We start from the raw sequence: 576,716 nt of genomic DNA on the forward strand, positions 1-576,716 counted from the left end.
AAGTAGGTGTCAGCAGAGGAGGTGCCATTATAGTCATTGGCTATGAGAACTTTTGTATTTCATGATAACTGTAGAGTGTATATGAAGCAATAAATTGAACTAGCAAATGTAGAAATACTGGAAACCTAGGAGTGCACAAGTGCCGGTATCACTTCTGCATCAACGTGGCCTTTACTTCGCTTCAAACGTGATGTCGCGGGCTCTTCTCTTTATTACTTCCACAGGAGGATTTTACGTGGGCCGGTAAAACACGATGATTTTCAACGATGTGCTTTATCGCTCTCACCAAGTGGAGCTTCCCAGAGTGATGAGTAATTAGAACGTCTAACGTAATCGAAAGCAATTTTTTTTACTGGCTCTCTCCTAATAATGGACTGAGCAGGGTACTCGCTCGGGCGAGTGTGTATCTGTATTCCAGGATAAGGACCTACTTCCAAGTGAATTTATTGGCCCGCTGGATGAAGTGTATATGGAGACAGAATATGGCCCACATACGGTTAGTGACAAGGAAGAACAATTCTAAGCCAAACAGGTTGGCTTTAAGTGACGCTGACACGCGTGTTATTGTATTCTAGCTCGTAAGCAGAACCTATCCCCATGTATTAATAGCAGACGACAGTACCACTTACCTACCGTCACTTCATTTACAGGCTGCACCTCCATCTTGTTACATCGAAGTAAAGAACATAACATTAGAGGGCAATTATGCTGCTACCATTCATTCACAAAAGCAAAATTCAACCAAGAAATTAAAAAGTTGTCGCAGTTTCACCCGAAAGGCGAAGCATCAATTGCGATAGCAACTTAGTAGAGAGCTATACGGAGTAAGGATAGTAGTTTTATCCGCTGTACAAACTTGGACATGCAGCAGCACCGGCAACACACAGCACTGTTGTCGACGCCGTCGGCGTTTTGCCCGCGTTCGCACAAAATGCGTGCGGCGTTGGTGACTGTTGCCGGAGCCTCTGATATGAATAGGCACTTGGTGCCGCAGCTAAACGTCGCCTCCCATAGCTGCCCCCCCCCCCCCCCCCCACGGCCTTTCGTGCGTCAGAAGGAGGCGCGTTTGCACTACATATATGATGATTGTAAAGGAGGAAATAGACGCCTACTTCTGCAGCCCTTAAGGGAGCACGGCACAGAACGCGCGTTTGTTCTCCGCCGTGCGTTCACTCCCCGTGAAAGCGCGCGTCCCTCGCTCCCTTTCACTCGCACATACAGCGTTCGGCGGCGCGCGGCGACGATTTCATCTCCATTGACGTCATACGGAACCTCACGGCGACGGCGACGGCGACGGCGACGGCGACGGCAACGGCGACGGCGACGCCGACGGCAGAAATCTGCTTTGGAGTGTCCATATAATTGCTATCGCAATAAAATGCATCTAAAACAACCCGAGGAAAGTGGCATGCAACGAACAATGCATAGCGTGTTGAAGTGATAAGTCTCACTGCATCAATCTTCTTTCTGGATCCCGCGGTACATAATCCGTGATACCCACTTTCTTCCAGCCCGCTTCTCGAACTAAGTGTACACATCTAAATTGCTTCCCCCTCTCCACCGTATAAGTATTGTTGCGAGAATCCCAATGTACGATGCTACTTGGCACCTTCACTCATACTGGTTACATGCCTTTGGGGCTAATCAGAAGCATGACGTTCCCTGTTTCACCTGGCGGACTTCAAGAAGAACGCAAGAATAAATTCTTAGAGAGAGAAACCTGTACTAGGAACTGACACCCTATGAACCACCCTACGTACAGAACAGTCCACATTCACAAAAACATTCTTACGCTATAACTGTTAGTAAGTACACATGGCGATCAATCGTTGTGGATCGTGGAATAGAGCTTACGAACTAAAAGCTTAGTCAATTGGACACCTGCTGCTTTCACTGCCGAAGTTCCCATAGCTATCTCGCAGGCAAAGATATCAGTATAGCTTTAGTAATGACTCTTGCAAGCGAAAATATCTGGATCGTTTTCTTTATTACCGCGCATGCCATGTCTATAGCGCAATATTTGTATCCCGCACAGTGTCACATAGTTCTTTATATATTCTGCGGCAATACTTGTCTTCATCAGATTTAAGATAGACACTAATGGTAAGGCTGAAATTTTACTGAAAATTTGCAAAGCTGGATAATTTCAAAACATCCAGGTCTTTCAACGTGCTTTGATTTTCGGTAACCAATACATCCATAGCGTTACTAAGCCTAAAGCAAAGTCGACATCTGTGAACAAGCCAATTTAAAATCTGGGCCATCATTGTTTCTCTTTGCGCCAGCCTGTTCTGTTGATAACAACTTTATTTGATTGTCTTCAAGTTATTGTAGTACAGAGAGCAAAAAAGGCAAAGCCCACTTCGTAGCTCGTACATAGCATGCTGGTGACAAAGTTGGCATCACTTGTACTCATTCTCAGTATCGAAAGATGTTCACAAGGGCACCCGCAAGCGACGTGACAGGGAAGAGCAAATTTTATTCTAGGGCAATAAATGATTCGTTGTTCCAACTAAACATGCGATGACGTACCAAGCAGTTTTACCACTGAACAGTTCATATCGAGGGACATTGATACGGTTCACAAGTGCTTTTACACGTAAGCAAACCTTCTGACTCGCATCTGGCAATGGAATAGTAAAACGTACCTGTTCACCGCATGAGTGGTAATGGTTCGATGCCTCTTTCCAAAAGTCCTGGTGCTCACATCTTCCAAAAAATTTCGGCTTTTGTTTTGAGCCGCTGTCTCGCCGGAAAAGTAGAGTATGTCCCTCAACACGGCACAAACCACGGTGTAGCGTTGGGCCACACTATAGACACAAACAACACAACAGAAACTGCAAGATAAAAGAACAGAAAAAGAATTCAGAAGAAAACAACAAAAAAAGAACCTGTCCGTTTTCCAAGTTCTCACGGTCGCAGATATCCTCCGACACTCCGACGCCCACTATTCTTGCCGAGCCAAGTCACAAAAGATCAGGCAGAAAGAATAGAATGACTTCTTTTACTATTTTACGGTTTTTCTTTCCCATGCAAACAACGCGAGCATCACGAAACGGGCTTCCCGGACGACCACCTCGTTCTGGAGTCAGGCGGGAGGGTGCGTGTCACAGTCGTAACCGCGGGCCTGTTCCCTCTCTCCCCATGCCGACTTTTCCCTTTCGTCGTCATCTTGGCTGACCCTTCCCCGCTTCCCTTTCCCCCTCCCCTCTCGAGGCGTCTCGGGGATACTTTTTCCCCCCTATTCCCTTTTTTTTTTTTGCGTTTACCCTTGCGAGTGGTTTTCTCGTGCTTTCTCCCTCTCCAGACGTGGTGCACTTTGGGATACACTCAGGAACGGCTCAATTTCCGCCTCCCGCGCGGTGGCGACCGCTTCCCTCTCCCCCCTTCAGCTTGTTACTCCGCGAGTGTGTCGCGGTAAATTAACGATAGTGCATTTCGCCGTTGGCCCGGTGGTGCCATTTCCAAGTCCGTTTCTTCTTGACAGCAAGCGGGTCGCGAGGGACGCGTTTCTCTGACATTCGACATGCTTCCTCCGGTGGCCACGGGAATGAAAATACCTGTCCTTGGGCGCAGACAGGTTGCCTGTAGATAATGGGAAGTAACTGTTGGAAAGGTAACAGGGCCACTGAGACGCTGGTGTTGTGATCTGTTACCATTAGCCTTGAGTTGTGTCCTCTTCGGGCGGTTGCGAGTGAGACACAGAGAGACGTTCTCTTTTTTTTCTGTCACTTTAAGCTGCCCTTCTCTAATTATGACGTCCATTGTATTTTGAGCCGTTTCATCGCAGACCCGGTGCAGAGAATGTTGCACAGCACTGGACATATGTTTGTCTACCGATTTCTTCGCCCCACTTTTGTTTTCACGTCCATGAGGGTTTTGATTTCCCAGTGACGTTTGCGTAAGGGTTACATTGCAGAGTTTGCGTTGGCGTAATGATTATTAGACGTAGGCCCACACTCAATTGCCCCGCTTCACTGTCAAGCATCCTAAAACAAATAGACATGACGACTTGAACATTCAGATTTGAATTCCGCTTGTCGGAAGAGAATCCCACAAGCAGACGATGTCATCGTGGCGACTGCAAGAACAAGCACTATTTCTTTGTATATTGGTATTTGTGCATTCGTGTTTGTACGAATGCACGCTTTTGAGAAGATTCTAATTTAACATGTGGCCGATGACGCCACTTAGTGATTCGCCAGGCAGAATAATGTGTTCGCAATAGTTCCGGCATTTCTCAAGAAAGGGCATACGTTTTAATGACAAACTGAATATGCTGCTTATTCTAGAACTGGCATGCATAATACGAATAAAAATGTGTACAAACTACTGAAAAGCCAGTCCTAACAAAGCTGTTAATAAGTTCGCAATTAGATCTGTCAGTGACAAACGGTTCTAATTAAAAATGGGAAGCAGACGCTGCTTTTTCCCTCTGTGCTGACAAAATTTTATAAAGTGCAACCGGCTTAGAAGTTACAATAAATATTTTGATTATTCAAAGCCTTCTCAGAACCATCTAGCTACAAAAAGCGCCACTTTGTATTGCTAAGTATTTTTTTACTGTGATGCACTCCACAACATTCTGGCTAACATACCAGATCAGTCCGCATAGTGGTTACGCAAGAAAATGGCGGTAATTACAATACTGTTGCCAAAAAAAGATGTCGCCGTGATCATATTGTACTCATTACATTTTCACAGATGGTGGCCAAGCAGGCGACTGCCGATAAATCAAGCAAAATTGATTCACTGTCTCGAGCGAAACTTTCCACAAATTTAGAGAAGCTTCAGTAAATTGACACCAAATCAGTCCGAAGTAATATCAGCCTATAATGGTCAACGCACACGGCTCTCTAGTGGTGCAGCTGGCCTTGAAACGTCTTTTCCTTTTCAAGTATCTTTTTAAACCATCTAAACCACGGTGAAATCAAGGGCACGCCGAACCGCACGTGTCCGATTAATAACTAATAGTAAATAGCTAATAGTAAAAGCAGCGTCAAAGTGACGACTAAGGCAGGGGTGCATGCGAATACTGAGAGCGTTGCCTTCCTTGCCGCTCAAAAGAGAAAAAAAAAAAGAAGAAAGGAAACCCTGGGCCGATCACACCACATCTTCGAGTCGCGTACGGCAAGACCACGGTCCGCGTTCACGCGGGCGTGCTTGTTTCCATGGCAACGAGAGAAGCCCCGCAGCAAGGCCTAACTCTCGCTCGTAATTTGGTGGAGGCGACGGAGGCATGCATCCTAGGAATACTGAACCGTACAGGGAGGACGATAGGGGAGTGGAATGGCTTCGGCCGTGTCTGTTTCGACGTATTTGCGTTTGGACACGTATTGCGTTTTGCTTTCCTGCTTCCTTGTTTGTTTGGTTCGTGTTTCTATACCACCGCCTTTCGGCGGGCATTTCCTATCACGCTCGCACCGAGACAGAAACTTTGATTGGGCGCATTCCTCCATTTCATTCGTCGCGCGTTCCTCTTTGAACAACCCTCGCCTAATCCCCCTCCCCCATGCCTTTTATTCTTCTTTGCTTTTTACTGGCGTGCCCACGTGGTGCCTTCTGCGTCGTCTGCTGGCACTCCAGCGTCTGGACAAGCCAATTATTGCTGCCACTCGAGCACGCGATATATGCATTTCTGTCTGAAAGAAACAGCGGGATGTTATTTTTCTGTAGAAACCAAAGTCTTCCTTCTTTCTTAGGTCGTGTAGTCACTCTCCCCTACGCAAACGAATTTACGTAGTCCATAAAGCGTCCATAAAAGGCCCGAAAAGCTCTTTTCCTTCTACGGATTTAAGTTTATGAGGTTAAATTCAACGCGAAAACCACAATGATGCACGCATATGACACGAAGCGCTTGAGCATGCTTCGGTGCAGTTTATAATTTTGTTTTCTTGCGGACGGATTTAACTGTGCTTAAACACTTAGTGCGCGGTAAAAACTTTCTTTTGGATAGGCGTTCTTTTCAATATGTAAAAGCCTATAATACTTTCTACACAGAAAAGCATTTACCAACCCCCTCAGTTTCTACAGGCGAATATGTATTGGTGTCACAGAAAACCGTTTTTTGAACTTTACAGAAAAACACATTTTGGTGGGGTACACAGCATGAATTCTTGCAGCAAAGAACTAATTTCTCTCACAGAAACGAGAAGCTGATCTGTCAGCTAGGCGTGTAGGAGCTGTTTCCATATGTGTACGTTTCCAAGTCGTTTTCGGCGTTTTTAGCTTGCGAAAAAGGTGCGCTAGTCATCGCGTAAACAACACTTGATTCCCACTCATTGAATTCACTGGCTGTTCTGCACCCAATCACTGGCCTCGCGAACTGACAGTGGACGACTAAACGCTTAAAGAAATGCAGTAATACACGTTCTTATGATAGCGTGTTAGCACACCCGTTGTCTCTAGCGGAGCAATAGAAAACCGTCACTAGAAAGCCTAAAACAGAAATAAAAAGCGACAGCAAGACAAACAAAGGCAAGTGCAAGAATAGAGACGGAGACAAGTGAGGCCAACGCTATAGCACTTTCTTCGTGTCGTTTCTCGTGATATTCTCTCAACGTGCCACCGTGAACCACGAGCACGTAAATTATTTTACCAGCTGCCAACTTCAAGGCCTAACGTCAATTTTTTACTTTGTGCGTGAACGGGCCAGCTGAAGATCCGCACTAATTAGCAATCCGCATAGCTTTATTTAATTTTTCAGCTGTCTCTTTATTCGTTGTAACGGTTTACAGATCTGCGGATCATTTCGTCAGGACGTCGTCAGCACGTCGCCTGCAGAGCAAATTTTACGAGTGGGGAAGTACGAACCCACTCGGTTACGCATTTAGTTGAGTTCATCATGGTGCCCAGCAGCTCCGAAAACCTTCCACATTTAAAAAAAAGTAGGCATTGTGTTTTGTTATTGCGTCCTATTCGATTGCAAGATCCTCTGTCAATATTATTTCATTGACACTCGTTTGCATTTAGACTTTGTTTTTTTTTCGCCGTAAACACGTTGTGCAATGTTTTCGGTTGTCCCTTACTTCGGAGGGGGGGGGGCAACCCTATGCAAGCACGGAATGCAATTTCGTCGTTTTTCTGCCGGTGTGCATGCGAGAGCCATAACACAGATCCAGGCAGCAAAATCACTGAACACAGCGCACAATGTTCCCCGTTACCCTTGCGCCTGATAACCAATCAAAAAGGAAACTTTGTTTATACTGCTCTACTTAACGTATTTTCTCCTCGCAGTCACTCCTGTACTTATTGGGACACACCTCCTAATACAAAAGCGACTACTTGAAAAGACCAATTCCCCTCCTCCCCCCCCCCCCCCCCCCCGGTCTTTCTTGGTTTTATTTTTGCTGACATAATACAAAACACTGCAGTGGTGCATCATGTTGACCACTTTCACTTCTCGATAAGCCCGAATGGAAGTTATACTTACCAAACTCCCACTGAAACATTTCATTGCGGGAGAAGATTTTTCATTCATTGTATTCCGGTCGCCCGCACATTGTGTCTCGACCGACGCAACAACCACGGTAGGCACAAAATTGTTTGGGAGAAATAACCGAAACAAGTTTATTTCTTTAACGTAAGTTCTCAGGCGCAACACGGGAAGAACTGCCCGTAATGTGCACCATAAATCACTTCAACTGTTTCGATACAATCATTGCTCTCATAACAGAACAGCAAGACTCGAATGGTCTGAAAATAAATTTCTGTAGGGTTGTAAGAAAAAATCAGAAAGAGTAAAAATGTTGCATATTTACCAACATTATAACAAAGATATTGTGAGATGATTACGCAACTTCCTGACGAGGATAAAAACCGCGGACAAACAGCGGTGAACAAAATGCCACAGGCAAGCAAGAAACATAATACAATATACAATCAATGACGTTATCAGGTGTTGGCTGTACATAAGATATCACGAGAATGATGTACATATTGCTAAACAGCCAAGCACCTTTTCTTCTATACTAAGGTCTGTCTGCTACGGTCCCGAAAGAAGAAGAAAATATAGATTTATTTGGCTGATGGCATTTTGGTGTAGTTCTATATACATATTCACACCATTCAAGGTCACGTGACAGAGTTCGGTGACCGGGTAGTCTTCCGAAACATGCATCACTGTGTCAAAGAGCAACTGAAACAACAACATTAGCGAGAAAGAACACGGACACACAGAATCACACTAGAAGTAACAATCACAGTGAACCAGAGTAACAGTGAATAAACGTCACACTGTCATTACATTTTTTGAACGTGAGAAGTTATAACAAACGGTAGGAATTCTATCACAACTAGTTAAATTGTGTTTTCTTGTGATCTCTATATATCAACAAGACGCATTCCAGGGTAAACGGTTTCTAGTGCAAGACCAGAAGAAATAATCGTCAGTTAGCTTGAGAACACAATAAAAGAGCAAGTTGAAAATGTTTGCTTCTTATACACTTCCTTGGGGGAAATGACTTCGTCTAATGATACGAGGAAAATACTTAAACTTCCAGTAATGAGATGCCAGCTTTCATAACAAGTATAAAGCAATTTATTACGTGAAGTCTTTAACGCTTACAACATTGTAAATTCAGATAAAGAATAAACAGCATTAAAGCTAAGCACAAAAAGAACATGAAATATGCCGACGCGTCCTGCTGTTTTTCTTTTCTCAAACTGTATAAGTAGGGCAGCTTTTCCAAAAAGTTGTGATATGTGCGGAACCAATACATTTTAAACACGTATTCATGAACTGGCAACTTCTCTCCGTTTATCTTCTCTTCGTTCAAACAAAATGTACGCAGAAATATAAGAACTTATGGTCAATGTTTACGTAAGACGAGTTTATAAACTGTCAAATGTGCGAATGCTATAAACATCTTGACTTTTTGGATGCACTGCTTCGCAAACAGTGAAACTTAGTCTGGTGTCTCGCTAGGGTCCTGCAAAGATGTCTCTTTTTTTCCACGCACTACGCTAGGGCCTTTCAATGCTTTTCCATGAAATGAACGTTACCAAATTTTCTAGATGGTTAGGCGTCATAAAGTGTTCCAATCAATGAAAAAAATTAAAGTTATTGAAGGTTGCCCCTAATGCAACAGTTTAAGTCTACCGTATAGAGTACTACAATTTTCAGCTTTGCGAACCCGCTCAGTCATTCATGCACCGCACGTTTCCTTGTCTAAAGAAAATATTTAGAGAGAATAACAAAAACGCGTACTGACTGAAAGCAGAGTTTGTAGAGTTCATTCAAATAAAAGAAAGCTTTAGTTTGAAAGCAACTGTAACTTTTCTATTCAAATACGTCCCAAACGTTGAAAGGATCTCATCATTCAAATGCTTAAACATTTTAATAGAATTCTTTGCATTTTTGCAATGTGCGATTTATAAATTCTGTCTGCGTTATAACAGCCTTAATACATGTACTTTACAGAATACTGGCACCAGGTTTCATTGCACAGTTATGAGCTTGTGGTCTTAATGCTTCAATTTCTTACTAACAATTTCTGCAATTATTGGTAATAAACCAGGAACATTTGATAACGTTTACTGTAAGAAATCAGGAATCTTCTTGCTGCAGTCAGTAGATATTAACATTTATCTTTTACATTATACCAATTCCATTAAAACGAAATGAAAGTGAGCCAATTCCTTCGTATCAATTGCGCTTGATCAACGAGCGTGACCACTAAGGCTTTTTCATATTGACAGAGGAATTACAGCTCCAATCATTTAATGTCTTCCTCATAATTGTCAGTGTCAAGTACCACTGTGGTTGGTGGAATTGCTGAAGTCAAACACGCAACGCGTGGCATAGTGGCACAGGAAATGTTTTAAAAGTTATAAAGTATCTTCGATGAGTACAGAATGTTCAAAGTAACGTGACAATGCGAAAGGCGAACATTCAGTTTTTGTCTGATAAGAAAGAAGTTACCTAAGCGTATGTGGAAGTACGTGTGGTAGCGCTACTTTGCCGGTTTGAAACTTCGATCAACAGTCTGAAACAAAAAGATAGCTCTCAATTATGATGAAATGTTAGATCTATATACCGTAGGTAGGGAAATATTTCAAACACTTTCTAAAATGTTTTGAGTGCGACATTTTAATAGAGGGGCAAATATGTCATACGTACACATATCTACACAAGGGTACATAGTAACAGCTGCATCAAAGAGCATCACTTAGCCCGTGTGCACAAAAAACATTACACTCGCTTGAAAATATTCTTTTGCGAATGAAAAATACTGTGTCATTTATGTGAGTTGGTACACTACATCTAATAACTCGCAGTACCACTTACTACTATTGGTCGTGCCTTTACATCTGTAGGGTATACAGTGACTTGGGCAAAAGAACAACACACTCTCTGACTTCTTGACCTCGATAGACATGTGAAATATTTTATCACACAAACTGTACAGACACTTTTCTTTCTTCAGTTGGTGTCTCGCGCCTTCGGTATTTATTGGCGCATTCTTAGCACAGTTGATATTATGTCACGCGTACGACAGCTGCTTCCGAAATACAAGCGTCACCGCCTCGGTATATTTCCGACAGTAGGCCCATATTTGGTCGTGAGCCATGTTAGCACTCGCTGAACAAACAGCAAGTAATACACGATTTCCTACGACTATGGTCTAATTACTCTTTTTCTACCGCGTTAAGCTTGATGTAACTCTCAAATAGCACCGCAATATGCACCCTGCTGCTTTATGGTAAGCATCACGAAGTGATCCGCAGAAGTCCCTTCTTTAACCCTACACATACGTGAACGCAAAATCGTTGCTTTCGGAGATGGTCTCGTGCTTCTCTGTCGTGCTTGGAACTTCTTGCGAGTACGCCTGCAATACCTACGCGAAACAAAACTAAACAGCAGGAAAGTCTCCTGACAGTCTTGTGTGAGTTTCCAGTACATTTCCTTGAACACATCACCATACCGCTAACAAGCTCGTGTCTTGGTTTCTAAGTTACACTTAAGCTCGCAAGCTAAGCTGCCGCTGACTCAGTTGGTCAACTTTGTCAAGCGTAAACATATCCAGCTCCATTTGATTTGCTTCGCGTGACAGCCTTGTTACGAAAAGCTTCGTTTAACATTCCACAGAAACACAGCGTCTGTGATTATATGGCCTTATTTGGAGTCGCCAACGCTCCCTATGAGAACAACAGCCGTTAAACAAGAAAAAAAAACAAACTAGAAATGTGTAACAGTCCCTGCTCCTTTCTTTCCCTTCCAGCATACAGTCCTAAACGTGCGGCCTTCTCATCCATCTGCGTGAATTCACATCTACAAACTTGTAAGGTTTGACTTGTGAAGACGTTTTGTTATGGTGAAATGGTTAGGACGGGAGACGATAGAGAGTGAGAATCCAGAGTTTAACGTCCATAACAAGTACAAACCAACTAGTCCGGCAACAAGTAGTCAAGACTCCTTCTTGGGAATCTCTGCCTATGCGACACTGCTCCATACGCACAAGAACGCGAGCTCGCCACATTGCGAAACTCCGGCCTTTCCAATGCCGTTTGATAGGTGTAGTTTGTCTTGTGCTACAGTGATCAGGAAACATGATCGCAAAGGACACCACAATCACCCATTCAACACCCTTGAAGACCAACGAAACATTCATGCAACAATCAAAGCACTTATGCAAAGGCCTTGTTCAGAAACGATTGCGTATAGGCCTAGTTGCTTCTTGATCATGGATCCAATGTTTGCACTTCCTAGTTTTAACAGGATGGACAAGAAGAAAGCGGCGCCGCACAATCTAGTAGAAGGGATAAATTATCGAGGCTTTAAGCATGCTCTCCAATGCATCTGAAATGTGCCTGAGCACTTTTTTGTTTCATTGAGCTCAGCTGCAAAAAATGCAGTGATGAATCAAAACTAAACCAGCAAGTTGCACTGACTGTAAAGGTGCATGCGTATTTCACGTCTTTCTTCATTTTTTCTTGTTCTGTGTGGACATACCAGAATACGTATGTACTGTGCCTTCTTAGATGAATAAAGCAGTTAGTTTTCGCATCACATTGTGTGACTGTGTTTTATTTTTTTCATGTGTGTCCTGTTAGAATCACGCTGCGCAACTTTGCGTCCATGTCCTTGCTAACACTCTCTATAATCCTCTTTTGCTTGATTGTAGTTTTTTAGGAGTTGTATATTGTCTTTCCTCGGGCCAGGAAATATCTCGGAATGCCCCTGGAACGCCCCTGAAACACCCATACAACACTCCCACTGCACCCCTGAGACACTGCTACAGCACTTTAATATTCTTGCAACATCCTTGCAACGTCCCTGATAGCCTCCTTTCCTGCTATTCCGTCATCCTAAATGACAATTTTTTTCTTTGCGGGCATGAATGTATTCACTGGTGGCATCAAAGAAAAAAAAAAGCCATTATTGGCAGCAATGTTGAGCGATCCACCATATAGCAACTTCACAAGCGTACCAGCAAAAAAAAAAAAGTACAGAAAAAGAAGACGCCTGCGAATTCAGAAATCGTGGTTAGTCATCGCGAGCGTTTCGTGCCCCAAAAAGATCGTCAAGCACGGTTGCGATGGCTAGAGGCGCATGAGTAGCAGATGAAAAAAAAAAAAAAACTTTACGAAGTCTTAAGGTTTAGCACGCCACTTCAGTCATGAACTACATACTAAACAAGAAAACACCTCCTTGACGGTCTTTCCTTCAAATTCGGAGATTTCATATATTAGTATTGAGTTAGTTTCTGGTTATACACAACACGAGTTTAAAAATGTTTCCTGGTACGATGACATCAATTTGACGAATAACGTTTTTCAACAGCGCAAGATCCTCTTCAGGCTGTTTGTTTCTTCAACAAAGGTGATATGATAGACATTTGAAGCTTTCCTTCGAGTTTCGTGATAATATGCTTCTTTAAGGATGACATTTGAGTGAAGTGACCTTCTTATAATATGTAAGAGAATGTAGAAAACATGCCGTTCTCTTCATTCTAGGATAGCGTTGTGGTTTGTGCGTTACCTGCTATGCGGGATTCATTTTGCTTATTAAAAAAGTGAAGACTATGCACTATGCGGAATAAAATGCTGGAAATATAATTATTTTGGTACCAAGAAAACGTTGCTTTGCAGTTTTAATGAGCGAACAGTTTTGCGCTTCGCGTCACAATGGACAATCAGAAAGATTTAGTTCACTGACAATAATGTCATCGGGCCTGTTAGCAAGACACGGATATAAACATTTTGGGGAAGGACGGGATACTATTTTGACGACTACTCGACTCAACGTAAAAGCGAAATTGTGGTGTTTAAGGGCACGAACGTAGCAGTAATGATTAAAAAGATATTATACAAAATGAATGCTGTCAATGAATTTCTTTTCCCCACATTCTTCTCCACCTTTGCAATCGAAATTCGATCGATTTTTTATTGCATCCGACAACAAACGCAGGTTGTCTATTAGGAGTTAACAAATAAATTAGTTGCGAAGCACCTGAAAAAAAAAGACATTTTGTGTTTCCTTTTTTTGTGTTCTTGTTTTCACTCTGTGCTCGAGTTTGTAAATAAGTGATCGCAAAAACAAGAAAAAGAAACATTGAATTGATGGCTTTGAATTGAAAGTATTATTTTGATCAAGTGAGCAACTTAATCACTTTCAGGCACACTTCATAGAGGAATAAAGACGGATATCACTACTTTAAGAATCGTCTCTCATGTTAATTATTATTGTAAGTCTGAATGCAAACCTATGGGTAGCATGTTGAGTCCAACCAGTTTCGCTTAATTTCTCGTGACCTTTTAACTCACTTGTGCATTACCAGCTGCTTCACAATTGAATGCAGTATTGCAAAACCATGCGCGAACATACCTGTGCATGTTATGCCGTTCGGGTAAAGCCACCGCACAAAAGCCGAGTGAACATTCAAGAACGTACGAATGGCCATGTTGACAACCCATAAATAGAAAAGCGCAAACAGAAAGACGCGTATAGGCCTGACATGACAAAGCGATGAATTCAAACACTATTTTGTTCCAATGTGGTACAAATATATACAAGAACAGGGCCCAGCTGTTCTCGTGACACACAGGAAAGAAAATTACATGATAAGTAATGGAAGCACGTTGGTTCTTTCATGGCTTCATATTGCCACATATTTTCCTTTGTTGACGTTTTCGTTTTCCCAATGTCCTTTGGGCAGTTAGCCCAATGCGCGTGCGCAAACTGTGGTAGTTTGTAGATTCACACTGCACTGCAAGAAAATATTTTTTGAAGTCAGCGCTTCGCCTTGTCTCATCTATCCCCATCTTTCTGTTTGCGCTCTTCTTTTCATAATGAACATCTTGATTCTATCCAGGGCACTGCAGCCGGCTAGAACAATCCGCGCAAGAAGCCTAAGCAAGTAATTATGGTACAGAAAAAGAAGGAAGTAGTCACGTGACGCCACCACTTGCGCGACAAGTCTGCGCTCTTGAAGCACGTCTACGTAACCTTGTGCACCTTAATTAAAATTCTCGTAGTCAAGGGAAAAACGAAGATGTATATCGCCCGCATTGTCAAACGATCCTCGATTCAAAGCTCTTCCTCCAGTCCACCGAATTTAGCAACGCAGCACCCCCCTGCCCCTAAACGGTAGAAGACGCCAAGTTTCTCAACAATTGCCGTGAGGTGTTGATGAAGCGCAGTGACCACTTCTGTCTAGAGGAGGCACTGACAACAACTTTCCTGACCACCTTGTGCTTCGCTTCGAGGGCTTTCGCCAACGCCCCCCCCCCCCCCCTCCAAAAAAAAAAAAAAGCGCCACAGTCCCGCTAGCGCTAGCGAGCACTATAATTTGCAGCAGTGACATGATACATGAGCGATTCTTCACCGTACGTTCCAAGAGGGACTGCCTCTCCTTCAGGTGCGTTTTTGTATTGATTTTTATTGTGGCCTTAGCACATGGCTCTTTCTCGCTTCCTCTTGCGTGCGCCCCTTCTTTCTTTCACGCTTCTTTCTATGGCAATACGAAAGTTGTGTTTACTGTGTCGTTAAGTCTTCTGAGGTCATATAGCAGGCGAAAATAAAAAATAATACCGGCAAACGGAGGCCTCAGAGTGCACCTGATATCATCTTAGATGAGGTGGCGCAGCACATCTCCAGGGCACCCAAGGGGTAGCGCGGTGATCAAAGCTGGAACCAGGGGTGGTCCCTGGGTTGGGGGCTGCCAAAGCCACCGCGTGAGTTGAACTAAATAACGATACGTTGTTTAATTTGCACTGACAACTGCATTTGCGCACGGCGCCATACAAAGAAAAGGCGGGCTTTTCAGGAACATACTATAGAAGAACCACTTCCACGTGATACAGGGGTCTTCATGGCAGTCCGCATATCGAAGGAAAGAATATAACGGGATTGTGGCGAGCGGCGAGGTGGTGAGGCGACAACACGCCGGCTGGGACTGTGCCGTTTCTTCTGTCAGCTGTGGACACACTGCATAGGTTAGGTTTTCTCGTTTATTTTTTTTATGTTTCAATGGTTAGGGCGTTCCCAAATACCTGCCCTACGCACAGGGCATAGCTATAAATCATGGTCGTCACTGAGTCGAGGTGAAGCATTTTGGGGAGGATCGTTTGAGAATATGGGGGTAAGTATACAGTAAAGTTCGAGGGTCGATCGAACTGGAAGCAGGCTGGGACAAGCGTGAAGGAAGGCGCCGCCCGTCTTCAGGCCCCGATCATGCGCTTGACGGTGTACCCGGGCACGGAGTAGAAGAAGAGGGCTAGCAGGAGAATGAGCAGAATGGCGATGATGGCTTTGATGATGACCCACTTGTACTGGTGCCACACGATGTAGCGGATAGACTTCAGCGGGTTCAGGAACCATATGAACGACGAGTCGGGTCGGCTGCACACATTAGGCGGAGAAGGTGTATACACTCCGTCAGAAAGCTTCAAGAACTGCTGGGAAAGCGCTATCTTTCGTTTATAGTACGCGGCAACTGTTAATTGCAAAACACAGAAGTGATAAAAAGAGTAGACGACACGGGCGAAGTGTTCATGGAGGAAGGGGTAAAAGTAGAAGGGAGACAGTATTAGCAGGCATTTTGAGCCACCCATCGTGGCAGGTCCACCAGAATACTAGCGAAAAAATGCAGGAAATAAAGGCGCCGGCGCATTCGCTGAACTGTTAAAGCTGGCCTAACAAGTGGTTATATGCAGGTAAGCTTCAGTGTATCCCTTGGCGTGCTCTGCGCGATCTCTTCAAACGGATGGGGTGGGCATTACAGCAACGGCTGTCGCATCTTGTTAAAACATTGAAAACAAGTGTATGTTGCATGAAACGACCACGGTTAGTTGGCAGATTGCGCGGACATGTGCGCATCGATTAGAACCTACCGAAAAGCAAAGACTGGGGATCGCGTCCGCCATGTTCCGCCGAAGCTCAGAGGTCCCGTGTTGGACCGACTTTTCAAGGCAAGGGAGATAGAAAAAGCGATGGGAGCAGCTTCCTGGAGAGTTGGTTTGTGAAAGATGACTGCCTGACGTTATATTCCTTTTCGGTTTTCTTCTTTCCCGCATGGAAGTTTCAGCCTCTGTTAGCACCTCTTGTATGCACGCCCTATTCCTGTGAATTGTCAGTGGCTCTGTTTCAAAATTGCTATGTACAGAAATAATTTCTTTAGTTATTTCTTTATTTCAGGATACTGGAAGTGTTAGCAGCTTGCGTCGCCGGCTTTCCCACATCTGACTGCTCTATCAACAAAAAGAAACTACACGAGGAAATGGCAAAATGAAATAAAGAAACAAAGGGTCGCATAAGTAACAATACCTTAATAATAATGCATTTAGCGCCAAAAACACGATCACAGACAGGGGAGGACAAAGAAAGGACCTCCCCTCTCTATCGTCATGCTTTTTGGCGCTAAATTCATTATTAATACACACGCAGCAACTAGCTCAACACCAAGTACTACTAACAATACTTCCGATTTGGGTGGGTTGGTTCATTTTGACAGTGTTCATATTGCAGCTCTAAGGACAAAGATGAAAAAAAAAGCACATTAGGCAGGACGGGCCCATTCTGCCGTATGTGTTCTTTTAATTCTCCTCCTTAGCGCTGGTATATGAACACTGTCACATAGAAATGCCGCTCTTTCTTTTTTTTTTTTTTTCATGCACACAAACCATTCATCTTACTTCGGCTTGTCCAGCGGGTCCGGCTCGTTTCTTCCGAGGCCAGCAGGGTTTCTCTCGGCCTCCTCCTTCGTGAGCAGGTGCAGTTCAGCTTCCACTTTCCCCTGCGCGTCAGAAACGAAGCAAAGTTCGCGCCAGCCTCAAGGCTACATCGGCGAAGGGCATAGCAAGGAGAATGCCCCGCGAGTGGAGAACTGAGGCCACCTCATTACCGTGAGCACCATCTCGTCGTTCTCCTTCTTGACGAAGAAAGGCCACCACCCCTTGACTCGCCGCTGCTTGAAGAGCGAGATGATTGGCACGTTGGCCTCTGCCTTGAGCATGTTGAGGCTGCAGAGCTTGGAGGACTTGGCGCCGCGCGGAAACCGGTTCAGGTCCAGCGTGATGGCGCCTGCGTGAGGCCAGGAACGCCGCTCGAAATTTGCACAAGCTTCTCACAGACCTTGGAGCAACGCAGCCGCGCAACGAACTGCTCTGAATGTTGTGTAGTGGCATTCCTAAGCGAGAGACATTCAATTCAAATCTACTGAATTTTAATTTCCCATTTTTACAGCGCAGATGAAGGGGGTTGTAGAAAACAGCTGCGTTAGGACAGCTCGACGAGTCTACAAACCTAATGTTCAGCTGGGCGGGCAGTGCTGGAACTTGCTCAATTTTAAAAACATAGATAAGTACACCAAGGAATCACCGAAGCATACACAAAACAACAATATGTGCACATAATTGAACTTAAGCCATGTCATTTATATACCTGCTACGAAGTTCTTTGCGCGAACAGGAAAAGAAAATCAAAATTGATTAGAGCATAGCCATTAAGAAGAGGCGGAAGAGTATAGTGAAGGTGTTCTTTTCCAAGATTAGGTCGAGGTGTCGGTACTACCCATTCCTCGCCATGTCTTGTTGGATGGCCTAATAACATATAGCGTGGATTTATTGATACGCCGCGCACTTAGGCTTTCTCTATATTTTGTGTTTTCCGCGTGTGTTTCTTAAATTTTCGGATATTCTAGTTGTCTTATCCTTTATAGGTTCTTCAAGTGTGATTTTGTGTTTACATGTGTATTTGGCTTTGGTTATGTACTTGTTTTCTATCTGGTAATGCAAGAACTGCAGAAACACAATTATGAAATTTAACCCACCATAGCTCAACGTATCGCTTTTGATACATTCAATTTGACACCTCCATACTCTGATTGGAGCTCAACGCCCATAGGGAAGCTTATTAATACACTGGAGGAAGTTTTCAGCTGTGGCGTGTTGAGGAAACGTAGTATTGATTAATGATTTATTATAATAATTAATTTTATCTCCAATAACGTTTCGGTGTTTCTTGGTGCAGACGCACTCTCCTTGGCCCGAAATCAAAGAAAACAAGCTCTTCTGGCTTTTCCTTTATGTGGTATAATAACTAGGTTTTTAGAGAATTTATTATTTCATTGTTTTGCATGACGATTGTGTACACAGCGTTGATCTCATTGGATTAGAAAACGTGGCCCACTCAGAGAGGTTGCCTTATGGTCTAGTTACAAAGCCTGAACTCGGCGTTAGTGGCGCACAACAGAGTGAGTTGTTGTAATAGGTTAGTCAGGACTGCCTTGTTAAGCCCTCTTCTAACCTCCGCAAGCCAACGATGACTCTCAAGACTGCTCATTTTGTCCAGTGTGACTTTAAATATATAAATGACAGTAAATAAATAAACGTCGCTGTACAGCGTACCCATAGTGTCCTAACAGCATATAAATACGGCTAAACAATATGCATCTGCTCACCGCAAAACTTACGTCGACATTTCATGCATGCCACTCGAAACGTGCGCTTGTGAACTTACGGTTCGAAGGCTTACTTGATAAACAAGAAAGCCTTTCTGTAATCCTCCTCACTGGCCAAAGGAGAACAATTTCATCAACAGCGGTGAGTACTGATGATAGTCACAAACTGTGACGTCACAGTACCAGAGCTCAAAGCTTGTCACATCGAAAATATATCCAAAACCGGGATTTATCACACTGAAACTTGCAAAGCCACCGGCACCAACCCTATACACATGCTAGGCTACTAAGCACGAAAAGCGAAATTTGAACGTTTAAATTACCAGAGGTCCACCAGTCTTTCCATGATTTATAACAGCCACACACGTGACACGTGCATACTCAGCCAGCAATTTCATTGTCAGAACTCGGAAATACGCATATACTCACACCGAATAGTATAAAACGCATTGCATGGATACTTGAAGAATCCGCTCGCTCTGCGAGCCCAAATTACAGTTATTGCGGTAGCATTTAGATGGACACACCAGGTGAATCTTCTCCGTCACCGTCGCCATGATGTTCCGTACAAAGTCCACGTGCGATAAGAATGAACAGCCCGCACGCCGTCTGCTGCGGGGGCGATATCAAAAGTGCGCGAGGGGCAGCCGACAATAATGGCCGCTTCATGCGCGCCGTCTTTCCGCGAACCCATTGTTGGAGGTCACGCGATCAATCACTCCAGTGAAGGAGTGTGCGCGTCACTTCCTCATCCCTCCCCCCCCCCCCCCCCTCCCCGCCGCAGATGCTCACGGTTATGGCTGCATGCGACGGTGAGTGCATGCGCGGCCCGCGCGCCGTATCTTCTATATAATCTGCGGCAGGTGAAAAGTCCAAGGGCAGACCGAGATAGCTGATGGCTGCATGCGCGCTTTCTTCCAGCGCGCTTTGTGCTGGAAGTTCGGTAATCCAAGTTTTGAAGATGCGGCGTTGCGAGCGGCATCACGAAGCGTTCGCTCCCAGCGGCCGGCACTCTTCATCACACCAACGTTGTGACAGCGAGTGCTTGGGTTGATCAGGTTAGTATGTTCACGTTAATACGTGCACACGTGACACCATGTTTCTTAATTTAATTAGTAGGCAAATGTTTGCTGCAATTTGTACATTCATATAATACTACACTTATATCTTCGTGTAATTGTCTATTATTTTGCTAGTGCTACTGAATGCGTCACTTTTTGGGCAGAACTGCGCCTGTCTTTATCCCACCATCGTAATTTTATCATAATCATCATCAGCAACATCATCATAAACATGAGCTCATTTTAGATCCGCTATGTGAGTAAGGACGCTATCAGAGACCTCAAGTTACCGATCTCCTGCATCAACTAAACCCATCCTGCGTCAAAATTCCCTTATCTCATGCCAAGTTTTTCTTGCAAAGCGTACTCTGAATACCGCAGTTTGTGCATTACTATATACCACATATATTCTTATACATTCTTCTTATTGCTTCTTATATATACAAAAGAAGTCGATAAGGTGTGCACAACAACTCCGAAAGCGACGATCCAACTGACTTCTTATACAACCTAATACGTCGGTAGTGAAGTAAGCGAACATCCGCCTAAGGTGTGACCAGAATATTGCCCTCACTCACGCCACCTGGTGGTATCATAAACGACAAGGGATCATGCGAAAATGAACACTCACGCGAAACCGTTGTAACAGAGATTATGTATTGCTCGCACGCTACCCTTAGTAATGATAGTCTCCATACGGCTGACGTAGCGTGCTGTGAGCTGTGCTTGCTTTCACTTTGACTTGTAAACCGCGTTAGCTTAACCCATGAGCTTGCAGCTTCAAAGACAACGTCCTAACAACACGACCTACCGAGATAAACAAGTTCTACCGGCGCTTTCGAAAGCACAATTCTCGGCCGAGACCATTGGCTGCTTTCTTATTCACCGACGATGACGGTAGTTAGGCCGCTTTAGCGTCACGATAGCCGTACGTTTGTGAGTAGCTCATTGTCTGGGTCACACGTGGGATGGCGTCGTATTTCCTGTTTACAAATGGTGGACAGCGCAAATTGGCACCACGTGGCGACGGTCGATGAGATAAACACGCGGTACAGTGTTCAGGGCTCCATCGGCGCTTCCTGGCTTGTTATTCGATCAGCTGCCGGGGATATCACGTGAACACAGTTTTGAGGGGACCGCTCGACATGACTGCAAGGCACGCTCACACAAGTCGATCACACAATTGAGCACATCTTGACGTTGTGATATGTGGCGCATTGTTTGTTACCGTGGTCATGGAGTTGTTGCTCCTGCCTCTTGTTTTAAACTACATCAGAGCGCGCTGGAACGCATTACCATGAGCCAGCAAGCATGCCTCCAGTATTCTTCTGAAGAGTTTAAGAACTCGTTTGTACAATTTTGTCGTATTTAATTCACCAGTAAACAAATAAAAAAGTCGCAATTTTACCCGATAGGCGAAGCATCGATTGCGATAGAAAATTAGTAGACAGCTATGCAAAGTAAGGATAGTAGTTTTATCGGCCGTATAAAGTTGTAAATATTCGCTTACTAACTAAATAAACAAGCACGGTGTCACGCGCGCACAGGTAAACATGAACACATCTCGCTCGATGACCACGAAAACTGTTTAAAGCGATGGATTGAGAAAGCGCGCCAGCAGCAGAGGGCAAATTGACCTTCGCGCTATCTCGCGTCTCGCTTCAACGCGAACTAAACGTCGAAAGCACAGCGCATACTAAACTATCGGCACTCGGCGCATGCACTTCGTAGCCATCGCAGATCGCTTTGAAGATGAGGTCCCCACGGCGCTCACTTCGGCCACATAAGGAGATCGATAATCAAGACACGGTGCCCGCGCGGAAGCTCCCTCAGTAGCAGCCGCAAGATCAGAACGCCGCCCCCCCCCCCCTACCCTCTCCGTCGCCTCCTCTCCGTCGCCTCCTCCCCGTGCCCCGCGAGCGAACGAAGAGTGCGCGCTTCCGGCCACCTTCTTCTCTCGCGTGCGCGAGATTAAGCTGCGGTTGCCATTAGCGCCTCTTCCTCTTCACGGACACCCTCGCCAAACCGCCCACCATTACCTGAAGTGCTCTCACACGCACGCTTCCTCGGATTTTTCGAGGCAGCGCCTCGCTCACACCGTCCACCCGGAGCCCGTGGCAAACGGAAACAGTCGGCCACTTCCAGATTGTGGCCTTACCAGGAGGGAACGGCAACGACTTCGGTTTTACTCGCTCGGCTGTGTCTGGACGGCTGCGCGGCTGCACGCCAAGGGTTCCACCTCACCGGCCTGCGAACGTTGCGGCGACCCCGAGACCCTCGAGCGCCTTCTCTGTGCTTGCTCAGCGCTGGCACAACCTCTTAAGGGTCATCACTGCCTACAGGCACAGGGTCTACCTGCTGCGACAACCAGCGACCTCCTGTTCCCGTCGCCTCCTCACCTCTGAGCTCACCATAGTCCTTTGGAGTTTGTGGAGTCGAACGAGATCACCGCCCATCGCTGAGCGCTGGCCCCACCAGGCCACCGCCTCCATGCATCACCAGCCTCCTCCACTCGCACACACAGCGTTCGGCGCGCGGCGACGGTTTTATCGCCGCTGGATTTTATACGGAACCTCACGACGACAACGACGGCGACGGCAAAATGCGCTTGGAGTGTGCATATAATTGCTATCGCAATAATAAAAATGTCGCAGTTTCACCCGAAAGGTGAAGCATCAATTGCGGTAGCAAATTAGTAGAGACCTATACGGAGTAAGGATAGTAGTTTTATTAGCTGTGTAAACTTGGACATGTAGCAGCACCAGCAAAGCGCAGAACTGTTGTCGACGCCGTCGGCGCTGTGCCCGCGTTCGCACCGACTGCGCGCGGCGTTGGGGACTGTTGCCGGCGCCTCTGGCAGCGGCTCGGAGGTTTTCGACGTGATGAGAACGTTACACGCCTCGAGCAGCGTCGGAAGTCTTTACCACATTCTCGCCTCGCTACGTTTTATTGCGATAGCAATTATATGGACACTTCAACCGGATTTCTGCCGTCGGCGTCGCCGTCGCCGTGAGGTTCCGTATAGATAAAATCTTCACCGCGCGCCGTATGCCCGAGCTTCCGGGAAGCGTGCGGGGACGCGCGCTATGACGGAGAGCGAACGCACTCAATCTCCCTCGCGCAAGCAACGAAGCGGGAAGCCAGCGCCGGAGGGAGCGGGGGCAGGGGGGGGGGCAGGGGGGGGGGCATTTCTACTCTGCCAACAAACGCGCTCGTCGCTCGACCGCGCCGTCTCTTATCTCTCCCACGCGCAAGCAAGGAAGCAGGAAGCCATCGCCGGAAGGCGTGGGGGGGGGCACTTATACTCTGCCAACAACCGCGCTCGCCGCTCGCCGCACCGTCTCTTATCTCCACACGGCTCTGGCCTTTATGCACTGTGAATTCGCCGCTCAGTTTCTGCTGAAGCGATAGACCGCACGTACCTTCGCCCGCTGCAGCGTACGGGCTTGCTGCCCGCGTTTTGTCAGTCGTCTGCAGTCATTAAGTGTGATCTCTTCATGTTTGTTTGTGGGCGCTCACACCACGCTTGTTCATTCAGTTAGTAATAGTCGGGCCACATTTTCCAACGCAAGCTACACATGTAATGCTGCCCGGATCGGCAGTGCAGCGCTACAGGTGTGTCCCTTCGCACGCGCGCTGCCCACGGGAAGCGCTTCTCATCAACACCACCGTTTCACACGCGCCTTCTCGTGGTCATCGAGTCTCTCTTCATGTCGGTCTACTTACGCCGCAGCACACCTACTTACTTAATCAGCTCATGTTTACTACAATTTATATTGCTACCAAATCCGCTCACCTTACTTCGTATGACATTGCTGTGTTGCTATCGCATTCATTGCTTCGCCCTTAGGGCGAAACTGTGACATTTTTTAGATAAATACGCATTTGGTGCCACATCTCCTCGCGCGCTTTCACTGTATGTACGAGTGAAAGCGCGCGTCCCTCGCGTGCTTTAACTCGCACATACAGCATACGGCACGCGACGACAATTTAATCGCCGTTGGACTTAATGCGGAACCTTACGGCGACGGCGACGGCAACGCCAACGGCAGAAATGCGCTTGGAGTGTCCATATAATTGCTATCGCAGAAATAAAGTTGATTGCAACTTGCATAGAAAGAGTGCGCCCTCACCGAGGAAGTCGTCGGCCGAGAAGTGGTCGGCGTCCCAGACCTGGAGCTCGAGTCGCGCCGGGATCTTGCACTCGGTCTCGTCCCACGAGAACAGCGACTCCTTCCGCGAAATGACGATCTTCTCCTCGGCTGGCAGGTAGTCGAAGGGAAAGACGAAGCGCCAGTTGAAGTTGCCTTCGCCCGTCAGCGACCGGTAGTGGATGTCGGTGCACTGAGTGTCCTCCTGGCCCTTCAGCCACCTGGAACGGCACAGAGGACACCGGCTGACCAGACCACTCTTCTAAAACAACAAGCGCACGCCACCTACGACACCTACCGTTCCTGTTCAGTTCTCAGATGGCTTACAATCCTCTTCCGCCGGCAACAACGCAATGCTGCGCTGCTGCCTCGCCCATCAGGCACGCAATGGTGGTGCCGCTAGGGCTGTGCTTAAAGTGCTTCAGTTTCGATGTCTGATTTCTAACCTGTTGGGAGGCGCCTGGTTTAGTACTGGGTCACGACATCTCGCCATAGATCAATCTCGAGAAAACCCTGCATCAAAAGCAGAGAGCTTTACGAACCAAGGTAGGTCGCACATCCAAAGGAAGCGTCAGGCGGAGGGCCTTCGAAATGAGCGAGGAACGCTGTGATCGCGCTAGTCAAGCAACCTGGGGTCATCGCCAGTCCATATTCAACTGATCCAACTCTCTGTGATTAATTCCATGGTTCTTGCACCTCTCACCAGGCTCATCCTTTACGATCACCTAGTTTGGTTCAGAAGTCAAATATAGACTTAAATTTCTCCTCCTCTGTGGCGTTCTTATCCTTGAACTTAAGAGTGTGCGACACCTTACTCTGGCCTGAGCTCATCTCCCACTCAATAAACGGACGACTTCTATTGTCTTTTTCTTACCCCTAAAACCACGGCACAGAGTGAGAGCAGGCACTAGTGTGCACTAGTGAGAGCACCGAGATGTGAAAGGACTGCCCGCACCGCACGCAGCTGAGTGCGACAGGGGCCCTTTATTTCCTTTTGGTACACGGTAGCGTAAATATTGTGGAAGACTTCCCGGTGCCCACACCATCCAAATCAGACGATGTGACGCGCATCGTCCACCGAGAACTCGAGACCGCGTATCCGGCTTTTTACCCGAGCTGTGCACATCCCAACAACCGCGACCGTCGTGCCGTCAGCAATACGTACGACTCATGTCGTGGCAGGTGTAAGGATCTTCTTCGTGCGACGACAGAAACTGGCACTCATGACAGAGACGTGCGCCGCGGTATCAACCAAAGCTTTGACAGGGAAGCCGTCAACGTGGACTTCAAGAATGTTCCGATAGGCGCGTAAGGGCAACAGACGATTTTGGGATCTTTTTGTGCCTCGAAGAGAGGAAAAATAAACGAAAAAATAAAGCGGTCGACAGTGCAGCTTCACCTCCACAAGCTGCACAGTCTAGTTTTCCGGCGAGAGGCGACGGTTAAAGGACGGCGAAAGAGAGCGGTGGCAAGTCGGTGAACGAGATGGACGGCGATCCGGCGGAGACGACTGGGAGTAGCGGGTACCTTCCTCAGGGACATTGGGTGCAGAGGATTCGGTGCGGGGCGGAAAGCGACTTGCAGTATGGAATGGCTAGAGGGCAGAGAGGGCCACTGGCTGCGTCAATAGCGGGCAATGTGTCCAGCTCGGCCGCAGCGGAAACAGATAGGCTTATCATCGGCTGTTCCCCATTCCGACGGGTTTCTCGACTTCCCTTCCTTCCACACTATCTTTGAATAGCACGTAGCAATATCACCATCATGACATGCAAAACTGCACAGTGCACGAGGCATTGATGGTATTCTGGTGTTTGGCACAATAGTCTTTATCTCATCTTATTTGATAACATGTACTCGCCCAAAAACAAAACGACACACTGGCTCGTGCCCGACTTGAGGGGCGTTATCACGCATAGAAGAAAAGCAGGTGAGAGAAACACTTCCGCAGACAAAACCAGCAGGCTACGACAACGCCCACATTCTTACAATAAATAGACGGAGTACGTGCACACATGGTAATAATACGGCGTGATAGCAACTGATGGCTTTCTTTCGACAAAACCCGAATGAAGCTTCTGGAGCATCGTTGAGAAAAGCGTCCTCGCCAAGCACAATATGAATTTCGTTCACATAACCTTGCAACAGACTCGACAGGCGGAAGCCGCATTTTTATGGGGGCTAAAGGGAAAAAAACGCTCGTGTGAAACGCATTGGGCGCACGCTAAAAGTCCTTACGCGGTCAACATTAATCTGGAGTCCCACGCTACGGCGCACCTCATAATCAGATCGTGGACTTGGCCCGTATTACCCGAAAATGTAGTGTTTAAATGCTTAAAGTAGACTCCACAGGCGCAGCCGGAGCGGCTACATGGCTCTCTGTGGTCGACCGCTTCGAAGAGCCAAGCCGCGTCACTTTGACAGTACGAGTGACCCATCGCACAGGAGGAACACAAGCGAGGAAAAAGAACGCCTGCTTGCTCGAACCCTCACCTGCAACACGCTTGCTACCAACCACTAAACATTTCGGGAGACAATGCATTCAAAGAGCGTGTGATCAATCGTATGACCAGACTGCGGTATGAGGTGGAAGGTACCCCATGCCATTCGCTAGACACTCCCTAATTTTCAGCGGTGATAACCCGAGAAGCCGCTCAGAGTCTCGAAACTCCGACAGCTGGTTGGGTGACACAAGCCTGCTTCGCTAACCTTCTCTGGCTCGAGCTCGCAGTGAGACATCTATAGTTGATGGACTGCCGGCATTTCACAAAGCCCATACAGTACTGTTCCGTGGACTTGGGCATAAATTCGAGCCACTCCGTTCTGCAAAAGTCACAATAGAAGGTAGACGACACTTCAGCCGTGGTCTCAGCGCCGTGTTAGCTTGGGAAGTGATGGCGGCGCGTTCCGAAGAAGCACAGCGCCAAACTCTTACCGGAACACACCCTGCTTTGGAGTAGGCCTAGAAAACCATGCAAGGGTAGTATTGGGGAGATAATCGCAATCTCTGGTCTGGCAGGCTGAAACCGCTCATTTTGATCGGAAGGCGAATGAAATCGCCTGACCACGCTTTATAGGCTGTAGGCTGTCGCCAGCTTACTGAAGAACCTTCTTGGCAGGCGTGCTTAACCCGTGCTGCCCAAAGCCCAATCAACATAATGCAAAATTGGAACAACTAGTTTACCCTTATTCCTGGTTCCGGAGAGCACATTTGTGGAATGTGAGCAGTACATTTGAAAAATTTACTACAAAACTTTATTTGAGCTACGACATAATTAGTATTGTAATTATTTATTGGTAATCAGCTTGTTGAAGGCGTCCCAGCTAAAATTTCACCACAGCATATCAAAAGCGCTGCTACGAGCGCTGTGTTCACGTTTTCCCGCAATAATCAGCATTTCGAGGTACCAAGCTCAGCGCTGCAAATATGATACTTTCGGCATAGCAGGGTTCCTAAAGAAACTTCTGTGGTTTCACTTGGTAGAACCATGATCTGATCATGAGGCATTCCGTAGTGGAGGCTGCGGGTTATTCTTGGCAACCTGAGGTTCTTTAACATGCACCCAATGCAAGGCACTCAGGCGTTTTCGCATTCCGCCCGATAGAACCCGCGACCTCGAGCTCAGCAGAGCCGGGGAGGGGGGGGGGGGGGGGGCATGCTTCTTCCGCAACATATACACATCCCCAGACACAACTGAGCCGATAGTAGAGCTGTTTTATGATAAAGATATCTGCAACTTCAATCCTGTAGCTTGCCGTTGCTCTGTTGTCTTGCGTAGGTCGGACCATGTTCTTAATACCTAACGAGTAGGCCAGTATCTGGCTGCTACTACTTCGAATCAGCTAAACCATTCAACTACATAGACTACCACCACTGAGTTACCTCTACTCGGCAAAAACCCACGCAAATGCCACATAGCACGTCTCTAAAGGCACAGACGGACTTGCGGAAAACCGCTCGTTGCAAAACTGCGCCACAATTGGCACGACCGTCGCCTTACCCGCACATACAAGCATCTTTGCCACCATGGCCAGAGCGTGAAAGAATATAGCTTTCAGCTGAAATCAGTGCGGCTGTGACCAGTGTTGCTGATAGAATGCCATACTTTCTCGCTGCGTTTGCCCAGGCGAATGCGTCGGCATGCCAGAAAACATTGTCGCAGTTTCATCCGAAAGGCGAAGCATCAATTGCCATAGCCAATTAGTAGAGAGCTATATGGAGTAAGGATAGTAGTTTTATGAGCTGTATAAACTTGGACATGCAGCAGCACCAGCAACGCGCAGAACTGTTGTCGACGCCGTCGTCGTTTTGCCCGTGTTCGCACCGAACGCGTGCGGCGTTGGTGACTGTTGCCGGTGCCTCTGGGGGCGGCTCGGAGGTTTTCGACGATATCAGAACGGGAAACTCGTTGATCAACGTCGGAAATCTTAAACACCTTCTCGCCTCGCAACGTTTCTATATAAATACGCATTTGGTGCCGCCGCTAAACGTCGCCTCCCCTCCCTTCCTCCCTCCCGTCCCCCCACGGACTTTCGCGCGACGGAAGAAGTCGAGTTTTATGGTGATTGTAAAGGAGGAAAGAGACGCTTAATTCTGCAGCCCTTTAGAGAGCACGCCGCAGAACGCAACGCGCGTTTGCTCTCCGACGTGCGTTCGCTCCCCGTGAAAGCGCGCGTCCCTCACGCCCTTTCACTCGCACATACAGCGTCCGGAGCGTGGCGACGATTTCATCGCCGTTGACATCATACGGAACCTCACGGCGACGGCGACGGCAGAAATCCGCTTTGGAGTGTCCATATAATTGCTATCGCAATAAAACAGTTCCGAAACCACTGGCTCCGGGGCAGGAATTAGCAGCTGACGCGGCTGTGAAGAGAGAAACCTCGTTAGAGTAAGCATATTACTCTCACTTGCTCGTCTGCGAGCAGCGTGTTGGATAGAAAATGTTATCACCCGTAGGCTCACGTAGAACCATCGCATGTATCAATTCAGGTGCGTACGTTCATTACAAGACAACGTGTTAAAATCCTCAAAGTTGGTACCCTTCTGATGGTGGGCTTCTGATGGTGCATTTCTGTTGAGGCCAGATGTTCAAGTTCGCACTATGTACTTGCCATCTCACACAGCCTGTCTAGGTTTCCTAAACGTGCGTAAAAATATTTCCTTCAGCTATCGCCAAGATCTTGCACTACCTTAATGCGCAAAAGCCTATAATCAAGTTCTTCGGAGCCTACGTATGCCTTTTATTCTAATGTCACGAAGAGAAGATCCGCACTGATAGAAAGTGACGTTGCATGCTTCCAATTTCGCACCGCAGTTCGGAAAGAGGTGGCAAAAGAAAGACGGGCGTCGTTTCGCGCAAAAGAGAACGGTACCAAGCCTAAAGTCGCTACGCAGACGTTGTGTGTCCTCGAAAGCGTCCGTATATAGAAAGCGATGAACAGTTAAAAACACGTTTTGCAGTTGATCTTTGCTGTGACAGGAAACTAATTGAAATTCTAAACAAGAATTGTTACCGAAAGCACCGACTATCACTGTCAAAGTAACAATCACCCAGCAGCAATAATTCCGCCGTACGCAGTAGAAGTCGATAACGGTGCTTGACGCTAGCTACACAAATTATCGTGAGCATGATTTGGTGCCGGGCATGACAGCGTGAACAAGACGGCTCGACAACAACGAAATCACGTCCGCGCGACGACGACGAGGGTATGACAACGGCTGCGCGCCCGTGTTTTTATTTTTTCCACTCGTTTACTCCGCCAAGGCCAGATTCCTGCTCCGAGCATTCGCATTAAGACTGCAAATCTCAGGCGAAACCCAAACGGCGGATCTCGACAAGAGGCGCGCAACGGACTTGGGCGACAAACACGTTTCGCAGAGTGAGGGAGAGAGAGTGTGTGAGTGAGAGAGAGTGAGTGTGTGTGAGTGTCTGTATGTGTTTGCGTGGTGTGCGTGTGTGGCGCATGTGTTAAAATTAAATTATGGGGTTTCGCGTGCGAAAACCACGATCTGACTATGATGCAAGCCATAGTGGGGGTATCCGGAATAATAAGGACCACCTGGGGTTCCTTAACGTGCACCTAAATATAAGTACACGGGTGTTTTCGCATTTTGTTACAATCGAAATGCGGCCGCCGTGGCCGGGACGGGTGTATTATATGTAGTGAAGTATGCGTGTGCGTGTTTAGTGTAGTGTATGTATGGTGTGGTGTGTCTGTGTGTGTGTGCTGTGAGTATGTGCGTGTGGTGTAATGTCTGTGTTTGAGTGCGCTGTGTTCGTGGGGGTGGTATGTGTGGTGTAATCTGTGTGTGCGTGCTTGCGTGCGTTTGTGTGCGTGTGCGTGTGCGTGCGTGCGGGCGTGCGTGCGCGCGTGTGTGTGTGTGTGTGTGTGTGTGTGTGTGTGTGTGTGTGTGCGTGCGTGCGTGCGTTTGTGTGCGTGTGCGTGTGCGTGCGTGCGTGCGTGCGCGCGCGCGCGTGTGTGTGTGTGTGTGTGTGTGTGTGTGTGTGTGCGTGCGTGCGTGCGTTTGTGTGCGTGTGCGCGTGCGTGTGCGTGTGCGCGTGCGTGTGTGTGTGTGTGTGTGCGCGCGTGCGTGCGTGTGTGTGTGTGTGTGTGTGTGTGTGTGTGTGTGCGTGCGTGCGTGCGTGCGTGCGTGCGTGCGTGCGTGCGTGCGTGCGTGTGTGTGTGTGTGTGTGTGTGTGTGTGTGCGTGTGTGTGTGCGTGTGTGTGTGCGTGTGTGTGTGTGTGCGTGCGTGCGTGCGTGCGTGTGTGTGTGTGTGTGTGTGTGTGTGTGTGTGCGTGTGTGCGTGTGTGTGTGTGTGTGTGTGTGTGTGTGTGCGTGTGTGTGCGTGTGTGTGTGCGTGTGTGTGTGCGTGTGTGTGTGCGTGTGTGTGTGCGTGTGTGTGTGTGTGTGTGTGTGTGGTGCGGGTGCTTTCGACATGTCCCTATAGAGAAAGCAGACCCAGCGCCACCACCGACCATATACCACGAACACGCCGTATGTCACGTATAGGCACAACCCATTGGGGCCACAAATGGGGTCATCATTAGGCTAATGTAGGAGAGATAGTCGCAAACTCTGGCGGCTGAAACTGCTCATTGTGGTCGGAAAGGGAAACAACCGCCTCGCCACCAAGCGTGCTTTGCCAGCACAGAAGGCACAGAAGAACATTCTTGGAAGGCGTGTTTAACCGTGTAATGCATAAAGCCCAATTAACATCATGCAAAATTGGAACAACTAGTTTACCTTTAGTTCATGACGGCGAGTACATCTGTTGAATGTCTGCAGTACGTCTGAAAAATTGACTACAAAATAGTATTTGAGATACAACATAATCACTGTCGTAATTATTTATTATTAATTAGTTTGGCGAAGTAGTCTCAACTAAAATTTCCCCACAGTATATGAAACGCTCTGCTGTGAGCTTTTTGTTCACCTTCTCGCGCAATAACCAGCATTTTGAGGTATCAACCTCAGCGTCGCAAATAGGATACATTTGGCATAGCAGGGTTCATAATAAGTTCGGGTGTTTCACGTGCAAAAACCACGATCTAATTATAAGGCATGCTGTAGTGGGTGGCTCCGGGTTATCCTTCACCACGTGGGGTTCCTTAACGGACACCAAGTGCCCGATACTCGGGCGTTCTTGCCTTTCTCCCTCATCGCGATGCGGCCGCCGCGGCCTGGATCAAACCAGAGACCTCGAGCTTAGCAAAGCCGGGTGAGCGTGCTCCTGGAGCGACATATAGACATCCTAAGACACAGCTCAGCGGATAGTAGATCTCTTTTCTGATGAAGAAAGCTTAAACGTTCCGGAAGTATAGGGAGCCGTTGTTCAGCAGTCTCGCGTAGGCCGGACAATGTTCTTCTTAATACCTTACCCGCAGACAGGAACGTGGCTCCTGATACCTTGACTCTGCTAACACCTTCAACTACCTTGACTACCACCGCAGAATTCACTATTCTCGGCAAAAATTTCCGCAAATGCCGCATAGCACCTCCATAAAGGCATAGACACATTTGCGGAATACCACTCGTTCCAAAATGGGCCAGTATTGGCATGGCCACACTTGGAAACGTCTTTGCCACCGTGGCCAGAGCGTGAAAGAATAGCTTTCCGTTAAAATTACTGAGGCTGTGACCAGCGTTGCTGATAGAATGTCGTAGTTAGTTGCGGCGCTTGCCCACGCGAATGTATCGGCAGGCCGCAAAAATAGTTCCCACACCCATTCGCTCTGCGGCAGGAAAAACTCGGAGTACGCTTAAGCTTCGCCTTTAGGAGTTGAACGCGATAGCGTTATTGGACGCCGTTGACGCCGACACCGTATTTTCTGCGACATGGGGCCCGATCAAAATTTAGAAAGGCTCGGTTTTCAACATACCCGTCAATGTTGCCTAAAACCAAAGTACAGCGAAACACCATCTGAAATGGAGGACGCTTTAGCTTTCAAAGATCCCCGGCTGCTTATCGGGCTTTTTTTTTTCTCGTATATTCAAATTACAATCCGACGCTATCACGTCTGCAGGTTGCGGTTAAGTCCTACTTTACAATTTTTCTGACAGATTTTACTTTGAGAAATTCAATTTTTCTTCATTAACGCCTTGCGCCACGTGAAGGGCCCACCCGGTCGGAGTGGTTCGGGATGATGTGGTTCGGCATGATTATTTGCGCCAGACGCCGATGCCGAATTTTCTGCGACACGCAGGCATTAACGCTATCCCATTAAAATGTTGGCTCGTTCAGCAGCTGATGCGGCTGTCAAGAGAGAAACCTCGTTAGAGTATGCGCATACTCTCACTTGGTCTAATGGCGGCAAGGCGTCTGATAGAAAATGTATCCACCCGTAGGCCCACGTACCACAACTGCATGTAACAATTCAGATGACTATAAGATAACAACATCGTTTTCGGGATCTATGAAGCATCTGCTCGAGCCAAATGTTTAGGTCAGTGATACGTAAATGCCATCACAGAAACTCTACCTAGGTTTCCTAAATGTGTGGAATAATCATTGCTTGAGCTATCGCTAAGATGTCGCACAACTTTAATGTGCAAAAGCCTATAGTCAAGAATTTAGGAGGCTACGTATGCCTTTTATAATAATGTCTTTAAGGCAAGTTCCGCACTGATAGAAAGTCACGTTCTGTGCTTCCAATTTTGCACCGTAGTTTGGAAAGAGGTGGAAAAACGAAGAAAGGCGTTGTTTGACGCAAACGAGCACGGAACCAAGCTAGAATTCGCTACGTAGACGTTGTTTGACCTCGAAAGCGTCTATATCGATAACGATGACGAGTTAAAAAAAAATTCGTAGTTTCACCCGAAAGGCGAAGCATCAATTGCGATAGCAACTTAGTAGAGAGCTATACGGAGTAAGGATAGTAGTCTTATCAGCTGTATAAACTTGGACATGCAGCAGCACCAAGAACGCGCAGAACTGTTGTCGACGCCGTCGCCATTTTGCCCGCGTTCGCACCGAACGCGCGCGGAGTTGGTGACTGTTTCCAGGGTCTCTGGCACGCTCGCCTTGCATGCGAGCGTGCGTGTGTGTGGTGTGATGTGTGTGGTTTGGTGTGTACGTGCGTGTGGCGTGTGTGTGTGTGCACGCGCTTGTGTGTGTGTGTGGTGTGCGTGTGCGTGTGCGTGTGTGTGTGTGGTGTGTGTGTGTCTGTGTGTGTGTGTGTGTGTGTGTGTTTGGTGTGCATGTGTGGTGTATGTGGTAAAATTAAATTATGGGGTTTTGTGTGCCAAAACCACGATTTGATTATGAGGCACGCCTTAGTGGGGGACTGCCGAATAATGTGGACCACCTGGGGCTCTTTATCATGCATATAAATCTAAGTACACAGGTGTTTTCACATTTCGCCCTCCCGGAAATCCAGCCGCTGTGGCTGGGATTGGTGTATGTGTGGTGTATTGTCTGTGTTTGTGTGCGATCTGTGTGTGTGTGGAGGTGAGGGGGGGGGGGGGTATGTGTGGTGTAGTGTGCGTATGTATGCGTGCGTGCAGTGCCTGTGTGGAGGGTGTAGGTGTGGCGTAGTGTGTGCGTGGGGCGGTATATATGTGGTATAATGTGTGTGTGTGTGTGTGTGTGTGTGTGTGTGTGGTGTGTGTGTGTGTGTGTGTGTGTGTGTGTGTGTGTGTGTGTGTGTGTGTGTGTGTGTGTGTGTGTGTGGTGTGTGTGGTGTGTGTGTGTGTGTGTGTGTGTGTGTGTGTGTGTGTGTGTGTGTGTGTGTGTGTGTGGTGTGTGTGTGTGTGTGTGTGTGTGTGTGGTGTGTGTGTGTGTGTGTGTGTGTGTGTGTGGTGTGTGTGTGTGTGTGTGTGTGTGTGTGTGTGTGTGTGTGGGTGTGTGTGTGTGTGTGTGGTGTGGTGTGTGTGTGTGTGGTGTGTGTGTGTGGTGTGTGCGTGCGTGCGTGCGTGCGTGCGTGCGTGCGTGCGTGCGTGCGTGCGTGCGTGCGTGCGTGCGTGCGTGCGTGCGTGCGTGCATGTGCGACGTGCCCCTATAGAGAAACTCAATACAGCGCAACCACCGACCACAGACCATGACCTGCCCCCCCCCCCCCGCCCCCTTTTGGCAGCTCGTTGGAGCGAGAGTGCGTGCCTTTGCATCGGCAGTGATAGTCCAACCACAAACCACCGCCAAAACATGTAAGTTTTTCAAAGAAGTAAAGGAAGCTATTCGCTTTAAAAACTTACTCAGGTCTTACGCCATGTCGAAATCATTGTTTCGCGTAAATCATCCATTGGCTACGCGACGCGTTGATTTAAGCGAAGCTTTATAAGCTCACTTGTGTCGGGGTGGGTGTACGCGGTATCGTCATCAGCACCGACTCGAGCGTCGTCATCTTCTTCCACAGCTGGATCGTTGGCGCCCCTCGGGTACACCAGTGGTGCTCGGCACACGCTCGTGCCCCTGTTGCCACGTTCGTCGTCGTCGTCTTCAGTCACAGGCGGCGCCGTTGCCGCTCATCTACAGTGTACTAGAATACAACTCGTCTAGTACACTGTACGCTCATCATTCCAGCGTTCACTTCTCTTCTGTCATCGTATTGGGGGGAGCCGCGCTTACGGCGGTACTAGCCATTCCTTAAGGAGGTACGAGCCATTCCTTAAGGGGGTATGAGCCATTCATTGTCTTACGTGACGGACAGATTTTTAATTTTGAAGCAATTTAATTTTGCATAATCGCAAGCGGCAATGGCGGACGAATGCTGCTAACCACGCCGCCGAGCAAACTCGATACATCGAACGCAAGCGACAACAGCGACGAACAGAGAATCGCACAATGCAACGGAAGGAAAAGTTGCACGAAAGGGAAGGAAAAGTAGTAGGTCAGGTACACACACGACAAGCTTCGCTTACCCCCATTTTCTCGACAGGGAAAGGCTGGTGATTTTTAAACTAATTGGCAATACCCACTGATACCGCATTTCACGTGTTCGCGCCAACTAGGTCTCATGCTAACCAAAGTTTTTTTTTTTTTGACGTTGAACTATGTAGCGTCGTCGTTTTGTGCGGCTGTTGACACTTGCACACCGCTGTCCAGCAGCACAGGTAAGACAGCGAGTCGTGCGATTGGGCCTGAAGTCATAGGGGTCACAATTCGGGTCATCAATAGGGTCAGGCAAGTTCGTACCGAACACAGAAGTTCGAAGTCACCTGTGAAATGCAATTGCACGATAAAATTAATGAAAGTCCTGGCATATAAAAATATGACGCGCTAGCCGGCAAATTTAGTTGGGTACGCGATAACCTGAAAACTTAAGCGTAGTTGAAATAACTTAAGTTTACGGTATGATCGTTTATCTCGCTGTGCCACTTGCTATACTCAAGAAGGGGAAGAGGGCCATTCAAGCATTTACCGCAGCTTTAATTCCCTCTTCTCCCACGAAGGAATCATATCAGTGATGAAAATAACTTATCGTATTTGTCCACAGGTCTCTCAACGTTCACCATCTACGATTGTTCTGTGAGCGATTACATAATCGAAACCTACAGATTACTTTTCGCTGCCAGGGTTGTTTCACGTCAAGCCGTTTTGCCACATCAAACCTGAGGACTGGTTCTCAGCGGAAAAGTGTCGTAGGTGTTGTGCAATTGTGACAGACACTGACGTCATTCTATACGAAGATGCATGGTGATTACTTGATGGTGTTCCCGGTCCTGAAGCAACAAGTGGGTTATAAACGACATTGCAATGGAAAACACAGGACATATCTTGATCACCATAGGTTTTTTTTTCTTTAATGTAACTTAAGAGCAATCCCAAATGAGTCTAAAATGATAAGGTGTTTTTTCAAGAAATGTTTCAATGAGGCTTGATTACTAGCAGAGAAAATCAAGTCCACACGTTCTTTTTTTTTTTCTGAAGACATCCTAGCTGGTAAACAATGTATTTACCTCGCGTAACCAATTTAGCCTAGGTAAGCCATTGTCAGAATAGATCGCCTACGTTTTGTGTCCTTTGTCAGGGGCAATTGACCTCTACAATCAGTCGAATACTAATGTAAGACAATATATTTGGAATGGAAAGCAAGAACAGCCCTTTCTCAGAGTAACCGCGCATTTTCTCACTCACGGCCACTGAGGGGCGCTGATTTTGATATATCTAATAACCGGTCAGCAGTAGAGGTACGCAAGAGAAGTTAAGTATTGGCGGAGGAAAAAAAAAACACAGAACAGATTGATAGCACCTGACATGGCTTACGGATTTCGCGTGTCGTCCATTGCCGGGCTTGAGATCACTTACGTTGTAGGCTCTCCGAACAAGATGCCTGAATTTCGAAACAAAATTTCGTGAGATCTACTCGCAGTAGCGCTCGCAGTCGATCAGCGTGTACGAAGCTAGAAAATCGTGTCTATGTATGCGCCTAAACAAAGTCCCACCATCGCGTCGTCGAGTGCGCTATCATTCGAATGCTGTGGCATGAACATGGATGCTTATCACGATGGTTTCTGCGCTAACTCTTGTTACTTGGCGTTCCCTCGTTCTCATGTATCCCTTTCCATACCGCACTATCAACATACAACGTCACGGTAATTGCAAGTACCTTGTGACGCCACGCTCTTACAACGGAGTTCTTTGTCTTACAATGAATGAATCGTCCTTAAGAGACACTAAAGGAAAAAAAATATTCTAAGTCGTATAATAAGCTACCCTTATAAAATAGCAAGAACTACATTCTTTCTCCGAGAAGAAACTTGGTAAGCCGGAAAAGACACCAACACGAAGGACGGGTGGCGATGCTGCCGAGAATTTCCCGCTTCAGCTTGCCAAGAAGTTACAAATTTTGGCGGCGCTTGCTCGGATCTAGTAGAATCCTTTTCTATCGCTAATGGTGAACGGCATCGCATTTAAAAAGCGCCAAAGACTGAAGTTATCGAGGTTCAGTAACTTTTTTTTTCTGAGCCTTTACGGCTCTAATATAGAAATATAACTGTGAAATGCGTGACGTCACTGTGACGTACCAGCGCTGGAGTTTGGGCGCCTGATTCAAGCAATGCACGATTGGCGTTTATTTTCTTTTGTAGTAATCGACCTTTTACCGCAAAATTATTGGCAGTGGAGTGTAAAATAGTATTTTATCAGTGTAAACTGATTTAGAGTTCTTCATTTGTACCCATTTAACGTTCGCAGAAGGAAATGATGCATCAGATAATTTTGTCGCGAGGAGACTTCGAGAAAAGAAAGATAAAGTTCGAATTATCCATCACCCGACGCAGCCACAAGTAATGAAGGGTCATTTCTTGCGGTAAAGTTTGTGCTCACCCTTTCACGTAAATGTCGCTCATTTTCTCTCCGGTGAAGAACGCGTCATCTTCGAGTACCACGTCGTCTGTGTTCCAGATGATGATGCGCAATTCGTAGCTGCACGAAACAGAGTAAGTTTGTTGATGAGAAGGGTCCAGAGGTTGGTTGGTCTCTCTCTCTCTCACTCACTCACATTCTCTCCCTCACTCACACACTCTCTCTCTCTCACACACACACACATGCACGCACACACACAAACACACACGCACGCACGCACACGCTTGCTTGATTGCTTGCTTGCACGTATGCACGCACGTACGTAGACATGACGAGAAGGTGCCCACAGAGTTAAGGGTCCAGATTCGCACTGTTATAAGACCAGTTGTACGAATCGGACAGTTAGAACGGTGCTGTCATCTATTCTTTGTACAGACATCGTATGACAGTCGAAGAAAATAACAATAGTGCCAGTCGGCCAATTTTATAAAAAACATTGTACGTAGATATATGAAAGACAGACAGGGCAGCCCACAGTTAATTACTGTGCAAAATATTCCTACTGCAACGTACCATTTCACATGATCTAGCGTCTCGAGACATATAACCCAATGACTGTTTACATAAGCAATGCTCAAGACCCGCCTTCGCTTGAACGTCACAGTTGTGCACTGTTGTTGCATAGAGCTCGTGCAAGCTGGCAAATTCAGTCTAAGCGCTAGTTCGTTTGCGAGGCTCTGAGAGAGAGAGAATAAACTTTATGCAAAAGAGTCCGAGTTTGATATTGCAAGTACTGCGATGTTACAATAAACCGTGATGTTACAAGCAGCCGTAATGTTACCCTGAACCGTGATGTTACAAATCGCCATGATGTTACAAGGGATCCGTGCGGTTACTTGTAACGGGATACGTACCCATAACTGCTTAGGCTAGTAAAACATGCTCAAACGCTAACAATGTGATGGAAACTAAAACGCATCTAAACAATGTTTACCGTCGCCGCTGGGTGGTATTACTTTAATGTTGAACAGTTTTAGAATTACAGCAAGTCACAGCGTGACATTCTGTCATCGACATTGGGTGAATAGGAGAAGCATCAACATGAAGCTGATGTTTCGACATCAGGCCTTGCCTTCTTCAATCCGCTCATGGACTTGAAAAGCGGTTCCCAATAGGGCTTGTCGTCAGCAGGACTTTGAAGGAGACAAGTTTCTTTGTCGAAACTCAAAGCTGAAGCTCCCCTTCTTCGCCCTTTGTTGATAACTTATGTGATAACGTTATGCAGCGGCTTCACGTTGATAACTGAAAAATGAGTTGTTATCACGACCTTGCTGGTCCTGTCGTTTACAACTGATTTTCTCTGTTTAGTTACGTATGCTCCGTTGAGAACACTGGCGATACAGGATAATGACGTTTTAGGTGCAGCAAAACAAAAAACGAAAACTTTTGGTAATGTGACTTTCAAGAGGGACTGCTGGAGCCAGAAAAAATGTTTTGGTTGAAAACGAAAGACGCTACGGAAGTAGAAACCTGCTTCCTGTTTGTTTTCATGTTTTCTTTACCCGGTGACCGCATTTCACCGCTAACAAATAGTAAAGGTTATCGCTTAGCGCAACGCGCACCTTTCTGTGTCGGAAGTTTCTCGAATGCTATCGATTCGTTCTATCTGTTGCCTATGTTGTCACTGAGCCTTGTGTAATCAAATTCTGTGCGCGACGCGAATACTGGCGTACATTCTAGATCTCACGCGAGCAACAACAATTACACTGGAAGGTTCATTGAGCCACATATTAATAGCCGACGCGTCTGATTGGCAGATCAGATTTCGACGATCAACGACTGTGCTGGAGGCCATCATTGTACTGAGTGTTACTAGTGTTTCTGGGCAGAGCTTCACCCAATAAACAGTTAGCCGTTGTTCAGCGTCAGTACTAGGGAGCCTACATGCAAGCGCTGTTTTAGCGTGGTGACAACCTTTGTAAGGGTACTTGCCGCCGCCAGCTAAATTGGCGGGTAATATTTTACGCCAAATATAGCATGTGGGAATCAAAATGGTGAAAAGACCAGCCGACAGACCACGTTTCCTGCACCCGTTGGTGACGTGAAATTAATTCATTTAAAAAAAATAAACTTTGGCCTCAGCAGTCAGAGACCCATAGCGTGTCTGAGAGCAGTGCATGGCACGTCTACGTTTTAGTTCAACAGGCTTGTAAGCACAGTTTTTATTACAGCACACTTCGAAAAAACACCCTTTATATAGTGTGTAGAAGGGGAAGGCAACGACAATGTTAATGCAGTTCACATTCTCGGCATGGGAAAATACTTACAACGTGACATCTGAAAGCCGCTTAACGAGGCTGTCTCATTAAAGTCGTGAAAGCCGTTTAACGAGGCAGTCTTATTAAGGGTTTCTAAAACGAGAACGTAAGCTCAATATTTTTTTCGCGCTAATAGGAAAGAAGGACCAAAACAAAATCCCAGTTTTAAACTGCTCCTTAAAGCTGCCGAGGTTTCTAAATATTTGACCCACCGCGCGGCTACACATAACTCTGCTACATTAGATTCAATAATAGAAAAGACATTGCCTCTGCTTGTTAAATTCATAAGCCTGTTTTTAGATACTTCTCACCAATGTTAGGGTGTGAAACGCATAGGCAGGCTTTCGCATTGCGAACAACACTGACCTTTTGGGCTTCCTCGGCGAAATGTCCACGTGTGGGCCCGGAAGCGGCATGTCCATGGGGAACATGTCCACCCACATTTCCAGCTTTCCCTGCGTTCCACGTGTAATCCAAAAACGGATGAGCTTCGAGAACGTCGCACGCGGCTATACGATATAAGCTCACAGGAAGAAGGTGGAGGTCTTAAGTGATAAACAGTGGTCCAAGCAAGGACTGTCGCTGAAGCCAACGTTTCGACAAGGGGACTCGTTCTCTCTGCCGAAACTCGGGCCCCAGGGACGTTCGTTGTTCAATCAGTGTTGACCACACACAAGTGACTTTTAAAGAACGAAGCCCTCTATTCACGAATTATGATTATATGTTCTTAAGGCCTCTAAGATTACTACTATTCAGGAAACGTGACGCAAACTTTGGAGAAAACATTTTGGCCCTGTAGCATTATTATTCAGGTCGCATCATGCCAGTCAGCATAATTGCCAAGTCATATGCTACAATATGCCACAATAGATGGTGAGTTATATAGAGACAGACGCTGAAAAATTTGTCGGAAGTTGGCACGCTAGTTGATGAGTTCAGGGCCGTCTGATGCAAGACATAAAAGTTTAATAAACAACAGTGATACAAAGAAACACGTCGAACTTCTCATCAAATCTGGTAGTGCACGTCTTAAAGTACCTTTCTTTTGCTTTACTCTTCAAGCAAAAGTGGTTCATTATTTTAGTAGAGGGCTACGTTTACATCCAGCGCTACGTTCATGATATTTGTCGTCACTATAGTCAGAGTATTACAAGCTAACTTGGGTCTCCGTATGGAGGCACCGTTACCTAAAGGGCTAATGTCTGAAAGTGTGGCGTGTGTTCAAGTCAACAGGTCAACCATCATTTGAAAGCACTTCAGAAAATAGATAAAGAAATCCCATTCTACGTAAGCGCATTCGAGCCTGATAGATGACGGTACGATGTTCCTACCATGCACGATCATGCAAGGCGTACCATGAACGAATCCGTGCGCTTCGGTCACCATAGAGTGCAGGCTGGTAAAAGCAACGTAGCTGGAGCAATTTTTTAATCGGGCTAACCCAAACTAGGATCATGCAAATAAGAACGTTTATCTAGCACACACCTAAACTTACTGATGCATTAATAAAGGTTCAATAATTAGACTAACGCTACAGAGCACAGCGGCCATAGTAAAAAAGACTGCAACAAAGAGACGCACGTATGCATACACAAAGACACAAGTAATAATTTCCATATATTTTAAATATCCCTTGAGTACAGTTTACACTGAACAGTATCACTTTAGGTGCTGCCAATATCACGTGTCATACTTCTTTGTTTCTTACAAGACATTCTGTTGCAGAAGAAATAAGGGAATTTTCTTGTACCTTTAACACTCTTGTGCCTACTTTTTCCTAAATGCTTAGCGTTTGTAATACCTGTGTGTGTGCTACATAATCTCGCATGAAAGTATTTTAATCATTTATGTGTTTAATTCACGAAATAGCCTGATTTGTGCAAGTCTATAGGCCAAGTGGACCTGTCTAGGTCTTATTCTGGTGAGTGAGTCCGAGTGAGCTCGGCTGAGTAGGGTTCTGGCGAGTCTGAGTCCGAGTTAATCCTAAGCAAGAAATATGATTTGAGAGTCAGGCAGAGTGAGCTCCGTTTACTTTTCCCAACCTATGGTTAACAGAGAGGCATGTGAACAATCTTGTTTGACACAACACCGGTGATTGACTTTCTATATATAAATACATATTCTTTGCTGCAGTGCAAGCAAGGAAGATGACCAAGTGACGACACATTATGGTAATGAATTCCACTCTTCTATGATAAGAGGAAAACGTCTTGTTTGGAAACATGAAATGGCAGTTACACTGGCGTCCTTTCAGGACATAGTCGGCTCGCCTTTACACGTAGGTGGGATCTTTCAGGTAATGCTGTTTATTTATTCCAGTTCTCCTATATAAATAATATTGTGAAACAGTGATGTTGCAGCCTATGCCATGCATTACCGAATCGTTTAAGCTTTCACCCTTGTTAACCATATTTACTGAGTTAGTCCCCATCCTCATTCCATTGCGGCCTTCCAAACAGCGGGGTCATCCCTGAATCAATACTGTTCTGTAACAGGCCTCCAAGCAACCGTGGTACTTCCCCACTACTTTCTACGTTGCGTAGCGCTCCCTACCTGCTCGATGCCAGGCTTGTCCGGATGGTAGAGTGCCCTGGTCTCCACGTGTTCCGGTACAAGGGGACAGCCCACTTTGGGGACTTCTTCCCAGCGGTTGAGGACCGCCAGGCTTTGGTGCTCGTCCGTCAGCTTTCCGCCTGCATTCAGTATAACGCGGAACTAGAGGCAGCCCAAATGTTTTCGCATGCACCTATGAAGTGCGTATACTCCAAATTCAACATGAAAAGAAAATTATTATTATAGTTTGTTTATGTTATTCTACGCGTGTGCCGCAGTCACACATCAGGGTTGTTCTTGAACACGTTATATTTATTAACAATATTATTATTATTCTTGTTTGTTCGTGTTTGGTGTTGTTATTCCTGTTGTTGTTGTTATTGCTGTTATAACGAAAAAGACGCACTCTGTGAATGCGCATCGCCAACGGAACCCAAGACTCCCGAGTTGGATATTATTTTGGCTAAGCCCTGACAGTCACATCGTCCTGCTCCTAATTTGTCCGAGCCTACGACATGTTCTAGGAAACGTCCTTATATTATTACAAAGTTTGTACAAATAAAAAATGGTGACAGAGAGGAGAAAGAAAGAGAATAGAATTAGCTGGCAACTGCCACCATGAGAGAAACAATACCTGCCGGCTTCGAAGAGAAAAGGTATATAATAAATGGATGTACAGTCAACCACAAAAATGTACGGACGGGAGGATATCAGAAAATGTTCAATTTCCGAGCAGCCTGTAAAAGCAGTCAGTAAAACCGAACATCACAATGTTGTTTGCATATACTTGTAGAGGCAGTTTATGCGAATATTAGGCTGCATTGTGAGGCTAGCTGCGCAGATATTCAGATTTTTCTCAGATCTCCTGTTAAGTAAAATTTTGTGGTTGACTGTACGTACAGCGCACTCAAAGATGACACACAAAGGAGAGAAAAAAAAAGGATAATAAAAGAGAGACAGAGAGATTGGTTGATTGATAAGAGCAAAGCCTGCTGACCGCACCATAACTATCCTGCGCACGGCTGACACATGAAAATCAGTAGTGTGGGGAAGGAGGAGGAGAAGGGACGGGAAAAATGACAGAGATAAGAAGGAAGAGAGTACTTGGAGCTTAAAGCTCTGCTTGCAGAAAGAATGACAGAGGCCTGCATAGGCCATTTATATGTGTCCAGTCTATGTGCGCGTTGTACGTAGATCATCATTATCATCACATTTATGTCCAGTGTAGGCCGAAAACCCCTCCCAGCGATCTGCGGTTACCCTTGTCCCAAGCCAGCCGCCAATCAAGAGAACATGATAGTGAGTGAATAACTGGAAAGAGATCTCACGGGAGAGGGCAAAGTGAGTGAAATAAAAGACAGAGAATAAACTAAGAAGCATGGAAAAAGGTATAATAGACGCATCTGCGTCACACACTTGTCGAGCGGCACTTAAGGTCCACCGAATGATCCATAAACTAGCACAAATCTAGACCACATCAGGAAACAGAATGTTAGGCTATAATCTGGAGTCAAAAGATATCGCCTTCAACAGTCATGGGGGCTTGACCTCTCCCAGCCAACACGCGAGCTACAAGGCACGCCTTTGTCCCGGACTCTGGGTTAATTTCGACAACAATGGCGCTTTTTAACGCGTACCCAACTAAGTACGCAAGTGTTCTCGTATTACGTTCGCATCGAAATGCGGCCGCCGCGGCCTGGGAATCGCGCCTGCGACCTCACGCTCAACACGTTCACTCCGCTAGCAGTGAACCAGATCGAACGCAGGAGCTCCCAATAGGTGATGCAGGAACTTTAAAAAACTGAGCCAAATATGTATCGAATTGTTGCCCCAGCCAATGTGGGTGTTGCCAGTATCCAGAAAAAACGTTTTCTTGTGTGAGTTGGCTCATAGAAAAAGTAAGAATCACGGAGCAGTAAGACAGCGGCAAAAAAATTACAAACAACAAGAACAGCGCCAGGGGAGACAACTATAAAACACTTTTCACCCTTAAATGTCAATAAAGGCGTTAATTAGTCTATAATTCACACCCAACACTTTTCACCATATCGACGGTGTAAATTGGCCTATAATTCACACCCTTACTTCATTTTTTGGTGTAAGGAAATGAGTTATAGACTAATTTACTAACTTATTCACTTGAAAGGTCTAAATTATTTGACAGTGAAGCGGTAAAACTATTCATCCTATGCACTGTGACTTTGACCTACCTTTGTGCTATGATTTTTACGTCATCGTCATTACATCGTTTATTCGAAGAGTTTACGTGGCTATCACACACTTTGAAAACCGTTGCCCACTTTGCGGCTTATTTGGACCCCCAACCACAATCATCATCAATCCTGCGTACAACATACCTTTATTTACCACTCTACGCTCGCCACTTTCCTGTCAAGAGCACCGAGTCACGCTGATATATATACAGGCGTGCCACTCGCAGTCTAAAAGTATCGTGTGCGCAACGTTAAAGAAAGGAAATCCGCAAGCTATAAGACTTTTTTTTTTGTGGGGAACAAAATAAAACTTCGAAAGGTGTGGGTGTTTCTCGGAGTGTACGTCAAGTGGCCCTCGTCATCTTGTTCTTAGGTTCCACAAAGTCGGTAGAACATTTTTGCAAATTTGTTTCACGTACCTTAGTGAAACCTACAGTGAAACAAAACTAACATGTTCTTACTTTTGCAAAAGTTCTCTTGATGCTTGCTTAGTGGTATTAATGCGGAAAAAAAGATTAAGACTAGGTTAGCACTTGGTGTCGAAGCAGGCGAAAGCGGGAAAAAAGCTTAAAAAAAAACGACAATTCTGGCCGCTTAGGGCAGCGAGCCGGATCGTTCTCAGACCGATTTTTTAGCCTCGGCGAAAGCGAAAAGTCGTTCGCCATCGCCTAAAGCTGCACTGGCATGTAAACATTGAACATGTCGCCCAAAGTGTCAGCGGCGATACTAATCGACGCGATCAAAAATTCAGAGCTCTTCCACTACTTGTGAAGATGGAAGCCAGCGAAGCTGTGACTATGGTGGGTCTGCTGTAGTGAATATTGCCCCCGCGATAAGAATGGGCGTATCGTCATTGGGCATCACCCAACCGAGCATGTCTATCATGAACGTTTCGATGTCTCTTTCGTAGGCGTTGCAGGGGGAACGTATACAGTCGTGATCATCGTACCGTGAATGAACATATAGCATTAATGGCGTGGTGACGAGCGCCTCCACGCGGGAAAATGGGCCCACAGTAGTTAGCAGATTTGGCGGAAGCGGAAGCGGTGGCGGTGAAACAAATGTGAACATCTTGGACAAGTGGGAAAAAGAATTTTTACACGTTTTTGGCGTTTTCGCTCCCTTTTCATTTACCAGGTGTGGAAAAAGCCCTATAAGAGTGATACGCAGTAGCAGTGGTAATAAGCTCCACAGAAGGAACAGCCGACGTTCCGCGTGGGTTCTGTTTACTAAGTGGAACATATTTTTGCAATATGCTCCACTTTATTCAACCTACGTGGAAAGAGGCCAAGAGTGTGGGCAAACTGACCTTCGTCCTCGTAGTCCGAGCGAAAGACGAACGTCTTGGTTCCCACTTTGACGCGGTTCGGGGTGAAGTGCGGACCGTCCAACTTGGTGTCTCGGCAAAGTTTGGCCAGCACCTGGCTGGGCCTCAGGGGGTCTCGCCACTGGTTCGGGCCGTACCTGCAACGGGGGCCCGCAGGCATGCGCCTAGCTACACCCTCTGTGTAGCATTAGCTTATTCTACTCTATTGGGTCGAAAACTAGAACATGCATGCTGAATATGACAAGATAGCCTTGACGAACGTTTTTTTTTTTTTCTTTCGCTCTCGTGCACCGAGTGTGCGGCATGAATAATAGAACCAGGTGTGGGCTATGAGAACAGAAGCATGACGCTCGCCGATGAATCATCATAGTCATCATCACCGCAAGGGCCCTTTTCAGGCTTGTAGTATTCTTGCAAATAATAAAGAGGAAATAAATAGCCAATCCTTATGATCATTGGCCTATTTACGGTCACTGTAAGTCGAAGAGTTAGTGACCTTCATACACCTTTATCCTGCGCTTGTCCAGCACAGTCTTGGGCCTATAAATTTTCTGTTTTCATCCCAGCCCCAATCTTCTGCATCCCTCAGCGGCGTTTCTCTTACATTGGCGCCCTATTTTTACCTCGGTTTATATGCACTTTACGCATTACACAACCAGAACAACTCAATATCGCCCTGTTAATCTCAAATAGAATGCTATCTACCCGCGTTTGCACTAATTCATAAATATTCATTAATGTTATTTGCTACGTAAGGGCAACATTTTATCTTATTCAACTCAAGCAGTAAAATGGGATTACAAAAGACTATTCAGCAATAGATAACGTCCATGACCTTAACCAGGCCATCGAGAAGTCTCTATAATACAACCATCGTCTCTCTACGACTTCTGTAGACTAGGAAAACACGTTCCACTTATAATAGAAACCACTAGTCAAGGAGTCAGTAACGTGTAGGTTTGAGTGAGTTGGTTCTACGTTATTACGATCAACACGTGACCGAAGAGGAAAACGTACTCGTCTCCTTGTGTGCTTTTCGTCTTCCGTCGCGTTCTGGTTGCAACAAAGTCAAGAAGCCATGGCGAAATGCATGCAGCGGACGAAGTGACGTCACACTGGCCCGCGTGTGATGCCGAAATCAATAACATCCTGAAGAATTTGCATGAACTCGTATCAACCTTTCACCCATGCAACAATATAGCCTTGTGGAAGAGTCCTCGGCATACGTGTGCCAACATTTTCAGTAATAAAAACAATCATTCAATCGATCGATCGATCAATCAATCAATCTATCAATCTATCTATCTATCTATTTATGAAAGTCAATCAGCAATCTCTCTCACGTCTCGTATCTGCGCGGTATCCCGCAGGTGGCCCTGTGGCGGCTGTAGAAACGGTTCTCGAGGTCGATCTTCGTCTCGCCGATGAGGTCGTCGCTGCCCAGCAAGTCCCAGTCGTAGATCTGCACGTTCAGTAGTGAGTCCTGCGGGAAGGTGGCCTCCATCTCGAAGCACCTGCACGGTCAGTCACGTGCTCATTTCAATCACGACTTCTTCGAAACCCGCACTCGTTTTGCTAAAAGGTGTTAATCCTTTGTTAAAAGGACACTGAAGAGCTACGCTAAATCACTTTTGACTCATCAAGTATTACTTTAAACCTTTATTTTAGTAAATTTTTACGGCAGTCGCAGCGGTGGCTGAGTGGCTGCGGCGTTGCGCTGCTGAGGACGAGGTTAGAGGTTCGATCATGGTCGCATTCCGATGGGGACGGATTGCAAAAAAAAAAAAAAAATGATCGTGTATGACGTGCACTAGGGGCGCGGTGAAGGTGTCTCAGGTGGCCGAAATTAATCCGGAGTCTCGCACTACGCCGTGCCTCATAATCAGATCGTGTTTCTAGTACGTAACACCCAAGAATTATTTGTGATTGTTTCGCTATAACTGCCTGGTTGACACTTTAAAAAAAGTGCAAAGGTCAGAGTTATATTTTATTTATTACCCGCTGAAACTAACACCGGCACGTCAATGTGGCGTCACGTATTTCAAGTTATTTTTCTCGTATGTGGGCCGGTAGGGTGTAAAAGGCTCTTCAAACTTGCCACGTTCAGCCTTTGGCTCTATTAGCATACAACGAAGTTCATAGCAAGAGATAAGAAGTTAGCTAGGCCCGAGCAGCACCATCAAAATTCATGACGTCACGGCTACCTGATGCGGAAACTTCAAGGCGCTGTCTTTCAATTCTGCGTCTTTTCTAGTTTACTGAAGCTCTTCTCGCAGTGAGAACTTTTCTTGTATTGTTTAATGGTAATTTACTAATACAGCTCGAATTGTTTTACTATTTGGTGTTCCTTCATTGTTCTGGCAAAAATCGTACAGAGTCGACCACGGAAGGTGCGGTACACCGGATTTGATAAAATGTGAATTTCAGTGTAGCCGCGCTACATTGCATCCAATTCAAGGTTTCAATCAGTATATAGTTGTTCGTGCGACATACGCATCGATCTATTTGAATTGCAAAAGTGTAGTACCTCCATTAGGCAGAAAATCTCATTTGCTGTCGAACATGTGTCCCGTAAACTTCTGTGGCCGACTGTAAAAGTTGTTGCTGCAGTTGACGCCTCCACTAAACATTTATGCCAAGAACGGTAATACGTTTACGGAGAAACGAAAACTCTCCATTTGCGCGGTGCGTCCTGCTTTCGCGTCTGGTCGGAGAGGTCGAACTTCAAACCGACTAGAAACTTCAACCTATGTGAAAACAAAACATACTCACTTTCCGAACACTGGATTGAGTTGCTTTGACACGTAGTTTTCCTTATCGCTGTTCCTCTTGCTTCCCAGGTTTATGACAATGTAGGGATCTGCTTTGCCGTTCATGTCCGCCGGATGAAGATCTGTCGCCTAGGATGGAAATATCCAAGAGTTGGCAGTTCGTAATACAGTGCTCGAGACATTTTTTCGAAACTGCCCTTTTGTGGTGTTGAGCTGTCTGGCGAAAGGTAGCTCCACGAGGACTCACAAATTTCGCCGAAAGAGAAATGACGATGAATTTTGTTAACGTGCGGCCTACGTTGACAAAATTGATAGCTGCGACTGTCCCGGAGAAATATTTCTTTTTTTTTTTTATTCGAATACCCAAAGTTCCTTGAGGGCATTATGTAGGGCGGTAAAATTAAGGAGGGAGGGCGGAAGTTAGGGAAGGAGGTCCGTCAAACAAGGTGTACAGAAGTTTTCATTAAAACATTTTACCATAAACAACACAACAAAAACAAGAACCCGAAGGATAATAAAACGTACGTGCAATCATGGTTCACTTTAAAGCACGAAGACAATCTGGAAAACAACCGGACATCATAAAAAGGGTGAGATAAGAGAAAAATAAAGATGAGCTACCATCAAGGAAAAGAAAAGAACAAATCGACAAATCCCGTATTCTACGCGCGTATGTTGACTAAACGCTAGTGTAACAAATGCCTCGTGACATTTTATACTGACAATATTTACTTGGGTAGCTTTCTTCCTGTGGAGTATCTTAAGAAACAGGGGGAATGACGTCAGAGTTAAAAGTATCGGTAGCCCTGGACCGATTGTTGTTCTCGTATTATCCGACTTTCTAGCAAAGGCAGATTTTAAATTTAGAGATTGACGGCAGCCGTTTACCTTGACGACGTATACCCTGATGAGCACGTGTATAGGATCGTTACTTGGCAGTCCCTGGAAAAGCCCGTACGTTGGATCGGCGCCGGTTATCGTGTAATCCTGGATGTCCTTGGGCAGTGGGAACCTGTAGACTTGCAGGGAGCCCTTATCAGAGGAAAGGTAAAGAAGGAGATATCAGGCGTCTACATGGACTTGAAAATTTTCTCATTATTAGACTGTACAAACCTTCCGCTCCTACTTTATAATTGTAAAACAAAAAAAAACGTAGAGTATATGTTACACATATTTATGTTTCCTAAGTAGCATGTTTGTCTGAGCGCCGAGAAGCGTAGCGTGTTATAGTGATAAAAGTATGCCATCGTTAAGCGCCGGTGTCTTTCTAGGAGTGTGCCTGCGTTGAGGTTGAAATTTAAAAGTAAAAAGTGACTGGCTCGTACTCCTTTCATGTGAGAATAGCAATTTAACTTTTTAGGTAACGTGTTTTATTGTACAAATGAGAGCCCGATAAGCTACTGAACTCACACAGAGAAGCTTGTTTTTTTTTTCTTATCTTTTTTTGAGAAGTTAGCTTCTCGCAGGTTATCGAAATATGAATGTTGCCAGCAACATGCAACACCCACAAAAGGGCGCATGCGCACTTCATAGAAAGCTTCCTTGTTGTCACGTGTGTCACTCGCACCTGATCTGTAACACCTCATATATTCCGTTATCGCATTTTGATCAAAGGTAAGAAATCAATTTTGCGGCACTCGGTAAAGGGGCAGGCCCGTGAAACGAAATGCTGTCATCTACCTCATTGCGGCATGCGTTCGCAATTAGACGCCTGACTATTGTACTTTTGTTTAGACGTTCGCTTTTACATAAATAAGCCGTGGCTGTTGTTGACAGCTCGATTGTTCGAACGTGATGAAAGTACGATGGTGCGAAAATGAAAACTGCATCCTGTAACATATGCGTGCGAGGCGGCTATTCACAGCAGGAAATGGCTCTCGCAAGCAAAGATAAGTCTGCGAATCGCTCTTTCCACACTGCACATCGCCCAGCGTAGAGAAATCCTAGCGTGATTGCAAGAAAAAGATGGTGCGTGCAGCAGCGCTAATACAACATCTTTCTACCTCTTCCTCGCTTTTCCCGTAAAGTTTCCTGCTTAGTTGGTATGGTCGACTAGAACATTATGTCAGGCGCTTGTTTTCGCCTTTCTTTAGCGTGTGGCTGTATTCTGCAACATCATTTCCTTTCTGGGGTTTACGGGCGAAAGTAAGTTCCGATTATGAGTCACGCCGTAGTGGAGGGCTCCGGAATAATTTTGACAACGTGGGGCTCTTTAACGTGGACTACAACGCAAGCACACAGGCGTTTTTGCATTTCGCCTCCATCGAAATGCTGTCGCCGCGGACGGGATTCGATCCCACGACCTCGTGCTCAGCAGCGCAACGCCTTAGCCACTGAGCCACTGCGGCGCGTTTATTCAACAACTAATTTCACTTCGAATCCTATTTTCTTATCCGTTACGCCGAGTGTCCCCTCCGGGCGATAACTTCAGGACGTCGTCGTCAGACCTCATAACGAGTGGCGCAATGAATTATATGTGATTTGCGCTGTTATGAAACGGGACCCCTTGACTACATACCTTCGTAAAAGAAGCTAGCAAGATTACGCTACCAACGGCTTGAAAAGCGTCGCTTTTCTGCCGGGTTGGCAATTCCGTGAAATCTACGTCGGAAGCAAATGCACGGTTGCTGTCGCTGTTTCGGGTGCGCAGATTAGTCGCACGGGTGCAGCAAACTCATTACAGCAACTAAATAGTAGCAGCAAAGAGCTGGTCGAGTACAGCGCATATGAAACGATGCATTGCGTTCATGACCCGCACTGCCACGCTCTTCTGGGAATGGCGGTTCGGGCTGGGCCATCTCATATCAACGTCACATCGTAAACATGCCCAGGTTTGCAGAGAGCGTTTCCCTTGCGGATTTTGTCATCCCAGAAATAATGTTATTACAAACAAACGGAAAATCAAAGCTTCGTACGTCCGCAGTTTTTAATTCACAAGCGGGCCCGCCGCGCACCTCCACCCGCCCGTGATTCTGATATCCACCGCTAGGTGGGTTTCAGTGGTACCTCCACCAGTAGCGCACGCCACCTATACGCAAATTCTATGCTCGCATAAAAAGAGAAATGGCGACGCACCGAGCAAGCAAAACGGAAAGAAGACATTTCGGCGTCGCTGTTCGTCGCTTTGAATAATGATCTCCGCCAAGTAGTTTATGAAAAGTTAACGTTGTCTACTATCCTATAGTGTTCCAATAAAACTTCGCGCCAGTTAAGCTTGTCGTAAAAGTGTCTCCGACCTACACTGACCCCAGCGCCACCGCAGCTTTGCGACGTAATGTTACGCAGCTTGAACACTGTTTCCAGCGCTTTAACTTGACGATTACTCCAACAGAATGATTCTTGCTAACGTTGCAAGCATCCAGTCTCCCGCCAACACTGGTTCCCTTAAATTGTTTCTGCATGCAGTTTAGAGATTTCCCAAGTTATCCATGCAATTTTTGCGTGTTACACTTACAGAATTATTAAGGTCACCGTATGAATGCTGTTATTACTATAAAAATAGTAAAATAATACACGCGGACACATTCGGCAGCATATAGAACTTGAAGTACGGAGGGCTGGGACGATTCTTTTCTTGAAGTGCGAAATTACCTTTATGGGGCGGAATCTCTTTCTTCATTCTAAGTATTTTCGGTGGATGATGACCTTATCGTTTATATTGGGTTAAATCAAACCAGGTATGTGCATCATTTGTTTTAACCACGCGGATCTGCTTCGTTCAAGCGCTGGCTAAAGTAATGAAAATTGCTCAAAAATGTTTTGAACAAGAAACAGCGCTAACGTAAACTCTCGGCATATTAATAAAAGATCCAAGTTGGATGATGGACATCGCGGGTAGATACCTTGAAGAGGCCGACCACCCTGTTCTGGTCGTCCAGGTCATCTCCACTTCGTTTGCCACGGTACAATTCGAACGTGTGCAGCCACTCGCGGAAGCCATTGAATTCGGGAACGTTCTCGAGTTCTGTAGGGTATATCTGAAAACATAACAGCAGGATATGACTGCAATTGAAATTGAACAGCCTAATAGCGAATGTGCCCAATCACATAGGATGTTGATAGCGATTGATTATAGCATACATTTCACGAAAAAAAAAACGCGATTTGAAGATTAACAGAGCCTAATATGAGAGCGGCATTAGCGACATGTTCCTATTAATCATGTGCATTGTTTTTTAATTAACTAGATTTACGGAGGAGTTACGTACTTATCCACGCGAGCCAAGTGTACGTCGTATTCTAAATTTGGCGTAGTTAATTTTCAGTGTCCTCCTCTGTTTTTAGCAGGCACACATTTCAACGTACGCTTAACGTTTGTCAAGAGGTAGAGCAAAGTCGGTTAAAGCTTTACCGTATAAACATAAACGACAAAATTTTCACACTTCTCACGCTAAGCTACACTACCCTTTAGCACTATTAACATGTTTTCTAAGTAACAACCACCATAACGTCCTTACGCTTACTTTGACGATGCACGCGTATTAGTTTAGACGAGGCAGTTTTCAAAACCCAAGCATTTTGGAAGCGCACGCCACTTTTCATTACGTCTTGTAAACGAATAAGCATCACGTCTTCTAGACGTCGTCATTTTTCTGAATTTCTGTAGGAAAGCCGTTTGCTATACGTTTGAAGGGGGCTAGCCCGCTATAGTCCGCTATAGGCCCTGTCACGATCACGGTCGGCGTTATTGTGATTAGCATTCAAACAACGTAGCGACACACGGTACTGCTGAAAATCATTAATTGTGGACTTGTGTGACTCTGAAGCTTAGTATCAAGGAGCATGTGGTCCTGTTGAAAGCAATCTGGAGTGGTCATTCTGAGATGTTTATTTCGGGTTCGTTACCAACGGCACATATAACGGGTCCGTTAATCTAGTTCGCAATCTGATAACGCCAGGGTATTGGTCTTCGGACAATGTCGAATGATGAGACAGGCAACGTTGGTTCATACCTTGATCAGTCCGTCCTGTGGTATGCGTCCCCTCTGCGTCTTGGGCGACAGCCGCTGGGCAAAGCGGACGGCGCTCGAAGCGCCCTTGAACGTTCTTTTCTTCTTGTTTTCCGGCCCGTCTTTCTGGTGGCTGCATTCGAGCCGCTCCAGCTCCTTCTCCATCTTGCGCATGTCTTTGGCACTGAGCTGGCTCTCTGCACGATACGTAGCGGGTGCATCGCAGTGAGACACGGAGTAACGCTATATGTATACGTAGAAATAAATATATATAAATGTATCGCGAGTTTTAAAAGGAAGCTTTCTTAGTGAACCATCCTCGACTTTTGTAACCGTGGCTCCTGCTGTCTAGCCGAATAGGCGCGTGCCTCTCGTCGCCTAGCTCGTGCGCCTGAGACTACGTTCGCACAAGAGCATGTGCGCGCCTGCTCTTTATTAGGCTAAGGACCCTGTATTTCGAGTCGCATTTCACTCAACGTACGGCTGTCCTCAGAATTTTTAGAGCGCCGCTCTTAGGCCCCCGTTCCGGCGGCGAGCATTGGCGTCGGCGAAACCAAGCGGATGAGCACAGCAAAGTATGAAAGAGCAAACGCGGAGTGCAGCGGGGGATGAAAGAGGGCGATAGCGGAGAGAGCGCGCAGGAGGAAAGCGGAGGAGGAGGGTACGACGAAAGCGTGATATGAAAAGTGTAGTGCCGCGCTGGACGGGCGCTGCGGCGACGACCGCTACGAGATGGCGCCAGAGTAGCGTGCGTCATCTGTTCATCGATGACACCGCCGATACCATATATGGAAACAAAGCGCTGCATGAGCGGAGGTCTGCCTGCGGCAGCTGCTGTGAATTGCGCCCACGCGTCACCCACGCGCTGCCTCTCGCGATCTTCCGATTAGCGAGGCAGTCGCGCCACACTTCGCTTCGTGTGCAACGTACCACACGAGACAGATTGTCCGCGCCAGCCAATGTATCGCGACATGAAAACATGTAGAGATGCACTCAAATTTTGCATTAGGGAGTATCGTAATCGTCAGCGATTTTTTTTCCTCGACAAACATCACCTTCATCCTCTTGGCATCACTGCGCCAACGTGTCACAGTGTACATTCGCATGAAAAGCTACTTGCATATCTCGACTTAGATTGTGAACGTTGTATAGCACATAAGCATAAACGTGGTATTACAATAAAGTTGTCACCGATATAGTGCATAAGCATAACTTAGCATTGCATGAGTTTACACGTTTGATGAATGGCAATAAAGACAATCGCACTTAGTTTCATAGCATTTAAGTACCCACTTAGATGCTACTTAAGTAGCCACTTAAATTTCACAACAAGAATTTAAAAAAATATTTGGAGACGGAGGAAGGACTTGAGGCTCGTCGCATTAGAAAAAAAGACACACGGCATCTACTGATACTTCGGTCCTTCAAGGCACACGAAATACCAAACGACAGCACAATTTTTATAAAGCCACGTACAGGTACTTTATTTAATGCAGTGTCTTTTGCGCGTGGACATAGATTATTGTGTGTGGACCTATATGCACAAAAGCCTCTTGCCAATTCTTTCATCAGCTTGAAGCGGTTCGAAGCCGATGCAACAACTACGAGGTAAAGAGAGCCCGTCGAGACGTCGAACTTGTGGATCATCGTTGCTCTATCCAGAATGCCACGCAAATGCTGCACGCTGCGTGCAAAACATGAATTAATGCACACTTCCGTCCAGAGGCTGGGACCGAAGGCGAGCGTCTTCCACCATGTTGATACTTCAGCTATGGTCGGCAGAGAGTGCTGATGAAGGTAAGATAATATGTTCAGCACTAGCTCAACTGCCAGATCGTCGAAGTTCACCATTGTCGGTCCATTTCAGCTCGCTTCTTCGTCTTCTTCAGCTACTATACAGGTAATTTCCTGAAATAATGAGGCGTCTCGGTACTAAATTGAGTTCGACCTTACCGTCACTTCGGAAGATAATAATTTTCTCAGGAATGTATGCTGCTCACAAAAGAAATATCGTCGGATTATGGATTGAGAAGCCGGCACGAATGGTAGGTTATACCTATGATTTCCTCTGAGCACTATAGTTGTGCAGCTCGATTCACAATGTATAATCGTCAAAAATGAATCGTAGTAACCTGTTGTCATCATGATCAGCAACATCATCATCAGCTCATCTGATATTGACTTCAAGTTGAAGGCTCGTAACTTGCCTCATTCAACTCGATCAAACGTCAGAAACTTTTTTTTAATTTAAACACACCGCCTGCTCTTTTGCCATCCGGAGTGCTCGTGGCATCACGCTAGCTAACAGATCCCTAGACCGAAGTTCCACCCGTCGAGAAAAAGTTTCCTGTCATTTTGTAAAGAAAAGTTCATTCCCTTCCTTCTCTCTCACCTGAACTGCGCTTTCTTACCCTTCGAGTGTACGCTGTAACTCTAGTAGGCCAGTGGTTATCTGCTGTACGCATTATTAGATGTCCTGCCGCGGCACATGATGACCTAAGCATTACACGAACTCTGGCTTGGTAGGTGGCGAGTTCAGCGCCATCAGGGGCAATCGTGGCCCGGGTTGACCTTCCTTAATCAAGGGGAATATGTGAGAGCACAAACTCTAAAGAAAATGTTTCTAACTGCCATTTTTTTGTATTCGAAATGGTTTGTGCAGTGATTACTCATTTGCTTACCTCCGTCGCTGGACATGTCGTAGTTGTCGTCGCCAGCCCTCAAGTTGTTACCGGGCACTCCGTGATTATCGCTCGATTCCTGCAGCACGTGATAGAAAAAAAAGGTTGAAGTGTCGCCCGAAAGGCGAAGCATCAATAGCAATGGCAAAGTATGAGACAACTACACGAAGCAAGGTTCGTAATTTTAGCGGCCGCATAAATTGCACTAAACATTCGCTGACTAATTAAATTACCAAGCGTGGTGCCAACTGCGTACGGGCAAACATGAACAGCTCTCAGTCGATTAGCGCGAATACTCGCTGCCACAACGCTGGCGTGATGAAGAGTGGCAGCAGCGGCGAGCAAATTCCCCTTTGTGCTGCCTCTCACTTCAACGTGAACTAGGCGCACGAATACAGAGTGCACACGAAGTCATCAGCGATCTCGTGTTGCCTAGCCTTCGCGCCAACCGCAAATTACCTCCAAGACAGTGGGAGCGTGGCCGCGCTCAGCCGCGCCACGTGCAGCCGCGGCCTGAGTAGAAGAGGAGACGCGCGCTCACCTGCCTCCCTTCTATTCCCCTTCGTAGCTCACGCTCACCTCCCCCCTCGCACGCGTTTCCTCGCACCTACAGTACAGGGCGCACGGCCGCGATCGATCTTTTCGCACTTGCACCTTATACGGAATCTCACGGCGACGACGATAGCGGACGTTCACCCGGAGTGTCCAGTAATTGCTATCGCAATAAAAAAAAACGTCCTAAAAAGGAAGAAAATGGCTCCTTCGTCGAAATCAAGAGACTGCGACAGCGATAGTTCAGGTGGCTCCTTAAACCTTGCGATGTGAACAATAACGGTGAAGGTTATAAAGACAGTGTCTTTATTTGTAATATGAAATCAGGGTCAGATGCGAAAGACGAAAAATAAGTTCACAGTTTCGCCGAAAGTGAGAAGCTGCGAGAGACTATAGTTCGGGCATCGCCGGAGACCTGATGCTTTGAATCTCTTCTTCTTCCTTCTTTCTGGGGTATTATCGGCCAAAACGAGTTCTGATTATGAGGCTGGCCAAAGTGGAGGGCGCCGGATTAATTTTGACCACCTGGGGTTCCTTAACGTGCACTACAATGGTGCTGTGAATATCAAAAATTAAATTGATTACGATATTCCGTCTTTTCAAATCATAGAAATAACGGTTAGATAAAAACATTGAGAATGAACTTCACAGTTTTACCGGAACTCAGAAGCCGTGACAGTCTTTGGTTGAGCAGCTCTGCACACCTACTGTTGTGAGCCTTAATTATGATGATAATTTAATATCATTTATTTACGTCATGGAAAAAAGAAAAGAGCAAAGGGTGAAAACTGCTGTGTGAACAGTGCAGCAAGTTCCAATCACACAAAGATAACCATACGAAACATCGTAGACAGTGGTATGGAAATTACTTGACAAACAGCACGAATGAAATGTTTCAAATGACGATAACAAATAGCAACACATTGAACGCAACAACTAAATTTAGGCAGCTTCTCGCAATGGCCAAAACAACTAGTACAGCAACGATATTAAAGTATTTCTACAAAATGAGATCGTGCCAGGTGAATTTAAAGATAATTTGAATTTCAAAACTCGTTTTCAAACCAGAAATGACAGGACGTAGACAAAAAAGTGCCCCGCAAAAAAATTTCTAATAATCAATTAATCGATGAAACCCTGCATCGAAGGGATTAATCGATCATAGGCTAAATGATTAATGATTACACGTTCATCGAATAAATAAATAATTGACCATGCCTAGGTATAACACTCCTAAGATTCTCGAAAACGTAATCCCTCGCTGCTAAATGCAGTGCAGCTGCACTATTGGTTAGCGACAGAGCGACCTCTTACATTTTAGGCTGCCGAGCATTTGCTCTTCTGTCGCCACCTATCTGAATGCTTTACTTATCTGAATGCGGTTAGTATAACTTCTATTGTCTTCTTCATGAACAATTTTTTCTTACTTTCATTTTGTAGTGATTTAGTGATTCGACCGCCGCTGGAATAGCAATTGAAGAATATTAATAAGCTGGACCGAGTCGATACGTCTTCGTTTTGGAAAAGGCGCATGAAAAAAAAAAAGAAATAAAAACCTGCAGGATGCCGATACCGAAAAAAAGTCACAGGCCTGCGCGGCACACGCAGCACAGTCACAGCGTAAGCTGGTGGAGCGTCTCAAGAGTAGCTCCAATTTCGGCACCACGCACAACAGCGTCTTCGCGGCAAAGTCTCTTCGCCTCGTTTTGACTAGAACGATCTGAACTATCCGCCCGGCGCCGACGGCGAGCTGCGGCTTGTAATGCTCTCTGCACAGCAGTCTGCTGAGCCCGATCAAGCCTGGTTGTAGCCGCGCACGTAGCTCTACGATTCGCTTCTTCAGCAGTGATTCGTACTTTGCGAGGAGACGCCATAATGAGTACGGAAGAGGTATCCAGAATACGTGGCGCACATCTCACATCCCTTGACCCGTGTTTTATTGCGATAGCAATTATATGGACACTCAAAAGCAGATTTCTGCCGTCGGCGTCGCCGTCGCCGTCGCCGTGAGGTTCCGTATGACGTCAATGGAGATGAAATCGTCGCCGCTCGCCGCCGAATGCTGTATGTGCGAGTGAAAGGGCGCGAGGGACGCGCGCTTTCACGGGGAGTGAACGCACGGCGGACAACAAGCGCGCGTTCTGTGCCATGCTCCCTTAAGGGCTGCAGAAGTAGGCGTCTCTTTCCTCCTTTACCATCACCATATATGTAGAGCAAACGCGCCTTCTTCTGACGCACGAAAGGCCGCGGGGGGGGGGGGGGGGGGGGAAGGGAGGCGACGTTTAGCTGCGGCACGCAGTGCCTATTTATATCAGAGGCTCCGGCAACAGTCACCAACGCCGCACGCATTTTGTGCGAACGCGGGCAAAACGCCGAGAGCGTCGACAACAGTTCTGCGTGTTGCCGGTGCTGCTGCATGTCCAAGTTTATACGGCTGATAAAGCTACTATCATTACTCCGTATTGCTCTCTACAAATTTGCTATCGCAATTGATGCTTCGCCTTTCAGGTGAAACTGCGACCACTTTTTCTCGTATATTCAAATTACAATCCGACGCTATCACGTCTGCAGGTTGTGGTTAAGTCCTACTTTACAATTTTATTGCGATAGCAATTATATGGACACTCCAAAGCAGATTTCTGCCGTCGGCGTCGCCGTCGCCGTTGCCGTCGCCGTGAGGTTCCGTATGACGTCAATGGAGATGAAATCGTCGCCGCGCGCCGCCGAACGCTGTATGTGCGAGTGAAAGGGGGCGAGGGACGCGCGCTTTCACGGGGAGTGAACGCACGGCGGAGAACAAACGCGCGTTCTGTGCCGTGCTCCCTTAAGGGCTGGAGAAGTAGGCGTCTCTTTCCTCCTTTACAATCACCATATATGTAGAGCAAACGCGCCTTCTTCCGACATGCGAGAGGCCGTTGGTTAGGCGACGTTTAGCTGCGGCACCAAGTGCCTATTTATATCAGAGGCTCCGGCAACAGTCACCAACGCCGCACGCATTTTGACCGAACGCGGGCAAAACGCCGACGGCGTCGACAACAGTTCTGCGTGTTGCCGGTGCTGCTGCATGTCCATGTTTATACAGCTGATAAAGCTAATATCATTACTCCGTATAGCTCTCTACAAATTTGCTATTACAATTGATGCTTCGCCTTTCAGGTGAAACTGCGACAACTTTTTTGTTGTTGTTGATGATGACGATCATGATTGGTTATTCAAATCTTCAAAACGGGCTGGTGACAAATAGTCACCTAGCCTGCTTGAGTGAACCAGGTCCAGTTACAGGCAGCATGCAATTGCTATGCGCAACTTACATGTGACACGTTTCCAGGCACTTAAACCACATGACGCCACCATACTGGCGGAGGCTCGAGCAGCTCGGGATCGCGTTGATTGCGCGCCTTGTCTGAATCACATCTCGTCGTCTGCGCCTGCGCACGCTGCGTTTGCATGCGCCTTACCTAGATGGCGCCACCATACTGACGGAGGCTCGGGTCGTCTGCGCCTGCGCGCCTGCCTAGGGAGCGCTTATAGGGCATTTTTCCGCTGCCTAATAGCAAGCGTTTGCGTGGCTCAGTGGTAGGGTATCTGACTCCCACGCAGCGGGCGTGGGTTTGATCTCGGCGGGAACCGGGTACTTTTTTCGCATTTCCGGTGATAGCGGTTACGGTCATCAGTGGCGGAGGCGGCGGCGGACACCATCGCGAACCAAAACGGCTATTGGAATGAGCCCATAACAGCTTACGCTGTAAAATGAACACAGAAACACAGCACATAAATACGTGACTTCTTACTCGCATACGTTGTCGATCGATATGCAATTGTAGGTCACAAAAATGGTGAATTCCAGGCTTTACACAATAGAGGAAGCGGTACTTTGGAGACGATACTTCAGTAATGTCCAGTGCATGCTACCTTACTCATTCGCTGTAAAGACTGTGGTAAAAATCGAGCATCTTATTGAAATACTGCATCAGTAATTTCGGCGACTGGCTCAAGGAGTAAAACTAATACGGGGTTTCCATCACAGCTTGTGACTTTTAGTGTAAGAGAATATTATTTTATTCGAGAGACATGTAATTCAGTTTCCGCTTAAACTATACCAGCCTTCTGTAAGACTGTAATTGTAAATGGGCAAGTAAAATTTACGTAACGTCTCCTCAGGGAGTTACCTGAATGATTGATGTAAGCATTTCGTAGTAACGACGTGGTGTTGAGTGCTCACAGTCAACACTGCTGGTAATCCTAGCACTGCTCCGCGGCTGCGGTCGTCTTGGCGCCATTACGGTAAATGTCGACAGCGCTGTGGCGACGCGAACTGCTGCGGAAGGCGTGAACTGATGAGGCAAGCAAACTACTGCAAGTGGCGGCGACAGGTGCGCTGATGAATTTCCGGTCAGAAGCCACGGGTGCTCCACAGTTCTGGCTTACTAAAGGTGTGCCTAGTGCGTGCCTGATTGCACACGTCACGTGGTCAGAGACGCGCTCGTGCCACTGCTGGTGCCTTCGTCATCGTCTTCTTCCACAGCTGGCTCCAATTCCGCTGATCATGCCAACGTTCCCGTACAGCCCCATCGAGCTCGTGCCACTGCTCGCGCGTTCGTCGTCGTCGTCTTCCACAGCTGGCGAAAACATTGCTGCTGGCTCTATCTTGAAAGCGATCGTCTTACGCGACGGACGGACGGACGGACCGACGGAGGCACGGGCAGTTTTCTCGTTGGGTAACGCATATAAAAAGAAGGTCATGAAGGCTTGACTGAGCCTGTACCCCTGCCTTTATACAGCCTCTTAGCTGCATGTATCAACTCACCTTGGCGGCCTGCTCGACGGAGGCGAAGTAGCGGCTCCACCAGTCCCGGTTCTCCTCGTCATGTCCGGGGTCCTCGGTCGCCATCTTCTTCTTCCTTTTGTTGGCCTCGCTTTTGATCTCCTTCTTGCTCCTGAAGCCCTGAAAGAATTAACAGTCAGAACAGGCAGACGTTATAGTGCCCAACCCAACACACTGCAGTTTTGTCGTCAGCTAAGACGTCTCCCAGCGATCGCCAGTAACCCCTGCCATGCATCAGTGAAACTCATCCTGTTGCTGTACCTAACCTAATCTAACCTCATCTAACCTAACCTAACCTAACCTTGTCACACCAGTTCATCATCTTCCACCCTGCAGGGCTTTTTCCTTCAATTAGCCTGGTTCTGTTATTATAGCAGAGACAACCGGTTATTTGTTCCGTGCATTATGTGACCTGCAAAATCAATATTATTAATATCAACTACATTCCGTTTAATATGCTTCGCAGGCAACGCTCCGGACCCTACGCTAGTAATGCGGTCGTATAGACGTGTCGCTTCACGCGTTTCGCCGTTGTGTTGCTTTTTTTACCTGCGACGCTTTTTAAAGGGAAAAATACTCCATTTATTGCAAGGACTACTTGCGGTTAAAAATTCAAGTCAAAGAAAGACTCATTTCGTCCTTCTTTGTGTTTTTCAGCATGTGACGTACTATATGTTCTGGTTGCAAGCGCAAGTGATGCTCAGTAGCCATTGGTCGCATAGCTGTGTCACTCCGTATAGTGGCAAATACGTGCAGAGCTGCGCTACCTTTCATGTAATAATTATATCAATTTTGCGACATAACTATACGACACTTAATGTTATATCAGGCTACATAGTGCAAACCTATATCCTTCTTTCCTATGAGGCGCTCACTAGACTTACCCAGCACCTCCACGAGATGTCACGTTGACTGTCTGGTTCTTCACCGTCACTACAACGTGAAGTCTGTTGACAGTGGCACACTGGAGGTAGGCGGTATTTTATCGCGAACGCAAGCCGTAAACGAAGTCTGTTTAGCTTGCGCATCGTTGCCTGCTATGCATAAAATGAAGTATAGAAATTCAGCCACTCGCGTGTCGCGTATAATATAAACTGCCTTCTTACTATCTCCCCACAATTTCTTCAAAAGTATCTCGATCTCAGACAGAAACTTATTTGGAAATTTACGCAAGCTTTCGCATAACACGGAACTCTCTTGGTGAGATACGTAAATAGTAACTAACGTAAGCAAAAACAGGTTCAGCCGTTTTCTCGCACTTTGTGAACCTTCAGTAGTCGAGAAAAAAACTTACGTAGTCCAGCGTAATGAGCGTTTCCTTTGTTGACAATATATTGGAGTCAGCTTCGACGTCTACCAAGACACCTTCATCTGAATTAGAAAAAAGAAAAAGAAAAAGGAGAGTCTTGCAATTTTGAGTCAGCAAATTAGCGAAATCCTTTCAAAGCCTTACAAGTTCTTGGCTGACTAACCGGGAACAAACTAGGATGAGCGCACGAATACCCTAAGATGACTATAAGTAACATCAATAAATAAAAGATGACTAGCGGTTATATTTCTCAATACAAAACCAGATGCAAAAAAAATAAAGAAATAAAAGCGCAGATATGCGCATGCGTCGATGGTTAGCGAGTTTTTGTGATTCAGCTCGCTGTAAACATCATGGTTAAAAACGAGATGCTGTATCCGTCCCGATGCGAACATATGTATTTCGTGCGGCTCATTTCATTTCAGCCACGTTCTGACGTTCAAATAACACAGGCTAGCACCGCATTCACTGAAAACACCTAAGACACGTCAAGAAACGTCAAGAAGCGTTGAAAGAAAAAAAAAAACAAAGGGTCTGTTTCGGGTTTTGGTCCATACATTTATCTGCCGGCTAATTCAGATAATTTATGTCATTCCAGAGTTTCAATGCAGTCACGAAAATTTGCACCTGTGGTTCCCGGGGATGCACGGCTGGTTTAACGAGCGAAAATTATTCTGAATCGTTTCACATAATCATTTTAAACAGCGTTTTCTGCACATTTGTGGCCCCGGAGAAGAGAAGAAGCCTGCATCACCCACAAGCATCAAGATCTCTTCAAACACAGCTAATAACAATCACAAAAGAAGAGCGGACGCAGTAAAACTAGCCAGCTAAATTAGACTAGTTCGCAGGTATTCCGCGACTCAGCCATATTGGCCCTGCGCGAATACGACTCAGGGCCAAAGCTACCAGAAGCGGGCCTTTGTGCTTACGGGGTCACGCCGTAATGTCCTATGAATGCATGTGCACTTACAGGACACGACAACTTGTTGAATGCATTCGCCACCTGTGAATGCGTACGTCATCTGTAATGCATGTGGCGTATTTTTTCACAAGACTATTCCTTCGCGTTTGGTTAACGCCCATGCATTTACAAAACATCAGGACTTGGTTAATGCAAGTGCGATCGCAGGACACGACGGCATGGTGAACGCGCATGCCTGCCGTGACAGCATACGTATTCACAAGACGCACTGCTCCAGCCTCGTGTCACGTGTGTTCTCGTTCTGGTCTCGCGTTGTGTCGGTATAGTGGTTGTACATTCGTCAGTGCTGGGCGGGCGTCAGGCCTCACCGATGTGCAGCGAAGAGGAGGTCTGCGAGGCGCTTCGGTTGCGGTGGTCCCTGGAAGAGGATCGCGACTGGGGCCGGAAGAGGAACTTGTGCAGGGAGTTGACCACGTGCGTGCCCACCAGGGTGAAGCGCCCGAAGCTGCGACAGTCGATGACTCGGATCGTCAGCGGCGGGCAGTACGTCTCTTGGTCCGGCAGCGCCTGCAAATACACAGACACCCAACTGTTGTCCACAATTCGGACAGTGCGGGCATCGCCGAACCTTATGGGGGCAGCAGTCTCCTCTCATCAATTTTATCAGGCCGCTTTAATGATGCCCTGATCGTCTGAACCGAGGGTCGTTAGAGGTTTGTCGCACCTACAGTGCCACAAAAAGCGTCCTTTTTCTTTCAGGTTACAATATGGGCCTCTTCGATTATCCGTTCCTGACAGTCCCGGACTGCCCAAGACGGTGCTTTCAGCCAATGAGCGTTACGTGTGCAGTCTTTCGAACAGTCCGGGACTGTCAGAGACGGATAATCGAAAAGGCCCAAAGCTGCCGACGGTCATTTGCATATCACGAATAAGGAGGAATATGACTAGTACGTTCTGTTCAGCCAGGTACTCAAGTGATGCTCTAATAATAAGTGATTCTACAATCAACGTGGCGATAATTTATGGATGGTATATTTTTTGTCACGCGCGCGCCTATCACTGAAATACATATTCGTGTAAAATGTGAATATCTGCGCTGTTTCTCTATTTGCTCTCTGCAAACAAAAACATATGCTTTATTTACACGAATTGTCAGTGTAAAGACGTTTTTGTGCTCAAGTGTATATTGTGTGCATAAATTGATTTATATTTACATTTTTTCCATATTTGTTTTCTTAGTTCACTGCCTATTTTTGCGGTGTGTATAGTCATATTGTGATACAATATGCTTGTTCGTTTTTCGTTGTGTTTTCTGTAAGTGATCTAATGCAGCGTTTCATGTATATTTACTTAAAACAAGAAAGAATCCTTTTTAATTCGCAAAACGTGAATGGACGAAAGAAGGCTATCTGTACTGTGGCCTTCTTCCTTACTTCGATGTTTTGTCCATTCGAAATGATTTTTCCTTGTCAAAAGTAATGCTTCACCAACGAGCTCTAGGAGCCACCCTTTCCTGTTTACTTAACAGTGGACCCACTATAGCCAACTAAAACTACTGGTCCACTCAGTATTACATAGTCCTAATACTTACGTTATATGCAGAAAAATAAATGAAATAAGGAAGTGACGACAAGGAAAATGGTTCTGAGTGGTACAAGTTGATGCATTCGAAGGTAAGCTGAAACAGGCGGTGGAAACTCGTGGTGGATTTCCGAAATGTAATAAGCCACCGTCAGATGTTTGACCGTAACTGTGTTCTTCGGAGAGAAACTTCGAAGATCGCGACCTTCTAATCACAACACACCACACCTCCTCGATCTCTTCCGACGGTACCAGGCTTCCTTACGCATTCGTACACACAGCTGGCCTCAGGCGGAAGGCAAACCCGCCGAAATACGTTGCATGCACTCAAACTCACGACAAACATAACACGGGTGACTGAACTGGTGTGGCACATTGTCCCATTGTTTCCTGGAACTCACCGGCATTATCCTTTACTACTTCCCCTGGTAAAGACTGTCCAGCGCCACGGGAGACCGACAGCGTGAGAGGGCATGTCTGTCGGCGCAGCATCGTTCATGTGAATTTACACAGCGTTGCTATTCGCCACAACTATACTGTTAGCGCAACCCGTCGTGCAATAAGGCTGCTTTCCGGGGACTGTGTCGCCACTGACAATGACGAAGGCTGGCGTCGGTCGGCATATCTGGCGAGATTGAGCTCACCACGTCCAGGAACTTGACGGGCGTGGAGAAGTTTGGGTTCTTCTTGCAGTTGAGGATGACGGACGACTGCAGCACGTGACCACCGCACTCGACGTCCACTCGAGGGTGGTCCACGCTCATCAGGTGAATGCGCTTCAACTCGCGCAGGCCCCAGAACAGCACCTGCGTTCGAAGAGGCGTGGCCGGCTGCGGTCAGTCAGACACAACAGCTGCGGTGAAAACAGAAATGTACGACCTGCAAATGAATCCGTCTGTCCCTTTCAAAAGGTGAACACACGTTGCTTGATTTGCTACGAATGTTACATCAAAGTGAGAGAGAGCCAGTTGCTTGACTCCCCACAGAGGTTATCTCAAAGCGTTAACGCAAGTTGTTTGATTTACAACCAAGGTTATCATCCTCAAGGTGACCTTTGGAAAAGAAGGAGATAACAGTAATATGGGTTCTTTATCAAGAACTTAGCGTTGAGCGCCTGCTTCGTTTGCCAACACGCAACTCGATTGTATCCTTCGAAAGTCCGCACTCGTATTCCACGGTTACGCTCACTTCAAGCGCTCAGCTCACATACCTCTATCCTATATGTGGACAAAGTTGGTCGTATCCCTTTCGGTACAGGGTAGACAGGGCCTCGTTCGCTGGACCGGGACACGTTCTCTTTTGGCATTGGAAGTTCCGGCATGTCGTACTTTTCTTCTTGAAGTGAGAACTGAAAAGAAAATGCCCGGAATAATACATTGAAGTTTACGCACTGCTAGTATGTAAACCATTTACCTGACTGCAGAGGCAAAATAATTTTCTATGTAGTCTTGTGGTTAAGGTAAAAATCTTACCCTAATAATAGGCGTTTTCGTAAGAAAATTTGTACAGGGATTTTCAAAATTTTTTCAGGGTATACTGACAGTGAAACACGCGGACCCCGTTTATCCTGAAAACATGCTGCAGATCCTTGGTGCTACCGGTCTTACGATTCTTCGTTAAAGTGCTCACGGCGCAATGATGCTCTCGTGTGAAAGAAAGTTTGTAGAGTGAGCAAAAGTTCTGAATGGAGTAAAGGTGGCGCCACGTCGTGAGTGTATAAACTGAGTGTATAAAATAAAAAACATTAACGTTCAATTGACACCGCTGAGCAGTCCTTCTAGTTATGAACTATTCGCGGGCAAGCGAATGCGTTGAGACGATTGGCGCGTTCTGATTTGACCTTACCAAGGCGCAGTTAGAATGCAGAAGAGAGTTTGCGAGGACAAGGAACGTCCGGGAAAAAATATTTCACCAAAGGGACTATAATGTTTTAGCATTCGCAAACGTAAGCAGTCTTAAGTGTCTATGCCTAATTTTAAATGCGAAGCATTTCTTGGCGAACATTTGCCACTTTGACAGTATCTATCCATCTATCCATCATCTATCTATCTATCTAGCCGCCTACGTCTTTGTGCTCTCATGCTCGTTTCGTTAACTCGGTATGCACCAAAATTGGCACAGTACGACAGGAGTGTATGACGAACATATGTGATGGGTCATGACATAAAGGTCATGACATGCGTGTTATGTAGGCCATGACAATGACGCAGCGAAAAATATTAATACTCCAAAACCACTGAAATGGTACTAAGTGAAGGAAACAGTAAAGGGTAAACAGCTTCATTTGTAATCTTCCCGTGAGCGCCCAATGCAAGGCGTCCCACTGGCCTTTGGTTGCCATCGAACCCTGATTGTGCCCTTAAATTCAAGCAAATAACTGCATTTCCAAATCTAAGTCCTGTAACCATTACACATTTCCACATACCCCGGAGCACCTCGTACCTACTGTATCCCCATAGCGCTCTATGTTTCATTATGGCCACATTTCTCTTCACCCTTGCGGTTATTGTTTTTTTCTGTGTTTCCATATATCTATTGCCTTCGTTTATTCATATGCCAAGGTATTTATATTCGTTTACCCGAGGTATTTCCTGGCCCTGTATTTACACTGTCTGTTCATTGCTTTTATTGAGTACCATAACACCTGATTTTTAATGCTGAATTTCCGACCTTATTTTCACTTATTCCTGTCCACAGATATTAGCCAGACGTTGCAAATCATTTTGGTTGTTAGCTAGCAACACAATGTCGTCCGCATAAAATACACCTGGAAGCTATAGTTCTACTATTGTACACGCCTGTTTGTATGAGAGATTAATCCCGATATTGCTTCCTAATTGCGCTCTTTCGATCCTTACCATGTACATCATAAACAGCAGCGGGAATAGAGGACACCCCTGCCCCAGTCCCTTGTTGATATCAACTTGCTCCTCGCTCCTCATCCCTTCCCATTAAACTCAAACTGTATTTTCTAGGTAAATCTCTCTCAAACGTTGTATACAGTCGTTGCCTGTGCCTTCCTTTTCCAGAATATCCCACAATATGTTGCGGTTTACGTTGTAATACGCTCCGGTAATGTCTAAAAAAAAGCCACATATAGCGGTCTCCTTTCTTCTCTGGATATTTCAATGCACTGAATGTTCCAATACACTAAGTTATCATCCAGACGCCTACCAATTCTCATGCCATTCTGGAGTTCTCCCAATAAACCCGCCGTGGTTGCTTAGTGGTTATGGTGTTGGGCTGCTAAGCACGAGGTCGCGGGATAAAATCCCGGCCACGACGGCCGCATTTCGACGGGGGCGCAATGCAGAAAACACCCGTGTACCTAGGTTTAGGTGCACGTTGAAGATCTTTAGGTAGTTCAAATTAATCCGGAGTCCCCCGCTACGGCTAGCCTCATAATATGATGGAGGTTGTGGCATGTAAAACGCCATAATTTTTTTTCTCCCAATATAAAGTTCTCCCAGTATCTCGCGAATGCGCGAGGGCAAGTGCAATCTGATGGTGATGAAATTAAGGGACCCAACTGGGGGCACGGCGCGCGTCCTCTTCTGCGATTGGTTGGCTCATTAGGCTAGATAACAACCAGGCCACAGCACCCACGGTCCCAAAAAACCACGGCGCGGTTCGCCAAGAAAAACTTCGCTTTTAAAAGGACGGTTTACGCCTTACAAGTTTAGAGCGCATATTCACGGTACAGGCTATTGAGATTGATGATATATGTTGTTTTGTGGCGCAAGGTCCAGCTATGGCCAAAGAGCGCCAAGACGTATTGTACTGAGTGAGCAATGGTATGATCAATGACAGTGGGTGGGTGTAGGGTGGCTGTAAAGGGGCCTAAAATCCTGCGCACTAAAGGTGCGTAAAACAGACAAAATTAATAAAATCATGACAATGACGTGATAGGGGCACAATGAATATAGTATAAAAAGTTGTAAGCGATACAAGGCACTACTGCCTCACAGAGACCCTTAGAAGCCTGGAGGAGAGTGCATTTCAAACATACTGTCGCAACAGCGTCCTCTGGAAGAGGATGCCGCTATTGAGATTAACGGCACAGTTAAATTCACGGTACGGTACAGTCCGTCTGCACAGTGCAGCTTATTGAGAATGTGCCGCTGTTAGACAAGTGTGCGGCTTAACCAGCGTCAACTGCTAAGCTCAAAACGTCGAGTAGACTTCATTTAAAGATTCTCTCTCACCCGCAGCAGCTCGAAAGTGGCGAGCAGCTCTCCCGCCGGCTCGGTTCCCCGGTACAGGTCGTGCCACTCCAGCGATGGCGGCTGGCAGCTGACGTCGTCTTCGAACTTCACGTGAGGTCTGGCTATCGTCCTACCGATGAATTCAGACTTTCCCTGCGGCGATTGCACGATGCAGGTGAGACCAGTGCAGTCGAGGAGCGTGAATCACTTGACGCTTTGAACCATAAACTCATCAGAAGAAAATTTTGAAACTTTAACATCTCGTGCGTAGGGTGTTGGGAGACATATATAAACAAGTAGTATTATTTAAGGAAGGAAATGAGATAAGGATGGGAGACAGAATTATATATACGTAAGTAGTATTATTTATGAAAGGAAATTATATAAGCAGTACGGATCATCTAAAAGGGATCCGCTAATTAGTACTGAAATCCACTTCAACCCATATATATTTCTTAGCAAAAAGTGCGTCATGTGGCGTAGTAAGTTGATGTATATTGATATATCATAAATTTCTTAGTAAAGAAGGTGTTTCATGTGGCAACGGAGGCAGATGTATATTGTTAAACAACATTTTACCGAGGATTATTTTTTTGGTGAGCATTAAGGTGTAATCAGTCCTACAATACTAATTTGACGTTATGGGCCGCACTGTTAATATAACTGAGCTAAATATTTCAACTAGAAGGCTATCCCACATGGGAACGCGATATTGAAGCAGTAGAAATGGCAGTGTTGCAGGTTAAATTTATAAACTCACAGGTTATTACAAATTTCACGCAGCCCTAACAAACACATAGCATGTAGGCGGTGCATTCACGATGCCAGCTAGGTAATAGTTCTCTTTGGCCCGATTAGCCAGTTGACTCAGTTTCAGGAAAATGCGGATGAACGCGAGATACAAAAAGGCGACTCAAACCAGTGCTGTCTAACAAATGGCATTTTATTGAAATTACCTTTCTGCTATGTCTCCAATAAATATTTTAGTTGATTTTGTGCGCAGTCTTCCCGTTCTTTATCGTGCTGTTTCCGAAGAGGGACCACCATCGACTCATCACGGACACTTAGTACGGAGATCGTACCCTAACCAATAATTCTTCATAAACCGCTCAACACCCACCTTTGAATTCTACAGGCTAGATGATCCCACAAACCCTTTACGCACTGACTTCTATTCTCGGCGTTTCGTTAAGTCCCAACGCCTAAAGCAGACGTGAACACGCTGGTACACCACGCATTTGTAATGCGTTCATCAAAATCAGCATATAAAGAGTAATAGTTCAGAGAGCTACATGCTTCCAGCAGTAGTCAGGGATAAAGATCAAAATGAGGCAGACGTTTCCAGAAAAAATGGATGCTTGATGTGACCAAATGTAGTCGAAAAAGAATGCCACTAGAGCAAGCGTCTAGACATGGGGATTTGTTTTGGAACCTTTTTGACAAAGACCCGTTGCCAAAAAGTTGGCCCCAGCGGCATTCCTTGTTCAACCACGGTTGATCACTCAATGATACGAGAAGTTCCACAAAAAGGACTTACCACTTTGTCCTGATCGAAGATCTCGATGACAACGACGGGAGGGTCCTCCTTGATGTCTTCTTTCCTGCCGTACACCGTCACACTGGGGAAAAGCAGCATCTCATCCCAGGTGGGGCTCAGTGTCTCGTCGATCACCTGGTACGAAGTGGAAGAGATCAGAATGGTTACACTTTGCCACTGCAAAAAACCGCGCGCGGTCCTTCGATTCAGAGCTGAAAGGTCAATCCCTTCAGAGTTTTGACGTTTGCGAACTGCAATTTTGATGACGCGTGTTTTTTTATTTTTATTTTGCACAGTCTGTGAGATGATGTTGCCCGTATTGATGACGAGCCATTATGTCACCAACCTAGACACACATGCGTACAAACTTTAAAATAACTCGGTCTTCTGAAAAAGAAATTGAGTTATTGACTCTGGTCTTCTTTTGGTCACGCGATGATGCATTCCTATGTAAAATTAAATGTAGACAGTTGGGTGTGACGAAGAACACCTCTCAACCCTTATAGTTGGAGGGTGCGATTTTGCTCCGTAAGGTATATGTTTGCAAAAGCTGGCATAGGACTAAATCTGAGCGCACAATTCGAAAGAACACCGCATCATCTCATGAAATTGTGGTCTTGGAAACGAAGATAAGTGTTCTAATTTATTCGTCTTTCATTTTACGATGACAGCAGACGTAACTGATGACAGCTAGACCTAATTGGTGACCGTCTATACCACTTTCGTATTCGACAATCCATCCATCCGTTCGTAACGCCATCTTGCTCTGCATTTAAATATTTCTTCATGCTGCTTTGGCGACCATATTGGCTACGATGTGTGCTCTATTTTGGACGCCTTGGAAATACTACCACGATGTTGAATTATGCCACGTCAGAGTCTTGAGCCAAAGGGAACCGCGCTAAGAGCCAATCAGCGCTGACAAGACGCCCAATTTGAGAATACGGCGGAATCTCATGCTTTCCACAATGGCACCTGATGTTACTAGAATGCGCGTGAACCCCGTGAGAGCTAGTATTGCGGAGTTCAAAACATTTTACTTACGCCGACAGTTATAACCTGTCAACCTCCTGCATAACTTATGTGAAGAAGCTTTTGAGAATTCATCCTCACTTTTAAACTATTTCTCCTTATTTATGCATCTTACCTTTTTTTTTTTTTTCGTTGTACTAAGTGGTGCATGCCTTAAACCTTTTTCCAGGTTTGCGCTTAAGGATGATATTATGTCATCCATCGTTTGGTTCTTTTTTATATATGAAGCATTTTTTGTGTAATTTTGACCGCTCATAGCACCTTAGCCCATACGTAACTGAAATAAAGTAGCAGAAAGCAAGCACATCATTCCAACCTCTCCTGCTGAACCTTTCACTGAATAAATAAGTTGAAAATAAATAAATAAATAAATAAATAAATAAATAAATAAATAAGTAAATAAATAAATAAATAAATAAATAAATAAATAAATAAATAAATAAATAAATAAATAAATAAATTTATCTATCTCTCTGAAGTAGCAAGGACTCTTAGTACACAAGAAACGCCTGCTACACTTGCGTCTAAGACCCATTTCTATGTCGTACCAATGAAGTTGTAACTAAATACTCACTAAGGGCTCTTTACAACAGACACAAATAACGTGTTGCCAGAAGCCCTAGTTTTAATTATTTGTCATTGGTACAAATAAATTGCAAAAGTGCATAATCACGTTCAACCTCTCGGCAAAGCGTGCTTTCGTAATAATAAAGTGCACTTCAAAAAATACGTGCACATTAAACTGCGTAAACTAATGTCGGTCTGCCAACATTACCTTACGCAGTTTAGAAAAATTTGAAATTAGAATTGCGCAAAACAGTGCCTTTTTTTTTCAAATTTTGTTTCATGAAAGAATGCGTGACAAAGACACCGTACCATGGTCGTCTGGCTCTGGTCCCCAAATACGACTCTCGCGAAAGGATCGGAGAGTCCGGACGAGTCTGATCCGATGAGGGACCGTGCCTGGTACATGTGCGCCCGAAGTTCGAAGGTGGACTTTTCTGCGGCAGAGAATAAGGGGCGAATCTATAATACGCTGTCGTCCGTGCCATCTTACCCGTCGTACCCATTCTAACCACTCTCCTCCTCTCGGCAATATTTTCATGGTCGGAAAAGCAATAACACTTGACAACGCGTCGCAATTATGTTTTCTACTAAATGGGTTTTCTACTAATTTCTACTAAACACTAAAGTATGGCAAATAAATCAAAAGAGACATTTCATAATGCTTCTTCCAATGTCGTCAATTTGCCCTGTAAGTCGTACATAGATGTGATTTTTACATTGTCTACTTGTACGCTGGTCATGGCCGATTTCACGTGGCGGCGGCTTCCCGAAACCAAGTTCATATCTCAGAAACTGTTTCGAAGTTCTTCCTTTTTTTTTTTGCGATGCGTCCTTCGTGTTCACCCTTTCTGCACACAAACTGTATACAAGACGCTACCTACTTGAAGATCTGTGCACAACGAGCAAAAATTCCATTCTAGCTTATAAAAATGGCATGTTCCCTCAAATACACTTGAAGGCGCCATTCGAACTATCTGTATAGGGACGGAGGGAGAAATGCACAGTTTGGAGGCAATTACACGATCACCAAATGAAGAAACTTGCAAAGGAAAGAAAGTCAGATTAAGGCGCCCTCTAGGCTCTTTCAGTACTTATACTTAATAGTACTTCTCTTAATAGTATAAGACATGGAATACCGACTCGCCCAATCTTACGCTCTTTCAGTACGTCGTTCTCTGATTACTAACGCATCGCAGATTCGACGTTTGTTTTCGCCTCTCCGGGCAAACCGCAGTTACACTGACGACAGCCCTGACCCGCGAAGCCTCAGTAAAGTGAACGACTCGCTGGACAGCGCAGCAGCTCGCGAAGAAGCCTAGTGCCTTGTAAGAGAGTTTGTACCCACTTGGGCCACTTTATAATTAAGGTCAGAGCAGTAATTTTGTGCAGCCCAGTTGAAGCTACGGCCATGCTTGTGCAAAGAAGGGAACAAAACGACAAATTCTGACGCTGTTGCACAACGGCCACGAGGACTTTTCCTTTAAGTTAACTTGTGTATTTACAAGGCAGCTTCAATTTATGAGTTTCCGTCTACAGCGCATGCGTTAACCAGGAGGCATTCCTAAGAAGGGCATGCTCGGCTTGAAACTGCCGATAACGCGCTATAAATAAAATCCTGTGTTTATGCCGTCTAAACTTGTACGCCGCTTTTTTGACGCCCCATGCAAACTACGCGTATGTCAAGCAAACTTGGACTCATATCCTGCTACCCCCATATTGTTTCAGCTAGCCAAACAGTACTTTCAGTATTGTCCCGGCGTTGGCGAACAGAGATCGGGCGTTTCAATCTTGATGAAAACTGGAGCTTCAGCACTGCTGCACAGAATTACTCGGCCGCACTGTACATAGAGTGCTTTACACGGAGCGGTGGAGAACAAGGAACGGCGTGCACTCACCCGTGTAATGAAGTTGCGATGGTGGTCCCTTGTCAATGTCCTCGACGTCCTTGACGTAGCCCTCGGGCAATCCCTTGAGCACGCAGTGCTTGTTCTTGGTGGTGCCCAGCCAGAGATGCATGCGAAGCTTAGCTTGCACCATCCAGCGAGCACTCTGGCTGACTTTCTTGCCAGGCTACCCAGCAAAACAGCGGCAAAAGCAGAAACAGAATCACTTTCACGAATCTGCAGACAGGCATGTACCAAGGAAACGTAAAACTAGGCTGTCGTCATCTAATTCAAACGTGCGTTTAGTAGTGTTACTAATGAACACCGAACTTGAGGCACTGAAGTGGGCCAGAGTGCTCATAAATTACCCCTTTCTGCTCGTACTATCATTTTTAGGGATCAAAGAGCCAAAATTCAATGTAAACGAAGGACGCAGACAACATTGAACGTTCCGGTTTCATTGTCCCCTGATTCATTTTGTGGTGTTCGTTTCTAAAGATGTTCAACTATAAACTCTCCTTATGTGGCCTTTTCATTCAGTAAATTTGCTATTTTTGTGTACAATCTCATCGCGCGTCATCCGTAGGTTTTGCACACTGCTAGTACAGCTCCTTTCACAACTGCTGAGTAGGAGACAGAAAGTATGTCAGGCCAGCGCATTTACGCACTTCACATCCAAGAATAATTTTTACAATCTATAGCGCTTTTCAATGTTTCTGAAAAGAAATGTTTACAGCATAGATCCAAGATGCCGGTATATTTTTTACATCGTTGCTTTCACGGTATCTTGAAACCGCTGAAGGTACTTATGTGCTTACTGACGTTTTGGTTGAGAGCCGCTATTTTCCGGAGCTCAGCAGGACACCTTGTGCTTTGAGTGCATATGTTCTCGCGTTAATTGCGGTTTCCTTTCTAGGCTTAGTACGACTGTCGTGCGCATAAGCTTTTTGTCTCCGACGCTGAGTGTTTGTAAAGTAGTTAGGTACTCCCACCAACAAGAAAGTTTGTCACTCCAACACAACAAAATAACTTCGTCAATCTATAAAAAAAAATTCAAAGCAAAAGCACATGAAGCTATAAGCAGGCAGCCTTTAGCTAGCTCGCAATACGCAAAGTAGCAGCTGCCGGAGCGAGTTTCTCAGGTTTTCTTCATAGCATGGATAAGATGAAAGTGCAAACGCGTGGCAACAGCTTTAAGGCATGGACGCAGCACTGAATAACAACTGACGACTTATTGCTACGATTGCTATATGCACGTTGTTCAGCACACAACTAAAGCACTGAGACAACAACTAGAAAACAAACAAGCATTAAAGATCATTCGTGAGTGTGTGCAACGCCCAAACATCGCACACAGTTAAAGGATCTATTTAGCCTAACATAAGGTAACGTTAACTTAGGATAAGTCTATATTGATATCGAAAGATGCGGTAGTGACGACAACAGCCACAACATCACTCAAATACAACCTAAGCTGGCCTAAGACTCTATCGATGCTCTCAAAGATTGCTATATTTTGAAAAAAAGAGATCTCTATTTGAACTATGGAGTGTAGATTCACGTATTGACGAATTCTTCTTTATTTTTGTTCTAGCTTTTTTTCATTTTCCTTGTTTCATTCCTGGTTTTCTTGGTTTATTTTAGTTGCTGTTTATCTCGCATATTTACTTGTGTCTAACTTGTCGTCACCGCAATAAACTGTCAGTTGGTAGTCAGAGCAGCGTCCCGCTTTCCTTGAGCTGTTTCGTTTCTTGTTCGTGCTGTGTCTTCGGGATGAAAAGTCGTCAACTAGTTAGGCAGGTTTGCTGTAGTTCATTGATAGTGGTGCACAGACACAGGAAGGTGAGATCATTCAAATAATAATGTGAACCAAAAAGGTAATAATAAATCAAGCACCCTGAATTAAACAAAAAAAGTTCAGTCTGTAGGTTCAGGTTTCTCTTTACAAGTGCATGGATACGGTGACAAGCGTGTACGCGATGTGCATGGGTTCATTCTAAAAGCGTGCGATTGCTGGCTAAGCTTGATGAGTGTCCATACCTTGAAATAGCTATAATCGTCGCCGATTCCTTTGTCCTAAACAAAAAAGATTGATTTTGGCGAATGAGAACAAAGCAGATAAGACCTGTAACACTGGTTATCTCAGTCCACTTACATTGTATCTGTACGCGGAAATATTTTACTAATAATTTCTACCTACTGAAGTGGAACGGCATTCCGCATAAAATCAACCTAAATATGAGGAACGGCGTTTCATAAATTTTGTGATTTTAGGAGGAACACCATTCCAAGAAGAAGAAAATATTTTCAAAACATTCCACTTATTGCTCAGACCTGCTGGAATCAGATTATGCTTGTACGCATCGAAATTCACAATATTCAATTTTCTGAACATTTTTTGCAGAACGATTGATATTGCTACATCTCTGGCCTTTCCCCTTGCTAGAGTCGTTTTAAAGGCTCTGTTGTGTATGGGCTACTATTTGTTGTCTCCAGTTCATTTTCTCCTGACATGTAACGGAATATCATACATGGTTTTAGGAAATTCAAGTCTCATACGGAAGTAATAGTTGAGGCATTCATTAAACAGTCCGCATCTTTGCGGTAAAGTTACCAGTTGTTTCACGACTAACTGCTGCGTGGTAGTGCGTTCGGTAGGAGTACGGAGAGGGCTCAAATTGATATATTCTTGGAATACTAAATGAATGCGGCGAATGCATGCTTTCTACATGATATGCGGCACTGGCATAAACTGTATGCCCCACATTCATATATAAACAGCTTCTCTTGGTTGCCACAATCTTGATCACTTTGTGAGTCGATGAGCTTGCAATGATTACGCAACATCATTTCTATTTCACTTCTGCAAGAATCACGTTACTCAGTGAAAATAAATACAACAAGTACTAAATTAGACCGCTTGAAACGTGTAAATATATCGATTACAGTTTTGGGACCAAAAGTGAAGAAAAAAAAAAAGGATTCTGCACCCTTACCTTGAGGAAAAGCGTCTGGACCCTGCCACAGAACTTGCCGGTCTCCTCCTCTATGATTGAGTAGATAAGATCTCTCGCAGGTATGCGGTGGTATGCGACCCGTTTGCCACCGCTTATCATCCACACGAAAACATCAGGCAGGGAATGTTGAGGCTGCGCGTGACATATGAATACATACCAAATGTGAGATCACGCTTAAATTTCGACACATGTTTTCTATGTTGATAAATTATAAGCATGCAAAGCGAGGTAGCATTCCAACTTCTATGCATCTGCGTACTGCACTTCTCATCCCCACTCCCCCTTTTGATTTTTTTTAACCCTTCAACTCATCCTACCTGAGGCACCCGCTCACTCTTCTTCCCAATAAAAGTAATATATATATATATATATATATATATATATATATATATATACGTCGGTAAAGAAAGTTGTTGCTCTGACATAGACAATTCCCTCTGCTGAAAGTTTGGTTGCACCGTAAGGCTGCCACCTCATTCGGCTACTTCTACTATACCTTTAGCATCTCGTTGCCTACGTCGCCCTGGTGCCATAAAACCACAAATTTCTTCACCCTTTTAAGCATTTTACGGTGATGAGGATTATGTTGAGGGTCTTCTTATGCTAATGATGATGATCATCATCACCATATTCTTTTTATTCCTGTATTGACGACGATCACGACCTTATGATAATGATGATAGTGATCACCACCTGTGCCTTCTTCTGATGATATTGATTATAACAGTTACGGCCTTAAGCTGATTATGATCACGGTTTTCAACATCACTTCATAACCCTGCTCTCATCATCATCACCAGCCCCGTGGACACCAACCAGAACTCTGGCTGTTTCCCTTTACCACAGCAATTCCAGACCAAAAATACTTTGCTGCGTTTTTCAATTAATATCGCCAAGTAGCGCAGTTGTAATTGGGGCATCATACACTCAGTTGCTTTTGCGCCATAAAACACTACATAACTAACTAACTAACTAACTAACTAACTAACTAACTAACTAACTAACTAACTAACTAACGAAGTGTCGCAGTAACAGGCGAAAAAAATCTTCAGGTGACACAATCTGTCACGCTCAATGGAAAAAATTTAGAGACGTACGTCCTCGACGAGTTCGCCCATCTTCTGCAAGAGACCATAGGTGCTCCTGAGTTTTTCTTTAAACGAGTTCTTCGTGACGAGCGCTTTCATAGTCCTTGCCATACTTCGTACGTGATCCTGCGGCAGGGCAAAAGAAAAGAAGCAACCCGAAGGAAAATGAGCAGGCCGTCTTCGAAAACTCGCATCTGGTACGCCGAGTCGAACGCCCGATTCAAGCGCTTGCGTCACAAATCGTGTGTGTAGTGTAAGGATAGCCATTACCGGTATTTTCGTCATTACCACGTTGCGCTTCTTTGCATTGGGCTATTTGGCCGTACAACTAGGTGCTGTTAGCGCAGTATTGTACAACCCGCATGAGCACCGAACAACACGGCTTTGTTAGGTTTTGAAGAAATATTTTTTAATGAAGTAGAATGTATTTCTCTGCACATTTGAGGCATCTCAAAAGTTTGCGCACTGCGTCGTATGACTTCATGGATGGTGTTCTTTCACTTTGGCAAGTGTGAATACGCATTCCAGCAATGCACTCAACGGCGATGTGCTTACGACCAAGTCAAAGCTCGTTCTAAGCTACTAAGCCAACCTAAGAGAAGTTCTAAGCCAACCAGCTACCTCGTTGAAATGTTTCAAGTGTTTCTTTTCTTTTCTTTTGCATACTTTTGCACTTCGTTCTTTCCTAACTGTTTAATTTGTTTGAACCATAACTTCGTTCAAGTCTATGTGACGGCGTCCAGACGGTTCATTAACCTCATCGTTGTTTCTTCAAGGTAACCCCTGGATCTGAGGCCAAACCCTCATTATGGGTATGTGACCATAGTCAAGTCAAGAACAACCTACCATTTCGCGCTGGCAGTGTCTGAGGCGCTCCTTGTCCAGTCTGGTTTTGCCAGTGGGCCCTTGACTCTTTGCTTGGTTGAGATAGCGCCTACGTAGAGAGAAAACCAACATTAGTACGTTCTTCGTACTGCGGATGCTAAGATTATGCTTTCTTATTGCACCCGTCATAGGTGCCAACGAACCTGCATGTGTGGTATTTTATTTTCTGCTGAAGATTGTTATTGCATGTCGAGAAAATCGGCTTCTTTTCTTGTGTTGCCTCTTTAATACTCTGGCAAGTAAGGAACAGCTATGAACTCGTGTTATACAATGTCCCATACATATATTATCATTTTAACAACAACGGCAGGACAGGAAGGGCACATCATGCTGCCTAGAGTACATCATAAGCACTCAAAGTTTATAAGTAGTAACTAGCGCTTTTATTATATAGCCCAATTACCCGTTGATATAGAAAACCAGAACGCAATTTCATATGAGCTAAATAATATCCACGAACCAGAATAAGTCTGTAAGTCAGTTCATTATTCACTAATATCAGATTTGCATCACGATGCAGGCATGGAATGAAACAAATTAGAAGAGCGCGAAAAAAGCACACGGAGAAGAACGAGAAACAGCACTGGCGCTCACTAAAAAAGAATGTATTTCGAGAACAGTATAACGTCTGCACATGTGCGAAAAACACGTGCACAGGCGTGTCTTTTCAAGCATATATATATATATATATATATATATATATATATATATATATATATATAATTTTTTTTATTTAAAAATACATCACAGGCCCAAAGGGCATTGAGTAAGGGGGGTTGAATTATTAGAATGCAAGCACAAGCAAACTAGTATGAAACAGGGTTACAATGCAAGTGAACATCAAAACGCAACAGAGTAAATTGCAAAATACAGAACGTTTCCAACGCAAGTGAACCAAAAAAAAAAGAAAAATGCAGCACAACAGATTACGTTTCCGAAATAAGCACTAAAAGAGTCTTTGAGTGCAAGTGAATAAAAATAAACGCAACACCATCGCAAAATAAACAACACCAGAACTTAAACGACGAGACCATGTTACAGCACTATTTAAACAAAAATATGTACCGCAAGCTTGTGGCGAAATGTATTCAGGATATTATCAGCGGCGATATCATCGGAAAGATCATTCCACATGCGGATGGCTTTTCGAAGTGCGGATGTGTTAAAAGCGTTCGTGTTGCCAAAGATGCGTGTGATGCGGAGGTGATTATGTAGCCTGCGTATATATATCATAGAGACAGCTTATCAAAGACAAGGGATATCTCTGAAAGAGGGCTTACTCATGATCTATAGGCAAAATAGGATGATGATGACTATTATGATCATTCACTGATGATGATGGTTACGGCGATTATGATCCCAAGTTCGCAATTTAACTTGTGCCACTGCACTTACTCGGCTCCGGTGTACAGTTCTTCAAGGACACCTCTCAAACGTCGGTCGGTGTGAGATTTTTCGAGACGTATCATTTCTTGAATGTCCGCGAGACCCGCTTCCTGCAAAAATAGAGTAAACGTTGCCAGTCAGAGAAATAATGGTTAAACAGCCAGAACAAATGCTTAGTAACCAAACGTTATCAACACAAAAGTTACGAAGGAAACACATTAGCGCTCGAAAAATATGCAAAGGGCATGTATTTAGTTTTTTTTTATTGCGATAGCAATTATATGGACACTCAAAAGGAGATTTCTGCCGTCGGCGTCGCCGTCGCCGTCGCCATGAGGTTCCGTATGACGTCATTTGGAGATGAAATCGTCGCCGATGATGATGATAAGTGGTTCTTGAGGGAAAGGGAAAGGTTGGCGCTTTCTTCTGCAGCCCTTGAGGGAGCACGGCTCAGCGCCAGCCGAACGCTGTATGTGCGAGTGAAAGGGCGCGAGGGGCGCGTCTTTCACGGGGAGTGAACGCACGGCGGAAAACAAACGCGCGTTCTGCGCCGTGCTCGCTTAAGGGCTGCTGAAGTAGGCGTCTCTTTTCTCCTTTACAATCACCATATATGTCGAGCAAACGCGCCTCCTTCAGACGCGCGAGAGGCCGTGGGGGAGGGGGAGGTAAGGGAGGCGACGTTTAGCTGCGGCACCAAGTGCCTATTTATATCAGAGGCTCCGGCAACAGTCACCAACGCCGCACGCATTTTGAGCGAACGCGGGCAAAACGCCGACGGCGTCGACAACAGTTCTGCGTGTTGCCGGTGCTGCTGCATGTCGAAGTTTATACAGCTGATAAAGCTGCTATCATTACTCCGTATAGCTCTCTTCAAATTTGCTATCGCAATTGATGTTTCGCCTTTCAGGTGAAACTGCGACAACTTTTTTATTAACTATACATTAGTGTCGCGAATAAGAAATAAAGCACAAAGAATGTGGCTAAGAGAATCACTTGTGTATATATGCCTTCGTTTCTGTTTTACTTCATTTACTGCTTTTAGACAAATATCCGCAAATCACACTATTGTTTTAAGTGTAAGAACACATCAGCTTGCAAACTGCAGTGTCTGCAACCTGTAATGTGCAAAAGGCAGATTTCATGTGCCTTTTGCACATTACAGAACACAAGGACAGTGCTCATCCTTGTGTTCGTCTCTCTTCCGTGTTTTATTGTGATAGCAATTACATGGACACTCCAAAGCGGATTTCTGCCGTCGGCGTCGCCGTCGCCGTTGCCGTGAGGTTCCGTATGACGTCAATGGCGATGACATTGTCGCCGCGCGCCGTATGCTGTATGTGCGAGTGAATTAGGGGGCGAGGGACGCGCGCTTTCACGGGGAGCAAACTCACGGCGGAGAGCAAGCGCGCGTTCTGCGCCGTGCTCCATGAAGGGCTGCAGAATTAAGCGTCTCTTTACTCCTTTACAATCACCATATGCAGAGCAAACGCGACTTATTCCGACGTGCGAAAGGCCGTGGGGGAGGGGGGGGGCGGGGGGGGGGGGAAGGGAGGCGACGTTTAGCTGCGGCACCAAACGCCTATTTATACAAAAAAAGTTGTCGCAGTTTCACCTGAAAGGCGAAGCATCAAATGCGATAGCAAATTTGTAGAGAGCTATACGGAGTAATGATATTAGCTTTATCAGCTGTATAAACTTGGACATGCAGCAGCACCGGCAACACGCAGAACTATTGTCGACGCCGTCGGCGTTTTGCCCGCGTTCGCTCAAAATGCGTGCGGCGTTGGTGACTGTTGCCGGAGCCTCTGATATAAATAGGCACTTGGTGCCGCAGCTAAACGTCGCCTCCCTTCCCTCCCCCTCCCCCCCTCCCCCCCTCCCTCACGGCCTTTCGCGCGTCGGAAGAAGGCGCGTTTGCTCTACATATATGGTGATTGTAAAGGAGGAAAGAGACGCTTACTTCTGCAGCCCTTAAGCGAGCACGGATTGGCGCTGAGCCGTGCTCCCTCAAGGGCTGCAGAAGATAGCGCCAACCTTTCCCTTTCCCTCAAGAACCACTTACCTAAGCGAGCACGGCGCAGAACGCGCGTTTGTTCTCCGCCGTGCGTTCACTCCCCGTGAAAGCGCGCGCCCCTCGCGCCCTTTCACTCGCACATGCAGGGTTTTTCATCTCCATTGACGTCATACGGAACCTCACGGCGACGGCAGAAATCTGCTTTTGCGTGTCCATATAATTGCTATCGCAATAATATCACAGCATATCCACGGGGTGAATGATGATGAGTGGGGCGAAGCTCCGGGGGATCATTCGGGTAAACCACAGCTACGGACGAAAGATAAAGAGAGCGCGCGTCGGGAACGAGAGAAAGAGAGCGCGCGTTGGGAACGAACGCCCTTGTGCAATGCAGCGCCCCTAGCTACGGACGAGAAAGAAAGTGCGCGTCGGGAACGAACGCCCTTGTGCACCGCAGCGCACCTAGCTACGGACGAGAGAGAAATACGTTTAGTTTATACCGACATCTGGTACTAGCGTTAAGACTGGTTACACACTACGACGGGGACGAACGGGTGCCGCTATAAGGAGCTTCGCCCCTAAAACGGTGTGAGGCGAGAAGGTGGTAAAGACTTCCGACGCTGCTCGACGAGTGTGCCGTTCTGATCTCGTCGAAGACCTCGCGAGCCACCCCCAGAGGCACCGGCAACAGTCACCAACGCCGCGCGCGTTTGATGCGAACGCGGGCTAAACGCCGACGGCGTCAGCAACAGTCCTGCGTGTGGCCGGTGCTGCTGCACGTCCAAGTTTATACAGCTGATAAATCTACTAACCATACTCCATATAGCTCTCTACTAATTTGCTATCGCAACTGATGCTTCGCCTTCCAGGTGAAACTGCGACAACTTTTTTCAAGCACTTTTTAACAATGAAGGTATCGTACCAACTAGCTCGCGCCCAGACCCTACTAAGTCACAAGTGTGCACTTAGAGTAATTGGATACAGCAGAATGCAAACATGGTCAATAAAGAGAAACTCATAGAAAAAAAAATAAGCAAACGAGAGAGAAAAATCAGGCAAGTTTGCACTCGGTCGCGCAAAGCTTAGGCACAGCGAAGCTTACTGGCTGCTACTGCTATAGGTATTAACTTGGTTGCTGCTAGGTCTTAATTTGGTTTAACTTAACTACGCATGTAGGAAGGTATTCTTGAGCGATTATTTTCGGAGGTACCTTCGCTTTCGCGACATTTCGCGTGACTAGCGCTGGACACGTGGGCGCCTACGAGCGACAGCGCTCCTGGCATTCCACAAACGCAGGCAGGCGAACCAAGTTTGGTACAGTGCCAAGAACACTGTCGCTTGCTGACGCCGAACGCGTTGGTGACATTTCGCGTGACTAGCGCTGGACGCGTCGGCACCTACGAGGGACAGCGTTCCTGGCGTGCCACAAACGCATGCAGGCTAACCAAGGTTGGCACAGTGCCAAGAACGTTGCTGCTTGCCGACGCCGAACGCGTTGGAGGCTAGCCGCTCGATATCAATCGGCCAGCTTCGCTTTGTCTTGAGCTTTGCGCGGCCCAGTGCAAGCTTTCGCCTTTCTTTTTTTTCTCCCGGCTCAGCGCGCCGCGGAGAGAAGAGTGTGTGAGTGATTCTTAGAAATAGTAGAATAGAAAAGTACAGCGCCGTAACTGCCTCTCGGGGGAGGGCACCTGAACAGCGCTGTACAGGGAGGGGGTGAAGGAGATATAGTGACAGCGTAGATAGAAAGGCATTGAGTATGGAGGCAGATAACTTGCTATTGCGTATGGAGCGCGGAGAGAAGAGAGGCAGGGGTCGGAAAGGCAGGGAGCTGGTGAGGAGGAGACCGCGTGCGCACCGCGTGCGCATGCACGCGGTCTCCTCCTCCGGGTTGCCATGGCTACCACGGCTACACGCCACAAATTACGGCTGGCTTAAACAGCCTCTCTGTTAAAAAGAAAAAAAAAACTTTCTACGGACTGCCTGTGGCATTCATAAACAGAGACAGCGTTAATACACGAATTTCACCAGACAATGAATTCCAATGTTGAATCTTTCAGGGAAAGAACTGTGTTTGAAAATACTAGTACGGTATAATTTGTAATATTTGAAAGTTAATACCTTCAATGTAAATACGTGCAGATTTGACCAAGCACAACGTCAAGCGCTTGGAACGCAAAATTTACGCAACTGTTCGCCTTACCAGCTTCTCTTTCACCCTCAGGATCATGTTGGAGTTGTAGAGCCGTCTTCGATAGTCTTGCCACGTGCTCTTAACCCACAGACAGGGCTTGTTGTCTCCGTAGGGCAGGTGGTAGTAACACCTGCAGGGACCGAGCGCGCAACGTAGATATAAAAACTGGCGTTTCTCGTTCTGTCGAGCTTTGTAACTGGCAAGTTAGCCCCTACCAGGACACCTTTAATATGGAGTATTATAGGTGCTTTATGCATTATTTTGGACTTGCCATTGTGACGAGTGGGGATGGAGGCCGGGCTGAGAGACTCGAGAAGGAACACAAACGGTTATAACAGACAGACAGTTTGTGCATGGCGAGAATAAGTTCCACAAACAGGCAGCTGCCTCAACGACCGAGCAGTTGACTGGCTTCGGGCACGTGGGCTTGGCACGCAGATCTGTCGGCTCGCTTGGAACGCACGAGACAAGAGGGGTTGCCGGTAGCGACCGCACAACGGTTGTGATTTCACATCTGCTTTCATTTTTGTCGGCAGTTTACAGGTTATTAGTGAAGTAAACTGAGGTACAATGGTGTTCCAATGTTGCTGTACGTATACACTTTCTGTTTGGGTTTTGTATGTAGATACGTTCATTTGCACCTTGTTGGTTGCTCGTCGTGACTTGAGATGTGAACCCTTTAACTCAGGGCCCTTTCATGGACTTGTAACTATTACTTACGACATAAGCAATGTATATATATATATATATATATATACATTGTATATAGATATATATAGCCATTATATATATATATATATATAATGGCTGTATTATTTATGGAAACTATTCATGGCGCTCAGAAGCTCACCTGGTATCCTGAGGTTACAAAATGTACAGCCCTCATTTAATGCAATCCATGTAAATTCGAAGATAGCATGTCCGTGGCCGTGTTTATTTGATTGCGACAAGTGGCGCATCGCATTGCATTTCCTGAGCGTCGCATCGAGATGGGATAGGAAAAGTGAGACGGCTGCCTGCTTGCGCACTGCTCAACTCACCCGCGAAACGCACTCGCTGGAGTCAGGTACGGGCCGGTTTCGCGGACGAAGAGGCACGCGACACAGTGTAAACGCTGTCGCACGGTATTACCCCGACGCGCGGGTAAATGTGATACGCTACTTCCGCGTTCCCACAAATGTGGCTATATAGTCTAATCCTTTAGCGCCTGTTCGACATTTCCGCGCGTGGGACGGTCACCTGTCCGAGGTGACGGGCTTGACCGGGTGGCTGGTGGAGTGCGAGAAGACCGGCTCGACGACCACGGACTCGAGCAGTGCGGTCCCTCTCGTCATCACCGCCGCCGCTGGCAGACTCGAGTGAGTCGTCCTTCCACTTGCTCGCGCCGTCCAGGGTGTTGCCCGAATTGCCTGCGACAGACGACGGTGACCTCTTAGCCCGAGATGAAGAGGCGCACCGCGAGGTCGAGAGTCTCTGAGGTCAGCGCAAAGGAAGGGAGACGAAGAGTGCCAGAGGACGCTTAGTTGCCATGACGGATCGCGTCTAAAACATGGCGGCCATGACGTGTTTCTGGCTGCGAAATCACTTCCGGTGCGTGCAGTCTGCAAACAACATAGACTTCGAGATTCATCGTTGTCAAATTATGATCGACGTTTCCTGTGTGACACGCGGGTACATCACGGGCAAGTTTCCGCAAAACGTGCTGAGCAGACGGCACCGGCAAGCACGTATCAAGTCCGCCGGTCAATGCTCATGTGTGCACATTCTCAATAGGTACGTTTTACATTCGAAGCGCGCAGTTGTTACACTTATAACACTTTGAGGCATGTGAAAGACGAATGTGAAACTTTCTTGTGTTAGAGAGATTGCGACTCACCTATGCTGAGCTCAAAGTATATTGGCTTCTCGCCAACTTTTCTGTCGATCATGGAGGCTTCTAGAATAGCACCGAAAAGGAGGAAATTCTCGTTCTTTGCGTAGGAGGCCTGAAAATGTTAAGGAAGACGGGATTACAACTCAAGTTCGGCGGGAAACCCAACTAAGAGCCACACTTACAATAAAAATAAAAATATAGTAACCATGCATACATGAGCCCGAGGTTTCTGAAGATGCTTATGTAGTCTATAAAACAATCGAAGGAGAGAACATGCGCGCATATAGAACAGCCCAAAAATATGCCGTCATGTAAGACAGACAAGCAAAGCCTGCGTTATCGGTATAGCTTGGTTTGGTTCGGAGATGTGCGCCGATAAAGATCTGACCATCTACGCAAACGACGGAAGCAAGCTTTAGAACAAAAGCAGCGTACACAAAAAGGTTAGGCGCACACAAACGTTCTATAATGTGCATATTACCAACAAACCCACCAATAAACTCTCTAGGGGACCACATCTGTTCGCCTGTGCTCACATATCATCCATAGTGTCAGTTTAAGATAATTTTCACTTGATTCTGCTCAAATCATATTCGTTATTCATTGACAGCGTGGATTTATATGTGCGCGTGGGAAAAGTGTGCACGCATAATTCTTTTTTTCATCCGATATGCCTCCGCCACCTCCACCAGTGATGCCCGATTAACGTGAAACAACTTATAAGGCAACTTATAAACAAAAACAGAAAAAAAAACTTTAAGGAAACTATTCATCCCATACGTAGCAGGTTATCTCTTTCCATTTTCATTGACTTTTTCCTTATTATTTCGATTATTTCTACAACACAACTCAAACGAGAAACAGCTTATTTTGCCAATTTGTTTTTTGCTTTTGCAATTGTAAATTACAAAAATCTCGCCCCCCCCCCTCCCCCCCTCTCCGGTTATCTTTATCCTTCTCTCTCGAGCCACTAAGAAGGAAGCTTGTGGAGGGATGAACAAGAACGGGTTCTCATGGCCTTAAAACATGGAATTTCTCCCAAAATTTGCTACAAGAAACGAGAGCTTCGATTGCGGCGGTTCAGTCTGCACATGAATGACGAGCAGCAGACGAAGTGACCTACAGTTTGACTTTCTGGCTTCGAGCGGCTTTTAGACTTTGCAAATTGATTATTCTCGATAAAAGTTCGATAAACGGAATAATTCGCAATGGTTACGCATGGTCGTTGAGACTAATTTACTTGGTGCGCTTAAAAAACTGTTAGCGCTGGGAAACTTATAAAAACCAACGGGTAATAAAGAACATCGCGAGAATGTTTGAAGGCACAACACGAAGATTAGACAAAATCCGCGCATAAATCATTGTTCCGCGTGCTAGCTGACCGATCGCACCAGTCAGAGAGCTCCCTCAGATTATTTTTTCTAGGTAACTCACGAGGCCGGTCGGCCTCGTGAACTCACCTCGTTGACGGTCGGTGTGGGTTCTAGCTCGACACTAGATTGCGTCATGTCGAGCGCGTCGAAGATTTCTGTGCGCACGGCGATCAGGAGTCGTCCCCGGTACATGACGCCTTCGCCGAGGCCATCGTTCAGGGCGCGTGCTCCTCGAAGAGAGACTTCTCGCGCGTGGAGCCGTACAGGTAGATGAAGGACGGGCCGAACGTCGGAAGAAAGCCTGCGCCAGAAAAGATAGAGAAGATGACTGATTGATTGATTGATTGATTGATTGATTGACATACTAATTGATTGATTTCTTGATTGATTGATCGATTGAACGTATAATTGACTGATTTACTAAGTGGTCAATCAATTGATCGACTGGTTGACTCATTGACTAATTCAGTGACTGATTATTTCACATTGAGTGACTGATCGATTGATTGACGGAGTTTGGAATAAGTGATTGAATGAAGTTTTGGAAAGTCTTGCAACAAATACATTGGCGTGGATTTTCCCGAACTATAATTTGTCGCATAAATGAAAGCATGATGGGAGGTGAGTCGAACAAGTCCGCTGGCACGCATGGATGAGAAGGTCGCAATAATAAATGAAAGAAAGCACAATAACAGAAAAAATTGTTATTTCTATATAATCAGGAGAAAGAGACGTCTGAAAGTTTAAAAGAAAACAGACGTATCTTCAGTTAACGGTTAACGAACGTACGAGAGACCTCCGTCCAGACTAAGTTCTATCTGTAGTTGAGGTTAGGAAATCTATGCAGTTACATTGTATGTTGCCGTTATGCTCGCTGCGAATAAACTTCATCTTGAACTAGAAGCTCAATTATTACGGTCACGATGATGCGCTATAGTTTCCTATCTTATTTGTGCGAGCACAAACAACGCAGCTTGATGCAATCATGGCCTCGAATGTGTGTGAATGCATGTGAATATGTACACCGGTCGTTCAACTTTTGGTACGGGTGATCTGTGCCAAATGTTTGGTTGAAACAATAAATTTTCGATTATTTTTGTGCCCATAAATTCTCAATGTCAACCTCAACACATCCAATTTCCGTCCTTTCCGTCTATATTTGACAAAACGAGTGAAACAAATGCCAAGTTAGAGAGCAGATACCTACACCAAACATCCATATTTTTTTTTATTGCGATAGCAATTATATGGACACTCAAAAGCAGATTTCTGCCGTCGGCGTCGCCGTCGCCGTCGGCGTCGCCGTCGCCGTCGCCGTCGCCGTGAGGTTCCGTATGACGTCATTTGGAGATGAAATCGTCGCCGCGCGCCGCCGAACGCTGTATGTGCGAGTGAAAGGGCGCGAGGGACGCGCGCTTTCACAGGGAGGGAACGCACGGCGGAGAACAAACGCGCGTTCTGCGCCATGCTCGCTTAAGGGCTGCAGAAGTAGGCGTCTCTTTTCTCCTTTACAATGACCATATATGTAGAGCAAACGCGCCTTCTTCAGACGCGCGAGAGTCCGTGGGGGAGGGGGAGGGAAGGGAGCCGACGTTTAGCTTCTACCCCTCCCCGTTGGCGCTGAGCCGTGCTCCCTCAAGGGCTGCAGAAGATAGCGCCAACCTTTCCCTTTCCCTCAAGAACCACTTATCATCATCAGCTGCGGCACCAAGTGCCTATTTATATCAGAGGCTCCAGCAACAGTCACCAACGCCGCACGCATTTTGAGCTAACGCGGGCAAAACGCCGATGGCGTCGACAACAGTTCTGCGTGTTGTTGCTACCAGAGCCGCTCACCTTACTTCGTATGACATTGCTCTGTTGCTATCGCATTCATTGCTTCGCCCTTAGGGCGAAACTGTGACATTTTTATTTCAGTCTGAACTTATAAAACATCATGTCAATGATGTCATCATGTCAATGATGTCAAATGAAGGCAACAAACTTCGATAAACTGCTTCAGCACTTCATTCACTTATCAGTAGAGAGTGGTTGGTTTCTATAGTCGGCGACAACCTAACGGTTACAACATATTCTAAGTAAAGTTATTCTCTCCCTCTCTCTCTTACAATGTTATATGTATGCTGGCTAAATGAAACACAGTTGGCATAGATGCGCCAGCCAATTAGGTTCACTTCTTTAACTTACGTTAACCCGTTTCGTGTGTTCAAAACTGTTTTCTCATTTGGCGATACGGACAAAGCATCGCCACTAATAAATGTTTTCTTCTTCTTTTTCCGTACAGATAGGCCCTTGTGTCGCTGGTTTCAGGATGAAACCTGAACGTGTAGGGCAAGTTTTATGGGTGATCCTGATATCTGTTTTAAGTGACAGGAAACATTTTAACTTGAAACAACTAGCTTTTATTCTCCAATTAGCCCAGCATTTAAATTAGCCGAGTAATATGAATCTGAGTGAACTCCAGCTGGATCGCATTTCCCAAGGGACACTTGCAAATATAAAGGGTACGTGGTAAAGTGGTGTCGTTTGTTTGAAACAACCTTTTTCCCCCGTACAGATATGTATTTGTGTCACTGGATTCAGGATGAAACCTGAAAGTCTAGGTAAAGTTTATGGAGGATGCTAATAGTCATTGCTTGGAGAAATGTAACATTTTCGCTTGGAACTATTACCTTTTAATTATCAATTACCCTAGCATTTACATTAGCAGAGCAAAGTCATTAGGCTGTGAGTGGGACTCCTAGCCGACTCCGCTCTCTTTCATAGGTGAAGGACAGGTGCACTGCGTTTTGGCGAATGGAGCTTGTTTGCGATTCTTAGGATGCCAACGACTACAGTGCTCCAAAGACCTCCTGCTTGTTCAACTCGGCAAAGTGGGGATCACGCCGGAGCTTCGGAGGGCACGGGAAGAAGGTTAGAATATACAAAATCCATGAATTTATGAAAAGAAAAAATCACAGCATATCCACGAAGTGAATGATGATGAGTGGGCGAAGCACCGGGGGATCATTCGGGTAAACCACAGCTACGGACGAGAGATAAAGAGAGCGCGCGTCGGGAACGAGAGAGAAAATTACACCATCTTCCCGTAGTATGCGAAGCAGCCATGGGGTCGACTCAAGGTAGTTTTATCAGCTGTATAAACTTGGAAAGTGGACTTGGAGCTTACCACTGTCGTTGAAAAGAAAAGTGTACAATCACTGCATTCTACCGGTGCTAACATATGGGGCAGAAACTTGGAGGTTAACAAAGAAGCTCGAGAACAAGTTAAGGACCGCACAAAGAGCGATGGAACGAAAAATCTTAGGAATAACGTTAAGAGACAGGAAGAGAGCGGTGTGGATCAGAAAACAAACGGGGATAGCCGATATTCTTGTTCACATTAAGCGGAAGAAATGGAGCTGGGCAGGCCATGTAATGCGTAGGATGGATAACTGGTGGACCATTAGGGTTACAGAATGGATACCAAGAGAAGGGAAGCGCAGTCGAGGTCGGCAGAAAACCAGATGGGATGATGAAGTTAGGAAATTTGCAGGCGCAAGTTGGAATACGCTAGCGCAAGACAGGGGTAATTGGAGATCGCAGGGAGAGGCCTTCGTCCTGCAGTGGACATAAAATATAGGCTGATGATGATGATGATGAAACTTGGACATGCAGCAGCACCAGCAACGCGCAGAACTGTTGTCGACGCCGTCGGCGTTTTGCCCGCGTTCACGCAAAATGGAACCGGAACCTGAAGTGGAACCGGAAGTGGAACCGGAAGTGGAACCGGAACGCCATCTAGTGAACACTTCATAAAACTACAGGGGGACACACAACGCCATCTATTGAGCAATTCATAAACTAGAGGTGGCTACATACTACTACTACTACTACTACAGAGGAGGGAACGACCCACACCCTAAGGAGCTTCGCCCCTAAAAAAAGACAATCTATCAGTTTTAACTGATAAAGTATTTTTGTAATACTCTATTTTGGGTAATTTGGCGGTAATACGTTGTTTAATAGAACAAAAACTTAAGGCCAAAGTTTCATTTTGCTTTTTATTGCGATAGCAATTATATGGACACTCAAAAGCAGATTTCTGCCGTCGGCGTCGCCGTCGCAGTCGCCGTGAGGTTCCGTATGACGTCAATGGAGATGAAATCGTCGCCGCGCGCCGAACGCTGTATGTGCGAGTGAAAGGGCGCGAGGGACGCGTGCTATGCACGGCGGAGAACAAACGCACGTTCTGCTCTGTGCTCCCTTAAGGGCTGCAGAAGTAGGCGTCTCTTTCCTCCTCTACAATCACCATATATGTAGAGCAAACGTGCCTTTTTCCGACGCACGAAAGGCCGTGGGGGGGAGGGGGAGGGAAGGGAGGCGACGTTTAGCTGCGGCACCAAGTGCCTATTTATATCAGAGGCTCCGGCAACAGTCACCAACGCCGCACGCATTTTGAGCGAACGCGGGCAAAACGCCGACGGCCTCGACAACAGTTCTGCGTGTTGCCGGTGCTTCTGCATGTCCAAGTTTATACAGCTGATAAAGCTGCTATCATTACTCCGTATAGCTCTCTTCAAGTTTGCTATCGCAATTGATGCTTCACCTTTCAGGTGAAACTGCGACAACTTTTTTAACAGCGGAGCTGTTTAAGCCGGCCGTATGTTGTGCCGCGAGCCGCTAAACATCGCCGAGGGATGAGCCACCTGGGTTGCCTTGCAACCACCTCGCGGAGCGGCATGTGCTTCGCCTCCTCTCTGTCATGAGTAAGAGGCCGGAGGCGAAATAAAAGAAGACAAGGACGATGTGATCGGAGCGTTCCGAACGGCGCGAGCGCGCGAGGCGCGTGATCCGAGCTGTCATCGAGGGAGAAGCAAGGCTGAGCGAGCATTATCGACGTGGTTCCGGACCAGGAAGGTCGCATCGCCAGCTCCGCTCTGGCGACGGGAGACTTGGGGGTCTGGCCGAGTCCGTGACGTTGGCCGTCCAAGGTGTGGCCGTCGACCTCGGCAAGTTCGAGTGAGGCTCCTGGACCAGCTGCAGCCTCTCACGGCAGGACCGGGCACCCCAGAAAGGACCCCTCTTCCACGGCAGACCGGCACGTTCGATGATCCCCGGAACGCCACGTCGGCACCGGAGAAGAGAGATAGACGGAAGCAGCGGCCGAGCACGTCACTAGGCCTAACCCGTCACCTCTCCCGGCCACGTCAGCAACAGCGACCGGGTCAAACAGGCTCCGAAGATGAGCGGGTGAACGGACCGACTTCTATGCAACAACGTTTATGCGAAGATCGGCGAAACGGCCACATGGAAAAGGATTCTACGAGATTCCGGCCGGAAAGATACGAGCAACCACAGCGACGAACTGAGTGAGAGATCCATGCTTGTACGGAGATATCAGAAGGCTAGAGTTTCCAGACTTTCCTAGAGAAAGCGCTCAGATCTAACAGAGGCGGAACTTAGAGCACATTTATTAGTTCATTAGGCTGTATTTTTGTTAGCATTTATTTATTCATTGTCTCTTAGTTCAGTGTGTACTTGAGTTTTAGTTTGAGGTTTTTTGGCTTTCGTGTGAGATTAAAAATCTGCTTGCTTTGTTGCCATGCGTTTCCCAATCTCATCTCTCATAACACCCGCACGCTCCCGAGATCAGTGACAACAAAAACATCACACTCTCCATGCCGTGTACATGTTGCCTTGACATGGGCCGTTAAGGAGAGGGAAGGAGAAAATGAGATGCTGAGAGAGAGAGAGAAAGAAATTGCAGCAGCACCAACGAGGCAACGCGCAGAGCTGCTGCCGACGCCGTTCGCGTTTCCCCGTGCGCCCGCGTTCGCGCCGAACGCGCGCGGTGTCCGTTACTGCAGCAGGCGCCTCTGGTGGTGGCTGGGCACGTTTTGAACAGCCACGCCCCGGTAAGTGTGGAGGCGCAGCTTGGCCGTGACGTCACCGGGGAGATAAAGCTCGGAGCCACCACGAGGGCGGCAGAACTCTCGTTGACTCTGTAGCGAGTACATGTACCCTTGACATGGGACGACCAAAGAAGATACGGGCACCCGAAGAAGAAGCCGCTCATCTTGAAGCTTGTCGCGCGGCCAAGCGAGAATCTGCGCGTCGGCGGCGAGGCGCTTCGGAATACCGTGCCTAGAAGCGCCTAGCATTTGCTAGCAAAACTTAGCCAAGCCTAATAAAACCTGGAAAAAGCTAGGTCGATCACCAGTATATAGCCTTGCACCACTAGTGCAAGCTGCCCACATTGTTTTTTTTTAGCCTACCTTTAATATACACCAAGCTGTAACCATGGGAAAGCCTACAGAGTCGCGCGGCCAAGCGAGAATCTGTGCGTCGGCGGCGAGGCGCTTCGGAATACCGTGCCTAGAAGCGCCTAGCATTTCCTAGCAAAACTTAGCCAAGCCTAATAAAACCTGGAAAAAGCTAGGTCGATCACCAGTATATAGCCTTGCACCACTAGTGCAAGCTGCCCACATTGTTTTTTTTAGCCTACCTTTAATATACACCAAGCTGTAACCATGGGAAAGCCTACAGAGTCGCGCGGCCAAGCGAGAATCTGTGCGTCGGCGGCGAGGCGCTTCGGAATACCGTGCCTAGAAGCGCCTAGCATTTCCTAGCAAAACTTAGCCAAGCCTAATAAAACCTGGAAAAAGCTAGGTCGATCACCAGTATATAGCCTTGCACCACTAGTGCAAGCTGCCCACATTGTTTTTGTTTTTTTTTTTTAGTCTACCTTTAATATACACCAAGCTGTAACCATGGGAAAGCCTACAGTTCGTACCTTTATCGCCTTCGTTGGCAATCTTGGACATCTCGAGGAAGTGCGTGGCGACCACGGTGTCATTCACAGCGTCGTTGTCTCTCAGCTGGATCTTGATTCGTTGGCACAACGGCGGGAACATCTCCGTAAACGCGAGCTGCTCGTTCCACACGGGAGAGCAACACGATTTCTTCACTGTTGTTCGCCCCTGTAAAGGTCGCTCCGTTTCAAGTATACCTTGTAAAAGGTGCAGCTCACTTACAAAGCGTTATAACGAGACGTGTTACGCGCGTATTGAGTTCAGAGCGAAATATTGGGGGCCTAGCTATTCACACCAAATTGCAACTGACAGCTTACAGTACATATATACTACTATTAAAGCGTTATGTTTTGAGTAGTTACTGCGTTTGTCGGACGTCGTTGTTTCTGACCAGCAGTGTTCTTCGTCTTCAGGACAGTTAAATACTGCAGGCATAATACCATAAGCGACACGGTATATATTGGTCACAATCATATGAAGCCAACAGAAAACGATACAAAAGAAAACATTAGGTAAATTACTCGTTCTTTAAATTAAATCTATAAATGGTCAACAAAAGGAAATGAAAGTGTATGAAAAAACAACTGTCCGCCGGGGGGATACTAAACCACGTCTTCGCATTACGCATGCGATGATCAAGCGTTCGAAAACCTAGATCGAGTACACATATGATAAAAAAAGTGGATGGGTAAAACCGCGCCTTCGTAGCTCAATCTGTAAGAGCATCGCACTCGTAATGCGATGACGTGGATTCGTATCCCACCTGCAGCCAGTTGTTTGTTTTCCATCCACTTTTATTCCCTTTACTTCTAATTTATCATTTATACATTCAACTTCATAAAAACGAGTAATTTGCCCAATGTTTTCCGTGGTGTCCTTGCCTGCTGGCTTCATATTATTGTTACTAAAAATTGGACCCCTTGCTACCCCTTCTTGCTCACGGTATCAATGCGCATCGGACGAAATCGTATGTGCTATAGTCCACGCGATAAGGCACATATTCCAACGACAAATAATGTGTAGAATGCAAGTGCTCGCACTAAAATTGCGCCTCGTGACATGACTCTCCCTTGGCTTCTGAAAAGTATCGAAGAAGAGCCCTTAAAAGCGAATCGAGTGTGTAATCTATTGCTTACAGTTCATGGGCTCTTAAACTAAGTACCATACTTTCTTGTTAACAAGAAACAAATTTTATACGGTCTAATGGTAAAGAAAGACGATGAAAACGTACAACTGACTATCTCAATGCCCATCACGCCAACTGATGCAACAATCGCCAAGCACCGTATTAAAATGACTCAACACTGTAGCAAGCTTCGCACTGCATTGTAAGCAACAGACAAGATAGGTTGCCTGTTCCCAGTCTTTAAGATTCCTTTGTTGCATAAGCTCCTCATGCGAAAGCTTCCTTTGAAAGTCTGAAAACAGGAACGTCGCATCGGAAAACTTGTTAAACCATCGCGTGACATTTTCCCTTCCCTGTTCGCTTCTGTCCCCACTGCCTCAGTCAGCGACTGCCCTGTTGACTGTGACATCCACTGGCTGTGACTGTGACTGGGGCATGGAGAAGGGTGGTGATGCTGTGGGTTCAGTTCAAAGATAAATATGATATCTTGAATTCCAATAGCGTTTCACTGCATATTCCCGCCCGTGCACATTATTCTTGTTAGTTATCTTGCATCAGCGCTGCACTAAGATAAACAACAACAAAGATCTTGTCATTAGTGGGATTCGGTCACTTCATTCGTATGATCGCGATGCAGTTGCTGTACCGCTACTCCACAACTGAAGCGCAAGAAAAAAATTCTAGGTTGTAATCTTTATTCTTATTAACAAAGTGGTGTTTGTAAATTCAGATATTCTGGCTGTTCTGAGATAAAACCCCTTCTTTTGTGATGAAAATTAAAACTCAGACTGAACACCCACTACAAGGACCTGCGGCGCATTTGACACCGTGTTCACGTAGTGCATACGAAATTTGAACCTTCGAACTTTAGCATACATCAGCCCCTACTAGGTGTCATGGTTAGAGAATCATTTGCGTGGCATTAAAGTCGCCCTAAACATACTAGACCTCTTGACAATACGCATACGTGAACGTCCGAAGAGTGCTGCATTGCGCCATAGTAAACAAATGTTATCGCATTATTAGACATGGTCATCAGGAATGAATGTCGAGGTAAGTTTTTTTAGCTGCATGCGAAGCTTTTTTTTTTTAATTTTTGTCCGCAATCGGGTCTGGGTTTCACATGCTTCCTCTTGTAAAAGCCCATTCAATAGAAAGTCCCCCGTTCATGAATGTTCGCAGTAGAGTAATATTAGACGACCTTGAAACGATTGATAGATTAATTGATTGATTCTTTGACTGATTGATTGATTGATTTTGTTTGGTTTGGTTTGGCTTCTAGCTGTACAATATTTTATGAGGCGAAGCAAAACGCCGCTCAGTGATGGCTTGTGGATCCTTCGCCCACTTTTGTGAACAACTTTATTTATTTATTTATTTATTTATTTATTTATTTATTTATTTATTTATTTATTTATTTATTTATTTATTTATTTTCAACATAAACTGCCAGTTGCCTAAGTAATGACACACAGTTCTCAAGGTAAACAAAAGATACAAAATTAAAGAGCACGACAATCTTAGGACAAACTTAAAGGAGATACTAATATCAGATATGTGCGCCACTATGGCAGCAGCTGAAAGACACAACACAATGTTACAGTGTTCGATTGTCTTGAGCTCCAGAGTTGTTTGAGGAATGATTGATCCATAGAGAGAAAGAAAAAAGCAGAGAAATCTAGCTTTACAACACAATAAAATTTGAAATATGCTACACAAAAATAAGACACTTATGTTTCTATGCTATTGTGATCAGCCAAGTCTCGTGTAAAAATCCACTGAAGCACTTGCAAGCGACAATTACTACATGAAAAATACGGAGAAATTAAATTATTTTTGTTTTGTTTTGCGGTCTCATACGTCGTTTTCTTTCAAACAGCAATTTGCTGTCTACATAAACAGAGACGTTCACCGTCTTTCTCATCAAGTCGACTTTCTGAGCAAAGGAATAACAATTACGCAAGCTTTTTCTCCTTCTCACACTCAACGAAACTATCGCTGCGCGCACTCACAGTGAGTCCGGCAAATGACACTTGCACGTAGGGGTCGATGAGCTCCCGGGTCTCGCCCGAGAAAGCCCTCTTGACGTTGGCGACGAGACCCGAGTTGACCCGGGGCAGGCCGTCGGCACGGTACACGCGAACGATGAAGCGGGCGTGCTGGCGTTCGGCTGGAACACCGTCCGGCAGGAGTAGGTTGCTGCTCGGATCACAATTCCCAGGTTAGAGAACGCACATTTGGAAGGGTGATGTAATGCTTAACGGAATGAATACCTGCTTGCCCAACTAGCTGCGTAATAATTCAAGGTAATTTTACCACACAGCGAGCAAAAGAAAAAATTATAAAAAAAGCCGTCCACATCCGCTACTCACTAAAATAATTTGCACCCTCAAAAGTGAATAGGGGCGTAAATTGATTTATACCTCACACCCTTATACAAAAAAGGGTGTAAGCGTGTTTGATTTGGATCCTTATCCACTTTTAAGGGCATAAATTATTTTAGAGTGCAGTGAAGCAGTTGTGGCTTGGTGCTAGTGTAAGCACCGAGCTATAAGTAAGAAGCTGTGGTGCTCACGCGTTGGGTTGAATAACTAGCCAACGGTGGAGGTGAGCAAGGCATGAGATGATTGGAGTCATCGTGAAAAAAAAAATCTGGGAATAGATCAAGAGGGGGTCGTCACTTCTTTCTTTCTGGGGTTTTACGTGCCAAAACCAGTTCTGATTATGAGGCACGCCGTAGTGGAGGGCTTCGGCACAACCATAAGTAAGTTTACAAGCTGAAGTAGAGATATGCAGGATGCTAGGTTTCAGTAGTTACAGTAACGTCTGATTAGCACAGGTGACTAGTAGGTGACAATTTACAGCTAGCATGATTTAACGTGGACGACATTAGCGATCATCATCGTCAGCAACGCCTGTGAAGTGGCACACGTGACCGTGGGGTAATATCAAGAGCATGGTGGTATGCGTCTATGGCAACAGCTACGCGTCCAATGATATTACGGAAAAGTGGGCTACTTGCTAGAGGCAAACTTCCAACATTGCCTAAAGTGTTAAGTTGAAGGCATTTTTTTAGTAGTGAGATAATTTGCGGAACTGACCAGTTTTACAAAACAGAGGTTATGTGGCCGAGTAGAAACAAGAGAACATTAGCGTTTTGTAACATTCGGCTAGGCTCGCGAAAACGCCCGACAAATACACAAGAACGAAAAAAAAGGAAGCTCCTCTCACGTCCTTACTCTCACGTTCTTACTGTTTTTTTTTTTTTTTTTACCCATTCCATGAGGCATTTGCTTTTGGCTCACGTAACATTTTAGGTGCGTATTACAACTTTTAGCCAAAGTGAGCATGTAGCTATAGTCATAAACAGCCACAACAAGCTGTTACATCTTTATTAACGAACTGGATTACATCTTTATTAACTAAGCCGCATCGAAGCTTTACCTCACTGAATGAAAGGCTCGAAAAAAAAACAAGAACACATAAACAATACACACATACACACGCTAAAAAACAACAACGCGGGTGCTGACAACGTCTAATTTACACGTGCCAAGACAGACAGGATTGTGCAAGACAAATGGGATCAGGAAAAATAAGAAGCAACAAAGGCTGCAGTAACAACGACAAACCAGATAACACGACGTCGCTGCCTTCGCGTTAATGAAGTTCTTTGTCAGCGGAAACGAGAATACGCTCTGAACGCATTAGAGGTGCATTTTCTTTTTGTCTATCATCATGTCGAAAAATCCTATTTTGTGTTTTTATCGCGTTGGCAGCTTATGCGCTATTTCTCTTCAACTGCTCTGCCTGTCTCCCTTGTGGCTCCTTGTATATAAATGCAGAGGAAGTTAAATACGCGTTGCTTTCTGCTACTTTCGTGGCTTCTATACTTCATATGTATGTGAAACACCGTTTCTATTTTCTATTTTCACGTATGTGAAACAGCGGCTATTTTACTGGCACACACGTCTATTTTTATGTGAATTGAAAAACCAGAAAGTTCAATTATACAGAAGGCCTGTCATCCTGTCATTTTATGTGAACCGCCTTTTTATTTAGGCAAGCTCAAAATACTTCCCAAAATTTGCCACTTATACCCAGAACCTAAGCAAAAGCGAGATTATGAGTGTAGGGCCAAAAAATACGTGTGTTAAGACTGCTGAAATGTGGCTGTTTTAAAAGCCACCTAAATGCCCTGATATAAGCCCACAATTAGAGAAAAAACTCGAGGTAATTTATGAAGTTAACGAATTCTTTCAAGCGACTAAGTTTTAGTGCGCCAGTAGTAAATTAATTACAAGTAAGCCCTCAGTTGTTTTGCAAGTAGACCCATTAAATCTCCCAACACACCTTTTATGAATTGTAATGAACTCTTAGTCGGTTCTGCAGAAGAAAACACAAGCATTAAAATTTTATTAGAGATCAAATTTCGCACTACTTAACGATCTCATACCAAATTCACAGCTTCGACTTTTTATAACCGCTTGCCTGTCTGGTGGCACGGGGCTCTTTATGCAACAGTTTGCTACGATTATGCAACGATCAGAGTGTGATTAGTTATGCAATGATTAGAGGTGAAGCTTACCCTTCTATGTCGTCATCATCTGTTTCCTTCTTCGGTGCTGGCTGAAGGTGAACGAGACAACGTTGCGAGAATTACGCAACGTTTCGTCGTTACGCGCCGAGAACGGTTAAATAGGATGCATACGCGATAATAACTACGATGCTTACATTGTCCGCTAAGTTAGAATCATGATGTTTTGGGACGCTTGCGTTTTTTTTTCTACGATGAGCGACTACTCATATCGCTAGCGACGAAGCGAATATGAATTTGATAACGCTAACATTTGACCCCTTAGACGAAGGGAACACCGACTAGCGCCATAACCCAAGCATCATTTCTAAGCGTGGCAAGCGCGTTCTTCGGTTTTTACTGGGTCTTACTGCTGCGATATTTAGAAGACTATTATAAGAATCTTAATATATGCGTGGTATGTAAAACGTACCGACAAGCACGGCGTTAAATAAACAAAAAAAAGCTCCACTGGCAAGTTTTTATTGTAAAAAACTATGTCTTTCTTCACGTTACTCCTGAAGGATTCCTATTGGTCGAGTCGTATGAAGCTAAGGAAATACATAAAGTGGTGCCTTAGTATGGACAACATACAACACAATTAAAGTTTACACAACGCTATTCATTTTTCACAAAGTTATACACAAAGTTAACGACGCGTAGAGTTGAAGTATCAAAGCAAGCGCCCAGCTTCTACTCGCCCCGGCTGCCTCCCCCCCATCTCCAGGACTAAAAACAAGGTGTGGCACAAACAACTAACGCCCCCTAAACACTACCACGTGAAGCCACCACACGCCGACCGGAGTTGCAGCTTTCAATGACTCGGCACCAAGGTGCATAGGTCAAAACCGTAATCTGAGTAATTCGGATTACATGCTGATTCGGCATCATGATCCGGCCATGAACGTTGCCTATGGTGGCTCCACAAAAAATTAAAACTGTTGTTACACAAGTTTCGCTCTTTCATCTATACTGTGCTTCTCTGCGCGTTGTTTTCCTGCCAGTATTCACTTATTTGCTGACGATTATTTGGTTCATAACACAAAAATTGTTGATCTTCGGTAGTAATTCTGAGCTCGTTTTATCTAGTTTTATACAGGTATCCGCTCAAGTTTGACATGCGCAAATTTGATATAATGAGTGATGGCGTGCATGCATCCCTTAATTGCCGTTAATGAAACAATGCTAACTTTTATTGTGTCTCCTTTGCCGACGACCGATATGTCACACTTGATGTAGCCCTTGGGACCAGCCGTCATGTCATCTGGGTCCGTAAGGACGGCCCACTTGTGATAGAACTGGTGCTCTGAAAAACGGCAACTCCGTTAGGTGATCAGAGGGCAGTAATATTTGCACCAATTTCGCTTGACATAAACAGAGAGGTGGCGTTTAGAAAGGAGCAAAAGATGGGGCTTTATATTGTACCAACTACAAAGCCCATCAGACAGTTCATCATGAGAAGTAATCTGAAAAAGCAAGTGTGTCTCATAACAAAGCCCTGAATTTTTACGAGTGCTATTCGAACTATAGCATACAACAAACTACGTTCAGACTGTAGTCGTACTTTTGTAACCAATGCTCATGTTTTCTTTTTTGTTTTTCTGAAATTCTCACGTCAAATTTTGCCACACCAAGATCACTTGAACAAAATAGTCCAATACATCTGATATACCATTGTTTCTGTTCTTTCTTTTAAGACTTACAGAGTGACTCCAACCAAATAAGAAAATTTACTAGCCCGACGTTTCGGAACCAATTCGGCTCCTTCTTCAGGGGGTATTCTTCGGAGGCGGCGGTGTGCCGCTTTTAAATGGTCCATCGTAAGAAAGGAAGAAGAAAGGAATAACGTTGCTACGATGGAACTTTTAAAAGCGGCACACCACCAACTCCGAAGAATACCGCCTGAAGAAGGAGCTGAATTGGGTTCGAAACGTCGGGCTAATAAATTCCCTTATTTGGTTGAAGTCACTCGTTAAGTCTTAATTCAATTTTCCCGACCAGACAGGTAATTCTGTCGAAATGTTTAGCTTCAAATGTTGTTTCTTTTGTACGTGGTTTCAAAAAGAACGCATTTTATTACTGCTCCTAAAATTTAGCGTATTTTTCCTGATAGTGTGTTTCTAGTATTTTCCTCCAAAATTTATGTATTTTTCCAGTGCCCACACCGACAAGTTCCGCAACTTCTTCTGACTATCTGTGCGTCCTACTTCAAGAAAGTCTGCCGAATGAAGGTATGACCTAGTTCACGCCCACCGTACTGTGAAAAATTTACTGCGTTTGTTATGTTGGCGCTTCAACACATAATAATAACTTAAGGCGAGCACCCACCAATGGCCGTGCACATAAAACTAACCTTCACATTCGCAAGTGGGATGTAATGACATACTTGGAGCGTCGTAAAAAAAATCTAATAAACCGTTAACTGTAAAAACTTTTAAGCAGCTCCTCTTCCTCACCCGGCTGGTTGAAGACGGTTCCAACATCGAGTTTGAAGCTGCCGATCACTTTTCCCGAACGTATTATGTTCCGGTTGTGTAAAGCCTGCAAAAAGCGTGCCAGACAGGGTAACCTACTTCCAAAAGAAAAAAAAAAGCATGATCCCTGAACAAAGCCAAAATCAATAATACAGAATTGCGTCAGAAGGAGATTTCGTTCTTTGAATATATATATATATATTATATTTGCAGGACGGTTGCAAAACTTTCTCCAACATGCGTGCTGCTTCTGTTTACGTATTTTTTGTCACCCTAATACGGAACAGAACTGCAATAGTAAAATTTGGTGTCTGCTTAGTAGGGGCGTGAAGGATTTGCAAAATTCTTTCGGCTTGCATACGACAACAACACTTTCGGATTATTAGGCGACGACAACAACGCTTTCGGATTAGGCGACTTGACAGATTGTCATCGTTGATTACCATTACACAAATATTCATACACTGATTGGTACTTACGGGGCATTAAAGTTTGTAACGTAGCCCTTTGATTAGCTAATCTCAACCACTGTTTCCATCGAGTCCATAGTTACGACATCACACAGCGCATGTTTTATCTTTAAATCATCACTACAGTGCATCATGCGGATGTCATACTCTACTCCAGTGCACTTTTCCATTACTGCTGAAAACATTGCTCAAGCGCGCAAAAATGAATGAGTTCACGCTGTCACAATGAGTAAATGTCGTCGGTATGCACTTTGCAAAGCTAAAATATAATCTACGCGCATCCCGGCGCAAGTGAAAGTATAGAGATATTTAAAGTGTGTCATTTGACTTCACGCCAACTTGTATCACAGTTGCCACGTAGATGCTAGTGAAGTATTTCTCACTGAAGCACGACATCAAAACATAACAAATCACAAAGCAACATTCGGCGTTCTATATTTATTTATAATACAATCATATGTTCAGTTCAACGTGTGAGTTACGTAAACATTGACCAAACGCGCAACACAACACTTGTTTAGTTCTAAATCTAACCAATTCTTGCACGTGCCAAGCATACATTCGGATGACTCACCGTTAGCGTGACGATCTTGTCGAACAACATTGACGGCGCCATGTGAAAATCGAAGACAAAGTACTGCAAGAAAACGAAAGAAATCGACCAGTTAGCGCTGTCTACTTGTTCTCGGAACGCAACTTTTTTGATCGTAACTACGGCGAACCGAGCCTAGCACTACTTCCAACGAGCGCAGTGAATTATTTCCACAACTTTCCTCAGAGCGTCAGTACTCGCTTCACTCCCACGATTCAGTTCTGCATCATGACCTTATCTTATATAGTACGTAGACGTGCATAGCGAAAGCAAACTAACTTGAAACTGGAGTTAACTTGAAGGTCTCCTATCCAAAGCTAGCCTCCACATGTTATGTGCCAATGCGGGTGTTCAACGGAGTGCATATTTGATAATTTGGTTATTGTTGATCTTGTATAGCGATCTGCCATTGCAATAAATTGTGGTGTATACAGTTTCTACTTTGCTTTTTTTTTTCGCCTGGTTAGTTTCTCTTGCTTATGTACAAAACTGCCATCTGCTGCTCCGTGAATGGGGAAGTGCGGCCAGTCAAGTTGCGGTGAATGGTGTCTTTTCTCTCGCCTTCCTCATCACAAGTTCAACAAACTGTGTGCATTTTCACGTGCAAATAAACACAACCTAACCTAACCTATAAGGTGAGAAGGCGGTTATTCGGTACGTTCTCCTGGTATAGTCAGTGCGTGCAGCAGTCAGTGTTATATCGATTTGCTCCTAATTCCACACAAAAAAGAAACTTTTACCTCGTTGTAGTAAGGACAGTTTGTTGATTCCTTAACTGAAGTATACTTCTTCTGGTCGCCAACTTGCACACATATAACTGGATCCATGTTGAGACCGGCAAGATGTCGACCTTCAATTATTGTCACGCAGACCTGGACGTAAACAAAAAACAAAAAAAAGCACAAATGGATCCTTAATAATTCTAAGAATGCTATAATATTAGTGACAGTAAAGTGAAGCAAAAAAACACACACAGGTGAAACCACTTTTAAATTGAACTGTGACATTAATAATAGGATGGATATTAAAGTTGAACAAGACACAACTTACCGCCGGCGGGCGCCGTGCACACAACCTGTGCGTGATATGTGCAATGCTCTGCGATGCGTGCGTCTAAATGTCGTACAAAAATCCCTCACGTGACCAGATCCTAGGCACCTAGAGACACGATCATTTAGGGACTTTTGAGAAGGCACGATGGTGGCGCCAAGTGACGACGGCATGGGATGGCGTGTTCGTTCTCGGCATGATCGTTCTCTGGCCCGCGCCGACCGCGCGTTGTTCAACATTGCGTGTGTGATTGTGCTTGCGTTGCTTGTGTATTGGTTGTAGGTTCTGTGTTACTTGGCGGAAAGCCGTGAGTAGTGCTTGTGTGGCAGTGCGGCTTTGGCCTCGGTGAGTTCTGGCAATGCAGAACCTGCGTTGTGTGATCCGTGTTCCTTGACAATGCGGAGGTGGTGACGATTGAAACGTCGAAGTGGCGTAGCGCCTCGGCAGTGCAGTTCAGCGAACCGCGTCCGCCTTTGCATAACGGACGTCGAGGGATGTGCTGCTCTCTACAAGTCATAAAAATGTTACTGCGTCGACCGCCCACGGTTCAGCGCTGAATGTGTGGTTCAAGTACTGTGCTTGAAACGAATGGCGCAGCTGTGGTGGCAGAACGCCATGAGGCCTCACTTTGTGCTCTGTGCTTGAAAAGAGTGGTGCAGCTGTGGTGGCAGACCGCCGTGAAATCCGTGCTGTGCAGACGCTCGAAATATCCAATTCACGTCGGCGTCTTGGCAACGGCCAGTTCGCAAACCGGCGCCCTGGAGCGGCGCCTCTGTGCCCGCCCTATTCGGTAACGTCGACGCAATAATATTTACGTAACCAGTCCTTGCTTGACCGATGGCGATGGTGCTGCGATATGCTGCCGGCCAGCTTTGCAGTTTTTCTCACATTAAAAACATGTAGCACATATACATGCCTAGCATGTGTTATAAGACGATGTCTACCATGAGAAGATTGTCAGGAGTGCCCCAGTACTGCTCCCAATCTGGCATTCCACACTTTGCATGCCCTCAGTAAGCATGATGACAATATGGGCCCATTTTCTTCAAAGTGAGCTGCTATTCTGTTTGCAAAATGGGGAGGCTAGCTAAGCTGGTTTGTTCTTTGTGTTTTGTCAATTTGATGAGAAATTCTTGGCAATGTTCTTTTAAGGTGGTTTTAAAAATAAGCCTACCAAAAAACTGCACCATTGGCAGCGTTCTTTGGTGGTGACAGAAAAGTGAAACTGCAGACGACTAAGTTGGTCATGCCCGCATTTTTGGAAAATTTAAGAGCAATATCGGCACCCACAACCATACAACTGTGATTGAGCCATGGATGGCCACATGCTTTCTGCACAAATTATAGGCCCTTACGCAACATCATTGAAGAGCCAACAGGCCAACGTACTGTGTTCCCTTCGACCTAGGCAGTCTACGGTTCATTGTTGTTGCAACAGCTGATCGTCCCGCAAGTTCACAGCCTGTGCCTTCTGCTGCTGCTACGGTCAACTCGTCACCCGTGCACAACATTTCTAGTGGCCCTAGTGGTAGTGCCGTTACTTCTAAATATTGAGTAACCACACATTGTAGGCTACAAGGGCATTGTTGGACTGCATCTCATCTCCATGTGTGTTGTGTTGCTGTTTGCATACATGTCCTTGTTTGATAAGTGCTCTGAATTTTTTTAACTACTGCAATGTCTTGACTGCACTGTGGCAGTGTTGTATGTACTATCGATTAACCTCCATATACACACGTGCTTTGATCATCAATCTTCAAAAATGCAACCTTCATGCTGCTCCTTCCTTCACAAGAAAGCTTGCATATCAAACATTATTCTTGCCCCAACTAGAATTGGCAGGTTCAATTTGGTCACCTCACCAGGCATATCTAATCCGCATTCTTGAGTATAGGCAAAACTGGGCTGCACGTTTAATCGCCAGGGATTGCAACCAATATTTGAGCGTATCTAACATTATGTTGTCATTGTCACTACCATCCTTAGAATCATGCCAGAATGTAGTGTCGCTTTGTCTGCTACATAAAATCATTCATAGTGAGCAGTCGTCCACCTTGCCTCTTGTTTGTCCATCCCACACATCTAGGTGCTTGCACAATCATCTTAGCGTCCAGCACATTTTTGGTCAAACTAATGCCTTTGACTTGTCTGCTTTGCCACGTGCCATTAGGCATTGGAATGGTCTTCTCGATAACATTGCTGACATTAACAATACTGTAACCTTCAGACAAAAAAATCAGTATGTTTGGGTAGTGTTCAAGTGTTTTTTATTTCTGGTGTAGTAACTTTTTTTATGTAATTATGCAATCGTACTATTCACTGTATAACCCAGCTTTACTTCACGATTTTATAATTTCTGTTCTTTTCAATTTATTGCGTTGATCTTGTGTCGCTGTTTATATTTATAACGTTGTATAACTTTTTCGCTCCTTTGTTATGCGATGCCCCCCCCCCCCCCTCCACGCAATACTCCTTCTGGAACCTGTGACGTAGATGAATACATAAACCAGATGGCACTGCTGTTTCTTGTGAAATCAAAATTGTGTATATTGTTGTGGTTTTACCAATAGCTCTAAATTGTAAATTGTTCTCCTGCAATGCCGGCAACGTATCCATAACAGGCCAGTTGTGTATATTGCCTAGAATTATCGTTCTTAGACCCTGAAAAGTGTGGAATATCCTATCTTCCTGTCTGTCCGGGTCTTTATCCATTTTTCCGTAAACTTGAGTCACTGGGTAATCCATGGTATAAGGGGTAGAGCACTGGGGCTTTTGTGCTGAGGACACCCAGTTTGAAACAAAAATAGGTCACGAGGCATGGGCCGGGCCGCTCATCAGTGACAAAAAAAATTTCTTAGGTGCTGGGCAGATTCGAATTGAATGTCAAGCACCGACTTAGCGGCAACCCTGCTAACAGGCGTAGCATGTCCAGAGGGACTCGTGAGAGAGGAGCCCGGCTCATACATGACTGATCTCTGTGGTGGCAATACAGTGTCTCTACATTACTTCAATGCTATCGTATTAGCATCGGCATCATCGTGAAATGGGTTGTGCCAGAATTTTTCTAAATTTATTCGCCTGTACCTATGTGCCACAGCTGAGCTTCTATCTCAACATTAGTCGATCTCAACTGAAGTAATGTATATATAGCCTTAGCTATAATTTCTAATGAGCATGACTGATTCTCACCAAGAGTAACAGCCGCTTCAATTCCTTCACAATCTGCACCTGCATTATCAAATATGTTATAGTGAAGTGAGTCTGCCAAAACTGAGGATCGAACATGTTTTCAGTTTCAAGCAAACCATGCCAGTCAATTTCATGAAAGTGGCATTACAGAGTTCACAGGCATTCAATTGCACAATGCATGCTTATAGGCAATTTTATATTCAATTCATGGCAGTTGCCATCTTGGGCTGTCATAATCTAAATTTTGTGCATAGTGACGTCAAGTTTACTTAATCCTGGAACGTTAAAAACACCTGTGCACTGACTCTAGGTTGTTACAGCCAGAAAAATGGGTATGTGAGCAGCCATGGTGAGGGCGCCCCAAAGCGCCAGTAAATATGATGCCTGCATGCGCTCACCCCCCTCCCCTTCACCATTCAGTGCAGAGTAGGGACAACTGCGTCATTTGCAACTAAACAGAAGTTACAAAAAAAGTTCCATAGAAAAATTTACTTTATTTTTCATTAATTGTACATAATGACGGGAGTCTGCAGTCAGGCATTCCACTCACTAAGGCACATGGAAACAAAAATGAGTAGCTCATGAAAAATTAAGCCCTCGAACATGCAATATACATCCATCACCTGTGCACCATCAGCCCGATTACAACTATTCTATTACTGTGCAAATATAGCTGTAGTCATTTGCCTTTGCACACTCAACTTCTTTCAGTGGTTTATGTGTTCAATTCATTAGATATCTTTAGTGGCACACCTAATTTCTTTTTTTTTTTTTTGAGAAGCTCAATCACCACATACCTGTGATGCTTTGTTTCCCAAGCACCAAATAATGCCAGCAACCTCATCACGTTATCATGGCAATCTCTTAAAGGTCACAATTTTATTTGGTCGTTTTGACAAGATTGCCAAGCTGATTAAACATGAATTGCACTTAATCCTTCTATATAATCTCAACTCTTTCCTTGATCGGCACCAATATATCAAGCTTTAAGTTGACAACTTGAAGCATCACTTTCATATTCTTCAGGATAGGTAGGTTATCTTCATGTTTGCTTGGACTGTTACACATTTTTGATGGCAAGCGCCATGAACACTTCCAGATTTTGCGAGAACTTTCATTTTTTAACCTCTATTTCATCAGTGACTCCACCACACCTACCGGTGTGAAAGTTTTCTTTACATACAAGGAGTATGTTATATTTTTACAAGCATCATCCAAATGTGGTTCACGTTCAAGGCATTCACCAGACATGGCAAAGCAACATTTGGCGGCAGTTGCAGCAAATAGTGCAATGTAACAGTCAGAAAAGCAACCAACCTGCGATTGTACAGCAAAATCCCATTTTTGCAGCTACTCTGACGCCATTGCTATAATATGTAGAAAACAGGCAGCCTAAGCTAATGATCAAAGAACAGCTCAGTGACAACAGAAATTCAGACATGTGATCAAACAACCACTCAGTGATCCACAGATCCAGACGTGATGCTGCAGCAACTGTGGAATTCCTTTCACGTGTTTTCACAGTACACCCATGTGCACAAGAAATCTAACACAATAGGGTATACTATTTGGGCAGCTGCTTTAGTGCTGCTACCACTGCCAAAGTCCTGCACCCCTCAGTCAGTCAATGGGCACTGAAAGTACTGGATTTGCATTTAAGTAACACGACCACAAATATGATGCAACGAGCGGCTTTTGGTCTCTCCTAAAGAAAAATTTATTGTGATTATATGTGTCACGAACCCGAATATAATGCGAGGCGCGTCCTGAGGCTGGAAATTTCAAGGAAAAAAAAAGGCAATATCCGTGAAAGTGAGCCATCAGGTATAGGGTGTGTCCTTCTACATTCAGCTTATTCCAATGACAAAATTCAGTGAGGCACCTGACACAGCCACCAACTCCACACCCCCTCACCACACATTCGTGCTAAGCCCCAACCCACACGATGGACTCCCATGTCTCATGTGAGCAGTGAGTGATAATCCTAACAACATACAGCTTGTTTGAAAGCAGAAACAAACATAAGGGTTCTGCAAACGCCACATTCGAGTTGAGGCTATATTCACAGCATAGCTGCAGTGCACGCTTGCTTGCTGTAGAGACTACCATCATAATAAACATGCACGGCATTGTTGACATTGTAGCATCGTCTCAGCGGGTTAAGATACCATTTGTTGCCCTTTTTGCACAAAAGCACGCGTCTCAATTGTGCGAAATTAGGGCACCACAGCTGCACCACTCGTTTCAAGCACAGTACTCAAACCACACATTCAGCGCTGAACCGTGGGCGGTCGACGCAGTCACATTTTTGTGACTTGTAGAGAGCAGCACATCCCTCGACGTCCGTTATGCAAAGGCGGACACGGCGACGCCACATCGCGGTTCGCTGAACTGCGCTGCCGAGGCGCTACGCCACTTCGACATTTCAATCGTCACCACCTCCGCATTGTGAAGGAACACGGATCACACAACGCAGGTTCTGTATTGCCAGAGCTCACCGAGGCCAAAGCCGCACTGCCACACAAGCACTACTCACGGCTTTCCGCCAAGTAACACAGAACCTACAACCAATATACAAGCAACGCAAGCACAATCACACACCCAATGTTGAACAACGCGCGGTCGGCGCGGGCCAGAGAACGATCATGCCGAGAACGAACACGCCATTCCATGCCGTCGTCACTTGGCGCCACCATCGCGCCTTCTCAAAAGTCCCTAAATGATCGTGTCCCTAGGTGCCTAGGATCTGGTCACGTGAGGGATTTTTGTACGACATTTAGACGCACGCCTCTGCGATGCGCGTGACCGAAGTCGCACGCGATATGTCGAGGTTGCGGTTTCGCCACCCACCAGCAGAGGGTTGTATTTTCTTCCACTTTCCCTTGCTTTTTTTCCCTTATTATTATATTTCAATTAGGAGCCGAGTAAACTTTGCTTAAGCTTTTCTTGAGTTTATTTGTTAGCTTCGTGTAGTTCTTACTATCAGTCGAGGTCCTCTGCTCCTCTCACTAAATGCCTTACAGAGTGATACTGCACTTCTTTTTATTGGTGTTACAGAAATTCCTTCTCTTAATGCTGAGTTAGCTGCTCAATGGCAATGTATATTGCAGATAATTTTCTCTTTTTGGTGTGGTTTTCTTCGTCACTGTAATCAAAATATCTAAAACGTGGTTCATGCAAGAGCAGAGTTAACTTAAACAAAGAGAACAACGCCAACTTACGTTCACTTGCTTTTGCGTAATCTAGGAAAAGCACTATATATTCTAACAAACTCTCTTCCATGAACTCCCGTGCAAGACTCGCGTCTACACGCCACCGGTAAGGGCGGTTTAAATGCTCGCGCATGAAGAAAGAGCCTTTCAGTAACGAATATTAGTATTATGAAAGCTAAGCTGACTGTATGAGGATGTTAAATTATACATCACTGTATTATGCACAAAAATTTCCAACAGCTGCTTCATTGACGTAAACCATCATCTTCCGCGAATTACAAGTGCAGTAGGACCACACAGCAGCGTTAATGCTCTAATTGCGGAACTCTCAGAAAGGACGCCCTGAACATCGTGTTCGCGTCCTATTAGAAAGTAAAATGCATATTTTAATGAGTTGCGAAAATAATTGGTGACCAACCAGCCTTAGGTTAGAACCAGTTCGTAGATAACGGGCACATTGTGCCTGTGACTCTGATGGTTATATCTGAGCGCATGATTGCAAACATTGAGCATCATATCCGCTCGAGGGGAGTCGGTATGACTTGTAGGATCTGTTCTCAGCTACAGTGCTCCGTGATCTAGAGAACCAGATACCTGCCGACTACCAGCAGTATTAACGCGCAACTTTAACATTTTATCATTGAAAACTATTAAGTTCGAGATTAACCTAGACTAGAGCACTGCACGGGCCGATTTTTTCAGCCCGGGCCAGGCCTGGGCCCGTTTTTACGTTGGGCGGCCCGCCCGAGCCCGATCAAAACTTTTATGGCCAGACCCGGGCCCGGCCCGGGCCCGGAAATAATCTACGTTACCCGCCCGGCCCGGCCCGCCACCCCTTTACGTTAGGCCCGAGCCCGGCCCGAGCCCGACCCGAAACCGGCCCGAAACTGGCCCGAACCCAGCCCGAGACCGAAAAATAATGTTTTTCAGAGTTGAGACGCCCGAGAATAACTCGCTGCATGTTACATGCACACCCCAGAAAGCCCGAGCCCGGCCCGGGCACGCGTCAAAAAACCCAAGCCCGGCCCGGGCCCGGGTCAAAAAGCACAAGCCGTGCCCGAGCCCGGCCCGAGCCCGTGAAAAAACTGTTCTACCCGGCCCGGCCCGGCCCACGGGCCGGGCTGGGCTTGGGCTTTCGGGTAAGTCCGAGCCCGTGCAGTGCTCTAACCTAGACAAGTGTCATACGTATAGTTGCGATAGTGAAGCCCCAATATAGGGCTGTGCTAGTGTGCCTTATCTGTATAGATAGGCTTTCCTGTCATACTTTCCTGTCATACAAATTACGAAATTCCAAGCGACGTTCGTACGAACTTACAAGCCAACAGTTTTTTTTTATTGTTTTTTGCAGATGCCACCTGCAATTGACTGTCCTCACCTGGAAGTCCTGTGCTTTCAGGGCCGATGTCGCTGTAATGTCTTGCCTTAACTTGGGCCTGCGAATAGCAGAGACGATTCAATTATTGCTTGGGCCATAGTATAAAAATGAACTAGCCCAGAATTACAGGTAATCTCAAACATGCAAATTAAAAATGGTGCGTCAACGTACTGCTTTTGTTATTAAGGTAAGCCTTATTCAATGAGTTATATTCAGTGACAATCTTCTTACGGTATTAGTTCAAGCGTGCAATTTACCGTGTAGAATGATGTCTAATATCTTACAAAAGTTTCAAAGGAATGCGTCAGTTTGCCCAAATCAGTCCAAAACACATGGAAAATGAAAGTCGCACTGATTGGGTAACTGTTTCCATGCCATCTTTTACAGCCACACTTTAAGACACGGACAAGTGAAATTACACACACGTCTGTCGGTGCCTAAAAGCGGTGCTGTAAAATGTGGATCAATACCAACTCGCCCAATTTTCAATCCTAATAAGGTTGACCTTTATAAATCAATGTTGACATTTTTCACAGTATTTTCTGCTCGCACAAGTACTCGTAGATCAAGGAAGCAATGCCATGCTCTAACAGCTTGCAAGAAGTACTCGCAATTGAGGCATCGCGATAGTTATACATCTGTAAACGATAAACTTGCTAAACTACGCCTGTGCGTCAAAACGTCGTGATTAAGATAAGTAAAGCGCTCTTACTCGCATCGGTTTAAATATCGTACACCGTGTCATAGAACACTGTGCGCTTCAGAATTAAGTCCCAACTGGAATTCGGCATCCGTTTCCGACTAATTGAGCTCGCAACCACGTGTTAAAAAGAATTCCAGAAGATGTCAAAACCGAAAATTTCTACAGCCACTGAGTTACCCCGGCGAGTTAATTACGCAGCACAAAAGAGTGCTAACAAAATCAAGACTAAGTGTCACAGTTGAATGTCTATACATGAACAACAACAACAATACCTGACATCTAAATGTCGTTGGCACCACGTGCGCAGCGTTGAACATCAGTTTCTCGGCAAGCTTTTTTTTTGTGTGTGTGTGTGTGAAGAAATTAGCCACTCCTTATAAAGGCAGCTACTCAGTGCAGACTTCCGCATACCAATCATGTTGTTTTACGAGAGCAAAATAATGTTTTATAAGCTTGAATGAAAAAGCAACAAACGTTTCTCATAACTCTTCTCTTTGCCTCTTCGTGACAAATGAGATGCATTCTCGCGTTCTCCATAGAGCAGTTCCCTCCTTACTACCCCCAGAAGATTATAGCTCAAATAAAAACATTATGATGTGAATGTCTTTAAATTGTGAGGACAATCAGGGGACCATTTTTTCAATATGTTACATTCCAAATGCGCAACTAAATTGAGACCTGAAATTGAAACTCGAACCGATGCAGTTGAAACCTGAGACCGCAAGATATATATATATATATATATATATATATATTGCCATACTTTCGTGCTGAGATAGAAAGCCAAAAATAACAGAGTCGTACATCAGTCTGACCCATTATTGGCGTAGAATCATTGATCATTGTGTGTGTCTAGTCATTTATTTTATGTTCGTTAAGCGCTACGTAATATTTTAGCGCACGCAGCTAATAAATTATAGTCCCTGGCAGGCGCCTTTCTTTCACCATTCTCTCGTGGTAATTTTTTTCTCTTTCTGTTGACTTTCTGCACTTCTCGTAAGGATATTGGGCTTTAATTTTGTGCTTGACATGTGTTCAAACATTTAGTTTACTCTGTTTGGCTCCTTATCTACCCCTTTTGCACTTCAAGACCAATGTCACCAGAATTATACTGGCAACAATAACAATTTACGCCTACTCTCGTAGCAAAAATAGCGTTAATCGCAATTGCTATATATGTTGCTAAATGCGTGTTAGTGGGAGTGGGGCTGGCGGACGGGGGGGGGGGGGGGGGGGCGAGTAAATTATTCGGTGAATACATCCGTCGTTTTCAATTTATTCGGAATTTAGACATACTCGTAATACAAATACATATTTAATACTACATGCAGGACGCTTTATGTTAGAGCAGTGTACAGAAGTGACTGTCGGAAGCCCTTTGACATCTTTACCGGTTTAACTTACTTAATAAAGTAGACAGGAAAGCGAATAAAAATACGACTGGAAGCCTATCGGCGTGCGACAGCACTGCTACACGCATCAAATAATCTATTCTTTTTATTTCTTTCTCACCTCGTGATGACCACGGGAGTTGTGATGGAGTACGGCGCCGTGTCCATGGCGAACGGCTCGTCGGAAAACATGGTGCTCTCGGCGACATCGCCTCCCGAGAGCAGGTACAGCGTCTGGTCGCTTAGCCGCCGCTGCAAGGACTGCGTCGATCCTGCGAAAGGACATTAAACAGAGTGGCACGTCGCGGGACAAGTAGAGGTATATGTGGCCATAATCTTGACGTTCCAAGTGCAAGGGCGCGACGAACACCAACAGACGCACCGGAGTATAGTCTTATACGAACATTGTTTTGAAACAGGTTAGGTTAGGTTAGGTTATGATAGGTCAGGGTAGGTCAGGGTAGGATAGGGTAGGGTAGGTTAGGTTAGGTTAGCGTGCGTTAGGTTAAGTTTCGTTTTATATCTAAAATTTAAAATCAAACCTGTTAGGTTTCAATTCAGATCAAACAATTTCTTTAGGTCGTGCATGAGAGATAGAGGCTCCTATTTTCTGCCTTTTCAAGTACGGCAGGGCGTAGGTTCTTGGCGAGTCGGTGTTTTTCTTATTTCGAGATACAGCCTGGCAGACCAGGCGCGAACAAGTAAACTGGCGCTTTGTATACCCAGTATATTCCTTCATGCCGAGTGTGCCACGCGCTAACGTGAAATCATAAAATTTTATTAGGTAGCTTATCTGAATATACGAACATTATGCGCCCAAAAAACTGCAATGCGCAGGTAGGTCATTAAAACGTCCACCAGTTGACTCTTTTTTTTAATAGCTTTACGGCACATGTTGCGACTGAGAAATTAAAGCTAGTGGTATAGTGATGTCATGTCTGTATAGTAGAAACCCTGAAACTATAGCACCCTTTTGCGAATATCCATCCTCGAAATCAAATACGCACTGGCAATGCAGTTAGGATCGCCCCGAACATTTTATATTACCAGAAGGAGGCTTTTTGGTAATAATAACCTCGGTGATGTTATGTATGATAGCAAGTGAACAATATACAGGGTGTTTCACTATAGCTGCACCAAATTTTCAAAAATTGCCTGTGGCAGATAGCACAATTATAATCCTTGATTTAAACTACTCGATGAGGCGGTCATTACTTGCACGAAAAACCGAAATTCCTAATTGATTAATTACCATACTTACGCCAATTAACTTTTTAATTAATTATTTTACGGCGCATCTTTCAATCTACGAATTATAGCCGCTGAGTTCGCAAGGCGTATCCACTTGGAACGAATTCTCAGGACTGAACCAGTTTCGAGATATTAATTTGCAAAGTGTCCGACCAAATGCATGGGCGTTGCAGTTAACTTTGTACTTCAATGCATAAAACAGCGTTTTACTCAAAAAGTTAACTGGAATGCCCATGCATTTTGTCGGACACTTTGACGATCTCGAAACTGGTTCAGTCCTGAGAATTCGTTCCAAGTGGCCATCTCTGGTGCGGTGCTTTTCTTTCTTTTTTTTTATTGCGATAAAGACTTGCCCTTAAGGCATAATTCTTGATGTGTATATGTATGCTAGATGTGTACTGTGAGGCCTGTGTTGTGTATGTTGCACTCCTGTTTTCTAAAAAAAATTAATTCTGGGGTTTTACGTCCCGAAACTACCATCTGATTGTGAGGCATGCCGAAGTCGAGCCCAGCCCTCGCGACTTCAATCGAGATCGCGACCTCGATATCAGCAGCGGAGCATGTTTCGTCTGTGAAAAGCAAATGCATCATAATTAAGGAATTAATAAATAAAAAAGCATGCAGACCGTTTCAATCCAGATAATGCAGAAGTTAAATGTAAGATGACGAGCTATCGATTGAGTATTCGTTAGCTATCTATCACTCAAAGCCTTCAGGTTGGCCAGTTGGTAATATAGACAGACTTGAGGGACCTTTTAACTATTGTTCATTTTTCTTAGAATTCCAGGCTAATTATCTACCTTTTTGTATTGCTTTTCGCAAAATTTCGACATATTTTGTCCCTCTCTACTCATTTGCCTCACTGCCACAAGGCAAATTCTCCTGATGAACCGTTGGCGAAGACTCGTCCCTAATATCCTCACTTGCGTATGTAAATAGCCACGTAATAGTTTTCACAGTAAAGTGGCGACGCCTATTTGAACACTTACGACGCGCAGACAATCCTTGCTTCCGGTGCATCCTCGCGTCCCCACAGCTTACACAAACGAGTGCGCAAATTTCGCGTCGACACGCTCCAAGTACGCACTTTCGGTCGTCCAAAGTTCCTTTCGTAGTGCTCTGAGCACGCGTTAAACCTAAATGCCTCTCGTGGACAGAGGACTGCGACTCTCGGGCATACAGTGAGTGCACGTGACCATTTCCTCATTGCTAATGGGTCTGCTTAGGCAGGTAACGAGCCGCGAGCTTCCGAAACGACTGCAGCTGTGACAAAGGGAAGACTGAGGCAATTCCACGCTCCCCATCCGCCTCCTCGGTTCTATCTCGACCGTTAGGGGGGAGCCGTGCAATTGGACATTCGCGACATACGCCACCATGGGTTGCCGCGTAATGGTTCCTTTGAGAATACGCCACTAGGGCGTCCGAAGAAGACATAATTGTAGGCTGTGCTTACATTATAAGCTTAGGATGCTGACTTATTTGTATTTTTTATAGCCAGAGTCGCCGGTATGTATAGCGAGTATATTGTCACGCATACTCTTTGCTGTGCGAAAGCTTGTAACAGTCCCTGCCGGCTTATATATAACCTTCTTCAAGATGGCAGGATTATGCGTCGTCGCTACCGTGACAGTTGGTGACGCTTGTTTAATTTACTCCTGTTGTATAACACGAATACTGGGTTCGACTCTTTTGACGTATAAAATAAAGATGATCGTTTCGTTTGCGTACTACTTGTTACATGAACAAGAAAAACGTGCATAAAACATACAAAATCGTGACACACGAAACACAAAACGTCATTGCTACAAATCCGTGTAATCTATGTTGCATCGTTCGTTGAACAAGAAAACATTTTGAACATTGTGGTAACTAGGGGGGCATCACAGTTTCAAAGTAGTAGCTGCCACTTCTAGCAAGTCAACTTACCCTACAACTTACCCTACAACTTACCCACTACGGCGTGCCTCATAATCAGATCGTGGTTTTGGTACGTAAAACCCCATAATTTTTTTTCACAGTTTCAAAGGGAATGGAAAATCGGGAATCTTGATGCAACATAATTAGACGCACAGCGCACGAGCACGAGGTGGACCAGACAGCGCTGTGGTTGGCTGAGCCTGCCCATCTCATATTTCCGCGTTGTACATCTCATCACGGGCATCACACATTTGCATAAACATAGGACGTACAAAAATTTGGCAGATATGTCACACATGCATGGTATCCATGTGAAACGAAGCTTTATTGAAACTGGTAATTAAATCCTCTACATCTAAATGGGATCCGTGCAATTTCATCTCAGGCAACGTGTAACATATGTAATGTTTGTGCTCCGCGCAAGTGACAACATTGAAGGGACACTATACAGAAAAAAATTAATGAAATTGCACAGATAATGTATTGTGTCAAAACCCTATCCTCATTAATTTCACAGTAAGGGGTTGACACTACAACAGAAACAATGAATGTCCAAGTTGAACTTTTTCGAACTCGAACTTCGCGCCGAAATGCCGCGTTAATACGTGAGTGTGACGTCACAGATTTCAATGTAACTTCTCCTGTTTGGGCCATTGCGGCTTAGTGAGTGTTCCTGGAACTTGCTGCGTTCACTCTCTGGCGCTTTTAGAATGTAACTTATTCTATATATATATATATATCAGAACTTTAACTATGCTTAAGCAGACGTCCGCCGAAATCCATGACGTCACAGCGAGCTAGCGCGGGAACTTCAAAGTAGCGTCGCCACATGTCACAGTGGCTTTTTGGGTACTGTAGGAACGTAATTTACAAATACAGTTCGAATTATTTTTGTCCTTGGTGTCCTTTTAATGTTTAGTTACGTTTATCTTTGTGAATTGCGAGGAAGGCTCCGACTTAAGATGGTTACAAAAATAATTTACTCATGAGCTCAAGATGGAAGTATCGCAGGTATGACAAATGCACACGTGAATACACATGAACGACCATGCAGTGTTAATATTGCTGTGAATGTCCATGTAAAATATATATATAATTTGGTACAGGAAGCACATGAAAGGGGTATACAAGGAAGCACATGAGGCAACGTCGCTTAGGCAGACAATATGCGCTTATACCACAGTCAAACGTGACCGCTGAAATCAAATATCATTAATATTGGCGAGGAGCCCCATTGGCTCCCTTTGGGGGGCTCCCACAAAGGACTCAATTAGGCGCGCGCATTTCAATGGTCTTTGATATCGATGTTCATTGAAAGCGAGCGTGTGACTGAAGCAAAAGGCACATACGCATGACGGACTAGTTAGTGGGCGCACTGACGAAGTCGTGGTGTCGCAAATTCGTTACACTATTGCGCCATGCTTTATCGCAAAGCCTCCATAGTTCGCTCCCGCTACTCGCGGAAGACTGCAATGACGTCTGATATGCCGTGATGAAATACCAGACGCGGAAAAAAAGAACGCTTAGGTGGAGGAGTTGCCGGTCTACAGCCGGCCAGGCTAACCCTGCCTTTTGCCTCATCACCGACACCGCATCCCTACCGGCACATTTCTGTTTGCTATGAGTATGGTACAACCATTGGTCAGCCATATAAACAGAACTCCCTGAGAGTCACTCACAAATCATATTTTCTTGCTTAGGGCTCATTCGGCCTAAAATTCACGAAACTACTACTGAGTGGGGCTCCCTTGCACTAAGGATTACCAGAATAATACTCAACCGGGCTAACTCGAACTAAGACTCATCAATATTTTGCTCGAACGCCGGGCTCACTCGGAAGCATACTCAGCAAATTTCCGCTCAGCTGGGCTCACTCAAGCTCAGACTTATGGCTTGGCCTGAGTCTTTGTGAGTCTAAATCAGTTGAATCGTGAGTGAGCATACCGACATACGGTTACAACGCAGTATGATGTACGAAACAATGTATCCAATTATGACGTGTATTTGATGCATGAAAATCGTGAAGGACGTTGAGTGCAGGCAAGCTGCATGTCAAGAACACTTTGAGTGAATACATTCTGGGATGTCGCTGTGGCATGTTTACAAGCATCTCTCTGTATCATTTTATGAAACCTTTTGCTTAAAGCGTCAGCTTTGGAAAGCTCATTCAATCTGTGTCGCCTGCTCCTCCATCGGATTTGATTTACGAGAACATAACCACTTCTGGGCATCACTGGAATCTACATTTGGACAAATATTTTCCAAGAGTCTCATCTTATAGGGCTAGCGTAAGGAAACAATTCCAACAAGGCTGAACACAAAAGAAACGGCACTGAACCACTGAAGCACAAAGCCCGAACAGTTTGCGCTTCACCAGTTCAGTCTCGTTTCTCTGTGTTCGTCCCGGTCTGAGTATCTTTCCATACACATACGAAGTGTTTAGTTATATATTTTAAACCCCTAAAAATAAATCTTTTACACCCTTAGAAGTAAATCAGTTACACCTTAATAGTGAACATGAGTGTTAATTGATGTACACAGGTAAACACACGTGTCTAGAACACGCTCCTGGGGGCCACAGCAGCTACCAAAGCTTAAGCTCCCAAGCCGACCACATGGTCGACCACAAGGTCGAGAGAAATCAATGAAAAACTGTAAACGTAGTCGCGCAACATCACAGACAACCGATCTTGCGCCACATGTCATCTTCAGCTATTGCCAGCGCAGTCCTGAGAGCGTGGTTCGCGCGTTCTAGAGAAGCGTGTTGACTTCTGTATAGCTTTTGGGTGTAGGGATGTGAGTTATACATCAATTTACACCCTTATTCACTTTTTAGGGTGTAAATTAGTTTACAGTGTCGATGGCAGGTGACTACTCTATAGCACAATGAGCCAGATACAGACACTGCCCCTTACGTGGATGCGCACCATAGACGCAGTATGCGCAGGAGTAATGCGTCCACACAGGCCATCCTCGCGCACACACATTTTGCACGTTCGCGTTTGGGCCTCACGTGTTCTAAGGACGAGATAACCAGGCCCGGGTCGCGTAGGAGGCCACACAGTGAATTTCAGCGAGCGTCGGGCTTTCCTTGTCAAGTATTTCTATAGCAAGCGGGACACATCAGCCTCGTGGTATTGATATCGACAGCCGCTCGACATCGCACTCACCGTATTGCGCGATGTCTTCCGCGTCCTTTAGCTTGAGCCTCTCCTCGGCGTCACCGGCTGGACGCTGCTTTGAGATCTTTAGCGCCACGGCCAAGGTCTTCATAGCTGCGGGCAAGGAGCTGCGAATGAGAAAAGATCGCGATTACATTAGATTTCAATCGAGCACTCTTTTTCTTCAGTGCGTCTCCTCGCGATGTCGTCCTGGGGGGAGTATTCTGTAAGTGTCCAAGTCCATTTACAGAATACATGCTGAAGTTCCGTAAGTTACCACCTAAATAGCAATAAGCTGCCGAAGTTCTGATTGGCTGGGCTGGGGTACGCGTGAGGAGGAGGCCACAGAAGCCCCCAGCCTATCAGCGCTTCATCAGCAGACGAAATGAACATGTCCTGTAGGTGGACAGTTACAGAATAACCCCTTCTTCTTGACGGCCCAAGACTCACCCAAGACGCTGCGTGACGCCAACGCTCATTGGCTGTAAGCAGAGCCTTCGGCAGTCCTAAGCAGTCGGGAGCGACAAATCGAAGAGGCCCAATGACACCGGCAATACACAACGGTATGAAGCAAACTACAAGATCACGAAGTATATATGCGACTACAAATGAAAAGCAGCGTGATTTTCCGTCGTGACTCAGCAGATGCGATGCTGCGTCACATGAAATTAGCATTGGTTTTATGATAGTATTCCCCATACTTTTTTAAGAAAGGAATAAAAAGCAGGTGGAACACGTAGAACAGGTGGAACACCAATAGGTTTGAGGGCTAGCTTCTTGGAGCGGATGTAAGTAGATTTTTTTTTTTTACTAAGAGGACATGCCTTTAATAGTGAGTGATTTCAATTCTGCGGTTTCTAAAGCTGCCATTCCGGCCAACAAGCTAAAGTGAATTACTGTTGCGAAGACATAAAATGCAGTTGTTGCAGCCACTAACAAAAAGCGGAGTTTCAGAAGTTCCCCAAAAAATGAGGTGCTCGAGTGCCTTAAGTTGGGCCGCTATCTCGAGTTCAACCTGATGCAACCAACCACAGAAAGCAGCCCGCCAGCAATCACCTTATTTTACCAATTATGCTATTTGATAAAGCTTGTGATAAAGCTTGCGACAAAGTTTGCCATTTTTTATGTAAATGAAACACAACCCACGACTATGTACTACAGTAGTTACACTAACGGAATGTATTACCGCTAACTATTACACTAGTGAAACTGCTGCTAAGGGAAGGAAAATATTCGAAAATGCCTGAGGATCGGGTGTTGTGATGGGATGACAAACTTTGCACGCACTGTATGAAGTCAACTGATACGTGGCAGAACAGGGGATCGCCGGTATAAACTGATAATGATGATGATTACTATATTATTTTATTGTTATTATTACTATTATAATAGCAGTCGTAGTAGTAGTAGTAGTAGTAGTATAGAAAGCCAGATTACACAACCGTCAGTTCATCATCGTCCTCGCTACAGCAATAGGTCTCTTTTTTGTCGACTTCATCAGTCCCGTAACAGTATTCTTCATCGAACCAGAAAGTTTATTGCACTAGTACACTCAGCACTAAATACCCGACAAAGATGAAACTAGTACATTTAACAAAACGCTTTGTAAACAGTCCTATGGAATTATAAATGTAGCGAGAACAGCTCTTGTAACAACGGGCGTGCGGTGTGAACTCTATCAGCGTACACGTCACGCATTCACCTAAACATACCACGTATGCACGCACTGCACACATACAATATATGTAGTTTCATAGATACAAAACACACAAAACAGACATATAAGACAGCCCTAAGCCGTAGCGTCATCGATAGGAGATAACACAGATAGAAACACAACTCCCCAGCACTATCAGGGACGTTGCTTACACAAAATCCTAGTTGGGACCTCGGCTACGCACTTTGATTTGTTTGTTTTTGATTTTTTTTTTCTTGCGTTCTGGTTATAGAAGCAATGCACCAGAACACGCAAATCCATTAGCGAGATTACGTAGAGCATTTGCTGAAAAAGACCGGGATGAAATGGCCAAGTGGCCGCCGGCCCTATGGAAACGGCCGAGTTCGTTGGGCATTCACGGTGATAAATTACGCCAATGTGCCAGGTGGCCTGCGTATGTGCTCTCGAGAGAGAGGTGGCTGGTGACCTTTTCTTTAGTTCATTTTTACTTCCGGTATGTGAGCTGCACGTTGCCGACTAGTTCAGTTTAAAGATTCGCTGCCGGTAGAACTGGGTCTGAAAAATGGTTTCGAGACGTGAGCCCCGGCGTGAAGCATAGTTCTAACGTTCAAAGGAAAAATGTAGGTCGGCAGGTGTCGGCAGTGGGCAATGCCGAACATCGACATAGCGTCAAAAGCAGAGGAAGGTCTGATAGAACGCTACTTCTGACGTCACAAGAACACGGCCTATGTGTAACCCGACGGCTGCATGCTTGTAGGAGCGACGTCACACAGGTCGAGGAGGAACAATGTTTGGTAGGCAGGCGGATATCGTCATCCTCATCACCAGCCTATTTTACGTTCACTGCAATTATTATTTAGTTCTCCTTATGTCAGCTGATCGCGTCCTATGCGTCCAAATGATCTCAGTAATGTGGAAAGCTGGGCGAGTTGGTGATTAATCATCATACCGTATTGGGGAAGCAGCGCACTGACAAGGACAAAGTGGAGAGACAAGTGTAGTGTATTCTTGTGTCTCTCCACTTTGGCCTTGTCAGTGTGCTTCTTCACCAATACGGTATGATGTTCAAACGATCTCAACGCATCAGTTAATTCTCTGCTGTCGTGAACTGTGTTTTTCTTCTCTTGGCAACGGTTCTGTACGTCTTCCAGACCACCTGTTTTACGCATAAGATGAACTATTCAATTCCACTTCGTCCGCGTTCTTCTTATTAAATAAGATGTTACGGGGAGATTATATATACAATGGATATAGTTACAAGGTAAGGCGCACAACGCTAGAGAAATGGTTCAGGAGAGCGCGTGCACACCAGAAAGCCACGCCGTCGTCGTCGTCCAAGCACCGACCACAGGATCGCCGCTCGTGACATTACCCGCCGGCGGCAGAAGCACCGTCCCGGTGCAATTAGGGCCCGGGCCGAGAGTGGTACGGTTTAAGGCACGAGACATGAACTATGTCACTCGCAATTGTTCCAGAGGCTGACTTAAGATTTAGCGGAGTGATTTCATAGGTCACATTGGTGACTTTGCGTACGACCCGGTAAGGGCCAGCATAACGGGAGAAGAGTTTTTCGCAGTAGGCCAACACGACGTGACGGGAACAGCAAGACGAGCGATCCGATAATAATATCGGCTACCGCCATGATGCTCCTTAAACCATGCCGCCATCTTCCTCTCTCTTAACGTTACGCCGATCGTTCTTTATTCTATCCCTCGTTGAAATGTCATCTACTTCTTCTCAAGCTCAGGCAATATTGTGAGTTTTCTTTGCCTGAAACCCTTCTTAATGGTAATTTATCATCTTTCATCATTAAGAATTGAGGTAGCTCTTGAACCTTTGTTGATATTTGCTAAGATGTTCACGCATGCTTCCTCTATCCTTCACTACTCCACTGCCTCCATGATAGCTAGTACCTCTGTTGAATCGAACGTTTCTATCGTAATCGATAAAGAACATATAGAGAAAAGTTTATTATATTATGCACACTTCTTATCACCCAATGGATGATACACGTGGATGCGATCCATTGTTGTTGAATATCGCACAATAAAAATACTGAATTAGCAGCTTTCGGCAGCTTTCGATATTTTTTTCCCGCAATGCCAGCATGCCGCCTACTTTCATTTCCAAGACATACCGACAACGTCATTTTCATTCTGTCTTCCTTTTAGTGGTGCGACTACAAACTTTTGAGACCGAATCGAATAGGAACCAAATAGGACCAAAAGCGAATGGAATTGAATCTAATATCAAATACTTTCCACAAATTAAACATTTTTCATCATTATTATAAATGAATGTTTACACCCCAGTATTCACTACGTTAGCTCGTTTCTGTCATTACATTGCGCTTTATGAAGTACACCTTACGAAAACTCCAACGCAGCATTATGAACAAATCAGTTTTCGTAGGAGCATGCGTGGTATTGCATTGTCAGGATGTAGGCTTAAGATCCCGTCTTATGAGACCGTTAGGATCTGGGTTATACTTCCGATACTAAAACGAAAATGCAAGCGGACTGCAGCGATGCCAGAGCGAAAAATGCGCTTATTCCCCAGTTAGAAAGGTTGGTACAGGTGGTGCCACCGTTATATCATATTATGTTGTAATCGACCGTATTCAGAGTTATTCCCAAGAGCAGCACCATTGATAAATGGTACAAAACAATACCAAGGCCAATGTGATGCCTGATCAAAATTTGAGTGCGAATGATTGTGATTTGACTGGTAAAGTATGGCTCCAAGAGGACACTCTATCGGGCGATAGGACCAGCCAGTGTGATCAGTATATACATAACTCTAGCACGCATAGACGCCTTCAATAATGGAATGCAAATGTATACTATTAACGCCAAGTGGAGTCTCTCTCTCTCTCTCTCTCGTTTTCTCGCATTTCCCTCGTCCATTATGGCGATCCGAAACATGCAACGCCGTGGGTCTTTTTTTTTGGGAAACGCCATTCTGCATAACGTGTTTTTCTTCCATTACCACGATGAAACAAAATAAAAAAAGGTAATCTCGATCAAGAAAAAAGAAAGATTCCATCTCACTGTACAGTGCCTATGCGACAGAGCGAGACGACGCCTGAATTACCAATGCGTGCGCCTGACGCGCACGGCTAAATTTAAGCGCAGTGACATAACGGATTAGCGCATTAGCGCATTAGCGCATCATAGTGTGCACTCACACCTGTTTCTCGAAAAAAAAAACGATGAATGCGACAGCTCAGGTTACATTAATGATGAGATGCGAAGTGTTTTGCGAGGCACGCCGGCGCTTTGTCACCGAGACGCTCTGGCGTGAAATGGCCAGAGGTGTGATAAAATGCCGCGCGGCTACGGGTAGCTAATTCGGACGAAAATGCGACACGGCATTCAAAATGACCTCGGCCACGTGAACAGGAAACTCGAAACGGGAGTTTCAAAAGACACGCGCTAGGAATGACGCAATGTGGAACACTGGGTTTCTGATACCGGCCAAGAGAACGCCAGTTTTGTACCACAAGGGGCGCTTACGACAGTGACTATTTATTCTTCTTAATGCCAAAGCATTATATGCCCCATTACGAAAAATCCGGCGCCGTCGGAGGCGTGACCGAGCGATGGTACTAAAAACGGCTGACGGCGCAAAGCGTCACGAAATGACGTTAACTTTCCCAGGGAAGTTTCTGTAAACAAAGTAAATAAATGGGTATGAAAAGAAAATTTGGCACATTTAGGTCTCGGGGAGGGGGGGGGGGGGGGGATCGAAACGCGGGCCTCCGGCGTGCAAGAAGAGCACGCTTCACCGATGCCACGGCGGCTTCACGGTTGTGGCTTACTAAAGGTGTGTCGAGTGCGTGCGTCATTGCACCCGTGACGTCACAGCCACCTGGCTGACTTAAGGTTTCACCAAAGGGACTACAATGCTTTCGCATTCCCACACCTAAGCAGCCTTAAGTGTCTCTGCCGAATTTTGTCTTTTTTTTAAGCGACTAGCTCTGTTTCGGCAGGTCAGGGCAACAGACACGAGAAAACGCGCTACCAGGAATAATGGAATAAAAATATTGAAGGACGCTTAAGCTTCGGCTTTAAGAGTGTAACGCGATAGCGTTGTCGGAACCCGTTCGCATCGCATTTTTCTTTACGAGTAGGCTTCACTGCAACCCATACGTGGGAAAGCCAGCTTACAAAGACCAAGCTTACGCCGATCCCCTTAAAGTAGGCTTCCTTCTAAACACCAATGCATTGCTGGAAAGAAATTTGACAGGGGCAATATAAGCCGTCCTATATCAAAATGTGAAGGCCCTAGGACATTTTTTAATTATTTTATTGATTGTTTGCTGATGCCCCGAGGCGCGCGCGTGTCCAAAATTTAGAAAGGCTCGGTTTTCAACATTCCGCTCAATGTTGCCTAGAACCAAAGTACAGCGAAACACCATCCGAATTGGAGGACGCTTAAGCTTCGCCGTTAGGAGTGGAACGCGATAGCATTCAAAGATCCTTGGCTGCTTATCAGGCTTTTTTCTCGTATATTCAAATTACAATCCAACGCTATCAGGTCTGTAGGTTGTGGTTAAGCCGTACTTTACAATTTTTCTGACGAATTTTACTTTGAGAAGTTCAATATTTGTTCACTAACGCCTTGCCCCACGCGGAGGACCTGTGTGGTCGGGGTGGTTCGGGATGATGTGGTTTGCCTTGATTATTTCCGCCAGACGCGATGCTTAACGCCGACGCCGGATTTTCTCCGACAGTGGGCCCTTAATAATCTTTGTGCGAAGCGCACACACCCAGCTTCGGCTATGGTAAACTCGCCTCCTCCCGCGCCAACGGTAGCGACGCGCGGCGCGTCCGCAGCGAACGCCAAGAGCTCGCCCGAGAGACGCGCCGGCCACGTCGCCAGCTGCCGCCGCTACCTTGGAACGACTTCATGATCATTCTGCGCCCCAAATCAAATGCAGTTACAATCCAGCTGAAATCCTGCTCAAATCCAGCGCCTAATGTAGCTGCAATTCTGCTCAAGTCCTGCGCTTGAGTAGTTCAAGTCCAGCACTAATGCAGCTCCACTAGCGTGAATCCTTGGGAAGTGCGAAGCAGTGATGCGCACCACCCCCTTCGCAACAGTGGGCGCACCACGCCATCGCGTCTTCTTCACGGGACCGGCAGGGTGGTGGCGCCGTCTCTTGCGCTGCGCTGGCATCAGTCTGGCGTTTCGAAACCGGTTTTAACGAGTTTCTGCTAATTAATGCGCTTAATGCTTGATTATTCCTGTCTTTTAAATTATTCTGAATCGTGTTAGTTCATTTGGAACCGGTTTTGATTCTGCAGTTGTGGTAACCCTCTTTTCAGCACTTGTTTGTGAGCGTGATCACGACAGATCACACTCGACGTTGACGCTGACAGCCCGGGCCCCTAAAGTGCTCCGCACTTAATATGTAGTAGCCGGTGCTCTCGGCGGAGTTTGTGAGGAAGTACTGTCAATAGCGTTCCATTAGAACGGGAGTCGTCAGTACGGCCGCACGCAAAACACGCGCAGCATAGCGCATGTATTTTCGTCACGCGACGGGCAACTCACCGGTGAATATCAACATCGATGCGAGCCCACGGAAATGGACCCGAATAAGCAGATCTCGGCGCGTTTGTTTGATATTATCGGTGCATCAGCCATCGTCCTGCCACACGTCTTGCCTCGTTAGAGACACGAGGCGGTATACGAGATTCGTGAGCGCTGCCTCCACGGTTCTCGGTTGCGTGTTCGTGTCTATATCTAGAAAACAGAATAACGCAGACCGACAAACGATAAGCAAATAAAAGTGCTTGCCCCCCCCCCCCCTCCCCCTCCACCGCCTCCCTCGCCGTCTCATACTCATAGTTTCCTACAAAAATCGCTAGGGGGAACTCCGGTGCTGCGAGCATTCAGCTAATACGTGAATGATGGAAATGCATTACATAGATTAGTGCCATGTTCGTGCTTGTTACTGCATGCGTTCTTGAAAAGTTCTTTAAAACGCTTTATCTTTCTAAATTTCAAAAAGAAGGGGAAAGAAGAACTACACTTTCTCTCAATGAACAAAAGACAATCAGTCCTTGAGCACACGCATAACCATTTGCAAATCGTTCAATTTATAACACAATATCTTGTTAGAAACTATCGATTCGCGAAGTAACAATGCCGGTTGGAGCCAGAAGGGCTAAGTTCAGGCAAACTAGTGGAGTAGTTATGATTCACATGATAACGGAAGCGCCGTGCTAGCAGTTGCTGCAAACATTAGCAGCACTGTTCCTTCTACTAATTTTGATAGTAAACTGTATGCCTATACCTATATGCCTACAGTACAAATCCACCCGAGCAGTGCAGTTCCCAAATGTAACGTGAAGTACCTAACAGACATTACCTTTTTTTTTTTAAGTGCAGTCACGGCTTCGCTGAGAAATCCTATTTTAACCCTCTCTCATTAGGCTTTGCAGTTCGGGTCCGTTGAGTTCTAACCTAACAGTCAGAATTTCTTTTCGGGCAGGTTGGTATTGCTTGGCACATGGTAAAGAACCTAATACTTTGTCGGAAAAAAATTTTTGTCAGTGAAGAAATTGCGACACGTGATAGGTGCGGTAGTTGGGACAGCATGCGCCCGTCAATATAACTGATGTTATGTATCATGAACCAGTATTTTTTTTTCGAACACTTCTAGCAAAAAGTTTTTATGTCGTGATAAATATTCTAATTTCTAACCGAGAATTATATTCAAGTCAGTTTATACAAGGAGCCACAAGATTGTTCGGGTGCTTATGTTCGAGATATCGAGAATCTGATCATCATCATCATCATCAGCCTATATTTATGTCCACTGCAGGACGAAGGCCTCTCCCTGTGATCTCCAATTACCCCTGTCTTCGCTAGCTGATTCCAACTTGCGCCTGCAAATTTCCTAACTTCGTCACCCCACCTAGTTTTCTACCGTTCTCGACTGCACTTCCCTTCTCTTCGTATCCATGCTGTAACTCTAATGGTCCACCGGTTATCCATCCTACGCATTACATGGCCTGCCCAGCTCCGTTTTTTTTTATCTTAATGTCTATTTGAATATCGGCTATCCCCTTTTGTTCTCTGATCCACACCGCTCCCTTCCTGTCTCATAAGGTTAGGCCTAACATTTTTCGTTCCATCGCTCTCTGTGCGGTTCTTAACTGGTTCTCGAGCTTCTTTGTTAACCTCTAAGTTTCGGCCCCATATGTTAGCACCGGTAGAATGCAATGATTGTACACTTTTCAACGACAGTGGTAAGTTCCTAGTCAGGATTTGGCCATGCCTACCATATGCCCTCCAACCCAATGTTATTCTTCTGTAAATTTCTTTCTCATGGCCAGGGTCCCCTGTGAGTAATTGACCTAGATAAACGTACTCCTTTACAGACTCTAGAGGCTGACTGGCAATCCTGAATTCGTGTTCCCTTGCCAGGCTATTGAACATTACGTTTGGCATTGAACATTATCATCGAGAATGTACAATCAGCCAAATTTCTAGCAATACTGACACGTTCACTTGTTTATATTTCTCGGATGACCACGTTTCACTGTCTAACAAGTGTTATCGCTTAGCGCAGGACGCGCCTGCATGTAAAAGTTAAAGAAAGAGCGGAGCTCATCGGCATCTAGCTGGTCCTGGCCTTTTCGGGTTATGCTTTTCCGGAATTTATTGATTATTGATCGACTATTGATTAGCTATTGATTGGCTATCGATTGGCTATCGCAAGGTATTGGCCACGTATTTGGGCGCTAGGCAAGCACTACCAAGTGTTTCCCAGCATTTTCCGACATTTACTCATTATTGATTGATTATCTATTAGCTATTGATTGGCTATCGATTGGCTATCGCAAGGTGAAGCGAGGCGCAGCTGTGCGCAGTGACGTCATCGCTAGGCGAGTTTCTGCTAACGCTACGCGGGGGAACGAAAAGCTTAAACGGCTACGCTGTTAAAACGCTTACGGTAGTGACTTTTGAACCTACGACCCAACACTCAGAGGCCGAGTGTTCAATCTACTGGGCTAAACTTGGCCAAGCGTCTCAACGCACTCGCTTGCCCGCGAGACTCGAAGGAGCGCTCAGCGGCGTTCGATTGGACATTACTGCTTTCGCATTCGCACCTTAGGCGGAAACCTTAGGTGTCTATGTTGGCGGTGCCCTTGCGGTAACCTTACGGTGACCTTGGCGAAACTGCGCCGTGACGAAAAATGGCCGACGCCGCAAAGAGCAAGATAAACACCTCGGTAAATGTTCGGATTGACGTCACATTTCTCAGGGAGCGCGCTGCAAACAAAGTAAATTATTGGCTTCGAAAATAAAATTTGGTACAGTTCGTTCTGGGTGCGAATGGCACACGGGCCACCACGGTGCGAGACGAGCATGCTTCCCTTGATGCCACGGCTGCCTGGCACCATTTTACGGAAGCGTTTAGGTGCCGCCATATTGGGCTGATAATGCTTCTGTTTTTCTGTCTTTAACAACTCTGCTTACGAGTACTACAGTCGATTCGCAAGCATGAAAACAGTTGTATAAATGGGTTCAGCGTTTCGTGACCACGTTACGTGACTTGACTACTCATAAAACCAAGAAATTGTTTGTGTAACAGCCCAAGATGACGGCGCCCATGAATCGACTATAAAATCGTCTTATAAAGGTGTGCCTAGAGCGTGCCTGATTGCACACGTCACCTGGTCAGAGAGACGCGCTCGTTCCACAGCTCGCGCGTTCGTCGTCGTCTTCTTCCACAGCTGCCTCCGATGCCAGCGTGCCCATACTGCCCTTCCCTCTGCGAAGGCGCTGACGGCACTGGCCCACTACTGCAGTGGGTGCGCGGCGATTTCGGTGAGTTCTGTCGTGCGCTCCGATGCAATCAGGCTTTAGCCTTCACGTTTTACAATCGTGTAACGCTTGCTTAATTATTTTGTGTTCAGTCCCCGTCGGAATTCAGCCGCCGCGACCATGATCGAGCCCGCACCTTCGAGCTCCGCAGCGCTACGCCCTATAGCCATATAGGGCTACAGCGACGGCTTGAGAAAGGAGTTCATCAGCACGCGCGAGGTATCGTCAGAAATTTCTGTCAAGTATGAGGCCTCCTGGATAACAAACACGGGGCGTGTGCACTTCTGAAGAGAAGAAGCTTAGCAGACAACGCTTGCACCGAAGTGTGCGCGCAGTTTCGCCGTTCTCGCCGCTTCTCGCGGTGGTATAAGGAGCTGACACGGTCGACGCTCCGGCGATGTTGTTAAGAATCTGGCTGATTGCAATTCGAACCGATCAATTTTCTAACTGCCCATCATTCTTCTCCTGCCTCACAGGGGCCATAGCGTCGGCGCAAGCGTACACTACAGCTGCAGAGTTACACTCTACTGTTGCATCTAACTTATGCGCCAACGTATGACGACCACGGGACACGCATTAATTGCCTCGCATGAAGAACACCTAAATTACGCTGCGCATATCGTCTTCCGTGCTATTTTGCCATCATCACGGAACAGCACGGTGTCGCGTGTCCTTGGAAACCGGCGACAACGTTTTCTCCGAAACGCTCCCAATTTTCGACCTAGTTCGCCAACAAACAAACCTGTTCGCGAAACTTCCAGTTTCCGTACAACTCTCACACACGCGCACGTCATGTCAAAGTGCTTTATTTCTTAATTTTTTCGTCTTAATTTTTTTTGTGTGTGTGTCACGCCTCGCTACCCGAAACAGACTTTTGAAACTTCAAAGCGGGGTTGCTCGTGTTAAATATTTAGCCGGCAATAGCGTCAGGCCAAAGAAAAGAAAAAAATCTAAATAGTCCCGTAATACTCGTGCAAGCGTCGTAGGCGACGCCGCCCGTTGCTGGAGCATTACGACCATTTCGTTATTTGTTTTATTGAACAACATCCGTTCTGTCGGCGGGCTCCCCCTGCTTTCCCCAGGGGCCCGGCAACTGCGACGTGACGCTTCTGAGCGTCGTGTTGGTCCCTCGCTGAGAGACATTTATTGCTGCGCCCTGTTTTCGTGGTCACGCTGTCGTGCTTCGGCGTCAAGTCGTGACGCAGATCGTAGAGTTTTCTAATAAAATTACTAGAGGCAGCTCTAGCGCGGTGATCGTTGAGCTATTGTGTCCTAGTCTTCCTCTAACCGTGCCTAATCATGTCAAGTGACTTGTCTAACCTGCGTTGTCTTCGGGCTTGTTCCTCCAAACGTTCTTGCGGCTTTATTTGTTGCCTTTTTTTCTGTATTTATTGGTCGAAATTTTCCAGACAATCATTAAAATAATTGACAGTCACTTAAGTATCGTTACGTGATTTGAGTGCGAAAGCGTTATGACTTCTCTAAATAACTGGTTACGTCCAGGATACGTGATGTCATACGTTGTCACGTGTGCTTCATAACTCTACCTTAATTCAATTTGCTCTAATTTTCACTAACCTTACTCCACCTTAATCCACCTTGCTCTAATTTTTACCAACCTTACTCCACCTTAATCCACTTTGTATTCACCTTCATTCACTTTAATTCACCTTAATTCACTTTACTTCCACCTCAGGTCACCGTATTCTAAGCTCTTCTAACTTTATTTACTTTACTTCCCTCTAATTTACCTTCAATCACTTTGTTTCATTCATTCAATTCATTCACATTCGTTAGCAATAATTACTACTAATTAACTGGGTTATAGCATTTACTATCTTCTGTATTACCACCGACGTCATACAAGACGCTGATGACGTCACACTCATTTTTCGTGTCATTCGTTGCGGTCAACACCACCGGCTTTTCTGCCTCATGGGACCTGTTATGTTTTCGCATTAATAAAGAAATTAAACTTCTGGGCTTCATGTGCTAAAATCACTATGTTACCCTGGTGCGCACCGAAATGGGGGACTCCGGATTAATTTTGACCTCCTGCGGTTGTTTAACGAGCTTCCTGACAACCATATCTTTTTAAACGTATGCAGGCAATAAGACTCCGCGCGCACGCGTAATTATGGACAATCGTTGCATTTATAACGCAACATTCTGTTGAATATGATCAATTTTCGAAATCGCAACGCCGTTTGAATTCGAAACCATGAGGACAAAGCGTAGGCCAATCTATGTGTTAACCATCATTCAAACACTGGTTGAACCGCCTTGCTTGCAGCTATAGCGTGGACACTAGCCCTAGATATCCCTCTAGTAATTTTTGTAGGAAGCTATTGCGTAGTCGAGTAAATTGTGAATCGTCACAAACGCCTTGAATTTCCCTTGAATACAACGAAGCGCCTTGCTTCGCTTACACGTCTGTGAACGTCTATATGACTATGAAGACGCTTCTGAGTACAAACACGTCTGTGAAGACATGTGTACACAGGTACAATTTCTGTAAAGACCGCATCGTGTTACGCTCTAAATTTGCGAAGTATTTTGAATTTTATAAATACCTTTCTTGTTTTTTTTTTGTTTTTTTTTTCATTTCATCGCCGTCAGTGTGGCCAATCCCTCTCGCGGGTATGAGCCGTGTTCTCGGGCCGCCGCCGCCGCCACCACCGTCACAACAACAACGGCGGACGACTATATTAATAACAACAACATCTTGAGGTTGAGGTCAGACAGAGCTTGTTTTTGAGGTCAGACAGAGCCGGGGGAACCGAAGAAGGTTGCTAATTTGTTCCACTGTTCTTTTTTTTTTTTTGCGCTATAACGAACTATTATTCGAGGTGAGCATCCCTTCCGATGCCTGGCAGCTCTCGTAGTTTCCGCGCCATCTACTCAAAAGACGTTCCGCTGTTGCCGACTCAGCTCGGCGCCGGCGTGACTCTCATCGCCGCAGGCGGCGTTGTTGCCTAACTAACCCAGTTACTGAATGCATCCCAGCGGACCGCGTCCCACCTTTCTCTTGGCTGCACCTCTGCAGCTCTTGCTTGTTTACTCAACGAGCACGGCGGCACTGGTGCGGGCACAAAGGCGCGAGCATGCGCAAGAGTGGCCGACGTGTCGGGGGAAATGGCCGCGCGTGCCTCCGGCAGTATTTACAAGGGGGGGAGGGGTGCTTTTGTGTGCGTGGCCTCTGCTTTTGCGCACTTTTGTGCGCGCTGTGTGTATGGAGTAGCGGGACATCAGTTAACGGGTGCGCCAGCAAGAGAGAAATTTTGTGAGTTAGTGAGTGAGTAAGCGCGAGCTAGTGAATTATATATGAGTGAGTGAATGTGGTGCGTGATAGACTGATTTACGAGTGAAATTAACGTATAATTAGCAGCTCTGGTGCTTGTTTATTGATTCAGTGTCTCTAGATGACTGCGTGAGAAGAATAGGGGGAACAGGGAGACTCGATATTTTTGTTGGTTACAACTACATGAAGACCATAGGGCTCCCAACCCCAAATTCGACTGACGACTTCGACTGACGCAGTGAACGTAGGCTGACTTGCGCGTGCGGCGCACATTGTACTTTCTCGCGTATGTTTGACAGCGCGCGCTTGATCGGTAATATTTCTGCAGAAGCAAGTTGCAAGCAGTAGACCACTTTAACACAGGTGCATATATGATTGGTAGTCCACTTTTCAAAATAATACCGGCCGTACTGTGTAGCATCCTCAACCCGCGCGTTGTGTTGCGAGAGGGTGGCAGTGGCGCTTTGAATCTCTTTGGCTCTCGCGGTCGTTCTTTAATGCCGATGCAACATGGGCACTTTCGCTCGAGATCAAGCCTCATACGGATCAAAATTTTTGGTCGCGATCAAGAATGGCAGCTGTTGCACAGTTCAACAATCCGCAGCATTACGACAGTCCGTGATCACAATCTACTGAATCCGGATCATGCAACATTGTGGTCAACAGTGCCCGTGTAGAAGCACCCGATCCGGATTGGACTCGACAGCGCTCGAAAGTGCATAAACGAATGGGATATAAATTTATCATGCGTTTAGACATCTCTGGGACGTCACACTCATGTCGCGCGACGCGATAGTACAATCGTCTCCCTTTACTTGTGAGGCGGCTTTCCACACAAGTTTCTTCGCAGTTTCTTTATTCTTTGACGAATTATTTACCTCTACATTGATGTAGCATCACATCACGCCAATCACTGCACCTGCGCGAAGCTGCCGCTCCTGCAGACGTTCAGCTGTGGTACCCAGTGGAGGCTGCTACCACCAGTGTCCATTTTAATAATGGACCCCAGTTACATGCAAGAGCCCCTTCGACTAACTGGGCGACACGGATAAATATGTCGCGTGTGGTAACATTAAATAAATTGGCATGCGAAAGCGATTAAGCGCGACTTGATCCTGCCAACGACAGCAGTGGTACTGCTGCACACAACACGACCACGCAAACGCGCTGCCTCGCGACTTTTTCATTTGCTCCCGCGAGCAGCGCTGTTCAGCAGCGTCCATAGCGCCACGTAGCCCAGGTTGGAAAGTCTATAGCCAATGAAAACCGGGAATTCGTAGGACGAAATTAACCCGATCAATGTGCTTGGTAGGGCGCTTTAGCGTTTTACATACTGGCGCTTCGTAACTGACAATTAAGTCTCTCCTGCGCTCACAAGACCGCTTGTCGCGCAGCCGTAGGCATCGCATACATCATACCGTATACTACACCGTATGAGCTACGTGCACATGACACATTAGACAGATCACTAAAACTCACTGTTGCGTTTTATCTTCGCCTAATGCTGTCTTCTTACCCTGCCTGCCTGCCTCTCCATCTCTGTTTTCCCAAGTTGTAGAACAGGTGGCCGGAGACAAGCCTTCTTTTCTTTTTTTTTATGACCTGATAGAAGATGTTGACGCGAAAATACAGCGCCTACTTCTCCTTACCTCTTGAACTGGTGGCAAAGTTGCGTACACACTCGCCGTGCCGACCTCTACCCCGTTTCTAATAACCTCTTCCTCCATCGAATTGTTGCGAAACCGAGCGTATAGGAGGTATTGACCTCCTGCGCGCACGTGCGCGCGTGGCTCTTAGCACAGGCGCGGCAGTCGAATTTCAGCCTCTATATCCAGCCAAGCGCTGTGGCACGAACCTCCCTTTCTAGCGCCCAATGAAAAAAAAAAAAAAAAAAAGAAGAAGATCTCAACAACGACGACAACCAGAGTAATAAATTACGGCCGAGACCCGTACGTGCTATACGTATAGACGAGAAAATGAGGCAGCGTGTGTTTCAGGTAAGCTTATTCGAGAGTGTGGCGGCTCTTTTCACCCGCGAGAAACATGAGAGCATCGTTTACTAAGGGTACATGTGTGCAGTTGATATGGGGGGCGCAGGTGTTGCGCGTTCCGTCGAGTGCGTTGTCGGAGCAAGATGTTCGTTTTCGCTGACTTCGCGGTTCATAAGTGGACGCGCTGCTTTAATGGAAGCTATAGAGAATGATAGCGCATGCGTCGTGTCATTTCTTCCGTCCGTGTGTTACTTTCGCTGCTTCCTTGCAACGTGTCCTTAATGGAATCTCTGTATGCACACGGGTAGAACAAAAGAATGAATCCTAGTAAAGACAGTTCGAGACCATTGCACCAAACGAGTGGTAAGGTATGCTGCAGTGTGGGAAACATGCTACGCAACTGCGGCCAATGCATAGGTTCACTTATCAGCCTAAAGGACAAATGTATAGAAGCTGGCAAGCAAGCAAGTTTGCGAGGAAGGAAGCAAGAAATAACCACTTGGCGCAGCAATGAATAGAGTGCGGCTGAAATCCAGTCCTCACTGGTTTCGCCATCATATACTGTTTCGAGATCGGAGCGCAAGGTTGATTATTCAAGCTTTAGGCGTTGAAATGAGCAGCGATACATGCGCAAATCATCTGTCTCAATCGAAGCCAGATATGTGTGTTTTGTTTCATTACAGAAATAAAAAATGCATCTTTCCGATTATTCAATACCACAAGTGTACTAATAACGACACGGAAAACGGTTTAGACTTACAGGTATACTTGAATATTCATTTGAACGCAAAATCAAGTGTTCCTTGTCATATCGTCGCATTGTAATAGGAACTACTTGTTGCAGAGGGTACCTAATAGCGCGACGAAGATGCAAATACTTTAATAAGAGGGAGCAGGAAGGAACAAAGCGAGCGCGGGCACTAATTAGCATCCTCTCTGTTCCTTCCTACTCCCTTCTATTAAACTCTTTGTTTCCACGCCGCGCTAATATGGATTCTTCTATAGACTTCAATCAACTCTCCCAGCAACATATTCTACTTCCTATTTAAACTGAAATCGACGTGGTAATCATTCTGTAATGTGTATACAAAGTGTGCAATTAAATTAGTTATGCTTTACGCGTCGGCACACGCTTCGACGGGCAAAAGATATTTCCTGAGCGAGAAACCATAGAAAGCTGAAAGGCAGGGCAATTATTCCGAACGAACAAAGATTCAGGTTAACTACCCTACATTGAGGGGGTGGGGGAACGTGAAAAGATAAGAATAGAACAGAGAAGAGATGGACAAGCACCGGCATGGCAATCAGAACCGGTCACGATCCCCACAGACATCCACAGCACACGCTAAAGAGCCGCACAGGGCTTTAGTATTTAGGGCTTAAGTATTTTCCGCAGATTGATTGCCCGTAAGGATTGTAGCAGAGCCTTCCAATAGCATTTTACTCCCGAAAACAGCGCTTTATACAGTTCAGAGTGGTCACATGCATGTCACGCTGAAATTTATGAATTTCCGTGCCCATGAGTGCAATGCTATTGGAAGTTAGCAGTACTGTCTTGTGTACCCTTTCGTTTCTCCCATGTACTTGTGCTAAACAAGCTTTTTTCTTAGTAATAGCATACCAACAAGCCCAAACTTGGGCTTGTTGGTATGCCATTACCACAAGCGTCCACTTGGGATGTGAATGCCGAACTAAGAGTCCAAAAGGTGCAGTCGGTGCTTTCGAAAACTCGTGGTGTTCCACGCGTATACAGCGTGATATCTCGCGAAAGCATGAAATCTCGCGCAGGTAATGCTAATCGCATTTACGTCGACATTCATCACTAAAGAGATTCTGCCTGAATTTTCTTGCTTATACATTCGTTTAAGTGGAAAGTTTTCACATTTTTTAAAGTTTCATATTAAAACCAAATATCGTGAGACCATTCGCGATGTTGTTCGCTGTTGGATGACCCTGATAACGCAGAATTACGGCCACTTCGTCGCGCAGTGATTGCGTAAGGCAGTTTCGAGTAGATTCTAAAAAAAAGACTAAAATAAAGTAGGGGCTTTCAAAACCTCGCTTCAACGTTACGAACCTTTTGGATGTTGGCTTCAACGTGAGTGGGCCTTACGTAAGCATGACTGCGATCAGATGTTTTACGAAATGGCGGCTAAGTAATGCAGTTTCCGTAATTAAGCCACCTTCTGAACTGAAATGAAGTGAGTTAATTTGCAGCCTACGCCTGACGTGCTACCAGAGCTTCTCAAGATATGAAGTATATCATGTGTTCTTAGGCTATGCGGGTGTCTTGCACGATTCATTTCATTACGTGCACCTTATCACTTGTTTGTGACGCAAACAAACTTGCTTGCTTTTGTGCGTTTACATGCCATGATGCTCGAACCACTCGGAACATCGTTATATATTTATGTGCGTTTGCGTTTAAACGACACTGTGCTGATTTAGACGCCTACGGAAATTTAAAGGCCGTCTACTTTGGGAGCAGGCTGGCTTTAGTATTCTATGGGGACCTGCGTTGCAACGTAAAGTTCGATAATTTTTTTTCATGATGGGATAACTAAACATCTAAATTTCTCATGAAGGGCATGGTGGCTTCTCCGAATAACCGAACTACGGTAGCAGAATTGAGCTGTCTGCAACGGGCACACCTAATAATTTTGAACAGCTTATTTAAAACACGCCGTATAGTATTAAAGCGCTAAACTTAGCACACTGCTCGTCAGAGAACATTAAATTGCAGCGTTCAAAATATACAGGCCTTACGAGTGAAGAAAAGACACATTTGTCCGATCTAACCTTTCTTGAAGCGTAAACTGGCGTCTGAAGACGGCGCAAATACGCTAAAGAGCAAAAGAAGTGATTGATCGTCCTGGCGATCAGCGCCGAGACCGATGGCTCGTTTAGGCGCTCAGCCTATTCCTAAATAGGGATTTCCCTTTGGCGTCCCCAGACGCCCTCCTATTAGAAAGGGGATTCCCCATCTCCACCCGCTGCTCGCGGCAAATCCCTAGAGAAGGATTTCAATTGACGTTCTGTCTTCCTAATCGCGCTGAGCGCTACAAGGAGAGTTTTACTGCGAGAAACGACGCGAGTGTGTCTCTTCGATTAAAAGAAAACGTCTAGAAAGGATCATCGCAACAGCTATGTCAGCACAGACTAATTTTAACCTCCCCCGCTAGCGGCTTGATAACGCTCACGTAGGATGAATTGAGGGACGTAATTGGATGATCCTGCAGGAAATGTGATCAGCGACGAGAGGAAGGACACCAGAGAAGTGTCGCCAGTACCGTAATGTCCAACGTATCTCATCTGCTACGCCGAGTTTGGTGCCTGAAAATGCTGATTTCAGTGCGCGAAATTGAATGTAAAGTTCGTAGTTGCGTTTTCGAAATGCTGGATGGAACTTCGGACTGCGAATAGTTCAACAAGCTATTCACAACCGATTCAATTACTAAACTAACTCATTTTTACCCAAATAGTATTTCAATGTTTTTGAAAGCGAACCTTTTCTTTCCGGGGTTCGGCATTAGTTGTCGTTTCCTCGTCGGATATACTTGTAGATATACATCATCATCATCATCATCATCATCATCATCATCATCATCATCATCATCATCATCATCATCATGCTATATTTATGCACACTGCAGGACGAAGGCCTCTCCCAGCAATCTCCTACGTACCCTGTCTTGCGCTAGGCTTATTGCAACTTGCGCCTATAGAAATTTTCTAATTTCATCACTCCACCTAATTTTCTGCTGTCCTCGACTGTACTTCCGTTGGTGACCCCCCTGTAACTGTAATGGTCCACCAGTTATGTGGCCTACGCATTCCATGACCTGTCCCGCTTTATTCCTTACTCGTAATATCAACTAAGATGTCGGTTATCCCTTTTTGCTCTCTGAACCACACCGTTCCTGTCTTGTCTCTTAACGTTACGCCTAATGTACTAAGTACTTTTCAATACCCTTCTAAACATTGTGAGAAATTAACGTAAGCTGCAAATTACACCAAATTTGTGTGCCTAAGTGCTCTAACGGATGCAGTTGAGAGAACTGCGAAATGTGTTTTTTTTTTTTGTGTGTGTGTCTGTGCGGAGTTACGAGTTTCTAACCTTCGTGCCTTCAATTTTCTATACTTTACCAATTTTCGGCAATTTTCGTAAAAATTATGAGGTCCTAAATCAAAATTCGCCTTCTTACCCGCACTAGAAGCTCACTTTCCTTCTCAAATACAAAAAAAAAAAACACCGCACAGATGGTTAGTCAGCGAGGCTGAAACGTGCGGCCCCGGTGTTTAGAAGTGGTTTAATCCTGTATTGAAGCGTTTCTCAATTATTGGTTACATGTTTGTGTTTCTAGTGGAACGCAAGCGCCAGTGCATGGTGGGCGGATGCTGCTAACCACGACGCCGAGCTAACTGGAGATATCGAACGCATGCGACAACGGCGAGCCGAGGAGCCGGCGTTGCGGACACAGCAGGTACGACGCAGAGAACGACGTCACTAACGGCGCTGCCAATGGCGTGCGCGCTTGGGTGCGACGTAGAGAACGACGTAACTGACGGCGCAGCCAATGGAGACGTTTATCGAAACATGGGTCGAACGGTTTTTCGCTTCGCCTAGCCATATACAGCTCTCGCTGTAAAAAGAAAGATCATAAAAATCGGCCAAGGAGTTATTTCTGTGTTTTACGTGTACTTGAATAGGCGGCATCGGAGGTGGGTCCGAGCTAAAGCTTCCTCTAAACAAAGAATTTCCCCCGCGCCTCACTGTTTGTAGTTCGTTGTGTTTGTAGTTGTAGTTGTTTGTTTGTAGTACTGTTCCTGCTAAGAAAACATTTATCCTTTAGGATCTCCTTGTTGTTCTCGTCGATTACAAAGAGGGCAGGCAGAGCTGCACACAACGGTGCTATCGCCTGCACCAAGCACATCTGAAATCGATTATGAATCGGGCCAATTTTTGACCCTAAAGTGGGATACATTCAAGAAACGCGCCGGTTCAGAATTCAACCACCCTAATTTTTGTTTTCTGCTTTCGTTTTCTTCGTCGTGATTTTTTTCTCCGCTAAACACTCGTCACGTGTCGATTTTGACCTTTTCACGTAGTTAACGCTTTTTTCGGCACGAGAAATAAACGTGGGAACGGGAGTTGCCTTTTATTCATCGCCGTTTAGAACGCCGAATGCAAATCCCGTTTCCCTTATTTCTGCCAGTGGGACGTAATCTGCGACAAGCAGATTTCAGTCGTAGGTTCGCAAGTCAACGAGCGCTTTGCTATACAACAGCTGAAAGAAATAGAATCAGCATTCACGAACGTTTCGTGCGTAGAGGATTTCTCGTTTTCACCCGCATTTTAACAAACCACGGCCTCGATCCAAAGTTCTTTATCGGCAACTTAAGGATGATGATGATGATGATGGTGGTGGTGGTGGTGGTGGTAATGATGATGATGATAGCACTCCTTTTTAAATAGGAGGGGGCGCTTGCCACCAGGCTTGTCGCATTGATCTTTCTAGTGTATCTGAATATCGAAATGCTTTTGTGCGCAGGGCTACCTTATTCAATATAGAAAGTTTTCTTCAACGCCTGTCTTCCTTTCCTTTGGAACATTGATCACCCAGGCGTCCCCTTTACTTGTCTCCACCACGGTGTAATTTATATTTCCCCTACTGTCCATAACCTTAAAACGCCCGGTCGCGAGCAGGCTATAGCCGTATTTCCACATTTTTCGCCCAGGGTGGGTACAGTGAAATTTTACCAGAACATGCTCAATCGCACCTGAACCGTTTCCGCAAGCAATATATGCACAAATCCACGCCACCTAAAACGTTCTTGCTTTAGCTAAGCGTCCTCAGATAACCTACTCTGGGTTCGAATACGTGATTATTGTACATGATGGATCGCTAATGGCCCACTCTGTATCAATGCGTCGACGAATCGTCACAGCTAGCCCGCATGGGCATTATAAAAATATATCTGCTTTGTTTCATTAAGTTATTAATGTCTGTGACGATCTCGTCTCTGTTCATTTAGCTTGTTCATGCCGCGATGTCTGTTATAATTGCGCAGTGAAACGAACGAACGTATTGCGTGTGACAACTGCAGCTGCGAGGAGGCAACCGAGCATCTTCTCTATGACCTCCCTCGCGACAGCGTGCATAAGGAAGGAGTTCTCAACTTCGCCTGATAGACTGAGTGATCGCCACCTTGTCGGAAGAGAGTTCCAGGACCGCCAGTCCAGAACAGCCTCACCGCAGAAGACAGTTAAACACTCTAAACATGTCGCTCCACTTCCTGAAGACATAGGGGCCGTCTGATACAGGACGTGTGGATTGCGCGAAGAATTGGTGCAAGCGGCATAGCGATCATGTATACACATTTTCTGTTTCTCTCTCTGTTTAGTTTGATAGCAGTCATACGGTATGGGCACAAAAGGCAAATTTTTGCCGTCCCCGGTATTCAGGCGGTCCAGTAATTCCGGTAGTCCGTGTGAGTATTCCGGTAGTCCAAGTTTGAGGATAACGAGGGGCGCGCGCCGTATGCTGCGGGTGCGAGGGTGAGCCGAGAAGCATGGTTGCATGGTGGCTTGGTACGCGCCGTCTTCCCGCGCCCCCTGTGTTGGAGGTCATCTCCGGCAAGTGCAAGAGCTAAGGGCGAGCCGGGATGACTGGTGGCGGCTTCACGTACACTGTGTTCCTACGCATCTATAGTACTGGAGGTAGTGCAATTTGACATTTTAGAGACGCGGCAGAGTTGAAATGGGGAAGCGAGCGGCAGCACGAAATGTTTGCCTTCGGACAAGCGCGAGCGCACTCGCCCGCTGCCAGTAGTTGTGATTATGCCAGTGTTGAGATGGCGAATGCTCGTGGACATCAAGTGAAATCTAGTCATGTTTGTCTTTGCGCGTGCGACATCATGCAAATGTTTTCCGCAACTTACACGGCCTACATTACTACGAACCTAACTTCGTGTAGTTGTCCAATACTTGGCTATCGCGATCAATCCTTCGCCTTTCGTGGGGAACTGCGATTTCTTTATTTCATTTGGTCTCGCTTTCTGCGACGCTCAATTCCATTTATCCCTTACGGCACTAGGTATCCCGCCTGTCTTCACATTTCATACCATCCCTGTCTTTCCGTCTCTTGTCCTTGACGGAGCAGCCTCAAAAAGTACAGGAAAGATCCTGAAATGTCCTGTATTTCTGTTCTAGTACAAATAAGGGTATATGAAATCGCCATTTTGTGTGCACAAGGTTGACCCACTCACCGCTTTCGGTCAGGCGACTTGTTGGAGGTTGGCGCGAACAAGCTGATGACGGAACCCTGCTTGCTGCGTGTCTCGTCATCAGAGAAGCCGCCTCCACCTCCTCCGTCACTGGTTCCGTAGCTTGGCGGCTGTTGCTGCTGTGACGAAGACTGCAACAGCGCCATCGAAGAACCACCGTCCGCGCCCGCCATCGCCGGTCCACCACCTCCCGGCGTAGTTTGAGACGCGGCCGCCGCGGCGTACGTGCGCTGCAGGTTGGCGATGTTCTGCTCGATGTCGAGCAGCGCCTGCCGGTCGTCGTCGAAACTTCCCAGGTTGGTGGGCAGGCCCGGGGCGTGCCAGGCGCCCACCGAGCCGTCGGGTGCCGTGTAGCTGACCTCCATAACAATCTTTGCCTGTTGTAAGGTGAGAAACAGATTGAGTAATTGATTGATTGATTGATTGATTGATTGATTAATTAAAATTAAATTAAATTATGGGGTTTTACGTGCCGAAACCACGATTTGATTATGAGGCACGCCGTAGTGGGAGACTCCGGAAATTTGGACCACCTTGGGTTCTTTAACGTGCACCTAAATGTAAGTACACGGGCGTTTTCGCATTCCGCCCCATGATTGATTGATTGATTGATTGATTGATTGATTGATTGATTAATTGATTGATTGTCGAAATGATCAAGTGATTCCAGGAATTGACTTATTGATTGATTTGTTGGTCGTATAAGCGAGTGAGTGAGTGAGTGGCTTGGTAATTCATCGATGAAGGGGTTTAACGTTTCAAAGCCAGGCATAGACGCGGATCGTTGAGAACTCCTGCTTAACTATAACCCGACACAGTTCTCTTCAGCGGCCACCCGAAACACGACACATCAGCCTTCTTGCATTCCACGCCCACATGAGAGACCTGTACGAGATTCCCATACTTTTGCGGATGAAGAAAAATTTCCCCTGGTCCGAGGATCAAACACGGAGCCAGTGCCTTTATAGGGGACGAGCGCTATAGCATTTCTATTAACTAGGATGCTAGCTAGCAGGCTAGCTACGTGCTTCTCCGATGGATAAGGATTTCCTTTCTTCATGGTAACACTTGATGCGCGAATATACGGGAAATGCAATTGAAGGTGGCAGAGGACTAAAAGTAGTCGCGGGAATAGAAAATGTGTTGCTTTACGGCATGCTTGAAATTTCAGCCTGCCGAAATTATTATCCAATTCGCTCGAAATACGTCAAATACACAGTGCGCTATAAATATACTGGAAATCAAAGTTATTGAGGGTCATTCGAATTTACGGGAACTTCGAAGCACACGAGTGCTTCGAAGTTTCCGGACTGGTTTCAACCGCGCACCAGCTCGCACTGTAGCTATGCGGAGCCCTCTCGAGATGGCCGCCAGAGGAAGCCTGTCCCAGCAGAACATGCTAGCGACTCCCACAGCAATCGGTGTAGCCACGTGATCCAGTTCGTGTCGGATCTCGGTCGCGCTCCCAGGTCGAAGATGAGATCGCCTCCGAGTGTCTTCCTAGCACTCGAGTTCAACTAGTCGAATGTAAGCCGCACAGCGAGAGTGCTCGAGAGCACGAGAAAACGACCAGTAGAGTGTGCCACAACAGTGGTAAACTTTATGGTAAACTTCTGACCATAAACGGATCACCGGGCTACCGGAGCCGTGAATGACAGTCGCGAAGCTGGTTGCGACGTCTTGTGACGCTTTGTCCAATTACAATCCGTTTGAAACAATTTGTCAGCTACGCCAGTGTCCTCGTAGAAGGAAAAACGTGCTCGTTAACGATTATCTGGCTGACAACGCGTTGTACACCAGCAGTTAAGCAGAATACCGTAGATATCTGCCTCCCTCACTTTGTGTGAATAGCCTCCGAGATCGGGTGGCGCATGCTGCGTGCGCCGCTCGATGATCTCGGAAGTTATGTTGTGTGCTCTGTGGTTAAACTCCGCGCCACAAGACGCCCGTACCAGTGTTGTAGCTGCTCTACACCTCTCCGGTAAACCGTTATCCCGCCAATGTTAATGTACTTGTGGACAATCTAAAACACTCCGATGCTCGTCTGCGGTTTAAGGAAGCTCAAGACCGCGACATGCTCAGACGTTTGGATTATCTGTCCCTATTTTACCGCAGTACGGCGTGACTGCTTAGACCCGAAGGCAAACGCATGCCTTGAAGCAGGCACCTTGTAAAGTACTCGCCAAGAGGAATTTACAGAGCTCTGGGCACTCACGTTGGCCACCGGCTTGTTGTTGTCATCCACGACGGCGTCCTCGACGGATGCGTACCCTTCCTCGGCCACTCGTTGCAACACCATGCCATAGCGTCCGAGGACCCTGGCGATGATGACGAAGGCGAACATGCAGAGATAGAGGATTTATTTGATTTTATCGTTTATTGCTCGTTTCATTACCTGCCTTCAACTAAAGGTTTCGATGACACTGCCCTAGTGTACACAAATTATCATGCTGATGGCCGCGCAAGTTGCCGTGATCGCGTAACGACGTCGCAGCTCCCTGACCAGTCCATGCCAACCATTTTCCATCCGAATTCACCCTCACTTAGTCTGCGTCGTAGGCCGCAAGGAATAAACTGTAAAGTGAGCCACAAATTAATCCCATCTCATGCTGAGTACAAAGTATCTGGGATGTTTTATCCTTAATTTCAAGATCAGCTGTTTGTTCTGTCGCTGCATGGTGAACCCAGAGCGACGGCACCGGACCGAGAGAGTGTTTCGATTTGCACCTAGCAGATGGCGCCACAGCTATTAGCATTAGCTCGCGACCGAACTATGCTTTCTGCCAGATAGGGAGGTCACTGAGGACCTGGCAGCGTCGGCGACGGGAGGCGATCTTTACAATACATGTCACATGGGCCCGCTCTGCCTGTGCTCCGCCCCGCCATCAACATGAACTTCAGTATAACCTCCAAATGGATATTTTGCAATGAAACAATTTCTCACTAACAGGGTATCATTGTTCATTAGTCTGCGGCCCCTAAAGCCGCACCTACCTAAATATCTACCATCTACCTACTTATTTATTCAGACCTGAGTAACAGTCTACCAGCGCGCTACAAAGAGAGTGGTGACAGATTATCATCACCATCATCGTGATGCGCTGGCGAGGCGGAGCACTTCAAAAGCCGAGATTTTTCCACTGACATAATTAGTTTGATTCTCGCAACGCATAAATCGCAGTGCATACGTTCACTTTAGTTCAAATCCTTTTTATCACTTTTGTTGTGATCAGTGTTAGAAGTTTATTTTGCCACCATTATGATCACGCTTAACATGATAGTTTTTATGCAAGTGCACACACAACTCTTCTCTGCACTCTACTGTATTCGGTTTGAAGGAGTGCGCTATCCTAGATTTCTTTCCCACCGCTTTAGGTTTTTTCTTTCTTTTATGTTTATGAGTGTTGAAGAAGCGCTAGACAATTCCCACACAGGTAATTGACGCAACTACGGTGGCTGGCAAAGATAGCTAGGCCCATCTCGTGGTTTCTGCACAGCTTCAACAGCTACCACTCGGCAAAAGCAATGATAGACAGATTTAGTTTCGCGTGTTTAGCGTAATAGCGCGTATAGCAGATCGAAATGCGCAAGCGCAAAACGCTAAACGACCTACAGCGTTTAGAGTACGCACGCTATTTCTCAAATTTAACGTTACCGTCTTTGGTTGGTTAACGTAGTTTACGTAAAGACACGGCGGCGGTGCCGGCCGCCCGTTTAGAACTGAATTTGGCGTTTCTTTTGTTCAATTCACTTCATTGGTAGCAAATGACTGTGTAGACGGCTTTCGCGTAGTCTCAGGCATCTTCGACGACAAAGTATTATGAATAATCTTGTGGATTTTTTGTGATCACTTGTCGCTTCGAACGCTTCGAGGCCTAACGAAAGAAATGGTAAGCTTCCAGTCAGGATTTGGCAATGCCTGCCGTATGCACTCCGACCCAATTGTATTCAGTTTAATTTACCTTACGTTAAATTAGGTTAGTGCACAGTGTAGACAGTGGAGAACATGCCGCACTCACTTGTTGGTGAAGTACCGGTTGTGTTGGAGCACATGAATTTCCAGGACCTCGTACTTCTCCACAGGCCTGCCCACCGGCCACTCGAACTCCTGCACACGTTTAGACACACGTGATGATGTTATTAGAACTAAAAAAAGAAGAAATGAAATACACGAGAAAATGCGTATCTTGCGCATATGTTGTTGTTGTTGCTGTTCCTTGGTTAAATGGCGCAACGCACTCCGGTGGATCGGCCGTGAGTCGGGCGGTGAAAAAGACTATTATTGTTAACAGTATTATCAGGAAAATAGTGTTGTTGTTGTTGTTGTTGTTGTTGTTGTTGTTGTTGTTGTTGTTGTTGTTGTTGTTGTTGTTGTTGTTGTTGTTGTTGTTGTTGTTGTTGTTGTTGTTGTTGTTGTTGTTGTTGTTGTTGTTGTTGTTGTTGTTGTTGTTGTTGTTGTTGTTGTTGTTGTTGTTGTTGTTGTTGTTGTTGTTGTTGTTGTTGTTGTTGTTGTTGTTGTTGTTGTTGTTGTTGCTGTTGTTGCTGTTGTTGTTGTTGCCTATCTCGTATGTGGCTCCTACCCACTATGGGGAATTGGCCAAGAAATGGAACGGGTATTCCAATTTAATATAAAATAGGGGGAAATGTGGCGATCTGTTGTTGTTATCCTCTGATATTATGGCTTATGCCCTGTATGGGGGATTTGATAAATACAGAGAATAAAATTTCACTTCCAAATTTGCAAATACGGGTAAAGACATTGTGCTGGATGCAAGAAAACGAATGACGAAGCCTGAATGGAAATGTGCTCAAAACAATGACGATAATAAAAGCACATTTAACTGCACACTCGCTTGTAATCAATAATACATTCCTGAACGGCGGCGCAAACGTCCCTGTGATTGTACCTGAAAGCCGAAGCTCCAATTGCAATGATAACGGTAATTGTCAGATCCAGGCCAACCTTGAGAAAAGCAATTTCAAAGATTATTAGAGCGACAGCTCTACTACTCCAGGTACAAACCCAGAAAACGCCTGGTTCCGTAACTCTGACCTTCAAGCTCAGCCAAGGTCAAACTGGGACTTGGGCTGCCTAATGCGTTTTGGACACTGCGCGCCTCGGGGCGACAACAAACAATTAATAAAATAGTAGAAGAAGGCGCTAGGGCCTTCATATTTTGACATAAGACAGCATATATTGCCCCTGGAAAAATGGCTTCCCAGTGATGCATTTGTGTTTAAAGCTGAAGCCGACTTAAGGGGATCAGGTGTAAGTTTGGTCTTTGTCAGCTGGCTTTCCCACATGTGCCTATTGCAGTGAAGTCTACTCATAAAGAAAAATGCGATGCGAACGGGGCCCGATGACGCTATCGCTTTCCACTCCTAAAGGTGAAGCTTAAGCGTCCTAATTTTTTCTTCTCACTGTGTTAAAGCGGAGCCCATGACAAAACTGTTTTCTCCTCATTGTAGAAAATGTAAAAGAGCGGAATGCCTCAAACGAGTCTTGTGTAGGCAAACGTTCAGTTATAAACATGGAGAGAAAGAGCGAGAGTAAAATTTACAGAAAAGAGAACACGAGCGTACGTAGCTCTTTCGCTGTGCAGTAGGGTGGTACCCTCAGCTCTAGGAGTTCGGTGGCCTTAGCTGTCCTTCTCGCTCGGTTGACCAGGTTGAGCTGGTCCGTCGAGTCGGAAGCTGGACAGCGCCGCCTCCCATTGCCGTGTGGTGGGGTTTGTTACGCGTGTCAGCTGTGGTGTGCTCGCTCAAGCCCAAACCATGTGGTTAAGTTTTGCGCATAAGCTTATAATTTCTATGGATAAATGATGCTTCGTGATGTTGTCATCCGTCGAACATGTAGCTCATACCCACTATGGAGTAGCTCATACCCCCCCCCTCCCCCCCCTTGACTAGCTAAAGAATGAGTACATTTGGAAATGAATTTGCCGGACTGCTATAGAGTAAGTGAAGATGTAAGATGAAGCTGCATGTTAAAACGAAGGCAACAATAAACACGGTTTGTTCGACGCTTACTGAAATGTCTCGTCAGTAGTGGTCGCACATGATGGCCCGATCTGTCCAGATCTGTAGAGATGATGTACAGATCTGAATATCTGTACATCAAAAGCGTGGACACTGAATGGAGGTCAAGATAGTTGGGACGTAAGTACAGGGTAACAGGAAGTGTAAATAGGGAACCAAGAGTTATGAACGAGAAAGCGAGAGAAATAGATCCAGTTATTTGGATGCAAAAGATGGAAACAAAAAACGACCATGGAGATTTACGATAACGGCAAGAAAGAAATCAGCAGGGAAAATCTGTATGATAAACTAAAGCGGGTGCTTTGCTATTTGAGGCCCGAGTCGGCTACCTGATGACAAAAAATATACGGGAGTGTTTTTTTGTACAAATATACGGATGTGTCACAGGATGAGGCATGTGTGTGCCACAAAAAAAAAACAAAGAAAAAAGAAATGTTCGGCACGACTTGGCACATCGTAATGGAATGCCATTTTATTTACCAATCGATATCAGTAAGGAGTGTCCCCCTTCCAGAAGCCTTGAGATACAAAGAACATAGAAGGAGTAACTGGTCAGCAGTCGAGATAAGCAAGTCAGCTGGCTTTTCCACATGGTCTATTGCAGTGAAGTCTGCTCAAAATGAAAAATGCGATGTGAATGGGGCCCGAGAACGCTATCGCGTTCCACTCTTCCACAGCTGTGGTGAAGCTTAAGCGTCCTAATTTTTTCTTCTCACTGTAGTAAAGCTTAAAGTATAGATTAGAGTATTGGTGGAGGAAAAGCAGAGAAGAGATTGATAGAACCGGAGTAGATTCTATCATTGTAGGTTTATGTAACATTACAATATAGTGATAGAGCTTTCAAATAAGAAAGTCAGTTCATGATGAAAAAAAAAGCGCCCAACTGACAGCTATTCTAAACAAAGGTTAGGATCGAGATCAGACAGGCGAAAGACTAGATAGCCATAGACGTATACATATAGTGAAACGTGAATAAATTAAGGCAGGCTGGGTGACTATCTGTCCCCGACCCGTTTCAAAGGGGATGCCAATAATGATCATCGTCATCACAAACACCTTTCACTTTTCCTTCCCTTCTATGTAACTCGGCGCTAATCGCTCAATGTGGAACCGACAATGGTGTCCTAACTGACGTTCAAAGTGTCATTCAAAAGGCTGCGTTGCCGCTTCCCAACGCTTAATTTTTACTTCCACAGGTGTGGTCTGTCGTATCCTCTTTGTGCTACCTCCACAATGAGTAGAAAGGAAAGCTTCGCTTTAGTATTGCCATAGGAATGTATGGCGGGATCTTGCCAAGCCGGGTCAGCTGCAATGTTGACGTCACAGTGAATGTCACCGTGAAAAAAAAAAAAACGGGGCATCACGCGTTGAAATCACAGCCATATTTTACGTATCTGTATACAACGTGCGAACTACGCTCAATATGCACCTTGTGTACCTGCTGTTGCGGTAAATTACCGCGTGTTATTTTGCGCGGACCTTCGCACTGCACCGAACGAAGTAGAAGCCGCGGCCCCGTAAGCCTTGAGAACATTTTGCTCCGGCTCTTTGTTTTCAGAGAATGAAAATAACGTTCACTTCACTTTCTTTCACCACAGCTCTCATCAGAGCTGGCATCACCATGTGTTGACAATCGCAGAAAAAAAAGAAGATAGAAAACAGGACAGGTTGACATGGGTGGACAAATACTAGCAAACACAAAGAAATCAGATAGATCAAAAGCAGAATTTCAAAATAGTGCTAGTGGAACATCAGGCGCTGTTGCTTATAGGCCAGAACACAAGTAAGCTTACCGACGCGCTCAAGCTCGCGTCTACGCGCTTTGCACCAGCCACGCCTAGCGGGAGATGGCAGTTTGCATCTGCGAGAGCCGAAACTCCACGCACGGCGCGCAGCGGGGAGGCAGGTGGGAGGCTCGGTACATGCCACTTTAGCGGCCACAGACCAATGAATAATGACATGTTCTTTTGTTAAGACGAAAGCCTTATATGTCTCATCGTTCAGTCGACCTTCAACGTCCTTGAGCGAAAGCCGTGTCGTCGAAGCGAAATCGTATACACGATGGCGACTCGGTGTAGTAATTCACTTGCTACACCACTCCGGCATCGTGTCTTACCTACATGCAAACGCTCACGCAACCGTTCTGATGGTGCGCGGGTCACCGTCATCATCGTGTTGATTAGGATAGAGTTAATTGAGGCACTCGAACCCATGACCTTTGATAGGAGGCGAGCTCTCGAGCCGATGTGGGAGTTGAACCAACGACCTTTGGTGTTAATTAGGGCGAGGTTAATTAAGGTACAGTTAATTAAGGTAGCGTCCATTAAGGCACTCGAGTCCGCGACCTTTGGTCGGAAGAAAGAAGTAATAGGAAGTAACAACGCATTCGAATGAGAATGTGAAGAAACTTATTTAATGTCTCTTGAGCGCGCATGCTTTCGCCTTCACTCTCTTTGGCTTATATTAACGTGATTGTCAATTTTTTTATTTTGTTAATGGCGCACGTTGATTTATTGTAAAATATCTATTTGGAGGTTATATTGAAGTTCATTTTCATGACTTGATGGAGAGCGAGCACAGATGGCACGTGCTGTAATGATCACCTCCCCGCGCGTTCACTTGGCTTACGGGCTTGGAAGTCGTTTCGGACTTCCTCATTGACAGTCATGTTGACAATGCTTCAGAAATGCTTCAGTATTTGTAAACTAATTGTTATATTTTTATGAGCTGTTATACCAGCGCAATAGAGATAAACAAAATTGGAGGACGCTTAAGCTTCGCCTTTAAGAGTGGAACGCGATAGCGTTATCGGGCACCGTTCGCATCGCATATTTATGAGTAGGCTTCATTTAGAACCAACTTACAACCAAGCTTACACCAATCCCCTTAAAGTCGGCTTCACTTTTAAACACAAATGCACTGCTGGGAAGATATTTTTACAGGGGCAATATAAGCCGTGTTATATCGAAATTTTTGCGTGAGCGGTGCTTGCTTGAGCCCCGCACCATCAGAATTGGAGGACGCTTAACCTTCGCCTGTAAGAGTGGAACGCAATAGAATTCAAAGATCCCTGGCTGCTTATCAGACTTTTTTTCTCGTATATTCAAATTACACTCCGACGCTATCATGTCTGTAGGTTGTAGTTAAGTCGTTCGTACTTTACGATTTTTTCTGGCTTTGAGAATTATTTTCTTTTTCACTAGCCCCTTGGCGCTACGCGGAGGGCCTGTGGGGTCGGGGTGGTTCGGGATGAATTTGTCCGCAACGGATGCCATGGACGCCGATGCTTACGACAACACCGACGCCGACACCGACGCCGAATTTTCTGCGACACGGGGCCCTTAACGCTTTCGCGTTAAAAAGCCCTTTCTCGCATGACAAACACATGCCTAACAGAGAGTTGATTTGTGTGTTACCACAACATCCGTAATCGAAATTATGACTATTTACTCGCAGACTCTAAATGATGTATGATGTCAATATGCGTGAACGTGAATCACCTAACTGCATTAATGAAAAACCGCAAGGTCATCGGCGAGGTCTTTGAAACCCAACGAGCAATAAAAAAAGAAAAACGGAAATGGGCATTATTAACAAATTTATCCCAACATATAGAAAGCTCCACATATATTGCCAGAAGTGGCATTTTGGTTCATTTAAAATTTCGCCATCTTTCCGTTCAGAGAGACAGATGTGACCGCTCTGCAAAGCATTCAGATATAGATGATAATATGGTGAATTTGACAACATCGTCACAGTAGTGTCACAGTTGGGTTGATGCATAAGTATTGTAACACTGTATTGCATTATGTTTCCCATACCTATCTTATGTCCCTTTTACACTGCGCTCATATATGCGCCCTTCCTGCTATGATCTCGTGTGATATTAGCTGTAGTGTTACATAAAATTAAAATAAAATATAGCGTAATTTGAAGGTGTCCAAAAGAGTGCCCCTCGATTCTCAGACCGGCTGGGTGATTTCAGAAGCAGATTGCCTTCGGGTATTATCTCTCAGTTAGAATACTCAGAATATAGTGTTGGCACGAGAGATTACGTTCTCTATGTGGAACACGCTAAGTTTTCGAAACAACTGACTCAACCGCCTTGGCGTTTCACTCTGCGTGTATATTTCACCAGTAGTGCACAGATGCCAAGCTACATACCCTGCTTTGTCGGCTGAGGCGTTTACAATTTTATTGCGATAGCAATTATATGCATATTCCAAGCAGATTTCTGCCGTCGGCGTCGCCGTCGCCGTGAGGTTCGGTATGACGTCCAACGGCGATGAAATCGTCGCCACGCGCCGTATGCTGTATGTGCCGTGAAAGCGCGCGAGCCACGCGCGCTTTCACGGCAAGGCCGTCGGAGGCCGCGAGGGAGGGGAGGCGATGTTTAGCTGCGGCACCAAATGCGTATTTATATAAAAATGTTGCGAGGCGAAAATATGGTAAAGACAGTAAGATGGTAAAGTCTATAGTTTCTCTATAGACTATGTACTCGTATATTTACTTCTTAAAAGGTTAAACGTTAACATGTGTGGGTGCTGAGGAGAGACCTGAGCGATTTACTTCTTAAGTACACCACGATACGGCTTTTCGGCGCCATCGAAATGCATCGGCTACGGCTGAGACAAACCCATGACATCGCACTCGATCAGCAGCACAACTCCATTTCAACTGAGCTACCACCAAAGATGCCATGTAAAATATTTAGCTATTATAAATAAGTTCACTACGGTTCTTCTGGGTTTTCTGACAGTAGCTTTTTTTTTTCTTGCGAATAAATAGCCTTATCGCAAATCCTAACATCATGTGCAGAGAATAATGTGATTCCCACAAAGATAATCTCTTTATATCTAGTGCTCGACATTTGGAATAAGTAAACGTTCACACTAAAACAGCCGGTACATTATGGACTGTCCTCTTGGAAAAACGGCGATGTTCGCAGAACGCCTCACGTGATTTTCCACAGAGAGGGATTATCGGCGGTACGTATAACGACTTCACAATGCCTCGCACAAAGGGAGCGCCAAACGATTCGCACGACCGGAGTTTTATTCAATAATCCAAGTCTGAGAGAAGCGCCGCCAATGGCGATGGATAAGTGCGACTAGATCCAAGTTAGCCGAGTGAGTGGTAATGTAATGATCGAATTTCAAAGCGCACTGCCTTTATTAATAGAATTATTATTATTTTATTAGGAAAGCTTTCCTTGGCGTTACCTAAAGGCCACGAGAGTTATCGATTTCACCTGCAAAGCTCTCGCACGTCGTACTGCTTCTTAACAGATTGTTGAGCACAGCTTTAAAAAAACTTCATAAGTTACGAGTCTTGAAACGTCTTACTTCACGGTTTGGCGAAACAAAAGAGAAACTGTGGCGGAATTTGTCCAATTTTTTCTAGTTAATTTACTCATCGGATAACTGTGGTTCCTGCACGCAGGTGTGTGCATTAGGGGTTGAAAGTCGACGTCCAAGATAAAAGCGCTCCAGCAAGTTAAATCGTACAAAAAAAAGAGAAAGGAAACGTACTTCTAGAAGCTGCGGGACAGCTTTTGAAACATTGCGAAACAGAGCGACGCCGAGGGACAGCGTTTGAGGGGCAGATAGAGGAACGATTCGGCGCGTTTCATCTGAAACGGCAAATCGAGGGCGTTGTCCGGAGCAATTGCAGGAAGTAAGCTTCGAAAAATATTATAAGCAATACATGCACAAGCTTAAAGCTTGCCAGGTAGGCTATAGTGATTTCAAGAGAGCTTTATTGTCAAGTGGCTTGCTGTGTAACGAGAGTTCCCGTGACTCTTCTGAAGATTGCGAAAGCGGTTCGGAATGTTCCAACCCCTACAGGAGGCGTTTTGTGTAATCGATGACTGCGCGTTTTGTCTTTCGCGTTGCCTCAGAACATGTATTTTCTGACGCACTCGCTCCGCGTTTTTGCGTATTTGCATTTAATTTTATCAGTTCGCGCAGCGACGCGAATCTCCATACTGGCGATGATGCTATTGCACCGCAGGCCATCACGCAAGGGAATTCAGGTTCGCAGTGGCATGAGCAGCGGTTGGGCAACCGCCGGCTCATATCATCCGATACTCCTAAAACAGTAAATAGCTGGGAGACGGCCGCTGGATAGCTGGAAAATGGGGTCTGCATATCTTCCAGGTGCGTGAGCATTCGTTCGCAGCGGTCTTGCAAAAGCTCCCGCCTGCAATCGCCGGTGGGAGCGGAAAGGGAACCAAGGAGCTTGCGCAGAACGATGCGCAGAAGGCGGACGAGGGGGAGACGGTCGTAACGCTACACTTTCTAGCTAAAGGAGGGAAAGGAGTTATGATGTGAGGGAAAGGGTGTGGGCGATACAAACATGCATCGCACGTTTTCGCTCTATTGAACCGAGTGCCTCAAAGCAAGTGAAGAGGAGGACGCACGCAGAAAGCTGGAAGCGGGAGCGGGTGAGGGTAATGGCAGAAGATTGTGGAGACTTAAGGAGATTGGCGCAGCTGCTTACGTATGCGCACCATTCAGGTTGAGGTTAAGAGCGAGTAGGTTAGAAAGAAATGAAATAGTTCATGGAGATCGAACGCACATATTGGAATATAGGTGAAGCGAAACTTTAGTGAAGCGGTTAACTGAATCTCAAGCAACTAAATGCGACGTCTACGGTTGTATTTATTTTGATTCTTTTTGTTGTGTTTTTTTTTAGTTCAAGGGAACTGCAACAAAGGTATTGGTTTTAGCCTGATATTCGCACGTCGAGAGAAGCATTAATGCTTAACTTATGGACATATTGAGAAACAATATGTGCTGGAAAGCCCAAAGATAAATAGAAAGACGCTATGATAGATTATGTCGGCCGGTCGGTTGGTCTGGCAAGCAACAGATTAGATAGATAGATAGATAGATAGATAGATAGATAGATAGATAGATAGATAGATACATAGATAGATAGATAGATAGATAGATAGATAGATAGATAGATAGATAGATAGATAGATAGATAGATAGATAGATAGATAGATAGAATAGATAGATAGATAGATAGATAGATAGATAGATAGATAGATAGATAGATAGATAAGATAGATAGATAGATAGATAGATAGATAGATAGATAGATATAGATAGATAGATAGATAGATAGATAGATAGATCTATGTGAACGCATGACACGTATTCTTATGTTGTTGGAGACTGAGTAATACGCAAAATTTATATAGAACGGTCCTTACGTCATTGAAGACAGCATCATCTTCCAGGTGATCACAGACTTTTGTATGGTGAGAGACACCTGAAACAAAAAAGAGACAGGACAGGATCAGACAACTTGTAACTTAAATATCTAAGCTTCGTAGTTAGCAAGAAAAAGCACGCATCGCAAACGCAAGTTCTTCAGAGAGAAATCCGAGCAAGAGTGTTAGTATGAAGCTCTTTACTATAAACTAGTTAAGAGCACGAGACAAAGCGACGATCAAGAATAAAGGAAGGTGAGGAGAAACGAAAACAATTAAAAGTAATTCGTGCGTTCCGATGAGGCCACGCCTGGTTTAAGGGGACTCTGACATTTCCGCCTCTAGTTTCAGACTTAAAGGCAACTCATTTTGTGCCATCTTGTGCCGCTACCGTGCCAAATCCCTGGTCTCTTTGACAGGTGATAAATATCCCGGAGGCACTGCAAGAGACGCTCACGTGAAACAATTTTTGGCCTCCATGGCCATTGCTAAACCCACCTGCAGTTACAACACCACCTCCACCACCACCGCAACCCTGAGTCCTGCAGTCATTTTTTAATGCGATTACCATCCTTAGGCTACTTCATACACTTCCGGTGGCTATCTATCTATCTATCTATCTATCTATCTATCTATCTATCTATCTATCTATCTATCTATCTATCTATCTATCAATGTACAGTGCTCACGGATTGAAACGGGACAATTCGAGCGTGCTATCCACCTGTCTCTACGGGTCTCATGCTCATTGACTGCCACAGCGGCACTCTCTCACAGGATGGCCTCTTGTCTGAAGACTTTTGTGCGTCATAGGTGCCCCTGAAATGCCTAGTCATCCAAAATTGGACTAGCGATAGTAAGGTATAGTATTCGCACCGGCTCGCTTCACCTTTGTCGGAAATGTGTGTGTCGTAAGCCTAACCACACAAAAGAGAGAGAGAGAGAGAGAAAAAGAAAGAACGGGTGGTACAAGACGCAACTTTGTGGCAACGAAATGTCGCAGGCAACAATCATAACCCGCCAAGTGGATGCGATATGGCGGCACAATACGACGTTGAAACAAACACACAGGCCTCGTCGAGGCATGTAGCAGCTACACCTTGCTATAGCGCCACTTAGAGGACGTGCACCCGAACCGGCGATTAAGGAGCATAAAATCGCAAGCATAAAATTGTGCCGCCGCCTGCCGGCAGCTGCAGAAAGCAGCCGGTCAGTGAGGTTTGCCGCGTGAATGAATGAATGAATAAACTTTTATTTCCTTGTTAAAGAAGGGGTTGGGGACGGAAGGGGGAGGGGGGGAGAGGGAGGTCTATGTGCTCCAGTCCCACCACCTTATGTGGCTAGACATCCGCCTACTAGTCGTGGTAGGCCTCCGCTACCTCCTCAGCCCACCTCAGGACTCGCTCCTGTAGGGTAGGATCGGAGCTGCGCAGGGCAGTCTCCCACAGCTCCTCGCTACTACTTATTGGTTTGAGGGTGTGGAGGGGGGGGGGGAGAGGAATTTCATGGGGCATTGCCGCATGATATGGGACAAATCTGCTGTCTGGATAGGGCAGAAGTGACACTTGGGTGTCGGGTATGTGTCGGGAAAGAATAAGTGCAAAGTGCGTGGGCTAAGAAAAGTGCGAGTTTGTAGTTGGTGCCACAATATTTCTCTCTGGCGCGTGCTAGGCACAGAGAGAGGTGGATACGTTAGGCGTTGGTGTTTGTAATGTGTGCAAATTTGACGGAATGTGATGAGTTCGCATGTTCCAGGAGCGGGGAACACGCGGCAAACCTCCCTGACCGGCTGCTTTCTGCAACTGCCGGCAAGCGACGACACAACTTTATGCTTGCGACGTGCGGCAGCAGCTCACATCCTCATTAGTGAAGGCAAATTTGCACTTTTTTTGTCTTAAAAACAACGTAAATACTTTAGCAAGTGTTATACTAAACGAAGTTGACTCAAAAATGCGATCTTTCTGCAAAATTTAAGCAAGAACAGTGCAGTGGTGAGCGCAAAACCTTTTTTTCGAATACGCGCAGCGAAATATGCAGGACCCTGTATATTGCATTCCGCATGGGCGTTTGCGACATCTCCTTATTTAGCGCTATCTATTTGTTTCGACAACCAATATTAGCGCACGCGCGTGCGCTCAACAATTGTGCATATTGAATTGAATTGAATTATGGGGTTTTACAGGCCAAACCTACGATTTGATTATGAGGCACGCCGTAGTGGGGGACTCCGAAATAATGTTGGCCACTAGGCGATCTTTAACGCGCCCCTAATGCACGGGACACGGGCGTTTTTGTATATCGTCCCCATCGAAATGCGGCCGCCTGGGCCAGGATTTGATCCCGCGACGTCGTGCTTAGCAACGCAACGCACATAGCCACTAAACCACCGCGGTGGGTAATTGTACACCTCGAACAATTGAGCAAAAGACAAATGCGCGCTTCAAATCGCACAAAAAAAACGAGAAAAAAAAAACGGGAAATGAACGCCGCCGAGCCAATGAGGTTCGCATGCTTACAATAAGTCGGCAGGCTGGCGCTATCGCTATTCTCACACGCAATAACGGACTGCATTGTCGACGTGCAATATATGCCTTGTATTGTGAAAATTCAACACCTTAATGGCGATTTGAAATACACATTTCCAGGATACAGAACGAGAACATCCGTGCAATTCAACATTGTGTTTATACCTGCTTAGGAACAGCTGTATCGTTGACGGTGGAATAACTCCACGAATCAACATTTAAAACACTGTCGACAAATGGGTCACCACGCAACAGTGACGAGGACGATCAGCTGTGATTTCGAAGTTCGGATTCACAAATATACGGGCATCGCCATTCTTCCGCAAGAGCTTCGAGGCCTTTTTGGGGAGAAATGGAGCCTACCCTGCATATGGACGTAACGCCTTATCACCACATGTCCAAACGCCACAAGAAAGAATCATTCGTAAATATAGAAGTCCGGAATTCTCCGTATTTCCGGTGAATCTGTAAATCCAAAAAGCAAGAAGTACAGGAATATTGGCCTTGAGTGTCCTGATGACACCATACTGTCGCACTGTTGACACACACAGGATGAAAATTTCGGCACACTTCACCGTGGAGCGTGTGTGGCTGTGTGGAGGAGCAGTTTTCACCAAACAACTACAGGATTGATATCCACTCGCCCTTGGCTGTGCTCCACGAGGAAGGTGGGGTCGGGACGGTCGCTCTTGAAGAAGTGTCGGTTGGCGTTGAGGCTGATGCTGACGAAGAAGCACTTCGGCTTGTCGTAGCCACCGCAGAGGGCCATGGCGATGTGTTCGGGCAGCAGTTTCCGCAGCAGGGCTAAGAATTTCTGCCACACAAGCAACCAGATATCCGCAATGATGGACAGAAACACGCCACAGATGACGCCCGCGATGAAGGCACCGAACAGATCTTCCCAATTTTGCGCAATGGTGGGCAGAAACACACCAACTATGATGACCACGATGAATGCGGCGAACAGCATCCTGGTCCACTGTCTATATCGCCCTCTACGGCAGATGTAGAGGCAGATCCTTGGACATACTGGCTTGCTTGCTTGCTTCCTATATTATGACGCGTACCCACTACGGGGTATTGGCCAGGAATGGATGGATTATGCCAATATATAATGAAGAATAAATTTCAGAATATGTATGGGCTTAGCGCAGGAGAGCGTAAAGGTATCTGTTAAAACAAACCACTAATGTCAGATGGAATGAAAAATTAATAATTTAAAAGTACATATAAAGAAAAGATTGAATTTTAACAGGGCATTTGGTTGGAGTCCATGAAAAAATTGCGGACAGCGGCGCAAACGTCCCTGTGGCTGAATCCGAAAGTGTAGGCCCCAAACGAAAGAATAGCAGTTTCTGTTAAGTCCAGGCACGGCCGTGCTCTGTCATCTTCTACTTCCCCTTAACACGGACGTGGTGTTACGATCGGTCAGCGGGGGTGGCGAACTTCGAGCCACTTCTGATTTCCTGTGATGAATCGCGTTGTGAAGCTGAAAGTACGTCCCACGGGAAAGACCAGCGGCGACACCGTGGCGAGAAACGTTTCCACAAATACGTAGTTGCTGGATGTCACCCGGCCGCCGACCACGACGCTGGGACCAAGGAATGCCTGGGAAAGTACGTTCGACGCTGTTTCGTTGTGGTCGCTGCTAGCCGCCAAGGCCATTCGACAGACTAACCCGCTAATGGCTGGACCATCCCAGGAACCAAGACGCGCCAGATTGGGTCAAGCGTGACACCTCCCATCTACGAGCGTCCCCTCCAGTTCTCTGTGACAGTGAGCCGTGTGTGCCCGAGGCTACTTTTCCAAGTGTGTTCAGGGAACAAAGACGCCGCAGTGTTTATGCGCACCCTTGTGTCCTCAAGGCGGAGCCTTCAAACACATTGGACGCTCGTTTGAAGGAAGGTGTGACCGCAGGTTTCCCTGGCCTAGGGATCTAGGGAGGTCAAGGTGCTTTTAAGCAGACTTTTGCTGCTCATCTGCAGTGTGCTCTCCCTTCTGCTCTGACATGTAGCCAGTGCTATCCCATCCGTTCAGACATGTGCCTCTCCTATGTAAATAAACCCCCTGATCCGTTTACCCTATTTCTCGACTTCGTACTTTTGACGAACAAAGCAATCCTCATCAAGTCTGCTCGGACCACGGCGTGGGCCCGCTAAGCCTCCGTGTGACTCGCCAGTAGCGTAGGCCAGCTACCCGTAGGTTAGTGACCCTCACTTTGACGCCAGACTCCGAGACCACGACTTCTGAATCGTATACAATGGTGGCACCTGCCCCAACCCCTAGAAGGCGAGTGCTTCTTTCGGTAGCCACCATAGTTTCGGTTTCAAGGAACATGCGCGCTCTTAGCGGTTGCCGGACATCCTAAGTGAGAAGAGGTTTATTGGCGGTGTCCTAACGACGCTACGAGTTCAAGGAACGGCGAGGCAATGAGGGGCACCAGTCTCCAAAGACACCAGCGACCAGCGGCGCAAGTAGAGCGGGCCGAGCGTTGGCGATGCCGCTGGAAGGAGGCACGTCTTCTTCTTCACAATCGCAGCCGCAGAAAAAGAGCCATCCTGTCGACCTAAGAGGTTGGAGGCAGAGGGTCATGGTAGGGCTTGAGACGCGCCACGTGGGCGAGGTCACGTCCACGCCGGCGCATGTCGTCAGATGGAGAAAGTGGCTCGATGAGAAAATTCACCGGGGACGTTCGCTCCAAGACGTGGTAAGGCCCTTCGTACTTTGGAACGAGTTTCGAGGAAAGTCCAGGAGTTTGGCAAGGAACAGCCAGCCATACAAGAGACCCCGGGGCATATGTGAGATTTGGCAGTGAGTCGGCGCAGCCTTCCTTCTGGCGCTGTTGTTCTTGTGACGTAAAGGTGCGCGCGAGCTGGCGGAACTCTTCAGCTTGTCCGGCAGCTTCGTACACAGTTCGGCACTCAGAAGCGTCAGTACTGTATGGAAGGAGAATGTCGATGGTATGCAAAGGCTCTCATCCATAGAGGAGTAAGAAAGGTGAAAATCCCGTAGTAGCTTGTATCGCAGTGTTGTATGCGAACGTTACAAAAGGAAGTGCGCGGTCCCAGTTCCCATGATCAGATGACACGTACATCGCGAGCATATCACCGATAATGCGGTTAAACCGTTCTGTGAGCCCGTTAGTTTGCGGATAGTATGCCATGCTCGTTCGATAAATAATGTGGCATTCCGAAAGCAGAGCGTCGATGACTTCGGAGAGGAAGGCGCAACCTCTATCACTGAGGAGTTATCGAGGTACACCATGTCGAAGGATAAAGCGATGTAGGATGAAAGAGGCTATATCCCGCGCTGTAGCGTTCGGTAAAGCAGCAGTTTCGGCGTAGCGTGTGAAATGGTCCACAGCAACTATGAGCCACCGATTGCCATCCGGTGTCATGGGAAGCGGGCCATAGAGGCCAATGCCGACGTGATCGAAGGGTTTGGCAGGGCACGGAAGCGGCTGCAAGGCGCCAGACGCGCGTAAAGGTGGTAATTTCGGACGTTGGCAGTCGAGGCAGCACTGAACACACTTTCGTACAAAAGTGTGCATTCCCCTCCAGTAGTAGCGATGGTGAAGACGTTCGTAAGTCTTAAATACGCCGACGTGGCCACATTGCGGATCGTCGTGAAACGAGGCACAGATTTGGGATCTCAAGCTGCGGGGAATGACTAGTAGCCATCTACGGCCTTCGGGAGCGTAGTTGCGTCGGTGGAGCAGCTGATCACGAATAGCGAAATGAACAGCTTGGCGTCGGAGGGATCGGGATACAGGGGTGGTCGATGATCCAGAAAGATAGACGAAAAGAGAAGCGATCCACGGGTCACGGCGTTGTTCGGTGCCAATCGAGTCAAGGTCAAGAGATGACAGGGGGTGTGCGCAAGTGGTTCCGCAGGCCGAGTCTGGAGGTAGAGGTGAACGGGACAGGGCGTCTGCGTCATTGTGCTTGCATCCACAGCGGTAGACGACGCGAATATCGTACTCCTGGATTCGGAGTGCCAAGCGCGCTAAGCGGCCAGATGGATCTTTCAACTTGACGAGCCAACAAAGCGCGTGGTGATCCGTTAATAGATCAAATGGGTGGCCATATAAGTATGGGCGGAACTTGCCAAGCGCCCCTACTAGAACCAAGCACTCTTCTTCAGTCACGCTGTAATTGGCCTCTGCTTTTGTCAGCGTACGACTCGCATAGGCGATCACGTATTCGGCGTAGCTGGACTTTCGTTGCGCGATGACGGCTCCAAGACCGATCCCGCTGGCGTCTGTATGTACTTCAGTTGCAGCTGTCGGAGTCGAAATGGCGAAGAATAGGTGGAGAGGTAAGAAGACGACGCAGTGTAGCAAACGCAGCGTCGCATGCAGGAGACCAGGAGGAGAGGTCCGCGCTACCGCGTAGGAGCTGGGTCAAGGGCGACATGATGGATGCGAAATTGCGGACAAAGCGCCGTAAATATGAGCACAGGCCCACAAAACTGCGAAGTTCTTTGACGTTAGTAGGCTTCGGGAACTCAGCGACTGCACGAAGTTTCGTAGGGTCCGAAATAAAAAAGTTATTTTTTATTTCTCTTTTTATGAATTTCAAATTAGGCGAAGTTAACAAAGCGGTTTTTTTATCAACATTCCTCCTGTAATACTATATCACACTCAGAAAATGTTTCGAATAAACGTGTAGAGGCGGCTTGGGTTCCTGCAGTAGTAAACGGATCATCTTAGCCTCGTTCCTATCCAGAAGAAACCGTCAAAAAAAAAGACAGCTTTGCGAAGATCGAAAGCGTCGAAGTCAAAAACGATGCAGGCTACTTTGCTGTCCAAACAAGATGCCGGCTGAGCAGAAGGCATGAAAAGCCGACGGGAAGGTCATAAGGTTCCCAGGAAAGCGGCACGTTTTCTTACGCGCTCTATCCAAGCTACGCTATGTTTTGCAAAGGTTCGCAAACGTGAAGTGTTAAAATACAGCTATTATATGCGGTTTTCTGAGCTTCTTTTTTTTTCTTGTCGACGCGAGGTCGCGTCTCATCGCAGAGACGTCTTCCAGGCGGTTCTAGATCCATTCCATCGCCTGGGCTTAAAGCTGTCTTTTTAGCTGTCAACGCAGACTGTCTCCCCCAATGCTGGCCAGAATTGGGACAGACCCTGTTGCACTGGACTGTGCTCGGATGCGGCCGAAGGGATGCGCCCGGCGTTGCATATTATGCAGAACTCTTGCACACCCTACAAAAGCGAGGCACACGTTTGCGACTAGGTTTACGCAACAGCTGCTCGCCTCTCTGGCATGTCTGCGCTGGTCAGCGAGGGGCAGCCATGCAAAAGCCGCACAAAGTGACGGCGCTTCAATCTTCGGCCATCAACAAGCATCGGAACAGCGCGAAACCAAGCTGGGGCAAAGACGTGAAATTCGGTGGCAATGGATGTATCGACAATGAGACAGAGAATAACGCGTCGAGTCGTCTTCCGACAGAAGCTTCGCATAACGTTGACTGCCACATTGCGTGGGACAGGCGTAGGAGGTTTGTTATTATACCACGAGTCAGAAAGACTCGAAACCGCCGTGTCAAAGTGGGGGCTCTTTTAATGCGGTATTCTAGCTGGAGAATTCTGCCACCGCCATGTGTTCTCACCGCGAAGCAGTCTTCCAACGTCTGCGCTTCACGTCGCACTTTCGCAACCGCGCTCTGTTGTTCGGGTTGTCGACGCGTTCGCTGATGCGAGTCTCCGGAAGAAATTCGCACGACAGAAGTTTTTCTGCATACGCATCGGGAGGCGTTGAATCGCAGAGCGAAGTACGTTCTGTACCTCAGGACTGCAGAAGCAAGAAATGTTGAAAGATGTTCAAAACGAAACAACCCCCCACCCCCTCCATGGACCGGGCCCGCATTCACAAACATTCCCATCGTACTTTTATCGTAAGACAACTAGATTCCGCATACCTTTGCCACACAACAATTGTACGTTTCCTCTAGCGATTAGTTTCGTATTTTCTTGTACTTGTTGTTTGCTTGCTTTAGTTCCTAAAGTGCACTGGAAGGCGGAGGCGGGGAGTGCTGTGGAATACAAAGTTATTTTCGAGAGTGGCAGCAAGTAGATTTGCGGATAAAAAAAATAAAGAAAGGCATTTCAAAGCAACGGGCTGTCGCCTCAGGCCAAGCTACTATTGTGTTGAAAATTTGCATACATATTTGAAAAAAAGAAAGAATGAAACGCCCAGCTTTTAGAGAAGCTCCGTGTTTGCGCACAGCGAAAGGACGTCGCCGCGTCGCCCCTAATATGTATGCATATGAAGCGTTGTTCTCACTCAAGATAAAAAAAAAGAGCAAAGTTGCGAGCAAGGTGACCCGATGCGGTTTCTTGGCCTTGAGATGGTTGGTTCTCTAGAGAACAGCTGTTTATGCCGTGTTAGCCTTAAAAAATAATTTAATTAATTCCGAGGTTCTACGTGCCAAAATTTTGAACTGATTATGAGACAGGCCGTGGTGGAAGACTGTGGAAAAATTTTTTTCACCACCTGTAGTTTTGTAACGTGCTCGTAAATCTAAGTGCGCGTTTATTTTATTTTATTTTTTCGTCTTTTGCTCCCATTGAAACACGGCCGCAACGGCAGGGATTTCCACCCGGGACCTCAAGCTCAACAGCGCAATGACGTAGCCACTGGTCTACCGCGTTGGGTTTCCGGAAACGCTGTCACGTGGGTACGCGCACGACGTTCGTTATTTCTTGGGTTGCATCAATGTTATCGTCGAAGAGATGTCAATACAAGGCTCACATGTTAACAGTTATGTGTTTGAAGAGAACTGCTTCTTGGCCTATTTGGCGCTTGCGGATAGGCTTGGCCTAGTTGGCGTTTGCTAACCTAACCTGACCTAACTTAACCTAACCTGAATACCCGAACCTAACCTAACCTGACCTAGCTTAACCTAATTATGACGCTACCAACTCTTTACCTAACCTGACCTAGCTTAACCTAATTATGACGCTACCAACTCTTTACACCAGCCGTTAAGTAGAATGTGGCCAAACAACGCTGTACACTGGCTCTGTGTACCATCTGTTTATCTCTGCGACACCAGATGTAGCTACCATCGTTGTTGCTACCGTACACCTATCCGGCAAATCGGTATCCCGCAAACAGCAAAACGTCTACGGACAAGACAAGAATGTGCACTATTCTGTATACCACGCGGGATACGAGCCTACTGCCATAGCGTGTAACTGATCCCGCAGCTCACAAAGACACGGCTTGAAATATGGCTTGCTAGTAGTGGGGCGTGGCTCTGGATCTGAGATCTCGGAGTCCATCGGTTAATAAGGTGTGAGTAACGCTTCGGTCGCGTGACGTCACAGCAATAGTACATAGGCCTGGGAGAAAGGCGCTACAATTGCAACTCACCGACGGCATCACGACGTCACTGGTTAACTTTAAAGGGTCGTTTCCCAAAGTTTAGAGCAACGCTTCCAGCAGGTGAGTACGTTCTTTGTCCTATTGAGCCCTTGTATTGCGAATATAATGTCCCATTTAAACTGCTGCACAACACGATTTATTAGAGCGTGCTTTTCTTTCTTTTATCACGAAAAGTTGTCACAAGAAAGAAACAAATGTCGTTTCACGTGTTGCGGCACATTGTCCTAGAGCAATCCAATGTTAATGGGGCTAGAGTTGGTTCCAGTTCATTGGTTCAAGTTCATTTCGAAAAAGGGAAGATTTAAAAGCACTACACGGGTTTGCCTTTTTCTTGTCAATCGTGTAGTGATTTTAAATCAGCGCGCTCTCACAGTCAACATCAAAATAGGCACGCTAGGTATACGTTAGAGAATATCTACGATTTATCTCCCAGTAACGGCCAGGCTATAATGTACTCTCATGGGGAAAAAAAAGTACATTAAACTGCAACGTAATAAAATGAGCAATATTTCTGTCTGCTCGCCGAAGTACAAGGTGCAGTGTTATTGATCCTTCCGCAAAAGGAAGCATCGGCTAAGCGCCAAACCGCACATATTATAGGCCGGCCATTAACGGCACGCTTCCAAAATGGCGGCCACTCGCAGTCGCTTCTTTCCATGCAGCAGCGCTTGTTCATATATCGTTCAGCGTTCACTTCAGGCTTCAGTGAACCGAAGCACTTAACAGCAAAGAGAACAAAAAAACCTCGGTGCTTTGAGTTCACGGGTAATCGGCTTTCTCGAAAGCAACAGGCTAGAATCTTAGGTAGTCAGCAGCCTTTAACGATCGGCGTTTCTTTCTTCTTTGCTTTTGTTTTCTTCTTTCTTCTTTTTTCACGCGTCTTCTTGCGCTGGAGTTTGAGAACTCTCGCCGGTTCCATCGCTGACCTCGAGCCGCGGTGTCTGTACCCACTCGGCACTAATTACGAGGCCCCGGGTCACTTTGGGCAGCAACCGTGCTCAGTTTGCTTGTGTTGCGTCACGAATTTCACGCCCCATTGACTATACGCAAATACATCGCGCCGCCTAGTTGTGCAATGAACAGCGAGGACCGAGGCGTCAACAGCTTGCGTCTGATTTCTCGCGCGTTTCTTTCTCACCTTTCATTCTCTCTTCACTTCTTTCTTGTGTGATATATAAAACGTCCTATTAACTCGTTTTTTTTTTTCTGATTTATTCAGCGTTTTTTTATTTACTTTCCCTCGTCCTTTTTCTTTATTCTCACTTTCTTTTTTATTACTCCCCACCATTCTTGGTCGCACTTTCGGTTCCCTTTCGTTCATTCATTATTTCTCTGACTTATGTGGCTCTCTTTCCTGCTCAATTTCTTTTTTCGGGCTTTTTTATTCTTGTTTTGTCATCCCTTCTTTATTTCTATCTTTCTCTCTCACCTTCATTCGTTCTTTTACAGCGAAGCTGTTAAGGGCTCACTCTGCGATGGTCACATCCAGCAACAGAAAAAAAAAAGGAAAAAAAACTCTCATTGGCCGTATGCTGTATATGCGAGTGAAAGCGCGCGAGGGCGAGGAACGCGCGCTTTCACGGGGAGCGAACGCATGGTGGAGAGCAAACGCGACTTCCCAGTTGAAGGGGAGCGGTGGGCGAGGAGGGCATCGAGGCAAACTAGACTGTGCGTGTGCGTGCCCGCTCTCCCAGTGCGGCGCATGCGCGCAGCCCAGCCGGACTCTGCCGCCTGGGCCGCCGACTCTCTCTCTGGGCTCTCGCCCGCCTCTCCCCTAACAGTGTCGACAACGGCGTTTTGCCGTTCCATCACGTAGCCAACGTTTTGACAGCGGTTGTGTGCGGTCACACAAACAACACGCAAAACTGTTGTCGACGGCGGCGGCGTTTTGCTCGCGTTCGCACCGAACGCCCGCGGCGTTGGTGACGTGTTTATGAAGGACGTGCCAACCTTTGCCATGCGCCCTATGGCGGTGTACCGTAGCGACCATAAGGCCATGGGCCCTGTGGTCACTAAATAAATGAAAACCACCGGGTCATATATATTTCTCATTCTTTAATAGTTCAAATAACCAATCACACCATCACACCTTAACAGACATAATTGAAAATACATAATTCCCACCATAGTACAGCTTCGCTGGTCTTCCATCTCCACCCCTGTGGAAGGGCTCACCAGTTTGTTTTAACACGAAAGTGTTTTATGCCGGGGTCCACCAAGACTTCACTGACGTATTTCCGTCACGGAAATACGTCATAGAACATAATACAAAGAAAGAAACCAGAAGAAAAAGTTCCACAAACATGCAAAATTTGGAAATCGAACCCACGACCTCTCGGTCCGCGACGATAGATCGCCGAGCGTTTAACCCATTGCGCCACAAACGCATTTGCAGAGAGCTACACAGACGCGCCTTATATATCTAAAGCCCAGACCACACGTACGCTTGCAAACGCGCGCGAGCTCGCGTCCGCGCGCCCACGCATGCGCAGACGGTGCGGCACGGCTCGTACGCGTCGAAACGCGGCGCGATCTCGCTGATCAGCTCCTCTCAGTTATCGCGCGCCTGGGCTGCCTCGCGTCGGCGCGCCTGGCTACGCAGCGACGGCTCGGTACATTCAACTCTCAGTTAAGCAGAATTATACCATGCAAGAAAGTGCTTCTTCTTCACTTTTTGGGCTGATCTAACAGCTCCAAAAAGATAAAATTACGTTTATAAATATCGAAGCATTTTGAAGCACTGCCAACAACGAAATACGAAGTGGCGTCTGCCAAGGTGTAAACAAGTGATGCCAGTGAGCGCGCGCTGTCGCGCGTATTTGTGGATGCAAAACGCCATTCCTCGCTAGGCGCGGCAACCGCAAGGCGCGTAGACGCGAGCTTACGCGCGTCCGCAAGCGTACGTGTGGTCTGGGATTAACACTCCTCCGTGTACCCGCGCTCTTGCTCGGGGCGGTGCCGCCGCCTACGAGCAGAAAAGAGAAGTACTGCATTATGACACTAACGCGCACCGACAGTGAACGCTTCGGTGGTCTCAGCACTACGACGCCTCGATGCCAGCATTCCAAGGGACGCTGGCATCAAGAAGCACTACCAACGCCACCTAGGTGGCGTTCACCGTACTCAGCACAGCGGAGCGTGGCCTCCGCCATTAGCTCTGAAAATGTTTCTGAAGTTGATCGCGGAGGCTGCAATTACGACGCGCTGTACGCGCTGATTTGACTCGGTGACGATTCAGTTACGTGCTTTGTCTTGCGCGTTGTATTAGTGTGTCAGTTACGTGCTTCGTCTTTCGCGTTGTGCTAGCGTGTGCAGCGTAGTGCAGCTTCCATATGCACGACGGTTGCTCATGGTCATCGACGTTGGTAGTCGTGATGGAGGAGACGTGCCACCAGGCGTCAGCGTGGTGCATCAACGCCTAAGGGCGCTTTAGCCACAAAACCAATAGACATTAGATATCAATGTGCAATAAACATTACACTACTTCTGTGAAGACACGTTTCACTTTCGTGTTCTATACCGATTCCTATATAAGAGGATCAACCACATTTTTTTTGCCTATTCTCTCATTCTTTACACTACTATACTTTCTTTGTCCGTGTATTGCAATAATTATGTCCTTGTCTCCTCATTTCTTTCATTCATTTTATTTCATCTCTTTTATTGGTAACACCTATCTTGAACTATGATACTTATCATATGACATCACTGGCTACTGATTTCGAGAGGGGCAATGTGTGTGTGTGTGTGTGTGTGTGTGTGTGTGTGTGTGTGTGTGTGTGTGTGTGTGTGTGTTGTGTGTGTGCGTGTGAAGTGTGCGTAATGTGCACATGTGATGTGTATTGCTGTGTGGCTGTGCCCTGGCGTTGATGTGACGCCTGGTGGCACGTGACTGTCGTGTGGTGTGTGCACTACGCTGTGTAACTGTGTGAATCGTGCGCGCGTGCGTCGCGTGCGATCAACTTCAGAAACGAGCTGCGTGCTGTGCTGTACGCGTAGGTGCGTTGGTAGTGCGGCAGCGTCACATACGTCGTAGTGCGATGGTAGTGTCGAGTACTTCTAGGCGGCGGCACCGCCCCGAGCAAGAGCTCGGGTATAGATATATAAGGCGAGCTCTCTGCAAATGCGTCGCAAAACGCTCTATCGACGAGAGGTCATTTCCACCTATTACATGTACATTGTAAGCTGAAGTGATACGTCAGTGAAGTTTGGTCCTTTTCGTGTAAAAAAAGGGGGAGAAGCCTTGTCACACGGTGACGGCCAGATACGGCAAATATTGGAACTATATGAACAGAGCATGATAGCTGTACAGGTCGCCGACTATGCTCATTGGAAGACACAGTGGCAGCCTAAAACAGTTGTTTAGATTGTACATATATTGTACAATATATTAGTATGTCGCACAAGGAGGCTAACACTCGTGCAATATACAGTGTAGCCCACTTATAACGAACCCTCTTATAGCGAAATAGCTTTTATAATGAAGGGATCTTAATTTGCCGTTCTAATTTCCGCATTTTAATTGCCTTTCCTGTCCAGTTGTAAGGACGTAAATAAACGCAACTCAGCGGATATACCGAAGCATTTTTTTTTCGTGAAAAACAAAAAACATCACACACACACACACACACATATTCTTGGGGTATGCGCCATTCATTGTCTTACCGTAATGGACAGATTAATATTGAAGCGATTTAATTGCAAGCGGCAATGGCGGGCGATTGCTGCTAACCACTCCGCCGAGCAAACTCGAGACATCGAACGCAAGCGTTTGTGGTTCGACAACAGCTTGTCCCTCATCAGTGTGATCCGCTCCGACGAACAGGGACACAATGCCTTGGAAGTGTTCAATCAACATTACGCTACTAGTGGAGAAGACCTTGGTGAATTGAGTTTGCTATGCGTGTAAGGAATGTTTAGTCAAGGGAAAACTGCCTGCGTTCAGCACTGTGAACGGGTACCCTCCATATTCATGGAGGGTATACCTACCTTCCTCTCCATCTTCACGAAGTTGAAGGACCACCGACTTTTTATTTTTTTTTTCTCTCAACCGTGGAGGTCACTTTCTGAAGAACCTGCATGTCATTTATCCTTTATTTCTTTTCGTATTTTCTGTAGCTTAGTGCTATTCTCTTGCTGAGGTCAATTTCCCTTCTCATATTAGTTTCTTTCTCATTTTATTCTTGCAAAACGTAAAAGAACAATTTTCTCACCTTGTCAAGAGGGTGCTTAACTTAAATCAATGTCGCTCGCAAGCATATGCCTTTGAGCATCAACTTTTCGTGGTCGACTTCGAGTTAAAGTGTGACCACGCAATTTACACTTTTTGTTTCCTTTTCTTTCCTTTTTTCAGCTTTTGATATTTTTTTTCAAGTAATCTTCATCGTTCCACCTTGGCCCGTATGCATGGGTAATGAAGTGGCAATAAGCAAATGCTTACAATCAACTCCACCTCATCCTTCTGCTAGATCTAGTTGTTACAAGACCTATGTTCTATAATATATATATATATATATATATATATATATATATATATATATATATATATATATACATAAGGTGTCACAGCTTACTTTAGCCAAGCTTTTCAACGAAAACTAAAGGTTTAAAAGACACGTTGCAAGCTACGATATTACGGCCAACGGCGTTCTGTTGCCAGACATCTTTATCTTGCACCGCGTTTTTTTACATTCTTTTCTGTTTTCTTTTTTGTAATTTTAGGACAGCTTGACTTACACTAGTTAGGGTACACTATATATATATATATATATATATATATATATATATATATTAGGTAGAAGTCAAGAAGTAAAAGAACTTTTGCAATTTCTCGCACTAGGGTTTGGTAACCCTGCTAGTATCCAGTGCTGAATTAGTGCCGTCTGCTACACTTCTATGGAACGTGTCACTCTTATTCCCGCGTTAGTCGTTAGAGTGTAGCAGACCGTTAAACGTGGCAGCTCCATTGTCGATCTGCACCAAGGAGGAAATGCGGGCAGTGATTCGCTTTTTGTTTGCGGAAGCTGTTAAACCTTCAGAAATTATTCGTTGAATGCAAGCGCAGTATGGTGACAGTCTTTTTATTGCGAAGCAAGGTTTACGAATCAATAGAGCGTTTCAAACAGGGAAGAACTTCTTTATGTGACGAGGAAAGATCGGGAAGGCCATCGACTTCAACGAATGGGGACAATTTATAAGTCATTGAGGGTATGGTGATGGAAAACAGACGAATCACAGTGGACGAAATCGCCAATACTTTGCATGTCGGGCATGGTTCAGCGTATTTCATCTTACGCGACAGGCTAAATTTTCGAAAAGTGTGTGCAAGGTGGGTCCCAAACGAATTGCCAGTGCAGCATAAGGCACAAAGGTTGGACATCTCTCGTAAACATTTTCCCCGTTATCGTCGCGAGGGAGATGGATTTATACAGAAAATTGTTAATTCGGTAATTCTGCGTGTATTGGCGGGCTTTTTTCACACTCGGAAAAACACATTTATGTAGCACGTGTTGAGCAACAGAAAGCTGTATCAGGAGCTTTTTCTGTTGCTCTACAATTTTCTCACTGACACTTTGATAATTAGGACAGTACTTCTAGAGTTAGATAATTAGTTACAATTACCTAATGAAATCTCAGCAACAAAACTACTATATATATATATATATATATATATATATATATAGTTCAAAAATAGAAGCACGTAGGAAAAACATAACAGGATGTTTTTCCTACGTGCTTCTATTTTTTGAACTACTTCTGTGCCGGCTCCTGTGATTCCTTGCTTCACTGATATATATATATATATATATATATACAGCCAGTGGTTCGCTAAGTTACTGCGAAGAGCCGTGGCAACCAGCTAAAATCCTGTTGCCACACAATAGGAAGCACGCGGTGCAAGCCCCACTGTGCTCATCTATATTCAAGGAGTAAAAAGAGAGAGCGGTGCTTGAATCATGCATTAGCTTCGTGGGCAAATAGCGCCCGCCGCAAAATAGCCACAGACAGACTGCCCCATGGAGACTCATGGCGCAATCCCATGGAGACTCTTTCCCGGTTGCCTTCTTAGGAACTCGAGGCACAATTCTCTTCCCTTGCGGTTTCATACGTCTTCACAGGATCGCGCGAACAACGGTTGCACCTACCGTATTTACTCGCTTATAATGCTCGCGATCGCGTATTGCATGCGCTTCCCACATTTTTCGTCAAAAATTATATATTTCTTTCTTCCTCTGGTGATCTATGCGCCCTCGAAAATTACTGCAGTGACTGTCACCTGCTTACTCGTCGTGCACCCGGCTAGTGGACCTCCTATAAAGTTATTCGCCGTGAGGTTCCCTATAGATAAAATCTTCGCCGCGTGCCGTATGCCCGAGCGGAAGCGTGCGGCGACGCGCGCTATCACGGAGAGCAAACGCACTCAATCCGCCACGCGCAAGCAAGGAAGCGGGAAGCCAGCGCCGGAGGGAGCGGGGGGTGGGGGGCGCACTTCCACTCTGCCAACAACCGCGCTCGTCGCTCGCTCGCACCGTCTCTTATTTCCACGCGGCTCTGACCTTTATGCGCCGTGCATTAGCCGCTCAGTTTCCGTTGAAGCGATAGACCGCACGTACCTTCGCCGCTGCGGCGTATCCGCTTGCTGCCAGAGTTTTGACGGTCGTTGTCTGCAGTCATTCAGTGTGATCTATTCATGTTTGTTTGTGCGCGCTCACACCACGCTTGTTCATTCAGTTAGTAATAGTCGGGCCACATTTTCCAACGCACGCTACACATGCAATGCTGCCCGGATCGGCAGTGCAGCGCTACAGGTGTGTCCCTTCGCACATATAGTATTTCACTCACTCACTCACTCACTCGCCTGCTTGTTCCGGCCAGTGATGACGATATAGCGCACGGTAGCCGAGCGCCATCTATTAAGCGTCGTGAAGACTATGGGCTCGCGCAAGCACAATCTAATTCAAGCCAAGCCAAAGGTGTCGAGGCTTCCGCCATTTTGCGAAGTTTGTGAGTTGCACGGGAGTAGCTAAACGTCGCCTTTGTCTTCCTTCGTGTCACATCACCATGGAGCGAAACTACATGGCTGGTTTCAAGCATAAGGCTAACGAAAGTGGCAAGTCAGACACTCGTGACGCGGTTAGTGATCAGGCAACGATGAGCGACGTTAGCGTTCACATCGGCTCTAATTAGATCAGACCAGACTCACTTTATTTATTCGTTTAGCTGACTCTAAGTTCAGCTAGTGCCTGAACATAAAGGGTCTTTGAAATTTCTGCTTGCGTAGAACCTGTTCTCTTGGTACTGAGGTAGGTGCTGTTTGTAAGTAATATTTTGTTGCAGCTTTACGGTGGCTATACCGGGAGAAGCGCAATCTATAGCCACTTCATTTAGACATTTAACCCTTAGATCTTTGTCTCGAAGCTATTTTACCTGCGTAACGGTTGCGCCCTGCAACTTCGTATCAATTTTCAGCGAAAAAAAATACAAAAAGTGCCAACATTATGCAAGTAAATACGGTATGCTTCCTTCAACGCGTTTCAAAATGAAATCGCATGCGTTTCTTGCACCTAACGCGTTGTTCTGTCCGTATTCGACTATTCGTAATATACTTTGCTTCCCAAAGGAAAAAAATATAAAACGCGGTGTATAATAAAGAATGAACCAGCGTACCACACTTTTCGGTTAGTAGAACGGTTATTATTATTAATATAACCGCAGGTCTACCTCAGGTAGACCTGCGGACGTTTTATATAGATTGTATAAATTACACAGTTAACATTGAAAGGGACATACGGAAAGTATACAAATACGATTAAAAGAATGACTTTAGGCTATTATATTTCCACAAAGTCTAAATTCCCTTCGACATAAAGGAAAATTACACTTATTAGAATAACAATAATCTTATGCAAATTTAACCCTTCAGAGCCCAAGCACCCCTCCACATGAAGAAACATTACAGTTAATAATAATAACCGTTCTAATAACCAAAAAGTCTGGTTAGTAGAATTAATCATGAAGAGGACGGTTAGAAATTAAAGAGAAAACGGTTGGTAGAACGACACGGCTATCATAATGACCTTAAGAAATTCTAACCCCCCAAGGCACACACATTATTGCACGTGAAGATAAAATAAGGTTAGCGGAATTAACACTTCTGCAAAGCCAAAATTTGGTAAGTAGAAATAACCGTAGTATATACGGTTTGAAATGAAAGGGAAACCGGTTAGTAGAAAAATACGGCTAGAATAATTACGTTACGCAGTTTTAACCCACGGAGCCTAAAGACCAATCCGCATGAAAGATAACTAGAACAACTATTCACCGCTCTCTCTGACCACGGAAGCTGCATGCGTGCCAAAATAGAAACCGTGAAATGTTATTTGAGTAAAACCGTACTCAGTATAATAATAATAATAATAATAATAATAATAATAATAATAATAATAATAATAATAATAATAATAATAATAATAATAATAATAATAATAATAATAATAATAATAGTAGTAGTAGTAGTAGTAGGTTTGTTAACTATATCTGCGACTGAAACTTCATTCCAGCATATCAAAATTCTTACTATGAGCCCTGTGTTTGGGTTCCCACTCCTAAATCAGCATTTTGAGGCAGCAATATCACCGTAATAAACATTATACGTTCGTGGTTGTGAACATAATGTGTTATTTACCCAAATCAGTTCGCAGAAGGTAAGACAAAATTTTATATTAACACTCAATCCTAATTTACAATAGTGTGTTTTCACAGTTTTATCAAGTTGCACCCGACGCCCGACATTTAAAAAAAAATCTAACTTCCTACAAATACGGGAGATAACAGCCATATACGCCTGCAAAAACGCAGACAAGATTATTCGGCTTGTATAGCACTGGCATTCAGTGCATCTTATCGCTTTAATTATCAGGAACTTGAACTTTCCTTCTTGACACCAAAAGAGAGATAGAAACATGGTTTAAAAGATGCTGGAGGTGTTAGTCTGCCTGTTCGCCTGACATGCTACTCCAGGTGGCGGGTGGTGATTATGTTATATACAGTGATAAGATTCAGATTGCCAGGGAATGTATACAGTGAAAGCAAATGTAGGTTTGCATGGAGACCAAGCCTTGGCCATTCCACTACAGGTAGGTGCCACCATATCCGTGTTAAGTGGAAGTATAAGACGACCAAGCTCGGCTGTGCCTGGATTTAACAGAACCTGTTATTCCTTTGTTTGGGGCCTCCACTTTAAGGTTCAGCCACAGGAATGTTTGCGCCGCTGTCCAAATTTATTTTAAGGGACTCCAACCGAATGACCTGTTAAAATTAAATCTTTCCTTCTTCGTGTACTTTTAAATTAACATTTTTTTCTTCCATGTGACACTACCAGTTTTGTTTTAATAGGTACCTCTTTACGTTCTACTGCGCTAAGCACATAGATATTCTGAAATTTATTTTGAACTATCTGTGTGCGACTGGCTTAGACGGTCGTCTCTAGGCGACGTGAAGAGTGAGAAATGTGTTTGCGTGATAACGTTTTGAGTGGACAAGATTACTATACTGCGTGTATTGTGTCTAGAGCGCACAGCCGCGTATTGGGCAACGTGTATATAGTCACTGATTGTACCATATCATAATCACCTATATACCACCTACCTCTCCCTGTATCTGCCACTTCCCCTTATCCCAGTGAGGAGTAGCAGGCTAGAGACACGCTCTCCAGGCCAACCCCTCCCCCTTTATCTTCCTTAAAATGTACTCCTCCTCCTCCTCCTGAAATTTATTCTTCAATTTAAATTGGCATAATCCATCCATTCCTGGCCAATACCCCGTAGTGGGTACGCGTCATAATATAGGAAGCAAGCAAGTAAGCCAGTATATCCAAGGATCTAGGTCTACATCTACCGTAGAGGGCGAGATAGACAGTGGACCAGAATGCTGTTCGCCGCCTTCATCGTGGGCGTCATCTGTGGCGTGGTTCTGCCCATCATTGCGGATATCTGGTTGCTTGTGTGGCAGAGATTCTTAGACCTGCTGGGCAAACTGCTGCCGGAACACATCGCCATGGCCCTCTGCGGCGGCTACGACAAGCCGAAGTGCTTCTTCGTCAGCATCAGCCTCAACGCCAACCGACACTTCTTCAAGAGTGACCGTCCCGACCCCACCTTCCTCGTGGAGCACAGCCAAGGGCGAGTGGATATCAATCCTGTAGTTGTTTGGTGAAAACTGCTCCTCCACACAGCCACACACGCTTCACGGTGAACTGTGCCTAAATTTTCATCCTGTGTGTGTGTGTCAACAGTGCGACAGTATGGTGTCATCAGGACATCCAAGGCCAATATTCCTGTACTTCTTGCTTTTTGGATTTACAGATTCACCGGAAATCCGGAGAATTCCGGACTTCTATATTTACGAATGATTCTTTCTTGTGATGTTTGGACATGTGGTGATACGGCGTTACGTCAACATGCAGGGTCGGCTCCATGTCTCCCCAAGAAGGCCTCGAAGCTCTTGCGGAAGAATGGCGATGCCCGTATATTTGTGAATCCGAACTTCGAAATCACAGCTGATCGTCCTCGTCACCGTTGCGTGGTCACCCATTTGTCGACAGTGTTTTAAATGTTGATTCGTGGAGTTATTCCACCGTCAACGATACAGCTGTTCCTAAGCAGGTATAAACACAATGTTGAATTGCACGGATGTTCTCGTTCTGTATTCTGGAAATGTGTATTTCAAAATCGCCATTAAGGTGTTGGATTCTTCACAATACAAGACATGTATTGTACGTCGACAATGCATACCGTTATGACGTGTGAATAGTAGCGCAAGCGCCAGCCTGCTGACCGATTGTAACAGAAGGTTGGACAGCGCTCGCTTACCGTCCCCCCCCCCCCCCCCCCCCGGGTCTGTTTTCGATTGCGATGTGAAGCGCGCGTTTGTATTTTGCTCAGCTGTTCGATATGTACAAATACCCGCCGTGGTGGCTTAGCGGTTATCGCGTTGCGTTGCTAAGCAAGAGGTCGTGGGATAGGATCCCGGTCGAGGCGGCCGCATTTCGATAAGGGGGAGGGGTGGGAGTCGGAATGCAAGAACGCCCGTGTTCCGTGCATTGGGGGCACGTGAACGATTCCTTGGCAGCCAAAACTAATTCGGACTCGCCCACTACGGCGTGCCTCATAATCAAATCGTTGTTTCGTCTCATACAACCCCCATCATTCAATTCTATACACTTAAATTCAACATGCACAATTGTTGAGCGCACGCATGTGCGCGAAAATTGGAAGTCGTAGGGAGCCTAGAAAGTCGAAACGGATAGCGCTAAATAATGAGACGTCGGAAACACCCACGCGGAATGCAATATACAGGGTCCTGCATATTTCACTGCGCGTGTTCGATAAAAGGTTTTGTGCTCACCGCTGCGCTGTTCTTGCTTAAAGTTTGCAGAAAGATCCCATTTTGTGTGTAGAAGATCGCAATGGTGTAGACGGTGCAAGCACTGTTCTCTAAATCTGCAAGTATAAGCAGCCGCACGCACGCAGACGCTGCATTGTTTGCCCCTTAACCAAGTAGCAAACGCTCTCCCCACCCCTCCTGCCTCATTCGATGCTGCTCTTGGTGACGCTTTGCTTAATGACCACGACGAGCGCTGCTCCCGAAGCAGCTAAGGGTCCGGGTCGTTTATGTCAGACGCGACCCGTGACAGGACGGCGGTGACATTCGCCAGGCTAGAGCGCGCCCGTCAGTGCAATGCACGCGCTCACATACATCAAGAGAGAGGAGGACGAAAAAATGCTGGCTGAGGGGTCATTCAGTCCAGAGTAGGCTTAGCATATACGTCAGCAAATGGTGCACGCGAGATCACATTATTCAGCGTCTCCAATGGCCCTTTCTGGACTCTCCCAACTCTGCCCGCATAGGGACAACAACAACAACAACAAAAAAAATCCTCGTGACAGCCTGTTCTTTCGTCTTACCAATTCCAGGCAGCGCCAGCTAAGTTATACACTGCAAACTTTAAGTTAAATCCTTAAGGGTGCACAAGGGTTCAAATCCGACTTACGCCCTCACGCCTGTAGGGTGTAAGAGTGTGAGTTATGAACCAATTTACACCCTTGCGCACCCTTAGGGGTGTAATTTAGTTCCCAGTGTATACAGTCCACGATAAAAATACGTGTTTGTAGTTCAGAATGCAAGTCTTGAGGTACATTTTTGGTGTGGTCTTTAAGAGTGCACTTGAGTGTAGTTGTCGGGCAGTGTAAAGAGTTTTTCGATTGCAGGTTAAGTGCGCTGCATCCTTTTGTATACTGCACTCGGGCCACTGTGACATACTTCGGCGCCCTTAATTTGACACAAGAAGTATTTCGTATAACTGACGTTGAAACTAATGCAGTGAAGACATGCATAACCACGCTTGCAAAGTCCACATGCGAATCTTCCTGCGAATGGAATGGAAGAAAAAAAAATACACGCTACACGAGAGCACACGTAAAACCAGTATAGGCGCAGGTTATTTGCAGATCATTAAGTATAAAAAATAGAATAAAAATACACCTTATGTATTTATTCAACCTGCAGAGCGCTTGTGCTGACACCAAATGACAACTAAGCTGACTATAAGCTGGCAGAGCGCTTATATCGACGACACGTTGATCTCGCTGTTTTTTTTTTTTTTTTTTTTTGGGGGGGGGGGGGGGTGTGCTCGGTGAATTTATTTGCCATTGGACCCGGAATCGGTAACAGATCGAGAGATAAAAGGGAGGAAGGAAAGGCAGGGAGGTTAAGAAGATTTAGTCCAGTTTGCTACCCTACACGTGGGGAGGGGCATGGGGGAATGAAATAAAGAGAAATAGAAGACACGATTATTGATTGCAAGTTCACGTGCACTAAGCTAGGTGCAGCTTATCTACAGTCTGGCACACAAGTCTGTCGCCTTCAGGCACTGAAGGAGAGCTCGAATGGCTTTCTGGGCTGACGAGCTGCGAGACCAGGCTCCCATGGTCTTTGCTTCTGTAAATGGCCTATCGCCGAGTCAGTTCAAGGCAAACTGAAGAGTCTGGTGGTGATTATCGAAGCGATAACAGTGGCACAGAAGATGACCGATGGTCTCCTCATCCTTGCAAAATCAGTAACAGACTGCCATTACAGGGTACACTATGGAAAATAAAGTATTTCGAGGTATACATCGCCAAATTAGCCTTCTACATTACGACAAAAACGTCACTGTCACCGTAAGTATGGGTTTAGTAAGCCAGAAAAACTCGAAAACGAATAAAAAAAGAAAAACAAAGAAACAAGAAAACATGGGGCGACATCATCTGCAAGTTCTCGCGACAACTCGCCGTTAGGTCATCGTTTTGGACGGCGTCCGCTAAGGCCTAGTTACCTTATTATCGGTAAAGGTAGACTACATTGTAATAAGGATTCAGAGATTGATTATGTCACGTTTCTAGAGCGTTTACTGAGCCAACGCGGCCCGAATACAAAAATTAAACAAGAAATTGAAGGACACTTTGTAAATTCCAAAGTGTGTTCGGCGATAGCCTGTGACCATTCGACTGGCTACCGCCGCATGCGCATTCGTTCATTCTTCTTCTGGCGTTTGGTATCGGAGGAATCGACATTCTTGGGGCGCTTCTCCGAACCGCTTGCCGTGGAATCATCACCGGGCCCCTTGGGAGTCATCCGACTAACTCGACTGCTGCAACGAGACGTCTGACGAAGCAACGTTGCCGCGCGCGCCGCTGTGCGATCACGTGATTGCTGAGAAAATGTGGGGGGGGAGAGGCTACAGCTGGCACTGTTCCAGGGCACGGACGGACGGACGGTCGGACGCCGCGAGTATGAACCATTAAAGGCCTTAAAAACGGAAGGAAAATACTTTGAAGTTTGTAACCTCACACATACCAGCGCGAAGGTTCAACCTGTTAACGAGAAAATAGAGATAATATAGTTTTCGAGAGATACGTTATTCGGCTAAAATAATTTAGTTTTTCTCGCTAGAGTCTCCTTAAGTTGGCGCATGATTCACTGCACGTGAACTTATACGAAGTGTTTTATTTATCTTTGAACTGAATTTTAAAAAATATTTTGTGCCATGAGGCACAAATCTACCTATTGAGCTCGATTGCTCGAAGAGGCAGACATTACTTACGCTGGTAATAAAACTGTGTAATTGATTAATTACCTAAATTTTCGCTAACAACTTTTTAACTAATTAATTTAGCACACATACTCCCATGCACGAATTTAAGTCAGTAATTTCACGAGGCACGTATAGTCAGAACGAATTTTGAAACTAGCACTAATTTGGAGATAAGCAAAGTCGAACCTTTCGGTGAAAATGAATCGGTGTCGCCCTTACTTTCTTAGCAAAATGCATTTTTATACATTGAAGCTAAAATATTACTGCAGCACCAATGCATTTCGACGCAAACTTCGGGAACCAATATCTCGAAACTAATGCAATCCTCGTAATTCGTTCAAAGTGAACGTGATTTTGGAATTCACCAGCAGCAATTCACAAATTACATTATCTGCCGTAAAGTAACAAGATTCAAATCTAATTACCGAAACTTCGTTAATTAAACAAATGATTTATTTTGATGTCGCCTGCAAATAATGTCCCTCTGAGAGTAAGCTAGCTCGAAAAGTAAAATTGTGCCTAAGGCTAAGGGTGATTTTCTTTAAGTTTTGTTAATGATCAAAAAACACCCTGATAAAAAAAATATCATACCGCCCTAGGTAGCCGTCTTTCTTTCCGTAAAGAAAATTCAATTTTGGGGCTTTACGTACCAGAACCACGATATGATTATGAGAAACGCAGCAGTGGCAGGACTTCGGAATAGTTTTGGCAACCTGGGGTTCAGTTTTTAATGCGGCATGGTGCAAGGGCATTTTTGCCTCCCTTCCCGAAATAAACCAATTGTAAGTGTAGCGTTCACCGTGCGACCGTTATGCCGAAAAGCTCCTGGTTCTCAATTCTCATTGACTGACGCGACTCATAGCTTTTGCCGCAATGCACAGAAGTTGTGAGGCAGAGTACGACTTCGCGCACGGCTTGACGGGCAGCGAAGGTTGGGAGCCTTCCTGTCTGCCTGTCGTGCCGGTCTTGCCTGCCCGGTCCCCTGCGGCATTTAATTATGCCTAATGCGAAGCGGGCTTGGGGCGCCGCCAGAAAAAAAATGAAGAAAAAAACTTTTGCGGCGTGAGAGTTATGCAAATTGCTGGTCCGAAGCCGTTTATGTAGTAAATGAAGCGTTCAAAGCGTGAGCCGAGCTGTAAGAAGTTGCGTGTAGTGAAAAGACAAAAAAAAGAAAAAAAATTACATACATTTGCACGTGTATGAAAGATCCCTGGCGAGAAGTCTTTTATGTGGCAAATGAAGAGTTGAAAAGGAACCGAACTGCGGATGTTTGGGATATGAAAATAAGAACCGGCCTGGTCTTGCGCGCACCTTTAGACGGCAAGATTGGATCCGGAACAGGGAGAATACAAATGCGTCCATAGCGTGCCAGTAACTACGCATTCGGAGCTGTTAATTGAAAGGGAGTTGTCAGCCTGGTGTTGGCAAGATTGCGTCACTGTTACGTCAGGGTATTAGAATAGCAACGGCAAGGGAGATTGGAAAATCATGTTGAAAATGTAATTTATCGGTTTAGACACTATGTATCCTACACCAGTAGTTTTTCTTTTTTTTTCTTCCTTTTTGTGTCCTAATATATTCAGCAACTACTTGTGGCTTTGGACCCCACAGCGCAGGCACGGCTTGTGCCACAAGTTTCTGTCGCATTATGTTGGCCTGTTTTCTAATTTAGACCAACTTAAGTGGTCGCACGCCTCTTGTTTACAGGTCGGCGGTCTAGCAAAACACCAACGAGCAGAAGTTGCGCGTCTTATACGCTATTATCCCGTCATTGGACAACGACTCTCCCAGAGGACTTTATCTGCGAAACGGAGATCGTAACGCGGCGAGAAAAAAGGAAGTTGAAGAAGGAGAGGACGACGACGGTCCCTGGTGTGAGCAGCAGCTTGTGTAAGGAACACGTTAAGCCAGCCGTAATTTGTGATTCGAATAAAGAAGCTATTATCATCAGCAATGAAGAAAAAAATTAACTTTCTTGCTGAGGTGGGATTCGAACCCGCGTACCCACGGTCTGAAGGCGAGCGTCGTAATTACTAGGCTATACAGCCACTTTTTTTTTCTTACATGGTATTTATTGCATGATATATATGCGAGAAAAATACTATCTGCGAAAAACGTACAAGCACCAGCCAACACATCTCATATTCATGGTCTAGAAAGGACCTAAAATCTCGTTAACCACACAGTGAACGCACAAAACTACAAGTAGCTTTGATCCTAAAAAGGTGGCAACGACAAGAAACGTAACAAGAGATGGTACCAGTCCGGTTGAAACTCTTTCAAGTCATACATGTCCTTCAAGTGACAAACAAAAGGTTGGGTGGTTAAACATTTGATATCAATCATTTTCCCACCTCCTCTTTACCGTTCTACATTCTCCAGTTTGCCAGGGAATGACGTACTTAAACGAGTCCGCAATATGCCTTTATCCCCATGTACGAAAACGTTTTTCTTTAAATTACACAGTGAAACATTACCTGTCAGAACTTGGTTGCACAAAAAAAGGAATTTTTGTATCCACTGTGACTTGTCGCCCTTGTGATGTACCTGAGACATAGAGCATTGCTTCATAAGTTGTAAATATGCAATATTATTTTGGGATGTGCTCCAAAGAACTCTCAAGAGAGACTTCATTTTGAATCACCATACCATCCGATACTTGATTGCACCCCACGGAGAGATTTTTCTTAATTGGACTACACAGCTTATGCAAGACGCGCATGTTAGATAGGCTATACAGCCACCCTTGCAGAACATCATTTATGTTGTTGTTGTTGTTGCCTCAAACATCATTTATACGAACCATATGTTTGCGTTCGAGCGTCGTCGTTTTCATCCACAGCTGGCGCGTTCGCACGCGCTCGTGCCAATGCTCTGCAAGGTGAAGAAGAGGTTTTTGCGCGCTATGCTCGGGAGAGAGATAAAGAAAATGAGAGCGACAAAGAGAGACGCATTCACGGAGCGGGTCTTCTGGAACGCGTTGTCGGCATTGGAACGCGGTGTCGGTGTTGCAAGCTGCACTATTCAACGAGCAGTGACAGCCGTAAGTCCGACAGAGAGAGACACGTATTCACGGAGAGGGTCTGTTGGAACGCGTTGTCATCATTGCAACGGTGAGCAACTATCATCATCAGCTACCTCGAAGTGTGCCGGATGACGTGGCGATCGACGTCCATTTGGAGCGGAGGCTCTTGGCCAGGCCGGTGTACCAGACCGGTATGGTCTGTAAACGGAGGATATACGCGTAGCTCGAGTACCTTGTCGAGACTTCGTTGTACAAGTTCTATTACGTAAGGGCAGACATGGAGAAGATCGGCCGCGTCCGTGAACCGACTGAGGAAGGCTTTAAAGAAGTATAGGCCTAGCTACAACCAAGTTTAAACCTCGACATAGCCAAGTTCAACGCAATCAATCAGCCAGATTCGCTGTGTTTTGAGCTTTGCGTGGCTTAGCTTTGCGTGCCTTAGTGCAAGCATTCGCCCTTTTTTATTTTAATAACATTACCAGCCGATTCGCGGCCTGACCCCCACAGTGAGTTTGGGCCAATCAATAAGGCATCATCATCATCATCATCATCATCATCATCAACATCATTTCGACGGCTATCTTCCCGAGCGATCACCTCTGCCAACCGTCATCTACAAATAAACGCACAAACATCCGTAACAACATGTTCGCCCTTTAACACCCAGTGCAGCAGCCTGCGTTGTAGTAAGAAGTGCAAGTGCACGATCGTTTTATTTTGCTGAAGCCATTTCACTTTTACTCCGTGCGTGGTCAATAGAGGGCTCAGTGCGTCCACGAGCGACACACTCGCGATGAGAAGCGGCGGCGCCGGTGAGCATTCGCCCTTTTTTTTTATTGCGATAGAAATTATATGGACACTTCAACCGGATTTCTGCCGTCACCGTCGCCGTCACCGTGAGGTTCCGTATAGATTCCAAGGGCGATAAAACCGTCGCCGCGCGCCGTATGCGCGAGTGAAAGAGCGCGGGGGACGCGCGCTATCACGGAGAGCGAACGCACGGCGGAAAGCAAACGCGACCGTCGCGCGAAAGGTCGTGGGGGTATGGGAGGGAGGGAGGGGGGAGGGAGGGAGGGGGGAGGCGGGGCGACGCTGTGTTGCTTCACCAAATGCTTATCTTGCAACCGGGCGCAAGGGGAACTGGCCACTCAATCTCCCACGTGAAAGCAAGAAAGCGGGAAGGCAGCGCGGGAGGGAGGGCGGGGGCGCAGCTTCTCCTCTGCTAACTTCTCCTCTGCACAACTCCTCTGCACTTTGCCCGGCTCTGGCGGTCGCCCGCACCGTCTCTTCTGTCCACACGGCTCTGACCTTTGTATGCGCTGTGCATTCGCCGCTCAGTTTCCGTTGAAGCGATTGACCGCGCGAACAATTCGCCCGCTGCGGCGGCTGCGCTTGCTGCCAGCGTTTTGACAGTCGTTGTCTGCGGTCATTCGGTGTGATCTATTCTTGTTTGCTTGTGCGCGCTGACACCACGCTTGTTAATTCAGTTAGTCCAAATGTGTCCAAGTTTATGCAGCCGATAAAACTACTATCCCTACTCCGAATAGCTCTCTACTAATTTGCTATCGCAATTGATGCTTCGCCTTTCGGGTGAAACTGCGACATTTTTTTTTATTTTAATAACATTACCAGCCGATTCGTGGCCTATCTCCCACAATGGGTTTGTACCAATAAATAAGGCATCATCTTCATCATTTCGACGGCTATCTTCCCGACCGATCATCTCTGCCAACCTTCATCTCCAAATAAACACACAATCATCCCTAACAATATGTTCGCCCTTTAACACCCAGTGCAGCAGTTGCCTGGTGATATCGAACACGCGTTCTATGTCACACTGGCCGCCTCGGCACGACGCTCTCTTTCCTTCTTTCTTTCGTTCTTTCTTACTTTCTCTATTTCGTTCGTTCATTCGTTCTTTCTTTCTTTATATTTCGTGTCATATTCACGTCAATTTATAGCACCTCATCTTTAGTATGGAAGACATGCATACAGCAGGACGTGCATGTTCGGCTACCATTAAAATAATTCTCTCTCGAAAAATTGATTCTGCTATCAATTTGTCGCAGTATCAATTTTTCGAGAAAATCAATGCCCGTCCGCACAATCATGTCCCTAATACGGTAAAAAAGTAAAAGAAATATGCGCTTTTTATGTATTGTTCTCATGGAATTACTATAAAATTTATACACAGCCCGTATGACTTCACCTGAAAGGTGGCGGAAAGCATATAGAAGCATGCTCACTGCGCTAAAATAAGGACAAAAGGACAGGAACACAAAGCGCCTCACTTGATCACTTTAGTCGCTTCGTGTCCTTGTCCTTGCGTCTTTACACTAGCGCAAGGATCATGGGTCCTCGTTAACTTGCCCGGTTACAAATATCGTAAACATATGAAAACCATTAGACATACCTAAACGTTTTGGTGTAATTTGTGAAGCCTTTAGGCGAATGTGCCTGCCCATCTCACCTGGTGCAATTCGTATATTCGAGTATGTGCCGTAAAGTAATGAGTTAAAAACTTAGTCTGGCATTCTTCTTTTTTATTGTTTGATTACGTAGTAAGATTTCTCGTGCAACGATGTCCGCCTGTTCCAGCAATACAGTCAAGGATTAGAATTGTGCAGTCTGCCACAGGCACTTAAACAAATCGTCCGTTAAAAAAAAATGCCCACCATATACATTACGGCTTTACATTACAAGCAACGTAGCCTTCGGCCCTGCTTATTTAACTATAAGTGTCGCTTGCCCTCATGGCCATTCTAGGTTATTGCAACCTGACTACTCCACTTTCGTTGAGTCTAACGTTGGAGAGTTTCCGTTCAAATGTATTTTACGGGCGACACTTTTTTTTTTTGATAATAGCTCGACTATTATTCCCAGGCTCAACAAACGAGGTTTAGCGCTCAGCTTTCGGTGCGAGTCGTTATCTTCACGGCACGTTTAGGTCGTTGAAAACGTTTTCCTGCTAAACTCGGCCCTCACTAAACCATACCGGAACACGGCGCGCAACCCCGAAAAGAGAGAATCATCCTGTCCCCGCATACGTCTGGCTTATATCGAGAAAAGAAACGACAAAAATGAAGAAAAAAGATTGGAAACATCTCCGAAAGAACAAGAACAAAAAAATTAAAAATAAATAAATAATTATTGCATGGAGATTAGAAAAAGCGTTAAATAGAGTACGGTGTTAAAAACTCTGAGAACCTAAAAAAACTAATAATGTGAGTGAGCAGAACTACAAAGTAAAGTATAAATTAGTTTGTCTAATCTTTCTTTAGGAAAGACGCAGTTAATTGTACAAGTATCGCGCTGTGAAGTGGACAAGCAGCGGTAATGAAAAACACAATGGAATTTGGACAAGAAAGAAACCTTGGAGTTATTTTCTCCTTGCGATTGAAGCTTTCCTGAGGAAATGTAGAAACTCGATAGAGTGTTATAGCGGAGCAACGGTCAGAAACTCTGCCACAGATGCATGCAACTTAAAGCGAGAGAAGCTATGTTCAGAGCATTCTGGTAGCGCGTTTATTATCATTTAGCGCGTTTTCCGTTTACCTTTTTTTTTCTTTCTTTTTTTTTCTTGTCCCAGAAATCGTTAAGAAGGGCGTTCCTTTATTTATTATTTTTCCCTTGGAACGCCACATAACTGTTTTCACAATTCTCTCTGACATTAAACTAGCATGAAGCTGCAGCCGACGTCGCTGTCTCTCATGCTGCCCTTGGAATCTCTAGCAAAGTAAAGCTATAACCATGGCAATCCACTTCCTCTATAAGACGAAGTATTCATGTAGGCGTCTGAGCACTATCTAAACAGTTGCGGATAGTTTGAGCAGTCATTTAGCAGTCGTGCGCGATTGAGATAAGCGAGGTAGCCCATTTCCGCTGCCTATTACACGCCCGCACAGTCCTAATGCGGTTTCGCTTAAGATCCACTAATTAAATGCAATATTTTGGCAAATACGTTTCATTTACTGGAATCTCTTTGGAACGAGATTATAGGAGTGATTTATAAGTATGGTATAAGCATGGTATAAGTATATATAATAATAGTTTAGTAATATAAGATAAGAATATCTATTCTACATACACTGTGAACGAACTTACAACCTACGGGATGCGTGCCTCATAATCAGAACTGGTTTTGGCACGTAAAACCCCAGAAAGAAGAAGAAGAATCTGCGGGATAGTTGAAGATGCGAATTGGTCAACAAGCTAACACTCTTACACCTTTAATCGGTGTAAGAGTGCTAGTTATAGACAGACAGCACCCTTAAGGGTACAAATCGGTTTACACTGTACAGCTCCTGCTAAGGAATTGGAACGTTTTGGCAAGTATGCTCCAATTAGTTTGCAGAACTTATGTGAAACGAAATTGGGATGTTTCACCTAATCAGTAAAACTAAGGTAAAACGATATTAAAGGATGATACCCAGGAACAGCAGTAAAAAAGGTCGATCGAAGCGATGAGTCTACGCTCAAAAACATTTGGCTGATATAGGCTTCACCTAGTAAATGGAACATATTTGTTCCACTTTATGAAACAGAGCCTATATGTGGAGCAACGGGTAATGAGCGTATACAATGAGACCTCTCCTCGGGGCACGAAAATTAAAAGTAGTGCCTTTTTCTAAGGCGATGATTGTAGGGCCGGTACAGGAGCAAGGAGTAATACCCATAGTCAAGCAGAATTTTTTGTTTCGAGTTAGTCGGCAGCTCATGTCGTGGTGGAACAAGAGTGGAGTAAAACGACGAGAGACAGCCAGGTAGATTGACAGGACGTAAACGCCAGGACATGCCCGGTGTGCGTTGCTATCGCTTTCACGTCCTGTCCCCGCCGTCTTGTGATCTATACTCTCGAGCCGCACGCGTGTGGTCGTACTTAAAACTGCCTGCGCCGCGCACTGGTGCATAAATTTATATATGCCCTCTGGACGGCTGTTATTCCCTCTGAGGGCTTCATGCATATAACGTTACATATACCTTCCTTTGCATCCTTTCTCTCTCTTTTTGTAAATGATACTGGCTTGGCTAGGCGATCGTGGAGTTTTCCTTGTAATGCCAATAGCATTTTTGACATTTCATGTATATAAATTTACATATGCATTTCTTTGCATCCTTTCTCTCTCTCTCTCTTTCTAAATGATACTGGCTTGGCTAGGTGATCGTAGAGCTTCCTTTTTAATGCGAATAGCATGACTGACATTGTCAGAGCAGTTTTCTTTTCGGCTATGTAGATATATAGCTATCTAAATTAAATTAAGTTAAATTACGGGATTTTACGTGCCAAAACCACGATCTGATTGAGGCACGCCGTAGTGGGGGTATCCGGAATAATTTGCACCACCTGGGGTTCCTTAACGTGCACCTAGAATCTAAGTACATGGGTGTTTTCGCATTTCGCCATCATCGAAATACGGCCGCCGTGGCCGGAATTCAATCCCGCAACTTCTTGCTTAGCAGCCCAACATTATACACTTCAAAATCATGGAGGGTATATAGCTATCTACATAACCTACAAAAATCTTGGTCGAGCCCAAAGTTCGCAACACCAATAAATTTGAGATGTTCGCGTGCGTAATTCGGTTCGTGCAGTCCTATCTTGGGTACCAGCAAAACAAAATAAAGAAGGAAACAAGCCATAGGTTTGAACTCTACCTAATTTAGAATATATATATATATATATATATATATATATATATATTTACATAAGTGTGGTGTCACTTGCACTATCCCGTAGCTTTTCTAATGGTACGTTATTTTCCCGCAACCACTTCTTACTTGGTTAACTAGATAGGACTGTCACAACCTGCGAGTAAGATAAAGCAAAAAAAAAATGGCGCAGTTTCGCACTAGTGCCGCGAAGACCGGGCAAAGAGCGTAGCTGGTGGCCCCACCTAGCTTCGTCGGGAAACGTTTCTCGTATGATCCGTACCGCAGTCTCTCGCGTTTCACAGTCGCGCACATAGCTAAGCGTAGACGAGTTCGTGTCGAACCACAGTCTATCGCACACTCGGCAACTGTGTCCAAACTCACTGTTCAGAAACGCGCGGGCAAACCCTCCGTCGGCACCTCCCGTGGCTCTCCGCACTTGCCGCAGGAAATTATCCAGGACTCGCAGGCCCGGACCGTTTTGGCGACGCTTCTGGTTGCTCAAACGGGTTTGCTCCCTATCGCGGGCTCGAAACTCTGGATCTTCTGCTATTCGCTGTCAATTAGTCGCCGCTTCGCCGGTGCGATACTCTGGATCGGCCCCGAAGTCATCTCATCCGCTCGCGAGTAGCGGCGCGCTGTCTTTCGCGCCGCGCTTCCTCTTCCTCGGGAGTGACGATCTTCTTCGGTCGCCCCATTTCCCTCCGCGGCGATGTCGACGTGGCGGCGACTCGGAGCTAGATATACCCCGCGGGACCCTGACGTCACGGCTTAGCTCCGCCTATGCACAGCTACGGCGACCAATCTGCACGGCGTGGTGACGTCATGGGTAGACAAATCTAAGGCGAAGCGATGGGGTGCGCGCGATTACGTCATGGCTCGGCTCCCGCAGCTCTTGCGAGGCTCGGCGCAGCTCGTGCGAGGCGTTGCTAGGCGACGCATGTGTCGCAATCGCCCGGCGAGGCTTTTCCGCGTACACCTAAGGGCGCAACCGCTGACTTAAACAGCTTCGCTGTTAAAAAATCCGCAGTTTCGCCCTAAATCTGAAGCATCGATTGCGATAGTAAATTAGTATGCGGATATACGAAGTAAGGATAGTAGTATCGGCCGTATACACTTGGAAACATTCGCCTGCTGACTAAATTACCAAGCATGACGTCAGCGCGCACAGGCAAACATAAAAACATCCCATTCGATGACCACGGACACTCGCTGTTAAAACGCTGGCGTGAGGAAGCGCGACGGCAGCAGCGAGCGAAGTGACTTTCGCGCTGTTTATCGCTTCAACGCAAACTGAGCGACTAGAACACCGCACGCACAAAGACATGAGCCGCCTGCAGATCGCTTTCAAGGTAAGACGCGCACGACCACGCGCGGCCTCGCAAAGTACGCAGTAGGCGCCGGAGTAGAATGCTGCCCCCCCCCCCCCACCCCCGTCGCTTCCGCGCTGCCTCCCTCCCTGCGCGCGCGATACTGAGCCACCATCGTCGGTTCCCCATGCACGTGGTCGCGAAATGCGCAGTTGCTGTTGGAGAACAATGGCGTCCCCCTCCCCTCCCTCCCTCCCTCCCAACCCCCACGAACATTCCCATGACGGAAGACAGGGCGTTTCCTGACAGCTTCCCTCACTTGCGCACGCCTGATTGACCCGCGATCGTCAGCTCCCTTCGCGCGCTTTCACTCCCACATACAGCATACGGCGCGTGGCGACGGTGTTATCGCCCTTGTACTTTACACGTAACACCACGGCGACGGCGACGAAAACGGCATAAATGCGCTTGGAGTGTCCATATAATTGCTATCGCAATAAAGAGAACATTGTATATGGAATTATCATGCGAAGTTCGTTGCGAAGTGTCATAATATTTCCAGCAGTGCATTACAGGCAGCCACAAAATGCTGAAAAGAATCCTCGGAAAACATGTCATGCGTAACAATGCTGTGAATAGGTAAAGGTGATTTCACGTGTTGGCATGAGTACGACGTTGGTTTTTTTTAAAGGTCTCTACGCTTCACGGAACATGCGGCACAACCGTCAACTGATCTCGCAGCACTGCATGTGCACATGACGTTCAGAAGACGAGCGAGTAATTTTTATTGAGGCTACGTGTATCTCACGGCACCTTTAGGCATAGTCAGATTAGACGTTCACAAAAAAAACTCGCTGACGTTTCACAGAAATGAGTCAGGCCTAGGAAAACTAAGAACGAGCAGTTGCAATTCTCACTGGCGGGCACGTAGGCCAACGTCGTCATCACGAGTGATTGCGCGCCCATGTGATCTGCGGAAAGGACACTGCGAAAGATTAAACCGTCACGAAGAGAAGAAGCCACAACTGGTAGCACGTCCAATTGAAGGGCACTCGTTGAGAAAGTACAGCGCGCGAACATTTGCACAAGATCATGTTGCCTTCAAGTGTCGCCGAGTGAAAGACGTCCCGGGGCCGTCTTACCCGTCGAACGAGCTGGTGATGTGGATGCCGTCTTTGGTGATGCTCCAGCTGTTGGTCACAACACCGCGGATAGCGGATGTGCGAGTGCACAGAGTGATGCCGCTGTTGTTGATGGTGGTGCAGCTTGTGGCAGCCGGAACACGGCCGGTTACCTTGTCGGTCCGAGTGTCGGAGCTGGGTCTCCCGGACCCGAAAAGGTGGCCGGCAACGGAGCTCACGACCCTGAGAACGAAGCTGACCAAGCTTCTCCAAAACCAAAGAGAGAGGCTCATGAAGCAGCTCACGACGTAGCTAATGCCCTTCGATATCTGCACCAACAGCGCGAGAACGACGGCGTCCCCGAGGATTTCGGAGCACTCTGCATACAGCATCGTGAACCACTCTGTGCAGCGCTCTATTGTTAATCTTGGCTCACATTTAAGACCATGGTGCTTACCCACTACGAGGAACAGAGAACAGACGACGAAAATTCACGCAGAAACTCCTCTGGGAGTTAAGTATGTGTAAGCACTGTGCCGCTTCCTCATATCCACGCAGCCTGGTGTCATTATCAATTTATGAAGCTTGATCCCTTATCAGAGCATATCTTAGCATATACAAATACCTAAATATACCGACGCCGGCACCGGGTTTTAACGCGAGAGCGTTAAGGGCCCCGTGTCGATGAAATTGCGGCGTCGGTGCCAGCGTGTGGAGTCGGCGGCGTCGTACACTGTAGAAAATCTTTCGGGAACAGGCTCGTCGTCGATGTGCCGATTCTAGCGTGAGGGCTTCCGAAGCCCAGGCGAAGCGTCAGCAAAGAGCCGTGGACCCCGAGTTGCAGGAGCGTGATATTGAGGCCAAACGTCAGCGAGGAGCCGCCGACCCCGAGTTTAGGGCAAACCAAACGGAACGCTGCGATAGTGTCGTCTTGCCGCAAGCTTCACTTACCCCCATTTTCTCGACAAGAGAAGGGCTCTGAATTTTATGTTAAATCTTCTGAGACTGAAATATTACAAGTGCGAAACAATAACAGAAACCTGAAAATGATGTAATTTTGATGTAAGGTCGATTAGGGGGAAATAAGGTGAATTACGGAGGATTAAGGTGATTTAAGGTAGATTAGGGTGGATTAAGGTAGGTTAAGGTTGATTAAGGTGTATTAAGAATTAGGATAGATTAGTGAGGATTAGGATGTATTGAGGAGGATTAGGGTGAATTAAGGTCGATTAAGGTGGATTAAGGCAGATTAGGTAATATTTAAGTGAATTAGGGTTGATTAGAGAGGATTCAGGAGTATTAGGGTGGATTAGGGAGGATTAAGGTTAATTACAGTGGACTTTACAAGGCTTTCGCCTTCGCGTCTCTTAGGCGATAGATAAAGACACCTTAGACTTTTGTTGACCGCGATAGCGTCTCGATCTAGGAGCGGTGAAGCGAAGTACTGGATCGTGACACTAACGAGCGCCGACAGGAAGCGCTACGGTAGGCACAGTGCAGCGGAGGCTTCAGTGCGGTATCGCCTGATGTTAACACTTTCTGCACATTGCTTGTGTTCTGCGTCAGATTAGCCTATGGTACCACCTCGTCGCCTACGGAGTGCAGCTTCAACATGTACTCGTATAAGCAGTGCTTACACGCCATCTATACAGCTTCGCTTGCGATGGCAACAACTAAGAAAACTGCTGCGCTATGCGGAGCAGAAAGGCAACGGCGCCGACGGGTGAATCTCGCTTTGGTCCGGCGAGAGACTCGCCAGCGTGAAGCAGAACGCCTTCGCACGCTGCGAAATCTGCCACTCGCATTCCTAAAGCTGAGCGCGTCTTAACTCAACTGGCTGCCCAAGGCACTGCGGAGTCGGACCAGAATGCTCGTACCGTCGCCGCGAAGCGACTCGGCAGCTGGATGCCGCTCGCCAGCAGGAAGCCGCGCGCGCCAGGAAAACCTGCAACACAGTCGCCGGCCCGCAAATCGTGCACCTTTCGCTGCAGCGGACCGTGAGCTCACGCAGCAAACATGCAACAGCTTCTCTGTAGACATGTTTCACTTTCATGTTCTACCAATTCCTATCAAATAGAGATCAACCATAACTTTTTACATTGTCAGCTTCTCCTAGCACTTTGAAGATAATTTATAACCGCTATCGACCACGATGGTGCATACTGACGTCATAACTCCGCGTACCCCCACAACTCCATAAAATCGGACCGCACGGTTTTTGTGGTATGCTCAGGGGGCGACGAACATGTAGAACTCCTCAATGGCCGTCTCAGCGACCATTAAAAAGCTACAAGGCGGTGGTGCAGCCGTTGCCTGCGGTTTGAGTAAGCAGTCCCGTGACGCTATACGCATGTGCTAGGGTATAGTGCGCATAGACCATTCAACGAATGAACCAATGACGAGAAAAAAAAAACGTTGAATGATTGTTGCCATTTTAACGCCGCTTTGTCACGTTAAAGCGGGCATCGAGTCTTACATTGAGTACGGTTATTTCTTTGAACCTTCTGTGTTGAGCGCTGCTGTCGCGCGCGTGAGATGCGCATGCCTGCGCTCAGTTCACTTCTGTTTCCGAGTATTGTGGCGTCACCACGCAACGCGGATGAATATAATAACTGTAAAATGTGGGAGGCATGAAACAATCGAGTATGATGCGCTCGAATGAGTTGCGCAATTTGACATTCGAGATCATGCAAGTGTACGAGTAATAATTAAACAACGTAAATATTTTTTTTCATTAATTCGGTTATCAGTTGTAACAAGATCGATTTGCGAGTTTTCGCAAGGTGACTGCTAACACTGTGTTTTTTTTTGGCATCCCCGCATCACGTAGCCCCCCTGTTTTAAAAAATAGAACACTTGGCCCGCATTAGTGGCAGGGACACCTTGTATGTAAACACACCCCTGAACGAACACCTATATAGGCCCGTTTCATAATTCTATGTGGTCATATGAGAGAAGCATATGGTTTTTCTCTCTCTCTCTCTCTCTCTCTCTATATATATATATATATATATATATATATATATATATATGCCTTTTAGACCGGAAACATGAAGTCTTCACGCCTATTTCCGGAGCAGACGCCTTCGCTTCACGCCAAAATGCCACTACCTTATTCTGACCTGAGCATTCCATTCTCTTTCTTTCATTCTTGCTGCACATTACCGCTTTCGAATTGGTCTCCCCAAAAATGTCTCGCAGCTAGTCTACACTTTTGCTTCGACAAACGCTCGACCATTACTCAAAGGTCCAACAGGGGCGGCGACGCTTTGCACTAGGCTTTTAATTCGCACACTAGCCGTTAGCCTCACGTCACGTTTTCGATCATTGAGAACGGTGTCCTGGAAACCTGTCGCCCATTGAATTACGCCGGAGCACGGTGCGGGGAAATAAAACGACAGCTCTTTATTGTCCGTTCATTTGTCCGAATTATTTTGAAATGAATTAAAAAGGAATTATTCATCCATTATTGATTAGCTATTGATTGGCTATCGATTTATTATTGCAAGGTGAAGCGAAGCGCAGCTGTGCGCAGTGACGTCATCACTTGGCGATTTTTCGCGAACGCTACTAGGGGGAACGAAAAGCTTAAACAGCTCCTCTGTTAAAAGCAACCAGGCGGTGGTGCAGCTGCTGTGTGCGAGCAGCCACGTGACGCTGCACGCGCAGGCTATGGAGCAGTGCGTGGCGATAAGGAATATACGACTGAAGCGAAGGGTAGGAAAAAAACAAACAACAACAGAGTAGTGTTCGCCTGAGCTAGTTGCGTTGCACACAACACAAATAGTTTCCAGCAGATTTATTGATTCCTGCCGATTATTTGATTGTTACACCACCACCTTTTCACTATTACGAGGCCTTCGAATCAGCCGTCGAGTAGTTTTATCTGTCTGAAAGTTCTTTCGAGAGATAACGTGAGAGTGGGCCCACGTGCCTCGCTCGCGCTGATGACAGCATGAGCGAGGCACGTGGGCCCACTCTCACTTTCTTTTTTTTTTTTTTTACGGTTCACGCCACCACCTTGAAACTCCGACAATATAAAAAAATGGCAATTTGGGGTGCTGAAACCAAATATGACAGTTTGAAATGCGACGCACGATTTGAAATTCGGGTTCACGCAGTTTTATAGGTATTTATTAAATCGCGCAAATAATTTCGCTATTGAGACGGTCAATTGTAACGAAGAAATATTTTTCGCAGTTTCCGCAACGTCAGCAACTAAGTAACTGAGCAATTAGCAACAGATGCGCAATTAGCACAGTCACCTGTCTTGTTAAAGATACGGTAAGCTTTCATAGCTACTCGGATTATTTTTCTTCTCACACTCGGCACAAGCTAGTATGTTTTGTCAAGCAAGGGTAAGTGCACGGACTGCTCACAGTGATCGGCCTGACGGCTTCTGGCCTATTTGCCTTCAGGAAAGATGCGCAACACTAGAGTACTTGAAGTTTCTCTTTCTTGAGTTGCCTCCTTCCCCACGTGGAGGGTAATCAACCGGAACTACCTCCGGTTAACCCCCCTGCCTGACTTTACATCCTTTCTTTCTCTTTCTAAACAATACTGGCTTGTCTAGGCGATTGTTGGGTTGTTCTCTTTCTTTAATGCGAGTAGCACTTATTACTCTTCTTTTCAGCTATATATAGACATAGAGCTATATTGACAACCTACAAAAATATGGGTCGAGCCCCAAGCTCATGAAGCCATGAAATGTTAGCTGTTTGCGTGCCAAATGCGGTCCGTGCAGTGCTCTTGAGGATACACGCAAAGCAAGATTAAGAACGAAACAAGGAATATGTTTGAACTCCACGTAATTTAGAAAAATATAGTTTGTTTTTACAGAATTGTGGTGTCACTTGCAAGATCGCGCCGCTTTTCTACTGCTGCTTTGTTTTGCCGCAACCAATTCTTAATTGGTTAGCTATGTAGGACTGTCGCAACCTGCGAGTAATAAAAAGAAAAAGAAAGCATTATATTTGGAACTATCCAGCGACGTTCGTTGTGAAGGGTCATAAGCTTTCCAGCAGCGCATCCGCATTACAGGCAGTCATCTTAGACGGTCACGAAATTTCACGTGTCGGCCACAGTATGATGCTGCTATTTTTAAAGGTCTCTACGCAGCACGAAACATGCGGCATCACCGTTAAATGATATCGCAGCCCTGCATGTACGCAGTGCACACCACGTTCAGAATACAAGAGAGTCAATTTTATTGAGGAAACATGCATCTCGTGGCACCTGCAGGCATGACCAGATTAGACGTTCACGAAGAACTCGCTTGACATTTCACAGAAGTGAGTCGGGCCTAGGAAAGCTAAGAACGAGCGGTCTCAATTCTCACTAGCGGGCACAAGGCCCGCATCATCATCAGGAGTGATTGCGCGCACTTGTGTTCTTCGGAGAGGACACTGCGAAAGACAAAGGCGTCACGAAGTGAAGAAGCCACAACTCGCAGCACGTTCAATTGAAGGGCACTCGTTCAGAAAGTACAGCGCACGAGCATTTTCCCCAAGACCCCCGTCGGCTTCAAGTGATGCCAAGCGAAAGGCGTCCCGGGGCCGTCTTACCCGTCGAACGAGCTGGTGATGTGGATGCCGTCTTTCGTGATGCTGCAGATGTTGGTCACAACAGCACTGCTAGGGGACGTGCGGGTGCAGAAAGAGATGCCGCTGTTGTCGATGGTGCAGCTTGTGGTAGCCGGGACGCGGCCGGTGACCTTGTCGGTCCGAGTGTCGGAGCTGGGTCTCCCGGCGCCGAGGTGGTGGCTGACAACACCCTTCCAGGCGTTGATAATTAAGCTGACCAACCTCCTCCAGAGGATCAGCGAGAAGCTGATGAAGCAGTCCCCGACGAAGAGAAGGCCCTTCGCGATCAGCACCGACAGCACAATGCGGACGGCGACCGTGAGGATCACGAAGACCTCGGAATGTGGCATCGTGAACCGCTGTATCGTGAACCCTAACGCTTCTTGGCTCACATCTAAGACCCTGGTGCTTACCCACTGCGAGGAGTAGAGAATACACGAAGGAAAAGTTGATGATGATGATGATGAGCCTCTGTCAAGGCTCCCACCCACTAAGGGGGATAGGCCAAGAATCGGGCGGCAGTTCGTATGCTAAAGAAAATTCATATTTGAAAACAAGACTATTCCAGGTAAATCTGAACACTCCTCTTCTTCTTCTTTCTGGGGTTTTACGTGCCAAAACCAGTTTTTATTATGAGACATGCCGTAGGTGGAGGGCTCCGGATTAATTTTGACCACCGGGAGTTGTTTAACGTGCACTACAACGCAAGCACACGACACGGGCGTTTTTGCATATTGCCTCCATCGAAAAAGGTGGAAAATCTACAAACATTACTGTAATAGACTAAGCTAAGCAAAACTCCATTTTTTTCTCGTTTTTTTTTTTTACTTTCTTAGCTTGTTGTTGTGTCGTGCTGTCCTCTGGTGTCATAATGTAGCACTCGCTACCATTGTTATCTGCAATGTCCGCATGATAGAGCCTTGGGCTTTGTGCTTCAATGCATAAAACAGCGTTTTCCTCAAAAAGTTAACTGGAACGCCCATGCATTTCGTGGGACACATTGAAAATTAATATCTCGAAACTGGTTCAGTCCTCAGAATTCGTTCCAAGTGGATACGCCTTGCGAACTCAGCGGCTATAATTCGTAGATGGAAAGATGTGCCGTAATATAATTATTTAAAAAGTTAATTAGCGTAATTATGTTATTTATTCAATTAGGCGCTTTGATTTCTCGCGGAAGTAATGGCCGCCTCATCGAGTAGTTTAGATCAGGGATTATAATTGTGCTATCTGCCACAGGTATTTTTTTTTAATTTGGTGCAGCTAAAATGAAACACCCTTTATAAGTTGAATCAACGTCACGTTGGCCAGACCCTCTCACCAGGAAGAAGCGTCTCCGCCTCACATCACCGCGTCGTCCTCCCGGAGGCTAGGCCTTCCCCGTCGGCCGGCTCGGGTCCTGTCACTTGTCCTATCACCTTGAAGGTAATCTATAACCGCCGTCGACCACGCAGGCGCATACTGAGGTGATAACCTCCGCGCGGACCCACAACTCTCTGAAATCAGGCCGCATGATGTTTGTTCTATACTCAAGGGGTTCCGAACACGTAGAGCTCCTCACTGGCCTGCTCAGTGACCATTAAAAAGCTACAAGGCGGTGTTGCAGCCGTTGCCTGCTGCATTGAGTAAGCAGTCACGTGACGCTGTATGCATATGCTAGGGTAGGGCGAACGGACCATTGAACGAATGAAGCAAAGACGAGAGAACAAGGACATTGAATGATTGCTGCAGTTGTAACGCCGCTTTGTCATGTTAAAGCGGCCATCGAATTTAGTCATTGAGCATGGTTATTTCTTTGAAACTTGTTTCTTGAGCGCTGCTGCCACGCGCGCGACGCGCAGCTTGACTTGCAGCTCACTTAACTTTTCTTTTCGAGTCCTGTGGCAGAACCATGAAACGCGGATGAACGTAATAAGGGAAAATGTGGGGAAGCGTGAAACAATCGAGCATGAAGCATTCGAATGAATTGCGCAAATTTGCATTCGCGCTCATGCAAATATACGAGTAATAAGTTTTTCGTGTAAATCATTTTCCCTAATGCGGTTATCAATTGTAAGAGGAAATATTCCGAACTTTCGAAGGGGGACTGCTAACACCGTTTTTTTTTTTCCATCCCCACATCATGTAGACCCACTCAAAAAAATGACTGGCCTGCATTAGTGGCTGGGACACCTTGTACGTAAACACACGCATGAAAGAAGACCCATGTTGCGCCCGTTTCATAATTCAGTGTGGTCATGTGAGAGAAGCATAGGGTTACCCTCTCTCTCTCCTTACTTCTGCCTTTTAGAGCGGAAACATGGTCTTCCCACCTTCGCTTCACGCCATAGCACAACTACCTCATTCTGACCTGTGTATTTCTTTCTTTCTTTCTTTCTTTCTTTCTTTCTTTCTTTCTTTCTTTCTTTCTTTCTTCTTTCTTTCTTTCTTTCTTTCTTTCTTTCTTTCTTTTTCTTTCTTTTTTTCAACACATTACCGTTTTCGAATATGTCTCCCAAAAAATGTCTCGCAGCTAGGCCACACTTTTGCTTCGATAAACGCTCGACCATTACTCAAAGGTCCAGCAGGGGCGGCGACGTTTTGCACTAGGGTTTTCCTATACGAGCCGTTAGCCTCACAGCACGTTTTGGTCGTTGAGAACCTTATCCTGAAAATCTGGCGCCTATTGAACTACGCCGAAGCACGGCACATGACACTAAAACGGCAGCTCCTCCCTGTCCGCTCATTTGTCCGAATCATTTTGAAAAAAGAGATGAGACGAGACGAGAAAGATAAAAGAAAGAAAGAAAATCCGAAACCCTAAAAAAGAAAAAAAAATGCACGAAGTAGTAAAAGGATACGTAAGAAAGAATGGAAAGTGCGCTGAACGGTAGATGTACATTGGCGAACAGCGACAAATGAAAAAAAAAAAAAAGCGGTTGAAAAGAAAGCAAAAAAGCAAGCAAACAAACCAACAAGCAAACAGACAAACAAAGTGAAAAGGGCTGCGAAATGAATAACCCTTAAGTTAGCTCAATTTCGTTCTCAATAAAACGGAGTTAATAAGCGTGTTGTGCAGAGAAATTTAGGTTCCGCTGATGAGAAATATCATGTAAGGAGGAAAAAAAGAACGCATTGCGTTGTCAAAGAATCGTTTCTCGGAAAGGAGCTAACACGAGCAGATACCAGTCAAGCAGTTGTCAAAAACTAGGCCACAAATTGTGTCGGCAGCATGCGTGGTTACATATACCGCTTTTTTTTTACATCATACAGAATTTAAAAGAACTGCCTGTGCAGCTAGCACAATCCTAGTGATTAAACTTCTTCAAAGAGGCAAATTTCAAAGATTCAAGGAGGCGGGCATCACTTGCACAAAAAATCGGAATGCATATTCAACTAATCAACGAAAATTCAAGTAATTAACGATCACGAAGAGAGCGCAACAAGCATGCGGAAACGTTATGCGCAACAACGCTGCAGATAAGTAACTGTCATTTTAGCGCGTCCCAAAAAGCACGACGCTGTTTTTTTCTCAAGTTTCTCTACCCGTCACAGAAAAAGTGACATAAGTCATTCGCGGTAGTAACATTACATGCGCACAACACGTTCAGAAGATAAGCAGGTAAACTTCAATGAGGTAACGTGCACCTCACGGCAGCTCTAAGCAAGGCCAGCTTAGACGATCACGAATTCGATGACATTTGACAGTGATGATATTCACGAGGCACATAGCGAGTGAATTTCTACACAAGTTTTCTTGCACAAACCCTCCCGAGGCGACGAACAGGTCGTTCAGATAGAGCGCTCGTCAGTCTGTCTATGCCCATTCATACACGTCTCAGGCAAAGGCTGTACAACAACCGAAACAAAGATAAGCAAGGAGAAATTGAAATCGGGAAGCGAAAAAAAGCGAGCTGAAGCACTGGCCTCTCGTGGCCCATTCACTTGTTGATACGAAAAGAAGACTCGTTTATCAAAGCCTGTGCGCCTGAAGGCAGGATTTGGGGCTACAACGAAATCAATATCCGCTCGCTGTCGCGACTGGCACTCAATTGATTGTTGCGGGTAGTTTATGACGGCCGAGAACAGGCAATCTGTCAAACGGCGCTCCATGAGAACAGTAATTTGGTTTTGAAAAGTTTCAGCATTTTGACAAAAGGACAATCGCTCTCGGAGGCAGCGTGCGCAGCTATATACAGAGGCTACATGTTAGAAAGAAGAAAACACCAAGGACTAAAGAAAACAACCAGTCAGTGATTCTCCCAGTTCTTGATATATTTTTGCCGCGACATAAGCAGGCCGTCACAGTGGACACATGCCATTTGCCGAGGAACAATTTCTTTGTTATACAACACAACGTCGTCTTGGTGAATGACTGAATTGTAGGAATTTATGTGCCAAAACCCCGATTTGTATATGAGGCACGCAGTATTGGGGGCTGCGGAATAATTTTGAACACCAGGGGGTTCTTTAACGTACCCCCATTGCACGGGACACGTGCGTTTTTTTTTTTTTTTTGAAATTGCGCCGCCGACTGAACTGCAGGCCACCACGGCCGGGGTGTGATCCCGCGACGTTGTGCTTCACGGCGCAACACCATAGCCGCTGAGTCACCACGGTGGGTAACGTCGTCTTCGTCTACTACAGTATTGTTGTGACCTCCGAAATACAAGAACAGGCGTCACCACTATCAAACTGTTAGGCGTGCACAATACCGCATTTATACTAAGTGTCATAAGTACGCGGAAGCGCTCTGGTATGTATGCTTCATTGCGATAGTAGTTATATGAATTTTCCGGGTGAACTGTTTTTGTTGTCGGCACCATCGCCGTCGCCTTAATGTCCCGTATAAAGCCCAAGTGCGCCGTATTCTGAGAGTGCGAAGGAAAGCGTGTGAGGTTGAGCCGAGAAGGATGGTGGCTAGATGAGCGCCGCCTTCCCGCACGCGCATTTTTGGGTGTCACGTGATCGCGCTCGCGCTAAGGGAGGAGAGCGCGCGTCTCTTCCTCCGCCAGCCGTGGCTGCGCCGCTTGTCGCACAGATGGGCGCATACGCGGTCAGCGCGACTTATTTTGGAGGCAATCTGTGTCGAGTGAAAAGATCGGGGCGAGCCGAGATGGCTGATGGCTTCCTGAACCATCATTCTTCTAAGTGGTGTAATTCTAAGTTTCGGAGACGCGGTTACACGAAAAGCAGAAACGAAGTCTTCACACCCTGCTACACGCGCTCTGAATTACGCCAGCTTTGTTACAGCACATGCTAGTGGTCATCCAGAGAGAACTGCTCATGTCTGCCTATCCGCGCATGACACCTTCCTCGTTAATTCACTTATAAAGATAATTCTTACATTAATTTATATGGGGGATAACACAACAAACCTTACTTCCTGTAGTTTCTTATACTTTGCATTCACTGTTAGTGCTTCGCCTTTGCAGTGAAATTGCCACTTTTCTTAAATGCGTAGAAAACTACAAAGAAACATTTGTTACACAGTTGCTCAAAACTCAAACACACACACAGATACGCCGAAAAAGTGCAACCAGCCAAACGGAAACTAGGTTGTTTTTCGCGGCCGTACTGTCCGTCGCGGTCATATTTATGGGCAAGGATGGATGCTGCATACGTGTACATGAAATGACTTGTGCAGAACGTTTCCGGTTTCTTCGCCGTATGGTAATTGTGGAGCAGAGGATTAACAGACGGCCTGATACAGATCAAACGATAACGATGCTGACGATGCTAAGCGTAAAGGAGTGAACGTGCAGACGCAGCAAAGCTCCGTCTCAAGCTGGAACTGCTGTCGCAACACAAAGGTGAAAGAAAAATAGCGTTTAAGACCAGTGTCTGTCTAAATAGTTCAATGAGTATTCGATCTAGTTCATTTAAATTCAGATAATCATTTACCTGGTCTGAACACCGTCTCAATTCCACACACTTTTACTGTTCTCAGTTCAACGTTTTCTAGGTCTTCAACTTACTATACGCACAATTCTAGCCCCACCCAAGTCATCCACAACGTGGAATACGTGCTATGATTAAAGATCGTCATCACCATGGTCGGTTCACGACCGGCAAACGACAAATGCGCTCTTAGATTCGCATTACAAAAAATTAAACAAGCACGTACATAAGGCTACAGTTCTTGAGCAGCGCCCCTTTGTACAGTGATCCGAGTCAGCAAGCTGGCGCATTCAATTTCTCCATGTACTAATATATTACATTGTTACCGTACAACATATGACATGTATTACGAAATATACATAAACTTCTAGACGTTATTGATGTGCACATTTCAAGGGCACGGCATGCGAACATTCGCGCCATAGCAATTTGTGTTCATATCTGCTTAATAAAAAGGTCGGCAGATGAAGGCGGAATGTCCTAACAAATAAAGATTTCTACGCTGCAGAAACATTGGTGTCCACACAACAATTATGAGGATGATCAGTTGTAATTTTGATTCTGAAATGCGGCATCCTCATTCTTCCTCAAGAGCCTGAACCTTTATGCGTGCACTTCGCGAAAACACAAAAAAATACACTATGGTCTTACCACCGGTTGAACAAGCATGTCGAGACGTAAGAAAAGTAAATCGTGTATTCAGGATGCAACGCACGGCGTTGACAGAATTTTGGAACAACGAATCTGTAGAAACGATGGCTCTTTGTCCCAATGGCCCTCTGTTGCCACACTGCTGGCACACAAAGTGAAACGGTTACACATTCCAACGTGGAGTGTGTGCCTGTGCGGAGAAGCAGTTTTCACCAAAGAACTGCAGGATTGACGTCCGCTCGCAACGGGCTGTGTTCGACGAGGAACGTGGGGTCGGGACGGTCACTCTTGAAGAAGTGTCGGTTGGCGTTGAGGCTGATGCTGACGGAGAAGCATTTCGGCGTTTCGTAGCCACCGCAGAGGGCCATGGCGACGTCTTCGGGCAGCAGTTTACGCAGCAGGGCTGGGAAGCTCCAACACGCAAAAAGCCAGACCTGCTCAGCGACGAACAGAGACACGCCGCAGAAGACACTCGCACCGAAGCAGAGGAAGAAACCTTCCATCATCTTGGGCCAGATTCCACCTCGCCTTCTCGGGCGCAGCTGAGCTCTGCCGTCTTCTACTTCTCCGTAACGCATATATGGTGGCACATACCCACTACAGGGGAACGGCCAATGGTTGATCTATGTGGAAACATAGCTTTGCCTTGACTGCATACTCGCCTGCGAAGTCTTGGTGTCAAGAAAAGAAGCTGAAGTTCCTGATAAAGAAAGCGATAACCTTGGCCAATCCCCCGTGAGTGGGCATGTGTCAAAGGTTATAAGGTCATCATCCCTATCATCATCATTGTATGCACTGGATGCCAGCGCTACAATCTTGTCTTCGTCTAGCTATGTTTATCCTGAAGGTTTCTCAGTTATGGCGTGTATTTTCCGCCCCTTGTCGTTCTTTTAACAAAACACCCTCCTCCCTGACATTTAAAATCGTTTACTAAATGCATCCGGTAACCTACAAGGCAAGGTCACTTGCAAGGCATGTACATTCTGGGACGTGCGTCACAACGCAATGCGCATAAAGTAGAGGGCGCACTGGTTTACCGTGGAAAAAAATTGCATCTCAGAGAAAGACAGTAACACGTCGTGCGACAGATGTTACCCTGCAGAATTTTGTAAATCCGCTACAATGTAACAGCATGCATGCAGACACAAATGCAGTCGATAAATTTAGGCCATAAATTTAAATTCAGAAGGAACGTTAGCATGGTATTTCTACGCAACAACAGATGTTAATTATCGACAGTAAGTTTCACAGGGCACTTAAGCAGCTTCTTCGCGAAGAAGGACTGTACGTATTTATTGAAACAGTATGACTTATGGCAAACCATGGTATTTAAAAGAAAACCCAGGAAGAAGAGAACAGCCACGGTGTCGTAAACGACGTGTGATTAATACCATTTCAATATAGGTAACACAGATCATTAAGTTCCGCGGGAAGAAAAGCATTTCACTGTATTCGCATTAGTGCTTTTATTGTAAGCCTTGGTCAATCGCCCATCGTGGGTAGATGCCATACCTCGGAGGCAACGCCAACAATGACGTGCGACAGTTTGCCATTTTGGTAGCAATACTTTTGGTGTTTTCGATATTGATCTTGTTCGTGCTTTTCTTGGTGAGCAATGCTTCAGACTTTGGAACAGCCGGCCATTGAAGACACGTACCTTTCGATTTCTTTTTTGAAAGCTGTAAATCTGGAAGGGAGTCCTCCCTAAAGCTGGTATACCCAAATTCCAAATACACTATTCAGTATAGAATGATGTAAAGAAGCAATTACGAAAACGGTCTGAATACGCAATATACCCAAAACAATACAGTTTACACGAACAAGGATAAAAAGAAAACTGGATGCACACAGTAGGCTGAGAAGACAAGCAGGTAATTTTTAATGAGCTAATAAACCTCATACGGTAGCTGTAGGCATGGCTAGCTTAGACAAACAAGAAGAACTCGCTCAAATTTGATTGATATCAGTCGCGCCTATGAATGCTGAATATAGGAGCTAGTTGCAATTTTCCCGCGAGGAACACAAGCATCGCATCGTCCTCCCCAATAAACGCGCGTCCTTGTGGACCTCCAGAAAGGACATTGCGAAGGATTCGAGCGTCTCGAATCGAAGAGGTGTCCACATTCAGCTAGTCCAAATGACGGGCCGTCATTGTTCAGGACACAGAGCGCGAACGTTCGCGCAATACCACATAGTCTTCGGATTTCATTAGCAACAGCTGTGTAGATGATGACGGAATGCCTCCACGAATCGAAATTTCGACGCTGTCCAGAAATTTGTCACCAGGCACCAATTACGACGACGATCAGCTGCAATTTCCTCGTTAAGATTCACAAATAGGGCACCGTCGTTCTTTCGCAAGAGATCGTGCTTTTCGGGGCTGCACGTGGGGAAATTACGGAACCACCTCTGTTGCTTGTGTGTCACCGGGTGAACACAACACATCGAAGCCCAGAAATAATCGACGGGTTAATTTGCGACGCGACGAACTGCATTGATCCAATCTCTGAGAGAAATTTAAAAAAAGTCTAGATGAATGACGGCTGGATGTCTCGATGACGCCAGATTGCCAGGCTGCTTCGCGCACGTGGTGGGAAGGTGACACAGTCCCACCACGGACTGAGGAATACAAATATTCACCAAGCATCTCCACGAAAGATGTGCACTCGCCGATGGCTGCCCTCGACGACGAAGGTCGTGTCGAGGCCATCTTTCACGTTGAAGAAGCAACGGTTCGCGTTGAGGCAGCTGCTGGTTACGATGTAGTCTGGCAGCGTCGGACCCGCCCAAAAGGCCAGTGGCGAGGTCTTCGCCCAGTAGTTCCTGCAGCAGGTCGAACCGGCTGAGGAAGCTCTGCCAAACTAACAGCCAGCCCTGGACGATGATGAGAAGCAGCAGCATGTAGATGCCGCCCACGACGAGGCAAAGGGACAGAGTTTCCAGCATCCTGGACCACTGTCGACCTGCCCAGCCTCGTCGGTTTACATTGGTTTGGGTGCCTGCAATTACGACTCGACCCACTACCGGGCATGGGACATGAATCAGGCGCTAGCAGGGAGAAAAAAAAGAGGGAAACTAGAAGCACATTTTGTAAATTAAAGAGAAGATAGTTAAAACGATAATAATCGTAGGTAATGTAAATTTTAGGGATATAATAACGACCAGGTGCTATTATTATTGCTGCTACTTCTGGTGTGAAAAAAGAAGCACTGATGAAATTAGCATGAGAGTCTCTTTATTTCGCTTATAAAACAAACATGGCGTCACACACCTTGCTGTTGCAGCAACCTAGTGCCGACGCCTCAAGAGAAGTAACCAAGATAAAGTTAAGGCCTAGACAGCGTTTTTTTAGATTTTTTTTCCTAAACTAATCTAAAAACGTTGGGCTCAGGCCAAGCTGGTGAAGGTGACCTTACAAGTTTTTTTCTTTCTTTTTTCCATTGCGAATGTACGACATTCTATAAAGAAATTTTCCGTGGTTTGAGGCTTACTGCAATAGTAACGTTGAGGGCGCGGGATCCAAACCGGAGCTGTCTGAAAAAAAAAATTAAGCATTGATATCGGAGAACTGCAGAGCTGTGTCGTCTTCTTTATTTCCTTAACAGAAATGCGAAACCAGGCACCCAGTGCTCCGTCACTCATGCAAGCACGTCACCTCCAGGTAAGTCGATGTATAGTGGGCTGTACAATGGACAGTGACAAAGCGTAGCTAATATATCTATGTACATTTTTTTCTACGAGGTAGAGAATAATAATTCATTTAGGCATCTACCTGCCGAAAAACCCACTAATATGTACACTTCATGCATGAATTCCCGCAAATAAGGACACAGAACATCGCTCTCCACGAGGCAGAAGCCGCGTGGAGAGCAAAGTTTAATCAAAGATTTTGTGAGTTTTATTGCAGATGTTTCCTGTCGTTTGGTTCTTCAAATCAAACATGCTCCTCCCTACCGTATGACATCACTTACTGAGTCTATGCCGCACTCTTCAGGCGAGTCCATGTGATAATCTACATTCTGAGACATGCATCACCCCGCAGTGCGCATCATATGGAGGTTGTACTGTGTCGGTATGGAAGAATAGAGTCTAATAAAACGACAGTCAAAAGTCACCCAACTGACGTTCCCTCGCAAAACAGTGTGAATCCGCTACGAGGTAAGCGCAAACATGCCGGCATAAAAGCTCTCGCTAAATGTGCGAAATGAAACGTGAACCGAATGTGGAATACTGCAGAGCTTTAGATTAGGAGAGGGAAGCGGCTTGCCTACGTCAGGAGCTTGCGTTCACTAATCTAAAGCTCGCTACTATATCGCTGCGGGAAAACTGAAGAAAGAGAGGAAGACAGGATCGGCATGGTAAACGACGTGCCATTCCTTACCTTCCTTGGTAACGATTATGCTGTTATTTGTTACCATAATCTATTTTTCTTCTCTTTTGCCGAGCAATATTTCAGACTTTGGAATGTGCGGCCCTAAACCTTCTGTTTTGTATATTACATAAATCATAACAAAATAACGACGACGAGGAGAAGTAGGACGACCGCGACAACAACCACAGAAAAAATACAATGCTGTTTTTCCTCCCCAATCGTTTGCCTACACAGTCCTAGACTGGTCTACTTCCCTCTGTGTTCTTTTCGTAAATAGAATGAAACGATCACTACTTTTCTGTGATGACGCTGCCTTCGCGGCTTCAAGAGAAACAATTTTCGGAAGTCCCTGTTCCCAGACTCCGTCTGCACTTGACAGTTCCCGTTGTCTGGTCTTTTCTTTTGGTGCCTTGATTGTGCTGTTCAGCCGCAGGGATGTTTGCTCCACCGTCTAATAGTTTTTTTGCTTGATTCTAACGCTTTGCCATGTGTCTCTTTTTTGTGTGTCTTTCTTTCGTTTGAGCTAATGCTCCGCAATTTATCTTTGTTGGTGTCCTTCTCATGCTAGCATGTAATTTTGACTTTCTTTAGCACTGCGTAACTTGGATCAGTCCCGGGAGTTCATTTTTTCTCTTTTCCATATTTCGTAACGAGAACGAGCCATAGGTTTCTTAGCTGACTAAGAACAGCAACTAATCTTTACCAGATTAAGAAAGCCACGACCACGGTGATGGAAATAGCGAAAATATTTCTGATTTTTAGACTGAACCACCCAAAGTGAATACGTGCCACTAAGTTCTAGGCTCTATGTATGCGCCTAAATTAATCCCTGCTGCATACTGATTGGCCAATTCCCAACGTTGGGTACGCGCTGCGCGCGTCCCTGTGAAAGCGAATGCCGCATTTCGATTTAGAGTCTGCATTTTTTCTGGACCCGGGAGATGAAATAAAGTAACTTTCATCAACACATTTCATCAACGGAATAACTGCGCACAGAAGAAGTCGTGACAGGGTTCTTGACTGGCACATTCACAGGAATAACTGCTTGAACACAGAGCAAGCAAGCGATCGGAGATCGTTGTTCGGAACGCGTGTTCAGTTTCGCCTGACGCGATTGGCCTAGACCTCACGTATGTCATCAGTCGTGGGGCGTGGCCACGTTTTTTTTTTTTTTTTTTTTGGGGGGGGGCGCCACGCTCCGGTCAATTATTTTCAAGCCGAACAGGTCGACTGCTAGGAGCAGAACGAGGCGCACGTGTCTCCTTGTATATTGGAGCAGTTTGGGAGTTTTACTTGCGTTCAGGACCAGAACTACAAGCTGGCCCAGAATTTTCGTGCCAGTGAAACCAGCCCTGTAAAATTGCATCCGAGTTGCTAGGAAGGTGAAATCGGATTGCACACACACTCTCTCCTAAGGAATTTTCAACACCACTTTTCCGCCGCGAGCTAATGGCGCCACCATTCCTTGAAACGTGAAAACTACGCGTTGAAGTTATTTTCGTTGGCGCAAACAGTTCATTTATTCATTGCAAAAAGGCCGAGTAGTGCATCTAAAGATGATATCAAACGAAACTCACTGCAATATACTGCGTATTCGCTAAATCCCAGTTCGATCGAATGAGTGGTTCAGCTGTAGGATAGGCGTTCGCACCGGGTTGCGGTATCGACTTAGCCGCGTAGAGAAGGTTGCTTGCGTGTCACGATCTCATAAAACAATCATACCCTTCCAGTTGTGCTCTGTCGATGTGCATGTCGATGCGAACGTCGATAAATGGACGGCGCTGAAAGAGCCCTGTATGTGGCGCCCTCTATTAAAGCCAAGCTTCATTTGCCTCTTCTCGAGGATTCGGCGTTCGTCGTCGATTCCTCACAGGATATTTCTCTCGGTATATGCTGCATAGACAACTTGTGCGAGTATGCTCTAGGTGCTGTCTTGCCGAGTAAACAACTTGGGTCACTTAGTATGCGCCCGAATAGAGAGCTTGATTCTGCTGATGAGTCATCTAGTAGACAACTTGGGTCACCGGGAGTGTATTACTGCCCATTCCTGGCCAATCACCCAGAAAGCGTGTGCCATTGTGAAACAACGGGTATGAAGCCTTGAATGCATTGAGATATGTGTCGTACTTTTCAATATGAAAAACAAACAAACAAAACACACACGTCCTGGCGGCCTGAAGACATCGCATGCCATCTAGAATCATGTACCCTCATCCTCATCAACACTTTACCCTCGAGAAGCATTATAGATCACCTTCGCCATCGTGACGCAGACAGCTCATCTACAGGCGACGATGCTGGGATCTTGATCATTCACTACTGCTGCTACCTACAGTAAATCGAGCATGCTTCGGCGTAATTTGTATTCTAACAGAATGCGATGGATCTGCATATTTCTTTTTCGAACAGTGTTTTCTTTTCAAGTTCCTACAGCTATTAAGCTGTAAGGGAGGACGAGTCGAGATGCTGTCACTTTCGATGAAGTAGCGCGAACGGTTTATATCACTGTCGGTAAACGTAATAGCGTTCCTGGAACACAGGATTACCGAAGAGGTGTGCAGCAGCAACAACCCTGGCAGCGACACCTCGCGACACATAATTTCACCAGATAGTGCACAATGTAAACACTGCAGTGACCTATCATTAAAATGGCTAACGCGCATTTTAATGATTTCACGTCGAAGGCACCCACGCAACACAAAAATCTTTCAAACGCATTGCAGTTGGACAAAGCGTCAAGAGATGTCGCTGCCATCCTTGCAACTTCCGTCCGCGGCTCCGGTAACCTGTAAATGGTAAGAAGCTTACAGGAAAGCTAAAAGACTAATAAAAGCGACCTGAAGCATAGTGCGATTGTCGTAGAGGTAAAACTCTCTAATAAAAGCGACCCAAAGTACAGTGTGATGGTCGTAGAGCTAAAGCACTCAAATAAAAAAAAATTCACAGTTTCGCCTAAAAGGCGAACTAGTGATTGCGATAGCAAATTATTAGACAGCTATACAAAGTAAGGTTAGTCGTTTTATCAGCTTCATAAACTGCTCTCGGCCATTCGCTTACTAACTAAAACAACAAGCACGTTGTCGCGCGCTCAGGCAAACACGAACACGTCTCACTCGATGACCGCGGACACTCGCTGTCAGAACGCTGGCGCGTTTAAGAGCGGCGACCGCATCGAGCGAATTCCCCCTTCGTGCTGCCTCTCGTTTCAACGCGAATTAGGCGCGCGAAAACACACCACACATGAAGTGGTCAGCTAACTCAGGTTCCGCTCGCTGGCCTTCTAACCTACCGCACATGGCATACAAGATAAGGTGCGCGCGGTCGCGCTCAGCCGCTGCTGCTGGAGTAGAAGAGGAAATGCGCGCTCTAACCTATCCCTTTCACCCCCACTCCTAGCTTGCGCACACCTCCCCCCCCCACCCCCCCCCCACCCCACCCCCTTCCTTGCGCGCGTGAGAAGACGGCGCGCACTCTCCCCTCCTTCCTCCCTTACGAGAAGACACCGCCGCATGAAGCCACCATCCTACTCGGCTCACCGTCGCAAACTTTCGCTCGCACCTACAGCATATGTCGCGCGGCCCCCAATGTTATCACACTTGGAATTTATACGGAGCATAAAGGCGACGGAAATTCACCTGGAGTGTCCATATAATTGCTATCGCAATAAATGTGACATGAAGCGCAGTGAGACCGTGGTGGACGCGATACACCTGAGGCCTGGGAATTATTTTAGAGGCAACTACAGAAAGCAGGCAGTGGCATGTAGGGTTCGTATCACAGGAGTGGAGACAGTAGCTCACTCCACTGACTTCCCTAGCCACATTTCTCGGCGTCGGATTCGTTAGTGCGGGTTCTGTTCTCAGTGAATTATGCATGATTCTCGGGCTGAACCTCGACGAGCGGCTCCTATTTCCCGTTGGGACTCGAGTGTATGAGCTTGCAATTAGACGACGACCTTGGAGGCATGAAATTCCGAGCTTTTAGACGTGCGCTGAGAATAATTGCCATCGACATCGAAACCTAGGCAGAGAATCAGCGGCTCCTTAAGTCTGGTGGGCGAGCTTTAAATATTCAGGTTTCAGCTGTTGCAGGCGACTTTAGATTAAGGCAATGAATGAACTCAGCATTGCCGTTCCATGAAAATAATAAAAATAACTAAAGCAACTAGCTTTGCTGTATGACTCCCGAGTTTGGTAATGCACAAAAAGTCCAAACAAAAGCTGCCACCATATTTTAACATAATCTGAAATGTCATTTCGTTTATTGTTCTGTTGTGGTTTCTCTGTACATTTTTTTAAATGCGAAGCTATCTATCTGTCTATCCATCTATCTAGCCGCCTACGTCTTTGTGCTTCATGGTCGTTTCGTTAACTTGGCATGCACCAAAATTGGTATAGTATGACAGGAGTGTATGACAAACATACATGATAGGACATGACATGTGTGTCATGTAAGTCATGACAATGACCCCGCGAAAGAAGGTTGGCACTCAAAAGCCACTGAAATGGGTTCGGACGTGGGCACTAAGTGAAGGAAATACTAAAGGATGATGGTAGAAGTCATAGTCATGAGCATGACTCTCCAAAGATGACAATGGCTCGGAGAAAAAGATTAACACTCAAAAACCACTGGAATGGGTTCGAGCGTGGGCACTAAGTGAAGGAAACAGTAAATCATTATGGTAGAAGGCATAGTCATGAGCGCGACTCAGCAGAAATTACAATCACTCAGCGAAAGAAGATTAACACTTAAAAACCAATGGAATGGGTTCGGATGTGGTACTAAGTGAACAGCTAAAGGTTGATGGTCAAAGTCATATTCATGAGCATGACTAAGGCTTTCGCCTTAAGGTCTCTTAAGCGTAGCTAAAGGGACTCCTGAAGACTGATGACATAAAAGCTATGACATGCGTGTCATGCAGGTCAAGAAACAGCCGCCTACGTTGTGGTGCTCTCATGGTCGTTTCGTTAACTTGGCAGGCTCCTTGTACACTGCTTCGTATAACATCAATTCCCAAAGGCCGTAGGATCTGCCGGCTTTTTTTTTTATGAAGTATAGAAGTGGAAAAGATAAATTTGAAATCCGTCTCTACAATGTTATCGATGTGACCACAACGTGTACGAATAACAGGCGGAACAGTACTTGTTTACCACGTGATTTTGTGAACCGGCGATTTCGTGCCAAGCAGCAGAACGCCGAGGCAACCAAGCCACCACGCTTGGTAGGCAGTTTAGATCGAACGAGGCAATGACCATTACGACACAGTCACCCTCGATGAACATTGAGCTCAACGGCCATTGAAGTCTCAAGGGTCATCAACGCTTGAACATCATGATGCGCTATTGAAATGTGAAGTGGCAGTGGCAGCAGCAAAGTGTTTGCCTGAAATTGGGCAAAAGCAATCAATTTTTAAATCTAAAAAATGAGTGACTCTTTATCGCATTATGCAGATTCGCTGGCAGTTTTGAGATTTAAAGTTTCTATTGCAACACTGGACGTTTTCGAAACGAGGCGAGTACTTAGATATGGTTAAAAGGATTGAACTGTAGTGGTTGGAAGGAGCATACTTCAGGACACTCCATACCTGGCGCGGTATCCCAGTGGGGCGTTGCGCTGCTCAGCTAGAGGTGGCGGGTTTGATCCCGGCAGCCAACGCTGCATTCCGATGGAGAGGATTGCAAAAACGCTCGTGCACCCCATATTTGATGCCTGTCAAGAAACCTCAGGTGGTCAAAACTAATCCAGCCCCTCCCCTCCTGCGGTGTGGCTTATAATGAGGTTGGGGTTTGGCACAGAGAACCTCAGAATTTATTTAATTACCTTCAGGCTACTCCGTTTAACGAACAGGTGGCAAGCGCATTCAGCGTTAAAGGGGACTGTTACACTATGATTTCTACTGTTGTTTCCCCTGCATGCGTCTCGGTGCCCTTTTGCTTTAATTGATAGCACCTTTTACGCAATAGAACACCAATGGCGATGTTTTGTTTGATATTCTTCTCTTGAATACAGGATCACAGTACCATTTGTCGTAACGCATGCAATTTTCACCATTGCCATTTGCGCTACCGCAGAAGGCGTAAATCACCCTCGAAAGTCGGGCGGCGAGTGCTTTGGAGTTGAGGACATAATGGTGCGAAAAAGATTAAAAAATAACACTCTGTTTAACCCATTATTGCCCATTGTTGCATATCTGCAACACCTAGTTCCGCACCCTGCCGTTTGCGAGGATCCTAATGCAGCGTTAAAAGTTGTCCTTACTATTGTCGCTTGAGGGTTTTTCATTGCACCAAGTTACTATCTTAGCCGTTTGGGAGCCAAAAGTCGTCGTTTCTGCAGTTTACAAAACGGCGGCCCCCACGTCGTCCGCAAGCTCGTCAAACAAGATATTGTAAACTTTTTTTTTATGAGCCGTTACGTGAAACTGTGCTGCTTTTTTCACTTTATGTATGTAGAGGACACTGTGGAAACTAGTCTAGAACGTAAAAGTTTGCGTTGCGATTGTTCAGTATTGTACATTATTGCCCAGTGTTGCATATATGCAACACTCCATAAATAATTCACAGCCTATACATTCAAATTTTTTTATTGAATGTTCGTCCTCCCAGTCACTCTAAGAACGCGAGGAAGAGATATCTTAAAATTTGGAATAGTATTTCACATACTGGGCATTAATGGGTTAAAAGAGAGAAAGGAAGAGTTTATTGGAAAGTAAGGATGTCAGCCCTGCTATATTATATATAGCAGGGCTGACATCCTTGCTACTTCAGACGAGGAGTTTGAATTGACATGAAGAGGAGAAGAATAATCTACCAGTCAGCGCTAATCAAATAAATATGTTGCTAAAGCACCTGAACATAATCGACGAGTGGGACTGTATGTGAATGGGTTTGTCAGAATAAAAGCAGCCTTAGCCGGGCGGGATTACAACAAGAAAGAACGTTTTACCTGGCCGGAACATATCCGTGCTTCAAAACAAGGTGTCAACGTTACACATGTGTTGGGGTTGTTTGAATGACCTACACATTTATGCAGACGTAATGAGTGTCAAAAGGGGTTTCTTGCTGTGAATACACACAACAACATTACAAAGTGATAGTCGAAATAATAGAAGGTTACAGACTAGCCGTCATATCAATAGCGCAAAAAATATGCCTTCATACAATGTGTTGCGAAGCCTCATCGTAATATACCAAGAAGCACCAAAAGTAAACAGAATTGATATGATCAAAACATCTTTTTGCGTGCACTTTGTGGGAGCGGATCGAACGAGATTGTAGAAGAGAAGCGCCCAAGAGTGCCTCTGTCGTTTAAATATTTTACTGCGGCACCAGTATAGTTCGAAAAATTGGTTTTCTGTCTCCGTTCATCCTGTCAGAATTTCTTTTTTTTTTTCGTCCGGCTGTCGTCATCGTCAGGTCATCCTTATCGTTAGCTTCAAGATCGCCACATCGCAAAGAAAAAAAATTATGTAGATGCAGCGAACATGTTGAAAATGTATGTGAATTGAAGCTTTCGTGAAACGGGTAATTTCAATGCTATAAAAACTAAACTCAAACGTCTTTAATTGTCGTCCTGCGTAACGTGTAAACTCGTGCCAACTTCCTGCTTATGCACAGCGCAGGTCGCAAATGTACCGTCATGCAATTTTGCAATGTTGCAACGTGACTCAACCTACAAAGTCACGCAATGTTAGAGTTGCACGAACATAACTTCATGCACTGCACAGGTCACAACTTGAACTTCATGCAACGTGTATGCATAGACCGAAGACAAGCTCTGTGCCGAAATGCGAACAGCAGGTTCATGAGAATGCGACACTTTGAGACGTCGACTCTGTGGCGTTATGAGAACGAAGGCTTTCATTTGACGTTTGTCGAGCGAAGGTTGGCGCAGAGAGAGAGAGCGAGAAACACGATGCGAAATACAGCGGTAATGTGGACTACTATTCGCCAGTTTTTTTTTTTTCTTGCATCTGCGGGTTCATGTATAAAGTGGCACGCGCACACAAAATGAACGCGGATATTTGGCAAGGAAGCGACAGCATCGACTGTCAGCAGATGCACCGGAGCCTTTTCGAAGAAAGCTTCAGTTCCACAAGGTGGACTGTGAAACGAAGATCTATGAGCGTCGGCTCTTACCTCGGTCAAGCTTCTGGCCCATTTTACTGCGTACTGCCCTCAATAATGTTGCACGTACGTTTCAACGAGTAAGTTGAGCATCGTAATTTCGCTACGCACACGATCTACCAACTAAGCGGAAGCTATTTGTAAGTGTCCCGCATGCTTAGAGGGTAGTTAGGTGGATCAGGCATTAAAAGTATAGTTGAATGTATATAACAAAAGCATACTTAAAGGTGCGTTGTGAAAGCCCCTTTCTGTTACGCCGCACGCTGCATAGGATCAAACGCACGCCCAGCTTTTCCTAGGTACGCCGGAGGCCAAACATCCACGCGTGGCTACGCAGTCGCGAAAGCCGAGATGAAAGTCACGTCTTAGCGCGTGCCCAACGTTCTTGGTAGCGAGCTGTGAGACGTTGCATTACATCTTTGACTTCTTTTTTTTTTTTTTCATTATAGATCTGTTGACGTGGGGCCGTTACGAGCATCTGCAACATAACACCATATACAGAAGTTCGAGCTGTTGCTACTCTCGAAGGTCACATATCGGGCCTTCGGAGGTTCTAAGCTGTAGTCTGAAGCTTGGACGTGTTCTAAATATAACCAGCCAAAAAAATAAAGAAAGAAAGAAGGAAGGAAAAGAGGCAGCAGGAGACTTGAAGCTACGTGCTCTCAAATACAACCAGAAGAACGAAAGACATTGACTTTGAGCACGTGTGCGCCCAAATACGGTCAGACGTCCCTGCTCAAACAGCAGCGCCGCCTTTTCTCGTCTAGAACAGAGGACATGAAGTATACTTTGCCAACGATTGAAAACAAAAGCATCGGTAAAAAAACTAAACAACTAAACTAAAAGACTAAACTAAAAAAACTAAATAGATAATACAACTAAACTGACCGAGTCACTGAAAAATACTTTGAAGGATGGGAGAAAGGAGAGGAAGTGTCGTCTTTCTAAAGCTTCCTGATTATTATTATGTTTTTCTTTTTTCACGATGGTTCACGGTGAAAATGGCAGCGATGTGCAACACCAACTGGATCAGTCGACCCTCTCAGGGTATTCGTTGTTGTTGATGATGTTGCCGTTGCTGTTAATGCATCTGAACTTAACGTTCTCCTCTAGTGTTACTTTAAATGAATTTCAAGGACGCCAAGGCTGCATTCGCCAATGGTTTCGTAGCGAATACAGTTCTCCTTTCCCCAATGGCTCCATTCCTCCCGTGACAAAGCAATCTATTTGTACTTGTTCGTATTAAATATGACCCGAAACGGCGTCTCTTAGGCTGGGACGCTGATCTGATATGGAGCGCGAGGTCCCGGGTTCGCTTTCCGGCCGCGGCATGGAGCCACATTCTAATGGCATCAAAAAAAGCAATAACGATCATATACAGTAGTCAAGCGGCAAGTTGAAGTTTTCCAGGTTGTCGAAGTTCATACGGAGACCATCCACTGCTACTTATGTGCAGCCCCGTTGTTGCTCTGGAACGTTAAGATCAATCAATAAATCAATGACGTAAAGGCAGCGCAAGACATCGAAGTAAGGGAGGAAAATTAAGTGCGAGTGTTTAGGAAACAAACTACGAACAGAGGTGCTGACTACTAACTGAATTTAATTTTAGTCAAGGAACTTATGAAAGGGCATACAAAGGGCGAGTAACACTTACTTTTTATTTCGGATGCAGAAACATGGAAACGTAGGCCATGTTAGAGCGAGCTACCGCCGAAATCCCATATTTAAAACTCAATCAAGGCTAAAGCAGGGAAACCAAGAACAAAATATGAACAGACAGTATGTCAAACACTATGTTGCAAACATGTCGTATACGTCATGTATTCGACCAACTCCCAGGAGTTGCTGTCCTGACACAATGAATTAATGAATTAAACAGTGAATTAGTCAGTCAGTCAATCAATCAGTCAATGAATCAATCAATTTTTCAGTCGTGTGGGTCAACAATCACCCTCTTCTACATTTTTAATCCCCCCACATATGCCTAAAAAATTGCGGTGTTTATTAAAAAGGCTTATATCTACATTGAGGCAACATTTTTGTTTCTTTCATCGTTAAGTTTTCGCTTCCCTTTCCTACTCAAATCGCATCACTCATCAACCCCCTCTCTAAATGATGCGGCACGAGAGCTAGTAGTGATTAGTCTCGATTCGCCTATAACTAAGGGTTGTTTCGTTTCCGAAGGCCTCGCCTTGCTCCCACATCGTCCTTTTGTGTAGAGAGGCCGCTTTGTTAGCACTTGTGTTACGCACAACAGTCATTCTCCAGCGAAGAATAGGCCCTGTCACACAACGGAACGATTTATCGCGAAGAGTAGCGGTCGCCAGCATGCTCCGTACGCAAACAACCATTTCTTCAGCGCCGTTGTCGAACCCCTGTGGCTGTTAAGCAGCACAGAGTGTGGCCGGTTCCTTGCGCCTCGTATCAGGTTCGTTTCCTGGATTGCGACGTTAGGACTTTAAGTTGTAATGCCATTAAGAGCTAGTCATTACATGGCCGTTTCGATTGTCGAAGGAGTCGTACGCGCGCTGGCCTAACGAGCTTGCCAGGAAAGTTGGAATGCTTGGAAGTTGAGTTTTATATTCAGGGGCAAATCAGAGTGACACTACAATAGTATTGTTGACTGAGCGAGCTGGTACAGCGGGCGTCAGTTGTTTACGAACCGGGAGGTTTGAGAGAGCGTCCAATTTCAAAGCAAAAGACGACTTATCACGATTCATATACGTCTTAACAGGCACCCTTTCATCACGAAATGCAACAATCTTTATGAATTTATATATAAAGGTCCCAAGGTACCTGGCATTGCAGTAACAGCTTTAAACTGATGTACTTTCGCTAATTCAACCTCAAGAACGACTGAAATTAACAGAAACATCAAAATCACATTCTAGCATACTTTTCATAAGTTACTTGCAAATATAGCCTACCTTAAATTTTACTGTACAAAAGGTGTCGTATGGACTTGACGGCCGAATACGAGGCTATGCCAATAATCTCCAAATATTAAGCTTTTTCTAAGACTCCGCGGCAAATGTTCAGTGAATAGTGAAACAACAGCGCAAACTAAACGACAACCGTAACGACGTGGAACCTTAAGGTAGTGGTCCGTAACTATATGCATTCGAATCCAAGCCGATATGCATAACTCGGGAAGTCCAATAGCCTACGACAAGCTCTTCTCGAATTTACATTCAGCTGAATATCAGTAGTGGTAAGACTCCGTGCATCGTTTCTTCTTCTACAAGGTTTCATTATCTGTATAGCTTGGGTGAGTTTGGCTCCGTCTTGAGCTTATGAGCTAGCTGACAGCCAATAAGGAGAGAGGGACAGAGGTGGAAGAGATATAAGATTTCATGAGAAGCTGTAAATGTTAACCCGGCTGATGACCGGACATATGCTACTCGACGTGCTGGGTGATAATTACGGCAAACACAGTGACACCACAAACACAAACACAAAAAAAAACAGTGCGTACACTCAAAGCCGTACAGATACACATCTAGAATTACTAACAAAGCTTCGTTGACGCCTTTAGACCTTAAGAAAACCAGCAGTTCTCGTAGTGCACTTCTCCGCATGTCGCGAATAGAGAGCTTTGGCATAGAACACGCAAGCGACTTGCGTACGCAAAAACTAGGGGGCCAAGGTACTGCGCATGCGCAGTACCATGGCCCGCTTACGTCCTGTAAACTAAATCTCTGAAAAAAGCTGCAGTACTAAGGGCGGGTCGCACTGAAAGTGTAGCGCGGTGTGGATATGGGACAAGTAAGAGTCAATACCAATAACGTATATCAGAAAGGCACCAAATATCTGCTCGTTCTGTTCCAGGCTTTCTCGTACTACAACAGCCCCTTCAAACCGTTCGATCGGTGATGAGAGGAGAAAAACACCTGCGGAAATGCGGAGCCGTCGTGGTCGGGAAAAATCACGTTCTCGATTTTCGATCTGCGCCCGAAATGGAGGCGAGCCGCACTTCTCTGTGGATGTGCGGGGAAGCCTGTTGTTCTTCGTTGAACAACGGCAGGTAACTGCGGTGTCAGATGCAGTCTGTCACGTAACGAATAAGTTCTTGCAGAATCCATCTTACGATGACGTTAATACCTTTAGCATTGAAGCAATGTAGCAAACCGGTGTGTCGCCACGGCTGAGACACGTCATGTGTGAGGCATGTGTATACAGCCGGGTTCCTCTATCGCGCTTCTTACTGAACATGGTGCGCCATCTGGTGGCGCCGCCGCGAAGTTCGCGCGTAGCGTATGTGTGCGAAAATATATTCAGACACGATAGTCTGAGTATATACGACGCGGGTTCAATTCCGCCCCACACGGGGCAAATTTTGAAGGTTCACTTTCTCATTGTATATAGGCTGGGGAAACGGTTAGAGACAGGCGCGAATACACATAGATAGATAGATAGATAGATAGATAGATAGATAGATAGATAGATTAGATAGATAGATTAGATAGATAGATAGATAGATAGATAGATAGATAGATAGATAGATTAGATAGATAGATAGATAGATAGATAGATAGATAGATAGATAGATAGATAGATAGATAGATAGATAGATAGATAGATAGATAGATAGATAGATAGATAGATAGATAGATAGATAGATAGATAGATAGATAGATAGATAGATAGATAGATAGATAGATAGATAGATAGATAGATAGACGCGCACGCCACCACACACACACACGCACACGCACACGCGCACGCGCACGCGCACGCACACACACACACACACACACACACACACACACACACACACACATATTGGTACCAGAAACTGTGCAAGGTATTACAAGGATGTTAATCGCGTTAAGTTTGAGCCCCTCGGATCACCTGATTAGAAGCGCTCACTGTGTCACCATAGAATGGTAAAAGTGTAGAATAACGGTGACGAAGCGCGCCTGCTTTCCTGTCGAGTCATGTTGATATGTAACTGTCAATCTATTGATATCGCTCAAATGCCTGGAATCTGAAGCGTCTCAAAAGATCTGGAATATTTGTATACTGCTTGCGCAATATCGCTCTCAGCCCAACTTCTATTTATATCTACTTAATTTTTCTGTCTTGTCTGTCGACTGTTGTCTGTTTGTTTGTTTGTTTGTTTTTACGAATATATGGTGGCGCGTGCAATTACGAACTTTCTGAGATGACGATGGCTTCCTCGGCAACTCTTAACAGAATATGAACGGGCGCAATACACAGAAAACCCGTTCATAATAAACTTTCCGAAAAAAGCCCCGCGAGCTCATTATATATGTGTAATTCGATATGCAAGTTTATTGAAACTCGACCGCAAACAATTATCCTCATCTCACGCGTTGTGGAAATTGGTTTGAGCGCAGCTTTCGTCGGCGCTCGCCCGAAAAACGCCACAAGAAACCCAAAGCCACGACTAAGGCCCGTAGATAAAAAAGTTTCCTGTTTATCTAGGGACCTTAGCCTCGACAGAATTCCGGCGCCATCTATGGAGGCCTATAGCGTCACACAGACACGAGACAGGTGGGCAATGTCATACTGCATAGTGTGGTAGTCGGAAGTGGGTAGTGTTATAGCAGATAGTTGACTTGTGTCTACTCAGTGAGGCAGCCAGGGCTCTAAAAAGTAATGAAGAGACACTTTGCTTTAGAACAGATCCAATTTGAAGGTTTCTTCTTTTTCTGAAAGAAACGCACTTCTCCCCGAGATTCACTGATGAGCTTTCTATGTGAATGTTCTGGCGTCATTAAACGGCATATTCACTTATCTGGGAACTTGGATACCGCGCGCGTCGCACCGGCTGATGCGCATGTGGTTTCTTTCCACTTCTATATTTTTTAATTGACTGCTGGCACGTCTTTGGAGGGCGTTAGAAATTCGCGCGCAGCTGAAACCTATCCGAAAAGGAAAAAAAGTTCGTGTTGTATTTTGGTTTGGTTTTTCTTTCCTACCTTCAGTACGCTGTCTTTCAACAAACTTTTTGTTACATTTCCGCACTTTCAAAGTTGGCACTGCGAGAAACGGTCTTCGACTTGAACGAAGAGCAAACATGGAATCGGAACGAGCGGCGTATTTCAATGTTATATTTGAGCGTTCTCTCGGAAGCGGCGCTGCTTTCGCCGAAATCGGTATCCTCAAACTTCCATGGCCACGGCCAGAGAGGTATCGCTGGTTCTATATGGCTTCGCAGCGATCTCCGAGTTTCATGAACCGCGGAGATGTTGACTTAGTCGGATGCCGGAGACAAATATTGGTACCTTCACACCGCACTTTTCCTTCCACCTAAGCTGCAATAAGGGTACTAAATGATATTGAAATGCAGCACCGACTACGTTAACACTGCGACGATCAAGCCACTTGCGTGGACCAAATCTTCGGAAGACTAACTTACGGCATTCCCAAGGACGCTTTTAAACGTACTTTCCAGCAGCGTGATAGATAAGGAGTGCAGCTTCCACCAGTATAGAAACGGTACACTCGAGGCGAAGTAAGTTGGGGCCATGTCGTCAACGCAATGGGATAGTAATCTGGCAAGAAACCTCACCCCTATTTTCAACAAGCTGAAGCACAATTCAACCACCTCACCAGAAGTAGCAAGCCCTGTATATAGCAATGCTTAAGCGCGCCACTAATGAGAATGCCAGTTCGCACGTTCTCTACCATAATATTAATACGGAATATTATTAATAATCCATTATTTCATTGATACATAAAAGTGGAGGTTATTCAAGATGCTCACAATCCATTTCGTCGCCGGCTGTATACTTCACAAAACCTTCAATTCGTTAAATGAATAATGGGGGATTACATGATGTGATGAGAGAACAGTCCGGCAACAAAGCAGTTTTCACGAAAATACATGTCTAATCTATGTAGAAGAAAAAAAAAGCACTGCAGTAAAATGAAACGTTCTGCCGTTCCTGCGATTGAACGCAAATCAATAAAGTAACAAAAAAGTTGTCAAGTCAAACGAAAATAACTGCATAAAATATTTTTTTTTTAATTTACGCTTAGCAAGTTACCAAAGGTATCTCCAATCGAGCTACGCCAATACTAAGTCCTTGTCCTTACTTAAAAGGAAGCTTCAGATTGGGAGCTGCTGTTAAATACATGAAAATGAAGCAATCGTTTGGCTTGGTCGACCTTACCGAATTTCATTATTTGTGTTCTATAGTACAATAAAACGTGAAATGTAGCAACTGTAGCAAGCAGGTTTATTTATTTAGGACGTAATTCTTTTTTGCAAGAATTTTCTAAATTTGAAAAATTAAGAAAAGTTTAGGTGTCAAGTTTCCAATATTGTAACTTAGTAAGACATTAGGATATCCCCATTTTGCATACTGGAACTACGATGACATAAAGCGGTTAAAAATTTATGTAATATACACCGCACTCAAGTATACCATTAATTAATCAATTAATCAGTAGAATGCTTCTGGAACACTGGTAAGCACTATCTGCAACAGTTTCAACTAAGCTGTAAAATCCTACATCAAATTTGTCTGCTCCTACGCACTCTTAGTGATGCAGTTTACGGAAATATTATTTCCGTTTTTGCTGCGCAGTTACGGATTTGTAACTTCGGGTTTTAACTTTTCTTTTTTCGAAACTTAGTTACTGTCGGCAATTTTAGTAACAACGTATGAGGTTCTAAAGCAGAATTCTGCCTCATGAAGTTGCTGTCATTTCACTTTTTCACTCTCAAATGCAAACATGTTTAAATTAGGTTCTGCGGTTGTGTCATGAGAGCATTGCCGTGCTTTATATGCATTTGAGTGAGAAAAGTCGAAAGTGGCTCCGAGCTGTTATCATTCACTTCTTTGAGCGATGACAATGCAAATACTTGTAAGAATGAAACACTTCGCTAAAGAGCAGGACTAAAACTAACTAAAACACAACAAAACCAGCAGAAGTAGAGCTGCGAGAGAACTAATGTAGCTGGAATCCAAATAAGACGCAGCTCGGCGAAAGGTAATGGATGTCGCAGAAATAACGATGGACGCTGCCATCGAGCAAAGCCGACCTGCAGGCGCACGTGGAGGCAAAAATCTTGCCCAGTGAGGCTCTTTCCTTACGACTGTCAAGTGCAGAGCCACGCGCCGTACGCCTACCTGAACATCGCATTATCTGCGAGGCACGTTCAGGGAGGAGCAATGTGTATACGCCAATAGCGTAAGATCCCGGAAAGGAAGCTTGAAGAGCTGCCATATATAGGACGAGAAAAGGGTGGACGATGCGTTTGCACTGTCAAAGAAAAGATAACGAGGTTTCACGTATCCGTGGTAGATGGCTTACTCAAGACGGGCAGATTCGTTGCTGTGGTTGACAATCCGGTAAAAAAAAACGCGCATATCCAGCATAACATTGGAACCTAAATGACGCGAAGCTTGTTTGAGGGCGCACCCGAGGATGGAAGAGAATTATATGTGGTGTGATTAAATAAAGAAATTCGCAGGCATAAGATATAGGGTCGGTTGGCGCAAGACAAGAGTAATTGGAGTTCGCTGGGAGAGGCCTCTGTCTTGCTGCGGATATAGATGATGATGATGATGATTTACAGATGTAAATATGTCGAACGTCTCTGAGGTGTGTTTCAATTCATGCCAATATCAAACCATCTGACTGCTAAGGGGACGTTTTGAGCCCGAATGCCGCAATGCATTCCAGACGTGTCTGTTCGACTAGATGCCATTTCGCCCGGACTAAAAAAAAAAGCACACGGCTAGAAAAATGCCAGCGAGGAGCAGCTTGGGCATGGTACTCGTACCTAATGACAAATAGCGCGAAAAACAACAAAACAAGACACAGGGACACAAGTGGTGGGGCATTCAAGCGTTTGTGTGTCTCGCCTCCTATGCCCATATCTTCTTTGTCGCACTATTACTCTGCCGTAAAAAATTATTCTAAATTTAAAACTTTGCATCTGGGTACCTAAAAGTAACACAACGCACCGTATACATTGACTGCGTTAGAAAAGGTTACTATGTTTGTTGAAAGTTTATGTAAAACCGAATGTAAACGCAGTAGTCAGGGTAGGTTCAGTAATCTCTAGCCACCGTACGTCTGTGCATCAACGCAGGTCACTGCTCTATTACGCAGGCCTTAACCCCTAACATTTGCCGGCCGCGTATACATTTGACGTGGGGCTTGCGACGGTGCAAAGAACCTTCATCCCAGCTAGGTATCACGACTGGCGACTGGACGTTGCTCCGTGAAACCTCTTTGCTGTTGCTGATGTCATTAGATATGCATGACGCAACCCCTGCTACACGCTTCTCGGACATACTCGCGCGGAATTTCGTCTGTGGCAGCTAACAGCCAGAGCACCACTGGATTAACTCGCGTTTTGTAAGCCACAATTGCGCCTCTCTGTGTAGGATTGAGCAAATAGCGAGGAAAGAAAGTAATTGGCAGTGTCGCCCGATGGGCGAATCAATGGCAGTGATAGCAAAGTTTGGCGCTGCTCTTGAACTCCTCGGAAGGTGTTCGTATATTCGCGGCTGTGACTATACGCGGATGTGACATAAGCTGGTGTGCCAATACCTCTGTCGCACTTAAAAGGTTTAACACACCGTGTAATGCCTATAATAGCATAGCACAAGCGCCACTGCGCTGCCCGTAAAGAGAACCGCGAGCGAAATTACGTTACTTTCAGATTATGAACACTAAAATTATTTCCCCACTTTTTCAGTCTGAAAAACAAATTTGGATAAACTGCATGCGCTGTGACATAAATGCCTCGCGACTTTTGTTTGCGCGCTGTGATTCTCGAAAATTTCGAAGAATAATTCAGTCAAGAATATAAGGCCGGGCTTGAGCGACATTAGTGGTTGAACCGCACAGCATATACGTCACCTGCATGGCATCAATAAACATATAGCACACATAACTTAAATATATGCGGAACATCACGGCAACGCCGACGGTGAAAGTTCGCTTTGAGTGTCCGTTTAAATGATATGTCAATAAAAGTACAGCTGCGCCGCGCCAATGACGTCAGTTGCTCAGAGAGGTGTGCAGCAGGAATTGTGTCCAAAATTTTGCTTTGGTATCATTTTTTATCTAATACCACGCTTGGGGCAAACTAGTACGTGTTAGATCCCATATATACAATTAGGCTCAGAGATCAGCTATTTAAAATACATACGTTTCACCAAGGCGCGCTTATTGTAATACTTGCCCTGTAATTAGTCCCTGTGGGTCGTGGTTTAGCGGCAATGAGCATATTTAAACATACGAGACAACCGTAGTTTCTGCTCTATTGCTTATTTCGACAATGGTTAACCCTCTTAATTGCAGATACACTGCGCGACTAGTTAGCTACACGTGGTTTTCGCGCCCCAATTGGTTAGTACTAACAGCTTGCCATACAAGCTGCAAGGCGATGAAAATCGACTTTTATGTTCGGTCTAGTTTGACTTCAGCGACTTTCCGTATTGTGGAAATCATGCCGTCACAAAGAACCGCCAAGTTTTTTTCGTGCAGCGCCCACTGAATATCACTTCTTTACTTGGTGAAGATTATGTGCGGAAGCACAAGCGTTATGTATCATGTGGGTTTGCCAACCGCAGTGTTTGCTGTGGTGAGCCAAGCCATCGTAGCGTAGTAGCGTAGATTCCAAGTGCGTGAGAACGGTAGTAGTGGCTGACCCAAGTAGGCTCCCGACTGGCGCTTAGATGTTTCGGGGTAGCATTTAGTTGGCCACACATAAGCACTTCTTTGTTAACGTGCCTAGTGATCAGATGGTGATAATGTTATATATATATATATATATATATTCCTGCTGCCAATAGCGTCTAATAAACAAACCCAAGAAGTCCACTGCTCTTGGTCGAGTGGGAACCAATGCAGCGGATATAGTTCACAAGTCCGCAGACGTCATTTGCTGGTGAAGACGCCGCATCATTGGCGCAGTGAAGAGCTTCCGTTTTCTGCAATTCCTAGTACAGCCTAATACTACACAGTGGTTGACCCTTCACCTTGTACAAGCTCACATCACGTAATTGCTTCACAGAACGAGCCAAAACCTCTCCAAAGTGTTCTGTCCCACGCGACGGTGACACGTTTTAAGCAGGGCCGCACAAACCAAAACGGTGGAAAGGCTCGCCGCAAGCTGGTTGCCAGACCATTCTTCATCGCCCGATGAAAAGGTCTATAACGCTAACATTTTTTTTTTTGCTATAACAAAAGGCAAACAGCGACATATGTCACCACAGGCGATCAGCCATACTTAGTGGCCAACCCCATCCCTCTCACATAAACACCTTTTTCTTTGAACTGTGCCCGCATGGGCCGTCGGCCGCCCATAATTACATTATCAATCACCGCCGGCTGAGAACGTTAATATTCCGATAAAATTTGCTTGGATGTACGATGTATGAAAAATTGCCGGGTGAAACGCGTGTTCGGGGTGCGAGAATTTAATTAGCAGTCTTTGTGACGGAATATAAATTACGTCGCCCTGATGTTCGTGGTCAGCTTGAACGAATTTTCATTCCTTACTTTGAAACACCGAGATTCATGGGTTGCTCAAAAAGACACCCCAATTCCTGATTAAGTAAAATGTAGCAAGCTACTCAGGTTCACTACAGTTACACAGCATAATACGGTACAACTTGTAGGCATCGTCTCAAATAACGTGATTTTTATGGACACGTAATGTTTAGGAGCCGTTGGCGCCTTAAGGCTGTGTCGGCTACTTAATTATTTTTCGTAAGAGTATAATACGTACTAAAATGATAGAAACAAGACGGCACTGTGCAAACGAAGGCCACAGGAATGATAAAGTTACCTAAAATCACTCAAACCAAAAGGCAGGTTGTGTTAACGCCCTAAAATCCACAAAACTACATACGAAACAAACCACACTGAGACTTAAAGGCAAGTAACATAAATGCTCTAAAATCAGGGCACAAAAGCAAACATTAGGTCAATTCACAGAAAGGCACACGAGGTCAGACATATAATGGAGCAGAATATCAGGTCAAATAAATCCATACAGCCAGCGTGCAACAGATAATAGAAGCTGGACTCAATATTTGCAAAGATTATAGCTTCCTTTCGGAAATTACCGCAGAACCACTAGCGCTCGCTTTTGCTATGCCTCTGTTGGCCATGGATCTATTAGAACTTAGTTCAGAATTAAGAGCGTAAAAGCCAATGCCATCTGATCCGGTATGACACAAAATCTTTTAATATCGTGCTTGGAGCTTCTAGTAAATGTTATACATCACTATTACGGTGGTCTTTGTCGATGTACCTGTCACACTGATTTCACCGTGCCCCACAAGTATTGATGAATAACTTTTATTCGCGCAGTGCGGCATTTACATTTTGACCCTGCCTTCGACTACAGATATGAGGTAGATACGTTGTGTAGGTTTAGCTGTTCGGGACCCGCTGCATATATTCCGAGTGATATTATACGCACTTTTCCTTTTGCGGGTGCGTAGTAACGTCTTCGTGCACGCACGTCATTGTGACAAACTCCATTCCACACGAAAAGTGTGTCTGTAAATATGCGGTCCTGTAAATGTATAATAGCTCCTGAACACAAGAAAAGCAGTAGGTTGAGCCGAGTCATAGCGCTGTGATATATATCTGCTTCCGCCCATGTTATTAGGAAACAGTTGATGATATAATGAACGAAAACTACAGCCGGATGATTAGCTATCTAGCTGTATATTATTTGAAGTTCTCGATTAATTATTTGACTAACTAGCCTCACGGCAAAAATCGCGCGTTGCATATCTATTGTGAAGTATACAGCTGATTTTGTCTCTAGCATCCAGCAGTGCTCCGCAGTGAGAACCAGAACTCTCGGTGAAAGACAGGTGGGCAGCTTGGACCTTCCAAGGCACGTTTCACGATTTCTCATTACAGCAGAGTCTCGAAACCTGATTGCCGTTTCAAACAGACATTCAAAGGCGCTGCCGCGTGATTTCTAACCTGCTAATGGCACAATCAATCAGTGCGCGACGAAGTCCCACGCTCTCGAAACTCGACGGCATCGAGCTAACTGACTTTTGGTCCCGCTGGAAACTTCTCGGTGGCGTTGTTCAACCGCGAGCGATTGGTGGTCAGCGAGAAATGTCCCTCTTAACGAGCAGTGGCTAGGCTGAATGCGTTTGCCGAACGCAAGACCCCGCGACCTCCTAGCTCATTAGTAGCGTGCAACGTTGTGTTATAGGTAATGATTCTGGGGCAACCGCATGGAGACCATAGTTAGCACAGACCGGTCGATATAGCTCCCAAACCTTCCCAGGTTCCTCTGGAGTGGGCCGATTTACCGTTTCCTATAACCGTAAACTTTCCTACACTGCAAACCAATTTGTATCTTTAAGAATAACTATACATCCTTACACCCTTTACGGGTGTAAGGGTGCAAGTTACACATTGATTTGCACCCTTAAGAACTTCTAAGGGTGTAAAGTTCGTTTACAGTGTGCGAAAATTCTGTGCAGCCGTAGAAAGAAAAGGTGAAGGCGCTGCATAGAAGTGTAATGAAGCAATGCTGAGCACACTGAGAGATTAGTTGTTTGTGGTAAGGGTGTGGTGTATCACATTCACCTGTCCCTGTGGAGAAGAGGTACATCGGCCAAACCGGACTGTGTTCGAATAACCGCTTAATGTACCGCAGATCTTCCTTGAAAGGGCAGACGTCGTCCGATTAGTGCATACATTACAAAGAATGCAAATGTAAGCCGTTGCTATCTGATACTATAGGGTGCTGTCAAGGCACAAAGATAGGACCGCACTGGAGCGTTCTTTATTCACAAGTCCGGTGGCATGTGCGCATAGCAAAGCCGCCTGCGATGCTGCATAAGTTAGGTGTTGATTATTTAGCCGCTAAACTTGAAACGTCTATACGTGTTTGTGCTACGGTATATATATATTTGTGTTTCTGACAATAAAATTCAGTTGCTAGATCGCGCTCGTGTGGTGCTTCTTTCTCTTCCCTTGGTCTTTCGCGCTATTCTTCGTCAATATGAAATATACGAACTCGCCAAGTATTCAGCACTTCTACAAAAATTACCAGATGGAACACTGGCACCGCGATTGTTCAATTGCCATGGCAAGGATGGACAATACATAGATTTGTCTCGTATTTGTGGTTGCGACTTCATGCGTTCTTGTAGCGTTATCTTATTGTAACTTTGTCTATCTAAATGTTCAAGGAATCATGCTTTTTTCAACACGGGGAGGCTGTAAGCCTCTGCGCAGATACATAGTTATTCCACATTGTTTCATTTATGACGCAGGGCTTTGTTCAAAATGATCAATTTGCGAAGTCTCAAAGCCGTTTGAAGCAACAAGGAAAAAAATTGGTCTAATCCACGTCCTACTCATCCATTCCGTGCTGTGTTAACCGCTATGCTTGAAGCTCCCATAAATGATGATGATGATGACGATGATGATTGGCATCCCCCTTGAAATAGGGCGGGGACAAACAGTCGCTTAGCCTGCTTGGTTTAATTCGGTTTTACTACATCTATCGCAACCTAGTCTTTAGTCTATCTGATCCCCATCTCAACTAACGTATTTAAAACCTCTCTCACTGTATTGTAACATTACTCACGCTTGCAATGACTCCGCTTTGGTCAATCTCTTCCATGGTTCTTTTCTACCAATAGTCTAATCGTCTTTTAAATCTCTCCACGTCTGATCCGTTAATCCTTCCACCTTCTTTGAATCGCAACGCTTCCCTACCGGTGTCGCTGGGTGAATATCTTAGTATTTGATTACGATGTGCCGAGTTGCTCCAAGGCTTTTTTTCCAGCTCACACATGCCTCACAAGCACAGAAGTCCGTTTACTGACCTTTATAAGAATCTCCATGGCTATGGCTACTGGACAGCATGTGTCCACATGAACCCCTTTTTATGTTGGTGGGTGCGAAAAAGCACTGTAAGAACACATGCAAGTTAACAAACAGGCGATGACTCGCGACTCAGTTTTTTTTTTTTGGTAATACATATATGGCCCAGCTAATTAAAAGGGGCACGGGAAGAACGATTCAACGAAAGTTAAGAACATCAGCAAATAGAAAAAGATCACATGGTGCTCCAAAAGTTATTTTTATTTTGCACTCGAATATGCACCCTATTATGCACTCGATTAAATGCACTCGATTAAACGCACTCGATTAAACGCACTCGATTATATGCACTCAAGTAAATGCACTCGATTTTACAAAAGCGAGTGCATTAGATGGCTCGCTAACGCGCATGTCTGCGCGCCTGTCTGATACCGAAAGCCTCGGTTATTTTCGCGTGTTAGTTTATTTCTTTGCAAAAAAGAGAATTGAGGTGTCACAATAAACAGCTTCACAATGAAAGGTTTCCAGTGGTTGGCTGAATGGGGATAGTTCTCTTTACAGTAATTGTCGACGCTCTTTTAGACGCGCATTAACGCACCGACCAGTTTGGCCTATGTAAAACTTTGCCGTAAGCTAATGGAAAATTAAAAAATTAATTAAATTGTGGGGTTAATGGAGACGGGTAAACAACACCTGTTTTGCATCCAACGAACTTCGAATTTTCCTCCAAGGCACAAGCATATTTTTTTTCGGTCTTGTCATTCTTCTTCGCCACAACTTGGAAGAGCCGATGCATCTTGATAGGAGGCACTGAAGATTACTTCAACAACGAACCGGTTGGCAACGTTCATTAGTCCATGCGAGAATCGTTAGATTGCGTCCATCCCTTTTCACATAGACTTACGCTAATACTCGAAGCGCGTGACGGGGTGATAAGGGAGAAACCTTCAATATTTTACACTAAACGCACTATACGCAAATCTGGGGCTGCAGCAGTTTGCACCAGCAACCGGTGTGGGCGTTTGGCCAGGGCAACGGGGCCACTTACAAGGCATCAAACAAGTGCAAAATTATTAACATTAGTAATTAGTAAAGTTAAAAACAAGTGCGTATTTATTAACTGTATCAGTTCTTGCACGTAAGTACCTGGTGAGCAGTATAAAAGAGCGAAGTCGGCACTCATTAAATTACAACACCTGCAACAAAAATTAACTTAGGTACAAAAGGCAACACATAATCAAAACTTTCCTTCCGATAAGCCTGTTTGTGCCTGGCTTATAGCGAAGCGTACATGTTCTTGACAGTGTCGGCAAAGGCTTTGCGAGACGCAGGTCAGGAAACCAAATATACATTACAGTATTAAGGCGGTACGAAATGTTAGCATTGTGAAATGCAAAGATTTCTTTTCGTCTATAATCAAACCACAAACGCTGGGGAAAAAAAAACGGGGAAAAACAGTGTTACACAGCTACAACCGAACATTCTCTTAACAAATGTGCACTATTCGAGTTGCGGCTTGCTGTTCTTTCTTAAGAAGTAACAGAACTGAGTCATGTCAGCTTATGTTAGGTTGGGTTAGGTTTCTCTCTGGGAATCCAACTCACGAGCTCAGCAGCGCAACTCGTATAGCCAGAGGGTTATCGCGGCTGGTTATCGACGTGGTTAGCCTCCACTCATCTTTTCCCCCTCTCACTCTTTCCGTAGCACGACTTAAAAAACCTTCGTCTCGTTATGGCAATAGTTGAGAGAAACTCTCTCGCCGTGTTTTCTTCGACCCAGCGTTCAGCCAGCCTTAGCAAAACGCAGAGCAGCCCTGTGTCGGCAACGCGAGAGCTGATACTCCCATGGGGATATGGCCACGTTTTATGTGGCGCCTGTGAAAACATGGTCAGCACCTGTCGCAATGCATTTGAAGCCTGCGGGGGCGGAAGAAATTTCCATCCAGCCGACGCAGCAGGGCGAGGAAGATTTAGTATTGAGCGGGAAGAACAACGCGCTTTACGGCCATGCTACCCCCTTCAACCCTAAATCATGTTATTTATTTTGTTTTTATTTTTGATTTCTTTATTTATTTCTATTTCTTTAAGATCCTCGGAGAAATATTGTCCAGTGCAGAAACTTTCAACAGGAGGTGTTTTTTTTTTCTTTCCCTCACACACGTCAGCGTCGAACAACGTGGCTACCGCAATTTCGCCACTGGCGACTGCGAGAAATAGACAAATTTTGAGAAATAACATAACAAGATTCCTGAAAAACTTACTTCATTGTTGTGTTCTTGGTCCTGTTCTTGTTGTACCCAAAGGAGGCGTCCCTTCTATTCGGCCCCTTCTGATAACTGCGTTATCGCGAGATATTCTGTACAAACAAAGGCATTTTCCTTGCTTGTTAAAAGTAGTGTACGATACCCGCGGTGCTTCGTGCGATTCGATCACAGCCGAGCAAAGTTCGATTGAAGCATATGCTTCAGATCTGCGATTCCCTATATAAGGGCGTTCGAATAAAAAAAAGATAGGAAACAGTTACTTCGCATTTCTAGGCAGTCAAGCCGCCCATTCGAAGGCCCTCAGTGTTCTTCTCGTACTTGCTTTCCTCCTGTATAGCATTAAACACAATAGTTCTCGTTCAGCCGAGGCATCCATTATTACGGTGCGTCGAAGTTTGAATAGCGAAATGGTTTTCCCAATCGATTCGTATAACGGATATTTGCTTCGTATTTATCTGTTATTTCTTCGTCACGGTCCCGTGTATATGCGTAAGTGGGTTTCGCTCCATTATTTCGCAACGCCCCGAGTACGCACGCTCGCCAGAAAAAAAAAACATGTTGCTTTAGTTTTCTTTCGAAGTTTTGTCGAGCCCACGATGCAGCCAAATCGATTGTCATGACCAGTCTTGCTCGAGTATTACATAACGTGAACGAAGTAATGTGTTTTTCTTCACCACTTCATTTATGCCCAAGTGTCCTTATATATATATATATATATATATATATATATATATATATATATATATATAAGGGTTGCATAACGCTCTCGGTGTTATGCGCGCTCGATTAAACAGCGGAAATCGAAGCATATGGACTGCGATTTTCGCCACAATTGAGGGCTCGTCGCTGACGCAACGCCCCGTAATAACGGTCGAACGTTTTCGAGCTCGCGTTCGGTCAATCGAAAAACGAGGGCGTATAGGAAAACGCCATCCTACCACGCGTGCAGCTCCGAGGAGCACGCACCTCGTCGTGCAAGTCGTTAAACTGTCCATACGGGAGCCGTATTTTCGAAGGATCAATCTGGGGGGTACCAATTTAAAAGCTACGGACGCAGACGGGAGAGAAAGGAGAACGTATCTATAGGCATTACTTTCGACTTTCGCGTGATGTTCGTCGACTCCAGTGGGTCGTCGCACTGAAGAGTGGCACTTGTTAGCGTGTTTTAGCTGAACGTCTACGGAGCGCTACCGCTCAGACCGGCTTACGCTATCAATTTCCACACAACCGCTTAGCGGGAATGCTAGGGCGCTTGCGCACAACGCTCATTCCGGCAGCGGTACATATATAGCCCACCCCCCAATTTCAAGTTGGCCCACCCCCAAATTTTAAGTCGGCCCACCCCCAATTGTCATGGTGGGACACCTCCAAATTGCGAAATTTCCAATTTCGATTGGCCCATCTCCTAACTGCTATTAGCCCTGCTCCAAATTTCAATTTGGCCCACCCCCAAATTTCAGTTTACTAATGGTGATCAAGTGCGGGGGAAAAATCAGAGTCCTTCCACTACTGTGACGATGGAAGCCAGCGAAGCTGTGACTGGTGGGTCGGCTGTGGCGAATAATGCCCCCTCCCCCCCCCCCTCCCTCCCGCGATGAGAATGGGCGTATCGTCGTTGGACATCACCCCACCGAACATGTCTATCATGAACGTTCCGGTTGAGAAACTCGCGTTGAAACCTGGCTGTCGTACCGGGGAAGTTGGCGCTAGCGTCGCCGAGGCGAGCACCGACGTTGTCGGGTTCCGTCGGCTTCTACCACCGTAGTCGGATGCTGTATGCTGCTTTCTCGTTCTATATCTCGTTGCGTACATTTGTGTGTGTGCAACACGAAGGTGATATGCACGCCGAATGCAAGTACCAGCAAATGACCTTACATGAACCTTGCGCCCTGTCCGCCACACTATATGCTGGTGAGCGCACCTCCTGTTCTGCGTAATAACAATTAAGAAAAATTCCTCTACGCAAAACGGGAACAGATAATGTCGATTTACAGGTATCTCTAAGTGACACCGACTTTATAATAAAATATCACATTACAATGAACCTATTGCTAGATTTTAAATATATATTTTTATTTAGTCATTGGGTACGTGCCATTGGATGTGCGCCAATCTTTCGCCAATACTACAGAATGAGCACGTGCCTCCATGGCACGAGAGATACATAATCCTCAGATCTCGCTAGATATGTGCCGTATATTTCTCTGTTCGCGCAGCTGTCATCGCCATTCTCCCCTCGAGAAGCACATCATCGTCCTTCGCCCTCGTCCAATGACTCAGCACTCCTCATAAGTTCGCAACACGTCGCGATAGAATTCACCATTCGTTGCAGATCAATCACATCAATTATGAGAACCATTTTCTACTAAATCGCGAATGCCTCGCATTACGTAGATATCAACCGAAGTTATTACTAGCAAGAACGCAGTATATCAACTCGCCCGACATCTGCACATGTTCTACATCTTCGAATCATTTTTTTTTACTTATACAATACGAGTATTTTTGGTGGTGTCTTTACTACAGAGACGATGCATGCCTCGCCGTGTCCTCAGCAGTGCGTGTTTCGAAGGCAACCGTATCGTTCGACGAGCAGGAAAGTGCACCAAGAAACGCGATAAACGTTATACCGTCCAAATTGCTCGCGCCCGTTGTGGGTGGCCCTGTCGGAAACAGGCGCGGTCCGAGTTGCGCGCAACAGAGCAAAAATATAACGCGGGTTTAATTGCGCAAAGCTTTAAAATGCGACGGGCCGAAAGTTAAGGGTTGCGCGAGGCCCTTTCGCTTAGCCGCTAACGACCTTCGTCGTCGATTTAGAAAAAGATAAGCGCGCTTTTTTTACAGAAACCTTGCACGCATTCTCGGAGAGGTTAGCTTTCTTTTGATCAGCCTGCCGATGACATGTTTCCGCTTGCAGTGATAACCCGAGCCGAAGAGTGTAGCGCGCAAGCCTTCTTGGCGTTGCGCAAAACAGCAGTGATCGAAGTAGAAGGTTTGAACTCTTACTTTATTTTAAATATGGAAACAGCTAGACTGTGCGCGGCATCGTTAGGCAAAGCAGAGTGGCCCACTTTCAAAGCGTTACGTACAATCCAACGTCAACGAACGAGGGATGCGAAGCAACACTCAACAGCAGGTGGTGCTGAAATCGGCTTCACTCTCACGAGTGAAGCCGACAGGAGCGGACGTGTCGAGTCGAGGTGCCATTTCAGCGCAGCAGGAGCAGCGTGCCAAAGAGATAAGTTTTGTTATTTTATATTCACTTTTTGGTTTTTTAGGAGGGTTAGCTTAGCCAAACAATCTTTATAAATTATTTTAATGCTTTCTCACTTTCTTGGTCTTCTCGCTTAGATAAAAGTAGGTAAAGAAACTTTTTTTTTCTTTTCCACATCTACGCCTTGTTAGTACGAGATGATGGTTGGTACTAGGGGGAACCCACGCGTGCGTTGTTCTGAGTGCGAGCGTTCCTACGCGCTGGAAGAAACGCGGTTTAAATCAGCACGCGAAGCGAATGGTGCAGATTTTATCTGTAGGATGTGTGTGCTAGGGTCGCGGCTAGACCGCCTAGAGCAAGACAAGGATAAGTTAGCTAAGCGGGTTGGAAAGCTAGAAAAGGAACTTCAAATCGAGCAGAAGCAGAGGAAGGAGGCAGAAGAAAAGCTAGCTAACGCAGAAATCCAGCTGAGCGCCACCATTCTGCAAAGCAATGATGAACGCATCGAGGCGAGCACCGCGAACGGAGCTGGCTCCGATGCGAGTGCAGAGACAGCCGAACCCGCCACGCCGGTCAGCAGTGGCGCAAACGTCAGTGATAGTCACGAAGGGGATACCACTGACGCGGCCGGGGAAGAAAACAAAGCCAAGGGCAAGAATAAGAAAGGAGGGGAGGGCATTGTGACTTCGGGGGCAGCTTTCGGCGGTGAGGGGGAAGGAAAGCGTCGAGTTGTCTTTGTTGGGGATTCCAACATGCGTAAAGTAGAACCGGCGATAGCAGAGAGGGTAGGGGCAGACGAACGAGTCCAGGTTAGCGCGCTTCCGGGAAAGCCGATTAGAGAGGTGATCGCGAAGGCCAAGGAACGCATGTGGGACACAATGGAGGAGAGACACCTAGTGGTGATAATGGGCGGAGTGATTGACGTACTGAACGGACGAGGAGCAGGAATCACAAAGCAAATAGCCAAAGGGGTCACCGACCTGCGGAATGTTTCAAAAGAAGTACAAATCGCGGTGTGCACGGTGCCAGAGGTTGAAAGGCAGGGTTATAAAATTGAAAGGGCAGTTCTTGCAGTAAACAGGGAAATTTGGACTCTAGCTAAAGCAATGAATTTTACGGTCATTGACATCAACCGTGAAGTGCACCGAGCAGGCCGCGAAGGCGCTTTTGTGCGTGACGGGATACATTTTAGCGAAAGTGTAGCAACACCAGTCGGAAATCGATTCGCGGCACGAGCTGTAGCTTTTTTAGGCGGGCCCCAGGCAATCAGGAAGCAGGATTAAGTATTGAACATAGCGAAACCCCAGTAAAGGGCAGAATTAGGCGACCAGGAGTCAGGAAAAGACGCAGAAAGGATAAGAATAGAGAAGGTAAAATTTGCTACATTAACATGCAGGGTGGTCGTAAGCAGGAAAAATGGCTGGAAATTCAAACGCAACTGAATGATGAAGCGATTAGTGTGTACGCCTTGACCGAAACGCATCTACGAGATTTGGAGCAGCCGCCTGTTATTGACAACTTTGTATGGGAAGGGTGCAATAGAATGACCGGGTCAAGGAAAGGCGGAGGCGTAGGCGTACTAATTAGGCGAGGTCTGAAGTGGCGAAGGGTAAACGAGACATGTAAAGAGCATTTATGGATTAGTGGTACATGGCAAGGTAAAAAGACGTGGCTGGGAGTAGCTTACCTGTGGACAGGTAGTGATAGCAGGGGAAAAAATAAGGAATTGGTCGATTGCATTAGAAGCGATATTAATGAGTTCAGTAACGCGGGCCAGGTGATATTAGTGGGAGATATGAACGCGCACATGGACGATTTAGACGGATATACTGATTACAACGGCTCTCTAGTGCTGGATTTGTGTGATGAACAGAACCTTATAGTAGTTAACAGGGAGAATAAGTGTCATGGACAGGTAACGTGGCAATGCGGAAACAGGCAGTCATGTATCGACTACGCCTTAGTCTCAGAAATGGTCTACGAACAACTGGACCAAATGATAATAGACGAAAATGGAAAAAATAGCCTGGGAAGCGATCATAGACGTTTAGCATTAAAGTTTGGGAGAGATACCAGCGCAGAACATGAACCAATAGCCTCAGAGTTTTTAAAAATGAATGACGAGCAAATAACAGAGATCGCAAACAACATAGAGAAGAAAATTGAGGCTTTTCCTACAGCAGTCTGGGAATATAAGGAACTGGTGGAGGTTATGCAGCATGAAATAAGGCGGACACGGCAATACAATTGTTGGATTGGAAAGAGGAAACCACGTAAGTGGTGGAACAAGGAAATTAAACAAGCTATAGAAGAGCGTAAAGAGGCATCTAGGGTTCATCGAGAAGCCAAAAAGTTGGGATTACAAGAAGAAGAGGTGCTCCTTAGATGGAATACATACCGAGAAAAGAAAAGGGTTGCGAGTGAGCTCGTGCAAGAGAAAATTAAATGCGCAAGTGAACGTTGGGTGCATAACATTCACAAAAGAGACAAAGGCGCCCCAAAAAGATTCTGGAACCATATAAAAGCACTCGGAGCTCCAACTAGAAACTCGCAAACGGCTATAAGGGATGAAGACGGTAACATCTATGAAGGCGATGATGCGCTGCGGTACATCACAGACGTTATCAGGCATAACTTCGGTACGAGAAAAAGCGTAGTTCAGACAACAGATCCAGCAACAACAGAGAGGCCTGAGAGATCAAAATTCAGCATAGAAAGCTTTTATTGGAAAAAGGCAGCAGAAAATGTCCCTAACAACACGGCAGCAGGACCCGATGAAATCCCAATACAGCTAATCAAAAACCTCGGTCCAAAAAGCAAGGCACTGCTGACTAATGCCATAGAGCAAGTGATTAGAACAAAGAATATTCCCGTTGGATGGCGTGAAAGCAAGATGAATCTTATCTACAAAGGCAAAGGAGATAAGGATAAGACGAGCTCGTACAGGCCAGTTACAGTAACGTCGGTGATATATAGAATGGCAATGCAAGCCATAAAATTAGAACTGTCGAAGTGGGTGGAGGAAAACGGTGTATTGGGGGAACTACAGAATGGGTTCAGGCCAGGCAGACGCTTAGAAGACAATATGTTTGTACTAACTCAGTGCATAGAGATTTCAGTAGCTCAGAAAAGACCTTTATGGATAGCATTTCTAGATATTAAAGGAGCTTATGACAACGTAGACAGGGAATTGTTGTGGGATATTCTTCAATACGAAGGCATAGATGACGATTTCGTGGAGCTGCTGAGGGAGATATATCGAGACAACCAAGTACAAGTGGCATGGGAAGGCCGAAAAGGAAATGAAATGGTGGGAATTCACCAAGGATTGAAGCAAGGATGCCCTCTGTCACCATTGTTGTTCACGCTTTACGTCAAGGGCATAGAAAGACGACTGGAAAACAGCGAATTAGGTTTTGATTTATCCTACATGCGTAATGGACAAATGGTGCAACAGAAGATCCCTGGACTGATGTACGCAGACGACATTGTGCTACTAGCGGACAATAAAAAAGATTTACAGATACTTGCGAATATCTGTGGGAACGCAGCGACAAATCTAGGCCTTAAGTTTAGCACAGAGAAATCAGGGATTATGATCTTTAATGAGCACACGAGTAACTTCGTGGTGTCAATTCAACAGCAAGTAATACCCATAGTGAAGCAATATAAGTACCTCGGCGTACACATAAACGAAGGAAAGAATTACTCAATCAACCACCAAGATAATCTGAAAATAAAGGGGAAGCGGAATGCAGCATTAATGAAACACAGAGCACTGTGGGGCCACAATAAGTATGAGGTGGTGCGTGGAATCTGGAAAGGAGTAATGGTGCCAGCGCTAACATTCGCAAATGCCATTATATGCTTAAAATCGGATATATTGGCGGGTTTGGAAGTTAACCAAAGATCAGTAGGCCGGTTGGCTTTGGGAGCACACGGTAATACGACAAATGAGGCAGTGCATGGAGACATGGGTTGGGCCTCTTTTGAAGTCAGAGAAGCACAAAGCAAAATTAGTTTTGAAGAAAGGCTCAGGAACATGGATGAAAATAAATGGGCGGCTAAAGTGCACAAGTATCTCTACATGAAAAGCGTGGACACAGAATGGAGGAAGAGGTCAAGGAAGTTGGCAACCAAGTACAGGATAATCAAAACTGTAAATAGACAACCAGGGGTCATCAGAAAGAAAGTGAGAGAAATAGAGACCGTGAATTGGATGCAAAGAATGGAAACGAAAAGGACAATGGAGATTTACAAGAATGAGAAGAAAGAAATTAGAAGGGAAAATCTGTACGATAACACAAAGGGCAGTGCCTTGCTATTTGAGGCTCGAGCCGGTTGCCTAAGGACGAAAACATATCGGAACAAATATTCGGAATTAGATGAGACATGTGTATGCTGCAGTAAAGATCCAGAGACCACTCAGCACATCCTAATGGAATGCGACGGGATCCACCCAGCGAGAACCGTAGGTAACATGCAACTCCCAGAAGCGCTTGGGTTTAAAGTGGAAGGAAACATAAACAGATCAGCCGTAGAGATCAGCAAGAGACGATTAGAGTACTGGTGGAAAAAAAGTAGGGAAAAGATGGATGCGACCTGATCTCTTAAAATCATAGGCAGCGGTACAAGGTAAATTTTTGAAAAAGAAAAATAATAATAGGTATACAAGAATGCAAGATAAAGAACATGTATAGTATACCTGATTAAATCAAGCAGGCTAGGTGACTATTTGTCGCCGCCCCGTTTCAAAGGGGATGCCAATAAATCATCATCATCAGTAAGGCAGAAAGCCTAAATGCGAAGCACTGCTAGGATCGATTCTCGGGTTTCTTCGTACGTCCGGCCGGGTAGCCTCAAATGTCGAATGGTGAGTTTTGAAGGCGTCTAATTCAGCGCCGCGTGCGTGTGTCGGGGCCTGCTTTGTGGTTCTCAATGCGCCGACGCGTTGTACTCAAGAAGAAGACGTTGCGCGCTCTACTACACCTGACCCACATGTTCTAGAACGCTTCTCCGCTCAACACTCTACTTTGACTCAAGACGATGATGATGATGGTTTATTAGCATCCCCTTTGAAACGTGGCGGTGGCAAATAGTCACCTAGCCCTGCTTTAGTTGCTCACCGTCTCCACCGATCATCGGCTCAGAAGGCAGTGAAGGCACTGTTGTGCTTTCTGAGAACGTCTGGTTTGTACCAGTGCCTTCGACTCTGTAGTGATGTCCGTGTACGTATCTGTACCCCCTCTCTCTCTATCTCCCTTTTTCTCTTTTCCTTTCCCCCTGTGTAGGGTAGCTAACCGGGCTCTTGACTGGTTAACATCCCTGCCTTCCTTCTATATATATATATATATATATATATATATATATATATATATATATATATATATATATATATTTCAGGCATGCTATACATGCCTTTCATTCTAGCCTCTTTGTGTACGTCTCTTTAATCTTTTTTTCTCTTCCTCAAAGCTTATCTACCCTGTACCACTACCTATGCCTGTAACGAATGCGGTCGTATCAATCTCTGCCCTGCTTTTTTTTTCCACCAATACTTTAAATGTCTCTTGTTTACCTCGAATGCTGACCGGTGGATGCTTCTGCGCACTTTAAATCGAAGCTCTTAAGAAAAAATTGGCGGCTTTTAAGTGCCAAAACCACGATCTGATTATGAGGCACGCCGTATAGTGGAGGACTCCAGAATAATTTGGACCACTTGGGGTTCTATAACGTGCACCTAAATCTAAGTACACGGGTGTTTTCACATTTCGCTCCCATCGAAATGCGGTCGCCGCCGGGATTTTATCCCGCAAAGCCCGCGCGTAGCAGCCCAACACTATAGCAACTAAGCAACCACGGCGGGTAATCCAAGTGCTTCTGGAAGGTGTACGTTACCTAAGAGTCTCACTGGGTGAATCCCTTCGCATTCCATTAGAATGTTCTGAGTGTTCTCCGGATTTCTGCTACAGCATAATCTGGTCTCATCTAGTTGCGAATATTTGCTCCGGTTTGTTTTTGTCCTTAGGCAACCAGCTCGGCTTCAACTAGCAAGGCACTTCCCTTCGTTTTATTGTACAAATTTTCCCTTCGAATTTCTTTCCTTTCATTGTTGTGAATCTCCATTTTCGTTTCCATTCTTTCCATCCAATTCACTGTCTCTGTTTCTCTCACTTTCTTTCTGATGACTCCTGGTTGTCTATTTACATTTCCAGTTATCCTGTACTTGGTTGCGAACTTTCTTGACCTCTTCCTCCATTTTGTATCCACGATTTTCAGGTACAGATACGTGTGCATTTAGCCGCCCATTTATAGTGACCCAGTGTTCCTGAGTCTTTCTTCAAAACTGACCTTGCTCTGCGCTTCTCCGACTTCAAATGAGGCTCCACCCATCTCAACCTGCACTGCCTCATTTGTGGTTTTGCCATCGGCTCCCAAAGCCAACCGACCTATCAATCATTGATTAACTTCCAACCCCGACAAGACATCCGATTTTAAGCACAGAATTACATTTTCGAATGTTAGCGCTGGCACCATCACTCCTTTCTAGATTCCACGCACCACCTCATATTTATTGTGGCCCCAAAGTGCTCTGTTTCATAGAGCTCTATGAAATCGTCATCTATGTCTTCGTACTTGAGAATATCCCATAACAATTCCCTATCTACGCTGGTGTAGCCTCCTTTCATATCTAGAAATGATATCCATAAAGGTCTATTGTGAGCTACTGAAATCTCTATGCACTGAGTTAGTACAAACATATTATACTCTAAGCGTCTGACTAGTCTGAACCCATTCTGTACTGCTCCGAGTACATCATTTTTTTTCACCTACTTCAACAGTTCTAATTTTATGGCTTGCATTACCATTCTATATATCACTGACGTTACTTTAAATGACCAGTACGAGCTCGTCCTATCCTTATCACCTTTGCCTTTGAGGATGAGGTTCATCTTGATTTCACGCCATCCAGCCGGAATTTTCTTCGTTTCAATCACTTCCGCAATGGCACTAGTCAGCAGTACCTTGCTCTTTGGACCGAAGTTTTAAGTGCGAAGCACTTTAGGCACCCGGGCTGTCGTCGGCGTCCGTTACGTGTGATCTGTCGTGATCACGCTCAAAAACAAGTGCTCAAAACAGGGTCAAAACAAGTGCAGAATTGATCAAAACTGGTTCAAAATAAACTAGCACGATTCAGAATAATTTGAAATACAGCAAAAATCAAGCATTAAGCGCATTAATTAACAGAAATTCGTTGAAATACCAATGGTAACGTGGTATATTCGTACCGATGGTATAACCGTGTGGTATTGGTGCTACCGGAAGATGGTAGCGGTACCTGCGGTTCCACCGTGTACTACCACCGCATGGTGGCAGCGCTGCCGTGCAGTGGCACCGGTGGTAAAGGGAGCGTCCTCGCTCTTCCCTCGTAAGAGTTCATGTTTTGAGACGCTGTCTTTGCAACACTGCGCAGCTGGGCAAAGACGCAGACGCTGTCGTTTGAGACGCTGCGGGCCTCTCGTAATAAATTACGTGGTTCGCACACCCCACTTTCACGCCCAAATCGCTCAGCAAGGCTTTCCTCGGTGTTCTAGAACGTTGCTCCACTCAACGATCCACGTAGACTCAAGAAAGTAGATGGAAGCGCCGCCCGTCGAAAGAAATGGTCACTGCGACACACTGACACTCCGCAGCAATTATTGAGAAACGTAGCGTCTTCTTCGGTCCATAGGTGGCGCTGCGTTCGACTCGGTGAACTGGAGGAAGATAGCCTGAGTCGAGGATGGTTTGAGAAAGACCCGTCTTTCATCGACCTCAACTGGAGCCTGCTTCGAGTTGTCGATTGATTCGCCTTCGCGCTGCGATCTGCTAGCCGATCTGCTAACTGTCGTCAATTGCTAGTCCAGCGTGTGTCGTCGTCTCTTTCTGTCCGTGTCAGTAGGTACTGGTGGAAACTATTTGGGCTATGTGCAACCAACGAGCTCAGGCAAACACTATACTGACAGCAATTATACTTTAAGATTGGACGTATATTTGTCAAATGAAGTGTTTCCTTTACCTTACCGGGGGGAAAGGAGGGGGGGGGGGGGAGGGTCTCGCCGGAAATTACGTTTTAGAAAATTCACCATACGAGAAGCCTTATGCAGTACGCACTCTATATGATCGTTTCAAGAAAGATCGTTTTTAAAGACAAGACCTAAGTATTTATAACTGCTTACCTCATTCATCTGTTTAGTGACTAGAAAGTAATCTGTGACACGCGTAGCCCTCTTGCTTGTGAGATGACCGACATTCATGTTAGCGGATTTTAACTTCATGGTCCTGCTGCCGATTAATTAATTAATAATCATTATTTACTTGAATAAATATATGGTTGAATGATTGATTGATTGATTGATTGATTGATTGATTGATTGATTGATTAATTGTACGTCCTAAAACATCATAATGAATATTAGTTCTACTCGAAATATGTTATTTAACGTAAACGCCACATTCATTGCATCCTACCCGTATCAGATGTGGCCGCGGTGGCCGGGAACACGAACTGCCAATATGGGGTGAGCAGCATTACCTCATGCAGTGGTCAACGGACCAATCTTTTAATTGACAAACCACTGATTCGTTGAATTAGCGATCCCTCTAGAGAACCAGTCTTAAGTCAGAAACAAAAAAAGCACACAAAAAAGTCAGGCATGCTGTCTCAAAACTGCGCAACTTTTCCAACGCAAATCACGAACTCTTATTCTACAAATATTGCTCCAAGTGACATCTCCATAGCTAAAGGAGTTATATATACTGGGTTTAGTCAACCGAAATGTAACGGTGCGGGAAATTGGTGCAATACGGGACTATTCATTGCTTTGTTGATGAAGCTTGGATGACCTGGAGGAGCATCGATCTCCACCAAAGCTCGGCCACCGGCGAACCCGGTGGAGAGTACGAGTTAAGCAGCCCTAAACCTAGAATATTTGCGCTGCAACGGCCTGATTGCGCTTGCCGAAGTTTCCACGGGAAGTTAACTTTCAGGTTAGTGCATTTTTAGCCACAGGGGGATTAGCTTTCAACCCGTCGGTCAAGCCCACGTGGAGATTTGTCAAGGTTTATCGGCAGGGAAGTGCGGATTCTAAGGTCCACAGCAGCGCGCTGTTAATGCCTCGTCATCTATACCGTAGTCGAACCTGCAATGACTCTTTGCAACTCAAGTTAGCCTAGGACGTCCCTGTTTTTAATTTTTTTTCGTTACTGCCAGTGATTACATTAATGAGGGTGTGTGCATGTGCATCTCTTTGTGTTTGTGTGTCGCTGTAAGTGTGCGTGAACTCAGGGTATGTGTGTGAGTGACTGTGCGTCATTATGTGTGCGTGCGTACGTACAGCCGCCCTCAGAATATTTCGGAATACAGAAAATGAGAACAAGTTAAATTTTCTCGCAACTTCACCGCAGTACGGAGAAGTATGAACTCTACCGTTCGGTTCAAGGGCCTGTGCCTAGGCTGCGATGAAATTTAGATTTTACTCGCATCCCGTGTTCCGAAAACTTTTGAGGGAGGGTGTACGTGCGAGCGCTTGCACATATGTGTGTTTACGTGTCTATGAGTGGGCCTTACCTGACAAAGTCCACACAAGAGAGATAGATTGAAAAGAAATTGGCAGCGTAAAACGACATTTCAGTTTTTACAATAGAGTCTTGGGAGCAGAGGCAAGAAACTGTGTATGCTCGAGTACTACTTTTTGCGCACTGACATCATAAAATGACATTTAGAACACTAAAAAAAAAAAAAAAAAAAAAAGCTAATTATACGGACCTTGAAAAGCATCTTTTGCCACCATAATACCCTTTGTGAAGTGAAGCCCGCTTTACAGGGGCAAAACAAAACCGAAGTGTTTCTGGTAACGAAGAGGCGTATCTGCAAAGAGGTTCCGTAATGACGTCTGTGTCAGAAGCGTGTAAGCTTGTTATTATATTATCTGTTTGTTTTCTTTATTCTCCACCAAAATATACAACTTTCCATACCTTCCCTCCTATTTGTTGTATTATAATGACTGCTGACACTGGCAAAAAGAAAATATCGCCGAGAGCTAGTGGGGGTTATATTAGTCCAGGTGCAACCAAATTAGGAATGCCCACTAAGCTTCAACAATGTCACTCCCTCACCAGAACAGCAATTGGCCTCCCTGGTGCAGTATTCAGCCACTACCTCCCTCATGACTCCGACAATTAACCCATGGCCCTCAGTCCCCAGTGGCTGCGGAGCACCTGACCAAGGCGGCGGTCAGACTTGCTACGCGGCAGAGGGTGCTAAGAATCTCTGGGTCCGGACAGGCCGCCATTGGAAACTGAACCTGGCAACGTTCAACACGCACACCCTATCGAGTGAGGCTAGCTGAGCAGGACAATTTGAGGTATTATCAGGCATTGCCTGGGATATTATTGGCCTCAGTGAGGTTAGAAGAACTGGTGAGCCTTATACAGTGCTGACTAACGGCCACGTCCTCTGCTACAGAGGTCTTCCAGATAAGAGAGAATTCGGGGTTGGATTTCTAGTCCATAAGGACATAGCGTGCAATATTGATGAATTCTAAAGCATTAATGAGAGGGTAGCAGTCGTCGTAATAAAGCTGAATATTAGGTACGAAATGAAGGTAGTACAAGCCTACGCCCCAACCTCCAGTCACGATGATGAAGAAATAGAACAGTTTTATGAAGATGTTGAACTAGCAATGAGAAAGGTGCAAACTCAGTATACTTTAGTCATGGGCGACTTCAATGCAAAAGTGGGGAAAAGCAGGCTGGTGAGCAAGCAATCGGCAACTAAGGCATCGAATCTAGGAACACTAGAGGAGAGATGTTGGCAGACTTCGCGGAACGGAATAGGCTCCGAACAATGAATACCTTCTTCAGGAAGCGCAGCAACAGGAAGTGGACATGGAAAAGCCCTAATGGAAAAGCAAGGAATGAAATAGATTTCATACTATCTGCCGATCCCAGCATAGTGCAGGATGTAGAAGTGTTAGGTAGGGTCTAGGATTTCTCTCAACTTGAAGAGAGAAAGAATAAAATTAGTCAAGAAGAAACAGGCCAACCTAGACGCAGCAAGGGTAAAAGCACACCAATTGAGGCTGGTGCTCGCAAACAAATATGCAGCTTCAGAACAGGAAGATAAAAACAACATAGAAGTAATGAATGAAACCGTAACTAGGCTGGTTTCAGAAGCAGCAATTGAATTGGAAGCTAAGGCACCTAGGCAACCAGTAGGTAAGCTCTCCCAAGTAACAAAGGACCTAATAAAGAAACGACAAAACATGAAAGTGTCAAACTCGAGAGATCAGATAGAATTCGCAGAACTGTCAAAACTGATCAACAAGAAGAAAGTAAGGGATATTCGAAATTATAACGTGGAGAAAACTGAGGAAGCAGTAAAATATAGACGCAGCATGACATCAGTGAGAAGAAAACTTGGCATAGGACAAGGCAAGATGTATGCACTGAAAGATAAGCAGGGTAATATCATCAGCAATTTCGATGACATAGTAAAAGCAGCTGAAGAATTCTCTACTGACCTGTACAGTTACCAGAGCAGTGACCAAGCTACTTTCATTCGAAGTAGTGACCAACAGGATACCGAGGCTCCTTCTATAACGAGCGATGCATTCAGAAGGGCCTTGCAAGACATGACCAGGAGAAAAACGGCTGGAGAAGATGGAATAACATTCGATTTATACAAAGATGGAGGAGATATCATGCTTGAAAAGCTTGCCGCTCTTTATACGCAATGCCTCACGACTTCAAGTGTACCAGAGAGCCGGAAGACCGCCTCATCTAATTTCAGCCTACATACTTTGAAAGCAACTATATATGAAGATGTTGAGGTGAAATAAATGCCAGTGTGCAATTAAACAAGTGTGCAGTTCCTCTTTCTGTCTCTACTTCCCTCAATTGCCTTTTCCTGCGTCCCGCCTACGGCCTTCATCTAACCTTCTACTCTTCGTTTCTCTACGCTGCTAAGAACAAACCGAGAAGAAGAAAAAAAACGCGCATTATTTAAGGATGCACTTACTCTTGCTGCTAAGCAAGCCGACAAAGGCCAGTAAACCCAGAGTCAACGACACGAAACTGGCAACACTGGCAGTTAAGTATTCTACAGGAGTTCTCCCGCTGCCTTTCCTAGCCGGCGCGTTTAAATATTCAACGCGACCGACCTGGGCACACTGAGGCAGCGTTTCGGTCGCGTCGCTCGCCCGCACGTTGCGGGCGACAGCGATCACGCTTCAACGAGCCGACAGAGGGCGTGTGCTGCCAGGTAATCTCGCGTGAAGCGTGGCGAAAGGTATTGACCCTATGTGGACAGCGCGGAAAGAGAGAGAGACGACGACGTCAGAAGTGGCCCCCGGGTCACGCAATTAGTCGGTGGGCGTTCTCCGCACGTCACCGGCACATCCACCGCACGCACGGTTGCGTCTGCGCACATTTCATTGACCCGGATGATAACAGAGAGGGCTTGTTTGCCGTATCATCAAGCGATAAGGAGATTGCGCAACCACTCGTAAAAAAATACATTATTGAATACCTGGGACCCGACACACCCATCGCCTGTGGAAGAAGGCACGGAGAGTGTTTGTAGCTAAAAAAGTTAGAATTACCATTCACTTCGCGAACGCGGGTTACGTGCAAGCGTATGGACGTCGCGCGCATGCGCAGCGAGCACCACGGTGTCGAAGCACAAACGGAAAGGGCGCGAACGCGGCGATTGTCTTCTCCACCTCCAGGCGCCTTTTTCCCCCCAGACCAACATATGCGCAATGGGAGGCGATCCTGGGTCGCTCCGAGCCTCAGGTCTGGCTGGCCCTGATACGACGAGCAAGAACGGCGGCAGCCATTGTGGCCCTGGACTAAGGGCTCCAACCACATTCATCCTTTCACGTTATAATAAAGTTTATTTATTCTTCTTCGTCCAGGCACCTTGCTCCTCCGGTGCTCGCTTCCATCGCGGCGACACTCTCGCTGATTTGGCAGACGGGGTACCTACGCTTGCGCGTGAAATATTTATACTATGCCTGTCGATTTCTCTCTCTCTCTCTCTCTTTATATATAACGTGTGTGTATGATCGTTAGATAGGCCTTGCGGGCGATAACGCGGCGCTATCATCGCCGACCAGAAGCTCGTTTTTACTCTACGGTGGCCACATACTCATCTGACCATTCGCTTTGTATGTGTACAGGTCCAACGCAAGGAGTGTGTCTGTGTAAGCGAAGCTTTGGTGAGCCTGCAAGAAGAAGCGGCGCATCTCGGCAAGAGACACGCAGCGGCCTTCGGTGACGGACGCTCCCAGCAAACGTCAGTCCAGGCCGAGGAGAAACGCGACGCAGCGCCACCGCCGAGGACAGCGCCTAAACCTTCAGCCGCCACAAAGCGCGCCTCAACGATCAAGTTGTCGATAGGCAACGGTGTTTCTCGAGAAGTGTGGCACTTACAGCGTTTCGACGTTCACGCGCGCCATTCGTTGCTCGAATAGCTCGCAATGTTTGCCGTGGTTTGTGGGGCCCATATTTTTTTTTTTTTATCAGCGCAGCTGTTTAAGGCAGCCGTAAAAAGTGAGCGTTTCACGAAACTATCATCGTCAGCATTGGCTCGAGCGTCGTCGTCTTCTTCCGCAGCTGGCTCGTTGGCGCCGCTCGGTTAGTGCTCGTACTCGTGCTCGACACGTTGTTGTCGTTGTCGTTGTCGTTGTCGTTGTTGTTGTTGTTGTTGTTGTTGTTGTTGTTGTTGTTGTTGTTGTTGTTGTTGTTGTTGTTGTTGTTGTTGTTGTTGTTGTTGTTGTTGTTGTTGTTGTTGTTGTTGTTGTTGTTGTTGTTGTTGTTGTTGTTGTTGTTGTTGTTGTTGTTGTTGTTGTTGCCTCAAAACATGCTCGTGCCACTGCTCCCGGGTTCGTCGTCTTCTTCCACAGCTGGCTGCGTGGCCGCTAATCATTCCAGCGTGCGATTTCACTTCTCTTCTGTCGTCGTAATGGGCAGGCAAAGCTTGCACTAGGCCGCGCAAAGCTCGAGACACAACGAAGCTGACCGATCGATTGCGTCTCCTGGCAGTAGCTAGGTTGAACTTGGCTATGGGCCGAGGTTGGGAACTTGGTTGTATCTAGGTTGAACTTGGTAGCAGCTAGGTTCGGCCTTGGCTATGCCTGAGTTGAGCTTCGTTATGCCAGGTATCTCTTAGGTTATGACGCAATCGATCGGCCAGCGTCGCTGTGTCTGGAGCTTTGCGCGGCATAGTGCAAGCTTTGCTGTCTTTTTTTTTTTCTCTGAGCCAAGCACTGTGTGTTGTTCATCGTTCTATTGTGAGTAGCTTGGCGTATATAGCAGCCAGCTCGTGCTCTTTTGTTGCATTCCATAAGGAGGTCGTCATACCGATTTCCCTTGTCCACGCAGGAAAGGCGTAACTGTATCCTGGTATGTTAGAGATTCAGCAGGTACCTATCTAGCGTTGGCCCACTTATTAGCATTTCAAGGTTCCTAGTAGCCTCGCGCGCAGCGCGAGTGATTTTGGTTTAGAATGACAAGCTAGCATCGTAGCAATTGAAGCAGATGCGAAACGTGTTGCCTCACTTCACTGCTTGTGCCGTGCAATTGCATTTACCACCAAAACAACCGCTTATCGCCAGACAGATAGGATAATAATAGCTTGCCGTAGGATCGGACCAACATTGCCACCCACGCACAAATCTAGGTGATGCCAAGTCAGTTCACGGATCTGTCTTGCTGCCCCAGATGAAGGAAGTGGCGAGTTTGGTAATCTGTGCCGTATAGTCTATAACTATAGATGTAGATATGAGTATTCCAGTTGCTTCGTTTTTTTTTTTTTTTTTTTTTTGTCGCTTAGATGGTTAGGCGCAGCACGGGCAGGTTTCAACACCAGTCTGCTCTCTAAAGGACCCGGATGAGAAGAGCAGATCGGCGAAAGAACGAGTCAGGCGAGTCATGCATTCAACGGTTGCAGCTAATCCCACTGCCACTGTCTAAACGACTATTATCTGGAACGCAAGTCCTCATTCATAAGCCGAAAGCTGGCAGATGCCCTTACAGAAGACGTACTCGCCAAGTGGTGAGCACACGCTAGTCGCCGTGGAACGCAGCACGACTCAATTATTCCTTCTTGTTTAACGGCGCAAAACGATGCAAAGGACAACAAAAAGAGGTAGGACGAAGACAATGCAAGCGCAGCATGCTGCAAGTGCAACGGGCGAAGGAGACAAAGAAATCCTGATGACTTTATAAGAAATAGACTCCGCAACCCCTTCTTCTTCTTTCTGGGGTTTTACGTGCCAAAAGCAGTTCTGATTATGAGGCACGCCGTAGTGGAGGGCTCCGGAATAATGACTCAATGACTGCGCTAAGCGTCTCCACGGAAATGTACTCCTCCACGTTACGTATCAACTTTAGTCATTCGACCGAAGCACTGTTTAACTAAGCAATGCTCGAGATTGGTCTTCCCTTAAGCGACACTGAGCACTGATTGATACGTTTTAAACTATTCTCAAAAGCATTCAGTGAAACATATATCAAAAGCACTAATTCGACCGAATAAATGTTTATATAAGCAACGCTCGAGATCGGTCTTCACTTTAGCCTCGCCTTGCACTGGAGCGTAACTGTTGTCCCTTTGCGACAAGTTCATCCAAGTGGTGGATTGTGCTATCCGAACCCGATGTGAACTCGTAAAGTTTCTTCTTGCATAATAATTAAAATGATTTAAATTGAATTCTGGGGTTTCACGTGCCAAAACGAGAAGCTGATTATGAGGCACGCCGTAGAGTGAGGGTCGCCCGGATTAATTTTGACCACCCGGGATTCTTCAACGTGCACTTACATTTATCTCTTTTCATCCATATACCCCCTTCCCCGAGTGCAGGGTAGCAAACCGGACGTGCGTACGGTTAACCTTCCTGCCTTTCCTCTCTTCTATTTCTCTTTCTCTCTCTCTCTCTCTCTCTACACCTAAGTACACAAGCGTCTTTGCACTTCGCTCCCACCAAAATGCGTCCACCGTCACCGGCAATCGCACCCAAAACCCCTCATCACAGGCAGCATTAAAGCTCAGCCCCTCTACCGAGAAAAAAAAAACGACTCAGATGATCAAGCGTCCATTTTTTTGTCGCGACATTTAGCCGTCATACACAGTAATATGAGACATATAGATAAAAAAATTAATGCCACGACGCTTATTTTCCCGTTCAATGCTGTTCAAGATATATAGTTTTGGTAGTTTCCCTTTACTTCCTTCTTTCCAGATGTAGCACTAGCGTGTGTCCGTGAAGCAAAAATAATAACTACACGTGATCCCTGCCGCCTTCTAAGAGAGCAGTTTGGGACACCCATGTTTGAGGAGACCAAATCGCCGATAAAGAAAAAAAAGGAGGAAACACTGGTAGGGGGGGGGGACATCTAAGTGGCAACTCGGTTATTAGATATAACAAGGGACCGGCGCCTGTGTGTGAAGCGGGTCACAGTGTGACATAGATCGTTTGTCGCGCTATTTGTTCTCGCAAGAAACCGGAATCCACGTTGTAGGCGAAACGGTCTACAGCGCCATCTGTGTTTACGGTTCGTGGGTAGAACAATAGTGCAACGTTAGCGTCGTGTTACAGAGTGGCCCGCTCTAAGTTGTCTTTTCATCATGCTTTTGTTCATTAGTCTGTATTTTCGGCTGGACGAGTTAATGGCGTCTAGCTCTTGATTAGGCCACCGATCGCATGACTCGGTCTGCAGCGTGAAAGAAGAAAGGAGGAAAACAAGAGGTGAAAGGCGGAGAGGTTAACCAGATGAAGTGTACGGTTGGCTACTCTGCACAGGGGGATGGGGTAAGGGCAGAAAAGATTAGAAAAGTAGAGAAGATCAAAAGAAAAAGGAACGCGTCAGTTAACACATCCTATCGTTTTTCAATAACTCCTGTCTCTTTTAAAAAAGCACGCTAGCTCTTTTAAAGCTGTTCGTGCCGACGTCGGCTGGGACCAGGGTCCAAGAATTCCGGTCTCCGTAAGGGGACGGCTGTCAGTCTTGTCGAGCGTGGTGCGGAGGACTTCTGTTTGCGCACTAAAACGACGACAATCCCACAGAAGGTGCGCTGTCTTCTCTTGTACCCGCAAGTGTGCAATGATTTCCCTCGATCGACCATGGTATAGAGAAGCTCTGAAGGTATATGAGAGAGATTACAAAGTGCAACTTGCAGAGTGGTAAAAATTAACGCTTTCGACTGGCTCATTGCGAATGAAAAGTCTCGCTGATGGTTTAAAATAATGGCGACAGCTTATCAAGCTTTTCCAGAGCGTAGTTTTATTTGTTTCAACGCTTTGATGTTGTGCACGCGAGGTTACGTTTAAATATACCTCTTTTCGATTGCTTTCCTCCGACAGTAACTGAACGGATATACGACGCTTGTTCGCACCATCGCCGTCGCCGTGGTGTTCCTGATGCGACGGCGCATGCGCGCGGTCGAGCCAATTTGGTCACGTGATCTGCGGCGGATGCAACGGCGAGCCTTAGAAGGGGAATCCACTTCACTAAGTCACGCCACCAGAAGGTTGGTTGCGCGCTGTCTTCCTGAGCGCCCAGAGTCGAAGGCCACGTGATCGGCTGTTTTGAAGGCGGCTCGGCAGAGCGGAACTGGTGAATGGAACAGCGGCGAGGAACGTTCGCTTCGGAACAAGCACGCGCGCTCCCGGCTTTCCTGCTTTCCTCATCATGCTAAGTGCTGCGTTGGTTGCGATACTCTAGTTGGCTCTCTTCCTATGTGTCTTTGGGAGTGTAGAGTGTGATACCACTCGTGTTTGGTTAGTAAGCGATGCCTACTGCAATCTATGCTGCCCATACAATGATCAACCTGTCATTTTATAATACCTTCCTGTAATATTATAACACCTTGCTATGGGTGTCAATGCTTCGCCCGTCAAACGAAATTGCGATTATTTATTTTTTTACCCGAGAAGCGACGTCATAGATGTCAGACGAATAAGGGTCGCTCATTTAAAAGGTACCCCATAAGTTACTGTTTTAGTAAGTCCTACGGCGAAATCATTCAAACCAGGCATTTCGCAGAGCCCACTAAGTGAAAACTTCCTGTTAACCTGCGCTATGGTTCTATACGCAAGCCGAATATCGCAGCTACGTTTGTTTGCTACGCAACGCACTCCTCGTACTGCACTGTGGCTTCCTAGGAGAAAACAGCAACTCAGGCTTCCGAATTGTCCAGAGCTATCTTCAATGCACTGCTGTAGAAGCAACCATACACATATACCGTTCGAAATATACGATACACACGTTTCGAAATGGCAAAATTCGCCCCCTCAATCTCGCCGTTTCGAAAGATTCCTTCAGTTTCAATGGCACCTTTCTCCATCGCTGTAGCTTTTATTGCGCAAGGGAGTATAGGCATGCATATTTATTCCCATCATTGATGGAGGAGGAACGGAAGAACTTTGGATAGACCGCTTGACTGGCCGGCCTCTTCTCCCTCCTGCGTACAGCAATGGGCGCATAACAAATGTGTTCAAAACAAAAAAAAAATACTACGAAGCTCAACCTGGAGAGTTTTGACATACATTCCAGCTAGAAAAGAAACGTAATGTCAGCCAATGAAACAACAGACAACTTTCAAACGTATTATAGCCAAAGAATAAAATCACTAAACTAAAGTTTAGTGAAAAGAAAAGATGCAGACAAAAGTAAGCTGCTTAGAGGCAATGTACAGCGGAGGACCAAGCAAAGATCCCACCCGGACCATACGTAAGTTCTAACCAGTATATGAAAGCACATACAAATAGTAGTGTTAGAACATTCCCAAATCTTGGTCCGGGTATTCTCTCCGGTTTCCCTGTCGAATAACGTGAAGAGAAGATCGTGTCTCGGCGGGGGGCCGGTCGCAACAATACCCGTGTAGCGCATGTCAATTTAATATTTGCTTACGCCAGTCGATTGGTGGATAGTTTGCGTACTGCACAGTCGGTTACGACAGCATGTTACTCGTGGCAATGCGTTTCAATGCAGACGTGCACGCCGCATTTCAATTGTGGCTTTCAGGGTGAGTTTTCGGAGCGGAGCAGCCGGCTTTCAGAGCCACGTTGCGGCTTTGTACCACGTACGAGGGCGAATTCGAAAGTCTTTGCCCCTATTTTGTTTTAGCCAAATTACGGCTGTATTTACAGCCGTAATTTGGCTAAAACTTATAAATTCCCAGCGGTGGACTTTTGTTGGACCGCCCCGGCCTTATCTGCCTTTAGCTCCGTGGCGTGTTTAGCTTCGCGCCGTGTGAGCGACCGCGCGCGCCCGCCGGGCAGCAAGGCTCCGGGGGGAGGCCGCGTACTACGCCGCGCGCTCCCACCCGGGCCATCTGTAACGGGAGCTGAGTCCTTCCTCCCTGCAATGTGTTATCGGGACGAAGGTCAATTTGCTCGCTGCTGCTACCGCGCTTACCAAAATACAGCATTTTGGCAGCGAGTTTCCGCGGTCACCGAGTGAGATGCCTTCATGTCTGCTTGTGCGTGCGTGACACCATGCTTGTTAATTTAGTTAGTAAGTGAATGTTTACAAGTTTATACGGCCGATAAAACAGCTATCCTTAGTTGGTAAAGCTATCCACTAGTTTGCTATCGCAATCGATGCTTCGCCTTTCGGGAGGAACTGGGACTTCTTTAATGTAGAGAGAGAGAGAGAGTGAGAGAGTGAGTGAGTGAGTGAGTGAGTGAGTGAGTGAGTGAGTGAGTGAGTGAGTGAGTGAGTGAGTGAGTGAGTGAGTGAGTGAGTGAGTGAGTGAGTGAGTGAGTGAGTGAGTGAGTGAGTGAGTGAGTGAGTGAGTGAGTGAGTGAGTGAGTGAGTGAGTGAGTGAGTGAGTGAGTGAGTGAGTGAGTGAGTGAGTGAGTGAGTGAGTGAGTGAGTGAGTGAGTGAGTGAGTGAGTGAGTGAGGCCTAACAGATATTGTGCTCTTTTGCGTGCAAACTAGAACAATGCACGAGAACTGCCTTACACCCCAGATATAACCCAAGGAATAAGAAGAGACGGAATAAAAAAACGACAAAGTGACCAAAAGCGACAAATCAGGCCTGCGTGCCTTCTGCCTCGGCGATGTTGACTCTTCTCCCTTTTAACCGCTCTTTTGTAGTTCCTTTTTGTTAACTCTTCTATATGCTTTTCGGCAGCACGGTGACAGCAAATACAGCAGCGCACTATCTTGCAGAAAGAAGCCCGTGTCAGGTTATCTTTCTTTTCATCCCCGATGCCTTCAGAAAACGTTTTGGAAATCGACAATTTCGCGAGCTGCATTCATGTTTCACCTCGGTGTTTGCCAGAAGCCGTCTTCCTCTCAAAGACGGTCTGTTTTCTTCATTCATTCTTCTTATGTCGTGCTTCTTCACAAAAAGGACGACCTCTCCCCCTTCCCCCTTTCCAATTCTATTAAAGTGTGAATCGTCGCCCTGCTCTTTTCCTCTCAAACTTTCGCTCTGGAGATTTAAACGAAGCCTCGCTTGAATGGTGCAGTCACGTCGTGTCAAAGGGAGGTGTATTTCAAGCCAGAGGTCAGCTCGTCGTCTATTTGTTGGTGATGAAGACATTCGTAAACTTAAATCAGGCGTTATGTGTTCTCACCGATGTATTTCACGTAATATTTGTTTAATTTATCCATGAAAAACACACAACGCTATACCTTAGATTTTTTACACGTTCTATCACCGGTCACGTATGTGAGTCTCATCTTCAAACCTTTTTTTTTATTATTATTATATATCTTAGTCTACATTTTATTTTTGCAGAAAAGCCGGCAATATAAGTTTCCGTGCCTAAGAAGTACGTCAGACTGCTGTTGTAGGGCAAACTGTAAAAGGGTCCTCAAATTTTTCTGTTTTGGAATGTTTTCTGAAATAATGATGGTGCGAGCAATAAGTGAGCAAAGTTACCAAAACCGCAGGTTCCGCTGACAAGCTTTGACAACGGAAACCAGGGAGATAGTTGGAAGAACTAAATTATCGATGTTAATAGCTAAACTAAACTGGCCAATAAAAAAATAAACATTGTACGTGTGCAGTGAACTGACTTAGGCCGGTTGGTATATACTTGACGCTTCCATACGCTGCGTGGGACACATACGCCGAGCGCGTCATCTCCTTTCTCTAGTTTTAACCGCTGTTCCTTCGTAAGTGTATGTGTGTGAACATTTCGAATTTTCTGGCAACATGTGTTAGGCATGGTCAAAACAACGCCTGCAAAAAAGAAAAAAAAATTGTGTGTATAACGTGTGCTCGAAAACTGAACAAGCAATATTCTCTTGTTCGCAATGTACTCCGAAAACTGCTTCTAGAATTTTCTGGCACTGTTATCTGGAATCTTGTGTCCAACAGCGTCGAAGTCCTGCAGCTATCTTTTCTTGAAGACCCTGAAAAAAACTTTTCTTGCGACGTTTAGAAATGCTTTCTTGAACAGCATAAACCAATAATTCCTGTTGTCTCGTTACAAAAATAGTGACAAATTGAGTTATGTATATTGATACGCTGTTATTTGTATTATGACTTTATATACGTGGCATTTGCCGCAAGGCATATGTTGTAAAACAAGTGAACAAAAACTTTCTGGGCCTGCACGTGTAAAACCATGATCTGATTATAAGGCGCGCACGCCGCTGTGAGTGACTCCGAATACATTTGGACCTCCTGGGGTGCTTTATGGTGCACCTATAAATCAAGTGCCCGAGCGCTTTAACGTGATAGGGTTAAGGGCCCCGTGTCGCAGAAAATCCGGCGTCGGCAACCGGCGTCGGCGTGCGATGCGGGTGGCGGAGAAAATCCTCCCCAACCACCCCGACCGCGCAGGACCTCCACGTGGTGCAAGGTTTTGGTGAACAAAAATTGAATTTCTCACAGTGAAATCCGTCAGGAAAATGGTAAAGTACGACTTTACCATTCGGCGTCGCATTCGCCGCCGGATTGTAATTTCAATGTAGGAAAAAACCTAATTCTGCTACGAGAAAACTCAAACGCAAACCCCTTTTCCAGCATTTCTACCAGACCTACAGCAGCACGTTTCGATGCGAACGGGTCCTCATAACGCTATCGCATTGTACTCTTAAAGGCGAAGCTTAAGCGTCCTCCAATTTTTTTTTTTTTTGCATTTCGCCGCCATTGAAGTGTGACCGCCCTGGCCTGGATTGAAACATGCAACCTGGAAGCTTATAACATCCTGAAACGAAACTCATATCGGCGCCCGGTCATGATCATCTGGGCACCTGTGCATTCCTCACTGCCTGGCAACGAAGTAGCCCACTCCATCGCGCAAGATTTTACCGACCACACTTTTGGCCACGATGACCTAGCATCAGTGAGGGATCAGATGGTCTCCTTCCAGGAGATCACCACCCACTATCACCTGAGCAGGAAGCTATATCCTGCAGGCGACAAATCTCTAAGTAAGGGACAAGAAGTCACTTGGCGGAGATTGCAAACGGGTACCTTCGCCAACTTAAAGCTATACTCCAGGATTTATCCTGGGGAATACTCTGAAGTCTGCCCCTGGTGCCACGACAAACCAGCGGACATTAATCATATTGTTACGGAGATATGGGCCTGCCTGGCCAACCCTCCGCCGCGAAGGCTCGCAATTTTAAATACCGAGGATTTGGAGGCTGCTCTGCTCAGCTTGGACCCAGACCAACAACATCTGGTCGTCCATCGGGCTGAGGAGGCCACCAGGACCTGCGGGCTCCTGGCCGCTTAGTGACCCTTTGATACTTGTTGCCTATAAAGTTTTACGAACGAACAAACCTGGACCTCAGCAGTGCAACGTCATGGCTAATACGCTACTACGGTGGGCACGCGTATCGAAACGGGCGAATAGGATCGCGATCAACACGCTCAGTAACTTCGGTCAAATCGGCACGGAAGCATTTCATGGTTCCCGGCCCACCTAGGGAACTCGGTCCAACCGCACGGCTGCAACCCCAACGAACAGGCTCACTGGCTGGCGCGCAATTTCCCGACCCGCGCAGCCGTCAACGGCCATCCTCATAACTTGCCAAGGTTGAAGATGTTGAAGATGCCAAGGTTTCCAAGGTTGAAGGTGTTGATATAGCATATCTCTAGAAGTTGGAATGCGCAACATTTTAGACGAGAGACACAAAAGAGGAACACACACGATAGAGCGCTACTTGCAACAATCGATTTATTCCCGTGTTATAAGTACTGGAAGACACTCAAAGGGGGAGAGTGACAAAAAAATTTTACAAACAGGGCCATCCACCAATACCAAGCCGGCTTTGTCACATGATCATTTTTTTTCTTCTGCACTCGACATCGCTAAAAAGGAACGCGGATACAAAATTACAGATTAGTGCGTAAGGAAATCTATTTATTTTGCACTAAGGGAGATGGATGGTGTGGGAAGTATGTGCGTAAGCATGCCATCCATCTCCCTTAGTGCAAAAGAAATAGATTTCCTTACGCGCTAATCTGCAATTTTGTATCCGCGTTCCTTTTTAGCGATGTCGAGGGCAGAAGAAAAAAAAATGATCATGTGACAAAGCCGGCTTGGTATTGGTGGATAATCCTGTTTGCAAACATTTTTTGTCGCCCTCCCCCTTTGAGTTTCTTCCAGTATTTATTCCACTAACAAGGGAATAAATCGGTTGTTGCAAGTAGCGCTCTGTCGTGTCTGTTCCTCCTCTGTGTCTCTCGTCTAAATGTTGTGCATTCCAACCTCTACAGATATCCTCATAACGATGCTTGCATCCAGAAAGACCCATTGTGCACCTTTCACGAAATCATCTCACACTACCGCTTCGAAATGAGGTGGTTCTCTCCTCCTCACCCAAAACTAAACAAACCACAAGCTAGCACGCTCAGAATGCTACAAACCCGCACGTACCCCACTCCGCGGTCCCTTTAGCAGGATAGACCCAGATTTCCCGCAGTCGTGCCCCAAATGCGGAGCCGATTCATGCCCTTTTGATCATATGCTCTGGCTGTGCCCAGCCATAGAAAACTCTATACTTGCCACAAAGGAACAGTGTGAGGAATTCCTAGGAAGCGACCCCCACCACATCCAGCTCCAGGCAGTCCAGAGGGCCCACGACATCGCAACGGGATTTCGCCTTCCGGTGCCATCGTGGGCGTAGCCACCGACTTCACCTGAGGGAGCCTTCGGCTCCCCCTGGCCACTGTTCCTCCGGACCAATAAAAGTTCTTGTCACCGTAACTGACTTAAGTATCCTTACGCGATTCGAATGCGAAAGCATTATGACTTCTTTAATTAATTGGTTACGTCCATGATACGTGACGTCATGCGTTGTCAGGTGTCCTTCACAACTCTACCTTAATTCGCCTTAATCCGCATTGCTCCAATTTGTATAAACCTTAATCCACCTTAATCCAACTTGCTTTAATTTGCACCAACATTAATCCACCTTAATCCACTTTATTTCGTCTTCAATTACTTTACTTCACCTTAAGTCCCCTTACCCTAACATGTTACAATTTACAAGATACTGATGCTGCTTTTTGTTACCACTCGTTGCGGACAACGCCGGCTTCCCTGCCTCGTGGGACGTATAATGCTTTCGCATTAATGTGGGCCGATATTGAAGATAGTGCAGTACAAGGTCCCGTCTCAAAGCGCTAGCTGTCGCGAGGGAATTAAGAATGCGAGAAGCTGGCACATGACGCAAGCGCCAGAGGTTTCAAAGCACGACTTTGGCCGGAGCCAAGCATGCGTGCGGTCGTGACCTGATGGTTCGAGCTTTGGGCGTACGCGAGCGCGTGCACGAAATCGCAAGTTTGTAATAGATGCGAAGTATAGAAAGGCCACTTCAGTAACTCGAAGTGTGCAAGGTGACCCGTGACCTGTGTGCGCGCGCAGTGGTCGAGATGTGACAATCATCACATCATAAGTATGGGGTCGCGTAGTTAGCCGTGCTAGGTTCTGGCCCAGTTTTAACACGAAAGTGTTTTATGCCGGGGTCCACCAAGACTTCACTGACGTATTTCCGTCACGGAAATACGTCATGTTCGTGTGACGTATTTCCGTCACGAAAATACGTCACACGAACATACACGAACATAATACAAAGAAAGAAACCAGAAGAAAAAGTTCCACAAACATGCAAAATTTGGAAATCGAACCCACGACCTCTCGGTCCGCGATGATAGATCGCCGAGCGTTTAACCCATTGCGCCACAAACGCATTTGCAGAGAGCTACACAGACGCGCCTTATATATCTAACACTCCTCCGTGTACCCGCGCTCTTGCTCGGGGCGGTGCCGCCGCCTACGAGCAGAAAAGAGAAGTACTGCATTATGACACTAACGCGCACCGACAGTGAACGCTTCGGTGGTCTCAGCACTACGACGCCTCGATGCCAGCATTCGAAGGGACGCTGGCATCAAGAAGCACTACCAACGCGTTCTCGCAGAAGCACTACTAGGTGGCGTTCACCGTACTCAGCACAGCGGAGCGTGGCCTCCGCAATTAGCTCTGAAAATGTTTCTGAAGTTGATCGCGGAGGCTGCAATTACGACGCGCTGTACGCGCTGATTTGACTCGGTGACGATTCAGTTACGTGCTTTGTCTTGCGCGTTGTATTAGTGTGTCAGTTACGTGCTTCGTCTTTCGCGTTGTGCTAGCGTGTGCAGCGTAGTGCAGCTTCCATATGCACGACGGTTGCTCATGGTCATCGACGTTGGTAGTCGTGATGGAAAAGACGTGCCACCAGGCGTCAGCGTGGGTGCATCAACGCCTAAGGACGCTTTAGCCACAAAACACCAATAGACATTATATATCAATGTGCAATAAACATTACACTACTTCTGTGAAGACACGTTTCACTTTCGTGTTCTATACCGATTCCTATATAAGAGGGATCAACCACATTTTTTAAAACGTTCGTTCGTGCCATGTGTCCCAAATCGTCGCATGCAGCAAGTCGGACCCCGACACGCCGTACGAGAGATCGCACATGGAATCGCACCACGTGTGTCCCGCTTAACACAGCGGTAAAAAAAAGGAGAAAAAAAAAAGATCACCGCATATCCACGAAGTGAATGATGGGTGGGCGAAGCACCGGGGGATCATTCGCGTAACCATGAATCCCCCGTATATGTACATATTCACGGTTACCAAAAGTGTTTTTCCGAGCATGTAAGAAGCCTGCGAATACGCGCAAAGTGCCTCGAGCGGCCACTCGTGCGGCAATTCTGCGTGTATTCGCGGGCTTCTTTCACACTCGGAAAAACACATTTATGTAGCACGTATTGGGCAACAGAAAGCTGTATCGGGAGTTTTTCATGTTGCTCTACATCTTTCTCATTGACACTTTGATAATTAGGACAGTATATACTTCTCGAGTTAGATAATTATTGCAATTAATTAATTAAATCTAAGTAACGAAAAAAATACTGGCGGCTACTCCATAGCACTGGAAATAATACGCACTAGGTTTGCTTCGCGTAACGCCGTTCCGCTTTTTTTAAATCGTGCTTCGTGATAGCTGGAACACCCTGTATACTGTACATGTGTACAGTATATACTGCGCTTATATAGCCCTTGTACACCGCAGCGCCCCTAGCGGTCTCCATGCAAACCAGAGCTACGGACAACGGACGACGACCAAGGACAAGGCTCGGCCCTAAGGTGCTTCGCCCCTAAAGCACACAGTTGTGTGGTAGGTACCACCGTGGGATGTTACCGGTGGTAAGTACAGCGTCTTCGCATTGTTCGCTTGCGACAGCTAGCGTTTTTGCAACGCTGTCGCGTTGAGGCGCTGCGCCTCTAGTGAAAGACGCAGGTGCCATCGTTTCAGACACTACTCCTCCGGTGACCAGAGGTGGTCGTGGACGCTGCCCGGGGTTACGACCTGGTATCTAAGGAAGTGGCGCTCGGAGTACCGGTTGGCTATCCCACATAGCGTAAACACGGCGGTAAGGGGAGGGCCACCCATAACGCATAGTGCGACATTGTGCCACAAATCACCTCTCAAAGCATACAAAACGCTTTCTGGCATAGCAACCGGGATTGGAAATGCAAAAGTAATTCAACGTATTGATAGACATCGCCAGTAGCCCACTCTCAATGGAGCCAGTTGCTTCAAACAGCTCCACAGTTGTCATTATACGCACTCCGCCTAGCTTTCCAGGTGTTGCACCTAAACTTTCATTTATATATTAATAATACTTCGCGCAACCTAATATTCAAGAAACTATGATGAAGAGCTTCGTAGGCGGCCTATGCCTTTTATTTGATTGTCTTGAACGCAGCCACTGTAAGTGTTTGTTTATTTCAAAAGGTTCTAAGTTATCTCTCTTTATTTCTGTTAGCCGTTGGTTTTCTTTTATATATAAGTGTAATTTTATTACTTACTTCAAGTGTTTTTATTTCCTTTTTTTTCTTTTCAGCCTCCTGGCCACCCATTTTATTTTATTTTTTGAGGCTATCACTTTCCTTACTTTACTCAGCGCACCGGCATACTATTCTCCTCCTCCACCCCTATTGACGGTGGGGAAGAGGGAGCTACGCGTACACAGACGCGTTGCTAGGGAAACCAGTTGCTGCGCTGGTGAAGACCAGTACCATTATCAAAACGTTGGTTAGGGTGACATTCTTTCATTTTACAACTGCTAATCACAACAAGCAGACCAGCGTGATGAAAGGCTACAATAACGAGAAGAAGACAGTTAAGCGTGGGTGTAGACCCTGGACGTCTAGTGCGTCCCTGCTTTATCACTTCTCAATCCGCAGTAACGAACTCCATCGCTTGTCATCTATCAAACCGCATTTGACGAAGACAGTCTTTAAAAATCATCGGCCCTTCCCCTACCGGCTTATGGGGGGTAAACGAAGCTCGTCCTGGGTGCACCTTGTGTTTGACGGTTATGTTTCTTTGTGAGTAACTCGACCGTGACCAGGGGAAGGTCAGGTGATCTGCTCGGCGTTGGTGGAGTACCTAAGCTTCAGCAGCTCGCACCGTAGGATCGGCCCGTCGACGACGCGCCCTTTCACGGGCGATCTCCCGTCGGCACTCGGCGAGAGCTGCCTGTTGTTCGGGGGCTATACGCTCAATGCGCGGCCGCCCTATCGGTTTTCCGAGACGGAACTGAACAATAACGAAGCAGGCGCAGGGCGCGCGAACCCCTTTCCTGCCCTTTCCCTCCCCGGTGGAAGCGAAATGGCTCTGATTGGCTGCGCACGTGGCGTGATCGCGCGCCTACGCAGCTGGCACCGTGCCTAAGGACTCACCCTCCGGCGCCGGCGATCCGCTGCTGCAGCCGGAGTTTTAGCGTTACATCGCCGGCGAAGGCTAGCGCATGTAAGCTTCGCTGAAAAATGGCGAAGCAGCGAACGAAAAGACGGGTCCCGACCCCGCAGTCAATACTTCGCCTTCTTTTGGTCCCGTCTATTGAGCTTCACCATAGTCAAATATATGCATCACCAATTGGCCCAAAATTCTACTCTCCTAATGTCAATATCTTTTCTCCCTTCTATAACAAAAAATGGCAGTTGGCAAGCCGATTTAGGACGGCGTTGATGCAGAGATTGTCACCACTTAGGTCTTTTTAAACCCCCCTAGAGGTAACACTGACGCTGTATTCGTTATCTACGCAAATCATGAAAACATCAAAACTATGTATAATCAACATGGCACTGGAGAAGGGGAAAGTTGATCGCCTGTCCATCCGACGGCTTAGTGCAACGACCGGAACAGTCGACTTATTGTCTGATGAGTTATTTGAAATATAAATAAAAATTATGGGGTTTTGCGTGCCAAAAACCACCATCTGATTATGATGCACGCCGTAGTGGGGGAATCCAGATAAATTTGGACCACCCAGGTTCTTTGACGTGCATCTAAATCTATGTACACGGGTGCTTCTTCATTTCACCCCCATCGAAATGCGGCCGCCGTGGCCTGGATTCATTGGAAAGATGGATTCAATAGAGATCGACTGAGTGACTGACTGACCAACTAATAATGAACGAATGAAGAAGAATTCTTGAGTCTTACGTGCGGAAACCACAACCTGGTTAGGTGGCACGCAGTAGTTGGTGGGACTCTAGATTATTTTTGACCACCTAGGGTGCTTTACTCTGCACCTTAATCTAAGCATACGTGCGTTTCTGCATTTCGCCCCCATAGAAATGCAGCCGCAGCGGCCGGGACCAAACCCCCAACCTCGAAATCCGCAGTGCAACGTCATAGCCACTAATCCTTCTTTGCGGGTATTTTTGTCCTTCATCTGGGCTTGATTTATTGGTTATTTCTGGTTATTTATTTTAACAGCGGAGCAGTTTAAGCCGGAAACATGTGGGCCGATCCTGGCGGTACTGCAGAAAGGGTCCAAGCGCAATGGCACATACCCTGTGAAATAGCGAAGCTTAGCCTGGCTAAGTCTAGGTAAGCATGATTGGGACTACTTAAGCTTAGTCAATCATCTATAGCCAATCAGTAGCTAATCGATAACGATCAATAATGGATAAATTTTGGAAAATACTGGGGATGACTTGGTATTGCATAGCCTAGCCCAAATACGAGGCCAATACCTTGCGATAATCAATCGATAGCCAATCAATAGCTAATCGATAATCGACAAATCAGTAATTACGGGAAATGCTGGGGATGACTTGGTAATGCTTAGCCTAGCCCAAAAGCCAGGACTAGCTAGGTGCCCATCAGCTCCGCTGTCTCTCTAGCATTGCGCCTCCAATGCAAGCTACGCTATTTTTTTATATATATTTTTTTCTTTTGTTGTTGTTGACCTGACTGGTAATGGCGGATACTCGCAGTGGGGGATAAATGATGATGATGATGACCTTAAAGCCATAGGCACCTACCCACTAAGGGGGATCGAACAAGAATTAGACGGATATTGGTATGGGTTAGGGGTATAAATACGTAAGTCTTCGATTATGATGCATAAGTGAAAGCAGGTTGAATACATTCATTCTGATAGATAGATAGATAGATAGATAGATAGATAGATAGATAGATAGATAGATAGATAGATAGATAGATAGATAGATAGATAGATAGATAGATAGATAGATAGATAGATAGATAGATAGATAGATAGATAGATAGATAGATAGAATAGATAGATAGATAGATAGATAGATAGATAGATAGATAGATAGATAGATAGATAGATAGATAGATAGATAATAGATAGATAGATAGATAGATAGATAGATAGATAGATAGATAGATAGATAGATAGATAGATAGATAGATAGATAGATAGATAGATAGATAGATAGATAGATAGATAGATAGATAGATAGATAGATAGATAGATAGATAGATAGATAGATGAAAAAATACGATGAGCGCTGAATGACCGATGCGATTAAGATTGAACTCGACTGAATTCACAGAATAATTTTCTCCTGGCGATGCATACATCGCTGTGAGAGTTTGGCCATGAATCGACAGCGGCGGGTGTACTCTTCCACGGCGTCTTCTTTTCGACGTAACGAATTTTATACGACGCATTTCCAGAGATGAGAAAACATCACTCGCGACCCGCCGTAAAAGAAAAAAAAACATCGCTGGGAGAACCACTTTTCTGTTTTTCTTCATCCAGTGCTCCCAACTGCTTTCCTTCTGTCTGGTGCACTCGTGGAAGCTTGGTTCAAAGGAGAACTTCACGGCGTCGAGAGTGACGCCCTTGGTGTTTGCCCCATTGTCTCTATGATGGAACGTAGACCTTGGTGTTGAGAGGGGGGGGGGGGGGGAGGGGTGCATCCCCGGCATCGCGTAATGACAGTGCGGATCGATGCGCGTACAAAAGCGATTCTCCCGCCTTTTGTCGCGTAACGACCGGCCCCACGCTTTCACGCGACGCGCGCTGCAAAGCGGTTCGGAGCCCATTCTCAGCGAGAACCGTGCGATGGCTCGAAAACTGCGCACCAGCCGATTGGTTCGGGAACAGTGCAAATACTCGTTAGGCCCAACTCAATAACCATGGTAAGACTGCCAAAAATTGCGCAGACACCATCGACGATTATTGTCAATGTGCGCGAACTGCCCAATGCTTCGAGAAAGCTATTCGCTCTATTCAAATAATCATGCTCTCGATGGCGTATTTTTGTTGCAGTGAGGACGTTTAGGTAGCGTTTGTTGTTTTCGTTGCGGAATACGGTGGAGAAAGGAGTCGTTAACCAGCACAACTGTATCGGCAGTATAGCTGGCTATACAGATAAGCCAGTTTGTCACATGTGTTGCCTCCTCGGCACAAGCGCTGGCGTACACTGTAAAACTATATTCACCCCTAAAAGTGGAAAGTAAGGTCGGGCTTACGTCATCTTTACGTAAGTACCAACGGCCGTGTTGTTCGAATACAATATCGGCTATTGTGAAACACTTGATTCGCCACTGTGAATGAACTAATAGCGTTTCGGAATGGTCCTATGATTGCCAATGAGATCGCCTAATAATACGTCATTTACAAGGGCGTTTGCATAATATTAGAATTTGCAATTATTTTCACGCGCGCGTTGATCGTCAGTGGACGTAGGAACAGTACGTTTATTAAAGAAAGAAACAAAAGGCACACTGATGACTGCTGCGAAATCGGGATCTTGGGCCAAATTCCTGAAGCCCTTCTTTCGTAAGTGCTATCTGCCGATGGCCAGCCGCCTTTGCAAATAATGTGCGCTGCATGAGAATCGGCTGGCATTTTCTCTGCGAACATTTTTTTTTTTTTTTGCGTAAGATCTTCTTGCGAATATGAGCCCTTGTCCATTATTGCGGCTTGCGGGAGATTTATAAAATTTACACCGCTTCGCTTAGGCATTCGTATAAGCGATTATATTGTCCACGCACATATGTTTAACGTTGTTGCGGTAACAATTTATTTTAAATTTTTATTCTTTAAACTGAGTTTTCTTTCCCGAGTCTCACAGACTTTGCTGATCGCGGATGCTGGCGTACTTGCCGATTAGTGCGCATGCGTGCGAGACCACTTCGCGCAAGATCACGTGACCAAGCGCCGGTTTTTGTTAGACCGATAACGCTGCGTGAAGCGGACGAATAATGGTCAGAACGTGTACCACCGTTTTTTCCCGTCCTATTTGTCTCAGCTCACACCCCTCCTCACCCGTTCTTCCTTCGTCCAGAGAAAGAGAGAGAGAGAGAAAGGCAAAGAAGGCAAAGAAGCACGAGAAAGGCCGGGTAGCTTGACGTCATGGATCGGAGTGCGTAGGCCTTGTGCTATCTATAGGTGGTGTTGTCTTATCGCACTGGAACTTGAAATGCAACCTCGCAGGGACGCCGATGCCGAGGACGGCGGTAGGAATTCGCCTGTATTGTCCCATGTAATTTCTATCGCAAATGTGGAAGGTTGGTCACATAAAGGGCTGGCTATGCGAAAATGATAGCTACGCATAACAAAGAAAACAACAAGAAGATAATATATATAGGAAACACCGCCCAAAATGCATAACAAAATAGCACGTCTAATGGAGCAAGTCGGCGTGGATCGCAGTGAAAAAAAAAGAAAGAATTAAAAAAAAGCTATATGACTACACGAACAACGCAGACATATACATATAGACGTGTATGCCTGGGTTGTGATTTGTTCATCGCCTGCGTATTGAAACGTTTCCCATTTGGTTCGACCTTTCACATTTGCGATAAAAAGTTCGGCGACAAGTAGCTCCTCAAAGAGCCTTGCCCGCCGGGAGCAATCCAATGATGGTTGATCATAGCAGCGTAAAATTGGGAGCCGCTGACTGTGGTTGCGTGTATCGTAATCGAAAAAAAGAAAAAGGAAAGATCTGAATAAAATAATTGGCCACTATTGTGAAAGACTGCCTTCACTGCGACATTTACTTCTCATCAAAGGTAGGCTCAGCGCGGATTCGTTTCGAAACTCAAGTCTTTTATTGAATTTAAAGCCTAGGTTGAACCTGGCGTTCAATCGCTTTCAGCTTCATAGCGACATTCGAGTTGTCCCTTAAGAATCAGTTAGTTTTTCTTTAGTTTTTGAGAAGATTTTCTTTTTGCTGATCTGCATACTGAAACGAGCGCAAGTTCAAAATTTGCGTTTGAGAACAGTGGCGCCTTGTTTCGTCTTTGGGCGCTACTAAAGCAAGGGGTTACCACTGTCGCTGAAAAGAAAAGTGTACAATCATTGCATTCTACCGGTGCTAACTTATGGGGCAGAAACTTGGAGGTTAACAGAGAAGCTCGAGAACAAGTTAAGGACCGCACAAAGAGCGATGGAACGAAACATGTTAGGCCTAACGTTAAAAGACAGGAAGAGAGTGGTGTGGATCAGAGAACAAACGGGGATAGCCGATATTATAGTTGATATTAAGCGGAAGAAATAGAGCCGGGTAGGCCATGTAATGCGTAGGATGGATGCATTCCAAGAGAAGGGACGCGCAGTCGAGGACGGCAGAAAACTAGGTGGGGTGATGAAGTTAGGAAATTTGCAGGTGCAAGCTTAAATCAGCTGGCGCAAGACAGGGGTAATTGGAGATCGCAGGGAGAGACCTTCGTCCTGCAGTGGACATAAATATAGGCGGATGATGAAAGCAAGGGCATTGTATCACGTGACCGCGGAGTGAATCCCGCTGCGATAGAGGGACTGAATTTAACGCGAGTATTTCGCAGGGCGGGCTCTGTCGATTCTTTTCGCCCTCGAATAAGCAAATGGCAGCAGTGCTCAACTGCTTACACTCTGGTTTCCAGACTTACACGTGATAGTATAAACCACCAAAGCTTCAGCGATCTGCGCTCGTGATTTTTGCACGGGGTGCACGTTAACCATGCTAAGTCTTCGACATTTTTCGGCTGATGACTTGCAGCAATTGCGTTCAAGAAGATACCCAACACAGAGCATTACTCTGCTTCCTGCACGAAGCAAGGCTGCACCCATTTGTATAAGTTATCACGTACTAATATACCTTAATTAGGACATCCCTTGTCGAATAATATAAATATCGTTGTAGGAAGCAATTTGCTTGAAGGAAAGTTGTTCGCAGTGAATGGTTCACCCACGAGGGCTATGTGAAGTAAGCTAGCAGAATAGTATCGTCAAGGGTGATGCGGCTGCTCCATTGCCTTTTGCACAGTCACGAATGAAGTTTAAGCTATTCAATCCTTTTTCCTGCATGCGCGCAGGCTTCATATTCATTGCACTTTTTTAGGTTGTGCACTTGTACCATCGTAACCATAATAACCGAGTATTGACAATTCCTTTTTGTGGAAGAAACTATACTCCGTTTCATGCATCAGCTGCAACGCCGTCGAAGCTAAGAAAGAAGTACGGTCACCAAAATGTATCACTCCGCGCGTTCCTGTCTATGCTTCGCTGCGCGCCAGCGGCGTTTGCTCGCGCGAGCTTGCGCGTGAGGCTGCAGCGATGGACTGCAAATAAAAAAACAACGAAAAGCAAATTGATCTAAAACAACTTGTTAGCAGCCGTATGAGTGCATGGTTTGCTTCTTTCTAAGGGTAAATTAATTTTCTCGTTCAGAACTGAGTGTATATAAAAAACATTATTGCAAAAATTGGTCAATCAACACCGAACTACTTCTAAGTGCGAACGCAGCCACTGCGAAAAGTATCTCTAGCCTCCGCAGCGGTTCACCTGATGTATGAAACGGAGTATACAAGATGCCGATACTTAAACGGTGGAGTAGGAGGTGCATTAAAACAGATGTTCTCTATGCGTAGCATGAGCAATATGTTTAGTTCTCGCGATACATAAGGAAGTGTATTGGCCAAAATGAGAGTTTAATGTAACAACCGCTGTAGGCATGAATGAACACGCTTCGCTTAGCAGTAAGAAAACTCCTGAAGATGCACATCACATCACATCATCAGCCTATATTTATGTCCACTGCAGGACATGAATATATTCACTTAGTAACTGGGAAGAAAGAACAGGTGCCTTGTTTTTTTTTTTTTTCTCTTTGCAGTATTTACTTCAATTAGTCTCACGCAGCGGCTTTCTATTCTAAGCGATCTATTCTGCTCTAAGCTGAGCCAAACGAGGTCGGAAAGATTAGCGGGGACCTATACGGGAAGGAAAGTTACAACAGCGCTAAAGACCGCACAAACAGGAAAACACAAGAGCTAGCATTCGTACTTGTGTTTTTAAGTTTTTTAAGCAATCTAATTTCTTTGTGTTCTTATGTCTTCTATAAACGTAAGCCAAACGTTCACTAATCCAGCTAAGAGTTCCGTTGTAGCCTTACTGCAATAACCAGAATGAATCCGGCTGAAAATTACTGAAGATCACTGTAGCCTGCTCAGCTCCACCAACAACAGCAACTCTGTACTCGAACGGTCGTACGACTGAAAGTGAAACGTAAACTAAACTCCTTTCTTATAGTGAGTATGAATGCGAGAAAGTATCGTTTACCACCAGCATCAGGACGTTAACGCGCTGATGCTTTTACCCGTTTCTCCGAATGTCACGCTCTCAACCATGTATTACCGGAAGTATTACCGATCGCAACTAATCGTGGCAAACGCCTTGACCCGCTCTTCGCCCCATCCCACGTCAAAGCGCCTCGTTATTCTAGGCCAGACTAACGTTAGCCTTGGCTGCGTGGTGAGAATATTTCGGTCGTCCCGCCGGCGCTCGCCATTAATCTCCCGGTAATCCGGTTGAGAGAGACACCTTGGCACTGCGTGAAAAATTGCCGCCGCAACACTGCGTTCGTCGGGCAGTACGCATTCAGCGGTTCCCGCATGGCACGCGATAAATCAGCTCGATTTTTTATCTTCGAGCGCTGCTCGAATGCGCGTTTAACTCCAGAGACATCATAATTTAGCACTCGTGATCGAAACAGCCGTGCCCTTCTGACTTGAAGTTAGTGAGTGTTCCAGCCCTTGGAAACTTTCAGTAGAAGGTTCATGACAGTGCTACGTATCTACTCTCTTTCCTGCCTACTAAATGTTGAGGGTCTTTTCTTTATGCATTAGGTGTGTTACAAGAGAAAAATAGTTGGTTTTCCTCGTGCTTGTGTAATTGCCGCAAAATCATTCACCGACTATAATATTTCGGTAAGGATACTTTTTACATAGCACGTTGGGACACTCAGATACATAACGCAGCGAAAAGTGCTCTCCCTTGTTCGTGCTGTCACGAGCCTAAGAATATTTTATTTTTCTTCGTTTCGGATTTACAGCATAGGATCCAGGATCCCTCTTAGAGTGTAGGTTTCCCATTAACAAGGATCAATTTTTTGTAAGTTGTAAGTCCTTCGCAAGTACCTAAGTACTATATCTTGGTCCTGGGTATGTGTACACAAACTTAACATGCAAACAGGGGACTGAATGTCTCAATTACTGATCGCAGCAAACATCACAAATCCATTCAATCACAGAGTGAAGTGATTGCAAACAATGTTATCTTAAGAGAGGCGCCATTAAATTCGGAAAGAAGTTCTAGGTATGAGCGCTTGCTGTTATCACGTGTTGTTTCAGTAGCAAAGTGACCGAGGCAAACCAACAAATAGGCGCATCTGCTTTCAACGTGTATATCACTTATTTTACAAAACAATGAAATATAGATGACTGAAATAATATAGTGTTCACGCACTTTTCGTTATAAGACAGCTAGCTTGTCAGATCTGTCCAGGAAAAATAAATAAAGATGAAAGACTTAAGAACAATCAGTCGTAATACGTTTGTGAAGGAGATAGATAACCGCTATAAGTCGACGACGTAAGCTCAGTGAACTCCTTTACCAAAATAACAGCACGGCGGCCGAAAATCTTAAGCAAGAAATGTACACTCAGTGAGAGAAAGTTCAAATATTTTCCTGACTTACCTTGAAATTCATAAAGACAGACAGCAGAATTGTGTTTGAATATTGACACCTATGTTAGTGTGTTTTTTTTTCCATAAACTTAGGTACTGATTAGCTTATTCATTTATGCGTATTTGTCTGTATATATAGTGGTGCTTCTAGAGTTGCCCAGTTCATGTCTTCACCGTAAAAGTATAATTACGCTTCCATACGTTCGTTATTCATTCTTATTTTTACAGGTTTCCATCGTTTTCTTCATTTGCTCGTTGCCCTTCGGTTATGCATTTAGTGGCACATTGCACCAAGCGTCTTGTCGCGTCCACAACATTGATGATCGATCCAAACATGTCGGCGCTAAATATTTGCCGTGACGTGTAGGTATTTTAAAACGAAACTTCCTTTGCCTACCCCATCCCAACGTGTGCATTATATCTCCATATTCTTTTTTATTATCTTTCTTTTTCTCAGTTAAAGCTTGCGGGAGAGCCGGTGACGTCAATTTCCTTTTTTTTTAATCATTATCGTAGGAATATTTTGCATCCACTGCAGGATGAAGGTATCACCCAGCGATCTCCACCTGCCTCCTTCTTGGCTCAGCTGACTCCACGCTACGTCTGCATTTCCAAAACTATCCGACGAATCAAATCAAAGTGTGAGTGACTAATTCAATAAATTCTGCGGTCTTACGTGCCAAAAGCAGGATCTGATTATGAAGCGCGTTGTATTGTTGGGGACTGCGGAATTACTTTGACCACCCGGGGTTCTTTAAAGCGCCTGCAATGCATAGTACGTGAGCGTTTCTTGCATTCCGCCCCATCGGAATGCGGCCGCCGCCACCGGGAAGCGTATATTAAAAACCTATAAAGCACAGTGCCTTAGCAACCGTGGTTGAACGCGATTGGCTGAAACTCCGCCGGTGACGCTCTGATGTCACGCCGTGAGGATTATTGCCATTGCGTGTCGCCCACGACATGTTAGGTAAGGGTTAGGCTAGGTTAGGTTAGGTTAGGCTAAGTTCGGTTAAGTTAGGTTATGTTACGTTAGGTTAAGTTAAGTTAGGTTAGGTTAGCTTGGCGTAAAAGGCGTTAGGCGGCGCGGCGTACTCTCACAGCGTTTACAAAAGGCGTCTCAGCCAATCTCGTTCAACCGCGGTTTCTAAGGCGCTGTGCCTTCTGGATCTTCAATATATGCTACCGGGATCGAACTCACGAGCTGGTTGAAAAAAAAACGCAGCAAACCTACTGACAAGCAGGCATTTACAAAGTCTCATTAAATCAAGTTTCCGAAACGCAAGCTTAGGAAGTCACGAACCTATTGAAGCGTGAGCCTCGAAAGGGCTACCAATATCTCGTTCCAAGAACTCCTCGATAAGTTCTGATTCATTATCCCAGTCACAGAGAACCGCGCTCATCCGAGCCGAATGACTTCCTCATTAATGGCTGAGCCATGAACGCGCTCGCTGTTCGCACGACAGTCAGATACACTTGACCGCTTAACAAATTGGTCCTTCAAGAAACGTCCCGCCTTCGCTGTAATTGACAGTCGTTTGCCCAGTCTCTCTCCTAAGGAGCACCGCATTACTTAACACGCATCCAATTATGTCGTTATAAGCCCCCTATACCAGTACAAATGTGCAGCACGTTCTTTTTTAATTACAGGCATGAAGTTGAGTACCCAGGGCACGATTCACATACTCGTAGATATTCCTGCGTAACCATAATGGAAACGTTGCGCATTATATATATATATATATATATATATATATATATATATATTAATCTCATCGGTATATATTACATGTTATTGCTACGTAAATTGTGCTTGGTTCCTACGAAATTCAAATCAGCTCCGCAAGCATCGAGCGAAAACCCTCCGGAATTAGACCGATACATATGAAGAACATTCCCCTAATATTACAATAGAATTGTGCGGGATCGCTTGCCGACCTTCGGCTTCCGCATCAACACCACACTTAGCACAATTCATTGTAGCACCTATGGCATAAACAGGCTCCGCTATCTTTTTTTTTTCCTCGATTAATATATTTGAATTGGCACTTTATGCGTTTCTATATCTGTTTCGTCAAGTTTTCGCGTCTTTCTGCCAAGAAGAATTCCTGTCGTTACGACAGAAGCATTTTCCCCCAGTCTTGTTCTGCTAGATGTGTGCTCGCGAAAAGGCTTTGCGAACCACGGATCATTGATCGGCTGAAGCCCCTTCTATGGCTGCCCGATCGCTGCGCCGTATTAGCGGAGAAAGCATGACCCTAACCTTTAATAAAGCAGGTCACCGGACGTGCGTTTTCGGCAATCCCGGTCGGGAAGGGTGCATCTCTAGCGCCATTATTCGTAATGCGCCGGTGGACGAGCTGCATCTCTAGTGGCATACGTGCGTGATACGGTTCTCGACGGGTCGCCCCGTCTCAGCCTCATTAATTTCTAACGCTCGCGGAACAAATCTCCGGAGGGGTAGCGACCATGTCGTAGAGTGCAAGATGATCTTCCCTCACAACGAGCCATTCGAGGGCATCCGCCAAGGATGGATCGAAGAGCTCGAAAGACAACATCGCGAAGAAAACACTCAGGAGTCCCTTTAGCTACTCCTAAGAGACCTTAAGGCGAAAGCCTTAGTCATGCTCATAACTATGACTTCGACCATTAATCTTTAGCCTTTTCCTTAACTTAGTAGCCCATCCGAACCCATTCGATTGGTTTTGAGTGTTAATCTTTTTTTCGATGAGTCAGTCATTGTTCCTGAGTCATGCTCATGACTATGACTTCTACCACCATCCTTTAGAGTTTCCTTCACATGGTACCCATGTCCGAAACCATTTCAGTGGTTTTTGAGTGTTAATCTTTTTTTTCGATGGGTCATATCATTTTTGCTGAGTCATGCTCATGACTATGACTCCTACCATCATCCTTTAGTGTTTCCTTCACTTTTTCAAGGTCACCTAAAAACGAGACATATAAGGTTTCACCATAAAAAAAAAGAAAGGGGGGGGGCGCATTCGTGTCTGTGATTCGTTGGCTATGGCGCTTTATTCTTTTTGGCTGGTGGTCAGGAGGTCGTTGGCTCGATCCCCGTACACGGCGGATGTATTCTGATGAGTGCGAAGCGTTGGAACATTCGTGTACTTTGACTTAGCTGCTCATTGGAGCACGGCAGGCGACGATTAAAATTAACCCGCCAGCAACCGACACGTTGTGTGGCATAGTGCAGGCTTTAGTGTAGGGCACTAAACACAATGAATACATCCATCAGGCTATCTGTCCTTAATTCCGTCCGTCCGTCCGTCAGTATGTGTGATATGTTACGTACTGTTCTATTATGATCAACGATCACTGCCAGCTGTTTCAGTACGGTGATAGAGCAGGTGGATATTCCTTTTCCGATATTTCCTTTACTTTTTAACGTTGAATATTTACTTTGCATTGCTTGATTGATTGATTGATTGATTGATTGATTGATTGATTGATTGATTGATTGATTGATTGATTCATTCATTCATTCATTCATTCATTCACTCACTCATTCACTCATTCATTGAATTAACACCGGGAATAAACACCTGGGCATAGTGTTGTTGTATCTCGGCCACAAGAGACTTCTTTTCTTTTACTCACTCTTCATCGGAATGCGTTCACCGCCGACCGGATTCGAACCCGGAAAAGCTTAGTCTGGAGAAAAAAAAATGTAACCATCGAGTCATTGCGAACGGGTACAGAACGTGCACTTTTACGACCGACAATAGACAGATGTCCACATTAGGTATACACATCGGAAACTCGCTTTATCGTGTATTTGCTTACATTGTAATTATTAACTTACGGAATTTAACGTCAGAAGCTACACATCGGGGTATGAGGCACGCCGTAGTGGGCAGTCCGCATTAATTTTCAATATACTTAGGTGTTCTTTACCGCGCACCTAATTGTAGGTACACGAGTGTTTCAACATTTCGCCCCCATCGAAGTGCGACATACCATGGCTGGGAATCGAACCAACGACGTAGTTCTCTGCAGGGCAACCCAATAGCCACTATTTTACAGCGGCGGGTTGTCATTGTATTCATCAATAAATCAACAGCGCAACGTCGTCAGCGGTCATTAAAGCCGACTGCCAATGCAGAACATAAAATTAAGCAATATTGCAGCACAACTTTACTTAAGCTGATTGTCACAACACACACCCAGCCATAGATCATTAGCGCCATCAGAGAACTCGCTTTCGGAAACTCGCTTTGTCATGTTTATCTTTTGTCGTCATTATTTATTCTGTACAGCTACCGCAAAAGCGCAACGTGTGTTATTTAATAAGAACAGACCAGAATAAGGAAAAAGAAAACTCGTGATTAGGCAACAGCGCAGTAAAACGTTCCTCAAGCTGCACATACGCGCAACGGCTGCTAAACACGCTTCTCCTCAAATCAGCGTTCAACTCGCCGAACAAGAGTAACTGTGGTGTTTATTTTGCAAAGAAACGTCTTCGGCGTTTAATTTCGCCTCGCGAATGGTCGCTCCCTTGCGTTCTGAGCGAAGCAACATAAAAAAAAAATGTGGCACGGAATGTCGGCCTTTATGAAGTGCACCCTAAGCTGAAGTTTGAAGGAAAAAAAATAAGGAAAGCTATGCTGTTGATTTAAGACTACGCCCTGATTTCTTTAAGAAAAAAAAAGAAAAGAATGTTTGCTTTCATCTAACCCCTGACACAACTTGACACATTGTGCTCAGCGTGGGCTGAACTTTGTGCTTCTCGCTTGAACGGCGGCTCTTTGGAATAACCTTCACAAAAAAAGTTTTTCTCGCGTCTAATTTCACTTTTGACTGACCTTTTAAACTACTTTTTTTTTCTTGTACAGAGAGCGCTAGCTCAAATATTCCCTCAGCGATTTCATCTTTAACAACACCTATGAAAGCATGACAGCCACAGGCCGCACCACACTCCGTATTTCGATCGGAGAAAGAAAACGATACGCTGTCACCTACAAGGTTCAGCACTTCATATAGAGTACGAGTCCTCTGAGAGTGTCACTCCCATACCATTCGTTCTATACTTTCTTTACAGAAATAAATGTTGGATTCGTATGTGTGCGAGGGAGGTGGGAGGGTGAGAGGCGAGGGTGGAGGGTACATCCGGAGGAAGTTCAATTTTTCTACCATAAACAGCCTGAGTGCATCAGGACAAAACCAGCCGTCAAAGACAGTAGAAAAGAAACTCTGAAGACTGTTGTTACGTGCTTTCCTGGTGCTGTATTCTTTCGTTAAGAAATAAAATTGAAACTGAAGCTATCGTGAGCGTCATTTTTTTTTTCATTCAGTACTGTTTAATGCCCGCGAACGCCTGGCCTCACGTAATCACGCTATTGGAGAAGCGAGGAGCTAATGATGCTCCCAGAAGCACGCGAGTGTCGTTTGGCCATGATGCGGTAGCAGCGCGATGAGGAAGCCCTGGAACTAATTATCCTGCTTCAGTTTCACGATGATGACGACGACGATTATTATAATGACGACGATAATGGTGATGGTGATGATGATGATCACTGGGACGTTCAACAGCAGAGGGAATATGCCGCATATTTGGTTGCAGGAAGAAGCATGAAAGTAATAAGTGTCACGAGGTTAAAAAAAATGTTTATACAAGAAAACAAGAACGCGTGTAAATAAATAATGCCTCGTAATTCAGAAGACAAACTCAGTCAGAACTATCGAATAATGATTTAAATATGTGATGTAAAGAGCCGTTGTCTTAATTAACCAGTGGTAAGTGACGAATAGAAGAAGACGAACCCCTGCTCAGAGTCTCGATTGCAAGCAAGCAAGTCGAGAACGCCAGCAAGTGACCCGTCTCTTGTGGTCACTCCTTATGCTACGCCCGTGTTTTTAATATGTTATCTATGTACAAGCACAATTTCATGTGCGTACGTTTCTCATATCTGTGCACCTACGCATCTCAAACCATATCGCGGCCTCGTGTACTTGTTTGGAACTGTGTACACGCGTATATGTCGGGACTCACCGCAGTGAGTGGTGCAACTTAATTGTCCTCGGTTTTTGCCTCTGTATATTAATGCGCGTCTAGCACTGTATGCGAACTATATTTTATATTTTTAGCAATCTCTGCTCTATATTGTCCAAACCTGTGGCGTAGTTTCTTCTAACCTAGTATTTTTTATTGCGATAGCAATTATATGGACACTCAAAAGCAGATTTCTGCCGTCGGCGTCGCCGTCGCCATGAGTAGGTTCCGTATGACGTCAATGGAGATGAAATCGTCGCCGATGATGATAAGTGGTTCTTGAGGGAAAGGGAAAGGTTGGCGCTATTTCTGCATAGGGAGCACGGCTCAGCGCCATATGATAAGTGGTTCTTGAGGGAATTGGCGCTATCATTCTGCAGCCCTTGAGGGAGCACGGCTCAGCGCCAACTCAGCGCCAATTCGCCGAACGCTTATGTGCAATAAAGGGCTCGAGGGGCGCGCGCTTTCACGGGGAGAACGCAATATCGTCTCTTTCCTCCTTTACAATCACCATATATGAGAGCAAACGCGCCTCGACGCGCGAGAGGCCGTTTTGCAGCACCAAATTTTTATATCAGAGGCTGTCACCAACGCCGCACGCATTTTGAGCATCGACAACAGTTCTGGTGTTGCCGGTGCTGCTGCAGTCGTCATGTTTCATTACTCCGATAGCTGCTATCGCAATAGCACGATCGATATTTTTTTTTCTGTGCTCATTGGTAGTCGTCATGTTTGATTGGGCTTTTTTTTCTCACCCTCTAAGGCTTTTTTTTTTGTTTGTTTGTTTTTCTCTCTGTTTCGCCAGTCGCTGACTTCACTTATGTTAGTCCTACCAAGCTTCCCTTACGGTCTACATATTACAGGCGCCAACAACGCCCCCTATATCCGCACACATGATGGGCCTCGATTCATTACGTCCTTCGCAGATCGCCGCGTTCTCAGTCGTAGAGCAAAGCGCTATTTCGACCTAATTGCTGTCTAACGATCTCCATGTGATTACGAAGCTTCGAGCTTAATGAGCTGCGTTAGCTGCCTACGTGGCAGGTCGGTTAGTGAATGCCCCGATATGCGTTGCGTTAGTGATGGTTACTGGGACGTACTCGAATTTAGCTGCGTTCCGTCGTTCGCTTCGTAGAGTATAATCACACATTCCGAGGATCACGGAAACCTTACGAAGCAAGTTGGACGAATCGTAGAAAAAAAAACTTCGATAAATAGGCATGTACTGAAAGTGTTGAACACGCTTATTTATATATATAATTGTGTGATTGAGCATTAGAGAGAACGCAGTGGCTATGAAGAACGCGATCGTGATGGGCTTCGATTCAACCATCTGCTCAAGTTGATTCATGGGATCTCATATGCATGCACCAAAACCTCGCCACACAAGATTTTCTGGTAAGACTCGCGAACGCTACGGAATCGCACCGAAATTCGCACAATAGTGTTTGTAAAGACAAAAACATACGGAACCTCACGGTGACGGCGACAGCAACGGCGACGGCAGAAATCCTCTTTGAGTGTCCATATAATTGCTATCGCAATAAAACTTTTTTTCCCGCCGCTGTTGTGAAGCTTACTTCCGTAAAAAATCTGCCTTTTTGTCGGTGCCTCGAACGGCCAGTCGCGTGGCAATTTTACGTGTATTCGCGGGCTTCTTTCATGCTCGGAAAAACACTTTTGAGTAGCACGTATTGAGCAACAGAAAGCTGTATCGGGAGCTTTTCATGTTGCTCTACAATTTTCTCATTTATACTTTCATCTAATTATAATTATGGAGAAATTGATTATTATTAAGACTAATTATGTAATTAGACGGAATGCAAAATAAAAGCGGGCAAGTTTGCACTTGGTCGTGCAAAGCTTAGGCGCAGCGACAGTCTCAATCCTCACGACATACTGATTGCTACTGCTAGGTATTAACTTGGTTGCTGCTAGGTCTTAACTCGGTTTAACTTAACTACGCATGTAGGGAAGGTATTCTCGAGCGATCATTTTCGGAGGTACCGTCCCTTTCACGATATTTCGCGTGACTAGCGCTGGACGCGTCGGCGCCTACGAGCGACAGCGTTCCTGGCATGCCACAAACGCAGGCAGGCAGGCATGGAGCCATGTCTGTGTCGGGCGAAGCGAACGCGCACCTGCGCCGGCGGTTACTATAAAGAAATTATAGGTAATCCGAGGTGACGTCATCGCTACTGCATCGGCGCATGCACGGCTAGGCAACGCGGGCGGCGTCGGACACAGCTCTGCGCGTTGCCTCGTTGGTGCTGCTACAATTTCTTTCTCTCTCCATCTCGCTCTCATTTTCGCTTTCGCTCTCTCGAGCATTGCGCGCGCCGCGCGCATGCGCTCCTTCCCTCTCCTTAACGTCCCATGTCAAGGCAACATGTGCACGGCACGGAGAGAAGGCGAGGCACACGCCGCTTCGCGAGGTGGTTGCTAGGCAACGCAGTGACGTCATAGCTCGGCGAGGTTTTGCGGCAGGCGGCACTTTTTACGGTTAGCTAGAACAGCTTCGCTGTTAAAATAATCTGATTATCTACAAGCGACTGCAAACAACATTACCTTGGTTTTGTCCATCTACGTGGCATTTGCATACTTTTTAATCTTAGTGCCAGATTGGTGGGACACCCTGTATATATAGCTCAACATCTCGCATAAGTGCGATAATTTTTTAAGTGACGTAATATAAATAACGGGACAGTTTTCCACTCCAGTGTTTCGCAATTCGCGATATCTTTATTATCTTTACATCGGCTCACTGCCTGATCATACGCAGAATTGGCACCACGGCTTCCTATGTTGAAAACAATAACATAAATATGACAAACGAGGTTGCATTCACTGAAAGAAAAAAAAAGGCGCCCGGATTCATTTTCGACGGAACGACGACGGATCAAACCGCGCCACACCGAATCGATTACCCCGACCACATTTCCCGTGGATTGCTCAAAACACGGCGACAATAACTGGTTCCCTATACACTCCGGTCCGCTTCCCATATAGCATTCCCGGCACACTTCATCCTCGAAATGCGGTGATGCAACGAAGAATTACTCATGAAATCGACCCATGCTGACTACCACGAATCCTCTCAGCGCTACTCAGGCAGCAGCGCAGGAGAGGCATAGGACACAAGAATGCGAAACCATCGCCACGAGCGCTGATATCTACCAGCGCGGAATAAATCATTTTCACGAATGTCATTACCTCCGCCCGCCCCCTGTCTTGTTCTCCCCCTATCGATGGGACTAGTCGTTTTGCAATGCGCTGGTGATAAGAATAGACAATGAATAGTACGCTAACAAATTCTGGTACTGCTTCGTTTTTTGCGCCGATATTATTGCACTGTAATGCTATTAATATTTATATTGTGTGCATAGCATGCAGTAATCAAACTTGAGCTGCAAATGTCGGCGCTCGTGTATGTCGATTTGCGAAATCCGTTTTCATTTTGCACGTCTTATTTTTTTTTTTTTTTCAGTGATACACAAACTCACCTCAGAGACTCTCGTTTCAAATCCTCAGGGCGTGTTCACGCTCTTTTCTATGTAAATGTTGAATATTTGGGCAGATTTCCTTCCACTTTAACAAGGAAAATAAGAAAAAAATTCAGTAGTATGAAAACTTTCGTCACATACCAGCCCGAATCCCGTGCTGAAGTCACTCCCCCAACAGGAAGATATTCATTGTACTCACCTGCAAAGAGAGAGAGGGGTATAAGAAATCGGGTTATACAATGCAATTCAATCTACAGTGCTGCATTTCAACGGCTAGATTCATTTTCTTTTTCCCCCTTTTTTTTTTGACAAATACTGTCAATCTTCTACAGACTCTCACAGTAAGTGGGATATAAAGCGCACACAGAAGCACACGTTGTACTTGTACAGGCTGTTACAGGAAGTGGGATGTAAAGTGCACACACAAGCACACGGTGGTACACATATTTGCATAACCTAACATAACAACACTAATCAACATATACAATAAACAAATCATTATTTTGGTTTATTTACTTCTAGTGGCCCGGCGTGGTCGGCATGGGACATTACTTCGGATATTAGAAATCAGTCAGCAACGCAACCGACGTCAGCGCCCCGAAGCGGTCGTATGACCGGGACATCGGAGAGAACGCGAAGAGCCGGCGCAGAATGCCGGAAAATGCGTCGGATATAATGCAGAGTATAGAAGAACTGCGACCGGATATATCGAAGCATTTGAAGAGAAGTTGGGTGTATAACGAAGGAATTGCACCGGTTTGCGAGGTCTTGGACAGATTTCGTGCAGTGGCAAATCAGACGAATACGACTTTCCGAAAGTGGGAGAATTCCTTCATTGCAGCTTCGCCCTTTTTGACGGATGAGTTGCTTGGTTTAGCATGCATCTGCAAATTTCTGCAAGTAAACGTTTCTTCAGATGACAGTGTTTTATAGTGTACCAAATTTACACTAAGGAATTGTCAGCGATAACATTTTCCTAAGGAAAAGAAGGAGAGTACTTTACAGCTATATGGGGTGCACGCAAAAACGATTAGAAAGAATAACTTCATCTTTCGATAAACACGCTTCATCAAGGCCCACCGTATAAACAATACAATTTTTACGGTGTAAATCTGGTGTCTCATTTGACAGAACCACAATCGGATTATGGGGCACATCGTAGTGGGAGGGGCCGCGGAGTAATTTAGACAACCTGGGGTTCTTTAACGTGCACCCAATGCACGGTACGCGAGCGCTTTTGGCATTCCGCCCGCATTGGAAAGCGGCCACCACTACCAGGATTGCACCGGCGACCTAGAGTTCTGCAGAGAAACGCCCTAGCCACTCTGCTACCGACACGTGAACTTAAGCTTTGTACATTCATTGCATAGAACCAATTTCCGAAGAAAAAAAAAAAGAACTGCTTTGTCGCATCGCTTCACAGCCTAAATAGACACACTATATAACGCACGGCGATGCCGGGCAGATAATACGTCCTTTGCAATTGCGGTTTTGATTTTATGAAAGCAAGTGAGAGACCCATTATACGGATCGTTGTATTACAAAGATAAAGCCGCACAGTGTCGAGTCTCAGAACAAGTCTATACGGCAAGATAACAAGCGTTATCAGCAAATGACTTTGATATGTTTATTTTACTATTTATATGTCCTTACGACTCACCGAAGAGGCTAACGTTTGCGGCTCCTCTAACCCAGGGATGATTGATGAGGACTGTCTCATGGCTCTCACGGTGGCAAAATTGCTCGCAATACGAAAAAAAAAGAAAACAGAAAAAAAAAGCTTGCGCTATTATTCTTGGAAGGCATTGTATAGCCTGTGGCTGACACGGTATTGTGGAAATGTCTTGTTTTTTTTTCTTTTTTTTTGGCAATACCTCACGTGAGACAGCAAGGTCAGCTACTTCGCTTTCAGCTACTACCAAGAGGAACATTGTTTCAGCCGCAAAAAATTACACGCGTTACATTTGTTTTCTTTTTTTTTTTACTCTACTTCTCCGATGCTGCTGGTGTCCGTAATTTGGTTTTTTCATGTTTCCCATCCTTATCTAATTAGGAGGTCAACGGAACGCCATTCGGTAAACTAAGAGCATCAGTTGTAAAACGGGCCGCTACTTTATGTTAAAGACAAAACGAGCTGTTGTGATACGGGTCCTCTGTTCGAATCCTGCCATCGGACAATTTCATTATTGTCTGATAACTAAAGCCGACGTCTTTCTGAGCGACTCTCCCGCCACTTTTTTCCATGGTGCGGCATGTAGCATACATATAATTAAACATATACGGAACACCACGGCGACGCCGAAGGCAACGACGATGGCAAAATTACCTTGGACTGTCCATATACTTGCTGTCGCAATAATAGAACATTGACACTTTTGCCCGAGGGCGAAGCATTAAAAGCGGTAGCTAGGTTTACTGTTTAGCGTCGAGCTCCTCACTTGGTGTTGTGACAGCAATACGAGGGAGCGGCATGGTGCGACGCAACAGATAAGATAACTGCTTCTGCGCAGCCGCCACAGCCCTAGGGCAGATACCGAGGCGTCTCACAACGCTGGCACGATGAGAAAACGCCGGCAGCGACATTACCGGCACCGAACCTCGCTGGCACGTGAGATGAGACCGACAAAAAAAAAGTCGCAGTTTCGCCCAAAAGGCGCAGCATCTATTGTGATAAATTATTAGACAGCTATACGAAGTAAGGATAGTAGTTTTGTCGGCCGTATAAACTTATCACATTTGCTTCCTAACTACGAGGTCTGTTAGAACAGTATCCAACCTTTTTCTTTTTTTTTTTTTTTTGCGAACACCTGGTGGATATGAAACAAGCGCGCTTGCATCAGCTGACCATGAACCTTTGTGCGCATGCGCGCTTTTTTTCCGACCTGCCGATAGCGTCAGTCGCTGGGACGCAGCGTTTGAGTGAGGTAGTGCGCAGTGTTCTCGTCTGTTGTTTTATTGCAAGGAAAATGACGGAGCGACTGGAGCAGCGCTACTGCATCAAATTTTACCAGAAACTGGGCGACAGCCAAGTGGAAACCATTCGGAAGATTCAGACGGCTTTCGGTGACGATGCTATGAGCAGCACACAGATTAAGGAGTGGTACAACCGCTTTAAAGACGGCCGCACATCGGTGGAGAGCGAGCCACGCTCCAGTCGGCCATCAACATGCCGAAATGACCAGGTCATTGCGAAGTGAACGCTGTGGAGATGCGGGACCGTCGTGTGACTATCCGAGAAATTGCGGAAGAGGTGGGCATCAGCACTTTATCTGCACATTCAATTATGACCGAAGATTTGGCCATGAAGAGAGTTGCGGCGAAATTCGTGCCGAAGCAGCTCACGGTGGAGCAAAAGCAACTTCATGTTGAAGTCTCACAGGACATGATGGATTCCACAAACAGTGACCCCGACTTCATGAACACCATAATCACTGGTGACGAGTCTTGGGTGTACGGGTACGACCCGGAAACCAAATCTCAGTCGTCACAGTGGAAGTATTCCACGTCACCAAGACCAAAGAAGGCCCGCCAAGTGCGCAGCAGCGTCAAAGTGATGCTGACTGCTTTCTTTGACTCCCGTGGTGTGGTACACCACGAACAAACAATCACAAAAGAGTACTACAGGGATGTCCTCCGTCGCCTACGTGATGCTGTGCGGCGCAAGAGACCGGAGTTGGGGTCAACGGGAAATTGGCGCATCCATCACGACAATGCCCCGCACTTGATTCAGACTTTCTTGGCGAAAAACCAGACTCCTTCAGTTCAACAGGCTCCCTACTCTCCTGATATGGCCCCCTGCGACTTCTGGCTGTTTCCCAAAATCAAGAGGTTATTGAAAGGAGCGCGATTTCAGACAAGAGAGGAGATTACGGCTGCAACGACAGCTCAGCTAAACTCCATTCCGAAACAGGCCTTCTCGGAATGTTTCCAACAATAGCAGCACCACTGGGTGAAGTGTGTGGAGTCCCAAGGAGACTTGTCAGCTTGCTCCCTCCCTATTTCCTTCGTGTTCTTGTGTGTACATGTGTACAAACCAAATAATAATAATACTTTGAGGGTGATTAGGTTTCCAACGCTCCAGTTATGCCAGTATTTTTTTCTTCGTCCAAAGGTCGGTTACTTTTCTAACAGACCTCGTATATTAACAAGCATGGTGTCACGCACGCAAAGGAAAACATCAGCACATCTCACTCGATGACCGCGGACGATCGCTTTAAAAGCGCTGGCGTGGTGAAGCTTGGCAGGAGCAGCGAGCGAATTGACGGAATAACACGGCGACGCCGACAACGACGACGGCAAGGTGCCTGTAGTCTCTATTAAACTGGTATCGCAATAAAACCGCCGCAATGAGTCAGTGCGCAGTGAAAGGATTGAATAGTTTTAGCCTGATGCTTACAATTCGTTCTGCTCGGACGCTTTCGTTGTCTAATATGCAAATAGAAGTCAAAAGGCAACGGCGAGCGGCTACTTGCTGATGGCTCGGCTCGACTACAAATCGCTATTGCAAATTTAGCGAGAATAAACGGACAGAAGACACGCAAACGTTGTGATCACACGAGGAGGTCCTGTAAGATGGCAAGCTGCAAAAGCCGGTGAGTCAGTGGGGTTAATTGTCAGGCATTTTATGGATGTTCAGCGTTGCTAGGTTCGCTCGAAAGCGAACTTCCGAAAGCAGTAACATAATATCAGTGGATTGAACTGTTATTGCATTTTTTTTCTAGACAGGTTCGCCCGAAGGCCAAGTATTTAAAGCGATAGAAAACCCAAACAGACACACCGCAGAACGCGATATCAAAGATTAGCGTTGCGCTAAAGGCGTCTCAGGACGCTGGTCTGATAAGGTCTGCGCCAACGGCCTTGCAGGCATGACACATCGATGGCGCACCAGATGTAAAACCGAAAGAAAACCGTCGGCACTTCTCAGCGTCCATAGAAAGGATTACATAAATGTAGGTTGACATTTCCTTCCCGTTCTTCTCAGACGACGATGACCGTCGTCTGAAGTACGACGTTGACCATCGGTGACCACCGCTGACCGTCGTTTGTGACCGTCGGTCGCCGTCAGTGACCGTCGTCGGTGACCGTCGCACCACGGTGTGGTATGCACACAGTTGCTCAGGAGGAGTGCTAATGTGCATGCGCATAACGCTCGTGCCAATGGAGACCCATCTCGTGGCGTGGGCCGCGCATGCGCCGTCGATGTGACGACAGCACGACAACGGCAACGGTGCCCCTCAAGTGTCTGTATAGTTGCTCTCGCAATAAAATACAAGCTGACACTGTGCAGGCTGTAAAATAAAAAGAAAAAATAAGGGAAATAAAAAGAAGAAAAAATGCGCGCAGTATCCTGAAAAGTCAGTTTTTGGAAATTGTGTACTTTTTAGGAAAGCTAAATGAAGTTTTAGCATTGCCGTAAGCGTGAGTACTCTGCAACCAGCGAACTATCCCCGAAACAGGCACTGCAGTTTTAATGTTTCAGCTGTGAACAAGCATTCGAAATGTAATAGTTGTCATATAAAGACAACCATATTAAATCCGGCGGTATTATGAGCTAAAATCAATATGTGACTGAGAGGCGCGCCGTAGTGAGGGACTCCGGATTAATTTTGACCACCTAGGGTTCTTTAACGTGCACCCACCCTACTGAAAAAGCCCCGTATTCCCCATAACTTTTATATCCAATAACATCATATGACATATGGGAAAAACGTGTTTTTATATGAGATCCTGTATGTTTCATATCGGATTATTGAATATGAAAGTTATGGGGCATCTGAATTTTTCAGTAGGGCAATTAATGCACGGTAAACGGGCGTTTTTGCATTTCGCCCCCATCAAAATGCGGTCACCGTTGCCCGGATTTGAAGGCGTGCCTTCAGGTTTAGCAGCGCAACGCCGAACCCACTACGGCATCACGGCGGGTAGGAACAACTATATATCTAGATGTGTATTGAAACGACCTCATGTGAGTAAAGGTCGTACTCCTGCACCAAGTGTTAAATGGTGCAAACTGTATACTGCTTTTGGGTATAGCGGCGTGGACAGATGTTTATAGTATATTTATTGATCTCTACGGCGTAGCATCCGCTCATTTATTACGATTTACATAATGACCACGTTCTCATTTTGAATACTAAGCAACATTAACAACATCACAACGAGAAATACAGCAGCTGAGCTGCTTTCTACCTTCATTTCTCCACAACACGCGATTTATAACGCGACAGAACAGCCCGGACAACGTCAATCTTCCTGCGCCTATACAGCCAGCTAAAACGCCAAGTCCGACATGCGCAATCAATGTCAATGGTCGTACGGACATCGTAAGTCCATCGCCGTCAAAGGTGGGAAGAAGAACGTCGTCCCGCGGCCCCATAACGATCCAGAAAGTGTTGTTGCCTCCTACAGGTGGCGCTAGCGTAGAGAGATGGCGTGCATCGTAACTTGCTGCTTTCCACCCCTGTCGCTCGTATCGCTCTCGTAGCGTGATGGCGTCCATCAGGGCGCTCCGTCAACTTCCGTCTTATCGACTTGTCGTTCGGGATAGCGAGCCCAATGCTCCATCAAGAAGCCAACCGCAGCCCATACGTAACTCACGCGAAGTACGGGCGTAAAGTGACGGACACGCAGAAGTGTCCCAACGGGCGTACCCAGCAGCTTCACTAATGTTGTGCGAGAAAGCCGTGTTCCTTCCAGGCAACCCTCGAGTAAACTGGGCTTAAAATTGAGTTGTATCCCAACAGCAAGTGTGCTGTAGTAAACAAAACGCCAATGGGAACACACCAAAATTTTATAGGTATTTTTGGAAGGTAATGCTATCCATCTTAAAAACAAGACCGCGCCAATCGACAACCCATTTTAAGCGACGAAAGCAAGTTTTGAAACAAAAGGACGCCAAGCGGCGTGAGTCCGACCTTTCTCGCTACCGGTTGTCGGGTGGAACGGCCAGACTTGCGTGTCGATGCGTAAATGCGACTACGTTTGACATTTAGACCCGTTTTTGTTGCCCCGCTTTTGCGCTTAGCTGTTACGCGAGAACAAAAAGAACTGTTTTATATGGAAATGAGCTACCATTCGGCTCGCCAGAAATGGGTCGCACCTCTTTCTTGTCTTTCAGTACAAAAATGAGATCTGTGCTCGTATTCACAAAGAGTTCCGCACGCAAGAACTGCGCGTATAAGAGATGACAGTTATTTGTTATTCTGGACATCTACTTCGTGAAAGTGACCAGACAATAGCGAACAGCACTTTCGAATGAAAATCATGGTGAATTCGGCCCCTAGTGCTTAATAATACAGCATTTGCATAACTTTATATGCACATGAAAGTAAACGTGACACTCTTAAGGCGCGCAAACTAGACTCGCGTTTATTGTGGCTTCTTGTATCGTACCGTGACGTTAAAAGAAACACACCAAACTTTTCTACGATGCTGTAGTTTCACTGCATATGAAGCTGTTTGTCTGTTCACACTAATTCTATGCCATACGCTGGCACTCAGCGATTGCAGCGCACTGGGTAGGTGGCGATGCGATGATTCAGATGATTAGGATGCTCAGACGGGCGTAACGATGTGGAACGATGACCATATCGATGACTGTTTCGGGCTGATGACTGGCTTGGATACGTTTGGCCTGCATGCACACACCTACACAAACAAAAAAAAGAAAATCACGTATCTCGCTTTCACACTAAATAAATAAATAAGGTTCCAGATTCGCCCATAACCAGTGGCATTGCGGTGAGATAGCTGGTGATATACAGGGTGTTTCACTTCAGCTGCACCAACTTAGTAGACATCAACTTGCGAAAGTGGGTATACGTGCAACTGTTTATGTATGTGGCACTGTGTATGTGGCCTTTCTTGTGCAATGTCACAGAAAGGACATGTGCCTCTTGCTATGCGTCCGTGCAATCGTGAAAAAGGTGTTATTTGAACACGCATTAGCCAGTATGAACATTGGCATCTCTAACGATGCGCAGCGGAAATAAAGTAAGCGCATTTAACGTGCATTCGTGTCGCGTTGAAACGGAGGTCACACCGCCTTTGAAACATTCGTGTCGTTATATGTTGCGTTTGCGTTATCGCGGTATACGTTTACGTCAAGCGCTGCAGTGGCGGTAATAACGTTACATTTTGGTAATTTTACGTTCCATTTGCATCATTCTGTACAAACGTTTCCGTGACGGGCGTTACGCTTCGCATAAAATTTGCGCAAACTGAAAAAAAAGGCCACTTAACCCCGATTTTCGCATCAGCGAGGGATCCGCGGAAATTTTCCTTCAGCGGTTAAGCACGATGCTGCGTCCTATTGCTGCTTGACTACGCGAGTCGTTAGCCTGACATGCAAGCTATCGAAACACGAATGTTCAACGAAGTAATCCTAGACCACGGCAAACTGGAAGAATACAATCCTACTTAACAATTTATACATGAGATTCCAGTGTCGGGAGCGATAACAGACGTAGACGAAACAGGATACAAAGGCGGTCAAGTAAGGGTAGAGAGGAAGACGGGAGAGAGAGAGAAAAAAAAACTTTAATGAATAAAACAAAATTTGAGGTCCCGTGGTTGGGGCCCCTAGTCCAGGGCTCCACTGGCGCGAGCGGCTCGCTGGGCTTGGTCCAGGAGAGCCAGTTGGCTGTCCTGATCCTCGTCCGCAAGCCGTGCCTCCCACTGCCTGTTAAAATCTTGTGCTTCTAGTTGTGCGGAGTTTATATGTCCAAAGACATCGAAAAAGAAAACTGACTTGTCATGATGAACGCTCGAAGGCTTCCGGTTTACGGGCATTTCCTAAACAAAATATGTCATACTCGGAAACGACGAATGTAAGTGCGGCAGCGTCACACCTGCGCCTCACTCCAAGTAGGCCGTATGCCCCCCCCCCCCCCCCCCTTTTCTCTCTTTTTTTAAATTTTATCCTAGACCAATTCACAAGCAAAGACAGCACGGCAGAAATATATTGTACATGCCAAACACAAAGTCATCACCAAAAACTGTTCTATATATCCGGATCCCCATACACTGTCTTAACTTACTGGTAGATAATAAATGCGGGGGGAAAAAAGGCACAAGCGCTTAGTGGGCTGTAAGAAAAGCGAAGTTCGCTCGTGTGGGCACTCTATAACCTCGCCTCTGTTTATGCGGTTCTGACTTTTTGGCGCAAATGAAAGGCCGCGAAAGGCGGAAAGCGTATCTCCGCAAAGCGCCAGATGAACCATGTCGCTTACATCCTCCACAGAGCGGTTCAAAACGCGCCGAGGACTCTGAGACTCGGGCAGCTGTTTTCTTTGTGTGACTTTTGTTTTTTCTAGTTTGTTACTCTTTTCTTCGCGCGACAAGAAGCTGTATGGTTTATGCATGAGCGTGCCCATAAATTATCGAGAGCGCCAGCGAAGCGGTTATAATCTCCGGCGCCGCAGGGCGCTATTTCGCATTAAAACCACGCATCTTATATAGACGGCATTGCAGCAGGGTTCAGCCCGTAAAAGCTTCCGACAAAGATTACTAGCAGTAACTATGATGCTATAGTGTCTATGGGACTCGCAAGCATAGTGGTTCGGCCAGTGTGGGATAGATGGTTAGCACACATTAGTGTGTTTAAACATTGTCGTTATGGCTTCAACCGGCTTTGTGACTTCGCAAATTGATCATTTTCAACCAAATATCGCGTTTTTTAACAAAGAAACAGTTCGCAATGATTGCGTCTGCGAGCCGAGACTAATTGCCTTTCTGTGTTCGCATAAGTATCGGTGCTTGGAAATTTAGAAAGATGAAGCGTCGTAAACAACGTCACAACGACGTTTAAAGCCATGGGCACGAAGATTAGACAAATCCGTCTGTTAAAAATCATTCCTCAGGTAACTGAACAAAGACAGCGATCGAGTTCCCTCTGGTAATGTTTGCAGGAAACTCTATGGTTCAGCAGTATGCACAACCGACTCCGCGGGTGTCGTTATTGGCAATCACTATTGGCAATCTTTCTTGGTGATCGAGTAGGTGCCTTGCGAGAAGCGGTCATGCTTCGCAATATTACCTCTGACACTGATATCCGTTCGCTCTATCACCTTGTCCCGTTGTCCCAGAGTGCGAAGGGACTGACCATAGATAAGATTTTACGGTCTACCTCTCAAACATTTCTATCAGTGAAACAGCTATAACAATTCCCTTTTCTCTCTCTCTCTTTCCCCGCGTGGCATGCTTACGGGGTAATCGTTTTGAGACAAAGTATGAAGCCGAGTTCAGCATTCATTGTATCCTTACCATGCTCGCTAAAGAAAAAGAGTTCAAGGATCCCATTAATTATCAAATGCAATCATAACGTACACACGTCATTTTAAAATTTCTCAAAGTGCAGTTCGGTTTTTAAAGCACAACAAGTACACTCGGACTAAACGAATGGTGCTGTCTGCCTTGCAAGGCCGTTCGAGCACTGTTAATGTATTTTCTCAAAATGTATTTTTAAGAAATTACTTCCTATTTGCTTGCTCAAAATGTTGCATTCAACGTGAAACGTAAGTGGCCTTTTTTTTCGCTCTTCTGTGTTCCAGTCACACGGTTTCTCGACTGAGTTTCGTGTACTAAAATATTCAGTCACATTGCCTTCCTGTACCGACCAGCGTTATTTCTTCAAATCATTGAAATTTAAAGGCATTCAAGAAACTCCCTGCTAAGACAAACACCACGCTGTCGTGTCGCAAGCAGCCGAGTCTCTCTCTCTCTCGCTATATTTATATACATACATATGTAAATTTAAAGAAATGCAGACGTACGTAGAAAAACAAAATCAATTATTTCATTTCCATATTCCGGCCGGGGTGCGGCCTTCATTTCGGCCAGACCCGGGCCGAGACATCCAAATTGAATGTTTATTTTTCCTTTTCTACGTTTGCCTGCACTTCTTTCAATTTATGAAACACCGAATCTCAAGAACGTCATATGTATGTATGTATGTATGTATGTATGTATGTATGTATGTATGTATGTATGTATGTATGTATGTATGTATGTATGTATGTATGTATGTAATGTATGTATGTATGTATGTATGTATGTATGTATGTATGTATGTATGTATGTATGTATGTATGTATGTATGTATGTATGTATGTATACATATAAACATGCACAGCAGCATCGAATTTCCGAGAGCAGGGCAAGGTTCGCTCTGGAAGCAAGAGGATCGGAAACAAGCGTGCCAGGGCTCAATTTTACGATGTTCTCAGACACTGGCTCAATCGCGATAAAACTGGAAGCCGGATCACCACGCGTGCAAGAACGCCGCCCCCTTGTTTTCGAAACTCGAGTTTCAGCGTCACTCGCCAAGTCTGCCAGGCAGTGCAGGGATCGAAGAAACGCAATTATAAATGAAGTCCGCAAATGCGCCTGGAGATTTCTCATGTAAGACGTCAAAGGCGCAATCCTTCATCTTCAATCAGCCAGCGCTCACTGCGGAGTCACGCAAAATGCCGGATGTGCCCTATTCATGGCGTGACTCAAAGTGGGCCCTGATCGATACGAGTGCGTGTCTGTCTTAATAATGCGAAAGCATTATACATCCCATGAGGCAGACAAGCCGGCGTTGTCCTCAACGAGTGCTACCAAAAATCATCATCAGCGTGAATTAGGGTGGATTAAGGTTGCTACGATTTAGAGCAAGGTGGATTAAGGTTTATTAAGGTTTCTGCAAATTAGATCAAGGTGGATTAAGGTGTATTAAGGTGGATTAAGGTTGGTACAACTTAGATCACGGTGGATTAAAGCAGAGTTGTGAAGGACACGTGACAATATATGACGTCACGTATCATGGACGTAAACAATTAATTAGAGAAGCCATAATGTTTTCGCATTCAAATAGCGTAAGGATACTTAGTTTTTAAATGCCTCTCAAATTTGCACGTTCGATACGTTGCTTTCGAGTGTTCTAGGGCACTCTCGCGGTGCGGTTTACACTCGGCTGGTCGATATCGAATGCTCAGAACGCGTTCCCCTGGTTCATTCGGAGCGCTGTGCTCCAGCTCAGAGTACTCGGCGATTGCGCTGGGAGCAGCTGAACGCTCGGCTAGTGCAGGCCTTCTTGGGCTCCAATCTCTAGAAGGCTCGGCGTCACTGAAAACCCAACTGGTGGTGGTTGGAACCAGTCCGATGCACTATCCATGCACTATCTCATGGAACATGATAATGCGCGTCTTGGACATGCTGACAGAAGTGCTAATTTTTGGCTGTGCGTACATTGTAGGCTGCACTCTTACATGCATTTGAGGTGTGTTGATGGCATAGTGTCATTCATCCTTCTTTTACAACTACGTTGTAATGATATATGTTAAAAGATTAGTGTATTTCATGTATATTGTAAGTAATTTATTCCTTTCTGTAATTAAACATGTTAAAAGACCAGTGTTTTTATGTTGTATGCCGCTAGCAGACCTACTGCTGCCATACGAGGGCCTTCGGGCACTTTCAAGCTGTATGTTAAAGCTTTTCGCCAGGAGGACCTCCAACAAGCTTGCTGGAAAATGAAAACGTTCTGTATTCTGTATTGTATTGGTCCGAGCAAGTCCTGTGATTTATTTATTTACTTACTTAGTTTATTAACTAATTAATTAGTTATCACACTCCCATTCACCTGGAGGATGCACAGAAAGGACCAACCACAGCCGGCGTGATTCTTAGTGAGTGAGCACGTAGTCCAACACACAAGTTGGTACTGAGAGCGCGCGAGTTTATCTTTGCCAAACTACGTATCATCGTGCGTTCCAGAGTAATTGCTGGCCCTCGCGTACATTCGAGAACGCGCCGCACTACTCGCAACGAACGCCGAGGCACCTAATTAGACAAAACTCTTTAATCTATCGGATCAGCGAAAATTAAACAAAAAATACGGATGCCATAGGTGCACCTTGAGCTGAGCGATAACTAGATAACTCTCATAATCCGATAAAAAAACGGTTACTGAAGAAAAGCGAAACAATTTACGCACGACAATACCTGCCAGCAGACCTTGAAAAAATAACAGCATCTCAAGCGGCATCCTCATTAGAGTGCGTCAAGTCTATAAACTCCTACGTGCACTGCTCGGCTCTATCTATGTATTGACAGTCAAGCGTCTTGTCGAGTTCGCAAGCTTTTAAGAGGGACAACGTGCTTTTAAAAGGTATATAAAGCACAATTCTTCTAGTGGCACACACTGAAGAGCGTATAGAAGCAGCAAATGACAACTGGCTCAAATAAACCCCATGAATCCGTTAAAGTACATAAGCTCCTCTTCACTCTCTGCTGTTGGGAAACATTCCGTGGGTCTAAGTTCCGCCGATCGCTATACAAACAAATGCGGTTGTGTTTATCGTCGACCCTTATGTTGAAACCACTGAGTTCCAGTTTCGTTGAGACCTACATTTTGATCTCTTTTTTGCGACTTGCCCAGATTCCCACATGACGCCAAGCCCGTGTGAAGAAGCAAAAGAAGACCTTCTCTGCAAAAAGGTTGAACTACGTCGTACACGACGGTGGGATCGTATCTCGGGGAACCCGGTACAGCAACCCGCAGCTCTAACCATTGTGCCACAGTCTTACGTATACTTTTATCTTGCGAACACCAGCTAGATCTTTGAGAAGATCGCCGCATGTGTCACATGGCCCCCCTTTTGTCCCACATCATTCCGTGTTTTGCCTAGCTTCACCTGAAACGTTAAGTGAAGTGCCGATGGCTAAAGCCGAGACTGTACCCGCACCGTTAGAGAAGGCTGACAGTGGTGTTTCGAAACGAGCTGGGCTTTCTCGTCGGCAAAAGATATCCGCCGCTGGCCGTCCCCACTAACGTCACGCCGCATGTTGTCCCAACGGGCTACTACTAGCTGCTAGTGGCAACCGTTCGTCCTTAGAAGCACTTTTGTTTTCTGTTTTGCGTTTAATTTAGAAAATTGGGATGTATGCATTTTACGGCCGCTTACGCCGAAATCACAAACACACTACTTCGAGCGTCGCGGACTCGTTTTTTTTTTTCCCCTACAAAACAGTTATAAACATTTTTTACGGTGTTTCTGAATGTTTTTCTTATTGGCAGGAAATTCAGGACCGTATCCACAGAAATCTCTTGCGCTAGTGTTGTTCGTGAGAGCAAATATCAGAAAGCCCTGAGGCTCGACATATTATTAGCTAAGGCCATTTGGAAAGAGCATTTAAGAACGTAAGGCGTTGTAAAATCGACCCCCTAATGACTGCGTACTCCGTAATTTCGGAAATGTGCGCTAAAATATCTTGCATTTCAAATCCTAGCCGCAAAGCAAGAAGAATTCAGATTAGAAATCAACATAATTTTTTTTATAAAATGGCAGTGCCTCAAGGTTAAAAAAATGAATGCACGCGGCAACTACCAATTTATAAAAAGGAACACTTGCGCAAAAATATGTATCCTTGTACTTGGCTGCCGAATCGTAAACTGAAATTCATGATACACCTAAATTCACGAGAAAATATCCACACCTGCGTGTAACGACCTTCACTCTCAAACATATTGGACGCCAAAAATTAACTAGCGGCCTAAGGAAAACGTTTCCACAAAACAAAAATCAGGGCTTTGACTTTTACAAAAAAGAAAGAAAGAAAGCAGAACAGAACAGAAGAAAAAAAAAGAGAAATAAAAAACTGTGCGTGAGCTCACACAACTTTGCTTTACCGCTAGCAACAAAGCAAATGGTAATGCACGCTTTACAGGGGCACTTTTCAACAGAAATTGAGTGTTGGTAAACTTACGCTTATTATAAAAGTGAAATATTGTAAGCATAGTAAGCAAATATTATACCGTCAAAGATCTACGCGCAGCACACAGCTGTATTTTAAGTTCTCTTAGCGCATTCCTTGTTGTCGCATACTTCCCATAACATAACGTAACATAACATAACAAGTCAGTCAGGCAGTCGGGCACTCAAGAGTTTAATGGTGCTAAAGCAAATTAGGCTATAATATGCAAACCACAACGAAAGATTTTATATTTAGCAAAACGCAATTGAAGCAATAAATATAATTATGTGAGAGTTTATATTCAAAACCCTTTCTTAAAATTGGCTAAAATTGTTAGGTGAACTTATTCGCATAGGGCTTTTGATTACCTAATTGTCGCAACTGCACTAATCAATAGTAATAAATATTGCCGTGGGAAAGTGTCTTGTTATTGCTGATTATTTATTAAAGCTTTTTCTCAGGCGCCACCTTTTTTTTCTCTCTCTCTCTCTCTCTCATGAATTCGGTTGGCTATTCGTCTGATCAATCCTAAGTGGTACCTCCATAGATTAACAGCGCGAATTTTATTTCTTCTGACTGCATGTTTATGGGAAACGAATGCATCTGTCTTGACAGAAAGCTTTAGTATTACGCAACTTTCAAAAAGCGTTTGTCACACATTTTCTCCGTTAGCACATGCTAGTGCGTGTGTCTGTGGAAGGCCATCCTTTGTTTTTTTTTTGTTTTTTTCAATATTCTAAAATTGTTTATTCATTGCAAAGTGGAAAATACAGTATCTACATTATCCCACTGCACGGCGGAGCCGAAGGAAGAGAAAAATCCGAGGAGTGCGCGAGTAGCTTTATTATATATTAGCCTGTGCGTGTTGGCCTTGAATGACCGCCTGTTCCTTGCGCTCCCATCCGTTACAATATTACACAGAGTATCCTTCTGATATTACCACGAATGTGCAAAAAAAAGAAAAAAAGTTTGCTTTGAATTGGATTATTACAATGCTCGGGTTTTACGAGTGAATATCGCGATCTAATTATGAGGCACCTCGTAGTGGTGGACTCCGCATGAAATCGGACCCCCCTAGAGTTCTTTAAAGCGCCCGTAAATCCTCTCCCTGTATGTCCCACTTCCTCTTACCCCCCGCGAGCAGTATCAGGCTGGAGACACGCTCTCCATACCGACTGCACCTCCTTTCGCTTCATGAAGCTGTACTCCTCCTCTAGTTAGCCGGGATTTTTCGTGGCGTGCTCACCCCCCCCCCTCCCCCTGACAAAAAAAAAAAAAAAACGGCATCTGTAAAATGTGTTTGAGTTTCCGCGTCACAGACTTATGTTTTCTCGCATGTTCGAATAACAGTCCGAAGCTATCATGTCTGCAGCTTGTGTGTAAGTCGTACTTTACGCATGTTCTGGCGCAATTTACTTTTTAAAAAAGTTGTCGCAGTTTCACCTGAAAGGCGAAGCATCAATTGCGATAGCAAATTTGAAGAGAGCTATACGGAGTAATGATAGCAGCTTTATCAGCTGTGTAAACTTGCTGACATGCAGCAGCACCGGCAACACGCAGAACTGTTGTCGACGCCGTCGGCGTTTTTCCCGCGTTCGCTCAAAATGCGTGCGGCGTTGGTGACTGTTGCCGGAGCCTCTGATTTAAATAGGCACTTGAGGCACGTAGTTGTTGGGGGGACTTCGAAATAATTTCGACCACCTGGGGTTCTTTAACGCGCCCGTAAATCTAAGTACACGGGCGTTTTTGTATGTCGCCACGACCGTAATACGGCCGCCGAAGCCGGGTTCAAACCCCCGGCCTCATTCTCAGCAGCACAAAGCCATAGCTACTGTGCTACCACGGCGGATAGGGTTCCCTCTCCAGCTCTGTTTTACATTTAGATGGCTGCCAACTATCCCTCTCTCAAAGCTTCGCTCAACGTGGCAATTTTTTCAAACAGTCATTTAATTTGTCGGCTCCTTTCATAAATGAAACTGCTCCCTGTCGTGTTTATAACATACGGTTCTCACCCCACTTTATTCACACTCTCTTACCAACTGAGCGTGCTACATCCCCAACGTAGCACCTCCACACACGATCACAAAAGCAACGTCACACACACACAAGCACACAATACGCAAAAACACAACACACAGGACGTCACACACGCACATACACAAATGCTCACGCTCGCAACAATCCACAGTTGTTTGTCCTGCGAGAATCGCGTTGTTGCTGCGCCCCCAGCCTCGGCCTATAAATATTTAACGCTACACACGGCCTCTTCCCATTTGCCCAATGCGCGGGAGGCGGCCGAGGTGGGAAAAGGCGCGAGACAGATCGCAGCGCCGAAAGTGGGCAGCGGACGGTGGGCGATCACGTGGGCCGACGGTAGCCGAGAGTATACGACGCGCACGGCGTAGTAATTTGCGCGCCAAGCGAGGCGGAAAGTGCTCACGCGCAGAGACGTTTCTAAGCGCGGGCTGCCGGTCTTTAAAAAAATCGGAGGCGAGTCACGTGAATGGTCGGTTGGTGTTCCTCGTCGCCTCGGGAACTGCGTTATGTAAGCGGCCGTCGGCCTACTACAGGCGTACCGCGATTAACTTAGATAGGAGCGTACGCGCTCGCTGCTTTATTTTTTCGCGAAGTGATACACTTGTTGCCAAGAATAGAGTGCGAAAAACAATGTATCAGGCCGAAAAAAAATAAAGAACAGCACACCGAGCGACTAACTGTGCAAAGCAAGATGGAAAAGGGGGAATTGGATTCTGAAACTCTTTTATTACGGGGTGGCTTTTATTGCCACTTCTTTTCCTTTTCTTTTTTTTTTTTGCTTTTTTAATTGCTAAATGACTCGCTAACTTTGGGATAGAGTGTTTCTGTAGGCCTTGGGTCTTATCGCTACGCGCCAGGAGCCCGCTTGCTTTGGCTTGCGCACCTTGATTCGACCGAGCACTGGTCCACCGTAAGGCAGCGGTACATGTATGTTCCCCCGTTTGCTACCCAGCCAAATCGCCGTATGTCTTCCGTAAACAATCTTCGTTCACTATATCGTCTCGGAAAGGCGTAGTACTTGGCTTGATTCAAGAAGGCTTTCAGAGACTTCCGACCGAGCTCCGAAGTGACAACCGGTAATTCTTTCTCTTGTGTATTGCGTGAAACAAATCATACAAGAACGGCGGGCTAGAAGGTCCACTGCTGTTGGCGTCTGTTGTATACTTAATACATATTGATGCTGAAGACACAAATTCGTATCCTGAGTTGCGACTAATTCTAGATCTCTTATTGCATTCTTGCAGAATAACTGTGTTATTTCGTTGTGTACATTCCATTCATGCCATCAGTTGCACAACGTTACATTAAATGAATAATGTTGTATAGCCATATACGACCAACATTTCGTTATGTATCTATTCCACTAACCCCCCTCCCGCCTCTTAATACTCCAGTACCCGAGCCTGTCAGTTACTTTGGATGAATAAGTAATAAGGCGCACTTAGTTCAGTAACTACAGAAACGCGCACACGCTATTGCGTAGCCGGAAGAGCTTGTAACATACAAGGCAAATGGTTAGTCCCGCAGAGCGACATCCTGCCACTCATTTTGATATTAGAGTGCGTTCCGATTGATATATAAGAAGAAAAAAAAAGCAAGGCCGAATTTACACTGGCTTTCGCACCTCTCTCCAACATCCCGTAGAAATAAAAAAATATGCCACGTGACTCTGGACAAAATGCCAGAAAGCCAGAAAACAACTACGTAGCCGGTTTGCGGCTGTTTACATCTTGTCACATTTACGTTTGCTTTCCTGGCGAACGGAGGCATTCGCCCAAGGACGGCATTCCTCGTCCCACTTGTCCCTCCCCAGGCTCCGTAAACGATGACTTCTGGGACAGGAAGCCACTATAGTTGCAGATTCGCCTTATTGCTTTGTATATAAGGCTTCGTTCTGTAAATCGACCGGCGCCTATTTTTTATCACGGGCTGTCTCTGCGGGCACGTTGCGTTCGTTACCATTCCGTTATTTTTTTTTTTCGCTACTGTATCTCTTCGTCGGTGGTGCATTACACTTTTATTAAGCCCTCTTGAAAAAACCCATATGCCCTATAACTCCCGTATCCAATAATCGGCGACGAAACATACAGGATCCCATATAAAAACCCGTTTTTCCCATACGTCATACGATGTTATTGGATATAGGGGTTATGGCGAATACAAAGTTTTTTTTTTTTCAGCAGAAAGATAGCAATTACATTTACACTCGAGGCGCCTTCGCGCCGTCCGCGCCACCGCCGCCGTCGTCGTGCTGTCAGAGTATCGGCGGGGCATGCCAGCGCGCGGAGGATTAGGATAACCCACAGGGAAGCGAAGTGCATTCGGCTGCAAAGAAAACGACGAAGTCAAGTAGAGACGAAGACGAAGCCAAGCACACTCCGCTCAATAGGCTCGGCAGTGCAGTAGGGGGGGCAGCGTTTTGCCTTCCGTTGATGGCGCGAGCATTGCGCGCACACACTTCAGCCTCTTTTACTGAGCAGCTGCGCGTCAACTGGCGGCAGGTAAACTGACGAAGAACGCTGGCGTTTGAACTCCGACGGTGTTCCGTCGTTATCTCGTGTTAATTATCTCGTGCACTATCGATCCTTGACTCCTGCAAACGCGCGGGTGGTACTCCTCTTCCAACCACCTTTTCCAGACAACCTGGGAATGTATTCGGCGACGACATCACTTTCGGTGATAGTATCGCCTCGGCCTGATTGGCTGGTTGAGCAAAATGGGATGAGCTGATTGGATTGTCAAGGTCTACGACACGCGAAGGCGATAGTATCACCGAAGCGATCGTCGCAGAATACGTCCCCTGATAGCTTCAGGGGCGCTGTTTATCCTGTGCAGCAGTAGTTGCCTCAAGTGCTGCATCGCAGGAAGCTGCCACCCCCCCCCCCCCCCGCCTCCTTCTCTCCTGGCATTGTTAGAAATCCGTCCCAGGTGCTTTAGCGCAACGCTTTACGTTGCTGTCGCTTTCAAATCTTCGCCATTCGGGCGAAACTGCCATTCTTTTTATTTTGAGCAGGACGGTTCACCTCGATTCATTCAATTAGTTTTTTTTTTCTGAATTGAGCTCCACTAATCTTCACTATAATCTTCACTATATTCGTACGCTGTGACTCGATGTTCGGCTGGGGTATAATACAGAGGTCAGTGATCTTGATCTGTGTTTGCTCAAAACGCTCGGCTACCGCGCTTCGTATAATACAGAGGCGCTCAATTTCATCGGTACTTGGATATTTATCGGAGGGTCTGTTTGACACATATAGTTTAGCTAATTTTGTGTAGAACTGAGCCAAATGCTGCCCACAAAATGTTTGAGCAAGATTTTGCAGGCGCATCTTTGGAGTTGCGTGTCATTTAGATATTCAGTCTGATTAGCTGCACTAGCCTTGACTACATATGGTTCCTTGGTTCATTCTCGAAAAGGAACCTCGAAATGAACCTCAGAAAGCAAGCATGTTCTGTTCCCGCGAAGATCCTATATTCTCGATCTGCGTGGTTCACATTAACGCGGTTATATAAGTGTTTGTTCGAGAAGCATGTAGGGCACATACTTATGCTAACAGCTCTGAAAGAACTGCTTCGTGGTTTTTTTGTTTTTGTTTTATTCTCAGATTAGAAAAAAGTTGAAGTGTGTGTGGGTGTGTGACAATTAGGGACAATTAGACATCGCACGATACGTATCAGAAGTCAAATAATAAGTTGGTGTCCTCTGCGCAGACGAATGTTCTAGCGAACCATTATCATAATAAACAGCAGCAGTGGCGGCACCAAAAGCAACAGCCTAAGGAAAAGGAGGAAAGAGGAATAGAGGGAAAGACAGGTAGGTTAAAGTTCACTACAAGGCAAAAGTCTCTCCTAGGCGTAGGAGAAGCTACGCACGGATATTTCCAAAGATATCTACAGAGTTTCCCCTGCTTACCGTATGCTAGAACAAACGCCAAAAAATTCGCATACTGAGCTAAATGCTTCAGCGATATCCTGTTCCTACTGCTAAAAGAAAGCGTTGTTTTTCAGCTTTGATGCATAATATTGATGATCATTGGTCGTCATCGTCTTGAAACTCTTTTAAGTCCATTGCACGACGGAGGCCTCTTCGAGAATTTTCCAATTACCCGGTCCTGTTTTGCGTCAGCCGTCTATATCCTGCGCCTGCAAAGTTTCTAATCTCATCACACCGCCTAAATTTCTTGCGTTTAGGCCAAATGGCTATCGCAAATTGATTACCTCGCTCCTCATACGCAGCCTCTGCAAGATAAAAAAAATGAAAAAAAAAGGTATCGTTTATTTTTCTTTTTTTCTTGTTTTTTTACTGAGCGAAGTAAACTACAACTGCATGATGTCCATTGCCTTATGCAGTGCAGCCCAACAAAACTATTACAGACAAGAAGACCACACAGTTTCCAGATTATGAAACCAAAGCCCTTGCACGAAAGTAATTTTTCAGGATCTTAAAAATCCAGGGACCAGGGATACCAATAAAGCCTTTGCTTATGATATGTCCAACATCCTAATTGGTTCCCATCCGCTCTAACGAACAGTGCCTAGCGTAAGTGCTTTTTTTTGCGAGTACGGTCCCAGATCTTGTCCGTAAATTGTAAATTGTAGAAAGCAGGTCCGTATTTCGCAAGTATTCTGTTGATTTGAGATCACCTGTGTTTTAGCATTTCCCGATACGTGATTCTTAAGGCACCTTGCACATTCGCCGCCTCTCTTCCGAACCGCGTTAGGTTGCGGCCACATTAGCGCGAAAAACGTGCGCAGCAGTTTCTTTCTTTCTTGTATTTTGGGAAATGTCTCCCGCGTGGGATATAGAGAACAAAATAAAAGAAACTAAAAGATTTTAACTACGCATCGTGTACGACTTGCAGTTATGTTTACTAAACGGGGCACGAACGCGTGGCAACCGCTCGAACGGGCGGCGCGAGGCCAATTTTGCTCCGGCAGCACAAAAGGAACACCCGATCACATACAAGTCACGTAGTCACTCGACTACACCTGTTGAGAGGCGGAGATAGGTCAAGTAGGCAAAAGCGCTCTCTCTCTCTCTCTCTCTCTCTCTCTCTCTCTCTCTCTCTCGAGAAGTCCCGAACGGAGCAAGGGAACTTATGACATCAAGAAATGTCACGTCACAGCCGGGTCCCGAAAAAACACGGATTGATGTGGCGTTCGCGGCACGGATCTGTTTCCCGCTAGTTTAGATGCCTTTAGATACGCCGAGAGATCAACGTTTTAGCGTTCCGTCATCACGCACCGTCTCTAGAGCGCAGAATCAGATTAATGATACAGTAAAGAATTGGGCTTTTAAAGCGTTCCGTATTGCCAACGCAACATGAACGCTAATGCCGCGGCACCATCTGCTAGGTGGAAATCTAAAACACCTCGTCGGCTCCGCGCCGTCTCTCCAGGCCGAGCAGCTTGGAAACAACTTATCTCCACAATGACGATAAAACATCGCTAATCTCTCCTCCGCATGAAATGAGACTAAGCGATGGCTAGTTCTACCTTATAGTTATTCCTGCACAGTGTTGCTGAGCAACGCTGTGCACAAGGACGAAAATAACTAGGACACTATCCTAGTTGGCCACGTTTTTATACACAGTATTGCGTCGCAGCGAAGTGTAACGCGATGTCACAGAACCAACTGCCCCACTATGACTCATTATTGCGCGAATTCTGATCGAAGCGGATGGTCTGGGCTGATCTCAGCTCTGTCATGTTGTCATACAGCGAAGTAATCAGCGGTAGAGGTCGCGCATGCGCAGTGGGCCTAACGTGCCAGGCATCATGCGGATCTGAACCTCTCTAATCACTAAAGTGAAAAGGTTTGAGGAACCAAAAAATAAGGTAAAATACGACCTTTCTTTTATGCGTCATCGCAGCGGGTGATCCGCAAAGTTTACAGTTGAGAAATAGCAAAAGCCAGCCAGCTCACACAAGAAGAATGATTGCGGAAGATAAGCAACATACCACTTCCCTTGGTTCAGTTATTTTTTTTTTTCGTATATTTTATCACACGTTCCTGCAAAACCTCACGAGTCAGTGACGCCTGGCGATTTGCGGAAAGCCGGAGCTCGTCTTTCAGATCGTTGAGCAGCTTTTGTGCGCCACGGAGCTTTAACCACTTCCACTGTTTGACGATCCGCTTGTTTGCTTTCTTTCGTGAGCGCGCGCTATCTATCCGTCACTTTAGAAGATTGCCTCCCATTCAATCCAATTTGAGAGGCGTTCGCAGCGAACGGCCGCACCGTGCGCTAGGAAGGTTGGCGCCTCACTTCGTACGCCAACGCTTGAGGGCTTTGCTGTTTCGAATGACTCGACAGCACAAAAAGCTACAAATATCGAAATTGTTATCCCTTCCGCGTCACGAAGACTTTGAAAGTGGTGGTGTACAGGTACTTCGGAGACCACAGCGCGTAATACTGGAGTGGACAAAAAAACGACCTTTAAGGTACCATAAACAAGGTTTTCTTTTTCTTTTTTTTCTTTTTTTTTTTGTAGGCCACGGAGACTTTGGAGACTTCAGATCGATTTGGGGTTCATGGGATCTAGGTTTCAGGCCACTTTCGTCCCTTCAAATTTGGTGATTTAACACCTTCTATTGAACGTAGCACAACGAAAAAGGTGTAAAATCGAAGCTTGGGTCAAAAAAGAAAGGACGCACCAAGTTAGTGTAAAGCTATGTACTGGGCAATATAATAATGCTTAATTGTCGCAAAACCAAACTGAAGCTTACATGCGCTGTTTAAAACTGCGCGCACCTTAAACCGGAAGTGTGACGTTACTCAACGAAAAAGATGAGCTGATTCCGGAAATAGTGCAGTCAAAAATGTGGGCCGATCCCGAAGACAGTGCCGCTCCAACAATAAACTACGTGGTACACTAGCGCGCCGAAGAAGACCTTGTGAACTACCAACTATGAACCAACTAGCCCTCATCAAGTTGTTACTAAGACCTTGTCTTTATTTAATGTCAACAGCTGTTGGCTCGCCTTAATATTATTTTTTTTTCGAGAAGAAAGCGTGAGTACTTGACAAACAAGAAAGCAAGCAATATGGCGGTCAATAATACGAGAAATCGGGCTAGCTCATATTCGTTCACCTTGTAATGCGCCGAGTACAAGTGAGTATAAGTAGTAACCAAGATAGGAAACACCAGACAAGAACAACATGGCGCCGTTCGCTACCGAGTGGTTTATTGTCGACGAAACGGTGCCCATATGTGGGCTGCGGACAAACGAGCACGCGCCGATGCCCGGGTTAGAACGACGGCAATAAGAGAAGCCGGGAAAAAAAGTCACAGGCCTGCGCGGCACACGCAGCACAGTCACAGCGTAAGCTGGTGAAGCGGCTGAAGAGTATCTCCAATTTGGGCACCACGCACGACAAGGTCTTGGCGGCAGTCTGTTCGCCTCGTTTTGACGAGAACAATCTGAACTGTACGCCCGGCGTCGACGGCGAGCTGCGGCTTGTAATGCTCTCTGCACAGCAGTCTGCTGAGCCCGATCAAGCCTTAGAACTGCAACTTACATGTCGGGCGCGCCGCCTTTGCAGGCACCTTAACTAGATGGCACCACCATACTGGCGGAGGCTTGGCAGCTCGGGAGCGCGTTGATTGCGCGCCTCGTCTGAATCGCATATCGTCGTCTGCGCCTGCTGACGCTGCGTTTGCAGGCATCTTACCTCGATGGCGCCACCATACTGGCGGACGCTCGAGTCGTCTCCCCCTGCGTGCTTGCCTTATATATGGACATTTTCCGCGCCCCGATAGCAAGCGCTTGCGTGGCTCAGTGGTAGAGTATCCGGCTCCCATGCAGCGGGTGCGGGTTCGATCCCGGCGGGAATCGGGTACTTTTTTAGCGTTTCAAGCGATAGCGGTTACGCGGCCGCCGGCGGCGGCATCATCGCGACCAGAAACGGCTATTGGAATGAGCCCATAACAGCTTACGCTGTAAAAAAATGAAGAACACGCTGACAAAGTAGCAGATGCAGTAGACGATTAGCCATTGTCTGGTGCGTATTACTGTGGTTACTTGTTTTACTTAGTTGTACTCAGCGTATCACAACATTAAAGATGTATAGATGGATGTGTCAGTACTAAGAGCCTATTGCAGTCGTAAGTAAATGAGTTCTCAGTAGGAGAGATTGCTTAAATGTGCTGATTTTATTCTGACGTCTTATAGAGAAGAGTGAAACTTCCTTTATTGTATACGCGTCTCCATCTGTGTGTCCATACGTTCCGTTACGTCACGTCGCGTCGTGTCGTGTCGCCGCCAGGTCACCGCCTCGCCTTCAGCTTCCTTCTTGCTGTTGATCAGCTGTTCAGCTTCCTCCTCCCTCCGCAGCGATCATATAACCCTCGTCTTTGCATCAACGTGCAGTTGGTAGCCAGACGTGCAAGCCGTTGAGCCACCGATCAACATTGGCACTTGTCCGTCGGTGCAGAGTTTTGTGGACTCCGCAGACTCCGAGACTGGCGGTGTCAGCCCGTTTCTTTCGGAGGCCACAACAGGCAATGCAGTAACGGGGGAACGCCACTTAGTGCGCATCGCAAAGAAAGTTGTTCTTGAGAGGATGGCGGGTGTCCACAGGGTCGAGCCTGCTGCAAATGTGTTCAGAGCCGAAAGAATTGCTGAACTCAGGAAATTTATTTTCTTTGTTTACTGCGATTCTCTTAGTGCGACTAGATGCGGTGGAGTATGCCCTCCCCAAATGTCGACAAAAATTTGGAGGACGCTTATGCTTCGCCTTCAAGAGTGGAACGCGATAGCATTCAAAGATCCCTGAATGCTTGTCAGGCTTCCCGGCAACTGCGGCTTTCTTTTTTCTCCACATTCGCCTCTGCGCGCCACTACCGTTTTACGCTGCCGAGGAGGCGAGTGCCATTGTGATGGGGGTTCTCGCCAGTAACCTACCCGAGCGCGCCGCTGTTCTTAAGGTCGAAAAGCTGGAAAAAAGGTTTGTGCTTGAGTTTCCTCGTAACAGAATGATGTTTTCGGGTACATTCAAATTACAATTCGTCGCTATCATGTCTCTAGGTTGTAGTTCAGTCGTACTTTACAATTTTTCAGACAGCTTTTACGTTGAGAAATTCAATTTATTTTCACTAACCCCTGGCGCCACGTGGAGGGCCGGTGTGGTCGGGGTGGTTCAGAATGTATCTTTCCGCCACGGATGCCACAGACGCCGATGCTTACGCCGAAGCCGGCGGCGGTACCGACGTCGACACTGGATTTTCTGGAACACGTGGCCGTTAACGCTGTCGCGTTAAAAAATCTACTCCGAGAGCCACTACAGCCATCGCAATGAAACTTGAAGTTTGTGGGTTAATCAGGCACGCTGCGCAAAACATCGTCGACCGCGTTATCCCATACGCAAGTACGGGACAACGCCAGTTAGCACTGCAACACCAGTTAACACCACTGCTAACGAATATTACGCATTAACGTAATAATTCTTTTCTTCCTTTGTATTTCGTTTTCAACATCCAACTTATCTGAGTGGCTGATTTTGGTGATGACAAAAGTGGGGCGCCACTCTAATGACGAAGCAGAAAAAAATGAACGCAATTGTACTACTACTACGTCTACTGCTACATATGTGCTACTACAATGACGGCATCTGTATAATTCAGGTGGTTCATATATGCTTTATTTTCTTTTTATTCTTTTTGACTGCTACAAGTTGTTTACTGCGTGTATTCTGTGTATGTTACACTCCTCTAATGGATGAATACTGGGCTGACGATGTAAATAAATTAAATAAACGTTACATTCTTCTGGGCGAAGCTTGTTTTCTTTCTTTGGAAAAGTTGGCAGTTTCCCCTAAAACCACCATCCCCTCAATGCACAATATTTTTTATTCTTAAAAAACTGTAAAATAATATTTTCCGAGTGTAAAAAGCAAGATCATTCATGAATTTAATTATGTTTAAAACGCGCTGCGTACTTACTGAAACACTTCTGATTGGACCTGAGCTACAAGTTTACAAAATATGCGTAAAGTGTTTTAGTAAAACGAGGACTGGGTATTTACTCTCGGTCTCAGTATGCCGTCGCGTAGCCGATTCAATTCTTCCATTTTTTTTTCGCAGTGTTTTAGGTGAGGCATATTTTTCAAGTGGCTGCGTTTGTGCTTAAAAAAGTAGGGCAGGCAAGAAATAGTCGATTTTATCGTTATTATTATTATTATTATCTTACGTTCCTGGAGGGAATTCTCACGTGGATTCCACTTTTTTTTTCACTCGACAAAACAAACCGAAGGTTTGTAAAATATTAACTCATTCGACAGCTGTTCGCTTTTCAGAATTCTGAGCATTCAAGAAATGAAGCAAAACTAAATTTTCAACGGACAGAATCAGCGCCTGAAGGAAATAAAAGTTGGAGCTTCCTTCGAACCCACAAAGAGACCAGACGAAGGCTTAATTGAAGCGCTCTCAAAATCACACCCACGTAATTGGAAGGACGTCGCCGTATAAATTACGCCTCCCCACACCGCCGAAGACGCCGATCAAAGTGCCGCCATTCTCATCTATTTTCCAGCGCAGCACAGATTAAGCGTATATCTCTAACGACATAGCAGCAGCAGCAGCAGCAGCAGCAGCAGCAGCAGCAACGGCTCCTCCCTCGAGAGGATTGCATCGTCCCAGCAGGCTTCGAGTCTACGCGGGCTAGCGTGCAGGAAACCTAGGTCGATGTTAATTCAATTTAGGCCTAGCGGAGGTGGCCCGAGGCGCGACCAAAAGGGGCTCTATAGAGACGATGAACTGGGCCTCCTTTTTCGGACGCCTATTGCTTAAGTAGAGAAGCGATATTATTGCTGCTTCATCTTCGTCTGCCTCCTCTTACATTTTCTTGCTTCTTTTGTTCTTTTCATGTAGTAACTTGTTTGCGGTGAGAATGCACGAAGAAACGAAGGCGACGCTTCCGCGGCCTACCGCGAAAAGCCATTTGGGACATGCTGCTGTCTCGGAATGCTAAGTTAAGTGTGCCGCGTTAAGGACAAACTGGGAGAAGGATGTGTTATGGTGTTGATGTTTTCTGCTCAAAGACCTAGCTCTTGCGCTAAAACCGCAGTGATGATGGGGAGAGACACCCGTAAGACCGACAGGGCGGCCAGCGCTCGCCTTGCTTGTGGAAATGGTGGTGCGTGTGATTTAGGTTGCCTGTAGTATACTATGTGCTCGGTTGGGTTTGATTCGTTAAGTAAAAGTCGACAGCGTATCGTTTCGTCCCGTGATTTAACCAGGACTCAGTTTTCTTTTTCTTTTTTTTCTTTTTTCTTTCGTTACGTTTCCATGGGAGGATAAATCGAGTCTCTGATGTTTCGAAACTCGGCTCCAGGATGATGATTGTAGTATGGAAAGAAAAAGCAGCAGAGATCCGTTGGCCTCATTGGAACTTTCTAAACCTACGTCAGTCTAAGCATTATGTTGACACCTCGCAAGCGGCGAGCTCGGATAGGGAATCGAATCTGTGACGCGACCACAATAACAGCCCGTCGATGATTCGGTTGCCGGTTAGTCGCCTTGGCGCAAGTACTCGGGCATCCTATTACATACAGCCCAGTTCTTTATCAGAGCTCGGGCATGCGTTTTTCTCTGCCGCTTCTGTATCGCTTCATAATAGTTTTGTAGGTTCACGTGATTACGAGGAAGAGGATAAATCATTTAATAAAATAAAATGAAAATATAGGAGTGACGCGAGCTTCTCATTCTTCGTGGTTTCCTGTTGCGCCCGGGAGGCTTCAGTAGTTTGGTTTGGTTTGGTTTGGTGCCTATAGAAATAGCACAACCCACTACGGGGGATTGGCCATGAATAGTGCTTGTTGTTGTTGTTCTTCTTCTTGTTCTTGTTGTTGTTCTTGTTGTTGTTCTTGTTGTTGTTCTTGGTGTTATTCTTGGTGTTATTCTTGGTGTTATTCTTGGTGTTGTTCTTGCTGTTCTTGATGCTGTTAATCTTGTTCTTCTTTCTTGTTGTTGTTGTTGCTGTTATTATTGTTCTTGGTGTTGTCGTTGTTCCTGTTAACAGTATTTCCATGTTTTTCCATGGTATGCTACCCAATGTGATATTGTGCTATGATTGCGCGCGATATGACGTTACGATAAAAACGTACGTTTATGACGTTCAAGATGAATATTTATGGTGAACAGCAAGCTTGTAAACAATAATCGTTTAAGTGTTCTCGTAGATTAATCTTATGTCGTTGTGTTACTATTATTTTTTACTCAAACACTTACACGTTGAAAAAGTGGTTCGTAATAAGCGATAACATTTTTAAATAATAAACAATGGTGTTAAACAAGTTTAACGACAGCCCTAAGAAAGCATATCCCGTCTGTCCAGGAGTAATTAAACGATTCACTTTTGCCGACGCTGTCATCAACTCTTCAGTGTGTCATTTTTTTACAGCGAACACCAACGCTACGAACTGCTGAACCGATGAAGTCCAAAGGCTGAACTCAAAGAAACAGAATGTAGATCTATACCTTTCTTTTTTTTTTTTACACATGATACTTACAAAAAGATAAACAGAAAATGATGTCACGTACATTGCGCAGCCTAAAGGAAAGCGATTCCTAATGCTCGTCGACATCACCTTATACATCCGAGCATTGGCTCTCCCTCGTTTTCATTCAACGCTGTTCTCAACTATCGAAATCCCGCATTCAACTCCCGAACGCCTGTTGGGAATGACGCTCCCTTCGATTTTTTTTTTACCCCACTTTCTACCGAGCGCCGTCAGGCCTTTATTTTAATGGAAAGTCCACGCGTTTCCGCTGGAGAAGGAAAGAAACAAAAATGTAAACATGACAGCAATGCGAGTCCGTGGAACGATCACGATGAAGGCTACAAAGGAAATGAAAGGGTGAGAGACGAAATAGAAAGTTCAACGCAGGTCTTGTGCTTCATCGTGGCAAGCGGTGGGCTTTTTGTCCTTGGTCCAAATAGAGGGCGCTCCATTTGGTATTGGAACTCCGCCGTCACCGGTCATTTGGGGGCGAGGACGGTAAATGCCGCTCTTTCCAACCGGAGGCGGGCTTTTCCGTAAGAAGCTCCGGCGTCGACTACCGTCCCGATTTCTGGCAGCTTCCGCGTTTGCTGTTTGCGTAGCCGCCATAACTTCGCAGTCCATTTTTTTTTTTATTTTAGAAATCTGTTTTGTGAACTCGCGTGTGCGAGTAGGAATGGAAGGAACGTTCATGTGGGTTACACAAAGTGCACGTCATTTGCTGCGTCGCTGCGCGAAAAGATTAAAGGATTGCGTTTAGAGAAGCCAAAGAAACGAGTGCGAAAAAGATTAGAGGACCTGAAAACTGTAAGGTCAAGAAGAAAAAATAAAATACGCAGTATTCAAAAATCGCAAAAAACGTTTCAAAAAATAAAAAGCAAAGTGAGCTAGCACCACACAGTGGCAATAAGTCAGCGACACAAAAAAAAATGTAAAGGTCAAAATATACTACTAAAACACTTCACTCTTCGCCTGTGAATAAGCCGGAACAGATGGTGCAAAACAAAAAAAAAGAAACAAGAAACTGTACACAGTGCTACGAGTCGTCATTAGGTCATAAGTTGGATTTTTTTTCTTTACATGACAATAAACTTGTCAACAAAAATAGCATCTGCTACTGCTCTTCACGTGACAAGCATACGACTCTATCAAGTAATAGAAAAGAAAAAAAATGGGAGGGCCCTTAAGCTTCGCCTTTAAGAGTAGAAGGCGATAATTAACACTCAAAGATCCCCGACTGCATCTCGGGCTTCCCGGCAACTGCAGCTTATGTAACCGTAAGGTTTACCGGGAAGCGCTTGCAGCGAACGCTATGCACGAACGAGAGCTTTCTGGTAGAAACGCGGCCTTTTGCGTGGGCGATCTTCTGTTAGTATTTCGCACTTTTGATATTTCAGTCTGAGAATATTTAACACTCAAGGCATGCGCTTTCGGTGTTTCGTTTCGTGACGCTTATTTGTGGGCTATCGTTCTCAAAACTCCGAGGAATAACTTCCTAAAGAATGTAAGACAAGGTATGAGCAACTTAAGTGATAGAAGAATTGCAGCTTTCTTTCTTTTTCTCCGCCATCGATAGACCCTTTTCGCGGAGCAGTTCGTTCTTGAGAAACAAGATGGCGCTTTCGGCGGCGCGCAATACGTTGCCTCGGCGAAAGCGCTCGAATACGAAACTACTACTGATTCTGCCCTGTTTCCGTGCCATCAGTTGTCGGAAATGCAACTGGGTTTTCGCTCACACACTGTGCTCCATTCATGATGCAATATTTGGAGCGGTGGATTGAAGACGTCTGCAGTAGTTGGCTCCAAAATAGTGACTGGCATATTAAGGAATGGAATGAATATGTGCGTCCAAGTTGACGGACCCTTGCTACATACGGCCAGCCTCTGTTACCGGCCCTTCTCAATGTACGACTTTCGTCGTAGATTATTAAAAAAATCACTTTTCACAAAAATTTATGTCAGCCTTGTATCGCTAACCTCTAAAGACTTCAACCCCGGAACGTCAGCAAGAGTGAGTACAGATCGTTAAACATCGACAAAGAGAGTAGCGCAGCTTCCTGGCATAGTAAGTTTCGCACACGTTATCTACACACACCTACCCCAACTCTCACGAAACTTACACAGACTCTATCGCCAATTTATTAAGGATGTGTGAATGGGCGCACACTTGAATCAATGCGCCAAAGCATGGGTAACAGCGACTACCCCGACAGCACACGGAGGCTCAAAGCTGAATCTTTCGTGACGGTCCACAGGATTAAGCGAGTTACTAGCGATACTACATATTTGCTACAAGCTATCACAAAGTATAGAACAGCTACATTCCAAGCCTTGGGTGCAGCAAGAACAAATATATCGCAAATGACCACACTCGATAGCGATTAGGCAGAAAATAATCAGACAGTGACCGCACCGACGAACTTCACTGAGTCAGAAACCTGACAAGCCGCTGCTTCTAAGTATTTGCCAAATATAAGAACGAAGAGCAAAACACACTGATACTGATTCAATTCCTAAGCGGAAAGCTTGTAATGCATTTTTTGCCTCGTTTTTAGAAAAAGCACCATATACGCTGCCTCCGCCGTTTGGACAAAGCTTAATGAGCTTCGAAAGCGTTTTTTACATGTCCTCTGAAGCTGTGGCCAAAGCTTTGTGTCGACCACCCAGTCAGCGTCTACGATATCTCCCGAAACAGAGGTTCCTGAGCCGCACTGGGCGTTAATTTTTATTTAAATTATGGGGTTTTACGTGCCAAAACCACGATCTGATTGTGAGGCATGCCGTAGTGGGGGACTCCGAAAATTTGGACCACCCGGGGTTCTTTAACGTGCACCTAAATCTAAGTACACGGGTGTTTTCGCATTTCGCCCCCATCGAAATGCGGCCGCCGTAGCCGGGATTCGATCCCGCGACCTCGTTCTCAGCAGCCCAACACCATAGCCACTGAGCAACCATGGCGGGTTGCACCGGGCGTCATGTACATCCATTGTAAACACGGAGGCAGCTGAGGCAAGTAATGGACGTGTCACCACGTGATCAAACATGGCATCGCTCACGGGAACGCCGGGAAAAGGGTCAATAGATGACAAAAGATTAACTAATTTTATCTAGGGACCTTAACATGGCAAGATAACGAGCCATCTGGATGGTGTTGTTGCAAGGAAACAATCACGGGGGCGCTGCTCAATGAATGGTAGAAATGCTGGAAAAAGGATTTGAGTTTCCGTGTAACAGAATTATGTTTTCTCGTATATTCAAATTACAATCCGACGCTATCATGCCTGTAGGTTGTGTTCAGGTCGTACATTACGATTTTATGACGCATTTTACTTTGAGGAATTCAATTATTTCACTAACGCCACTGCGCAACGTGGAGGGCCTGCGTGATTGTGGTTAGGAATGATTTTTCACGAAAAGATGGTCGGCGCCGACACCGGATTTTTTGCGACAGAACGCTATCACGTTAAAAAACATGATAAAATGACGTTAGCGCAACAAGAACTCAGTGTGCATTATGTTCTATTCCTGAGAGAGCCGATTAGATTAACAGGAGAACGGATCACTGACAAATGTCAGAAAACAAAGTTGCGGCTTCGAAATCTGGACGGATGAAACCGAAACACGCACGCGCACGCACGCACACGCACGCACGCGCACACACACGCATGCGCACGCACGCGCCCACACGCGCACACACAGGCACGCACACGCACGCACACGCACGCACACGCACGCACGCACATGCATGCATGCACAGACACGCGCGCGCACATACATGTGTACATGCATACCTTCATATATACACACACAGACATACAGACATAGAGGTAAATAAATCGTCACAGCAATGAGCCGCCGAAGGAATCATTGCCTAAGTACAATGTAGCCAACTGAGAACAGTCAACCACCCGGTTTTTTTTTTTTCCCCCACATTCTTTACCCCGTTCCTGTTTTACAAATCCTGCAATCAGTAAGCGAGCCTCTGCGACCAACCCAAAGGACGCATGCCTGCATTTCCTCGACCCCTTTCTGGCATGAATTATGCACGAATAATCTCTCTACCGAGCTTCCGTGGTGGGCTGCGCTCTCATGGGAACCCGGGCGCAGGCTTCGCCAATGGGCTTAAGCCCCGCGGCTTCGGTGCACGCATGGATAGTCTGAACACCTTGAATTGCTGCGGGCGAAAGCGGCAGGAGATTTCATGCTGTCTTGAAAGCCCCGAGATGGACAGGTCCTTTGCAGGGCCAGCGTGGCGCACTCAAATATTCAGGGGGGCTTTATGGACAATGCAGTAGAAGTGCCCCTTTACCAACACTGAAAATCAGGGTACATTTTCTTCCGAGGTCAAGGCAATGTACTATACTCTTCGGCGCATTTGCCGAGAGGGCGAAGCTGAGAACAAAATGGGGGCGTTAGATCACGAGATGTTGTTGGTCGCACTGGTTTGCCAGTTGATATTGCGATATCCTCCATGTTCAGCTCTCCGTGGCTTTTAAAAAGCACTTCAACCAACTTTTGTCGTGTTTGCCGCAGATATCGTCAGGTTTCCTTGACGGAAAAAGTAGCCACAAATGAATGCTCCATTCGTTTCTACTCAGCATTCGATCTTGGGCTGGCGAAGCGCGGGCCGTCGTGGCATTTTGGAGTTACCGTTGTCGTGCCATCACCGTGGTACCTTTGTCGTCGTTAACGTCTGCCTCTTCTTCTTGTGTCGTCGACGTCGTGCCGTGATCTTGAGGCCGTTATCGACGTAGTGTAGCCGTCGTTGTTGTCTTCCGGTGTCACTGACGTCGTGCCGTCATTGTGTTGCCCTTATCGTTGTCGTTGTCGTCTGCTAAGCTCGTCATGTCATCACCGTCCTCGTACCGTCCTCGTGGTGCTGCCATGATCGTCGTGTATTCTTTGTTGTCTTCTAATGTAATTCAAATGCAATCATCCGTGCCGTCAACCGCGTCGACGTGTCGATATCATGATGCCGTTATCACCTTCTGCTTCCGTCGTCGTGACGTAATCAAGGCGCCGCTATCGTCGACGTGTTGTCGTCACTATTGTCTTCTGCCATCATCGTCTCATCGTCAACACAGTGCAGTTGTCGTCGGTCTCTGCTTCTCTCGTCATTATCAGGCACTCATTCTTGCCGTACCTCCATTGGGCTGCCAGTGACGTCGGTGTTCTCTTCAGCTATCATCATCGAGTAGTCATCGACGTCATCGTGCTGTTTATCAATGGTCCTTTATTCAGTTGTCCTCGTGGTGTCTCGATCGTCGTTGCTGTCGGTATGCCGCGTCATTCCGTCAGACCAGCTGCCAAAGTTTTTGGTGACACTCAAGGACGTCCTTTCACAGCCACCCTTTGACAAATCTGTCCCCTATTTCCTTCAAGTCGTTTGTACAAGTAGAAGAAAGTAAGCGCACAAGTTGACGTCGACCTCCTGCACTCAAATTTCAAGTCACGTGAGAACCTTGTGCCACCACCGCTGAGTGCGGCAGCTGAATGCCGTGGTGATTAATGCCCGGAAAAACTAAAATTAAAATGGCTACACCACGTCAATGTGTGTGAACGTACACTTGATTACAATCCAAAAGAAACAGTCCCTTCATACAGCACCGTAAACAGGAGAAGGACTGAGGGGGAAAAAAAACTGTGATACGCTACCAGGCAGTACGTATTTGGTTTGTAACAAGTACATGGTAAGCAAAAGTATACGGACCACAAGGTCGCCAAAAATACTGAATTTCTTCGTAATTAACACGCATAAACTGAAATTGACGAGTACACTGGAAAGTTCGCAGTGCCACGTTTGCACTGCGGTCCTCAATTTCAAGTTTCCTTCGCAGGCAGTTGAAAAAAATCGGCTTTTTTCGCGCAACCCCTGGTCCGTATATTTTGCTCACGAGTGTACGTCAACAATCCCAAGCTTTATAGCGTGTGTGGGTTGGAAGAAAATTCTAGACCAGTTTGCTTGATACAACAAGCACGTGCTCCAAGTCTCACATCAAAAGGCCACTGAGAGCATTCCGTCCGCCCTTTTCAGTGGTTCGGACTTGCCAAACTTTCGTCACCGCTGCTGCGTCCAGATGCCGTCTGTTGCAGCACAGCAGATCAAAGCCATTATACTGGCGAGTTTACGTATTGGGGAGTGCAGATCACGTCGACAAAGGCAGACAAGGAATATCGAAAGGTGAAGACTGGCCACTCTTGAGAGCGAAACAGATGGTTATGTTATGTTATGTTATGTTATGTTATGTTACATGTTATGTTACATGTTATGTTATATGTTATGTTATACGTTATGTTACGTTATGGTATGTTATGTTATATGTTATACGGTATATGTTATGTTAGTGAGTGAGTGAGGGAGGTGAAAAGTGCACAATCATAGCATTCTTCGCGCTAACAAAGAAGCTTGAGAAGAAGTCAAGGACCGCGCAACAAGCCATGAACAAAAAAAAAAAATAGGCGCATCGTTAAGAGGCAGGAAGACCACGGTTGAAGAGCAAATTGGTGTAGCCAATATTCAAGTGGACTTCAAGAGTAAACATTGGAATTGAGCGGATGGTCATGTATTATAGTTACCGATAGAGTGCCAAGAGAAGGGAACCGCAATCGAGGGTTGCAGAAAATTTGGGAGGTGTGATCAAATGAGGAAATTTGCAGGCATAAAATTGTTGGTGTCAGTTGGCCCAATACAGGGGTAATTGGAGATCGCTGGGAGAGGCCTTTGTCATGCAGTGGACATAAATAAGATGATGATGATGATGATGATGATGATGATGATGATGATGATGATGATGTAAGTGATTTAAATACGGTAGAAGGTGAAGGCTGTGATTTGTAAACGAGTGGGTGATCATGTCATTTCACTGAATAACCGAGTAAGGAGTTCTGTAGGCGAAGCAACTAAATGTGTCGCTGAGGCAATACCTGAGCGCGAAATTCAGTGCGTGAAGTAACTGAATAAATGGGCGAACAAGTTGTGACGACGTCGACAATAGATTATGTTTGACATTGCAAAGCAAAACCGGGCATGGGAGAGACGTCGCAGCGGAGGTCTCCCCGAGAATCTTGAACCTCCCAGATTTCTTAAGCTTGCACAGAAGGCTCGGTGAACGAGTTTTCTTGCGTACCGCCCCCTGTCAAACCACGACTTCCCTCCCCCCCTCCCCCGGGGGGGGAATTGAACCGGCCACTTCACGCTTAAAAACAGAAATCCATCGCCACCTAGCCATCGCGACATGTCTCAGTGAGCGAGAGAGGAAATTTAATAAAGGAAAGGCGGAAACGTCGGTGAGTGAGTAAGTTAGAATGAGAGATCACGTTCTTTCACATCTAATTTGTAGTTTTTTTTTTAATGTGACGTACAGGCGAACCTTCCGCCCTTACCGTTTTCTTCTACCCTTGTTTGCGTCTTCTCGACTCTCTCAAGAACCGCGCCAGCAAACATCCAGGTCGACACCGTGACAGTTCCCTCATAACGAGCACGTACGGCGGGAGACATCCCTCTTTCTTCGTGCTCAACTAACGAAGTGCTTGGAGCTCAAGATTTCCCAAGACGCCATGTTAAGAGCTTAAAAAAAAGTAAACTATTTTATGCTTGGCTCTTACGCTGGTCGGTAGGATTTATTTTATTTTATTCTTCTCTGCCGTCAGCACACATCATATTTCCTTTTGAGATACGAAACGCTCCCTCTCCTTGTATGCAACCACACGCACAGCACACACACACACGCAAATGACAGTCTCCTTTCATTCTGAGAAGAAAGTCAACTCCAGTGACGTAATAATGGCGCTGAGAAAGGAGCCATGCGTCTCGAAGACGCGGGTGGTCTTGTCATCTTTACCGGCGAAAACGTGCTTTGGTTTACCAGGCGGGGGCCGACAGACGAGCTCTTTCAGAGAAATATTGCGTATAGTATTTGAAATTCCACCCGCATCCGCACCCACCCTCTGAGGAAACGGTTCTTCGCTAGAGTTCTTTCTTCTTCTTCTTTTTTTTAGTTTGTGTTCGCACTTCATTGTCGTTACTTTTCTTCCTTTTTTTCCTCCTTCTGCCATCGTTAAAGTTGATTCCGTCGCGAGGCTTCTTTGAGCTTTACTTCAGCACAATGTAACGCTCTGTGCCTAAAAATACAAGTAAACCGCATTTGTAATGAATTCAGATCCAATTTAAACGTCTTCCATGTTTTCAACATTTTCAACAACGAAAAAAGAACTCGGGTTCCGCTGAGTGCCACGTAGACACCATGGTTGGCCCTTTGGGACGTCTAACTTCGTGGAGAAATCAGTCAATCAGGCAACCACTCGATCATTTTGTATACGCAGCATTCGAGTCCTTACAAATCGCACAAAAGCTATGCAATACATGTCTTTCTCTCTTTTGACATTTTGTGCTACTACAATCATTTTTTTCATTCAACTGAGTCAGTGCACAGTCTAGCAATACGTGCCGGATCAAAAACCACCATGCAGTTGCTTCAAAAACCGAAACGCTGTCGAATTCTCAGCTTGAACGCACGACTGAATTTTTTATTGCGATAGCAATTATATGGACACTTCAACCGGATTTCTGCCGTCGCCGTCGCCATCGCCATGAGGTTCCGTATAGATAAAATCTGCGCCGCGCGCCGTATGCCCTAGCGGAAGCATGCGGGGACGCGCGCTATCACGGCGACCGAACGCACTCAATCTCCCACGCTCATGCAAGGAAGCGGGAAGCCAGCGCCGGAGGGAGCGGGGGGGGCACTTCTACTTTACCAACAACCGCGCTCGTCGCTCGCCCGCACCGTCTCTTATCTCCTCACGGTTCTGACCTTTATGCACTGTGCATTCGCCGCTCAGTTTCTGTTGACGCGATAGACCGCACGTACCTTCGCCCGCTGCAGCGTATGCGCTCGCTGCCAGCGTTTTGACAGTCGTTGTCTGCAGTCATTCAGTGTGATCTATTCATGTTCGTTTGTGCGCGCTCACACCACGCTTGTTCATTAAGTTAGTAATAGTCGGGCCACATTTTCCAACGCACGCTACACATGTAATGCCCGGATCGGCAGTGCAGCGCTACAGGTGTGTCCCTTCGCACGCGCGCTGCCCACGGGAAGCGCTTCTCATCAACACCACCGTTTCACACGCGCCTTCTCGTGGTCATCGAGTCTCTCTTCATGTCGGTCTACTTACGCCGCAGCACACCTGCTTACTTAATCAGCTCATGTTTACTACAATTCATATTGCTACCAAAGCCGCTCACCGTACTTCGTATGACATTGCTGTGTTGCTATCGCATTGCTTGCTTCGCCCTTAGGGCGAAACTGTGACATTTTTTTTTCTTATGCTGTGGCCCCGTGTGAACGATTTTGCCGGCACGTGTCCTTACGATCTGAAGAAGTAGGGCAATTGCCGAAAATGAGGGACCACTTCAGTTTCCTCGCTACGTCATTGCCCTCAACCACCGCTGACTGCCTGCGTTGCCGCCAAGCAAATGGATGAGAGTGCCTTCGCTACGACATAACCTATAAAGCTCGAGAACATTTCTGTTTCTAAAACGTATAGTTTATGATTTTCTACAACCGCAGACGCGAAATAGGCACAATTGAAGATTTTCGTAAGATTGGTAGCAACCAGCGCTTTTTACTGTAGTTTTTTTTTTTTCGCTAACTGTCCATTTCCCGCTCAGCAGTGCAAGCAAACAAAAAGAAAAAAAGAAAAAAAAAGAAGGAACGCATAGTGTGAGAAAATAAAGGCGCACTACCTTCGACAGTTGTCAAAGTTAAGATCTGAGTTTGTCGTTTTCTTTTTTTTTTTTTTTCCTGGAGCCTCTTCGTCTGACGTTATATATGCTGTGGCTCGCTCACTAATATGATGCACGTCTGACTCAAGCTTAATACTTTTGTTCTAAATTTGTGATTCGGATAATTGTTGCTCGCCGCTGCATGATGGGCATATACGGCGCCGATACGTTTCAATATCATATCTAAAAAATGTTTGTACACGGTTTCCGGCATTCCAAGCTTATCACGCGAGCAAGGAAATGAGCAGAATACTTTTATTTATCACGCTTCCAGGCGTTCTCGGTTATTACGCGAAAAAGATATATAACCTCGCTTCGCAGCTCAATTCGTTCACTTCGAATGAGAATCAAAAATGAAGCACGCTTCTACGAATTCGGTTCCAATGCACTTATGAGGGGCAGTACGATCCAGTACCTAACCTTGCCTCAGCGAAAGGCGTTCGCCTGAGCAAACAAAAAGTTCTATAACGTCATTTTTTAAAGGTTTTCTGTGTCGTGTTTGCAGCAATACAAACTTTTTGCGGTTATATGTAACCTCGCAAGAAACTATTTTTTTTTTTTTTTTGTACGCTTCTCGGCATTTGCGCTTCACTTCGCCGCTATGACCTTTCAGTTGCAATAAGAATATAATACGGAATAAGCCCTTATGAATGCTCTTTCAGGCACTTCTAAGAGGCGATGCCTCCTAGTATCTAAACCTCGCTTGATTCAGCTGTGCAAAAAAAAAAGAAAAAAAAAAAGTGAGCGAGCTTTTTAAATCAAATATCCGCCTGAGCCTTGAGGACTTCAACATTACCCATAAAAGTGTGACAAAAACATTTCTCGACATGCGCTGTCAGAATTTGCTTGGTAAACACGCATTATCCATAAAAAGAAGCTCTTACTGCTCCAAAAGTCGTCTTGAACTTCAGAAACGACTAAGAAAAAGGACGTAAACATTATGACGGTACACGTAAATCGTCGCGCATTCCTAACGTGTTTGTCACGGCTTCGCTCAATGCTTTAAAACGTTGATTCCTGTGAGCACCAATGATATACAAGAAATATCCTGACAGCAGCTTAGCTTAGTTCCAACAGCTTTAATTACCCGCATTATGCATACTTCGCGCGGCAGCTCACTCGTTCGCCTGGAAATTTCGCAAACGCCCGTAGATTCCATAAAGTTGGGATTAAGCCAACGTGCCGGCATCTTCGTCAACTGCGCCTGAGGATTATAAGATGCTTTGCGTGGTAAGACAAGGGTCGGCATGCGAAAAAACAGACGCAACCCCCGATTTAAAAAAAAAAAAGTGGTACGAGATCTCAAGATTGTGTTTCCCCGAGAAGGCAGTTTAGATTCACCCAGATGGCTCGCTAATAGCGCTATCCGTATGGCCTTTGAAGTTGCAACGAATGAAGGCGTAGATATATCCCTTGGTATAAAGTGAGGGTGAGGTATCCCTTGGCCAATGTCACTTGATCTGTTCTATCTATTCCCCCTTTCCCTTTTCCCATTGTAGGGTAGCAAACCGGACGTTTGTCTGGTTGACCTCCCTGCCTTTCCTCTCCCTACTCTCTCTCTCTCCCTTATGATGACGATTTACCCGCGACTTGCGTCACCAACAAAAAAAAGAAGAGGCTCTGAAAACTCGCTAGGAATCCAAAATAATTGGCAGTTTTGACCGAAAGCGAGGCGTTGAAGGAGATAGCAAGGTAAAATGTTTTGAATAGCACAAGGACGAGGGGAGAAAAAAAATTATCGTGGCGTCGGTCGGCGCTAATGTAATGATAAACTCGGCGGTAATGCAGTTCCACTCAACGTGAAAGCTGGGGAAGTGTGGAGCAGTGATTCGTCGGTGCTTCCCTTGTGTTTATCTTGTTGTTCGACGCTGGCGATCCCCTTGAGCTTTCCGGGCCAGGGCTTGGGGGTTCGCCTGGAGACGCTGGCGAGCAGCTTGTGTTTGGCCCTTCGCAATGTTGGTGTTATATTGCCTGCGCTAACGAGCAACTTCAGCTTCTCGGGCGCGCGCACCGCTTGATCATCTCTGCGTCGGCGCTGTCTTTCACGGGCGAACGCCCACTGTCGCTCCCAGCGTGCTTGCTACTCGGCGTCTATGGAGGGAAAAAGCGTCCCGGAGCGCTGGAACTAAAGAAAGCAAAAAAATATATCTAGGGACTTTAGCGGGTACGGCTTTTCCATAGCACGCTACTCCTCTCCTGCCAGATGTCGCGTGTTATAAGCGGTTTTAACGAATTTCTGGTAATTCATTCGATTAATTCATGAGTACTCCTGTATTTTATATTATTCTGAATCTGGTTAATTTAATTTTACGCGGTTTCGCGCTCGTATTGGCATGTTTTGGCCGTGTTTTGAGCTTGTGTTTTCTGAGCGTGACGACATGACACATTAGACGCCGACAGGCCAGGCCCCTAAGGTGCTCCGCACTTAAAACAATAACAGACGGCGCACTAGACAGAGCGCAAGAAAGAGTTGCGCTATTGAAAATCTTTTACCGTGGTATATACAACAGGCCCAAATTGCGGCGGTTGCAATAGCGAGGTCGGGCGTTGCGCGGCGGGCGTCTCAGAAAGCGGGCGTGATTGTGGAGCACCGCCAATGGCGTTGCAGGCGTGGCTTCACCGTGAAGCACGATGTGAGACGGAAGGAAAAACCGTCACCGTTCGTCACAGCGCCTAAAGAAAGGATTACGTTGATATACTTTCACGTTTACTGCGCGTTCCGCTCTGCAAGCCAGCGTGTGCACCACGGTGTCGTTTGCACACAGCTGCTCAGCAGGAAGACCTAATGCGTGTGGCGCACAGCGCTCGCGCCGGCAGCAGCGGAAGGTAGCCGAACACTGCCATGGCTATGGCAGAGCCGATTGAGCGGAGTGTGACGGTGAGTCCAGTTGGCTTCGTAGCTTTTGCAGCCAAACGCAGCTGGAGACATCCTAACCCACTACGAGCAGGCCGCCTATGCGCGTCAATACCGTGACATCACAACAACGCCAACGGCGACGCGCAAGCGCACCTCGAGCGTCCTTATAAGTGATGTCGCAATAAAATGCAATATCGTCCTTAAAGTGAACAAAAATATGCTAAATTTGGCGACCTTATCGCCAAGTTGCCAACACCGAATGGCGGTAGCAGGGAACGTTTTTTTTTTTTTTTTTTTCTTCGCCCTGTGGCAACGGCCGGTTGAACCTGAGGATAAGAAGGAGCATTGATGACCACAGCGATGACCGACGTCATAACGCTAAGAACGGACAGAACTAGCCTATAGTAACCGTGCTTTCCACAGCAGTCACCGCAAAATTCGGACCCCGAGTGCTCAAGGAAAGCACTCAAAATCACGAAGAACGGCACGGTCACTCTCGACGGCCGTGTGTGGACAGTAAACAACGCCCGTGTGTGTCACCCTCCTCGCGAACTCCTTCCTTCGTCATTTCGCGCCGGTTAGCCATCAATCAAAACCATCCATTCCTCCAGCAAGCCATAGCGATTTAAACAAAGAAACGTGGCTGAACGGCCACAAGGCCTCGCTTATCGCGTTCGCGTCCAGTCCTATCGGAAAAACAAAGTCAAGACAAGCTTTGTGCAGTTATTCATATCTCGCTATCTGTATACATGACGGGGAGTGGAATATTCCGAAACAGTATAAGAATAGCCACGCTGCCACTGGCGGGGACGAGCTCTGGGCTTTCATAAGCATGCCGGCGAACTTGACGGGCCGTACGGCTCCTTTATTATGCCTGTCAAGCGCAGGCTTCCTCATCTCTCCAGAACGTTGTATCTCGTCCTAGCCGCGTTCGGCGAGCGGCTTCACGCTGAAGGACAGCTGTACTTGAGTGCAGGGAGAGAATAAAAAAAGAAAGGTCAAAATGGGTTGTATCGGAGCTCCCTTTTGTTCATTCATGGCGAGTGTTTGGGCTGTTAGAAGAAATATTCCCTCGGAGCGCCTGTCTCTTTCTCTCCTTGAAATTTATTTATTTATTTATTGATTTTAGCGTCCAACTCAAAACTGGTGCTGTGACATAGGCCATATTATGGTAGTGGAAGGAGGGGGGGGGGGGGGGTATTTTTGCTGTTAGGGGTTCTTTAACCCCGCCAAGAAAAATTGTAAGAACCAGCTCGCCTTTATTTCTAACCACGGAGATTACATTCGTGCCAAAAACAAAGGAAGTTCGTTTGAATATAAAGCTTGCTTAGTATTGTAACTATTTAATGCGTAACTGTTTTCCTGTACTTGTGAGTGAGTGAGTGAGTGAGTGAGTGAGTGAGTGAGTGAGTGAGTGAGTGAGTGAGTGAGTGAGTGAGTGAGTGAGTGAGTGAGTGAGTGAGTGAGTGAGTGAGTGAGTGAGTGAGTGAGTGAGTGAGTGAGTGAGTGAGTGAGTGAGTGAGTGAGTGAGTGAGTGAGTGAGTGAGTGAGTGAGTGAGTGAGTGAGTGAGTGAGTGAGTGAGTGAGTGAGTGAGTGAGTGAGTGAGTGAGTGAGTGAGTGAGTGAGTGAGTGAGCGAGCGAGATACTAATTCTAAGGAAGTGTGCGTGCTTTGACACTTAGGCCTAAACAGAGTTGAAATTTTCCCACAAGTACACAGAAGCTAAACAGGTCGTCACTCTTCAGCGTCACAGTGCACTGAATTCGGGAACCCAGTCGAGGGTCCCTTAAACAACTTGGCCCACATAATTTCTCGCTCACCATCTTTAGCTGCCACCCCACCGGCCTCGCTCCTTTCAGGCCACCGAGTTCTCCTCCGAGCCCAGAAGTCCATTATCCCACAGGACACACTAGCACTTATACCTCCGTGTGCCTGCATCCTTCCTCGCAAACTTTCCCGGACGGAGGAAGTTTGGTTTTGGAGACTTCGGGCTTGGGTTGGCCTGACACCTGCTGTCTCCTGGGGGCATACAAGTGACAACTCTGGAACATGTTCTCAGTGCCCGGCTTCTGCGTTTATGGTGGACACTTATTCCCTTCTGCAGCTGTGCCCCGGAACTCGGGATATTAGGCACAAGATGTTCAGGGAGGCCGAACTACAGCCTAATGTTCCAGAGGACCATACTCGTAGAATAACGGATAACAAATGCTCAAGCTCATCCTTACCTGCAACACACAGGGATGTGTGCGCTTATTTGATGCCCCACTTTTTTTTTCATTTTTTACTACATAGCAAACTCAAGTGTGTATATATCATAATGGTGTCCCAGCTAACGTTATCCAAGCTCTTCAATGAAAACAACAAGGAAAGATTTCAAGAAGACGGCGTAAGATACAATTTAATCATCTACTGTGTTCGGTTGTGCGACCTCTGACACACAGTAGGTTTTATAGCTGTATCTTGCACCTTGTTTTCTTTTATCTTTATTTTCCGTTGAACAGCTTGACTAACTTTAGCTGAGACACACGGTAAACAGTTTCTGCTAAAGTAACTTCAATATTACTTTCTTTTCGCCTTTGGCTCACATACTTTACGTGCATGTGTGAACGTGCCTGCGTGTACAAACAAGTGGAAGATTTCCCAAGTGCTCCCCCGGGTGCAATGTCAACACTTGCAGGCGACATGCGTCAAGGCCCACTTGCTAATACAAACACCCCCTTGTGCACACAAGAACATGTCCCTTAAAGCTTCAACTCTTTCTCAGCCTTCTTTCATGCCTTCAGCCTCTCCTAATTGATCGAACGAATTTTAAGACGCCACTTTTCAAGGACACTCCACAACAACACTCGAAGCTGCGTCATAAAAGCCTTTACGAGGAATCACTCTGGGTCCCGCTAATCGTCACGACGCTACTTCGCGGGATAAAAGAGGCGCCGTTCGAAGAACGGCACGACACGAAAATTGACAGGCGCCCCTAATGACATCCACGCTCGCGCTTAGATGCTGCGGCCTTGGTCTTCGGTTATTGTCTCCTTCGAGGCGCCGGGAAAAGCGTGGGCTTCCACGCATCCGATAAGCACAACAGCTTGGGTCGGCGCGCATCGAAAAAGAGCGCGCCGTCTTCTCGCGTAACGACCAACCCCGATTTTCACGCCGATGTGGTCCCATACAACAGTTCCTGCCTGTTTTGGAGCCACGTCGAATGACGGCCACTGCCAAGAAACTGCCGCCTATATACACTTGCGGCGGTCATGAACCCTCACGTCAGGCTTAACTGCCGACTACATTTGCGACGGTCGTGTACTCTCACGTTAGGCTTAACTGTCAAAGCGCGCTTTCTTTGAGTTTGTATACGGTCATGCTCCCCTTTCCTGCCCGAAAAAAAAAATATATTGCAGTTTCTTCATTTCCGGCTCTACTGATGCATCGAAGTTTGAGGACGAACTATAAGGGCGGTGAGAAACTGCCAGCCATAACTAACGGCGGACATGATCTAATTAGGCCCAGCTCTCAAAGCACACTTTATTCGAGTCCACGTTCGAATCATTTTCAAAAAAGAAAAAGCATGCGTTTTCTATCTTCTCGCTCACATTCTATGCCCGAAAGTTGTGACGGAACTACGAGAAACTGCCGCCGCCTTCATTGTGGCAGAAATCAACTTTCTTTAGGACCTATAACTCTCCAAGTACACCTCATTTGATTCGAAAGCTTGGTCGTGTTCCAGAAAAGCGTGTGTTTTCCTTTTTTAATTTTTAATTTTTTATTTGTTTCCACTCTCCGTGAGTGCACCGAACTACCAGAGAGTAGCACTTCGCCTTCCGCAGCTGACATAGCGAGAACTTGAGGAAACTCCACTCGCGACAGCATGACCCGGAGTTTTTCAATCACACCAGTTTTGAATCTCCGCTTCAAACTCCCGAGTATGCTCGGATACCTCCTTATTGCGGAGTTACTTGACCGACACGTCACCAGAATACGACAATCGGTAACGGCTGACGACCGCTATAGTGGCACCTTGATGAGCATCTTCCGGGACACCTCTACAAGAGAGGCATAGATATGCAAAGGCAGGTGGGAGAGGGCAGAAGGGACAGATCACGCCGAAGGCTGGCCGATGGGCCTGAGCCCTACAGACAGGTTGCAGCTTGCGTCAGTTTAGCACCCACACGGATCCGAGAGACACCCACGTTGGTCACTTTTACTGTAACTTAGTCACTCGAGTCTACAAAAATAGCCTTCTCGTGAGAAACTTTCTTGTAGGTTTGCTTTTTCTAGCGTTTTTTTTTTTTTTTTTTTTTGTGCTCAGTCATAGCAGGCCAACATAATTCCGGCAATATATTTTTAGCAAAATCTACTCGATCGCATAATGGCAGCAGGCGCAGTTCCCTTAAAATGAGACACTTAAATAGCACAAAATTATCGGTTATTTTAGCTAATAAAGACAATCATCTACCTTGCCTAAGTTTCAGCAGAAATAGAAAAAAAATCTTTCAATTAGACAAATCTTACTTGTTCATCTTGTTTTATTGTACCTGATTTAGGTTTAATAACTGGCCACAATCACTAATTTTCATAGAAACTAGCGCAAATTCACAAAAGACAGAAAAAATAAATATTCACACATCAGGTGCCGACTAGCACCTAAAGATTCGCTACGCAGAAAGCAAGAAATAGTTTGGGCTAAAATATCCAAGAAAACATTTTACTAAGAAGCAGGCGAAGCAATTCCTTTTCAACCGGTGCAGTCGGAACCAATCCACAACCACGTGAGCAAAGTGTAACAAAAAACAAAGTAAACGTATCTAAAACTATTAATAATATTGTGCTCTTATAGCCATAGGGACGGATCAATGACCGATACATGCATCCGTGTCCTTTTCGATGCGATGCGTTTCGATCCCTGCACGCACCGAGAAGCACATCGGCCCCATTACGCTGCCGCTGAATTTATACCGAGCTCGTCGTCAACCTCGAAAGCAGACTGTCTGTCTGCTCGTGAATAATCAAATGTCATCGTGTCTCCTCAGCTGCTCGCGTTCGACTTTCTCCGGTTCGCATGACAGATGAAAACTCAGCGGCGGGGACGTGTTCAGCATTTTCTGGTATGCTCGCTTATGCAGGAACGCGGGGTCACTGCCCGATTAAGCAGGCATCGCCGTTTGACATTTCTCGGCAACAGAAGCTTACCCGAGGTGGCAGGGAAAACGTATACATTTTGTCGTTCGTGTATTTTCTCTTACGCCAAACAACACGACGACTGGCGTAGAAGAGCATAGAGGTATACGATGTCCTGGAGGACCTTGCTCTCAGCCGAAGATTCAGTGACGAATTCGCTTCGCCGCGTGGAATTGGCTGTCGTCATAGCCGGAGCGTTCATCCGGGGTGAGAAAACTGTTACCACGCGCTCCGTGGAGCATCGTTTACGAAGCGTCATCGTCGTCGGAATTCTGCTCCTCCTTTGTAGCATGGATTCGTATGTGTATATACACGAGTGTTTCGTAACTATGCATCTACCTTTAGAGTTCACTGAACTTCGCTGATAAGTTACATGCCGATAGCGTTGCGTTTTTTTTTTTCTATTTGGGGGGGGGGGGGGGGGGGGGGAGGGAGCTGCACTCAACAGTGTGCGGGGGAGTTGTACTAGTGGTATTGCAATAATGAAGTTCTAGCGCACAAGAACAAAGCACGTGCGCCGAAGGCAAGGCGCAAGCACATTTCGCTATAGACCACATTTTGGCTCTCTATTTTTTTATTTCCTTTTTTTAACTGTACACGCAAGACAGGGCTCCGCAATCACGTGTTGCAACAATTCCTCTGCCGAAGGGCTGGCTAACGTATATAAGAAAAGAAACACGTAACGGAGCTTTTAAAGAGACAGAATGGAAAACGGGAAAGTTTACCTGAAAGACAGCAGAGAGCAGTAGAAACAATGGAGGCAGCAGTATTTGTAAATAAAAAATAGTGTTTTCAAGCTTCCGCTTCGAGAATGAAGTGAACTCAGTAGAAGCGAACCTGATGGCGCGTCAGTTATTGCCGGTGAACGCAGCAGAGAACAACTGTGTTGCCCTGAAATGAGCGACTGTCAATTCAGTCTGTGTCCGCTATGTTTGCAACGTATTTGGCCTACGGACATAACAACGTTAATGGTACACTAAAGAGGAATTAATATTTAGTCATTTTCTAGCAGTGAATTACGCTTTCGTGACAATAATACCGCGACTCGGAGAACTACCATGACAGAAGGCTTCTTAAGTCAGAAAAGACGTAAGAACTAAAGGCCGGTCACGACGCCTCTAAGAAGTTTCCAAACTAGTTTACTGTGACCCTACAGACTGTGGTAGCGTCTGTTCCAGCCTTTTAAACGGTTTGTGAGCAATACAGGCTTCATTACATTTTAAAAGAATCAAGTACTCAAGCTTGCAAGTTTCCAAACACATTCCCCGTGCCAAAACTGTCCAATTACAGGAAACCAATTTGAAATCGATAACATCCCACTGACGGGCCCGCAATAAGGCTTTCGCGTGAAATTCAAAAAAAAAGTTTGCCTGCACTTTAGCCGCTACTAATGGACTCTCTTGATGACTGCAAACATAGCTTTAGAAGAATATTTAAGCAGTTTGAACGGATCCAGGGTTGTACTTTAGTGTCAGTTTAACGCAACGCAATTAGAGGCGTACGTTTCGGCGTATACCACGTGACGTCAGATTCTGTGACGTATGCCACGAGCACAAAGGTTTGGGGGAACACTTCCCTTGCCTAGGTTCAGTTGTTTGTAGCTGCGCACGTCGTTCTAACACTCTATGAGAGACCGCGTAGCTTGCGCATTTCGTCAGCACTTGCAGCAAGAAAGAGCCAGTAACACGTCGACAAAAGCGCCGCAGTCGATGATGATGAGGTTAAAATGTTTTTATTGAAGGATGGCTCGAAGACCTATTATGTGGAATGTGTCCTTTTCTGCAATTTGTAGCTATTCTATGGTATAGTAAACCCTTTACTATAGCATCTTGTCGGACTTAAACAATTTTGCAGATCAAGTTCATGTAGCGTATAGGCGATATAGCTTCGTTATTTGTGTTTTCGATTCTTTGTGTTTCTCCTCTTTTGCCTTTACTTGCAGATTTTTTCCATGCAATTTGTAATTACAGCTATCAGCTAAACTGTGCTTCATTGAACACATGATAATGAATTGTATTGGACCGTGTTTCTCGTTTTGTATTTTATGTTGTGTAACTGTAAAATCTGCAAGGACTCTCACACATCCGTTTGTATCATGCGCTGACACTGTACGGAGTGACGAAGCGAGTCAAGCGGTGAATAACACTACTTATTTTTTTTTTTTGTCTAGTCAACCTCGGTTTCGATCCCGCAACAAAATTAAAGATGAACTGAACGGCGAACGTTTCTGCGACGCCATGATTAAGCGTGAATTCCTAATGCCAAGCTGCCACCCTGAAAACTTTATGGCCATAACCTACACCATTCATTACCACCGAACTCCTCGCCTGTAGTTGGTTCGGTCCTCGCGACAAGCAATAACCGTAAACTACAGGTTTCACCCATCATGCTACAATTTGTAGCACCATCAAGCGAACGGCGCTGAAAGTAACAGCTAAACATCTCGCAAAGCGCGCTCAGGAGTACCTGGCAATTTGTCAAATTGACTTCCCTCTGTTTTTTTATTTCTTTTTTTTTTTTACCGTACGGACTCGCTTAATGGCTCGACCTTTCTTTCCTTCAACTGATATTTGGTGCATGAAGAGCATAGGGTTACAACTATTGCAGGGACGATATCGTGAAATTTTATTTGCGACTTTCCTCGCGCGAGTAAATTAACCTGCATGCCCGCGGAAAAACAAGCTACCGTATAGACTCGAGTATGCTGATATAAACAACAGCGACAATCGCAGAGAAAGGGAGAGGTAATACTTAATAGGTGCTAGTATATGTCCCCGAGGTCACTTGCCTAGCGTGTTTCCGCGGGTATGGATACACGTGAAATGACGCATGTCATTTCACGTGTTATCAGAACATGCGCACACGACCTACAGGAGCACATACAGTGCCAGCTATACCTGGAGTATTATTCGGTCGAGACAATTGTCCCACTACAAGACTAACCAGTGTATTCCGTTACGCCCCTGAGCTTAAAATGCTACCTTTACTCCAGGAACACGGCGCGCTGCCTATGCATTTGCGCTTCCGAGGATGACATTGCGGATTCCATTCCTGGCAAAATTTCCGCGTAAGCAGAATTCAAAAACGTGTAAGAATTTTAGAAAGAAATGCTATAAGAACGCCTTCAGTCCGTGTGTCGGCATACTGGAATTGTTCTCTTGTCCAAGTACACTGGTGTCGTTTCAGAGACTCTCCATGTAACTTCAAAGTAGACGGGAGAGTAATAGTTGAGACCGCACCCCAATCTAAAGTATGCACTGACGTAAGCCTATGGCTACACCGCGAAAAGCGCAGACGACAGGTCTACGCTCCGTTTCATACATCGCGTGCAACGCCGTGAAGGCTCGCAAGGCTTTTCACAGTGGCTGCGCCTAAGAGCGCAGCTATTAGGCGCCTGTTCCTGCGGCGAGCGGCGGCGGCGGCGTAACCGAGCGAACAAGCACAGCGAAAGATGAAAGATACGAGGAGGAAAGCGGAGAGGAGGGTGGAGGGGAACTACGAGGCGGAAAGCGGAGGAGGGTACGGCAAAAGCGTGAGAAGAAAAGCGTAGTCCGGCAACGATGGCTACGAAATGGCGCCGGAGTAGCGCGCGTCGTATGGTACAGTCTGTCGGCTGCGGCTGCTGTGAATCGCGCCCACGAGTCACCCACGCGCCGGCTCTCGCGGTCTCCAGATTAGCGAGGCCGTCGCTCCACACTTCGCTCCGTTGTGCAACGTGCCACACGAAACAGATTGTCCGCGCCAACCAATACATATCGCGAAACGAAAACACCGTATAGATCTACGCTAAAATTTCTCGTTAGGCAGTATCGCAATCGTCGGTGAATTTTTCGGGCTCAGTAATAATTATTAACGAAATAAAAAGTTGTCATATTAAAAATGAAAACCCGGTGTTATACGGCAACTAATAGGTTGTATCAGATGATAGAGATATATTATTTCCTTGCTTTTCGCGAGCCGTGCATGCTGGCACGCGCGAACATACGGTGTTGGCGAACAGCCAAGCGTAAGCTTCCCGATAGCTGCGCCTGTTTCGCAGTGTTGCATGCGAACTCACAAATCTGGTACGACGCTTGAGAGACGCCGCGCAAGGTTCCCATGAGGCGAGCTTCCGATTGGCCATAAAAAATGAAAAAGAAAAAAAATATCTGAACAAAGTGTGGAAGTCACACCGTTTTGATTTAGAGCTGGATGCCTCAAACACTTCGCCGTCAAACGCGCGTAGTGATAAGTTTTGAAGACCCAATGCCTTGTGTAGCTTCCACGACGTTGCACGCTAAGCATGAAACAAAATATAAATACACGACACACCGTGGCGCAGTTCGACACGTTGAACGAAAAACCAACTACCCAGCCCACCTTGGAAACCTCGATGACCCCGTCGAGCGGAAGCTCTCCGGACAGCATTGAACCGGCTGGACTCTAGACCATTTCCACAGATGAAGATCCTTGGACCATGGCCGTATGCGTCGAGGCCACGAAAGTGGTGTTGCAGTGCCTAAAGTCGACAAGTCTTGGCGACGGGGTGCAAACCCGGTGCGAAAAGTCAAGTATGCGCGAAACTGTGCTCTCTCTATCTCCTCGCTCTCTCTTTTTCATCCCTATTACCCCTTCCCCCAGGGCAGGGTAGCAAACCGGGCGTGCGTACTGGTTAATCTCCCTGCCTTTCCTCTCTTCTATTTCTCTCTCTCTCTCTCTCTCTCTATTACCATAGGTCCACGTTGGTAAGCAGAGCTCGATTCCATCGATCCTGTTCCATTCACTCATAAAGTTAGTGAGCAACTTGTTGTTCGAGGTTGGGACGCGGGTAATAGAACGTTCTATACGGAACTACTTTACTTTCTTTCATTTTTTTACTTTCTTTCTCTGTGCAGGTGTTAAGCACAGCGGCTGGCGCGCAACCGCTGCGACCTACCACTGAGCTCTCCATTAATCATTGGCTAATCCAGTTCGAACAGGCACCTCGTGAAAAATCACTGCCGCCTACACGTGTTCGGACTGAAAAGAACTCTGTCGGTTCTTGCTGGCCCAAGATAAATCATGTCGCTTTAATGCGTGTGCGCGATCCTCTTGATCTTTTGTTTTACCCGCCGTGGGAGCGCAGTGGCTATGTCATTGCGCTGCTAAGCACGAGGTCGCTCGGTTCGATCCCGGTCGCCTTTCTACGCTGTGGAATGCAAAAAAAGGAAGAAAAAAACGCTTGTGTACCGTGCATTGAGTGCACGTTAAACATACCTGCCAACTCTTCTGAATTATTTCGTAAGGTTTAAGAATTTGGGCTGCCTCTGCAGTTTGACGAGTGTTGCATGCAAACTTTTGCGAAAGCTATATTCGGTTCGCCTAAAGGTTTTGAAGCTGTTGAAAGGCACAGGGCAGTGCAAAATTACACGAAATCTACGCAGAAAAGATGTTGCGATGGTGCCAGCGCCGCCTCTATCGCAAGACGCCATTACCAGAGGGTCACCTGCGTCGAGCAAGTTAATTCAGACAAGTTGCTGAGGCCAGCGAAATCAGCAGCAGCAGAGCTTCTTATCAAGTCACTGATAATGAAAAAAATGCTGTCAATCTCTGCTATTCCAAATTTGCTGCTGCTTGTGTGTTGCGTATAAAGTAGCTCATCGTTAATAAAGTGTGTGTGCATCCTACGAAAGGTTTGGGCTAAGAGCAAACTTAAATGTTAGCCATAGAGAACCAGTCCATAGAGAGCTTACAGGTCCTGGACACAAACGTTGTGTACTCTATAGGGTGTGCTAGCCTAACTTTAGCCAAGCTGTTCAACTAAACAAAACAAAAACAAAACAAAAAGATTTAAAAAACAAGGTGCAAGACACGATTTGAAGACCTATGCTGTTCGGCTGTAAAAACTCTGGTGACCGAGCGCCCTAGGTGTTATAATTGTATCTTGCATCATCTTTTTCAAATTGCTTTTTTTTTAGAACAGCTTGGGGAAAGTTCGCTGGACACACGGTTTACCGACTAGCATATGGACACATGGACATGGACCTACAGACAGCAACTAACGATAACTACATAAACCATAACCAGCTACGCATACGCAGAACCATTTTAGTCAAATATAGTGCAGATAGCCAAAAAAGAAGAAAAACAAGGTATGGATGAGGGAGGGCTGCTATAAGTATAGTACGAGCTTCGTGTAATAAGCCCTGTCGAGGTCGCGCTAAGCTCCAGCCTCGCTACTCATAATGCACCGGCGAGTCGGCCGTTGGCTGAGCGGTATATATACGCCACGGTTACGGATCGGTTGCCCCCCTCGACACCGCCTCATTAATTTCGAGGGCTCGGGCACTGGCGAAGGAGGCAATAGCGTCGTCGTCGTCGTCGTCGAGCTGGGAATCCATTCCTGCGGCCTGTCAACACGAGGAGCTCGTCGCCGGCCAGATTAGATGGAGCGGGGGTCTCGGAACGACACGGCGATCGAGAAAGGAACGCCTTCCGGATGCTTGCTGTGTCGCTTGATTGCCCGCAGGAAACCGAGAGCGAATGCACTTGTCCGGTACGATGGCGCTCAGGAAGAAAGAGTTTAACAGCGCTGTGGGCCCCATACTTCTGTCCGTCTTCTCTCTGCGGTGTACATAAGTACTGTAAGAGCCCGCGTATGAGAGGCGATTCTAGAGGCCAGAGAAATCGGGCGAAAAAAAAATTCACCGACGATTGCAATACTCCCTAATGCGAAATTTGAACGTGGCTCTATGCGGGTTCTCATTTCGCGGTATATTGGTTGGCGCGCACAATCTGTCTCGTGCGGCACATTGCAAACCGAGCGAAGTGTGGTGCGACTGCCTCGCTAATCGGGAGGTCGCGAGAGGCAGCGCGTGAGCGACGCGTGGGCGCGATTCACAGCAGCCGCCGCAGACAGACCTCCGCTCATGCAGCGCTTTGTTTCCATATATGGCATCGGCAGACGCGCTTGCCGTATGCGATCGGTGAACAGACGATGGCGCGCTACTCTCGAGCCATCTCGTAGCGGTCGTCGCCGCAGAGCAGGTCTTGCGCGGCACTAAGCTTTTCTTCTCACGCTTTCGCCATATCCTCCTCCTCGTCTTTGCGCCTCATGGTTCCGCTGCACCATCCTCACCCGCTTTCCTTCTCGCGTTCCCTTCGCTATCAGCCGTCTTTCATCCCCCGCAGCACTCCTGCGTTCGCGCTTTCATCCTTCGCTGTGCTCGTTCGCTCGGTTACGCCGAGGGACGACGCCGACGCGAAACGCAGTAACGGGCGCCTAAGAGCTGCACTCTAAAATGTTTCATTTGGCGTAGCCAAAATCACGAGTGAGAAATATTATATGAGAAAGCGAAATAGAACGTGATCGATAGCCTTAAGACGCATCTTTCTGCTCACACTTCAATTCGTTAAAGCGCATAGTGTGACAGCTCCTACTACAGTGGCTTCACTTCGGGACCGCTTTCTGAACTTAATTTTGTGTTTTACTTTCACAACATGTGTGCAGTAAACGTCATCCTTAACAAGAGAGGTGGGGACACGAGCCCAGAAACTCGGAAGCATTTTTGATGATGATTCGCACCTTAGTCGTCGTCCTCGTTGGAAGGACAGCTCCTTGTCAGAGAAAATGGCATCATAATAGCGTCTCATCTCGTTAGGAAGTACCGCCATAGAGAAATCGGAACTGCGGACTTTGGCTGCAAATTGTTTGGTTCCGCTATAATAGCGAGGCTGGAGAGATCGTTGGGAGAGGCCTTCGTCCTGCAGTGGACATAAAAATATGATTATAATGATAATGATCATAATGGTGATTTGATAATGAATTCATGATTATTGTGAGTATAATAATGATGATGATGATACGAGGTGCCAATTTAACATGATAAACTCTGTTAAAAACCTCGTATATTATGCGCGGGCTTTTACAGAACTCAAGGACAACTTTCTGTGGCAGTGAAGGGAAAAGCTACGGGGAAGGAGCTTCTGCACGCGTGTTACAGCGCCAAGTAGTCCGACGCCGTCTGACAGCGCTTTTGTTTGCTGAATCAGCGTAGCTCCCACGTTATACAGTTTCGCATGCGCCCAAAACGCGAAAGAGAAAAGTAGGAAAATAAGCCGAGTTAAACGCTCAGTGATGTATTTCGTCTTTTTTTTTTTTTTTTTTTTTTTGCTGTTGTAGAACATAGTGTTCGTGTTTCTACCTTCCCCCAACTTAAAATAACGCGGATGACAATGTGGGACTATTTTCAGGAGCACTCTTCCCTGTGCGCACTTTGGCTCTGTAGATTTCCCTTCATTGCCACAGAAAGTTGTCCACGAGCAGCCATGAACGAGTAACAAGCCCAACGTTCCAGCCCTATTTAAGTTTAGCAGGATTTACGTTTGGGGCTGGAGCTTGATGGTGGATCTAAAACGAGCAGCGCAAGTAACAGAGATTCGGGCTGTGATACTCATAAAAGACAACGAGATAGAAAACTGGGTTAGTTGGCGTTGAAGACATATTTATAAAACGAGGTGATAATGACAGGTAAGACAACCAAACGCACGTCCGGTTTGCTACCCTACGCAGAGTGACAAGGGTAGAGGGACCAGCGGTGTCGCCGTACCTTCTATGGTTCGGTTAAGTGAATAAAAGAGTTTCGTTGGGTTTTTTATTTTATTTTAGCCTGCGTATGCGGTAACCTCGTCCACGTTAATGGACATTGTCACGTTGTTGTGACGGTGAAGACCAGGACAGTATAACCAAAACTGTGATTTCACAAATTTTAAGACTTCATAGGGTGAACTAGTCAGCTAACCCTGAGCAGACGCCGACGAAATACGTGACGTCAAAGTGAGCTGGCGCCGGAATTTCAATGCAGTGTCGCCACCTGCCTGTTGGGTTTTTTTTTTTTTGTCTCTTTTCTGACTTACAATGCCTCCTTTAACAGTTGTAACAGTTGTCACGGTAACAGTTGATTTCTTGCATTATAGAAGCGTAATTTACCGATACAGCTCAACCTATTCTACTCCTTAGTGTCGCTTTAATAACGGCCCACTTGATTGACAGGATGAGGGCGTGCGTCTGCTGCAGCAAAAGTCCAGAGACGACTCGGCACATCGTAATGCAAAGCCAATATATATTAACCCAGCGATACGCGCTGGGAGTGTCCATCTTCCAGAAGCGTTGGGTACTCAACGAAGATGAAAGGATTGACTGGTCAGCAGTCGAAATGAGCGAGAGACCTTTAGAGTACAGGTGGGGGAAAAAAAGACAGTGAACAGATTGATAGAAAAGGAATCGTCACAAGCTGTTGTAACTGTACAATAGAGAGATAGAGGTTTCAAAGCATAGCGATACCATCAAGGAGAAATCGGCAAATGCGAGGATTACTATGCACGCGTGGTGTATAACACTCGATTAGCGCGAACAAGAAAAGGTGAGAGTTTGTCGCCACCTGCCTTTCAAAGGGGGCGGCGACAAACTTTTTTTTTCTATACTTGCGGATGCCGCACGTAGGCGAAAAAGTCACGTTAACCTTTTCAAAATGAATGGGAAGAACAGAAACTGACGAGTGTTTGCAGCGATTAAAAGTTTGAAACCAGTTTGAAAGAAAAAATAAAAAGCCGAGAAAAGGAGTTCGTGCACTTTTCCATCACTTTCCTTCTTATTCGGTACTAAACTATCAAGCTGCAGCGTCACCGTTTGCGTTTGCGCTCTGTCGTTCCCCAACCTTCAGTTTTACTGCTGAGATTCCACCTCTATTCAATCGCCTTGAGCTCCTGCTGTTCAAATTCAATTACTCGCTTAAGCTCCCCTGCCGTTGGTTCCGTAGAAAAAAAGGCTTAATCCCTTCGCATCGGAACACGTTAGCGTCCCGTCATGACCAGCAGTGAACAAATAGGCTGACGCAAGTTAAGCGACGTCTGAGACTACGGCGCGCCAATTGGTTGAAAGCCAAGAACGACATGATTTATCAGAGTGCAGTCGACCGTGACGAAATTTTAACTACATAACGCTCCCACGTTTAATAGAGTTCGAGCCTCACGTTATCGTTTGTGCAAACACGGGAACACACACGTAGTCCTCCTTTGCTAATTTTAATATTTATTTACAGCTTCTTTTTTGATATTGGCTCAAGCGCAAAATTCAAATCGCTTCTTGTTTTTTTTTTTTTTTCTTTAACGAGTCTCTCGTTCCAGTCCAAATTTTAACGCCTCGCCACTGACTGACGTTAGCGATAACTTTGGATGTTCACACAGTTGTGAAATTTCCCCTGGTTCGTTCATGTTCAAAACTGCGCCTTTCTTTTCTCTTTTTATGTGACTTGATTTAAGACTGAGGGTGTTTTACTTATTTATGCGGCTTCACTTTACGTGCCTTTGAATTATTATACGAGTTGACTTCAAGTTTGAGCGTGATTATATGTAATTTTTTCATGTTTGTGGCCTTCATTATTTCTATTTCTATGTGAAAAGACGTAGCTGGTGGCAATCAAAGCCGCCAACACTCTCCTGAAGTTCATATATTTAAAATTACTACGGGTCCCTATGCTACAACTAAGACGACTTGAAGGCGAAAGCCCGAGCGCTGCTAACTCAATGACATGACGACCACTTTTTTGCTGAGTCATCTTCACTCCGAATCTATATTATGCAGTCATTTTTGCAAGTCGTCCTTTATTCACCAAACTCGGAACGTGACTCAGCAAGTTTTTGCTGAGTTATAATCACTCTGAAACCACAATTTAGTCATTTTTGCAAATCATCATGTTTAATTTTATTTTTTTTATTTTTTGCAAGTCATACTTTCTATGGTTCACCAAACTTGAACAATGATTCAGCATTTTCTTTTGCTGAGTCACTCACTTGGGCCCTTAAAGCCACTTCCCCACTCCAGGACCCCTAGATTATTCACTCATAATTCACACTTGATTCATTCTTGATTCATCCTATCACTGTTTGGTTCACCATCATTCACTCTATCCCCCCCCCCCCCATTTCGGTTTTACTTCCACCACCCTTGGTTTGCTCTATTACTCCAAATTTCCAATTTTAATCACTCTTGATTCACCTTATCACCAGTTGATTCACCTTCATTCACCCTTAATTCACTCGCATTTGCTCTTCATTATCTTAGCTCACTCTATCTCATCATCATCATCATCACCTTTCGTTTGATTCCTATCACCCAACTAAACACATTTAATTCACCATCAATTCACTCTTAATTCACCTCATTCACCTCTCTGTATACGCATTTTTATCATTATCATTGTGATCATCATCGTACTTACACTCATTACTATCATTAATTCCCTGTTCTTGGCCACTTTTGCAGGTTTTCGACCCATTTTTCCACTTTGTCATGCTAATTATCATGATTTAATGACTATCATAATCATTTCTCGATATTTGTATTCCTCGCGTAATTACCAATCGATTGATATATAATGTTATCGGGTTTGTAATGACCTTATTGAGTTATCAATTTTTTGTACATATTTTTTACCAATTTTTTGTCCTTACCGATTATAAGGCTTTCGCCTTTAAAAAAACGAAAAAAAGAAAAGAAACGTTTTGTTCATGGAATGCCTTCATGTTGCCTTGTTCGCTTGTGTAAGTGTACTTGAGTAAGTTCAGCTATTTCTGGCGGCGAAGGGTCACAAACTAGAATCGTGGTTTTGCTGCAACCAATACTTCTTTATCTCGTAAATTCACGACTGCGTAATTCTCTTCAACTAAGCTTTGCGCTCGCTGCAGCCTCCCAGCTTTGGTTTCGCGCGTTTTGAACGTGGAAATTCGTCGTTGCGCCGTTGCGCGGGTAATCGAAATTTTCCCGATCCAGAAGTTGCTATGGCTTGTAAGAAGCACTCGCTTCAATTTGCTCATTACGATGAGACCACTGAAATTAAAATCTTAAAAAGGTAATTGTTGGATTTTGTTAATCAGTTACTAATTATTACGTATCACCCATCACCCTATGGTCGCCAACACTGACGACATGTCGCCGAAGGAACCAACCTTTTATTTCAAGATGGCTACTTTTAAATATTACCTAAAGTCTTCGTAGAAACACCCTGTATTTATATAACTTCTTGCATCCTCCAAACCGTTACCAGCAATCAGGCTCTTTCTAACCCGTGGGCTACTCTTACGCGGCCTTGAATTTAAGGTGTCATAGCTTTCTTTGTTAATACGCTAATACCTTGATTGTTGTCACCTTATGCCTTTCCCATGCACTAATGTATACATAATATGCCTACCAACACATTATATGCTGATAGGTCTTAAACTCTTCTCGGTGTGGTTAGTCTCACATGTTGCGCTGGTTGCCATGCCCAAAATGGTCAAAATCATTCCGAAGCCACTCTCACAACGGCACCCTGCATACGATACGGTAAAACTCCCTAATACTGATAATTTCCTCTGTTACGCAAAACTCCCTTTTATTACCTTTCTTTCTTTATTTTTATTAATTTCATTCAACTTTGCTTTTGTATTGCTTGCCACAGAAGTCAATATCTGTCGCACGCTCAATTCACGGCGCACTGCGGTGGCAAGCAAAACGTGCCCGCGCGGGCGGTCGGCACTCCGCTGCGTTTTTATCATTCTCCGAGCCCCGCCCTATTTTGACCTAATTGCCGGCTAACGATTTTCCGGTGCTTACGAGACGCCCGCGTAATGAGGGGCGCTTGCTGCATCCCTGCGCGGCATGGTCTGCAATAGCGGTGGCCTCGTTATGCGCTAAGTATACCGAACCTAACGAGTTATCGCACATTTATTTAACAAGTTTTCGTTTTTGTCGCTGTTTCCAGAATCCAGGTAAAAAGTGGGGAAATCTTCACCGTCGCGATTAAACAGCGAGAAATACTTTTTTTTTCAGTCACGAAAGCTATTAAGGAAATTGGCATCTTTCATTTAGGTTTTTATTTATCTATTGTTAATGTGTTTAATTGATGTAATTTAGTTGCCTTGAGAGATAGAGAAAGAAATGGAAAGAAGACAAGGAGGATAGCCAGTGTAAGCACCGTATGGCTAGCCGTGTGCTGGGGAAAGAGGTAAAGGGAATAAAATGTGATAGAAGAAACAAATAAAAATTGAAGTAAAAGACTGCAGGTGTAAAACAATTTTCAATACAGGTGTAAAAACAATTTCACTCTGCATTGAAATAACATCTATCACAACTTTTCTTTTTTTGCACAATGTTTCTCGATATAAAGACTTGACCTTATCGCTGTTGCCGACGCTGCCGGGACTAGTCGCACAAACCATCACACAAGCACCGACAAGCCCGCCTATCGTATTTTTTTTTTAGTTGCGTGCAACAACAAAGTATATTATTATTATTATTATTAGTAGTAGTAGTAGTAGTAGTAGCAGCAGCATTGGGTTGGTCTCAAAACGCCGCGGGTTGGCGTTCCCAGACATATTTACTGACGTGTTGTTGCAATAAGGCGTAGAATGATCTAGCATGATCGTAGCGCAATATCTAGCCTTTTGTAGACTATACATTTGTTTACTATGCCTTTGTAGACAAGAGAGACAGAAGACAGGGAGGTAGACCAGAAACACATACGGTTTGCCACCCTTCACTAGGGGAGCGTAAATTAGGAACGAAGAGAGAGAGAGAGAGAGAAACAAGGGGTGAAAAAGAGCTGCGTGCACGCGTTTTATCCTTGTGTCCTCGTCCGCAACGCGTTACGTAATCCGTGCACCAGTGACACCCCAGCCGGCCCAAGTAGCGACCTTATTCCGAAATATGTCTAGAGCCTGGTGTTGCTTTCGGTTTAGTTTTCCGAATTTTCTTTTCCTCTGTGCATATAAATCTGGCCAATAAACAAAAGCCGATAGTTGGAAGTTAGCGCTTGTACCAGTGAGTCTCTTCCTCTGTGTGTATGTTTTAGTTCGTGCTGCTGTAACCTAATGATGCAAAACCAACAGGCCCAATCTTTCACCTTACTAGATCTAGAGCCATCGCTAAACATCTTATTCTTCTTTTCTCTATAACTCCGATTGACCTTCCTGCCTTGCCACCACTTTCCCTTAAAATTTAAAAATTTATTTTAATTAAGCTATGTGGTTTTACATGCCAAATGCACGCTCTGATTATGAGGCACGCCGTATGGTCGGGGACTCCGGAATAATTCGGACCACGTGCGGTTCTTTAACTTGCACCTAAATTCAAGTGCGCGGGTGTTTTCGCATTTCGCCTTCATCGAAATGCGGCAGACGTGGCCGGGGATTTTATCCCGTGACCTCGTGCTTAGTAGGCCAACGCCATGGCCACTAAGCAACCACGGCGGGTACAATCCATCACTTTTCACTCTCTCTCTCTCTCTTGGTAGCACTTGCAGCTTTGAGGAAGGATCGAGTGTATGCACTCCATACTTTCTATCATCATCGACAGAAGCAGCCTATATTTATGCTCACTGCAGGACGAAGGCCTCTCCTTGCGATCTCCAATTATCCCTGTCCTGTGCTAGCTGATTCCAACATGAGCCTACAAATTACCTAACTTCATCACCCCACCTAGCTTTCTGCCGTCCTCGACTGCCACTTCCCTTCTTTTGGCATTCATTCTGTAACTCTAATGGCCCACCGGTTATCCATCCTACGCATTACATCGCCTGCCCAGCTCCATTTCTTTCTCTAATGTCAGCTAGAATAGCGGCTATCCCCGTTTGCTCTCTGATCTACACCGCTCTCTTCCTGTCTCTTAGCGTTAGGCCTAACGTTTTTCGTTCCATCGCTCTTTGTGCGACCGTAACTTGTTCTCGAACTTCCTTGTTAACCTTCACGTTCCTGCTCCTATACGTTAGCACCGGTAGAATGCAATGATTGTACACTTTTTTTTTCAACGACAGTGGTAAGCTCCCACTCGAGAATTTGGCAATGCCTGCCGTAAGCACTCCGACCCTATTTTAACAGCAGAGCTGTTTAAGCCGACCATCAGTCCTGTGTGTAGCGAACAAAAAAAAGAAAACTGGCTAACGAAGACGTCACCTGCGTTGCCTGGCAACCACCTGCCACAGCTGCGCTTTCGCTTCTCCTAGCACCGGCAACGCTCCACCGCCGCTGCTCCAGCGATGACGTCACTGCGCGTTGCATAGCGCAGCTTGCAACTACGACACCGCGTTCCACCGCGTTGCAATGCCGACACCACGTTCCAGCAGACCCGCTCCGTCAATGCGGTCGCCTAGCAATCACTTACCCAGCTTCGCCCAGCCGTGTTATTGCTTCGCGCCGCAATTCTTGCTTTGATTAGTCATGACAACACTTTGTGAAGCTTGGCCATGACGTCCCACTGATTATAAAGATTATGTCGCCACGACGGCGACACACATAACTCTCGTAGACTTCGCACTGAGTAAGTGTAACATGGGAGGGCCGAAGAAGTACAAGACTCCCGAAGAAGAAGCCGCTCAGCTGGAAGCTCGTCGTGCTGCCAGCCGAGAACGAATGCGTCTATTGCGTGTTCATCCGGAGTATCATCCGGAGCCTAGCAAAGCTTAGCCGAATGCAGCAAAACTTAGCCGAGCCTAGGGAAACTGGACGAAGTTAGATGTTCACCAGCTCCGCTGTTTCTCCAGCCTTGCACAACTTAGGTGCAAGCTGAGCAAATTTTTATACTTTCTATAAACCCTTCCAAATAAAGTTTCGTGAATGCGTGCCCGGCCTTTCGTGTTTTGACAAAGAGAACAAGGTTTGGGAGGGTCGTATACCTGCCACCCACGATGCGCTCGCCTCCGTTGCTGCGCGCGCGCGCACAACAGCGCGAATAATGTCGTCCTCACTGCCTTTGTCTAGGACGCTCGCTCTGCGAGCGCACGAAGCGGAGCGTGCACGCGTAACTTCGAAACTAACGCTCCATGCGAGCGTCCGGGGCGTTCGTTGTGGACGCGGGCATCTCGCGGGAGAACTCATTAGGAGGTTCATTAGCGAAGATGCAGAGGTTCTTGCGCCTTCTCCTATAGTCTCACCACTTACTCGGAAGATGGAAAGACAGATGCCGCTGGGCATCCACGGAGTACAGCTTAGAGTTTCCTGGAAAACTTACGAGAGGGAACTCTGGGCACTAGCGTCAGCTTGGCTACGCTTAAAGAAAATTATTACCAGCGACCCAACGGACCTCCGCCGTGTAGAAAAGAAGTCAGAGAGGGCCTGTGGCTAAATAAACACAAAAGATTGACTCACCATCCCGCCTTGCTAAAATGGATGTCCAGCGAAGCTCTTGAAAACCACCACTACAACTGGTGAGGAGGGTATGCAATGCGTTATGGCTTTACGATAATGGTAGTAGTGCTATTTTAGAGTAATCACAGGAATGGGAGTAATGGTAATTTTGACAGCACGCCGCAGCCCATAGCGGTGCTGCAACAACACTGAAAGCAGTTGCTAGGCTGGTTCTTCTATTCATGAAAGGCTACGGACGTCACTACCCACGTCGCAAGCTGCCGTTGGCGCGGCAGCTTGCGCAGCAGTTATCTTTACCGGGAAACGTATGCGGGAGCGCTACGTGCTTGGCATTGTTATCAGGAGCGCCTTATCACCAATTATGTGCTTCGGATGCTTGTTTTGTGCTTCTTTTTATTGAAACTGATGCTGTTCTGTATGTTGCATGCGTGATTCCAAAAAATGTGGGCACTTTTCGCGTCACTTTGCTGAGTGCTTGAAGCCTGCTTCACCTTCGCCGTGGTACTGCACTACCTCTGGGATCGGCCCACATGTTTGGACACGGACGCCGGACACTAAAAGTGCCGACCAACTAGAGGCGAACCGCTTCTATAAGAAAAACAAAATGTTTAAGCAGCCTCAACTCCAGTTGACATCTACGTAATGCAAAGCATTCACGGTTTGGTAGAGAGCGGTTCTTACGCATCATGTAACTAATCTGTAGCGAACGGTTAGTGCTTTTACGATGTGTTGCAAACTGATGGCGGAGTACAGCGCATGGCGTTGTTTATTGCTGTTGTGATAGGTTCAAGATAGGTCGAAGAGGTTCATTTGATAGCCGGTACATACTGAGTGGCGCATGCATGTGCAGTGGCCCTAGGGGCACATGTCCTGTGACATACACCTAAGTTGGCGTCAAAGAAGTTCATCGAAGATTGGTGCATGAAGTGGTACCTACTCATGGGAACGGCCCATGGCAAATCTTACGGCGAAGCTGTCAGACTCTAGTTTGTGGGGATTTTTCGTGGCCTCGTGCTCACACGAAAGTGTGGGTGGATCCCGGAGACAGCGCAAGGACGCGGCAAGCGCACAGTGTGCTGTTATTCCAAGAGGCATCGCATGACGTCCTCAGGTGACATCATTCCACGATGACGTGATCGCCGGAAATCACTTTTCACGTGATGACGTCATCACATCACTAAGCGACACCGTCACGTCACGATGCCGCTATCACGTAACGTAGCGTTTGACAGGGTGATGTCATCGCGCGACTTTTGGTGTGATGACGTCATCACGCGACGTTTTATCATGTCAAACGTGACGTCACCAGTTGGTCACGTGGCTTTTGGTACCACCGGATGTTAACGCCGAAGTTTTCGCTTCATGGGCTATATAATGATTTCGCATTTATAAAGAATACACCCCCTCAGCATTTGTAGTGGCGGTTTTCCACAGCTCACAGGACATTCACTTTCCCAGGGCTGGGATAGCGAGTCAGATTTTTTACACTGCGCTACCCTCGAGATCGGCCCACCAAAATGGCCAGACACCCGTTACAGGAAAACTGGGTCGACTTAGACAAAGACTCCTCCGCATTCAAATTACTAGAGGTAAATCTGGCTGCGGCAGCTGGGATTTACGGTGGTTCAACCAACGCGCGAATTTTATGAATACAGCAGTGAAGACAACGCAAATAAGACAACGGCGAATGTAGAGTCGTGAATGTAGCCCCCATGAGTGTCCGGTCTCCTCGTTCCTCGTGCATTGGCTGATTTGAGCTGCAATGGGCTTCATCGAGTTTCAACCAACTTGGCCCAAGAACAAGTTATATTCAGTTTAACATGGGAGGGATTGGAATTGTGTGGATTTACATACACTTCGTTGCTTCCAGCCTTCAAACGGCGTTAAACGGCTTTGCAGTTTTAATGACTTTTAAACAAAATAGTTGCGCCATAAATGCAACAATTCGAAATGATTACGCACGTTCGCAGTCTAATTTCGTTGCCGTGATCTAAAAAACCACGACCAGAGCTTGAACATTTAGGCAGAATGTAGTAAGTGACGTCGCAAAAACGTGATGTACGTGATGTGTTGCTTTTACGAGTGTTAAAAATGGCCGCCTCTTTACCGTTCTTCGTTTCTTTCCTTTTTCTTACCTATTATTCGCCCTTTCCCCAAGCGTAGGGTAGCCAACCGGGCACGTTCTTGATTAACCTCAGGAGCACATATCGTTCGACTAGTTTGTGTTTGCTTAACGACATATCGTAGCGAGAAGGTACACTCACAAAGAAGGCACACGGACACGTCACAGGCACCACTGACAACTATACATTCGAAAGACCCTATCAACCTCCCTGCCTTTCCCTCATCATTCCTCAGCCTCATTAACAGAATAGCACGTAGCAGAGAGGGAATGACGGAGACAGACACCATGAAATTAGTACAGGCCTTCGTCATAAGCAGAATCACTTACGCTCTTCTTTTCCAAGCGGCCCGACAAACTGACATCGACCAAGCAAATCGACTGCTCCGGAAAACACGAGCACTAACCGTCTCAGCGAGCTAGGCATGATGAACACATACGACGAACTCGCCGCGGCCACACTCATGGCCCAGCGCGAAAGACTAAACGCAACACCCCAGGGGCGCTCCATGCTAACACGACTACGATACCCTCTAACGCCACAGTTCTGCGGAGACGAGACCATACTTATGCCACCTGATCTACGAGCAAGAATCCATGTGAACCCCATCCCACGTCACATGAACCCTCACTTCCACGTGAGACGGCGACAAGCCCGAGCAGTCATCCTGCGCAAAAGGCAGGAGGACGCAGACACATACTTTACTGACGCGGGCTTATACCCCAGAGGTGAGACAGCGACTCCTACTTATGTGGCTGTCGCGACAAACCGGGGGAGACCGATCGTAGCAGCGTCCGTACGCACGACTTCAAGCGCCACGGCGGAATCCACGGCCATAGCCCTAGCCATCCGAGATGCTGAGGCCAAGAGCCAGTCGGCTTATATACTCACAGACTCGCAAGACGCCTGCCGGCTCTTCCTTCGGGGAGTTCTACCGGCCGGGGTCCTTCGCATACTAGGACCAAGCCTCCAAATGGACCACTGGATAACCTGGTGTCCCGCGCACACCGGAGTGGAAGGCAACGATCGGGCGGATCGTCTGGCTCGATGTGTAACAGGCCGAGCCGCGATACATACCGCTCGAACGGACGCCTCTACGACACCCGGCAGCACGCCGAGAGACATACTTGAGGCACAACGACTAGGAAGACGAACCAAAGCTCCACCTCACCCCAAGCTAAACAGGCGACAGGCGAGGGACTGGCGCCGAATACAGACAAACACCTACCCACATTTACATAGACTGCACAAAATATTACCTAACAAACACAGCGACAGATGTCCATGGTGCGACTCCACCCCAACACTAGAACACATCACTTACCAATGCATGCAGCGTCCGGCAGACGCCGTCTCGCCGCTACTTGACGATACACTTAGCAATTGGTCGTGGGAGGCGCGACTCTCCGAACTGGACTTGGGAAGCCAATTGGCGACCCTCGACCAGGCCCGGCGCGCCGCAATAGCCAGTGGGGCCCTGGAAGAGGGACTTCACCCACAGTGACCAAGCACGATCTTAATTTAAATAAAGTTGTTTCTCTCTCTCTCCCTGCCTTTCCCTCATCATTCATCGCTCTCTTCGAATTTGATGCACTTGTTTCTGTTTTACCCCTACAATATTGCGCATGAAGAGCTGTAGAAGTGTGTACAAGTACGGTAAGAAAGGAGTCAGGGAGGAATATTAGTACGATAACGCAAAGTGTATAGTGCCTTGCTATTTGATGCCCGCGCTGCCCTGCCCCGTGAACAAAAAGAACAAAAGAAAATAAAAAGCCATATCGGAGCAGATATTCGCAACAGTACGAGGCGTGTGTCTGCTGCAGCAAAAATCCCGGAAATGACGAAGTCATCCTAATGGAATGCCAAGATATTCACCCAGCAAAGACGCGTAGGAAGCGTCCACCTTCCAAAATCGCTGGGATTCGAAGCGGATGGAAGCATCTACTAGCTGGTCAGCAAAGAATACCAGCAAGGAATGCTTAAGGTAATGGTGGAAGGAAAAATGGGCGAGAAATTCGCAGAGTCAAAGCCATTACAGGCATGTGCAACTGCGCAATATCTATAGAGGTATAGGTTTTAATCAAGAGAGAAAAGACCAAAGACAGATAGGCAAATTGATGGATCACTATGCATGTATAAAATACCCGATTAACTCAAGCAGGATAGGTGACTATTTATCGCCTCCCCGTTTCGAAGGGATGCCAAGAAAAAAGATAAATAAAGAAGTAAATGAAAGAATGCTATAGAAATTCTGAGAATTGCCTACTAATGCGTAAGTATTCATTGGCTCGGCTGCTACTTCCCTTTTGCTTACTTATTTAGATAGCTTATGCATGTCTACCCATCGCTACCAATCATCTACTACTACGCTATTATAACGATTACACGTGTTAACTTGAACCATTATGCGTTTATTTTGCAGATATAAGGCATAACGGGACGGACAGATTGTGCTGAGGTACTCGCCAAAGAATGCTTACTTATTAATCAATAAATAAATAACCGTTTTGCAGCCCGATTCACGACCGATCCCTAAGAGTGGGTTAGCGTCATTTCCCTGAGGAACATGCAAGCAAGGCCTGCATCACGCCCCCATTTCGTGCAAGCGTCGCTACAGGGAATCGAAGCCACGTGCCGAGCAAATGGAACACTATTTCAACTGAGCGCTCGCTGAGAGGCTGGTTCTTCGCGCGTAGTTTGCGGAGAACATACTAAACGCAGCAAGGCCGTGCTCCTAATAACGCGAGCGCGGCAACAACTTTCTTTGTCGGTAATAGGGTCTGAGGGTCACGCCCGAACGTGTCGTTTCTAAGAGTGACTCTTCTTCGCGGCGCATGGTGATACGGAAAAGAAAAGGACGGAACGCAAAAAAAAAGGGGGCGTCGACGCATTGCCTCGTTAACGCCCCCATGGCTGGCAATGATCTATGCACCCTCAGATGACGACTCCACGTCTTCACCCCACCCCCGAGTGGAATTCTCCTCCTCTCCCAGCAGTCATATAAAGTTCATAGGTTGCTCTAGTTTCCCTCTGCCTCTCTTAAGAGCGTGTAACATTGAGCGAGCTGACAATCAATAAACAGCAAAAGATTTTGTCACAGAAAAGCACAGACTCCGGGGGATAGTCCAAGACAACGCCGGCGCTAACTTCCCACAGAGTCCCGCTATACTTCCCACTGAGCGTTAGCCGGACTCGCGTACAGTTAGAAAACCATCCAAGGTGTTCAAGCGCAATGCTAAAGCCAGGGTCATTCAATACTTTTCATCTAAAGCATTGCTACCACCGTCCGTGCGTCGCCTTTCGAGCGAAACAGAAAAAAAAAATTTCTGAAACAGGTTTACCCGAAGACGAACCTGGTGCGTTTAATACCGCGCAGGAAAAGTGGCGAATCGCATCTTTCAATGTCATTGACGCAACAGCAGGCGCGCCCTGGTGGCGAGAGGTGACAGCGATGTCGTACATGCAGTGCCGAAACACACGGCTGACAGAAGAGAAGCTTTCGAGAGTTATACAGAGCACGAGTTCAAGTTAAAAGAAGCACACCTACTAAATGTTATGAACTGGAATTTCAACATTGCGTGGGCACCGGACGTGTGCTTTACGACAAAGAAATATTGCATAGACTTCACGTACGCAAACGTGAACAGTCTACGTCCTTACGGACGTCATCTGACGCTTTTAGCTCACGTCGCGACTCACCACTGCACATCTATCGGGAAATATGAACAATTCAATTCAAGATGAGTATTTCAGCGAAGCCAGTAGTGCATTGATGCGCGCCGTTCATCGTCTTCGCAGCCCGGAAGTGTGTTGCGCAAGCGTTATCTGCTGCCACGTTGACATGGAATGAAATAGATAGTCATCCTGTCGCCGTGTTTCCATGCAAGCCATCTGCGCGTGCTCAACGCTATCGCTTGTTCGTGAGGAAACCCACGCGCGAAGCTACGTGCGCAAGAAACGCACGTAAAAAATCGAATCTCACGTACGTCCGTGGCGCTCCGCTACGTTCTGCGCATGCGCACTGTGTAGAAGCTTACGTCGCAAAGCCTCTACGTGACGCTAATCAAGACACGCGCCGGCCAGAAAAGTAGCCAAGAAATGACACATAAAATATAGAATAAAAAAAAGGATAATTCTGCGGTGGCGCTCCTTTACTGTGCTTTCGCAATGTGACGCTTCAAGACACGCTGTCAAACAATTTCTCGCGCGGCTTTCGTTTGTAGTTTAAGGCGCCACAAAATTCCTCGCTGCTGGGTGTCGTAACATTCGCATAGCGGCTCGGCGCCCTGTGTCGCGAAAGTAGAGAGGATACGTTTCGCGAAAACCGGAACCGGTCAAAAAATGGACAACGAGCACGCTGATGACGCCGTGTGGGAACCCAACCCGCTGTCAAGCACAGAAGCAGCAGCGAAACTTCGACTGCTTGCGAATCAGACCACACACAGTCCTTGTGGAACACACCAAGTTACCAGCAAGCGCAACTTCATCGCCTTGACCCCTCTCTCTCCGGCTCGGTCTCCCACCCGGACTATCCCGAACCGAGACAACAGTACTTTGCCGACTCTATTGCTTGGCGTTGCTTTTTCAAAATATCTTGCTTTCTGCATCGGAAGGCACGACAGTGTTCCTTGTAACGACTGTGACAGCAAGGAAACTATCGAACATTTTCTTTGCCGTTGTCCTCTCCTCAGCGCGCACAGGCATTCGCAATCGGGACCAACCCCGACGACCGGCCCCTTTCGGAGCAGACAATCGTGGAATGCGGGCCTATACGGTCGTGACACCAGAAGTGAGGGAACTATTGTAGTATCTACGTTCGAGTGGCCATTTAGAGAGGCATTGATTATTTTACTCCACAAGAAAAGTAGAAAGTTACCTATCAAGAAAGGGGTCAGGCAAGGAGTCACAATCTCTCCAAGACTATTCACTGCATGCTTAGAAGAAGTATTCAAGCTTAGACTGGGAAGACTTAGGAGTGAGGATAAACGGCAAATATCTCAGCAACCTTCGGTTTGCAGATTACATTGTCATATTCAGCAACAATGGGGACGAATTACAGCAAATGATTGAGGACTTTAATCGAGAAAGTGTAAGAACTGGGTTGAAGAGTAATATGCAGAAGACAACGATAATTTCCAATAGCCTGGCAAAGGAACAAGAATTCAGAATCGTCATACATCCTCTAGAGTATGTAACGGAGTACGTTTATCTAGGTCAATTACTCACAGGGGACCCTAATATACAGAAGAATAAAATTGGGTTGGAGTGCATACGGCAGGCAATGCGAAATACTGACTGGGAGTTTACCACTGTCGTTGAAAAGAAAAGTGTACAATGATTGCATTCTACCGGTGCTAACATATGGAGCAGAAGCTTGGAGCTTAAAAAAGAAGCTCGACAACAAGTTAAGGACCGCACAAAGAGCGATGGAAAGCAAACGTTTAGGCCTAACGTTAGGAGACAGGAAGAGAGTGGTGTGGATCAGAGAGAAAACGGGGATAGCCGATATTCTCATTGATATTAAGAGAAAAAAAATGCAGCTGGAGAGGCCGTGTAATGCGTAGGATAAATAACCGATTGAGCATTAGAGTTACAGAATGGGTGCCAAGAGAAGGGAATTGCCGTCGAGTACGGCAGAAAACTACGTGGGGTGATGAAATTAGGAAATTTCCAGGTATAAATTGGAATCAGCTAGCGCAAGACTGCAGTAACTGAAGATCGCAGGGAGAGGCGTTCGTCCTGCAGTGGACATAAAAATAGGCTACTGCTAATTATTATTCGAGACGTTCCCCACCCCTCTAATTTTTTTCGCACGTTTGCTGTTTTTCTCCGCTATTCTTTCTCTTTTTCTTTCGCCTTATTTTAGTGTAGGGTACCGAACTAGAAGCTTTATTTCCAGTTAACCTACCTGCCTTTCTCGTCTTATCTCTCTCTCTCTCGGAACCGGAAATCAACAACTCGAAACGCTGGTGGCATCAACTGACCAAATTCATTCAGCGGAACTTCGACATGGTGGAGGTCGATTCTTGAACGGACAGTTTGACTTTGCTGTTAGCCGAGCTCATTCGCGGGGTTGAAGTAATTCGAGATCAGCGAAATTCCCAAGATATAAGTATAGGGTCGCTTGTCCTGGTGCGAAAGATTAGCGGTGGCGGCGGTAAGATACAGAAAGGCTAACGAGACGCGTGTCCACTTTGCTACTCTACACAGCGGCAAATGTTTTAAGGGGAGAGAAGGAATTGAGAGGCTCAGAGGCAATATCACGCGCGTCTCTCCACCACGTCTTCACAATCGGTCACTGTGGCCGGTCGATCCCAGAGATTGGTGCAACGCCAGTGTTGTTCTGAGATCCTGCGACGCATGAGGTCGCCGCCCTAGCAGATTTTTCGCCTCTGAAAAACAGTCTCCAATCAACCGACTTAACCATACAAAACCCGTAGTAGAGAGGAGAAAAACAAAAGCCGTGGTAACGTTTTCAAGCGGTGTTCGGCCGTGCATTGCTGTTACCGGCATTTACACTGATTGCGCTACGCTAACACACGTATGTACTAATAAACATGTCTTTTTACACTTTGTGGGGCAGTGATTAGACAGGGAATCAGTAAGCACTGGACAACAACAGCGGCACAAAAGGCACGTCCACTAGCAATTGAGTTAAAAGTAAAACAAGGATAACATCCCGTTGTTTGCCGTTAATCCTTCCGTGGCACTTCCACTAAACCGGTGTCGTTCGCGGCAGGATTAACGGCAAACAGTCGGGGAGAAACACCGAGCCTAATCTCCTTCCCGTTCGGCCAACACCACCTAGAATGTGTTGTCGGTTCGGTTTACGCAACCCGTGTAGCATCGGCCGCACTGCACACAAGTGTTGAGACGCACTACAACTGCCCTATCGAGCCACCGTCCAACCGCCTGTGTGAAAAGCGTTTTATTTCGTGCTTCACCTGCACCCCCCTCCCCACCTCCCCCTTACGTGCACCCTTACCGCGTGCCTGTCGCTCCCGTAGCGTGACGGAGTCCATTAGCACACTGCCAGAGCTGCGATGAAAGGAACACAAAATAAAGGGAGAAAAAAAAAGGACAATGGACGGGAACATTCCAGCACGAATCCAAGTCACGCCAAGTGCGAGCTTACAGCGCCGAACGCGGGAAGGAAAGAGCGTAATGCCCGAGCCAACAGCTTCCCCGAATACTTTTCGTCGGGCGAACTGGATGTCTCTCTGTGTTTCCCGGCGTTATATAAGGCGCCCGTGCCAAGAAAGGAGCTCGCCCGCGAATCGACTCCCGTGTCACGCCGAGCCCGAGCGGAAGACGACAGGAAAGCCAGCCAGTTCTCGGTGCGACTCCAAACCTTCTCCCGTGAAGAGTGCCGTACCGTTGAACGACTTGCGTACGTGCGTGCGTGCGTGCGTGCGTGCGTGCGTGCGGGCGAGTGAAAGTCAGTATAACGCCTGTGGTTTACACGTGTTTTTTGAGCGACTCCAGGTGGGGAAGTCGTTTGGAAAGTGGGGTGGTTCCGGGGAAATGAAGTTTGTCGGCTGGTTGGTCCCAACTAATAAGGCTCAACTCACTACGGGTAACAGACCACGAATTTGTCGGTAGTATTTTCGGAATTTATGGGAAATTAAATAGAGTTACTACAGGGATAATAAACGTACACATTAATGAATGTTCGCAGTAAAGAAGCTTGTTTTTCTGAACTCTTCTGAAAAACAAAATTCACGCTTCCACTTAAATCTCCCGTTTCACACATTGCGCGCAACGCTGTGAAAGCTGCGCAAGTAGTCTGGTCATATACAAGTGTCACTCCGCGCGTTTCACGGAGCACTTGCTTCTTTTTTTATGTGCCACGCTTTCGACTGAATAATTACCTCACATGCTACAACCATGTCTTAATGTGAGCCGATAGTCTAGCTGACATTAAGAGGGAAAATGGAGCTGGGCAGGTCATGTAATGCGTAGGATGCATAACCCGTGGACCATTAGAGTTACAGAATGGGTACCAAGAGAAGGGAAGCGAAGTCGAGGACGGTGGAATACTAGGTGGGGTGAGGAAGTTAGTAAATCTGCAGGCAGCAGTTGGAATCAGCTACCGCAAGACAGGGGTAATTGGACACCGCAGGGAGAGGCCTTCGTCCTGCGGTGGACATAAATATAGGCTGACGATGATGATGATGACGACGATGATGATGATACAACCATATATTGTCAGCGTCAGGCCTGTCACGTCATATCACGTGTACATACCTATGTGTGCCCTCTGTGCTTCCGGTACGCGACGTACTATGTTTTGGTCGCGAGCGGTGCGCTGTGGCCGCTGCTCGCCGAAACGTGCCACTCCGCGCCTTCGGTGGTAACTCTAGGCTCAGATCTGCGACGCCTTCCACATAATAGTACCGTATATTGCCGCGACATTAAGGTATTATACTTAATGGTTTATCTAATTTCCCGACGTAAACATATGTATTCATTTTATGTAACTGACAATAGTTTTATTGCGATAGCAATTATATGGACACTCCAACGCAGATTTCTGCCGTCGGCGTCGCCGTTGCCGTCAGCTTCCGTATAACGTCAACGGCGATGAAATCGTCGCCGCGCTCCGGACGCCGTATGTGCGAGTGAGAGGACGCGAGGGACGCGCGCTTTCACGGGGAGAGAACGCACGTCGGAGAGCAAACGCGCGTTCTGTGCCGTGCTCCCTGAAGGGCTGCAGAAGTAGGCGTCTCTTTCCTCCTTTACAATCACCATATATGTAGAGCAAACGCGCCTTCTTCTGACGCACGAAAGGCCGTGGGGGGGGGGGGGGGGGAGGGGAAGGGAGGGGGGGGAGGCGACGTTTAGCTGCGGCACCAAATACGTATTTATATAAAAACGCCGCGCGCGTTCGGTGAGAACGCGGGCAAGACGCCGACGGCGTCGACAACAGTTCCGCGCGTTGCTGGTGCTGCTGCATGTCCAAGTTTATACACTGCTAAAACTACTATCCTTACTTCGTATAGCTCTCTACTAATTTGCTATCGCAATTGGTGCTTTTTTTGATCGCGAGTGTGAATAGTGGGAGAAGTTTTCGAAGTCTTCTCTAGCTTTCATAGTATTGCCAGCTTTGTCAGGAACGGATTACATTAGAACAGCGCTGTGGGAGAGTTGGTCTAAGTCCATGGTGTGATTTTTTGCAGCGTCAAGCACTAAAGTGCGGTAAGAAGAGAAAAAAAGTACGAAGGGTTAGCGAAAGAAGGACACAAACGAGCGCTTACTATTACCAACTGGTTTTACTGATCAAGAACGCACAAGTATATACACAAGGTAATAGCGTTGTCAAACACTGTATCAGATACACTGGTCACATCGGTAGGTCGAAAACCAGCAGTAAAAAAAAATTCATCGACGATTACGAGACTCCCTAATGCGAAATTTGAGCGCAGCCCTATACGTGTTTTCATTTCGCGATATATTGGCTGACGCGGACGATCGGTCACGTGCGGCGCGTTGCAAACGGAGCGAAGTGGGGCGCGACTGCCTCGCTAATCTGGAGATCGCGAAAGCCAGCGCGTGGCCGACGCGTGGGCGCGATTCACAGAAGCCGCCGCCGCCGACGGACCTCCCAGACGACGCGCGCTACTCTGGCGCCATCTCGTAGCCAGCGTCGCCGCACTACGCTTTTCTTCTCACACTTTCGCCATAGCCTCCTACACTTTCCGCCTCCTCTGCGCTTCCTCCTCGTGCCGCCGACGCTCGTCGCAGCAACGGGCGCCTAATAGCTGCGCTCTAAAATTTGTAAAAATTCATCCATGGCAAGAATTTGCGATAGATTAAGACGCAGACAAGGGTTAGCTGAGGCTCAAAAGCGTGAACTTCTAATCGTGTAAAGCCACTGATGGATGGCTCAGCAACCTGTCGGCAAATTTCTAAATATAATAAGGTCTCAGATATTTTCCGCGTTCCCCGATCGTGAAGACGATCCAGAACATGTCCCTTTTCAAACTGAATCTTGCAGCTGCGGCCACTAGTTCACCACTAGGTTAGATGCTCTTCCTGCTCTTAAGTCGTTTTTCTTTTTTGGTGTGTGTGTGTTCCCGCAGCATTTCGTGCACAGCCTTCCCGGTGTATAGACGAAGTTGTTAGCAGCTGCCATCTCTGTTCAGTTTACATGCTGCATAGGCGTTCTTTTTTTTACTATTTTTGTTAAATTTAAGAAAGCACAAGAGACGCGCTTACGCGTATGCACACCTAGAGAAATGAAACGATGTTATCCGGTGCTACCATTCTACCTTTGCACGTCCGTACCTTTTACTCCTAAAGCCGTAAGAACAAAAAGCGCGCACTTAGTCGGACGTGCGAAGGAGTCAGCACGTACTGCCACTTCTCGTATAACTCCCATCGTACATTTTTTTTGTTATTTACTTGATAAGGAACTTTAACGCGGGGACGAACTTCAGTGAGGAGTCGGCTGAAGCACGTCCCGGCAACCGAAGCTTAACGGCGCGAAGTGAGCAGCGTGTGAAGAACCCGTCAAGCACCTATACAATTACCCCATCTTTTTTCTTGTTCTTTTTTTTTTTGCCTCACTTGTTGCTCTCTTCATCTGTCTAGGAGAGCTCTCATGGTTTATGCATGGCCATGTCCCTCATTATCAAGACCGCTAGCGACGCGGTAATGAACGTTGAAGGCACGCAGGATACGGAACTGCACGTACTTGGTTAAAAAATAAACAAACTTGCAGTGGCGTGAAACGCAGTTACGTTCAAAGAACAAAGGTTGCGCTCGGTGACTCTTTTTGCTAGAGTAATCTTGCATTTAACTTCGTTTGCGATACTTTTTTATCTTCTCACTCGAGTGAGAGAGAGAAGGTTTAGTGATATAAGCTCGGTGACGTTGCAAATATATTTGTTTACTGCATACTTTTAGATAGCATTTTATGAGTGTAAGTTGTTTCAGTATTGAGAGACGACATTTTCTTCGTATCTTGTTTAGCTGTATATCCATGTTTACATTGTAAAATTTCGTGGCTAGTTTTCCTCTAACATTGTCTTTCTAGATCTCCCCCTCTCCCCCCATTGTAATTCCGATTGGTGCTGTGGGTAAATAAATAAATAGGCAAATAAATACAGTTTATTATATAACCTATAATTATAACGAAGTTGCATCTGTCAGAAAAACTTGGACCACACCGCCTATTCAAATACAGTCTAACCTCCATATAACGAACACGGATATAACAAATTATCGGATATAGCAAGGTAATAAAAAATGTTTCTCGCACATATGAGCATACAACAAATGTATGCTTATACCAAATATCGAATATAACGAAGGTATTTTCCTGACAGATGGACTTTTGGTGCAAGTGAGACGCTGAAGTGCTCTCAACGGACTATTTCCCAACCGATTCGAAAAAAATTTGAACGATATCAATAATTGAATGGCGCATCTCGTATAAGAGAAATTCGCGTTTTCATTTCGCGATATATTGGCTGGCGCGGACAATCTGTCTCGTGCGGCACCTTGCGAACGGATCGAAGTGTGGCGCGACTGTCTCGCTATTCGGGAGATAGCGAGAGGCAGAGCGCGGGTAACGCGTGGGCGCGATTCACAGCAGCCGCCGCAGACAGACCTCCACTCATGCAGCGCTTTGTTTCCATACGGACGACGCGTGCTACTATGGCGCCATCTGGTAGCCATCGTCGTGGCAGCGCGCGTTTTGCGCGGCACTGCGCTTTTCTTGTCACGCTTTCGCCATACCCTCCTCCTCAGCTTTCCGCCTCATCGTACCGCTGCTCTCTCCTCCTCCGTTTCCCTCCTCGCACTCTCTTAGCTATCGCAGCTTTTTTTTTTTTTTTTTCATTTCCCGCTGCGCTCCGCGCTCGCTCTTTCATCCGCTAAGCTCCTTCGCTCGGTTACGCCGACGCTCACCGCAAGGGCGCCTACGAGCTGCGCTCTAAAATCATTTTTAGTGTGCGAATAGTAGGAAGGAAAAAAGGTGTACTGTCGCCTTCTTCCTTCCTTCCTTTCTTCCTTATTAGGATTCGCGCACTAAAAAGTCTTTATTTTTTTCGTCTGTAAACAATCTGGCTAGAAAGCCCATCTCACTAAAGAACATCTTGGGTGCGGCCTGCCATTGAAAATTAGCAACACATTTTTGCAGCCGCGTTACTAGCTTCCTGAGAGATCTTGAATATGTATGTAAAAATTAGTAAAACACTTTATTGTACATCCCTTCCTTTTTTACAAAGGTACATTTGCCGCGTGATAAAAAGCGCATTGTAACTTTCAACTTGCGAACATTGTATTTTGAGAGTTTAAAATGTGTTTCACTGCATTTATTTTTTAACTATGTTTGCCCGTAACATTTGTGTATAATAACCATGTCCCAAAACAGTATAGTCCAAATCGCCTACAGGCGCCAGCGTCTACTTAAACTCATTTAAAGGGGAGTTTTACAAGTAGGGGACCTAAATTTAAAGGACGCTACTATCGAGCAGAAATAAAAATAGGTGCAACGAAGTTTCTTCTTGTTTTTTTTTTTTTGTTGTTGTTGTTTTTTTTTTTTTTGTTACATTAAGTCGTTTGGTTACCGTATCTCTAAAAACGTCCCACAAAGTAAAGTTGGAAGCCGATTCTGCTACTGTCGCTGAAAGACTGTCTTCCTGAGAAACACAGGGGGGGAGGATTGGGTGTAATAGTGACTTAATTTATTCTGAGAGACCCGCAGCGTCTGAAAACGCTAGCTGTCACGAGGGAACAGTGCGAGAGCGTTCTCTCCACCACCGGTACCGATACCACTGCGAGTGCTGGTACCATATATATATCTTCGGAATCGGCGCACGTTTTTAGACTGCACTGGCTGCGGGATCGGCCCACGAAAGTGGCTAGAAAGGTAACCAATATGCCAAGGTACGTAACTCGCATAGAAAGATTTTAAACAAAAAGAAAAGGATCAGAAGCATAAGGCTGGAAAAAAAAAGGAAAACATACAGCACGCAGGCTCCGAATAAGGCTTCCCTTGTTCGCCCGCTCCTGTTCACTAAATTGCGCGGGAATTACGTGAAGGCTTTGCGCTTAGGAATCATTGGTATCATTCGCAAAAAAAAAGAAAGAAAGAAAGAAAGAAAGAAAGAAAGAAAGAAAGAAAGAAAGAAAGAAAGAAAGAAAGAAAGAAAGAAAGAAAGAAAGAAAGAAAGAAAGAAAGAAAGAAAGAAAGAAAGAAAGATGAAACAAAGGGTAGAATGGATGCGGGTGTGTCAACATCTCCGTTCAACGTGAAGGCGGCAGGCGAGCAACTACTGAAATGGGTGTGGGCGGAAGAGAGGGGCAGGGACGTGTAAAATGGAGTTACCGTGGCGCGTGCTTTAAATATTACGCTAGGCACCTTTAGTTGTCTGTCGTAGATCTTGCCGGCCTAAGCACTTCAGCTGGTTGTTATGTAGAAAGTTAGGGCAAGTTGAGAGTACCTCTGCGAGGCTCTGGGCCATTTGAGGCAATACGAGTGAAAACAGAAGCCAAAAAATGTTAAGGTCCTGAACTTTAATTATGCGTCGAGATGAGAGATTTCATTTTTCCTGCAGTTTCAAAGCAAACCTTTCTTTGGATTTTATCCGCACTTTGCGTGGACGGCTGTTCGTCCGAGTATGCACTAAGCCGATCCCGGGGACAGTGTAATTAAAGGTTCTGTCCAAATCCACGCCCCAGCGACGGTTACCTCTGAGTAATAGAAACAGATCTCGAAGTACATGCTTTTGCGGGCTGCGTGCGCCGGAAGTGTTTGCGCAGCGGGAAACACGTCATGGCCACCATGTTCTAGACAGCACCTATCCTGATACCAGTGCACACTGCGTGTCTACGCAAGGGTGTTAAAGCAATTCGTAACGTGAACCGATCTTGGAGGCTGTGCAACGTCAACACCCGCACGCTTCGTAACGCTAGCGAATAAGGCTCAACAAATCGGCGTTTCCAGCTGCATTTCTCAGCACGTCTAACAAAGTGCTATCACTCGACTTTGACAATCATCCTCCGATGGTTTATGCCCATTGTTTCCATTATTTTTAACAGATTAGCTGATTTTATTCTCAGACATGCTTTGGTGTAGTGTGTAAAAGTTAGGTGTACCTGTGGTGGAGATAAGTTTAGTACTTGAGAGCACTGAATGGTGTTACTGTTCCCAAGGCAAGAACGTTTAGTGGAATGTTCCAGTGAGCAAGAACTTGAGAAGCTGGCACATCGCGTCTCGCGTGAGTGAAATGAAAACACAAAAAGAACAAAAACTTACGGATGCTCTAGACTGGCGAGGCTAAATGCATTTATCCGTCTTTGTATTAACAGCTTAAACTCGCGTATTGCTGCCTTCGAGTTAAACATTATTAGAAGGAAACACTTCAGATATGTTTTCAGACAACGGGAAACTTCCTACACAGAAACTAAACTCTTATACTAAATTTCTACTCCGAAAGCAACTTCATTCCTGCCTCGGCCGTTCAGAAAAAGGAATACCCCTGTAAAACTGTCTACAAGACATCAATGAAACACACAATACATTCCAAGATGGTCGGTCGGTGCACCCAGCTATATTCGAAGGGTCCTGATAAAGAATGTCAACAAAAGTTGAGGTCGGCAAATTACACTTTATAAAATGCCATGGATCATTCTGAGTACAAGCGTTAGAGTGGTGTGCCAGAAATAATTCGAAATTGAGAGCTTAGATGCCACTAGTGGAGACGTCAAGATTGCCGCACTATCTCCTTATGATATCCTAGATTTTAGGAACTACTAGAGGAGGTTAATTAATTGTTTCATAATCAGGAAAGGTAAAGTTTTGATCTACAATGAACAAAAACTGAACCTGGCAACGTTCCTGAAAACTCTCTCTACAGCATTTTTTTTTTTTTGCATAATACGGAATCAAACACCTTCAGTACCATTATAACTCTGACGTCACTATGGTGACATATGTCTAGGTTCTGAAGTGAAGTTTGAAGAACACTTTGTTTCTTTTACGGCCCAAACTATTAAATAACACTACTTTTCCTCTCTCTCTTTCTGTGGCCAAAAAAATTACAACCACATTTGAAAAAAAAAATAATGTGGTCGGTCTTAAACAGTCCTTTGTTTATCAGTCGTTCATTTCTGAATTTCAGATGTCAAAACAAAATTCAAGCCCCTGCACTGAAGATAAAAGGGTCTCATGAAACATCAAGGATTTCCATCGCAGAACATGCTCTCAGTGCACGACTGGTGCTGTGTCTTTCTTCTAGAAAATTGCTCCAACAATTTGTACGCGCGTAGGATGTAATAGGATGTAATCACAACGGAGCTATTTTGTAGAGGCTAACATCAACTGTTCCTGAACCGAGAATCGCTATGCGTAGCACAATTTCGTCGCATACGTCTGCCTTTGCCATTCCATTGATCTTCGCCTCAGACAAGTGCTAGTTTCCTGGTGCCTACAATATCTGTGATCCCCATATGCGACACATGTTTTGTTAGATGGTTTACACTTAACCATTCCAACTATCCTCTCTCAACTAACTTCTAGATATCAAAAATTCATTCATCTCGTTTTCACTTTCTATACCACGTCAAGCAAGGCTGCTCTACGCTCGTCATTGAAACATTACTATTGATCGCTTTCGCAAGCAACCCGAAAGAGCATTTGGTCCTACGTAACGCAGACTAGCAATAAATAATTCAACAAATAAAAAAACTCCGCATCAATCGAGCAACAAAACAATAACCAATAACCAGCAGAGGAACGGATCAGGTGTCCAGCCTACTCGAGTAAAGCTGTGTCTGAGACAAGCTCTTCTTTCAGTCGTACTAGGCGGCAGCAACAAATCGAGCCAACACGTAAACACCAAACGTGGGCAAACTCAATCCGATGGCGTCCCCAGACGCTGATTGAATCTCGGCGACACGGGTCCCAGATCGGGCCACGCAAAGCTGTACTTCTACTCTTGTTTACCCGATTCGAGTTCGTGCACGCGTCACTGCGTCGAAAAAGCGTGTCGTAAAAGTGAATTTGTTTTCTTTAAAAATGAAGAACTGAAGCACCCTCTTGGAAACACACTAAAGGATTATCAAGACACCACGTTCGCCATCCACTTACTGGAGTGTGTTGACAGTGTAAAGAATGGGAGAAATCGGAAACTACAACATACGAGTAGGTTTCGCGAGCAACGCTGATCGGTTAACTTAAGCACTGAACTTAACCAAGTATCTTGTTTGGTTGGAAGCCGGGGTAGTCCGTGATTCGCGATTTAAGGACACGGCACCTTATGTAACACAACGCGAACAAACGGTAGTACGCGCCAACAACGTTGGTTCACAACTTCATTGCACCTTGCGATTATTTGTCCTATGCCATTCAGTACTTCGGGCTTATGACCGATGCGCTTATTGTCATTTACTCTGTTTCTCTCGTGTCTCTGTTCTTTTTTTCCTTGAAAATAACTTTTCTTTGCTGGTATAAAGTGTATAAGTATCAAAACCCTGCCTATTGTGCATAACAAAGCGTTATTTCACTATGTTAACTATATGTTTGATAGGTTTGAATACGTGTGCACTGCCTTTGCTGTCTGCATTATAAAAAGCGGCCAGGACGCCCTTCAGTTGAAGTAAACATTAACCTTTTTCTTAGGATTCTTCTTTGTTTTCTGTGGGAAAACAAAAAAAAAATCAAATGAAGTTAAGCATACCATGTGTGTTGCCAATAAATATTTTAGTTGTGAGTGATCTCTCTCTGGGTGTGCTTCGCGTTATTTATTGATGCCATGGCCTGAGTCGCCTTTATTGGAATAACTGGGAAATATTGTGCGACTAATAAATACGAATCACAGGGAGAGGCCTTCGTCCTGCAGTGGACATAAATATAGGATGATGATGATGATCTTTAACCCACGCGTGAGTGCGCCTGTTTGACGGTGGTCTATGTTCTTGCCAAGTTCCCGCATAGTGCCGCCGATATCGTTGGTGTATCGCATACACATCCCAATAAAAAACTTTTTTTTCCTGGCTGTATGTAACAGTTTGTTCGCCACGCGGCCCAGCAACCATCGGGAGCAACATTAGGATAAACGAGCCGAGTTTCTGTCCACTATCTGCAATTTAAAAAAAAATTATGGCTGATCTTATGTTTTCTTTCTCTCTCTAGGAAAAACATTTTCACTAGAGTTTTGCTAACGGCCTTCATCCTCGCGCACGCTTTCGTTGAGACCTTCCTTACCGTAAACTGCAGTTAATCATGTTGAAAGCCTAGCTTTAAAAGAAAAGCCTTAACTTTTCCTTCGTTTAACTCCGCACTACTTCATAAGGCGTTTAGGGTCATTGTTTACTTTGAAAAGAATTGAGAGCGATTAAATATATGTCGCCTAGCTTACACGTATAAAAAGGTTACTGCCATTTTTTGCTTGAAACATCTTTATGACGGCTTAGACGCCAGTGTCTTCACCGTAATAGTATTTTTTAAAGGCGACGATGCCTACTATTAACTACCCTTCAATAACAATTGTGTTATTATTGTTTGCGTTTACAAGACCCGAGAACTGCTAAATATATGTTGATCACGCTAAACTGCCAGACTTGGTTTCAGTTTGTGCTTGCAGCTTATCCACATAGGACCAGTTTCCATGCACCTATTATTTTTTAAGGACATACTTGCCTAATGGTATCCCGCAGGTCTTCATCGCAAAGAAAGCTTTTTACGTTGAACATTTACAAAAGCCGGTAACTGCTAAACACGTGCCCAGCGTTTTACACGAACGAACAGCGACTCGAAGTCTTCGCTCGCAGCCCTAGATGCAGGTTGTTTTCAGCTAACTTCCGCAGACGCCCGAACACGGCGGCAAACAACACTGAGTCGGTAGCATTCGCGCACATCGGCGCATCTTCTTTCAAGGCTTGGCTCGAAGTCAGCTGGTACACCCTGTACATGACTGATCAGGTTTCATGGACTCGGCGGTGTCGCTTGTTAGCGAAGAGTGGCCTGTAATGGCACTTTACTGACATTTACTGACAGACGAGTACAAGAGCCGCACCCGCTCCGGAAGAGCTGGAGAGAGAGAGAGGGTTGACAGGAGTTCGACATCGCGCTTGCCCTCGCACAATAAGGAAGGGATCATCATCCGGCATTAACTGGCTGTGAGCGATACCCCCCACCCCCTTCTTACTAGTTCCGTGGGCATGATCGGTAACTCAAACGGCTTGCGGTTTCCCCTGACAGCCTTCCCATTGCGCCTAGATCCGTTAGCCTGCCTCCACTACGCCCCACTGCTTTCAGCCTTCCGCATCGTTGAACGCGGCGCGCACAGCATTGGCAGCGAGAGTATCGGTCACGTGCTCACTTCGGCGGGACGGCACCGGCAGTGCGCATCATCAGTTGTTTTCTTTTTTTTTTTCCGGTCGCATCGTTAGGTATGGATGATGGCAGAGAATGGAAAAGGCATGTGTCAGAAACATGGTTCCACGGGTATACCTTGCATACAAGTATAAAGGCCCTGCGCGCCGGCACGCAAAACTTCGTTCTACGATTCCTGCGGAAACAAAATAGTTGCACTGTAATGTGTGCGCGTATATACTTCTTGTCATAACGTTAGCATACTCGCTGGGTAAAAGCTGACTCTAATACTCTGGCGCACGTGAGTGACTCTGACCAATGAGCGAATACTGCCAATAAGTATGAGAAACTGCGCACGTACGCACTAATTGAATACGCTTACTAGTGCTCGTTTCAGAGGCGTGAGTGACGGACGACGGGCATACGAGCGGACGTGATTACGAGTGTGAAGGAGTAATATGCGAGCGCGAACGTGTATGTGAAGTACATATATTAGGGAAGCCGCGAAACTGTAGATTGTTCACAGTACAATGGGAAAGGGGTGTGCAAAGTACTGTATAAGCCATCTCCACAAGAAAGACTTGGACAAAAAAATATCTGAAGCTCACAATTAGCACGAAGCGGACACGCGGACAACACATTATCTCTGTTCTCCTTCCTATAACAATCTTCTCTGAATATTCCTTTTAGCAACACTTGGAATGGTGGAAGCGACGGACTGTAGTTGTTTCTCTATCTTTCTTTTTTTTTCTCTCCGCTAACATCTAACGAACCTCGCTCGAAAACTTCAAACGCATCTTTTGACTATGCCGGAAGACAAAAAAAGATAACGCATTGCGGCAAAGTTTCAGCTTCCACGGTAACGGTGGGACCAATCACGCTCGGCCAAGCATCATCTCTTGACGTAACGGGCGGCGTATAGGAGCAATTACAACCTGCCGGAGCCTTAGCCATCGAACCTCGCAGTACCCGACTCACAATACTGCGAGCCAACGACCTCAATATAAGACCAAACGTAGAGCTTTCGGTCGTTCAAACTAGAGCCCTTAAAATGAGGCTCCGGGGCAAATCCTGCACTAGCTAAGGCAATTCCGTGATGGCAGGGAGATTCCAGGCCCACCCGGAGTCCAATTACGGCTGTCATCGATTTTTTTTGTCTCGCCCGACTCGACTCTGGTTGCAGACCCTAGCTGCATGCGTAATGCACCGTGGACTCATTGTTCACGTATAATGTGGCGCCCTGGCCGAATCTATGTGTTTCGCTTGGCATGCACAGCACGCACGACAAACAGGCTGTACAGGCATGTAGTTATATCGAGAACCGCTACACATGTTGCGTAGTGGTGTGAATGTAGCACTTACAACTTATTCAATTTATTTGTAGTCCGTTTTTTTTTTCAATATTTCTGGCGAAATGAAGGAGCAGCCTCTTCAAGGTACTCAGTGAAGCAGCATTTTCTGGGTGCCGTATTTGTTGCGTCAGAAAGGAACAATAAGGAGTTGAATCGATACGAAGGAACTGGCACCCACTGCATTCATTTATACGCGTCCTTACGCAACAGGCGCGGCGATTCTTCGTAAAGCTATGTGCGTGTCTCGCCTGGCTTGAGCAGCGTGCGTGGCAAAAAAGCGTGCAACGTTACGCTATAGATACGTGCGAAGATTTATGTACAACTGCTGCGCATGTGGCGTGACGATGCGAATAAATGAATGTAGCGCGTACAGGTTGTTCGGTTTATTTCTTTATTTTCCTTTCTGACGAAAGACCGGGGCAGCCAGAAAAAGCTACTAGACTGAGTAGCTCGACGAGACGGATGCCCCACGAAAAATGACAGAAACGGACAGTTTGTAGAACAAAGGGTAATAAACAGTAAAAAAAAAACAGTTCCTGAAATGGTTTGAAATTTCTAGGACAGAGGAATGGGCAACCTTTATGCCTGATGAACAATCATGGCCAACGCTAACACGTCCTTACGCGAATAGAAAATGACGCGATTATGCGATTCGTTAAAATACGAAACGATTGGGCCAGGACACATATTCACCGGCTAGTCGATTCACGTTAATTGTTGGGCACTAACCGGGCCCAAGTCGACAATTATCTAGATAAACGCATTAGGGCGCATTATTGTTCGAGCCCAGATATTGGGCGCCCATCGTCAAGTCTGTATACCAATCCATATTATTACGTCATCACTCGTTACTCTTTCCCGTTATCTCCCTCTTTTTCTGGCACACAGCGGGATTCATTGCATATGCCGTTTTGCTGCTGAGGTCGCCGATTCGATTCCGGGTAACGACGACGACATTTCAATGGGCCGCGATGGCGAAACGAATTGCCCGTTCTCTTACATTTATGTGCATCTTAAAGAACAGCGGGTCATTCGCAGTAATTCCGCGTCTAAAGATCATCTAAGGAAAGAAGGCATGACGTTGCATCCGAATGAAGGTAACAAAATTGAGCAGAAAGACGAGATGTCCTGTAAACACGCGTTTGTAAGCGCCGCCAACTTCTATTACCGCGTTTCTTATAGCCCGGCTGTTGATTTATTTTTGCGACATTATGAAACCATGATCTCGTTCTCAGTAGCAAAGCCCGTAGCTACTGACTCGCAGTGGCTGGTGACTAGTTGAATACTTATCTGTTAGCAGGAGTCTTAGATTAGTGAACTTTTCGTATCGAATCGAGCAGAATATTCGAAAGAAGCGAGCATGAGTTAAGCGTGTAAGCTTTCTAATGCGCGAATAAATGATCCCTGTGTATTTTGTAACGTCATTTCTGCAATATATTGCCCGTACACCCACCGCAGCGCACACAAGACGTTTCGCATACCCCACTGCGGCCTCATTCCTTGTACAACCTACGATATTATTTTTTTTTTCTTTCTTTTTCGGGTTGGCTGATTGCTTGCCTTAGCTGCGCCCCAGGGAAATTAGTCAGATGAATTATAGATTGAGAAGGGATGGTAGCAGAGGTAAATGGGTGCTTGTAACATAAATCTACAATACTAACAAAGCGCCAGCACAAACAAGATCCGTTCGCACTAGAACGACCGCACCGAAAACCGTATTTCTGTCCACATACACCAACCGATCGAAGTCACCAAAGAAGACTTCGTTTAAGGAGGCCGCAGAACTACAATAAAGAGAAACATTTTCCTCACCGTAGGTAGCACGCATGCCGCTGTGATGAAAGACGATACCATAAAGGGGATACCACCGCAATGGTTCTCAGAAGAAGGGCAATTTTCTTTCGCACCCAGTGCATCTGAGAAAAAGTAATTGGCTCTGGCAATACATGGTCGTCGCGATTTTTTTTTTTCGAACGGGTGAACGCGGGAAACGTAACATAGCCCCAGATATCGGGCCCGCGATCGATCACGACAAATGCACTCGTTTCGTTCCCGTCGTCATTCAAGAGTGAGCGTCACTTTTCAACGCATTCGTTCTGCGATCGAGGGCATTGCGTGCGAGATTCGCAGAAGTGCTCTACCGTGTTGATCGAGAACTCGAATACGGCTAGACGCAGAATCAGCGCAGGCGGATGACAGGCGATGCCTGCACGTAGATTGATCTGGCATAAATTAGATCTAGCTGGAACATTCAGTGAAGCAGTTCGAAAGACTTGCTTCCTGCTATTTCATTTTTCTTCTATAGAGAGAGCTAGACGCGCCAGAGCGGTCTTGACGACCGGCCGCTCTCGGAGCAGAGTGTCCTGGAACGCCGATCTATAACACTCGTCGCACCACAAAACAGTGAAGGCACTCTTGAAAGTTTTACGTTCGAGTGGCCTATTGGAGAGACTGTAGCTCTCATGGACATTCACAACCTTCCCTATCCTCCTTTTCTTTTCGTTTCTTTACTTTTTCTCTCCGCTGTTCATTCCGTCTTTCACTTCCCCCTTACCCTCCCCCAGTGCAGGGTACAAACCAGAATTTTGGCCGGTTAACCCGCCTGCCTTTGTCATCCCGTTTATATCGATCTCTCTTGTAGAGAGCTAGAGAGAAACAAATAAAAGGAAAGGCAGGCCACATAACTAGTTGCACCAGGTTTTCTACCCTACACTGGCGTAGGGGAACACTTCTGTGCCACTTCTGCAACACTTCTATGCCTCCTGTAGCTCGGCGTGGCATTCACCAACGCCCATTCCTTCCGCATGGAATAGCCGACAGCCCTGCTTGCGACAACTGTGGTTGCGAAGAGACGATCAAGCACCTCCTCTGGAACTGTTCCCGCTACAATGTGGCAAGAAAAGTGCTCACGACTGCGCTTGAAAAACTGGACGATCGCCCCTTCAGAGAGGAAAAAATTTACGACACTGGTCCAGACGGGTTTCGGAACTCGAAGCCTTAAGGGCTCTGCTGAAGTTCTAAAGGGCTTGTGACTTGTGCGAGCGACTTTGAACGTTGTAGCAAGTAGAGCCACGTTATTGTGCGAATTTTTCTTACTTCAATTTTTCATTTGTTTCTTCTATCACCTTTTATTCCCTTTACCCCTTTCCCCAGCACAGGGTAGCCAACCGGTACCTACACTGGCTAACCTCCTTGTCTTTCTTTCCCTTTCTTTCTCTCTCCCTCTGCATATTCATCTTCAACCCAATTCTTACACTTTCTCGGTTAAGGTCCTCAATCTTTCGTTGCAATTCATCACCAATATTGTTGAACAGAACAATGTCACCTGCAAACCAAAGATTGCAGAGATATTCACCAGTGATCCTCTCTCCTAAGCCTTCCCAGTCTAAGAGTCTAAATACTTCTTCTAAGCATGCAGTGAATAGCATAGGAGAGATTGTGTCTCCTTGCCTGACCCCTGTATTGATAGGTAATTTTCTACTTTCCTTGTGGAGAACCAAGGTAGCTGTGGAATATTTGTAGATATTTCCCGAGATATTCACGTATGCTTCTTGTACTCCTTGATTACGCAATGCCTCCATGACTACTGGTATCTCTACTGAATCAAATGCATTTTCATAATCTATTAAAGTTATATCCTCTTAAGACTCCTTCTACAATAGATTGCCACATTGCTTTCCATTTTTGTTTCAAATGTACTCAGCAGTGATTACACAAAATATTCTTTTTGAGTATGAAGTACGGTGAATGTGTAACTGCAAAGAAAAAGCGGTCTGTGACGACCTCTGTGTCGTCACACACATACACACACATACACGCACACACGCGCGCGCACACACACACACACACACTATCCTCCCATCACACATCATCATTATTAGCATGGTATCTTGTCAGTTATCACGTGATGTGACATGCGCCCAGCGTAGCGTCGATATGTGCAAACTTTGCATAGTGGTTGCGTTGTATTCCACCAGGTGTCCCGACATGTAGCAGTTGCATGTAGCACTTGCATGTTGCACGTAGCAGGACCTCATTAACTAAAGCAGGCTAGGTGAATATTTGTCACCCCTCCATTGCAAAGGGTATGCCAATAAACATCATCATCATCAACAGCATCGTATTGTGCCACGGGTCAAGAGATTTTCTTGGCCGATCCCCCATAGTGGGAGGAGCCACATACTTGATAGCAAACAACAAGGGATGGGACATATGCTACGCGTAGTCTCGATACCTGTGTTTGCTCTTCGGTACACGTTATGGCGCCTCATCCGCAAGGTACAAACAGCTGCTTAAGAAGCGAGCCGTAGAGCTACGCGAACGGCGGCAACCAGGCAACGTCGGGCTTTAGCAGACCACTGTGCAGAGGGCAGCAGAAGCCGCAGCTCGCCGTCGACGCCGGGCGTACAGTTAGAGCGTTCTCCGGAAAATGACGATAAAAGACTTCGCCGCGAAGACCCTTTAGTGTGTGCTGCCGAACATGGAGCTCCTATGGAGCCGCTCCCCCAGCTTACGTTGTGACGCTGCTGCGTGGGCCGGGCTGGCCTACTATGGTCTGTGAAATCGGGGAAATCATGTTTGTCGCCACGAGGGAAGTGAGCGCCAAAGGAGGAAGGCGCCTGGATGTGGAGAAGAGAATCCCTGCTTTCGCGCCCTTTCCGTTTGTGCTTCGATGCCGTGGTGCTCGCAGTGCATGTTCGCGGCGTCCATACGCACGCGCGTAAGCTGCATTCACGCCGTGAAACGTCACTGGGACTTTTAGATGCGAAGCCGGTCGGGGCTATGTCACTCCCTCCCTCCCTCCATCCGCCGTGTGGCGTCCACACCCCTGCCGCGCATGCGCATCCTCCTCCCCTCCTCTCCTCACGGCATTCCTCCTCTCCTCTACGACGCTCCTCTCCTCTCCGGATTGCGCAACGAATGGCAACACTTGCGGCTCCGCGCGCAATAATGCGAAGCAGCTCAGGTTAGAGGCGCGAGGTTTGGCGCCCCAGAGGCATCGGCAACAGTCACCAACGGCGCGCGCGTTTAGTGCGAACGCGGGCAAAACACCGACAGCGTCAACAACAGTTCTGCGCGTTGCTGGTGCTGCTGCATGTCCAAGTTTACACAGCTGATAAAACTACCTTGAGTCGACCCCATGGCTGCTTCGCATACTATTCAGGGTTCCGCTACGGGAAGATGGTGTCATTTTTTTAAATCAGAGTCGGCGTCCATGTTTTGTGGTTCTAACGGATCTCAAAATCGAGATATCGTAAAACAGGACGTTGAATATCGCGACCTCGCTCTTTAAATATTTGCATTGGTCATTTTGAGCTTAAAGGCATCAATTGCCGGTGGAGCAATTCGCGAAGGCTGTTTTGCTATCCTCCTTAATGATACGGTGAAAAAAAGTATTTGTCAGAAACTCATTAAGATTGCCAGAACGACTATACGGCGACTATGGGCAAATAAGATCTAGCGTTAAGGGTAGTGACTCGGATCCGAGTGCAATTACCTTTCAAGGACACTTCTATAGTATGATACAAGCGACGCTGTGGTATCACCTGTTCCGATAGACCAAAGTAATGTAGCCTTGAACTGGGCCCAGTCGAGCCTGACCTTGACGCCGTTGTGCATAGTGACGTTGCTGTTCCCGTCACCGCTCATCCTGTTCACGCTGCGCTTTGGGAGTCATAACTATGCGTGCCCTTTCCTTTGCGCTGTTACAACTCAAATGAAATCAGTTGCTATGCAGATTTCTCTTTTACATATGGAAGTGTAGTGAAGTCCACCACTGATTCTTATGCTAGAGTTGCTGCTTCCAGGCAACTGCAGCTTATGCAACCGTAATCTTTATCGGGAAACGCTTGCGGATAACGCTATGCGCGGACGCGAGCTTTCTATTTCTTTTATTGCGATAGCAATTATATGGACACTTCAACCGGATTTCTGCCGTCGGCGTCGCCGTCGTCGTCGCCGTGAGGTTCCCTATAGATAAAATCTTCGCCGCGCGCCGTATGCTCGAGCGGAAGCGTGCGGGGACGCGCGCTATCACGGAGAGCGAACGCACTCAATCTCCCACGCGCAAGCAAGGAAGCGGAAAGCCAGCGCCGGAGGGAGTGGGGCGCACTTCTATTCTGCCAACAACCGCGCTCGTCGCTCGCTCGCACCGTCGCTTATCTCCACACGGCTCTGACCTTTATGCGCCGTGCATTCGCCGCTCAGTTTCCGTTGAAGGGATATACCGCACGTACCTTCGCCCGCTACTGCAGCTTATGCGCTTGCTGCCATCGTTTTGACAGTCGTTGTCTGCAGTCATTCAGTGTGATCTATTCATGTTTGTTTGTGCGCGCTCACACCACGCTTGTTCAATCAGTTAGTAATAGTCGGGCCACATTTTCCAACGCACGCTACACATGCAATGCTGCCCGGGTCGGCAGTGCAGCGCTACAGGTGTGTCCCTTCGCACGCACTGCCCACGGAAAGCGCTTCTCATCAACACCACCGTTTCACACGCGCCTTCTCGTGGTCATCGAGACTCTCTTCATGTCGGTCTACTTACGCCGCAGCACACCTGCTTACTTAATCAGGTCATGTTTACTACAATTCATATTGCTACCAAAGCCGCTCACCTTACTTCGTATGACATTGCTGTGTTGCTATCGCATTCATTGCTTCGCCTTTAGGGCGAAACTGTGACATTTTTTTTACAGGGTAAGCCGTTGTGGGCTCATTCCAATAGCCCTTTCGGTTGGTGATGATGTCCACCACCGCTGGTGTGCGTCGCAGCTATCTGCAGAAAGGGGATAAAAATCGTCGGCCCTTCCCCTACCGGGAACATGTGGCTGCGCACGCGAAGCTTGACGTACCCTCAAAATTGGGTGCCGCGTTTCCTGGCCTCGGGGTTGGCTGCCCATCGTGGAAGCTGGGCTTTGGTAAGACGGGCTTTTAAAGTGGGGTCCACTGCCTGCCGCGGTAACCGAGCCTGGGCTTGGGCTGCCTTGAACGCAGGATCCGCACGGTGCGCGCGAGCCGGCTCCCGGCGACGTTGACGGCGTTTCTCGTCGAAAGCGGCCTGCTCCGCCGCCGACCGAAAAACGCGCGGCCTTCCCGTCCGTTTGCCGAGCGTGCACTGACACTACTAAGTGGTTCGTTTAGAGAAAGGAAAGGTTGGCGCTATCTTCTGCAGCCCTAGAGGGAGCACGGCTCAGTGCCAACGGGGAGGGGAGAGTGGGAGAAAAAGGAGATAGGAGAGGAAAGATCTAGACATCGCCCTGGCAGGAGCGAAGCAAATCGGCAGGCAGGAATGCAGTCACGTCATCCGGGGGTAGGGGCCCGAAAAGAGACCCGAAGCAACGCACGCAAGGCCATTTCGTTCCCTTGCGCGCCCGTTCCTGATTGGGTGCTCCCGTCACGTTTTACGGGCGCGTGCCTCACGTGCTTCAGCAGCGGTCTATTCTTAGCCTTTCCCGCCGTTTTCCGTCACTTGCGCGAGACCGGTTTTTTTGTGGTCACACCTACAACGGCTGACGGCACCGGCACATGTAAGGCAATACAAGCTTCGCTTGAAAAAAACAGTTTCTGCCAGCATTGAACCCGTGGCACCTTCGCTAGAGTAACCTACTCCACCACTGAGCTACGCTAGCGCTTCCTGGCTTGCAGCAGAAATAAACCCTATACACGCGTCCTAGCGCGCGAGAAGACACGCGAAGTGAGATGAGCGCCACGTAGAATCGATACGTGCACACTTTTCATTGCATTTGAATATTATTACACCAGGTGCCACGCCATATACCAGTTGCATGGCTAGCGGTAAAAAGTAGATATACAAGGTTTGAGGAAGAAAAAGATTAAGGTGATGTATACAAAATGATTAATGAAAAAACATGTATAGTATAATTAAACCAAGCAGGCTAGTTGACTGTGACCGCCCTGTTTCAAAGGCGATGCCAAAAAATTATCATCATCATCATTAGCATCGTATCGTGACACTTGTCACGACACGCATGTAGACTCCATACACGGGATGTGAGATGCGCGCCGCATAGCATAGACACGTGCACACTTTGCATTACAGTTGCATATTCTTACAGCAAATTCAGGATATCCAGTCAGCCTCTAGAGTCTGTAATGGAGTACGTTTATCTAGGTCAATTACTCACAGGGTACCCTGATCACGAGAAAGAAATTTACAGAAGAATAAAATTGGGTTGGAGTGCATACGGCAGGCATTACCTAATCCCGACTGGGAGATTACCACTGTCGTTGAAAAGAAAAGTGTACTGCATTCTACCGGTGCTAACATATGGGGCAGAAACTTGGAGGTTAACAAAGAAGCTCGAGAACAAGTTAAGGACCGCACAAAGAGCGATGGAACGAAGAATCTTAGGACTAACGTTAAGAGACAGGAAGAGAGCAGTGTGGATCAGAGAACAAACTGGGATAGCCGATATTCTAGTTGACATTAAGCGGAAGAAATGGAGCTGGGCAGGCCATGTAATGCGTAGGATGGATAACCGGTGGACCATTAGGTTTACAGAATGGATACCAAGAGAAGGGAAGCGCAGTCGAGGTCGGCAGAAAACCTGGTGGGATGATGAAGTTAGGAAATTTGCAGGCGCAAGTTGGAATACGCTAGCGCAAGACAGGGGTAATTGGAGATCGCAGGGAGAGGCCTTCGTCCTGCAGTGGACATAAAATAGATGATGATGCTGCTGATGATGATGATTCTTACAGCAGGCAGCACGCCATGCAGCAGTTGCATAGAGTTACTGTATAGGCTCCGGGGAGCAGAGTTGCGCCGAGGTACGTCATCTTGGGTTCCAATGTTGTACGGGAAAGCCACTCTCCGTACGCGTAGGAGCCGCGCTCGCGCGCCACTTAAATGCGAAGCATTTCTTGGCGAACATTTGCCACGTTGACAGTGTCTGTCTATCTATCTAGCCGCCTACGTCTTGGTGATCTCATGGTTGTTTCGTTAATTTCTCATTTACCAAAATTGGCATAGTATAACAAGAGTGTATGACGAACATAAATGAAAGGTCATAACATGAATATCATGACATGTGTGTCATGTAGATCATAAAACAGTCGCCTAAAATGACTGTCAGAACGACTGTCAGAACGCTGGCAGCAAGCGCAGCCGCCGCAGCGGCGAAGGTTCATGCGGTCTATCGCTTCAACAGAAACTGAGCGGCGAGTGCACAGCGCATACAAACGTCAGAGCCGTGTGGAGATAAGAGACGGTGTGGGCGACCGCCACAGCCGGACAAAGTACAAGCGAAGTTGTTGGCAGAGGATAAGCTGCCCCCCCCCTCCTCCCGCGCTGCCTTCCCGCTTTCTTGCTTTCGCGTGGGAGATTGAGTGGCCAGTTCCCCTTCCGCCCGGTTGCAAGACACGCATTTGGTGCCGCAGCACAGCGTCGCCCCGCCTCCCTCCCCCCCCCCTCATGACCCCCACGGCCTTTCGCGCGACGATCGCGTTTGCTTCCGCCGTGCGTTCGCTTCGCTCTCCGTGATAGTGCGCGTCCCCCGCGCACTTTCACTCGCGCATACGGCGAGCGGCGACGATTTTATCGCCATTGGGCTTTATGCGGTACCTCACGGCGACGACGACGATGGCGATGCCGACGGCAGAAATCCGGTTGAAGTGTCCATATAATTGCTATCGCAATAAAACAACTGAAATGGGTTCGGACATGGGTACTAATTGAAGGAAACACTACAGGATGGTGGTAGAAGTCATATTCATGACTATGACTCAGAAAAAATAACAATGACTCAACGAAAAATATGAACAGTCGAAAACAACTGAAATGGGTTGGACGTGAGTACTAAGTGAAGGAAACACTAAATGATGGTGGTAGAAGTCATATTCATGACCATGACTCAGTAAAAATGACATGAACTAAGCAAAACAAAAAGGTTCACACTCAAAAACAACTGAAATGGGTTCGGACGTGGGAACTAAGTGAAAGGATCACTACAGGATGGTGGTAGAAGTCATATTCATGACTATGACTCAGCCTAAAATTACAACGACTGAACGTAAAAACTATGAACACTCAAAAATCAATGGAATAGCTTCGGGTGTGGTACTAAGTGAAGAAAAAAGCTAATGGTTGATTGTTGAAGTCATAGTCATGAGCATGACTAAGGCTTTCGCTTCAAGATCCTTTCGGCATAGCTAAAGGGATTCTTAAAGACTCATGACATGAATGCCATGACATGTGTGTCATGTAGGCTCGAAGCTAAACATTTCGACAGAATTACCTGTCTGGTTGGGAAAATTGATGAAGACTTAGAGATTGACTCCAACCAAATCAGGAAATTTTCTAGCCCGACGTTTTGGAACCAATTCGGCTCCTTCTTCAGAGGGTATTCTTCGGAGGTGGCGGTGTGCCGCTTTTAAAACGTCCGTCGTAACAAAGGAGAGGAAGGGGGAGTGAGCGTAAGGTGAGGAGACACTTGGCAGGGCACCTGCTCTAGACAGACAAAAGAGGTGGTGGGGGTGGGGTGGGGGGGGGTGCTTCGGCGTCGCTGGTCGGCTGGGTTGACCGATGCTGGGCGCCCTTTAGTCGCGGGAATGCGTTGACGAGGGACAGGGAGGGGGGGGGGGGGGGGACGAGTTGTTTTGGTGTTGCTGACCTAGAGCGGAGGGTCCTTTCTTCCCTTCGTCGCGTCTGCAAGGCCATGAACATACAAAGGAAGAATGCCCTTCACGTGGTTTATATTACCCGCCGTGTTCCGAATGTCCGGCGTCGTACATCGGGGAAACCAAAAATCTAAAAGAAAGAATCAGACAACGTGAAAACGACGACAGAACATTCAACCGTATACGCAGCGCCGTCGCCGAACATTCCGAAGACGCCGACCGCAAGATTTCTTTCCAAGAAACCCAAATCCTTCAAACAGAGACAAACTGGCGAAAAAGGCTACTACTCGAGTCTTGGCACATTCAGAACACGGCGGGTAATATAAACCGCGTGAAGGGCATTCTTTCTTCTTTGTATGTTCATGGCCTTGCAGACGCGACGAAGGGAAGAAAGGACCCCCCGCTCTAGGTCAGCAACCCCAAAACACCTCGTCCCCCCCCCCCCTGTCCCTCGTCAACGCATTCCCGGACTAAAGGGCGCCCAGCATCGGTCAACCCAGCCGACCAGCGACGCCCAAGCACCCCACCCTTCCCCCCCCAACCCCAACCCCACCACCTATTTTGTCTGTCTAGAGCAGGTGCCCTGCCAAGTGTCTCCGCACCTTACGCTCTCTCCCCCTTCCTCTCCTTTGTTACGACGGACCTTTTAAAAGCGGCACACCGCCACCTCCGAAGAATACCCCCTGAAGAAGGAGCCGAATTGGTTCCGAAACGTCGGGCTAGAAAATTTCTTATTTGGTTGGAGTCAATCTCTAAGTCTTAAGTGTCATGTAGGTCATGAAACAGCCGCCCACGTCGTGGTGCTCTCATGGTCATTTCTTTAACTTGGTCGGCTCCCCACACACTGCTTTGCATAACGTCGATTCCCACAGGGCATGGGATCTGCCAGTCTTTTTGTAAAACAGGACGTTGATTATCGCGTTCTCGCTCTTTAAGAATTTGCAACAGTCATTTAGAGCTTACAGGCATTAGTTGCTGGTGGAGCAATTCGTGAAGGCTGTTTTGCTGTCCTCCTTAATGATACGGTGAAAAAAATATTTGTCAGAAACTTATTAGAACTGCCAGAACGACTGCGGCGACTATAGGCAAATAAGATCTAGCGTTAAGGGTAATGACTCGGCTCCAAGCGCAGCTGAGTTCACGGGTATTTTTCGAGTATGATACCAGCGAAGCTGTGGTATCACCTGTTCCGATAGATGGATGTGACGTAGCCTTGAACTGGGACCTGTCGAGCCTGAGCACGATGCCGTTGTATGCTGCATAGTGGCGTTGCTGTTCCCGTCACCACTCATCGAGTTCACGCTGCGCTTTGGGAGTCCCAACTATGCGTGGCCTTTCGAAATCAGTTGCTGTGCGGGTTTCTCTTTTACATGTGAAAGTGTAATGACGTCAACCCCTGATTCGTATGCTACAGTGGCTGCTTCCCGGAAACTGCAGCTTATGCAACCGCAATCTTTATCGGGAAGCGCTTGCGCAAAACGCTATGCGCGAATGCGAGCTTACTGTTTTAAATGCGAAGCATTTCTTGGCGAACGTTTGCCACTTTGACAGTATCTATCTATCTATCTATCTATCTATCTATCTATCTATCTATCTATCTATCTATCTATCTATCTATCTATCTATCTATCTATCTAGACGCCAACGTCTTGGTGCTCTCATGGTCGTATCGTTAACTTGGTATTTATCAAAATTGGCATACCGTGACAAGAGTGTATGACGAGCATAAATGATAGGTCATATCATGAATATCATGACATGTGTATCATGTAGGTCATGAAACAGCTGCCTACGTCTTGGTGCTCTCATGGTCGTTTCGTTAACTTGGTAGTTACCAAAATTGGCATAGAATGACAACAGTGTATGACGAACATAAATGATAGGTCATGACATGAATGTCATGACACGCGTGTCCTGTAGGTCGTAATCGTAAAACAGTCGCCTAAAATGACAATGACCCAGCGAAAAAACATGAACACTCAAAAACCACTGAAATGGGTTCTGACGTGGGCACTAAGGGAAGGAAACACTAAATGATGGTGCTAGAAGTCATAGTCATGACCACGACCCAGAAAAAAATGACAACGACCCAGCAAAAAAAATATTCACACTCCAAAACCAATGGAATGGGCTAGGATGTGCTACTAAGTGAAGGAAAAGGCTAAAGGTCAATGGTCGAAGTCATAGTCATGAGCATGGATAAGGCTTTCGCCTTAAGGTCTCCTAGGCATTTCTAAAGGGACTCCTGCAGGGACTCATGACGTGAATGTCATGACATGCGTGGCATGTAGGTCATGAAAAAGCCGCCTACCTCTAGGTTCGCGCATGGTCGTTTCGTTAGCTTGGAAGGCCCTCAATCTATTGTCGCAATTCATCCCCAGTGTTGCTAGACAGGACAGTGTCATCTGCAAACCGAATATTGCTGTTATAATAGCCACTGATCCTCACTCCTAAGCCTTCTCGTCTAATAGCTTGAATACTTCTAAGCACGCAGTAAAGAGCATTGGAGAGATTGTATGTCCTTGCCGGACCCCTTTATTGTCCTTGCCGTACCCCTCTCTACCGAATCAAATGCCCCTTCATATTCTATGAATGCCATATAAAGAGGTTGGTTGGTATAACACTCTCCAGATTTCTCAATTACCTTATTGATGACATGGATGTGATCCATTGTAGAATAGCCCTTCCTGAAACCTCTTGGTTGATCTAGGTCAAGTATTATCCCTGATTCTATTGGAAATTAGCTTGGTGAATATTACATACATATCCTGATGAACACCCACGTACCCGCATGCACACACACACACACACACACACACACGCAATATTTCGACTGATGTTTTCTTCTTACTACCTTAGCTCATAGGTAATCTTATCCCCAAATAAATGCAGTCAATTTAATATGTATTCTTGCCAAAGGTGTCCATCTTTAACACGTGTGGCTTTAGTATGAGCCTGTAAAGCGTGCACCGCCGCGCTTGAGGTGTTTATGTGGCAAAGCAAACTTTGCGCAGTTAGTAATTGACGCTCTAGCTTCCTCAATATTTGTTCCGTGACTTCCATACGAGTGACTGTTGGTGCGGCGCGATTACCTGGTTTGCAGCTGCTGTTATGAGGGTAGCTCTCGCATATATATATATATATATATATATATATATATATATATATATATATATATATATATATATACATCGAACACTTTCAAAATTTATTTAAGGTTGCCTGTGGCAGATAGCCCAATTCTAGTTCATGAGGTGGTCTACTCGAAGAGGCGGACATTACTTGGACAAAAAATTGAAATGCATATTAGAATAATTAACAAAAATTCACTAATTAAGTTTTTAACTAATTTCCTGATGGCCCATATTGCAATTTACAAATTGTAGCCGCGGAGTTCGCAAGACGCATCCACTTGGAACGAATTCTCGGGATGACACCAGTTTCGAGATATTAATTCCCGAACTATCTGGAGAAATGCATTGGCGTTCCAGTTAAGTTCTTAACAAAACGTCGCTTTATGCATTGAAGCACAAAATTAACTGGAACGCCAATGCATTTGTCCGCAAAGTTCGGGAATTAATATCTCGAAACTGGTGTCATCCCGAGAATTCGTTCCAAGTGGATGCGTCTTGCGAACTCCGCGGCTACAATTTGTAAATTGCAATATGGGCCATCAGGTCATTAGTTAAAAACGTAATTAGTGAATTTTTGTTGATTAGTCGATTATGCATCTCAATTTTTTTGCAAGTAATGTCCGCCTCTTCGAGTAGACCAGCTCATTAACTAGAATTGGGCTATCTGCCACAGGCAACCTTAAATAAATTTTGAAAGTGTTCGCTGAAACACCCTGTATATATATATATATATATATATTATATATATGCAAGAGCTACCCTCATAACAGCAGCTGCAAACCAGGTAATCGCGCCGCACCAACAGTCACTCGTATGGAAGTCACGGAACAAATATTGAGGAAGCTAGAGCGTCAATTACTAACCGCGCAAAGTTTGCTTTGCCACATAAACACCTACAAGCGCGGCGGTGCACGCTTTACAGGCTCATACTAAAGCCACACGTGTTAAAGATGGACACCTTGGCAAGAATACATATTAAATTGACTGCATTTATTTGGGGATAAGATTACCTATGAGCTAAGGTAGTAAGAAGAAAACATCAGTCGAAATATTGCGAACGAGTACAAGAACAACAAGGACTGTATTATCTCAATAACGTTTGACACCGTGATAGTGATATCGGTTGACAATCTGCACAGGGGCCGTTTGCAAACGAGGATTTATTGTTGGTATTATAGTTATCGGCATGCAATTAAAAACATTTTACACACATCGTAGAGTGTCATCAGTTAACTACCACATTTGTATCCCGTTTTCATCGAGATACCATGCAGCGTACGGTAATCGGACCTCCGAGCTCATGCTCAGCGCTTCGAATGTACATAGCCCAGCCACTGAGTGAGCCACTGCCAGATGGTCAGTTACCTAGCCCTTCCCTAGTTGATAACAGTGCCAAAACACCAAATCTATACACGAGAATCTGATACTCTCGCAAGCCCGCCTGAAGCAGACGCGCTTACTCTCGACCCCAGTCGCCAGCTGTCGGCAAAGCCCGCGTTCGGCTGCCAGTTTGATGAAAGTGCAGCTGAAGACAAAGCCATGGTGACCGAACACTGGTGGCAAGCACGTGGTAAAAAAAAAACAGGCTCGGTATTATCGCGATTGTTCTTTACCTTCTTCCCGCCAGGTCGCACAGTCCCCGGCAAAACATAGCGACCCACTAGAAGCTTTGCAGATTCTAGTCTATAGCGAGCGGAGGAAGCAATGTCGGAAAGAAGCTGCTCATATTACTCACGACGCTTCCTATAGGTTATTGCGATACCAGGACGCTCGAGATCGACAAATGATAAACTACGCTGACCTTGGTGAGATGACTAGGCACGGTCTCGCTCGAAGGCGGCAGCACCAACGTTCCCAAGGTTGAGCTCAGAGCTCGGAAAAGGTCAACGCATAATACTCAGGCGGGTGATGAAGCGTAGGCGCGTCTTTTGACGTCTGGAATGTGGTTTCATTTCCTTCGCAGCTTTAGCACATGGTGCTGCCGATGCGCTGGTGTGATAAATCAAAGGAATCGTGGGCGCCATCTGTCCGGTACAGGGTACCTATTACTTCTTGCTTCCTCTATGATCGTCGACTCGACGCTTGTTTTCTCTTTGCAAACTGAATTACTAGGTGCACTCAACTGCGTAGATCTGATGTTAATAATTTGAAGGAAATACAGTGTATACAACAGCGAAGCCGTCGAGTTTCGGACAATGCATACTTCGCTGGTTCAACAGGAAGTGTGGAACACGGCGACAGAATAAACATTACCTGCCGCGGATTCATATAAGCAAGGAACGGTGAAAATAAAGCAAGGTAATGCAGTTCGTGACAGAGCTTTCCTCTTTCAGATCTAATGGCGTTCGAATGTTCCCCTGTTCAGGTCTCGTATTCCTGTATCTATTCAGGTCTCGTAGAAAAAAAAACTAAACCAAAGACAGCGATGATTGAATTTCACCGAGCTTCCCCATTGTTTGTGCTTCCGCAAACTTATTCGAAAGGCAAACGTTTCAAATCACGAGTGTGCGTACGATTGCGGAGGGCGCGACTGCTTGCAATCTACGTTTTGACAAATTCACAGCTGCCTCCTCGCGTCAGATGTTCATTTTCATCGGATCAGCTGGCCCCAACTTTTGAGTAAAGGCTTCTAGCGTACCTCATTATTCTCCGTTCCGCCATCGCCTCCAAATGCGAGCGAATCGAGGAAATTCCAGCTGTATCGGCACAATGATTGCACCAAGATAGGAAAAGCTAGAAAGCAAGTCAATCAAGGCATGCCAGCAGCATTAAACAGCAAGGCGGAATTCGCTGACCGTAGTCACCTCAGTCGTCACCATCTTTTCAAAACAAACTTCTTTGTTTTGTTTTTTTTTTATTTGCTGCGAAAGATTGGATATTATTCTTCGACAAACAGCCTGATAGCGCCTTCTCGCTCCTTCTCGTGCGAGTGTGTACATCTGAGCTCTGTTTTTGATATTACAATAGGAGTTCATGGATACGAAAAGGCTAGGCCACCGGAAATTGGCGACAAATGCCGCGTACTGCTGGTGCTGCATTACCTTTGCATTCAATCAGTTCAATAGATGATCAACTGCGGTTGCGTAACGAATGTCGCCAGAGCGAAAATTTCGACAAGGGCTTTTGTCAGAACAACGATCTATATTCTCGCCACATTTATATAGCACACTCTCTCCCCCTACCCCACTGGTGGAGGAAGATAGGCGGGCGCGTCAAGAAAAATGTGGGCATTCCGTTAGGTCTATTGTGTAGGAGACGATTTAAATAGAATATTGGTCTCGCGGGTGGACGAGTATAACCGGATGTGGCATGGACAGGTTTCAACATAGCCTGAGAATCATGCGTTTAAAGGACCCTAACGATCAAAGTTGAGTTGTACTAATAAACTACCCTTGCACAATGAAAAAAAAAATGTCACTTTTTCCATGAGGCTTGGTTTAGCCAGAAATGACTCGAGAACGGAGGCGGGTGTTCACGCAGCCTACGTGTTTGTTCTTTGTACATTTTTTTCTATACTGATTTATTTTCTTGGCAAAGATTGTGGGATGGCCAGCCCTATATATTAGTGGCCAAACTTCCAATCTTTCACAGCAAATAAAAAACTAAGAAGTTTGTTTTGAAAAGATGGTGACGACTGCGGCGAAAGCCTGCCGCTGTCGTCCTTTTTACGCGCGAGCGTGAATGCCCCCCCCCCATTTTTGTTTAAGATTCGCGATGCAGGTGTATGAAGCTCGGCGATAAAGGTTGGCACAGCGCCAAGAATGAGGTCATGGGGGATGATGAATGACCTAGATAAAATTAGGCGAGCGTCGCTGCGGATGACGTCATCGGCACAGCTGGCGCGGCGCTGAGCGGATGTCTTCTGTGCCCGACATAATTCAGTTTTGTATCGCCGCTTGGAAAGAATAGGCGGTGCTCCAATCGCTGTAAGGTAGTATGGACGGAGCGGGTTCCTCCTCGTGATCTTGCAGTGGAACGGCTAGTCTGAAGGACCAAGATGCAACGGAAGCGCTGTCAAGAACAACGTGAGTCTACCGATCCCAAAGGCGTCGCCAAACGCCAAACCCAGGCCGAACGTGTTCTGCAATACATTCGGGGTAGACGTGCCCAGAATACCTTCGACTAGCAACAAGATGAGCTTCCCGTCCTGCCCAGTACCATGCCCAAGTCAACGCGGAGTCGGCGGACCAATTGGAACAAACAATAAGATAAACAATTAGATAAGCAATACGAACATAGTTAGATAAACAATGGTGGCAGAAGTGAGAGAAAGTACGCTCACGCGAAATACGGGTTCACTTCGTGGAACCAGGGTCGTTTTCTTTTTAATTCTTTTTCGTCCAACTTACTTCCTTGTAAGGTATCAGAGCTTAACACCAGATAAACGGCCGCACAGCGACTTGAAAAACGGGAAACGGCCGATTCGAAAAGAACACCATTCCGTAAATTGAACTGTCCGCACTCGTTTCTTATTGCCTTTGCACCCGCTGACATCAAGAAATCGTAACGCTAATCTCACTGAGCCAGCGCAGCAACTCACGTGTCTAGTACAACGTGTCTTGTGTAACTTCTGATGGCAAGACGGGGCAAATAAAAAAAAATTACGCGGCAAGCCTGCTAGGTTTCGATCAGGCTCGCTTCGTACTTCGTTGCTTATTTAGCAGCCCCACTGTTATAGCGGAGGCATTCGTGGTAGCTCGGTTTCTCAGTCGACTGCAATCGACGGCCACCCCGGGCTCAGTAAATGATGCTTTTACGACCGAAAGCCGCTCGCTTCTTACTGGTTTTATTACGCCTTCCACGATTTCCTCTCCAGGAATCGATTCGCTTCTCGTGCGCGGCGCTTAGCTTGCAGTGTGTCGCGGGGCAATGGCCCTCGGCTTCGTTTGCTTACTTCGTATGTTTTACCAATTGTAGCTGCAGTTTATTTTAATGTAAGCTGTCTGTTCTAATGGCGAAATTAGTTGTAGTATCAACTTCTCAGCCTATTTTGAGCGTTCGTTCATACGTTCGCGTGCGCGCGTGTGTGCGTCCGCGTGGCTTTGTGTGCGGGTGTGTGCGCTTCTGTGTGTGTATGTGTGAGATAGAGAGAAAGAGACCAACCACCAAAGAGACCTTCACATGATGAATATCACACTTGTACCCCAAATCGTAACGTTAATCCAGAAATTTGTACTGGTTTAATTGATTTATTTATGTACCTCTTCCAAACGCCGAATTGATGCGCGACGCCAATAAAGTAGTCTCTATTTACCAGAAATCAGAAACTATAGCTGCGATATCGAGATATTCGTCTTCGAATTTTCCTGCTACATAAATTGGTGTTTAGGTTATTAATTAGAGCGAAAGTATCCCCCGTGTGCTATGCCGGCGCGTAGTACTGGATTCAAGTTCGTTCAGTCCAGGTATTCTGGTCGCAACTGCTTGAAGGATGAATGACCAGCATCGTTGTAATGTCGCCCGCCCTTATCTGCGAGGATGAAGTTCATCAACTGCTGTGCTTCACGAGAAACCACGGTTTTATTTATTTTTTTCTGCATTTTTATACGCTGGAACGAGTTTTCAGTTGTTGACACTACAACAAACAATTACTTATTAATTACTATACTAATTTGCTTTTTTTTATTTGAACAATATCTCCTTCATCTTTTATTTCTTTTTTGTATACGTGTTCTCTACATGACCAGAAATAAGGGCGATTGAGCGGTCCTATTTTTTTTCTTCACGTATTACAGATGTGGAATTACATAAGGTAATAATAAGATAATGACAAGTATTACCTTACGACTGAAAATATCAGAAAGTTTAGCCGTACCCTTATATCTACGTGCACGAATCCATTTGAACCTCTCGGTCTCTCTCTCTCTCTGTTTCAAGGTGAACATTTCTGCTGTATTTCTTGTTCTATTTTTGCATCTTTGTTTACTTCTCTGTCCCTTTAGTTCATCACAGCGACAAAAGAAGGTACACCCGACTTCTTACCACGATAATGCCTTTTACATTTACCAACTTAAACGAAACATTTGGTACATCGAACAAACCACCGAGCGGGAACGCCCCCAACGTTGTTGTTTCTCGAATATCAGCCTAACTCGGCGCGCATCAGCGCCACCCTCTGCAAACGACGCATTCTTCACCCCACCGCGCGCAGCCCAGAACGCTCCAAGCAAAGCGGCGTAAACAAAGAAGTCCAGTCGATGCTAATTCGATATATGTAAGCCTCGGCCTTTTTCCTCGCTAAGGAGGAGGCGAGACGATACTCCACCTCAACAACGCCATGCAGTACGGTGAAATCTACAGGTCGCGTCAGTGAACTTGAAAAAGATAACCAAAAAAAACGGACTGCTCCCTGTAGCATCTCTTCGATTGTTTTCTGCAGGATGCAGACTGAACAGAAGCAGGTTCACGGGATAATTAGTAGCATAGCATTTTCTACAAAAAGCTTGTAGAGAAATTGTGTAGATTTGCAACTTTATATCACGTTATCTGTATATTTGTTGGCTATGTAGAGCGTTTCTCTTTATTCTGGACAACTGGTGAATACATTTGATTATTCGTGTTTTTCGTTTTATTTATAGTGTTCTCTTGTGTAGTGTCGTTTTACGTGCTTGTGTGTTTCGCTGCGATTCTGATATAACGGACTATTCAGTAGCCGAACTTTCCATATTGTTTCATTGGACCCTTTTGCATGTCAATGACGTACCGGTACGTTTCCCCGTTTGCGTCAAAACGAAGCTAGGCAGGGCGTAGGAAACGAAGTTGAAAATGTGAGGACCCTACAAAGGTGTGAATTAGCCATTCTCCGTATCCTAGTTACCGCTCTGCAAATCCAGAAATAAACCGTTTTGTTACTTTTACAATACCCGAGGGGAAAAGTCGACAAAGAAATGGTTATTAAAAAGCAGAGAGAGAGAGAGAGAGCTGCGATCGATCGTGCAGGCTCGGTGCGTCGTAATGGAATGCAATATATTTACCCGGCACGGACCGTAGGGAATGTATAGCTCCCAGAAGCACCGGGGTTCAAAACTGATGGGAGTATTATCTGGTCAGCCGTCGAGACAAGCTACATATACTAGAGTACTGGTGGAAAAACAATACAGGCAATACTTGGAGCCGGGTGGTTACAAGCGTTGGTAACTTTACAGGATTCAGATAGAGGTTATGGTCACGTCCGGGTCACCAATTGTGGGAAGGCGTGTGGTTTATGATCTCTCACATTCTTTATTACTCATCGATCGAACGCATACGCAGTCTCCGAACGCTCTGGTCCGCTCGTTTCTTGTTCGAGCTCTGGCTCGAGCGCTCGGCGCGTGGAGCTGCTTGCTTAGGCGCCACTTCGTTATCGTCGATTAAACTCCGATGGTGCGCCATAAGTTTTAATGAAGAGAGAAAATAAGGTGAAGGTAGTCACAATGCTAAAATGAAATAGATGTAGTAAAGCGTGATTAGCACAAGCAGGCTATGTGACCATTTTTTCGCATGCCGTTTCGGAAGAGATGCCCACAATAATTATCATCATCAGCATCATCCAGCCTCTATGGGAACTATAGGTAGTACATAAACCTGCGAAAACATAATTACTGAAGAACATTGATAGGCTGCAAGTTAATGCTAAATATTCAGTCATAGCTTTCAGAAAGCATTTACCAGAAAGTTGCAATTTGCCTTCAATGCCATATTGTAATTATCCATTATATTCCTTGTTCTGTCATATCTATTCATTTTCTTATTGTTCTCTCTTAGTGACGTTTCTGAAGTGATTATGACTTTATTAAGGGCTTAAGTATTGCTCTTGTACAACGATTCCTACTGCCCCGCCGAGTACGGATGAAGTCATTATTAGGCGGGCTGTTCATAAATTTGTACAACTGTAAAAAAAGAAAAAGGAAAAAATTTAGTTCGTGGCTACGGGAGTTCTCCTGGCGTTGTTTATTACGCTTTATTTTTTCGAAATTTGCAATCGTATTTTAAAACATAGCAACGGTAATACGTTCCTGTACATACGCATAATAGTTGCGGGTTATTCCATTTATAAAGCAGTACATTGTTGAAAATAACTGACATGCAAAGTCACAAAGCCGTTTGAAGCCAAAAGTACGAAGTTTAGGCAAATCCATGTATATACTAACCAGCATTGCTACGTTGGCTGAGCCACCATACTTCCAGCTTGAGTATACACTAGCGCCAGTGTTCCCCCTAGTGGTTTGTGTATGAAACTACGATTAGGCACGAACCAGAAGGGGAATAGAGGGTACCGATTTTTGCTAGCCACAATAATATGAAACCAAGCGACAAGGAAAGAAAGCGTAAGGTAAATACGTTTTGCTCATTTTTTTTTACGTTGAGATTTATAATCTATAAAGCAAATGGAAATGAAAGAGGACAGAAAAAATCTACCTGCCGCAAAGTAAGAAGGGGACCTGCTCTTACCATCACATGCTCTTACCAACTGCTCTTACCAAATGAGCTATCGCGGCGCCGTTCGCTCGTCCACTTTCTCGGGTGTTATACGTTTACTAGAACTATCCTATATCCAGCGCCACACTCACAGTCATGGATGTGGATGTGGAAGATCCTTTCTACCGCAGGCACCACTTAGTACTTGGGAGAAGGCCACTGGCAACATTTTTCGTCTACGTTCATCTTTTTTTTCTTTTACTCTGTCATTTCTACGTGTAACTTAAAACAAAGAATTTACCCTATGCTTTTCTCGGTTTCAATGTCTGCTCTCTTCAGGTGATTAGTGGCGTACAGTGAGCTAGCCAGACTTCCTTCGCTGGAACGCGCAGCCGGGTCTTGTTGCTGATCGGCTGGCACAAGCTCTACGCTTTTCTGCACTGCACCAAAGTTGTGAGGCGGAGTTTACGATGCGCCACGGAGGAGGACTGGGGGCTCTTTCTCGTTCCGCGCGATATCGCTTAAGTAGCGAGCCTCATTCGTGTGGCTGTACGCTCTTTCGCTGAATGTGTTCGTCTTGCGCTGCAGCAAGGAGCCCTAATGGCGCTAAGACGAGGCTTAATTCTTACGGCTTCGCAAGTAAACGTCCGTTGGGGGGGGGGGGGGGGGGGGGGGACGCTGTTGTTCGGGCGAGAATGCGGAAATCGTGGCTCAAAACAAAAGCCGGCGGAACTGGTAGGAGATCTAATGCGAAGGCACGTTAAATAATCAGAATGGCATCGAAGAAGGACGACGTTAAGCGCGACGCGTGTAGCACTCCAGCAAAGGAGCGCTCGTCGTGGTTCCATCGGTGGCGTCCAAATGAGAACTGAATCTGTAATGTGGCAACGGGCGTTCGTCGAGACTCGTTGTTCGGACCGGGCAGATAAAGCCACTTTGGGGAAGCCAGCAGGGTCTTACGGAAGCGGGTTTCCGATCCGCTATTACTCTTTTTTTTTTCCTCCGCTCATTACTGACGACCGTCTGCAGTGGCTAACCGGTAATCACGTTCTGAAGCAGAGCCAGAGGTAGTGGGTCCGATACCCGCATTACCACGGGCTCAAAAAAAAAATGCGGGAACACACTTGTCCTCGTAATTCGGTACACGCGAAGGGACCCCGGATGATTGAAATTATTCACGATCGGAAACAGTGGCTCGCGCCTCTTGTTCCCAGCATTGCAAGCATCCCATGTTTTTGGATGTTCCGACCTATTCAATTTTACTTGATCGAACCATAGGCAATGTGGCAGAAGAAAAAGAAACAATGAATGAATGTTCGAGTGTCCGTATTGTATTACCCACCAACCATCTAGTTAACAAGATCTATTCGTGCTCTTAACGGTAACATGACATAGTTGACTGACAGTTCATACGATCGCATTGGGCAATGCCAAGGGCAACGCTTCCTAAATGGAGCCACCTGCTCTGCACGGGAACACGAGTGGCGGTTAGTGTGTTCAACTTTATCCCAGGGCACTGCTTTCAAAGAACGGGTCGCTGTTTCTATACGACGTCACATTCATAGAGCGGAGGCTTTCGCTTATCTAAGACATGATCTGTGGTTGAAACGACGAAGACCTAACAATACTAGATGGTGCCTCGCAGAAGCCTCTGCTCCTGATGATGATGATTTCGATTATGATCCTCTTTTATGGCTCGAACCCACTGATGGGGATAGGCTAAGAATCAGACGACAGGTGTAGCTTACGAGAATTCTTACTTGAAGAGGAGAAATTTTAAAAAAAAAGAAAGAAAGAGAAAGGAGATACTGGAACAACTTAGACTAGTATACGAACGAGCAGTCAGATGTCAACTGAAGGAAAAACTTTAAAACTAGTTATAATCAAGGAGAGAATAAAAGCAATGTTAATAAACAATTTGTAAAATCAATTCGGGTGAAAACAAGGCTCATCAGATCGGTGGAATAAAGCTACAATAATTAGCAGGGTGATTGTTTCTTTTTTATCTTTTTATTGCAGGTTCCATCTTAGTCTTCTTGCTACTGCTGTAGCGCTAGGTCTGGCAACGAAAAAATTTGGCCCGTTTACGCGAAGTTCGACTCAACAGACGGGATACGCAGAGGCATCCGGCTATCGTGCTTGACGTCGGAGGTTAATTTAATCTCACTCGAACAGTTACGAGTTTTACCCGTGGGACAAGGTAAAAAGAGGACAGAATCCTCTCGACTAAGGCATTCACATTACTGAAGCACCATAACTAGCAGTTTGCTTGTCAAAAAAAAAAAACACTGAATAAGTAATAAAGACAAACCGTGCAAATTATGCAACGGCGTTCATCGTCATTGGCTGTCCCCGCTACCCCAGCTCTCGAGGAAGCCGCTTCGGCGTCGACTCCCGGGAGATGCCGCGACAGCTCAGTCTTTGCCGGAAACAGCCACCGTTCGCGCATGGCGATATCGCGCGTCACGGAAACCGCCGCTGGCGAGTCGAAGCACGTTTTTCGATTCTGCCGGAACAATTTTCCGGGGATCACGAGTGGCTGCGGTTCGTACCGCGGCCTCGATCGACCGAGCTCGCGTGCATATGATCCGTACTCATTTGTGCGCACAGCCGCACACTGCACTTTGCATAAGAACGCTACGGCGCGTACTCAGCTGTTGCTGAGATAGCGATAAGCGGGAAAAAATATTGCTTCCGTACATTCTTTCAAGTGTCGTAGCGTAGTACATTCACGTCGTTTCGCGAGACTGTTCGCCTGCTCCGTGAACAGCCCGTGAAAGGTTCGAGAACTGTGTTTATTGTTAGAGGGCAAGTGTAATGTGAAAAAAGAAAGAAAGAAAGACAGACAAAAAGACACCACTAGAAATGAAAAAAAAATCGTCGGCCCTTCCAAGCCATGAAGATGGATGATAAGCGATGCTTATCACCATCACAAGCAAATGGATGGTATACGTACCCGTTCACAGTGCTGAACGCAGGCAGTTTTCCCTTGATTAAAGATTCCTTACACGTCCTTTAAACTCTAAATTCACCAAGGTCTTCTCCACTAGTAGCGTAATGTTCATTCAACACTTCCAAGGCATTGTGTCGCAGTTCGTCGGAGCGGATCACACATGTGAGGGACAAGTTGTGGTCGAACCACAAACGCTTGCGTTCGATGTCTCGAGTTGGCTCGGCGGCGTGGTTAGCAGCATTCGCCCGCTATTGTCGGTTGTTGCGATTCTTCGGAATGAAATTGCAGCAAAATTAAATCTGTCCGTCACGTAAGACAATGGATGGACCATACCCTCGTAAAGGCGGCCTCCCCATTACGACGACAGAAAAGAAGTGAAATTCTGCGCTGGAATGATGAGCGGCAACGGAGCCTGCTGTGGAAGATGACGACGCTCGAGCCATTGCTGATGATGATAGTTGCTGTGAACAGACACAGGCGTTCAGGCTAGAGATAAACAAGCTTCGCTTGTAAAACTTACAGGCCACTTCAAGCTGCAGTTGAGTGACTGTAACGCGATAGCACTGCTGCTCTCTTTCATTCGATTACTATCTACCTGACGACATCTGCAGCGCATTACAGCTATTGAGTAACAGCTTACGAAGCTCGAATCTATGCATATTTCGAACACCCCCGCGAATGGGTGCCATTCGCCAGTCTTTCCATCTGCTGCGTATTGACAAGTGGCAGGTGTTTAGGGGCTTGCTCTCGCGTCAGTGGTCACGAACCAAGATCTGCAACAATCCGAATACACGCAGAATTGCTGCGTGACTGGCCGCTCAAGGCACTTTTCGTGTATTCGCGGGCTTCTTTCACGCTCGGAAAAACACATTTATGTAGCACGTATTGAGCACCAGAAAGCGGTATCGGAAGTTTTTCATGTTGCTCTACAATTTTCTCATTGCCACTTTGATAATTAGGACAGTACTTCTCGAGTTAGTTAATTATTTACAATTAGCTAATTAAATTTCAGTAACGAAAAAATTACTGGCTGCTACTTCGCTGCACAGGAAACAATACGCACTAGGCTTGCTTCGCGTAACGCCGTTCCTCTTTTTTTAAATCGTGCTTCGTGATAGCTGGGACACCCTGTATATATATATATATATATATATATATATATATATATATTGTGAGACGTACAGCGATGCGATGCCTTTATTTCCGAGCAGCCGCCCGAAGCAGAGACGAAGCACCGCGCGAGACAAAAGATGATGATGAGTCGTATGTACAGATGACGACGACGATATGCACAAATAGCGCTCACACGAGATGATGAATCGTTTTTACAGATGACGACGACGGTATGCCCAAAATGCGCTCACAATATATATATATATATATATATATATATATATATATATATATATATATATATATATATATATATATATATATATATATATATCAGACATGATGCGCCAACTGACGGCGACACAGAAGCAATCGTCATCATCATCATTCTATTTCATGTCCACTGCCGGACATAACACCAAACTGCGGCAGTGCTAGAAGATTCCCTTTATGCCTGCAAACTTCCTAATTTCGTCACACCACCTAGCTCTCTGCGGTCCTCTTCCCTTCCGAGGTACAGTGCTCACGGATTGAAACGCGACAATTTAGGTCTAACCAATGCGCATGCTTTTGTTTCCGCCGTCGGTAGTTCGTGTGACATCGGCGCAATCTCGACTCGCACGCTTAAATCAGAGTCCGCGTCACCTTTCATGACCAGATTCGAAGCAACATGGCATGGTACTCTCGAGTAATTGCACAGAAGAGGTGTTCTACCCAAAATTTGCCTGTCGCGTTTCAATCCGTGAGCACTACCTCTTTCCGTAAGCATTAGTAAACCTACCGGTTTACTGCCCAACGCCTTACGTGGCCCGCGCAATTCCTGTTGCTTCCTCTTCATCATCCCATGATGTGCACAGCGCCACAGTTAACAGAGGACGGAAGGAAAAGACGGATACCTTATCACTTCGAACATTTGTTCCCTGCTGCGACATCATCGTGGATTGCCAATCAGCCCGGTCTCGAACCTCACATCTTCATCTCGACTAGAATATCGGCTACCCTTGTTTGCTCTCTCTCTCTCTCTCTCTTTCTCCTGTCACCCTCAATTAGGCATGACGTTTTTCCGTTCCATCGCTCGTTTCGCGGTACAGCAACAGCACGATACACGCTAAGCGCCACTTTCAACGACATAACGGTACATAGCCTATAAATACACAGCATTCTGCTACCGGCGCGTGCAGTGCGCCGTCGGGTACAGGTTGTCGCACTTCTCTGGGTGATAATGAAATTCATGCGACGCCCAAGCAGAACTCTCCTGCTTCAATCACATTTTTTTTTCTCCCCAATTACCGCAACTTCTTGCTACAGCAGCACACGCGCCAAAGTTTGGTATGCACTTAAACTACCGGCAGTGGAATTCCAAGTGATCTCGCAATTCCATTGTCTTTGACCTCAAATCTCCCCTAAACTTTTCCATGACAGTGGACAACGGGGTGATCTACACATTCTGCTTATGAACGCTAGTCAGGGGTGGTATAAATATTTATGCCTATGCTTTCCTCTCTGTGGAGTGCGCGTCGTGTTTTGAAAGAAGCGTGCTACCACGAAGAATACTTTTCCACAGCACTTAACCAAAACATGACCAAAGAATTTGAAGGCGACTGAATGAAGAACATAGAGATAAGGCAAGACCTGCATTCGCACAAACTAAACTTTTTCTTTGGCCTCGACGTCACCGACGCACGGGAACGCAAACTTCTAGTGTAACAAGCCAGAAGCAATAAATATGTAAAGTAGCACATTGGTGTGGCAGCGGCGGGCAAGGCAAGAGCCATAGTGACAGATCAAACTTTAGTTGGCAAGCTAGGTCGCACGAATTGAAAACAACAACAAGCGCAGCATTCTCGGTGCTTATAAAAGCGCGCCAGATCAGTGACGTGACACGCCCCCGCGTACCTATCTGCAAAACAACGTCACATGATTGATGCATGAACGTTTATGATAGGAATACATGTATAAAAACTGCGCAGATTTCACCAAGTATACTGACCCCCGTCGCCAATTTCTAACGTAGTGTGCAAGTCAAGCATATAAACTCAAAGAGCCTTGAGGGGTGGTTGTTTATACGGCACCTTTGAAGTCAGTCACACTTTAATGCTCCCCCACTTCCTAAAAGTCTTGAACCTCACACCTAATTCGAGTTATTCATCATCAAAGTTCGACGCTCAATCCAGGCGATATCGAACATGAGCGCGCCTCGCAGCTACGTCAGACGGAAACATCCCATGACGACGTGTGCGACGAAGTTTGAATGATGGCATGTTGCGGAGAATACTGATGGTGCACTTCACGGCAGTTGCTGAGCAGGCGAAACATGTCGTATTAGTAGACAGTTTTAGTTACACGTACGTAGAGGCTTTGCGTACGTAGAGCTGCTACGTGTAAGCAGTGCGCATGCGCAGAACGTAGCGGCCGCGCGCTGGTCTCACGGACGTACGTAATATTCGATTTTTTACGTGCGTTTCTTGCGCACGTAGACATGCAGCTTCGCGCGGGGGTTTCGCGAGAACACGAACAAGTGATAGCGTGCTGAGCGCGCGCAGATGGCTTGCATGGAAACACGGCGACAGGATGACTGGTCATCTATTTCATTCCATGTCAACGATGACAGCAGATAACGCTTGCACAACACACTTCCGGGCATTGCGGAGACGATGACCGGCACGCATCAATGCACATCACTGGCTTCGCTGAAATACTCATCTTGAATTGAATTGTTCATATTTCCCGATAGATGTAGCTACGTGGTGCGTCGCGTACGTGTAGCTAAAAGCGTTTCAGATGGCGTGCACGTAAGGTACGTAGACTGTTCACGTTTGCGTACGTGAAGTCTCCACGTACGTGTAACTAAAACTGTCTAGTATCTACCGCGACTGTTCGCGACGTTAAGTTTCAAACTTCATCGTGCCTTTCGTCACGCGGCGTTTCCTCTATGATATGATAGCGGGGCGGCCTTTCTTGCGCTCCCGGCGCGCTCGGTTTTAATATTTCCTGGATTGAGCGTTTAAATTTGATGCTGAATAGCTCAAATTTGGTGCGATATTGAAGATTTAAAAGAAATGTTGGCGCATTAAAATGTGACTGACTCTGATTTCACCATATCAACAACAGCCCCCAAAGCTCTAACAAAGAGTTAACGAATTTTCGTTAATCTTCCGAAACGCCTATTGTTAGAGGCAAAGTACGTCCGCCTTGCCCTAGGAACTACTTTGCAAAAACGCAACTTTCGCTATGCTCATGGCATTTTTATAAAGAATCTGTATAGTCTAAAAAGCCCTGGTATAAGCCGATTCGTTACACGAGCTCTGTCCTTTGTGTGAGCCACTCGCAAGACGACAACTTACGACGACGACGACGACGACGACGACAACAACAACAACAACAAGAGAAGCAGCATCCGCCGGCGTCGATCAGCAATGACCTGGAGGGTTCACCTACAAAGTTATCTACAGCTCCTTGAGTTCCAAACGATTTCCACAGTTTGAAGACGAGCAGTGCTACAGATATATCACCTTAGTGCGAGATTGAGTGCACATCCAGGATCCCAGCGACAGCCGTCAACGAAGAAATAAAAAAGGAGGTTTCAAGGCATCGGCAGCTCAAGGCATCGACCCTGGCGAAACGAATGTTTATTCATGAGGGCCCCAACGCTGTAGGGTTATCGTTGGACGTCGCACAGACAGAGCGAGTGACATGTCAGCGCGACGCGAGTGCCGATCTCGCCTCAGCAGTTGTCGTAGAAAATACAGTTGTTAGAGGTCGCGCTTTGCGAAGCGTCGCTTGAGCAGCCGCCCGGATGTGTATTTCTCGCGCGGAAGGCAGCTATCAATAGAGGAACAATACGGCCTTTGCAAGAGTAAAGAGCGCGCCGTTTCTGTCAATAAAAGATCGACTGCAGCAGCCATTCGCCGCTCCATCGCTCAAGTGAAAGCTTTCTCGTATTCTACATATCACGTCTGTTCCCTGTACCTCGTTTTGACAGTAGTCGGTGAGAGCGGATGTACTTTCGAAGTACAGAGCCTGGATTTAGGAGGAAGTGCGAACGCATGAACTAATTAATTATATATTCTACGGAGGCTACAATGATAATTTTTTTCTAGAAACTGTACAATATATTTTTCTTCTAGAAACTGTACCATGCTTTTGAAGAAGTGTGTGGCTACGAAATGTTTGCCATCATACGAACTAATGAATGAATTAATTAAAATACGAATGTTCAGTGAACTAGAGCTATATATTCTGTGCGGTACGGCACCGTTCTTTTGTTGTGCCGTCTCTGTGGCAGTCGTTTTTACGCAGCTTAGCGAAAAGGCGACAGGCGCGAAGATGTACGACTAACTGTGACGTGTCAAAAGCAGTGTGCGAGGCACACGCAGAGTTGGTCACGTGCACATCTTCACGTCATTTTTCTTCGTCTGGCGGCTGCCCTAATACCACACTCTCCGCTGTTCGCGTTTCAATCGTCAACTACGCTGTTCACATGATCACCAAATTGTTCTCGCAACATTACATTACATTTCTCGGTTTCACGCGCTCGAACCACGATATGATTACGAGGCAGGCCGTAGTTGTAGACACCGATTAAATTCGGCCACCAGGGGTTTTTTTCACGTGCACCTAAATCCAAGTACACGTTCTTACGTTGCACCCCAATCGAAATGCGGCCGGCACGGCCGTGATCGATCCCGCGACCTTGCGTTAACCAGCGCAACCGCATAGCCACTGAGTCGTACGTGCCGTGGTGTGTGTTGTCGTAAAAAGATATATGCGTCATGTGGGTTTGGAATTATCTGCAGATATGAACGCGTGAAATGTAATGTACACGTTTCAGTCAATAGAGCCTTTTCTTGTACGCCTTACACTGACAGCCTGTCTCTACTCTAGCGCATCCGCGCAGCAATTTATGAATTGACAACTTCATCTTTTTCCCCGCTCCCAAAAACACACCTTTGACTTCTAACGGCACTTCAGCCGACTCACCGATATTGCCTTCTCTCGTTACTATCTTTTTCTTTTTTTTAGATGTAGAAACAATGAAAGGCGTTTGCTTCTTTTGAACTGAGCCATCTTTTGTCGCCGGCATCTTTTCCGCACCATTTCTACCACCGAATGGGTTTTGTGGCTCTTTTTTTTTTTTGGCTTCCTGTTTTTTTTTTTTTTTTTTCTTGACTCGGTAGCTCCCTTAAGACCCGCCACTAACCAATTTGTTTCTTTATTTCGTGGCCGAAACAAAAGGAAGTGGCTCTCAACGCCAACACATGCACACATACATATATATATATATATATATATATATATATATATATATATACCTCCTTTCGGCTGAAGCATTTACCGAATAGGATATGGGCAGTTCTCAGACCAAGACCCGAGAGCCATTCGAAAGCAAATGTCGCGAAAGAGAATTACAAGACCGTTACACGAGGCGGCGTTTCGAGCGGCGTTGAGCAAGAGAAAAAGAAAATCGCAAGTTTGGGAAGATAGGCACTTATACTAGTCAGCCGACAGAGACGTAACGAAAACACTGGGTCACGCGAGGAAAGAAAAGGTTTCGCGTGAAAAGTTAGAAGGAAAAAAAATAGAGACCTAAACAAAGCCGTGCAAGGCTATAGAAGTTAAAGGCGACGTGCCATAAATGACGGATCGAACCTCCTCGGGGTGACGGCAAACGTGGTTCGTGTTTTCTTTTCGCGGTAAAACAATTCTGGTAACAGAAAAAAAAAAGAAACGTTGTGTGGGCAGTGATGTTCATTCATTCTCCGGCAGCTTCCTCTCTTGGACAATGTGGCACACTCTTAATCTTCTTCCACGAAGTGGAACACACTTGAAAAATATTCCCAGGTGTCATTAGCTATCACCTAAGAGACGCGAAGGCGAAAACCTTCTAAAGCCCACTGCAATTCACCTTAATCCTTCCTAATACACACTAATCTACCTTAATCGACCTTAATCCACCCTAATCCACCTTAATCGAATCATTATTCAACCGTTAATTAGCTTTGCCAATCACTAATCATCTCTTATACACGGCTGAGCATGATTTAGTTCGCTTCTGGCCTTCCTCGGGTCACGTGACTTACTGTACCTCACAGCGCGACCTTGAAACAGAGATCTAAGGTTTTCGCCTTAAAAAATATTCAGCTTACAAAGTGGTACCTATGTGGCACAAATGTATTTGAGCCTCCTGCTCTTTCTTTGCGGAATAGGCGTGCGGGCTGAAAGTATGCGGTACAGCATACGCGCGCGTGCTCCAACAATGCAATGTATTGAAGCAACTCCACGTTACAAAGCTCTGCCAGAAAAAAAAAAATGAGCACTTTTCTTTTTCACCGTGGCTTTGAAACTTTTGTTCGCGACTGTACATTCTTGCATATATCCATAACTGGCTGCAGGCTAAGGCAATTGTTTGAGTTGCTACAGACAAGCTGCCGAACGTGACGTCACACGTAGATGATGTGCTATGCTACCGTCACGGGCAAAAATGACTCGTTTAGTGACTCTCTCCACATAGAGATGTAACAAACACTCAATCGATAAATTTTATTTTATTTTCCTATAAACCAGTGAAACAGTAGCATACTTTTATACAGGTAAACCCTGGGACTCATTGAAAAGCTGTGAGACGGGCTCACATAATGATTACAATGAAATCAAAGCAGTTCAAAGTATGAAACATTGTTATCATCACAGAAAGCAACTCATTATTTCAACTTCAATTCAAGAATCGAAAGAATATGAAATTAATTGGTACTAGCTTTTCATTTTATTCCACGAGAAGGAAAAGGTACTGCTCTAATTCTGTTCTGAAGGAAGGAAGGAATTTTTGGTTGTTACGTTTTCAGGAAGTGAATTACATACTTTAGAAGCGCTATAAACGAATGAGAAATACTCGGTAGTAAAAATGAAAATGCTCCGTAGAAGTTTTAAACGTTCTGACCAGTGGCCACACAATAAAATTCTTGAACATAGCGCTGAATGCAAACGTAATCCTATGCGAATCAAAAACGATGTCACAAGTCAATTTAGCACTTAATAAAAAATAACGGTGTTTTTAGATATGCTTTACCAGGTTTGACGAGAAGCTTTGGCGTGTTCTTTGGCATTACTGTTGTTATGAAAGTTATTTCTTGCGTCAGAAGGCCCTATTTTCAATAATAACCGGCACATCTACTTTCAACAAATATTGCAGTTCTATTCTTGATATAAGGCATCATTTATAAAAGGGCGACATACGTAACCATTTTTTTTCTTTTTTAAAATGATGACTCCCTGATGTGACCTAAATATTCGTGCTAGAGGGGTCCAACAATTTTTTTCTGCAAAGTTCTGCAAGTTGTTTCTGGGAATACATAATTTGGAAGCCTTAAAAACAAAGGGTAATAATACCAATAATAATAATAATGAGCGGACAATATTTCTTACCAACTCTACTGGTGTCAATTAGTAGCCTAGGCGAAACGATACAAAAGTTATTTTTCTTTGCGAAGTCTTTTACTTGCAGCGGTGAACAGCGAAGAAGAAAGGAAGTGTCAAAGCGAACATACAGAACAATTAAAATTTTTAATTTCTTCAGCTGAGTTCTGTCAAGCTTACAGAATGTGGACTCCATGTGAGGACTGCTCTATAAGAACGTCAGATACGAGAGCGTCAGCTATTCCGTCTCCAGCATACACGAAGAGCACCTATCCCGGCTACTCGAAAAATGCGCCTGACGTAAAACGTCGTGAAAGAAAAAAAAACTACGAAATAAGTGATGCCCCCCACATGACGACATACTTACGCTTAGAGAAAAAAACCAGCTGTCTACCTTCCGACCCCTTTTACTAAATCAATACACCATTATCACTCGAGTATGCAGCACTGGTCCACTCAGAAATGTTTCGAGATGTACGCGAAACGTTTTAAATATCACTATTTTTATTGCTGTTCTTGCGTTTGATGCACTATCTTAGCGTGAACAATTGTGCGCGCAGCACCGGAGGAGTGTAAACTATACACGTGTTTCTTATTATTATTATTATCTTTACAAACGTGCAGATTGTCTACACGCATAAAAGTGCATAGAGCTGCTCTACGGAAAGTAGGTCATGAACATTTCTTTGTGGCGCCTTAATCGTTTGTTGGCTTTCACGTGACATCCTTTTAAACTTTTCACTTAGCTGTGTTTATTGTGTAAATCTGCGAACAATCAAGGTTTGCTTACAACACAGTACTGTACATATTCAAAACAGGCGGGCCACCGTTGTTTAGGGCTTATATAGCTGCAGCTTGCGGCATTATTCAAGCTATTCAAGGGTAGCTTTTTTACTGCGGACTCCTTTGAATTCATGTACAGCACTTCTCTTAAAAGGGTCTCCCTAACAGTAATAAAGCGGGACATAACAAAAACTCTTCTTCAACTTACTAAGAAAACAGAGCCTCGTCTGAAGCGTCAGTCGGGCGTCTGTGCATAGCTGTATAACCTAAATCTTTAGGTCACATCTCGGTCGCAATCGATGGCTAAATATAAACTAGGTTTTCCTTTGAAGAGTAGGCCGTAGTGTACTTATACGTGCTGTAATGATGAAGTTAACGTTATTATTGTCATCATCGCCATCATCATCAATCATCATCGATGGCGTTTGCTTTGACTTTGCAAATGACAGCATCCAATTAGGCTGTCAAGCGCAAACGCCCGAGTTCATTTTAGGTATACTGAGAGGCGAAGTTCCATTCACGCGTTCGCATTCAATGCATTCCCGCTGTAAAGTGCAACGGTGGAAGCATATGGTTGTACCGCCTACTCGCGATTGCGATACGAAACTACAAAAATTCGAGCGGCATTACGAGTCCGAAGGAATGCGAGAAAAGGCGTTTAGCGCAGCATTCCTTAACGCGTGGTGGCGAAGACCGAGTAACTCGCAAGCACGCGCTACTTGCATCGAGATGTATTCAAATCAAAAACGCAATCGCAATACCACAAGTTCCCGCCTTTAAACGTACCGCCGGCTTCTTTCACTCAATTTCTGTTTTGCAAACGTAGTGCATGGCACTCTTAAAACTTTGCTCACGTTATGTCTCTCTAAACGCGAGAAGGCGGCGAGAAACTTTGAAGCAAGGCCACCAGACGTACGTAAGCGCTGTCGCGAAGAGCCGTCAAATTCCACCTGTACGCATGTGTTATGCGGGAAAAGCCAACGCGCGTCTTGCATAGTTGCGTGAATTCCAATGACCGGCAGGCAGACTTCGTCTGCTTCACATTAAAGAATGCATAGCGTGACAAGGCAGAGGACAAAACTGTTTCGAAGCTTACCTCGGAATGTTGCCTTGGCCAGACGGTCACCGCGGCCTTTGAAGCCACTCACGGAGTGCAGATGCAACTTTAAAGCCATGGTCTTGGGAGAAGAAACTCCTGGTGTTTTATAGAAGAAGCCACGCTAACCGTCCGCGGTCATGTTAGAAGCCGGAGCCCGACGACGATCCGTGTCTTTCTCACGCACCTTACGGCACACACACTGCAGACGAATTTTTTCTCACAGCGCAGACGCAGCACGCCTTCTGCAACACAAACAGGCCAGACGGCACCTCCCGGTTCCGCGCAAGCGTTTCGTCTGCCAGCTCCCCATTTCTTCTCGTTTGCGATCGTGGCGCGCTGCGCGAGTCGACCAATCGGGGCTAGCCGTCCGGCGTGACGTCAAGCGGCGTTGCCGTGGCGACGCACGAGGAGCGTCTGCTTCTCAGGTGCTCGGTTCTGCTGCTCTCTTTTTTACTTCGTCTGCCCGGGGCACATGCCTCTTCTCTGCATCACACTTTGATTTTTTTTTTTCGCTTACATTTAGCGCGCGCCTTCACCTACCTGAATTCCCCACTTTTCCTTCTCTATGAACACCTCACTGGTACGTGTACAAAGCATAAAAAGTACGAGAGACACGGGATGACTAAAACACCACGAAGGTGAGAGGAAAAGGCAGAAAAAAATAGTAAAGAGCCGACGATCGTGGCGGAGCAGACGAAGGCCAGTTCCGGACGCTTGCTTCGTCGGTGAACAGACAACAACAAAAAAGAAAAGGTGTGTGTTTGCCTCGGGGAAGCAAACAGAAGCGCATCGACAAACACCACTTTTGTGCAGAGAAAGGGCGCGGTTCGCACGATTGTCTAGTCCGGCACCCGTTGCGCTGATGACCGGAAGAAGCACTGCTGCTACGTGATCCGGCATATGAAACTACCGCGTTAGATAATCGCCCGTCGTGTGTGGCTGACCCAGTGCCTTCCTTCGTCGAGCACTTCGCGTACGCCACGCAAGTGCCAAGCACGTGACCATTGGGGCGCCATATACTATATTGCCTGTTTTCCTTTTTTTTTTTCTTCGTCCATAGAGTCTCACTTTCTTTTTTCAACGTGTCTGCATTTCTCTTATTTCTAGGGGTAACAGAAATGTTTCCTCTGCTGCAATCTTGAAGTGGCGCCTTGCGTGTCTTGCAGTGGGCTTCGGTGTACTTACATCTCACGGTCAGGCACTGCCGTTAATGCTACCGCGTGCCCGTCAAAACACTTTGTGCAAGCGGGCTGAAGGCCCCCATGAACGTACGTTTTGCCTTTGCTTACTAAAGTGACAGTGCGCGGGGTACTTCGTGAATTGTGCTTCGCCGAGGCTAAGAACTTAGTCACGTGGTTCCGTTGTCGTTGCAAACGCCTTTTGCTGTTTCATGTTTATACTTCTCTGGAACAGCGTACGGGCATTGTGTTACTTTTTTTTTTATCCTGCCCGAGGCAGTCAAGACTAAATGAGCTTGCACTGCAACCAAACACTCCATCCGAACAAGCGTCATTCTAAACATTCCAAGTGAAGAAAAAAATAAAATTATGGGGTTTTACGTGCCAAAAGCACGATCTGAGTATGAGGCACGCCGTAGCGGGGGACTCCGGAAATTTGGACCACCTGCGGTTCTTTAACGTGCGCCTAAATTTAAGTACACGGGTGTTTTCGCATTTCGCCCCCATCGAAATGCGGCCGCCGTGGCCGGGGATTCGATCCCGCGACCTCGTGCTCAGCAGCCCAACACCATAGCCACTGAGCAACCACGGCGGATCTAATGATGTACGTTCGGTGGAAGATTCCAGTTTAAATGAAAGTGTTACTTTCATGATAGAAAAAAGAATATGTCAATTTTATCTCTTAATTTTACGTACAAATTTAGTCAGTGAGAGAATAAACTTTATTGTAAAATAAATTATTTAGCTCTTTAGTCAATGGACAGGCCGCAAGGACGTCATCGCAGATCACGTATCTATACAAATTGAGGGACCAAGCTTGAGCAATAGGAAGGGACGTTCCGTTATTATGAAGCAAAGGCAGTTTATACGAAGACTTAGCATTAATTTTAAATAGGTTATTTCCTTTAATCATATATTTAAAAAAAGAAAGGTAAAATATAAAAACCAACCAAGTAAGATGGCCTATAATTATAATGAAAGATGATTTTACGGCCCAAATTTATACACAACACAGCGAAATACACAGACCAAACGTTCTGTCCTGTGTGTTCTACTGGGTTCTGTCTAAATTGCACCGTAAAATCACGTTCCATAATAAAATACACGGGTTTTTATCACTTATTGACAACTGACGTTTTCTTGCGTTCGTTTCTTTTTTTTTCGTTGAGAGCAACATATTTTTCAGGAAAAGCTCAAACTTGTTCTCGATAAAAGATAATGATGTAAAACATGCGATATTGTACTCAACGGAAGCTACTATAAGGTAGACCAAATATTGCGAAGTCCTTTTTGATGTCATCACGCATCTAACCATGAGCAAATTTTCCCCTTTTTTTAACTAATTGTTATTTTGCCACCATTTTTGGAACAGCGACGACGACAGGCAAACAGAGTGTCGACAGCGCGCCCGGCGACAACGGTAGAACCTGAGGCACGTAAACAAAGCCGCAACGTTATGCCGCTGTTTTCTTTTTTCTTTCTTTTTTTTTCTTACACGTAGCTTCATGCAAAGCGATATTGAACGATATGCGATCTATACGGGCAGGCAACAACGAAAAAATTCCTTCCGTTCATATCGGACGCATTCAACGAGGCCTACGGGAGTATGTCGCTTTTGTGAAAAGCGAGAAAAAAAAATTTTTTTTTTCACCGAAGCAGATGCGTGCGATCCCGCCGTCTGAATAAGTTTTTGTTTTGTGCCCTAAAGTTCGTCATTCTCTGCGTCGGTGAGCTCCGCACCGGAGAGACGAAAGTGTATCACTATATTTGAAAGAGGCGGAAAGATGTGCACTACGAAACCAGACGACGCATGTATAAACCTTGTATAGCTACCTCAACGGCTCATGCGCTGACTGTATTGATTGATCGACTTGTTTATTCATTTTATTGCTTAAGGATTAGAAGAGTTCTGAGATTACGACACCTAAGATTGTCAATAAGGCTTCATTGATTGATTGATTGATTGATTGATTGATTGATTGATTGATTGATAAATGCCTGACTGAAGCTTATACTAAAACAATACAGAACCTTGTTCGAACAGCAATGTAGTAGGAAAGAGCAGTGTTAAATATATGATTAAAAAACCATGTCCTGGCCACTCTCCTACGTTGTTGTTCATGGGCCATGATCACGTGCACCGCACGCAAAGGAAATGCTTTTTGTATTTTATCCATGTCTGCGCTACTCTGAGAGTAAAGCAGCAACCAGCGAAAGAAAAAACTCGACCAATGAGAGCAAGGGAGGAACGTGCTGGGAAACAAATTATATACAAAGAGCGCAGACAACACACCAGAAGCAAATGCTTATACAGAACCGTTGGGGCGGACTCGCTAACTAGGTCAGAAAATGTCTGTGGTCGTTGTCGTTACGGAAGGCATTAGGCCCGTTTAGAGGTCAAGTGCCGGCCTGTTGTTGTCGGAGCAGCAAAGATTAGGAGCTGCAAGAGCGAGAATGTAGGGAGCATTAGCGAACGGGCGTGACACCGGTATAAGGAAGCTGAGAAGATCCGGGTTAAGGGCGAGCTTGTGCTGACAGGAAACGAAACGAAATGTTGCATGAAGACTCGTGGACCGATTGCAGCGAAAAGAAGAAAAAAGCTGTAGAGAACGCACCATTAAAGACAGGATATGTGTGCAATGGAGGAGAACGCAGAGAGAGAGAGAGAGAGAGAGAGAACTAGTATAATGAAAGCTGGGGATCTCAGCCTTGATGTACACCCGTGAGCAAACGTATACGGATCACAGGGTCGCCTAAAAAACTGAATTTCTTCGTAAGGAGCATGCATAAACTGAAATTGACGAGTAGACTGGAAAGTTCGCAATACCAAGTTTAGACTGTAGTCCTGAATTTCAAGTTGCATTCGCAGGCAGTTGAGAAAAATCGGCTTTATCGCGCAACCCCTGGTCCGTATACTTTTTCTCACGGGTGTACATAGAGATTTCTACTTTAGATGAGATGTTTGAATAGACATTAGGAGAACAATACAAAAAAGAACAATGAAAATTAAAGAACTACGGATACCTAACAAATCAAGCCCCAGCCGAATGACAAGAACCCGCCGCGAACGATTAGTGACAATGACGTTGCACTGCTAAGCTTGAATTCGTGGGCTGGGTCCCAGTTGCGGTGGCCGCATTTGAATGAGGGAGCGAAATTAAAGAAAAGAACTCTCGTGTACTTAAATTCAAGTGCACGTTGAAAAACCCCTGGCGGTCAAACTTAATCCGGGCGTCCCCCACTCTGGCGTGCTTCATAATAAGGTCGTGGTTTTGATGCGTGCAAACGCAGAATATCTTTAACTTATAGAATGTCAAACGGTCAAAGCAATTCTATAAATCCGGACTGGCGTAAGTATAATAGTGGGGCGTTCGTAGCTCCGATTACGTCACCACTTATGTCCCTGGGGCAGTTTTTTCGGAAGTGTTCTTCAAGAGAGGGAGCTCAAAACTTTTGCGGAGGTTGAAGGAGAAGGGGAGGAGGGAGGTCCGAGCCCCCCCTCCCCATTCCTGAGGACCGGGCCCCGGGCCTGGGTGACGCCCAGAGCGAGGGCAGAGCGCTGTGGAGCGCTGTGGGAAAAAGCACGAGCAGTCGCTTTAAGGAATGCACGTGTAAGCTTCTACAAGAAATGAGGATTCTGAAAAAGGAGCAAAATTCGAATGCCTCGGAACAAAGACGAATTAGGCTAACACTGTCAAAGCACCTCGACCATAAGTATCTAGCATCATCCGCAAAAGATGCAACAAATCAGAGGACACGTAAGCATTTTTGTATTATTATAAATGCTATCGGGGGCAGCAGGGGTTCCCCTTTCGCCCGCTATGCTCCGTCGAGGCGAGCTTGTGACGTGGCGTCGCAGGTAATGGGAAATGAGGCGCTGCTTCGCTCCTACAGATGAGCGACGCCGGCTTTTTCGCTCAATGTGCCATCTGACGCTTTCGCATCAAAAAACCACTTAATGCATATTCGGGTCATGGCGGTGGCTGCACACGTATAAACCTAGTCCTGGCAGTGTTAGCCAGTGATACTGTAAGATCATATTTTTGTTCCGTGTCACTAAGTGTAGCATCACCCAAATTAGCGACAAAGAACGGACTGCCTAGTTTTGTCTAAAATAACTGTGTTTTTAAAAAAATGCACATCTGCGTTCTTGAATATAAGGCCAGACATGTCAATTAGACTGACAGCTTACTTTCGTCGCAACTGTCCCGACATTTCTTAAAGCCTCACTAACGCAAGTATAGTCAGTAACTTCACGTTCCTTAGCATTGACGTACCAATAAATATGCAAAAAAAATCGATTGTCATAGCCAGCAAAATGCGCCAGACCTACCTCTCTACGCTCCTCGAGTCCGCTTCTACTGCTTCTACTCAACCTCGAACCCTGCGAAGCTGCTTTTACCTTTATATTATTCATTATGGGGAGAAGCTACCTTTACAAAAACGGAGGACGAACTCATTCTCACTCACGAACCCTTCGAAGCTGCTTTTACCTTTATAATAGTAATTTTGAGGAGAAGCCACCTTAACAAAGCCTGAGGGCACACTTGTGGCGTTATTCTCAACCATCAATTCTTCGAAGCTGCTTTAAACTCCAAACTCACAAAAGTGTGATGAAGCCATCTTTACAAAAAACTGCGGTCAAACTCGGCTAGGCAAAGGGATTATAAAGGCCCACTCATTCTGTGTGCTCGATGTTCATCCAACCGTTCGTTCACGACCACCTACCGTCGAATAGATAAGTCCGGCAGGGCATAACTAGTTTTAAACGAAGAAAAGTATGCACATCCAGAACCAGAATCTATGTGAATCGAAGCTTTCGTGAAGCGGCTAATGAAATGCTATAAACTTGTCCGTTTCATTCCAGCGTCTATGGCGCGAGAGAAACTGGCGCGCGCATATTTTCTCGAGTTACCGTGTTATGCAAATCTTATATCGACTTATATTTTTTTTTTCATTTCTTCCCATTTATTTCAAATGTACCGGCCGCTTCTAGGCCAGTCCCCCGTTCCGGGTACGTGCCATAGTATCAAAATCCTAATCATCATCAACGTGCTGTGATCATCGGTGATTGGCCCAGGTGATTGGCCTGCCTCCCACACTTTGACAGGGAGGTCATGAGCCTTCCAATCTTAATTCACTGAGGGAAGCAAAATATATGGGCGAAAAAGAGAGAACAGACAGAGACGAATTTACAAGAAAGAATTTACGAGGAACGAATTTACGAGGAAACCCTATATTGTGTTCAATTCCGATCTTCATATTCGGATCTTTGCGTGAGAAATACGAGTTCACTTTAATAAATTCATTGAATTGCTGATTATTATTATTATTATTATTATATTATTATTATTATTATTATTATTATTATTATTATTATTATTATTATTATTATTATTATTATTATTATTATTATTATTATTATTATTATTATTATTATTATTATTATTATTATTATTATGAATCGACTTGCCTGCTCGTCCATCATCTAGTTGCACACGTACCGAATTTCGTTTCTAACGCCACTCACTTCCTGACCCCATGACGCTCATCTGGTGGACGTTTGAACGACCCAAACAGTGCCAATGATGAGAGGCGCGAACATCTCTAATAACTGTAATTAAATATTGCGTCAGGTCTCACAAAATTAACTTCTGTTCGCGAAAATGCTTTACAGGGGTTGAACAATAGGGGTAGCGCAAGACTTTAAAATGTAGCCTGCAAAAAGAGAGAGAGAGAGAGAGTAGAAAGAAACTTATGGCCCTTTCGTCACCTTCTTGTCGCAGTGCAAGATGTCATATGTCAGAGGGATACTAGCTTCGTGCAACTTCATTCACTATATAGCACCTAACGCAGGTGAGATGGGCGAGAGCGAAATCGCCAAAAAGGTAACTGATCTAAAGACAATACGTTGCTTACCAGTCTCTGCTGTACCCAGGTTTCTGCTGCTCGTTTGCCGTGTCTAAAGTAAATCATCAATAATAAAGTGCGTACGTATGCCACAAAAGACATGTGTGCTCCGGGCAATTTTGTTTTTAAATGCAATGCTATTCAGGTTACACAGTGTGAATATCTGGAACATTAAGAAAAACTGTTCTACTCTATTATCGTTCCCGCAAAGAAAGATTCTGAAACGCATCGATTCTTGCGAAGTATTACATTACTGGTGTACGAAAGCTTTTTCTAATGAAACGAGCGCTTTCACCTTTTCTGATCCCTCCACCACGTGCGAGTAGAAAGACAAGCCTATCTCCTCCCGATTCCACTCGTTTTCTTTCTTTTATCCCAATCTTTCTGTCTCTCTCTCTCTCTCTCTTCCTCTCTCTTACGTTTTTGTTCATGGCAGCAAAATACTTCCGCCTCTTCTTACACACGTGTTCGACCAACGAAAGCACGTTGCGCATGCGTAGGTACGCAAGCGAGGGTGACCTTTCGTATTTTTCTATCTTTTTTTTTTACTTTCTTTTCTTTCCACCTTTCATAACACGAGGCCGGTGTTTCGGATAAGGTGGTGAGGTGGAATGGGAACAAATTGATGTGAGTGGCCACAGAAATATGACGAGCACAGAGTTAAAAAAAACAAGAACAAAAAAACAAAACAAAAACCGACAACAGAAGGAGAAATTCCGTCAGCCTCCTCCACTTGCTCAAAACGTCCGTTTTCTCGTTATCCGAGAACCATTCGAGGGGGGAAAAAAAAGGGCATCCCAATGGCAATTCTGCGGCCGACAAAAGAGGACTCACGTACTCATACTCATTTTTTTAACGTTTTTCTTACTCTGTTATAAAGAGCACCTACCTGCAGCCGGTCAGATGAGAAAATGTTGGAGCCACGCTCCATGACGTGAGGCGAGCGAAGGTATTCGCGAGAGCTCGCCTAATATACGGTGGCAAGCAAGGTGCTAAGGTGTGAGAGATTGGTATTTATGCGAAAGAATGCCCTCGGACGAGACCCGACATTGACAAAAGAAAAGTAAAGCATACGGATGTACTACTTTATTTATTTATTTATTTATTTATTTATTTATTTATTTATTTATTTATTTATTTATTTATTTATTTATTTATTTATTTATTTATTTATTTATTTATTTATTTCCTTTGACGCTGCGAGTTACTTGCCATTTTTCGCTTCTCTATCTCCTTTTAAGCTTAGTGTTGAATTGGATACCACGTCGTTTCTCCGAAACTAAAATACGAGCGAATTCGAAAGGCGACGGGTAGATTGAGCATTTGTTTACACAAAGTTCGTCCCACGCGATTCACGTTGTCTCGAAACATTTGGATCTTTCAGCGAGAGAGAGAGAGAGATATGTTATGACAGAAAAGCAGAGAAGTCGGGCTTAATCAAAATCTGCTACTCGGCATTAGAGAAGAGAAACAGGGGTATAAAAAAGACAGAGCGAAAAGTGTTGATCAAAAGGACGAAAAATGAACTTGAACAGCGAAGACTCTTTAAAGTCCTAAATCCATGCCACTCCCCTGCAAGAATTTGATTCGGCGCTTCGCAAAAAAAAAAACATCTAATGAGAAAGCAAGATTTAAAAAACGCTTGACAATATATAATCAAAGTGCGAAGAGCCTCCGAGCGTATTTCCTGGTCCGAAAGAAATTTTTGGATAAGCGCTACTGAAATCAATCACACCTTTGTCGCCCAATTCACATTGTTTACAGAAGCTAAACAGAGACTGGAAATACTGTTACATCTGGAAGCACTGCATAGCTTCCTACGACGACCAAGCAACACTAACTATCTTGTAGGAAGGCATGTAGTTGGGCTACTCGGTTCATAGATTCTGCAAAATGTTTGAACTGCGCGACGAAGACGGGGCGGGAATAGAAACATAGACGCACGCACAAGCGCAGTAATCTCCCCTCGCAATGCAGGAGAGCTGCGACAGCAAACGCTGTAAGCCTTATCTGGAAAAGACCAAATTCCTTTCAAAGGCAAAGTCAAAACCGGTAAGAGAAGTCGTCGAGGCATTCCACATCACAAAAACAGGTGACAATTGCGTTAGCTCACCTTCTTCATCACTGTCAAAGGAAGAAATAGAATTCTTAGGTGGGCACGTTAGGTCTCTCCGGCGCTCGTATACACACACGAGGGCTTGCCACGTTTTCGTCACTGCCACGTGCACGATTTCTGTGCGATTGGTCCTTGTTTTACTATTTTGAAGACCCTTATGAAACTGCGCTTTGTGTCTGCGTCTATGTTTCTGTTCCCACGCACTTTAAACATTTTGCAGAACTAGCTATCCGCTGCCTCCTATCAAAGTTGCACCATGTTTACGTCTAAGCGAAGCTGAACACGCTTTTGGTTGGAGTAGCGGCTGCTCTTGCTCTGCCGGTTGCTTCCGGTGCAGTTTGCGCTGCCTGAAGATGTTTTTAATTTCTGTTGTCATTGCAACTTCTAGTTACTTGTTGGTTTTCATAGTATCGCTACACTGTTCTTTTCTCTGTGATTCTTTTAATCTTTGTCGTTCATTTAAGGGCTCCTCACAAATCGAAAGAAAGGCTACCTTGGAGCAAGCTGTGTCTCTCTGTGGCTACCCTGGAGCAAGCTGTCTTTCTTAAGTGTGTCTCGGGAGTAGCTTGCTACCTTCGAGACACAGTGCTACCTTCCGAGGCTTTAGTGAAAGTTACGCTCACGCAGCGTGAAACATAGAGTGGTGACCCAAATATACGCTTTCAAGACAGCTTCGAGCTAAAGAGTAAATCATGATAACGTAAATGTTTCATTTTTCTTTTGATGGTTGCTGTCGCTTGTTGTTGTTGGTTGTTGTTGCCCTCGATTTGTTTGTGGATGTTGGAGGCCCACCTGTCGTCATGATCGTTTTTCATCGCTACTGCAAATTGTTTTTGATGGAATAACTTGACGCTTCATTCACTAGGACGTGCCTTCCTGGCTGTCGCCATAGGTAACGGTTCTTGATGGTCCCCGAGTTCGTTATATCGGCTTGCTGTTGGCTTCACTCTCTTTATTTTATTTAAATTAAGAGAAATGGGCAGGTAGACCATTTCAGAGCCGAATGTCGCCAAATCGCAGTTACTACAGAGGGAAGAATTTTATTAAAAAACGTATGACTGCCACATTTCCATGGGAGCGGAATCCAAAAAATTATCGTGTACCGTGCATTGGGTGCACAATAAGGAACCTCACGTGGTCAAAAATAATCCGAAGTCCCCCACCGGTGTGCCCGGTAATTAGATCGTGGTTATGGTCGGTAAAATCCCATATTTTTTATTTGTTTTTTAAGTGTAGGCAGCAGAGTGCAATGAACATTCTTTGCTTCTCATAAGGTAAATATAACGGAGTTCAGGGTACTTATATCACGTGCTCTACAATAGCCGCTCGGACTGACACTCACTTGTTGCAATATACGAAGCGTTGATCTACTCGTTGTCTGTGTTCGCCATTTCCTTTACTTTTTTTCTTTTTACCCTCCACGGGGAGAGGGAATAAAGATTTTAAAAAAGGCAAATGCAGAATGATAAAGGGTTCACGTGCTTTGTTCTTGGTTTTTTTTTTTTTTTCTTAGAAACGGAGCAACTCCCTCAAGATCCAACGACGCCTGTCGTGTACCTGAACTAATTGCTCGAAAACTCGTCAAGTCGAGCACACAAACATCAATAAAACGACATTTCCACGGGGCCTTTTGTGTCGAACGCCTCCTGTGTAACTCGCACAACAAGCACTTAAGGGCGCGCGGACACCAGAAACCCGGTGTTTACGCGTCAAGTTGTCAGACATAGCGGATGCGCTGCAATAAAGCTGCACAGTTTCGGCTTGTCTCCACCTTGAGGAGAACGACTTATAAATGAAAAAAAAATAAGAAAGCGATGACAGGAAGGCTAGAACCACCAACGATGTAACGGACGTTCACCCGTGCCCAACCTGATTGCACCTTTCCTGGGCGTTGGGTTTTTTTTTTTTTTTTCTGTCTCACGTCCCTTCCTCACTCGAGCTGTCGCGAAATTGTCTGGACAGGTAACCGCTCTTTATTGCATGTGCGCTTTCGCAAGCATTGCTCGCGCTCGTTTCTATTTCTTTCTATTTTTTTTCTATTTTCCGAAGGAAAGTAATGGCTAAGGTCTCGTGGGCTCGTTTTCGCAGCGAATAGCGTTCTTTTTCTCTGTCGACTGTTTTCGTGGTTGGCGCAGGTCGGTGGTCTGGCTTGCGATATAAAGGCGCCGAGGGAAAGGGCGGGTTCCCTCTCGCAACGGGGTTTTGGGGAGGGGCCGAAGGGAGGGAGTGTTGCACGTGAGTTTTGTGGCGACTGAAGGTACTGCGCTCGGCCAGGACAGCCCTCCTCTTTTCCTCTTCTCCTGCCGCCCCCCCCCCCCCCCCCCCCCTGTCCCGTGTGGAAGAGCTGCGGTAGAGAACCCTTCAGTCGAAATAAGCGAGAAACGTTTAGAGTATTGCTGGGAAAAAAACGTGAAGAGAATGATAGGAATGAATACGTTACATACAGGTAACTGCACAAGGTAGAAGGTTTAAGGAAGGAATAAATGATTGAGGTGTAATTGGCCAAGATGCTAGAATGACAAATAGATCCCCTGGTTAGCGTAAGCAGGCTGGGTGGCTATTTGTCGCGGTCCCAGCGTTTCGAGGAGGATGCCAATACATCATCATCGTCATCATCATCGGGCCTGTTATTCTGGAAATTGGGAAATTCCGCCATATTGTCAAATTGTGTATAATGGTGGCATTTTTGAGCCGCTCAGAGAGTCCGTAGTAGCCCTCTATAGCCAATCAGAGCTGAGAAGATGGTGAATTCGACAAGATGGCGGAATTCGACAACGTTCCCAACAGCACCCAGGGTAGGGTGCGTCGATTGGCGTGCCCCCTGTAGAGGAAGTGAGTGGATGGGAAACAGACAGACAGAGTGAATGATGGACAGACAGAGAGCTAGCGAGTGAATGAATGAGTGAGCGAGTGAGCAATCGGGGGCTAGAGTGGAGGGCTCCGGGATAAGTTTGACCACTTTTAATTTACTTACCAGCATCCGAAGAGACCCAAAGTTCAGTAACCGGGCGCTTTCTTTTTTTCTTATTTTTTTTGCATTCTGCCATCATCGGAATCGAAACGATGATCTCGTACTTAGCGCCAGCAGCAGAATGTCATAGCCACACATCAATGGCGGCGAGTGTTGCAATGTCCTGGGGAATAAAACACGTATGGGGCAATGGCAGTCGTGGTCGAAGTCTACAGTAGAATTGAGGATCCAGCTGGAGGTCTATACCGCATACCAGCAGCCGGGGCGGCGTTCGCTGGCCCTTAGATCCTACAGCAATCCTACCGAGGAGTCTCCGTAATAGAAGAGACAATACCAAGCTCTCAATCTGTGCTTTCGGACTCCGAGCGCAAGAAGGCACGATGAATGTCTTTCATTTCTTGAACACTTATCGCCATGGTTGACGCTGAAAGCGTCGAAAACGAAGCGTATCGTTTCTGCGGGTTCCCGCATGGGTTTGCAACTTTCTCAAGCGAAACTGTTGATGGATGCCCCTCTTCAATGAGCAATTTATTATTTTGTTTTATTTTATTTTATTTTTTATTAGAGCCGATTTTAATCGCCCTAGATCATGGCTGGCAATATATAAGACAAAATACGAGCGTTGAAGAACAGCGTATCGGCCGGATGTTTCAACAGGCGTCCGCACTTGTGTAACCTCCCTGTGTGCATGATGGGTTATTTATTTTGGGCGCTAAGTTTTCTTTTTCTTTCTTTTTTTTTTGTCTAGCCCACTACGCTTTCGCGTCGTGGGTCGGTTAGTCGGTAGGTTTCTCGATTACTTTTTTTTAATGGTATTCCTAGCGCAACAAAAAAAATCATTCATTATGTCAACGTCCATTAGATCAACCTGCCCGACGTGTCCTCAGCGTAGGATTTACCGCAGATCCAACGCGCGTATTGAAATCTATGTGAAGGGAAGCTTTCGTGAAGCTGTTAATGAAATTTAATTTATTTCATTAACCTTAATTTAATTATTTCTTTCACGTCGTTCCCGAGTCTTCGGAGTAAAAGAAACTGGCGCGCGCATGCATTCTAACGCGCCCATGATACGCAACGTGAGAAATTTTACATTGGCTTGTGTTTATTTATTCTTATCTATTTCAGATGTACGGGCCACTTTTTGGCCGGTCGCCCGTTTTCGGTATGTGCCATAGTATGGAAATTACCACCTTTATCAACACGTGACGATCACCTCAACGAGCTAGAGATTGTTGTTTCCTATCACGTATGTGGCTCCTATACCCACTACAGGGAATTTTCCAAGAAATTGATTGATTATATTCCAATTTATAATGAGCATTGTTTCCAGGGCATAATGTGTACCACACGCTTCCTAGCCAATCTCCCGTTGTGGGTATGCGCCATTGTATGGTGACCATCGTCATAATTATTAACATGAAGACACGCTTCTTAATCCTCAAAACGCGCCGGTCATCTCGAACATCGAGTTGGCGTTGGCATGAAAGAAGTATGCGTGCGTTTGTGACTTTTGTCGACCACGGCACGATACAGCCCCTTCTTCTCCCACCAGGTGTCGACAGGAAAGGTTGCCGAATGCAACTTTAAGAAAGAAAGCTTATATCCACATTGATCACTGTTTTGTACATTGTAGGGGTGGTCGTGTTCCTCTAGCACATACTCCAAAGATCACTTAAACAAGATTTAGACATCACACTATACACAATTCGTTTCCTACATTTTGAAAATACAAGTGATCCACCATATAACAACCTCATGGTACTTAGCCTACATGGCCTTTGGCGCAGTAGAATGTGTGGCCGGTATGCTGAACCACCGCGAAGCACTCGGACCGGTTTTTTTTTTCGTTTTTTTTTTTCGGTTTTTTTTTTCTTCGGGTTTTTTTTTTTTTTTCTGGGGGGGGGGGGGGGGGGGGGGGGTCGGCCATCTGCTGCTTGATGATAAGTGGTTCTTGAGGGAAAGGGAAAGGTTGGCGCTATCTTCTGCAGCCCTTGAGGGAGCACGGCTCAGCGCTGCTTACGCTCGTAGTGTGTACGCCGCACAAGAAACTCCGCCGGACTGGATGTTTTTATTAGGCGTCTGCTCATGCTTGCCTGACATTTGCATGTGTTTTCAGTCACTTAACATCTCTGTCGTGCTTTGTTTTTCTGAAATTTAAGCTCCCGTGTAATAAAGAAAAATTCACCAGCCCTTCCCCTGTCGAGAAAATGGGGGTAAGCGAAGCTTGTCGTGTGTGTATCTGACCTTCGTCTGGGTAACGTAAAGTTCACGACATGTCACGGTAATAAAACATAACCGTTTGTTAAATGTATGCATCGAGGGAAGGAAACGTACAATGCAACGGAAGGAACAGTTGCACCAAAGGGAAGCAAAAGTAGAAGGAGAGGAAACGAAAAGTAGTAGGAAAGGGAAGCGAAAGTAGTAGGTCAAGTACACACACGACAACCTTTGCTTACCCCCCTTTTCTCGACAGGGAAAGGGCAGGTGATTCTCTTTCTACCTATCTTTCTCTCTCTCTCTCGCTCTCGCTCTCTCGTTCTCTCTCTTTCTTTTTTTCTCCCTGGTATGTGCCATTGAGCTTGGACCCTTTCTACACTATCACCAGGATCAGACCACTTTTCAGCGTGACACCACAACACCACCGCCAAAACTTGTCAGCTTATAAAGCTTCGCTTAAAAATAATGAGCCCTTGTGGCCTAATGATTACAGCATCGCACTCCTGCGCTAGCTGGCTGAGGTTAGAATCCTGCTACCAAATATGTGTCATTTCTTTTTGACGAGTGAAATTGAATCTACTCGCCGAGAACCCGACCAGCGACCCACCGACCAACCCAGGTCTATGGGATGGTAAGCAAAGCAAGCTTCTAACTCGCTTCTATCATCAGCAAAGGCTTTGGCTCCATGTGCGCGGCGGTTTCCCACCAGTTGTGCCTTAGCACAGGTGTCAAACCGGATGATGGATTGCTAAACACAAGATAAACACAGGATAAAACAAGATAAACACTAGGGAAACACCGGCGAATCACTGCTCCGCACTTCCCCAGCTTTCACGTTGAGTGGAACTGCATTACCGCCAAGTTTACCACTTTTACTGCGGCATAGCTTGTGAATTGTCTAGTGCATCAACATGAACACTGCGTGAGGTTACACGTTGCCCAGGATGAGAACAAACAGAATTGTACGCATGACACTTAGTTGTACAGGATTAAAACTAAAGCTTTGTTTCGCACACATTCCAAGATGTGCGTTGGACCTGTACAACTTCTTTTTTTCCTTTTTCTGCATTGGCTACAAAGAAAAGTTGAATAGCCCGTCAGCACTCATCGTTCACAGATATTTCCATCCTCTCCGATGACTAACCGAGCCCGAAGTTGGTTAGCGGGACTCTTGCGAGAACTGGCACCAGTTCTCGCGAGAAAATGTATCCATCAAATACAGCCCAAACCTGTAAAGCATAACAGTTTTCAGAATACCAGAACACCAGAGAAGTCGAGCGCAGCACCAAAGCCAATAACGCTATTTTGTGAAGCTTTCTTCAACCACAACTCGCTGTATACATTTTTTTTTTTTTTGCACTGCCTGATTGTTCTATCAGAAGGAGGGAAATAAATCCACGATACGCTAATTCATCGTTGACACCAACGTCTTCGCACCAGAAGATAGCTAGAGCCGTGCTCACAGCAATTATAGTTTCGTGTGCTCTAGATGACGTCAGCGTCACAAAATGGCGCCGCCACTGCTTTTGCACACGTCTATATTCCCAGTGTTTCGGTATTCTGTAGACTATAATACGTTTTTACAGGTATTCTAAAGCTCTCTAATGTATCGGTTGCTTGAGGGAAACTCACCACAAGCAGTGGGTCGCTTCTAAAGCATGCATAAAGTCACACTACACTAGTCAAGAGGGCCATAGTCTCCATGGCCGGCATTTTGTAGCGATGCATTTCCGGTAATAAGGCCTATTCGCGCTTATGGCGCTTTGTCAGTGGTCCGAGCGACGGTCAGCTCGCGTTATCAGCGGGATCAGCCGGCCGTGAGCGGTGGATGATAAGACTAGTTTAAGAATAAGTCATAAGGCATCGCTACAAAATCGCGGCCCATGTGTCCTGAGGCGGCGGCGGTGACATGTTGTTTCCATAAGGTGCAGGAAAGCTTTAATCATCAGGTCGCACGGCTACGTCGAGCCAGGTATCCTTGCTCGGTCAAGGTTGCAATAGCCGAATCCCTCCAAAAAATGAAGGGCGAGGAGAAAGCCGAGCCGCTTGTGGCAAACAAAGGCTGCAGGTTGTCCCATAAGTGCACAAAGTGGCTCACAATCTGAACAGGCACGAGGTACATATTTTAACGCGATAGCGTTAAAGACCCCGTGTCGCAGAAAATCCGGTGTCGGCCTCGGTGTCGGCGTAATAATCGGCGTCTGGCGGAATAATCATGCCAAACCACATCATCCCGAACCACCCCGACCGGGCGGGCCCTTCGCGTGGCGCAAGGCGTTAGTGAACAAAAATCGAATTTATCAAGGTAAAATCCGTCAGAAAAATCGTAAAATACGACTTAACCAAAACGTACAGACGTGATAGCGTCGGATTGTAATTTGAATATACGAGAAAAAAAGATTAATAAGCAGAAGGGAATCTTTGAATGATATCGCGTTCCACTCTTAAAGGCGAAGCTTAAGCGTCCTCCAATTCTTATGGTGTTTCGCTGTACTTTGGTTCTAGACAACGTTGAGGGGAATGTCGAAAATCGAGCCTTTCTAAATTTTCATCGGGCCCCGTGTCGCAGAAAATAAGGTGTCGGTGTCGGCGTCAACGGCGTCCATGCAATAACACTGTCGCGTTCCGCTCTTAAAGGCGAAGCTTAAGCGTATTCCAAGTTTTTTTTCTCGGCTGCACAGAAGCTGACTGGCTTTTACCTACGCATTTCAGTACCGCGGAAGCTGTACCTGTGTGCAGAAAAAAAATAAACAAAAAAAATTGCCGCCTATCTGCGTGCTTCGCTGCAAATGTCGTTGAAAGACGATAGACTTCTGCCGGCCGTACTACATGAGTGCTGGTCTGATCCGCGGCCACCCGTGATGCTGTTCTCGTACCATTTCCGTCCTGGAATGAAGGTTTGTTTGAACAGATTTCATTTTACCGCATTATTTCATCAAGCGGCCATTTATGTTTTGCCCTGCCTCAGACAGCGCTTCCTTTATGTTGAATCGGCCGCATCTGGCTGGCATTGATAAAATTGAGGAGGCGCTGCGTGAGACATGGACGCCATCTGGCAATACATCGGGAAACATGAGCTTGTGCAGAGGGTTTCCTTCCTCCATGGCAGAGGGCGCTCGTCGGCGCGCAGTCGGTACAACTGGCATGGGAAGGCCGCAACCAAGTACAAGTGGCATGGGAAGGCCGAAAAGGAAATGAAATGGTGGGAATTCACCAAGGATTGAAGCAAGGATGCCTTCTGTCACCATTGTTGTTCACGCTTTACGTCAAGGGCATAGAAAGACGACTGGAAAACAGCGAATTAGGTTTTGATTTATCCTACATGCGTAATGGACAAATGGTGCAACAGAAGGTCCCTGGATTGATGTACGCAGACGACATTGTGCTACTAGCGGACAATAAAAAAGATTTACAGATACTTGCGAATATCTGTGGGAACGCAGCGACAAATCTAGGCCTTAAGTTTAGCACAGAGAAATCAGGGATTATGATCTTTAATGAACACACGAGTAACTTCGTGGTGTCAATTCAACAGCAAGTAATACCCATAGTGAAGCAATATAAGTACCTCGGCGTACACATAAACGAAGGAAATAATTACTCAAGCAACCACCAAGATAATCTGAAAATAAAGGGGAAGCGGAATGCAGCATTAATGAAACACAGAGCACTGTGGGGCCACAATAAGTATGAGGTGGTGCGTGGAATCTGGAAAGGAGTAATGGTGCCAGCGCTAACATTCGCAAATGCCATTATATGCTTAAAATCGGATATATTGGCGGGTTTGGAAGTTAACCAAAGATCAGTAGGCCGGTTGGCTTTGGGAGCACACGGTAATACGACAAATGAGGCAGTGCATGGAGACATGGGTTGGGCCTCTTTTGAAGTCAGAGAAGCACAAAGCAAAATTAGTTTTGAAGAAAGGCTCAGGAACATGGATGAAAATAAATGGGCGGCTAAAGTGCACAAGTATCTCTACATGAAAAGCGTGGACACAGAATGGAGGAAGAGGTCAAGGAAGTTGGCAACCAAGTACAGGATAATCGAAACTGTAAATAGACAACCAGAGGTCATCAGAAAGAAAGTGAGAGAAATAGAGACCGTGAATTGGATGCAAAGAATGGAAACGAAAAGGACAATGGAGATTTACAAGAATGAGAAGAAAGAAATTAGAAGGGAAAATCTGTACGATAACACAAAGGGCAGTGCCTTGCTATTTGAGGCTCGAGCCGGTTGCCTAAGGACGAAAACATATCGGAACAAATATTCGGAACTAGATGAGACATGTGTATGCTGCAGTAAAGATCCAGAGACCACTCAGCACATCCTAATGGAATGCGACGGGATCCACCCAGCGAGAACCGTAGGTAACGTGCAACTCCCAGAAGCGCTTGGGTTTAAAGTGGAAGGAAACATAAACAGATCAGCCGTAGAGATCAGCAAGAGACGATTAGAGTACTGGTGGAAAAAAAGCAGGGAAAAGATGGATACGACATGATCTCTTAAAATCATAGGCAGCGGTACAAGCTAAATTTTTGAAAAAGAAAGATAATGAGAGGTATACAAAAATGCTAGATAAAGAACATGTGTAGTATACCTGATTAAATCAAGCAGGCTAGGTGACTATTTGTCGCCACCCCGTTTCAAAGGGGATGCCAATAAATCATCATCATCATCATCATCATCATCATCATCATCATCATCGGGGAACGTCGTTCGTCGGCGCGCATAGCATGGCATTTTCCGCGCAGCTTAAGAAACTAGGGTCTTTAGAGTTACGTATCTATGTATTTTCTATTAAAGGAACACACCTCCTAATACTCACCTAGTGATGTTGCGCCTCAGATATGCGTAATATTTACTTTCTGATCGATAACGTTCACAAGTATGAACAGCCGTACCAGTTTAAGTAGTGTGGGCGGTAAGCAAGTGGTCCAACTTTGACCGGGTGGCTGAATCGTGTGACAGACAGACAAACAGACAGACAGACAGACCAAATTTTCAGCGTTTAAATTCCCCAAGAAAGACTGTCGTCTTTAAAAGCTTCATTGGCCTCACGTTGCAAGCGCGGTGGGAGTGGTGTAGGAAATCCCGCTTACTTTTCGCGGTAGGGTATATTATATCGGCCATTAAGTTTTTCATTATAAGCCATTAAGCATTGTCGGCCACAGTAGACATTAGAAGAAAAAATCATCGCCCCTTCCATTCAGTGGAGATGTTCGAACAGCGAAGCTGTGTTGGTTACACCGAACGTCACACCATGCAAGCCAAATTTCGCAAGCAGTCTATACGGTATACTTGAAATTTTTTCTTTCACAATTCGTTCGCCTTATTTTCGCTTTTGCGTGCTTCACGTGGTGACCATGCTTTAGCAACGCTTTTTTGCGGTTCTCTTAGTGTTTTTTTTTTTTTCGCGTGAGGTTTCGCTCTGTGTTTTGCCATGCTTTCTTTCTTTTCGCGTGCAAGTTCCGCCCCCCCCCCCTTTTTTTTTTTTGGCGCGCCAGTAATGAGAGCAAGGTTTGGCGTGAAATAAAAACCACCTGATTGTTTTTTTTTTTTGGTGAGTAGCAGACGACGTTGGACGATCGCTCACGTACAGTGTTCAGCGAGTGATACGTAATACTTGTAGCGCATGGCGGTCGGTGCTTTTTACGCCGCTGGTGAGCAGTAGGTGATCGACGATTGGCTGAATGCAGTCATAATGCATCACAAACACTCTCGCTTTCATGCGATACAGAAATGCATCAGCTCAATGTCCCCAGTGCCCACCGCTGGCGCAAGAAGTACCGGCAGCCACGCGCTCCTAGTACCGCGTTTCAGTCGCTGGGCCCTGTTCTTTGGCCGCAAACCGCCAGCATAACATTTGTTTCTTTCGCGGCAGGTTGGAATCAATCGTCCAAAACCGTATAAGATTCGCGTATCAGATATTATTCTCACAGGGGCAAAGGGGTCACTCCAAACCCTTTCCTCCTGTTGAGCTCTTCTTTTCCTCTCCTCTCTCGCTAGGTCGCGTCGCCCCTTTTTAGCGCACTTCGACAACGACGGCACAGGCTCCGCATAAACAGCTTCGCTGTAAAGAAATGGAGCTGGGTAGGCCATGTAATGCGTAGGGCAGATAACCGGTGACCATTAGAGTTATAGAATGGATGCCAAGGGAAGCGCAGTCGAGGACGGCGAAAAAATACGCGAGGAAACTAAGCGGGGAAATTAGGAAATTTGCAGGCGCAAGTTGGAATCAGCTAGCGCAAGACAGGGGTAATTGGAGATCACTGCGAGAGGCCTCCGTCCTGCACTGAACATAAAAATATGATGATGATGATGATGATGATGATGATGATGATGATGATGATGATGATGATGATGATGATGATGTATCGGCCAAGCAGGCCACTGCGTAAATTACAAGGCAGGGCAGCACGAACTGTCTGTCAAGAATACAAATCCTGCACATTTGCTTACGTATTGTGGTTCGTGCGTGCGTGAGCCAAGTCTTTCTAACATCCGCATACTCGGCAGAAGCAAGGATGCATCGGCTCTTGAGGTAATGAAGGCATACTGCATCAAAATAAACGCGATACTTGTATCAGTGATACGTCTGTGACTGTGCGCAGCACTGAAGGTCAATTATTTGGTTATAATGCGTTTGAATAAGCATGCATTTTCACAATTTCATCTCTGTGGTCTGACTGCAGGGCGAACATGTATTTGCTCACGCTTGCACCATCCCTATAAAAGAGAATCTGTCTATAATTGATAAACTTAAACTGGTATCACACGGTCACATTTGTTCGTGATCGGGTCCGATTCAGATCGAATTTCTTGATCGTGATCAGCAATGATTGCTGTTACACGGTATATTCATGACGCGATCTGCACAAAGTTTCGGTGACGTCAAGCGCATGAATTGTGGTTAGTGGGTCCAAAGGACTCTTCAAATTTGTCTAATTAGCCGGAAAATTCTGTAACGTAAAGATTTTTCCTAGAGAAAATAATAATTCGTTTGTCATTGTGGGTAAGGCTATTATCATATGCTGATCGTCTTCAACTCTCAGAACTACATGGTCGTGAGCCTACAATCGCGATCAACAGGCTCGATTTCGAAGTACTGATCGCAATTACCCGGATCCAGATCGAGCAAGATCGCAATCGAAAGTAGCAGTGCTCGATACAGATCGAGTTCAATCCGGATCGGTCCCGATCACGATCGAAAGTGACCATGTGATTAGCTGCGAGTGCCGCTCTTTGCCGCCATGTTCTTACTTGAATTAGTTACGCATTCTAACGCATCGTAATAAACACGAATCAACTAGCCCAGCAACAAGTAGTGCTAATGAAACTCGTCGTCAAACCAGTCTATTGATGGCACGGGCTGCCAGGCCAACACCCCTTGTATCGACGACACAGCTACCGCCATCACCATCTCCTCTATAAACGGCAGTGAAGTTTCGCGAATGCTATAGTCCACCATAACCAAGATATAAAAGTCAATCTTGTCGTAAATAAACGCTGCGTAGTACACCTAATTACAAAAATCTCTCTTTTTCTTTGTCCAAAATCTGGTACAAGGCAATTTTATCGGCAACGAAATTCCGCCCACCGCACCCGCTTCTATTAACACACGCATACCACAGAGTGGAAATCCTAATGGACGCAGGCGAGCGGGACGTAACACAAGGAATAACTACGTCATATCAACTCAGCAACGAAGAAAAGTATATGAGATAAAGCAGAAGTGTTTTTGCCATTTCGAGGTGATTCGCCTATAATGGTTACTGGACGGGCGAAGTGTTCCGAATCTTATTTGCATATAAAATGCTTATTATCTTGTCGCTGTACCACATCGGTATTATCACGTCGGCGGCTCATAAAGAGACCGTCAGAAAGCACCGTGCCGCCAATAAAATTACCTCTGGTTCTTTTTTTTTATGCTTGTGCCAGAGATTCGGGAAGAACGATAACTTGTTCTTTGTCCCCATTCAAGCCTCCTCGATTCCCTCTCTCTTTTTTTTTTACTTCTCACAAGACGAAATGTGTAGGTTCTCTAAAAACATTTTACGTAGAAAACGGAAAAAGAGGCTTCGCAAGAGCGGCCGCGGGCTATGCCAAAATCTCGAAAACATTACTCGGGCAATACTAAAGATACAAGTAAGAGAAGAAAAACATAAACAAGCACTATACTTGTTCTGAAGCAACAACAACCGCAACAATACACACGAACACGACACAAGCCAACACATGGTGTCTCTATACGGGAACCAGCACCGAAAGCACATGTCCAAGACTCCCGAGTCATCACAGGAGTGAGGCAATCCTCAGAAGTCCGTTTCATGTATGCTTATTAGACAGCGTCCGTATTTACACAACAACCTGATGGCGTTCTAAAAGGCTCTCATCAAATTCTTGCACGAGAGCGATCTAGATTTGACACTTTGAATAGTCTTTGCTGTTCAAGTTCACTCACCAACATCTTCAAACTCATCATCAAAATTTGGAGGACCCTTAAGATTCGTCTTTAAGAGTGGAACGCGATAGCATTCAAAGATACCCGACTGCTCCTCACGCTTCCCGGCAAACGCAGTTTTCATTTTTTTTTTTCACCTTCACCTCCGCGAGTCGTGGCTGTGTAAAACGGCGTTGCATGTAGGCACCCTATGGCTGTGAGGAGCCGAGCGCCATCTGGATGATGTTGTTGCAAGGAACAGAGTAGGCCACGCCACTGTATGAATGGTAGAAACGCTGGAAAAGAACCACGAATGGCGCACCCAAGACACGTTCCTGCTTATCATAAAACGAGCTTGATACAAACACTTAGCACTCGACGACGGGAGGACTTGTGTCGAGGAACCTCAAACGTTTACGCAAGCGAACCCGCTGCTGATCATATATCGAGTACATTCTATGATAATACGCTCCAGTGCAGCGTCGGTTTTTATCTCGTCCTGTGGCTCTTTACCGGCTACGATTATGGCGATGTGACTGAAGTGATAGCCTCAGAAAGCCTCAGTCAATGTGTGCCTGAAAACTTCATGACAACTATTGTTGAGGACCGAAAGTGTCTGTTAAGCAGGCTTATAATGTGGTTTACTTATTATATTGCGCAACGCTTTAAAAATAAACTTGGAGTATGCTTAAGCTTCGCCTTTAAGAGTGGAACGCGATAGCGTTATTGGACGCCGTTGACGCCGACAGCGACACCATATTTTCTGCGACATGGGGCCTGATCAAAATTTAGAAAGGCTTGGTTTTCAACATTCCCCTCAATGTTGCCTAGAACCAAGGTACAGCGCAACACCATCAGAATTGGAGGACGCTTAAGCTTCGCCTTTAAGAGCGGAACGCGATAGCATTCAAAGATCCCCGGCTGCTTATCAGGTTTTTTTCTCGCATATTCAAATTACAATCCGAAGCTATCACGTCTGTACGTTCTGGTTAAGTCCTACTTTACGATTTTTCTGAGGGATTTTACTTTGAGAAATTCAATTTTTGTTCACTAACACCTTGCGCCACGTGAAGGGCCCACCCGGTCGGGGTGGTTCGGCATGATTATTTCCGCCAGACGACGATGCTTACGCCGACACCAATACCGACGCCAACACCGGATTTTCTGCGACACGGGGCATTTTACGCTGTCGCGTTAAAACTGACGAAAGCAACCGAAACAGCATATTCCACGCGACAAACAGTCTTTTCAAAAGCGACCAGCAAAACACGACTATTGGTGCGTGCATACATTTCAATTAACAGCGTGGTTGATTTGACATTAATGCTGTATCCGTAATTCAAATAGAACGTGACGTCACTTAGCCATAGGTACTAATACTAATCTTGAAAACTAAGTTTCTGCAGCACAAATAGACAGGACATGAAGGAACACAAAGAACGCAGGCGGGCGCTGACATCCAGCTTTTTTTTTTCTGAATCTTGCAATCGACTAACCAAAATTTATACATGCAGCCAAATACACACTCCAGGCGCATTTCTGCCGTCGCCATCGCTGTGATGTTCCGTATAAAGTACGTGGCCGATAACATCGTCGCAGCGGGCGGTATGCTGTATGTGCGAGTGAAAACGTGCGAGGGAGAGCCCACGATGGCGGCTCAATCTTGCGCACGCAAGGGAGGAAAGTGGGGAAGTGACGCGCAGTTTCCCGTCGCGCGTAAGGCACCGGGGGGAAGGGAGCGCAGGGGGCCGTTCTACTCGGGCGGCTCCTGCATATGATGCGGCCGCACCGGCCCTATCTTTAAACCGATCTGCTACGGGGACAAAGTGCGCCGAGTGCTGATAGCTTTGTATGCGTTGTGTTTTCTCCGCTTAGTTGGCGTTGAAGCGAGAGGCAGCACGAAGGTCAATTCGCTCGCTGCTGCCGCCGCGCTTCCTCACTCCAGCGATTTGACAGCGAGTTTCCGCGGTCATCGAGTGAGATGTGTTCATGTGTGCATGTGCGAGCATGACACCATGCTTGTTAACTTAGTAAGCGAATGTTTGCAAGTTTATACGGCCAACAAAACAACCATACTTACTTCGTATAGCTGTCTGCAAATTTGCTATCGCAATCGATGCTTCGCCTTCCGGACGAAACTGTGACTTTTTGTCCTGTCTGTTTGCGCTGCACCAAACTCAGTTTTCACGCACAATATGTACCAACTAGCTCGTGAACAAATTCTTTTGGGGACTAGTATTAAGGCTGCTTTTTTATAATCTTCATTCCGTCAGGACAGTGTTCACTGATACGACACGCTTAAACAATGAACCAAAGCCTGCAATCAGCGAACGTTAATCAGAAGCTACCTAACTTTGGCTGTAGACTAATCTCTTATTACCCGGTATTACCATGCCTACACTTATCAAAGGAGTGAACAATGGACGAGGCTGCTTAGTTATGCAAGGAGCGCGTGCATGATGAGCAGCAATGCATTAAAGGATTACTCGATCGTTAGCTGCTGAGCTGGAGTCGCTTCGTTTATCGCACAGTCCTTTCAACTCTGGCTCTCGTGCCATTATACAGTTCCGTTCGTGTATTCCTGTATCTTTTAAAAGCATATCGGCTTTCGGTGCAGAGAATAAACGCATTCATGGAGTACTGCACCCACGAGACCACCCGTCTGACGCAATACATTTGGCATTTGCGGGGATCATCATCATCATCATCTTTTATTTATGTCCACTGCAGGACGAAGGCCTCTCCCTGTGATCTCCAATTACCCCTGTCTTGCGCTAGCTGATTCCAACTTTCGCCTGCAAATTTCCTAACTTCACCACCCCACTTAGCTTTCTGCCGTCCTCGACTGCGCTTCCCTTCTCTTGGTATCCATTCTGTAACCCTAATGGTCCACCGGTTATCCATCCTACGCATTGTCAACGTCTGTGACTATTAGTGCACTAACACACGCGTCAGCGAACTAACCGCTCATTTCTCTTCTTTCCTTCCCTCCTCTCTCTCTCCCTGTCATCTTTGTGTTCCCTCTTCCCATTCCCCGGTGTAGGGTAGCCAACCGGACGTTATCCTGGTTAACCTCCCTGCCTTCTGCCTTTCTCTTATTTCCTATTTCCTCCATCCTACGCATTACATGGCCTGCCCAGCTCCATATTTTCCGCTTAATGTCAACTATAGAATATCAGTTATCCCCGTTTGTTCTCTGATCCACACCGCTCTCTTCCTGTCTCTTTACGTTAGGCCTAACATTTTTCGTTCCATTGCTCTTTGTGCGGTCATTATCTTGCTCTCGAGCTTCCTTGTTAACCTCCAAGTTTCTGCCCCGGTAGAATGCAGGGATATTAGCACATAATTTTTGCACGCACTTAAGTGATATCTCCTCCTGCTTGCATGCATCAAACCTTTCAAAGTGTTCAACGCGCATTGCCTTATCCCAAAACACTCTATTAGAAGCCGGAAAGGTAAGAAGAAAATGCGTGCGTGTGGGGTTGAACGACTGTTGAACGAAAGCTCGTAAAAGGTAAACATCCAGCCATATGGCTGGAGGTTGACGTCACGTAGGCTGACGTCACGGCGACCAGATGGATTCGGGCCCGCACCAGAACAGTCTTCCCAAAACACCTTGAATGGTTTATGAAGGTCATATAGGTGAAATATGTTTCTGGCGCAACAAAACTAAGAGGAAAGAAGAAGGCACAGAAATAGCGCCATTTCTGTCCCTTCTTTCCCCTTAGTTTTGTTGCGCCACAACCACGTTTCAAGCATGAACATCGCATTCTGCTAAATTTCATATATGGTGTTTTTCTTTGGCGTTAACAGAACTTTTTTTTTAAATATCGCCGGTGTCATGCAGCCTAGTTCTACTAGCTTGGTTGAATTATTCTGTGAGGTGGATATTTTTTCCACGAGAGATCATAATGCATATCGACTAATTACCCAAATTTAGCAAATGACATTTAAACTAATTGCTTTGTGGCACGTGTTGCAATTTACGAACTGTGCAGCCGGTGAGCTGGCAAGTTGGTTAGTGCAATTTTATTAATTAGTGGATGATGCATATTGATTTCTTGTGCAAGTAGTGTCGACCACTTCGGTGATCCAGCACAGTATAGCAAACTTGCACCGCCACAGACGATTTTAAAAATTATTTTAACTAAAAAAACACACCTGTATACATAGACAGTCTACAGGCGAGACTGGGGAATTGTGGCCTTTCTAGAGTCGCGATGAAGACCAGGACTATCAGACTAAGGGCGATGAGGACGAAGTTCTGAGGTTGCAGCTAGTGTTTCCGTCGCCATGTTTTAACGTCTCATATTCAGCCTGCTGCGTTGTTCGTGCCTGCGTTCGTATGCAGCGTTTGTGCCTGCTTCTGCCTGGCAACACTATTTTACTGGAACAGCAGTTTAAAGCTCGAATCACCATGAGTTTGCTGTGCTCGTCCATCCCTCCATGATGATAGTGAAACCAACTCCCACGATTAATCCACAAACTGGGTGGCATTTTACAGCGAAGTTTTATATAGCTAGGGTTCTATGCCTTTTTTCGTGTCCGCCAACAGAGCTGCGTGGGCAAAAACTCAGCTCCCGAATTTCATGCAAGATCGTTTCATTCTAAGCAAAAGCTTATACGTCTAATCACTTGGATATGCATTTTCGATAGATTAGTTACCAATAGGCACCATGTTCAAGATCAGTAGACTCTCAGGTAAAAAATAAGGGTTTCTCAAAGGTTCAGGCACTCTGCGACCCGCGTCGGCCATGTGTACGCTCACACCGCTCTCTCTCTTTGTCGTCGTTCCAAGCGCTTGTGTGCCTAGTTTCCTTCCTCTCTCCCGGCGTGGCGGCCCCACCGCGCGTGTCTAGTTTCCTCCGGCTCCCCGAGGTGGCGGTAGTCTTCCACGCGAATGTATGCCGCCGATCAAGACTGCCGATCAAAATAAGCGCGTGTGTTTGTGTCTTTCTTCGGGTCGACCGCCGGCCGTCGCCGCTCCAGAGAAATAAAGTTTGCTCATACATTTGATATAAATTCTGTGTCACATCTATGTGATGTGTTAAACTGCTTCGCTGGTAATCCACCTTCACAGCAGTAGAACGGCGCGTGATTTTATTTTCACTTTTTTTTTACATGAAAATTCTATGAGTTGAATGGGAGGGCAGCCTGGTCTGGCAGCCCTCTGGTTTCCGCCGCTGTCAGGGCCCGACCGACGAGCCATTGCCGCCGGTCAGTGTCATCGCTGAGAATGATCGTCTGCCATTGTTCCAAACCGGGTGGTATTATTGCATTATGCTGCCGCCTACGTCATCGTCAAGTCGTCGTCGTCATCGCACCTCTTCATCTTCAGTTTCATTTCATTTAATTTTATTTGGGCCCATTTACAAGCAAATGGAGTGGGCCAAGGTAAAAGCTGCTTATTGGCAGCTTGAGTGGTCCCTGACCCCCTTTGCATATTGGCAGACCGGTGGCAAAGAACACTTTCAGAAATGAAAATCAAAGAACAGTGGGTTACATATTAAAGGGAGTAATCACATTTCTTTCACTGTGAGTACACGTGATTTCACTGTACCATGGTGATTTAAATTTCAGTATTCGCAAGACAGATGAGCTTCGATGGTGTCAAGGCATGAATGTCAATTCCGGCTTCTAGAGAAGAATTTAGTATCTGTGGCAAGGTGTTTGCGACCATTTGATGGCTGTATAATTTGTTCTCGAAAAAGGTATGAGCCATTTTTCATGGCTGCGCGTGTCATATGTGGGTGTATACTCTTTTAAGTTTGCCGTGTTTGTTATTAGGTTGCTTCTATCTTTTAGCTGAAAGTAGTAAGTGCGTAGGAGAGTTTGTTTGTAGAGATGATGACTTTTTGTTATGTTGTACTTGGTGAAAAGACTTCAGTGTGTGAGTTGTACGGCACATTTGCAATAGCGCGTATTACTTTTTCTTTGCATCAGTAGTATTTTAGAGAGATTGGAAGCCGATGTTATGCCTCATACAAGATGGCAATAATTTACATGCGAGGCAAACAGTGCATTATAAATGATCAATTTAGCTGACGTTGGTAAAAGGTACCGATTTTGATGTAGTATACCTGTTATGCGGCTCAGTTTCTGGAGTATAAAATCCACGTGAGCGTCCCATTGCAAGCTGTCGGTAAAGTATACGCCAAGTACTTTTACCCCGTCAACAACCTCTACATTCTCAGACTTGTAAAATATCTTGTGGGTCAATGGAGTACACGTACCTCTTGTTTTAAAGATGACTCCTTGTGTTTTATTGGAGTTTACTTTTAAAAAGTTGTCCTGACTCCATTTTGAGAGGTGGGTGAAGAGATTGTTCGCTGCACCAATTAGGCCTGTATAAGGGTTGTTTGATAAAAAAAACACTTGTATCATCTGCGTAGTTTATGAGTTTTGCCTCTCGATGGATAAGAACTATGTCATTTATGTAGATATTAAATAGAAATGGACTAAGGATACTTCCCTGAGGGACACCTGTTTGTATTTGTCGTGTAGATGATATGCTAGTGTTTATAGACACATATTGCTGCCGATTTCTAAGGTAGGATGTGAGTAACAGAAGAGGAAGGCCCCCGATGCCATATCTTTCAAGCTTAAGTATTAGGAGGTCATGATTTATGCAGTCGAACGCTTTTTTGAAGTCTATGAATAGACCAATTACAGGTAACTTATTTTCGAGGTTTTGCAGTATATATCCTTTCTGTGCTACTAGTGCTAGTTCTGTTGATTTACCTTGTTGAAAACCGTATTGAGCGTCTGTGATTAGTTTATGTTTCTTGCTGAAAGACGTTAACTGGTTGAGTATGATTTTTTTCAAGACCTTTGAAAAACTGCGGGAGTATAGATATCGGCCGGTAATTTTTTTATATCGAGCTTGTCACCTTTCTTACATAACACAATTACTTTGGCGATTTTCATTTTTTCAGGAAAAGTACCTGATGTTATGCATAAGTTATAGATATAAGCTAACACAGCTGCAGTGTCAGAAATGACAAGTTTGATAGGTCTTGTTTGGAGGCCATCAGCATCGCAGCTACATGAATTTTTCAGTTTGAGAAAAACTGAACAAACCTCGGTAGGGGTTGTCGCTTGAAAAAAAACTACTGTCCGTAGTTGCAGGGAACTGAAATGTATATGGTGGTCTTTGTGATGAATAGGAATCAGTGTCTGTAGAGTAATCATTAAATGCATTAACTAAATGATCTCCGGTTAAAAGGCATCCGTTTACAGAAACTTTCTTTATAGGTGCAGTGTTTTGTTTGCGTCCCATTAGCTCATTTAACTTGTTCCACATATTCTCTGTATGTCCCTCGCATGAAGAAAATGTACGCAGATAATATCGATTTCTGGTATTTCTTAGCTCTTTATTTAACTTATTTCTAAAATGTTTGAAGCACTTTAGATCCTCGCCGTTCCGAGATTTTATAAACCTGGCATAAAGCTTATCTCTTCTCTTAATTTTTTTTTTTAAAGCTCTTTGGTGATCCAAAATTTCCGATAAGCTTTGTGGTTTCTTTTTTTGTGTATGAAATGTTGCGCATAAACAGCTGAGAATTTCTTTAAGAAAATGTTGTATGCTGGCTCAGCCTCATTTTGTTGAAAAACCTCCTTCCAAGATACTTGTCTCAAGACATCTTGAAAGGCAGTTAATGTGTGCTCGTTTATTGTCTGAAATGTTTTTTTCAGTGTTATCTTTTTCGGTCTCGTTTGCTCTTGTGTGGATAAACATGACTATAGGCATGTGGTCACTAAGAGGACAGTTCAAGATTCTACTAGTTACTAAGAATGGATTATAGTTCGTTATAAAAAGATCAAGAGTAGTTTTCGTAGTTTCTGTTATTCTTTTGAAGGTTTCAACTGCATTTATACATCCGCTTGACACAAAAATCCTTTGAAACGTCGTTTTCCTAGCACCATCGGAACTCATATCAATGTTGAAGTCTCCTCCTAAGACCACTTTATATTTGTTTTCTGACGCAAATTCTAGCATGCGCTCTAAAAAAAATGAAAAAGATTCCAATAAACCATCCGGCGGGCGGTAACATACTGCAAAAAGTACACCCGGTGTTTGGGCACACAGCATTTCACAGTTTTCTGTCATGCAAGAATACTCGGCTAACAGTTCACATGATAGAGAATCATCTATCACAGATGATTCACAGAATCTGCAGCGCTTGTAGATGGCAGCCATCTTTCGCAAGTGACTGCAGGAACTGGTTGGAACGAATGGCCGCGATTGCGCTTAGGCTGTGCTTACATGATTGCCAACAATGTATACACGAGAGTAAACGATTCTGGTGTATAAGGCGTAGAAAAAAAAAAACTTTGTGCAGCGTGTCGGCCGCATTAAAATTCGAGCTTATGTTCCCTGTGGCAATGCGTATATAGTTCGGAGCTGGACGTGCTACTAAATTGGCTGTCGCACCGATTTGATGCTCAATTTGATGCCCACAAAAACAACAACAGTGGCGATGTGTGCCGTGAGAGCGGCACACAGCGGGCTTTCGGTGTAACTTATCTGGGAAATGTATAATGGAATAATTGCCTTTGTTGTATTGATTAACTTCTAGTTAGAGAGAGACAGAGAAACAGTTTAATGGAAACTGAACATGCCAGCTTTGCAATATTCAGGCCTTGCTACTTCAAATGAGTAGTTTTAATTGCCGTGTAGAAGAAGAAAATATAAGTGGAGAAGCCAAAAGAAAAAAAAAGAAAAAAGAAAAGAAAAACTTAGATTAAGAGGGCCGTACTGAGCGTCAGGGTCGGTCCAAAAAGCAGTCCACGTTCGCCACCCGATATCTGAGCATTGTTGCCAATTTAGTGATTTTGTCGCTAGATTCGGCGACTTTCTTTGTCTGCTCAGCGACACATTTTATTGCGATAGCAATTATATGGACACTCAAAAGCAGATTTCTGCCGTCGGCGTCGCCATCGCCGTCGGCGTCGCCGTCGCCGTCGCCGTCGCCGTCGCCGTGAGGTTCCGTATGACGTCATTTGGAGATGAAATCGTCGCCGCGCGCCGAACGCTGTATGTGCGAGTGAAAGGGCGCGAGGGGCGCGTCTTTCACGGGGAGTGAACGCACGGCGGAGAACAAACGCGCGTTCTGCGCCGTGCTCGCTTAAGGGCTGCAGAAGTAGGCGTCTCTTTTCTCCTTTACAATCACCATATATGTAGAGCAAACGCGCCTTCTTCGGACGCGCGAGAGGCCGTGGGGGAGGGGGAGGGAAGGGAGGCGACGTTTAGCTGCGGCACCAAGTGCCTATTTATATCAGAGGCTCCAGCAACAGTCACCAACGCCGCACGCATTTTGAGCTAACGCGGGCAAAACGCCGATGGCGTCGACAACAGTTCTGCGTGTTGTTGCTACCAAAGCCGCTCACCTTACTTCGTATGACATTGCTGTGTTGCTATCGCATTCATTGCTTCGCCCTTAGGGCGAAACTGTGACATTTTTTGTTTAAGTTACCGGCGACCTTTTTTAGCGACATGACAGAACAATTGGCGACATTTGAGCGACTTCGAAGGTTAGGGAGGTCGCTTCGAAAATGGCTTTCTAGGACGTGCGTATTATTATTCGAATTTATACAAGTAAGCGGCCCATATTGCCTGTATACGGCGCGTGCGCTCACTTCCCATCATGAAGCAACGGTTGTCGTGGCATCAGTTGACAGTGGTGCTTGCATCATGCATGTGCTTCACAGCACGGTAGTCTTAACAGGCTTAACATTGTGCTCACAAAATGCAGTTTTCTATTTAAAAAAGAAAAAAAAAACAAAAAAGTCTGGTGTGAATTGGTTTTAAAGCTGCAGTTTCACTAAATACGTTCGATTGGTGAACGTCAGCAACCCGCAGCCGTAAATTAGTCTACCAAAACTAATAGCAATAAAGTGTGTGGTGAGATTTAGAACGGCAGCAAGTACATAATCTGACAGATCGACTGTAGAGCGGCGTACATACTGGAGTGGTTGCGTTCGTTCACGCTTATCTGAACGCACCGCTGCCGCGTTTATGACGCCTTTCGAACGCATGAGTACTACACCAAGCTTTCAGGTGGATCAAGGGGTGGAAGCGTCGTATTTGACCTAAATGATGATCACATGTTTGCGATCGCGGTGTTCTCAATATACGACTAAGCGGAATCGAACACTTTTGTTCTCCTTTCACGAGCGCCGAAAATTGCAAAATGACAGGGGTAATGTGCGTGGTCCAAGTGCTTAACTTTCGTGCTAAGAAAGTCCGGCTACCTTGCATTTTTTTTTAGTCATCCTGAATTTTTACCCGCACAATTTGAACGTAAACGCCAAATTTCAGGGTGCCTCATCAGTTGTTATGACGCACGTATTAGTAAAATAAAAGCTACATTCTTCAGGTGAACTTACTGTTTACTCCTCACCTGCACGTACACCAGACAAATGTCAAACGCTGCGGCAGATGATTTAGGCCACGTTATCTCGTATTATGCTGTTCCAAAAGCGCACGTTATTTAAAATTCACTCGACAGTTCTAGCGACAATTTTAGCGGCACTGAAGCAATGTTTAGTGAAAATTTAGCAACATTTTTGTCTCAGTTTAGCTACACACTTCAAAAAATACGTATCGCAAGACTGCTGTGTGAGACAAGCGCTCTGATGTCCTCACAGACGATTTTAAGGCGCATCGTCCGGCATGTAGCAGTAACCAATCCACTGTCAGAGGACATCGCCTGCTCGGCCTTGCCGGTCATGTGACTTGTGATTAAACGGCCGCCATGGGAATACACAACTCTGCGCTTCTTGATGGGGGTAGTAGACATAATAACTCGTCATTTACATATAAGCATCGCAGAAGATGGTAATGCACTTTGTAGCTGAGTGCGTGCTATTAATTGTTACGGTTTTAAAAAAGAAAAAGTAAATAGGCGCTTATGCAAAATTCCAATCATCACCGGAGTTTTATGGTACACTGCGATGCCGGAATTGCTGTACTAACCGCTGTCAAATTCCACAGTATTGCAAAATTCATTTCATGTCATTTGATTACTTCACCCCCTTTTATAGGGTTCTTTAAAGGTACCCGTCATCTTCTCAGCTCTAATTGGTCCATGGGGTGACTACGTCCTCTCTAGTTCGCTAGAAAAGCCTGCATGGCGGAATTAGACTTCCGCAATAGCCCCCCTCAATGTCGATTTAGAACATATCCCGAACAGCAGGCAAGCAGTATATAGAGGAACCGAAATTTCCGCAGCTATAACAAGCCCTCAAAAAGGGCTTCTGTATAAGCATTCCAGCTTGGCAATCCTGATTAGCAGCTCGTTGCGAGGAGAAATCCTCACGACGGCCAACGCAAATATCCTGTCACGCGGTTCGTTTCTCAAAGGAGGTCTTGTGATTGGGCACTACGTGCACGAAGTCCCGACAGCCCAGGCACCGACAGTCCCGGCAGCCCAGCGCAGAATGAATAATGTGCGAGTCCCGCGAGGCGCTCCGTGGGCGCGCAAGCTCCAATGCGGCCTATTCGGAGGTGACCACCCTCGCGAGGAGAATCAGTTTTTCCTGGGAGATCTTATTAATTCAGGAGCAATTTTCTCCCGTCAGCTCAGCTTACCGTGCGTCGACAGACGAAGTAGCAAGTAACACACAGAAGATGGAGGAGCGCAAATTGAAGCAGCAGAAACAGGGAAGGAAGCAGATAGATAGATAGATAGATAGATAGATAGATAGATAGATAGATAGATAGATAGATAGATAGATAGATAGATAGATAGATAGATAGATAGATAGATAGATAGATAGATAGATAGATAGATAGATAGATAGATAGATAGATAGATAGATAGATAGATAGATAGATAGATAGATAGATAGATAGATAGATAGATAGATAGATAGATAGATAGATAGATAGATAGATAGATAGATTAAGGAACGCAGGGAAAGGACATGGAAAAGATAGATATATCTAGAAGAAAAGGAAGGCAGGAAAGGGGCATAGATATATACACAAATAGATCTAGACTGACAAAAAGCGAAATAGCGAAGTAAGGAAGAAAACTGAGCTCCTCCTCAGTTCACGGTCCAACGAGCAAACGATCCTCTGTTTACACGTAATTCGTCGGTCAAGGCACGGTATTCTCGCCACTGTGCCCTGCTTCGTCGCTGCCTTCCCTGGGAACCGGAGAGGTCCCTCTGCGCCTGCTGGGTGCCGTGTTGTTTCATTATACTTGCGACAACAGCTATCGTGGCCATAGCGAGGAAATGAAAAAAAAACAAAGAAAAAAAACACAAAAATGTCCGAAGAGCCGGCGGGGGAGTTTCTGTGTACGCCGCGTAAACACGCTGCGAGCGGGATCCTTGATTTCGTGTAGGCTTTGTCACTTTGCCCTTTTCTTTTCGCAGAATGTCGGTTAAAGAAATGGACTAATTTTCTTCCAGGCGTCTTTGCAAGTGGCCAGAACCAACAACGAAAGAGAAAGAAAGAAGAAGAAAACGTAAGATGCCAGTAATACCCTAAAGAAGTGGGGAAATAACTAGGGTGACGTTTAATAATTCATCGCCACTTTCATGTTTCCGGCCGCTGGGAAACACTTCGAGCCTGACGGCAACAGCAGTTCCTGCTTGCTTGTTTGGTTAGTTCTTTGTATACGTTTTTTTTTTTTTTCTTTTCGACCATTTGGGGCTTTATGTCAGTGTTTAGCTGCCCAAGTTTAACAACATTGAAAATACACTAAAGAGAAAAGTAATTTCAGCTGCATTAGTAAACGAGCCTTCTACAATACAAAAGAAGAAAAAAAAACAAGCCACTCTCGCCGTGAGAGCAGGCTTGGCAAGCCGGAAATGACGCAATAACGAAACGTGGGTGGCGACGCAGCCTTGAAGTTCTCGTACTACCTCGCCATGACATCATGGGTTCTGACGACGTCTGCGCAGGCCTAGTTAATTTTCAGCAATAAATGGGAACTGTATATATATATACAGTTCCCTGATAAAGCCAACGACTGAACTTTGGAAGTTTCAAGAGCTTTTTACTGAATGACACTGCCCAAGTACGAAAAAAAAAAAGAAAGCCCTCAAAATTTGTGACACCATACAGACGTACCGGCGTAGGCGTGTCGCCAGAAATTCAAAATATTGAACTTCGACCATAATTTTTATCTTCTAATATTCAACCTATCACCGCGCAATTAACGAAAGAAAATAGGTTTAAAGCAATGCTTTGTCAGTCTCACTCATTTAGTGTTTCTTCTTTAGTGTCCCTTAAAAAAAAAAAAGAACGCGGAGAAAATCATCGTCATCACTCTCTTTTGCGGCCAGTTCAGGACCAAAGCCCCTTTCAGCAATTCCCAATTACTCCTGTGTCTTGCGTCTGCCGATTTCACCGTATGACTGCGAATTAGTCATCTCATCACGCCCTCTTATCATCCGCCGTCGTCGACTGCACTTCCATTCCCTCGGCACCCATATACCACCGGTTATCTACACTACACATCACATGGCCTGCCCAGCCCCATTTTGTCCTCCTAATCTCCAGCAGAGCATCATCTACTCGTGTTGGCTCTCTAATCCAAACTGGCGTTTTCTTATCTCTTAACGTTAGGCTTATCACTTTTCGTTTCATCGCTGGCTACGCCTCCATTGACTTCTCAAGCTTGTTTCAAGCTCAAGCGTCTCAAAAAAAAAAAAAAAAGTAATTGCTGATCCCGCGCCCAAACACACATCGGATTAAGAGATCTTCACGGTGTACTCTGAACAGTCGCATTCGAAATGCGCGCGTCCGTGTTGAACAGCATCGTAAAATGTAAACCACACTGGCGTAGGCGCTTTTAAATAAAGGTCATCCCTGTCAGAATGCCATCAAACAGCGCATACTTTTTTTTTCCTCAGCGAAACTCTTGTCACATAATTAACCTTGGACAACTGTTCAAAAGCATTTCCTTTGTAGTTCGCTTTAGCGAAGTCAAGATTCAAATCTGGCCACATTGTTGTCGCTTCTTTCTGTCAAGATGGCGGCGCCCAGCGCGTTGAAATGCTGTCGAAACCTTCCTCTCGTTGTTGTGCTTGGCGCAACTGGCACGGGAAAGTCCAAGTTGGCCATAGAAATAGCTTCCAGATTCAATGGAGAAATAATAAGTGCCGATTCCATGCAGGTGAGAAGCTTCCATCACTCGCTTCGCTCTCACCTGGTTTGTGCCTGTTGGCGTCATCTGCTACAAACACGGAACTCGCGGTCGGTGGTTCTTTTCTGTGCTCTAAACCAGTTTGTTCTCGCCTGTTTAGGTTTACAAGTCACTAGACATCATCACGAACAAGGTCACGCAAGCGGAAAGAGAGGCTGCGCCGCATCACTTGCTCGATTTCTTGGATCCTCTCTCGAACTTCACTGTGGCCGACTTTCAAAGCAAGGCTCTCGGAGTTGTGAGTTTATCGTTGCGTTACATTTCCCTCGTAGCTCGAGGAGCTAGGCGCCACAGTAACAAGACCTGAGCGTCATTACAACCATCGCTGTCGGTCACAACTGTGTCCGTGATGTGTCCCCATGATGACAACCAACTGTGTTCCCATGATGACAACCTAAGTATCAACTATCAAATACACCGCCCTCCAACTCGAAGATAATTTGTATACATGCGCCAACGAATAAGGGTTGCTCAATCCAGTGGCGTCACGGCGCAGGCAAACCTTTAACCGCCTTTAACGTTTCCCGGGAACTATGTTTCGGAGCGCAGAGGCCCGGAGGGAAGATGTAATGCGTTTTTGTAGGCGCAGCTTTATTGTCACCGAGTTTTTTCTGGTTGAAGCTAAATGCAGTACTAGCGACGATGGACGATGCTCTCTTTGCTTGTCAGTGTATTTCTGCAATCTTTAATCGTTACGCACGTCTGCGTCAGCTGTAGGAAACATGGCTTGACGCTAGCATGAAACCAGAGCAGGCTTCTATACATATTAGTTTTATAAATTCGGCGTGTAAGTCGACTCTTCTTGGTCCCGATAATCTGAAACAATGATAACTGCCCCTTTAATAGTGCGAGCTAAATGAGATCATTCATTAACTAGCAGAAAGACTTCAGGATGGGTATTCTGCAAGTGTCCGCCTAGTGGACATGGCCATTTCGTCTACTGCTACAGTGCTGATCGGCTGGAAGCGCCTGTCTCCTTCTGACGCGTACCCCAGCCCAGCCAATCAGAACTTCAGCAGCAGACGACATGGACATGTCCACTAGGTGGACACTTACAGAATACCCCCCCCCCCCCCCAGGTATTGCATTTACTTCACTTTTTTTTATATTGTCACCACCAAATTGATGCTCCCACTGCCTATCTTGCAGATCAGCAACTTGGCCAACAGTAACAAGCTGCCCATCATCGTCGGTGGCACCAACTACTACATCGAATCCCTTTTGTGGAAGATTCTTGTGCGACCCGAGGTACAGCCACACACTCTGATTTGGTTGATTCAACTTGTACTGTGGTGACGGAACAACTATTAGCACAAGTGACCGGCGAATGAAGAGCATCAAAATTGCAATATGTGGGACTGCAGGTATACAATGCATGCATAGCGTGTGGAAATGGTGCAGAAACCATTGAGCATATTCGGCTAGAATGTCCCAGTATTCACCCAGTGATAAATGTGGAAGCAGTCCGCTTGACTGAGGCATTAGGTTTCGAACACAATAGAGGGAACAAACGAATCTGCAGGGGGAATGAGTAAGAGGTGGCAGGAATATTAGTGCCATAAAGGAAGGGATAATGTGCAATGAGGTGGCCTTTATATTGTGGATAATGAAGGTTTGTGTACAAAGAAACTTAACTACCTCAGATACATCATAAAGTTTAAAAGAGCGAGTTGCCATCGCTTTGTTTCAAAGGGGATGCTCATATAAACGTCACCATCATAAGACAAAAAGTGTGTTAGGCTCTTCCCGTGTTCGCATTGCGGGGGAAGGTGACATTTACCTACAATAGCACTTGTTTGATCACAAATTTGTATCATCTTTATGTCTCACATTGGCTTGATGGCCAGCTGTCCCTCTTTACAAGCCACAACTGTCTACCGAACTACCCTTCACTGTGACAAATGGGGATGGCCCCTTTTTTGCTATCAGTATGTTGTCTGCTCCAGCACCGCGTATCACAGTTTTGCCACTACGATCAATGGCCACTTGTGCTAGTATTCTTTCGTACGCTCATTCATAAAGTGTGAGTGAGATGTAATTATTGTACGGATCTGCATCCTCTCAGAACAAACCCGATGACCAGCTCACCTTCGACAGCAATCGTGTTTTGCTCAGAGACGTCATCAACTCATTCCTGGAAAGCAAAACTGACGTCGACTGTGAAAGCAACACTGCTGCAACTGCACTGCTCAATGATGTCCCCGACGATGCCAGCCTGGGGGATGTCTCCACAGAGTGTTTGTACAAGTGTCTCGAAATGGTGGATCCGGAGCGTGCCGTGAGGCTTCATCCAAAGGATCGTCGGAAAATTGAACGGTAATGCATCCTGCCTTGCTGTAGAAATTAGAAATGGTTTTTAGGCGCAAGAAATAAGACACGGACGACAGAATAAAAGACACAGGCTGGCGCACTGTGTTTTATTCTGTCGTCCGTGTCTTATTTTTTGCGCCTAAAAACCATTCCTAGTCACGTACCAACTAGCCCAACAGCAGACGTTACTATGCCTTGCTGTAATTTGAAATGTGCTAAAGTGTGACTTCTTCTCGCCTACTGACTGTAAAGAATAGAAAGATACTGAACACAATGTCAAAAACACTGAAAAAAATTTAAGAACCTGCAGGAGGGGGGGGGAGAGGACGCAAGCAGGTACTGACATGCTTTGGATAGTCTAATCATTCCTTACTCATGCAAAACCTACAGCGCACAAATGCATTAGTGTAAGGGAAGCTGTGCACCATGAAATAAGTCAAATTTATTAAGATTGCCAATTTGTCAAGTTGGTAACAATTCATCTTCAACAGCACCACTCATGACAAGGGCAAACAAAAGAGCACAGGACATGCAAAGTCAACACTGTGTTGGCTCGCTATTTTAGTTGACAGCTAATTACAATCCTGATAGCAAATCCTTAAAATAGCATAGGGGCTCCACGTTAATTTTAAGCAGCCTAGGTTCATTATACTCCGTTTCATACTTAGCAGGTAATGGTGCAGGTGCTATGCAAGTAGTGCGGTGATAGAAGTCTCCCTCCACGTCTTTCGCAGTGCACCCGTTTCTGGTCTGCTATGCTTTCTGCGTTATAACTACTGCATATATATTACAACTGCAGCTTGTGGACATAAGGGTACGTCAAACCACGTATTATTTCTGCCCCTTTCTACATCCAGTGAGCGACATACCATGTTTTTGCCGCAAGTGCAAGTGCACTGTGGCCCCTGGTCGCTGAAATGTGCCACTCGCTTGTTCGTCAGTAAATCCATACCTACCGACTTTCCTAAATTTCTCGTAAAGTTTACAAACTTGGGCTGGAAAAGCCTGGAGCAGGGCACAGGGTTGTTTTTTAAATTTGTGGCTTACCCGCGGTGCACAGCGCTGCCCTATTCACGACGGATGATCATCACTGTATTATGCTTTGCGACGCGCGTGTTTACTTAAAATGTGTAAAAAATGTCAGGGGTGGTTCAAGGGCCCTTTAATAAGGCAAATAGCTATTCGCTTAATTTGACAATCGTCATCGATAGTTTCGGCGCAATTGCTTTTCTTTCAGGAGCCTTCAAATCTTCCAAGTCCATGGTCGGCCGCACGGCGATATCATTGAAGAGCAACAGCAGATGGAAGGAGGCAGCTCTCTCGGTGGACCGCTGCGGTTCCAGCGCCCGTGCGTGTTGTGGCTTCAGTGCGACCAGAATGGTCGGTATTGTTATAGCACGATCATGCTAGCATGGGCCTGCAGCGTTGCCCTATACACCATATAGGCTTACCATGGGGCTAGTTTTCCCAATGGCGCCACTAGTTTCTTCCTTACTGTGCCAGCTGCAGGTTGAACTTGCACACCGGCGCGCCATTTGCTGGTTTTTCCAGCGCTACAGAAATTGGCACATTATAAGCTGCATTGCCAGCGCTCTGTCAGGTGTTCATACAAAGCAGACAATTGTTGCAAGTGCATTCGTTCTCAATTCCTTGAACCTTTCTCCGCCATGTTATACATACAAGGATGTCATCATTCGACAACTGCTCAAGCAATTTGAAGGGAATTTGTTGCATTTAAGAGAAAACGCTAAATTCTACCCATTGTATGGAAGCTGAACGTTTTTCATTCAGGGTTTCAAATTCTTGACAAAAATTGGCAAGTTTAAAAATAAGTTGAAGCACGAAGTTTAGGAATTTGTATCACTGCACTAAAAACAGATATCACAGTTCTGTAAAGTGCATCTCAAGCGGACATATGTGCGTGTGTGGATGTACTACTCTTGGAGGGATGGGGGGGGGCTACAAAGTGTACATATTTTTCAATTAACAGCATGGACAGACGTCAAGTGTGTACTCCCATTGTGCCATTACATTTATTGATTTCTTTGTAATTTTTATTTGTTTATTTATTTATAACACAGAGAAATGTAGTTGCTGGCTCCAAAGCTACCTCATGTACGTATATCAGAACAGAACAGAGATATGAATTTACAGCTTGCATATTATTGTCGCAATGCTTGCAAGGGTTTTGGAAAGTTATAGTAGTACTACTGAGATAGTGATTACAATGCATTGATTTTGTCCGCTTTAGATGTCTCAATAGGTACAGCTTACTTAATGTGCTTTTTTTTTCCCCCAAGTTACAGAGCTATAAACTGGATGTCTCACTTTTATTTTTTTATTTTTTAATATTCAACAATTTCTTGGGGAACGAAAACTGGTCCAAATAAAAAAAATCTGCATGCTGCAGTTGGAAAATTTGGCATTTTCTTTTAATCAGAATGAAGAAAGCTTCAGCCCATAGAAATGTATGGTTGCTGGCTGGGACTTTCGGGTGGGAGCAAATTAGCCAAAAAATCTAATTTGCCAGAGTCGAATTAATGAAAGTTTACTGTAGTATACGTGTTTCAACGAACCAGTTTCGGTATCCACTAGTGGACGCATCTTGACATCACGATATACAACAGATTTGCCTGTGTGTCATGCACATCCTTTTGTTTCTTGTTGTTTGCATGTTTATTAAAACGTGATCGGCTGCAGGTTCACCCAGCTGGACAGAGATCAGTGGAGGCCCATGCAATGCACGTCTCCTTGTTTTGTGTTTACACATTTATTCTTGACTATAATCAGCTGCCAATTCACCCAGCTTGCCCGCCAACATGCTTAGAATGTGCAACATGCGTCAATTTTAATGCAGTGCTGGATGAGAGGCTGGACGCCCGTGTCGACGATATGATTGCTGCTGGCCTGATCAAGGAGATGGAGGAGTTTCACGAGCGATATAACAAGCATCGCATAGACCACAATCTGTGAGTTGGCATCTATAATGTGAAGCATACAGTCAAACCTGGATAAAGTGAATTATTCTCCATATCAAACATGCTAAATTACTGGCCTATATTCGTAACAAGCTGACCCTTATAATGAAGTATATGTTCGATATAGCGAATTCAGGGCATCTCCTGCCATTGACGGAAACCCTCTTGCATGCCGCAAATGCTTCATCCAGAGTAGTTATTTTTGTTGTTATTGACCTGTTGGTCGGGGAAGACATAAATATTGACTTGCAGGCCAAGCTCAACCATGCCTGGTGTGGCATATCGCCAGTCACTGCGCATAACTACACAGTACAAATAATAAAGGCTGGCCTTCACCTAGAAAGCAGTGCAGTAGTGATTGGAGCCTGAGTATATACATGTATGTAACAAATGCAACAAAAAAGTTCGCTTCAGTTCGTTATATCATGCGAGTATGAGTATATCAAATTGCCCAATATGTCGAAGTATCATTAATGTATAAGCCTGTTCATTATAAGCAGGTTTGGCTGTATAGTTTTGGGCAAATTAGCCTTCATGACATGGAATGTGATTAGTTTGTGAGCATGCCTGATTCGGAAAATCAAATGTAGTTTCACAAGAGATGTAACTAGGGCACCATGGAGACTGCAGTCTGTAGGTTAGCCTCTGTGACGTTGAATGTAATACAGCCTTATCAAATGAGTAAATTTACCGTCACTTTGAGCGAGGGCACTTCGCTCTTAGTTTCATTGGCAGGCTGTCATACGGAAATGCTTAGTGACTCTGTATAGTGCACTTGCCTACAAGTGCGATGGTAAAACTCAGTTAGCTGCGTCAAGGTGCATTAGCCTCGATGACGGTGCTTCAAATATAAATAAAGTAATACTCAGTCATCGGTCTGCACTAATTCTGAAATCACCTATTTTTTTATTTATTTAAGATGTTCTTATGAAAATAGCTATTCTTTCTCTGCCAACGAAATCCATGTCATTTTTAGGCGCCGGCACTTCGCAACTGTCAGGACTCCCAAACGCGCAGCATGTCACTTGGGTATTGGATGCAATGTCGTCTGGTCTTCGCCCGTGACAATTGTTAGTGTTAATGTTATTTTGCAAATATTGGCTGAGATGACAAGTATGTGTAATGTGCTGGCTCATTTACCAGTCGACCCTGCCATCAATTTCAATTGACACTTTCCTTTCTCGTCTAGCAGCGTGCTGCCGAAGTGACACTTGCTCAAAGTGTCACTGAATTTGCCCATCTGACTTCCGCATAGTAGTCTAAGGGGGCATGATGAATTCAAGAAATCCAAGGGATTTTGCAAAATATAAGAAACATTCTAGAGACCACGAAGGCCACAATCTGTATGTTAGCTTTTATGACATGGAGCGTAACCTCACTAAGATGGTGCATCAAAAGCTAGAGCAGTGATGAAAATAATGGTCTAAAACGTGTTGCATAAATCTTGAAACAATTTTGATTGGACCTGTGCTGCAAGTTTGAATATGTGTAAGGTGTTTAAGTAAGGCAAGCTGCAACGTACAGGTTGTTTACTCTCGGTATCAGTATGCCGTCATGTAGCGGGTTCACTTTTTTCGTTGTTTTGCACAATGTTTTACAGGATCATTATTCTCCAAGTGGCCGGATAGGTGCTTTCCAGATGTGCTAGGCATGAATTAGTTTATTTCCTCATGTCTAATGTTCCTGTTGAGAGTTCTCGCACAGAGCCCATATTCCGTAAAGGTGATAAAAGTCTTTGAAGAATTGAAAAATCTGTAATCTGTTCTGCAGCTGTTTGCTTTTTTGTGGTTGTGAAGATGCAAGAAACGGTGAGAAAAAATTTTATAACCCCATAATTAATTGGTGTATGAAGGGGATAATATAGCTTATGAGCAACTTAGCTTCAGTGACATGATGGAGTGTAATGGTTTCCTTGGGGAGGCTATAATTAGTTTGTTTACGAATGCTGAAATTTTCTAACCTCTTTCGGAGCACTGAGAATGTAGGACCTAATGCTAAGCGAGGATAATTTCATGCTTATTTTTCTTAAGCTTCACTGCAACAGTTTCTTATTTCTGCCAACTGTGGTCAGTGATTAGCAGAAGCAGTGATGAAGCTAGATTATCGCTACTATATAAACCCGCTTATTCTAGTAATATACTAGTACAGCTCTAGAGCTGTAATTAATGGGTTTGGTAGCGCAGCTAGAGCTCTCTATAAGCTGACCAGTTGTATGTGCCATAAGCTTTACTGGGAACTTTAATGGCAATAATGAAACCAGATAATACCGCTACTGGACTCCCTCCTTCTCAAAATAAAGCTTTAAGGATGGCTTTCACGAGTTTTGTAGCACTACCAGAGTGTTGTCGAACAATGAATTGAATGTGCCATTTGAGAGAAGCTAACATACGGCACTTTTAAAAAGAAATTTAGCTGCTAGGCATGGTGTTGTCAATAAGTTGATAACTTGTTGACAGACACCCCCTGCACCTGGTACATAAATGCTGTTATCTTTTTTTTTTCTATTCTGCGAGAAATTTTCTTCAACTGTTTTGCATACTTGAAAAGCGTCTTCTTTGTTGGGGTGTTCAGGTTGACGATTTTATTCATTATCTAACATCCTTGTGCCTTTTCTCTTGCAGGGAAGCTGACTATACAAAAGGCATCTTTCAGTCGATCGGGTTCAAGGAGTTCCACCGGTATCTTCTCATGAACAGTGAAGAGAAGGCTTCTCCGAAAGGACAGAAGGAATTCGCTCAAGGTTAGTCTTGAGGTCATGGTGAAAATGTTTATTACACAAGTGGTACAGGTAAGCCTCATTATAATGAAGCTGCATCCAACACGAAAATAGCTTTATCTAATATTCCTTATTAGCACATAGTATTCGTTACGTGGCGATATCGGTAAGAAACATTTTAGATTTGCTTCATTATATCCAACAATTCGTTATATTCGGGTTCCTTATATCAATATTTGACCGTATTGGTTAGGTGGTGATATCATTGAGAAATAACTTAGATTTACTTCTATATATCAGTATTTGATTGTATCGGCTATTTCAGAAATACTTTGCCGCAAAAAGTACTTCAATGCGTTCAGCAGAAGCGGAGTTATTGGCAATCAAACACTGCCTCCACTGTGCTCCACTTACCTCCTCAATGCCTTACACTGCGAAGCCTACGGCGGAGTGGGGCTGTGCCACAACGCTCTGCCTTCGAAATGTCACCGTGGCGCGCAGTTCAGATTTAATTTTGGATGTTAACATAGACGCCACGGATTACGATTTTGCTGCCTACGACGCACTAAACATAAGCCAAACGCTGTTGTCCACAGCAAGCAGCCAGTGGACTTAAGGCGGCACCCCGCGGCGGCCGCGGTGTAGCCGACCGCAGCGACCAATAGCAGCCGCATATTGGAATGTTCCTTATTACGTAATAAAGCACACAGAAGAGAGTGAGGATCATGGTTTCTGTTGAAAAGAGAGCGTTTAAGAGGAAGGTGACTTCGCGCTCCGCGTGCGAGCTCCACGCACCGTGTACGACAGTAAAACTTGGCTGAGGTGTTCACAGCAGCGTGCGCTACCTGTGAACTATGTTATTTAATCAAGCCCGAGGGGTGGTTCAGGGCCCCTTTAAAGTTGTGACCAGTGCAGTGCATAAACATAAACAATGCATGAGATCACACATTGTATAGATGGCAATGAGACAGTTGTATGCATTGCAGTAACTGCTTGACTAAAGCCTCGCTTCATAGACATTCCAACATGTGTGTTGAATCTGCATAATTATGTGTCTTTCCTTTCTGACAATAATTGTCTTACTTTGTGTAAACTGCAATGTGCATTTTTTTTTATCCTGTATGCAACATTTTCTTGCAGGATTGTGGCTCATGAAGCAGGTGACAAAGCGGTATTCCAAGAAACAGAAAAGGTGGATTACACAAAGATTCTTAAGAAGTAAGCCTGCTTTCTTTCTACATCATGAGTTTAGTTTGTCGTCTAACCATCAAGTAAGGAAGGGCCATGGCTGTCTTAAGCTAATCAAATTAACATACATCTAAACAGTTTAATTGTGCAAGAGGAATAAGGGTGAAACTAGGTTCTTTTTTTTTAATTATTACTCTAACGACCTCACAAAACTAATAGGCAGTGAAGCCAAGGAAAGCACAGCGGTAATTTACTTTCCTTCTAGTAATACTATTAAGGAAGAACTAGAAATACTCGAAGAAAAGGGAAATGAAAGTGTGTGAAAAGACGACTTGCCACCAATGGGAAAAGAACCCAAGACCTGTGATGCAACACACTTGCAATACTGGCAGTGGCTGTTCCTCCATCTACGTTACTGCTGATCTCTTGGGTACCAATCACCAAGTCTAAATTGGTCAAATTTACATGTAACTAAAAGTAATTTTGTATGCTGAACCACAGTGCAGCGGTCTGACATCTTGCAATACCATGCGATCGACCACCAACTGTGTTTAAAACAAAGGATGGTTTCATCATACAAGGTGCGCTTAAATGTTTAGTTGATTCAGCCACTCAGCTGTTAGCCAATGTCAGCGTCGCATCTTCCATTTGCATTTAACCTTGTGTCAGTCACTCTTGCACGAATACCTGCGTACTAATACTAATAAGTTTTTGTTACTTACTGGCGAAAACAAAGTTCCGTACTAAAGTTACAGTTACTGAGTCAATAACTAATTTTAGACTTTCGTGCCTGTAATTTTTTTTTTATCATTATACTGTCTGCAGCTTCCTTTCATATGCAAGTAGCTAAATGGAATGATTTGACAAGGTATGTGAAACGCTTGCACAGTTGTCTAATATGACTCTTGGTCACAAGACTGACTGCACTCACTTTGAGTGAGTACACAGCGAGCTCGTATCTGGTTTTGTATTCCTCCCTTTTCGATAGTTCACCTTTCATTGCACATACTGAAGTGGCTTAGTGGCTATGAGGTATTGCTGCTCAGGTTGAGGTTGCGGGTGTTTCTGTGGCAGGTGGAATGCAAAAATTTTCATAAACAATTGAACCTGTTTATAACAAACATACCTGTGTACTAAAAATAGGTTGATATACAAGTTAATTCCATATAATATATGCAAACCTGGCTGTAACCATGTTACACGAATTGTTGTGATGCATTTGTTACCTTGTGCTTCTGTTATCTCCATTGGGAAAAAGAAGCAAGGAAGGAATTCATTTAATGAACGCAAAACTATGTGTTGTAGGCAGTAATTTCTGCCTGTCATTTAGCATGACAAAAAAAAAAGAAACAATAAAAATAACTCCCCTGCACGCTGTGCTCGCTCCATGCAAGCGTCCTTATTGTGCTGGAAGTGGATGCCACATGTTTGTTACATACAATGTGCGGTCCATTAATGAGAAAGTTATTTTGCACGAGTATTGGTCAATAAGGTTTGCGTGTTTGATATAGAGAATAATTAACTTTATCCAGGTTTGTTATCAGTGGTTCTTATCTATCAGTCAATACCCTATCTATCAATCAAAACCTTATCAATCAGTAGAACCTTTCTTTTCTTCCTTTCTACTGTTCGAGTTTGTTGCTCAGTCATTTTGAAAATTTTGAAAATAACTACGGGGTATCTTACGCTTCAGCCCCGGATCGACAAGTGCCGCCTGTGTACAGCCTGGATGCGACGGATGTCTCGTGTTGGGACGCACGTGTCAGGGACAAGAGCTTCGAGATCGTCGGAGACTTTTTGGAGGTATACGCTTCTAAAGGGATGCTAAAGTTTCAAGTGAAGCGCTATATTGGTAGATTACTCCTGGTACTACTCATGTGCAGAACCCAGACATTCGTGCCTGCATAGCTGGCAGCGTCTGCTAAGCGTCTGCTAATCTCTGGGCATGCTATTTCCACTTATTTACAGTCACGGTGTTGTGATCATGCAAAAGCAGGAATGCGTAAACACATACCAGAAAGAATTAAAAATGAGTACAAGCTTTGATTGGGTGAATTTGTGCCGCAAAAGATGTGGCATCGGGCAATTGGTGATCATCACAGTTGAAGATCACAAAGGAAACAGTGTTTCATAATTAGATTGTGGCTTTTGCACATGTAAAATGCCAGAATCTAATTTTTTTTTTTTTTTCATTGCACCACCTGGTGCTCTGCCGTTCTCAGCTGCATTTCCCATCCCTGGGCGTCCATTTTCTCACTCTAACAGACCACCGATTATCTGCACCATGCATTGCACAACCTGCCCAACGCCATTCCTTCCTTCTCTGGCGTGACAGTAAATCTAGTTTTCAGGCCGTCCAGGCCTTAGATGGCTTGTTTTAATAAGTATGGGCTTGGATTGTAGGTTATGAGTAGAGTTGCCTGCTATGTGTTTTGCCTCTTCCCTGTGTCATTGTCACCACCCATCATGCTCCTCTTTCATTCCCCTTCCCCCAACGCAGAGTCGCTGGATAGAGGAATGTTCCTCAGGCCGACCTCTCTGCCCTTCATATCATGAAACTCTTCTCTTGGTCTCAACTAGAATATTGGCTACCTTCATTTGCTCTACAATTCAAATCGCTGTCTCCGTATCTCTTACACCTATCATTATTCGTTCCATCGTTCGTTGTGCAGTCCTTAGCTTGTTGACAGGTTTCTTTGTGAACCTTAAAGTTTCTGCTTCATAGATTAATACCCTGTAGCTTAGGACATACCTACGATGACATATAAATCCAACGTTACTAGATTACCTCTTTCAGTTTGCAAACTCCGCCGCGGATGTCACCCTTCCCTGTACCGCCGAGCGGGGCGTCCCGTTTCGGCTCGTCGCCGTTTGACCGGTTTGACGGAGGCAACGGAGCTGTCGGCTGGTCTCGGCGGTGCCTACAGCTTCTTGGCCGCCACGCTGGCATAGTCAACGCAGGCGTGGTCTTGTGCCGGGTGTTTATTTTTTGTTTTGCCTTCAACAAATCTAGTAACATTGCGTTCAACTTTGTTGCGTAGTGATCGCAATCCCTGCGAGTCCCAGCGAGATCTATCGTCGCAGCTCGTGCGGCGTGTGCTCCTGCTGCAACTTGTGACAAGAATGCACTTTTTCTCTCGAGATTTTAACCATCGATTATAAAGCAAGGAAAAGATGGCTGTAGCAAACAAAAAAGCGCGTTTTTTGTGACTTTGGCTTTTGAAATGTGATTACCAGTAATGTTTTTTGCATCGTTCAAAAAGTTGACAGTCACTTTAGCATACGCTAAAGAGAATGAATGCGAAAGCGTGCGCACTCACTGAGAAATTCATTATATTACTTGACATTCTCATTCGAATGCGTTGTTAGTTTAAAAATCAAATTAAATTCTGGTGTTTTATATGTTCCAAAACCACGATATGATTATGAGGCACGCCGTAGTGGGGGACTCCGGGTTAATTTTGACCACCTTTAACGTCCAATTACTTCCTATTACTTGTTCTTTCCCACCAAAGGTCGTGGGTTCGAGTGCCTTAATTAAGTGTGCCCTAATGAACTTCTCTCTAATTAAACCAAATGTCGTGGGTTTGAGTGTCTTAACTATATCTTGATTAAATGTGCCTTGATTAACTTCGCCTTAATTAACACCAATGGTTGAGGATTCGACTCCCACCAACGGTCGTGGGTCTGCGTGCCATGATTAACTATATCTTAATTAACTGTGTCTTAATTAACTTTGCCTTAAGTAACACCAAAGGTCGTGGGTTCGAGTGCCTTAATGAACTAAGGCACAACCTTTGTTGGTGGCACCATGAAATTAGGTGCCGTAACACCGGACGTCGGATTTTTCGGCCCATGAGCGATCTACGGTTTTAGCCTTAATAAATTGTTTTCAATTTGACTTGTGTTGTTCTCGTCGTCTTTCGCGTTTTATAGCCTTAAGAACGGCGAGCTTTCACTGAAGTACTTCGGTATCTTGCTCGGTATCTTGCATTGAGTGTTCTTGAACAAACGAGTGGTTCTAGGTTTCAATATTTTTGGCGGCATCAGATACTTATGTTCCGTGACCCACCGTAAACATGTAATCTTATATAGAACTGAATTAAAAAAGAACTGAACCCGATTAATCTTCAAAACTGAATGGATAAGAGTCCCGCATAGCACTAGCTAGATTGAGGTCTCAGTCACATCTCTGCCATGTGGAATCGCTCTAGTGGCTGAAACGATACTCTAGTTGCACAATCGAAATAACGTTTGCTCACAATCTCGGAAATAACTCCCCTTACACAGAATTAACTGCATAAATTACGTTTAACGCAGCGCGCAGGCTCCGTAACCATGATGCGACCGGGCCAATGGCGTCGGAAGCGCCATCTTTCGAGCGGGAGCCGAAAGGGGCCACGTTTTGCAGCTGCCTCCCGGCGGAGTTTGCAAACTGGCAAAGTAATCTAGTAATGGTGATATAAATCAGCAGGGGTGGTTCCCTAGCATTTGGATATATGTTTGCTCCTAGATCCTAGCATTCCTGTATCGAGAAGTCCCTACGATAGCAAGCTATTTATTTTGACTCGTGGCCTCCAAGCAACACCTACCATTTTTTGTTTCATCGTGGCATGGTACACTAATCTGTACTGCTCTCTTTCTAGTGCTTTAAAAACATTACACATGATTTTCTTATCTATTTGGCATAGTGTGGCATAGGGTGAATTTGGCTGGCATGCGACGAGTAATCATAAATCTCAGGGCGTGGTCGCCATCCTGCAGTGGTCTTGAAGATAAACTGATAGTGATAGTGGCTTGTCTGTTGTTTTCTTCTGAACTGTATCTGAGGTGTCAGTGTGTGCTTGTCGTTTCTGCACAGGGCAGAGAGCCTAGCCACAAGCCAATCCCTCTGCTTGACAGCAACAACAACAGACACCAACTGTTCACTTGTGACATCTGCAACGTGACGACTATCGGCAGCATCACATGGGAAGGTGTGTTTTGATTCCTCGAAAAATTTTTGTTAACGAGTCACTCCGATCAGTGCCTGTGTAAATGCTCATTCAGTCCTGCTGTGCATATTTCACTGTGCTGTTCGTCAAGGTTTTCTTGATGAAATGCTGTGCTTTCAAAAGTTGACACATATAGAACTTGCTTACACAGTGCTTGAACTGCTGGTCCTCAAAAAAAAATAAAATCTCTTGTCTCCAGTAATTTTGACGGCTCATTTCGCCATACGTGTCTATTCACCGTTACGATTGTCTGACGTAAAATTAGAAAGGTTTGCTTGTTGCTAGTGATTTTTTAGTTTGCCAGCAAAGATGACGTTAAGACATAAGTAGTTTATTTACCACACAGAAATAATATTAGTTAGTTGTAGCATCAATATTCGCAATGTTTCCATGTAAATAATAAACAGAATAATAATAAAGAACAAGGCAAGATTGACTGGCAGAAAGAACCAAGATTGACATAGGTTCCTAGCCCCAAGATATTAAAAGAAAATCAAATTCGATCTTGCATGGAGTGATACACACGGAGTCGTGTATGTCTTCTGGTGTGTTTTGCACAATTACACAATTGTGCACCCAAACCATCTTGGCCAGCTTTTTATCTTATTATAGCCAGACTTTCCGAGCTACAGATAGTGTCGTACATTTTCCCATCCTATTGATTTCTTTCAGCTCACGTGAAGTCAAAGAAGCACCTCGCATTAGCAAAGAAGCAGAGAGAGAGGCAAGCTCACGGAGACATGAACAGGTAATATTTTGCCTCCTTTAAAGGGCCCCTCACCAGGTCTGGCCATTTTGAGCTGACAAGCGCAGTGGACACAATGTGCGCTAACGATCGTGCCTGCTAAGTATTACATCCTTATGTGCCGTGGAAAGAGCTTAAATTTCAAACCAAACACCAGTTTGCTCCCGAATGGGAACGCGGCAACCGCGCTCCCAATTGGAGAGTCGCTGTATATTTTGCTCAAGTGCACCTACGTACATGGCAGTGCTGTGACATTGCTCATAGTGACACGTGACTTCGAGAATTATTCAAGGCAACATCAGTTATTCGTTTAATCTATCGTTTTCAATAGACAAATCAAAGTTTAGAGAAATAATAAAACATACAAACCGAATGTCTACGTGTTTTTGTTTTACTTCACACCATAGCAAGCGAGATGTACTTCTGTTTCATCTGCTTGTTCCCACATGGTGCAGTCGCACGTGCAGAGAACAAAGTTATGTCGTTTTCTACCATGTTCCAGCGCCATGATCATGCTCTTTCATCCTCTCATGCCTGCCTCATTGCCCGTGATTGTGGCACTGATCAAGTGCTCTCGTGCAGAGCACACAAAATCCTCCGCTCAAAATGAGACAAACGCAACAGCTTGCGCACGAGACCGTCACTGGAAGTGCGACACTCGACAAAAACGCGAGAGAGAAAAAAAAAAGACGGCGGCGCCCGCGACATATTCGTCACGCTGTCCTCCGGCTCAGGTATGGGAGAATGCTGGGAAGGAATTTCACTTGCAGAGGCTGGACAGGGCAAGTGGAGAGAGTGTCTATGTTGGCGTCCTGAAATCATGCGTTCGCAGCACTGAAATATTTATATCTCAACTATTAATGCACCAATGTGAAAAATTCTTGCAGTAGAATGGTCATTAGAGGGAACATAACTTCCAGCATATAACCATAATTTGCCATGTGGCCCAGTGAGGGGCCCTTTAAGTGTGAACTTCATTGCGACTATGCAGTTTTTCCATCAGTCGGATGGTTGGTTGGTCTCCAACTGCAAACATTAAGAGACTGAATGTGGTGAGGCGACTGTGAAGGAGTGAGAGGGGGAATGGCAGTGAGGGAGAGGAGGAGGAGTTGCACGCCTCCAACTGCATGTGCCAGCTCCCATCAGTCCGCGAAGTAACTGCATATCGCACCACTCTCTTCCTGTATGCATTTTGGGCCTGTCCTTGCCTCGTGCTTTAGGTGCTTCATATCAAATAATTCTTATTAATAAAGCAAATAGTGTTCTTTGGATCTCTTGCCTGATTTCATGCTTAGTGGTTGCCTGGTTGGTAGTCGAGAGGTTGGACTTTCACCTCCAATAAAAGCACACCAATTGATCTGGTGCAGCCGGATTGCTGGGCGCATTTGTCATCAAACGCAAGCTATTAAACCTCTTTGACACGCACGTGCTGTCCATCTATACTGCCGCTACAGAAGCTAAACTCAACCTGGTAGATAATAGAGCGCTCTCAGAAGAAAAGATCCTTGAACCATGGCCTATGCATTCTTGCATGCAAAAGGCCACAAAAGCCCTTCTGCACTTCATGAAGGATAATGGATTGTACGATCGCTTGTGACAGTGGAGATTGCTCTGCAAGTGACTGACTCCATTATTTTTCTTTTCTCCCTCTATCTATTCTTCCCCTCCCCAAGTGTAGGGTAGCCAATCGGGCATGTCCTTGGTTAACCTCCCTACCTTTCCCTCTTCGCTTCTCTCTCTGGCTAACGGCTCTTGTCTCTGAACGACAAACACAACCTAAATATTTTCACTGCAACAAATATACGCGGTCAAATTTATTGTTTCTTTAATAACGCAAATAACTTTCTCGAAGCATTCGACTATTTGCTTTTGTTGACAATCATCGTTTATGATTTCTGCAGAAATATTTATTGTTGTATTATTATTATGTTTGCATACATAAAAACGATCACAATGGCGAGATAGACAAAGCTAGTTGAAAACTGCCACCAGTAAAGACAATGCCTGCCAGCTCTGTTAGAGAAAAGGTACAAAAATGAAATAGTGAAGAACAGGAGAGAGATTTAAGAGGGAGAAGGCATAACGAGAGGAGAGGAGAACAGCTAAAGAATAGTACATGCATCTCTTTCGTCATTTTTGAAGGCAACACATTTAGACTGCCAGTTATAGCCTGTACATTCACTTCTCTGATGTCTAATTCTGTGCTAATTTGTGGACCATTTACAGGAGGTTTATATAAAATTCCACTCAATGGAACTCCAGTGGATATCAAAGAAGCTAGCGCTGTCATTGACAGTCATTATTAATGTTTCTTTTTTACTGCCGTTGTGTGTCCACCATCTTTGGACATAGTGGGAACACTGTGAAAATCAAGCGCGAAATAGTCGCGATGGGTATTTGCTTACACATACTGTGTGAGCAATGTGGCTTGCTATAAATTTAATTTTTTTTTTTCAGGAACCCTGCAATGGACGAGCATGCCAGGGCTCTGGACGCAGTTGGTTAGTTGGAGAATATGCGCAATTTGTGCATAACTAATGACTTCGGCAATATCTATGGCGTCGGCCCCGCATTGTACCATATTTTCAGGAATATAATGTCTTTAAACCACCAGCTGGAGAAAGCACCTCACGTTATACGAAAGCAGCACAGTGATTAGGATGTTTCGCTTTCTTAAGGACGAGATACAAAAAATTATAATTGGCAACTTGGGTTGCATTACACATTCAGTAACATGCTTTGAACATAGTGTAGTTTTCTTTTTTTTTTTTGAACTCTCTGCTTCAATATGCAGAGAGTGCGGAAAAGACAGTGCCAGCGCCATGCTAGTGTTGTCATAGCTGCACTAAGAAAGTTATCTTTGAATCAAGTCTTAGCATCAAATGTAGATTATTTCGTAATAGTACATCTCGCATTAATGTTTGGTGAGAGGCGAAAACAAACATGCGCCTGCAAACTGGCACACGATGAGCTCAAATCTGCGTGTCTTTACTCCAAGTTTAGTGGCCTGGCTGTGCTGCTGCTCACATTCAACATGACTACAATATGACTCACTGTTAAAGGAAACACCAGATTATACTACTTCTTGCGTGAGAGCACAGCTTTGACACAAGTGCCCTCATAATACCTTTCTACCAAACTGTGTCTACCTTATTTATTGCATCTAACACAGTTTCTTTATGAACTGGATGGTACGTTAGAGTTGTGCTGGTTTAGATACTAATTAGCTGTTCTTAAGAGTGAACCATACTGCAGTAATATAGCAAGAACCGTGTCTTGCATGCTCTTTTAGCAGAAGGTAAACTGCCATGACAGAACGTTGTTTGCTAGACGCATCTTCAGGACATTCTTGCTTTTCAGGAACAATGCGAGCTAGATTTCTTTAACGCGATTAGCTTTAAGGGCCCCGTGTCACAGAAAATCCGGTGTCGGCGTGGATGTCGGCGTCCATGGTGGAGAAAATCATCCCCAACCACCCCGACCGCGCAGGCCCTCCGCGTGGCGCAAGGTGTTAGCGAAGGAGAAAACCATCCCGACCGCGCAGGCCCTCCACGTGGTGCAGGGTTTTCGTGAGCAAAAATTGAATTTCTCAGTGAAATCCGTCAGAAAAATGATAAAGTACGACTTAACCACAACCTACAGACATGGTGGCGTCGGATTGCAATTTGAATGTACGAGAAAACATAATTCTGTTACGAGGAAACTCAAACACAAACCCCTTTTCTAGCATTTCTACCACACCTACACAGTGCGCTCGGGTAATTTACTTGCAAAAAAACGTCTTCCCAGCAATGCATTCGTTTGAAAGTGAAGCCCACTTTAAGGGGATCGGTGTATGCTTGGTCTTTGTAAGCTGGCTTTCCTATGTTCTGTGTTGCAGTGAAGCCCACAGAAAGAAAAATGCGATGCGAACGGGGCCCGATAACGCTATCGCGTTCCACTCTTAAACACGAAGCTTAAGCGTCCTCCAATGTTTTTTTTTTTCAAGGCTAGTTAGTGTTTCCGTATTGGATGGTGCATTGCACAATGCTATAATGCTGTATCCTAAGCCCATGGCTGCAGTTGCATTGTTAAGTTGCATTGTAATCATTAATGTTACATTTTTTTTTCTGGTGTCATCAAAAGCCATTTTGCACTATATTCATGAAAATATGGTATATTGTGTTCTGTTAAAGGAGTAGGCGGAACTGCAAGTTGAAACACGCATCCGCTCAGAACAAGGGCTTTACCAGATATAGATCTTGGGAGTTTCAAACTTAGCATACAATTTGAAATATGCATTTCCTTTTGCCTTACTTAAAATATGGTAAGAAGCTCCACTTCTTCGAGCAACAATAGTTTTGACCTCAAGGCCACACTTGTCTTTGCCCTTATTGCGTTCAGCATTCGTGCGATGTGCAGCACATTATGTAGACAAAGACAACAGCTGTAAATCGCATGGGTGTGCCAAGCTCTGACTGACCAAGGTTGTTATTCTGGCAGTAAGTGTAAAAGACAACTCAAGAGTGAAAAAAGAGCTTCAACTACCAGATTTATGACGGAGTGCCACACCTTCAGTATTGTGCAACATAATTAATTGCGATTAGACCTAGACCAGCCAGTTGACATTGACTATGCAGGGGCAGTTCAATAAAGAATTCCCCTGACCCACTTCTTGTGGGCCGAGCAGAACTAAAGTTAGCATACTTACTTATCTTTCTGGACATAGCTGCCACTGAGAGCCACACACTTCAACAAAATTCAGAACCCTTCCACTATGTGAAGATGGAAGACCAGCGAAGGTGTACTTGTTGATAACTATATTGATTGAATAAAGACACACACATAACTTCGTTGTTCTTTTATTTTCTCTTTGTCACCATGGTAACTATCGCTTTGTGGTTGCTGTGATGTACTGAAATTAGCTGAATTATGTACACAGTGGGTGGGCTAAGCAGTGTGAATGAAGTACGACTGCAGTGAGTCTTCGAAAGACTTGCCCTAGGCTAGTGGTCTGGCATAACGCAATACCAACATTCTGAGCACATTAGCTCACTGGACCCAAATGCAAAATATTAAAACTTTTTGTTCACTACAGCTTATCTTAAATTTGATTCAGAAACTGGTGCAAAAATTACGTGGCATCGCTTGACGGTGAGAGTCAACCAATCTGTGTACCGCCGCGTAACCAAAAACCCGCGCAGGGACACTACGGTAATTTTGCTTTGGATACATTCAATTAATTGTATTTTAAGCGCTTCTGCTAAATTTTCCTTAATTCCAGTTAGCACATGTTGAAAAATGGCACTGCCTTCGTGCAGACGAATGCAGTGGTGAATTGGTACACCATTTATAATGTTCAGTTTGAATTATTTTTCTGCTTTTCTCTTCTGCGGTTGGGCAAATGCAAAACCGTCGCATGTGAGAGCTACGCTGGTTCAGTATCGGATTCAAGAAACCAATAGCACTGTCAAACTCTGCCGGACTAGTTAGCGTGGTAACACATGTTGGCAAGCTCTGCCACTGCGACGGACTAATTGGCACAGTAACACATGTTGGCAAGCTCCGTCCCTGTGACGGTCTAGTTGGCACGGTAACGCATGTTGCAAGCTCTACCACTGCGACGGACTAATTGCCGTGGTAACACATGTTGGCAAGCTCTGCCCCTGTGACGGACTAGTTGGCGCAGTAACATGTTGGCAAGCTCCGCCCCTGTAGCTTTTCCTTCATTGTCATAGAAAGTTGGCTGCTAGTATAGCGCTGTCACTGTTGCACTGTCCTGGTATTAAGGCACATGCACAGCCCACGTGGGGAGAGATGGAAGGTCTCCAGAGACTCGTAGCGAGTTTGGCTGCAAAAGCAATGAAGTCAAGTGGACATACCAAGGGGCAGTATTCTGGCTTTGCACTGCTGGCATGAGCTTTGTGCCCACACCACATCGTGGTGCATGCACTTGTTCTACATTCTTCCACTGTGCACTGGTTCGAGTAGAACGGATATTAAACGTCAAGCTATTTCAATCTAATCCTTTCAGTCGGCACTGACAAACAGGCGCCGTTTTTTTCCCTCTGTCCCATCTTCTGCATCGTCGAGGTGCGACGCGTGTAACACTGCCGCCAGCATTCCTCACTGCTCCAGCGTTGTGACACGCCCGGTTTATGCCAGGGTGCTGTTCTTACTGCGCAACAGCAGTTGTATTGCGTACTGTGTCGTGCCATGTTGCCTCATTGTTAGAGCACCATGCGAGGAGCTCGAGCAGCAATGTTAAATACTTGCTATCGCTGTCAATGCCGTGCCTTCGGACGAAACCAGCAATTTTTTTTCCCCGAGCAGGCTGCTTTCTGGAAGCTGTCTTTTCGTAACTGTCCTGTTTCAATGCTATAATGACCCCACTGTTAGTGCCCGCCCCACTTCCTGCCTTTTTATTGCACAGCATTATTATAATTCCTGCAAAAGTGGCTGACTTACACAAGTGATGCATCATTGCACGATGATTGCACCATAGTATACACAAGCTACTAATACATTTCTGTAGCTAAAACCAATAGCACCTGATAAACATCAGGGCAAAGATTACATGGAAGAGAACTATTTTTATGGTGTCTAAGGAAAAGGTTTTCCATTGCCATAGACAACACTTAGCATATCATATAATGCAGGACTGTAAATTACAGAAATCTAATTGGTGTTTACATAAGCGGCAAGAAAAAAAATTTTTATCTTCTAGTTCATGAGGCAAATGTAGACTATGCATTCCGGGCAGCAGGCGTTCGTTTCTAGTTCAGCTTTGCACTCCATTTAGCACGTCTTGGACTTTTGTTTTTTCTACATCTTCCTGGTACTGGCTTTCAAGTAGGAAGATCTTCACAATCTTCTCTGTCGAGCCCCATCAGCTGCTGGGCGAGCACATAACTGAACAACTGGCTGTTTCAAAATACAACTGTTCAAGACATTGTGAAAATGCCCATTTCTGCATGCTGAATGTGCGGCAAATCTTACGAGACGCACTTTAGAGGAATAAGACCACTCAGTCAAAACGTAGACTTACTGGCGGACAGCTGCCAACATTTTCTTTCAATTATCACCCTTCATTGTAATTGTAACAATGTAATAGCAGGAGCTCTGATTACACGATTTCTATGTTGATCATGAGCCGCATGCTTTTATTTTTTTGGCAAGGGGGGGAGGAGGCAGTGAAAGATGAATTTTCGTCACATCGTACACAACTCAGTTTACCGAAAGTTGCACTAAAAATCATTTTTGCTGCAGAAACAAAACCGCAATCGATAATTAAAGCCCTTTCCTTGGGGCTACCTACTGGACAGTGGTATCTGAGAGCTGACTTCAACGTGCTGAATTGGTGGTTGAAATCATTGATCTCCAGTGATCGATTTGAATTCGTTTATTAACAAAAGAGTTAGCTAATAGCCTAGCCACACTTAACGTTTGTGTTTAATGTCTCTTCAAAAGCGCTCATGAAAGGAAACCTTAGCAGCACCTTGTCACCATGTCTGCTTCAAGTCATTTAAAATGCCTGCCTGTGTTCATGGCAAAAGCAGAAAGATAACACTCAGGAGAGAAGAGGAAGTAACTTCTTTGTTTCTAGAAAGATTGGTTTGTTGGCACAAGTTGTCTGCAACGCAGCCTTTTTAAACCTATGTTTCTGGAAACAGATCATTATATTACATTCCCAATCAGTTCTGGGCTCCCCAATGTGATGTCTGAAACAAAGAAAGAAAAACACAAAAAAAGAAGCATTACTTTCAGCAATAGCAGTGTTACTGTTTTTACACTGACTGATATATCACAACACTTCAAAGTGAGCAGTTTCTTATGCCATGAACAATGAGTAGAATGGCTCAGAGAGCTCTATAACCACTAACAAGGGTTTAGTGAGCATATGGTTAGAAGCTATGAATCGAAAAGCATAACTGCATAGCTCCATGTTTCGGAACACTTTCACATTACAGCCTCCTATTATTGCATAGATCTTGTTATTCAATGCAGCAAATGATGTGAAAAAATAAAATGAAAGAAAGCCTTTTGATCTCTGTTGCACTGTGTTAAATAACCATTTGAAACCCCTGTTTGACCTAACAGCAAAGGCACCCGGTTTTTCTCCTCTCTCTGGTCATTTGTTTCGCATGCCTTTTACACATGATCACGTTCCAAACTGAGCTCATTTTTGAGCTCTTCGACCCATTTCACAAGCTCTTTCTGGAAGTCCTCCATTTTCTTTAGTCTAAGAAGGTTTTCCTTTATCTGCCATTTTTACAGCACAGCTGTGCGAGTTCCAGAATGCTTTTTTTTTTGTGTGGCAAAGGCCGGTGTGCAACAACATGGCCGATATTACATACAAATACAGCACGTGTGTCGGAGCCCCAAATTTACATTATGATCAATGATTATAAAATAAAAGTCACCTTGCGTACACCTTATTCGAATAGAGAACTTACATGTGCACTTTTTTTAACAAGTAATCCGTAAATTTGTTTCTTTCGTTGCATTATACTGGCTTCACGTTGGAGGTAAGCTAGGAGTTTGTACAGCTGCAGCAGATGCATTTGAGTAAGGCCGTGACCCAGCAATCAGATCCACAGTACTTCCGAAGGGTGGGAGAACTCGTTTATACAGCTTTGCTATTTTTGTTCTATCAGTTATTAAGACTGGTGTACATTTGCAAAGAAGTTTTTTTTTGTTTTTCTGGACCTCATTGAGGGCCAAGGAAACTAGAGCTGCACCATCAGTGTGACACCAGTGTGGCACTGGCGCTACACTGCCACCTCATGCCGATTTCAGTGCTCGTGGCCTAACACGGCAGCTGAGTCATTGCTACACTACCACCCCATGCCCACTTTAGTGCCCACACTCTACCAGAGCTGTGGGTCTGCCACTAGTGCAGCACTAGTGCTACACCAGTGTTATGCCACAACCCCATGCCAACCAATTTAGTGGCCGTACCCGGTCGGAGCTGCTGAGTCGGTGTTCGAGGTGGCCGATCTGCTGTTGAGAGCGGAAGTGCAGGGCCTGCGTCTTGTCGATGAGCTGCTGGTACGGAGACACGGCCTGTGTTCCCATCACCACGTGGCCCTGCGGAGCAGAACACAACCCGACACACTGTTGTTGTAGAGGCAGCACATTATTAGAAACATGCGCAAACACTGAAAGTAACAAACACATGCACTGAACTGCAACTAAAGGTCTTGCTGCAGGCCAAGTGTTTATGTACACGCTGCCTACCCTGCGATGCCCCATGGATCATATGTACATATGCTATGCCGAGTTTGATCTTCTTCTTTCTGGGGTTTTACGTGCCAGAACCAGTTATGATTATGAGGCACGCCGTAGCAGAGGGCTCCAGATTAATTTTGACCACCTGGGGTTCTTAACGTGCACTACAACGCAAGCACACGGGCGTTTTTGCATTTCGCCTCCATCGGAATGCCGCCGCCGCCGCGGGGATTGGATCCCACGAGCTGAGTTTGACGCCTCAAAACTAATATCCTAATGATATGGTAGAGTGAAGTTCCAACTAAGGATAGTTCAACACAACAATTATTAGTTAATTACTGTGCTAAATTCTAATTCAAATAATGTTTCCTTGTTGTTTTTTAATGTACCTCTCCATGGTCAGAAATAAAGGTGAACAAGCTGTGTTGAGCTTCCTTGATGTGGAACTGTGTTTGTGTTTGGGCATTACAGTCGAGTCCCGCTACAACGAAATTTATGAGACACGTGAAAAATTTCGTTGTGGAGGAACTTCGTTGACGCGAAATAAGTATGTATATATGTACGCCAAACGGCAAAGCCACGAACGAAACCGAAACCATCGTCTGGGAAATCTTCGCGATGGCGTGGGGGCAAAGTTTGAGACGTGCCAAAGGCAGTCAATGAAGTGTCAGCTTCAAGAGAGAATGCATTTCGCGCTGCTGTTGCAGCATTTTTCGTACATTGCGGCCGACGCCTAACTCAACGCGTGTGCCCGGCTGATCGCGAAACTCTAATTTTGCGGCACATGCACCGTCGCAATTAATGAAGCGGTTTGAATTACCACAATTTCACTGCATATTTATGACAAAGTCGGCAAACTTGGAAAGCTTGCGCTTACCAGAAGTTTTATTTCCAGAAGTCAGTAAGCCTAGATTTCTTACGCTTCACGGCAAGCAAAGGCGTTACGCGAGTCTCACAGTCCGTTAAAAGAGCCATCGCAATGTCATTGTCGTGGGCTCTGTTAACTTTTAAGATGAGGTCAAAAGGATCCATTACTTTCAAAGCAGTCGCCGGAGTCAGTGTGTCTAGCGGGTTGTAATTTTTCCCAGACGACGAGACGTTGGCATCATGTTGACAACAGCGGCTGCGGCGCGGCCCCCGTATCTTGAAAGCAATCTGCGCCGTGCACAAAGTGCAACTAGTGCCGGTAGAGTCGTGTGCGCTGTCCTTTCGACGTTTAGTTCACGTTGAAGCGAGAGACGGCACGGAGGTCAATTCGCTCGCTGCTATTGCCGCGCCCTCTCATTCCATCGTGTTGACAGCGAGTTTCCGCGGTCATCGAGCGAGATGTGTTCATGTTTACCTGTGAGCGCGTGACACCGTGCTTGGTAATTTCGTTAGTAAGCGAATGCTTACAAGTTTATACAGTCGATAAAACTACGATTTTAGTTCGTATAGCTGTCTACTAATATGCTATCGTAATCGATGCTTCGCCTTTCGGGCGGAACTGCGAAATTTTTTCCTTCCGCTTTCTGCCTCGGCGATCATATGTGCCTTCTCGAGAGAGAAATTTACGCTTCTTCGTTGGTGTAGCTATTTCGACCGGACACACACCACAGAAAACGGCAGCGATTGTGGTGATCCCGTGCAGTCTAGCGCAGGCGCGTGATGCCCACGCGTTTGCAGTGCCGTAAATCGGTACGTTGAACTTGATTTCGTTCGCGAAAACCTAGTTCAAGCGGACATACGATCGTCACAGCTTTAGAAGGGCCTTCTAATTTGACTACTCGGCAGTTCCCATTTCAATTCAATCCTAGCTTTTTTCTCGAAAAGTTCGTCGAAGCGGAAATACCGAATAAAACGCCTTCGTTATGGAGAAACTTTTTTTGTATTACTTTCTATGGGCAGCTGACGGGGAATCGGAAAATCTTCGTTGTGGCGGAAATTTCGTTGTAGCAGCATTCGTTGTAGATTCGACTGTATCCTTGTGTATTTTCTTCTTGCCCAAATCGTCAACGATCGCCTTCTGGAAGGCATAAAAGTGTGCGCACGTGATCTCACGAATGTTTTCGCACGCCACTGAATGCCTCAGCACATCGAGTGCAGGGAGCGATTTGGCCATCGTGACTGCTGCCGTCCTCGCTGGTCAAAGCATCAGCTAGGCTGTGATGTGGTCCGGTCCGCTCGACGTGGGGACCAATGAGAGATTGCGCAGCCGCGTGACGTAGCTGGTTGCTTGGCGACTATGGATCCCGCGCAAATCCCGCATGTGCTGGCTTGTCTGTGCCGGTCGCTCCGCTGGCTCGGCTGCCGCCGCCGCCCTGGCTCACGCGTTCGCATGATCCGCAGCGGCGTGGCAACGCGTTCGTAACAGCCGATGTTTTTCGTATTAAGAGCAATGTATTTCGGCCGGGGAATGTTACGAATTCGTATCACACCGAAATTCGTACCAGCCGTGATCGTATCACCGGGGTTTTACTGTAAGCGGTTACACTATAAGTGGCCTAAACTGTACAGTAAACAGATGCACCGAATCTCCATCCTTTGGTAACATAATAGAGAAGTCGACCACACTGACGAATGACTGCGGGTTTCTTCAAAACAGTCATTGCGCTCGTCACTTAATCGCCTCCCTCATCGGCACAGATATCGAGGACGGTGGTGTCGTCACTTGAAGGTGCTCGAGGATTCTTAGCGACAAAGATCGGTCGGCCAAGAACATGTCGCTACGTAGCATGAGGAACAAATGTTCGACGCGTGGAACTCTCAGCGTTCACACAACAAAAATCCTTAACAGCAGCTAGTGACTTGGCCTGGCTTGTACCGTTGTTTTGGCGTGGCCAGTGACTACTGGATCGACTAGGCTTCGCTTGTTTTGGTTTCAACGAGGCACAGGCGACATGGCCGGCAAACATGCCAGTGACACATTGAAACAAAAATATTGCTTTCTGTTGAGTCGATGGCTGAACTGGTACTTGGTCATATAGGTGCAGTGTGAATTATCATACAGTGCACAGTAAGGTGTCCGAAATTTCGGTCGTCCTTATACATTACGTCTATGGTGCCAGTAGCAGTGCCGTGAAGCTATTCCAGATATTCGAGCATGTTGAAATCATCGGTGACTGAATTGTACATCGGCAACTGTAAAATGCAGATAGATGTCCTAGTAATGAACATAAGGTAGAAGAGAAGTTGGGCAGCTAATGTAATGAGCAGGAGAGATAACGTGCGGTCTGTTTCAGAAACAGAATAGGTGCCAAGGGAAGGAAAATGCAGCCAAGAGTTGCTATGAACAGAACATAAGATCATTTTCCAATAGTCTCTGCAACACACACGCGCACACACAACAAGGTCAGCTCGTCCTGAAAAAGCTTATTTGTAAAAATGACCAGGTAAAAGTACGCACCAGCTTTGAATCGATCTTGGCGTCAAGGTGGGCATTGCGGATCAAGTTAACGATCCACTTCTCGGCCGCTTCAGGTGTCATGTTGAGCTTCTCTGCCAACATACTGAAGAAAAAAAAAAAAGAACACGCATACGGAAATTAAACATTCTGCAGTGCAATTAATTAGAAGATGAAACAGCTAGAACTATGGAATACAGTGCAGTCCACTTATAACGATATCAAGAAGAACGAAAAATCCGATCGTTATAACCGATCATCGCTATATCTGGACTGCCGTTAAAAAAAAAACGAATATATTTTTGAAGTCCCGAAACCAAATTTGCCACTTGCGGTAAAAAATTGACGTTGTAGAAAGTAGGCTGGAAAAAACAAAAAGTTTATTTATACCTCTAAATAGCGTCTCAATCGTTAGGCGCGCTGAAATAGAAATCGCGCTTGCTTTCGCAGAAGTTTCGGATTCACAACCGCCGTGTGCATCGCGTCCAGCTGCTGCGCGAACACTGGCGGCATGCGTCAAATCATTGAGCGACTCGATCGACATTGCACTTTGGTTGAACATCGGGGTCGGTGTCAATGACAGGCCATTGTCAATCTCGTCGTCACTGCCGCTGCTGTCGTCGCCTCTAGTCGTACAACTGCCGCCGTCTGTAGGGACACCGATCGCCCCGGATCGCCCTGGCGGAGATCTCTTCGCAGAACGAAGCAACACTACCTGCACTTAAAAACTCCTCCATAGAAGCACCACCTAACCTATTCCATCGTCAGTAGCGACGTGCTCCCACAGTTCGGTAATGTCAGCGGCTTCCACCGTGTTAGTTTCACACGTGAGGGTTTCGTCCTGGCGCACAAAGCCTGCTTTTTCCGTTGATCGGCATGGCCACTGCTTCTAGCCTTCATGATCGTGGCGCCACGCTCCCAGTTTTCATAATTGTCGATATCATCGATTGCGCGAGCTAGTACTTCGAGTCTTGCTGAATTTGCAGCTTCGTCTCGAAAGACACGGCTTGGCGCTTTGTCGGCACACCTCCCGCTCCTTCCGCGGCGAATTTCCGCGCTCGCTGAGAACGGGAGATTGTAAAGGCCATGGAGGAAGGAAAAGGCAGCGTAGGCCGTGCAGGCGCCGCTCGCCTATCACTTTCTTCCCACCTCTCCTCTGAACGCTCGCGCGACGGCTGCCGACGCGGACGCGAAGCAGCTGGCGCCATCTTGTGCACGCTGCGCCAACTTGCGATGCTCTCCATGGCTTTCGTTCGTAATCAGCATGCGGGCGGGATGCGCTGCGCGGTAATGGCGGCAAATACGAACTCGCGTAGGCAAACTTTCGCCCCATCTTAGGAACAGGCAACTTAGCAACGCAAATTTCGCGATTATTCTGCATGAAAAACGCTGCCCAGAAGCAAGATTTCGATCGTTATATCCGATATGCGATGAATAACATATCGTTATATGTTTTTTTTTTCTAATAGCCCTAATGCATAAGTTGATACTCTTAAGTTGACTCATCGTTATAACCGATATATCGTTATATGTTGTATCGTTATACGTTAACTGCACTGTATATAGAATTACATGGGTAATCTTGTCATCTTGTTGCTGGAAGTAGGATGGCTATATGCTTTTCCAATTCTGAAGTGTTTTAAGTACAGACTCAAAAGTATCAACACACTGCTCAAACAGGTATGCGAGTCTGAAACATTATTTCACAAATCAAGAAAGAAGCTTGTAGAAATGTTACAAGGAGTCATGATGCCAGTAACACATAAAAACAGATGAAGTCAGGTGTATTTCTGTGTTCCCATACTGGCCAGCATTGAAGACAGTCTACGTTGGCAGCTTTGAAGAGGGCTTCGAGCCCAAGTAATGGAATGCATCTGGAACAGTCTGGACGATGTCTCTGCGACATGACACCACCTCGCTTAATGTCACGACAAAAGAAAGGCACATATTATTCCTATATTGATTGATTGATGTGTAGTTTTTATTGGCGCAAGGGCCAGATATGGCCAAAGAGCGCCATGTACGCAGTGATGAGTAATCAATGAATGGTTTAATAAATGAAGAAATCAGTTAAGAATGGTGGGTAAATGTGGCTGTAAAGGGGCCTAAAATCAATCGCTGTAAAATACTTAGGATATAAATATACTAAAATGATTGCAATGATTTGGGATGTGCGCTATGATCATAAAATATTTGCAATGAAGAATACTTAGCATGACGTGCAGGTGACAGCAGCACTAGTACCTCACAGAGCCCTTGGGGGCAAGGGCTGGTCGACACGTGCTTACAAATGCGCTTGTATTGTAGCTGCAGCCTCCAAGAGGAGGTCCTGCCACAAGTATCCGGCCCAAATGACTTAAGATGTCGGTTTCGGCTAAAAATTTCAGTACTGTTTGAAAATCAAAAAGTGGTTCATTGCTCAGAAGAAATGCAGGGTGTAAAGGTAAGTGGTAACGATATGCGAAACAGAAATACTTTTTCCTCTCTGCTAAGTAACTAACTTCAGGGCACTCAAGAAGAACATGGAGGACTGTAAGACTATTCCTACACTTAGTACATGTCGGAGGATCGCTTCCAGTCAGTAGGAAGGAGTGAGTGCCGTAAGTATGCCCTATTCTTCATCTACAAAGAAGCACTTCCTTGTGTCTTGCTGTTCTCTCGGATATCCAGTTCCCTAGTTTGGCTTGATAGTGTGTAGCTTATTTAATATTTCAGCGTCCCACTGTCTCTGCCAATACTTCCTCAACTTATGCCGTAGGAAGGGCTTAAGGTCTGTAGCTGGTATGGGTTTATTTAAGTCTGTCTCACTAAAAGTAACTAACGTAGCGTTATTCCTATATTTATCACTCTGCATGTGTGAACCTAAAAAAAAAACACACCACCACTTACACTGAGCGCATAAGAAAGAGTGACTACATTTTTCTGTGGGCAGACGACCTTCCTGTTGAGTTTCCAAACGTACTGCTAAGCCACCATAATGATTCGACATCAAAGTAGCCTGCATCGTTTTTGATTTCCCTATTGTCTTCACAAAGCATGACCAAGGCATTCATTCAGGCTAGTTGGTCTGTAATATTGCAACTCCAATAGGCGCTAAAAAGACAAGGACAGACATAAAAATCACAACATACGGCGACAACACTTGGCCGTGTGTTATCGTTTCTATGTCTGGCCCCGTCTCTTTAGCGCTATCACGGTTTCCACTATTGAGGTTTACGAAGGTCTCTCTTAGGCCAGCTCCGATCAGAGTTAGAACTAGACTTCAGATGGCCACTGTCTAATTAGCTGTCCACAGCAAGCACTGCAACACAGCCTATGAACTTCTATGTTTCAAAAGTCAGCAGCCGTACTTGATGGAGATGCACTCGTGGATGCGGCAGAAGGTCTCGAAGATGAAGAGGCGGGCGTTCTCGATGAAGTCGTCCTGACAGGCCACCAGGAAGAAGTCATTGGAGAGGACCACCTCGCACTCGCGCAGCTTCTGCTGGGCCTTGTCAAAGTCAAAGTTGACGAACAAGCACTCCACGAACTCTGTGATGGGGTCGTGGTAGGTGTACGACTCCTGCACATCAGGTTTCCCAGGATGCGGTTAGTAACGCAAGCAGCACAATCTCTCGATCAAACAAGCACTGAGGCCGAGATAATTTAGCAATAGCATTAAAATTTTTTTTCCTTTGTGCACTTTGTCAGTGGTTGGAGTGGGGCTCCAGCTATGTTATCAGGACTGGCTCTTTATGAGCAGTGAATAAATGAAATTGTGGGGTTGTAGCCCTTTGCGGTCATGTGTCGGGCCCCATTCGACCCACAAAAATATTTTTTCCACTCAAATGTCAAGAAGCAACCAACATCTGCGCAATGCTAAAATTCAATGCATTGTGTATGCGTTGAACGTCATCACCCATCTAAAAGGCCAATTTTCAGCCTGCTCTAGGAAAATTTTCACTGAACTAGTGCTAGCGCCGCCTTTACTTCGCTTTTGTGAGCGGCAGTCGCCAGCATTTGTCAGAATCATCTGTTAAATTATCTGCCATAGACTAACATGCACTTCTGCCAGGACCAAAATACCAGTCCGAGTGATCTGAATTTCCAAATTAACGGGTGTCAAATTAACAAGCATGTACTGTAGTGTCCCAAGGCGCGGGCATTGCTCGACCCCGAAAAAATAAAAATAAAGTGGAATCGTTGCTTAATTTGGCCATCACAGTGGTACACATGCAAGGAGCCTTCGCAAATGTGACAGGGCTACCAATCACAACAACGAAGCGATTGTGATACAGTTGCCACCCTCTGGAGCAGCAACTTGGTCAAGGTTCCCAGACACCAGCACGAAACTGAGCTGCCTCCCGCACGAAGCGGGGATTGTTTGTTCCATCCAGACAGAAGGTCCCCTCTCCCAGGGGATACGCGGCAGCAACCCAATATCTTGCTAAAACCGAGACATCACCGACAGCCGGGATTTGTCCCCATGCAAATGCCCCTTAATAAGAAGGGGGCGCTGTCACAGGGCCCCTGCGGGTACTTATGGCTACCCTACGCTATCAGCTCAAGTGCCCACACTGTGTTGCCTCTTCATGCATCTGGATAACACCAGCTGCGACGTGGGAATCTCTGTGTCTGCTGCTAATCTGGCCAAGTGCCTAAAAGCACTGTTTCCAAACTACAAATTTCACCAGCTCGCAAGCTTGGCAATGTTTCAGACCCCCTTTTAAACGTACTACAGTGTAGACCGCTTATAACGTAAGTTGCGGGAGTTGTAAAAATCCGCGCTATAAGCGGTACCGCGTTATAACCAAAGCATGCTTTTTTCGGCTTTTGCTTATGCCAAACGGGCAACCCACCTTTCAAACACAATTTATTACACATTTCACCCACACACACATGCAACGCAATCGCAACACAGCACAGAAACCAAGTTCTCATGACAAGTGCGGCATCAGTGGAAGGACGCTGTTATTTTCAGTCTGGAGACTGGTCTCCACGCGCATGCCCAGGCTCCCACTCCTGAAAAAAAAAAAAAAAAAAAGAAAAAAAAGAGTGCACCACCGTTCTCCCCTGCACTCCGCGCACCCTGCTTGGACGCTGCTATTTAAGTTCACTCTAGACGCTGCTATAGTGATGAAAACACGCGCCCTCCTTCCTCTAAAGTCTCCCGCCCTTCTCCTCCTTTTTGTTTCGCTTTTCGCCGCTGGTCTCCACGCGCGCGCGCCCACGCTCCCACTCTTGGAGAAAAAAAAAAACGAAAAAAAAAAGTGCCGTATCCGGCTGTCTGCGGTATGTGCGAGTGAAAGCTCGCTAGAGACGCGTGCTTTCACGGAGAGCGAACATACGGCGGATAGCAAACGCGACCACTCTCGTCGTGCGAAAGGCCGTGGGGGGATGGCAGGGAGGCGACGTTTAGCTGCGGCACTTGATGCATATTTTGCGACCGGGCGCAAGTGGAACTGGCGACTCAATCTCCCCCACAAAAGGAGGAAAGCGCGAAGGAAGCGCGGGAGGGAGGGGACGGGGCTTTCTCTGCAAGCCACTGCAGTACTTTGCATGGCTGAAGGCTGTCGCGTGCACCGTATCTTGAAAGCAATCTCCACATGGCTCTGACCTTTGTATGCGCTGTGCTTTCGCCACTCAGTTTCCGTTGAAGCGATAGACCACACGAACCTTCGGTTGCTGCTCCTGCCGCGTTTGCTCACGCCTGCATTTTTACAGTGCTTGTCTGCGGTCGTCGAGTGCGATCTACTCATGTTTGCTTGTGTGCGCTGACACCATGCTTGCTAATTCAGTTAGTAAGCTGATGTGGCCAAGTTTATGCAGGCGATAAAACTACTATCTTTACTCCGTATACTCTACTACTAAATTTGCTTCGCCTTTCGGGGGAACTGCGACTTTTTGTTTCGCTTTTCGCCGCAGGTCTCCAGGCGCACGCCCGTGCTGCCACTCCTCCGAGCTTGCGCGCCTCGCAACCGTGTGGCCGTGCGGGCCGTGCTCAACGCCTCCTAGAAAAGGCAGTGCTCCGTGCGCCGATTTCATGGTCGCGCGCTTAAAAAAACCGTGCTATAACCGGTATTCTGCTTCGCGCGCCTACGCAATAAACAGTCCGCCTATACATTGAGTTCTATGGGATCAATATCGGTGGTCAAAAAAAAAAAAAAAGACGCTATAACCGGTCCTGCGCTAAAAGCGGTTACGTTATAAGAGGTCTGCACTGTAGTTGAGTACCACCAGGATGCTTCAATGGCAAACTGGATTAAAAAATTGGAGGACGCCTAAGCTTCGCCTTAAAAAGAGTGGAATGCGATAGCATTAAAAGATCCCTGGCTGCTTATCAGGCTTCCCAGCAACTGCAGCTTTCTTTTTCTCCAACTTCGTCTCCTCATGCGGCTGCCGTAGAAAGCCTACATGCAATGCTGTTGTAGGCTGCCAAGGAAGCGAGCGCCATCTTCATGGTATTTTTGCAAGGAGGAAACCACGGCACGTCGCTGTATGCATGGTAGAAATGCTAGAAAAGGGGCTTGAGTTTAAGTTTCCGCACAAGAGAATTACGTTCTCTCATACTGAAATTACAATCCGACGCTATCACGTCTGTAGGTTGTCATTACGTCGTACGTTACGATTTTTCTGACGCATTTTACTTTAAGAAATTCGATAAGTTCACCAGCGTCTCTGCGCCACGTGTAGGGCCTGCGTGGTTTGGGATGATTTTCTTGGCCGGGCAACACCCCCGATGCCGACACCGGATTTTTCGCAGCTATTGCGTTAAAACCTGGCTTTAGAAGAAGCACGGGAAATTTCAACACCAGATGCCAACACCAGCCAGATCTGTCCTCGACAACGAAAGTTTCTTTTTCGTAGCGCTGGTTGGTGAAAAAAATTGTACTTTTGCAAAACCAATAGTATCCATATTTGAAAAATATTTAATTCGCATTGGTTTTCATTATTACAATTTGCACTAAATAAAGGCAGCTCACAATGTCCTATTATGGTAATTACCCGATTATTACGCATGCCTTTCTTTTTCCCCCAAGGATACCTGGGACTAATACTGCCTCTGCAGTGCAGTTGGATACGAAACCAAAACAGTGTTCACGACACGTACGTTTTACCGCAAAACACAGCTGTATTGAAGCGAAGCCGACTTTGGGAAACTGGATGCCCTCGTGCAACACATATTAGACCCTTGCCCATATTTCTTGCCGAAAAATCGCATGCGCGTTACATTTCTACTTTGTTTGAGAGCTTTAAATCATTTCTATGTTACTCTTGTACTTTAGACACACAGAAAGTTGGTGTGCAATAGATTCGGGGGCATGTTAAAATCGTACAAATAAGGTCACCGACCGATTTTCCGGACTTTGCGGGGGGCCGAAAGATTGTCCGAAAAATCAAACAGCGCAAAAAACTCCATGGCGATCTCCATGGATCACCATGGCAATCACCATGGCGATCTAAGAAACGAGCCCCGTTACTTCGCACGTGGCCTTCGCAATCAGCTCCGGCCTTCCCATTCGGCGCGTAGCCCAGCGGAGAAGTGTAATCTTGCTAACACCGTAATGCTCTATAACGGGTCAGCAATGGCACGCTGCCAGAGCTGATTGCGGAGGCCACGCTTCGCACCACTTGGCTCTCGCGAAGGCAAAGGAGCTCACGCCAATCACACAAATGCGAAGCCGCACATGTCTCTGAGGCGCACACACCACGTGCAAAATAGCAATGGAACTTTTAAAAATAATAAAAAACCGATTTCGCAAAGTGATTACGACGATAGCGCTGACCGAAAGAAGAAAGAAACAAGGAAAAGTGCCGCACACTGGAGCGTTCTGTCACCTAAGCAGGAGCGGGCATGGCCTCCGAGACGGGAGGATGGTGTGCGTCTCCCAATCTTGGAGGCTATAGAGCGGGCCACTAAAAGCTAAACCTGGGCAAGACAGCAGAAAATCCAATAAGCCGGCCTTCAAGAACGGGCAGCGGGGCTCGGAATGAGCAATTTAGTCCGGAAAATCGAACTTTGGGGCCTAAATTTGTTCAAAAAATCGGTCATGAAAATGCATTAGCTCTATGGGAACCCTGATGGTGCATTTATGAAGTCCAAAATATCCAACAAGTCCAAATTCTTAAAGTCCGAAAAATCCATCGGCGACTGTACTTCCAAATGAATCAGTGGTGTGTTTTGGTTATTTTTTTCTGCAGCTTGTTTATTTCAACCCACCAGATATTTCGCTCACTTTCGTCATCAATATCAGGGTACTTTCGTAGTGCCCGCAGCCTTGCTAAGTGTGATCTGGAGTATGATCTCCACAAAAAGGTCAACTACCCATGTAACTCTCTAATCCACACTGTCACTTTCCCACTTTCTAACATCTGCGCACAACCTACCAATGTAATAATAATGGGTTTACCTGCTGAATGACCTTCACGAGGTCACGAAGGGCATTTCGCTTCTGCTTGTTGGTGATGACGGCACATGTCAGGTACCTCAGGATGTGTGGACAGATGGTCTGTATGGTGTTCAGATACCTTGACAAGGAGCAAAGAGACAGAAGAAAATTATAAGAATTATAAATAGGTGTGACCGTGCTTTGCAAGAAGCTGTAAACTTTTTCAATCCAAAAGCTAAAGCTGCATTGAACCCTGCCTTTGGAACAAAACGACGGCGAGGCTTGGAACTTAGCCTAAGTCAATTAAGAAATTATACTGGGGCAATTTACTGGATGTTTACGTCACTAAAGAGGTCGCTAAGACTCCAAAAACGCCCAGATAATGGTAAAGAGAGTACAAGCATACCTGCAAACCTGTAAACTATAAGACATGCGAAAATCCCTTTGAGAGGCGAAATAGCATGTATGTTTTTAAAGCTTGCCCTCGGAGCCAACGCCTTCTGAGGGACACATACACACTTTATTAATGATTATCTATCTCTAGATAAGGCACAGCAGCCACAAACTCAGGACAGCAAAGACTTAACACACAACATATTCTTTTTAGATCACAGCGACTTTTGAAAAGACTTTGCTGCTGCTGCTGATTTCACCTGCTTCAGGAATTTCTCTGTTATAAACTTGCTTTGCAATAAGTACCCCTCTGGCGTCCTTTCACCATAATAAGACTTCCAATGGAAGGTTCAGAGAACGAGTGAGACGTTCTTGTGAAAAGAATGTTTTTTTTTTTAAAAGACAAGCCACAACATTTATAAAATCATAAAACGAGCACAAATTTGTAAACTTTATGGAAAATTCAGTAGAGTCAGCAGGCATGCCAAGAACTCACTAAATTGGGCGACTTTCTCGCCACGTTACCAATAACGCTGGCACAGGATGCGACTTACTGTGGCTGTCCAAGGAAGAGCTCGATGATGAGGTCACGGCCCTTGGCGTGGTTGAAGAAGACAAAGAGGCTCCAGTGGATGAGCCAAGTACGCTGCTGCAGCGAATGCAGCGGCGACGAGAAATTCTGCGCAGGAGAGAGGAGACAAATCAGAAACTGCCTCGCTCATTCCGAATGCTTCTCCAAGAAACAATGCCAGTGAAGCGAGATTATTTTACCAGAAATGTCAATGCATTCACTAATACTTGTCAGCACTCACTCACGTTCCCCCCTCCAGCCTGCTCATAGTCACCAATGGTCACTCGTGTTCATAATCGCATACTTATTGGCACCCACTTACGCTCACACTCGCGTCTGCTCACATTTGCCAACACAATCATCCATACCCATGTTCACCCAAAGCTCACAGGCACTCACACCCGTTCATACTCACTGTTAACCAGCACTATCTCATGTTCATACTAGTGATGCCAAACTATCGATAGTAAACACTTATATGTAGCATGTATTGAGCAACAGAAAGCTATATCGGGAGTTTTTCATGTTGCTCTACAATTTTCTCACTGACACTTTTTTTCATCTGATTATATATGAGAAGTTCACTAATTAATTAAGACTAATTATGTAATTAGGCAGAATGCGAAAAATAATAGGAGCAATAATCGAATTAACGAGATTCGACTGTAAATTGAATGCAAACGTTCTAGCCGCATTCCTCGACTGTCGCAAACGCGTGGCGGCTCGGTGCACATGTTTTCAATATTTGCGGGACTTGAAAATTGTTGCTTAGGTTATAGTGCGGTACCACTTATAGTGCGGATATTCGCGACTCCGGCGACTTACGTTATAAGCGGTCTACACTGTATATTGAAATCGTGTATAAACACACTTCGTTATAGTGAGGTTCTAAATGCATGGTGTGCTATGGACAAGTTAGAAAAAGTTGAATACTTCATCATATTGAGAATTTTGTTATATAGAGGTTTAACTGTATATTGTATTTATGTACTCGTAAAAAGGTCAAACCCAAACTAGGTTGACCCCTATATATTGAGCTTGCCAAAAATAAAGCATAATTTAAATATAGGTCGACCCATATCTTTTGAGAAAAACACAAAACTCTCAACATGACACCTTTATTAGAGAGTATTAAATTAGAGGACGCAAGCCGCTTGCGTCCTCTAATCTAAAACTCTCTGTTTACCGTAAGCTCGGCTACTAAATTTTCCTAGTTGATGCCACAAGCGGCATCCTCGTCTGAACTGCCATAGGAGTCATCGTCAGATGTTTCATAGGCATGCTTGGCACCCCTAACGTCATCCACGGTGCTACCGAGTGCACTGGATCTCCAGCTTTCCTTAAACCCAGCATGCATAATATCCAGACTAATTCACAGCAGGCATGACAGAGGAACTCCACTAGTTCGGTATTTCTGCTAGCTTTGTTCACAAATATAGGTCGAGATTCTTTGGTCACGAATATAGGTCAATAGCTTATTTTGTGAAACATTTCCAAAAGAAAAAGGTTGGCCTATATACGAATAAATACAGTAAGCTTGATTTTAGTGAATCCTGGGGTTTTAGGTGCCAAAACCACGATTTGATTCTGCGGCACGCCGTATCAGTGGGGGACTCCGGATTAATTTCGACCACCTGGGGATCTTTAACATGCTCCGAATGCACGGGACAAGGGCGTTTTTGCATTTCACCCTCATAGAAAAGCAACCGCCAGGCCTGGGGTTTGATCCCGCGAACTTGTGCTTAGCAGTGCAACAGCATAGCTGCTAAGCCACCACAGAGAGGTAAGTTTAAGTTTAGACTAGTAGTTTAAACCTGCAACAGAAAAGCCACAATGGTATTTTTCAAGTACAATCTGGCACAGAAAGGGAAGTGATATGAATAAGCTTGCATTGCATTTATTTTCATGTATGTGATGCAGCCCACAAAGATGCAAAAAAAAACAAAAACAAAAACAAAGATGACAAACTTCACAGGCCGCTTACGTTGCCGTCAATGTACTCTCGCAGCCGGCTCAGATCATCAAGGGCCACGTCCCAGTTCTGCATGAGGATCTCGGAGGCCAGCTTACCCCACAGGTTGTTCAGGTAATTCTTGTCATTGTTGGAAATCTGGAATCGCCAAGATTGCAAGGCTTCAAAACAGGACAAGGTCTAACCATTCACATGGCTGAATGAAAGGTACCGCACACACTCGTGTAAAGGCAGCACTTTTTTTAAGTGCGAAGCACTTTAGAGGCCCAGGCTGTCGGCGTCTACCGCGTGATCACGCTCAAAAACAAAGGCTAAAAACAGGGTCAATACAAGTGCAGAATTGATCAAAACTAGTTAAAAGTAAACTAACATGATTCAGAATAATTTTAAAGACAGGAATAACCAAACATTAAGCGTATTAATTAACAGAAATTCAATAAAATCACTTCAAACTATAATCAGCAAAGGCTTTGGCTCCATGTGCGTGGCGGTTTCCCACCAGTTGTGCCTTAGCAACGGTGTCAAAACGGATGACGGATTGCTAAACACAAGGGAAACACCGGCGAATCACTGCTCCGCAGTTCCCCAGCTTTCACGCTGAGTGGAACTGCATTTCTGCCAAGTTTACCATTGCATTTTATTGCGATAGCAATTATATGGACACCCTATGTGGATTTCTGCCATCGGCGTCGCTGTCAGGTTCCGTATAGAGTGCAAGGGCGATAAAATCGTCGCTGCGCGCTCTATGCTGCATGCGCGCGTGAAAGCACACGAGGGACGCGCTTGTTAGAAGCTTTTCAGTTCAGATTTCCAGTTGTGAACGGCATCACTCACACATATCAAATAATGTAAATATGCCTCTTTTTCTTTTTGCCAAACAGACTCCACCCAAACTTTATATATTTCACTTTAAGACTTCGCTCGTTCAGCTACGGCCGACCTACTTCAACAGAAACAGAGGCCAGTGCTCACCAAGAAACGATGGAGGTACAGGCATTCTCCAGCACCTGTATAGCCACCTGTTTCATACTGATGCTTTGCATAGGCGTACAGGCGGTCAATCATTTCTGGATTGATCTGCAATTGGGAGGAGCAAGGTCAGCGTTAACACGTTGGTATGTGTAAGTCACGGAAACGCAATAACAAACACAGCATGCGCACATCATGAGAGTGCCATTTCCTTACATCATAACTCTTTACATCAGCAGTGTATGCCATTCTAAAACATACTTTAAAAAGCCTTCTCACCAACACGAGCAAGTCTGAACCGTTGCAGTGAAGTAGACCCGGGCAGCTGGCGAAGAGTTCAGTTCATCACAGAGTAAAATGCTGCTAACCCCAATGTGCTGGCAAACTAGACTCATCAGTGTGGTGCTCAAATGCTAATCGATCTCTCTAAGGCTGTTTACACAAAATTCTGGCAGCAGCCATTCTACTTGGTGAATTCAGCATGTTTATTTTGTTGCTTTAAAGACACATGCAAAGATGGTATGACACGAGGTGCGGGTCTGAAATCATTACTATTTGACATCGTCACTTGTAGCTATTTGCCCAAAATGTCAACAACAGTTTCGTTTAAAGGATTTCCCACAAGGGTGAAATGTTTGTTACATTTAGTGGATTGATTGATTCACGAGCTTTAGTATCCCTTGCTTCAGGATTTGACGGGTCGTGACTTGTCTGTTCCCTGTGTGCGTTCCCTGTGATTTGAGGGGTCGTGACTTTCCCTGTGCAATGCACTGATACAATTTCGGTCACTTCTCGCACTAAGAAAACCTGTGAAGCCGCTTAAACGTTGAATGAAAAATAGCACAACTGCATGATTAAGAACACAAGGCTTTACTTACGAGATTGCTGATCTGCATCAAATGGTCCAAGACCTGCCGGCTGTCCCTGATCGAAAGGAAAACAGCGTCATTGTCAAAAAGGAAATCGATTCAGTCATCAACCATTGGCACCCGTCCCGTAATAACGCAACTTATCGCTTTCTCGCTTGAACTTACCGGGAACTTTGGATGTTCTTGCACACTTCGTCGTCCTGGCAGGCTTCGATCAGAGCAGAGGTCTCATTTTTCAAGACCACGAGTGTGTTCACGACCTCGGCTCGCCGCTGGATCATGTCTAAGAAAAAAAAAATACAATGAAGCAAGTTTTTTACCACCTTCTGTGCAAGTTTAAAGGCATGACAGAACCAGGGAACGGGTGGGCTACCTTGCGGGACTTCGGCGTCCGGATAACACATCCTGTAGACGTCGATGTTGAAGTCGACCATCTTGGTGTTTTGCAGTAGGTCCAGCTTGGCTTTGAGGAGGTCATCTTCGTTATATATCTGGAAGGTGGCGTAAGCCAATAAGAAAGTGATTAGATAAATCGTAATCATGCAATATGGGAGGAAAGCAGATTTATTACGTCTAGCACAGTCACTTGATCGGCAACGAAGCAGACAGTCGAGCACTTTAGCAATAGTTCACTCCTGACATCAACAACGTGACTCCAGAGAAAAAGAACACGACACAAAGAGCTTCTGTAAGAAAGTTTCCCCAGTCTTAGCAAAGCCACGTTGTTTTGACACACGACCAGAACCAACATGGGAGGCAGGTTCGGCATGACAACGGGTTAACTCGCGAAATAATGACAGTCAGACGGTATCGGACAACTGAAATTGGTTCAAGAAAGCATGCCGGCTTTATAAACACTTACACTCTTGTTCTGAAGGAATTCCAGCAGCGGAAATACCATATGCCGGTCAATGTACTGGCCGACCGTGTAAGTCAAGTCCCACTCGGCCATTTTGGCTGTGAAAGACATAGTTGCCAGACAACGCTGTCTTCCACTGCTAAACTTTTGAGACAATCGTCAAACAACCACTCTTTTATGACAAGTTAGTCGTAAACAACCTTTACCTAGAATACTACTTTTTTGTGAATCTTCTTGCTGTAGTGCTTCAACACGAAAGACACTTTTATTGTGAATATTACTCAAAAAAACAGACAAAATGGTGAGTTTTAGGTACGCACCGTTAGGTGTCCTGCGAGCAGCAAAACTGAATCCAAATTGGCGCGCGAAGTTTGAAATTCTTAGTTATTTTTTGCGTCGTGTTTTCAGTGTTTGTTCAAGGAAGACCACCTGTTACAACTTGCAGCGCGTGAAGCTCAAAGGCGAATTTTGGTAAGTAGGCTGGCGTGAGCTCTTTGATAGCCTTGCGGTAGGTGTCGGAGAAGTAAGGCCCGTAAGGCGGGAACTAAACTGAATGTGAAACATCGAAATAAAGCTCGTATATTTAGCCAATTAACTACGAAGATCTGCCACAGAGATCACATCTTCGATCAGCTTCATCTAATAACGCCGTGAGGTTGGATAGTTCTTGAATTCTCAGGTGAAAATAGAAAAATGAAAAAAGTGTTCTTCTGCTACCCCGACGGGGCAAGGAAAGCCTTTAATTGCGTAAAACTCAAATAACACGACTGATGTTGGTGACATTCATGTGCATTTTCCGTTTTCCTTCCTTTTGTCCCTTTTGTCTAAGTGTACACGTTCGTAAGCACCAGCTCTTTACCAAGTAGTGCTACCTTAATAGCATTAAAGTTGCTTTCGTGGCACACAATATGAAGGGTTTTGCCAGCTGAACCATTTGCCCGTACGCACTAAAATTTCACAGGAATATGACATTTTCCCGGACACTCTGTTTAATGTCGCGTAGGGACCCAGTACTCCCATTTCTCTTCCAGAATCAACCACATTTCCGTACTGCGTCGCTTGTGCCAATGCGAAACGAAGTAGCAAGTAGTTTCACAGAATAGAGCACTGCACGAGCCTGATTTTTCGGCCCGAGCCCGGCCCGGGCCCGTTTTACGAGGCCCGAGCCCGGGCCCGACCCGGGCCCATGTTACGGAGCCTGGGCCCGGTCCGGGCCCGGGCGTTCATTACAAAGCTTAGCTAGGGACCGCGTGTGCATGACCAGGCCCGGCCTGTAAGAAAAAAAAAAAATCTTTTTTTACTTACAGATTGCACCGTATCTGTCAGCCTCACCTTCTCGAGGTTTAATCAGCTGCAGTATATAAGCAATAAAAGGCCGAAATCTTTGTTTCTCCCACGGGAACATCAGTAATCCGGCCCATTGCCTGTGCTGCTATTTTTCCGCTGCTGCCCATGCACTTACCTTGATTTGTACGATATGGTTCCATGATGTCATTTAGCATACAGGGTGTTGCATTTTAGCTGAACGAATTTTTTTTTTAAATTGCCTGTGGCAGAATGCACAATTATGACCCTTCATCTAAACTACTCGATGAGGCGGCCATTGCTTCCACGAGAAATCAAAATGCCTAATTGAAGAGTTAACATAATTACCCTAATTAACTTTTGAATTGATTATTTTACGGCACATCTTTCAATCTACGAATTATAGCCACTGAGCTCGCAAGGCGTATCCACTTGGAACTAATTCTCAGGACTAAACCAGTTTCGAGATATTCATTTTCAAAATGTCCGACGAAATCAATCAAATCGAATCAATTTATTCTCCAGTTTACCTGCTGGACGGTCATTTTGAACTAAAAGCTACATACGTAGCTTGACGTGACCCAAAAGACCAGGCAAGGCAATAGTACAGCAAGCAGTGTGCACACAGGTACAATAATTCAGATATATTTCCAGCTGTCGCTGGAATTCCTCATGGACGAAATAGCTATGAACGGAAAGACACAGAATATTTCCGTCACGGCGAGTTAACAGAATTGGGAAAAGTTTGAACAGAATGCATTTTAAACTACACTACAATAGCAGTACTAGCTATACAACATAGCATGAGACTTAATTTTACAAGATTAACATTTGCCAAGAAAACGAAACCATATACACAAAGACAGTATAATAATCACATCAGATACATTACAAGCGAACAAAGTATGAGCTGAGGTCTTATATACTGAAATTATCGATATTTTTTGTATTTCTTCAAAGTGAATGGTAGGTTATGTATTAACGACTGATGCTTATAGAGTGTTCTGAAGTATGGAATTGACCATATCGCAGGAATTCTTGTATTTGCAATAATGCGACGACGCTCTAAGGAGGCTAATTGTTTTATGTAGTTGCAAGCTAATTCTGACATGGATGGCCTAATGGATGGTCAGAATGCCTAATTGATGAAATAACATAATTACGCTAATTAACTTTTGAATTAATTATTTTACGCCACATCTTTCAATCTATGAATTGTAGCCGCTGAGTTCGCAAGGCCATATCCACTTGGAGCGAATTCTCAGGACTGAACCAGTTTCGAGATATTAATTTTCAAAGTGTCCGACGAAATGCACGGGTGTTCCAGTTAACTTTTTGAGAAAAACGCTGTTTTATGCATTGAAGCACAAAAGTAACTGGCCTTAGCGCCAAAATAATGCAATAGTATCGACACTGGTAATAGTGCAATTGCAAAAGCGGTAACATGGAAATGGTTTGAGGAGCGGTTCTTTGTATAATTTATTTTTCCTTACGCGGAAACAATGTTCGCTTTTGTGGAAAAGAAAAAAATTAGCGTAGCTTGCACTGGCGGCACAATGCTAAAGAGACAGCGGAGCTAATCGGCACATAGCTAGTCCTGGCTTTTGGGCTAGGCTAAGCACTACCAAGTCATCTACAGGATTTCCCGGAATTTATTTATTATTGCGATAGCAATTATATGGACACTTCAACGGGATTTCTGCCGTCGCCGTGAGGTTTTGTATAGATAAAATCTTCGCCGCGCGCCGTATGCCCGAGCGGAAGCGTGCGGGGACGCGCGCTATCACGGAGAGCGAACGCACTCAATCTCCCACGCGCAAGCAAGGAAGCGGGAAGCCAGCGCCGGAGGGAGCGGGGGGGGGCGCACTTCTACTCTGCCAACAACCGCGCTCGTCGCTCGCCCGCACCGTCTCTTATCTCCACACGGCTCTGACCTTTATGCGCTGTGCATTCGCCGCTGTTTCCGTTGAAGCGATAGACCACACGTACCTTCGCCCGCTGCGGCGTATGCGCTTGCTACCAGCGTTTTGACAGTCGTCTGCAGTCATTCAGTGTGATCTATTCATGTTTGTTTGTGCGCGCTTACACCACGCTTGTTCATTCAGTTAATAATAGTCGGGCCACATTTTCCAATGCACGCTACACATACCTTCGCACGCGCTGCCCACGGGAAGCGCTTCTCATCAACACCACCATTTCGCACGCGCCTTCTCGTGGTCATCGAGTCTCGCTTCATGTCGGTCTACTTACGCCGCAGCACACCTGCTTACTTAATCAGCTCATGTTTACTACAATTCATATTGCTACCAAAGCCGCTCACCTTACTTCGTATGACATTGCTGTGTTGCTATCGCATTCATTGCTTCGCCCTTAGGGCGAAACTGTGACATTTTTATTGATCAATTATCGATTAGCTTTTGATTGGCTATCGATTGTCTATCGCAAGATATTGACCTGTATTTGGGCTAGGCTAAGCACTACCAAGTCATCCCCAGCATTTTCTGGAATTTATTGATTATTGATCAATTATCGACTAACTATTGATTGGTTATTAAATTGCCTATCGATGACAGACTAAGTTTAAGTAGTCTCCACCATTCTTAGCTAGACTTACCCAGGCTCAGCTTCCCTAGTTCACAGGTGTATGTGCCATTGCGCTTGGACCCTTTCTGCACTGTTGCCAGGATCGGCCCACATCTTTGGATTCAGCAGACACATTACGCCCGGCTGAAACAACTCCGCTGTTAAAATTGAAAACTTCATCTGTTTTGCTATTTTCTTTGATAAGATATACCAGTCATCTTGCACGTGTCACTTCAGCTTGGCACAGAATGCATTGAACCCTGCAATGCATAACGGTCGCGTGTGCTCGCAGGCCTACTTAGGCCCTTTAATGAGCGGGCCCGAGTCTGGCCCCGGCCCGTGGCTTCAAGCCCGAGTCTGGCCCGGGCCCGGCCCGAGCCCGCCGACAAACGCTTCGGACGGCCCGGCCCGTGCAGTGCTCTATGCACGACCCACATGGGGAGAGTTGGAAGGTCTCCAGAGAATCGCAGCGAGTTTGGCTGCAAAAGCGATAAAGTCAAGTGGACACACCAAGGGGCAGCCTTCTGGCTTTTCACTGCTGGCATGAGCTTTGTGCCCACACCACACCGTGGTGCATGCACTGGTTCCGAGTGGAAAGGATATTAAACGTCAAGCCATTTCAATCTAATCCTTTCAGTCAGCGCTGACAAACAGCGCAATTTCTTTTCCCTCGGCCCCATCTTCTGCACTGTCGAGGTGCGACGCGTGTAACACTGCCGCCAGCATTCCTCACTGCTCCAGCGTTGTGACACGCCCGGTTTATGCCAGGGTGCTGTTCTTACTGCGCAACAGCAGTTGTACTGCGTACTGTGTCGTGCCATATTGCCTCAGTGTTAGAGCACCATGCGAGGAGCTTGAGTTGCAATGTTAAGTACTTGCTATCGCTTTCAATGCCATGCCTTTGGACGAAACTGGCAATTTATTTTTTTTCCGCGAGCAGGTTGTTTTCTGGAACCTTTCTTTTTGTGACTCCTTTTCAATGCTATAATGACCCCACTGTTCATGCCTACCCTCCCCCCCCCCCCCTTCCTGCATTTTTATTGCACAGCATTATAGTTACTGCAAAAGTGGCTGACTTAGGCAAGTGATGTATCATTCAGGGGTGGGTCTGTCCAAAGTAATTTTGGCGCAATTTCTGGAGAAGTTCAAAATGCATTTTGGAGCAGACAAAATAGCGTTTCAGAGCAGCTTGGAGCAGACTAAATTTCATTTTGGAGCAATTTGGAGCAGATAAAACTTCAATTTGAAGTAGTTTGGAGCAGGCCAATCTGAATTTTGGTGGAATAATGGAATACGGCAGCGCACTTCTAAACCACGACGAAACACAGAATAAACGAACAGGAAGCTCGTAGTGGCAGCGCACTTCGCAGCTATAGCATACTAGAATATGGAACAGCGGGACGAGCGGCATCTCGGCCCATGCTTTCCTGTAAAGCCGGAAACATCGGTTGCGCAACGATCAAACTATCTATTTCCGCGCCTACGCTCATGACGATACCGGAACATATTTTCAAATTATGTGGTCCAATCGACGCTGTAACATAATTTCTGTGTCACCGCAGACCAAGAGAGCCGCAGTCAACCCTGGGCTGGTATAATGTAAAACTATTCCAATCTGTTTTTGCTGCGATAGCAATTATGTGGACACTCCAGGTGCATTTCTGGTGTCGCCTTGATGTTCCATACGAAGTCCAGGAGCGATAAGATCATCGCCGCGTGCTATATACTGTATGTGCGAGTGAAAGCGTGAGGATTAGTCGACGATGGCGGCTCAATCTCGCGCGCGGTCTCCCATCGCGCTCAAGGCACCGGGGAGAGGGGCCGTTCTACTGCGGCAGCAGCTGCTTAAGGCGCGGCCGCACGGGCCCCATCTTGAAAGCGATCTGCGATAAAGACATAGTGCGAGTGCTGATAGCTTTGTGTGCGCTGTTTTTTGCCGCTTAGTTCACGTTGAAGCGAGGCAGCACAAAGGTGAATGCGCTCGCTGCTGCCGCCGCGCTTCTTCACTCCAGCATTTTCCCAGCGAGTTTCTGCGGTATATCGAGTGTAATGTGTACATGTTTGCTTGTGCACGCATGACACCATGCTTGTTAATTTAGTGAGCGAACACATGTTTATAAGTTTTTATGGCTGATAAAACTACTATTCTTGCTTCTTATAGCTGTCTACTAATTTGCTATCGCAATCGATGCTTCGCCTTTCGGGTGATACTGCGGCGTTCTATTCCAAATCCGCCATTAGCCCTTCGCGATAGGTCAAAATGGCTCAGTGCCTCGCCCATATTGCCATAAATACAGATTGGAATAGTTTTATGTTATAGCGGCCTTGGGGGACACAGACGCCCGCCCGCTTCACCCGCTGCAGTGCGTGCCTCTGAAATATCTAGTTCGCTCGCAGCGCTCTCAGCCTACTTGTTGTGCACCTCAGTTAGGGAGCACTGCGCCACCCGGCCCACTAAACCGTATTCTAGCACACCGTAGAGTTAGTATACTAACTCTAGAGGAAAAGATGGTCGAAAAAAGTGGGAACCGCATAGGCGCCGCCATGTTGCTACGACTCATTTTTGTAGCACTAAATATATTCAACATATTATGCAAAAGCAAGCACTTACACGTAGCACCTAGGCACGGACAACGTTTGAAGTTCATTCCGTACATTTTTCAGAAAGATCGGATTTTCTAAATGATCAGAAATATCATTTAGAAAATTTGTATGTAAAATTTACGGTGTCTAAAAGGTTGCGTTTCCAGGTGCCTTAACTAGATGGCGCTACCACACTGACGGAGGCTCGGGATCGTGTTGATCGCGTGCCTCGTCTGAATCTCATTCGCCGTCTACGCCTGCACTCCTGCAAAGGGTAGCAGCATAGCCTTGCGGTTCCCGATTTCAATACATGGGCACTATGGGCAGCTTTTCCTCTAGAGTTGGGGCGCGATCTTGTACGCGTTCCAAAATGGAACGGAGGCGTTCCGTTCCATTTTGGAACGCGTACAAGATCGCGCCCTTGGTTACAGTCACACTATGCTAAACACAGCAACCCTAGCCGTTCCGACAACAGACGGCAGTGGCCCCGTGCCCGCCTGCCACTTGCCGGAAGCACTGAGAAGTCCAGTGTTTCATAAGTGCGAAAATTACAAGAAACTCTGCGGGAGGTGCCGTCACGCAGTGTTCGTAACGCGAATGACTGTACTCTTTTTCGGAGAACGAGTCCACTCGCTGTTCACGGCCACTGCCGAAACCGTTCTGGTGCAGCGTGGCGCAATTTCGGTCAATTTTCTGTGTTTGGCGCCGGAGTCCCGCCCCTGATCGTTGCATGATGATTGCACCATAGTGTACACGAGCTATTAATACATTTCTGCCAGCTAAAACCAAGAGCACCTGATAAACATGGGGGCTAAGTTTACATGGAAGACAACTAATGCTAATATATTTGCAGGAGATTAAAATGACTTTTTCAGGAGTCTTAAAAACAAGGTTTTCCATTGCCATATACAACACTTAGCATATCATACATTGCAGGACTGTAAATTGCATAAATCTAATTGGTGTTTATATAAGTTGCAAGAAAAAAAATTGTTTTCTGGTTCATGAGGCAACCGTAGACTGTGCATTCCGGGCAGCAAATGTTTGTTTTCAGTTCAACTTCGCTCTCCATTTAGCATGTCTTGCACTGTTGTTTTTTCTACATCTTCCTGGGTTGGTGTTGAAGTTCTAGTACTGGCTTTCAAGTAGGAAGGTCCTCACAATCTTCTCTGTCAAGCCCCATCAGCTGCTGGGCAAGCACATAACTGAACAACTGGCTGTTTCAAACTACAACTGTTCTAGACATTGTGAAAATTTCTCCATGCTGAATGTGCGGCAGACCTTTCGAGACGCACTTTAGAGGAATAAAACCACTCAGTGAAAACGTAGACTTACTGGCGGACAGCTGCCAACATTTGCTTTCAATTGTAATTGTAACGATGTAATAGTAGCAGCTCTGATTACAAGATTTCGATGTTGATCATGGGCCGCATGCATTTTTTTTATGGGGGGGGGGAGCAGCGAAAGGTGAATTTTTGTAACACTGTGCACAACTCAGCTTACCAAAAATTGCACCAAAGATAATTTTTGCTGCAGAAACAAAACCGCAACCGACAATTAAAGCCCTTTCCTTGGGTCTACCTACCGGGCAGTGGTACCTGAGAGATGACTTCAACGTGCTGAAATTCGCGATTGAAATTATTTATCTCCAGTGATCAATTTGAATTCGTTTATTAACAAAATAGTTAGCCCACCCATACTTAATGTTTGTGTTTAATGTCTCTTCAAAAGCTCTCGTGAAAGGAAACCTTAGCAGCACCTTGTCACCACGTCTGCTTCAAGTCATTTAAAATGCCTGCCTGTGTTCATGGCAAAAGCACCACGTGCCACACGATCACACCACTTCGTCATCGCCCCCGCACGGCGAACACGGCACTGTCTTTTTGTTTTTTTGCGCGCTTCCGTATATAGCATGACAGGAACGTAACATAATGATCTGTTTCGAGAAACCAAGATTTAAAAAGGCTTCAGTTGCAAACAACTTATGCCAACAAACCACTCTTTCTAGAAACAATGACGTTACCTCCTCTTCTCTTCTGTGTGTTATCTTTCTAACACACTGGAGAGAAGAGGAGGTAACGTCTTTGTTTCTAGAAAGATTGGTTTGTTGGCACAAGTTGTCTGCAACGAAGCCTTTTTAAACCTTGGTTTCTGGAAACAGATCATTATGTTACTGTCATATGTAAGTGCCGCGAGGTGCCGCTAGAAGATCGGAGCGGCCACCCAAGCTCCGTGAAGAAGTGAACGAGTGCACAAGCACGGTGGCACGAGGCGCGATCTCACAATGTCAGAACCAGGCGGGCAGCAGTTCCGAGCTCCTGGGGTGAACGAGGCGAGAGGTCCTGCCAGGCGAGACGTCCGTGGCAAGGTGCGGAGGATCGCGGAGCCGAGCGTGGACGAGGGCGTCCGAGGAACCAGGGCTCCTGCTGCCAGTGCTCGAGACGCTGGCTGACCCTAGGGCCTCCGGTCCCTGAGCTGTGCCGAGCAGCGTTCATCTGGCACAGATGTTGCTGTGCTAGACACGGTCCTCACGTGCGACCGCCGCACGTGGATTGCGAGTGGCGTACGAGCTGGGCACCGAGGCCGTGCTGGACTCTCTGCCTTTCTTCCGCATCACTGCGCACTAGCGAAAGTGCCGAACAGTCCTAAACACTACAATTTCGTTCCCTATCAGTTCTGGGCTCCCCAATGTGATGTCTGAAACAAAGAAAGAAAAACACAAAAAAAGAAACATTACTTTCAGCAATAGCAGTGTTACTGTTTTTACACTGACTGATATATCACACACTTCGAAGTGAGCAGTTTCTTATACCATGCATGAACAATGAGTAGAATGGCTCAGAAGGCTCTATAACCACCAACAAGGGTTTAGTGAGCATCTGGTTAGAAGCTATGAATCGAAAAGCATAACTGCATAGCTCCATGTTTTGGAACACTTTCACATTACAGCCTCCTATTATTGCATAGATCTTGTTATTCAATGCAGCAAATGATATGAAAAAATAAAATGAAAGAAAGCCTCTTGATCTCTGTTGCACTGTCTTAAATAACCATTTGAAACCCCTGTTTGAGCTAACAGCAAAGGCACCCGGTTTTTCTCCCCTCTCTCGTCATTTGTTTCGCATGCCTCTTACACAGTGAGAAGGTTTTCCTTTATCTGCCATTTTTACAGCCAAGCTGTGGGAGTTCGCAATGGTTTTTTGTGTGGTGGTCAGTGTGCGACAGCATGGTCAATATCATATGCAAATGCAGTGCAGCCTGTGTTGGAGCCCCAAAAATACATAATGATCAGAGATTATAAAATAAAAGTCACCTTGCGTACATCTCATTCGAACAGACAACTTATATGCGAAGTTTTTTTAACAAGTAATCCGTAAATTTGTTTCTTTCGTTGCATTATACCGGCTCCACGTTGGAGGTAAGCTAGGAGTTTGTACGGCTGCAGCAGTGAAAGCTGACACCATGTAGGGAACAGCGCTCAAATACAGTAGATGCCCTCGAGTGAGGCCATGACCCAGCAAACAGACCCATAGTACTTCCTCAGGGTGTGAGAACTCGCTACTACAGCTTTGCTATCTTTGTTCTATCAGTTATTCAGACTGGCATACATTTGTGAAGAATTTTTTTGTTTTTCTGGGCCTCATTGAGGGCTAAGGAAACTAGAGCTGCACTATCAGTGTGACACCAGTGCTGCACTGGTGCTACACTACCACCCCATGCCCACTTTAGTGCCCACACTCTACCAGAGCTGTGGGTCTGCCACTAGTGCAGCACTAGTGCTACACCAGTGTTATGCGACAACCCCATGCCAACCAATTTAGTGGCCGTACCCGGTCGGAGCTGCTGAGTCGGTGCTCGAGGTGGCCGATCTGCTGTTGAGAGCGGAAGTGCAGGGCCTGCGTCTTGTCGATGAGCTGCTGGTATGGAGACACGGCCTGTGTTCCCATCACCACGTGACCCTGCGGAGCAGAACACAACACGACACACTGCTGTAGAGGCAGCACATTACTAGGAACATGCACAAACACATGCACTGAACCGGAACTAAAGGTCTATTGCTGCAGGTCAAGTGTTTATGTAGACGCTGCCTTAAGGGCAATGTGGGAACGCAATTTTCACGATTATTCTGCATGAAAAACACTGCCCAGAAGCAAAATTTCAATCGTTATATCCGATATGCGGTGAATAACATATCGTTATATATGTTGTTTTTTTTTTCCTCATAGCCCTAATGCATAAGTTGATACTCTTAGCTTGACTCGTCGTCATAACCAATATATCGTTACATGTGGTATCGTTATATGCGGACTGCACTGTATTCGGTTATCACACTGTAGCTCGTCGATGGTTGACGCTCGCTCGGAGGCGGCGTGTCCGTGTCGCAAGATGCATCAGGAACTGAGTACACTATCTTTGCCGGCGATGATGACCTTCAACCCGCGTCGATACGATCTCGTCTGATTGGCATGGCCGTACGCCGAGGCGCGGGAGCCTCCGTTGGCGCATCTTCTGTCGGTTTCGCCGCTGGAGTCGCACAGTGCAAGATGGCGTGGCACGTAATCAACGGTGCAAGGTAGTGTGGTACGTTCAGTCGGGTGCTCCTCCGCTTCTCCCTCTAATCGCCGTATTTTTCTCGCCGTAGGAGGCTCGCGCTTCTGAATTCCAAAGGCGTGCTTCATCCAAAATTTCTTCTCGAACGAGCGATGATCTATCATTAACCTGGGAGCTCTCAGAAATCTGAATTCTGCGTGTCAGGTGAAGACACCGGCATGGTTTGCGAAGCAGACAACTGCGGTTGCCATCTTGCCCGCTGCCACTTCAGTAACCAATGGGGAGACGCCTTTCAGCACGGCAGCCAATCGGAGGCCCGCTTTCATCGGAGGGCCCGTGTGACCACCTCCAGCAGACCCGCACTTCTTTTGTGTTTGTGCGTTTGTTACAAAATGGCGACGACCGACGAATTGAGAAGCGGAACGGCGAAACTTTGAGCTTTCGAACGATACCAAGATGGCGGTGCTCGGTGGCGGGAAATACGAGATATGACTCCGTGAACTGCAGTGATTTTGCACAATTTAAAGCTGTTTTCTCGCCCTGCGCACTGCCAAATTAATTTTTTGGGGGCACTTCTAGTGCGTTTTCAGCCAAACCATTTTGATACAGCGTAGATTAGGCGTTGCAGATACCGAAACGTGTGGTTTCCAAAAATCTATTTTTCTCGCAATTTTCGCGATCTGATATCCCCTCGTCTCCCCCTTAATCGCCTCCCTCATCGGCACAGATATCAAGGAGGGTGTTGTCATCACTTGAAGCTGCTCGAGGATTCTTAGCGACAAAGATCGGTTAGCCAAGTCCATGTCGCTATGTAGCATTAGGAACAAATGTTCGACACGTGGAACTCTCAGCGTTCATACAACAAACAGCCTTTACAGCAGTTAGCAGCTTGCCTGGCTTGTACCGTTGTTTTGGCGCAGCCAGCGACTACTGGGTCAACTAGGTTTCGATAGATTGTTTCAATGAGGCACAGGCGACATGGCCGGCAACCATGCCAGTGAAACATCTAAATACAGCCGAATCTTGATAATTCGAACTCGAAGGGGCCCGAAAATTTGTTCGAATTAAAGGAAGGAGGTATTTTTGAAGTATTCGAGCACCACAGCATGATGCACGGACGGTGCGAGTCGTGAAATATCGCAGCGCGCAAGCGCATTGAGAGCGCAACTGCCCACGCCGGCCTACGCTCGCTTCCCGATAGCAGCAGAAAACGAAATTTCAGGGAGCGGGCGGTGCCGGCAAGGAGACGGGCAGATGCGCGGAGACCGTCAAAGGTGAGGCTAGGAGGGCGGCAGGGAAGCGGATTTGGCCTCTGCAACTCTGCCGCTTCGGTGACAGTGGTTTCAGTGGCTCCCCTCGCCCTCTCTCTCAACTCCCTCGTAGCTCCCTCACCTTCGACTGTCTCCGTGCGCGCCCACCGCCGTGCCAGTGCGCCAGCTTAGCCCGCTTCCTAAAGTTTCGTTTTCTGCCGTTATTGGGAAGGCGAGCGTTTGCCGGCGTGGACAGTTTTGTTGGCCGGACTGGGCCTCCGCCGCTGCATTGAGGGGTCTCTCCGAAGCTTTTGCTCTATGGCGGTGGTGGAGCAATGCCAGTCGGAGGTGCCGCCGCGTTATTTGGCGCGCTGCTGAGAGCATTGTGGGTGTGCGGTATGTTCGAATTAACCGTTGCAAATGCTTTGCGTCGAATTACCAGGCGTTATTGCCCATCGGAATACACATAACTGACGGGACCACAGCGTCAGTTCGAATAAACCGGAAGTTCGAATTAAGCGTGTTCCAATTAACGAGATTCGACTGTATTGTTTTCTGTTCGACTCGATAGCTGAACTGGCACGTGGTCGTGCAAATGGAGTGTGAATTATCATGCGGCGCACGGTAGATGTCCAAAATTGCAGTCGTCATTATACGTTACGTCTATGGTGCCTGTGGCAGTGCTGTGAAGCTGTCTAGATATTCGAGCATGTCCAAATCATCGGTGACTGAATTATACGTCGGCAACTGTAAAATGCAGATAGATGTCCTAGCAGTGAACGTAAGGTAGAAGTTGGGCAGCTAATGTAATGAGCAGGAAAGATAACGTGCGGTCTGTTTCAGAAACAGATTAGATGCCAAGGGAAGGAAAATGCAGCTCAAGAGTTGCTATGAACAGAACATAAGATCATTTTCCAATAGTCTCTGCAACACACAAGCGCACTAACAACAAGGTCAGCTCGTCCTGAAAAAGCTTATTTGTAAAAATGACCAGGTAAAAGTACGCACCAGCTTTGAATCGATCTTGGCGTCAAGGTGGGCATTGCGGATCAAGTTAACGATCCACTTCTCGGCCGCTTCAGGTGTCATGTTGAGCTTTTCTGCCAACATACTGAAAAAAAAAAAAAAGAACACGCATACGGAAATGAAACATTCTGCAGTGCAATTAAATAGAAGATGAAACAGCTAGAACAATGGAATATATAGAATTACATGGGTAATCTTGTCATCTTGGTGGACTGATCTATTGCTGCAAGTATGATGGCGATATGCTTTTCCAATTCTGAAGTGTTCTAAGTGCAGACCCAAAAGTATCGACACACTGCTCAAACAGGTATGCGAGTCTGAAACATTATTTCACAAATCAAGAAGCAAGCTTGTAGAAAGGTTACTAGGAGTCGTGATGACAGTAACGCATAAAAACAGATGACGCCGGGTATATTATTTGTGTTCTCAATCTGGCCAGCATTGGAGACAGTCTACGTTGACAGCTTAGAAGACGGCTTCGAGCCCAAGTAATGGAATGCATCTGGAACTGTCTGGAAGATGTCTCTGCGACATGAAGCCACCTCGCATAATGTCATGACAAAAAAACAAAAAGGCACATATTATTGCTATATTTATTACCCTGCATGTGTGAACCTAAACACCACGACTTACACTGAGCACCATAAGAAAGCGTGACTACTTTTTTCTGTGGGCAGACGACCTTCCTGTTGAGTTTCCAAACCTACTGCTAAGCCACCACGTTGATTGGACATCAAAGTAGCCTGCATCGTTTTTTACTTCCCTGCAGTCTTCACAAAGCCTGACCAAGGCATTGATGCAGGCTAGTTGGTCTGTCATATTGGGAACTCCAATAGTGCTAAAAAGACGGGGACAGACATAGAAATTGCAACACACGGCGACAACACACGGCCGTGTGTTATCGTTCCTATGTCTGTCCCCGTCTCTTTAGCGCTATTGGAGTTCCCACTATTGAGGTTCACAACGCTGTCTTTTATGTCAGCTCAGCCAGAGTTAGAACGAGACTTAAGATGGCCACTGCCTAATTAGCCTTCCACAGCAAGCATTGCAACACATCCTATGAAGCTTTTATGTTTTAAACGTCAGCAGCCGTACTTGATGGAGATGCACTCGTGGATGCGGCAGAAGGTCTCGAAGATGAAGAGGCGGGCGCTCTCGATGAAGTCGTCCTGACAGGCCACCAGGAAGAAGTCATTGGAGAGGACCACCTCGCACTCGCGCAGCTTCTGCTGGGCCTTGTCAAAGTCGAAGTTGACGAACAAGCACTCCACGAACTCGGTGATGGGGTCGTGGTAGGTGTACGACTCCTGTGCGTCAGGTTTCCCAGGAGAGGGTTAGTAACACAAGCAGCACAATCTCTCCATCAAACATGCACAGAGGCCAAGATAATTTAGCAATAGCATTCAAATTTTTTTCCTTTGTGCACTTTGTCAGTGGTTCGAGTGGGGCTCCAGCTAGCGTATTTACTCGCATAATGAACGCACCTTTTTTTCCCCGAAAAATATGCGCAAAGTTGGGGGTGCGCTTATCATGCGGGGTAAAATTTTGGCAATTTTCTTTCCGCGGCCACCTCTAAACAAGTCAGTTTCGCCCGAAAGGCAGACCATCGATTGCGATAGCAAATGTGTAGACAGCTACACGAAGTTAAGGATAACAGTTTTATCGTCCGTATAAATTTGCAAAGTAATTTAACCAACATGGTGTCGGCGCACACAGGCAAACATGAACAAATCACACTCGATGACCATGGACACTCGCTGTCAAAATGCTGGTGTGAGGAAGCGCGGCAGCAACATTGAGTGAAGTGACCTTCGTGCCGTGCATCGCTTCAATGCAAACTGAGCGGCAATAACGGAGCACGCACAAAGGTATAAGCTGCCGTCGCACCTAGACTCAGCCCCTGACACAGATCGCTTTCAAGATAGGGCATGCGCGGCCGCGCAATGCGCAGTCGCTGCGTTGCCCCCTTGCACCGGTGCCATGCACGCAACGAAATACGGCGCATTTCCTCCCTCGAACGCAGGAAATAGAGCCGTGATCATCGTCGGCGCCGATGGCAAAAATGCGCCTGGAGTGTCCATATGATTGCTATCACAATAAAAGTAGGAGACACATGGTACGATTCAGTATCCGATACGGCGTCCTATACAATCGCACCCGCCGGACGCCATATCGGATGCCGAATCTTACAGTGTCTCTCCTACTTCAGAGCAGCAAGTTCAGGGTGCGTTTATTACGCGGGAGATTTGACGACTAAAGTTAGGGGTGCATTCATTATGTGAGTAAATACGGTATATTATCAGGACAGCCTCTTTGCGAGCAGTGAATAAATGAAATTGTGGGGTTGTAGCCCCTTGCGCTCATGTGACAGGCCCCACCCATCCCACGAAAATATTAGTTCCGCTCAAATGTCAAGAAACAACCAACATGTGCGCAATCCTAAAATTAGCTTTTGCCGGATAATGTGAACAACAGTCGGCATGCACGCATGTGACCCCAATAGCGACGCCTCCAGTAGTTCCATGTCTCGCCGAAGCTTAGGGGACAGTGAATGCGTTGAACGTCATCTCCCATCGAAAAGGCCAATTTTCAGCCTGCCCTAGCAAAATTTTCACTCAAGTGGTACTAGCGCCGCCTCTACTTCGCTTTCGTGAGCGGCAGTCGCCAGCATTTGTCCGAATCATCTGTTAAATTATCTGCCATAGACTAACATGCACTTTTGCCGGGACCAAAATACCGGTCCAAATGATCTGAATTTCCAAATTAATCGGAGTCAAATTAACGAGCTTTTACTGTAGCGTTGTACCGAGCTTTTACTGTAAAGGCGCGGGAGCATTGCTCGACCTGAAAAAGATAAAGTGGAATCATTGCTTAATTTGGCCATCGCAGCGGCACACATGCAAGGAGCTTTCCATCGCAGCGGCACACATGCAAGGAGCTTTCGCAAATGAGACAGGGCTGCCAATCACAACAATGAAGCGATTGTGATACGGTTGCCACCCTCTGGAGCAGCAACTTTGTCAAGGTTCCCAGACACCAGCACGAAACTGCACTGCCTCCCGCACAAAGCGGGGATCGTTTCTTCCATCCAGACAGAAGGTCCCCTCTCCCAGGGGATACGCGGGCGCGACACACCATCTTGCAAATCCGAGACATCGTCGTCACGTGATGTGCACTCCTCACTAACAGCCTCGTGTGAATACCGCAATAAGAAGGGGGCACTGTCAGGGAGCCACTGCTGGTACTTATAGCTACCCTACACTATCACCTCAAGTGCCCACATTGTACTGCCTCTTCACGCACCAGCTGCCACACCAGCTAACATCAGCTGCCACATGGGAACCTCTGTGTCCGCTGCTAATCTGGCTAAGTGCCTGAAAGCACTCTTTACAATCTACAAATTTTACTACGTAGCACGCTTGGCAAATGCATTTAGATCCCCCTTTCGAAAGTACTAGTTGAGTACCACTAGGATGCTTCAAGGGCCCCAAACCACCTCAGATATTTTTTGAACATTTCAAGTAAACACGTGCATCGAGTTCAGAATGCCGTCACGATCAACAATGCCAAACGCTGCAGCGCTATGCGCCACAAAATAAAAGAAACAATGCCGTCCTCCTCTCCTGGCCTTTCCGGTATCCCCAGCGGTCGTCACGATGTCACCAGGGTGCATCTGGTGATGTCAACCGGGACGACGATGTCGACTGGTCGAGCAAGAACCTATGACTTCCGGTTAGTCTGCTAGCAGGTAAGCGCGCTCCCTGCTCTTCCTTGCCATGTTGTTCGATTGTACGCGCTTGCAAATAGGTAATTACAGCCCGCAACGCAAGTGCCAAATCGCTCGCATTCCAACACAGTGGTCGGTCGTCTCCCGTCGATAGCCTGTGCGCTGCAGCTGAGCTCGACAAGTATCGGAGCTCTCGTTCATGTTAAACGTTTGAAAGCAGATATTGTTTTTTATAAAATGTACAATTTATGCATCGCTTTATCTAGCAGAAATAATTTTGCTTGGAACAGAAGCTGCAGCCAGTATTTTGGTCCCAGCAAAAGTGCATGTTAGTCTATGGCAGCTAATTTAACAGATGATTTGCACAAATGCTGGCGACTGCCGCTCACGAAAGCGAACTGATTAGCTGCGCGAACAGAGTGCAACAGTGTTGGCCTTTCTGGACGTGCGCGCAACACAGGGTCCATAGCGGTATGCTTCGCAATAGCGCTGGCCGGCAGGGAAGCAACAGCGGGTAGCTCAGAAGCGCTCGAGTCGCGGCTAAGGCTCGTCCACGTTACCGGCACGGTAACTCGCTGCACGCCGTTTGCCATTCGCGGGCCGCCGTTCGACAGCGGTTTTGCTCACGAACGGCGAGATTTCCTTGCCGTACGTAGAGAGGATGAGACCGGGACTCATTTGTGTGGCAGCCTCACCGCCGCTTTTCGCTCGACGGCGCCGATGTCGTCGCTAGGCCTTTTCCTGTTCCCTTCAAAGCTAAAACGGACGGCGCTTCGAAATGAATTACCGACGCTCACGAGCCGCAACATTTTCTTATCGCTGTTGTTGCTCTTCGAAATAATTGTACACAAAGAAGAAAAATACGCGGATATTAGGAGCGCCGTCCGCTGCAATGCGAGCACAGCCGAGCCGGTCGTCTCCTGTCGATAGCCGTGCGCTGCAGCTGAGCTCGACAAGTATCGGAGCTCTCGTTCATGTTAAACGTTTGACAGCGGATATTGTTTTTCATAAAATGTACAATTTATGCATCGCTTTATCTAGCAGAAATAATTTTGCTTGGAACAGAAGCTGCAGCCGATGTTTTCCTCCCCGGCGGCGGAGGTGCAGCTTCACGCGTTGTTGATTGGTCCGTCGATCGTGCAGCGGGCGGTGCGCTGGCCGAACTGCCGTATACTTTGGACACCTCTTCTACGGCACTGGAGGACGGTTCGCCGTTGGTATATTTGCTGCTAGCGCGGACGTGCCTTAACCGGAAGTGGGCAGAAGCGCGTTGGCGACGAGGAGAGACCAGCGCATTACAATCGAGGGCGCGTTAGAATCGAGTAAATAAGGTAAACGTTTCGAAATTTCGTGCCGAACCTGCACATAACAAAATCCTCTTTATAACGAAGTTTTTCGGGAATTTGTCAATTTCGTTATATCCAGGTTTAACTGTAATGGGATTTACCTGCTGAATGACCTTCACGAGGTCACGAAGGGCATTTCGCTTCTGCTTGTTGGTGATGACGGCACATGTCAGGTACCTCAGGATGTGTGGACAGATGGTCTGTATGGTGTTCAGATACCTTGACAAGGAGCAAAGAGACAGAAGAAAATTATAAGAATTATAAATAGGTGTGACCGTGCTTTGCAAGAAGCTGTAAACTTTTCAATCCAAAAGCTAAAGCTGCATTGAACCCTGCCTTTGGAATAAAACGACGGCGAGCCTTGGAACTTGGCCCAAGTCCACTAAGAAATTATACTGGGGCAATTTACTGGATGCTTACGTCACTAAAGAGGTCACTAAGACTCCAAAAACGCCTAGATCTTAGTAAAGAGTGTACAAGCATACCTGCAAACCTGTCTATAAGACATGCGAAAATCCCTTTGAGAGGCGAAATAGCATGTATTTTTTAAAGCTTGCCCCCCGAGCCAACGCCTTCTGAGGGACACATACACACTTTATTAATGATTATCTATCTCTAGATGAGGCACACAAGCAGCCACAAACTCAAGACAGCAAAGACTTGACACACAACATATTCTTTTTAGATCGCAGCGACTTTTGAAAAGACTTTGCTGCTGATTTCACCTGCTTCAGGAATTTCTCTGTTATAAACTTCCTTTGCAATAACTACCCCTCCGGCGTCCTTCAACCATAATAAGACCTCCAATGGAAGGTTCAGAGAACGAGTGAAACGTTCTTGTGAAAAGAACGTTTTTTTTTAAAAGACAAGCCACAACATTTACAAGATCATAAAACGAGCACAAATTTGTAATCTTTATGGAAAATTCAGTAGAGTCAGCAGGCATGCCAAGAGCTCACTAAATTGGGCGACTTTCTCGCCACGTTACCAATAACGCTGGCACAGGACGTGACTTACTGTGGCTGTCCAAGGAAGAGCTCTATGATGAGGTCACGGCCCTTGGCGTGGTTGAAGAAGACAAAGAGGCTCCAGTGGATGAGCCAAGTACGCTGCTGCAGCGAATGCAGCGGCGACGAGAAATTCTGCGGAGGAGAGAGGAGACAAATCAGAAACTGCCTCGCTCATTCCGAATGCTTCTCCAAGAAACCATGCCAGTGAAGCGAGATTATTTTACCAGAAATGTCAATGCATTCACTAATACTTGTCAGCACTCACTCACGTTCCCCCCTCCAGCCTGCTCATAGTCACCAATGGTCACTCGTGTTCATAATCGCATACTTATTGGCACCCACTTACACTCACACTCGCGTCTGCTCACATTTGCCAACACAATCATCCATACCCATGTTCACTCAAAGCTCACAGGCACTCACACCCGTTCATACTCATGTTAACCAGCACTATCTCATGTTCATACTAGTGATGCCAAACTATCGATAGTAAACACTTCTATGTAGCATGTATTGAGCAACAGAAAGCTATATCGGGAGTTTTTCATGTTGCTCTACAATTTTCTCACTGACACTTTTTTCATCTGATTATATATGAGAAGTTGACTAATTAATTAAGAATAATTATGTAATTAGGCAGAATGCAAAAAATAATCGGAGCATCTCCAAGCAACAGCAAACAACATTACCTTGGTTCTGTCCAGCTACATGGCATTTTGCATATTTTTAGGATTTCGCTCAAGTTACGTAAACACCCTGTATGCAAATAAGTACAGCTGAAGATAAATTTTTCTTGCATGGAAGGGGCCGCAAATTTTTCCGAATTACTGGGCAGTCGGAATAAACAAATTCTAATTAGAACATAAATTTCATTAATTGTTGAATTGGAGAGTCGGCAACCCAAAATACAGTTTCATCTCGTGTTGACGATACCCTCACATTGGCGGTAGAAAGTGAAGCCTGCTACGCTTTCGCGTGCACTCCGCCCCCACGGCGAATAGCGTCCTGCGCAATGGGACGACAATATCACGAAAAACGCAGGCAGAGGGGAGCGAATGGTTCAGCTGCCTCTCGCTTCAACACATCTCCAAAAATAGTCTGTGCCCACCCGGCTTGCGCAACAAGACGGTGCGCACCAAGCCTAAGGCCCCCATCCTTCTCGGCTCACCCTCGCACGCTTTCACTCACACCCAAAGCATACAGCGGACGGGGCACGATAGGATCTAATCACACCTGGACTTCAAAGCCACAGGGAACACAACGCACTTAGACTTCAGAAGGAACACGACGCTACTCCACTTTGGTGGTTGCTCTTAACCGCGTGGTGCACTATTCAAGAGGCGAGTTCGCAAGCAGCCGCTTGTAATTCAACCATTGGATCATATGCATTGCAGAAGTTTCCATTTATTGTCTCGGTATTCCTCCACGTCAGCAGTGAAATTTCGTTATATTGAAATCGCGTATAAACACACTTCGTTATATTGAGGTTCTAAATGTATGGTAGAAGTTAGAAAAGTTGAATACTTCATCATAGTGAGAATTTTGTTATATTGAAGATTTTTATATTGAGGTTTAACTGTGTATTGTATTTAATCGTAAATAGGTCAAACACAAACTAGGTTGACCCCAATATATTCAGCTTGCCAAAAATAAAGCATAATTTAAATATAGGTCAACCCATATGTTTTGAGAAAAACAAAAAGGCTCTCAACATGACACCTTTCTTAGAGAGTAATAGATTAGGGGACGCAAGCCGCTTGCGTCCCCTAATCTAAAACTCTGTTTACCGTAAGCTCGGCTACTAAATTTCCTAGTTGATGCCACAAGCGGCATCCTCGTCGGAACTGCCATAGAAGTCATCGTCAGATGCTTCATAGGCATCCTTGGCACCCCTAACAACGTCATCCACGGTGCTACCGAGTGCACTGGATATCCAGCTTTCCTTAAACCCAGCATGCATATATCCAGACTAATTCACAGCAGGCATGACAGAGGAACTCCACTAGTTCGGTATTTCTGCTAGCTTTGTTCACAAATATAGGTCGAGATTCTTTGGTCACGAGTATAAGTCAATAGCTTATTTTGTGAAACATTTCCAAAAGAAAAAGGTTGGCCTATATACGAATAAATACAGTAAGCTTAACTTTAGTGAATCCTGGGGTTTTAAGTGCCAAAACCACGATTTGATTCTGCGGCGCGCCGTATCAGTGGGGAGACTCCGGATTAATTTCGACCACCTGGGGATCTTTGACGTGCTCCGAATGCACGGGACAAGGGCGTTTTTGCATTTCGCCCCCATAGAAAAGCAACCGCCTCGCCTGGGATTTGATCCCGAGACCTCATGCTTAGCAGCGCAACATCATTAGGTGCTAAGCCACCACAGCGAGGTAAGTTTAACTTTAGACTAGTAGTTTAAACCTGCAACAGAAAGGCCACAATAGTATTTTTCAAGTACAATCTGGCACCGAAAGGGAAGTGATAAGAATAAGCTTGCATTGCATTTATTTTCATGAACTTCACAGGCCACTTACGTTGTTGTCTATGTACTCTCGCAGCCGGCTCAGATCATCAAGGGCCACGTCCCAGTTCTGCATGAGGATCTCGGAGGCCAGCTTACCCCACAGGTTGTTCAGGTAATTCTTGTCATTGTTGGAAATCTGGAATCGCCAAGATTGCAAGACAACACGGCTTCAAAACACGACAGGGTCTAACCATTCACATGGTTGAATGAAAGGTACCGAACACACTCGTGTAAAGGCAGCACTTTAGAGGCCCAGGCTGTCGGCGTCTACTGCGTGATCATGCTCAAAAACAAGTGCTAAAAACAGGGTCAAAACAAGTGCAGAATTGATCAAAACTAGTTAAAAATGAACTAACATGATTCAGAATAATTTAAAAGACAGAAATAACCAAGCATTAAGCATATTAATTAACAGAAATTCGTTCAAATCGCTTCAAACTATCATCAGCAAAGGCTTTGGCTCCATGTGTGTGGCGGTTTCCCATCAGTTGTGCCTTAGCAACGGTGTCAAAGCGGATGACGGATTGCTAAACACAAGGTAAACACAGGAAAAAACGAGATAAACACAAGGGAAACACCAGCGAATCATTGCTCCGCACTTCCCCAGCTTTCACGTTGAGTGGAACTGCATTACTGCCAAGTTTACCATTGCATTTTAATGCGATAGCAATTATATGGACACTAAGCGGATTTGTGCCATCGACGTCGCTGTCAGGTTCCGTATAGAGTCCAAGGGCGATAAAATCGTTGCAGCACGTGAGGGATGCGCTTGTTAGAAGCTTTTCAGTTCAGATTTCCATTTGTGAACGCCATCACTCACACATATCAAATAATGTAAATATGCCTCTTTTTCTTTTTGCCAAACAGACTCCCCCCAAACTTTATATATTTCACTTTAAGACTTTGCTCGTTCAGCTACAGCTGACCACTTCAACAGAAACAGAGGCCAGTGCTCACCAAGAAACGATGGAGGTACAGGCATTCTCCAGCACCTGTATAGCCACCTGTTTCGTACTGATGCTTTGCATAGGCGTACAGGCGGTCAATCATTTCTGGATTGATCTGCAATTGGGAGAAGCAAGGTCAGCGTTAACACGTTGGTATGTGTAAGTCACGGAAACGCACTAACAAACACAGCATGCAGCACATCGTGAGAGTGCCATTTCCTTACATCATAACTCTTTACGTTAGCTTGTGTATGCCATTCTAAAACATACTTTAAAAAGCCTTCTCACCAACACGAGCAAGTCTGAACCGTTGCAGTGAAGTAGACCCGGGCAGCTGGCGAAGAGTTCAGTTCATCACAGAGTAAAATGCTGCTAACCCCAATGTGCTGGCAAACTAGACTCATCAGTGTGCTGCTCAAATGCTAATCGAGCTCTTTAAGGCTGTTTACACAAAATTTTGGCAGCAGCCATTCTACTTGGTGAATTCAGCATGTTTATTTTGTTGCTTTAAAGACAAATGCAAAGAGGGTATGACACAAGGTGTGGGAATGAAATCATTGCTACTTGACATCGTCACTTGTAGCTATTTGCCCAAAATGTCAACAACAGTTTCGTTTAAAGATTCTCCCCACAAAGGTGAAATGTTTGTCCCACTTAGTGGATTGATTGATTCACGAGCTTTAGTATCCCTTGCTTCAGGATTTGAGGGGTCGCGACTTGGAAACAACACTTATGATTGATGACAATGCAACAGCAGCTGCTCTCTCGTGTTAACGAGATGAAAACGCTGCTGGCAGGCTACTTTCTCATACATTTCAGTAGCTTTCCTCGTAGCTTGCGTTACGTTGCACCATGTTTCCCAATTTACTAATGTGATTAGATTGGAATTCCCATCCTGCTTCAGTAACTTTGTGTCTATCTGTCTAGTCTCTTTACGTCGCCCTTCCCAGTGGCTCGGGTTGTCTACTAGCTTGCGCCAGTAAATATGAGCTGGCCGATGTCAAGCCAAGCCGACCACGTGGGCCACTGGGTAAGGGTCCAAACAGAAAACTTGCTGCTGGCTGCTGTCCGACTTGGGTCACCTAGTATGTGCCCGAACATACAAATTACCCTACACAATTAAATAAAGCACAGTCATTAAAATATGTAAAAATAATGAACTTCCTATCACCAATTTATATATGCACCAACACTTAAATGCCAATCGCATTATTGTAGATAATCAACCCTAAAGGGTGCGTTCTTTGTCTAGAATATGTTGGAAACAAGCTTCTCGTACATACTCCATTAGGATTTACTGTTTCCGTGAGAATCGAGAAGTCGCGACTTGGAAGCACAGGCCAGTGATGACGAAGCAGCACACTACTTGCATTCTCGTGCAAACACTGGGACTATGAGAGATGCTGTTGCGGAGGGCTCCGAATTAATTTTGACCGCCTGGGGTTCTCTGACATGCACCTAAATCTTAGTGCATGAACGTTCGTTCATTTTGCTCTCACTTAATGCAGCTGCCACAGCCAGGAGTTCAAACCACGACCTTATGCCAAACAACCGCCACTGAGCCGAGACCTCGGCTGGTGTCACATTTCGTTGGCCACAGTGACAGACGGCAGGGTTGTGAGCAGTACTTTGAATTGAGCTTGTAGGGCACACAGGGAAAGGTTGCCGGCAATGCACTGGTACAATTTCGGTCACTTCTCGCACTAAGAAAACGTGTGAAGCTGCTTAAACGTTCAATGAAAAAAGCACAACTGCATGCTTAAGAACACAAGGCTTTACTTACGAGATTGCTGATCTGCATCAAATGGTCCAAGACCTGCCGGCTGTCCCTGATCGAAAGGAAAACAGCGTCATTGTCAAAAAGGAAATCGATTCAGTCATCAACCATTGGCACCCGTCCCGTAATAACGCAACTTATCGCTTTCTCGCTTGAACTTACCGGGAACTTTGGATGTTCTTGCACACTTCGTCGTCCTGGCAGGCTTCGATCAGAGCAGAGGTCTCATTTTTCAAGACCACGAGCGTGTTCACGACCTCGGCTCGTCGCTGGATCATGTCTAAGAAAAAAAAATACAATGAAGCAAGTTTTTTACCACCTTCTGTGCAACTTTAAAGGCATGACAGAACCAGGGAACGGGTGGGCTACCTTGCGGGACTTCGGCGTCCGGATAACACATCCTGTAGACGTCGATGTTGAAGTCGACCATCTTGGTGTTTTGCAGTAGGTCCAGCTTGGCTTTGAGGAGGTCATCTTCGTTATATATCTGGAAGGTGGCGTAAGCCAATAAGAAAGTGATTAGATAAATCGTAAACATGCAATATGGGAGGAAGGCAGATTTATTACGTCTAGCACTAGTCACTTGATCGGCAACGAAGCAGACAGTCGAGCACTTTAGGAATAGTCCACTCCTGACATCAACAACAAAGTGACTCCAGAGAAAAAGAACACGACACAAAGAACTTCTATAACAAAGTTACCCCAGTCCTAGCAAAGCCACGTTGTTTTGACACACACGAGGGCCGGCATGACAACGGGTTAACTCGCGAAATATAATGACAGTCAGACGTTATTGAACAACTGAAATTGGTTCAAGAATGCATACCGGCTTTATGAACACTTACACTCTTGTTCTGAAGGAATTCCAGCAGCGGAAATACCATATGCCGGTCAATGTACTGGCCAACCGTGTACGTCAAGTCCCACTCGGCCATTTTGACTGTGAAAGAAGACTTTTTTTTTTTTTCCCTTCCTCCATGGTTGCCAGCACAATTGCCTTTTGTTGCCAGACGATGCTGGCATCAACTGCTAAACTTTTCAAAGAATCGTCAAACAACCGCTCTTTTACGACAAGTTTGTCGTAACGACGTTTACCTTTTTTTGTAAATCTTCTTGCTGTAGTGCTTCAACAACGAAAGACACTTTATTGTGAATAATACTAAAAAAAAACAGACAAAGTGGTGAGTTTCAGATACACACCGTTAGGAGTGCTGCGAGCAGCAAAACTGAATCCGAATCGGCGCGCGAAGTTTGACATTCTTAGTCATTTTTTGCGTCGTGTTTTCAGTGTTTGTTCTTTGCTTCCTTAAGAAAGACCACCGTTACAACTTGCAGCCCGTGAAGCTCAAAGACGGATGTTGGTAAGTAGGCTAGCGTGAGCTCTTTGGTAGCCGTGCGGTAGGTGTCGGAGAAGTAAGGCCCGTAAGTCGGGAACTAAACTGAATGTGAAACATCGAAATTGAGCTCGTATATTTAGCCAATTAACTACGAAGATCTGCCACAGAGATCACATTTTCGATCAGCTTCATCTGATAACGCCGTGAGGTTGGATAGTTCTTGAATTCTCAGGTGAAAATAGAAAAACGGAAAAAATGTTCGTCTGCTACCCCGACGGGGCAAGGAAAGCCTTTAATTGCGTAAAACTCAATTAACACGACGGATGTTGGTGATATTCATGTGCCTTTTTCCGTTTTCCTTCGTTTTGTCCCTTTTGTCTATAGTGTACACGGTCGTAAGCACCAGCTCTTTACCAAGTAGTGCTACCTTAATAGCAATAAAGTTGCTTTCGTGGCACACAGTATGAAGGGTTTTGCCAGCTGAACCATTTGCCCGTTCGCACTAAAATTCACGCGAATGTGACATTTTCCCGGGCACTCTGTTTAATGTCGCGTAAGGACCCAGTACTCCCATTTCTCTTCCAGAATCAACCACATTTCAGTACTGCGTCGCTGGTGCCAATGCGAAACGAAGTAGCAAGTAGTTTCACAGAATAGAGCACTGCACGGGTCTGACTTTTCTGCCCGAGCCCGGGCCCGACCCGGGCCCATGTTACGGAGCCCTGGCCCGGCCCGGGCCCGGGCGTTCATTACTAAGCTTAGCTAGGGCCCGCGTGTGCATGACGAGGCCCGGCCTGTAAGAAAAAGAAATTCTTTTTTTTTTACTTACAGATTGCACCGTATCTGTCAGCCTCACCTTCTCGAGGTTTAATCAACTGCAGTATATAACCAATAAAAGGCCGAAATCTTTGTTTCTCCCACGGTAACATCCGTAATCCGGCCCATTGGCTGTGCTGCTATTCTTCCGCTGGTGCGCATGCACTTACCTTGATTTGTACGATATGGTTCTATGATGTCATTTAGCATGCAAATATACAGGGTGTTGCATTTTAGCTGAACGAAAATTTTAAAAATTGCCTGTGGCAGAATGCACAATTATAATCCTTGATCGAAACTACTCGATGAGGCGGCCATTACTTCCACGAGAAATCAAAACGCCGAATTCAAGAAATAACATAATTACGCTAATTAACTTTTGAATTAAATATTTTACGGCACATCTTTCAATCTAGAATTATAGCCGCTGAGTTCGCAAGGCGTATCCACTTGGAACTAATTCTCAGGACTAAAACAGTTTCGAGATATTAATTTTCAAGGTGTCCGACGAAATCAATTAAATCAAATCAATTTATTCTCCAGTTTACATGCTGGACGGTCATTTTGGACTAAGAGCCACATACGTAGCTTGACGTGGCACAAAAGACCAGGCAAGGCAATAGTACAGCAAGCAGTGTGCGCACATGTACAATAATTCAGATATGTTTCCAGCTGTCGCTGGAATTTCTCATGGACGAAATAGCTATGAACGGAAAGACACAGAATATTTCCGTCACGGCGAGTTAACAGAATTGGAAAAAGTTTTAACAGAATGCGTTTTAAACAACACTACAATAGCAGTACTAGCTATACAAAACAACGCAACACCAGCTATACAACATAGCATGAGACTGAATTTTACAAGATCACCATTTGCTAAGAAAACGAAACAGGATTTACATTATATACTGAGAACCATACACAAAGGCAGAATAATAGTCACATCAGATACATTACAAGCGACTAAAGTGTCAGCTTAGTTCTTTCTTACTGAAATTACCGCCATTTTTGTATCGGTTCAAAGAGAATGGTAGGTAATGTATTAACGACTGATGCTTAGAGAGTGTTCTGAAGTAAGGAATTGACCATATCTCAGGATTTCTTGTGTTCGCATTAATGCGACGATGCTCTAAGGAGGCTAATTGTTTTATGTAGTTCCAAGCTAATTCTGACATGGATGGCCTAATGGATGGCCAGAACGCCTAATTGAAGAATTAACATAATTACGCTAATTAACTTTTGAATTAATTATTTTACGGCACATCTTTCAATCTACGAATTGTAGCCGCTGAATTCGCAAGGCATATCCACTTGGAGCGAATTCTCAGGGCTGAACCAGTTTCGAGATATTAATTTTCAAAGTGTCCGACGAAATGCACGGACGTTCTAGTTGACTTTTTGAGGAAAACGCTGTTTTATGCATTGAAGCACAAAAGTAACTGGCCTTAGCGCTAAAATAATGCAATAGTATCGACACTGGTAATAGTGCAATCGCAAAAGCGGTAACATGGAAATGGTTTGAGGAGCGGTTCTTCGTATAATTTATTTTTCCTTACGCGGAAACAATGTTCGTTTTTGTGGAAAAGAAAAAAAAATTTGCGTAGCTTGCACTGGCGGCGCAATGCTAAAGAGACAGCGGAGCTGACGGGCACCTAGCTAGTCCTGGCTTTTGGGCTAGGCCAAGCACTACCAAGTCATCCCCAGGATTTCCCGGAATTTATTCAGAATTTATTTATTATTGATCAATTATCGATTAGCTTTTGATTGTCTATCGATTGTCTATCGCAAGATAGTGGCCACGTATTTGGGCTAGGCTAAGCACTACCAAGTCATCCCCAGCATTTTCCGGAATTTATTGGTTATTGATGGATTATTGATTAGCTATTGATTAGCTATTGATTGGCTATCGATTGGCTATCGTAAGGTCCCTGATCAAGTCCATTTGTCCGTCCTAAGTAGATACTGGGAACATACCAGGTACATCATTGGAGGACCATTTTGGGATGATGTCAGGACGTGTTCCAAGGCATTACTGTCTGCATGGCTCTAATTAGAGAGCAAGTTATTTTTTACAAATTGCGTTAATATAATAATAATAATAATAATAATAATAATAATAATAATAATAATAATAATAATAATAATGCTTCAAACAAAATAGTCTACAAATAATTTTTTTTCGCAGTGTGCCATTTATATTTTGTTTTTGGTTATACTCAATTCCATTCGGGCAAGCATGAAACTCCCAAATAAACACACCTGGATGCAACGTCCTGAGATATCTGCTGAGGACATTGCTCGTATATATGTCAAGTTAGGTTCGCTATAAGTCCAGCAGTAGATGCTGTGTTTGATAATCATCGTGGGCATGGTTCTGTGGACGTCCTCAGTACGTTCCATAAAAAGCTAGGACGTTCGGATCTTTCCGGGACATCCACGGGATGCTTTGTGTTGTCTGGGAAGGCACTGAGCATGATCTCATAATTCACTTATTGAGATAAATGAATACTATGTCTTTATCGTTGCTTAGCTTCGAAAACTTTTGCGTGCGTTATGAACCGTTAAAACCGTTAGAAACCGCTACGGTTCATTTTTTTTTTTTTTTCGTTTCGGAGCAGAACCGGAACGGAACTTTTTTCAGTGGAACGAAACTAAAACCAGAACGAGAAACATTTCGTTCGATCGAGGAAGTCACGGAATGGTTTTTTTTTTTTTTTTTTTCGTGAGCTGTCTCCCAGGCAACGTCGAAACCATCGTGCTTCGTCTCCGTGCGCCACAGTATTACCGGCTGGGCGTTCAAAAATGAATGCGCACTCTCCTCTTCTACGACAGTAGAGAAGCTCTAGCTTGTCTTCAAACGTATTATAGTCGTATTATAGTCTGCAGTGAAGCCCCGCCCACGCCCTCATAACCGCCAGCCAGTGTTCCTCCGCGAGGCTGCAAATAGTTCGTACTTCAAGCTTTCCCTGTTACCTAAATAAGGCGGTAAACACAAAAATGAAATTATAAGCGCAGCTTTATACGTTTTCACTCGACTATTATAGTGGAAAGTACAAGTACGACAATTACAGTCGTATCAAGTACGACGCCATTTTGAAAACGTCGCATGGCAACGATTTTGTTTGCTTCTGTGATTGGTTGGCGGAGTAACACAACCCCGCATGGTCCGTGGGCCTTTGTTGCCAACTGCTGTTTTTTTTTTTTTTAAGTTATATCCTACTATAGCCTGCGTGAAATATTGGGCGGTGGTGACATCTTGTGAAGCTTTTTCCAAACACAATGCAATAGACAACATCCCATGGTACATAGATGTCCATGACGAATTAAAAAAAAAAAAAGACTGCATCTTAACGATTACGTCACTGCGGACACTGCCCCACCAGCAGCGAAATAATAATACTCTTGGTTGTGGCAGTAATAGATCTGTGTCCTTTCTGGTTAAACTCTGTGCCACCAGGTGGCGCCACCAATGCGGTCGCTCACGTTACGTCTCCGCTGACCGGGCATTCGAAATAAGTTGATGTGCTTGCGGATAAACTGAAATCCCCGGAAATTCGTGCAAAACTCCGCTCAAGTTCCAGAGTGTCAAGGCTGCGTGGTAGGGCAGCAATTTACGAAGTAAAAGTATGCGGGAGAGGGGGACCAGGTGGACCACCTCTCCTGGACCACAAAAGTGTATGGTCCACCAGAGGAAAGGATGCGAAAATAAGTGAGGAAATACCGGACAGGAAGGAACGTCGCTCACAACTAACTTCATTCAGAGGACAGGTATGTTTTATAGGGAAGGTGTCAGCGTGCGCTCACACATATGCACACTCGTAACACACAGAGAAAGGTTTAATGGGAGAAATGTGGAAACTTTATAGACAATAGATCACATAGAGAATAGACCAGACGGCAATAGACCAAATAGCAATAGACAATACCTATTTCGCTCCTGTTCTGCCGAGCACAAGCTTTCCACCGCCTACCACCCGCAGACAAACGGAGTCACGGAGCGGCTAAATCGCACGTTGACAGAAATGCTGTTTATGTACGTTACTGACGACCACAGTGATTGGGACAGCACGTTACCCTTCGTGACCTTCGCCTATAATTCGTCCCGTCGCGAGACCGCTGGCTTTTCACCCTTTTACCATCTCCTCGGCCGCCACCCTACTTTGCCCTTTGACACCAGTGCTTCCTTCCTCGAAGAACACTCCCGCTGAATAGGCTCAAGACATCTTCGCCCAGGCTTCCGCGCGATGCCAGATTGCCGGCTCCCGGCTCACTGAGTCTCAGGCCGCACAGAAGATCCTCTACGGCAGCTGACATCGGGACGTTCGATTTCCTCCTGGCTCCGTTGTCCCGTTGTATTACTTTGCCTCCTATGGACGCCATGTCGCCGCGTCGGCTCTGTCTGAAAAGCTGATGCCGCGCTACACAGGGCCCTACACGATATTGCGTCAGCTTGGCGAGATCGCTCCGCTGGACTCGCCTGTCCCCCACTGACGTTGTGCATGTGTCCCGGCTGAAACCTTACTTTGCCGCGAGTTCACCTGCCTTATAGATGGCGCCGAGACGGCGCCTTTGCATGCGGGGGTTATGTTACGGCGCCACCAAGAGTAGCGCCAGTCCGAAGAAGACGATTTGACGTGTAGAGGTAGAATTCGTCTCGCTAGCCATCTTGTTTATATATCGTTGCCTCTCTTGTATATATTGTAAATACACCTGTATATGTGACTTCCGCAACGTAACAGTATAGTAATAGATACGATAAGACCAGATAGCAATAGACTAGATAGCGATATAAGATAGAATATAGTAATAGAGGAACTCAGGCCAAGGAACTTGTGTGCATTGGACAGTGATCGAGTTATCGACGAAGGAAAATCGTGAATAGGCTGCTCGTCAACGATTACGTCGCTACCAACGATTTACACCAGCAGGATATGGTAGGTCACTGCACTATTAGCTTTGCGTGCTCTAGTCTGAGTCGTCCCCGCTTATGGAGGTAGCGCTCCCTGGTGGAGAATTGTAGAGTCACTAGAAAAAAACAAAACCAAAAAGAAAACAAGTAGTAATTGTATGACTGTAGTGAATTGGCGGAGGGGGTGTCATCGTCCCATGTGTTTGGGGCGCGTGATGCACCAGGAACAGCCGCAGAGTATTCGAGTTGTGAGGCCCAACTCGGCCGCACCACCCGACGGGAAGTTGTCGCGCGTGATAACGTGGGGTGAAGTGAGGGCGCGGTACATTCCAAGTACGTGTGTATCGCGTTAGGGTGCTGCCCGCTGACCTGGCATGATGGGGTGGCCTGATCTACCCTCACTGTGATGAGTGATTGAATCATTAGGGAGATTGAGGGCCTGAGATTGTTGGGTGAAAGATGCATCTGGGCATGGAGAGAGGTCTGAGGGAGTCGGAAAGGGCATGCAGGATTCGCGGGTTTCTTTGTGCCGAGCGCGGCTTTGTTCGCTATGCTCAGATTGACAAGCTTTAAGGAGGAGACTTCTGACCATTGGAATGAGTTGATCGGTACGTTGTCAACGCGCGCTAGCGATTGAGCTCGCTGATTGCCTTCTGTCCCCTGTCCCCTGATGACCATGAATCCGTTCCAACGGCGCCCGGAGGTTAGGATGAGGAAAGACTCCATCACGAACGCGATTATTCTAACCGAGTGTCACCGTCAGTGCAAAGTGCGCTTCTATATGTTCGACATTGTAAGCAGTATTTGCGTAGCAAAAGGGATCCTGCTAGGCAACCAACGGCGTAGAACGCCATTGTAAACGCCAATTCCTTTAAAGCTATATTTCAACAGCCTGTTCGCATTCGTTCGGCGCAAAACTGTTTATGTTACTAGGCGAGCAAATGAAGACTCAACTTTCTTGACTTTCACGACATGATGATGAGCGCTGGTACGTCACTTTGACGTCACGGCATTCAAATTATTGCCTTGTATTTGGGCCGCTTTGACGGGGGAAAGTTTTGGAGAATTTCCCTTATGTGTTCTCCCCTGGAGGCCTCTGTATGGTGTGTTATTGTGGGCCTCATTAACAGTGTCTCTCTGTCTCTCTCACTATAAATATAGGTTGTGTCCAAATCCACGCCCCATCGACGGCTCCCTCCCAGTATGGGAAACTAATCTCGAAGGCTATGAATTTGCTCACAGCATGCGTATAGGGGAAGCAATTGCAGAACCGCAAACACGTCATAGACGTCACGTTTTGAACGCCACCTATTACCCACTCGCCCAAGAAGAAGCACTGTTAAAGGGACGCTAAAGAAAAACACTGTAAAGAAGTTTTAATGACAAAGTGTTTTTTCTTTCAACACTCTATTCTCGTTGAATTCGTGGAAATCAAATGATTACATAAAGAGAAAATGAATCTCAAGACGGTTCCGTTCTTTCAATTTCGCGCCGACGCTCTCACCGATACGTTGGCGTGACGTCGCGGATTAAAAAAAAAAAATAGTTGTTTGTGTTTGCATGGGCCGTTGAAGCTCAGTAAAAGTTCTCGGATCTTGCTACTTTCAGTCTCAGGCTCTTTTGGGATGCAATGTAGTCCATATTTAGCGATACAAAACCCATTCTACATCCGTAACAATATTAACTAGGCTTGAGCAAACGCCGTCAAAACCCATGACGACACGGCGTCCCCTACCATCGTTCGTTTTGGCATCTTTTCTGGATTTACCAAGCCTCCTTTCTCGGTAAGAATGGCCCTTTTGATATTCTCGAAGAATAATTTAGTAACAGAGCCGAAACAATTTTTCTCTTTAGTGTCCCTCTAAATTAAAAACCTGGCCATATTCAGACTGTAGTTCTGCTGTAGTGTGGGTTCCGGATAACTTCGTGCGTGGAATGCTTTGCCGCGCCATTTGCATTTTACGTGAAGTAGCTCAATGAGGGGGCTTTGAAGGTGTGTCGCCCTACGTACACTGACACTTCAATGCTGCACGCGGAGCTTGACCCGAAGGTTCGTAGCCTTCGCAGTATGTATACGCCGAACAATCGCGCGCGGATCGGATGTCTCGTGTACGAAAGAAAAGCGAGAAACCCTGCTTTCCATTGCTTACGTCTCGCTCTCTTCCCACCCGGCGCCTTTCATGCCGTTAGGGTGCCTCGATACCGCGGCGCGGCGCTGCCGTCGAAGAGGGAGCGCGGGTGCCGCTCCCGCGAGCACGTGCGTGTTTTGCATAAGATGCGGGAAGCGCGACAGCGTCGCCGTACCGTTTCCAAGGAGCGGGCACCTGGGCGTTTATAGAAATCCCTGCCGCGGACGTTGTCGCAGGCATCTCTCTCTCTCTCTCTCTGAGGCTCGAATTTCAAGCTGCAATGTGTCGCGTTGCGTGGCTCGTGGCCTAGTTCGTGTCGCTCGCACGTGCACTGCGCGCAAAATGAGTAAAGAAATAAAGAAAAGAAAGGAAGAAAGAAAAAACTCAAAGAGAAAGCGTTATTTCCTGTTATTCTTTAATCATGATTTTAGCGAGGTGATGTCGGATGCGCACAGACAGTACGTGCGCGCGCATGCGCACAAAGAACCAATAAGTATGTAGACCTAACGCTCATGTTGGAATTTGCATGAAGCGAAGCTTCAGTGAAGCTTTGATCAAGCTCTTAATTGAGTGCAGTACAACCGAACGCGATGCGTACAGTTGTCAGAATAGCATTTGACAGCGTTAGTTGGTTCGTAGCAGTAGCGCACCCAGGTTCTCTGTCAGGGGGGGGGGGGGGGGGAGGGGTTGAATTCTTGTGGTAAGGGGGAGGGGAAGCAAGCACTTTGCATAATATGCAGTTTCCTTGCTTTAGAGAGAGGAATTTAACAGCAAATGCAATGCCAAATAATTATAATAATAGAATGGCACGAAGGATGATGACGATGTTTATTTGTTCAGCGTTTTACTCAAAGTGATTTAAGACTGAATGAATAAAGACAAGACAGTGATAGAGTGTTTTTGTTAATCAGGAAAATTCGACCTCAAGCCACCTCCTGAATTGCAATAACAATGTGAACAGAGCGCTGAAGGTACACGTTGGACTGGTGGGGCTTACCGAGAGGAAGGGGGAGGGGGTCATAACCCCCAAATCCCCCCCCCCCCCCCACCCCCGGTCGGTGCGCCACTGGTTCGTAGATAAGACGTCTTTGAGCAACTGGACTGAAGCAGCTCGACACGTGCGCGACAAAGGGAGACAGTTCACCGACAGTCATTCAGCGACGTCCTTGTCTGTCTCTCGTTGTCGCGTGTTTCAGTTCAGCTATATTCAACCATGTCTTAGCGTACAATTGTGTTTATTTTTCATCCTACGCAACGTGTAGTCTGATGCAATGTTTACGTTCGTGTATTGCTCAGGTCACACACTCTACAGCCTCATGCACTGTTTATGTTAACGCAGTACGCCGTTCACAAAGATATATGCCGGAATGCAAACACCGAGGCGGATGCGCAGCGTGAGGCATTCAAAGAAGTCGTTGAATATCGCGCGTTATTCTCACGAGAAGTATGTATGCTTTACAGGTACCCGGGAGTCGGCATTATATGCACACATTTTTTACACGTGATTTCTTGTTTCAAGCTTGAATTAGGCAGAGCAGTGGTGCGCTCACTGGCACGTTTTTGTCTGTCGACATTCAGTGCTATATAGTATAGGCCGCTTCGCTGGCGTTCGGAGCTTGCATCCGGCGCGCATGTGACGTTTAATGCTGTAAATCCGCAAATAAGTCCTGCGAGATGCCAACTCATTTAGTAGCCACGCCAAACTACAGGGTAAATCCTGTACAATATAATACCGGATCATAGGCCACAGACCCTTTATTCTTTGAGTTTACTGTGTTAGACGTGCCCCATTCTTGGGCCACTGGGTACTTGCCCATCCTTGGCCAACCCCCCCGAATAAGATGCAATACGTAATAGGACCAATAAGAGCTATGAATGCGACAAGGCGAAGCGAATGCGAAGTGATTCGACCGAGCATCGGAGAAACTCGTAAACCGTCCGCGCGCGTTTGCAGAAGATACGTAATCTCAATATACTTTCTTTCTTTTCTTCTACTTCTTACTATACTACTTCTGCTACTATTACTAGTACTACGACCGCCGCCGTCGTCTTGATGAGTAACTCATGTACGGAACAGCACCCATTTAATTAATGAATCGGCTTATACGTAGCCACGTCTTTACTACACCTACAAGTACGTGTGACGGCGGCCGACTCTCTTCACATTGGAATTACTTAACGAACGGTACCCAAATATTTTCGCTGCAACATATATACGCTCTCAAGCGCATAATTCCGCTATAGCGAAGCGCTCCACGTCCGCCTTCTTTCTCGGAGTTTGGCGTGTCTGCTGTACCGGCTGCTTGGAGTTACGTGGGCCGGTCCTGCAGATAGTGCAATAGTGAATTGGACGGAGATGGCGTGGTGAAAAAGTGGGCCGATCCCGGAAGCAGTGTAATCCGTGATCACGTGGGTCGTGTGCTGGGGGAGGGGGGGGGGGGAGGTTATCGCGTCCTCATGATTTGCCGGGCGGGTACATGGTCGCTATGCTGCAAAACGTGTTTCAGTTTCAGTTTATTATTCAATCAGGATACATAGTTGGTTGTTAGTAGTATACAGGGGTCCCAAAGTCAAACGACTGCAGGGGTTAAGAAGAAGATTGGTACAAAACGATTAATTGATAGAGTACTATAAAATTATGCAATCTACAAGTAAATAAATAGTGAACATAGTAGTGGAAAGGAATGCACACGATTCTATAAAAGGAGTCATACATGTAACTAAGAAAATTACGCACATTTTCAATCTAAATTATACAAACCTATTTAACAAATGAGGTATACACTTTATATGCAAAGTAAATTAAACAGGACAACTAGTTATACAAAATGAAATTTTTAAGTTCATACTTGAATGCATGCAAGGTTGATGATGATTTAAGTGCATAGGGTAAGTTATTCCAAAATTTAATCGCCGAGAAGTAGGATGTCATTTTGCCATAGTTCATGTTACATTTAGGTAATAGAAAATTGTGATTATGGGCAAACCTAGTGCTATTGGTATTTCTGAGCAACCTAGAGTCTATTAATTAAAACGCGAGCTGTTTAAGTAATTTAAATAGAGTAATAAGTAAATTAAATTTGAACAAACCAGATACAGGAAGAATGAAGTTAGCCTGAAGGAGCGGGGAAGCATTAGAGTAAATATAACTCTTGGTAATAATGCGAATGGCCTGGTTCTTAATGTGCTGTAAGCTGTATTGCACAAGTTTGAACAGTCTTATGGCATTTAATTAACGCGCTTGATACATGCCAAAATGGCGCGTTGGATCAGCATATCATCTTTCTTTTTTTTAATAGGCCTGCACGGCGTAAATCTCGCTAGCCACTGCTACAAAGTTAGGTGAATCTTGTCCGGAGCCAGACTTGCGCCAAATGCCTGCGCATGCCCGCGGCACGTAAGCTACGCTCACATTCACGGCGCGTGTACACATACATGTAGCAGACATGAATGCACATACACTACCTGACCACGACACACACACACCACACATGCACATACACCACGCAGTCAGACACATACATCATACATAATACCACATGCGACGCATACTTCGCCCCCCTCACCCATGTATGCACATACATCACACTCGTACGATACACACATACTCGCGTACCTGCAAACATACGTACACTTAATACCGCATGCATGCATGCACGCACGTGACATACACACATGCGTACAAACATGCATTACGCATACACCATGTATGCACATACCGCACACAGATAAACATGGACACACATTATACATGTTACCTTGCCTGTACACAAAAGTCCGCGAACGTACACCCCATGCAAACAAACACACTAAGCGCTACTGATGCAGCTCCAGGGCGGCACGGCCTAGCGCAGCCACCGTTTCGACAGGACTGCATGCAGCGAATCGTCCTCTCCGAGAACAAAGGCCTCAAAGGTCTTCGTCCATCGCCAGTAGCCGCGATGATTGAGGAACAAAGCAGGGGTCACCGAATGTCACGGCGGTTTGCGGGTGGCTTGCTGTAGTATAGTGGGGCTACCCGCGAAGAGCGCCCCGAAAGCGCTGCCGTCCTCGAACGAAGACATGCCGTCGTCGGCAGCGCGCGCCCGAGCTTCGCATCGACTCCCTTCGGGGCGTCGTTGAACCCTCTGATTGGTTTCCGATTACGCGCGTCAACGCGCGCGCCGCGGGTGCCCATGTGGTGACGAACAATGGCGCCCGCCGCCGGCATTTGTCACCTTTGCTACGTGCGTGTGAAGCTCAACCGCTTCGTCTTTTAGTGTAAACAACGCCGGACGGCGTTTGTTTGTTTTCTGTCTACAATTCACACCTGTCCCGTCTCTTCTGTGTTGACAGCTGGTGCGCCGCTAACGACTCGGAGTCAATAAACATGCGTTGGCCTGTCTTCTTTTGTCATGGTTCGGACGTCCTCTTCGCTCTTGTCAGTGGATATTAATGTAGCCTCTCCGTAAACCTATTACTCTTTACAAAATACCGGTTTACTGGAGACGTTTACCTAACCACAATAGCTTCTTTCACAACAGTCAGCATGGTTTTGGGAAATTCTACTCATGCGAAACTCAACTACTTCTCTTTACTAACGATCTATTTTCAGCATCCGACAATGGTTCTATTATCGACTGTACTTTCCTTGATTTCCAAAAAGCCTTCGATACCGTTTCTCGCCGTTTGCTTTTGCTAAAACTAAGCATGCTAAATATTGACTTAAATATATTGCAGTGGATTAAATACTTCTTATCTGACAGAACCCAGCATGTATCTGCTAACGGTAATAACTCGCGCAATTTTTCTGTCACATCTGGCGTACCGCAAGGCTCCGTTCTCGGACCCTTATTGTTTCTAATTTACATTAACGACCTTAATTCCCACCTGCGTTACATCAACAATCAGGCTATTTGCCGATGGTTGTGTCCTCTACCGTGTAATAACTAACCCTCTCGATTCTTCACAACTTCAATCTGATCTTGACATCATTACTTCTTGGTGTTCCCTCTGGTCCATGAGGCCAAATGTTAACAAGTGCAGAATAATGAGGATTTCCCGAAGAACTACTGACTGTTCTATACCTGTTTGTTCCATTACTAACTTTCAGTTGTCATCTGTCAATACATATAAATACCTAGGTGTCCACATAGATAACAATTTATCATGGAATACTCATATTAATTACGTGATTAACAATGCGAACCGCACTCTTGGTTTTTTGCGGCGCAACTTTGCTTTGGCTCCGGTTTCCTTAAAACTCCTTCTATACAAAGCTTTAGTCAGGTCTAAACTCGAGTACGCTTCTTCAATCTGGGATCCTCATTCTTCTGCACTAGTAAACTCACTTGAAGTCATCCAAAATCGTTCAGCTCGGTTCATTGTTTCTAATTATTCTCGCACCGCCAGTATCACTTCCATAAAAAAAATCTCTAGGCCTCCCTAACCTTTCAATCAGAAGGAAGCAGGCTCGCTTATGTCTCTTTCATAAAATCTTCTTCACGAATCCTGAACTGAAACGCACACTGTTCTTGCCACCTTGTTACCTTTCATCCCGCGTCGACCATAACTTCAAAGTTCAAGTGCCATTCTGCCAGACCAACATGTATTTCCACTCCTCCGTGCCGAAGACATCATCCGAATGAAATCGCCTCCCCGCGTCCATCGCCAGCTGCCCTGAGTATGCATCATTCAAGACTGCTATTTTGAACGTGTAACCCCACTCCTCTCTGTAACGCCGCAATGACATTGATAGTATTTAAATAAATAAATAAATAAATAAATAAATAAATAAATAAATAAATAAATAAATAAATAAATAAATAAATAAATGACGCCATCTCGCGGAGCAGACTTTGATTCGGAGAAGGCCACGGAGCTATTATCTGCAGTGACCTACCCCATTCCGCTTAGCTGCTGCTGTTGTATATAAACCGCGTCTGTAGCGACACCACTCGTTAACAATCAGCCCCACGAGATGCGACCGTAGGAAAACCGTCGGCGTCTGTCAGCACCCAAAGGAAAGGATTACATATACTTAGCTTGACCAACGCCTGCTATAGATAGCATAAGGCCGGTGCACTTCGATCAGTGAGGTCATGATATACCTTGCCCGATTGCCATATAATCTAATGGGGACGCTCCCGAGTACGTCGCGGTGATTCTGACGTGTCCGCTTTCGTCACGCCGGTCTTGGCAATGGAAATTTCGATTCAAGTATAGCGTGATGTCATAAAACGCAGAGTGCGCAGGCCTGCCATCTAGGAGGCGGCTTGACGCAATTATACTGTCGCGTTTCGCTCAGACCAGTGGTGGCACCACGCTGTGGTAAGTGCAACAGCTGCTCAGCAGGGTAACTTATAATGTGTGTGCGCGCACAGCTCTCATTGCCAGCAGTGGAAGCCGCGCAACGCTGTCCTGGCTCCGACGGAGCCTATTGAGCGGAGCGTGACAGCTGCGTCCATTTGGTTTCGTCGCCTTTGCAGCCAGGCGTATACTGCGCGACTCTTGAGGCCTTCAAACCCGCCGAGCATGCGCCGTCGATAGCCGGACAGCACTACGGCGACGGCACGAGTGTGCCTCGAGTGTCCGCATAATTGTTATTGCAATGAAAATCCGCCTCCATTCCACCCTGGGAAAGTGGATGTACAACGAAGCTGCATGGTGCGGACGTTAGACAAGCACTGCCGACGTAACAGAAGTACCACCAAGGTTATACGACGTTACACAAGCACCGCCAAGGAATTTTTATTTTAAAACTTCCTTGAGCACCACCACCACAAGCGCCGTATATACGTTACGCACGTGCTTGTGCGGAAGTGCCGCATACATCGTCATTCTTCTAGGCCCTCCGCCAAGCGCAAGTGCCTCATTGAAAATGCGCAAAGTATACGACTTATACACAAGCTGCAGACATGATAGCGTCGGATTGTGATTCGAATATGCGAGAAAACATAATGCTGTTAGGCGTAAACGCGAACCCCCTTTGCAGCTGCCGTTTGAGGTCTGTCTGAATGGCCGCGGCCGCCTGTCTTTGGGTGAGCACCCCTCGAAAAACTCCCGACCAATTAAAGGCTAACAGCTTCGACGTGAAACGATTTGGACGCATTGTAGGTTTACACAAAGCATCACTAGGTGACACTATACCAGCCTTGCTACTGTACGAGGCCTACATGCAAGTCACTTGCATGTCATCAACATCATCATCAGCATATATTTATGTCCACTGCAGGACGAAGGCCGCTCCCTGCGATCGCCAATTACCCCTGTCTTGCGCTAGCGTATTCCAACTTGCGCCTGCAAATTTCCTAACTTCATCATCCCATCTGGTTTTCTGCCGACCTCGACTGCGCTTCCCTTCTCTTGGTATCCATTCTGTAACCGTAATGGTACACCGCTTATCCATCCTACGCATTACATGGCCTGCCCAGCTCCACTTTTTCCGCTTAATATCAACTAGAATATCGGCTATCCCCGTTTGTTCTCTGATCCACACCGCTCTCTTCCTGTCTCTGAATGTTAGGCCTAACATTTTTCGTTCCATCGCTCTTTGTGCGGTACTTAACTTGTTCTCGAGCTTCTTTGTTAACCTCCAAGTTTCTGCCCCATATGTTAGCACCGGTAGAATGCAATGATTGTACACTTTTCTTTTCAACGACAGTGGTAATCTTCCAGTCAGGATTTGGTAATGCCTGCCGTATGCATTCCAGCCCAATTTTATTCTTCTGTGAATTTCTTTCTCATAGTCAGGGTCTCCTGTGAGTAACTGACCTAGACAAACATACTCCTTTACAGACTCTAGAGGCTGACTGGCGATCTTGAATTCTTGATCCCTTGCGAGGCTATTGAACATTATGTTTGCCTTCTGCATATTAACCTTCAACCCCATTCTTACACTTTCTAGGTTAAGGTCCTCAATCATTTGTTGTAATCCATCCCCAGTGTTGCTGAATAGGACAATGTCATTTTGCAAACCGAAGGTTGCTGAAGTATTCGCCGTTGATCCTCATTCCCAAGAGCTTGAATACTCCTAACACTCCCAGTCTAAGAGCTTGAATACTTCTTCTAAGCATGCAGTGAATATAGCATTGGAATATTGGCGCTCTGTATTTGTTTCCTAATCTTAAAGGCAGGTCACTCAGGCCTGTATTGTCAGAACCACATTTTTTACATCGCGATGGTGAGAACGCTCATGTTCAGTCAGTTTAAACCTAATTAAACTTAAATTCTGGTGCTTTACGTGCCGAAATCACGATCCGATTATGAGGCGCGCCGTGGTGGCGGCTCCGGGTTAACTTTCCCTACCCTGTGTGGTTCTTCAGTGTGCGCCTAAATCTGAGTACACGATCGTTTCTGCATTTCATCCGCATCGAAATGCACTCACCTCGGCGGGGATCAAACCCGCGACCTCGACGAGCTCAGCAACGCAACGTCACAGCGCGTGGGCTACCGCGCTGGTTTGAGTTTAAACTTAGCTGTTTTCGTTGTCAGTGGATAGGCACCTGTCATTTTCTGGCTAATTTCCCCTGTCCGGTATTCGTACGTTACAACAGCCTCCTTCCGTCCCTGCGTGCACATCGAGCGAGTTCTTTATAATGATCACTGTCTGAAGTACTCGCTAGAAATAAACAAGGAACGGCGACTGTTGAAAACTTGGAAGTGCACTTATTAGGGATGATAAGCAACGTTTGAAGGACTGTAGAGTTACTGGACTGTGCTTTTGGTGCTGGTGGCTGTAGACGCGACAATCTTTGTGCCCTTGTAGTTCGTGTGTGTATCGCGTTTTTTTTTTCCTTTCTTTCTTTTTTTTCTTTTTTTTTGCGTAACGAATCTGGGGTTTTGAGATAGGCGGCTCTGACGTGGCCTACCTTTCCATGCTTCTACATCTTGAAAAAAAAAAAAAGCACCGAAAGAAAACTACGTTCTATTTACCGTATTCGTTAAATGTTAGTGAAATTGGGAGGAAGGTAACGTAAGAATAATTGATTGCATTTTTTTTTTGTAATTGCCGAATTGTTTTCGTGGGGCAGTGTGATCAGTTGCGCTCTGTGATGCAGTAATTGCACTCGGTTACTTTTTTTTTTCTTCTGTAACGTGTACAAGCCTTTCCATGACACACTAGTGCGCTAGTTAAATGCATGGCTTAAGAAATCAGGCCAGATCAAGCAGCTGGAGCATGTCACATCTGTTTCTGCCTTTAGTATAATCATCGTAGAGGGAAAGAAAAAGGAAGAGAGAGAGAGAGCAGCTGCTTACGATAAAAAGTTTCCATGTTCGTCGCGGCATTTAAAGTTAATGTCACTTGTTTGAAAAGTCCTAACCTGTCGCCGTGCATATACGATTGCAGTGTATGTCACCTCGCTTTTTTTTTTGTGTGTGTGTGTGTCTGAGATTTCCTGTGTCGCTTAGTTGGGAGATCAGCAGAGCGAACAGAACAGAGCTGTCAAATAGTGTAACAGTTTTTTTATATATGTTTCTGTATACACGGGAACACTATTTTAAAGCCCACAGAACATCATGTTCTTGTTTCGCTCCCTCGACATACTTCGTTTTTACTACACCATGCTTTATAATTACCGCCGCTAACAGTACTGCTAATCGTAATACAGCGTTTCCTCTCTCTCTCTCTGTGTGTGTAGTGTTCTTTTTTTTTTCTATATGCGTCGTCGCAAGCTTCGATGTAAAAACGATGTCATGCTTCCGACCAATGTTCGACATGGCCTGCGCGTGACACACTGCGCTTATTCCACTGGCGCGGCTCCCGTCGCATCGTTCGCCAGTGCACAGCGTACTGCACTGCGCAGCCGTCGGGCGTGCCCAACAAGATATATTGCAATGTCGAGCGGAAGCGCTTGAAAGCAGGCTTGGCAGGTGATTTGTTACATGCAGCGTCGCATGGTTTGCAAATGGGAGTAAAAGAAAGTAATCAGAGCGGATATCGGAGCCAGTTTTTTGGTGTATGTGTTCGAATATAGCGCTGTTTTTCGAATTCAAATCGAGTCATTTCAATTTGCGTGATCGCGTTAGGTTTGAATGATCGTGTCACTGCGCTTGGGTCATCACCGTTAGATTTGCGTCATTTGGGGCAAATATTTTGCGCCATCAGCCTGAAGTTTGCATACATTTGCACCAGCCAAGAAGGAAATTTGTAGCTTAACGCTGATTCCCACGAAAGCGCTGGTCCGTGAGATCCCCTGAATTGTTCTCAGTTCTATTCGTTTTTATTCGGGCATTTTCACAATGCCCACATACAGAGTCAAAAGGAGGCTTTCTGTCTCATGACTCCCTACTTTGCGTGCTGCAGTTCGGAGTTTCAGTAAATAATACCACGAAGCATAACAATATACTAGTGTATGTACTGTGAATATTAACAACAACGACGACGACGATAACAACATCAACAACTTCTTCTTCTTTCTGGGGTTTTACGTGCCAAAACCAGTTCTGATTATGAGGCACGCCGTAGTGGAGGGCTCCGGATTAATTTTGACCACCTGGGGTTCTTTAACGTGCACTGCAACGCAAGCACACGGGCGTTTTTGCATTTCGCCTCCATCTAAATACGGCCGCCGCGGCCGGGATAACAACATAACAACAACGACAACAACAGCAATAACGACAATGACGACAATGACGATGAGCACGGCAACGATAACGCCGATTAAACATATCTACACAGGGCGTGAAACCGGAAACAATTGACCACTTTCTGATGAATTTCCTCAGTAAGAAGAAGGTTGCTGGAGGCCGCTATAAACAAGCTTGGCCTTAGCATGAACGTCCCCGTCTTGCTTTCGTTTGAAGCTCCCACGTTGGGGTACAGCCACCAGAATGTTTGCACAGCGATGAAAGACTTCATTATTGACACCAATCGCCTGCCTTCCTAAAACAGTAAATTATGATAATTGACCGATTTTTCCATTCACTTTAGCATGATGACGGTTCCACTTTGAACACCGAGCAAAATACGTCTTTCCCCAGTATTTTTTTTTCTATATTTCTTTCATCCATTTTCGGCAAAACGTCAAATTCTTGGCCGCTGCCCCACGGTGGGTATGTTCCATTTGTGCAGAGGAACAACAACAACAACTGCAACGACGGCGACGACGACGACGACGACATGTAGCTATGCAAGCAGAAGTACGCGTAATACGTGATAGAGTCTAACAGTGATATGTGTGTAAGACAAACACAAAACACGTTCGCGTTGGGAGCAACCAATATGCAAAATATGGCAAGATATAGTCAGAAACTTAGCCACCAGGTGTCGGTATACTGAAATACAAAAGTATACACACTATATTATGAACCGATATACTTTAGTTTGCCATATTGTCACACGGGCAAATTCCTTCTTATAAATTCTGATATGTTGTTCGCTTTCACGCATTCAGTGGGATTGCAGGGAGACTTGAGCCCTGATACTGTCAGTATAGAGTGTTTATGAGCGATCCATTAGTGATTTGTTTCCTCCATTGTGCTTCTTCTTTAACGAGCTGATCTCGCGGTTGCGTTAATCGTATTTACGTATATAGAGGTGTGTAACAAGACTTGTATACGGGCTCCATCGCTCCCGTGTAACGATTCACCATCATATAGTGTCTGGACTGTGCTTTCGGTACTGGTGCCCTAAGTGAGTTAATATTTGTGCGCTTGCGTTCGTTTGGCGCATCATGCTTATTTAGATTATGTTTCTGCTTTTTCTTTTATTGCGATAGCAATTATATGGACACTTCAACCGGATTTCTGCCGTCGGCGTCGCCGTAGCCGTCGCCGTCGCCGTGAGGTTCCGTATAGATAAAATCTTCACCGCGCGCCGTATGCCCCAGCGCAAGCGTGCTGGGACACGCGCTATCACGGAGAGCGAACGCACTCAATCCCCCACGCGCAAGCAACGAAGCGGGAAGCCAGCGCCGGAGGGAGCGGGGGGGGGGGGGGGGGGGCACTTCTACTGTGCCAACAACCGCGCTCGTCGCTCGACCGCACGGTCTCTTATCTCTCCCACGCGCAAGCAAGGAAGCGGGAAGCCAGCGCCGGAGGAAGCGGGGGGGGGGGGGGGGGGGGGCACTTTTCTTCTGCCAACAACCGCGCTCGTCGCTCGCCGCACCGTCTCTTATCTCCACACGGCTCTGACCTCTATGCGCCGCGTGCATTCGCGGCTCAGTTTCTGTTGAAGCGATAGACCGCACGTACCTTCGCCCGCAGCGGCGTATGCTTGCTGCCAGCGTTTTGACAGTCGTTGTCTGCAGTCATTCAGTGTGATCTCTTCATGTTTGTTTGTGCGCGCTCACACCACGCTTGTTCATTCAGTTAGTAATAGTCGGGTCACATTTTCCAACGCACGCTACACATGTAATGCTGCCCGGATCGGCAGTGCAGCGCTACAGGTGTGTCCCTTCGCACGCGCGCTGCCCACGGGAAGCGCTTCTCATCAACACCACCGTTTCGAAACACACGCGCCTTCTCGTGGTCATCGAGTCTCTCTTCATGTCGGTCTACTTACGCCGCAGCACACCTGCTTACTTAATCAGCTCATGTTTACTACAATTCATATTGCTACCAAAGCCGCTCACCTTACTTCGTATGACATTGCTGTGTTGCTATCGCATGCATTGCTTCGCCCTTAGGGCGAAACTGTGACATTTTTTGATTCTTGTTTGAGTAACGAATGTGGGATATTGAGATATCCGGCTCTGACGTAGCCTACTTTGCCCTGTTTCTACGTCTAAATAAAGGACGACTGAATGAATGAATGAATGAATGAATGAATGCTGACCCCAGACGACTGAATGAATGAATGAATGAATGAATGAATGAATGAATGAATGCTGACCCCAGGACGGCGGTCGGCATTCATTCATTCATTCTCGGAGGATAGTGTGTAGAAGGCAGCTACATTTTTGCTCGATCAGTCAGGCCTCGCCACTCGTCTGCTGTACGCAAACTAACAGTGCCGGTGCGCGGGGCCTGGTGGCGAACTCTCTCGATGAAGTCAATCTGCAAACGATCTGTGGATAAAACCTTCTTTACATATAGACGCTGCCCGCGTTTGCGAAAGGCGCGCTAGCAGCGCTGCCACCGAGGCGGCTGCCGCCGCCGCCGAGACCTTCGCGGGAATGCGCCGCTTAGCTCAGCGTGTCACGTTCAAGAATTTCCAATCAAAACCCTCCGGCGTAAGCCCGGCGTCGATGGAGGGTTTTGATTTTAAAGCGACGTACGACGCAGGCGTTGCTTCACGATGGCTTTTTCTTCGTTTTCGTACGCGCGCGGGTTCTGATTTCTCCCCACCGTTCCCGTCGATCGGCCAGTGGGAAAACGAATTCTCTCACCGCCCGTTCCATGCGCGGAGGAGCCGGCGGCAACTGAACACCGCCAATGGATCTGGCATCAACCCATTCGTCTGAACCCTTCTTTCTGTTGGCAGTGCAAAGCGCTGTTCGACTTCAAAGAAAGAAGGAAGGAAGAATGAAAGAAAGAGTACGGAGTGAGGGAGCGAGATTGAAAGAAGGAAACAATGCAACGAAAGGAAAAGGTAATGGCCTGATGGAATGTAGGGGCGATAAAAAGGGAGTAGGATGCAAGGAAAGACGGGAGGAGTAGGATTGGAGGGTGTCTTTGGCTCTCGTCCGCAATAACCTGCTCTTTCAAACTCTCTCTCTCTCTCTCTCTCTCTATTATGGTTTAGTACGCCGTGGCGAGTGGTCAAAACGAGAGAGAGAGAGAGAAACGCAGAAGGCGACATAGAATACAGTGAAAAAAATGTGGTTGATCCCTCTTATATAGGAATCGGTATAGAACACGAAAGTGAAACGTGTCTTCACAGAAGTAGTGTAATGTTTATTGCACATTGATATATAATGTCTATTGGTGTTTTGTGGCTAAAGCGCCCTGAGGCGTTGATGCACCCACGCTGACGCCTGGTGGCACGTCTCCTCCATCACGACTACCAACGTCGATGACCATGAGCAACCGTCGTGCATATGGAAGCTGCACTACGCTGCACACGCTAGCACAACGCGAAAGACGAAGCACGTAACTGACACACTAATACAATGCGCAAGACAAAGCACGTAACTGAATCGTCACCGAGTCAAATCAGCGCGTACAGCGCGTCGTAATTGCAGCCTCCGCGATCAACTTCAGAAACATTTTCAGAGCTAATTGCGGAGGCCACGCTCCGCTGTGCTGAGTATGGTGAACGCCACCTAGGTGGCGTTGGTAGTGCTTCTTGATGCCAGCGTCCCTTCGAATGCTGGCATCGAGGCGTCGTAGTGCTGAGACCACCGAAGCGTTCACTGTCGGTGCGCGTTAGTGTCATAATGCAGTACTTCTCTTTTCTGCTCGTAGGCGGCGGCACCGCCCCGAGCAAGAGCGCGGGTACACGGAGGAGTGTTAGATCAACGCCTCCTCTAGAAAGATGCCTGCCGCGTGCGCCAAAAACCTGCTGCCCTTACCTTTCCCCTTTTCCCCCTTTCCACTCGAGGTAGAAGCTAGCGATCGTAGCGGTGATCGCTTGCAACACACATGCGCGCATGCGCACACCACCGCATGGCCGCCGAAGCCGCTACCGCCGTGACACCGCGCCACCCCAACACCCTGCGGAGATAGGGTAGATGCTGGCGCCATCGCTCGACAACCGACCGCAACTCAAGGCGCGACGGCTACAATGGGTGAGCGAGCGACGCCGCAGGCATCTTTCTAGAGGAGGCGTTGGTTAGATATATAAGGCGCGTCTGTGTAGCTCTCTGCAAATGCGTTTGTGGCGCAATGGGTTAAACGCTCGGCGATCTATCGTCGCGGACCGAGAGGTCGTGGGTTCGATTTCCAAATTTTGCATGTTTGTGGAACTTTTTCTTCTGGTTTCTTTCTTTGTATTATGTTCGTGTACATTGTAAGCTGACGTATTTCCGTGACGGAAATACGTCAGTGAAGTCTTGGTGGACCCCGGCATAAAACACTTTCGTGTTAAAAAAGGGGCAACGAAAGAAAGAACGGAAGAATTGTCGATGGTGTATCCTATGTCTGATTCTTGAAGGTGTCGGGACGGCAGTTTGGCAGCCAGGGATCAGTGGGGTGGTGGAGCAGAAAGAAAGACTGGGAAAAAGAATAATAAGAAGAGAGTATGCTCGGGCGTTTGTGAGGGGAGCAAGGGGTAGATTTGTATGGGGAGGGCTTTGCGGCTTCTTTACAAGCGAGAAGAGGATTGGGGTTGAGTGGTAGCGCTCTCGTGTGCACTGGTGTCAAGAGGGTTCAACTCGCCTATAGTCTCCATTTGTCGGTAGCACATTCCTTTTTTTTTTAAATTTTGCCTCGCTTTTCGAGCTTATAGCTTTTGTGGTGACTGGGAAAAAAGTGCACAACGGTAGCAGGTGCAACTATATCTCGGAAATGCTGGGTTTCCTTTTGTATGTGTGTGTCTGTACGCGTTCGTTCGTTCGTGCGTGCGTGCGTGTGCGTGCGTGCGTGTGCGTGTGCGTGTGCGTGTTCGTGCGTGTGCGTGCGTGTGCGTGCGTGTGTGTGTGTATGCGTGTCTTTCAATTGACAGCTCGTGCCACTGCAGAAATGACCACCCAGACAGTTAAATCAATGATGACAAAGGCAGCAGAGGAAAGCAGGGACCTCGCAGTGCTACTACTTAACTATATCGCTCGACACCAACAGCAGGAAGGCGACCCTCAGCTGAGCTCCTCATGGGTAGAAAGCTGCGTACATTCCTGCCTACCCTGCCAAGAGTCCTGAAACCAAGTTTCCCAACAGCACTTCACCGTGCGCTACTCTACAACGTTGGTAAAAGGAACAGCACAAATGTGGTGACTGCCACGCAAGAAATCTCCCGCCACTAATCCCAGGTAAGCCTGTGTGGCTTCGCCACAATCAAAACTGGCGAAAATCCGACAGTGGTCGTCGTCGGTCCAGAACCTCGTAGATACGCCGTGAAGACAGACACCGGAGGCATCTTCTTCAGAAGGAGCATCCATCTACGACCAAGAGCTGCGGAACAGACTGTTACAGAAGCTTCGCCAGCTGAGTTAGCTGAGTCAAGCTAAGGTCAAGCTGAGGTAGCTGTCAAGTCAAACTGTCAGCTAGTCAAGTCAAGTTAGCTAGTCGACTAGTCAGCAAGTCCGCTAGTCAAGTCCGCTAAGTCAATCTGAGGTAGCTGAGCAAAGTAGTATACATCGGCGTACACCCAAGTGTATCCACCAGTTCTATCACAGCAAATTCAACCTCGGCCAGGTCCACCTCAAGCTACTCGTTCCGGAAAAAAGATGAAGCCTCCAGCGCGATACCCCAGCTTGAGAAGCACTTCACGTCACTAGGTCTAGTAAACGTCGCCTAAATGTTTCCCAACTTGCGATAACTTTCGAATCGACTTTGTGTAAAGCACACATTTGTTGGCCAGAAAGCCAATTCTCATTACAAATAAGGGCTTGTTATGTATACGAGCAACCGTGCCGTCGCTTCCTCTTCTTCTGCCATCTATGCGTCGTCTCTTAAGTTACCCGACTGCTCGCGCCATCTGCGAAAGGCGTCCTGAATCTGTACATTCTGAATTAACACAGTTCCACTTCTGTTCCCGACTCGGCTGGTCCCGTGTCCGACTCGCAGCAGCGCTAACACTACATAACATTTCAGAATTTTCCGATGTCGTCCAGGTAGCACAGGCACGTCTTCTATTTGAGACCACGAATCACAGTATCAATCATCCGTTCAAACTTAGCCGAGGCGTTGCAAAGCCAAAAGGCATCACGTTAAACAAGAAAAGGCCGTCGGATGTTGCAAACGCCTTCTTTTCTTTTTCTGCCTCGTGTACCGGTATTTGCCTGCAGCCCGTACAGACGTCTATGCTGGACAATCACTCGGCGCCCTGTAACGTGTTCAACGCTCAGTCAATCCGGGGCGGATGTTAGGCATCTACTGAGGCGCGATCCTGTTTAGTGTGCACGAGTGGACGCAAAAGCGCGCTGAGCCATGATTTTTTTTTACGACTTCCGATGACGACGGGAGATGACCAAGGGTTGTCGGAAAAGCGAATTATGTCGCGCGCAAGCATGTCAGAAACCTGCTCTTGAACGATATTTCTCTCCGGTGATGAGACATGGTTACGTACGGGCGGTGAAGAATGACGCAGTTCGATGTCACAAACACTATGTGTAGCCACAGCCGTCCTACCTAGGACGGTTGAGCATACGTTGACCTCCATTCACACTTACCGTTGCTGTTTTTAAGGACAACAAACTTGGACAAGCGGTTGTAGCCTGAACTGATGTTTATGGCGCTAGAAGCGCTATTGTGTTGTATGGTCATAGTATGCGGCGATATAGTGCCCGACTGTGATTGTCTCTGTGCTCCCCTTCTTTCCCTCGCTCTCTCTCCTTTCCTATCACTTTGCCTCCTCTCCCCTCTCTCCCCAGCGTAGGGTAATCAACCGGATGTTCCCCTCTGGTTAAACTCCCTGCCTTTGCCCTTTCTTCCGTCTCTCTCTACCGGCACCCGCTCACTTACGTGATCACGTTCACATGATTCCCCGACAGTTACTCACGCTCTCTCAAAATCACTGACTTCCCTTCGTACTCGGATTAACCGGAACCCACTCCTGGTTTAACTCACAACCACTCAAACTCGCCGAAACTCACTCCCGTTCGTACTCACGTCTGATCACACTTTCGTCACTCACTGAAGCCATATATCACGCCCGTGAAATGAGCGTGGAGCAAGTGGGAGCTAGCGTACTCGTGAGTGAGTATGCCGACCTATGCGGGACTGAGGACGGTGCAACTCGGTGTGGGGGCCGATGCGTTCGATGTGAACGCGATGCTGCACTTGGGATGAATCGGAGCGGTATAATCAACGCCGCGAAGCACAGGTACGAAATACGCCGTCATCACTTTGTGGAGACATGCGTATTGGCGTCTTTCATACACGCATTGCAATCCCGTTGACTCCTTGATACCTGTATCGAACGAGCGCTTGTGCAATTATTGCTTGGTTTGCCCAGAAACGACTCCAGATAAGGAAAGAAAAAAGCAAAGTAAATCACTCGACAACTATACCAACTTTATTTGCATATTCTGGATTTTATAAACACAGATGCTAAACTATAGCGTCGACCAACAACATTTCGAAATTGCATAACCAGAAGTACCGGTTATTACGAACAAATGCAGTAATTTCGTTGCGCTGCTTATGTTTGCGAGGCCTTTCGAAGCCACTCACACTGAACAACACTTTCGGCTTATTCGATAAATTCCGAATGTTTTTTTCTCTGCATATAAATTATTTTGAAGCGCCGAGCATCACGAAGCCAAACCGTCGACGCGGCTCATCCACAAGGCATAAATGTTCGTTCACGTTTTATATTCAGGTTTTTGTTGTTCACGTTGACGGTTGCAGGTACGAGATGGCGCCACCAGTCCAGTCGCACGTTTGCTTCTCCTAGATGCAAGATGCGCCTGCGCGGAAAAATAAGAAGGGGTGGACGGGGGACGGATTCTCACCTCTTCTTTCCCATTGCAATCTTAAGCTTTATGTCCTTAATTTTTTTTTCTTCACTTATTTCATTCTTATCACGGGAAAGAACACAAAGAAGCAATGAATACGCATCTGGGCCTTCAGTAACAGACCTCCAACGTTCCGCGCCTAACATAAACTGTTAGTGAGAAATACTGCAACTGAAACGAACAGACTAACTAAAGTAAGATCCAATTAAGAAGTGTGTTTGTATAGTCATATATGTCAACACATTAATTTTTCTCGTAATTTTAAATAATGCTATGAGAAAACTGCAACTCAGGCTAGCTAAATAACTGAATAACGAGCCAAATAAAACGAGTACTTGTACACTTATATTTGTCAAGCTTTTGAATTTGTTATGATATTAAACAATGCTTTCAGGAAAACTTGCGACAGGATGCTTAAAGTTGCCCGCTGTGTAGATCTGCAGATCAGGCAGTCACTCATGATTCTGTTCTGGATAATATTTTGTTAAACTTTGAATAATTCAAACTTGCGTCACGCTAATCGTATACTAAGTATTCCGAGTTTTTTTTTTTTTCGTGAATTGCGTGTGGAATAAAGCTTTCACACAGTTCTGCTTAGATCAGCTTAGCATTAACTGTAGTACTAATCATCCCCTTTCGTATATGACTTTTAAAGAATTCAAATCGCCGAACAGTGCCTTCAAAACATATCAGCCGTGCGTATAAGTTCATTACATAGACTTCATGTGGGGCCATCGTGTTCGCTGAGACTTTCACGCATTTCTGCGCTGTTAAAACTGAAGGTCGGGATGTTGCTGTTCATTCGTTAAGCTGTTGCGACCTTTCTGTGCTGACGCGCTACAATTTACAGTTCTCCAGTGTGCTATTCCTACCTCTGAAATTAACTCACCGTTCAGTATACGTGCGCTTGTATTGCTGTAGATGGAAAAATGACTCTGATGCTTACATGTGTTTCTTTCGATACTTTGGGCATGTACGGAAAAAAATTCACCGGCGATTGTGATACTCCCAAATGCGAAATTTGAGCGCAGCTCTATACGTGGTTTGATGTCGCGGTAAATTGAGGCAAAGAATTTGAGAGAGACGTTTCGAAGAGTCGTCAATCGTCGTATATCTCTCTGGGTTACCGGAGAGCTATACCGCAGACACAACACGGGTACCGTCATCTTGTAGCACAGAGTTTAACCAGAGAGCATTCAAAGGTAATACTGCAGTGAGTTACCATATTCTACTCACCTCCACCGGTGTAAAGCGACGTTAGCGACATAATCGTGCAGTCCTTTTATGATTTTCCTTCGGAGAGAACATTCACATGACTAAATCTTTTTCGAAACTCATAGTTCCAAAAAACCATGCAGGATGGTGTAGGAAGGGCGGGAGTTTAAACGCTTTATAGTTGGATAAAGCGCCACGAGATGTCGTTACGAGCTTTGGTACCGTCGCGCACGGTTCCAGTAACCCGGTATTAACCGTAAACGGTAAGACCTTTATGGACATGCTGGAACTATCTAATGACAATGCGCATTCGGAACTTTAAGGTAGGTCAAAATACAGGAGGAAGGCGGCACAGACCGCAACGTTGATGCTTTGTTCTTTTATGCAATGCGTTCCCGTCAGCTGGCGGTCTTCTATTTTGGAGTAAAGCAGGCTCTCTTCCCTTTCCCACGGCACGTAGTCGCTGGCTTGAGGAGCCTGCCTCAAACCGACCTCCGTGCCTTATCATATAAACTTCCTATCCAACAGCGACTCGATATCCCTGAACGTGACTTAACCCTTACAAAATGTTTCTAAATAGTCTATAGAAAGGCTATAAATATGTGTTTAAAAAGTTTATAGACTATCTATAGACAGTTTATAGACTTATAGCCTTACACCCTCCATAAACTATTGTCTATAAATATCTATGGACAATTATCTATTGACTATCCGGAAGTCCTGAAGATTACTGTTTATAGCACGTTTATAGAGAAATGTCTATAGACTGGCTATAAACATCTTTAGGCCAGTATATCGACGGCCTATAGACTTATCTACCGTTTGCATGGCTGCAAGACAAGGGAGAAACGCATGAATCCGCTTAGCCTGTTTCTGTCTGGTTCACGCAAGGAAGCACCGGAGGGACAGTAAACAGCTGCACGGGAAGTGAAGCTTTCAGCTTACGAGCCAAGTAAGTGGAATAACCTTCTTATTTTGTTTAGATGATCAATACAGAAAGAGCAGGCGCCCTTGCTAAGTACATCAGATCATTCTTGGCCCTCTCGAATAGCGATAACAGCAACATTAGTTAAGGATTATTTCGCCAACCATCTTACCCGCTGTAGTTGCTTAGTGACTTTGGTGTTGCACTGCTAAGCACGAGGTCGCGGATTCAAATCGCGGCCACAGCGGCCGCGGCCGCAGTGGATCGTCCCGTCATCGTGCCGTCGTCGACATCCGTGTTCGTCGATGTCGCCTGGCCAGCCGTACATCGGTTTTAGAAATATCAGTCAAGACGTTTCTCTTAGGTGACCTCTACAATACCCCCCCCTTTTTTTTTCTTCGTCGTCTCTGTATCTATTAGTTTTGCACTGTGACCCTCCTATGCGCATCTGTGCATCAGTTTCCGAGCTCATTTACATATGACCGAGCGCGAGCTTCCTACCCACATGCACGCGTATAATGCGTTCCCCTGAAGCGCCCGCTCATCTCTCTATACGACGCTTACATTCAGGATGTGAACGCGCACACGTGCTTCTGCCTTCCGCTTCAAGTAACGTGATAGGAACCGCCCGAGGAGAGCGTAAAATACAAACGGCCAGAGAAGAAAAGCGAGAGTGCATGCCCTCGATGACGTCAGAGCGCCAGGGAACGTCCGTCTGCAAGGGCCGAGATAAAAAAGTCGGAGGGGAAGCCCGCCGAGAAAGTCAGGAACAAGAATGAGATGTAGAAGAAAACTGTACGAGATGCCAGAAGAACCAGAAGAAGTACAAAAAAGATAGTGGACTTATCATCGCGGAACTCTTGAGAGCGTCATTCGGGCTCTCACGAGCGCCAGCAGAAGCAGCAGCTGTGTGTGTGTGTCAGAATATGACGGGAAGGAAGAAAAAAAATGAGTTTTTTTATACTTTTTAAATATTTCTAGCAATCTCTTCGTTTCCACATCTTGCGCTACTGAGATCCGTCCGCCCTCGCGAGGGGTGTCGAAATGTCGCGCTCCGTTCCCCTATCAAAAAGAGCAGGTCGCTATGGTTCCCTTCGAATAGCGGCTTCTTTCTCTTTTCTCCTTGTGTCAGTTCTCGTGTGTGCTTGATTTACCGTTTCGTGTTCGCCCCGTGCGTCTTCTTGTATTGCCTTCGTTTTGTCATTGCTCTACAATCAGCGAAACCCAGTAAAACGTCTTGAAGACGTCTGCCTTAGACACCTCCAAGCTTTATTTTCTTGCAGCTTTTATTTAGACACGTGGGTGCTCCGTCATAACATTGGCGATGAATCGATTCATTCATTCATTCTTCTTGCGGCATGCATAAGGATTCCGTATCTCATTCTACTCAATCTATCTCATTCTAATGATTCTATGCGATTACCTTGGAAAAATCGTAATTAGCTGGTTTTCTTATAAAAACGCTTCAGTAGGACATTCATTCACCCAGGTCTGGCGATTTGTCATGGTTATTTTTTTTCTTGCAGTTTGAGGAATTTTTGATGAGGGACTGGCTCTCCTGGGAAAGCAGACTTCGAGTTTCCATCGAGAATCCGCCTATGCGGATTCTGGGATTTAGCCCTCGTCTCACGAACAGAGTTATATCTGGATGTAACAGCGTAAGTCAGCAAGAACTCAACTGGATTGCAAAGTGTGTATGAAAGAAGCATAAGCAAGTGTTGTTTGTTTTTTCTCACCTTTTCCTTTTTTTTTTCAGGAAGCGTACTATAACTGTCTAACCAGCGTTACGATAGCCATGGCGTAACGCTATCGTGAACCGGGATTTTTTTTTTTTACCGTAAGGCATTAAAAAAAATATCGCTGCGGCAGATAGCACAATTCTAGTCTTTGAGCTGTATTACTCGATGCGGAGGGCACTATAGTTACACGAGAAATCGAAATGCCTAATCGACTAGTGAACAACATCTCACTGATTAAGTTCTTTAACTAAATACGTTACCCACAATAATGGATTAAACTTGATCAGGATGGATATATGACAAATCAGTCAGGCGGAAGCCCGCAGGGTAGAGGAAAGTTCATGAAAGGCACCAATTGTCATCCACTCGACCGCATAGCACGAAACTATAGAGAAAACGCACGCGGGCTTCTCAAAAAAGAAAGCTTCGCATTTGCTCAGGAAGAAAACTCGTTATTTGCAACAAGGGCCCACGTACCCTCCTGCTGAGCCGCATGAGTAAGCTTATTTGTAGAGTGAACTCAAATATAAAGGTCGCGCAGTAGTGGTTTTAATTCCTCAAGTTATTCACGATGGAATAAGGTGGGAGTGATGTTCAGGAATAATGGATTAATGTTGAAGAACGATCAGAGCGTGTGGGTCTCTTTGCGGTAAAAAAAAAATAGAACACAATTGAGCAATATAGAGAAAAAGACACAAACAAGAAAGAAACACGCAGATCCAACGAAACTTTGCAATCTAAATGACGCCAAGCTTGTTCGAGCTGGCGAGGTAACAGCAGTAGCTGATGACACGAGCACAGCCTTGTCGCCTGCAGCTGTTAGCTGTTTGCGTCACGAGATAGAAGCCGATGTGTGATGCTTGTCGAGGGGAGAATCCTGATGAGATGTGTACTGACATAGAAGTGCGACACATACCTAAATACATTTACGTATTCTATATATATACCCCTTGGATCACAGTGGCACGTCCATTCCGGGGGGATCGGGCAAGAATGAACACATACGCACTGGCACATGCCCAATGCCGAAATTGTCGGTCCGGCCACACACAACTAGCGGCACATATACAGTGTCCCATGCAAGTTGCCTACTAGACCAAACAGCAGCCGGTTCTCTATTTGGGCGCATTCCCAGTGGACCATGCTGTCTACTCGGCAAGGCCGATCAGCCAGCAAGTGACGTCAGGCTATCTCGATATATTCACAAATGTATCCTGCGAGGAAGCTACGACGAACACCAGACAACAACGGGGGTGAGGCAACGAAATGTTTCGCTTTAAGACCAACTAAAATGGAGCAAATAAGGAAATGCTATGTCGCCGACGCCGCAGTGGGCCTCCGCGTTCCAAATTAGATCCTGAGTTCATCGCTGGTATAGCGGACGAGGGAAAAAATAAATAAAAAAAGAGAACTGCGTAGGACGTCGGTCTTCGCCGTGTTCTTCGCGTGCTCTGCTTCGTGGGCCCCCCCGCCGAGCCCCGCGTTGTGCTCGCTCAGCGACCCACGCAGACCGCGGTTTCGATTATCCTCGCTCCTGTTATACCCTTCGTTTTGTGCCTTCCCGTTCACACCCATGCGTAGAGTCGTTGTGGTTGTTGTCGTTGTTGTTGTTGTTGTTGTTGTTGCCGCCTCAAAACATGGCTCGTACCCGCGAGGGGGATTGGCCCCACTGGAGGTAGTGAAAAGTGCGCCGAATGAAATACAAAAGAGGGCTAAAAAGTAAGCAATCAAGAAAGAAAACATTAGGCAACTTAAGCATTACAACATTTTGAGATGGCTTATTCATAAAAAAGAGGTAAGAGGACTAGGGTCGGTATATATATATATATATATATATATATATATATATATATATATATATATACCGTAGGTCGTTGTTATTGTTCTTTTGTCATTTGAACGTGTGGCCACTTATCGTATGTTATGTTTTTTTGTCATTTGAACGTGTGGCCCACTATGGGGGATTGGCCGAGACTCGGGTGGATAAGGCTTAATGAATAAAGAAAATTGAATTTCACTTAAAGTTTCCGAAATTTCTTAAGCTCAATGGGCGACAGTTGCAACAAAATGAATGACGTAACCTGAGTTGAAATGCACTAAACATAAAAAGCAGCAGATTTAACTAGGCAATCGCTTGGAATGGAATGGAAAAAACTTATCGAGGTCCTTCGCAACGTGCACTAGCACATAGCGGGCCTCTCCCACGTCGGGAACAGAAAGGCCCATAGCCTCTTCGCCACGTCGCGGGCCCGTTGGACTGCCCATAGTTGTGCTTCAAATCAGGACTGCGTGTAGGGAAGTCTCCCACTTGGACGACGTAACGTCTTCGTCGCCCCGTAACGCGGGGCACCGCCAGAGGATGTGTTCTAAGTTGGCAAAGTCTGAGCAAAGCGCGCAAGTGTTTGACGTTTGAGTTTCGGGATAGATCCTGTGTAAGAGTGCGGGGCTAGGTTATGCCCCGACCTGCAAGAGTCTGAGTGTCAATGCCTGAGGCCTGTTCAGTTTACGGCTTGGAATCTGTAATAAACTCCTGGACCTGGCGCAACCTCGAGTTTTGTTCGCGGCATCATCGTTTACAAAGTAAGGATAAGAATGAACGGTCTACTTGGTTGGAAGTACACTTGTAGTGGGCACCCGAAACGTCAACTTTTAAATAATTTTGCCACCAAACTGTTCGGCGTCTGTCTGTTTTTCGCCACGATTCTTCACGACCATACGTGATTTCGTCAGACTTCCTACTTCAAGTAGCAATGTGTGAGTGAGGTCGCAGAAAAGTTGACCAACAGAAAACGGGGACGGCCGGTATAATAATAAAATTGGCATACTTTCTTTTGTTTTATTCTACGCACATTTTTACAGGGTAATTAACCAATCAGAGGGAAAATGGAACTTAAAGGCAAGGTGTAAGAAGAAACAAAACACGGCTCTCTTGTGTTCAAGTTCTTCTTTCGCGCCTCCCAAACGGTAGTCCAGTGGGGCATTGCACTGCTGAGCTCGACGTCGATCAGCTGCCGCAATCGTGTTTCGATGGGGGTGAAGTGCCAAAACGCTAACGTACTTAGATGCGGAGGGTGTGGGTTCGGCTTCCACCGGTGGCAAGTTGTTATTTCGTCCACTTTCATTCCCGTTTACCTTCTCAAATTCAACACTTCAGTTAAAACAGCAAATAATTTCGCCTATGCTTTTCTTGACTTCAATAACTCTTAGCTTCGTATGCTTGTGACTAACAAAAAAAAGAAGAACATCAAGGCCCTCGATTCCCTTTCTTTTTTGTTCATTAGAATTAGGTAGTGCACGTTAAACATACCCAGGTGGTCAAAATTAATCCGGAGTGCCCCCGCTATATATGGCATACCTCATAATCAGATCGGGGTTCTGATGCGTAGAATCCCATTATTTAATTTAACCTTGCGGTTTTAATAGGGGATTTGCGAAGTTTTGCAAAGACGCTTATCCACACATGTTGTTGGATCCACATATTTTGTTTGACCCACACATCTTGTTTGACCCACACATCTCGTTTGACCCACACATCTCGTTTGACCCACACATCTTGTCTGACCATACTGTCCACACATCTTGCTTGACGCACACACCTTTTCTGACCCACACATCTTGTTTGACCACACTGTCTACATATCTTGCTGAACCCCCACATCTTGTTTGACGCACACGTCTTATTTGACCCACACATCTTGTTTGACAGGCACATATTGGCCGACGTCGCGCTAGAAGTGGAACTAAAGCAGGACCGCACGAGTTAGCCGCTATCCATGCCACCATCTCTTTCTTACTACCTCCTTTGTGCTTCCAAGCCAACGCTCAGCTCAATGGTGCCTTGAGCAGGAGGTCGGCCATGTTGTCGTAGGGCAAACTAATAACGTGGGAAAGCCTAACTTCCAATATTTCGCATATCTCCTACTATCGTGTTAATATTTCTCTATGGCAACATTGTTTGTGCATGCCTGCGATATTGTTCTACCAGGTGTTTTTCTTAGCTGCACCAAATTTTTGAAAATTGCCTGTGGCAGATGCACAATATTAACCCTTGAGCTAAATTACTCGATGAGGCCGGTGGCCATTAAGTTCCAGATAAATCAAGTGATTAATTGAGCAATTAGGATAATTACAGTAATGAACTTTATACTTAATTACTTAACGGCACATGTATCAATTTACAAATTTACGAATTGTAGCCGGTGATTTCGCAAGGCCTATCCACTTTGAACGAATTCTCAGGACTACACCATTTTCGAAATATTAGTTTTCAAAGTGTCCGACGAAATGCATAGGCGTTCCAGTTACTTTCGTGCTTCAATGCATAAAGCAGCGTTTTCTTTAAAAAAGTAAGTGGAACAACAGCGCATTGTTACCGCAACTTTGACGGCGCATATGTCGAAAGCGATGCAGTCCTCGGAATTCGTTCTAAGTCGATATGCCTTGCACGCTCACTAGCTACAATACGTGGATGGAAATATGTGCTGTAAAGTAATTAAATAAAGTTGTTAATGAAATTTAAATAATTCTCAATCTAAATAATCTTAATCTAAATACCATAGCTCGGCATGCTAACTCACGAGTACACTGGCTCAAACTTGTTCCACACTCATTCCACAGGCGGGAGATCGAGCGTTAGTGAGTGACATAGGGTGTGAGATGGACGTGAGTGAATATATGAACAGGCATGGATTCCAGTGAAGTTGAGTGGACAAGAGTGGGCACAAGTGTGAGTGCCGGTAGACGTGAGTGCGAGCAAAAGTCAATCACAGTGATTTGGAGTGGACGCATGAACGTGAGTATGAGCATAAGTATGAGTATGAACGTGAGTATGAACGTGAATATGAACAGGAGTATGAACGTCAGTATGAACTTGAGTATCCAAAGCCACTACGCCGCCACGGTGGGGAGCGAGTGAGCGAGTGAGCGAGTGAGTGAGTGAGTGAGTGAGTGAGTGAGTGAGTGAGTGAGTGAGTGAGTGAGTGAGTGAGTGAGTGAGTGAGTGAGTGAGTGAGTGAGTGAGTGAGTGAGTGAGTGAGTGAGTGAGTGAGCGAGCGAGCGAGCGAGCGAGCGAGCGAACGAGCGAGAATCGGCGAGTATTTGTGGGGTTGAGTAGGAACGTGATTGAGTGCCGGTGATTGTGAGTACACAAGTGTGAGTGAATATATAGCCCGAAAAATATATTGGTGAGTGAGTGTTCGTGAGCATCCACTTAATGAACCGACTTATGCTAAATGCTACGTATTGGGCAAAGGGTTATCTTCTGCGTTTAGCGCTGTCCTTATTCATAGATGAGTGTAACCTGACCTTGATGAACGCAACACTGCTTCGGCCGTGAGAGCAGGCCGATCGATGGGATATATCAGTATACCACAGTTTCTTTAAAATTATTTTGTCCTTGTCCGTTCCGCAGACGTCGTATGACATAGCATTATAATGAGAAGTATGCATATCTTGAAGCCTGGCTGCGCAGGGTCGTAGTCGTTACACAGCAGAAGAGGCTTCTACAGGTACAGCTAAGCCCTAAAGTGACACAGCATATAACTCACGTATGTGTCAGCCCGTTTCCGTTTATCCACATAATGTTGTCCCGTTATATTTCTTTTTGTCGTTCATAGCAGCTATACGCCGTGCATTTCGCCATCGTGCTTCTTTCTGCTATTTCAATTTGTCGTTCCCACTGTATTTCATTTCTTTACTGACCTGTCAAATTGTGCACAGGTATTGCCGACTCAGTGGCGCCTCTGTAACAGAGTCGTACTATTGCGGAGCTTACGCTGACATGCCCAGCCAGCTTTGACACGATTGTTCCACGTGCCGCCTTCACGTCGCGAACGGAGCTTGAATTGATTTGATTTGTGTGAGTGGGGGTTTGGAAACGTTGGAAGCTATATCTTGTCGCCGGCTGCTAAACGAGCAGCAAGTCGTTAAATACTTACAAGATGATAAGTTGAAAACATGGGGGTGATAGAGATTGTGGCCGATAAAGAAGTTTTCGCGAACGTGTTTGGACAGTCAAGCAGGAAAAACGAACAAAGAAGAAAAAGAAAACACACGCAACAAAATGATAAGCTCTGTATGTTTCGTCGATTTCACAGATATCACTAAAGCAAAACAATGACAGTTGAAGACTCAGCTGAAAAAAAAATGAAAAAAAAAGTTGGAAGGTGATTTAACGTCTAGTTGAAATCGATGTGACGAAGCAAATAAAGCACTATCAATATCAATATCAATGAAAGACAATGTGTTCTTTGGAGTGTTGGGGGTTAGAATGGGATGTATTACCCATATGACTTATTGTGAGAGCAACGCTAGATCGTCAACGTATCATCGACGTCAACTAGCGGGTGAATTGCCTTCCATCTTTTTATCAGTTATAATTATCATCATCACGATCATTATCATCATCATCATAGCCATCATGTACTTACTGGCCCAAGTTGAACATACCCAATGGCCCCAGTGGCTCATAACCAGTAAGCTAAGTGACATTTACATTGAGGCTGCATTATCCTTGGGATCGTTCCACGAGAGAGGCTGAAGTCAGGTTAGAAATAGACGTACGCGATGCTGAAAAGTGGTGATAACTCGACAAGGAAGACATTGTCTTCAAAAGGATGCAAAAAATTCACGGAAGCCAAGGCCGTACTGGCTATAAAACGCGCGGTCGTACCCATCCTAGTGGTTCTGTGGCTACGAAGCTCTGCCTTGCATAATAGGACGTGGGTTCGATTCCCAGTCGCGTCCACCCCGTTTTGATGGGGACGTAGGAAATTAAAAAAAAAAGCGCTTGCCTACTTAGATTTCGGCGTACATTGAAGAATGCCAGGGGGTCAGAATAAAATAGAGCCCTTCACTATACCGTTTCTCATAGGCCCAAACTGTGCTTTAAAATAATAATAATAAAAAAAATAAAAATAAAACAAACCTGGGGTTTACGGGTCCAAGTCTGATTGCGGGGCACTCCAGATTAAATTTTACTAACTGTGGGTCCTTAACAAGCGACTCAATTCAAGTACACGAGCGTATTTGTATTTCACCCCTATCGAAATGCGCCCGCCGCAGACGGGACATCTGCTGTTAATCTAGTTAAACTTACAGGAACTGATCTGCATGTCAAGAAATTCCTAATATCAGTTGTCAAAGGTAAAGGTGTATTCATTTACAAAAAAACATCTAAGATTTCAGGACAGCGTTAACACGGCCAGTTGATTGATTGATTGTATATATCAAATCAACTCTGCCGAAATCCGCATAGTGGAGCAAGATCCGTGAAAGAGAAAAAAAATTATCGTTTTCCATTTCGTTTGTTGATTGACTTATTGTATGCTTGAAGAATAATTGATAATGACTTAGTTAATAATAATTAATTAATTAATTAATTGGTCTAACACCTCGGAGATAGGGAGAAGAAATACGAAAGAGAGAAGAAAGGCCTGGAGGTTAGCCGGAAATGGAAATCCAGTTTGCTACCCTACGCTGGGGGATGAGGGAAATGGAGATCTAAAGATAAGTAGAGAGAGAGAGAGTAGAGCACGGACACGCGATCACGTGCTACACAACGAACAACAATCAAAGCCAAAGCAAGTTCGTGGAGGTTTGTTGTCCTCAAGTTCAGTGCCTTTGTCGCCTTCTGGTGTGATGACCTGGGAAATCAGCTTTCCGAAATGGCTTGCCCTAATAACGGTATTTAATCAACGCAAGCTAGCGCAGTCGCGAGCGATCGTCTTTGCACACTACTCCGAGGACAGTCACGCAGAGGACCTCCTCGCGACCACAGTCATAGCCATAGCCATAGTCATAGCCGACAAAGCAGCGTAGCCTCTCGTCGGCAAAGTCCAGACGGGATGCGAATACGAAGGCAAGAGTCTAGTGGCTGCAATTGGTTGTTTTGAAAACTTGGGTTGGTATATATACACGCGGAGTACCTGACGTCTCGTGCAGGCTCATGAGGTTTTTCTAGCGGCACCTCTCCTTGAAAGTGGTATCCATGCCTGCGTATATGAAAGGGCGTATAGTCACGTGGTGTTTTCGGTCACGTGGCGCTTTTCTAACGTGCACCCAAAGTTCGATAACACGAGCGGTTTTGCACTGCACTCGCATAGAAATGCGCCCGCCGTAATTGGGAGTCGAGCTCGCGACCTCGTGCGCTTAGCAGCAGAACGCCGTAAGCTTTGAGCTATGCAGCGGAGGGTCAATGAAAATGGGAAACGTGTTTAAAAGAAGAAACGCCGATCGATTCAGCGCCAGTTAGACTGCAACTGATTCTTATCAAACTTAAGAGGACACCGAAGAAGGGTATATAAGGTTAACTTGCGGTAGATTACTATACCACTAACGCAAGATGGCCGCTCTTATTAGAGAGCTTTAGATAACTGGGACGCAAGCGTTGGGGCCCGCTAGTGCTTAGGGCCACGGTACTGCGCATGCGCAGTACCGTGGCCCTAAGCACTAGGGTGCCCCAACGCTTGCGTCCCCCTAATCTAAAACTCTCTATTGAGGAGAGGAAAGACGCGGGAACAAAGCAGCGACACCACCGGAAAGTTTCCACACTACGTCGCCCCGATGTCAGGGATTTTTACAGCGTGTACTCTGGTGAAGTTGACGCTTTATCGTTGAAGAAGGATGGTATGCACAGCGTGATCTCAAGGAACCAAACAACCAACCTTGCAACTTTCGAGAACATCTCCTGCGCCAGAATTCGGGCGCGGGTGACCTCGGCTATGGCGACGCCGTCCACCTCGAGCGAAATATCGCCGTTACTTTTATAGCATTTTCCATCTATTCTGATGACTTCCGACTTATCTGAAGTGCAGCTAAGTCCGCTATTTCTAGCGACCTCTGCCACGGCCATCGCGGCCTCCGATAGTGTCTGTTCTTTCTGCGCTAGCGAACCCTTCAGTCGCCCACATAGTGATATCGTCCGCATAAAGGGTATAACCCAGGTGCGGAATATTATCTTGGGCGCGAGCGAGTCTGCGCATGTCAGTGTTGAAGAGTAGCAGGGAGAGATTGTGGCACACTGCGGTGTACCCTTATTCGGCATTTGAAGTTGATCTGATCTTCTCTGCCCTAGCCAGATGGTAGCCGTTCTACTAGAAAGGAAGGACTTAATGTATAGTCAAAAGTACGTGCTTCGCAGCCAATTGCGTTGATCTCCGAAAGGACTGTCTGATGAGAGATGTTATCAAAAGCCCATTTAAGATCGAGGGCTTTAGCCATGGCCTCTGCCTTCGAAGCCGAGGTGGTTCGTAAGGAAGCGCTAGTGATTAATTGCAAATCTTTATTTAGGCAGTGAGTAAGTGCCGTTGCCTATCGTAGCTGGCCGCATCGACGTGCACGGTACTGGAGTCAGTTCCGAATTGTTTACGGAGCCATTTGACTATCGCTGTACGTCTGACCTCGTGGTATTTGTGGTGCATGTTTCTGGGCACCGGTACCACCGAGATTCGTTTCCGAACGTCGGGCGGCACGTCGTCCAACACCTCGTCGAGATGCTGGGGGTGGGGTGGGGCTCCTATCCTGGTGAGGATTTTCCTACCCGCTGGGGTTTTACTGAGACGGTCCCTCTGAGAGATGAGTACCGCTGCCTTGAGTTCTGCATAGGTGTTATGAAGACATAACGCTGGGAGCCTCTCCATTGGTGCACTGAAGGGCAACCCGAGGGCCGCTTCGTGGGCGCTTCTAATTAAGGCATCAACCTGACCTTCTTCGCCCTTGTCGAGCGAGTGGTACGGCAGGCCGTATGTCACTCTACTCAGGACGAAGGCCTGGAAGAGCCTTAGGGTATCTTTTTCGCACGTACCCTTTCTGTGGTTCGTGATACGATGTGTCGTTCTGGTTATTTGCTTCACTGTAGTCTTTAAGGTGGTGATGGTGTGTTTGGCCTCGCCGCTGATCTGTATCCAGAAACTTAGCTGCACGGTTTCAGGAGCGTAAGGAAGTGTCGTCCGTAATATCATCGGACTCGCAGGAAGCCTGCCGGCTCTTCATGACCGGTAGAATACCTGCCGCAGCCTTAAGGCTGCTCGAACGCACACCGACTCAATACCACAGGTTTACCCGGCTAAATGTCCGTGGTGCGGACGTATAGGCCGACACTCTACAACGTTTCGTGGAGACGCACGCAGAAGCCCAGAGACCTGAACTCTAGTTTAGGCAATCATCCAATACTTGGTACGGAGCACTGGGAGGCACAGCTCGCCAGTTTGGACCTAGGGAGTGCAATTAGCACTTCTGGATGAAGTCCGGCGAGCAGGGGAGGCCAGTGGAACCCTGGTTGGAGGGCCTCACCCATAAGACTCTATGAGCCATTCCCGTTTTTCTTTTGGATAAAGTCTTTCATTCATTCATTCTTCTGTGCCAATACGGCCAGAATGCGACAAACTTCAATTGAAATAAGTGACGTCACGCTGACGTACCCCGATGCTGTGGTTTTGGCGCGAAATTCAGAAGTTTGTTTCGCCTTGGATATCTCCACCAATAATCAACTGTTCTTTTTTTTTTCGCCAAATGAGTGAAGATTAGATTTTGAAGGAACACTTTGTCAGTCCTAATTGGTTTAATTACTTATCGTTTAGTGCCCCTTTAACTTGCTCGTCTTGTGGAATGAGGACGGTTGTACGACTCGTCAGGCAGATCCGTCAGCCAGCGCACGATTCTATTGATCCGCTTCCCGTGCGACGTTTCCTTTGTCGTCATTCAGTGACAACTTATCGCCAACAAAAAAAAAATTATAAATAAAGGATAAACACTGCGCCTGCTGCCCGCTAGCACAGCCGTCCACTTGCACAACTGCCTGAAAGCCGCTTCCTCTTCGCTCACTGAGAACACGAGAGTGAGTGCCAGCAATTTCCGAGGTTATACAGTATAAGAAGGAACTGCGCCGAGGCTTCCTGACCTGACTGATACCGTATCCGTCACAGAGAACTGTCTCATTAACTGGCTAATTCGTTTCTTTATCATTTTTCGTTCCTACAGCGTTCGTATACGGCGGAGGCCAAGGTCGCTCGGCACGCACACACCCACGCGCCCACGCGAGTAGTCAAAATTGTGCAACTTGGCACGACATGGAGCATACGTATACCTACGGAAACGTATATGGAACAGCTGTCGGCTTTGCACACGTAGCATCCACATTAGAGCAACTATGACTCGTCGCTTTGTTCTCCAGCTGTCCGACTCGCTGGCGCCGTTTCTGGTGTGGGCGGCGACGGATGGCGAAAAAGATGCTGGAATGGCAAAGGGGTTGGTGACCGCGCGCAGCATGCCAGTCGGAGCGTCTGGGGCGTCTGGCGCCCGAACAGACAGATGTACACGCAAGCACACGTGCACAAGCGCACGCACACGTAAGGCCACAAACACGTATGCACACGCAAACACACTCAGCACGCAACTCACACGGAGACACACAAACATTCACATATGCAAAGATCAAGACGCGCACACACTTTCATTCATGCCATGCCCAATGCCCCGAAAAGCGCATGTGCTATTGGGAATTTGCCCCAATTAGGCTAACATGCTATTGCATTTGTGTCATTAGCGTTTGTGTCATTTGCAGAAATATGCATTTCAAGGGCGTCATTTTGTAAAGCGATTTCTGTCATTAGCGGTAGACATTTGTTGTGACATTTGCGCTAACATAAACATAAGCTTTGGATCCGTCGATCTTTTTTTTGCGTAAGAAGATTCTTATCAAACACTGGAAGTGCTTAATTTTAATGAAACTATGTAGTTTTACGCGCCAAAACCACGATCTCATTATCAGGCACGCCGTAAAGTGAGGAACTTAGCGTTTTACGTGCCACAACTTTCATCTCATTGTGAGGCACGCCGTACCGGGGGACTCCGGATTAATTCCGACCACCTGGGGTTCTTTAACGTGCACCTAAATTTAAGTACACGGGCGTTTTTGCATTTCGCCCCATCGAAATGCGGCCGCCGCAGGGCCGGGATTTGATCCCGCGACCTCGTGCTTAGCAGCGCAACACCCTAACCACTAAGCAACCACGGCGGGTACTGGAAGTGCTACACCATGCGATCATAAGAGTGCACGTCCTGAACTGCACTAGTTGTGTCACTGACCCCACAACAACCTCAGCTAAGTATCTGCCGCCCAACACCTACCACGACAAAGGTAAACCATTATTGAAGCTGCGATAGAATGGGAAATCTGAAACCACTTTCACAAACATTCTCTTCCTTAAGAACGCTTCCTCAGTCGCGAGCTTCCGGTCGAACAGCGTGATAACTGCATGGTCACCACGGCGGCAGCCAATCGCGGACGGCACGTAGCAGAAGTTTTGTTTCATCGATTGCTTGATCGGTGTGGCTTGACGTCCGAAAGTAAAGCACCGCTTATGATAGACGCCGTAGCGGAGTGCCTCGGATTAATTTCAACCACATGAGGTGTCAAGTTGTTCCGCGGCTATTAGGTCTTAGCAGCATATTTAGTCAAGCGCACACTCATCCCTACGAAACTGGCAACCCCGTACATTGAATATTTGTACTACGGCGGGTGTATTATCCCGCCCAGCGCACCGCTTAATGAAATTACGACGTCTTGTGACTCCCTCACTTGATATACAACGTTCGCCCCCTCGTTATCGAAGGTACAGTACACTCCGATTTGTACGATATCTCTGCGCGACACACACAGCTTCACAAAACACAGGACTTTGAAGGCTTCAAAAAAAAAAATTTGACAGAAGCCATCTTACGATGACAGTCGATTCTGATAGCGTTAGCATTGAAACGATATAGTGACACAACGTATATTGCGGCCGTCGAAATACCTTATGTATGCGGAGTGTATTTCAGCGGGACTGGCGCTTCTCTGTGAACACTCTGCGCGATCTAGTGGCGCCGCCGTAATGTACGCCGAGCATCGGAGAAATTAAAAGTATATTTTTTCATCATCGTAGAGCGGCACATTGTCAGTGGCAATTACCTAGCTACCCAAGTTGGTGTCAAAGTTGTTCATTGAAAATCGGCACACATCTACTGGCACGCACTGAGTGACACAAGTTGGTATCAAAGAGGTTCATTAAAGAGAAGCACAGACTGAGTGGCACAGGTACAGTGCTCCAAGTCATAGTCAAAGGGATTCGTTGAGAGAGAGAGAGAGATATGGATATAAGGAAGGCAGGGATGTTAACTAGTCAAGAGTCCGGTTGGCTACCCTACGCTGGGGGAAGGGAGAAGGGGAAGAGAAAGAAGGGAGAGGGTGGGGGGTATGGAGACGTGCACGGACCGTACTAGAGAGTCAAAGGCGCTCGTACAAACCAGATTCGTTGAAGAGCTGTACGTATAGGTACAGAGGGCAACATACCCAGTGAGCCAAGTTTGTCTTAAGGTTGGTTTTAAACCCTGTTCCCTCAGCACAAAAGCCCGAAGTGCTGCACGTATTCGACCATGGGCTGCCCAGAGACCCAGGTTTGTGGGAAAACGGTTGAAGACATAGATAGATAGATAGATAGATAGATAGATATATACACAGCCCTCGGAAAGTGCGTGTAGTGTCCTAAGAAGGATAATCGCATGAAATAATTAATTAAACTAATGACGATACGAATTTTGCAATGCAAGGCGACAGCACAATACAAACAGGATACATTAGCAAGTGTGCACTATACGCATGGCTGGCATAAGACCACATAAATGTTCGAGTCCATGTGACCTGTATATGCACATATTGCTAATTAGTACAAACTGCAGAGAACAAAGGTAGAGTGACAAAGGTACCTAAGGATATACTCGCTCGTGCATGTATGGTGTTGAATGCTAATAAACACATGGAAATTACGTATAATTCATTATCTACGAGACGCAATTTACGTGTTAAAGAGTCACTAAATACGGGCATTAGGTTAAGCTGTATTACTAAATCCCGTTTCTTATGTAGCACAACGACCACTGTCACCTCAAAAAGAGGCTTGGTCAGCCGCAATAAGCGCACATGCGAAAGACTCGCGCGACGCCGCCGCCATCGAGTTGTCATGCCACCTTACCTGACTTCATGGATGTTCAGCGCACATACTTCAGAGATTATGAGCAATCAGGGAGTGTATTGTAGTAGAAATGAATGAAGTGCTCACCATAGAAGGATTACAAAATTTCCCTCAACCGTCAGTGTCTCAAATGCAAAAAACAAAAGTAAATTTTAAAACGTGTGACGTCACACCGACGTGGGGATGCTCGATTTTGGCGCGAAATTCAGAAAAGGGAAGTTCGACCTTCCTGTTTCTTCACTGATAAAAGCATGTTCTGCCAACCTAAACTTATTTATTGTTTCGCTTTAGTGTACTCAGTGATGGTACGGGAGGGTGTCTCTAAAAGAAATTGAGGGGACCTGCATATTGAATAACGAACACACATAAATCACGAGCCCATATACATCATATACATTTGTCGACTGAAGTAGCCCACTAAGTTTAGTGGGAAGGAAATGACTATGAAAAGCCGCAGTAGTGAGCCAATACAGAAGACTTCGCAGATTCCCGACACTTTGCGATTGCACTATTATTAAAAAAAATACGTTGAAAATAATTTATTAAGAAGTTAGTAGGGATCCCTTATGCTACATGAAAGACGACTTGAAGGAAGGAAGCTCAGAGCTCCGCTAACTCAATGACACAACGACCACTTTTTCAAGTCAATTTTGCAAGTCACCCTTCCTATGATTCACAAAACTCTAACCGTGACTCAGCACTTTGTCTTGGTGAGTCACTCTCACTTGGACGCTCAAATCTCACACATATTTTTTGCAAGTCACTCCCCCACTCCATAACCTCTTGATTCACGCTTGATTACCCTATCACTGCTTGGTTCACCTTCATTCACGCTATCATCTCGTTTTACTTTCATCACGCTTGGTTTGCTCTATTACGCCAAATTTTCAATTTTCATCACTCTTGATTCACCCTATCACTACTTGATTCACCTTCATTCACTCTTAATTCACTCTAATTTACTTTTCATTAGCTTAGCTCACTCTATCTCAGCATTACCTTTCGTTTGACTCCTATCACCAAACTAAACCCCTTCAATTCACCATCAATTCACTCTTAATTCACCATCAATTCACTCTTAATTCATCTCATTCATCTCTTTGTATACCCATTTTATCATTATGATTATCATCACAACCATACTTACATCCATTACGATCATTAATTCTCGGTTCTTGGCCTTTTTTCGGGTTTCTCGACCCATTCTTCCGCTTTGTCATGCTAATTATCATAATAATGTAATGACTATGATGATCGTCTATCGATATTTATATTCCTCATGTGATTACCTATCGATTGACATATTATGTTATGGGGCTTGTAATTATGTTACGGAGTTATCGATTCTTTTTACAGATTTTTCCGATTTTTGGAACCACTTTTTCAAGGTCACCTCAAAACGAGACGCTATAAGGCTTTCACTTTAATAAAATATGGCATTTAAGGTACGCCATGGTGGGGTACTCTGGATTGATTTTGACCTTAATTAAAGTACACGGGCAACCGTGCAACTGCTACATGGCGTGAGCCCATAACAGCTTGCGCTGTAAAACGAGCCATTTCCTTTAAGCGTACTTATATTACCTGCAGGGAATACGAGAGCCTGCACTAATAATCGCTTTAACCAGCACGCTTGCAAAAATGTTGATGCGAAAAGATTACTCGAATTCAATGGGGCCCTTAATCGGAATTCTATTCCGAAGTATGCTAAAACTAATGACTTTTTACCAGCGTTAAAGCAGCTTACTAAATATTTGAATAACTATTATTGCGAGTTACGAGCTTCTTGCGTACTTTTCCTGCTATTTTTATAAAATTTGTGTGCGCCGTATGCTGTTTCTACAAATGAAAGTCATGCATTTTGTTACATGAGCCCGCTACCAGCCGCGATGGCTATAGGGTCCATCCAACAATATGTTGTGTACGTCTAGTGAATTTTTTGGCGGAACTAAAGCAAATGAATGGAAAAACGTTGCAGTTTCGCCCTAAAGGCGAAGCGTCGATTTCGATAGCACATTAGTAGGGAGCTACACGAAGCAAGGATAGTAGTTTATTTGGCCGTTTAAAGTTGTAAACATTCGCTTACTAACTAAATAGACAAGCACGGTGTCAAGCGCGCACAGATAAACATGAACACATCTCGCTCGGTGACCGCGGAAACTCGCTGTGAGCAGCAGCAGCGGGCAAATTGACCTTCGCGCTGTCTCTCGTCTCGCTTCAACGCTAACTAAACGTCGAAAGCACAGCGCATGCAAAGCTACCGGCACTCGGCGCATGCACTTTGTCCCCATCGCAGATCACTTTGAAGATGAGGCCCGCGCGGGCGCGCACTTCACCAACATCGCACATCGCTTTCAAGAAACGGCGCCCATACGGCCGCGCTGTCAGCAGCAGCCGACGGTGCAGAACGCACCCCCCCCCCCCCCTCCTTCTCCGTCGCCTCGCCCCGGCCTTCTTCCCTCGCGTGCGCGACATTGAACCGTGATTGCCTGCTCACCCGCGTACGCTTTCACTCGCACACAGCGCGCGGCGGCGATTTTATCACCGTTGGACTTTATACGGAACCTCACGGCGAAGGCGACACCGACGGCAAAAATGCACTTGGAGTGTCCATATAATTGCTTTTGCAATAAAATGAAATATTGGGCAAAACGTCACATAGTACTAGGCTGACCGCAGCAAACCTCTGAATGACATGCGTCTGCTTGGCTTCGTCGTTTTTTGCAGCCAAACGCACTGCGCGTCTCACAGGCCTTCTAAACCTCCACGGGCGGGCCACGCATGCGCAATACGATTGCAGGACATCCCGATGTCGCCAACGGCAGCGGCGCAAACGCGCCGCGAATGTCCAAGAGACCGCAGACAAAAGCAAAACACCGCCGGCTATTAGTGCGAATGGGAAAGAAACAGACCACCAATGAAAGGCGTCCTATTGCGCACTCGTTTTCTTTTCTATTAATCTGAAATTAAAGGACAAGTTGGTTCCATTATTGGCACCAGCTACTCCTTCCCACGGGCACTATTCGACTATGAGTCAACCCGCGTAAGCAGTACGCCATTGGAAAGACATGCGGGAACATGCAACTATTCTTTAGTGATTATATATAGATTATATGATTATATATATTCAATAAGTCATCATGCACATGGCGACGGGTGGAGACATGTGTGCACAATTTTACGTGTTCAGCACGTATGATTCCACCAGCATTAATTGCGCAACTTCTTTCGCTGTATCCTGCGAGCCTCTACAGAAGGCAGCCGTTATTGTCAGCGCGTGGGCGAAGGATGCCAGCACAAGGGCGACACGGGTTGCTGACCGAGTGGTACCAAGAGCAGGTGCAGCGCATACGCGCATGCATGCACCGTATAGACTGCACCACTTGCGCAGTCTGTACGTTGGAGGCTCGCGACCATATTGGCGATGCAGACTTCTGCGCAGTCTGGGCAAAGAGTCGATATAAAGAAAAGTATGGTCGATCTCTCTTTCATGGGAATTGGTAGAACACGAAAGGGTGCTAAGATATTTGCCGTTGATGCTCACTCCTAAGCCTTCCCGGTCTACAAGCTTGAATGCTTCGTCTAAGCATGCTGTGAATAGCATTGGAGAGATTGCGTCTCCTTACCTGACCCCTTTCTTCATAGGTAACTGTCCACTTTACTTGTGGAGAACCAATGTAGCTGTAGAATCTGTAGATATTTCCCGAGATATTCACGTATGCCTCCTGAACTCCTTGCTTACGCATTGCCCTCTATGACTCTATGAGGTAGGACACCGGGCTTCTAATACCAGCATCCTGTAGCGGCCAAATTCGCAGTGATATATTACGCGAAAATTGCTTCTCAGCCCGCATAGGGGTGGTGTGCAAAACCCGACGTGTATGACGTGCTTCCCGGCTCCCCAAGTTCACTTCCACCGCATTCAACCTAACAAGAGCATATTGCTTAAGTTCCAACATTTTAAATCCAGAGGGCGCCACCCCACGAGATGTGGGTTGTGACACTGCATATATATATATATATATATATATATATATATATATATATATATATATATATAATATATATATACATACAGGGTGTTTCAGCGAACTTTCAAAATTTATTTAAGGTTGCCTGTGGCAGAGAGCCCAATTCTAGTTAATGAGCTGGTCGACTCGAAGAGGCGACATTACTTGCACAAGAAATTGAAATGCATGATTTAATAATTAACAGAAATTCACTCATTAAGTTTTAAACTAATTACCTGATGGCCCATATTGCAATTTACCAATTGTAGCCGTGGAGATCGCAAGGCGGATCCACTTGCAATTAATTCTCAGGATGACACCAGTTTCGATATATTAAATCCCGAACTTTGCGGAGAAATGCATTGGCGTTCCAGTTAATTTTGTGCTTCAATGCAAAAAGCGACGTTTTGTTAAGGACCTAACTGGAACACCAATGCTTTTCTCCGCAAAGTTCGGGAATTAATATCTCGAAACTGGTATCATCCCGAGAATTCGTTCCAAGTGGATCCGCCTTGCGAACTCCACGGCTACAATGTGTAAATTGCAATATGGGCCATCAGGTAATTAGTTAAAAACTTAATGAGTGAATTTCTGTTAATTATTCAATTATGCATTTCAATTTCTTGCGCAAGTTATGTCCGCCTCTTCGATTAGACCAGATCATGAACTAGAATTGTGCTATCTGCCACAGGCAACCTTTAAGAATTTTTGAAAGTGTTCGCTGAAACACCCTGTCTATTGCTGCCGCCCACTGAACGAGAAACGACGGAAACGCAACCAAGATATAATGCTATCACATGTTTGCGTTACGTGGTTTTCCTTCGTACGCCGCTTCTTTTTTTTCCGCGGCAGCAGCTCGAATCGCTCTCGGCGCGGCTCTCGGCGTCCCCAAGCTGCTCCTGTTATGCCATTGGTTCACACTGCTTCTGCCCCTGTTCGCCCACTGGAACGCAGCTACTCGTGAGAGAGCACTTTGGTGGATGCTTTTGAGCGCTCCTGTCCACCCAGTGGAATGCGCCATTAGTCAATGCAGCATCAACTAACCGCCGTGGTATAGCTCAGTGGCTATGGCATTGGGCCGCTGATATCTAATCCACGGTTGCAGCTGCCGCATTCTAATGTGGATGTAACGCATAAACTCGCATGTACCGTACAGTGGGTGCACGCTAAGAAACTCCAGGTGGTCAATATTAATCCGGAGTCTCGCACTACGGCGTGCTCTTTCATCAGATTGTGGTATTGCCAACTAAAACGCCCAAATTTAAACCAACTAATCCACACCTGTGGTGTTGCGGAGTAATGTTTGAATCGCGAAAAATAGTTACACCATCCTAGATAATACTTGATTCATTGATTGATGAACGCGCAGCCGATGCCCGCCACGCATGCACGAACCTTTATTGCATTCCACCGCCATCGGAGTACAAAGGCCGCAGTCGGGAATCGAACCCACGACCTTGTTGTGCTCAGCCGCAGGGTGGCTCAGCATCAGCTACGTTAAAAAGGCTAACAAAAAACGTAATGCCCTTCTACTCTGTGAAGAAGGACGGCCAGCGAAGCTGTTATGTGTTCTTTTAAAATTACGAAATTATGTATATATACATGACTAGATATACAGGCAATTAAAGCATCAAGACAAAGACACCCTAATCCACCTTAATCAACCCTAATCCTCTTTAATACACCTTAGTCGACCTTAATCCACTCTAATGTACCTTAATCCACCTTAACGCACCCCAATCCACCTTAATCAACTATAATCCACCTTAATCGACCTCAATCTACCTTAATACACCCTAGTCCTCCTTAATTCACCTTAAGCCTTCTTCATTCACCTTAATCCACCTTAGTCGACCTTAATGCACCCTAATCCACCTTAATAAACCCTAATATCCTTAATGCACCTTAATTCTTCTTAATTAACCTTAATCAGACTTAATCCACCCTAACAAACCTTAATCCACTTTAATCCACCGTAATTATCCTGCATCCACCTTAATTGGTGGATTGGTGGGTAGACTGTGACGTAATGCTCATCCATCATTGGTTTTGACACTTTTGTTAAGGAACCTACATGCATAAGCTACTGTGGATTCACTTTTGTCAACGCGACTTTTTTCTACACACTTTTGGTTAGAACCTAGCCATATGCAACTTCGTTGTAAAAACTTCGTCAAAATGTTTCTGCTTGTCTGGTTTCACTGCATTGTATATCTGCTCTATTTCGCCTCTGTCGTTGCACGTTGCAGAACTACATCAACTCACCACTTGACAAGCGCCCCGTTTAGCTTCGTCTGCCTTTTTTTATATTTCATTTCCTTTTTACCTTGTTCCTTGTTTGAAAGAAACTACTAAGACCCGCGTGAGCGCTTAGCTCTGTGCTTTCATTTCTTTATTTTGTAGATTCGCTATATACAGTGAGCTTTCTACGATTTGTTTTTCTTCTCGTTTTCTTTTTTTTTCACTTCGCTTTCGACTTCACAAAAGAATTTATTACTGCGCACGTTCGCGCTTGCCACGTGTTCGGGATTTTATCGTTCTTTTGCGTGGGCGTTCTTTCCACGCTACGCCGTAGAATCAGCTGTGGAGATACACACGGTACACTATAAGCGCCTGGAAACAGCCGTTCCCACCGTTTCCGACGTTCTGCTTCTCCTAGGGGTCAAGGTCGCCAACCGTGTATTTCGTCTGTGTTTCGAATCGCTGTCGCTTGACGTATCCGACAAGTGGTGCGCGCCCGTAGCTGAAGCCGTTACGTGCGCTGGGAAAAATTGATTCCTAGCTTTTTGATTAACGACGCGGGTAAATGCGGTTTTCTGACAAGGCCGGCTGACTGTGCCAACAAGGTTGGTGATTGATTTAGTGGGATAATGCGAGAGAGCTGTAGAAAAAAAAAATGTCTGTGAGCTATTTAGAGTCGTGTTTGTAAGTGCCGTTTCGCCCCCTGGTTATTTGAACGAATAAAAGATCGTTCACGGGAAATGCCTGACTATATTTTTTTTGTGTTGCTGATGTTCAGGCATGTGCGCAGATGTATATATACTGTTTATTCCTCCAGCACAGTGTTGTTCGATTTATTATTATTATTATTATTATTATTATTATTATTATTATTATTATTATTATTATTATTATTATTATTATTATTTACATTTTCTTTGCTGTCACTCAAGAGTATGGAACGTTTAGAATGAAAACAGAGCAAAATAACGAGACAGAGAGACCGAGACGGCACACAGAGGTCTTTCTTTGTTTCTTACTTACTTTCTTTATTTATTTCTTCCTTTATTTCGTTATTTCATTTATTTATTTCTTTTGAAAGAATAGCATCGACAAAAGCATCAATTCGCAATTTAGCGATCTTTGACAACCCCGACAACCTGCTCATATATAGTATGAAGTACATATCATTGCCAGTGCTAATCTGTGTACTTGTAAGAGGGTGCCCCAGAAGCACTTTACCATTTAATTAAAAGAAGCACTCATGTTCTCGTGGTAAACACAAAAGATTACATGAAACTGAGCATAACGTTCACATCGTACTTCAAGACGAGTGTAGGCATGAATACCGGTAGATACCAAGCCACGTGCGCTAAAAGTGCCTGATCGCCGGGTAATTGCTTTCCGCGTAATGTTGTACACTTTATTAACTTAATAGCCGGAATTATCAAGTTAATCGGTTCGCATTAGATACCCTCGTAAGAAGGTTACACCCGACGTGATAGCTCAGGGGCTATCGCGTACGATCTGCGACGTCACGCGTTTGATCCCTGCCCCGTCGGTCGCATTCCGATGGAGGCAGATTGCGAAAACGCTCGTTTACCCGTTCATTGGGATCACGTCAAAGAACTTCAAGTGCTCAGAATAATCCGGAGCCCCTTCACTACGGCGTGCCGCATAATCAGATCGTGGTTAAACGGCACGTAAAACTCCAGAAGTTAATTTAATCAACTACAAACTGTCTACGAAACACGAATACCTAATTTTTTCTCAGGGCTCACACACTGCCAAGCGTATGAGTTAAGGAAGTTAATGGACACTTTGCAAAAATGTTACTGCGCATGCGCAAGCAAGTATATTTTCCAACCAAATAACCTCGACCACAGGCTGGCAGAATGAACTATTATTTCCGTTCAACACTCGTCGCTGCACTCCTCTATTTCGTTTGCCCCTTTCTCTCTGTACACCGCGGAGCTCACAATGAGAAGGAATATTCCCGCAATTTTTTTTTTCTTAAAAGTCTTTTGTGGTGCCAGTGCGCCTTCGCTGGAGTGTACGGTGGTCAAAGCACTTAGAGCGAGAAAAGCAGTCTGTGAACGAGAGTTGGAATATATCCTTGCAGAAAAGCCAACTTACAGATTTTTGCAAACTGTCCATTCTTCTTGGGGAACATTATGAAAAAAAAAAAAGAAAATAAGGCAAGGAACTCTGAGTTCGTATCAGAACTCAAAGGGTCAAGTCGGTCGCCTGTTTATACATGTATCGGAGTACTACATTCCAAGTTGGGATTTTGCGCATTTCTAATGTAGCAATCTGATTGGGCAAGCCAATACAGAATGGGCGACAATATCCAAGGAATTTCGGATTACGGAAGGCGTGCCTTGTGCCGAGCGACGATCTGTGATAATCCTGTGATTAACGGTCACGGTAAAAAGCGAAACAACGTAACGCGTTACAATATAAATCCCGTTTAGCATCTTGGGAAAAGTGTGCCTTCGCTGCCGTGGCGCCAGCCTCGCCCGCGCTACATACCATTGTTCACTGCCCATTCGCCAATCAGTGACGGGCTTTAGGATTTCACCGCACACTTTCATTGGTTATCCCTGACATCTGCGCATGGTGCACTTGGATCCTGAAATGTTTCATTTCATTTCGTTTATTTAGTCTCAATGCGTGCCTTTCGACGTCACAGACGAAATGGACTGAAACAGCGTGGGAACAGTTAGAACAGGAGATCCCATTGCAATGATCCGAACAATAAAGAGTCTGTGATGGAGGCGGCAGAGGTTGGCAGGTGGTTCCATTCCATGCTGGTCCTTTGCATGAATGAAGTATAGTAGTGTTTCATTGATCGTCTCGATACACCTGTTAAACTGATTGCCAATTCTTCGAGGAATAAAGCTGGGGGAACCAGCTAACCACAGGGCAACCCCTGTTGGAACGCATGCGGTGGTTGCATACGGGGGCTGGAGGTCAACCGCTTCGCTGTAAAACTAAAAAAAAAAAAAAATGTTTGGCGTAACGTTAAGAGAGAGCAAGAGAGCAGTGCGGATCAGAGAGAAAACGAGGATTGGCGATGTTCTAGTTGACATTAAGAGAAAAAAAAAATGGAGCTGGGCAGGTCATGTAATGCACAGGGTAGACAAACAGTGGACCACTAGAGTTGTGCCAAGGGAAAGGAAGCGCAGTCGAGGACGGCAGAAAACTAGGTGGGGTGATGAAATGAGGAAATTTGCAGGCGCAAGCTGGAATCAGCTAGCGCAAGACAAGGGTAATCAGAGATCGCAGGGAGAGGCCTTCGCCCTGCAGTGGACATAAAAATAGGCTGATGATGATGATGACTAAATTAAAAAAGTTGTCGCAGTTTCACCTGAAAGGCGAAGCATCAATTGCGATAGCAAATTTGTAGAGAGCTATACGCAGTAATGATAGTAGCTTTATCAGCTGTATAAACTTGGACATGCAGCAGCACCGCCAACACGCAGAACTGTTGTCGACGCCGTCGGCGTTTTGCCCACGTTCGCACAAAATGCGTGCGGCGTTGGTGACTGTTGCCGGAGCCTCTGATATAAATAGGTACTTGGTGCCGCAGCTAAACGTCCTCTCCCTCCCCCCCACGGCCTTTCGTGCGTCAGAAGAAGGCGCGTTTGCTCTACATATAGGGTGATTGTAAAGGAGGAAAGAGACGCCTACTTCTGCAGCCCTTAAGGGAGCATGGCACAGAACGCGCGTTTGTTCTCCGCCGTGCGTTCACTCCCCGTGAAAGCGCGCGTCCCTCGCGCCCTTTCACTCGCACATACAGCGTTCGGCGGCGCGCGGCGACGATTTCATCTCCATTGACGTCATACGGAACCTCACGGCGACGGCGACGCCGACGGCAGAAATCTGCTTTTGAGTGTCCATATAATTGCTATCGCAATAAAAAGAAAAAGGATTATGAGGAGTTTTACGCGTCAAAACGAAGATCTGATTAAGAGGCTTGTCGTATAGTGGGGACTCCGAAATAATTTTTGGACCACCTGAAGCTCTTTAACAGGCACCTAAATCTAAAACCACGAGCGTTCTCGCGTATCGCCTCCATCGAAATGCGGCTGCCGCGGCCCGGGTCGAACTCATGACCTCGAGCTCAGTGGCGGTACACCATAGATGCTATAATAGGCTGCCGCGACAGGTGTCGCGTGTTACCGCGACACAAGAAAAATCGTACGACAAGTGCATTTGTGAAGCAATGTAATGCAGTAGCAGTAATAGCGCCGTATGAGGAGGCGCGCGTGACAATATAAATCATTTACATGGCTAATTAACTAACTGCAGCTAGGTTTCTGGTGATACATAGCATATAACTGCCGGGGGCCGCAATTGAGGTTGTGCTGAACCGCTGTTGTTGTTCCCATGCAACTAGCACACAAAAAAAAACAAGATCTGTATAGCGAAGTAACGTGAATCATCATTATGATTCGTGACTGACTCGTCTTCGTTTTAGAACGGCTCCTTCTGCTGTTTGCCCCGCCCACTCTTTCGGAGCTCAAGGTGGGGTCAACGAACTCTCTCGTGAAGCAAGTGGGGCAGGTATATGCTCCCCCCTTTTAGAGACTACCTCCAAACTCCCACCCCCCTTTACCCCACGCCCACCGCTTCCCTCCACCACCACCCACCTGCCGTGTTCCATAAACTCACGCCCACTGAGTTTGGCTCGGCAATCGACCCCGTGCTTGGTTGGTCACGTGAAATCACCGAGCGAGCACTAGTCCTTGTGCTTCTGCAAGCTTTGTACCCTTACGTTCAAAACGCCCTCGACCACTTGCTGGCGTCCTCCCTCGAGAGAACCTTAAAATAAACCACCGCTACAGTCTTGCGATGATCGCGTGTGTGTGTTCACACGCACTCAATTTTTCGCAAGAGTGGAACCTCATTACAACCGATATTGTGGCCATCAGTAACGATGCGCATTTTCGCGATGCAATAGCTAATATTTTATTAGCGGGAACGTTGTGAATGCACTCCCAGTCAAACAGTGGTACTAATTTATTATGTATTTATTTATTCTGTATTTGATATATTTACTTGCACTGTACCCACTACCTTCTGCAATGCACCTAAACAAATAAACAAATAGACAAACAAACAAACAAACAAACAAACAAACAAACAAACAAACAAACAAACAAACAAACAAACGAACAAACAAACAGAAAATAACTAACTAACTAACTAACTAACTAACTAACTAACTAACTAACTAACTAAATAAATAAATAAATAAATAAATAAATAAATAAATAAATAAATAAATAAATAAATAAATAAATAAATAAATAAATGAAACAAAGCCGCAGAGGTTCTCTAGAGTTAGGTTGCCCGAGGAGAGCCTCCGAACAATACCTACCTCCTAACCGCGTTCCATGTAAGTTCCACAAAGAAAGCGGAATGATTTTGCAAGTATATATATATATATATATATATATATATATATATATATATATATATATGTTCCACTTAATCGGTGCAACCTATGTGAAGCGAGATTAAGGTGATACGCTTAGGAAAATTTTTGTGGAACGATATTAAGAGCGACATACAGTAACAGTGACACGAAGCTCGAGCGAAGAAAGTGCCGATACTCAGGGACGTTCATTACACATAGGTTTTGCTAAGTAAGCTACTATTTTTTTTTTGCAGATATGTATCCACTTAGTGAGTTTAATGTATGTGGAACGCGAATAAGGGTGATATTTATATCATCAAGGGCAGGCTAGTGCTCAAAAGATGAAAACGTTTCATTTCTGAAGAGTTCATGCTCACGAACATTTCGTTTAACACCGTTTGTGGCACATTCATGCAGATTTTGTGTTGCACTTACACTGTGTAGCCTACGTCGAACGAGATTACGAGTGAACTTACACCATCATTAGCTCCTTAAGTCATGGTATACACAATTCGGTACGCGGCTTGACTTTGCCATTCCTGCCCACTGGTAGCAATGGAAATGCTGTGCTCACATTAAGTCGCGGGTAATGTATGACGGGTATTAGAAGAGCCGTGTTTCTTTAGCAATAGTGAAGGATTAGCTTCGACGTCTTATAGCATTGGGTGTATAGTTAACTTCGAGCCATTGCTCCAATTTCGCCCACTCGGGGTGTTCCATTAGCAAGGGTGAAGGAATAGCATTGCCTTCCTGGCATTGTCTGCAGACAATTTTGGGCCGCTGCTCAATTTCGGCTGTAACAAAGTTAGCCTTACTGAAATTGAACAGCGCGAACAGAGAGAGACCAAGGACGGACAAGACGGGGCGAAGTCTTCTTACCCGTCATTCTCTCCTGTTCGCTATGTTCAATTTCGGCCCGGAATATCAACATACCCATTCGCATAACCTGTCAATTGAGCCTTCAGTCATTTGAGCACGAAATTGGCCGTAGCCGATTGGGCCAATGCTCAATTTTGGCAGCGCGAAAGTGCCGATCGACGTGTCTTGGTCAAGAGAGATCCCCCCCTGTCAACCCTCCCCCCTCTGGATGCGCCAGTGTTTGGTCACCGCTATAACCGTTGACTTTCGAACGAACTTCTTTGCAGCTTTCGAAATACATTGTTTTGTTTCTTTCAGCCCTGTCGTCCACCTGTCGGATATCCCGCTCTCTATAAGCTTCCCTCGTCTCCACTTGAGCAGTTGACGTGAGTGAAAGCCATTCGACTCCTCCCGGCTCGTCGTCGTGGGCGTGACGGGGTAAATGCGCCGAGTGCGTGCGGCCAGCTCTGGCAGATGGTGGAGGGACCGTTATGACGTCACGTTCGACGTTGTTTCTCATGCTATACGGCCAGACCGGCCTTAGACGAGCGGAACGACCGGGGAACAAGGGAAGGAAATGTTTGCGATGTGAAGTCAGCGTACCGTGACGATCACCGGTTCTTCACCGTTGCGCGTGGAACGGCACGTTGGAAGCAAAGAGTGAACGCTGTATACAGAGATCGATGCGCTTCGAAACGCAGCATGGACGTGTACGCGCGCGTTCTGAGCCGTCTCAGCACAAAGGCAACATCGACTTCTTCGTAGGTTCTTTTCTTTTCTTTCTTTTTTCTTTTAAAGTTACACCATTTCTTTTTTGCCTACCCCTCCCTACCTGGCTTTCTGGTATCTGTGTAATGCTAGGGCTCCATAGGTGGCTCCGCAATATACTGTATGGTGTTCACTCACAGCGTGCTCCAAAAGCAACGACGTCGCATGACGACGCTCCGCTGTGACGCCAGTAATGGTGGCCATCTTTTTTTTTTTTATCGTTGGTATACGTGTAATACAATCTAACGACACTCGCGAGGCGCTCGAAACAAAATCATAGTGACAATCCTGAGGCACTCAATCAGACTTATAGCGACGACATTTTAATACACCGCGAAAGATAATTCGGAATGGCTGTCATGGCGACAACTAATTCATCGTATATCATTTCAACGAAGCTTATACCTCACTCAAATGTAATGTCCAACGTGTGCACTGGATCTGGACATTTTGTAATACCATTTGGTATCTTTTTTTTTTTGTGGGAAGGGATAAGGAGGGGGGGGGGGGGGGTGATCCCTACTACAGCGTGCCTCATAATCAGATTGTGGTTTTGGCACGTAAAACCCCATGATTAAATTTTTTTTTTACTCAAGCGATCCGTAGCACATCCTCGAGGCTGCTGCTGCTGCTGCTGAGATAGTAGTGTTTAGATCACGTGCTTCCCGGCTCTTGCACTCAAGAGTCCGAATGAGGCACTGCTGCTACTTGCATATTCTTACATCTTAATCTTATGATGCCTTCACAACATATATTTTATGGCCATAACACACCTCACTAATGAACCTCTCTTCCACCAAACGAAAGAAAATAGTACTTTGAAAGAATAATTTATCAGTTTAAATAGCCCTACATCGTCCCTTTAATGATGCAGTACTGACTTATCTTCGAAGTTGTAGACTCTCTGCCACGCGCTCCTCAAGCGTGAAATGACACTTCACAAGTATAAACAATGCGAATAATAAGATATTTTAATTTGATACTAACGTTGGTCTCAAAATGCTGGCACGTCGTCATCGACATCAGCGTGACGTCGGACGAAATTCGGTGACGTCGTGTATAACGATAAGGCCAGGTGGTATAATGTTGCTCATAAAATACATTGACAAAAGTGCTACGCGCGTTTATTTCTGAATAAGACACTCACGCATGGCAGGCACAGAGTGTTGCAACAACGAAGCGATCGAGCTTATCGTGACTTCATGACGCATCCATCTACCGGGTGCCGAAACTGGGCCCGTAGAAAGCTCTAATTAGGCTTAGGTTCGTAAGATAAAATTCCGGCCAATCCTGACGCTGGCTATAATATTAGTGGAGGTGGCCGGCCAGTGAGAAAGAGCACTGATCAACGAAAACCTTTGTGAACTCGATTCCTGGGCCCATATTCACAAAACGTTTTTACGATAGTAAAGTTCGTAAGAACAATCGGGACAGCAAACGATATATATCATTAGCGAAGGCCGCCAAGCAATCAAAAAAGTTCTTACGAACAAAAACCTGTGTGCAGTCGGCTCCTCTGGTTCGTATATTGAAACGTGTATCGCAGTAAATTATTTAGGTAACTCTGGCACTTAGGAGCATCTTTTCGAGGACTTTGAGGGCTTGGGCCTTGATTCAACGCAGGAAAACAATAGCAGCTTCAAAATGGTATGCCTAATTTTAAATCTCTAATACGAGTGGCACTAACACGGCTGACTTAATTAAACTGAGTTTAATGCTCACTCTGAGCTGTTATGCCAACTGATAGTTTAGGCAGATAACAGTATATACGCTCTTTTGTCGCTCTCTCTCACTCTCTTTATGGGCGATCGAGAGGGGCGGCTGCTGGAGTGATAAGCTTTCGCGAGGTCACTATATACGCCTCTGGATATCTCGCGTACGTACGACCCCGCCACGCCGCCGTCCATGCCCGTTTGTTTCGAGGCTCGGTGTAAACTGCGTTGCGGGACCACATCCATTGCCCGTGGTTTCGTTATTGAGCGACCCGATACGACGGCGAAGGACTGCCGCGTGCGTTCCTGGGCGCATTCTTGCATGTCTGAGAGTAGCCTTGGCCAAGTCTGCGACGCTTCGGGGCGCCCGTGAACGTGACTGGCAACCGTCAGAAAAGTGTCTGCCGCGTTCCTCCAGCATTAGGCGGGTAGCTGGATGGCGGGACCGAAGCGTTGATTCGAAGCCCTGATTTGTTTCGGCGAGTAATTTATCTCCTTGATTCTTGATACTGTTTCTTTGGAAAAGGGAGTTAAGGGGTGGGGTGGGGGGAACCGCGAGTGGCTGACTGCGGAAGCAATTATTAGCAGCAGAGGGCTACGAATGCGTTGCTGCAATTATTACGGACCGCGAACCTGCGCGAACGACTTTAGCACTGCTGTGCTCAGTAGTGATCGTTATGAGTATGTTTATAATAGCTGTCAGTTGAGCGTGTTGTAAACGTTCATAATGGAAATAGCGCTACTATAACGGAGACTTAGCATAGAACACAGGTTGCTATAGTAGCGCTTTGTCCTGTGTTCTTGCCAAGTCCCTATTTTAGTAGCGTTTTTTCCCCCATCATGAACGTTATGTACGCGCGCTCTCTCTCTGTCTGCTTCTCTATTTCCTTCATTTCATTCGCCATATCCTCCTCCCTCGTTCCGCAGTGTAGGGTAGAATAATGGTATTTTTCGTTCTATTTAACCTCCAGGCCCTTCTTTTTTTCTTTCATGTCGCTCTCGTCAACGCTGAATGCCGCGTTGCAGCGTGTATCTATCCATCATACTTTCTTATTATACCTCATGTGTACTAGAGCTAGCCCTGGATTGTGTTAGCCAGCGAACCTCAGGGCCACGTCAGATGTGAAACATTGTTTCAACCGCAAGCGTCGCATTGGGTGCAGCCTGCGTGTTGTTGTAACCGCGGATAAAATAAAAATAAAAATGGGAGGGAGGATCGCGCAACACGGTTGAAGCCAAAGGAGTCGGTCCAACACGTGATCGCCACGCCAGAGCGCGCGGTAAGTTTTAGTGCTCCCGCTCTGCTGGCACCGCCTCCGAGGCAGGGCAGCCGAACGACTACCTAGTACCCAGCATTCTCAAACACGTTAAAGACAACCTAGTACCAAACATTGCCGGCCAATACGGTGAGCCTCGGAGGTATAGGTCACGTGATGGGCCGATACTGCGGCGAAATGATTTCACGGAGAATTCGCCTAGGCAAAGGCTGCCGTCGTAACACAATGCTCACCTCCAAGTTTATTTTCTTCCTCCATGGCTGTAAAAAAAAAAAAAAAAGCGTCTGATAATATAATTGAATTCTGGGGTTTTACCTGCCACAACCACAATTTGATTACGAGGAACGCCGTAAGTGGGGGACTCCGGAATAATTTTGACCAGGGGATCTTTAACGTGCTCCCAATGCGCGGGACACGAGCGTTTTCGCATTTCGGCCCCCCATCGAAATGCGGCCGCCGAGGCCGGGATTCGATCCCGCGACCTCGCGCTTAGCAGCGAAACACCACAGCCACTAAGCCACCGCGGCGGGTCGTCTGCTAACAGACGAACAGCAGAAGAACAAGATCGCGGTTGTCAGTGTGGCGAAATGAACAAGGCGTGTATGTGACGCGACACAAAGCGCATATGGTAAGCAGCTTTGGGAGCGTTGATTCTGATCATGAGCAGAACTATGCGTGCTGGTTTATCACGGCGCAATGGCCTTGTTTGTTTGTAATATCCCTTATTACAGGCCCTGAGGACAGTGTTAATAAACGTGAGCGCAATCAGTATGCCGCTTATCCTTTACCCAATGGTTCTTCTTGAGTCGTTGCAACGCCTGTCTCAGTGGTTCCGTGCGTACTGCTTGCTGCTCGAGCATAGGTTCTATACGTATTCTGCTCTCGGCAGTACATAGTTGCCACATTCCGATGGGAAAACCCCCCCGTGTGTGCTAAGATTTCGATGCAAGCCAAGCAACCTCTGGTGACAGTGATCAATCAGCAACCTTGTCATGAGAGAGACGTAGATTCAGGATGCAAATCACCATAGTTTGTTATTATTCCCATTATTTTGCCGCTGGAAAGATCAGAGCGAAGTGGGTTATTATAAGCGTTATGTTCCTGCTGGAACACAATTAGGCACTCGCTTGAAAATACAGGGGTTCTGGTCATTTTCCAGGCAAGTTGTGCACAAAGTCTACATCTGGTTAAAACCTTGGACGATGAAGATTGTCGAGCTCCCTTTTTTATATGCAAAGACGTTGTATTTTGTGCAGCTGATGTCATTGAACGTTTCACCGCCTTCCGTATAACTAATGTCGGTTAATGACAGGCTGTGGTGTTCTCAGCTGGGCAGTCAAAAAAAAAAAAATCTCGGTAACAGGCAACCTGCTCTCCTTTGAGCTACTCACGTCTTGCTTATTCCTTGCAGAAATGCGGGTTTTAAAGTAGTCCCGGATAAATGCCCAAGCTCAATTGCAATGCTATTAAACAATCCTACACGGGGTATTTCTTCAAATTGTGGGCTGACGTCTAGACTCTCTACCAGGCTGACGCAAGATTCAACATACTAAACGCCTAATGACTTAAGTCTTTCCGCGTTTAGTGCGCTAAAATCATAAGTGCAGGCACTTTGTCAGTCTGTAAGAAAGCCTGCCAATATCGGCCACAATGAGTTTCTCGATTCAGGTTTCCCATGTTGCGTCTGGTTAAGCTATGCACTCGAGGCACCTAACTGAACTGAGCGTCAATAAATTTATGATCGCTGCTGTTTAAAAAAAAAGCTTAATAACCGTCGGCACCTTACACAGCATGTTCAACCACCGATGTCCTCTACATTGCTTTGCAATACTCAATGAAGGTCGCAAAGGGTGCTCTTTGAAGCTTCGACCGCGGGTATACAATTCATTTATTCAATCATTCAGCCAAGCAACCAAGGGAATAGTTATTACATCAAGAGGAAATGAAGATATTTGAATCGACAGCTGAAACGGCTAAAATTAAATTGCGGAGTTTTACGTGCCAAAACCACGATCTGATTATGAGGCACGCCATAGTGGGGGACTACCGATTTATTGTGACTATACCTGGGGGGTTCGCCGACGTGCAACTGAATTTAAGTACACGACCTATCTTGCATTTCGCCCTCACATAAATGCGGTCGCCGTCGCCGTAATCGATCCCGCAACCTGGTGCTCAGCTGCGCAACGCCGTAGCCACTAAGCTACTGTGTCGGGTAGCTTAGATTACTAATGATCGCTATATTTTTGCCCATTACTATTACTAACTATGCGGCACATACCAAGAGAAGGCATAGTACCCTGCATAGTACACTGCAGTGACAGCAGCTTCGATCCGATTCTCCACATCTTACTGGGGCTTCGGCCATCTTTCTTTCTTTCTTTCTTTCTTTCTTTCTTTCTTTCTTTCTTTCTTTCTTTCTTTCTTTCTTTCTTTCTTTCTTTCTTTCTTTCTTTCTTTCTTTCTTTCTTTCTTTCTTTCTTTCTTTCTTTCTTTCTTTCTTTCTTTCTTTCTTTCTTTGAAATCGGCCAGCCAACGTTAGATATAGCGAGCGGATCTTGCGCAACGCCGACGTTCCACGACGCCCCATTCATAAAGCAAAACAATTCAAGGCATTTGCCTCGCGCTCCGCACAAACGAAAATGCCGCACTGCGAGTTACAAAACTAAACGGCAAAAACTTCGCGAACACGCGTATGCAAAACAGGGCAATAAAAAGATTAAAGCCTCCATCCGATAAACTTTGTGCGCAGTGACCTTCCTCAGTGTACACGCTTCGAAACTCTTTCTCTATCTCTCTGGAAAATCGATCAGAGCGTGAAATCGAGGAGCAAGAAAGCCGGTCCTAATCGTCGTGGTCGTCACCTCCGCACACGGAAAGCGCTGAGCACGTAGAACCCTAACGTGGCCAGTCATACTCACTCCCAACGCCAAGGAGGCCTACAGTACGTCTTGTGATCAACAGTTGCACGAGGAATGTCGCTGAATCTGCGGTTTCGACAAGTGGACTCGCCTTCGTCAGGGTGGCAACTGATTTCCTCAGCAGCTTCTTTATGTACACGTAGCTCACTCTCCCCCCAACCTCAATGGGAAAGGAGGAGAATAAGCCGGTCTGCTGAGTAAGGTAATTAAGAGAAGTTCAATTATTAAAAAAATAAAGGGGGGGGGGTGAGCGGTTGTAGTTGTTTATATACACAGGCAACAGGTAGGAGTACTGCTGTTGGTGCTTTGCTTCAAGTAGCGATGCAAAAGTATCGGCATATTGACTATCCATAGCACCGATATTTTGGTTTATTTTCATATTGTCGGCAGTGTAAAAAAGACTATCGATAACATTGAGATGTTTTGCTATTCACACTACGATGGATAGTGTTGCAATTCTTGGCTAGTAGCATTACCAGAAATGTTGCAATAACTGAGTATCAGTAACACTTTTCTCAGTTCATGCAATCGGAAACCAGGAAACGTCGCCAAGTTTATGTTGCAGCGTTTACGCGTGGTACGTCGTTTTATTTTACATTATCGATAGTGCTATCAATATTGAGCTCGATAGTGCTGTCGATAACATTGCGCTATCATAGTACTTTCGATATCAATATTGCGCTAGCGATAGTACTGTCGATATCAATATTGCGCTAACAATAGTACTATCTATATCAATATTGCGTTATCTATAGCACTATCAATATCAATATTGGGCTATGAATACTACTTTCGATATCAGTATTGCACTATCGATGGTATATTGTCGGTAGTTTGTGGTGTTATCGATAATTCGGCAAACACTACGCTATCGATGGTGTGGATATAGTCCTACGAATAGTTCTGCCGTGACTAGCTCGAAGACTCCATCTTCCTGCGAACATCTGTCTCGTTCGGATGCATACAGTGTAGCATGCGCGAACGCACATTGCCGCGTCGTGCACCACTGTAGGATGACGTGATGGCGGCGAACGAGCCGTGCCGTCGTTTCTATATACTTCAACAGAACGCGAAGGCGGCAAGTCGAGCGGCGGCTGCGACGACCAGCGTGTCAAGCTTCCAGAACGACACTGCGCGTGCCGAGCTTGCGCCTCGAGCACGCGCTGTGCATCTTTATTTTTCTCTTTGTTTACAGCCGGCACCAAGGCGCCGGCTGAGAGCGCCGACCAATGCACCTCGCGTTGCGGCGTCGGTGGGCGCATACACGACGCGCGATTAGTGATACGTTTTTTTTCCTGCTATGCTCCTGGCGATGCTTTTGCGCGACGATCGCCGACTAAGATCAAAATAAAGAACAAGCGGAGAAGAGGAAGAATAAGAAGAAAGTAAGCGGCAGAAAGGGCGAAGAAACGCGTGCACGCCCCATTGAGGAATTCGAAACTCGAGGAAGTGAGTGCGCGTGGCGACGCCTTGGACGTCGGCTTTTTTATCTTTCTCCGAAGGCACGGCGGAAAGTCCGGGTAGCTCCGCTAGCCTGCCGACCGCCTGCCCTTGTGCGCTCAAGAGGAATGAACTCCAGCCGGTCGATTCTACACCGTGGTGGGAATTTTATGTAATTGCTACAGTCGAACCTGGTTATATCGAATCTGAAGGGGATCACAAAAAAGTTCGATATATGTAGGTAATTCGATATATAAAATAATCATTTTATACGAACATTTATTTTTAAGAGGAATTTACTGCTGTTCGTTAGACAAAATAATTCGTTACATGTGGATTTGGTATAGCTGGTTTTGACTGTATTGCCCTCAGGACTTTCACATTACGCTCCGGAGGGGCAAATACAACGCCCTAGCAAATACAATGGCTCTAGTGACTTGCGATGTAAAACTACACCAATTACGTGAACAACCAAAACAGGTGGACCCATAAAGCATGGTGGGGATGGTGAGATGGCTACTCAAGGTCAGAATGTGTGGGAGTCTGCTGCAACTGCAGATATTCGTTCTGCTAAAACAATAGTTAGCAGTTCAATTCACAAGCGCAGCAGCGAAACATTCTCCTCGCTTGGAAGAACGTCCTAACGTGAGCCTGTTGGTTCATTATGACGGTAGCGTGAAGAACAGAACGGGGAACAGGTCAGCGACTTCTCTCTGAACAGAATCGACAGTTGGGCGGGTAGGTGGAATACCCGGTCACACGGGCTCTAAAGAATTGACTGGCGAGCTATCGTTACATCGTTAGAAACATAAGAGGTTTAGAAAGAGAACACAGTCACAGCGCAGTGTATGTTGGCGCTTTAAGGTCTTGTCCTGTCTTCTAGCGCTCATTTTCTGTGATTCTGTCGCA

The 576,716-nt window shown here is 45.8% G+C and overlaps 4 protein-coding genes across 4 annotated transcripts; 1 reads left to right on the forward strand and 3 right to left on the reverse strand.

The window, feature by feature from the left end:
• Window positions 1-15,022: 15,022 nt before the first annotated feature.
• Window positions 15,023-406,743, reverse strand: LOC119431441 (otoferlin-like). Its single transcript, XM_049657509.1, is given in 48 exon segments — window positions 15,023-15,844; window positions 17,137-17,237; window positions 17,346-17,524; window positions 24,097-24,335; window positions 37,881-37,979; window positions 40,544-40,632; window positions 42,731-42,870; window positions 46,253-46,407; window positions 47,614-47,784; window positions 49,043-49,170; window positions 49,930-50,073; window positions 52,884-53,018; window positions 53,994-54,187; window positions 56,672-56,750; window positions 62,031-62,168; window positions 63,343-63,419; window positions 64,651-64,849; window positions 66,508-66,669; window positions 67,074-67,211; window positions 70,069-70,221; window positions 71,606-71,740; window positions 73,514-73,638; window positions 75,100-75,274; window positions 78,084-78,236; window positions 79,202-79,318; window positions 80,039-80,126; window positions 81,473-81,573; window positions 85,678-85,798; window positions 86,519-86,526; window positions 86,908-87,077; window positions 87,545-87,653; window positions 89,002-89,138; window positions 89,141-89,215; window positions 95,690-95,876; window positions 98,847-99,033; window positions 101,423-101,463; window positions 102,601-102,716; window positions 103,867-103,951; window positions 104,929-104,991; window positions 105,687-105,818; window positions 113,773-113,830; window positions 115,988-116,138; window positions 122,205-122,323; window positions 145,276-145,670; window positions 147,509-147,611; window positions 149,313-149,401; window positions 158,555-158,613; window positions 406,471-406,743. Coding segments are annotated over 48 exon segments (6,279 nt in total). The 5' UTR covers window positions 406,550-406,743; the 3' UTR covers window positions 15,023-15,663.
• Window positions 406,744-443,275: 36,532 nt separating this feature from the next.
• On the forward strand, window positions 443,276-463,226 carry LOC119466113 (tRNA dimethylallyltransferase). The gene is made up of 13 exons (XM_037726599.2): window positions 443,276-443,437; window positions 443,568-443,705; window positions 444,617-444,715; window positions 445,533-445,783; window positions 447,015-447,157; window positions 448,635-448,746; window positions 451,377-451,495; window positions 452,612-452,689; window positions 454,353-454,462; window positions 457,521-457,635; window positions 458,326-458,401; window positions 460,856-460,899; window positions 463,107-463,226. The coding sequence occupies exons 1-13, from the start codon at window positions 443,294-443,296 to the stop codon at window positions 463,190-463,192; spliced, it is 1,515 nt and encodes a 504-aa protein (XP_037582527.2). The 5' UTR covers window positions 443,276-443,293; the 3' UTR covers window positions 463,193-463,226.
• Window positions 463,227-465,955: 2,729 nt separating this feature from the next.
• LOC119466114 (eukaryotic translation initiation factor 3 subunit E-A-like) lies at window positions 465,956-485,139 on the reverse strand. Its single transcript, XM_037726600.2, has 12 exons — window positions 484,996-485,139; window positions 484,507-484,624; window positions 484,299-484,416; window positions 484,143-484,188; window positions 483,268-483,372; window positions 482,308-482,433; window positions 480,307-480,431; window positions 479,381-479,498; window positions 474,341-474,552; window positions 470,994-471,096; window positions 467,339-467,467; window positions 465,956-466,098 (listed from the first exon to the last, which is right to left on the reverse strand). The coding sequence occupies exons 1-12, from the start codon at window positions 485,101-485,103 to the stop codon at window positions 466,072-466,074; spliced, it is 1,335 nt and encodes a 444-aa protein (XP_037582528.1). The 5' UTR covers window positions 485,104-485,139; the 3' UTR covers window positions 465,956-466,071.
• A 7,979-nt stretch (window positions 485,140-493,118) lies between these two features.
• LOC119466115 (eukaryotic translation initiation factor 3 subunit E-A-like) lies at window positions 493,119-510,577 on the reverse strand. The gene is made up of 12 exons (XM_037726602.2): window positions 510,464-510,577; window positions 509,988-510,105; window positions 509,781-509,898; window positions 509,625-509,670; window positions 507,852-507,956; window positions 506,905-507,030; window positions 504,381-504,505; window positions 503,465-503,582; window positions 499,386-499,597; window positions 498,273-498,375; window positions 495,294-495,422; window positions 493,119-494,160 (listed from the first exon to the last, which is right to left on the reverse strand). Exons 1-12 carry the CDS (start codon window positions 510,551-510,553, stop codon window positions 494,134-494,136), a joined length of 1,317 nt encoding a protein of 438 aa, XP_037582530.1. The 5' UTR covers window positions 510,554-510,577; the 3' UTR covers window positions 493,119-494,133.
• Between the last annotated feature and the right edge of the window lie 66,139 nt (window positions 510,578-576,716).

This window comes from Dermacentor silvarum, chromosome 10, assembly GCF_013339745.2.
Source record: "Dermacentor silvarum isolate Dsil-2018 chromosome 10, BIME_Dsil_1.4, whole genome shotgun sequence".
In the NCBI taxonomy this organism is placed as follows: domain Eukaryota; kingdom Metazoa; phylum Arthropoda; class Arachnida; order Ixodida; family Ixodidae; genus Dermacentor; species Dermacentor silvarum.

Bases quoted from the DNA above. Each gene is read 5' to 3' on its own strand.
- LOC119466114 (XM_037726600.2), bottom strand. From the start codon at position 485,103: ATGTCTTTCACAGCCAAAATGGCCGAGTGGGACTTGACTTACACGGTC. The intron at 483,373-484,142 runs GTAAGTAAAGCC...TCCCAATTGCAG, and splicing joins TGATGCAGATCAGCAATCTC to ATCAATCCAGAAATGATTGA. The intron at 474,553-479,380 runs GTAAACCCATTA...CCTGATGTGCAG, and splicing joins TCGTGAAGGTCATTCAGCAG to GAGTCGTACACCTACCACGA.
- LOC119466113 (XM_037726599.2), top strand. From the start codon at position 443,294: ATGGCGGCGCCCAGCGCGTTGAAATGCTGTCGAAACCTTCCTCTCGTT. The intron at 445,784-447,014 runs GTAATGCATCCT...CTTTTCTTTCAG, and splicing joins GATCGTCGGAAAATTGAACG to GAGCCTTCAAATCTTCCAAG. The intron at 457,636-458,325 runs GTGTGTTTTGAT...GATTTCTTTCAG, and splicing joins CGGCAGCATCACATGGGAAG to CTCACGTGAAGTCAAAGAAG.
- LOC119466115 (XM_037726602.2), bottom strand. From the start codon at position 510,553: ATGGCCGAGTGGGACTTGACGTACACGGTTGGCCAGTACATTGACCGG. The intron at 509,899-509,987 runs GTAGCCCACCCG...TTTTTTTCTTAG, and splicing joins GGACGCCGAAGTCCCGCAAG to ACATGATCCAGCGACGAGCC. The intron at 495,423-498,272 runs GTGCGTACTTTT...TCTGCTCCGCAG, and splicing joins CCAAGATCGATTCAAAGCTG to GGTCACGTGGTGATGGGAAC.